Genomic DNA, 484,179 nt, shown 5'->3' on the forward strand with positions numbered 1-484,179 from the left:
AGATGCAAATCATCTTTTTCTTGAAGATTTGGCAAAACTCACCTGAAAAACCATCTGGGAAGGTGCCTGGTGTGGCGGCTAGATCTTTGACCATCACTTCCATGTTTTTGAAGGTTATTCACTTTTTAACGACTTGGTTTTCTTAGATTTTTTCCTATTTTATCATTTATACAGTTAGTGGTATAAAGTTGTATATATGTAGTACATGCTCATCCTTTAAAATATCTCCCTTGTAAGAACTGTTGGTCCCTCTGTCATCCTTAACATTTATTTGTGCTGTCTTCTTGCCAAAGGTTTACCTCTTTTATGGGTGTTTCCAAAGATCCGGCTTTTTATATTATTTTGTTATTGTTACTGTACTTTCCCGTTTCATTAATTTCAGATTTTCTTAATAATGATTTCCCTTGACTTTCCTTCGGTTTATCTGTCCTTTTGTGGGTGCTTGAGTTGCAAGCTTAACTAGTTTATTTTCAGTTATTTTCCTCATAAATTCATACAAGGCTACGTCTTTTCCGAGTACTTTCTTTGACTACATATTTCATTTATATGCAGTGATCTCCCTCCCTCCATAAATGCACTTACAACTTTGAATTTACCTCCGAGTACATTTTTGGTTACATCCCAAAGGTTTTAATTTGCAGTTGTCTTATCATTCAGTTCTAAATGCTTTGTAATTTATGTATGGCTTATCTTTGACTCATTTGTTAACACTTCCACCTATGTAAATTTGAAGAGCTACATGTCATCACTGATTTATAATTTTATTGCATTGTGGCTAGTGAGTGAAGCCTGAACTTTTTTTTTTTAATGGTCTAATTCATGGTCCTTTTTTTTTGGCGATGGGCTCTTCGTGTTTGGACAGAACATACATTCTTTATTTGCTGGGCACATAGTCCTGTACGTATCTATTTGCTCGAGTTTGCTATTGCATTATTCATCTCAAGATCCTTATTATTTTGTCAGTTTGGTCTTTCCATTTCTGAGTTAGCGTCAGCATCCAGCATCACTGTAGTTCTGTTCGTTTCTCCTCATGGGTATTTTAGTTTTAAACATTTCAAAGTGACGTTATTCGTTAGGGACAAAGTGTGTATTTAGGGTATTTGCACTTTCCAGAGCACTAGAATGCTTGGGCCCCTCATAGGTCCTTGCTGATGGGAGGTGGGGCTGTTCTAGGACCCTGTCCCTCTCAGCTTGGTGCTGATGTGACCGTGGTCTGGAGGAGCTCCTAGATGTCTTGAACTTTCTCACTATCACCGTGGGAACTGGCCAGATCTGGGCCCACGTCCAGGTTCCACTACTTACCATCTGTGTGATCTTGGGTAAGAAACCTGGCCCATTTGAGCCTCAGTTTTCCCACCTGTCCATTGGTGCATTGTCAGAAGGATTGAGATTGTACGAGCCAAGCATACAGTAAATGCCCAATAAATGGGGGGGGTGGCTGTTATGGAATCCTGTGGAGGGTCAAGGTCTTGGTGTTCCTGTTAGTGGGTTGAGGCAATTCCTCAGGGCCTTCCTCTTCCAGGAATTCGTCAGATAAATCCCCGTCTACCACCACCTACCCCCAACTATAGCCATGGGCATCCCAAGGGAGGAACCTCAGAGCTAAGGGTCACACACTCAAGGAGGGCAAGGTAGATCCTATTCAGACACCTTAGCCTCAGTGGGCTTGAGTGAAACAGAGAAGGGAAATGAGAGATGCATTCTTAGAGGAGCTTTTAGTACTGGGCTTTGAGGACTGAGTAGAAGTCCTATGGGCAGAGAAGCCTGTTGATAAAGTCTTAGATAATTTAGGTAGGACCAGGCTTGGGTTAGACTCTGACTTTTCTATCCCTTTGGTCCCCCAGTCTATTACGAAGAAGAGGACCCCTCCACTACTTCTTGAATTCAGAACTCAGAGGCTACTAAATGTAGTCCTTTACATGCTATTTCTTCACCTTCCTCTCTTTACTGCCTGCTCTTCCCACCATCCCACAGGGGGAGAGTGAGGGACTTTTTTCCCATGTCAGCTCTGCTGTCACTCCCACTATCCCTCCCTCTCTACTGTCTTTCCTGCTTGTCTCCCCTGATACTCATCTCACAATTTTAAAAAAGCCTCAATCTGTAGTTTTTCCCCCATTTTCCTGGACTTGAATGCTCTCTTTTCTTGACTGTACTTGCCCGAGACTTATCTATTATGCTGTTTTTAAAGAAAGGTTTTTATTCTGTTAATGCAAAAGAACCTCAGTCATGCCCAATTAGAGTTACTTGAACTGAAAGTTTGGTTCATATATTTTAAAAGTGGACTTGTTCTCAGAATTTGTTTTCTTATCAACATGTTCAAGGCTATGGTTTTCCTCTGGGTATCCCTTTGGCTGCATCCCACAGGTTTCATTACACAAGGTACTATCTGAATCGTTCAGTTTCTTGTAATTTCTATGTTGATTCCTTCTTTAACTCATGCCTCGTTTAGAAACATGTTTTTAAAATTTCTCATTGTAGGCCTTTTCAGGGGAGTCTAACTATTACAGAATCTAATCCTGGGGCCAAGATCAGGTTATCTTATCTAATATTTGTTCCTTGAAATTTATGAACATCTCCACTGCTGGTTTTTATTAACGATGATTTTTATAAATGTTCCATATGTGTTTGTTTGAGAATTTTAGGGGTGGGGATATAGGGTTTGGTAAATCTATTTGAGCTTATTAATGGTGGTGATCACTTTTTTGATTTACTTACTGACTACCGGATCTGACTGCTTCTAAAAGGGATGACCCCACCCTTTCCTAGGCTGGGCCCCTTCCCTAAGACCCTCTTCTCATCCCTGGAGCATCTCTGTGAGAACAGGGGGAATCTTTCATCCATCTCAGGGTCTTAAGCCAGATGGGGAAGGGCCCCAAGCATGGCTGTAGACCCAGAATGGCTCACCCTCCATCCTCCAGGGTCTGACTCTGGCTCAGAGTAGGGTCCACTCACTGGGTGGCCTAGAGCGTGGGGAAGAATAGCCCTCCATGAACTCAGCTTTATCACTGACCCTTCTGTGGGCTGTGGATGAGACTGGCTGGGGTATGAATCCCAGGTCCACTTCAAACCACTGTGTGACTTTGCATTGGTGCCTGCCCTCTCTGTTTCCTCATCTATAAATTGGGTTGACTCCCACCTCAGAGGGCTGGCCCATGGTAGATGCTCAGTGGTGGTCACAGTTATCAACAAGAGTAACTATTATCAATGAGGCAGCCCCTGCAGGGCCAGGGCTTGGGGTTTGCGTTCAAGCTCTCCAGGCCCCCGGCTGCCCCAGGGAGATGGGGTAGATGAGGTGGGGGCTTGACAAAGACTCCACCACTGGCCGGCGTCAGACGATCTTCCTTTAATACAAAGTCGATTTATCTACATACACAGAGGTGGGAAAACCACCCAGCTGCTTCCGTTTGAATAAACAGTGTTGAAAGCAACGGCAGATCTGCTCTTGTACAAAGAGAAAAACTTACTTGCTCAGGGGTGGGGGCGGGGGGGGGGGGAAATCCCATCCTTCTGCCCCAAAACTTGCCCCATGGTCCCAGGGGGCGGAAAGGGTCCCTGATCTGGGGCAGCACGTGGCCTCTCTCTCCCCAAAGAAGTGAGAACCTCCCGTTTTGTTCAGTCCTTCTCCTCGGGGTAGGAGACCGGGGGATGGGGGCTGAGGCTGCGGGGAGGGGGGGTCGCTGCCATCTCCTCTGTGGCAGCGCCCAGCCCGTGGGCTCGAGACCTGACGCTGGTGGGCCCGAGTCCCCCTGCTCTCCACCCTCACCCTTCTGGATATGTCTGAGAATTTCATTATAAAAGAAGCAAAAAAAAAAAAAAAAAATCAGGAGCAAAAGGTCCTATTCTTGAGTGAGGCACACCTTCAGATGGTAGGAAAAAAAAAAAAAAGCAAGCCACAGGGGCAAGCTTAAGCCCGCGCACGCCTGCCAACACAGCTGGTACACGAGAACGGCTGCTACAGTGAAAAAATAGACTGACTGTCTGTGAACAGAATAGGAATAAGCCAAGTTTTTCCTTTTAAATTCGTTGACTGTCAAGTCTTCTTTGTTTTCCCCCCGTTTGTTTCTTCTTTAAAAAAAAGAAAAAAAGAAAAAAAAAATACACTATTAAAAAAACAGGAAATGTCACTGGATAGTTACACTGCGTTCGAAAGAGAGCTGCATCGGGTCCCCATCCCCGGCGCCCTCCAGGCTGTGGGGCAGGAAGGCTCCCCGGGGAAGGACGAGGGCCAAGTTCACAGCCCCCGCCCTTCTCCGGTTCTGGGGAAGAGCCCCCTTTTGCTCACCGCCTCCCCCCTCCCCCCACCCCGGAATCTCTCGTTTTGGAATCTCGTTCTGGAAGGAAATGAGGAATGTGCCGAGTAGCGAAGGCGGCGGCCGGTCCAGGGAGGGGGTGGCTGGGGCCACGCGGGGATTGGGGGCTCGAGGGGCCGCGTCGCTCCCGGAGACCCTGCGGAAACACGGCCGCCGCCTCCTGTCCCGGCCGCCGGGGTCCAGGCCTCGGGGCCCGCCCGGCATGGGAGGCGTCGGGGGCCGCTGGAGTCGGGCCGGGCCGACAAGGCTCTAGGTTGCATAGTGGTCAAAGCTCCCGAGGTACTCCAGAGCCGCCTGGTAGCAGAACTGGTACTCGTCCTGCGTGGGGGAGGGGAGGGGTGGGCCTCTGTCAGCGCCTCTCCTGCTCTGAAGCCGCCCAGGGCTCCCCAGGACCCCCAGAGCAGCCTGCGCCTGCGACACCCCCCGGGGGGCTGGCAGGCTGCCACTCCAGCTCTGTCTCCCCAGAGACGGGAGAGTCTGGAGCACATTGGTGTTTCTTTTGCTTTTAATTTTTTTCTTTTTTTTGGCCGTGCCGCACGGCATGTGGGCTCTTAGTTCCCCAACCAGGGATCCAACCCATATTCCCTGCATTGGGAGTGCAGTCTTAACCATGGGACCGCCACAGAAGTCTCTGGAGGACATTGTTAAAATGTCCCTGTGAACTCGATGGCAGGAAGCCCCTCCCTGCTCTGGGCCTCACTTCAGGATTCGTGGCCCGTGCCGGGGTCCTGGCTGAGCCTGACCTTGCTGTGACTCTGGGGCCGGGATGGACGCATCCCAGGTCAGCCCAAAGCAGGAGGGGCTGAGGACCTTCCACCCACAAGCACCCAGAGAGTGGAGGGAGGCTGTGCTCATCTCACAGGGGAGAGAACAGAGGCCCGGGCCAGCGCCGGCATGGGGCCCGGCCGCCGCCCCCCGTCCCGCCCTCACCTCCATCTGCACCATGGCTGGCCTCTGGGTCCGCAGCATCTTCACGGTCTGGAAGATGTCCACCACGCCTTCGTACCGCATCCGCTCCAGCACGATGCTGAGCGTGATGAAGACACCCGTCCTGCCCACGCCGGCGCTGTTGGGGACAGTGTGGGAGTTCAGGGGCGGGTGCCTGGGGGAGCCTGACCTAACTGCCCGATTCCCGTCCCTCCTGCTCTGATGCCTCCCAGGGATGGAAAGAGCCCAAACGGGAGTGCCTGAGGCTGTCCTCACGAGGCCTCGGTTTCCCTAGCCGGGCCATGGGCCGGGGCTCAGGGAGCAGCTCACCTGCAGTGGACAGAGATGGGGCCGTCCTGGCCAAACTGTTCCTTGGTCTTGTGCACTTGGCCGATGAAGTCTATGAAGCCCTCCCCCGACTTGGGCACGCCCTGTTCCGGCCAGTCCGTGAACTGGAACTGCCGGACAGTCCGGGACTGTCCATCCTGGAACAAAGAGGGAGCAAGAGAGAGAGCCCAGTCTTGTTATCAAGGTCAGTGGCGGTCACGGTTGTTTTCCCACCCTCGCCAAAGTCCCATCCTCCACCACCAGCCAACACCACCCTCCGTCCTTCCCCATCCTCCGCCCCATTTTCTGCCATCCACCCTGACGACTCCTTGTCCTACACTGTCTAAGGGCACCATCTTTCACTGAGATGCTCCAATCTCGTCTTCACCACCCGAGGATGCCATGCTCATCCTCTAACTTCACCATCCAGTGACACCATATATGGCCATCGTTCACCCCCCACCCCCGAACTGCTCCTCTCTGCACAGCTCCAATCCCATCCACCACTGCTGTCTGCCGTCTTCCATCCTGTGCCGTCCCAGAGTGCACCCAACATCTGCCCTTCTTGGTCCCATTCTCCAGCTCCCTGGCATCCTCCACTCTGCACCATCTCAGAGTACAAGAGCACTGCCCCGCACCCTCACCTTCCAGTGGTGCCGTCTTCCACCCCCCACCACTGACTGCCCATTGTCTTCGACCACCCACCAGCGCCAGCATCTACCATCCTTCACCACCCCGGGGCGCCATCTTCCACCAGCCACCACTGGAAGCTCACCTTCTACCCGCGCTACCCAACACCGTTACCTCCTTTCACCATCCACTGCGGGTAACTCAGTCCTTGAGCATCCCACGGTGCCCCCTCCCACTGACGTACTCCATCCCTACCACTCAACCATCCTTCTCGCCAATCCCATCTTCCCACGACCCAGCAGGGCCATCCAACATCATGGCTCTCTGCCACCTTCCATTCATCACGACCCAATGGTACCATCTTCCATAATCCGCCCCTAGTAATTCAGCACTCTCCCCCCTCTAAGGACCATCTTCCACTGACGTTCACCACCGTCCTTTACTCATCATCTACCTTTTCCCAGTCACGGTCTCTACATCAAAATGGTACCATCCAGTGATGCCGTCTTACCCTGACGGTCTCCATCCTCCACCACCTAACACTTCCTTCCTCCAACCCCACCTTCCTCTACCTTATACCATCAGCAGCACTGTCTACTACCATTGATCGCTGAATGTTCGTCATTCTTTACTCTCTCCAAAGTCATTTCCCATTGATCGTCTCCATCCGCCACTGGCCAAACATCTGCCCTCTCCAACCTCATCTTCCTCCACCCGTTGCTGACAACACGTCACCCTTCACTAACCCGTAGTGACCCATGTTCTGTTGGCATTCTCCATCCTGTTATCCATACGTTCCACTCTCCAGTCCCACCTTCCTCCCGCCCAACACCATCCTTGTTTACCACCCTCCTCCACTACCACCCAACAGCAACATCTTCCACTGATTCTCCAATCCCCCCACTCCACCAATCCAACAGCGCCGTATGCGCTACCCACGCATGACGACTGACGATGCTCTTTACCCATCGGGCTTTGCCATCCACTGGCAACATCTTGACCGACATTCCCACGCCCCATCACGCCACCCGTGGATTCTCTGCTCTTTTCCATCTACGGCTCCGTCGACCACCACCCGGCACCATCAATCCATTACCTCTCCCCCAGCCCGCTTTCAGCCCTCTAACGCTACTACCCTCCCATGGGTTGTTGCTTCCAGGGAAACGCCCCACTCACTCCCTTGAACATGATCGCCTTGGGCCGTGTTCCCTAGTGAGTGGTGTGACGCATGCTCCAACGGGGAGGCCGTGGGGTCAAGGCCCTCTCTTCCCCCCACTCGGTGGTGGGAGTGACGGTCCAAATGGCCAACTCACTCTTCTTCCAACAGCCCTGGGGGCTTCTCCTTCCCCTGGGCCTTTGCTTCTACCCCCAACTAGGGAAGCCCTCTCCGGACCACTAGCGGAATGGTGAGCAGCCCACAGGGTCCGGCCCGGGTTCTGGACCTTCCCAGCACTCCGACCCCAAACTCACCCTGGCGTCTGTGACCTTGAACTCCCGCAGGATGTACTGAGGCATGTTGTATTCCGCCATCGGATCCACCACGAAGTACTGGTAGCGGGCGGAGCGCTCGGCCGGCCAGTACTGGTGACATTTCTCCTGTTGGGGAGGCGGCCGCCATGGTCAGCCCTGCCCCCACCCCTGGCCCCGCCCCCCCTGCCCCTCCCCCCGCGGCCCCCGGCTCACCCGGCCCATCTCCCGCAGCTTGGTCAGCATCACCACGATGGTTGAGTTGTTCTCCCAGAGCATGCGCCAGAAGTCCTCCGTGGTTTCCGCCAGCGGCCCCTGCGTGGCGATGTAGGCCTTTTGCTGCCTGCGGGGCGGGGTGTGTGTGAGTCCAGGGCCACGGGGAAACCCCGGCCCAGGCATCGTCTCCCTCCCTGTCCGGTTCAACCCTCCAAATAATCCCATTTTCCACAGGGAGAGACCATCAGCCCGAGGATAGATTCCCGCTTCTCCAGGAGGCTGCAGGGCTGCCTGCTGACCTGTCCTGCGTCCCTCCTCTGCCCGCACTCAGGTACCATTGAACTAATCTCCGTTGTTTGCACAGGCCAAGCTCTCCCCAGGGCTATGCACAGGCAGTACCCCCTCCTTGGAACAGCCTCCCTCGGCCAGGGTTTCTCAGCCTCGGCACTACCGACATTCGGGACTGGATGATTCTTTGTGACGGGGCCGTGTTCTGTGCACCGTGGGGCGCTAAGCAACACCCCTGGCTTCTGCCCCCGAGATGCCAGCAGTAATCCTCCTCCCTCACTCCCGTTATGACCATCCAAACGTCCCTAGATGCGGTCAAATTTCCCCTGGGTGGCAGAATTGCCCAGATTGAGACCCTCTGATAGAGAAGGACACGTAGAACCATGTTACGGACAGCAGCCGTCACTTAAACAGATGTCTAAAGATTCCCTCCACCTCAGCTGTGACCGAGACTGGCAAGGTCCGTCTAGCTCTCTCCCATGCAAGACTGGAGGCCCCCCCGAGGGCAAGGCTGGGACCTTTCTGGAGCCTCAGCATCGCCCGGCAAAGGCCAGGGCCCCTGCAGCGGCCAGGGGCAGGTACCTGTAGCCATCGATGAAGCTGGCGTTAATGTAGTCGGAGCCCTCCACACCCCGGATGGGCTGCAGACAGACCCGTGTGCTCTCGTAGGGCATGATGTTGACCAGGCGGTTCTTGAACTTGTTACAAGGCAGATTGGCACTGATGAAGCGGGACGTGTGGGCTTTGGAGTTGGCCAGCCGCTGTGGGGACGAGGGACGAGGGGACGGGGGGCCACCATCAGGACAGCCTCAGGCTGGGAACCTGCTTTCCCCAGGGATGGGGTGGGCTGTGTGTTTCCAGCCAGGGCGCTAACAGGGGCCTGGCAGGCAGGGGAACACCAACCCCCCACCCTCTGGTCCCCTGAACTCCGGTCTCCCGCTCAGCCCCCTCCCCCAGCCGGCCCACAGCAACCTCTAGCCCCCAGGCCACCTTGAACTCGAGTTCCATGCCGGTGACGTGCTCGCCGGGCTCCACCTGGGTCAGCTTCTGGATGTAGGCGTAGAGGCTGCGGGCAGGCACCTCCGTGTTGCCGCAGCCCACGGCCTCCAGCAGGGCCTCATGGATGAAGCTGTACTGGTCCTCGGTCTGCACCATGTAGTTGCGCTGGGACCGCATGAGCGTCACGTGGCCGTACACGTCCACCGTCTTCTCCGGCTTGATCCGCTCAAGCATAGCGTCGATGACAATGAAGCAGCCCGTGCGGCCCACGCCAGCGCTGCGGAGACAGGCAGGGTCATCAGGGGCCCCCCGGGCAAGGGGGTGGGGTAGGTGCGGCGGGGCGCGGCGGGGAGCAGGGGGACTGGGACAGGGGTACCTGCAGTGGACCACGATGGGGCCCGCGTCCGGCGGGTTGCAGGTCTTGACTCTCCGCAGGAAAGCCAGGAAGGGCGTCGGGTACTCGGGCACCCCGTGGTCCGGCCACGCCGTGAACTGGAACTGCCGGACTTCCCGTTTCTCGCTGGAGCCGTTCTGGGGGCCAAAGGGACACCGCCAGTCACCACAGCCCACCACCCACGTGCTGGGGGCCACGTTCACACCTCCAGACCACCACTACTCCGAGCGCCTGACTCAGGTGCCCAGCTGCCCCGGGGCTTGGGGGCGTCTCTGCCTGGGAGTTTCACTGGCATCTCACGCTCAACGCGGCCAGCACTGTGCCCCCCACTTTCTCCCCAAACCCTTTCCCCCCATCTCAGCTGATGGCGGTGCCATCCTTCCACGCACTCCGGCCGGAATTTAGGGGTCGCCCTTGACTCCCCTCCCCCACCTTCCCACATCCAAGACATCAGTCAGCACCGTCAGCCCTGCCTTCAAAGTCTACCCCAAGCCCACCCACTTCTCACTCGCCCCCTCCATGGTGACCACCCTGGTCCAGCCCCACCATCATCCATCCAGACCAGAGCAGTCACCCTGGTCCCCGGGCATCCCCACCGCAGTCTATTCCCGCCTCAGCAGACAGAGGGCACTGGTGAGCACCCAAGTCAGGTCCCGCCCCTCCTCTGCTTCCTCTGCCCACAGCCCTCCCTGGGGGTAAAAGCCCAAGTCTCCCCTGCAGCCCACAGCATCCTGCACAACCTGCCCCGTCCCCTCCCTGCCCTCCCCTCCTCCCTCCCTCACCCTCACTCACTCTGCTCCAGCCACACGGGACTCCTGGCTGTTCCTAAAACACCCCAGGCACAGTCCAGCCCCAGGGCCTTTGCACGGCTGTGCCCTCTGCCTGGAATGCTGTAACCCCAGATCTCCTCCCTTCCTCACCAACTGCAGGTCCTCCACTACCCATTCTATTCTGCCCTGTTTTATGTGTAAGATTTCCTGTCATTTTACATATTTATTGTCTGTGTCTTGTCCACTAGACTCTAAGTCCCACGAGAGCAGGACACTTTGGGTGTCCTGATGCCCAGGTAAGGGTCTAACACACAGGGCGTGCTTCAGGTGTGAATCAACTGAAAATCTGTACCCCCTCGTGTCCATTGACCGTCTTCTGGCACCTGGGCCAGATGTATGCTTAATGTTGAGAGGCCCTGGCTGGCGGCCAGGGGAACACTGGTGCGAGGAGCACCTCCACTCCCCAGCATGACACTAAAAAGCGTCCCCTGTCTCCCAAGGCACTAGAAATAAAAAAAATAAACAAACGGAACCCTAATTAAACTTACAAGCTTTTGCACAGCAAAGGAAACCATAAACAAAAAGACAACGTACAAAAAACGTCTGCAAACGATGCGACCGACAAGGGCTTAATTTCCAAAATATACAGACAGCTCATACGACTCAATGACAAGAAAAACAAACAACCCAATGGAAAAATGGGCAAAAGACCTAAAGAGACATTTCTCCAGAGGAGACATACAGATGGCCAAGAGGCACGTGAAAAGGTGCTCAACATCGCTAATTATTAGAGAAATGCAAATCAAAACTACAATGTGGTACCACCTCACACAGGTCAGAATGACCATCATTAAAAAACTCCACAAATACCAAATGCTAGAGAGGGTGTGGAGAAAAGGGAACCTTTTTAACACTGTTGATGGGAATGTAAGTTGGCGCAGCTACTGTGGAAAACAGTATGGAGGTTCCTCAGAAGACTAAAAACAGAGCTACCATATGATCCTGCAATCGCACTCCTGGGCATATATCCAGACAAAACCCCAATTCAAAAAGATACCTGCGCTTCTGTGTTCATAGCACCACTATCCACAATAGCCAAGACACGGAAACAACCTAAATGTCCATTGACAGAGGAACGGATAAAGAAGGTGTAGCACATATATAAAATGGAATACGACTCGGCCATAAGAAAGAACAAGGTAAGGCCACTTGCAGCAACATGGATGCCATCAGAGATTATCATACTAAGTGAAGTCAGAAAGAGAAAGACAAATACCATATAATATCACTTATATGCAGAATCTAATGACACAAATGAACCTATCTACGAAACAGAAACACACTCACGGACATACAGAACGGACTTGTGGTTGCCGAGGGGGAGGGGGTTGGGGGAGGGAAGGAGTGGGAGGTTGGGGTCAGCAGATGTAAGTTATTATATACAGAATGAATAAACGACAAGGTCCTACTGTATAGCACAAAGAACCGTATTCAATGTCCTGTGATAAACCATAATGGAAAAGAATACGAAAAAGAATGTATATTTATGTATAACTGAATCACTTTGCTAGACAACAGAAATTAATACAACATTGTAAATGAGCTACACTTCAATAAAAAAATCTTTTAAAAGTGCCCCCAGACATTGCCAAATGTCCCCTGCATGGCAAAATGCCCCAACTGAAAACCACTGATGTACAAGGACACACGGAACCATGTTATGCACAGCAGCCATCAGTTAAATACATATCTAAAGACTCCCTCTGCCCCAGTCTCAACAGCCCACTGTGTCTTCCATCCAAGACTGGAAGCCCCTTGACTGCATGGCCAAGACCCTGCCAGGAGCCTGCCATAAACCCAGGCTGGGTGAGGCCAGAGAGCAAGGAAGACCTGGTGCGTGGGGCAGGAGGATTGACGGCAAGGGGACAGCAGGTTCACTGCTAAGTAGGATTCTGCTGGTTTGTCCTCCTGCTGGGGCTGGAGACAAGAGCTGTTCCCCTCTGAGTCTCAGTGTCCCCATCCATGAAGTGGGCCACCTGAGAATGTGGTCAGCCTGGGACAACATGGTTTCTTCTCTGTCCCATGGGGAGCTCCCAGGGCAGAAGCTCATCTTCCTCCTCCACCCCCATCACCCCCTCCCCAGAGCCCCCAGTCCCGGCCTGGGCCCCACCTTGTGCAGGGAGAACGTCCGCACGCAGAACGTGGCCAGCTCGATGGTGTCCAGCAGGGTGACCTGGATGAAGCCGTAGGTCTCCGTGCCCCTGTTGGGCCAGTACTGATCACATTTGATCTGTACCAGGTAAGAGAACAGAGGTGAGTGTGGGCCGGAGCCGGCCGAGGGCTTGGGGGCCACAGGGTCCAGGCCTCACCCGTGATTTCTCCTCTAGCCGTGTCATCATAACGATGGTAGCGGAGCGCTGCTCCCACACCATACGCCAGAAGTCACCGAAGGTCTCGGGCAGCGGCCCCTGCGTGGCAATGTACGCATTCTGCCGCCGATAGCCATCCACGTAGTTGGCGTTGATATAATCGCTGCCCACGATGCCTACAGCCGGGGTGAGAAGCCAGAGATCAGTGGGGGCACTCTGTCCTTCTAGGCTGGTTCCACCTGGTCCACCACGTCCCACTTACTGGAAGCCCTCCTGGACTGCCCCAATCTGTCCCCAAGGAAATCGTGCGGCATGTACTTCGTGGTTTCTCCACCTTGACACTATAGCCATTTGGGGCCGCATCATTCTATGCTGGGGGCTGTCCTGTGCATTGCAAGTTATTGAGCAGCGTCCCTGGCCTCTATACCCTAGATACCACTAACACCCCCTTCCTCTAAGCCGTGACAATAAACATGTCCCCAGACATCGCCAAACGTCCCGAGTGGTGGAACTGCCCTGATGAGCGTCACTGATGTAGAGGAATAGATGGAAATATGTAATGGACAGGGGCCATCAGTTAAATACACATCTAAAACTTCCCAGTGGCTTCTGGCTAGCGTTGGACCAGGGCTCAGTTTCCCCACCCGTCCCCTAGCTAGTCCACTCTGGCCTGGCCCCGTGGCCAAGAGGAGGCATGGGGTCTATGTGCTCTCTGTGGAACGAGGCTGGGCATGACGGAGCCTGGGGCCCCGCGTGCTACCTTCGATGGGCTGGAGGATGACACGAGAGTGGTCATAGGCGATGACGTTGGCATAGCGGTTTTTGGGCTTGTTCACTTCCAGGTTGGAGTGCTCCCACGTGAACTGCTGGCCCGGATCGATGGACTGTGGGGAAGGGGATGCGGGGGGGGGGTGTCAGGGTGGGTGTCTGTGGGCCCGGGAGAGTGGGAGGTGGGGGCCAGCTCACCTCGTACTCCTGGGAGAGCTTGAGGCTGTCGTTGGCCTTGAGGCGTTCTGTGTGCTCCGCCATGTCCGCGATGGGGATGGGTGGGTGGCTGAGCATGCCTGCGGGAAGAGAAGACCCAACGGCGTGGCCGGTCACTCGGGGGCCAGCCCGGGGGCCGGGGGGGGAGGGCGGGGGGGTGCTCTACAGTGTGAGTCTGCAATGGACGAGCTGCAGTTAGAGGGAGTGGCGGGGGAGGGGAAGGTTCAGGGCAGCCCCCCGTGGGGGCAGGGACCCCAGGCCTGCGGGGTTGAAGGGGGGAGCACGAGGCGGCGGCTCTGGGCTGAGCCCCAGCTCCCAGTGCCCTCCCTCCCCAGTGCCCCCCTGCAACCAGCTGGGGATGCAGGGGCTGGGGAAGGGTCAACGCGCCCAGGACGTCAAGCTCCTGGTGCCTCGTGAAGCAGGCAAGTGACACAGAGATGAAGAAGCAGATGCAGCTGGCCGGGCTTTTGGAAATACCATCCCTGGGGCAGGGGCGGGAGGCCGGTACCCCTTCCGGCCCCTGGGGGATCAGAGGGACCCAAAAGTCCTCTGCCAGGTGGAGCTGAGGGACCGGGGAGGGGAGACACGGGGTATGTGTGTGTTGGATGGCGGGGCAGCTGCCACGAACCCCTGACCTCTGAGGGCTCATTTTCTCATCTGGTACATGGGATGGTGACGTCCCTTATCTTTGGAGCCCCCGGGGTGGGTGGGGGTGGCTGGAGGTCATGGGGTGGGCCTGGCTCTTTCCTCCCCATATCTGAGCCTGCCAGACCCCTGTCCTCTCCTGGGGCCTGGTGGCCATGTGTGTGCTCACACATTCGCTCTGCAGATATAGGGAGGCTGACGGCTATGCGCCAGCACCAAAGCACTGGTGTTAAACCGATAAAGATGTGCTGAGCCAGCTGGTGAGGAACTGTTGGTCTGAGCCCCTGCGTGTTCCCCGCCACCCCGGGTGCTGCCCCAGAGCCCACATCTAAGGGGTCTGAGGCTGGTGTCCATCTGACTGGTGGGTCCCCTATCACATGGGCGATACTTACATGTACATACATGTCTCACCTAAACTCCCGCTCCCACTCTCTCTTTCTCTCACACACACACACACACACACACACACACACACACGCAGTCACAACCCAAAACCTCAGGGCCCGGCAGACCACACCCCCGCCCCCCCCTCGAGAAGCCAGCGCAGGACAGGTGGGCAGAGAGAGAGGAGGCGGGATGGAGAAACCAAGGATGAAAACAAACAGGCGCGAAAGGAAGCTAAGAACAGAGAGACACAGGAACTAACTTTCAAAGTGAAACCCCGGCTCCCTGAGGGGGCTGCTGAGGCCTGAATCTGCAGAAACAGCAAACAATAAATAAATGAAAACACGCGGGGGAGGCCACCTCCCCCCGCCCCTCGCTGGGTGCACGCACAGCAGCCAGCGGACAGACGCAAAGGGCAGAGCAACGAGTGAGGGACACACGGCCGCCTGGGCCCCAACCAGAGAACCAACGGCAGCTGCTGTGCTTCCCTCCGGCTGGACATCGGCCAGCCCTGATTTTCAGCTGTGACCTCGGAAAGATCCCAAAGTCTTAGGTTCTTCTATCAACGTGTCCCCCCAGACCAACCTGGCCTTGGGTCCCCTGTTGGGGTCAGCAGAGGGGATTTTGGAGGAGAGGCAGGATGGTGAGGGAGAAACCTGGGGGCAGGGGAAGGACATATGGGCCCATGCCATGACCTTTAAGGAGGAGAGCACCAATCACTTAAACATACACATTTAAAATCCTCATTTGAATGGAAATAGAATTGAGATAGGCTGGTCCAGAGACAGAAAAGAGAAGGGAGTACATTAGGGGTGTCATGAGACCTTTCATGATCTCTTATGGAGGACTGCAGCCATCAGTTAAATGATCAAAATCCTCATTTGGATAAACATGGAACTAACATGAGACAGTCCAGCAGCAGAAAAGAGAGAAATAAATACATTAGGAATAGCATGCAAGGCTATACGCATGAGCCCTTCAAGAGGACTGCAGCCATCAGTTCAATATAAATGTTTTAAAATCTCCATTTGGTTGGAAAGAGTTAATATGAACGAGTTCAGAGACATGAAGTGAAGAGCTGGGTGCAAGCAGAGAGACAGACGTTACCATGCTGTGAGCTCATAAGGAGAACAGCAGCCATCAGTTAAGTTAAAAATTCCTTATTTGGTGAGAAGCTGCTGGCATGAGCCCGTTAAGAGGGAGGAGGTGGAGCTTCCCTGGTGGCGCAGCGGTTGAGAGTCCGCTTGCTGACGCAGGGGACACGGGTTCGTGCCCCGGTCCGGGAAGATCCCACATGCCGTGGAGCGGCTGGGCCCGTGAGCCGTGGCTGCTGAGCCTGCGCGTCCGGAGCCTGTGCTCCGCAACGGGAGAGGCCACGACAGTGAGAGGCCCGCGTACCGCAAAAAAAAAAAGAGGGAGGAGGTGAGGGAATAAGAGGATGACTGCACATGAAGATGATCAAGGGCAAGGTCCTGATTCAGTTCTCCCACCAAGCATGGCAGGCGACTCGGCGGAATCCTATTAACCTACAGGGAACTATGAAGAGGCAGGGAGAACATGAGCATCTGCGGCCATGGAGGAGAGAGAGACAGAGTGTGGTGGAGGCGGAATTCTTACACCTTGCTAGGGGCACATCCCTGGGGATTGGGAAAAACCCTAACACCCACCACTGAGTGGCCTTAAAACTAGAGGTGTGAACAGAAGCAGAGCTCTTTCTGCCAAAAGACATGAGGATTCGGAAAAGTTTTGCTTTTGTCTTTGTCTGAAGATGTCCTTTAAGCTCCCAGAGAAGACAGCAGCCACCAGTTAAATGCAACTCTTTGAAAGCTTCCCTTGGTCGTAAGCAGAATCAACCCACGACAGTTCCAAGCCCAGAGCCACGGAGGAATTTGGGAATTGGGAACTGAATCGTACCAAGCACAGTTCAGTGGGGGCAGTCCTCGGGATCCACCGAGGTGGCAGCTTCCTCTCTTCCTATGCTACCTCTCCCCTTCCCCCGTCGCTGTCGTCCCTGGCACCTGGGATCAGCACATACCTGGTGTCTGGAAGTTAATGCGTCTCATTTCCACGGGGTCCTTGGGGTGGTGGGGGGCGAGGTCGGCGTTGTTCAGTAGGCATTTGGTGCGGGGCTCTGAGTCCTTGCGTTTACTTTGTAGGAGCAAGCAGACACGCGAACATGTGACCCAGCTGCGTGCAACTGGGGTTCCCACGACCACGCACAGACACGTGTGCAACGGCTGGAGCAGCCAGGCGCCCGCTCACCCAACAGGCACGACGCCACCCCAGTTCCCCTCCTTGGCCTCCAAAGGGCAGGACCAGTTCTTACCTGTCAGGCTTACTGCTCCCGAAAACAGACATAGGTGAGGAGTGGGGGGGAGAAAGAAGACAGGTGAGGGTGTGCTGGCCATCAAGGGCCTGTTCTGTGACTGTGGGTGGCTTTCTTTCCCTCTCTGAGTCTCGGTCTCCTCCAGAAAATGGGTCTAATCCTTCCTGCGTGGGTCCCCCGCCACAAGGAATAACATCTCAGCCCTCTCTTTCTAAGCTGGGACATGTCCCACGTGACCTCGTTAAACTGGACAGAGGCAGCCCCCACCCCAAATCTTGCCGAGTGGAGCGCGAGACTTAACAGCAGTCAAATCACTGGCTGGGATGGAACCCTAGCCCTGCCATTTCCCAGGCTGCGTGACTTTGATCAGGTGGTTTAATTTCTCTGAGACCTGGTTTCCCTGTCTGGACCATACAGGGCTTCTGCGATGATCCTCTGAGATGACTGTTCCCCCCTGGATCTTTCCAGACCCCCCTCCTTTTTAAGGAAGCCTTCCCTCCTGTCAAGTGGGGGGCGGGGCAGGGGGCTCACTTCTTATAGAGCAAGATGGCAATAACGATGCAGATGATGAAAACCACAGCCAGCACGGGCCCAATCACCCAGATGAGCCCCTCTTCGCCGTCCACAATGGGCTGCGGGTCCGGGTTATCCAGCTGGAAGGGGTCTGAGAAGGGGCTTGCCGCAAATGTCTGCAGGAATGGGGTGGGGGGACCTCCATCAGTGCCCGTCCTCCTCACGGTGGCCACGTGGGTCTTTCTCAAACACAAATCCACGTCCATCCCCTACTCTAAACCCTCCTACAGCTCCCAAAAACCCTGACCTTGGTGGCCTACAAGGCCTGGACCTTGCCAATCTTCACTCTCCCTCTTCCTCACTCTGTTTCAGCCACTCTGAAATCCCTTTTGCTTCTCTTGCACCCCAGACCTTGGCACATGCAAACTGTGGGATGCCCTTTCTTTACTGAACTCCTACATATCCGTCAAAGCTCTAGTTCCAAAGTCCTTTCCTCTAACAAACCTTCCCTATGGGATACCCTCAACCTCAAACCGTTCCCTCTGCCCAACTCTGACCACAGTTAGGAGGATCTGTGTCTGGTTCTGAGGTCAGGGCCCTAGGGACTGGCCTGCCTCACTCAGTGGGTGTGGCTCGATATGGGCAGACACCATTTGGGACTTACGGGTTCGCTCTTCTGCAGCAGAGCAAGCACAAAGAGAACATATCGGTGGCCAGGCTCCAAGCCCCTGTTGTCAAAGCCACCGTACTGCTTCTGGTCGCCGGGATGGAAGGTGGGTGGCAGCACTGAGAAGCGAGCCGCGATGTAGGGCCGGGGCACCTCCAGCTGGCGCGAGTGCCGCAGGCTGCGCCTCTGCAGCCGTGCGATATCCTGGATCAGCTGTGGGAACAGAGATGTGGGCTGCTCACGAACCTGGCTGGGAGCAACTGGGCTTACGAAAGCTGGACATTGTCTGGGCCCCACTGGCTCTTACCTCCTCCAGGTCCATTTCCTCTGGGCTGCCCAGCGGGGTCAGGAACTGGCCACCACGAGATTTACGCAGTGGCACCATCACAATGAAGTAGTTCCTATCAGGAGATGGAGTCATGGGGGGTTGTCTACTAGCATGACCAAGGGATGCTATCTAGGGCTGAGATGGGGAGCCGCCCCTCTCTGAATCTTCCCTTCTGCTCATACATTGGGCATACGGCCCCAGTCATATAGGACTATAGTTCCTGATTCAAGCCTCCAGGCTTTTGATGATACTGTACCTTTTGCCTAGAAAGCCTACCCTGTGAAATTACAGTTGACCCTTCAACAACGTGGGGGTTGAGGGGGCCGACCCCCTGCGCAGTCAAAAATCCATATGTAAGTATAGTTTATTCTCTGTAACCATGGTTCTCTATCTACCTGTGGATTCAACTAGCCATGGATTGTGTAATACTGTAGTCTGTACTTCTTGAAAGAAATACGCATATAAGTGGACCCATGTAATTCAAACCTGTGCTGTTCAAGGGTCAACTGTATATTCCTCAAACTCCTATACACCCTTCAAAACCCCAGCTTCCATGCCCATAGTTTTGTAATCCTCGATTTTTCCCTGCTTCCCAGAGTCCTCCTCTCCTTACTGAGGACTCTCAGCCTGGTGCCTCTCACTGCCACACCATGGGACTGAGGATGTCTGTATCCAGCTCTGTCTCCCCACCAGTCTAGGAACCTAGAACCAGTAGAAGGTCAGGCATATGGGGGCGTCAGGGAATGCTCAAGGAGCAGACACGAGGCCACATTTAGCGACATCTACGAGAAGCACTGGACCCTCAGGGGAACCACACGGGGTGGGGCTGATGCAATCTCTGTTTTACAGACAGGTGAGGAAACTGAGGCACAGAGAGATCAAGCAGCTGGCCCCAGTCACAGAGCTGGCTGGTGGAGGGGTGCAAAATCCCTGAGCGGGGCGAGTTGAGCTTACTGGACAGGCACAGGGCTCTGGCCGTCGGGCAGATACACCACGATGTAGCCTTCGGAGTCAGGCTTGGGGGTCACGCTGGGCTTAGAGCTGAGCAGGTTGAAGGCGGTCCAGGCGGTGACCGTCTGCTGGAGGCCACCCAGGCTGCTGCCGCGGTTGGTCAGCACGAAGTTGTAAAAGGTGTTGGGCTTGAGGTGCGTGATGAGCTTCTTGGTGGTGCGGCCGTCCACGTCCAGCGTGAGCCCATTGTACTGGATCTGTGGGACGGGCCAGCTCAGCAGGGCTCTGGGTTGAGCCCCTGGTCCTGACCGAGCCTGGATCCCAGACTTAGCCCTGACCCTACCAACTCAGTCTGTGACTCCAGACTGAGCATCAATCCCAGCTGAGCCCCAATTCTAACAGAGCCTTGATCCCAGACTAAGTCTCGACCCCAAACTCAGCCCCAACCCCAGACCGAGCCGCAAGCCTACCCGGCGGTGAGTCCAGCTGACCCCCAACCCTGGCCCCAGCCCCGGCCGAGCCCCGCCCTCCGACTCATCGGGAGGCTGCACCTTGTAGGGCGTGGGCGAGTGGTAGTTGTCTGGGAACTCCCAGCTGAGCAAAACCGCCGTCTTCATGATCATCTTCACCTTGAAGTTCTTGGGCGAGACTGCACCAGGCAGCGGCAGGCGGGAAAGAGCAAAGGAGAGGTCCCGTGAGTGCTGGGGGGCGGGGGGAGCGGGGGGACAGGGTTGTGTGTGGGGCGGCCCAGGCGCTCCCTGTCGTCCGCTGTGCCCGTGGCCTTACTGCCTGGCCCTGGCCCTGGCCCGGCCCTGCCTGTTCCAAGTCCCTGCCGCGGGAGACGGCGCAGCTGGAGAGAGAAGGCGGAGGTGGAGGGGGGTTGGGGGGGGGACGGGGTGGGCTGGGGGCGGTGTAGGGGGGGCGGCGGTGCCACCTAGGCGTGTCCCACCTTTGCCAACGCCGGAGCCTCGGGGTCTGGACTCGCCTTGAGCGTCCACGAGGAAGCAGAAAAGTGACCACTTACCTGGGCGGGGGAGAGGGAGGGGGCTGGGGTGGGGGTGGGCGCGAGGCCCGGTCCGGCTCTGGTGCGGGGATCACCGCGCGCCTACCTTGGTCCCGCAGGAACGTCCGGTAGCGGACGGGGGGGCTGTAAGGGCCGGGGCCGCGGCGCGTGTGGGCCCGCACTTGGAGGTCATAGGCCGTGTCGGGCTTGAGGCCCTGCAGCGTGAGCACGTTCTCGGCGCCCGGCTCGGCCGCCGCGGGTAGCTCGGTCTCTCGGGCGGGGCCCAGGGCGCCGGCCTCCCGCACAGCCACTGTATACTTGACAATGGCCCCGTTGCGCTCGGCGGGCACTGGCGGCAGCCAGCGGAGCAGGACTGTGCCGGCGGAGGCGTTGCCGGCCGCCTCGAGGATCTGTGGGTGGCCGTGGGGCGTGTCCTCGGGGATGCTCAGGACCTCGGCCGCCTCCTCGCCCAGGCCGCCTCGGCTCCGGGCCGCCAGCCGGAACACGTACGTGGCGCCCTTGTGCACGCCCGACGCAGTGTAGTGGTCCTCGGTGGGCGGGAACTCCAGTGTGGCCAGGGGCGATGAGTCCTCGCGGCCGAACTGCAGGCGATAGCCCAGCACCTGGTCCTCGGCGGTGCCGGCTGGGGGCTCCCAGCGTGCCAGCAGGCTGCCCTCGGGGGTCTGCTGCACCGACAGGGTGGGGCGGCCCAGCACTGTTTGGGGGGTGAGATACAAGGCAGGGGTCAGCCTGGGAGCAAGGGTGAGGTTGCCGGGGTTTTTTTTGGCCACACCGTGCAGCTTGTGGGATCTTAGGTCCCTGACCAGGGATTGAACCTGGGCCCTCCACAGTGAAAGCGTGGAGTCCTAACCACTGGACCGCCAGGGAATTCCCAAGAGGTTGCCATTTTTAAAAGTGGTCTTGGGAAGGCTTCGCTCAGAAGCAAAGACTTGAAGGTGAGGGAGGGAGCCGCGGGGAGGTCTGGGGGGAACAGTGATTCAGGCAGAGGGAACAGCCAGTGCTAAGGCCCTGAGGTGAGACTGTCCTGAGTGCAAGGAACAGCGAGGAAGCAGGAGACTCAGAGGACCCGATAAACGAAAACATCAACAGATGTCACAGCAGGCCCGCATCTATGTTTCTCCTTCTTCTCTTAGTAAGTCACTCAGCTCTTGCCTCATTTATTCACCCCTTGCCTCCTGCCGGCACCTGATTAATATCCATGGAACGTAGGAGTGTCCAAAACCCTGTCCCTGCCCCCATGGTTCTCACAGTCTGAGTAGTGATCAATGTGTCAAGGCCTGAGAAGCCCTGCAGTGCTGAAGCTCTATACATGAAACCAGGCTTCAACACTGCAGGACTTATCAGGACCTTTAATAGACAGTGGTGTGAACAGTCACAGTGTATGCAGCAGGTTCTGCTTAGCAAGCATGGCTCTAATGTAACGTCCCTGAGAGAGGACGGCAGATCACAGGAAGCTTCCTGGAAGAGGTGACATGGGCGCTAGAGGACACAGAGACTAGGCAGACGAAGGGAACGGTGGGGGCATGGGCTGGCAGCAGTGTGGAGGGGTGCTGTGTCCAGCTGGGAGGCCTTGAACATCAGGCTCTGTGGTCAGCAGTGAGGCATGGAGAGTGCAGGAAGTGGGGTGGAGGCCATGGGGGCCTTTGTTCCTCGAACACACCAAGCTTGTTCCCTCCTCTGAGCCTTTGCCTGGGCTGTGCTCTCTGCCTAGAATACCCTCTCCCCTGACATTTTCATGGCTCGCTCTCTCTCCTCACTCAGCTATGTTTGGCTGGTGAAAAACCAGCCTCCTGGGACTGATGGGAGGGGCCTGAGGGGGAAACTGAGGCAGGGCTGCCAGGAGAGGAAGCTTCAGGGTGCAGCGGGGGAGACGGGCACACCACCCTGAAATGACAACCCGCCTGGGGTGATCAGAGCTGGGATGGGGGAGGCACGGGGTGCTGGGGGCAGGAGGGGTGTGGCCTGACCAAGACTGTGGCATGGGGGTGAGTGGGGAAGGCTTCCTGAGGAGGTGCTGACTAACCAAAGACCCAAAGGATGCAGAGGAGACGGCCAGCCCGGAGAAGGGTATCCAGGCAGGGGGAACAGGAAGCAGAGGGTGAGGAGTTAAGAGTTGGCTGTTAAAGGTTTCCATCTGGCTAGAGCTGAGCGGGGCTGGCTCACACTGGGTCTTAATATCCTCTGGAGCAGCTCCACACCTTTGTTCTCCCTGTTCCTCCTGCTTGGGGCATCCTCCCCCGCCCCCCACAGGGGCTCAAGAACTCTGCAGGGATGCTCTGAGGGCAAAGGGGCCATAGAGGGTCTCGCACCTGCTCCCTTGGTCACTACCACCTTGGGTTTACTGCGAGCGCCATCGCCTTTCATGGTGTAGGCGGCTACCGTGATGGAATAGGCGGTCTCAGGCTGCAGGTTTGTGACGGTCATCTCCTGCGGGTGGGGTCAGGGGTGGAGAATCAGTGACACAACCAGGGCTGCCCACCCTCCTCCCCGTGCTAGGGACAAGCAAGGCAGACACGGGGCCCAATCTGCGGGCAGAGACGTGCACCCGAGCTCATGCACAGACCCCGACACGTAGCACGTCCATGCTGAGATGGGCACACGTGGCCTGACATCCGTCGTGGACCGCCTGGACCAGTGCAGTCCCCGGCCCTCTGGTCCCCAGCTACCACTCTTGCCCCACCTCCGTTCTTTCCTCCCTGCAGTGGCCCCCAGAGGGTGCCTGTGAGCAGCTGAGTCAGGTCTCCAGGGCTCTGGTCTCCCTGGGGGCAAAAGCCCAAGTCCTTCGCACCACCAGAAGTCCTCTGCCGCCCACAAGGCCCTGCACAACCTGCCCCTGTCCCCTCCCTGCCCTCACCTCCTCCCTCGCTCACTCTGCTCCAGCCACACGGGGCTGCCTTTCTATCCCTCCTCCAACCAGACATGGTCCTGCCCCAGGGCCTTTGCACTGGCTGTGTCCCCCACACCCGACACCTGTCTCCACTACATCCATTGTTGTGCTGGAGATTCCTTATACCAGCTCCTGAAAGCCAGCAGTCGAATTTTCAGAAAATTTGCAAGCCACTTATTAAACAGCCGTTATTATAAATAAAATTATATAAATGTACGATCAAATAAATAGTAAAAACAAAGGTAATAAGTACTCAAAACCCACCCCTCTGTCATTATTTTACCGTGTTTACTATTATCTGTGTCCTCGAGATTATTCTATTCTGTCTCTTATATCTGTGCGATACAAATACTATACAATGACGAGCTACCACAAATCCGGTAGGTAGCTTGAAATCGACACGGTGGGAGTATTTACACCATGGAAAAGGGCAAATGCTACCAGTCAGGATTGCGCCCACCCGACAGCTGGCTGTTCAAACATTTACACCACTATCTATGCCCCGTCCCCACCAGAGCTGTAACTAGACACGTGTTTGTGCCTTGTTCCAAGTAACATCCCTCTCCCCTGAACCGTGACCCCCAGGAAGACGGGCTCAGGCGTGTCTCGGTCACTGCCGCATCCATGGCACCTAGCTCAGGATCGGCGGGTGCTCAGTAAATCACTGCTCATTCAGTGAATGACAGAGCACCCCGACCCTCACACCCTCACACACGTGTCCATGTTTCCCATACATGCATACCCACAAGCATGTCCGGCATGCCTGGGTGGCCCCAGGTCAGGAGCATAGGAGGGGGACAGGATGCACAAGCAGAGGGTCTCCTGCCCCTGAGCCTCACATTCAGTCCTTCCCGGGGTCTTAGTGGGTTGGAGGGTCTGAGCCAGAGCCATGTGGGAACCTCCCCCGAGACTGGGGTGGGGCGGGGCGGGGGAGAAGCAGAGCTACTGGAGTGGGTGGGGCCGTGTCAATTTAACATCAGGCTTGGGGCTGTCAGAAGAGCCCGTGGTCCCTATCTTAGGGGCAGAAAGACAGCCCAGAGCCACACAGTAATCCTGACTCTGGTTCAGGGCCTCCTGCAGGCCTCCTTTCCCACCTGGGGCCCACTGACCCCTCTCATCACGCCAGGGCCAGAATGAAGGGGACACTTTGGCCTAAGAGAGAAACTTCGAGGTCAGGAAGGGCTGAGTCAGGTAACAAAAGGGTCGGTCTAGGCTGGAAAGTGACTCAGTTTCGATCTGCCAGGCCTGGGTGCCACAGGGGAAGCTGTGGGCTGGAGGAGGGTGGTTAACGCTGTGAACAGCTGGAGCAAAGGTGTGGTGGAGAAGACCCAGGCCGGGAGCTGGGCTGGAGGAGGGAAGCGGGGAGGCAGGAGGCCAGCGGAGTCCAGGGGCCATTCAGCTAGGAATGGATACCTCCGTGGTCCCCAGCAGAAGCCCATGTGCCTGATGCAGAACCGAGGCTGCCAGCTAGCTCCAAGAGGTAACTAGGTGTGCATCGGGGGCCCAGGGGAGGAGACCCTTTTACAGGGGGCGTGCAGGGGATGGGGTCACAGCACTGCCCGGCCCACTCGCGGGAAGAGCACTGGCAGCGGCTCGGGGTGGCAGGGGGGCACTACTTACATATTCGGCCGTGTCGTCCGTCTCCCACTGAGCGCGGGAGGAGGCGGCAGGGGAGAGAGGAGGAGGTGAGCAGAATAGCCAGAGACAGAGAAACACAGAGAAGCAGCGAGAGGGCGGGAGCGCAGGGGGCCCGGGCCCCGCCCCACCGCCAGGCCCCGCCCCGGAGCCCCGCCCACCTGGGCATCGGCCAGCATGATGTCCTTGATGCGCGGCGGCCCTCGGGCCTCAGCGCCCTCCATGCGCACGTAGTGGACCTGGTAGCCGCGGATCTGGCCGTGCTGCCGGCCGGGCGCGGGTGAGCGCCACAGCACGCGAATAGCCGTGGCGTTGAGCGCCTCCGCCTCCACCTTCCGCGGCGGCGCGCTGGGCACTGGCGGGTGGGGGGGAGGGGAGGGGAGGGGAGGGGCGGGCGGGGCCGTTACTGGGGTGCCCAGCCCTGCCCCGGGCAGCGCCACTGACCGATGCCAAGGTGCCGAGTGACTGCCGGTTAACCCGGCGCTCTGAGCGCTCACCGCTGGCCCGGAGGGAATACCTCCTTCACGCTTCCCACAGCCCGGGGAGGGGGCTCTGATGGTGCACCCCATTTACAGACGAGCAACAGAGGTCCCCCAGAGCCTAGGTCACCTGCCCAGGGCCACAAGACATGAGCGGGCCGTGCATGCCCCACTCTAAGAGGTTTACCCACACTGCTTCCGACCTCAGAGCATCCCTTCTAGATAGGAGTCCTTATGCTCCCTTTACAGATGGGGAAACCAAGGCACAGAGAGTTGATCCCAGGACCACAGGGTTATCAAGAGGCAAAGCCGGGATGGGAACCCAGGCAGTCCAGCTGCACGCTCCTACACACCCCAGGGTGCAGCCAGCCCACTCCGCACTGGAGCACTTTTTCAACCAGCCCCCAAGCTGAGAGCCCTCGCCACCCACCCCACCCCCACCCCCAGGCCTGGTGTGAAGGACCGCTTCATTTCTTCCCCATGGTTAGGACAAAATGTTGGGGCTGCCAACCGAAACTTCCAGGCCAATGGCTCAGAAAACAGCTGGTCCAGGTTTCCTGCGATTTTATTGGGGAAGCTGCCTGCTTCATTTTGCCCCATGCCCTCAGCTTCTACTGTGTGACTAGCGTCTTAGAACTTTCTAGCTCAGCTACGGTGGGAATATTTACACCACAGAAATCGGCCAGAGCTACCAATCGGTCTCTATGCCCCAGAGAGCTGGCGGTTAACCACCATCAGCACGCAATCTACCTACTCTCTAGGTAGGATAGCTCAGACCCAAGCAGCTCCAAATCTCAGGTTATCCCTAGAGTCTAAAACACCAGCTTTCTGGGGTCAGGGACCATAATTTTTGTCGCAAGTGCTGCTTGCTGTTTCCTACACTCCGTTTCCATGGCTTCCACCACCGGACCAAAATACAGGGCTCCCCGCTTAACGTTCCAGGCCCAAGGCTCAGAGAGAAAATGTAGCCCGGAAGGTCCAGAACAGAGAATTCCAAGATCAAGGAGCCCGGTTGGTTTGGGGAGGCTGATGGCCACTTGTCTCCTTCTCCTGATTACGGCTTCTATGGTTGGCTAAAAAGTTCATCCGTTTTTTCCCATAAGATCTTACTGAAAAACCCGAAAGAACTTTTTGGCCAACCCAATACCTTCTGACCACCAGCCAGCCCAGTTTTCCAGGGACAGAAGGCTCCAAGGCAGGGGCCGGGCTGGGGCCTGGGGGTCCCAGGGGTCCCAGGCCGGGGCCGGTGCTTACCGTCCTCGTCGGTGCGGATGACCACGGGCGAGCTCTCGGGCCCTGGTCCCACCTCTGTGTGAGCGACGGCGGTGATGCGGTACTCCGTCCACTTGTCCAAGGCCTCCAGCAGGATCTGGGTGGTGGTCGGGGGGATGCCGTTCACCTCCTTGGGTTGCGGGTCCTCTGAGCCCAGCGGTCGGTAGCGGACGCTATAGCTCACCAGGGCCCCGTTGTGCGTGTCCGGCGGCGGCGGGCGCCAACTTACCAAAATGGCCGTGGAGCGCGTGCTGACACATTTAACGTCTTGAGGGGGGGCTGACGGTTCTATTGGGGGGGGGAGAACGTGGGGGTGGGGAAGGGAGGCGGGATGGGCGGGGAGGGGGTGGGGAAACAAAAGATGGGAAAGAGAAAATAAAAAAGAAGATGATAACAAACAAAACAGAACCAAACCAAAGAGAAGTCGAACCCAAAAGAAGCGGGTGTCAACCAAAGGTGAGATGGGCGGGTGGGTGGGTGGGCGGGCGGGGATGGGGGCAGAGAGGGCTGGCCAAGAACGCTGCACTCACCACATGGGGCTGCACGTGGCACACAGTAGTTCTTAGGGAGAGGGTAGCCACAGTCCCCAAGGAGCATATGCACGTAAGCTGTGCACCGTGCCAAGCGGAACAGCAGTAAAAACCCCATTCACTGGGCACCTATTATGTGCCAGGCACGGTGCCAAAACAATAAATGTACTTATTTATTGAACACCTACTGTGTGCCAGGTATAGCACCAGGAGCACAATGACAATAAATGTACTTATCTATTGAAGACCTACTGTGTGCTAGGCACTGTGCCGGAAGAATAGCAATAAAAGCCTCATTTATTGGGCACCTACTATGTGCCAGGCACCGTGCCAAGCGCTTCACACAATAACAGTAAGTGTACTTATTTAGTGAACACCTACTGTGCACCAGGCACAGCACAGGAGCAGAATGACAGTAAATGTACTTATTTACAGAACATCTGTGTGCTAGGCACTGTGCCAGAGGAATAGCAAAAGCTCCATGTACTGGGCACCTACTATGTGCCAGCCACTATGCCAAACGCAAAAGCAATAAAAGCCCCATTAATTCAGTGACTACTATGTGCCAGGCACAGTGCCAAGGGCTGCACAGAATGGCAGGTGAAAAATCTACTTATTGAACCCTACTATGTGCCAAGCACCATGCCAAGGGCTTCACAGAATAACAGTGAAGTATTTATTGCACACCTACTGTGTGCCAAGCATTGTGCCAGAAGAATAGCAAAAGCTCCATGTACTGGGCACCTACTATGTGCCAGGCACAGCACCAGGGATGGAATAACTGTAAACACTAATTTACTGAATACCTACTGTGTAACCGGGGAATAGCAGTAAAGCCCCATTTATTGGGCACCTACTATGTGCTAGGCCTGTCTCTAAAAGCTTCACAGGTTAACAGTAAGAGCATCTACTTACTGAACACCTGTACTGCCAGGGACCCCAGAGGGCAACCCTGTGGTTACTTCCTGGCCTCACTTGCAAAGAAAACAATGTCTGAGTCTTGAGCACCTACTGTGTGCCAGTTAGCATGCCAAGGGCTATACAGAGTAATAATAAAAGCCCCTGTGTATTGGACACCTACTGTGATGGCACTGGGTCAGGGCTTTACAGATAACACAGCCCACAGTTAGCACCTACGGTGTGCCAAAGTTTTAGTAGCTCATAGTTCTTCTGTTTTGAGCCCCTACTGTTCACCTGATGCCAACCTAAGCCCACTGCAGACCAATAGCACGTCTCATTTACTGAACACCTACTACGGGCTGGTCACTGCAACAGCCCTCTGAAGATGAAAGTAGCTGTTGCCCTTTACGCGGCACATACTGCATGCCAGGCACTCTGCTAAGGTCTTTATTGGAACAGAAAAAGTTCCCACATATTAGGTACCTACAACATGCTAGGTACTATACTAAGGACTATGTAGAACATTAGTAGTTCTCATTTCTTAACAGGGCCTACTGTGTGTCAGGCCCTGTTATTTCTGGATAACAGTAATAGTCCCTACGTTTTAAGCGTCTACTATGTGTCAAGCACTGTACTAATGACCTTATATAAAAATAGTAATAGTTCTTACTTATTGAGCACCTACTATTTACACACACAGTACCAAGAACCTTGCAGACAAGAGTTTCATGTTTGGAGCAAAAACGAAACCATGCTAGGCCCTTCCAGACTGACAGTGGCTCCCATCTGAGCACCTACTATGTGCTTAGCACCAGGCCAACCTCTTTAAAGTGCCACTTATTGAGCGCTTACTGGATGCCAGGCACTGTGCCAAGGGTTTTGCAGAGCAATCATCGTAGCCCCCATGTTTCGGGGACCTACTGTGTACCTGGCACCAGGTTGACCTTGTTACAAGCTACTAATCGCTTCCATTCATGGACTGCCGACTCTGTGCCCAGCACCCTGCTGATCCATATTTAGACTGAAAGTGGAAGCTGCCACTTATAGAGCACCTACTGTGTGCCAGGCAGCATGCTAAAGACTTTGTTAAATAACAGTGATACTCTCCCTATATTAAGCGTGAACTGTGTGTGTTAAGGGCTTTATGGAGTATCAGTAATAGTCTCCATGTGCCGAGCACCTACTATGGGCCAGGCCCTGTGTTAAGAGCATTACTGATGATAGTCCTCACGTTCTATACATCTTCTGCACGCCCAGCAGCATAGGCCCTCTGTAGACTCAAGATACGGCCCACTGATCGTGCCTCACTTAATTCTCATGACCCCCTTACGTGGCTGGAACTAGCACCCCTCCACCCCGCCCCCATGTTCCAGGTGGGGAAATGGGTTTCAAAGCCCACCTGGTTTGTCTGGCATTCTTTTATCACTGGTTGTATAGCTACTGGGTGCCAGGTCCCACCTGTTCTGGGCGCTCACCTCCCATTTTACAGGTGAGGAAACTGAGGCCCAGAAAAGGCAAGTGGCCTGCCCAAGGGCACATGGCGCGAGCCAGGCCTTGAAGCTAGGCTCAGCTGCTGTCCATGGGCTGTCTTGGTTGAGGCTGGGAATTCAGACCTCAGCCTGTGCCTTATTCAGCTCAGGCCAGCTGAGGATGGCTGGAGCCACACCCCCTCAAATGCCCTTGACCCTAGAGCCCGCCTCGTCTGGAGGGAGGCTCAGAGAGGTCACTGGCCTTGCTTGAGGTCAAGGCATGTAGAACCTTCACCATCATGCCAGCCGCACTTATTCACTGCATGTGTTTACAGACCACTTACTCTGTGCACACCCGATGCTAGGGTCTGGGACCCAGAGCTGAATCAGAGGCCCCCATCCTCAAAGACATCAGGCTACCAGAGACCCCAGAGGCCACTCCAATGGCTTACTGCAACCAGAATGACTCTCTGGCCTCACTTAAATTGAAACACTGGGGTTCCCTCCTCCGGAAATAGACACTTGGGGGTCCCCTCCCCCATTTCTTGACCAGCCACCCCAACCAAATGTGCCCGGGGGGAGTCAAGCAGGAGTGAAAAAAACAACCAAGGAATGTGCCAGAAGGAATGGATTCGCTAAGAAAGGGGAAGGAAAAATAAAACCAAAACCATAATAAAAGAAGAAACAACGATGATGGTGATAATGATGAGAAAAACCATAATAAAAGAAAGAAAGACGCTTTCCAGAAAACTCCCAGTCTGGTTACCTACCTTCCACTCTTCAACTGCTAACTTAAAAGACTTTCTTACGAGGGAGGGAATGGCGGAGTGCTGAGCTACAAGGCCAGACCGAGCTCTGGGTGGGTCTCTGGCTGCGAGCAGGCGCGCAGCCCTGCTCCGGCCCCAGTGTGGGCACGCTGCAATTCCGGGCTGGCGCCGATGAGGCAGGAAGGTTGGACGGTGTCTGGGAAGACCCACGGCTGAGTGGTCTGGCCTCCACCTACCCTTGAGTTCAGCCTAAGAAGCCCGCACTCCCCGGGGGTGGGGGTACGCCTGGCCCTGCGTCTCCGCTGCCAGTTCTCTCGGGCCCCACCCGTCTTGGGGTGCGAAGTGGGGAGTCCCTTCTCCCCCACTCCCTGTCCTGGGCCGCCCCGGAGGTTCGGAGGTTCGCCTGGCTGGGCCAAAGCCGCTTTCTCGACGACCTTGGAGGCCGCCTCCTTCACAATCCGGCCCAACCTGCGTGACTTGTCGGGAGGGTGCGGGGCAGCGTGGATGCGCACATGGAAGCGCGGTGTGTGTGGGGGGAGGGGCGTGGTTCCGGATTCCACGTTCCTGGGCAGGTGTGCCACTCAGCAGCGGGGTGCAGAGTTTAGGGGACTGAATTTGGACTCTGGACGGTCTGCACAGCCCAGAGCTGCTGGGGCACAGGCTAGGGGGCACGCAGGGTGGGCCGTTTTTGTGAACCCGCTGGAGACCAGCGCGTACTCACCTTCGCGGCACCTGTGCCGGTCTCTCACGTGGCCGCCCAAGCCACAGGACACCCTCACTGATCGCCTCACGCACAAACATTCCTGTGAGTCGCGGAGCGCTCGGCTCGGCCCCAGTGGGGCGGGGAGGAGGGGAAGGGGCCGGGGTTGACAGTCTCCAAGTCCCCTGATCCCAGCGGCTCAGACACCCCGGCCCAAGTTGCTGTCACTCTGGACTGACCCGTGACCCCCTGTGTGCACACGCCTGGGGGCGGGGCAGGCGGGGGCTTGAAGGTTTGAACACTGAGGCAGCTTCCGGAACAAGGCCTGGGGTGGCTACCCCGTGACTGACTGAGCAGGGGGAGGGGAGAAGAAGAAAGGGAGGGTCACGGCGGGGGCCACTTGGGCCAGACTGAGAACAGAAGAGGGAGGAGGGGGAGGCAGGGAGGCGGCGGTCGGAGGGGCCTGCCTAGGCCCTGAGCTCAGAGCAGGCAGGGAGGGCGCGGTGGGGGCCACGGTGTGGCCCAGGGCCAGCTGCAGTGTCCTGGCCAAAAGGTGACTTTCTGTGACAGGGAGGCCAGGCGGGCACAGCGAAGAACTCCAGGAATTCAAGGGCCCTATGTTTTGGGGGTCCTGCGCTTCCCCCAGAACCTGGCATCAGCTCTGACTCCCCCACGCCCCCGAGCCCCTGGCAATGGGGACCCAGCCTGGGGGGCAAGAAGGGCCATCTGGGGAGGCAGGATCGTCTCTGCATCCTCTGCTCTCTCGGAAGGATGGGGTGTGAGCTGTGACAGCATCACAGACCCCTCCAGACACCTGAGAGATGGGCGCAACGTGGCCATTCCACTAACCCCAAATCCGGGAAAGGCAGAGGCGAGAGGAGGTACCATCAGCGAAACCGACCACGGCTGTACCCCAGGGAGATGGAGAAATTGGAGCCTGCGGGGTCCACAGGTGAGCCCCTCACTGCACTGGTGGGGGAACCGAGGCGCAGCGTGGACGCAAGCACGCCCGAGGTGGAAGAGTGAAGCGGGACGGGCGGAGGCGCCCCCCCCTCCCCGCGCTTGCGCAGGCCCCGCCCGGGTCAGTGCGCAGGCGCCGGCCAGGTGCCCACCCCCGCAGTTCAGGGCGGGGTCCGCGAGACACCTACTGGACTGCAGCGTGCGCTGCCGCACCACCGAGGTGAAGGCGCCCAGGCCTTGCGGGGAGCGCGCCGCCAGGCGGAAGGCATATTCGGTGTTGGGCTTGAGGTCGTCCACCACGAAGGCCGTGGCCGGGTCAAAGGTCCTCCCGACCTGGGGGCGGGGCGGGGAGAGAGACGAGATGGAGAGAGACAGAGAGAAACCAGAGGGATACAGACACAGACCTCACAGAGTGATGGAAATGGAGGAGAAAAGAGTGAGTGTTGGAAAAATTAGCAACGGACAGGGACAAAGAGAAGGGGGGAAGAGAGACATTCCAGCACAGGCTCGGGGAGACAAGAGAGTCGCCCAGAGTGGGAGCCGGCGGCGAGCGCCAGCCCGCCTCCCCCCGCCCACGCACCTCTCTGCCGTGGTCGCCTTCCCGGAAGAGGAGCTCATACTTGATGATGCTCTCTTGCCGCGGGGGGCTCCACGAGAGCCCGATGCTCGTCTCCGACTTAGCCTCGGCCCGGAAGTTCATGGGCTGGCCAGGCACTGCGGGGCAGGGGGCGAAGAGGACTGGCATTGGGGGGAGGCCTGGGAGGGGTGGGCCCGCATAGGGTATCCAACCCGCCCGGTTCCCATTCTCCCAAAAAGGGCCCCGTGAAGCTCAGCACCACCCTAAAAGGAAGGGCTTGTTAGGCTCTAGATGCTTCTGGAGTGTTCTCCACTGTTCTTATTTCTCTTATTTTCTCAGGGACCCCCTACCGCCCCTCGTTGTCAGCTGCCCACCCCAATCCCCCCATCCTCTCCGTTGCCAGTGGGAAAACATTTAAAAAAAATCCCCTTCTCAACGCACCCTAGCATCCTCCCCATTCCCCCAGTTAAACAGAAAACTGGTGGGGACCATAATTTGGAATGTGGATCTCCACCCTGTATCTGATTTACGGCAGCAGAGCTCCAAACCTCCTGTCCCTTTGCTTGGACAGCTGCCTGACTCTTCCTGGATTTGAGGTTCCAAAGCCTGAGTCCGTAAGAAAAAGCCCAGAAACCTGCAGAGAGCTGGGGCCCCATGCACCTAAATGCTCCACACCCCTACCCCACGTCCTTCACCCCGGCAGGTGACAGACCGGCTCACAGACTTTGGGTTAACACACTTTCTATTATTTCAAAATGGGCGGCATGGATCCCTCCAGTGAGAGCAGCGAACAGGGGTTCTCAAACTCAGAGATGGATGGGAGCCGGGGCAGTTAACAGAGAAGAGGGAGGCGAACGGAAACCACACCCCTTTTCTCAGATGCAGCCGGCGGCAGCATCTATCTGGATGCCATTGGATGACCGATTGTAGCCCTATGGGCTTGCCAAATCGGATTTTCCAAGGGTAGCCAGAAATCTGGGTTTTCTAGGACAACCTCCTGCTTTGCAACGCTGGCATGAAAATACTTTAAAGCACCATGCAGGCCAAATAAACCACGTGGTGGCTTCCAGGTTAAGATCGGCCGGCTGCATCCTGGGAGACACATCACTGCGTGGCTGCCTCCTTCCCTCTGGTGGGACAGCCCCGAAACCTGCTGCCCGCCCCGCCCCCCCCCCCCCCCCCCCGCAGAAACCTGCTGCCCGCCCCGCCGCCCCCCGCCCCCCCGCCCGCAGAAGCTGTGCTTCCCACGGGCATCTCACCTCCCTGCTGTGTCTTGACCTGGATGGGGTCCGAGAGGGGCCCATCGCCTACGGAGGTGAAGGCCAGCACGCGCACGGTGTATGTCTCATCCTCCAGCAGGCTGCCCACGGTGGTCAGCAGGCTGTCATCCACGTTGTGCTTCTGCCAGTTGCCCACGGGGTGCTCGGGCTCCATGGTGTAGTAGACCCGGTAGCCCCGGATCAGGCCGTTGGGTTCCACGGGTTCCTCCCACTGGATGATCATGGTGGTGGCGCTGAGCATGCGGGCCTGCACGTTTCGGGGCGCGCTGGCAGGGGCCTGCTCGCCAGTGCGGGTGACCACCGACTCGCTGGGTGGACCCTGGCCGATGGAGTTGACGGCCGACACCCAGATCTCATACTCCGAATTGGGGCTCAGGCCGCCAATGCTGTAACGTGTCGTGGTGATGTCCTCTTTGATCTGGTATGGCCCGTCCTGGCTCTTGGATTTATATTCGATGACATAGTAGGACACGGGGTCTGGGTTGCCGGAGTCCCACGTGATGGTGATGCTGGTGGCTGTGTTCTCTGTCACCACAGGGGTCCCAGGGGCTTTGGGGAGAGCTGTGGGTGGGAGGCAAGTTCACACATCAGGCACGCTGGCTGCAGACCCCAAAGGCTGTGTGACTTTTAGTCACACAACTGCCCTCTCTGAGCCTTCATTTCCTTGGTGGCAACCATGGGCCTAACGACCCCTAGCCCACCATCTATAGCAGGTGTTGGCAAACTACAAACCAAGGGCTGGCACCTGTTTTTGTAAATAAAGTTTTATCAGCACACAGCCACGCTTATGTATCGCTGCTGGCTGCTTTTGTGCTATGAAGGTAGAATTGAGTGGTTACAGCAGAGACTAGATGGCCCATAAAGCTGAAAATTTTTACTTAAAAAAAAAAATTGGCTGTGTAAGAAAAATATTCACTTCTAAAGGAAACAGTGGCGGCCCCTGGGCTACAACTCTTCTCTGTGCTTTACTCTGCTTCACTCTGCTCAGCCACAGGGCCCTTGTGTCTGTTCACACTTCACACTTGCCGTTCCCTGCCCCTGGAATGCTCAGATGGCCAGATGGCTTAAGGCCACCCTCACCACGCTGGCTAAAGGTGCCCTTGCCCAGTTCTTATCACTGCCTGACGGTACGTCATGACCAGGTTTGTATGTTGTCCCCACCAGCAGGGACTGAGGTTGGTTTACGGTGTGTCCCCAGCACCCGGATAAAATTGTGACTTTCTCTCCCACTTGTCCCAAGATCTCATATCACACAGGCCCCAGGAAGCATGCACCAGAAGACGTTCAATCCCTCAGCAAAATGACAAACACACCAGCTGATGCTGACACTTTCTATGGCCCTAGGGCAGGGCTCGGCAACCTTTACTTGGCAGAGGGCCACACAGTAAATTTTTTCAGATTTGCAGACCACGTGGCCTTTGCTGAGAATCACTCAGCTCTGTCACTGTAGCCCCAAAGCTGCCACAAGCCAGGTGTGAACAAATGGGCAGGTATCAATAAAGCTTTATTTATACAAACAAGTGGAGGGCCAGATTCAGCCCATGGGCTGTAGTCTGCTGGCCCCTGTTACAAAGCTAGGAAAATTATTTGAGGGCACCCTCCTCTGAATCTTGCCACAAACTTGAGACATCAGGAGAATCTGTAATCACTCCCCACCCCGCCAATGCTCTATCTCTCTGAGTTCTGCACAGCCTGTTTCCCTTTTCAACTTTTAGTCTTTCCCTGACCTAGCTTTCCTGGGAGTTGGAACCTTTATTCTGCGGGTCTGAGTGGTGCTACATAGTCCCCATCACTGCTCTCATCAGTCTGCATCATAGCTGCTGGGCTACGTGTCATCTCCCACTTTGGACCGTGAGCCCAATAGAGCAAGACTGGGTCTCGTTCCACGGGGCCAGGCCCAGAATAATTTGTCACCAATAAGTGTTTGTTGACTGTCCTCTTCACAGCCAGGAATGACTGAATCCTGAAGAGTAACTCAGAGGTTTTCCACCCGTACCCCCCACCTACACATGAGGTCCCACCTGCCTCCCCCATGCCCCATGGCCCCTGCTTACATTTCACCGTGATCTGGGCCACGGCCTCGATGACGCCCAGGCTGGACATGGCCACACACGTGTAGTTGGCAGAGTCCTTGACATCTGTGAGTTCCAGCACGTTCCGGCCCACGGGCATGTCATCCTCAGGCGTCAGGTCCTCGGCCCCCTGCATCCACTTGACGTATGGCATGGGCGAGCCCACGGCCACGCAGGTGATGTTCACGTTGCCACCTGGCATGATCTCGTGGCTCATGGGCAAGATGGAGAACCGTGGAGCCACGCGGCGGACTGGGGGATGGGGTGGGTGGGGGATGCAGGGGTGGGGGAGGGGAGGGGAGGGAGATGCAGGGGGATGGGGAGACGGAATGCAGGGGAGAAAAGAAAGAAAAGCAGGAAGAAAGAAAGAAGGAAAGAAAGAAAAAAAGGAAAAAAAAAAAGTGGAAAACAATTTAAATATAAACAGGGCTGTTTCCTTCCCCCCAGTTGAAATTTTTTCTTCCAAATGAAAGAAAACAACAACAAAAAAAATTAAAAAACCAAATTCCAACACAAAGAAACCAAAACTTCAAAGGAAGGTACTTCACAAACAATATATAGAGAGATATATCGATATATAATAAAAGAGACATGAAGCATTATTCCATAGCAACAGGGTTTCAGAGACCAGAGTGGCTGGTCCACAGCACAGTTAGGAACACAAAAATTTATCAGCCGTTTCTCATCTTTGCTGTCAGACGTGGCTTCGGGGAGCAGCCCCTCCGCCCGCTCTCCCAACTGGGGAGCTTCAGAAGATTCGGGCTGCAGGGGTCGGGGGGCTCTGGGAAGGTTGGACGGGACGGGGTGTGTGTGTGTGTGGGAGGTCATGGGAAGAGTTGGGACCAAGAGGCAGAGGGGACCAGGATGTTGGCCCCCCATCCTCACTCCCTCTGGTGACCCGGGGGCCCCACCCACTTCCCCGGGGGGCCCTCAAGGAAAAGATGAGAAACTCTAATGAAATTTTTGTGGTTTTTGGGTATAGAAACCCTTCTAAAAGCTTCTGTCGGATCTGACAAGTTTCCATTGATAGATGCAGCTCTCAGAATCACAAACAGCATGCAAAATAGGTTGGTTGAGAGAGAGAGAGAGAGAGAGAGAGAGAGAGAGAGAGAGAGAGAGAGAGAGAGAGAGACTGAGAGACAGAGACGAGAGAAAGAGGCAGAAGGAGGAAAAGAGAGAAGGTTAATGTGAAGAGGCCTGGATCTCAGGGGCCTTTAGTGCATACTCACGGGGGTGGGGGACCAGAGAGAAGGGATAGATGGGTCCAGAGAAAGAGAGAAAACAGGAACACAGAGAGGGAGGGACAGAGAAAGAGAAAGGAGGGGGGAGGGGGCCCACTTCAATGCTGCATATTAATTCTAGATGTGACCCAATGTGACACGTCACATTGTCACATCACAGCCCTGGCAGAATAAATAGGATATTAATAATAATAATAAACAAGGGAATGAACTTGAACGTTGAGAAAACAGGGACATGTTCTGTGCATTTCTTAGCGGGGAAGCGAATGCAGCCTTCTGTCCCAATCTTGCAGACCATGAAGGCAGCAGGATGCATTTCGGGGGCTCCATTTTCGGAAGCTGCATGGGTTTCGGGGTTCGGGGGGAAGGGGCGGGTGCTAATGGGCACCTGAACTGCCAAGAGGCACGGCTGCCCCATCGGAGATGTTTCCCTGCAGTGGAAAGGACTTCGGTTAGCTGGTAAACCCTTCTAGCCAGAAGGAGCTTGTCCCCGGCTTCAAGGAGACACGTGGATGTGCCCCCAGCTTTGGGCAGTTCAAGGAGTCTTGTCTCAAACTGTAGAGATGACGGATTGGAGGCTCAGCAAGGCTAAACAGGGCCACCAAGTGACTTTGGGCAACCCGACCTGCCTCTAATTTTCACATGGAACTGCGGTTGCAGCCGCACCCCTAAGGGGATCGCTGTAGGGGTGTCTGCCCTGTTCTACGGAGGAGGGGTCTCACTCGCTCTCTCTCCGTGGGTTCCAAGCTGGAAATCTCAATCCCTGTTCTCTGAATCCCCGCTGGAGAGAAGGGGGAGCTCCGTGTGGGCGGAGGGTGGGCCAAGAAAGCTGGCAGCCCTTCGGAAAAGGAAGCCCCGCGAAAAGTCCAGGAGTCACGCTGGAGACAGGATGGAGGAAGTGGAAGGTGTTCGGCAGCGGGGAGGAGTTGGGGTGGGCAGGGAGGGGAGACAGAGGGGCCATGCAGACAGACTGGGGGTGAGGGGCGGGGCTGGGCTCTGAGATGGGGGAGCGGCTTTTTGGCAGGGCTAGGTGGAGGTATCGGGGGAGAATGGGGTCCGGCCAGCCAGCGGACGCGGTCCAGGCCAGCCGCCGGCATCCACAGCGAGGCACGAGTGGGATGCCCAAACGCTGCGTTGTCATGGAAACGGAACACAATGGGGGATGAGTGTGAGGGAGCTAATTAATCAAGGACAGAAAAACGGCATCGACATCCAAAACAAAACCAGGGGAACCAAATGAAAAAACAAAGTGGGGTGGTGGGGGGGAAATAATCCAAAAAAACCAACCAAACAAAAAACCCCTCCAAAACACCTGAAAGCAAGAAAACAAAAACAAACAAAAAAACATGGAATGGGTGTGGGGCTGAAAATCGGGGTCTGAAAGGAGGACGGCTGTGGCTTCCCCAGGGAGGTGCCCCCCAACCCCGGCAGAACACAGCATCTGGCCTCCCCACCCAGCACCCAAGGGTCCTGGCAGAGGCTCGAGGCGGCACAGTGGTGAGATCCTCATCGAAAAAGAACCTTCGGAGCAAACCAACCCAGCCACAGAAGCCCCACTTCTCAGTGACTCTCTCTGCTCTTCGTTTAGAGCTGAACAGAGGCCAAGTCACTTAAATCACACAGCAAGGTAAAACTCCTCAAGACCTCAGAGTCCCATGGAAAACCTGCTCCGGCAGAGGTGGGGGGCTGATGAGGCTGGATGAGCCCTGGGAAGGGCCCTCATCCTCCGGGAGCCTCAGTTTCCTCCTTTGTGAAATGGAGGCCATCGGTGATGTGTTGAGAAGGCCATTAAGCTGACCGGGGCAGTGCCCAGCACACAGAAGATGCTCAGCCTGGGCATGGACCAGTGAAGTTTCCTTCTGGCCTTCCAGGATGCTGGAAAGATCAATGAGATGCTCATCATTGAGGGAGTCTGGGGATGAATTAGTTTAAAAAAAAAAAAAGGAATGGGAAGAATTTCTATTGAATCCCTCCCACTTTGAGAGGCCAGTGACCTCATGCCCATTTTGTGGAGGAAGCAGTGGAGGCCCAGTGAGGAGCTAGGGCTAGTTGGAAGACACAAAGAAAGGAAGTGGTAGGGCCAGAGCTCAAAGCCAGGTATGCCTGATCCCTACCTCTGAGATAAAGTGAACCTTCTCTTACCATGGTATTTAGCAAGAATTATATCCACGTGTCCCTTCTTGGCTCTTTCAAACTTGTGTCCTTACCCTCTGGGGATACCGAAGAGGGCAAAAGTACCCATCACCCATATCCACCTATCAACTGAATAACCATCAGTCGAAAAATATCCAGCAGCCATCAAGATAAGTGTCCAGAAGCCATCAGTAAAAGGTTCGTACTGAAAGGGATTATTGGAACGTCAAAGGGAATAAGGGCTAGCTTTAGGATTTAAAGGTTAATATAACCCCAATTTATGTGTGTAAGGCTCAACATCATGTCCCAAAGACCCTGTTCACATGGGATCTTATCTTAAAATATCTTCCCTTAGGAGTGTCATAATTTGGAAGGTACCTCTAACACTTTCCAGAAGTAGACACAAGGCATACATCTTGAACACGTAACAGACTTGCTGTACAGGGTTGTTAATTATAAGTCAGTTCAGTGTGGGAGGGCATTTATCAACAACTATAATTCTGGTGCTCACAATCCCCAACATGGCCGGCAGCCATCAATTAAATGGATCTGCCAATATGCTATAAAGGCTGACACGTTAAGACACTTTGCCCACTTGCTTTCTCACCTACCCCATTCGTTTCTGAGGGTGTGCGGCAGGAAGAGGGCTGGTTTGCCACGAGTTAGGGGAGGACTGTGCCCATGAGCACTAGGTGGCTTAAAACCCCCCTGAGGGGGGTCTCAGAAGGCCTCTGGGCATCCTTCCAGTTGGCGAGGGCGGGCGGCTGACGCTGTGTTCTGCCCAGTTTGGTGCTGACTCCCACCCACATCATCTTTCCACCCCTGGCTGCAAGCTTGAGGTGCAGGTTAGAAAAGTAAGGTGGGCACGGAACCCATGGGACGGAGTGGCCCCGCGGGACCCCCGCCCCCAATTACCGACCTGAATGGAGGGTCCAGGCAGGTTATAAGGGGACCACACCAGCCTTGGTCCTCAGCACGCTCCAGCTGGCTCTCGTTTCCAGCTCTTCTCGTCACCGAGTAGCCGGGGGGGTCCCAGTGGGGGGGACCCGCGTGGGTGAGGGGATCAGGAGGGTGGGCGGTGGGAGGGTGGTGGGTTGGGGGGGGGTGGGTCGCTTCAAACCCCGATTCACATGGAAAAACAACTCAAAAACCTTCAAAGCAACCGGGAGACGACCCCTCCCCCAGGCAGGAAGAGGCAGAAACTCAAAAACCAAGAAAGTGGGGGGCGGGGAGGGGTGCTCCAGGGGAGGAGGGGTTGGGGAAGGGTGAGGGGGAAAACTCAAAAGTGAGGTGATCTGGTTGGAGCACTAGGTAGGGAACTCAACAGTGTCAGACATCTCAACGGTTCAGCAAGCCACAGCTCTGAAGGGTGGGGGGGCTCTGCTGGGCATTTTGGGGTGGGAGAGGCTGCTGGTGCTCCTCCGGACTCCAAAATGAGGATGTGGATGGGGAGGGGAGGGGAGAGGTGCCAGTTCTGCAGCCTCCCCAGGGTTTACTTAAGCTTAGATTACACCTGTCAGGGTACGGGAAGGGGTCCGAGGCCTAATTCCAAAGCCCCTCCATTGATCCCCAGCCTGTGGCCCAGGGAGGGTGGGTACCGCCCCGCGGTCTGCCCTGTGCATCTTCCTTCCCCTCCCCCTTCTCCGCCACCCTGCCTCCCCACTCCCACCACCAGCTCCCTCCGCCATCAGGATAGCGTGCAAGGTCTGGAGGGACCTGGCTGGACCCCTGGCCCACGGGCTGACCAGCGGCCTTGGCAAGCTCTTGTCGTTTTGAGCTGGACTTTTTTTTTTTTTTTTTGGTACCCTCTCTCTCCCGATTTTTTTGTTTTCCTGGTTCTAGCAGAAAATGGGATGATATCTTGCCAATCGACTGATTCCCCTTGTCCCCTCGCCGCGGCCGCCAGAGACACGGGGCTTTCCGAACGACAAGGTGTAATCTAATGTTCCCCTCACCCCCCAAAAACAGAGGAAACAGCAATGCAAAGGGTGTGAGGCAGGCAGCAGGCGAGGTGTCTAGAGCTCAGTGTTCCTGGAGAACGGCCCCGCCCCACCCCACCCCCCGACCCGCCATGCCCAGAGGAAAGCCTGCCTTCCCACCCCTGGAGCCCCCTCTCCCCTTGGGATGAGGGTGGGATGAGGAGAAGGGCTGGGTCTTGACCTGCCACTGCCTACCACCAGGGTCAAGTCAGGGGCTTTGGGGGTGAAGGGTGGGGTGGCATGCCAGGTGTGATCAGGAGCCGGGGAGGTCGCCAACATACCCCAGTGGTACTCTTTCTGGAGATACAGGAGGTGGCGGTGGGTGGGTTCCAGGCCCAATATCTGTATCTACTCTTGTTTGGGGGTGCCAGTAGGTAAGGGGAACACCTAGAGGTCACATCCACCAATTATATGGCTTGGGTGCCAGAGTTTTAATTTTAAAAACAATTTGCCCCGCAGAATTCCATGCTATGAACTGATATGAAGAGGCCTGGGGATGGGTTTCAGATAAAGGGTTCTGAAGAACACCTGGAAATTGGGGCAATCTGGATCCCCCTCTGACATTTTATATGAGTCCCGATCTCTTAGCTCAGCATGGAGAACTGGCGTTAAATTATCTCCATTTGGCTTCTTCCGAGATCCTGAGAATATCCTAAGTCCCTTGAAGGTGGAAAGTTCTTTCCCATGTCTCTAGCTCGCTCCAAGTTCTCTCCGCACGTTCCTACGTCATCGGGTGGGTGGCACACCATTTAACCCGGTCCTGCACCATGGTTCAATAATGCTATAATGCTAGACCAAGTGGTAAAGACACCATCGTTAGCCACTACTTCACACCTTAAAGGCTGACAATTTTAAAGATTTTAAAGAATATTAACAGCCAGGGAGAATATAACCTGATCATCTTCCCACCCTGTCAAAGTCTGAGCTGCATCTTCCTTAGGAGAGTTCTGGGAGCAGAGCTCCCAGCTGCATTAAAAAAAAAAACGGGCTTGGTTTTGACCTTGGTCCTTTGAATATCAGAGATACACTTCAGGAGAAGGGTAAAATCTGGATATTCCACCCCCTGGATCACCCAGGCTCAGCAGAAGCTGGAGATTATGAATTGAAGGAAGAGTTAGGTTGAGAGTGGGGATTCGGTGCAAAGAACTCCCAGGACTGGTTGCTCTGGTAACACTGTAAATGCTTGTAGCTTTCAGGCCAGAACATGCCAGGCAGCTCTTCTCTTCTGCTGGGCTGGTACGTATCTGCAAGCGTAGCCTAACATCCAAACTGTTCTTTTTTTTTTTGCCCCCTTCTGATAATCTGGCCACAGAACTTCCTGGGGGAGTGACAGGGAGTAAGATGAGAGATGTGGCTCTGGGGAGGCCACTGATCTCATGGGAATGGGGTTGGAGCCAGGAGAAAATGAGACCATGAGATGGGCTCAGAAATGCATTAGCAAAAAATGAGATCTGAGCAAATGAATTAACATCTGCCCTCCAATTCTTTTCAAAGCAGTTTCCCATAAGCCATCTTATTCAAACAGAGGATGTTTGAAATACATGATGGGGAAACTGAGGTCCCCAAAGGGAAGTGACTTGCCCAAGACCATTTATCTGAACTCGATTTCCCTGTTTCACAGCTTCACTTGCGATTTCTTATGTGCCACGCACTACACAGGGCACAAGATGAGCATTAATTTGCTCGATGGAATCCTCCCAACTACCCTGTGAGCTAGGGAAATCAATGCTTCCTATTATTCAGATGAAGAAATAGGGACTCCGAGCGACCAAGTGACTAGCCCAAGGTCACACAGCCAGGGAGGGGCAGAGGCAGTACTTGAATCTAGGTCTCCCCAAGCAGCAAGTCTGTGCTCCCACCACCAGTCTATACTGCCCCAAAAGTCCAAGTGGTCTTCAGAGACCCTCAGCCACCTCTCAGTTTCAACTCACTGGGACCCAGCTTTAGTGAAGGGGCCGGGAGACCTCTGTCTTCCGTCTTTTGGAGAGGTTCTGCCTGGCAGCTCTCACTCTGGATTCAAAAGAGACAGGAAAAATAAATCCCTTGTTATTGCATCTGAAGTCCTCTTGCCAACTCGCCCCTGAACTTAATAATTGGGAGTTTAGAGAAGGCAGGTGAGGGACAAGAGAGAGAAAAAGGTGACCCCAAACAGGCTGATCTCAGCCCTCCACTATCATCAGTGTTGGGTAGTAAGCTGGGGGCTAGTGGCTATAAATCTAAAGGGATATTTTATTGGGGGTTGTTTTTTATTTGGGGTTGGAATGGGGCTCTCAAGGGCTTGCTTTTCCTCAGGGAGGGAACAGAAGATGGGAGCAAACGTCTCCAAGGGTTTCAAGAGTGAGAGAAACACACAGAGAAAGAGAGCCGAAAGAGAGAGAAAGGCAGAGGGAGAGCTGGGAAGTGGGGGGGGGGGGGGGGGCTGTGCCCAAAGTTCCCCAGGGTTTTCTCCAGAATTCCACAGTTCTGATGCTCAGGTACTCAGAAAGTGACCGTGCTGTGTTGCTGGACAAAAGACGCCTGTGACTGGGCCCAGAGCCTGTGAGGTGGTGGGGGAAGCAGCCAACATCATCTGGGAGGCAGAGGCGTAGCACTAAAGGGCAGAAAAGGGCAGAATAACTGGCCAAGTAGTTCTTCCAAAGTCTGTCATGCTACATTTTCTGATGGGTGGATCCGTATTGGTACCCAGCCAGGATGCAAAAAGTCATCACACCAGCTACCATGTTGAGCACCGCCTACGCAGTGCCAAGCATGCATCATTTCGGGAGGACGGTCCACTGAAAGGTGGCCATTTCTCATATTTGGACGTGTTGCTCCAATGAACAAAAACTCAAAATGCCGCTACCCATTCAGCTGTGCTTCAAATGCCTGTTTTGGGGTTGTCTGGGAGGGTGGGAGGTGGTATCATGCTGAGGCAGAAGGATGGAAACATGCCTGCTTAAGCTCCCTTCCAACATGGCTGCCCTGTGGGGCTGAGGCATCAGCTCTGGATAAAACAGAGCTGGCAAATTGGGCTGCTCTCCTCACACACCCCACCCAGGCTCTGACCTCCCACCATCTGTCTATGCCACCTCCCTTGTGCTCTTGAGCCCAGGCGGTCACTTTCTGCCCCAGCATCCCAGCTGTGGGACCCTTTCCGCCCTCCTGGATGGTAGTTGGGACAGGAACACTGGCTTTTAAATCACAATGCGTTTGGAGAACAACCACACAACAGCTCAGCCCAAGAAACCCAAACCAAAGATCACGGAAACACAGGACAGAACCAAAGACAAAACTCTTTGGGGGAGGAGGGGGTTGGGTGAAGGGGATGGGAGGGGGGAAAAAGAAACGAACCAATCGGTTTTCCCCCCCCAAACGAAACAAAATCAAAACATTAATAATTAAATAAAAGGAAGGAAGAAAGAAAAAAACGAGGAAAACCAAAGGAGAAAAATGGAACGGAAGACGAGAAACACTCCAACAGAAGGCGTTGGGAATTCACCAAACCGAACCGACAACAGTGGCATGCAGAGAAGATTTTTACATTCTCCCAGCATGCATCAGGCCCAAGTTACCATGACGACGAGGAGTGCAAAAAACTTAGCAACAACATTACCAAAGGATGCATAGAGGCGACCACAATGCAAGCATCGCATGTGTGCGGCCGGCCCTAGGCCGGGCTGGGCGCAGCTGAGATTTTTGTGTCTTTCTGGGTTTTTGCTCTCACTTGGTGGTTTTTTGTTTTGTTTTGTTCACGTTGAGCTCATTATTCATATTCGTCATTTTTTTTTTCGTTTTTCTATTATTTTCTGTGTGCATGTCTGCGTGTGTCCGTGTGCCTGTCTGTGTGCGTTTCTTGCGTGTGTGTGTCACTTTCGGAATGTAAAAATGTGGGTAAAGAAAGTAAAAAAGAAAAAAACACACCAACCTTCTCGAAGCTCTGAGGGATGTAAAGGGGGTTTGATGCAGAACACAATGACATGGGGAGAAGAGAAAAAATAGGGGAGATACAGAGAGTAAAAAGAGGACTTCCCAAGGCTAAAAGCTGCAATAGTTTGTTGATTTTTTTTGTTTTCTTTAAACCAAAAAAAAAAAAAATTAAAATTAAAAAATAAAAAGAACAGCAACGACCTTTTAGTCTTTCCTCCGTTCTTTCCTTGACATACAAGATCTACATTTGCCTTCCACGATTTTTTTTAAAATTCAATTTTGGAGCGTCTGAGACCCAGGCAAAGAATGGGAAGCTGGACCCCCCCAAAAGAAAGGACCCCACCTCTGGGATGGGGCGGGGGGTGCTGAGGACACAGAAGGCCCCCCTCCCTTGTCACACCCTGGGCTAGAGGCCCCGCCCCCGCCCTGCCCCATGCCTGCTGCCCATACTGTCCTCCTTGAACTCTGCCAGACTTACAAACCCCCATCCCAGGTGTTTGCAGAGAAATACGCAGGTTAGACGAAGACCAGTCAGTTGGAGTCGTGGACGCGCTATAACTCACCAGAGGTGCCATGGCATCGGATCGGATGTGTGCCCCCTGCCCGCCCCCGCCCCGGCGTCCCCGTCCCCTCCCGCCAGGCAGCCTCCTTCCTCCTCAGAGATGAGATGCAGAACCCAAGGGCAGCCAAGGTGCTGCTTCAGGGCTAGCTGGGGCCGTGCTTACTGGGGACCAAGGGGATGAGGGTCTCCGGGTGAGAGAGGAGCTGCACGGCCTCCCAGGTGGAGAACGGCAGGGCCTTGGTGCATCGAACGGGGGGAAACAGAGGCCTGAAGAAGGCTGGCATGGGTTCAAGTATACAGAGCCAATTGGGGCAGCCCGGGGGGATGAACGGGACCCTGTTTCCCGGCAGGCGGGAGCTGTTTCTACCACGAATGGGATCAGAAACAGCCAAGGGGATACAGGAGATGGAGGAGGAAACAAATTAAAATTTCTGAAAGGACGGAAGAGAACCGACCCGGGGATGAGACGGGGTCCACAGAGACATCTAGGAGAAGGGGCAGCGCCCCCCCCGCAACCTGGCACCTTTGAGGGGACACCAAGGGGCCCAGAAGAAAGTCAGTGTAGCCACTTCCCAGGCCCTCCTTGGGTGGGTGGGGGCGTCAGGGCAAGGACCCCTGTGCTTCCAGGCGTGACTCAGCGGGAAACTGACATGCCTCAGCCCAAGCCCCAGGGTGTCTGCCTAAAGGAGCCCTTCTCTGAGGGTGACTAGGACAGCACCAGGCTCTGGCACAGCTGAGGGTGTGGGGCTGGCAGGGGCAGCCTTGAAGACCCCTCCCCAACTCTTAGATTAGGGGGGTGGTGAAGCAGGGAGCTACGAGGCCACGAGTCTGGAGAAGCGAAGCGAGCACACAGCAAAGGGGAGGCACTGCACGACACACCACAGAAGCCGACTCGGATGGGCGGGCGGGCGGGGTGGGGCAGAGGCCTGCAGGCTCCCCCGGCCCTGTAGGCCCACGACTGACCCCTCCGGCCCTGCCCCATTCCCTCCTGCCGCCCCCCACCCCAAGTCCTGCAGCCCACGGGGCGGCCGTCACAAGGCACGGGGGTGGGGGTGGGGGTTGAAGCTGCCCCCATTTTACGGGCGAGGAAACTGAGGTCCAGAGAGGGACACAGCCTCGCCCAAGGTCCCGCGGCCACAAGCGGGGCTGGGCCTGCCTGCTGGGGTCTGCAGGGGACAGGGGAGCCCGGAGGCTGTGAGCCCGAGGAGGGAGGGGGACGGGTGGGGCGGGTCCCTGCCTTCGACCTGGACACGGCGTTCCCTACCTCGCACGTAGAGATTGGCGGGTGAGGAGTAGCGCACGCCAGCGCTGTTGGTCGCCACGCACTCGTATTTGCCCTGGTCGGTCTCCTCGCTGCTCTCGATCTGCAGGGCTCCTGTGGGTAAAGGGGACAAGGCCTGGCCCATTAGGGGAAACCTCGAGGTTGAGGTGGTGAGAGGGCTGTCCCAGAGTACTGTCTCTTAGTCGGTCTGGGCCGGAGAGGCAGATGAAAAACCTGAGTCAGCCTAGAAGCCCCCACTGGGTCAGGGCCTCCCTGCCTGCCTTTCCCCACCCCGATCCTGGCCCATCCTGGCCTGAACATACCGCCTGCCCCACACATCCTCCACCCTCAGCCGGGACCTCGTAAACGACTGTCAAGTTGAGCGACAAAACTGGGGAGAATGTGTTTTCAGGAAAGCACCAAGTGATGTTCTCCAGGGAGGGTGGGGTGGAAAGCAGGTTGGCAGTCCCAACCCCTAGCAGCCGTTCCAAAGACCCTGACACTTAGGGGGCCACCACAAATGATGTGCCAATTCAGGGAGCTGGTGACCGCCTGCTGGTTTCAACCAGTGCCTGTGTGTAAATGACCGTGGGTCTGGGTTCCTCAAGTATGTGTGGAATCCCAGGCCTCAAGGCCCACGGTGTCCAGAAATGGAGACAGGGTTGTATATCTTCAAGGGTGTTTAAATTTCAGGACTGGGTTACCACTCCACAAAAGCAAAGGTTAAGAAGGCCGAGAGTGATACACATCAAGTATGTTTGAAAGCAAAGGCCTGGATCCACGCTTTCTATACCTGAAACTGAATTTCCCCAGAGATTTAAAGTCATCTAAGTCAGTCAGTCTGAATTCACAGATCTGTTTTAAAACCACGGGCCTGGATTCAGGATTCCGGATGCTCACAAGTAAATGAATTTTCTCAAGTGTGTTTGCAATCACAGACGGAGACCCAAGTCCACGGTGCTCACAGCTTAACGGGGAGAATTTTCCAAAGTGTTTGAAATCAAGTGTGAAGGAAAACCTCTAACCCGTGCCAATAAAGTTGAGGCTGAAATGCCCCCGGCGTGCTTGAAATTATAAACCTGGATCAAAAAATTTGTTGGTCATGAGTGAATAAGAATTTTAAAAAGAGGTCGATTTTCTCAAGCTTATTTAAAATCACAGGCCCAAATCAAAGGTCTCAGTGCCCACAAGCAAATGAAAATAGGGCAGATTTTCCTACAATATGTTTGAAATCACAGGCCCAGATGAAAGACTTCACTTCCCATGAACATGTGAAAATGAATGAACCTTCTTAAGAAAATTTAAAAGCGCAGAGCCTTGATCACATACTACGGTGCTCATGACTAAATGAAAACGTGGCCAAGATTTCCCCAAAGATATCTGAAACCACAGGCCTGGGACATATCTTCATTTTCACAAGTAAGATACATCTCTAAGTATGTTTGAAATCACGGGCCTTGATCAAATACTTGAGGGCCCATGAACAAATTAAAAATGAGGCAGAGGTTTCCACAGTTACGTTTGAAATCAAAGGCCTGGACCAAAGTCCTCCTTTTCATAAGTAAATAAAACTGCGTAAATATCTATAAGTACGTTAGACTCACAGTCCTGGACCCTGTGACTGGTTGACTGGTAAATGAAGGTGAGGGAATACCTCCAAATGTGTTTCAATCACACATTGTTTTTGTTTGCTGTTGTTGTTTTGTTTGCTGTTGTTGTTTTTCCCAATCACAGGTTTTGATCAGAGTCCCTGGCACCAGGAGTCCAAAAATCCAGTCCAAGGTCCCAAGCGGACCCCTCCTCCCAGCTTTGTTTGTGGGTGTCCCACGGAAGTGAGGGGAACCCACAGATCGGGAAGTTCTCTCTGGGGGCCGTGGATTAGGCTTCTGCCCCTTCGTAACACTTCATACCAACCTCAAGGCTCCAGGGAAGCAGGCAGGCAGGTATTACTATGGAGGCCCAGAGAGGGCAGGGAGCCTGCTCACACAGCATTTCGTGGCAAAGTCAGGACTAGACATGGACTCTTCCCTAGGGCTCCCACCCAGGCCTGTTCTAGTCTATTCTCTAAGGGCAGCACCATGGGGCTGCCCTTGAGACTGCCTCTCTGCTCCCTCAAGCTGGACTCTCCACTCCTCCTGCCCCGCCACCCAAATCAAAGCTTCAGAGCTGGAAGGCCCCCTCTGCACGGCCATTGTACAGATGGGAATACCAAGGCTAGGGACGGATGAGGGCTGCATACAGAGCAGTGGTCAGAAGCCTGACTCCCAGCGCTCTGGGTGGGCATGGGAGACGCTGCCCCTTCCTGAGGACACAACCCCCTGACTGCGGCCAGGTGACCCAAAGGACCACCACGGCCACACTCAGCCCCCAGCCACAGATAGTGACATAGACACAGAGACTGCACAGACACTGGGCGGGGTGGCGAGGAGAACACATGTGGAGGGGGGCCTGGGGCAGCCCCCCGTGGAGCCTAGGGGGCTGGGCGGGCGGTGAGAGAGAGTGTGAGTGGGTGGGTGGGTGAGGAAAGAGCCTCTTACCTCGGATCGGAGTGCTTTCTGTAAGGGAAGCAGAGAGAGTCAGGTGAATGTCAGAAGGCAGTCCTGGCGGGGCCAGGGGGCCCCAGGGAGGCGGGGCTGGGCCACGAGCCAGGCCTGAACACTCTGTCCCAGGGGGCTGGGAGGGGGCGCTGAGGCAGCCCTGGGCCTACAAACCCTGCAGGCCTTGCTGAGGAAGAATCAGGAGGGCTTCCCATAGGAGGCAAGAATCTCCTGGGGAAGGAGGGGCTGAGTCTAGAAGCCCCTCTGGACTGGCCCGAGGGGCGTGGCCATGCCCCAGGGAGGTCCATGGCCTCGCCTGGCCCTGTGGGCTGCCTTTCTTCTGGGTTGAGGGAGGGAGGTCCATGACCTCCCCTCCTATTCCTTCTCGGGAGGGTCACGGAATGATGGGGGTCTCGGGAGTCTTGTTAGAGAAGGGGGAGAGGGGTTAGCGCCCCAGGGCTGGGCATTAATAAAGCAAAGGGAAGGTGTTACAAACAGGCCAAGTAGGAGGGACAGGGGAGGGCAGTGAAAGGGGATGGAGGGCAGAGGGAGGGCCCTGCAGCCTCCTTAATGTCCAAAAGGAAAAGAGGAAGAGAACGATCTATGTGTCTATATGGGCGCTGGGGGCTGGGACACCTCAGGAGACCAGAAATGGTGGTGCCGGGCTAGAGTTTCCCACCCTCTGCTCATCTTCCCAGGGGAGATCTGGGCCCCCTCCCTCTCTGCTGAGGACCTGGGCACCCTAAGGCCAGGGCAGGGAAGCCGCCGAGGGTGAGAAAACACAGCTCTTTCTGTCTGGCCCAGGCCCGTTTTGCAGATGGACAAACTGAGGCCCACAAGGGGGAACTGTCATGCCATGAGTCAGAGGCAGGGGTGAGCCTTGAACCCAGCTCTCCAGCCTCCCAGGCTGGGGCCCCTCTAGAACTTTAGGGGGCCCTATATTATCTCTTACAAAATCCCCAACCTAATGGGGCCACTCCCCCTCTTCACACAGAGGGAGGGGAGACAGGAGGAAGGAGGGGAATTTGCCTAAGGCTGCACCATGGAGAGCGAAAATCTGGGTCAGTGGGAATCTAGGTCAGCTCTGGCTCAGGCTGTTTTGCTACACTTGGACCCATCACCATAGTCCAAGTGACAGAAGCCAAAGGCCAAAGGACAGAACTTCCCAAGATGGCCAAATAGCCCACGGCCACTATGTTGAGAGGAAAAGATACACCTCTTGGGTATGAAAGGTGGTTTTGCTTTCTACTCCGAGGAAGATGAGAAGTTACTATCACGGGCCAATATTAGTCATTCTTACCTTAGTAAGAATTAGCCCAGCAAGTTGGATTCAGGGGACTTAGGCTGGGCTGGGAAAAGAGGACGAGATACACCCAGTACTAGCCCAGCTGGAACATTCCTCCCTCTCCCTAGATCCAGCCCGCAAACTTCCGTAATTTCACATTTTCCAGCAGTGTCAAGGCCCAGGATGGGGCAGGGGGTGCCGTACGTGCGAAGCTCCACTAGCCCCTCGTGGTCTTGTCTTTTTTCCTCTTTTCCTTTTGGGCTCCTCTCTCTGCAGCCCCCGGGTGTCCGGATGGGGAGGGCTGGGTGGTCAGGGGCAGGGGGGCAGGTGGGGGGAGACGTTAGTAAACATGCCACGTGGAGTGGGTCACAGTTACTGTCACAGTGGCCGTTAGTCTGAGGGGAGGGGACGGGAAGGGGGGACACGGTGGGGGGTGGCGTTAGTTGTTGACGTGGTGAAGAAATTAAACTTACCAAAGGTTTCTGAACGTTTACAACGGAGGGACAAGAAAAGAGAACAGGAACATTAACGGGTGGTTATGCAGAAGCCTGTATCCTCGTGGGTGAGGGAGGGGAGGTCAGAATAATGAGCAGATTGATTACAATTTTTTTTTTTTTTCCTTTGGCCGTGCTGTGCGGCTCGTGGGATCTTAGTTCCCCGACCGGGGATCGAACCCGCGCCTCCTGCAGTGGAAGCTCGGAGTCTTAACCACCAGACCACCAGGGAAGTCCCTTGATCATGATTTTTAAAGCAGCTGATGTTCACTGAGCACTTGCTATATGCCAGGCAGCCGGTCAGGGGCCCCTCACAGAAACGCTAGGGAATAGGCACGGTTTAGGAGGATGCTGAGACCCAGGGGATGGGGCACCGAGGTCCACGCTCTTAGTCATTTCGTTATATTGGGGCGACAATGGTGGAAACCAGCAGAGAAGCAACTGGATCCCGAAGGTTGCCATCGCTGCTCCAGCTGAACCCCCCAAGCTGCAAACACCCTCAGACGGGTCGGGACGGGGAAGGCTACGTCTCTCCCCAGTGCGAGGTCCAGGTCTCTCCTGGGAAGAAATGCTGGGCTTAACATCTGCCCCTTTTCAGGGTTTGGGTCTTTGCTGAGGGAAGGAGAAAGCAGAGGATGGGCAGACAGGACTCCTCAGAGGACGGGACTGGGCAGTGAGTGGGGGGGGGAGGGGCGCTGAAAATGATGGGGTGGCCTTCAGGCAGGGGTGGCTCCAGGGTGGGGGCCCTCAGAGGAAGGGGAGAGAGAAAAGAGAGGGTGCACCAACACGTGTCCATGTGACTGAAACATGCGTAAGTGCCCGTGGGCACATCCCGACCACACACGTGTCCGCGCCCACAAGGACCAGCCTGAGACGTGCACACGGAAGGGACTGTCACGCGGATACACGTGTGACAGAGACACACGTGGACAAGCTCTGCTATGTGGGGTGGGGAGGCAACCCTGTGCTGATAGCACAGCCTGTGTGTGCCCACAGATGCGGAGCAGGTCAGGACACACAGGGAGCCCGGACACACACACGCGGACGTTCGTGAGGCAGTTAAGACAGCTGACACGAGGCACACACAGCCCCCCAGAGAGATGGACCCACAGACAGGGGCAGAGAGGTGCTGTGCTAAGACACGATTGTGGAAGTGCCTGGCCCCAAGGTGGCCAAGGCCTTGTGCTCTGTCCAAGGCTCCCCTATCCCGGCCGGGGCCTGGACAAACAGGCTGGACTGCCTGTCCGTGCCCCATCACATCCTTACTGCTTCAGTCTTGGAGACACTCTCTCCCTGCAGCCCTCTACGGCTCCCCAGTACCTTACCTGTCTATGCCCACTATCTCCTCTGGAGACACCCACTGCTTCAGCACTGGAAATACTCTCTTGCCTTTGCCTTATGCTCCCCTCTACTCCTACCTGTCTGGACCCCATTATATCCTCACTGGACAAGTCTACTGCTTTAGCACAGAAGATACCCTCCCTCTGCCACCTTCCATGGCTCCCCATCACCTCTGCCTGTCTGTTCCCCGACTGTGTCCCCACTGTTGGGGCACTGTAGACACCCACCCTCCTCTGTGGGTTTCCATCACCCGCAACTATCTGTGCCTCATTAGGACCCCACTGCTTGGGTACTGGAGACTCTCTGCCCCTGCGGCCTCTGCAGCTGCCCATCGTTGTACATATCTGGGTCCATTATATCTCCATGCAGGCACTGAAGAACTCTCCCCCTACCATCCGCCATAGCTCCCCATTACCCCTGCCCGTCTATATCCTATCACATCCCCACTGGTTCAGCTCTGAAGACACTTTCTCCCCCAATACCAATGCCCTCCATGTCTGCGCATCCGCTCTGCCTTTCTGTCCTCCATCTGTCCCCAGGGCTTGGGCCCTGGGATGCCGCCCTCCCCCTTCCACCCTCTGTGGCTCCCGCACCCTCCTGGCCGCCTGTGCTCACCTGACCGCAGCTGCTTGATGCGTCCATCGCTGGCACTGGGGTCCACAGGCAAGAAGTCCTTGAACCAGGTGATCTCGGGGTCAGGGTTGCCACTCGCAGCACAGAGCATGGTAGCTGTCCGTGTCCGCTCTACCACCTTCAGCTGGGGGCCCATGTCGATGTTGGGGAAACCAGGGGGCAGCTGGTCCTCTGAGGGTGGAGACGGGAAAAACAAAGCAGAGGCCCAGTTGTCACAAGTCCATGCCACCAGGGTGGGGCTCCGGGACGGGCCCTGGGTCCAGCCCCTGCCTGGCTGGGTGACCTCCCTGTAGCCTGTTTCTTTCTCTGTCTGTGAGAAAGACCAGTCTCATGTCGGGGAACTGTTGGGAGGACATCGGGCTAGACCAGTACCTCTGACCCGGGGCGATCCTGCCCCCAGGGGACACTGGGCCATGTCTGGGGACATCTGTGGTTGTCACTCCTGGCATTGAGTCGGTGGGCCCAGGGATACAGCTCCACCCCTCCCAGCGCCTAGGACGGCCCTGCAGAGGATGATCCAGCCCTGATGTCAGCAGCGCAGAGGCTACAAAACCCTTGGGTTACTTTACAGCGGCTGGAAGGAGCTTTTCGGAATGTAAATGGTACCACACTGCCCCTCCGCTGCCAGTGGCCCCCACCACCCTCTGGAGGAACCCAGCCTCCTTGCCCGACGCTGGCCCCCGCCGGCCTCGGCTGCCCCGTCGCACGCCAGCCTCACACTTCTCGCTCTCTCCATCCAGCCACACCAGTCATCTTGGTCCCCAAAGTCATCACGCCCCCTCCTGCATCACCCCTGGGCATCCACGTCACCTCAGGCTAGCTCGTGGCCCCAAGTTATAAATCCTCCTGGGGACTTCCCTGGCGGTCCAGTGGTTAGGACTCCATGCTTCCACTGCAGGGAGCATGGGTTTGATCCCTGGTTGGGGAACTAAGATCCTGCATGCCGCAAAGCATGGCCAAAATAATAACAATAATCATAAAAAGTTCTCCTGGACTCCAGAACATCCAAGTGTCAAACTCCATGGATCATGATGTATCCGCGTCTCCGCCATGTCCCTACCACCCCATGCAGGTCCCAGCACACAGCAGGTGTGCCTACTACTGAGCCCGTGCTCTAGAGCCCGCAAGCCACAACTACCAAAGCCCATGTGCCACAACTACCGAAGCCCGTGTGCCACAACTACTGAGCCCATGTGCCACAACTACTGAGCCCGCGTGCCACAACTACTGAGCCCACGTGCCACAACTACTGAAGCCCGTGTGCCTAGAGCCCGTGCTCCGCAGCAAGAGAAGCCACCGCAATGAGAAGCCCGTGCACCTCAACGAGGAGTAGCCCCCGCTCGCCTCAACTAGAGAAAGCCCGCGCGGAGCAACGAAGACCCAACAGCCAAAGATAAATAAATTTAAAACAAAAATTTAAAAAACAAAAAGAGTGGATATACATATTTGTATAACAGATACACTTTGCTGTACAGCTGATACTAATACAACACTGTAAGTCAATTATATCCCAATAAAAAATTTTTTTAAAAACAGAAGAAGAATGTGGTTCTGGCCTGAGGCGATGGGGCGGGTGGCCTTCGTTTCAATTTGCACATCGCACCATGGGCTCCATGGCCTGACTCAGCTGGAGTTGATGCCAGGGTGGGGTACGCAGCTCATCAGCCTCCCACCAGGTCCCACTCCCTCTTGCACCTTTGCCCTCCCCCTCCAGCACCTGGACTCCTGGATCCTTTTGCTCTCACCCCTAAAACCCCCAGCTCTGGTCTGGCCCGTCATCTCCAGTGGACAAAGGGTCCCCTGGGGTAGGGCAGGCTTCCTCAGCTAAAATTAAAACAGCCACTAGCCCCCTTGTTATGGGCTGAAATGTGTACCTCCTCCCTCCTCCAATACATAGGTTGAGGCCCTAACCCTCGGGACCTCAGAATTAGATTGTATTTGGAGACAGAGTCCTTAGAAAGGTCATTAAGTCAAATGCGGTATTAGGGCGACCCTCATCCAACGCGACTGGTGTCCTCATAAGAAGAGAAGATTAAGAACACATAGAGTGGAGACCATGTAAAGACCCAGGAGAAGACGGCTGTCTCTGAGGCAAGGAGAGAGGCCTCAGAAGGAACCAACCCTGCCGACACCTTGATCTAGGACCTCCAGCCTCCAGACTGAAAAAAACATGTGATGTAAGCCGCCCAGACTGTGGTACTTTGTCAGAGCAGCCCTAGCGAACTAACACAGTCCCTGCCCCACCCCTGATGGACAAGTGACAAAAAAGTGATCGCACGCAGGGCTGATGAGACCGAGGAGAGACAGGCCTGCAAGTCTACCGCTGGCAGGAATGTTCGTTGGTACAGCGGGACCAGAAGGGGTGAGTTGGTACCATCCACCTGAGACCCCCCGAGCCCTCAGCTCAGCGGCTGGCTCCCCAGGCCCGTGCACTCAAGTCGGAAGGCAGAGGTATGCCTGAGGCACCGAGAGTAACCGGAAAATGCTGGCGACAATCTAAACACCTGTCAACAGAGACCTGGGCCATCTATGGATGGGTCCCCAAAACAAGCAGAAGGAATCGCCTTACACACACATTCGTAACAAACTCCAAGATGCATTCCTAAGTGGACAGAGTTCAGTGTGAGAGATGTGTAGACCAAGGATCAAAAACTACAGCCCCTGGGACTTCCCTGGTGGCGCAGTGGTTAAGAATCCGCCTTCCAATGCAGGGGATGCGGGTTCGATCCCTGCTAGGGGAACTAAGATCCCACATGCTGCGGGGCAACTAAGCCTGCGTGCTGCAACTGAGCCTGTGTGCTCTGGAGCCCGCACGCCGCAACAAGAGAGAAGCCCGTGCACCGCAATGAAAGATCCCGCGTGCTGCAACTAAGACCCGGCGCAGCCAAATTAATTAACTCATTAATTAAAAGAAAACAGAAACAAAAAACTACAGCCCCTGGGCCAAACCTGGGGCCCCGCTTGTTTTTGTTGATAAAGTTTTATTGGTGCATGGCCACGTCCATTGGTTTCCTCATCGTCTACACGGCTTTCCTGAACTGAGAAGTTGCAAGAGACGCTGTCTAGCCTGCAGAGTCGAAAATATTTACTCTGGTGTTTTATAGAAGAAGCCTGCTGCCTCTTGGTAAAGATAAAGCTGCTATTTGCGTAAAAAGGAAATAATAAATGTGTATTTGCTTACAAATGCCCAGGAGGGGCACCGGGCATGGTGGGTGTGTTGGGGGAGGGACAGGGGGCTGGGAAGAGGTGGGCCAGAGGCCACCATGTGGGGAGGGAACAGAGACCCAGGTACATGGAAGGGGCAGGAGGCCAAGACGGGATAAGGGAGAGCCTGGCCGGGGCACCATCACCTGTGCCCCCAGTTAAACAAGAGAGCTGTGGTTCCGGCCCAGGCAGGGGTCGCTTCGTAGAGGAAGACGGCCCCAGTCCCAAGTCCTGAGCACTATGTACCAGGCCCTGTAAGGTAGCTTTCTGTGCCCACCTCTGAGATGGGATCTATTTCACAGAGGGGGAAACTGAGGCTCAAACACATGCATACCTGCCCGGGTCATACAGCCAGGACACAGCAAGGCTGGGATTTGAACCCAGGCCGGGCTAAGCCTGGAGGAAGCTGGGTGTGGCCTGCATCTGCAGAACCCCCAAGCCGGGCCTGGACCTGTGGGGTCGGATGGGGTGGCTGGATCCTGTCTGAGCTCGTTCCACACCCAGTTTGTTCTTCCCAGCCCGAGGCCTGGACCACCTCATGCATGGTTCTGATTGGCTACTGATGACGTCACCGGAGGTTCGGGCCAAGACAACTGGGCCTCAATTCTTGGTGCTCAAAGCTGGCCCAGGCGTGCTGGGGGCTGGGTCTGCTGGTGTCCCTCTGTGCACCCGTTTCCTCTGTGTGTGTGTGTGTGTGTGTGTGTGTGTGCGCGCGCGCGCGCACGGGTGCACGAGTGTGCATGCGTGCTCACCCACGTATGCACCCGCACCCCACGCGTGTCCACACATGAGCACTTCCTGGGTGCGTGCAGCCCCGCGAGGGGCCCCCGTGAGTGCCTGTGGGCGGCAGCCAGCCAGGGTGGGGGAGGCCGCGGCCGCCTGACGTTACCGAGAGCTCCTAATTAAACAAAAATGTTCATCGAGTACCACATTGTGCCTGATTCCTCGGAGTTTAATTAAAACAGCAGCGCGGGAGGTGTGAGCAGGGTCCACAATCAGATGGCAGCGGAGGAAGGGAAGCTGGGGGTGCTGGGCCCGGCAGCCCAGACCTTCCCGCTCAGCCGCGGGGGGGTGGGGGGGGAGGGTGTCCCTGGGGATCGGGGCGCGGGGGGGGGGGGGGGGTCGGCCCGAGGCGGGGGAGGCAGGGGGCACAGGCGTTCTGGGTCAAACGCTCTGGGCTGGGCGCCCAGCCCAAGCGCCACGTCTTTCTAGGCGGCCCGAGAACAGAGAGATGCCAAGGGTCTTGTTGGGGGAGGCGGAGAATGGAGATGTGTCTTTCCCAGACTCCCAGAGACTGTGCGGTTAATAGATTCACAGCGTGTCCTTTTAACTCTCTGAGCGCTTACAAAGGAGGCTGGCACAGTGGGGGGGCGGGGCGGGAGGCGGGCTGTTCCTGAGAAAGGTCAGGGCAAAAATATCTGCTGGGAAGAGGCGGGGGCGGGCTGGGGCGGGTGGACTCCTCCCCTTCCCTCCTCCTCCCTCAATCCGCCAGCAGGATGGGCTCCAGGACACACACACAATGAAACTATGAGGCCTCTTGTTAAAAAATTACTAGGAATTTCCAGGCGGTAACGGCAGGGCTTTCTGAGGGCGGTCGCACACCAGGGTCTGGGACCACGTGCCCCTGCGGCCAATGTGACAGCTCCTCCCAGAGCTCCAAGCTGACCGTGGCTCCACTGCCTGGGAGGACATGGGATGACTCCCAAGCTGGGAGCCGCGTGTGGGGGCCACCTGCCCCCAATGGCTGGCAGTGGCTTGTACTTTTTTTTTTTTTTCCTTTTGTCCATGCCGCGCAGCATATGGGATCTTAGTTCCCTGACCAGGGATCCCGCATCCCCTGCAGTGGAAGCGCAAAGTCTTTAACCAATGGACCACCAGGGAAGTTCCAAGTGGCTTCTACTTAGAGATCAGACAGGGTCAGGGTGCCCCTGTAGGCGACAGGCAGAAAATCCACCTACCCACCCACCCACCTGACAGCTGCAGTATGGCTGGTGGCAGCTGTCTTGTCACAACCAGAATAACAACGACAGTAATAATAATATCAGATCGGTAGAATCAACCAAATGCTTGTTCCCCTCGTGGCACCATGCTGGTCCCCCACTTGTATCTGGTTCTGAAACAATCCCTTGTGGTGAACATCCTTATTATCCCACTTTGGAGGTGAGGACACTGCAGCTCAGAGAGGTTCATTAACTTGCCCAAGGTCACAAAGCTACGGAGGGGCAGTGCCAGGATGCGAACTCAAGTTGCAGGCCCCTGGGTTAAAACCGCCTTGCAAGGGAGAAGGCAGCAGGGAGCAGCTGGGGTCGGGGGCAGGCGGGTTTGTGGTGAGACTGTCTGAATGATACTGGTTTACAATAAGGAAGCCATTTCCTGGTCCCTAGCCCACCTGAATGAGGCCAGCAAGAAGCCCACAGGAAGGATCTGTGTGAATCTATGAGGAGGTGATATTTAGCTGTTTCTGCCTAGCCAGCCTTCTATTCCTCCTTTGTTTCTTTAAGGGAACCACCCCTTACTGACCCCATCTACTTGACTCCAAGGAAGACTCTGCCGATCCGAGTATTTGTTCCTCCAGACACAGTGACCAGCTCAGGGATGGTCATCTGACCCAAGCTGGGCCAACGAACAGCAACGGTCCTGGGTCATTTAGTCCAGGGGGCCCCGGAGCCTGGGGCTAATGAGGGGAATCTCACTAAGGATACCGTTGATAGGGAAGAAAACAAACCCAGAGGCAGAAAGTGAACTCTGAGAACATCATGTGAGCTCCTGGATCCAGCTGAACCTGAAGCTCGTCTACTCCACAGAGATTTTAATTACATGAACCAATGAATTCTCAGTTTGAGTTGGATCTGCCTCTTGTAATCAGAAGAGCACGATTAAGATGACAAATGAAGATGACGCTAGTCCCTTAACACTCTTCTTTTCAGCAAAGACTCAGTAAATTCCTACCAGAAGGCTCTGGGCCCCAGTTGTATTACAGGCTAAAAAAAGGAGATCAAGGTCCCCCCCAAAGAGAAAATCCAAAGCAAGACTTTCATGAATCCCTTTGGTATTTGTCCCCAAAGTCCAGGCCCCAGGTCCTCCCCGACCCACCCCTGGGAGCCCAATACCTCGGAGGACAGTGAGCTTGGCATGGACGGTGATCTCCCCGACTGAGTTCTGGGCCACACACTCGTACACGTTCTCATCCCGGGGTGTCCGGAGTGGCTGGATCCTCAGCACGGCCCCTGCACTCCCATCAAACTCGATCGTCTGCCATGGGTAGGGGACAAAGGTCAGGGTGAGGCTGGGGTCCCAGGTGTGAACAGGAGAGGAGCTGGGGGCTGTACACACATGTGTGTATACATCCATGTAAAGATGGTGGAGGCAGAAAACGGTCTGTACGAGTAAAGGGTATTGTGCATAAGTGGGTGTGTGACACTCGCACGTAAGTCTGGTGACAGGCATGCGAAGGCATGCTGGACGTGGCAATGTGTGTGTCTGACCATATACTTGTGCACAGAGTTGTGAGTTCCCTTCTGTGTGCAGTGGTGAGATAAGATTCAGAGAGGGCACGGAGTTGCTTGAGGCCACACAGCACAAAGGTGGCAGAAGAAGCGAGCCTGAAGGGCCCTCATGGGGCACATGGTGGGGGGTGCACGTGGCAGAGTGGGTGGGAGAAGAGAAGGGACCTGTCTGGAGAGGGTGCCTGCCCTGACTGCCCGTGCTCCATCTGGGGAATGTTACTGGGACAGCTTCTGTGGCTGAGCTGCCATGGCCCCGTCCAGGGGTGGGGCTGGTCCTCAGCTGTCTCCCCTCCCCTCCCCCCCTCCCCGACTCACCTCAAAGCGCTGCGAATTGACCTTCTTGCCCTTCTTGTTCCAGGTCACGCGTGGCTTGGGATCTCCCGTGGCCTGACACACAAAGGAGGCCACGCCCCCTGACACGCCAATCTGGTCCTTGGGTTCTTTGATGAACCTCGGGGGCTCTGGGGAGAGAGCAGGAAGCGGAGGGGCTCTGGTGGGCCAGGGCATGTGACAAGGACCCTATGGGGCCAGGTAAACATGCCCTCCATCCTCTGTCCGGACACAGAGATACCATGTGGGCCCCACAGGAGGGCTGGAGAGAAGAAGAAATGATACCACTGCCCCCTGTGGGCACCCCGGGCCCTGCCCAGCACCTCCACCCCCCGACCCGGATACAACTGCCACACATACTCACACGAGGACACACCTCACGTGGGCACACCTGCTCAGACCCAGTGCCACAGGGGAAGGTGAGAGGGGATACCCCTGAGACTTTGGGGTCCCTAAATTCAGCCCCTGAAGGCCCTCAGTAGTGACCAGCCAAACTATGGAGGGTCCTTGATCTTAAAAAGACTTGGGAGGAGAGAACTTGGTCTCATCAATCCCTGATGGGACATGTGGGGAGACTGAGGCATCAAACAGGGAAGCAGAGGGGGTGACCAAGGGACCTGAGGTCAGAGCCAGACCAGAGATCGAACCCAGGGCTCCAGCCTCTTCATCTGGGGGAGGTGTCCAAACACAAGGAGTCAGAGCTGGAGGCCAGAGCTGAAAATGGGCGATCGGATGCTGCCAACCTCTAGAGCAAGTGCTTATTGAGCGCCTACTGTATGCGGATGGTGTACACTCAGCAACAGCACATCCTTCCGACACTGCTGGGGGACAGAGCCACCATGATCCTCATTTCACACTCGAGAAAACCAAGGCACAGACCAGGCAAGGCACTTGCTTCGACACAGCCAGCCAGTGGCTGAGCGGGGATTTGAACTGGGCTGGTCCTGTGCCCCCCATCCTTTGCCCCTCATGATGATCTGATGTGCTAAGTCTCCCCAGAAAGTCTCAAGTGGGAGCTACTATGTCTTTGATGCCTACACAGCCTCAGCTTGGCACGTGGAACAGGCTACAGTACCTGAGAGTTCATTAACATTGTCCTCTTTTTTTATTGACTTTTCACAGTAACCTCTGAATCGCCCAAAGGGATACTGGATTTCCATCCACAGTAATATGCTACAATGTATCCCATAAAATGAATTCAGTTACTTCTGAGAGTTTTACCGACAGACTCAACGGCTGCAACATACTTACAAGGTCCTGAGGGAAACAACCTACATATCCAACAAAACAACAAAAGGGGATGATTAAATGAACACTGGGCCACCCACTAAGTGGAATACTATGCAGCTGTAAAAAGGGACAAGAATGCTTTTGTAACGAACTTCTAGGACAGGAACAGCAAGATACACTATGAAATGGACAAAAAGTGAGGGGTAAAAAGTATAGTCAATGCTCCTGTTTGTGTGATGAGAAAAATGAAAATGGGGAAAGTGTGTGTGTGTGTGTGTGTGTGTGTGTGTGTGTGTGTGTGCGCGCGCGCGCGCGCGCACGCACAGAAACAACAGCTGCCTCTGGGAGGAGAAAGCAGGTGGCTGGACACAGGGGAAAGAAGGCTTCATACCCTGGTAACTTTTTTACATTTAGAACTATTTGAAGATAAACTGAAATTATTATTTTTGTAATGTTTGAATAGAAAGGTGAGCCAATTAAAGAAATATATTAAGTAAGTAAAAGTTTGGGCTCTGAGGAGAGGCAGAGAGAGGATGAACAACTCAAGCTTGAGCAAGGCCAGGCCTCCGAGCACTGAGCCACTCAGGTTCACAGCAAGTTCTGGCTGCTCAGAAGTGCCGAGAAGTTCAAGGAGGCCTCAGGTTCCAAGTCTGGGTGCCACAGAGCCCAATTTCTCCCATCTGTGACTCAGGCTGGGCTTTGAACAAAAGAGAGTCCCCGCCTCAGCGCCTTGACTGGCCTCACCTCCCTCATTCCAGGCTGTGCTCCCATGGATATGACCATGTAAGTCTACACTGGCCACCTCTCTGGAAAATCAGCAGACCCACTGCATGCAGGCATCAGTGGGCTCACTCAAAGCCTGTGTATCTTACTGGGGAAGTGATTGTTGATTCCACTGTACAGATTCAGGGAGTTTGATGAGCTTGCATGACGTCACACAGCTCAGAAATGACAGCAACAGGGCTGGATCCTGGGTCTATCAGTCCCCAAGCCCACGTCTTCTGTTCCTCTCACCTCCAGGCCCTGAGCCTGATTTCGATGTTTTTGCTCCACGCTGAGCCCTGGACTGGGCCTGCCTCTCTGGCTCTGCCTTGCCTGGGTTGCCCCTCCTACAGGAATGGTGACTGGGGCCATGTGGGTCCCCAGCCAAGGTCATGGGGGGAAGTCTCTGTGGTCAGGTCAGGAATCTCACTTCTGAGAAAAATCCTCCCTGGGGAGCCACTGGAAGGAAGAGCCGAAGCGGGCTGCAGGGAGTGAGAAGCATCCAGCTGCCTTTTTATGACTCGGAGCCGGGAAGACACCCCGAGCACCCTCCAATCCGGGAAACGAGACACGATGGGAGCCCGTGCTGTCCCTCCTCCTCTCTTCATCTGGTGGCTTCAACCTCAGCTCAGCCAGCACCTCCCCCAGGGAGCCTTCTTGGATTACCACTGGCCGGGTCAGGACCCCCTCTGTCCCCATCCTTCCATGGGCGCCCCCTTCCATCACGGCCCCGATCACACTGGATTGAAATACTTGGTTATGTGCCACCTGGCAGGGTGGGCATGAAACAGACCCCACTCTTTGGGACCCCACCACACCACTTCTCTGTGCCCGGTGACCCCTGAAAAACTGGGGCTTTGAACCTTGATGCTTGCCTAATACTGGGCCCAATGAAGCTGCCCACTCGCTCCCTGGCGCCCCCTTGCTGCAGGGCAGACGCCTCTCAGCTTACCTCCAGGCAGCTCTGGGATCCCAGCCAGCCCGGAAGAGCTTTCTCCGTCCGCTGCATCCCCCATTAGAATATTTCTTGCAGATGCTTAGATTCTCTCATTTGGACAAACCCTCCCTTCCTCTTCTTGGCAAAGGGGCCCCAGACGTAAGAAAGACACACTGGGGTATGGCCGCAGCCTGTGGCAAGCAAGCGCTCCTTTTGTGCTGGGTCTGTTCACACTCAGCTCTCTTCTGAGGCTCAGAAAGGGTGAGCGACTGGCCCCCAGTCACCCAGCTTGTGACGGGCAAGAGCTAAGATTCCAACCTGGTCCTATTGGGCTCCCAAAGCCTTGCAAATAGTACCCCCGATATACAGGGTTGTGGGTCTTCAGTGGTGGAGAGCACCCTGGGTGTTCCTGTTTCTTAGATGAAGAGACCGAGGTTCAGAGTGGCGATGCCAACAGTGCAGAGCCTGGGAAGGGCTTGGCCTGATTTCTGTTTTTCCATTTCAGATTTTGCAGAGAAAAATCTGGTGCCAGAGCTGGAGACCCAGTCCCCTCCAACCCAGCCTGGACTGGCTGCACAGCACCCTGGCAAGGCCCCACAGGACCAGAAGCTGTTTTTAGGGCAGAAATCACTCCTCTTGGTGCTGGATGGTGGACACATCAGCTGCCTGCCCAGGCTCTCTACCAACTGACAGCCCCCACCCGAATGGTTTCCTGAGGACCTGGGCTACTCCTTGAAGCTGGCAGTGCCAATCACGGTGCCCACAGCCCCTCTGCTGGCCCCCAGATGACAGGGTTCCTGCTAAACAGACCACCTCCTGGGGTCAAGATGCCCCAGCTTTGGAGACGGAGACCTGGGTTTGAGTCTAGGCCACTACCAACACCTAAAGGGATACAGTAGTAACAATTCCAGGGGAAATCCCTGGCGGTCCATTGGTTAGGACTCCGCACTTCCACTGCAGGGGGCATGGGTTCGATCCCTGGTCAGGGAACTAAGATCCCACGTGCTACGCACAGTGTGGCCAAAAAAAAAGAATTTCAGGGCTCACTGAGGGAGGATCCACGGAGCTAGCCCCGGCTACATGCCCCGTGCTGATAGCCTGGGTCACACTCCCTCATGGCTCACCTGGACCACTGCAGTCTCCTCTGCCCTGGCATCCCCCCATCCTGTCCTCCCCAGCCTCAAGTCTGTCCTCCCTCAGCAGCCAGAGGGCACCTGTGAGCACCTCAGTCAGGACCTGCCCCTCCTCTGCCCACAGCCCTCCAGGGCTCCCACCTCCCTGGGGTACAAGCCAAGTCCTCTCTGCTGCGCACAAGGCCCTGCACGACCTGCCCCGTCCCCTCCCTGCCCTCCCCTCCTCCCTCTCTCCCCCTCGCTCACTCTGCTCCAGACACACAGGCCTCCTCACTGTTCCTCCAACACACCAGGTACAGTTCTGCCCCAGGACCTTTGCACAGGTTATGCCTTCTGCCCAGGACACCTTCCCCCTAGATATGCATGGGGAGCACTCCTCAGCTCCTTTAGGTCTCTGTTCAGATGTCATCTCCTTGGTGTGACCTTCCCTGATGCCCTCCCACCCATTTGAAATGCAGCCCCTAAACCTCCACTCGTGCTCTCATCTCCCTTCCTGTTTATCTTGCTCCCGGGCACATCCACCATCCAGCACACTCGGTGTCTCTCCCTCAAGATTATCAGCTCCAAAAGGGGGTGGGGGGTTTCCCTGGTGGTGCAGTGGTTGGGAGTCCGCCTGCCGATGCAGGGGACGCGGGTTCGTGCCCCGGTCCAGGAGGATCCCACATGCCGCGGAGCGGCTGGGCCCGTGAGCCATGGCCGCTGAGCCTGCGCGTCCGGAGCCTGTGCTCCGCAACGGGGGAGGCCACAGCAGTGAGAGGCCCGTGTATCACAAAAAAAAAAAAAAAAAAAAAAAAAAAAAAGGGGGGTGGGATATCTGTTTTGTCTCGCAGGTCTAAACCAGTGCCTGGCGCACAGTAGGTGCTTATGAAAAACCCACTGAATGAATGAGAGCACAGCCCCACCCATGGTCACACGATAGGGATTCGAACTCAGGACAGGATAGCCTCCAAACTCTGGGATCTCTACCCCCTCCTCACAATGGTCACTTTGCAGCCTCAGTTTCCTCACCTGTCAATGGGAATGATCTCAGCATCCTGCCCAAGGATGGTTAATTACCACTGGAGCAAGATGTCAAAGTCGTAAATATATGATTTATTCCACTAGTGTAAGTTCAATCAGTGGTGGTCACGTGGGGGTACCATCGAGGGGATGGGGCCAGGGATGCTACTCCACACCCCACAGTGCCCAGGACGGCCCCCCACTCCCTGAGAATGCTCTGGCCCCGACCTCAGCAGTGCCGAGGGCAGGGGAAACCCTGCGTTAAGTGAATGAATGAAAAGCTAAAACTGCTCAGCCCTCGGCCCACTATTCCCACTGCAAGGAATAGAGCACAGAAGACACAGGCCCCGGGAGGTGACCAGATGGATCGCAGCCCAGGCACGCCTGGCTGTGTGGGGTGATGGGTAGCAACCCGAGCTCTGGCGCCAGGCAGACTGGCCGATTCCTGGCTGTAAAACGTAACCTCACTGTGCCTCAGTTTCCCCATCTGTACAATGGGGGTGGGGAGAATAGCTTCCATCTCATCAGGTGGTGGTGGCTGATCTGAATGTGTTAGGCAGTTACTACAAAATAATAAAAAAACGAGAAAAAGCACGGATGGACGAGGCAGGTGTGTATGTCTCTGGTGTTCTCACCCAGGGGCAATAATTACCATGCTCGTGGTAACCCAGGATTGTGGACCTACTGTGTGCAAGCAGCGTGCAGGGGCTTATCGTGTGTCCTTGTCCCAGGAATGCTGGGAGATGAATGATGCTGAGTTTCATTCTGTCAAGGTAGAAATGGCCGCTGAGCGAGGTTGAGTCACTAGCCCAAGGTCACACAGCAGGTTAGCAGTGAAGTCAGGATTCAAACCCAGCCTAACAGCAGATCCCAGTTTCTTTCCCTGCTGACCTGACCCTTTGTGTCCCCATCGGCCTAATGACACCTCCTCTAGGCCCCTCGTGGTGGGATAGACCGTGGCGTTAGGACTAGGACTGACTCTCATCCTCTCCATGTTACTGCCAGAAGCACAGCCTTGCCCATCCCCAAACTACACCAACATCTTTCTTCACCTCCAGGCCTTTCTGTGTGCTAACACCTTCGCCAGTAATGCCCTTTCTATTGGTAAACTCCTATACACCCACAAAACCCCAGCTCCAATGCTCTCTCTCCCAAGAAGCCTCCCCTGGCTCCGCCTGGGAAGGTTTGATTGATTGCCTGTGTGTCTACGAACTGGGTGCTGGTATTTCCACCTGTGGCAAGGGAAGGAAAACTCTGTGGCTACCTCAGGAGTGACTTCAAGTAAGCCCCAGTCCCCTCTGAGCTTTGGTTTCTCTCATGGAAAAACGGGGATGGTAATGAAACTAGCATGCTGGGTTCTGTGAGGTGGAGGGAGATGGAGCAGGTAAAGCCTGCATTTAGCACTGGGCTTGGCGCAGATTCAACGCTGGGCAGACAGACACTGTCATCACCGTCAGTATGACTGCTTTTTCATACCATTCTTGTTATTCACCTCTGCACCTCTCAGGACCCAGTGCACAGCAAGCATTCTACTCGGCCTCTTTCACAGAGCACAGAGGCTCTGCACGGCAAGACCAGCACCCTCCCCACCCCCCCGGGGGGGTGGGGTGGGGACACGTGTTCACACGTGCACATGCAAACTCAAAACGCCCACACTTACCTTCTGTGGCACAGCCTCCTACCAGCAGGACCACGAGGAGGCCCATGGGACCAACCACAGATGCCACACCATGGCACCAGGCAGGCGCCATGCTCGGCCGTGACCTGCAACCTCCAACCTCTGGCCCTGGAGGGGGGATGGCCCCCCCCCCCCACGGTCCCTCACAGAGAGGCCTCAAGCCAAGCGTCAGTCGGGGCAGCGTCTGCAGAGACAAAAAGAGGGGCCGTGAGAGGGGAGCAGGGGAATCCAGGGGGCCTTCATGGGGGAGGTAGCAGGAGGATCACAGAGGGGCAGAGGAGAGTCACGGGATGAGAGGGTGAGGGTTACAGGACAATGGGGGAGGGTCAGGGGGCGACGATGGGGCAGAAAGAAAGTGCTGAGCCCCCACGATGAACTGAATGTTGTGTCTCCCCCGCCCCAGGTTATTATGTTGAAACCTAACCCTCAGTGTGGTCTTTGGGAGGTGATTAGGTCATGTGGTGGAGCCCTTGTGAATGGGATTAGTGCCCTTATAAAGAGACCCAGAGAACTCCCTCCTCGCTCCCCGCCACCACGTGAGGACATAGCAAGATGGTCGTCTGTGAATCAGGAAGCAGGTTCTCACCAGACACCAATTCTGCCACCGCCTGATCTTGGACTTCTGGCCTCCAGAACCGTGAGAGATATGTGTTGTTTATAAGTCACCCAGTCTATGGCATTCTGTTATAGCAGCCAGAACAGACTGAGACAGCCCTTACCCCTGGCTGAGCCCCCGGCCCCAGGCTGAGCCCCAAACCAGGACTGAGCAACCCCTCTAGAAAGCGCTCTGAACATCTAATTTCCCCCCCCTTCGCAGGCTGGACCGCCCACCCGAAGGAAGAGGCTCCAGCTAACACTGCTGACAGTCCCTACAGATCTGCCCATTCGGCCACCAGACGGACCTTCCCTGCAAACACACCTGCCCGTCCCTGCCCTGCTCTAACACCTCCCATGGCTCCCGTCAGCCCCAGAGGAAGCTGCGCCTACTGGTCTCGTCCCCTCTCTCACGGGAGATGCAGCCACACAGTCCCAGCTCAGTCACACCCTGCTGTGTTCTCTGCTGGAAATGCTGTCCCCACACTACCGCGTGACAGGTCTCAGCTCCACCGTCACTTCCTCTGGAAGCCTTCCCTGCCCCTGGCAGGTCAGCCCCCACCCCCAATTCCACATCCCACGGCTTCAGAAATGACGGAGATCATCCTTCACAGCATTTACCCCAGTCTGCAAATCAAGTGAGAATGTTCATCACCCAGCGTCTGTTTCTCCGGCGAGAATCCAAACTCCTCTAGGGCAGAAGGGTCCTTCTCAGGGGCCAAACCCTAGGATGGCCCCCTCTCCACTTTGGCCAGGGCCAGGGTGGAAGCGGGGGCAGGAGGAGGCCCAAGGATGAGGCCCTCGTGGCCGGGTCAACCTTAGACACCCACCCCAGGCCATGCCCCAGGCGGGTCCGCACCATGGCCACGGGGACGGGTGCCACGTAATCATGGGGCAGCCCCTGTGTTTCTGGCTCCCAAAATATCCAGCTGTGGTCACCACGCCCAGCCCCAGAGTGGCCCCAGGGGAAGGCTGGGCTGGTGGTGGCCAGGTCATGGCCCAGGGTGGAGAGTGGAGAAGGTGGGATGAGGGGGGTGGGGATAGGGACACTCAACGGGCACACAGTCAGACCATGGACAGTCAGACCAGACAGAAAAGGAGGATGCTTGCACACAGGCCAGCCACAGACAGACCCAGACACACGGTCAGACCACAGACAGTCAGGGAGACCAGACATAGTCACAGATGTATTTGTACAGTCAGGCAACAGAGATGGGTCCACACGTGTAGTCAGGCCAATAAAACTGACACACAGACCACAAACATGGACAGGCACAAAATCAGACCCCAGACACACAGAACCAGACAAGATACAGACAAAGGGTCACAATGGGGCAGACAATACACATACACAGTCTGACCACAAGCAGTCAGGTCAGAGACACACAGGTACATGCCAAGACCACAGACACACAGCCAGATGAGATATACACACAGGGTCACGGGCAGGCAGGCAATACACATACACATGTGTATGCCTCTGTGTTCATGCTTGCCTGTAGCCCAAAACACACGGCTCACAGACTCGGATGCGGGCACACAGTGGGGCTACAGAGATGGGCAGTCAGCAGAGCAAACCTGCACCCAGCCAGATAGTATGCACACGGACACGTAACGTCAGATCTCCCTCACTCACATGCACGTGCACAGACAGGCAGGCGCACAGTCAGACCACAGATACACACTGGGACCCAACCACGGGCCCTTTAAGAGCACAAGTGGCTGATGAGGACGGTGAAGGTCCCAGCTGGGGAAACGGCCCATGGCCAGCTGGGGCCAGGGTGACCACAGCAGCTGGTCCCGCCCACAGATGCACATCAGCTTGGCCACATCTGGGGAGGGGGCTCAGCTCTGGCCCAGACCACTTGGATCGGCTGCCCAGGCCCGCACAGAGCATCTGGGGAAACCGAGGTAGAATTTTAACACGGAGGGGCTCCAACCCACCACCCCGGGGCGGGCGGGTGTGTGTGTGACTCCCCTGCTCTAGTCTCCTCACCTCCGATGCCAGCTGGCATGGGCAGGGGTCACGTGGCCCTGGCCACGATGCCTCCCCCACCCCCTATGCCCCACTGGAGCCAGGGGCAGCCGCCTTCTAAAAAGGAGGCCCCTAATTACCCCCTGGCTCCTGCAGCCCCGCCTTCCCAATTACTGGGCAGGACTGGGCTGATCCAGGAACAGGCGGGGCCCAGCCATCAGCTCCCAACTCCCCAAAAGAGGTCGTTCCAGCCTGCTGGGCCGGGGGAGTACATGGCACGGGGGCTTTCAAGGCCTGGAGCAGGAATGGGGGTGGGAGGTGTGGGACAAATCCAGGGTGGAAAGGATCAGACAGAACACAGAAGGTTAAAAGTTCCAGGGCTGGGACTTCCCTATCGGTCTGCGCTTCCAACGCAGGGGGTGTGGGCTCGATCCCTGGTCAGGGAACTAAGTAAGATCCCACATGCCGTGAGGTACAGCCAAAAAAAAAAAAAGTTCCTGGGTCTCTTAGGCCCCCATTCTCCCTGGAAGAACTTTGCCATGGCAAAGCCCCAGACCCTCCCACCTCTTCCGGCTTCCTGCGAGACCAGGGGTAGGCTCCCCTGCAAGGGGTTGGGGGAGAATATAAGCAAATTCTGTCAGCTCTGTCTCCAAAATCTAGGCTGAGACTGTCTACTTCTTACCCCTTCTTCTGCCTCTACCCGGTCCAGCCCCCTCATTGCTCACCTGGACCAATGGAGTCATCTCCTGCCATGCCACCCGCCACCCCGTCTGTCTTCCCCTCAGTGCCAGAGGGCACCTATTAGCACCCGAGTCAGGTCCCATCCCTCCTCCTTCCGTGGTAAAAGTCCAAGCCCTCCCTGATGCCCACAAGGCCCTGCACGACCTGCCCCGTCCCCTCCCTGCCCTCCCCTCCTCCCTCTCTCCCCCTCGCTCCCTCTGCTCCAGACACACGGGCCTCCTGGCTGTTCCTCCCACATGCCAGGCACGGTCCTACCCCAGGGCCTTTGCACGGGTTGGTACCCTCTGCCTGGACCTCTCTGCCTCCAGATTTAATGTTAATATTATGACTTGACTGAGAATTAAAGGGTGAATGGGAATGGGGGTGGGTGTCTCCACAGAAGGAACAGCACAGGAAGGACAAGAAGCAATACTGAGCGGTCCTAGCAGGGAGATGGGGAGAGATTAAGGCAGAGCGGTGGCCACACACTGAACCCACAGAACAAGGAACCCTAGGCAGCTCTGGGCAGGAGGGGATGTGGCCAGGCTGGCACGATGCCAAGCCTCCTCTCTGACAGGTCTTGCAGTAAAGCAGCCTGAGCCATCAGCCTCCCCACTGCTGAGAAAGGGAAACTGAGGTAGGTGCCTCAGAGCTGCCTGACGCGGCAACCCCCAAGTTCTTAGAGGATGAACGTGGCCATTAAGAAGGGAACAGCCACCGATGGGAGTCACAGGAAATAACTTGGGTGGGAAATGAGGCTGAGCAGGGAATGGGGAGGAGGGAAGGGAGTGGCCTCTGGACCTGGAACCCAGGGCCCCAGAAGGGTCCCTGCCCACCTCTGTGCCAGGCGCAGAGCTGCCCACCATCTGTTCCCAGCAGCCGGGCAGAGGTGGGTGCCCGTCTTGCACAGAGGAGGAAACTGAGGTTCACAAAGGAGCGGGGACTGTCAAGGACCCCCGGCTGGCTGGGGCCTTGGTTCCAGAGACCACGTTTACACAGGACTGTGTCCTTCCCTGGCCACTGTGTGACCTCAGGAAAGTGGATGACCCTCTCTGGGCCCGGTGCGGCCTGCTGGAGGGCCTCTGGGGGCTCCCAGACCTCTTTCACAGGGGGTGAGTGGGCATCCTGGAGCCAGCTCTGTGTGCCCACGCAAAGCAGGGAGCATAAAAGAGTGATTATGACACAGGACTAGGCAGCAAATAGGCTCTGTGTCACTCACATGGGGCCGGGCGTCCCAGGGCCTGAGGACTCTGGGCTGCCTCTCCCTGCCCTGCCTGAGGGTCTGGTCTGTCCTGGGGGTCTAGGGGCTCACCTGCACAACCCTGACCCTCAGGGACTTCCCGGGGCCAGGGGAAGGAGAGGTGGGTGACACTGGCAGCGGGGCTGAAGGAAAAGCTCCCTAGGGACACACAACGTCTCCGCCCTCACACCAACGCCCCACACCTCTCCAGCCCCAAAGCCCCCCTTCAGGGCCAGGGGACTTTCCTGATGCCTGGAACCCCTTTCCCAGGGCCTCAGAGCCCCTGGAGGGCAGGACCCGGGTCTCCAGCCACCCTGGGTTGCTGTGTCCCCAAAGTGTGAGACAGGGTCCAAGCTCTAGCTCGGTAGCCCCTGGTGGGCTCCAAGGGGCTCTGGTCAAGCCCCTCTCCCTGCTGGGGCCTCAGTGTTCCCCCACCAGGCAACGGGCTCAGGATGTAGCCGGGTGGGACTGGCCCTGCCACCTTCCTGGAATGGGCTAGGACCAGGGCTGAGGGATCTGCCTTTAGTTGACTATCGATTTGGATTGAGTGCTGTCCCCAAGGGTCCCCACCGCCAGGAGCGGATGGGCAGGACAGCTGGGGAGCCAGGCCCAGCCCCAGAGGGAGTAATGGGTAACGCCAGCTGGGTGCCCCCCTCCACATGCCCAGCCCTCTTAAATGTTCCCCGTGCCTCCTTCTGTTTGACAGCAGAGGAAATTGAGGCTCAGAGAGGGCTAGCTGCACACGGAGGGTCACGCAGCACGGAGGGGCTGGGCTGGGTTAAGATTAGAGGCCAGAGACCAGCTCTCAGTCAAGCCCAGAGTCCACGCTCCCTGGGTGCCCAGCCTGCCAGGATGGCCCCTGCCAGCATGTCCCCCACGCCGGCTTCGTGGAGGAGCCTGAAACACCAAGATCTGGGTGCACCCCTGCCCTGCTGCTCACACCTGCCAGGGCTCCCCAGCGCCTCTGCTCAGTGTCCTGGGCTTGCCCTGCTGCTTCTTCCCACAGGTCACCACAGTTCTCAGAATGCACCGGTCCACCTCTGGTCCTTTCTTAATACAGGTCCTACTTCCAGGGGGCCCACCTGTCAACTCATCCTTCAAGCCGTAGCCGCAGACCTACCCACCCCAGGCTGAGACTGGACTCTTCCCCCAGCCCTGGGACCCCTCCTCTGCCCAGTCTTGACCCCCCCCGCCAACCCTGGGGCTGGAAGTAGCTGTGTTTGACTCTGCCCCTCCTCTGCTCTAAAACCTTCCATGGCTTCCATCAAAATCCATTAAAATCTAGATTCTTAACTTCAGCCTCCAGAACTGCCGACTCCATCATGCTGCACCCCGACTGCCCTGTTTGCCCTATGGGTGTCCCTACCCACTGCCCTCTGGCTCACACAAGGACATTTGTGCACGCTCTTCCTTCCACCCAGCGCACCATTCCTCGTTCTCCGTCAGACCTCAGCCTTCACGCTCACCCTCAGGTCTCGGCTGAGCTGGCACCTCCTCCGGGAAGCCCTCTTGGATGCCGCAGGAGGGACCAGGGTCCCCTCTGGGCTCCCTCAGCACCGGTGTCTCCCATCCCAGCTCTGCTCCTGTCACAGACCCATCATCCTCCAGGATGGGAGTCTTCTCCCCACTCTAGGAACGTGCATTTATTAGATGCCTACTACATGCCTGGCCCCATTTGACACTTTACCCATACCACTCCTGTAGTCACGTCCATTTCAGAGAGGGAAACTGAGGCCAGAAGGAGCCGCCACAGGCAGCAGAGGCCAACACAGACATGGCCTCCAGGTGCAGCCTACATCTGCTCTTGGTTGGGGGTGGGGGGATGTCTGCTCAACCCTTAAGGGATGGAGGTGAGGCTCAAGGAGGGTCAGCCCCGGAGTCACAGGAAGCCCCTCTAACGTCGCCCAGGACTCTGAGTAGGAATCCTGGGAAGCAGGATTCTCCAGGCAATAATGGGGGCGTTCAGAGGCATGGAGCTTGGAGACAGGTATGGAAAGTGGGACGGTGGGAGCTGATATGCCTGCCCAACCCCTCAGTTTATTAAAGCCCCGACTAGGCACAGCATCGATCTGGAGCCCATAAGCCTGAGGGGCGCAGGGACAAAGTGAGAGAGGAAAACTTTCTGTGAGTTCTGGGGAGTGGCTAAGAGCAGGGATCCCAGCCACTAGCCCCCCACCCCCAGCCCAGCAGTTCTGCCACCTCCTCCGCGGAGCGGGTCCCCAGCGGAAGGAAGGATGCCAAAGCACCCACCCGCTATCAGAGCACCGCCCCCCCCTCACGGCTGGCAGCGAAGGCTGCCCCAGCCTGGCTCCGCCCCCAGGAGGTGGGGGAAGAGGTCGGGCTGGGGGCCAGGCGGGGGAGGGGACCCCACAGAGCATAACGGTCTGGAGTTTTCCAAAGTACGAGAGCGACCAGCCTGAACGGGGTGGGGCGGCGCGCCAGGCCGCGGTGGGCTCGAGCTATCCCTGGAGGGCAGCTGGGCCAGGCCGCGCGGGGAGGGGGTATGGGGGGAACCCGGGGTGAGGGGCCAGGAGACGGACAAAGGCCAGTGCAGACTGGGCCTCGAGGTGGAAGGGGGTACCGACGCACTCACCCTACGGCTCAGAAATCGGGGCCCGGGCCCCACGCTGCCTCGGCCGTGCCCGCTGCAGCCCTACCCAGGGTCCGCCCGGAGCGCAGCGAGAACTCGGAGACGCCGAGGCGCAGCGAGCTCGGCCTGGGGGCGGGGCGGGGCGGGGCCAGGGGCGGGGCGGCCAGGGGGTGGGCCCGTGGAGGGGGCCCCCAGAGCGAGCCTCGGGCGGGCCCGGCCGGAAGTAGGGCGGGGGACCAGTCGGGACCCAGATCAGCGGGCACTGAAATCCTACGTGGATGGGGGTCCTGGGTCGGGGAGGCCTCCAAGGAGGTCACTGTGTCCCCCGCAATGTGCACATACATAAGGGGGGGCCCCCAGTGGCACAGCTCAGGACCCTCCCTTCGGAAGCCTGATGCCAGAGGGATCCCCTACCCTACTCCCCCTTCCCTTGCAGGCGCTGATCATGGCCATGGCAACGGATGAAAGGGCTGGATGCTGGACAGGGCGGCAGAGAGCTCCCCAAACACACCCAAATACAGGAGGTCGAAGAAGGGGCAGAAGATCCCCTCCCAGTCTGGGTTGGATGGCAGAGGCCGCGCCCGCTACAAACACAGAAACCCACAGTGTGGGGGAGGGGCAAAGGCACAAAGAGGCTTCTCTCCTGCTGGGAGTCCAGTTGGGGTCTGACGGGGGGATGAACGGGGACACCGTGGCAGAGGCCTCAACCTTAGCCACAACCCTGAGGGGGCGGAGAGCGCAGGGCCAGATTGGAAACAGATGGGGCCACCGTGCCAGGCCCGAGACACCCGATCCCGAGCGGGGGGGGGGGGGGGTGGAGAAGGGGCGTCCCCACCTAGGCAGCCAATCCTGGCCGGCGCTGCTGCCCGGAGCGGGTTTGAAAACTCCAAGGGAGAGGCCGGGAACGCCGAGCCCCAGCAGGTCCTGGGAGCTGGCGGGGAAGCGTCAGGGAGGGGTAGGGACCCTGACGGAGACCCAAGGGCAGCCGCCGGTGCGAGGTGGGAGGCGTTCCCCCCATCTGATCCCATCCCTGGCGAATTGGGATCAGTTCCACCATTAGTGCTCTGGACGACTCCCATAGCCTACGTGTACTGAGATCTTAGTATATTCCAAGCCCTGTGACGGCTCACATCACCCCGCCATCAATCAGCCCCATTAACCAAAGGGGTTAGGGAGGAATAGAGAGAGATTACCAAGGTCAGGAAGAGCAGCGATTCGAACCAATGTTTGGGTCCAGAGGCTAAGCGTCCTTACCCACAATGCTACAGAGGCCTGGAGCCAGAAAATGACAAATCACTATAAATTTAAAGCCCAGGAGGAAACGGCAGTGCTGGAGACAGACAGGCCCCAGCATCTAGAAGTGGGACAAAGAACATGGGCTTTGATGGGCGGCACCCAGGCAGCTGCTTGAGCCCCGAGGAACCCCAGATAGGGACAGGGACGACTCACTTCCCAAGGTGGCCCATCCACACCCTGCTATGGCTGCCTTGGCATGTCCACCCCCCATCTCTCCCCAGCACCAAATGCACCCTCCCCTGGGTGATCTGCCCTTTCCAGTCCGGCGCCTCAGTCCCTTGCTTTGCAAAATAGAGCATATAATCCCACCTCCCCTGGCACTGGGGAGGCGTGCACTGGGGTCCTCAAAGCACTGAGCACAGAGTAAGTGCTCTGTGAATGTCCGCGTGCAGACTCTCTACCTGCCCCTTCTACATGGAGCACACAGTAGGTGCTGCTAAACACGAGATGCTCCAACATCTCCCCTCCCCCACACAGCCCTAACTCTGGGAGGCCCACAGTCGGTGCTTCATGGAGGTGGGACCCCTGGCGCCACAGCACCACGTGGCAAGCACACAGGAGGTGCTCTGGGTCAACGTGGAGGTGAAACTGAGTGACAGGACCTCCCCCAGCATGGCAGGACACACAGTGGGGCCCTCAGAAAACGCCCCCAGAAGCATAGTAGGTGCTTTGCGGGCTGATGCCCAGGCAAAGGGCTCGTGCAGAATCGATACGAAGATGAACAAAGCGGGGGAAGAGGGGACGCATGGGGTGGGATGCAGTGTTAAAAGGGAGGGTCAGGGCTTCCCTGGTGGCGCAGTGGTTGGGAGTCCACCTGCTGATGCAGGGGACACGGGTTCGTGCCCCGGTCCAGGAGGATCCCACATGCTGTGGAGCGCTGGGCCCGTGAGCCATGGCTGCTGGGCCTGCGCGTCCGGAGCCTGTGCTCCGCAGCGGGGGAGGCCACAGCAGTGAGAGGCGCGCGTACAGAAGAAAAAAAAAAAAAAAAACAACGGAGGGTCAGGGAGTGGGGAGGTGACATGAGTAAGACCTGAAGGAAGTATGGATGTTTCCGAGGAGTGATCCAGGCAGTGGGCACAGCACGTGCAAAGGCCTTGGGGCAGGACTGTGACAGGCATGGTGAAGGACCGCAAAGAGGCCCCTGTGGCTGGAGCAGAGTGGAGGAGGGGAGGGCAGGGAAGGGACAGGGGCAGGTCTTGCAGGGCCTTAGGCTACCCTGAGGGAGGTGGGAGCCCTGGAGGGCAGTGGGCAGAGGAGGACAGACTGGGGGTGTGGGGAGCCGGGGTACCAGGGCAGAGGTGACTGCACAGGTTCAGGCAAGCAATGAGGGGACTGATCAGGTGGAGGCAGAGAAGGGGGGCGTGCGGGAAGCATGTACATTCTGGATAGATTATGAAGGCAGAGGCAAGGAAATTTTCTAAAGGACTGGCTGTAGGGTGCAAGTTAAAGAGGGGACTCAAGATGAGCACCTTGACAACTCTGGCCTGAGCCCCTTGAAGGGTAGGGCTGCCACCTCCAGGAAGTCCTCCCTGACTGCTTTGCCCACCCAGTGCCCCCGAGGGCTGACCCCGGGAGCCCACAAACGTTCAGTTGCTACGTCCTCTGTATACACCCAGGAGGCAGCTGTCCTTGGGATGGAGCATGGGGCTAGATCACGTCAGCTCCTGCAGCTGGGACGTTTGGGGGGATAATTTTTTTCAAAATAACTTTTCTTCTAATTATAAAATAGGCGTGTGCAGCAGAAAATTGGGGAAAATCAGCATAAAGAAGAAAATAAAAATGGCCCACAATCCACCCCTCTCCTGGAGAGAATCTGTTAGCATGTGGTCATTTTCATTCATTCTTTCCAGAAACACTTATTGAGCACCTACTGTGTGCCAGCCCACTGAGGACACAGCAGCGGAATGACAAGCACCGCACACGCGCCCCCCCCCCCTTATCCCAGGGCTCAAGATAAGCAGGAGAGACAGACATCCACAGAGAAACAAACATTGTCAATAACATAAGGCTGGAAGTACTGAGAGGCATGAAAAAGAAAATAAAATGACCTGTAAGGCTCTAGACGCGTGGAGGGGTCCGGGGGGACCTCTCAGAACACCTGGATGAATTGAGCGCATCAGACAGACAACTCCTAGGGGAACAGAGTTTCAAGCAGGAGGAACAGCAAGTACAAAGGCCAAGGCTGACTGCCTCCTTCCAGTCTGTCTCCGATGTGCTTAAATGGGTACACAGAGATCACCAGTATGAAACCATTTGCCAGGGTCCAGCCCACAGAGTTTACTGGGACCTCACTTGATCTGTAGTATAAACAGCAGAGAGACATGTCCTCAGATGAAGCTGTGACCCATCGTTTACAAGCAAAGGGTCATTCCATTGGGATGGTCACAAGTCTTTGAAACCTTCCCTGATGTGGCAGCCCCAGGTAAAACGGCACCCTGGACACCCTGGGCAGGATGCCCCACTCCTAATCCCTTCCCTGACTTCACATTTGGGGCCAAAATTCCCGAAAATTTCATTTAGGAGCAACCACCAAACTCCACACCCTTGGTTTTGGGAGCAAGAGAGAAACTGGTTGGGCAGCTTCCTCCTTTCTCGGGCTCCAGGGCTCCCAGGCCCCAGGTTGCCCAACGGGGCCCCTCCCCACCCAGCTCAGCATTCATGCCCCGGAGCAGCAAGCATGTGCGGACCAGCCCAGCGCCTGCCTCGCCCATACTCACATCTCGGCCCTGGCGCCGTGTCTGCCTGCCGGCCACACCGCAGCCCGCCACAGGCACGCACCAGCTCTTCATCTGCCCTTTTCACCTTCTGGTTCCCCCAGGCCCGGCTACCATCCTCTCCTTCTGGACAAATCCAGGATGCTTTCAGGTGCAGCTGGATCCAGCACACCTGCTCTTCCCTCTATCCTCCCCTGCTCAGCTGATGGCAGCTCCATCCTTACAGAGGCTCAGCCTAGAAGCTGGGGGCTGACCCTGACTTCTCTTCTTCCTTCATGCTGCGCCAGTCTGGAAATACTCTCAAGTTTCCCTCCTAAATTTTTCCCGAGTTTCTTCATCTCTCTCCAGATGCCCTTCCCACCCTGTCCAGCCCCCATTAGTGCCCAGCTGGACCAGTACAGTCACCTCTGCCCTGGTCCCCCAGCTCCGGCCTTTACTCCCCACAATCTGTCCTCCCCACAGCAGCAACAGGGTGCCTGTAAGGACCTGAGTCAGCTCCCATCCCTCCCCTGCCCACAGCCCTCCAGGGCCCCCACCTCCTTCCAGGTAAAAGTCCAAGTCCTCTCCACTGCCCACAAGGCCCTGCATGACCTGCCCCGTCCCCCCCCCTGCCCTCCCCTCCTCCCTCTCTCCCCCTCGCTCACTCTGCTCCAGACACACAGGCCTCCTGGCTGTTCCTCCAACTCCCCAGGCATGGTCCTGCCCCAGGGCCTTTGCACATGCTGGTTCCCCTGTGCCTGGAACATCTTTCCCCCACATTTTCATGGCTGTTTCCTTCTCGTCATTCAGGTCTCCCTCAAACATTGCCTCCTCAGAGAAGCTGATCACCCTGGCTCATCATCTTTCCCCCACATTTTCATGGCTGTTTCTTTCTCGCCATTCAGGTCTCCCTCAAACATTGCCTCCTCAGAGAAGCTGATCACCCCGGCTCAGGTACCACCTCCATCAGCCTTTATCACACATCCTTTCTCTAGCTTTTTTTCCTTTTAGCACTTATTTTCATCTGAAATTACCTATTTCTTGTTTACTGTCTAGATCTGTGATGTCCAATAAGGAACCACTAGCTGCATGTGACTAAATTAAAATGAAATAAAGTTAAACAAAGTTCAAAATCCAGTTCCTCAGTCACACATGCTGTGTTTCCGGTGTGGCTCGTGGCCACAGTATTGGCACAGACATCGCATATTTCTATCAGCGTAGAAAGTTCTGTGGACAGCTCTGATGGAGGAGGTGGGAGCCCGGAGGGCAGGGCCAGGTCGGTTTCGGCCATTGCTGGTCCTACGGCCTGGTGTACAGTAGGTACTCAATAAATGCTTTCTAAATGAATGAAAGAGGGACTTTCCTGGTGGTCCAGTGATTAAGACTCCATGCTCCCAAAGCAGGGGGCCTGGGTTCGATCCCTGGTCAGGGAACTAGATCCCGCATGCCGCAACTAAAGATCCTGCGTGCTGCAACTGAAGATCCTGCGTGCTGTAACTAAGACCCAGCAGAGCCCAATAAATAAATAAATATTATAAATAAATAAATGAAAGAACAAACTAATGGCTAGGAGGCCTTGTGAAGTCTGGTGGGGCTGATCTGCAGGACAGGGCAGAGGTTGGCAGGCACCATCTGCAGCCACAAGTCCACAGAGCTGGGAATTGAACCTGGGTCGTCCGTCCCAGGCACCCTCTGGGGGCTGCTGCTCTGGCCCCAAGGGCAGAAATATGTAAACAGCTGCTCCAAGCACAGCCAGGCTCCGCTCTGCTGCCAGGCGCCAAGGTGCTGACTCAGCCAGAGGCAGGGGGCGGAGGGGTAGTGCCCTTGCCAGGCACGGTCCCTCCAGGCTGGGCCCCTCCCCAAGCCCCCCAGCTCCCACCTTGGACCAGCTGTGGCCGCTTTAATGGCTCTGGCCGCATTCTCTCTGTAAATGCCTGTGCGTTCGCCAGGTCCCCAGTGAGGACATGTGTGGCATTCCCCCCAAATCCTCCCCGCCTTGTTCCCTTAACCCTCATTAAATCTTTCATTCAACTGGCTCACAGCAGTTCCCTTAAACTAATTTACTTTAGAAACTAACTCTATAATGCCAGGCTCTAACTGCGGAGCCTTGAAAGTCACCAGAAAAATTATTACAATGAAACTACCTACCGAATCCTTCCATTTTCCCTGGATACTGTTGCTAAGGCCAGCAGCCCAATGGGATTTGGTTATAGAGAGATTGGCAGGTGTTGGTTTTAAAAAATCACCCTGCACCGGACTGAGACTTTCCCTTTGATTTGTTATGGACCAAAAGCGGAGTTGCTGCTGGTCTGTGTAGCTCTGTGCTGTCGGATGCCTCCTCCACAGGTCACCCCAAAACAACCTCATCCTGGGGGCAGGTCCCCCACTTTAGAATTCATGGCCCAGAGGAGGCAGGAGGCCTAGGTTCTCTTCCCAGCTTTGTCCCCAGGGGGCTATGTGGCCCTGAGCAAGTCCGTGCCCTTCTCAGGGCCTCTGTGTCCCCATCTGTACAGAGGATGATTGGGTTTTCAGTGCCTGGGGCTGATTTTTGTGGGTTCAAGGTCTTTGAAGATCAGGGAAACTGAGGCACTGACCAGAGAGGTCCCCAGGACAGGGCTTCACGCAGCTCCTGACTGACTTCCCTTGTGAGGGTGGGATCCAGTCTTGGTCACTGCTGAAACCTCAGCATGTGCCAGGCGCTATCCTGAGTTTTGGGGACGCAGCAGGAACCAGGACAGACAACCTCCCAGGGCTTCTCTTCTAGGGAGGGAGAGTGACAGATGGCATAGCCATGCAAAGATAGGGGTGGGGAGGGAATTCTGAGCAGAGGACACAGCACATGCAAAGGTCCTGTGGTGGGAATGAACACACTAAGTTCTAGGGAAAGAGAGGGAGATGGGATTAGAGGAGTGAGGTGGGGGGATGTCATCTGAGGAATGCACACATTGAGGCATGAACAATTATCACACTTCAGTAACAATTCTTTCACACACACCCCTGAATTTATAGAGCACCTGCTGTATACCAGGCTCCAGGCTGAGCACTAGGGACACAGGATGACCCAGGCAGCTTTGGCCTGGCGTCAGGAAGTTCATAGGCTGTAGGGGAGGCAGATGGGGTCTCTGGCAGTTAAAAACCAGATGTGAGATGGGGAATGCATCTGGCATGGGGGCAGGGCAGGCTTCTGGTAGGTGGTGATATCTAAGATGTGAAAGAAAAGGGGAACTGGGAGAGGAAATCTAAGTGGCACTGGACTGAATGGAAGAAGTGGGAATAGGAAGCTTGGGCCAAGTCCCATCCCATAGGTGAGAAGCCTGAGGGACCGGGGGCTGCTGAGGGGGATGGGACAGCAGAGCTAGGTTCCCTGCTTGGCCCAGACTTGTTGTGTGAGCTCAGTTGCAGGCACAACCTCTCTGCGCAGCTCTCCAAGCTCTCAAGTCCTGGATGACCAGGGGGAAGGTGACATCTTTGGACAAGGGTTGGGACCTGTACCCAACCCCTCCTCTCCCAAGACCTCAGAATGCTTGACCTAGTATGGGAGGGACTTCCTTGGTTGTGCAGTGGTTAAGAATCCTCCTGCCAATGCAGGGGACACGGGTTCGATCCCCGGTCCAGGAAGATCCCACATGCCGGGGAGCAACGAAGCCTGTGTGCCACAACTACTGAGCCTGCGCTCTAGAGCCCGCGAGCTACAACTACTGAGCCCACATGCCACAACTACTGAAGCCTGTGCACCTAGAACCCGTGCTGCACGATAAGAGAAGCCACGGCACTGAGAAGCCCGCGCACCACAACGAAGAGTAGCTCCCGTTTGCCACAACTAGAGAAAGTCTGCACACAGCAACGAAGACCCAATGCAGCAAAAATAAATAAAATAAAATAAATAAATTCATTTTTTTAAAAAAAGACCTAGTATGGGGCAAAGTTCTCCAAACCAAGCTGGGCACACAGTAGGTGCTCAACGAGCACACTAGCTCCTATTCCTGGCTCTTCCCACTGGCCAGGCCTCCATGAAGCTGCTCACTGAACCACCTCAAAGATTGGTGTTATTATTCTCCCCATTTTTCAGTTGGGAAAACTGAGGCCCAGAGGTTGGGTCCATATTCTCACCACTAGAACAGAACTAGGACTCGAACCCAAGCTGGGTTCTCAACTTCTCTCCCCACGCCACTCATTCAGGCCTTGGCTTCCTCTCCTCCTGCCTGACTGGAGGTCAGCCAGTCCAGGAGTCTGTGGCATCTCGAACCTAGCCCATCTGTGATTTTGCAGCCCACACGTGGGTGGGGGCTGGCTGCCTCGTGGAAGCACAAGGATGGACCACTGGTTCCCAGATGTATCAGTTATTATGATCAATTATTAATTATTCCCCAGCAGCGGTCCCCAGCAAGCCGTGCTCATTTGGGAGCCATGATGGAGGAGGTACAGGTCTGGGTGAGGACAGTGGTTTGGGCTCAGCAACTGTCCCGGGAGATGTCACCTCCAGGCCTTTGCATTCTCTGTTCCTCTGCTGGGAACACTCTTCCCCCTGAAACCCACATGGCTCCCTCCCTCACCACCTCTGTTCAAGTGTCACTTCTGCAGTGAGGTCTTCTGGAATGCCTTCTTTGAAAGTTTGCCTCCCACTCTGGGCCCTCCCCAGTCCCCTTCTCTAAATTCTTTTTCCCCCTAGAGCAACATACAGCTCTCTGACATTTGATTTTTTTTTCCCCCCTGTGCTTTGTTTATTCTCAAGCTCCCCAGCTGGAGTGCTAGCCGCAAGAGGGCAGGAGATTTGTTCTTTCAAATTCCTCCTGTTGAGGCCAGGAAGCAGCTGGCACACAGCAGATGCAAACCTTTGTGGAACGGAGAGTCCCTCTTATCTGCCCCTAGAAGCAACCTCTGTTGCTGGTTTGTGTCAATCTTTGCATATCTTTCCCAAGCAGCTACAGACCAAAGGTAACACCAGAATACAGAATGTTTTTCTTTTTCTTCCGTGAAATTGTATCATCTTGCCTGTATCATTTCCCAACTTGTGCTCTTTCACAAGACACTGTATCTACAGTGTGCATACACATCCCAAAACTCTTTCCACCTGCTGTGTATAATCTTCCATTACAAGGCTGTGCCCAGTTATTACAATCCCCTGTTGATGGACACTTAGGTTGGTTCCATCTTATTTCTCACTCTCGACGAATGCCTGTGAATCTTTGCGTCCATGCCTCCCACATCTCAATGCAGAGAGATGGGCAGCTGGGGTGTCTGCACCTTCCCTCTGGGCTTGCTAACATCACCTCTCGGAACTTATCTGAAAGACACATCCCCATGAAATGACATCTGTAGAAAGTCCTCACGGCAAAAGACTTGAAGCAACCTAAGTGCTCAACTATAGGGGATTGATTAAACAGATAACAGTGCAAGGGACCAAATAATGCCACAAAAGATTAGTATCTTTTAATATTATGAGACTAGTATTGCAGTTGTGAAAAGGAGAGAGCCAGATGTATAATTATGAAATTACTTTTAAGATACTACATTTTTAAGGGGGGGAACCCCAAGGTACAGAACAGATGCTACCATTTGGTTAAACAAAGGAATACAAATCTACCTGCCTACTTAATGTTCACCGAAGATGTCTAGATAACTGCGCTGTCCAAAATGGTGGCCACAAGCCACCACGTGGCTGTTTACATTTAAATGCAATAAAATGGAATGAAATTGAAAAGTTGAGTCCTCATTTGCACTAGCCACATTTCCAATGCTCAACAGCACATGTGGCCAGAGGCTACTTTATTAGGAAGCATCAGCAGAGAGTATTTCTAACATTGCACAAAAGTTCTGCTGGACAGCGCTGATATAGAGCAGGGGCTAGCAAGCTACAACCCATGGACCAAATCTGGCCCACTGGCTGTTTGTGTCAATAAAGCTTTATTGGCACACGGCCACAGCCATTCATTCACGTATTGTCTCTGGCTGTTTTCATGCTACAATGGTGGCATTGAATAGCATTGACAGAGACCACCCGCCTCACAGCAGGGCTGAAAAGATTTACTATCTGGCCCTTTACAGAAAAAGTCCACCAAACCCTGTCCTAGCAGGACGCTGCTGTTGCTTCTGAGGAAGGAGTGGGGAAGGGGACTGAGGATGTGAAGGGAATGGTGGTAGAGAGGCTCTCCCCTGTGTACTCTTCTGTACATCCTCAGTTGTGTCTTACATATATGCATTATCTGGCCAGAAAAAAAAATTAAAAATAAAAGATGTTGCAAGGTGGCAATGCTAATTTATTCTCCCGCTGATGACGCCCAGGGGTCCCCCTCCCATTTCCACTCTGGATATCATCAAGCTTCAGACATTTTTGCCAAGCGAACGGGCAAGAAATGGATCTTGTTTTAATTTGCATCTTCTGGGCAAGAGATGAGGAATCTTTAAATATAGGATAAATGCTTGTCTACTCATCCATCAGTCCCCAGACTCTGAAAAGCCAGGGACCCCATCCATCTCAGTCGCTGTAGCATCCCAGCACCCGTGTGGGACCAGGCAAACAGTTGGTGCCCAATAAATGTGTGTCACGTGGATGAATGAGGGTCTGAGGGAACTGGGCCCAGGGCTGGGGCTGCATTACAAGGTCTGGGATCCTTGGGGGCAGCAGCGGGCATCGAATGCCAAGCCGAGCTTCTCTGAGGCAGGCTTACCAATGGACCTGGGGCCGGCCTGGCTCCCGAGCAGCCTCTTGGGCAGGAGCCTGGGGACATCCTTCCCGGGGACCATTCTCAGCAGAGGGAGTGTGGGCAGGGTGGGGGGAACCTCGGGCTCCAGGCGGGAGAGAGATTATATATTCATCAGAATCTTAAACAAAAGCCGCACGGCTGCCTGTCAGCTAGGCTCTGGCTTTTATGGTAATCGGGGATGAATTACCCACAATGCCGAGCCAAGCGCAAGTGGTTCTTGGCCCAGATCCTAAACTAATTTTTATATGTTCGTGTGTATATAATTTCGTTCGCTCCCTCCTGTCCCACTTCCATCATTTGTGGGAGCATCGGGGAAGGGGCAGGGGCAGAGGGAACCCTGGGTATAAAGCAGAGGGTGCCCATCCAGACCCCCACCTCCTGCCCTTGGGCCCGCCTGGCACCAGGCCCTGGACCCAGAGCGCGTGGAAGTGGGAGGTGAGTGCCAAGCTGGAGCCAAGGGGAGCCTGGAAACCACCAAGAACTAAAGCCGGCAGCCCCAGGGGTGGAAAACACACAGAGGAGAAGGGAGAGGAGCAAGGTGGGGAGGACGTGTGGGCCCATGGGTGTATGGCCTGGGGCAAGTGCCTTAACCTCTCTGGGCTTCAGCCCCCTGGTCTGTGAACCAGGCCTCCTCTGTATCTTGAACTGGAAGTTCAGTGAATCTCAGAATTTCTGCCCCAAGAGCCCCAGTGGAGCTTGGAGCTGGCAAAGGCCCAGCCCCACCTAAACCCAAACATGTAGCTGGCTGTGTTCTAAGTACTCTGTACGTATTAACTCATTTTATTCCCTTCCGTTACCATCCCCATTATACAGATGGGGAAACTGAGGCTGAGAAAAGGATGTGCCTTGGTCAGGGGCCACCGGCTTGCTTGTAGCATGGGACCCTGGCCCCAGATCATACCCATGGGCTAACTTAGGAGCCACCAGATCCAGGAGGTCCCCTCCAACACCTGCAGAGAGAACCACCCCCTTTGCCTTCTGGAAACCTTGGCAGGTGTCCTGTAACACGGGGGTCCCCATGCCTGTCCCTCCCATCCTTGCAGGTGCTCAGCCCAGAGATCTAGGAGTTATCCTTGATGACTTTCAAGTCCACCCTGCACCCACTGCTTGGCCAATCCACTGACTCTTCCCAAAAAAAATCTCTCCAGCATCCACCCACTTCTCCCCCTTCTCTGTCTCCATCTGGTCCAGCCCCATCATCGCTCACCTGAACAAGTGCAGTCGCCCCCACCCTGTTCCCCAGCTCCTGCAGTGGCAAAAGGGCGCCTGTGAGCACCTGAGTCAGGCCCCGTCCCTCCTCTGCCCACAGCCCTCCAGGGCTCCCACCTCCCTGAGAGCAAAACACCAAGTCCTCCCCTCAGCCCACAAGGTCCTGCACGACCTGCCCCGTCCCCTCCCTGCCCTCACCTCCTCCCTCTCTCCCCGTCGCTCACTCTGCTCCAGACACACGGGCCTCCACACACCAGGCATGGTCCTGTCCCTGGGCCTTTGCACGGCTCTCCCCCCAGCACCCCCACCCCAGGAACACCTTTCCTCCAGATCGCCACATAATTCACTCTCTCACCTCCTGCTGGTCTTTACTGAAAAGTCACCTCCTCAGAGAAGCCTACCTTGATTCCGTAACTAAAATAGTCCCTCCTTATCACCTACCCCTTTCCCTGGCTTCATTTTTCTTAAAGGCATGCTATAGCTCCTTAAATATTTAACCTATTTATTTGTGTATTGTTCTTCTCCCTGCTATGCTTCACAAGGACAGGATTTTTCTTGTCTTCTTCACCACTTTATTCCCAGCACCTGGGTCAGGGCCCAGCATACAGTAGGTGCTCAATAAATATCCACTGATGAACCTCTAGATGCTCCCCAGCAGGATCTTGGACCCAGAGGAGGCACTGTGATTATTTTCTCAACACTTAGAAGCTTTTCTTGGGGCCTAAAATAAAATTTTAGATCTGAAACCACGGGAGGTTTCTGCTACTGGTCTGGTGGGAACCGCCAAAGAATAAAAACATTCCTATCCTACTAAACTGTTAAGCGGAAGCCTGTGCTCACTTGCTGGTGGCTGGAATGGAGATTACAGACACTCTGTAGGGTGACCAGGTGAGATCCAGCGAATTCTAGAACGTGCATTCCACATAGAATCTCTTACTCGTGCTTGAAGCCTGTGTGTGAAAAGCACTGCAGCTCATCTCACAGGAAAGTGAAAGAGAGAGATGGGTGGGCATGACAGTCAGGAAGGGGCTGGACAAGCCAGTGGCATAGTACACAGCCCAGAAAAAGGAGATGAAGGCTCTGTACATACTGAGTCTGTTTGTGAAAAAGCACGGCACAGAAGTTGGGTGTAGGATGTGTGGGAAAGGAGAGAGGAGACCAACAGACCTAGAGGTACTAATGCTGAAATAATAAGAAGAATACTTGCTAATATTTTAAGACCATGTATTATTTGCTAGACACATATCTCACCTAATTCTCTCCATTTTACAGAAGACAAAATTGAGCCTCAGAGAGGTCAGGCCACTTACCCAAAGTCACACAGCTTGGAGGTGGCAAAGAGGGGATATGAGCACAGGTCACCTGGGCCCAGAGCCTGACCTAGGATGAGGTGAACAAAGCTTGCTAGCAGTCGAGCTCAACACCTGGTAGACAGTAGGTGCCCAATGCCATGGAGATGCCCAAGGGCAAAGGGAGCAGAGGAAGGACTGCTCAGAGGGAAACGGTGAGAGTTACTGAGCAGTCGGTCGGATGTTTGCTGGGGAGAAGGGAGGAGGGCTTGAGCAATCAATGCAAACGTTGGAAACCGGGCATCGGGGAGCGAGGTGGCTGGCTCGGAAGAGAACAACTGGCTGCCAATCTCATTTCCTCCTGTGACAGAGATGGGCAGGGCTGGCCGGAACCCACAGCTGGCATGAAGCCAGGGCCAGCAGGGACCTCCTGTCACCTGTGATGTGTTCATCAAGAGCGAGGGGAAAGTCATAACCATCCAGGGTGGGTGGCAGGAGGGAGTGTGCGCGGGCCCTTTTGGCGGGGGGAGGGGAGAGCCTGGCCCAAGGTCAATGTGGTCCCTGGCAAACCTTTCCTCTGCTCTGCCTCAGTTGGACCAACTCACCATTCAACCTGTGTTTACAGAGAACCATATGGTATGAGGTCCAAGACCATGAGTTTGATGTGAGTTTGGTCCCAGGCTCTGCTCCTTGCTTACTCAATGACCCGAAGTAAGTCACTTCCCTTCCATGAACCTCAGTTTCCCCATCTGTAAAATGGAGTCATCACTCCCTGGCTTGGGACAAGTCACAGGCCTTAGATTCAGAGCAACCCGAGTCTGAACTGTGGCTTAACCTCCCAGCTGAGTGGCCTCGGGCAAGCAGTTTAAGCAATCTGGGTCTGCTTTTCTTTCTCTTTAACAAGGAGTTAAAGGATCCTTGTCTGAGCCCCTGGATCAAGCCATGCCTGAAGCTGGTCTATTCTAACATCAGTCTTCTCAGTTACAAGAGCCAATCAATCCATCTGCTTTTTTAAAAAAAAAACTAAAGTCAGTTGATTTGGGTTTCTCCTCCTTTCAAGCTGCATGCCCACTGTGCAACTGAGGATAGAGCTTCATTAGTAGCATGGCAGGAAGCTGAGGATAACCATCAAGGTTATCCCTGCACAACAGTCAACCTGCTGAGGGACTTCAAACAGACTCAGACCTCTGGGTCTCAGAGCTTTCAGAACGCAGATGCTGGCAAGCAACGTCCACACGGCATCATCCAGATCTGGGACTGAGGGCAGCGCCTGCTTACTTTGCACCTACCTCGTGCCCACTGACCGGCTGCCTATTACGGACCCATTGGTCTAACATCTACCACGATCCATTCAGTGGGCACCTACTATGAGCTGGGCCCCATGAAAGACACAAGATTTAACCACTTCACCTTGAAGGCTCACAGTGACTTTGCATAGGAATCCTTGCCCATGCTGTTCCCTCTGCCTGGAACACCATTCCCTCCTCTCTCTGCCCAAGTAACTCCTACTCAACCACCACATCTCAGATCAGCTGCCACCCCCTCCAGGAAGCCTTCTTTGACCTCCCCTCCCATTGTTCACTCTCAGAGCCTTGCATCCTCTCTCCCTCTTCCTCATCCCAGTTCCAGAGCTGACGATTTCTGTATTTCATTGAGTTTAAGCTGCGTAATTATATTACGCGTCAATAAGAAAGAAAAAATGCTGCCAGTTAAACTGGACATGACTTCCTTATCACACAGAATTATCATTTGACAGCAACTGAAAGAGCTTTTTTAGACTTCTTTGGACGGACACTTTGATCACCTTTCTCTCCTGAACATAAATGCAAAGTGTAAGTAAAATATATGGTTCAAGTTTTTCTAAACCACCTCTGTGTTCCAAGCCCACCTCTTCTGAATTGCTTTTCACCCCAGTGCTGCTGACTTGGGGTTCTGCACGTGGCACCGGTCCCTGTGCGGCCAGGCCCCAGGCACCTAGCATTTCCCATGGGTGGCTGCCCCAAGATTTCCCTCCAAGCCTCTGACACCCGCACTAAGGGATCCACGGAAGGTACTGATAATGCGTGGAAGGCTCCCACCCACCCTCATGTGGCCCAAGCACTGTGGTTTTGTCAACTAACATTTTGGGGGCTGCAGTGGTCAAGACAGGAATAACCAATCTGCCTAAAACTACCTGGCGCACAGCAGGAACTCAAAACATATTACTGGGATGACGAGCTGAGTCTGACTTCACAGTAAATGAGAGTTCAGAGAGGCTGGGCAAAAGCCATGAAATCACACAGCAAAGTAAGAGGTAAGGGCAGATTCAAATCCAGGATCGCTGGCTTTGTCCCGGTCTACCTGCCAACAGCACTTACAATGTATTTTTCTAAAATAGGGCAGGGCGGGGACCCCAGCCAACATCTTGACTAAGAGAACTCAACCTCACAGGAGCCTTTAAATACACGGCGTAAAAAAAAAAAAGATACAAATGAACTTATTTATAAAACAGAAACAGACTTACAGGTATCGAAAACAAACTTATGGAGTGGCATGGACTTATATACACTACCAAATGTAAAATAGATAGCTAGTGGGAAGCAGCCGCATAGCACAGGGAGATCAGCTCCATGCTTTGTGACCACTTAGAGGGGTGGGAGGGAGATGCAACAGGGAGGGGATATGGGGATATATGTATACATACAGCCGATTCACTTTGTTATACAGCAGAAACTAACACACCATTGTAAAGCAATTATACTCCAATAAAGATGTTAAAAAAAAACAAAAACAAACTTATGGTTACCAAGGGGGAGACGTGGGGGGAGGGATAAATCAGACCTTGGGATGAACATACACATACTACTATATATAAAATAGATAACCAAAAAGGACCAACTGTATGGTACAGGGAACTCTACTCAATATTCTGTAATACCCTATATGAGAAAAGAATCTGAAAAAGAATAAATATATGTACAACGGAATCACTTTGCTGTACACCGGAAACTAACACAACATTGTAAATCAACTCTACTCCAATAAAATTTTAAATAAACAAATAAATAAAGAGGGTCAATCTATACATAAATTAGGAGGAAGTGACACATGTGAAGTGCTTAGAGAGCAAGCTGCACCCCAGCCAGGCCACCCAGCCGCTGTGCAACATCTAGCTGTGTGACACTGGGCAAATGACTCAACCTCTCTGGGCCTGTTTCTCCACCCACCCAATGGGTATAAGAGTCCCTGCCTCACAGAGCTACCATGAAGATTAAACCTATGAAAAGTCTGCCTTCAAACTCTATCCCAAATCTTCCCACTTCTCCCCATCTTCTGTCTCCACCTGTTCCATCCCACCATCCTGCCTGGACCAGTACAGTCTCCTCTGCCCTGTGCCCCCCACTCCCACCGTCTAGCCTCCCTGCAGCAGCCAAAGGGCTCCTGTGAGTGTCTGAGTCAGGTACCCACCTCCCTCCTCTGGGTAAAAGCCCAAGGCCTCCCTGCCTGTGCTCTTACATGACCTGCCCCCACCCCTGTCCCCTCCCTGCCCTCCCCTCCTCCCTCTCTCCCCCTCACTCACTCTGCTCCAGACACACTCGCCTCCTCGATGTTCCTCCAACACGCCAGGCACGGTGCTGCCTTTGCACAGGCTATGCCCTCTGCCCAGAACATTCTCCTCTGACACAGCCACTTGGCTTCCTCCCTCACCTCCATCAGGGTTTTACTCAAATTGTCAACTCCTCAATAAAAAGCCGTCCCTACAACCCCATTTAAAATGATGGCCCTGGGACTTCCCTGGTGGTCCAGTGGTTAAGACTTCGCCTTCCAATGCAGGGGGTGCAGGTTCGATTCCTGGTCAGGGAGCTAAGATCCCACATGCCTCACAGCCAAAAAAAAAAACCCCAAAACATAAAACAGAAGCAGTACTGTAACAAATTCAATAGAGACTTTAAAAAATGGACCACATAAATAAAAATAAAAAAAATAAAAATAAAATGACGGCCCTGGGACTTCCCTGGTGATCCAGTGGTTAATAGTCCGCACTCCCACTGCAGGGGGCGTGGGTTCGATCTCTGGTCAGGCAACTAAGATCCCGCATGCTTCACGGTGCAGCAAAAAAAAAAAAGAAAAAGAAACTTAAAATAAACATCGATTAAAAAAATAAAGATCAATTTTAAAACTTAAAAAGTTAAATAACATACATGACAGCCCTCATCCCTCCACTCACGTACCCCTTTCTCTCTTTTACCGTGTTCTCTTATCACCACCTGACATGACACATAGTTTGCTTATTACCTCTTCCTGATCAGAACGTGAGCCCCACAAAGGCATACACTTCTTCTTCCCCGCTGGGCCCCGGCAGAGACCCAGCACACAGTAGGTGCCCGGATGACAAGGCACAGATGTGGGGAGGCGGCAGCCACAGCTGAACCAGCCACCGGTCCTCCAGGGCTGGCTGGCGGAGGAAGCAAATCCACGCCTCCTCCGGGGGGCCCTTCCTGTCCCCATTTCTGAGCTATCCCTAGACTCTGCCCTCTGCCCCCTTTCCTGAGCCTCCAGCCAACACCTGCTGAGGAAACGCAGGAAGCAGGGGCGGCCTCCGTGGTGCCTGTGGCCTGGGATGGGCATGTTCCTCCGGGCAGTTTAATCCCTGCCCCGTTGGAAGGGAGGCCCCAGAGGTTGAGCCAGGACCTCCAAGCCAAACAAACAGACCGACTCGAGAAGCATCCACCTCCCCGATCCCGCTGCCAGGAAGAGGTGCCGCTCTGGAAGGTGCCTGATAACTATTTAGGGAATAGACGTATTATTTAGGGGCGCCGTGTCACCCTCACTCGCAGCCCAGCAGTAAGGCTTCACCCTTGCTAACTCATCGGATCCTCCCAAGGACCCTGGGAGGGTGGGGTCATCATTTTCCCTGTTTTACAGATGGGGACACTGAGGCCGGGAGGTGAAATCACAGCAGATGAGGAATAGAGCTGGGACTTGAATCCAAGCCATCTGGTCCTCGAGTCTGCCTCTTAACCACTAGTCTACATGGTCTCAATGAATACAAGTATAAAACACGGCAGGAAAACATCCGCAACACCTACGGACCACTGGCTGTGTCCTTGGCCTCGTGGGGGAGGGGGAAACAGCGAGTGTACCTTATCCCTCAGCCATCTTCCAACAATCTGGTAACATGCTCCATTCTAAAGATGAGGAAAACTGAGTCCCCGAGGGAGGTAGTGATTTCCTGAAGGTCCCCAGAAGCGGCAGTGCCCAGACCTGGCACCAAATTCACTCCATCCTTCCCTGGGATGGGTAATGCAGGCTGTTTCAGAGGTGGCCCGAGTGCTATAACGAGGTCGGCTCACATCTCAAGAACACCCACTGTGTGCTGGCCCGAGTGAAAAACCATCAGGGGTCTTATTTCCAGGTGGGTATACTGAGGCTCAGAGAACTTCAGCCATGTGCCTGGGTCCCGAGATGTCCCCATTTCACAGACCAGTGAACCGAGGCTCAGAGAAGTTGCTCCATGTGCCTGAGGCCACACAGCCAGCAAGAGGCAGCCCTGGGACTCGGACCCAGGGCTTCCTGACCAGACTTGGAACCGTGGGCTGGCGTGAGCCTGCAGTGGAAGCTCTCAGCTCTGCAAACCAGACACCCCTTGGCCGCGATGGAGGGTCAGGATCCACGGGAACACACAGTGCGAAACCCCAAATGACAAGTGTCGGCATGGAAACAGCCTGTGGGTGGCTGGGCTTCTTCAGGCGTAAAAATGGGAGGGGGGGGAACACCTAACACCAACTGTATTTTTAAAAATCCCACAGCAATAAAGAGGCTGGACCGTCAGCACGGCATCACGTCCGTGGGCAGGCAGAAGCCCCAGAACGCAGGGACACTGCTATTTTAAAGGGGCTATTTCTGGAGGCCGAGGTGAGAACACGGGGGCGGGAGGAAGGATCAGGAGCAGCCGCTGGGCGGCCCGAACTGGCCGCCTGCAGGGGGAGGGGGGAGAGGCTAGTGAAAAGGGAGAACTCGGGAGCCACCTGCTTGGTTGGTGCCAACGCAGGCGCTGCCACGAGCCAGCTGGAGGACCTCAGGCGTCTCAGAGCCTCATCTCTTGCCCTGTGGACGGAGATCTGTGGGTGCAAAACGTGCACGGGGCCCTACTGTGCACAGGCGCTGCTGTGGACGTAGCAGAGGAGACGGCCGAAAAGGAGGTGGATGACAAGTAAAAGGCATAAGACATGGAGATGGCGACAGCGATTCCAGTAAAAGCAGAGCAGGAGAGGGGAAGATGGTGGCCAGGTAGACAGGCGGATTTGCAAATAACACTCTTACAAATCGTTTCGCAAGTAATAACTTTGCAAATCTTCACAGGGAGGTCAGGGGAAGCCTCACTTAAAAATGAGCAGAGACCCGAGGAGAGAAGGAAGAAAAGCACTGTGTCCTGAGGCTCACCTACTGCCGCTATTAGGATCAAGTTGGGCGGCGGATGCCAAAAAGCTCACAAGAGAGGCACCTTCACATAAAAGAAGCTCCCAGGTCGTCCTTTCAGGGCTATTTTGCCCACCCCATAATCATCAGGGTCCAGGCTCCTTCCACCTCTTTGATCCCCCATTCTTATCCCTGATACCTGCCTCATGGTCCAAAATGGCTGCTTGGGTGCCTACCATCACCTCCGTATTCCAGCTGGGGGTGGGGAGAAGGAAGCATGTGCTACCTCCCTTTGAAGGCATTTCCAGGAAATTCTGTTCATTTATCCCACTGGTCAGAACTGAATCATATAGCACAGACAGCTGCCAAGGTACAATGGGAAATTTTTTTTTTTTCCACCAGGTGGCTATGTGCCTAGATAAGTCAAAGGGTTCAATTGCTGTGGAGGAGAAAGACGGGATATTGGTAGACCCCACCAAAAACACGTAGCCCGACGGGGTTAGGTCTTACTTTCAAACCAGTGTATCTGAGAGACTTTGGCCTGCATAGAGAAGACAGATGTTATCAGGGCCAGCCCCCTGCCTCCATGCCAGGATGCCTTTCATTCATCCCAGGTTCCGCCTCCCCAAATACCCCAAGGTCAGAAACTGGCCACAGCCCAAGTTCAGGCTCCGTGTTTCCAGGGGCCCCTCGGAAGGCAGGACCCCACCTACGGTCTGTGCTCGCTAAGCACCTGGGCCCAAGGCACCAGGCATCTCCCATCCCACCTTGCGCCTGCCTGGTGAGGACGCCCAGCCAATTCATCTCCTTCTCCTCGGTAAACAACTGTCAGGGAAAATAAATAGTTTTTAATAGGCTCATTAATTGAATTCAGGGAGAAATAACCTTCTCCCCAGGCTGTTGAGAAGGAATACTCAAGACACACACAAGAAAGTCCTAGCACCCTGGTCGGAAGGTGGAGACCCCCGAACGGTTCTAGCCATGTTCAGCCACATGAACTCAACCAGCAAGGGCGCCATCCCCCTCCCCGGCTTTTTCCAGCCTTCTCAAGGTTGGAAGTCTCCGGTGGGTGCTAACTGGGCTTTAACGCCTCAGTAGCCCTTGGCCTCTGCTCTAAGCCTGTGGCGGTAGCAGGATGATTTAATGTCCTTTTTTTTTTCTTTTTTTCTTTTGGCTCTCATCACATTTATTTCAAAGGTTCTGCCTTCTTATGTCAAGGACATACCACGTTGCCCATTCATGAGAGTAAGACAAATTTTTCTCCTTTAAGTTTTCAAAGAGAATGGGTTTCAAGAAAACTACCAAGTCACTAGGAGGACCAGGTAGGTGGGGCAAAAGGCACACGTCAAAGTGAGTGACTGAAATTTGGGTGATGTCGGGGAGAGCACTGGATGCGGAGTCCAGAGGCCTCGACGCAGCCCACAGGGTGACTGAGGCACAGAACTAGAAGGTCAGAACTGACCCCCTGCACCTGTCGAGGGCTCTGGCCACACAGGTGTGACTCAGTTTCCCCACCGCGGCTCAGGTGGTCCTGGGGCAGGCCTCCTGCCAGCCTGCTCTCAGCACTGCAGCAGGAGACTCGACACCCCTGGGAGAAGCCAGACTTGGGCCCTGCTGCTCCCAGGACCCCCAAACCCTTTGTCCCCCAAAGCTCTGTATGCAGGTCCCCCAGTTTGCCCCCAGAAGGCATTCACCATCATGCTGTATTGTACGATGTTTAGCCAGTTCCATCTTTGCCATGCCAGCACTTTCCAAGCACACTCGGTACAGATCTTTCTAATCATTCAAGAGACAGTCTTTGCTCCCATTTTAGACAAGGAGACTGAGGCCCAGGGTCATGCTGTGCGTGAGGCCAAGATTCAAACGTGGGTTATTCAGATGTCCAATTCAATCCCTCAAAGAAAGCCTGGCCCATTCCTGGGGGCTCCTCAGTGACTTTTCTACCTATCTGGCCGGATGCACACGGTGTCAAATGAACATCAGGGCTCCTTGAGTCTTAAAAATCCCCTGGCCCAGTTACTATGTCATTTGGGGGTTCCCTGCTCCTTTGGGCTTCTCACCTCCTCCCCAGGAGACAAGAAACCTCATGGACTGTTTCAGGGTTCCCTGACCCCATGACACCTGTCCTCAGGGCCCCTGGCTCTCAGCAGCCAATCATCATGGCTTCTGCGCCAAACAGCTCAGACATGCAGAGACTCATGAGGGCAGGCAAGCGGCCGAGGTCACACAGCACCTCCACTGGGGACTTGGTCTCCTAGCCTCCCTGCCCAGGGCAGTGGGAACTGAGTCAGGGCGTTTCAGCCGCCTGATGCGGGGCTTTCCCGGCCACCATGACCCACCTAATCTGGACAATTAGACACGCTGGGTCTAGTGCAGGAGGGCAGTGGCTCTCCAAAACCAGGGTGGCTGGTCTGGGGAGGGGGGGCCAGGTGGAGCTCCCATCCTGAAAAGGGGGGCAGACAGACCGCAAAACAGCAACTGAGGAAGTAAAATAAAAAGAGTGCCGGGGAACACTGGCTGGATAGGGTTGGCCTGGCCAGAAACGGAGCTCCTGGCGGAGGAAACAGCAAGGACAAAGGCCTGGAGGTGGGAGAAGGAAGGTCAAGGTGGTTGGTACAGAATGAGTGAGGAGGGAGTGGATGGAGAAGCCGGCAGGGGACTGGCTGGCAAGCAGGGTTTGGGTGTGCCAACCAGAGAGGCAAAGCAACTTCCCTGAAGTCACACAGCTCGTAAGAGGCAAAAACATATCTCACATCCAGACCAGCCGACAACATGTCCCTCCTTCTGCGACCAGCCTTCTGGCTCCATAATTGCTATGTGCTCCAGCTGGGCAAAATGAAACCGCAGAGCCTCCTCGTGCAAAAATTATTAAGAATTTCAGGGCTTCCCTGGTGGCGCAGTGGTTGAGAATCTGCCTGCTAGTGCGGGGGACATGGGTTCGAGCCCTGGTCAGGGAGGATCCCACATGCCGCAGAGCAACTGGGCCCGTGAGCCACAACTACTGAGCCTGCGCGTCTGGAGCCTGTGCTACACAACGAGAGAGGCCGCGATGGCGAGAGGCCCGCGCACCACGATGAAGAGTGGCCCCCACTTGCCACAACTAGAGAAAGCCCTCGCACAGAAACGAAGACCCAACACAGAAAAAATAAATTAATAAAAACTCCTACCCCCAACATCTTCTTTAAAAAAAAAAAAAAAAGAATTTCAAGAAAGCAAGAGCAGATCATTGAACCAAGTAAAGACCCCCTGAACCTCCACAAGCACAGAAATGCCACCTCAGTTCGCCTGTGGGCACATAGGCAGCCCCAGGAAAAGGCTCCAGCGTGCCAGTTTCTCATCCTCACTCTGTGCCTCAGTTTCCCCATCTGCCAGGTGGGGCGACAGCTGCCACCTCTCAGGGCTGTTCTAAGGATGAAAGGAGAAAATCTGAGTGAAGCCGGAGCCCAGGGCCAGACACGCAGTGTAGGCTCCATGACGGGGACTTCATGCCTGTTTGGGTTATTTCTCCTCCGTTGCAGTTGTTTGGGAAATTGTGGGTGTGGAGCTCCATCCACATCTCCCCCAGCGGTTCATGAAGATGGGGGATGGGAGAGCACAGTCATTTAGTCCCTGCTTGTGTACCCTGGGTGCCAGGTCCCCTATCAACGTGACAGCATTTAACTCCCAGTGACACAGCAGGCAAGATGTATTCCCATTTCATGGATGAGAAAAGCGAGGCTGGGGGCAGGGAATAAGGGGTCACCTCACACAACCGGGTAGGGCCTGTACCAGGATTCGAACTTAGTGCTCCGGCCTCCAAAGGCCAGGTGGGAAAAAAGGGGAAAGACCTGCCCGCAGCAGCCCCTCCATCTCCCAGATCCGGCACTGTCACCAGAAACCCCAGCCGTTCGTGCTTCTAGAATCCATACGTCAGGCGCAACTACCCGCTTGTGATAATCAACTGGGCCGTGGGGCCGGGACAGGTGGGCAGCGGGAACCCGTTAGCAATCTCAGCGTTTGAGTCCAGCAAGGCGGTGCAAGGCACGGGAGGCGGACGTTCATGGACAAGCCAATGGCCCGGCCGCCTGATTTCTCTCACCACTGGGGTCTGGAGCACAAATCAGGTTTTCTAAGGCTCAGCATTACTGACATTTAGAACCTGATCGTTCTCTGTGGGGGGCCATCCTGGGCGCTGCGGGATGTTAAGCGGCATCCCTGACCCCACCTGCTCGATGCCAGGAGAGCCCCCAGTCGTGATGACCACAGATGTGCCCAGACATCGCCCTGTGTCCCCTGGAGGAGTGAAATCGCCCCTCGTTGAGAACCACTGTCATGAACTCTACTGATAACGCAGGTGACCCGGTGCCCCAGCCCCGGGAGCAAACAGGTATTTCCGGAAAAGACAAGAGGCGAGGAACGGGTCCCGCAGACAGAAGAGAAGTCACAGCCCTGCCCCGTGCGACGCACCGGCTTCCTTCTGTGTAGCATTTAAGTTTATCATTATGACCAATATTAATATAATCAGAGCCAACGTTTATCGAGCGCAGCTGCTGGCCCAGGCCCTGTTCTCCGCCCTCCCTGTGAATAATCGCGCCACTGCCTCCAAATAACTCCTCAATGTGGCTGTGATTCTTCGATCCATTTTAGAGCCCGGGAAACTGAGGCTTGGGGACGGCAAGTGAGCTGTCGAGTCCACACAACTGGCAAACGGAGGTGTTGTAAGGAGAAGAACGATCAAAGAATGGAAAAATAGGGCAATTTCATGTAAAAAAAAAAAATCTAGATTTCTGGTTTATCTTGGAAAACCAAGCAGATCTGGCTGTGGAGCCATTCAGGGCTGCCCGTGTGGTGCCCACCACCCCTCGGCATGAACTGCCCAGCACTGATGCGTGCGCACTGGGGTTTGAGAATGACATTTCTGCCATGTCTTTTTTTCTTTTTTTAATTTTTAGTGGAGTATAGTTGCTTTACAATGTGGTGTTCGTTTCTACTGTACAGCAAAGTGAATCAGCTATACACATACATATATCCCCTCTTTTCTGGATTTCCTTCCCATTCAGGTCACCGCAGAGTACTGAGTAGAGTTCCCTGAGCTATACAGTAGGTTCTCATTAGTTATCTATTTTATACACAGTATCAATAGTGTATATATGTCAATCCCCATCTCCCAATTCATCCCACGCCTCCCTTTCCCCCTTGGTATCCAAACGTTTGTTCTGCCATGTTACCCTCTCTAGACTGGTGTGAAGACATCCAGCCCACCCTTCTAGTGCGAGGCCCAGCCGGGCGGGCGGGCAGGCAGGCAGGCAGGCAGGCATGGCTGTGTGGCTTTAGGCAAGTTGCTCTCCCTCTCTGGGCCTCGGCATGACAGTTGTTCGAAGAGGTGTTTCCCCAACTCCCAGGTCTCCACTAGCAATGATCTTTGCACCCAAGCTCTGGGGGCTTTCAGCAAACTCTAGCTGCACGTGTGGAAACTGCAATGTGAACTCCTCAGTGTCGGGACCCCATGTGGTCACCCACCTCTTGCTTCTGCTTCCCTCACCTCCTGCCACACACAGCTGAAGATGCTCCACCTCCCAGCTTTGCACCTGCTGTTCCCAATACCCGTTCAACTCAGAAAGGTCCCCCTGATGCCCACCCCAGACAAAATAGTGGCCTGGTGACCTGTCGGGGGCCATGGGATTTCCAGTCTCTGCAGAGCCCTACTGCAGCCGATATTTTTTCTTGCTTAGCTTATTTATGTATTCAGCCTCTCCCAACAGACTGCAGGGTCCAGGGGATGGAGGACCGAGCCTGCCTTGTTTACTGCTGTATCCCCAGAATTCGACTTTCATTTGCTTTTATTTACAAAAAGAAAGAAAGGAAAAGAATGTACAAAGCGCTTTCTGTCTACCTGGCATGTATTTGTTCATGAGTAAAGCAACACCAAAGCACCCATTTTACAGATGAGGAAACTGAGGCGCACGGCCGCTACATAACTAGTCCAAGGCTCCACAGCTGGTCTACATACACAGTCTGAGGCCCCACAGCTGGTGAGCAGCAGAGCTGGGATTTGAACCCAGAGTCTGGCTCTTGAGTTCTCTGGCCGCCGGTATTCAACAAATACTGATTGACTGAATGAATGAATTGGCAAATGAAGGAATGAAGGCTCACACACCAAGCTTATACACTGACTGCTTTCCTGAGCACCTCTCAGCAGGGCCCGAGGCAAAGCTGAGCCCACACGGCCCCGAATTGTCCCGGACCTCCCCCCAGGCACTCACCCAGATCCACCCATAGCTCTGGAAGTCGGGGGGCCACTGTCTGAGGTCTCAGGAGTGTGGGAGCCACCTGCCCTCTCCGCCTGCCTTGTCTGGCTTCCCATGGCTCAGATCCTGCCAGGCCCTGGCCCGGTCCTGCTGCAGAAGTGGGGCGGCCTTGATTAGGCAGCCAGTGACGGGGAACGCCCCAGTTTGCAGTGGCTGAGTCATCCTAATGTTTCTCCCATGCTAGACCCCGTGAGGGGCTGAGGGTTGGGGGGTGCTGCTGGGGAGCCCCCACCGGGCAGGTCTGGCTATGGATCAACACATCACTTTACACGCATTAACTCATTTAATCCTCCCAACAAAGCTATGAGGTGGATAGCGTTACTCTCCATTTTACAGATGTGACCATGGAAGCACAGAGAGGTTGAGCAACTTGCCCCAGGTCACAAAGCCAGCGAGAGGCAGAGCCGGGATTTGAAACCAAGCAACCTCGGACCAGCGTCCATACTCTTACCCTCTGAGGAAGGCAGCTGGGAGCCCCGGAGTCTCCACAGTGACTTGCACTCAGCAGGTGAACCGTCATCAAAGCTACTTCTTTGACAATGGGGCAGAGCCCCAGCTCCTTCCCAGGGGTTAAGACTTCAGGTTCTGGCAGCCACTAGTCCTGGGTAAGATTTCCAGTTCTGTCACTTGTGGACTGTGTGACCTCGGGCCAGTGAAGACCTCTCTCTGTGCCTCAGTTTCCCTGTCTGCAAAATGGGGTTCCGAGCATGCTCCTAAGGTGCTTACTCAGCGTAGGACCTGGCACGGGCACCAACTCCAAATAAGTCAGAGCAGCTATTATTATCCCCCGACATCCCCTCATTTGCTGATCACAGGGTTAATTATAAGTGGCATTAAATTATACACACACAGACGCATCGACCTCCCTTCCCCAGAACCCCTGAATCTCCACCAACACTCAATTACCCACACGACAGCACGACAATAGAGCATCTTCCCGGCCCCACTCCACCTAGCCTGCCTCCATCCGAGGGTCCCAGGCCTCTGGCACTGAGGATGCGACACCATTTGGGGGCCGGGCGTCATAAGACAGATGCAGCCAGCAACCGATGACACGTCCAAGAGCTGAGGGAGGCGCTTTACCTACAGCATCTCCTGTCCAGGCTTGCCATGAAGCAGGCTGTGATTGCTCTGATCTTAGAGATGAAGGAGCACAGAGAGGTCAACCAACCAGCCCAAGTATGCACAGTAGGGTGGGTGCTGGAAATCAGCGCCCCCCTCCAAGCCAGAGGCATAACTTCATTTTGCAAGTGAGAAGCCTCCCACACAGAGAGGTTAAAGGGCAGAGGCGATGCCACACAGAGAGGGAGAGAGGAAGGAGAGAACCAGGAAACAAAAAAATTGGGATTTTCAGTTTCCCTAGGAGGAAACGCCTGGCCTTCCTACAGGGGACTAATGTAATAGCAAAGAGTTCAAAAAACAAACCGAAAAAAACTCAAAAGCCGCAGGGACCATCCAGGGAGTTCTGGAGAAAATCTGCTTCAAAAAAAAGGGTATTTATGGGAGCGGGGTCACTGTGACCCAGAAACCCAAGCTCCAAGCCCCAGATCAGGGTGGAATCCATGGGAATGAGTATGGGGATCTCCGGGGAAAGAAACCTCGGTGTGTTTTCAGGTCTGGAATCCTTTTGGCCTCCGCAGGACTGGGAGGGCGCCTCGATTCCGAGAACAGGAGAGGGATTCCACGGCCAGCCCGGGATTCCACGGCCAGCCCGGAATAGCACCAACCCCCAGGTCCAGCCTGGCCAGACCCGGGGGAGGGGCAGCGGTATCGGCAGCTCCTCAGAGGAGGGGAGAGAGAAGAGAGACAAAAATAAAGCAACACGAAAGTCGGGGCCTGTCCGTGAGTCACTCCCACCCGCTTGTTAATTTTCGCCTTTGCAGAAGTGTAAGCCAATTGATTTTTTTCATGCTCCCCACACACAACACCCCGCCCCCCGCCCCCCGACAACGCTTCTGAAATATCAGAGACAAGACAGAAATGGTACGTCGGGGTTCTTTTTTTTCCCCTTTGTGTGTGTGTGTGTGTGTGTGTGTGTGTGTGTGTGTGTGTGTGCGCCTTTTCTTTCCTTAAAGAAAAAAGAGAGAAGGGGGAAAAAACCCACAAACCACACTCGAAATCCGTGAGCTTCTAGAAGGCCAGAGGGGGTGACAAGTTGGACCGCTGGGTCAGCAGACCCAGGTATCACCACTTCCTGTGCATCCCAAGCTAAGATCTGCCCATGTCCGGGCTGTCCGTCCTCCCGGTGACAGGCTGACATGCGCTTGAATTTCACCCCCTTCCAACACCCCATCTTCTCCGGCTATAAGCCAGGAGCTTTCTGGTTCCAGGCTGAAGTCAGACAAAATGTTTGAAACCATCTGAAAAGCCCTCATTCTCCCCAGCGCAGTGGTGTGACTGTTGTCCACGGACCCACACGGGGTTTTGTCAGCTTGGCACCTGGATCTGGGGACCCACTGTCCCCACTGGAGGCTGAGCCCCCCTGCGCGGCGGGCAGCTGGGGTCTCTCCACACTCCCCCGCCAGGCATATTTTGTAGCGGGGAAGGACAGGGCAAGGGCAGAGAGGGGCACCTCCTCCTTGCAAATTCTGGGAAACAGGCCACCCACCCACGGAGGGTGTGCCAGGAGGCTGTCCTAGGTGCAGAGGAAAGCGGGGTGGCATCTCAGCGCCCCTGCCTAGGCCCCCTGCCTCTTTCCAGAAGCACAAGCCCTCCCTCTACCCCCAGAAAGGGAGCCACGGCCCGCAACGTGCTGGCCAAGCCCACTGCACTTCCCAAGGACCTTTCTCAGGCTCCAGATGACTCTACAAATGGAACCTAATGCGCTCCATCTGGGGGTGGGGGGTGGGGTGGGGCGGGGATAGCTTTCAGCTGCAAACGTTAAGCTTTGTCAATTATCCCCCAAACCCGCCCGGTTTATAAATATCCGTCTTTATTTTTAGGGTTTTCCTCCCCATCCTGAAGTCTCTCAATGCCCCCCCCCCATACACAATGGCTACACTAAAGTCACGCGCAGCAGGTGAACCCGGGGCTCCCGGGTGCCGCGCCTCAGAGCCACGTAGTCCCTGCCCGTTCCTGCCTGCCCCTTCCCAGCCACCTCGCTGACCACTGTTTGGTGGAGTAATCAGCGAAGCCACAGGTCTCCTAGCGCCTGGCTCCTGGGAGCGGCAGCTGGAGGTGCGCTGTGCTCCAACACCTGCGACAGGCTGTTCAGTGCCAACCCAGAAGGCAGGAGGGGAAATCGAGTCACCCCTGGAAAGCCGTTTGCTGAGGGGAAGTGGATCTGTCTCCCCAACCCGTCCCGGGTCTAGGGAATACCAGGCAAAGCCCCACGCTCTGAACAGCCCAAAGAAGAAAATGAGCGCACAGCGATGGCTCCAGAATTGTCCCCCCAGATGCCACAACTAAATCCCTGACATCCAGGGAGCTTCTCCCCTTCCACCTGGTCCTGACACCTCGGCCCAGAACCACAGCCCCAGTGTTGGGAAAAAAATGCCCCATGTCTCTGAATGGGGCCCACAGATATGTGAAGATGCCCAGGATCCCCTGGGAAGCAGGGGAAAAAGAAAGGTGCTTGGAATGCTGCAAGGAGCTAGAAACAGAAGCACGGTCAGTGGGCGATGATTCCTGTGCGGGCAGCAGGCAGGCGCCTGGCTGGCAGCGCTCCTTTTCTGTGCCCACCACAAGGCCAGGGTCCCTGAGGGAGGAGGGTTCCCCCAAGAAGCCCAGCCCACACCCCAGCAGCGCCTTCCAATGCCACACACCGGCCACACCAGAATGACCCATCCCCCTGTCCCCGCAGAGGGTGAGGAGTGGGCCAGGCGTGGCCTCTCCTCGCAGGATGGCCACCGACATGACAGCACCAGCCCCCGTACCCCCCTGGGGGGCCAGTGTCATCGGCTGGGTGGCAGGAATAGAAAAGCGCATGAGCTCACCAGGCAGGCCGGGTCTCCCACGACGTTTTGTTTGCCTGTGCCCAATTATACCAAACTCTCAGGGCAATCAAGTATGGCGGGTGGCTGCCCCCAGGGGGCTGGGGGGGGCCGGGGCCCCAGGCAGAAGTGCACCGTCATGGTGAAGGTGCCCCCCAGGCCTGGGCACAGGGCAAGACGAAGCTTTCTGGAGGGGGAAGAATGGAGACACAACAGCAGGCGTCAAGAGATGCCTCTCGGAGGGCATTGTTGGGGGCGGGTAAGGGGAGCCAGCCAGAGACCCAGGCCCAAGTTGGTGGGCTCTAGGATTGGGGGGTGGGAAGCAGCCGCCCCCCAGCCCCAGCTGCCTGCCTTCCGCGGCCAAAGTATCAGCTGGCAGAGGAAGAAGAGAGCTGAGGGACAGAAGGTAGGCGAGATTGGCAGGGGGAGGGGGCACAAAGGAAGGGGACCCTGGGAGGGGGAGGGGAGCTATGCAAATGGTAGAATCGACAGAGTCCCTCAGCGATTAATAAAAGCTCCAGCAGCAGCGGTTGGTATCACAGGAGTAGAGGCGCGGGCTGGCTCTCTCTTCTCACTGGCGCAAGGTGGCTCAGAGGGGGAAGCAGGGCACCCCAAACAAAAGGAACCCTTGCCCCCTGCACCCCAGGAACAGCAACAATGGGGAACATCAAGGGAAGACTAGAACCCCGGCAGCCAAAGTCCTGGGGGGGGGGGCGAGGAGACCAATGGGAACCCAGAGCAGGTGGGTCCCTGTCCTCGGGACCCTCGGGGACCCTCGGGCTTTTGTCCCCGCTTCTCAGAGTCCTAATACCCAGCCTGGACACCTCAGACGCCCACCCACCTCTTTGCGAGCTGGGGGCCAGGCTGGTTTTTCAGGGGTTTGGCCAGAGGCAGAAGGGCCCCACACTCAGAATGAAGACTCCCCCAGATGGAGATGGGGGGAAAGGGGAATCCCAGCTGAGCCCGAGAGGGGGAGGGGAGGCACCCCCCAGACGAAGGCGCTGGGGAGGTTTGTTAATTTGGGGGATGAGGACCCTAGGGGGTGGCTAAATTTGAGGAAGGGTTGCAGAGGAAAGGACGCTCAAAAGCTGCTTATTTACGGCTCCTAGAGGAGGATTTGAAATCGGGGAAGAATCACTAAAGAGGAGGCTCTAGATTTGGGGGGGTGTGGCTGAAAAAAAGATTCCACTTTGGGGTGGATTCTCTGATTTGGGAATTTTGGAGAGAAGGCAGACGAAGGAGAGTTCTCTGATCTAGGGGGAGTTTCGTGGGGGTAAGTGCCCAGGATTTGTTTGTGTGCTGAGGGGGGGAGGGTGGAATTCTAAATTTGGGAGTGATTTCCGTAAGGAGCAGTGAACTTGGCCGCAACCCGGCCAAAACCCTTGCGCTCAGAGTATGGGCGCTCGAACTCGGAGGGCTTCCCTCCGGGCACGGCGCCCCCCCACCCGCACCCCCTTCAACCTGGTTCAGACGGCTCCGCCCCCGGGATGACGTCACCGCCCCTCCCCCCCGCAGCCCCCGAGGGGGCTCCCGGGGCGTGCGGAACCCGCGAGGCTGGCAGCTCCAGGGGCGGCTTCCCCTCTCCCGGGATCCCCACGGGGCCCCCAGCTCCGAAGGGAGGTCGGGGGCCGGGCGCGCGCGCCCGCCCGTCCGCCAGAGTCCCTGGGGCTGGGGGCTGCCTTGCCCCACCTGGGGAAACTGGGAGGGGGAGCTGGGGCCACAGTAGGGTGGGGCAAGGCTAAGGTAGCGGAAGGCTCCCCACCAAAGGATAGATGAGGCCGGGAGGGCACTAGGGGGAGACAGCATTGAGTAGGGGGGTTCTCTAGGGGAGGGGGATTGGAGAGCGAAGGTGGCGGGCAGAGCAGCGGCCCTGAGCGCACCGGCCAGTCGGTGCCCCCCTCGCTCCCACCGGGAGCCGACTGTCCCGGGCTGGTCTCCACTCCGGGGCGCTCCCTGCCTCCGGGACCCGGCCGGGGAGCCTGGCCGGGCGCCGCTGGGGCCAGCACCCCCTCCCCACACACGCGCGTCCTCCCTCCGCGCCTTTGCCCCGCCCGCAGCCCGGGGTGGTGCAGCCGGCGGCGCTGGGCAGCTTCCAACGCCGCGCTCCGGGCGAGTCCAGCCCAGCCCCCTCCCCCGCCGCGGCGAAGCCCCCCACCCCGCCCGCCGAGCCCTCCCCGCTGCCCCTGTCTGCCCCGACCCAGCCCCTCAGGGGCATTGTTCGGACGCAGCTTGCCAGGCTCAGCGGCTGGGCGTGCAGCCGGCTGCAACGGAGCATCCTCCAAGCACAATGGCCGTGTAGGCTTCCCCGGCACAAAGCCGGCGCTTTGCCCACTCCGCTGCCTCCGAGAACCCCATTGGAGCGCCTGCATTTTTTTAAATCGAATTCATGATTTTTTTTCCCCCCTTACCTGGAGGCTGGCTGGGCTGGGCTCCCCCGGCTCTGCCCCGCTTCACATCCTGGCTGTTGCATGGGATTCGAGCGGAGCCCGAGCGCCAGCGGCTCGCGGCGTGCGCGCGCCGGCCGGGCTGCCGGGCGGGCGGCGCGAGGACACTCACTGCGGCTCGCGCTCTCCTCGCGCCGGCTCGCGCGCCCCCCCAGTCGGTGACGTCATCCCTTCCGCTAGCGCCGCCGCCGCCGGCTGGGGGCGGGGCCGGGGCGGGGCTGGCACGGGCGTGTCACTGCGCAGCCGCATAGTCGCCACGCCCCTCGTCCAATGAGGCGGCTCGGCGGGGTCATGTGGCCCTGGGCGTTTAAAGGGCTGTGGGAGCACGTGGGGCGTGGGGCTTCGCGCGACACGTGGGTGGCGGCGTCAGCCCGGGGTGCCCGTCTGTCCGCGGGTCCGCCCGCTAGCCCCAGGGCGCTTGGCCCAAAGGCCATGGTGTTTGCCATGTGCTGCTGTAAACTCTGCCATGGCTCCCCAGTGCCCTCCGTGTAAAATGCAGCCCCCTCTGGGGGGCCCGTTTCTCTGCGTTCGCACCCATCACTCTGCCTCCAGGTGTCTATACCTAAGCCAAGCCAGCTTCTTAACAGTTCTTTCAATCTGTTCACTGCTGACTCAGGGCCCTTGCCCCTGCTGTTTCTTCACCTGGAATAGTCTTCCCCCAAGATCTTTCCCTTCTCTTTTTTCCCCGTCTCTGCTTAACCTGCAGCTCCTGGGAGGAGCCTTCCTTGACCATGACCATCAGCCAGCCCACGTCCATTCTCTGTGCCATTGTCCTGATTTAATTCTGGTCATGCTAGGGTGTGGATCTTCATGGGGCCTGGAGATCCCTGTGTCTTGGCTGCATGAATAAGGGAATGAGTGAGGGAACACTTCCTGCAGAGTAACCACTTTACAAACATCTCTTCTAATTACCATCAGCTGTTGCCCTTGAGGCAGGACAAACCAAAGTAGGAACCCCAGCTCAAACACTAACTTGCCGTGTGGGGCCCTGCCTCAGCTTTCCCACCTGCAAAATGGGTTTGCTTCTCTGGGTCTCAGTTTCCCATCTGTGAAATGGGGCAAGGTGTCTGCTGCTCACAAGAGAGTGTAAGGATGAAGTGTGATACTGTGCCTGCTTGCCCTGTAGTTGGTGCTTGAAAATGGGATAATGAGAAGAGGAAAAAAAAAGAAAAGAAAAAGGGAAAGATTACCACGGAGGGTGGGAGGGCTCAAAGACACCAAACAAGATTGCACATAAAATTATCGTATTCTGAACCTGCTGGAAGGGTTTTATTTCTCCAAGGTATGTGTTTGGAGAGGGCCTCATCCCCACAAAACGACTCAAGTTTAGAATTTGGGGTTTTTTCCTCCAAAACCATTGATTCATTCATTCCTGGCCAAAGATGCAGATATAAACAAAAGGCATTAACTCAGGGAACAAAATGAGAAGGCGGAAGTCATAAATAGGAGAAAAGAGAGGAAGAGAATGAATAATTCAACAAGCAACCTAAATTAAGCTTGGAGTTTCCCAGAGGCCAGTGCAGGTTTGCAGAACCTATTTTGTCCTCCTTCCTAGCAGTGTGACCCTGACCTAGCCATTGACAATCTAACCTTGGTTTTCTCATCCAAGCAATTGGGAAACAGCCTCATCTTGAAGAATCAAATGGGATGGTCTGTGCACAAACGCTTTAGCTGATTTGAGGTACACAGTAGATGCTCAAGCCTTGCATACTCGACGGAGGTAGAGTGAAATGAGAGGGCATGAGCCACGCTCAGCCCTGCCACCTATTAGGAGAGGAACTTTGAACAAGTCACTCAGAGGCTCACTGTTACCATCTGCAAAAAGGGTACAACCACATCTACCTCTGAGAGTTCTTGTGAGCGGCAAAGGAAAACAGTTGTAAAATATGGTGCAGGAAACCAACCCATTCAGGCCATCAGTCTGTGTGCCAGGCTGTTTTTAGGGCTGGGGCACAGAAATAAACAAAAAGGCTAAAAAATTCCTGCCTCCAGGAGTTGAGTCCAGTGGAGGAAATAGACAATATCTCGCTTGGGGTAAAAACCCAAGTCCTCCTTGCAGCCCACAAGGTCCCCCAATGCCTGCCCCCATCACCTCCCTGCCCTCACCTCCTCCATCTGCACCCCTTGCTCACTCCATTCCACCCATGCCAGCCTTCTCACTGTTCCTTGCAAACATCAGGCACAGTCCAGCCTCAGGGCCTTTGCACTGGCTGTTCCCTCTGCCTAGGATGCTGTTCCTCCTGCTTTTCCCAAGACTGGACCTTCCTCATCCTTCAAATCTCTGAAAGACCCTTCCTGACCATCCTGCCAAAGTTTATCTTCATCTCAGTACCAGATTATTTATTACAATTTGGGACTGATTACTCTCTGGGGAAGTTTGCTTGTTTTCTGTCTGTCTCCCCACTTTATCTGTGCCTGTTTGTCCATCTGCCAATGTAGGATAGTAATAGTCTCTATCTCCTAAGGTTGTTAGGAGGGTGAAATGAGTTACACCATCTAGAGTCTAGAAGCATTGATAAATGTGACCACTGTCAATGGAAAAACCAAGATGACTAGCCAGGTGATCATAAAAATCAATACAGGCAGAACAGAACATTCTAGTCTGATATTGTTGCAGCCTCTGGCCAGCCCCAGAGGGTTGACAAGTGTCAGAAGGGCATTAAAGGTCCTGTAACACCAAACCAAGACCTCCTGCAAGCCGAAGGCTGTAGAGGAAACAGGAGAGAATGTTCTCCCTGGGAGCACGGCTTAAGCCTCAAAGTTCTACAAGGTGGAAAATACTAGAATTGGGAGGTGGGGCATAGTAGGTTCTGGGTCTCTTTTGCGTCTGCCAACCACAGGGACTGGCAAGCTGTGGATGTGACTCATTGCTTGTTGGGTGAAACGTTCAGTTAATGAACATCTCCACCTTTTGCAGGGGAGTGGTGGGCTTTCTTCACCCTTCCACCCTCCTCCTCCTTCCCTGACAGCCCAACCTCCACCCCAGTATCTCCCAGAACCTGGTAATTAGCTTCATTGTGTTTTCATTGAGACAACTCCAGAGAAACCATCAACTGCCCATCACGGTATGTACACAGGACTCCTCATGCCAAGTTCACGGAACCCAGCCTTAAATTCTTTTTTTTTTTTTTTGCGGTACGCGGGCCTCTCACTGTTGTGGCCTCTCCCGTTGCAGAGCACAGGCTCCGGATGCGCAGGCCCAGCCGCCATGGCTCACGGGCCCAGCCGCTCCGCGGCATGTGGGATCTTCCCGGACCGGGGCACGAACCCGTGTCCCCTGCATCGGCAGGCGGACTCCCAACCACTGCGCCACCAGGGAAGCCCCCAGCCTTAAATTCTTACAAGCCATTTCCAAAACATCTCCCTTACAACTCTGCCCTAAGCCAGAGAGTCCACTGTCTCTGTGCATTCCTTCAAGTTAAACATTTCCCTCTCTGTCTCTTCCAAAGTTCACTTCAAATGCCAAAGAGAAAAGGGGCAGATGGAAACACCCCATTTGCTGACTGGCTGCTCTTTACTGGGTTCAATGTGGGACCCCTTTGTGGGGCCCCTGATTTAGTTTATCAGGTAAGCATTAAGGCTCTGGAGTCAGAAAGACATGGTTTCAAATCCTGGTGGTAGCACTTAAACAGAATTCAACATCCCTTCATGATAAAATACTCAGCAAACTAGGCATAGGGGGTATTTCCTTGACCTGATAAAGAACATCTACAGCTAACATCATACTTAATGGTGAAAGACTGGATGATGTCCCCCTGAGATCAAGAGAAAGACAAGGATGTCAGCTCTCACCAATGCTATTTAACATTGTACTCGAGGTTATAGCCAGGCAATTAGGCAAGAAAATGCAATAAAAGGCATCCAGACTAGAAATGAAGAAGTAAAACTATCTCTATTTGCACGACATCATTTGGTAGATAGAAAGTCCTCAGGAATCCACTAAAACAAAACTATTAAAACTAGTAAACAAGTTCAGCAAGGCTGCGGGACACAAGATCAATTACGCAAAAATCCATTGTATTTCCTAAGCATTGGCAATAAACAAGCAAAATGAAATTAAGAAACCAATTCCCTTTGCAACTGATCAAAAAGAATAAAATACTTAGTGATACCTTTACTGAGAAATACAAAATTTTATACTATGAAAACAACAAGACATTGCTGAAAGAAATGAAAGAAGACCTAAATAAATGGAACGACATCCCATGTTCATGGATTGGAAGACTTAATATTAAGATAGCAATATATCCCCAAGTTGATCTATAGGTTCAACCCAATCCTTATAAAAATCCCAGCTGGCTTCTCTGCAGAAATTGACAAGCTGATTCTAAAATTCATATGGGAATTAAAGGGACCCAGAATAGCCAAAACAATCTTGAAAAAGAACAAAGTTGAGGGGCTCACACTTCCCAATTTCAAAATTATTGCAAAGCTACAGTCATCAAGACAGTGGGGTCCTGGCAGAAGGATAGATGGTCAATGGAATAGGACTGAAAGTCTAGAATAAACCCTCTCATCTATGGTTCATTGATTTTCACAAGGTTGTCCACTCAGTGGGGAAAAGAATGGTCTTTTCAATGGTGGCACTGGGAAAATTGTATCCACGTGCAAAAGAATGAATTTGGACCCCTACCTCACACCATATGCAAAAATTAACTCAAAATGGATCTTAGACCTAAATGTAAGAGCTAAAACTGTAAAACTCTTGGGTAAAAACATAGGCATAAATCTTCATGATTTTAGACTGGACAATGGATTCTTTGGGGATGAAAAAAATATTTTAAAATTAGATTGTAAATGATTGGTGATGATGATGGCGGTTTGTGAATATACTAAAAACTACTGAATTATATAACTCAAGTGGATGAATTGTATGGAGTGTGAATTACGTCTCAGTAAAGCTGTCATTTAAGAAACTCTTGGTTAAACTTAAAAGCTTTTGCACAGCAAAGGAAACCATAAACAAAACAAAAACAGAACATACAGAATGGGAGAAAATATTTGCAAATGAAGCAACTGACAAGAGATTAATCTCCAAAACATACAAACAGCTCATGCAGCTCAATATCAAAGAAACAAACAACCCAGTCAAAAAATGGGTGGAATATCTAAATAGACATTCCTCCAAAGAAGACATACAGATGGCCAAAAGCCACATGCAAAGATGCTCAACATCACTAATTATTAGAAAAATGTAAATCAAAAGTACAATGAGGTATCATCTCACACTGGTCAGAATGGCCATCATCAAAAAATCTACAAACAATAAATGCTGGAGAGGGTGTGGAGAAAAGGGAACCCTCTTACACTGTTGGTGCGAATGTAAATTGGTACAACCATTATGGAGAACAGCATGGAAGTTTCTTTAAAAAAACTGTAATAAAAATAGAGCTACCATATGATCTAGCAATCCCACTCCTGCGCATATATCTGGAGAAAACCGTAATTCAAAAAGATACATGCACCCCAATGTTCATTGCAGCACTATTTACAATAGCCAAGATATGGAAGCAACCTAAATATCCATTGACAGAGGAATGGATGAAGAAGATGTGGTATGCGTACACAATGGAATATTACTCAGCCACAAAAAGAATGAAATAATGTCATTTGCAGCAACATGGATGGACCTAGAGATTATCAGATTAAGTGAAGTATGTCAGACAAAAACCATACGATATCACTTATAAGTGGAAGCTAAAATAAGACACAAATGAACTTACTTACAAAACAGAAACAAACTCACAGATAGAGAGCAAACTTATGGTTACCAAAGTGGATAGTGGGGGTGGGGGGAAGAGATAAATTAGGAGTTTGGGATTAACATATACACACTACTATATATAAAATAGGTAAGCAACAGGGACCTACTGTGTAACAGTGGGAACTATACTCAATAACTTTTTTTTTTTTTTTTTTGCGGTACGCGGGCCTCTCACTGTTGTGGCCTCTCCCGTTGCGGAGCACAGGCTCCGGTCGCGCGGGCTCAGCGGCCACGGCTCACAGGCCCAGCCGCTCCGCGGCACATGGGATCCTCCAAGACCAGGGCACGAACCCGTGTCCCCTGCATCGGCAGGCGGACTCTCAACCACTGCGCCACCAGGGAAGCCCTACTCAATAACTTTTAATAGCCTATAATGGAAAATAATCTGGGAAAGAATATATACACACACGTATAACTGAATCACTTTGCTGTACACTTGAAACTAACACATTGTAAATTAACTATACTTCAATTTTTAAGAAGACATTAAAACACACAAACAAAAACACTTGGTTATGCCACCTCTGTGTTACATGACTCTGAGCAAACCATGTGTGTCTCTGTTATTCTCAGTTTCTTTGTCCTGAAATCAGGTATAATTAGACCTACCCCACTCAGGCTTTCTGTGAGCGTCAAATGAGCCATGTCACAGGAAATTATTTTGGCAAGTGTAAAGAAATACTTGAATCCAATAGAAGGGAAAAAGCTTGAATTACCAGGTACAGCCCCACTAGGGACTAGTATACAGCTATGAAAAAGGATTGGTAGCATGGACCCATGAGGAAGGATCTCCAGGATAATTTGTTCATGATAAATGCAAGTGGAGAGCTTTGTTCCACCTTCCACCTTCCACCTAAGTTTTCAGCTTATCCTTCCTTATTTTAATATGAGCAAATGCATACATTTGCTTATCTATAAAGCCAGTTCACCACCATCATGCAAAATACACAAAAGATGGGATGGATGGGTCATTCAAACATTTCTCTTAAAATGACATCTTTCTCTTTGTGGTGACAGAATAGTTCTGAATCTTCATTGTGGTTGTGGTTACACAAATCTGAACATGCGATAAAATGGTAAGGACTACACACACATCACACACACACACACACACACACACACACACACACACAAGTGCCTATAAACCTGAAAAGTCTGGAAGATGTCAGTAGAATGTCAGTTTCCTGATTTTGACAATGTTCTATGATTACGGAAGATGTGACCACTGGGGGAAGCTGGGTGAAGGGTACGTGGACCAATCTGTACTATCTTTGCAACTGCCTGTGAATCTGTAATCATTTCAAGATAAATGCTTCTCAAGGAGCATATTGGGTGGCGGAGGTGCGGTGTGCATGTTCTGTCTGCTCCCCATGACTGGGCTGGGCATGGGTGTTGCTTCCCTACTTGGAGTGCCTACAGACAACACTATGCTAAACATTTTGATTCTCACCCATCCACGCAAGCTGCTTTCCCTAACTCTCCAAACCCAGCCATTCTCCGTTTAAGCTCTTACAGACGGTTAGTGAGAGAAGAAAGTGAGGCAGCCCTAAATTTTTGGAAGCATGAAGAATAGGGAGCCTATGTGGGTTGGAGCCCAGGCCTCTATGTCTGGACCCCTCTGCTCCCCTGGCATTTTGAACCTGTATTGGCTTCCTAAAAGCACCACAAACTGGGTTGTTTAAATGATGGAATTCTATCGTCTCACAATTCTGGAAGTTGGAAGTCCCAAATCAAGGTGTTGCCAGGGCTGTGAGGGGAAGCCTCTGTTTCAGGCCTCTCTCCTTGGCTTACAGACGGCCATCTTCCCCCGTATCTCTTCAGATCACCTTCCCTCCGTGCATGTCTGTCTCTGTGTCCAACTTTCCCCTTTTTTTAAGGACACCAGTCATTTTGGATTAGGACCCATGTTGATGACCACATTTTAACTTGATTACCTCTGTAAATACCCTATTTCTAAATAAGGTCCCTTTTTGAAGTCCTGATGGTTAGGACTCCAACATAACTTGTTTGTGGGGGGACATGATTCAATCCAGAACAGCCTCGCCCAGAAGGTGACTCAGCTGAAATCCATCTAGGACTTCAGCTGCTGCTGGGTAATTAAGGGGCCTAGCATCCCCAAGACATACTACTAGAGACACCAGACCGTGGCCCATACATCAGGAGCACCCTTTGCTGATGGCAAGAAGATCCAGGCTTTCAGGGAGGCTGGAGATGCCATGCCTCAGGTCAGCTCTAAGGCCTGCCTGGAACATGGAGAGATCAAGGGACTTTATTGCACTGTCTTCCTGGGAACTCAATGACAATCTTCAAAACTGGCCTCTGTTACCTCCTACCTGGTGTAGATGTGGTCTCTGGACTCACCCATTTTAAGGGACAGTGGCCTGGATTTTCCACCAGGTGGGGGCTGAGTCTTATATCCAGGGCCCAAGGGACACACCTAGTCTCACCATCCAGACCCCCTGTTTCAACCTCACCAAGCCAGGGTCCTCCTACCACCACCACCTTGGGTCCCCAAGCATAGCACCTGAACATCTGGGTGGACCTAAGGTGATTTTAAATTCTACATACACAGAGCATGAAACACCACAGAATCACGCTGGCCAAAGCTATTCACTTCTCTATTTTCTTTTCCAGGAGAAAGTCTTGGGTGGTGCTAGCTGAGTCATGAACGCCTGCCTGCTCACATTCTCTCAACACTTCTTCCAGGAAGGAGAGGGATGGTCTTGCTGGGAGTGTGTGCCCGAGAATGGTGGTCACAGCTCAGATCGGATCATTGCCCTCGAATAATTTCAAGGCTGGACCTTCATCCTTTTTCCTTGTAAACTTTGGCCTTACTTATTCGTTGCATTGGTTACTTTTACTTGCTTTTGTGTATTCATTTCATTTGCATCCAGCTCTAGAGAAGTGTGGCCTAATGTTCCTTTTTTAAAAAGAAGTTTGGTTACCGAGAAGCAAACAAGTGGGCATAAAGAAAATATGAAGTAACCAATGGTCAAGCACCTCCTCCATGTTTGAGGAGGATTAAAGTCCAGGGCAGACTGAATTGTCTTGATGAAACTTGGTGATGCCCGAGCAGTATGGGCCTCCATGAGACCCATTTTACAGATGAGGAAACTGAGGCTCCAGGAGGTGACATCTCCAGCTCAGGGACAAGTGTGGAACAAAGATTAGCCTGACTGCAGAAGTTATACTCTTTCATTCCCCAACGGTCCTCCCTCCAGACGTTTCCCAGGCTCTTCCCACTTGCTGGCTTGCCCTCTCCGCCCCTTTCTGCCACCCCACAGTTTTGACAACTCCTGCCCGCCACCTGCAGGAGGCCCTTCTGACTCTTCCAGCCCCCAAATCACTCTGAAAGCTGGGCTGGGGGCCCAGGATGGGCTGGGGGCTCATCAATCCCTCTTACAGAGCCAAGCACACCCTGGGGCTTGCCGAATACTTGTGCAGTGTGTGGGACCGTCCCTGTGTGTGAAAAGGGTTAACTCACTTCATTTGCATACCATGCCCAGATGCATTTTGGGAACAGACTGCAGCACGATGCAGGGGCTTGGGATAGGGGTGGGAGGGTAGTCCTGGAGCACCAGGAGAAGTGGGTGAAAGGGATAGGGTTTCTTCTGGGCAGAGCTAGAAGGGTCTGAGCGGGGGATGTGGGCAGGAGTGAGGCACAGATCACCCTAACTACTAGGGGGGCCTAGTTAGAGTGACATTCCTTTTCCCTGTAATGAACCAATCAGAGAGGTGCAGGCATCCAGAGGGGGGTCCCCCCCCAGGAGCTGTCCTCAGTTTACCTATCTGCAGTTTGGGTATATGGTACGTTCTTCCAAAAATTTAAGCGGCGCAACAATTCAACCAACCCTGGGTTAACCGCTGTGTGAATTTAATCACATGCATAGTAGGCATTTAATAGATGTCAGAGTGTTCATTTTTCACACCTCTAAAGGAAACCAAGCCTCGGAGAGGGGACGTGGCTTAGCCAGAACACACAGTGGGCAGGACACACAGCAGACATGGATGTCCCAGCAGGGCTGGAGCTTAGCCCTCTCCCTGCCACCCTCCCTGGCTCCCACCCGACCACAAGTGGGATCGTCCTGGCAGCAGAGATGTGGCGCAGGATAAAACAGGAAGTGCTAAATAAATCCACTCGCCTGGCGTCCCAGTTACCCGTGGAGCGCCTCTCCTGGTGCCTGGCACTCTGGGGCCCTGGAGGGGGGTGCTTTTCCTGCGCCCATGAGACTCAAAGCAGCTGCAGCATTTCAGACACTGCACACGGGTCCCCCAGGCTATGGTCACTGCCCTTGTCCCCCAGTATTGTCGTGACTTTTCTGAACTGAAAGAAACTAAAATATTGGTATGTTTCTGAGCTGGGAGTAGGCCTCCTGCTGAGGGAAAGGGGAGGGTCGCTGACACAGGATAACAGAATCTATCTGATGAGCATCTACTATGTGCTGGGCTGTGGGCTGAGAGCTTCCCTTGTCGCCAAGCAGCTGGAATCATCCCCGTGGAGTAAGACTGATGATTTCTGCCCATTTCACAGCAGAGCAAATTGAGGCTCAGAGAGAGAAGGGATGTACTGGGTATAGGACACCAGGTTTGATTCAGCTCATTTCTTAATCCATTCATGCATCTGACAGATACCTATTGGGCACCTACTGTGTGCCAGGGAGTGGGAACACAGCAAGGAACAAAATAGGCAACAATCCCTGGCTGACTTTTTAGAGGAAGAGATGGACATAAAACCAGATAAGTAAATGCAAGGTGGGAAGTGCTAGGGAGGAAGAGGAAGGAGGAGCGGGGAAGGGTTGGGGGTGCAATTTTAAATCGGGTGGTAAGGGAAGGCTATGCTGTGATGAACAAAGGTCTGAAGGCATTGGATGAAGAACATCCCAGGTAAAGGGAACAGTCAGTGCAAAGGCCCTGGGGTAGGACCGTGCCTGGCATGTTGGAGGAACAGCAAGGAGCCTGTGTGTCTGGAGCAGAGTGAGGGGGTGGGGAGAGGGAGGAGGGGAGGGCAGGGAGGGGATGGTGCAGGTCATGCAGGGCCTTGTGGGCCACCTGGAGGACTTGAGCTTTTATCTCCAGGGAGGTGGGAGCCCTGGGGGGGCTGTGAGCAGAGAAGAGGCAGGACCTGACTCAGGTGCTCACAGGCGCCCTCTGGCCGTTGCAGGGAGAACAGACTGTGGAGGGCGAGGGCGGGAGGTGCCTATGCTGGTTCAGGTGGCTGATGACGGGTGTCAGACCAGGGTGCAGGCAGCTTAGGGGGAGAAGGGGCCAGATGGGGGACAGAATTGGGAGACAGAGTGATCCTTGACCACACTTCCCTTGCAGTCTTTCTGGGGCCTGGGCAACCTGAAGGGACTGAATGGGGACACATTTATATTCTAAACCCCGATAAGGGGTGGTGCCCGCAACCCGCCGCCTGAGTCCTCTGGCTCCTGCAGCTGTGCCACAGGTGTTGTGTAACGAGGTTGAGATGCGGGAGCCCCCGCCCCCCAGGCAGGGCAGCCTGTGCCCCCAAGCCTCAGTAACCAGGTGCCCGCTCTACCCTGAGCACTTGAGCAGAATTCCCCAGAATGCTGAGCCGGAGACACCAATGACATCAAACCTAGCGGCCCATTGCCACTCCCAGTGTGTGCCACACCCTGCCGAGGCCCCAGTGACAAGCACAGCCAACCAGTGACTGGGACTGGAGGCATCACCAGAAATGACATTTCCTGAGCACACTCTCTGTTCCAGACTCTGTTCCCAGCGCTTTCTGGTGACCCTTCACAGCCCTGGGAGGTCTGTGATGATACTGTTCCCACTTTACAGGTGAGGCATAGAGAGGCCTGAGGACAGCCCAGGCTTCAGTGAGTCAAGCTGAGCCAATGCTGCCCTGTGGTCTTGGGTTAGTGGTCCCCTCTGCCCTTGCACTGCTGGCTCTTGAGGGGCCTGGAAGGTCAGTGGATTTCCCAGAGCAGAAACCCCTCCCTGACACAGGCCAGTCTTGAATGTTTCCAGCGATGGGACCCACACTCCCTGTATGAGAGAGCTGCCTTGGTTTTGGACTATGCCAAGAGCTAGTTTTTCCTTTCATTCATCTGGTCTCTGACCTCTCCCTTTAACCTCCCTCCTTTGGCCCTGGTCCTGCTCTCTGGAGGCTGCTCAGGAAATGTGTCTCTCTTCGCCCTCCTCCTTCTCCTCTGCCCTTCCCTCCCCCACTTCCTCTCCTCTGCCTCCAGGCAGCCCTCAGCTTTCAGTCTAAGGAGCAGAATTGGAGAATCAATGAATTCCAGGGTTTGGAGTCAGACACACCTGCCACTTGGCAGTTCTGCGGCCTTGGGCAAGTCATGTGATCCCTTGGAACCTCTGTTTCCTCATTTGTAAAAAAGAAGGCAATATCCCATCTTCGTCGCCCCTGTGGCCCCCGTGCCCAGCTCAGGGTGTGGCACACAGCAGATACTCAATAAACATTTGTCAAACGAATGTTTTTCCTTTCGATGATTGGTCCACTGATTACTACTTGCATACTCCAAATCTTACCCTTCTTTTTTTTTTTTTTTTTTTTATAAATTTACTTACTTATTTATTTTTGGCTACACTGGGTCTTCGTTGCTGCACGCGGGCTTTCTCTAGTTGTGGTGAGTGGGGGCTACTCTTCGTTGTGGTGAGCAGGCTTCTCACTGCGGCGGCTTCTCTTGTTGCGGGGCACAGGCTCTAGGTGCATGGGCTTCAGTAGTTGTGGCTCGCGGGCTCAGTAGTTGTGGCTCGCAGGCTCTAGAGCGCAGACTCAGTAGTTGTAGCGCACGGGCTTAGTTGCTCTGTGGCATGTGGCATCTTCCCGGACCAGGGCTTGAACCCGTGTGCCCTGCATTGGCAGGCGGATTCTTAACCACTGCGCCACCAGGGAAGTCCCCAAATCTGACCTTTCTTAAGAGCATTCCAGAGTAACCCCCTCACCAGCACCCAGCCAAACTCTCTCTGCTCTGCCCTCACTCTTCTTCCTGACTCACGGCCTTTGCACACGCTGTTCCCTCTGCCAGGAATGCTCTTCCCTCCTGCTTTGCTTTTCATCCTTTATTGGGCAGCTGAGGAGTCCTCCATCCGGCTCCCTCCCTTCTCAGTTTCCATTTAAATCATTAACTGTGATAGTGAATTATGTAATTAACCGCTTAATATCTGTCTTCCCACACATTCTGTCACGATGGCAGGACTTTTTATCTGCTGTTTCATACTTGTAGCCGTAGCAGCTCGGACAACACCTGACACATACTAGGTGCTTGAGAAATGCTTGTGAGTGAAAACAATGAAGGACTTGTGTTATACCACCATTCTGCCTGTTTCTTCCCTATGCTCCAGTTTACCAGTTATTTGAATTGAATACATTCCTCCTAGCGAGGAGGCAAACGGAGAAAGTGGTAGCATCACCTCCCTGTTTTTGCACTCCATACTCCTCTTAATACCATCAAAATGTTTTCACTTCCCTCCCCCCCTTTTTCAGTTTTTCTCATTCAGGAGCAGAAAATGTTAAAATATGTTGATGTAGTCAGAAGTGTTTTAAGCCTTCAGACAATTCAGACTTGAGAATCAAGTGATGGCGAAGAGCTAAAAAAAATACATTCTCGCGTATTAGGAGGAGAAAGAAAATGCCATTTCAATAAAATCGAGCCTCGTTAATGCTGGAATATAAAGATAGACACTTCCTGTCCTCCACACGCAAACTTTATCCACAGCTGTGAGTGCCAGGCCCTGCAGAATGGCTGGGGCAGGGCGGCCACAAAGAGACTATAATTGCTCCGGAGTTGAAGCCCTACGTGTTCGCAGAGCCATGCCAAGATTGGATGAAGGTCACAGAGGATGTGAGATGCTGTGGGGAAGGAATTGTCCTTGGGGCCCTCCCAGGAGATAGGAAGCGGAGGGGCTCTGCCTCCAGGAGAAGGGATTCTCATGCCCTGTTGCCTATTACAGGTGGAGTCTTGTCTCGGTCAGGTCTTACACAGATGTTTATCCTCCTGGGGAGGGAGGTTTCTAGTGAACATCCAAGTACCCCTATGTAACCTTGGGCACATTGCACACCCTCTCTGTGCCTCAGTTTCCCTATCTGCCAAATACAGGCAATAATTTAATATTAAAGTTTTAACATTAGCTATGATTATTTGCTATTATTATTAGCTCTTCGTATTGTTTTTGTTGTTGCTTTTATAATACCCTATCTGCAGGGAGTATGCCCAGCCCCTGGACTTTTCCTGACAATTGCCCCTGCCCCTCATTCCCACTAGCACAGCGCCCTCTGTCGCATTCACAGTGTTACCCCACCCTCCTGTCTTAAGCGATTAGACCAGGGAAGCTGGCTGAGCCAATCAGATTCTTTCCTCTGGGAGTTTGGAGTGAGGGCCCCAAAGCACGCAGAACATACCACTGCCTTGCGGGAGGGACAAGCAAACTGAAGAATAAAGATGGTAATTGCAGATCATGACAATTGCTACAAAGAGATAAAAGCACGGTAATATGATGGAGGGGTACGTGTGGAAGAAACTTTAGTCAAGGGGGCGGGGGGTGGGGGACCTCTCTGAAAAGCTAAGAGATGGCACGCGGAGCAGAGGGTACAGCAAGGGCAAAGGCAGGGCAAAGAGTTTGAATTTCATCCTTGGGGCAATGAAAAGAAACTGAAGGGATTTTTAACAGGAAAGGGATTAAATTTGTGGCTTAAGAATGTCAATCTAGAAGATGAAGGAGCAACATTTCCTGAAAAGAGCCAGCCTGTGTTTAACCCACAGCCCCGACTGCACATCTGCTCATTGATGGGAAGTTGCTGCTTGGGGTCTGTGTTAAGAAGGATTCTGAGCCTGAGTCCCAGTTCTGCAGGGAAAGGTGTGCTGCAATCTATTAGTGATGCCTGGGTCCTGTCTCCTTGTGATAGAGTTCTGTTATTGGTTAGTGATGTCTGTCACAGGCAACTGTACAGACTATGGTTGTTTGTATGTTACATGTTTGCTGTCCAGGGTTAACAGGCTGCTTCTGCTCAGAGAAAATTCTCTCCACCCTCCTGGGAAGGACAGTAAGATGGATCCTGGACCCAGACAGACAGGGTTCAATTTTTGGCCTGAGTGCCCCCTCCTTGTGCGGCTTCGGGTAAGTTGCTTTCTTACACTGAGCTTCATTCCCTCCTCTGGGAAGAAGGAACAGAAATCTCACCCTACGGACTTAGTCTGTGGATTGTATGAAGGGGCCTGTGGGACATCCTGCCATGCAGTAGGACTTGGCTGTAGTGGATATTGGCCTCTCCAGGCCCCCCTTGCTGCGGCCCAGGTTCTGAAGCTGAATCCATTTTATTTCCAGACCCAATTCCAGGGTTGGTTCCAACTCTGTCCCCCAGACCTTGGCAGATACCCTAAGCTGCGTCTTGCACCTGGGTTCTGTCCCCAGAGCTGCCAGAGCCTTGGCATCCATCACCCACAGACATGCCCCCACCTGGTGACGGTGTGCATGAAACAAAGTAGGCACAGGGACAGATGGCCTGGGACTCTCGTGGAGGGGGAGGTTTCCCACACCTGGCCTCCACTGGCTGCCCCCCAAACTGGGCCCATCAGGGAGGGTTCTCCTTGCCAACTGAAGTGGGGACTGTCCCAATGCCTGGCTGCCTCCCAGCTCTCGGCCTGCTCTCCCACCATCAGCATTTATGTTTGCAGGTGGCTGGGGCCACTTTTCCTCCCCTGTTACTTGGCACGGACGGAGGGATTTGGGGGTACTCTGAGGAGTGGGGGACACCACAAATGCATATTGCTGGGGCCTGACCCAAGGGTGACTTTGGAAAGCAGTAAATGTGCAGGAGGAGACAGGGTGAAACCAACCTGGGGAACAGGAGGCAGAAGCGGCCTCTCCCAGCTCCCTCCCCACCCCCGCCCTGGCCCCTCGACACTCCATCCTCCGCTCAGCAACCAGAGGGACATTTTTTTCCCCACACCATGGGGTATGTGGGATCTTAGTTCCCCGACCAGGGATAGAACCTGTGCCCCCTGCATTGGAAGCCCGGAGTCTTAACCACTGGACCGCCAGGGAAGTCCCCAGAGGGACATTTAAAAACACAAACTGTATCCTCTCCTTCCTCTGCTTGGATCCTTCTGCGGCTGCTTTTGCCCCCCGGGGCTAAATCCCAGACTCTTTCCACTGCCTAGGAGGCCCCCACACCCCCTGAGCCATCCTCTTCCTGTTCATTCCCCTCCCCCATCTGGCCCCCCTTCCAGGCTAAACTCTGAGTCTCTGAACTTGCTTCATGCTTCTCACAGGCCAACCTTGGTCTCACCTCCAGACCTTTGCGCATGCTGTTCCTCTACCCAAAGTGCTTTTCCCTCCCCTTCACCTGGCCAACTCTTCAATCAAGTCTCAGCTTCAATGTCACCTCTTTAAGGAAGCCCCCCTTGATGACGTCCCCCGACCCCAGTCTGGGTTAGATGCCCTTCCCTGTGTGTCTACCATCAAAGCTCCGATCGCCCGTTGAGCCCCAGCTCCTGGTATGCATCATCTCGATGGAATTTTCACCCCTCCAGGGAGTCACCTCTGCGAGGGTCCCCATGACTCAGGTACCAGAACACAGGTCTGCCTGGCTGGCTAGGGTTTGAAACCTAGCTGTTCCGCCCATGCACCGTATGACTTCGGATCAGTGACCTCACCCATCTTGGATCCTGTTCTCTCATCTGCAGATCATGACTGCAGGTGGGGCTTGTTCAATGAGTGACTCAAAAATAAATGAAGGAATGGGACTTCCCTGGTGGTCCAATGGTTAAGACTCCACGCTCCCAGTGCAGGGGGCCTGGGGTTCGGTCCCTGGTCAGGGAACTAGATACTGCATGCCTCAACTAAAGATCCCGCATGCTGCGACTAAGGCCCGGCACAGCCAAATAAATAAATAAATATTTAGGAAAAAGAAAAAAAAAGAAGGAATGGATGAACAAACAAACAAACGAATGAATTGTGCTTGTCAGCCTGTTTCACACACGGCAGCCAGGGGCGTCTCTTTAAAACCTGAATCAGAAGATCCTGTCACTCCTGCACCAAATCCTTCCATAAGTCCAGTACCCTCTCAATAAAGTCCACATTCCTCCCCGCGGCCCACAAGGCCCTGCACCACCTGCCCCCATCCCCTCCCTGCCCTCCCCTCCTCCCTCTCTCCCCCTCGCTCACTCTGCTCCAGAACATGGGCCTCCTCCCTGTTCCTCCAACGTTCCAGGCACAGTCCTGCCCCAGGGCCTTTGCACATGCTGTACCCACTGCCTGACACACTGTTTCCCAAACTCTTGGCCAAACCTAACTTAACCGTCACCTCTGCTGAGAAACCTTCCCTGATCACCCTATCTGAGCACATGCCCAATTATTCTCTGCCCCATTCATTTTCTTCTTAGCTCCGATCCCCATTTGGTAAAAAAAATCCCTGCATTTGTCAGGGATGACTTACCTGTTCAACGTCCATGTCTCCTGCTAGAGCTGTGTCACCTTGGGCAAGCCTCTGCCTTCCTCTGAGCCTCAGTTTGTTCATCTGTCAAATAGGGGTATGAGCCACTAGGCAGTGGGCCCACAATTGGCCATCTTGTTCCCTGCTGCATCTCAGCACCTAGAACAGCGCCAATAAATGAATGGATGGATGAACAAACAATGAACAGGTTCATTACCTCTCAGAGCCCAAGTTTATCCTGCTTAGCCCCTCTCTGGTGGCCTCTCAGAGCTCTGTCTCTCTGGGGGCCTCTCAGAGCTCTGTCTCTCTGGGGCCAATGAGCTGGGCTTAAGTGAAGGGGTGCTGGGTCCAGATGTCACTGTGGCATTTGTGTCCCCCATATACATCCCTGCTTCTGCCTATGAGGGAGGCAGATGGGCTTATAACATCCAGTGGGTCTCGGCCGCTACATCTCTGTCTGGGGACATGCCCAAGCCACTCGTCAGAGAGCCCATGTGGGAGCGTGTGCGGCTGTTCTCCCATGTGGGTCAGGACGCTTGCGGCCACCTGGGCCAGCGTCACCCCTGTAAAATACCAACCCGCATCCCCTGCCACGTGTTTCCTCCTGCCAGCTGCCTCTCGGCTGTGAGTTTCAAAACCTGTCACATTGGAGGGGGGCAGGAGGGTGAGGCACATACAAACATCCCAAGAGGAATAATGTTAATTGAGCACTTACTATGTACCAGGCCCTGTTCCAAGGCCTTTATTACAGTTTCCACATCTAATTCGCTCACAGTCCTACAAGGTAGGATGTCTGTATCATCAGCCCCATAGTATAGGTGGGGAGACCGATACACCAAGAGAAAACACGACTTGCCAAAGGCAGAGAGCTGGCAAGGATGTTTGATTGCAGCACTAGCTCCAAAAGCAGAAAGAACATGGAAAGCAACCTATATGTCCATCCACGCGGACCAGTTACGACAGTCTCATATTCCAAAGAATTGCAAACAGGTGTTCCGACAAAAACTTGCACGCATGTATTCATAGCAGCATGATTCACAGTAGCCAAAAGGCAGAAACAGCCCAATTGTCCATCGACAGGTGACGGATAAACAAAATGTGGTCCATCCATATAGCGGAATATGATTCATGTTAAAAAAAAAGCAGGAAATTCTGACACATGCTACGATATGGATGAACCACAAAATACTATAAATAAAATAAGCCAGACACAAAAAGATAAATGCTGTCTGATTCCACTCATAGCAGGTCCCTAGAAGAGTCAAATCCATAGAGACAGGAAGTAGGTGGTGGAGGCCAGGGGCTGGGGGAGGGGGAGGGAGAGTCAGTGTTTCATGGGGCAGAGCTTCAGTCTGGGGAGATGGGAAAGTTTTGGAGGTGGATGGTGGGGATGGTTGCACGACAATGTGAATACACTTAATGTCACTGAATTGCACACTTAAAAATGGTTAAAATGGTAAATTTGTTTTTTCTTTTTCTTTTTTTTTTTTTTTTTTTTTTTTCCGGTACGCGGGCCTCTCACTGTTGTGGCCTCTCCCGTTGCGGAGCACGGGCTCCGGACGCGCAGGCTCAGCGGCCATGGCTCACGGGCCCAGCCGCTCCGCGGCACGCGGGATCCTCCCGGCCCGGGGCACGAACCCGCGTCCCCTGCATCGGCAGGCGGACTCCCAACCACTGCACCACCAGGGAAGCCCCACAATAATTTTTAATTTCAGAAGAATCGAAGCACTGACATATTATACAGTATGGATGAACCTTGAAAACCTTATGCTCGTTGAAAGAAGCCAGACAAAAAAGACCACACATTGTATGATTCCATTTAGACGAAACGCCCAGAACGTCCACAGAAACAGAGAGCGGATTTGTGGTTGCCGGGGGCTGGGGGAGGGGAGGGGGAGTGATTGAGAATGGGGATGGGGTCACTTTTTGGGGGGATGGGAAAGTTCTGGAAGTAAATAATGGGGATGGTTGTACAACCTTGTGAAAGTACTTACAAAAATGAAGTGTACATTTTTAAGTGTTTAAAATGGTAAATTTTATGCCACGTATATTTCACCACAACAAAAGAAAAAACAGCTTGGTTTATTCTCTCAGTGGAGTAGTTGGCAGATGTATAAAAAGTGAGAATCCATGTACCCTAAAGAAATGATCTCAAAGGTGTATTGTTAAGTGATAGCAAGGAAAGTGCAGGATAGTATTTGAGTACACACACGTGTGTAAAAAAAAATCATGAAGGGAAGGAAAATATACACACAGGTGCTTATGTGTGCATATGTCAACCCTGGAAGGAACACAGGGACCTATAAAACTGGCTGACTCTGGGATGGGCACTGGATGACCTATCCCTGGGGGGATTCCTTTTTCCCTCTGTGAACTCTTTTGTACCTTGAAAGGCAGAAAAGCACGGTGGTTAAAAGCCCAGCTCTGCCTTTGACCAGCGGTGTGACCTTGGGCCAGTCACTTAACCTCTCTGTGCCTCAGTGACCTCATCTACAAAACAGGAATGACGATGCCCACCTCAGAGGGCTGTTTGGACGAGGCTATAATGAATTAACACCAATCAGGTGCTGGAAATGTGTCGGGGGCTGTAATACAAATAATAATAATAGCTGGTATTTATTAAGCATCTACTATGTGCTAAGAGCTTTGGATGCACAACTCATTTAGTCTTGAGGTTGGGGGAAAGTGACCCCATTGTACTGATAAGGAAACTGAGGCTCAGAGAGGGAATGTGTCTTTTTTTTCAATAAATATAATCATTTATTTCAATGGTTGATCATTTAAATGTTACCTTAAAAAAATCAGCCTGTTCACACATTTGTATATTAAACACTGAAGTGATTAGAGAGGGAATGTGTCTTAAGGTCATGCAGCAAAGCAGGGCAGAGCTGGGACAAGACACTTTTGTGGTAGTCTCCGCTTCCCCAACTATCCAATTCTGTCCATCTCTCAGGGGATGGTAAGAGAAACAGAAGTAAGTCAAAATGATCTAACTAAAGAAATGTTCGATGCCGGTGCTAAGAGGTCTTCTGATCAAGGAGGGTATCAGTGAGCAGAGTTTGGAGTGCAAGGGGAGGGTGGCTTCTCTAACCTTGTTCAAGGGCCAGAAAAGCCCCCCAAAAGAATTTTCAGCTGATATAAATATTGTGGCTCCTGAAACTTGGACCCCAGAACTGGTCCTTCAGAGAAGGGCTTGGTTGGAGGGAGCTCTTTCCGATACTGAGCACAGCCCACAGCTAGACAGCAGGGAGGTACAGCCTGGCTGGCTCTGGCCCATTCAACAAACTCAGGTTGATGATGGTGGGCAAGGCCTAGGGGCTAGGGGAGGTAGCAAGACAGGCCTGGAGACTGAATGGAGCATAGAGTCCAGCATGTGTAGACACTGAAAGGATGGGTCGAAGAATGGATGGGTAAAAACTGATGGATGAATGGGTGGGTGGGTGGATGGGTGGATCGATGCATGGATGCATGGATAAGTGGATGGATGGGTGAGTGGATGGATGGATGGACAGATGTGTGATTGGATACATGGATGAGTAGAGGTTGGATGGATAGGTGAGTGGATGGATGGATGGATGGATGGATGGATGGATGGATGGATGGATGGGTGGGTGGGTGGGTGGCTGGATGGGTGGGTGGGTGGATGGATAGATGAGTGGATGGATGGTGGGTGGACAGATAGCACTCCTAACTGTAATGACAATAATCTAGTGATACCATCTCTGCCTTACCAAGCAGACTGTGTGCTGAGCACATGACCTCACCAAATCCTCAGGCTGACTTTGGTGGGGGAGGTCCCACTGATACTTTCACTCCAGAGTTGCGGTATCTGAGGCTCAGAGAGGCAAAGTCCTTCCTTAAAATCTCAGTGGTGGGGACTTCCCTGGTGGCGCAGTGGTTAAGAATCCACCTGCCAATGCAGGAGACACGGGTTCGAGCCCTGGTCCGGGAAGATCCCATATGCCGCGGAGCAACTAAGCCCGTGCGCCACAACTACTGAGCCTGTGCTCTAGAGCCCACGAGCCACAACTACTGAAGCCCACGCACCTAGAGCCTGTGCTCCGCAAGAAGAGAAGCCACCGCAATGAGAAGCCTGCGCACCGCAACGAAGAGTAGCCCCCCAACTAGAGAAAGCCCGCGCTCAGCAACAAAGATCCAACGCAGCCAAAAATAAATAAAATAAATAAATTAAATAAAATAAATCTCAGTGACGAACCCTTCCTACCACTGTCCTGATATTGCCTTTGTTGAGGTGACCTCCCAGTGTGCACACCAACCAGTCATGTCTCAGTCCCCAACCTCCTCTCACTCCCAGGAGCATCTCACTTGGTTCGTCCCTCATCCTCCTGGAGGCAATGTCCTCACTTGGCCCTGGGAACCTGCACCCACCTGGCTTCCCTCTGTCCCCTCTGTTGGACCTTCTCAGTCCCTCTGCCAACTTCTCTCCTTCTCTGATCAGGTTCCAGACACAGGACAGCCCTCATGCATCTTCTCTCTTCCTTTTCTTCCTGGACAAACCCATCCCCATGGATTCAAATTTCTTCCATCATTGACCACCAGATTTCTGTTTTCAGAAGGAATCCCTCCCCTGAACTCCTAATATCTAACTTGCCCCCGACATCTCCATGTGGGCACCCAATTACCCATCTAAGCCAAATCTTGATTCTCACCCCTACCCCACCAACCTGTTCCTCCCTCATCCTTCCATCTCAGCTGATGGCAGCTCCAACCTTCCAGGTGCTCAATGCAGACACTAGTATCATCCTCCGCTTTCCCCTTTTCCCCACACCTCACAGCCAGTCCTTTAGAAAACTCCATTGGCTCTGCTTCCACAATCTATCCAGAAAGTGCCCAGTTCTCCTCCATCTTCTATATCCTCTGGTCCAGCTCCATCACTGCCAGCTTGGACAGTTGCCTCCACCCTGGTCCCCTGGCTCCCACCCTTGCCCCCCCACAGTCTGTCCTGCCCATAGCAGCCACCAGAGGGCACGTGTGAGCACTTGAGTCAGGCCTCGCCCCCTCCTCTGCCCACAATCCTCCAGGGCTTCCACCTCCCTTGGGGTAAAAGCCCAAGTCCTCCCCTCTGCCCACAAGGTCCTGTGTGACGTGCCCAGTCCCCTCCCTGCCCTCCCCTCCTCCCTCTCTCTCCCTTGCTCACTCTGCTCCAGACACAGGGCCCTCCTCGCTGTTCCTCCAACATTCCAGGCACAGTCCTGCCCCAGGGCCTTTGAACGGGCTGTGCCCTCTGTGCCTGCTCAAATGCCACCTTCTCACTGGGGCCTCCCCTGACCACCCTGTTTAAGATTTACCTCCCGACACATCTTCATCCTCTTTTGCTCCTTGATTATTTTCCCTTAGCTCTCACCACCATCTGACCCACTGTACACATGTACTTATTTTTTACTGTACAATGTCAGCTCTTGTTAACTGAGACTTTTCATTCTGTTCTGTTCACCATTTCCTCCCAACCTAGGAAACCTAGGACAGCATCTGACACACATTTAATATTTGTTGAATAATTAAATGTTTAAGGGAAAGTCCCAAACCATTGAATAAGCTCCTACTATTGCCAGACCTCAGACGATTTGTCCAGGGAAAAAAGGAAATACAATTAGAGACAGGTGGGTAACCCATGAAAAGACCACGCCCATAACCAGTGCAGACCAGACTTTTCTGACCTCAGCTCCAAAATGTGGCAACAAACAAGGGAATACCTTCCCTCCGAGGTCTCCCTGGGGGGCTGCGACATGCCTCCCATACCATGAACTTGGACCTCCACCCTCAGCCTCTGCTCTCCCTTGAACATCTCGAGTTTCTGACTTAGAGGACGTTTCTCTTCTGAGAATGCTCATGGAAGCCTCTCACACTCTGGGCCAGCAGCACGTGAGCCTGGGAAGAAAATGTAAAGGTCAATGTCTATAATTAAATTTTCCCTGAGATAAAAATAGCATCTTTGTAATCGTTTAAATGGTTCTGAGGGAAGGAAGGAAGGAGAGAGAGAGAGAGATGCCTGCAGTTAAAAAATTACAAGCTCTGGTCTCAAGCCCACATGAGCACCAACTATCCCGAGTTGAGTGACCTTCTTCCCTTGTAATCTGGTGTGTGTGGGTGTGTGCGAGCGTGCATGCACACACGTGATCATAGGAAACTCCAACTGATGCTGACTGTATGCTAAACTGGGGTCAGGAAGTCTGCCTGGAGATGGGGGCTGAGCTGGGATCAAGGGTTTCACCCAAATGAGCGGACCCTACATGGAGGACCCTAGGGGGTGACACAGGGAGGGATGAGGTGGGTCTGTGCCCTCTGCTCTGGGCCTTGGTTTCCCCTCCCTACACACTGGTATGAGACTCTGTTCTCCTGCTGCCCTTCTAGGGAGAACATCCCATATGTTGTTGGATCTGGGCTCCCCATTCTGTCCCCCGTTCTCAAATCCCCCCCCACTCCATCCTGTGTGTGGCCTGGGGGAGGGAGAGAGGAGGGAGAGGTACAACCACATGCCACTGAAATAAATTTCCTTCCTATTAATTTTCGATGCAGAAAGATTTATCATCATCTCCTCTCGCCTTTCTGTGGAGTTGACATTGAGTCAAAGAACCTTCCTCCCTGCCTGGGTGTGTGTGGGGTGTCCCGGGCCTCTTACCTGGAGCCTCTCCCTCTGCTCCCCTCTCCAGCCCTCAGATTCTCTGCTTGGGCGTCACTTCCCTAGACCAAACCTCAGTTTCCTCACCTGAACTGATTATTTCACACCCATATTCACAGGCTCACAAAGAAGGTATCATGATGTCATCATGCTGGGTTGAAAAATAAAACAAGTCTTGATGTATTGTTCGTGAATTAATCCAATAGGTACTTACCAAGCCCCTACTGTGTGCCAGGCTGTCCTAGGCATCAGAGAAGCTGCAGAGACACACACACCCCAGACGAAACCCCTTGCCCTCACTTTAGCAATGAACAAAATTGAATTTGTAATGAGGGCAGAAGCAAAGCAGGTGTATCAAGATCATGTACCCATGTGCATAGAAAAAAGACTGAAAGGAAAACCATCAAAATAGTAACCGTGGGTATCTCGGGGGAACTGGATGTCTGAGAACTGGGTAATCTGCATCAAAAGGATACATCCCAAACCTCATGATCATGATGCGAATTTCACCTTAATAAGAATTAAAAGAAGAAAAGCAAAGAGAGAGCAGCCCTGGAGCGAATGATGATGTGACATTGACAGTACAGATAAAAATCTCAGACTAGGAGCTTCATGGGAGGAAATCCTGAATATATCTGAGAATCCAGAATCAACGAGAGAAACTATATTTCTAAGGACAAAAAAAAGAAATAGCATAATCTCATTCAGTGAGTCACTCACAGGAAGGACTTAATCATGCAATATTTTGCATCAAGAACCTCCATCACACCACTTTGCTAAAAGGATGTGTCCATTTCTTTCCATTTTTCGTTTGGATACTTGTGTGTAAAAATTTACTTGATATATAAAAGGCTTATATTGATATTTCCAATAAAGTTGTTTTAAATTAGTAAAAGAGAAGGAAGGAAGGAAGGGAGGGAGGGAGGGAGGGAGGGAGAGAGGGAAGAAAGAAGGATAAAAAGAAAGACCTTATAATATATATCTGACCTCTGATCAGTCATTCCAGGACGTTTCCCCAAGAAGGTAATTGTGGATGGGACATACAAGTAGTTACAAGGGTGTTTGTTATTTCCCCGGTCTATAACAGCAACACATCAGATACAACCTAAGTGCTTAGCAATAGAGGATGAATTTGAAAAACACTATGTTGCCATTAAATAAATTACAATGTGTATAACTGCATAGAAAAAAGACTAAAAGGAAGCGCCCTTAGAAGTCTGCACGCTGGGGCAAGGTAATAGCCAAGTTTCATTTTTTCTTTTTAGTATGTTGAGATTTTCTCAATTTTCTGCAGTGAACGGTGTTACTTCTGTGGTCAGAGCAGGGATAAACAACATCAGTACATCCTTGTTCTTAAAGAAAGAAGAAAGAGTGAGAAAGGAAACCTTGGTAAAGGTGGGGGTGGGGTGGGGGCACGATCCTGACTCCATCATTATCAGCTGTGGCGCTATTAAGACATGATCTTGGTTTTCTCACCTGTAGAATGGAAATAATGAGATCTACCTGACCACAGGGGTTTAGGATGAGGATTTGACAAACCCAGCTGTGGAGGGCATTACAGACTCTCACAAGAGGCTGTCACCTCTTGTCTAGAGACCACCCCAGTGTCCTCTGGCCTCCATCCCTGCCCCTGGCAGCCCAAGAGAGTTTCTGAAGTCACAGATTCAATCTCTTCCCTCCCCTGCTCAGACCCTCCTCTATTCTATGAAGCAGATACAGTATCATCAGTTCCACTTGGCAAATGATGAAACGGAAGCATGAGGACGCTATGCCCCTTTCTGGGGTCTTTGGTCCCAAGATCACCCAGATATTTAGGTCCAGATCCAGGACTTGAACCCAGGATGGTCTAGCTCTCAAAGCTATGTGCCTAACCATTGCACCACCCAACTTGTCCCCATCCCCTCCCTGCCTTCCCCTCCTCCCTCTCTCCCCCTCACTCACTCTGCTGCAGCCACACAGGCCTCCTGGCTGTTTCTCCAACATGCCAGGCACAGTCCTGCCGCAGAAAATCAAACCAGAACGAGATCCTGCTTTGCACTGATCAGATTGGGAGAGAACTGGAAAAAAATTGGATGAAATCAAGTATTGATGGGGGTGAGGGGAACGGGACGCATATACAGCAGCTGTGCAGCCTGACGACATCAAGTAAAACCCCAGAGCAGGGGCTTCCCTGGTGGCGGCAGTGGTTAAGAGTCCGCCTGCCAATGCAGGGGTCACGGGTTTGATCCCTAGTCTGGGAAGGTCCCACATGCTGTGGATCAACTAAGCCTGTGCGCCACAACTACTGAGCCTGCGCTCTAGAGCCCACGAGCCACAACTACCGAAGCCCGCACACCTAGAGCCCATGCTCCACAACAAGAGAAGCCACCATAATGAGAAGCCCACGCACCGCAACGAAGAGTAGCCCCCCAACTAGAGAAAGCCCGCGTGCAGCAATGAAGACCCAATGCAGCCATAAATAAATAAATAAAAAACAGAGCAGCAACTCCAGCCCTCAGCAATTAACCCAGAGAAGCATCTGCACGTGTGTGCAAAGACTCATGTTCAAGCATGTGCCCTGAGGAGTTGGTGACGTGTCCAGCAGGTGGGGACATGGTAGATAAACCATGGAACATGCATATTATGGAAACACATGCAGCCATTAAAAAAAGAGAGACTGGTCCACATGTCCTAACCTGGCGAGGTATCTGAGATGAAGGTTATTTGGTCCTACGAATGGGATACTGACTGACCTGGTAAGAGTGACTCATTTAGGGAGGGCTAAGAAGCTGTCAGGCACCATGCAAGCCACATTGTGTGAATTATTTCATTAGATGAAATAATTCCAGAAAATGGAGGCACAGAGAGGTTAAGCAACTGACCCAAGGTCACACAGCCAGTGCATAGCAGAGCTAGGAATTAAACACAAGTTCTTTGATGCCCACCTCTGTGTTCTTTCCCTGTCTGCCCCTGTTGTATCATTTATTTGTTCAACAAACATTGATCATCGCTGTGTGCCTGGCACTATTCTAGACACTGGAGGTCCAGCAGAGAGCAGAAGGGACAATATTTCCCACCTTCCTGGAGCTGCTGGAAGCTGGAGAGAGACAGAGAATATGCAAGCAAACAAACAACAAATGGTCATTTCAAATACTGATAATTGATAGGCAGAATTGAAACAGGGTGATGTGGAAAAAAAGTGATGGAGTGAGGGGATGCAACTTTAGCTGGGACGACAAAGGAGGGCCCCTCTGAGGAGGTGACATTTGAGCTGAGACCTGAATGATGAGAAGAAGAAAACCATGGGAACATGTGGAAGAATGGTGTTCCAAACAGAGGGTATAGCCTGTGCAAAGGGCCTGGGGCAGGACCATGCCTGGCGTGTTGGAGGAACAGTGAGGAGGTCCATGTGTCTGGAGCAGAGTGAACGAGGGGGAGAGAGGGAGGAGGGGAGGGCAAGGAGGAGATGGGGCTGGTTGTGCGGGGTCTTGTGGGTCTCAGGGGGACTTGGGCTCTTACCCAAGAGAGGTGGGAGCCCTGAAGGGCTGTGGGCAGAGGAGGGGTAGGACCTGACTCAGGTGCTGGCTGCTGCTGGGAGGACAAACCATAGGGGACGTGGGCAGGAGCCGGGGGACAGTACTGGTCCCGGTGGGTGATGATGGGACTCGACCCAGGCGGACGCAGAGGATGGGAAAGAAGTTATACACATTCCAGCTTCACCTACCGCCACCGTGAGTGGTTTATCCTCAGGGTGGTGGCACGTTTCTCCCCATTACCACCTGCTTTAGAGAACCCCCGTGATCAGCTGCAGCTGCCAGAGCCTCCCAGCCAGCAGTGCCCTTTGGGGCCCAGAGACACGCAGCATGGTCCCCAGGCCACACAGCAAGCCAGATGCAGGACCAGACCTCGGGACCCCAGTGCCACCTCTCTGCTGGCTCAGCTGTGCTCTGTCTCCTCTTCCAGGGGCAAAGATTAGGAGTTTGTTGACTGGTATTATTTTTATTGATCTTTTAACAAGTGCTCAGCAAAAAAGGCGCACTTGGCTCAGCTACTTCCATGATATCTAAATGATTCATTTAAATGGTCCTGGGTGTGCAGGCCGCTAGGTGCAGAAAGCCTGCAATTTGATCTTTTTCGATTGTTTCTTTTTCAAGCTGTTGTACAGGGTGACCAACTCATCCTGGTTTGACAAGGACTTCCCTGGTTTTAACACTGAAAGTCCCTCATTGCAAACCAGGATGGTTGATCATCTTACTCTGATGGGAAAACCGTGTGAAATACACACACTGTGCATAGGTGGAATGGGGGTTCCTCAAATGGGGTTGATGACAGTTCCTGTCTCATTAGAGTCTGTGAGGGGTGGTTGCGACAATAAGTGTCCTGGTTTTGTTTGGGGCTCTGTAATAAGGTACTGTCCCATAGTTAGAGTTGGACCTTATGCAGCTTGCGGGTTCTTAGTTCCCCCACCAGGGATCAAACCCAGGCCCTAGCTGTGAAAGCGCCGAGTTCTAACCACTGGACTGCTGGAGAATTCCCCAGAAACATAATTTTTTTTTTACCTGAAAAAAAAAAAAAAGCCCTGGTATATAGCAAGCACTCAATAAAATTCTGGCTCTTACAGGGTGGGTGAAGGACCCAGGGTTTCTCATAAGGGTACCTGTTCGGGGGAGAGGATGCTTCAAACTCCTTCTAAACTGTATTACAGCAAAAGTGCCCTGGATGGACGAAGAAGTTCACAGTGAGCCCCAGCGTAATAGGCAACTCCTCTGTTGCTCTACAACCTTCTATGGCTCCCACGGCTCTCTGGAGTCAATCCCACCCCCTCCCCTCCAGACCACAGTGCCCATGATGACCACAATGGGTAACTTGGTCCCCCCACCCCTGAATCACCCTTAGCATCCACTCACGTTCCCACCTCCAGACCTTTGAAAGCAGTTTTCCCTGCCTGAAATACCCTTCTCTGCTCACCTGGAGAACCACTTAGGGCCAGAGGCAGCCCTTTCCTTTCAGGAGTCCTTCCCAGTATCGAACAACTATTCCTGGAGCACCTATGGCAGGAGTCAGGCAACTGCAGCCCCAGGGCCAAATCTGGCCCCCTGCTTGTTTTTGTAAATAAAGTTTTGTTAAAACACAGTCATGTCCATTCACTTATATGTGTCTATGGCTGCTTTGCTGCTACAATGGCAGAATTGGGTAGTTGCAACAGAGTTCATCTAGCCTGCAAGGTAAAAATATTTACAATCTGACACTTCAGAGAAAAAGTTTGACTCCTGACCTAGTGGATGCCCAGCCCTGGGCTGGGTGTGTGGACACATTGGCAAAGGAGATGGACACAGTTCTGTCCTCACAGTGCTCTTGATTCAGCGAAGGAGACAGATGACAAATAAAAATCACAGCTTCTGAAGTTAGCCCCAACGCAGGTGGACACAAAATATGGCTGCTTTATTTTCCATAATTCATCTTAATTTCTGATTCAGAAACCTCCACTTCTTCTAGTACCAGTTCCTCTTGGGGGTCCATTTGCTGAAGCCATGCTCCACTGCTGGGTCTTCTCCAGGTCCAGGGAGGAGTGCACCTGACTAGGTCCTTAGCCGTTCATCAGCCTACACAAGTGGCCTCACTGCCCTTCCCAGCCTCCCTCGACTCAGAGTGATAAAGAAGATTATATTATAATTGGAAACTTCTATACATCAGAAGACACCAGAAACCCAAATAAAAAGAAGTAACAAAACAGTATGGTGGTCCCTCAAAAATTAAACATAGAATTACCATTTCATTTAGCAATTGCCCCTGTGGGTAGATACAGAAAAGATTTGAAAGCAGGGACTCCAAGAGTTACTTGCACACCTGTGTTCACAGCAGCATCATTCACAGTAGCCAAAAGGTGGAAACAAACCAAGTGTCGGTCGACAGATGATGGATAAACAAATTGTGGTCCATCCATACAGTGGAATGTTATTCAACCTTTGAAAAGGAAGAAGATTCTGACACCTGCTACAACGTGGATGAACCTTGAGGATATGATGCTTGGTGAAATAAACCAGACACAAAAGGACAAATACTGTTTGATTCCACTCATAGGAGGTCCCTAGAGGAGTCAAATCCACAGAGACAGGAAGTAGATGGTGGGGGCTGGGGGAGGGGCATGGGGAGTCAGCGTTTAACTAATGTTCCCTCTCTGCCCTCACCTCTTATTCTCTACCTTGTTCTCTCCCCTCCAGCCAGCCAGCCTCCTCACTGTTTATTATTATTATAGTTGTTGTTATTATTAAAAACTCATTTATTTTATTTATTTTATTGTGGTAAAATATAGGTAACATAAAAAGGTTTTAATCATTTTTAAGTGCACAGCTCAGTGACACTAAGCACACTCACCCCCTCCCCCAGCCCCTGGCCCCCACCATGTACTTTCTGTCTCTATGGATTTGAGTCCACTAGGGACCTCACATAAGTGGAATCAGACAGTATTTGTCCTTTTGTGTCTGGCATATTTTACGGAGCATAATGTCCTCAAGGTTCATCCATGAACCAGAATGTCCTTCCTTTTTTAAGGCTGAAAAAGATTTCATTGTATGGATGGACCACAATTTGTTTATTCATCATCTGTCAGGGGACACCCGGGTTGTTTCCACATTTTGAATACTGTGAATCATTCTGCTATGAACACAGGTGTAAAAGTATCTGTCTGAGACCCTGCTTTCAATTATTTGGGTTATATATCCTCACTGTTCTTTGAACATACCAGGAATGATCCTGCCTCAGGACCTTTGCACTGGCTGTACCCTCTGCCTGGAGTGCCTTCTCCCGGATCTTTCCACAACCGGCTTCTTCTCATCTAACCCTGGCAGCCTCAGGCTGACCCAGCCATCGCTCTTCATCAGGACACTGGCAACCTGGCCACCCAGAGAAACCTCCACCCAGAGAAGTCTTGCTCTGAGTAGAATGACTCCTATTTTATCAAGCCCCTCTGTACATGCCTTTGCATCCTACCATATCCCTGCCTTGGAGCCCAGATACAGTCATGCGGGAATCGTGAGAAACATTTCAGGGTGGATGACAGTAACAAAAAAATGATACACTGATGTTAATAATGATTATACAACAGTCACCATGTATCACATTCCTACCTCGTGCCAGGCAGGCGGCTAAGTGTTTTGTGTGTGACATCTTGTTGAAACTGGAGAGATGGGGATGATCACTGCACCCATTTTACAGATGAGGAAACTGAGGCTCAGCCAGGGAAAAGCACTTTCCTAAGGTGGCATTACCAGGACTCAAACCCAGGTCTGTCTGCTCCATTAATCCCAGCTCCATGGTCCCCAGGGAACATAATTCAAGGCAGATGCATATGGGCTGGGTTATAAGGGCTGGGACAGGGTGGCAGTATCCACCTGGCCACCTCTGTATTCTTTGCAGTGAGTAAAGCGCACCCTGTTAGAGCTCTCAGCTTCTGTGTCCATCGTTTGATTCTTCTCTTCATCACGTGCACTGCCCCATTCTCCCACTGTCTGGGCTGGGTGGTTAGTATCATGCACCATCTAGGACTTGGCAAAGAGCATCCCCTAGCGGGATGCCTTGCTGCTGTTTGTAATAACAATGCTTTTGTGTGACATCACCCACATGGCCTTGGTCAACCCTCTGGGGCGGGCACCATGGACATCCCCATTTTACAGATGAGAAGAATGAGGCTTAGCAAGGGGAAGTCTCTTGCTCAAGGTCCCACAGGAAGATTCGAGTCTGGGCAGCCAGACTCCAGTCCTCAAGGCTGCACCACCTGGCTCTGTGCCTGGCTGCATGATGGCATTTTGCTTTATTATTTCTCGGGTGCCCTGTTAATCGTCCGAACCAAGTGATTAAGCGCATCCTTTATATATGGCCCGATGTCTAATTGCCCAGACCGTGGAACCAGTGACTCAAAACCTCCCTCCCTAATTGTCTTTCCTGCACAATTAGTACATCGTTATTTATGGTTCTGTGGTTGCCTGAACTTCTGCAGTCTACCAGCCTTGCTTCTAATCATCCTGACTCTGTAATTAATGCCTTGTACTAGGCCATCTCCTTTGCTCTGTGTATTTAGAGCCATGCTCATTCCTGGGGTGAGGGCTGGCAGTGCCCAGAAGAGGAAAGTGCAGCCCTTGCCTACAGGGAGGTCATTGTCTAGTTGGGAAGACAACAAGCAAATGCAGAACTTGCTTTAGGCTCATGGGAGCCATAAATCCTGGTTGTAGAGTGAGGTACAGATTGAAGGTGCCCTCTGCTGGAGGAAAGGCAATGGAGGCTGGGTCATGCAGGATGCATAGGAGTTTGTGATGTGGAAGGGAATTCCAAGCAGAGGGAAAAACATGTGCAAAGGTTTGAATGTCGGAAAGAGCTAGGGATTTGGGTGGGGAGGTTAAGAATCAGTGAAACAGGCTAGAGTGTAGAATTATGACAGGAGAGAATTTAGGGAGAAGGAGAAAGACTTAATGGGGGTCCTATATGGAGACATTGAAGAGCAGGTCGAGGGGCTTAGATTTTATCCTCTGGGGATCCACAGGAGGATTTGAGCAGAAGAGAGATTTGATCAGGTTAAATTTTAAAAAAATAATTACTCTAGTCACCTTAGGGAGAGTAAATTGGAGGGGGAGAAAATGGAGACCATGAGACCAGGAAGGAGGTGATTTCTGTTGTCCAGAGATAAAGTTAAGGTGAAATTGAGTGGATCAGAGGCTGTGGGGAGGGAAAGGAGTGGATGGATAAGAGAGAGATTTAGAGGATAGAATGGATAGGATGTCGAAACTGATAGGTGATGGGTGAGGACGTGGGAGGAGGGGCAGTGGATGCCCAGGTCTTTGATCAAAGGGGATGTGAGATGGGTTGATGGAGCCATTCCTAAGAAGAGGACAGGAAGGTTTGTAATGTTGAACCAGAGGTGGGACAAGCTGGCTATTCTTGTCTGGAGCACAGAAAGCTGTTCAGGGCTTGGGATCAGACTTGGTAGAAATCGCCAAAGCTGCAGGAGTGGATGAGTTCACCAAGAGAGAGAGCGGAGACCTGGAAGCAAGAAACCAGTGTCTGTTGTTATAAGCCACTGAGAGCGCAGGGCAGCAGGCAGGGGCAGGGGATGTTTGTTATTCGGCATGATCACAGCATTAGCTGGTTACTACAAGTCTCCATAAACAGATTTTGAGCCCTCCGAGGTCAGGCCCCTTTTGATAGACATGGAAACGTATCCCATCTGGAGCAGCTCCATCCACACACCTCAGAAATCACCAACTAGACAAGAATCCAGCCTCCGGCAGCTGCTCCCTGAATTAAGAAACTCAGGGGGTTCCAACAGGTTCTGTGGTAAATTACCCATGAAAGTACCAGGGAAAACCTAGCTCGGGGGTGGGGGGAGAAGAAGACCTGTGATGATATATCTATAGGAAAAAAATAAAAAGATTTGGGAGCTCAGTGGTGGAATGTTCTATAAGAACCTTTTAAAAGCAAACACAGGAGACATGAGCAGTTTTTTAAATGACAGACAATACAATGGAAGATAATATATTTAAAACCCATATCAACTGTTAACAGACCATAAAAATACAGCTACATTAATCTGAGCTGTCTATCACGGGCCTTCCGAGCAGCTGTGTGATTTTATAGTTTCACTCTTGGAGGTTTCCTTGACACTTTCACAAATACATCTCAATTTATTTGGATAAGGACAATAGAAATATTGAGCTTTTCTGTTTTTCTTTCTTTCTTCCCCTCTTCTTCCTCTGCTGGCTCCCTGAACAGATATGACAGAGCTGGCCGTGCAGAGCTTCTTTAAATTTAAAAAAGAATTTTTTTTGACTTGGAGAAAATTTCCTATTGGGTTCTAGGGCCCCAGTACATCAGGGTTGTGGGGAAAGGCCAGGTAGGTGCGTTAGTTGCTGTGTCTGTAGGCAAATGCCTCACCCTCTCTGAGGTCTGTTGGGAAAGATCTGCTCCTCTTCCCCTGCTCCTCTTCCCCGGGTCTCTATATACAGAGAGCACTACCGACACCTGGCTAAATCCACGCCCCTGTAGGATTGCCCACCATCACCACCACCACCACCACACCACAGCCACTGCTCACCTCCCGGCCCTCCCCTCCTCCCCCCCCCCCCCCCCCCCCCCCCCGCTCACTCAGTACCCACCACAAGGGTCCCCTCGCTCTTCTGCCTACTTGCCGGGAACTATCCTGCCTCAGGGCCTTTGCACTTGCTGTTTCCTCTGTCTGGAAGGACCTCCCCTCATTCTTCCCATAGCTGGCTCTTCTTCCTGTGTCAACTTAATGCCACCTCTTCCCAGAGGCCCACCCTGACTAACCCCAGCTAAAGAAGTTTCCCTGTCTTTCCTTTCACATCACAACATGTGCTGTATCCTTCCCAGCACTTACATACTTTGAAAATATTTTATTTGCCCATTCGTTAGTTCACTGCCTGCCTCTCACACTAGACTGAGCTCCATGAGGTCGGGGGTTGGTTGGTTTGTTTTCTTTTTTTTTTTAATTAATTAATTAATTAATTTGTTTTTGGCTGCATTGAGTCTTAGTCGCTGCACACGGGCTTTTCTCTAGTTGCGGCAAGCGGGGCCACTCTTTGTTGTGGTGCACGGGCCTCTCATTGCGGTGGCGTCTCTCATCGCAGAGCACGGGCTCTAGGCGCACAGGCTCAGTAGTGTGGCTTGCTGGCTCCAGAGCGCAGGCTCAGTAGCTGTGGCGCACGAGCTTAGTTGCTCCACGGTATGTGGGATCCTCCCGGACCAGGGCTCGAACCCATGTCCCCTACATTGGCAGGCGGATTCTCAACCACTGCGCCACCAAGGAAGCCCGGTTTGTTTTCTTTTGTTGGTCTATTTCGGTCACTGATATCTTCCTCGTGCCTGGAACAGTGCTTGGTACACAGTAGGTGCTCAATAAGTGTTGAGGGATTGAATGATAGGGGAAGGGACTAGGCCACTCCCGGGCCAGGGAATGCTGGGACAAAGCCTTGGAAGTAAAATTTGCAATTGGAAATTGTGGGCCCCAAGTGTCTGGTGTGGGACCCCAACCTTTCCTTCTTCCAGGGAGGGGTTCCTATCTGATGGTTCAAGACCCCAAATCCAGCACCATGCCAGACACTCTGGGTTCTGCTGCCCATGTGCCCCCTCCCTGTGACAGCTGGCGACAGCTTCCTGGCCAAGAAGGGTCCTCCCCTTAGCCCCGCCCTGCCCTACTGCCTCCCCATCAGAGGCATCCAAGAAGTTGTCACTGCTGCAGACGAAACCTGCTTGGTGCTGGGGAAGGCCCGGCACAGTTGTCCCCAGGATGGAACATCTGGGCCGCATGTTACCGGCAGTTGGTGGGAGCTGGGACGCTGCGAGGCACGGTGACATCTCTGGGAGGCTGGGTGGCCCTGAGTCACCTCCTGGTCCTACCATCTGTCTGCGACCAAAACTTGCCTGATGATTTCTCTGTGCCAGGGAGGAAAGAGTCCCAAAGTTGACTGTCATCCCTAATTCTTTCAGCCTCTCCCTCACCATGTCCTTCCATCAGTGAGGCCTGGGGCTTTATCTCCAAATGATACCTTGAATTCAAGCACTTCGCTCTATCCCACTCCTGCTGCCACTGCCTGGGCCAGGCCACCGTCATCACTCGCCTTGACTAGTGCAATGGCACCTCTGGGGTTTTGTCCCAGCTACCTCCCTACCCTCGCCTCCTCTCACTCTGTTCCAGCCACGCCAGCCTCCCTGCTGGTTTTGGAACACACCAGGCATGGTCCAGCCTAAAAGTCTTTGCTCATGCTGTCCCCTCTGCCTGGAACAGTCTTCTCCCCAGATCTCCCCATGGCCGGCTCCTCCTCATCCTCCAAGTCTCTGCTCAAATATCACCTCCTCCAAGAAGCCCTCCTGATTTTCTTTGCATAGTCAATCTTAGTCCGGTCGGGCTGCTATAATAGAATGCCATAGACTGGGTGGCTAATAAACAAGACACTTCTCACAGGTCTGAAGGCTGTAAGTCCAAGATCAAGATGTTGGCATATTTGGTGCTGCCGAGTTCAGACACCAAATGATTCCTGGTTCGTAGACAACCGTCTTCTCACTGTGTTCTCGCATGGCAGAAAGGGTAAGGGAGCTCTCTGGGGTCTCTTTTATAAGGGCATTCATCTCATTCATAAGGACTCCACCCTCATGATCTAAGCACCTCTCAAAGGCCTCACCTCCTAGTACCATCACATCAGGGATTAGGTTTCAATGTATGAATTTGGAGAGGACACAAACATTCAGCCTATAGCAATCTCCTCCATGCTCCACCCACTCCATGGGTCATCTTCTCTCTGCCTAGAACTCTCCTCTCTTTGCTTGGCAAATTCCTGTTCATGCTCTTAATCCCAGTTTGTTCCAGTCTCCCAGCCCTCTGGGTCCCTTCTCCTTGACCCCAAGGGGATGGGTGGGTCTGTGTCCAGCTCTGTATCCCTGCCATCCTGCGGTCTCTTGGGGACCTCACAGCCCAGGGCTGGATACACAGGGGTTATCATAAAACATTTGCTGCCCTGTCACTTTCCCTCCTCAGACCCCTCTTGCCCTGGGTTTCCTTCCAGAATTTCCAGGGATAGGGGGCTCAGCTGCAGTGTCTGTTTGGAAGGGATGGGGTAGCTGGGGGTTTGAGGGGACCATCTTGAGCCTGGCTTTGCACAGTGCACTCACTTCTTAAACTTGGGTTTTCAGTTTCTTTGGGGGGGCTCCACAGTCCCTGATGGAAATTTTAGAAGGGTCTGAAGCCCCCCCAAACCTCTCTTCGGCAGTGCCCGTGTCCCTCTCTGGCTACCCAAGGCCCCAACCCCCTCCTGGCATCTCTCTCTTAGTCTCAGACCCCTGTCCCCATTGCCAATGGCAGATGTCACCTCGGAACATTCAATCATATTATCAGAGGCATCAAAGAGCCTAGCAGTGAAAATGGTTGACCCTGGAGCCACGTGGCCCAAGTTTAAATCCCAGGTTGCCCTTTGAGTTCAATCTGTGTGACCTTGGGAAAAGCATTTGTCCTCTCTGAGCCTCAGTTTCTCCATCTCTAAAATGGGGGTAATGGTACCTACCCCTTAAGAATTAAATGAGTTCCTATGCTGTTTATTTCCAATATAGGGCTGGGCACGCAGGTGTTGCCCTAAGAAGTGTGTTGGCTGCTGTTATTATTTTATTTTTTAAATCCCCCAGGGCCCAGTCCCAGCCGTGATCTCCCCTGCTCCTGAGTACAGAGTCCTGGCCCCTAGCCCCTGCTCTGTGCAGAGCAGCCACCAGTGCTGAAAGAAGATTCTAGAAGAAGGGGGAAGGGCTGCCTGGTGGCTCCTCTCAGAGCCACATTTGCAGAGCGAGCCCAGTGCATTGACTTAGAACAGAGGTTTTTGTTGGGGACTTTGGGCAGTTTAGCAGGGAGGGGCTAAAGGTCCCAGTCCCACCCAGGTGGCTCCTGACACTCTGAGCAGCCCCAGGGGGAATGAGCTATAAATCAAGATCTCACAGGCGACATCCCCTTCACGTGCCTGGAACCTTGAAGAAACCCAGTTCCAGCCCCTAGCAGTGACCCTGGGGGAGACCTTTGCCTGCAGGCGCAGCCAGCCAATGAGAACCCCCGCTGCGGGTGCCTGGAAACCGTTTCCATGACACCCAGGAGCCTCGGTCCCTGGAAGGGCCTGGTCCGAGGGTGAGGGGCTGGCGGGTGGGGTGGGGGGAGAGAAATGCTTGCTCGGTAACCATGGCAACGCCAGCAGCTGCGGGAGGCAAGCCCAGCTGGCACGGAGGCGCCTGTCCCCCGGAACCCAGTGCTGCCGCCGCCCCCAGGGCCCTCCTCCTGGCACAGGCAGGGAGACTGAGGCCCAGAGACACCTGTCATCCACTCTACGTTGCCCTTCGGAGATGAAAATTGCATCGTGCCTGTGCCAACGTGAGGGGCCCTCATAGGAAATGGTGGGGCCTTCGGAGGCAAAGCTAAGACCCTGCAGGCTTGGCCAGGGGCAATCCAGGAGGGCTTCCTGAAAGAGGTGAGCATTTCCCAAGCATCATTGGTAATGGTTGTTGGCACGTCAGCACCCCACCTGTTCCACAATTTATTTAATATCTGCCTTCCACTGACTCATGTCTTCACAAGTAAGTGTATTTAAAAACAGAGTCTCTGCTTCCCTCCTGCAAATGAAAAGCTGGTTGCACCTGCCCAAATAGAAGTGGGTGACAAAACACATGATGGAAACAAAACACAGTTATTCCATCTAGCAAGGAGTCACTGCCCCCTCAAGGCTGGGGGCTGCAGCCTGATCTCACCTTGCTTACAAGACGATGAGTGAGAGAGAAGGGTTAAAACCCCCTGAGTTCCCAGCACTCTCTCCTTTGCATCATCAGAAGTAATGAAAGATTGGAAAGGGACTCATTTCTCCCCATGTGAATTAACGCTATTTATGTAATCATCCAGAATCACTCTGGGCCGCAATATTGAGGGAAATCCTGACCTGCAGAATGAGGATTTGGTTAGGTGGAAAGGAAGGGTGTTCTAGGCAGGGGGGCACAGCATCGACAAAGGCTCAGAGGAAGGATTCGCGAGGAGAGGGTGCAGTTGTGAGAGATTTTTTCCCCAGGCCGGAAGGAACAGCGTCTTCTGGTCTTTCTGATGTTTTCCAATGGAGGAGGGAATAAAAGCAAATGAACAATGATGTCCAAGTGGGAGGGGACTTAGGGCTTTGGGTTCTGAAAGAGTAGTGTATGAGGTTGTCTGGGTGGAGGAAGTGTTACATGGGTGGTGATTCCAGGAAGCAGCAGAAAGGGAGGGGAGATGGAGACAGGCAAGAGAAGGAGCCAATACGGGAACATCAATGAGCAGTGTCTGTTGTGAGCATCTGGGACCCAATCCTGCTGGGGATCTCTGGAAGACTGTGTACAGAAAGCCTCAGACTTGTCCCATTTGTATTTTAAAGGCTCTGACAAGTCCTGCAAAAGAGATACCTGTTGAACAGTTTCCCAGATGAGCCTGAACATAAACTCTTTAGCCACAGCAGTTTTCTGGACACATTTTTTGAGGCATCACATCATCCAACTGCCTCCTCTTGGCCTTCTCTTATATCTAGGTTGTGAGGTGAGAGAGAAAGAGAGAGAAAGAGAGAGAGAGAGAGAGAGAGAGAGAGAGAGAGAGAGAGAGAGAGAGAAAGAGAAAGAGAGAGAGGAGGGCTAACAAAACTGACAATAAAATAAAATTAATATAATTGTTATTCTTTCCCCAAGAGGACATGTACTGGCTAATGTATCTGAAAAGCCCAAAGTTCTCTTCTTCCAAGTCTGGCTGGACCCAGGAGCTGAGATATAGCTATTGAGGCTATTTTTAAAACATATGCCTTTATCGAGGCATAACTGACATGTAAATAGGCAAAAGTGTGTACTTTGATAGGTTATGACATATGTATATGTCCATGAAACCATCACCACAATCAAGATAATAAATATATTATGCCCTAAATTTTCCTTGTGCCCTTTAACAATGTCTGCCCAACACATGAAGAAAGGGTGGCACTGTGATAGGGCATGGAGTTTGAGAGATGAAACCTGCTGCCGTGGCTCTGTTTCGGTTGTGAGAAATGGAAATTTAACAGGTCTGGGAAGAAAAACATATAAACAGATTCCAGCAACTGCAAATTCCAGGGTCCAGCTTCAGGCATAGCTGGATCCAGGAGTTGAGCTGATGTTATTGGAGGTCTGTTTCAGTGTTTCAGCTTGGGTTTCCTCTAGGTGAGCTTCATTCACAGTCAGGCCCCCCATTCATAGAGTCAAAAGAGACCCCAAGCTCCAGACTTATTTCTCTTCCCAGTCAGCCAGGCAAGCAGAAATGAAAACCCTCTTGCCTATTGGTTCCAGCAAAGACCATGGATAATTCTGACTGGCTTGGCTCAGGTCACATGGCCACCTCTGAACCAATCACTGTGGCTGAGGGACGTGACATTCCCACTAACCAGCTCAGGGTCGCTCTAGAGCAAGAAGTATGCCAGGGTGGGGTCAGGCTGGGAGTGGGGAGCAGGGGTCCCCCCAAAGCAGAGCCAGTATTTGTCACCCATGGCATCTGAACTGGCCCAAACGGCCAGGGCTTAAATCTTAGGTTCACCATGACAGGCTGTGTGACATTAGGAAAATGGCTTGCCCTCTCTGGAAGTCTGTTTCTCAATCCACAAAAAGAGACCTATAGGGAGCCCATGATTGAGTCCTTGAGACATTGGGCTTCGACGTGTCTGGAATACCCAGGAGCCTGGAGAGGACCCTGCCTTCCTCCCACCTCTGTCCTGGGACTCCAAGGCCCTGATTACTGAGTCCTTACTATATGCCAGGCCTTATCACATGGGCCTTACCACCCCAGTCTCAGCACATCCTAGAGTAAAATTCATAGGCAACATAACTGACCTACACATGTCATTTCAAAAACATATAACTTGCTAGTTATAATATAAAGGAGAAATAGAAAGAATATTCTTTATAATAAAATTCTGTGTATTTCAATATGTAAATGTCCCAGCACAACCACACTAAAAGATACAGCAAAGCCAGCAGAGGCACCCTCCGCCTCATGGGCCCCCATCAGTGCTTCTCTGGACCAGGGCAGTTACCTCTACCTTGGTCTCCTGGTTCTCTCCTTCGCTCCCCACAATCTGTCTTCCCTGAAGCCCCTAGAGGACCCCTGTGAGCACCTGAGTCAGGTGCCTCTCCCTCTCCTCTGCCCACACCCGTTCAGGGCTCCCACCTCCCTCAGGGTACAAGCCCAAGTCCTCCCCACCACAGCTCCCAAATCTGTGGACCTGCCCCCTCCTTGCCCTCCTCTCGTCCCTCTCTCCTCCTCGCTCACTCTGCTCCAGCCATGTGGGTTTCCTTCATTGTTCCTCCAATACACCAGGCACAGTCCTGCCCCGGGACATTTGCACAGGCTGTGCCCTCAACCTGGAACGCTTTTCTCCCAGACATTCCTATGTCTGATTTCTCCTCACCCGTGAAGTCTCAGCTCAAATGTCACCTTTTTTCAGAACTCCTCCCTGACCCCCAGTTACATGCTCCCCGCCCTCCCTCCTTCACTCCCTATCGCATCCCTCCCTTTGCTCTTCTCTGAACACCACTTTCTGATTTTTCTTTAATTCAGTTCATTCTTTGTTGTCTGATCCAGGAGCCCCGTGGGAGCTGCTAGAACAGTGCCTGGCACATAGCAGGCTTCAATAAGTGTTCATTCAATGAATGTTTAGATGAGTACATCTTCTCATGCCCGCTTTCTGGATGAGGAAGCTGAGGCATGGAGAGGTTAGTTTGCCTGGAGGGAGAGCCAGGCTTGAGACACTCTGAACTAACACTCTCAACTCTGATGCTGAAACCCTGGTTCCCCAAAGACCCAGACTGTGAATACAGAGGAGGGGGCAGCGGCAGTGAAGGAGTTAAACCTCCCCCCCTCCCCCCCCAACTTGAGTCACCAGGCCTGGGTCACTTTGTGCCGAATTCACACATCCACACACGGTTTCTGGCTCCCTTGGCTCACCACCACCCCACAGGGGGAAGTATATTCGTCTCCATGGCAACTGTGTTGTCTCCCGTCTGACTGGGGCTGAGTGACAGCCACTGGGCCAGATGAAGTCACTCGCCACCCACACAGGAGAGACAGGAGCCGGCCCAGAACTGCCAACAGCAGGGACAGACTCAGAGGTTCACCTCACCCACCAGCAGGCAGGAGCTGGGGGAAGAAATCTGCCCACTGCCCGCCATTCCACCATCATAGCTTTGTGCCTTGGTGTCTTAAAGACTTTGCTGGCTCTGGGGCTTCCGAGAGAGCTTAGATCTCAGGTGTGTGGGATTTGAATGCCCTGAAGGAGAGACTGCATCTGATCCTTTTTTGTAACTCCCACTCCCAGCACTGGGCCTGGCACATAGTAGGTGCTCAATAAATGCTCGAGGGCTTCCCTGGTGGCGCAGTGGTTCAGAGTCCGCCTGCCGATGCAGGGGACGCGGGGAGGATCCCGCATGCCGCGGAGCGGCTGGGCCCGTGAGCCATGGCTGCTGGGCCTGCGCATCCGGAGCCTGTGCTCCGCGACAGGAGAGGCCACAGAGGTGAGAGGCCCGCATACTGCAAAAAAATAAATAAATAAATAAATAAATAAATAAATAAATGCTCGAGAAGGAAAGGAGGGAGAAAGGGAGGTGGGGGATTGTTGGCTAAAGCACTTTAGTTCTTACCTAACCGTCTAGATTTCTTCCAGGATTTTTCTTATCCAGCACTTCCCTTATCCGTTAACCTTTTCATTACCAGCTCACACCTTAGTTATCAGCTCACACTTTAGTTATCAGCTAGCACCTCAGCTATCTTCTTTATCTGAAATGTTCAGGGAAGGCTGAAGAATGGGGCAATGAGCCTCAGAAAACAGGATTCTTGCACTCAAACCCTTCCTTCCCTCCCCACCAACTCCCAGGGTCGCAGAGGGAGTTGACTGGTTTTGCAGGAAGCTGGGGAGGGGAAGTTCAGAAACCAAAGGGAATCTCAAGGTGAAAAACGTGGGCTCAGTTCTTAGGAAGGATTTTCATGCCAGTGGAACTATCCAAAACCTGAATGGGCTGCCTTAGGTGGTAATGAGGTCCCCATCACTGGAGGTATCCAAGGCAACCTAGAGAACCACGCTTGGGATGACATGGAGGAAACTGGAACAGGAGGATTCCAAGAGTCCTTTCTTTTTGATTCTAAGATTTGGTGACAATTCTAAGATTCTGTGCCTGAAATTCATCAGCAAACTCCAAGCTTCCACAATGACAGAAGTCTGGGTAGTTGTTATAAAATCTTCTGATTAGCCATACAATTCACTGATTCCAGAAACATTGATTGATCACATGCTGTGAGCCAGGCCCTCTCCTAGGAGATGAGGACACAGCAGGGACCAAAACGGTCAATACACGACAGTCTTGGGTGGAGACCGACAAGAAACAGTTAAACCAATGGGTTATAATCTATCCAGCTGATAAATGTGCAATGGGAGAAAAACAGAGCAGGGAGGTGGGACTCTGGGAGTGAGTGGAGGAGGGAGACTCTAGCTAATACGGTGATGGTGATGCTTGAGCTGAGACCGGAAGAAGACGAAGGAAGAAGCCATGTGAACAAAGGGTGTTCCAAGCAGAAGAAATAGCCAGGGCAAAGGCCCTGGGGCAGGAACATGCTTGGTATATTTGAAAAACAGCAAGATGATAGAGGATGATTGTAGGTGAGGTAGAGGTACCTGAGGATGTACCATCTGAGCTGAGAAGAAGCTATACCTGCAAAAGCCAGGGGCTTTCCAAGCAGAGGGTATACAGCACATGTAAGGGTCCTGGGGCAGGAATGAGCTTGGAGAGAGAGGGAGAAAGAAAAGGACACGCGAACACTTAGAAGCAGAGACAGAGAGACTGTGAAACAGAGAGACAGATGGACAGACAGAGAAACAGAGACAGAGACAGAGAGAGAAGAGTCTTCCATTGACAGGTGTTATGTGTTGGATTTGATTCTCCCCAAGTTCATATGTTGAAGTCATAACCCCCAAGAACTCCCAATGTAATCTTATTTGGAAATAGAGTGGTTGCAGATGTAGTTAGTTCAGTTAAGGTGAGGTCATACTGGTGGAGTGTGGGTGCCTAATTCAATATGATTGGTGTCCTTATAAAAGAGGGAAATTTGGACACAGACATGCACATAGGGAGAAAGCTTTGTGAACATGTAGATGAACATCTACAAGCCAAGGAGAAAGGCATGGAACAGATCCTTCCCTCACAAGGGACCAACCCAGCCAACACCTTAATCTCAGACTTCCAGCCTCCAGAAATGTGACAATACCTGTTGGCTGTTTAAGCCTCGAGTTTGTGGTATTTTGTTACGCAGCCACTGGAAATGAATACTCTGGGTGAGCCATGAGTTAACAAATGACTGCATTTGGAAAGTCAGGGACTGTTCTGCAAAGCTTGAGGTCTGCCCTGGTTAACCTCACCTCAGACTAGAGGGATAGACTACAGGGAATTTCCAGTTCAGGGGTTTGAATCTCATACTTGTGTCTCCAGGAGTCGATAGGTTTAAAGTTGACCTACTATGCCCAGAACGTTTCTATGATTCATCGCACAGCATCCTCCCCATGCCCACCTCCCAAAGTAGGAACTCACTGTCCTTTTTACAGATGAGGAAACTGAGGCTCCTAGAGGGCACTGTGGTAGGCGGCTCACAAAGATGTACCCAAGGATTTTGCCTCTCGGTCCTCCTGTCCATGTGTAATCCTCTCCCCTTGTTTCTAATGAATAGAATACAACCAAAATGATAGATGTCACTTCCACGGTTGGGTTATAAAAAGACTGTGACATCCATCTTGCTGGACTCTCTCTACTGGCTCTGTTTTGATGAAGTAACCTGCCATGGCAGGGAAGCTCAAGTGGCAAGGACCTGGGAGTGGCCTCCAGCCAACAGCCAGTGAGGAACTGAGGCCCTCCTTCTAGCAACCTGTAAGGAACTGAATAATGCTGACAACCATGGGAAATTGGAAGCAGATCCTGCCCCAGTCAGACATTCAGCTGAGACTTCACCCCTGACTGATACCTTGTTACAGCCTGAAGCACAGGACCCTGTTCAGCCATGCCCAGATCCAAGAAGTTGAGATAGTGTCATTTAAGGCACAAAGTTTTGGGGTAATTTGTTACGCAGCAACAGCTAACCAACACAGACAAACCCTTACCTAGGTCACACAGTAGGAAATAGCAAAAGAATTTGAACCCAGGACTCCATAGAGACTTGTCCAATCCCTTGCTCTCAACAATGACCAAGTGACCCCTAGATTTTCTGTATGAGTATTGCTTTAGACTCTCCACCCCCAAAATTACATGGTGGCAGCACCCACTTTTTGAAAATTCCCTTGACTTCTGTTTGTTTTCTTTCTCTTTCTTGAATTTACCAAGCTTTCTCCGACCCTGGGGCCTTTGTACTGGCTGTGCCCCCTGCCTGGAGCACCCTCCCCCCAGCCTGCTCCCCCACTTGCTTGAGGTCCCAGCTCAAATGTCAACTCCTTAGAAAGAGCTTCCCTGATCCCCCTTGCCCCCAACTAAAGCCACCTCTTAGTCTCTCTCTAGCACATTAGCCCATTTTATTTTCCATAGAATCCTCATCAGAAAGTATTTCAGAAAAAAAGAAAATATTGTTGCTGCTTTATCAGCTGTCTTCTTCACGGGGCAGGAATTTTTGTCTTCCTTAGTCACTGCTGTGTCCCCATTGCAGGGTCAGGCACACAGTAAATGCTGGAGTAGAGCCCACATGGGGCTGGTCTGGGACCTTGCCTATGTGCCTTCACAGCTCTGAGACTCAGTTTGCCTGCCAACGAAAGGGGACAAGCATCCTCCCTCACAGAGATGACCGCTGACCCCGGGAACAGGTGAGTGGGAAAGCTCAGTGGGGTCAGAGACCACCCCCCCGCAGAGGTGGCCTCTCCGGGTCACAGGGGCGCCTCGCTGTCCGCGGTGCTGAACGGTGCAGGTGTCGGCATCTCCCGTGCCCTGCCTACTGCAACTCCTTGAAAGGGAGTCTACACCGTACACAGTCTGGGCTGTAGAATCTGGGGTTTCAGGAATCCACATGGTTTTTTCACAGAACTCCCACCCCGGCTACTATCTTTGTGACCTCTGGTGGAAGGAGCCTCTCGCACTGGGGACCCTGACCTCCCAAAGCCCCACCTGGCCCCCGTCTCGGTCCTACCTACCTAAGTGACAATTCGGGGGATCATGATTTGATACCAGTAACTTCTAATCCAGTCCCTCAGTCTCTCTGTCTCTCTCTGTCCCTATGTGTCTCTGTCTCCCTGTGTGTCTCTCTCTATGTCTCTTTCTGTGTCTCTATGTGTCTCTGTGTCCCTCTAGCTCTATCTCCTCTGTCCATCCCTGTCTCTTTTTGTTTCTATCTCTCCCCCCCACCCCCCAGCACTCTGAAAACTCCAAGCCCTTCATGCTGCCTGCAATGGACCCAACTTTCTCCAGCCACCTGTGGGGAGGCAGAAACAAAGTGAAGACTCGCCCCTCTCTCCCTGCCTGCATACCAGCCTTTATATGCTGCAGAGCAGTGGGGCATAAACGGTCATCCTGTCTTGCCCCAGTCCTGCCTCCGCGTCCACCTCTACAGTGATGTCATTGGTAGACAATCTTTCAGGGCCTCCCAAGGGCCACTCCCTGCTCCCCACCTAAAAAAATCTCATTAGTCCCTGAACACCTGGAAGCAGAACATGAGGTGTGTGAATAATTTATTTTGTGAGTCATTTTAATATTTTATAATAATTGTGATGAGCGTTTGGCTTTGTGGAGCTCTTTGGGTGTCATTAAGATAGAGCCAGAGATGGGCACTGCCACCGCAATGTCTCTCAATCAGCCGAGGTGACTTGTCCCCATGGGGGCACACAGCAGGGGAGCCAGGCTAGGGCTGGCCAGGGGAAGGAGACAATCTCAAGGAATACTGAGGCAGATGGGGTGTCATTAGCGGTCAGCGGGCTCAGTTGTACCAAGACTGCAGCTATAGATCAGCTTCATCTGCTTTTTTCTTTCATTGCCCCAAACATTTACTCACTTATTCAAACTCTCTGTTAGGACTCAATGTTTTTGTCCTCCCTCACATCCCCAAATCATATGTTGAAGCCCTGACCCCCAGTGGGATGGCAATTGGAGGTGGAGCCTTTGGGAGGTAACTACGGTTACATGAGGTCCCAAGGGTGGGGTCCTTATGACAGAATTAGTGCCCTCATAAGAAGGAGAAACTAGAGCTCTCTCTTCTCCACACAAGGACACAGTGAGAAGGCAGCTGTCTGCAATTCAGGAAGAGAGCCCTCACGAGGAATTGAATCTGCTGACACCTTAGTCTTGGACTTCAGAGTCTCCAGAACTGTGAGAAATACATATCTGCTGCTTAAATCTCCAAGTCTATAGTGTTTTGTCATAGTAGCCTGAGCAGACTACAACACCCTCCAAAGGTTTTTTGGTGCACTTAAGCTCAAACTCCCCACCAAGGTCTAAAACAGCCTCCCAAATGTAGCCCCTCTGTGATCTTCCTGTTCTCACCTCCTCCTCTGCTCCCCACTCTGTTCCAGCCACACCAGCCTCCCTACTGTTCCTCCAATCCACAAGCACATCCCCACCTCAGGACCTTTGCACTTTCAGTGCCCTCCTCCTTACACACTCTGTCCCAGGCTCTTCCTTTGATGAGCTCCTCCTCATTTTCAAGCCTCAGCTCACATGTCACCTCCCAGAGCTCACAGTGGTAGGATTTGGAGAGGGGGTGTGCAGTGGGAGGGTGTGCTTGGCAGGGAGCTCCGCGTGGGCAAAGACTTGGTGCCAAGAGTGTTGAGACTGAATCAGCTGAATGTAAGGATGTGCAGGTGGAGAGGTGGGCAGGGCTGGGAGAACCAGGTTGGGAGAGAAGATACTGGAGAAAAAGGCTGGGAGCTGGGCTGGAGAGGGTCTTGAAAATCAGGGTAATACTTTGGGCTCCATCCTGGAAGGAAACATTTTAGCTCAATCTTAGCCAGAGTCACCTGGCCACTCTCTCCCTCCAGAGGACGTCATTATGACCCACTCTGATTTGGTTCCTCCCAAATCTCAGCATCTTGCAGTGAGTACCAGCCTACCCCAAAGCAAGAGATGAAGAAACCCACACTTGGCATCAGTGAACAGCAGTGAACTGGCCAGACTCTATGGAGAACTCAGATGATAGACCCCAGGAAGGCTGGAGCCCTGGGTTTGCATCGGAAATTCTCAATTTGCCCATCCTCTTCTCCAGAGCCACTCAGCTCTTTCTCATCCTTGCCCATGTCCCTGGAGAGGAGGTTCATCTGCATAGACAGAATCCATGATCTCCCACTGGCCAGATCCTGTCGGGTTCAACCAATGAGAAGCAGTGGTGGGTGATCAGAGAAAGAGGTTGGGGTATTTATTCTCCCAGCTCCTGTTCTGCTGTACAACCGCTGAGCGCCTGAGCCTCTTGCAATCCTATCTCCCACTGGATTCCAGGAACCACATTCTCCCTTCGCCCACTCAGACCTAGACGTGATAAGAGCTCCCCACAGTTGCAGCCACCAGGTCCCACAGTATGCCTGGGTTTCCCATCACCCTGCCTACAGCTCTGTAAATAATCCTGTATTAAATGTTCTTTAGAGACCCTGTTTGAGTGACTCCATTTTCTCCAGGACTGTGAATGATTCAGTTATGGAATGATAAGCATCTGAGCCCTTTTCTATAGGGTTAGAGCCTTAGATGATGAGCCATAAAGTTATTATAACCAAGGAGGACCCTATGGAGCCTTCCCGGAAGAGACTGCCCCCTCCCCCCACCTCCATGTTCTCCACCTGCCTCTTGTCTGTAGAGAAACTTTAGACTCCTAGGCCTTTCCCAAGTTCCAAAGCGTAAACTTAATCAGAGAAGTAAGAAAATGCAGAAAGAAAGGAAAACAGTTAAACAAGACAAAATAATAATAGTTTAGCCATGAAACAAAGTCAAGGACCTTTAGTTCCTGCTCAAGGGCTATAGATAATATTCTGAGCCATGTCCTTTGAGCTGTTTTGCAGATGATGAAACACCTACCAGGTGGAAGAAGCTAACTGTATGCTGCCCACAAGCACGTAGACCCCAGACCTGTTGGAAACAGAAGGTTGATGATGTTGACTCCCAATTACCTCACCACCGACCAATCAGAAGAATGTCCATGAACTGATTACACACTCCACAGCCCTTAAAAACCTTTCCCTGAAAGCTTTCAGGGAGTTCAGTCCCTTTAAGTACTAGCTACCTGGACTCCTTCTTGCTGCCCTCAATAAACTCTGCACTTCCTTCACCACAACCAAACGTCAGTAGATTGGCTTTACTGTGTGCAGGTAAGTGGACCCAAGTTTGGTTCAGTAACATTATCAGACATTATCAAACAATAAACCCCTAGTACAACTGGACTCTTGGGACAGCCCCACAAAGTCACAGACAATGGAATTTCCAGTGCAGTTAATAGCCTGAACATTAAGCCACAGAAATCCAGGACAATGAGCCCCCAGCAGGCAAGGGATTTCGGAAGAGTTTTTACCATGACATCTTCAGGTAATGGACAGCATGACAGAGAGGGTCTGACATCCACCAAAAATCCATGCCCCCACCTCCCATAGTGCGAACCTCCATTCCCCCCCACCACTGGAAAAGGCAGCCTGGCAGTGGACCTCATTTTCCAAACACCCTTGCAGTGGGTGTGGTCATGTGAGCTGGCCAATGAGACATGAGTGGAAGTGATAAGCATTATTCCTGAGTGGCAGTCTGTCTTGGTTTTCTATTGCTGCTGTAGCAAATTACCACAAACTTAGTAACTTAAACCAACACAAAGTTATTATCTCAGAATTCTGGAGGTTAGAAGTGTAAAAAGCGTCTGAAAGGCTGTGTTCTTTCTGAAGGCTCTTGGGAACAATATGTTTCCTTGCCTTTCCCAGCTTCAGGGGCTGCTTCTATTTCTGAGCTCATGGTCCTACAGCAGTCTGACCTCTTCTTCTGACTTTGCTCTCTGACCCTTCAGTTTCTTTCTTAGGAGGACCCTTGGGATTACATTAGACCGACCCAGATAATCCAGGATCATCTCCTCTTCACAAGATCCTTAATTTAATCACAACTACAAAATCCCTTTGCCATGTAGGGTAATATGTTCACAGGTTCTGGAGATTAGGACGTGCCTTTGAAGGGCCATTATTCAGCCTACAACAGGGTCTTTAAGAAGCAGGCATATCTTAATGCCATTTGCAGCAACATGCATGGACCTAGAGATTATCACACGAAGCAAGGTAAGTCAGGAAGAGAAAAACAAATACCATATGACATCACTTGTAGGTGGAATCTAAAATATGCCACAAATGAACCTATCTACAAAACAGAAACAGACTCACAGACATAGAGAACAGACTTCCCAAGGCGGAAGGGGGATGGGGGAGGGAAGGAGTGGGAGTTTGGGATTAACAGGTGCCAACTATTATATATAGGATGGATAAACAACAAAGTCCTATTGTATAGCACAGGGAACTATATTTAATATTCTGTGATAAACCACAATGGAAAAGAATATGAAAAAGTATATATATATATATAATGTATAACGGAATCACTTTGCTGTACAGCAGAAATTAACACAACACTGTAAATCAACGATACGTCAATAAAATTTTTTAAAAAGCAGGAATTTCTTGACTACGCTCTCATTCCCATCTACAAACCAGAAGAGGTGGCCACTGAAGTCCCGGGAGAGGGCAGAGTCACCAGATAAAAGGTTACAATCCCCCCAGCAATGCATGAGAATTACAACCTCTCTACCTCTTCACCAACACTTGCTTTTGTCTGTCTTTTTGATTCTACCCAGAATGTGACTGTATTTAGAGACAGGGACTTTAAATAGGTAATTAAGGCCAAATGAGGTCACATAGGTGGGCTCTAGTCCAGCATGACTGGTGTCCCTCTATGAGGAAATTAGGACACAGAGACACACTGAGTAAAGACCACATCAGGACACAGGGAGAAGGTAGCCATCTGCAAGCCAAGGAGAGAGGGTTCACGCTGCTGACACTTTGATCTTGGACTTCCAGCCTCCAGGACTGTGAGAAGATACATTTCTGTTTTTTGAGTCCCCAGGTCTGTAGTATTTTGTTACAGCAGCTGAGCAAACTCATACATGTTCCTTAGCTCTTCCAGCTTCTGGTGGCTGCTAGCATTCCATGTTTTGTGGCCACATCACTCCAATCTCTGCCTTGGTGGTCACAGTTCCTTCTCTTCTTCTGTATGTAGTCAAATCTCTCTCTGCTTCTCTCTTTTTTTTTTTTTTTTTTGCGGTACGCGGGCCTCTCACTCTTGTGGCCTCTCCCGTTGCGGAGCACAGGCTCCGGACGCGCAGGCTCAGCGGCCATGGCTCACGGGCCCAGCCGCTCCGCGGCATGTGGGATCCTCCCGGACCGGGGCACGAACCCGCGTCCCCTGCATCGGCAGGCGGACTCCCAACCACTGCGCCACCAGGGAAGCCCTGCTTCTCTCTTATAAAGACATATGTGATTGCATTTAGTGCCCACCTGGGTGATCCAGGTAATCTCCTCATCACAAAACCCTTAATCACACCTGCAAAGACCTCGTGTGTGTGTGTGTGCGCACGTGCGTGTGTGTGAGTTCACACCATAGTAGGCAACTTTCATAGGCTCCAGAGATTAGGACCTGGATCTCTTTGGGGGACCATTATTTATCTACCACAGTCATAAAAATGGAATAAAACAGTATGCAGTCTTCTGTGCCTGGCTTCTCGCACTGAGCATAACGCCTTTGGGAATCCCCCAAGTCGCTGCATATATCAATAATTTGTTCCCTTTTGTTACTGAGTCGTATTCCATGGCACGGATGGACCACGGTTTATTTATCTGTTCATCCTCTGAAGGGCATTTTGGTTGTATCTACTTTTAGGTGACTTTGAGTAAAGCTGCTGTAAACATTCACACACAGGTTTTTGTAGGAACATAAGTTTTCATTTCACCTGGGTAATTTGCTTCACTTGGAATGTGATCTCTGGGTCACATGGTAAATATTTGTCCAACTTTACAAGAAACCGTCAAGTGGTTTTGCAGAGTGGCTGAACCGATCCCTCATGGCTGCTGAGGGATGACTGTATATGATTTGCAAACATTGTCTCCCATTCAGTAGGTTGCCTTTTCATTTTGTTGACGATTTCCTTTGCTGGGCAGAAGCTTTTTAGTTTGATGTCATCCCACTTGTCGATGTTTGCTTTTGCTGTCTTTGCTTTTGGCATCAAATCCAAAAAGTCTTCACCATGACCGATGTTAAGGAGCTTACCACCTGTGTTCTTCTAAGAGTTTTTATGGTTTCAGGTCTTATATTCAAGTCTTTAATCCATTTTGAGTTAATCTTTGTGTATTGTATAAAATATTGGTCTATTTTCATTCTTTTACCTGTGGTTGTCCAGTTTTCCCAACACCATTTATTAAAGAGACTTCCTTTCCCCACTGTATATTCTTGGCTCCTTTGTTGTAAATTAATTAACCATATATGTGTGGGTTTATTTCTAGGCTTTCTATTCTGTTCTATTGTGCTATGTATCTGTTTTTATGCCAATAGCATACTGTTTTGAATACTATAGCTTTGTAATATTGTTTGAAATCACAGCGTGTGATACCTTTACAGGTTTTTTATATGAACATAAATTTTCATTTCTCTGGGATAAATGTCCAAGCGTGTAATTGTTGGGTCATGTGGTAAGCGTATGTTTAGTTTTGTAAAACTAAGCAAAACTCAACAAACAAAACAAAACTCTGCAAAGACTCTTTTCCAGAGTGACTGTACCATTTTACACTCCTACCAACAATGTATGGTAGATTCAGTTTCTCTGCATCTTCATCAGCATTTGGAATTATCACTATTTTTTATTTTACCCATTTTGACAGGTGTGTAGTGATATGCCAACTGTGTTTTTAATTTGCATTTCCCTAGAGGCTAATGATGTTGAACATCTTTTCATGTTCTTATTTGCCATCGGTACATCCTCTTCAGTGAAATGTTTGTTTCTGTCTCTGTCCTTTTTTTTTTTTTTTTTTTTTTTGCGGTATGCGGGCCTCTCACTGTTGTAGCCTCTCCCATTGCAGAGCACAGGCTCCCGACGCGCAGGCTCAGCAGCCATAGCTCACGGGTCCAGCCGCTCCGCGGCATGTGGGATATTCCCGGACTGGGGCATGAACCTGTGTCCCCTGCATCGGCAGACAGACTCTCAACGACTGTGCCACCAGGGAAGTCCTGTCCATTTTTTTAACTTGGTTATTTTCTTATTGTTGAGTTGTCAGTATCTAAAATGGATAAAGAGTCCTTTATACATTTTTTTTTATTTATTTAAATTAAATGAATTTATTTATTTAGTTTTGGCTGCATTGGGTCTTTGTTGTTGCATGTGGGCTTTCTCTAGTTGCGGCGAGTGCGGGCTACTCTTCCTTGTGGCGTGAGCGGGCTTCTCATTGTGGTGGCTTCTCTTGTTGCGGAGCACGGGCTCTAGGCACGTGGGCTTCAGTAGTTGTGGCACGCAGGCTCAGGAGTTGTGGCTTGCGGGCTCTAGAGCGCAGGCTCTGTAGTTGTGGCACACGGACTTAGTTGCTCCGCGGCACATGGGATCTTCCTGGACCAAGGCTCGAACCCATGTACCCTGCATTGGCACGTGGATTCTTAACCACTGTGCCAGCAGGGAAGCCCTTTATACATTTTAGATACACATCCTTTGTCTGATATTTGCAAGCATCTTCTCCCAGTCTGTGGCTTGTCTTTTCCACAGTGTCTTTCACAGAGCAAATGTTATTAATTTTTGAAGTCCAATTTACCCATATTTTCTTTTATGGATCATCCTTTGGTTTCCTGCTTACAAACTCCTCTAAAACCAGGTCTTGAGGATTTTCTCCCATGTTTTTGTGTCAACGTTTTACAGTTTTACATTTTACATGTAGATCTATAACCCGTTTTGAATTCTGTTCTGAGTGTGATGTATAGCCTGAGAGGGTTTTGTATAGCCTGGGGACCTTAGGAAGCCAATGAGGATTCTTGAGTCAATGGAGGTTTAGATGGAAAGAGAACTTAGGCAAATAGAGTCAATTAGCTCATGACAGCCCCACTCTGAGCCTCAGTCTCCCCCATCAGTAAACAAACTGACCAAACCAGAGGATCTGTAAGGCCGTGGTAATTAACTGAGGCCATTTTCCAGGATATGTGACTCCGTGCTTCCCAGAACTCAGGAGTCAAGCTCCAGTGCCTCCAGAATGTGCCTGCAACGGACTCCCAGTGCTCAGATTTTAAGAGTGACTCAGTGGGATGGAGCAGGATTCTGGAAGACCGTGGCTCCTTTCTGCTAGGATGGCAAAATCAGGTCATTTTTCAATTCCAGTCATTCGCCTTCATACATAAAATGTGCCAAGAGCCACTTTCCCGAAAATCTAAATTGAAAGTAAATAGCACGGGGACAATTCTCAGTGATCAAACCTCCAATTCTGGAGCTTCTTGGGATAATATTTATTCTCCCTTCTCACTAATGGTCTAGCCACCTCCCCAGGTGATTAAAGTAATGGGTTTGCTTAACCTGAATGGGACTGCATCCCCCCCGGGGCTGATTAGACCCCACGTGGAGCCCCCCACTGCCCCCTCCGCTGGACAATTATATTAACTGCTGCTGGTTTGCAATTACTATAAATCAGAAAGCGCGACGGCCTGGATTTGTTTATCTTTATTGAAAATGTTTAAACTTCATGCATTGCAAATGTCACCACCCCAGATTGGGTTTAACTCTTTCTTTGAGACTTGGAGGCTTGGCTCTCAAGGGACCTTCTGGGAGTAGTACTAGGACCATCTCATTTTCCAGATGAGAAAATGGAGGTTCAGAGAAGGATGCCATTTGCCCAGGGTCACACAGCTTGTGGGTCACTGCGCTGAGGTTTTTTTGTTTTAGTGCCCAATGGAGTTACATTCTTTGAGGTGAAATTAGAACATAAGTAAGTCTCCTGGGAAATACTGAGACAATCTGTCATCTCACTGCCAATGTTGAGAGGTATGTCCTTCCAGAATGATTTTCTATGCAGAAATATTCACTCATGTACCAAATGTTTATGGAGCCCTTTCTGTGTGGTGAGCACTGTTTTTAGGTGCTGAGGATACAACAAGAAACAAAAGAGACTTCCGGGGAGATCATTCCAGGCAGAGGGGACAATCCGTGCAAAGGCCCTGAGGCTGGCCAATGCCTGGAGTGTTGGAGGAACAGCGAGGCTGGAGCTAGTAAACACGTTAGGGAACCACTGACAGAAACTGCCCGCCTTGGCCAGGCACGATGATAACCACTTGCATGAGTTGTCTCACAACAGGAGGTCCCGATAAACAACATGGCGCCGCCTCTGAAAACTAACCGGGAGAATTCGGGAGGGGCCCAAAGGAGGGAGGAGACGCCAGCCCATAATATACCCTACCAACCACCCAGAATCCTTCTCGCTGGGATCCATCTTGGCTGAGAGATGCACGCGCCACCAGGAAGGACCATGAGTCAGACCAAATATGGGCCAAACAAGATGATTGGCCAGAGACAAAACGGGAACTAACCTCATTACCATAAAAACCTGAGACTGGGAGCCACGTGGCAGAGCATTTGCCTCGGGTTCCCTTACCTGCTGCTCTCCGCCAGGCCGCCCCTTCCCAATAAAGTCTTTTGCTTTGTCAGTACAGGTGTCTCCTCGGACAATTCATTTCCAATTGTTAGACAAGAGCCCACTCTCGGGCCCTGGAAGGGGTCCCTCTTCCTGCAACAGGCATGGCGGGTGGTGAGAGGTGAGGGCAGGAAGATTAGCAGAGGGCATGGCATGCAGGGTGGAATCAGGGGAAAAGGAGAGAATTCTTAAAGGTGCAAAACCAAGGTTTGCTGGGGATGTGGGGTGAGAGGGTGACTCCAAAATCCTGGCTAAGCAGCTCCAAGGATGTAGCTGCCTTCTTCCAAGATGGGGGTCATGGGAGGAGCAAGTTTGGGTGATGGTGGGGTACAGCGTGGTCGAGGTAAGACGTCCTACGTAGAGACTTCCAGGGGCAGCTGGACCCCGAGCATGGAGCTCTGGGGAGGCCTGTGGGGACCATCAGGGCATAGTCAGGGTTCCAGGCCTGAGAGTGGACGAGGCCCCCTGGGGAGGGAGTGTGGGGGGAAGGGAGACTGAGGGGGGGCCGGGAGAAGTGGAAGGGAAGCCAGACGAGTTGGGGGGGGTCCCTGAGACGTTCCCAGGAGAAGGAGGGTCCAGCAGGGTCAGACTCTGCCTAGGGGGCGTGCGGGGGGGTGTGAAGAGGATTAAGCAGGCTGTCATTGACCTTGAGGAGAGCAATGTCGGTGGTGGAGGACAGGGAAGGTGCGAGAAGCTGATTGGAGAAGGTTGGGGAGAGAGACAGAAGTGGAGCCAGCGAGTATAGACAACTCTCTCAAGTCAAAAGAGGCAAAGACAATGAGAGGCAGCCAGAGGGGTTGGGAGTTGAATTTTTCCTGTAAGATGAGAAGATGTGATGGAAGAGAAAGGGGCTCTTTCTGGAGCCGTGTCCTTGAGTGAGGATCCCTGCCCGCCCCACAAACTGTTCATCCTGCCTCCGTCGCCTCGTCTGCAAAATGGGCACCAGAATAGAATCTACCTCTGGGGCTGCTGGTCCCAGTGCGGTCCAGGCACCCAGCAGAGGTCCGGACTGGCCGCAAGCCTCCCTCCCCTGCGCTGCGTCTGGGAGCTGGTCGCCGCCCCCAGCCCGAGACCTTGACGGACGCATCGCCCCTACCCCCACCCCAAGGGAAGCGGAGAGTGTCGAGGAAAAACTCGGCGCCAGATCCCCTCTGAGAAAGGGCCCCAGAAGTCAAATTCAAAAATAAATACCCTGATTAGCATAAGGTATGCAAATGTATGCTAATGTGACAACTATTAAAAGATTCCAAATGTCATCGAAGGAAAACACACCGGTCCGGGGCTGGGAGGGTGGGGGATGAGAGGAGAGGACGCAGCCCAGACTCTGGAGAAAGGTCGGGGCGTTCAGCCCCAGTGTTACGGGGCTCGACACACACGGGTTATCACGGAGTGGACCACGTCTTGTCCTGGGAAGACCTACAGAGTTTTCTACAAATCCTGTCAAAGTCTGTTCCCCCAGACACACCTCCAAGCGGTTGAAAAACTTTGTTCAGAGTAACAATGACTTTCATTCCACAAGTAAGCTCAAGATTACTACTCCCTGGGAGAACTGCATAGGTGACAGACCCCAGCATCTTTCCTGAGAAGAGGTTAAAAGCAGAGGCTGCCTCGCAACAAAAGACACTCCCAAATCTCCCAAGAGATGTTTGCTGCCCATAACAAATCCATGTGTAGCTTACCTCACTTCAGGAGAAAATTTCCATCCCCAGTGGCTCTTTCCATTTCCAGCTTGTTTTCTGAGTCAGGAAGAGAAAATACCAGCAAGGCAGGGGAGGGAACGATTCCCAGGGTCACACAGCTGTGCCTCCTCACCTAATCACCAAAACTATTTAAAGCATTTTCAGATGAGAAAACTGAGCATCAGAGAGCTGAAGGGACTTGTTCTGGGTCACAAAGCAACTGTGAGGCTGCCCGAGCCTCAGATTCCCAAATCTCACAGTCCGTTTTACGCCACCTTCCTAACCTCTGCTATTATATCCTGAACATTTTCCTTCAAATGGACTCACTCCTTAAAATCTGAAATCTCTTTAAAAGGAAATTGCTTATCATGACCGTAAATGAAAAGCCAGAATCACTAAGTAGAAACTAACTCAATGAGAGACAAATCACATTATTAACTTCTGACTAGAGACAGCTGTCTCTGAGGCTCTGAGCTGGGCCCCCTTACCCTGCTCTCTCCCTTTGTCCAAGAGGGAGACTTCCAGGTGTGAGAGGGGTGTTAAAGACAGATTAGCACCCAATTAAGACTTTTCTGTTTCAAAAAGAAGTGAAAAGAAGAGCTCTCTCATTATGAGATTCACTGGTATTTATCGTGGCTTTATGCGTCACCTAAAACCATCTCGTAGCCACTAGGCTTGTGTCCATCTACTGAAAGGCAGGAAGCCTGTCCCAATACTCTGGAACTTTAGAATTATGGCCAGGGATCCATTTTGGGATTCCTACTTTCAGCGTCCATGGTCGTATCAACATAGCCCAAAGACAGAGGGTGGATGGGTTCACTCATATAGAGCCAGCCATCCACCCACTACCCACCCATCCATTCACCCATCTATCCATCCACTATCCACCCACCCCATATCCACTCACCCGTCCATCCATCCATCCATCCACCCATCAATCCACCACCCATCCATCCATCCAACCACCCATTCATCCATCCATCCACCACCCACCACTCATCCACTCACCCACTCACCCACTCATCCATCCACCCATCCATCCATCATCTATCCACCCATTCACTCACCCCCTTATCCCACCCAGCCATCCATTCACCCATTAGGTAAATATATATCCAGCACCTACTGTATGCCAGGCACCGTTCCAGGATGTGGAGACACAGTCCCAACCAAGACACATCTGGTCCCCACCCTCTTGGAGCTTCTCAACTAGCTAGGATATTCTCCATCTCTTGAGCAACATCGTGAAGTAGAGTGCAGAATTTCTCTCCATTTCTTTTAGTGGTTAGGGTCTTTCTGGTGGGTGGACATTTGTGGCTTTTCCCAACCTGCATTCTTCCCCCCCACCTTCAGAAGGCAGCAGTACCCTGGCTTTGCTGCTGCCTGGAAGGGGTGGGGTGGGGGGGTGCTCTACCACATATTAGAGACTGTTAGAGCCTTTGCCAACCCATGTCCTCTTTCTTCTGGGCACACAGCAAGACTGCATTTCCCAGCACCCCTTGCAGTTGGGGTATCCATGTGATTGAATTTAGCCAATGGGTTGTGGGTGGAAGTGATGTGCCCCTCACTTCCAGTCCTAGCCATGCTCTTTCCACCTTGATGATGGAGAAGCCACAAGACAGACAAGTTTGGTTCCTGAGTCATCTGGTGGAGAAAAGCTGCCTGCTAATCAGGAACACCTGTTTGCACTTTATATGAGCAACAAACAAATTCATGTTGTGTCGAGTCACTGAGATTTGCCAGTCTCTTACAGCAAGGAGTGTTACCTTGACCAATCCACACCATTCCCACTTTCCAATCCTGTGGTTTGATTGGCCCCACCCCAGGTCTGGGTGGAGCTTAGGTGATTTCAGCCAATCACTGAATCCTTTTCCTACTAGTCTCCTGATTGGGTCAGCCATAGTCACATGGTCAAAGGATGCAGCTGGAGAGATTTGATGGGTTTCCAGGGACCACCACATTGGGAGTGCTCAGGCTGCTGAGCCCAGTGAACCAAACCAGAGAACTGAGCTTCTAACATTTGCTCCTGGGAGAGAAAAAATAACTTAAAAAAAATTTTTTAATGCTCTGGACTTTTTCCTGGATGGTCCAAATTCGGAAACTGTTCCCCCAGGTTTAACCACCTTGATGATTCCCAGACCTCCATCTCCAACTAGATCTGGCCCCAGTGCTCTAGCCAGTTCCTCTGGTGCCCCCTTCTGGATGTCTACCAGGTACAACCTACCCAACCACCAATGCATTGCTTTACCCACTTTTACCAGTTCCTCTTTCTGTACCCCATCTCAGCAGTGGCCCAAGTATTTTTCTGGTAAGCTGGAAACAAGACTCAACACCTCATTTTCCGATCCCTGCCCCCAATTCCACACTCACCAAGTCTTAACTGATTTTACTACTATTGTCTCCAGCCCACCCCCTCTCTCTATCCCCACTTACCTTTTTCAGCCTAACGCTAGCTCCTGCAACAGTCTCCTTGATGGCCTCTCAGCATCCACACAGCAGCCAGAAAGATCGATCATAAGTGTGAGTCTGATCCTTCCCCTCTCTTCCTCTATAGCTCTCAATGGCTCCCCAGTGCCCTCCAGAAAAACTCTAAATGATTTTTCAAAATACCTCTCAGTCTAGTTACTCCATTCTTCCCTGCCCCACCTCTACTCCTCCTCATGCATCTAACACCTATCATCTTTAGATGTCAACCCTCCAGAAATCTTCCCTTGACCCCCTACCCAGTGCTGAGAAAGGAGTCTCCCCTGCACTGCCACAGACGCCTGAGCTTCCCCCATCACAGGTCTGACCACCCGATGCTGTAACTACCTGATTATCTGTCCTTAAGTTCCAGGAGGACAAGGACTGAGTCTGTCTTGTCCACCACTGTCCCCAGCCCCTTACACAGCACCTGGCATCCAGCAGGGGCTTAATAAACTTTTTGGAATGACCGAATAGATGGAGGAAATAGAGATGTGAATGCCACTGTGCAAAGCGGGTGCTGTGGGTGCCCCACGCTCATGCCCCCAGCACCCACATTTTAATGGTACTAGCCAACAGCATCCTTCTGCCGTCACCTGCCTCTCCCTAGCTGAAGCTTTCTCAACCTGGGTAACAGGCAGGTGGGAAGTGCCAGGGAGTTGATGCTTCCAGAAGCAGCCCTTGGCCAGTGATGGACAGAAGCTGATGCATAAATAATCCCAGCTCCTTATCCCTTGGATAGCTCATGCTGTCTCCCCGGGAGGGGTCCCCAGTGGGTTCCCAGGGGGACTGAGTCCCGGTTGCCCTAGACAGTCCCTTGTTCCTGAGCCTTGGTCCCTTCCATTCCCTCCCCTCCCTTATGTACCTAAGCCCCTCCAGGGGCTTCCTGGGATCACCTCCCACATAAACTATTTGCCCCCAAACCCTCATTTCAGAGGTTGCTTCCAGGGAGCCCAGCCTGAAACAGTGCAATGGAAATCTCTCAATCCTCTAACCCAGTTGCCAACACTTCCAGAACTTTGACGTGCTTTGGGGGGAAAAAATCCCCCCAAAACAATAAAACCCATCGCCTCTTGCTCCTTGTCATCTGTGGAACTCGCTGTCTCCACGCACAGACTGAGACACTTGCAGTTGTGTATTAAGCGTGTGGGGTTTTTTTTTTCGAGAGCAAGATTCTCTTCTGCAATGTGTGTGCATGTGTGTGTGTTTAATGACTTTCTCATTTTGAGATCAGGCCAGACAGCTTTTTGAACAAAGTCTGCCCATGTCCTGGAACATATAGAAAATTCTCTCGGCGTAATAGCACTCCTACCGGCTTGCCCGTCTATCACAGACACATCACAGAATGAAAAGAAAGCACATTGATTGGATCTATTTCTAATCAACAGTCTAAGATACTGTTTGAAATCTTCCATTAGATGGAAGAATCTGGAAATGGCCTTGCCTTTTCTCTCAAGGGTGTGGGGTCTACAGGAGATGAGAGAGAATCATGGCAGCCATCAGCAAGCATTTACTGAGCACCTACTGTGTGCTGCAACCCCGGGCTGGGTGCTGAGGACACAGCAGTGACCAAGACAGACCCAGCTCCATCCTTCCTGTGCCGAAGACAGTCAGGTCACCCGTAGCCCGTGATCAGGGCCGTGATAGGGGATGCTCAGGCAGCTCTGGGTGCACAGACGGGGTGCCTGATCCAGCCTGAGATCAGGAAGGGCTTCCCAGAGTCAGAAAAAGCTGAGAACTGAAGGCTGAGGAGGAGTTAGTTGTCAAACCAAAACAAGAAATGGGAAAGCGCACTGCAGGGACAGGGAGTGGCCTGTGTCAAGGTCCAGGAGCAAGTGAGGGTAATTTGGTGTGTCTAGAGGGTGGGGAAGTAGTGAGAGAAGAGGAGTGAGAAGTTGGCAGCATCTGGATGACCATGGGAAGGTGTTTCAACTTTCCTGTGGACAAGAGGGAGCCATGGAAGTATTTAGAACAGGGGAGTGAGTGACATTTGTTAAAAATCATTTGGGCATAGAGTTATCATATGACTCAGTCGTCCTGCTCTTAGGTATATCCCCAGAAGACCTGAAAACAGGGACTCAGAGAGATACTTGCACACCCATGTTCACAGTGACCAAAAGATGATTTACAGCCGTCAAAAGGTGGAAGCAACCCAAGTGTCCATTGGCAGATGTATGCGTAAACAAAATGTGGTCCGTCGATACAATGGACTATTACTCAGCCTGCAAAAAGGAATGAAGTCCTGATACATGGCTCAACGTAGACGAACCCTGAAAACAGTATGCTCAGTTAAATAAGCCTTTTTCCATAAAAGGACAAATACTGTCTGATTCCACTTCTAGGAGGTACTTAGAACAGGCAAATTCATAGAGACAGAAAGTAGACTAGAGGTTACCGGGGGCTGAGGATGGAGAGTTATTGCTTAATGGGTACAGAGTTTCTGTTCGGCGTGACAAAAAAATGGGGGGAAATCATTTAAAAATGTCTGTGATGATTACACAACATGGTGAATGTATTTACTTTTTTTTGGGCTGCGCTGTGCGGCTTGCAGGATCTTAGTTCCCTGACCAGGGATCGAACCCCGGTCCCCTGCATTGGACACTCAGAGTCCTAACCACTGGACTGCCAGGGAATTCCCCTGCTGAATGTATTTAATGCCACGGAATTGGATGCTTAAAAATGGTGAAATTGGTCAATTTTATGTTATGTTTATTTTACCACAATTTTTTTTTAAAGTTAACAATATAAAAAGAATAAGAAAAAAATCGTTTGGGCTGCTGTGGGAGATGTAGGATGAAGCAATGAGTCTGGGCAAGCAATGATGGGGGTCCAGGCCAGAGTGGAGGCAGCAGAGGTGAGAAGTGGGAGGGGGGGGGCGTGTTTTGGAGGTGGGGCTAACAGGATGCTTTGGGGAGGTGACCTATCAGCTTCCTGTGGACCCCACCTCCAAGGATGGCCTTTACAAGCAACTGGGCTTACTGTACCCATTCTCCGGAGGCCCAGGCACTCCCACCTCACCTGCAAGTCCCCTTGGCCTCTTCCCCACCAAATCCCACCCTTTATGGACCAGCCCGGGGAGACACCCCCTCCCCACCCCCACACCCCCATCCCCCGCCAGCAAGGAGTCCCAGATGGGAATTAACACCACTTTTTCCGGTGCAAAGAGCGAGGCAACCCTGGGTAAAAACACTCCGTCTCCTCAGCGATTCCTTCACCCACCTTCACTTACAAGGTGCAGATGTAATACCTGCTTTTAAATTCGATTAAGTCAGATTCAGTTCTGTTACTGGAATACATTACCCAGCCAGAGACAGCGGGGGGGGGGAAAAGACAGGGAAAAAACACACACAAAACACAACACAGACCTATTTAGAGATTTCCCTCTAAATGGATTTTAATTCTCTCAATTTATCAGAGGCCAGAGGAGCTGCTGACAGCCAGCGTTTGTTCATTGTCTGCGAACCCAGTTTCAGCCACAAGGAGGGGGTGAGGAGAGGCTCAGCTTCTGTTCTGACATTTGCTTCCAGTGGAGGCCATGGGGGTGGAAGAGCATCTGCGGTCAGCCAGACTCGGGTTCGAATCCCAGCTTTGCCACTCACTGGCTGCCCCATGACCTGGAGCCAAGTACGGCACCCTCTCTGGGCCTCAGTGTACTCATCTGTAAAACGGGGACAGCAGGCGTGCTTGGCTCCAAAGATGGGTGAACACTCGATTATCCGAGAGGATTCAGGTCGAGTGAGAATCTTCGATACAGACGGGATCACACAGGACTAGATTCGTTTTCGGGAGCCCCACCCTTCCCTCTATCAAAACTTATCCTTCCTACGTCCCATTTCATCAGGGAAAGCTCTGACAAAGCCATGATGCCAGAGGACCCACGGGAGATAATGGTAGAACCCTCTCTTGCTCCTGGGAAGCCCACATTTGGTCCTGGGCTTCACAGATGCCCCACCCCCCAAACCTAGCGTGGCCCACCTGAGTGGGGCAGGTACCCCAGAATTCACAGCCCTGAGACCAGCACCACCTAGCTTAACCCTCAGCCTCCCATTTCACAGATGGGAAAACAGAGGCTCAGGAAAGAGAAGGGGCCGTCTTGAGGCCTCACACCTGAGAGCTGTCCCCAGGAGGCCTGGGTCCTAACCTGGTTGGGTCCAGACTTACCCTCGGACCTTGGAGAAGCATCCAGGCAGGGCCTCAGTTTTGCCATCTGTCCAAGAGGAGGAAGAACGGAAGGTCCCTCTGGGTCCTTCAAGTTCCGCTGTGCTCAAAGGATTGTCTGTGGGTTCAGTCAAAGTGTTCTGGGACCCCTGGGAGGGCCTTTGTGTTCTTCAGAGCCTGGGCAGCAGTCATGGGGGATTTTTTGCACCAGAATCCAAAGAGTTTTTGTCATTGCTACACCAGGACCTCCTCTCTTGAGTCCTGGCCTGTAATATCCCTTAGGGGCCTCCGTGGGCCATACTTGGCTTCTTGGAAAGGCCACTTTACCCACAGGAGGCCTCCTGGCATCCCAGACACACAGCCCCTCGCCTGGCCCTGCCTTGGAAGGGCTACTGAGGAGGGCGGGAGATGTAAAGGGTACTCCGGGGAATTCCCTGGCGGTCCAGGGGTGAAGGCTCTGTGCTCTCACTGCAGGGGACACTGGTTCGATCCCTGGTCAGGGAACTAAGATCCCGCATGCCACGCGGTGCAGCCAATACGTTAATTAATGGTCCCAGGATCAGGGGAGGAAAATTGAAAGAAAAAGATCAAATACAGTTACCCTTGAGGGGGCCTGCCTGACTGGGAGAGGGCCGAAAAAAGGGGCTTCTGAGGATTAGAATATTCTAATCTTGATCTGGTGGTGGCTACACGGGTTCATACCCATGTAATGATGCCTCAGGCCACACACTTAAGACTAGTGCACTGTAGAAGGTTTGTTGGACATGGATATAAAGGAGGGAGAAAGACTGAGAGATTGGCAAAGACAGAGACAGAGAGAGACAGACACAGAGAGATAGGTGAAGACAGAAAGAAATGGAAACAGAAATTGAGACAGAGACAGAAAGGGGGAGAGATGGAGAGAGACAGACATGAAGAGAAAAAGAGAGAAAGAGGTAGAAAGAGAGGAGGGGGGAAAAAATGAAAGAAAGCCGAAACAGAGGGGAAAAGGAGGTGGAGACAGGCAAACCGCCCAAGAGGGGGAGGGAGGCCAGGAAGCCAGGAGCCATCACACACAAACATGTCCTTAATTGTAATTACACGGGAACATCTAGTTTGTAGATGCAGCAGAAATGGAAATGCTACGCCTTGCCCATTAATCTAATGGCTGTTAGTCAATCACTCTTCAAAAGGAGCTCCGGTTGTGGCTGCATGGGGGGTGGCCTGCGGGGAGCAGATCGGAGGAGGTTTTAACCTAATGATGCCCTTAGAGAGAGACTGAGAGGCAGTTCTGGGGACAACCAAACTTCAGAGAAAGTCCTGGTTGGTGAATTTCAGAGCCCTGCCGGCAGCCACCAGCCCAGAGCTGGGGCTGGCTGGCGAGCAGGAATTCTAATCGGCAAGGCTGGGTCAGGGGAGATACAATGTATCCCAAAGGGATCCAGCGGTCCTTTAACTCACCCTAGAGGGTAGGAGAAAACTTCCTAAACGGGCTGACATCTGAACTGTGCTTAGATGTATAAAATGAGGCCAGCAAGCAAAAAAGGAAGGGAGAAGGTCCCTCCAAGTAGGGAAAACAGCTTGTGTGAAAGTCAAGAAGGAAATAAGTGGGTAACGCGGAGTGTGACTGGGAGGGGTGAGCTGGAGAGTCCGCAGAGGCCAGACCACACAGGGCCGCATAAAACATACTGAGGGGGACTTCCCTGGCGGTCCAGTGGTTAAGACTCCATGCTCCCAGCGGGAGCACGGGTTCGATCCGTGGTCAGGGAGTTAAGATCCCGCATGCCACACCGCACTGCGTGGCCAAAACAAAACAAAATTAAAAATTAAAAAAATACATATACTGAGGGAGAGGGAAGGGGGTAGGGGCAACACAGAGTTAGGGGATTAAGACGTACAAACTATTATGTATACAATAAGCTACAAGGATATATTATACAACACAGGGAATATAGCCAATATTTTATAAGAACTATGAATGGAATATAACCTTTAGAGACTGTGAATCACTATATTGGACACGTGTAACTTATAATATTGTACATCAACTATACCACAATAAAAAAAAAATACGGAGATATGTGGTTCTGCGGGTAACGGGGAGCCACTGAGGGTTTACAGCAGATGCACACAAGTTCAGATTTATACTTTAAAAAGATAGCCTTGCCTATGGAAGCAGATTTGGGGGGTCAATCATAATATCTTTTACTCACACAAAGAGAGTGAGCTTCCTGGTCCTGGTGGTATGCAAGATAAGGCGCCACTAATGACCCCGGGATGTGGGGGATTTCGGCATCAGGCAGAGGCTGGGATTGCAGAGTTGGGGTTCTCAGCTCGGAGGGTGGGAGGACCCTGCAGAGAGGGGTTCGATATGTTACTAATCTCACTTGGGGCCACACTTGGATATGCAATGGGGGGTGTGGATGAGTCAAAAACACCTGGGTGGGAGGCTTGAGTCAGCATCCGGTGCGTACCTCCCCTCCCCACCCCACCCCTTGCTACTCTCAGCCTGGAGTGACTCACTCATTCATTTGGCCTGGAGTGTGGAGGTCTGATGGGAGCGGAGGAGGAAAAGCCCACCCAGTGATCCTGCTACAACTCACCACTGCTGCTCATTTAGTGCTTACCATGGGCCAAGTGGTGTGCAGGAACCAAAACTCTGCCTCCCCCCAAACTCAGTACCTCTGGAATCTGTTGGCTCCAAAGTATATCTCAACCTCATCCACCTCTCACTCCTTCCATGGCTGCAACCCTGGTCTGGCTCCACCATTACTCATCTGGACCAGCACAGTCCCCTCCACCCTGGCCCCCCAGCTCCCGCCCTGGTCCCTCACAGGCTGTCTCCCCAAAGCAGCCAGAGGGTACCTGTGAGCACCTGAATCAGGTCCAGCCGGTCCTCTGTCCACAGACATCCAGGGCTCCCATCTTCCTTGGGGTAAAAGCCCAAGTCCTCCCCACAATTCCCAAAGCCCTGCAGGACCTGCCCCCTACCCTTGTCCCCTCCCTGCCCTCACCTCCTCCCTCTCCTCCCCTCACTCACTCTGTCCAGCCACGTGACCCTCCTCACTGTTCCTCCAACACACCAGGCATGGTGCTGCCCCAGGACATTTGCACTGGCTATTCCCTCTGCCAGGAATGCTATTCCCTCAGATCTTCTAATAGCTTCTTTTAATTCTGTCTAAACATCACCTCCTCAGGTGAGCCTTCCTTGATCGTTGGGCTAAAGTAACATCCAACTCATTCTCCTCCCACCTTTGCCCCTTGCTTTTATTTTCCTCACAGCATTGGGGTCCTCTGAAATGGCTGTTTTCCTGTTTATGTTTGTTTTCCTCACCAGACCTTAAGGTCCAGGAAGCTGGGCCAAGGCTTGCCTTGGTCCGTCTCATATCCCCAGTACCTAGCACAGGGCCTGGTACACAGTAAATGCTTAATATGTGCTTGTTGGCTGACTGAATGGACCTTTGCAGCACCTCCCCGGTTGTGGGGACTTTTATGGACCCCATTTCACACCGTGGGAAACAGGCTCAGAGAGGGGCAACCTGCAGGTGCTGCAGAGGCGTCAATGGCTGGAGGGTGTGTCCTGGGACTCAGTGGGATGAATGGTAGTGTCTCAGGCACAGACCAGCAAGCTGAGGTCCTATTTGACGGGGTTGGGGGGTGGGGTCTGTTCATGCCGTCTTGGGGACACTGTGTGTGCGCGTGTATGAGGGAGGGGGCTGCTAACCTAGGGGTGGGGGTTCTAATTTAGCGGTGGAGGAACCCTCTCAGTTACCTTCAGCTTACCCCCTAAAATCGGCCTCGGGATGGCCAGGCAAGGGGACCCGCGTGGGGAGCGACACGGAGTAAAGGGCTTCACGCTTATTATAAAAACTCACTCACAGCTTCGAACAAAGTGCAAATCCCTCTTCCACGAGCTCCCTCGCCTACCCTTCCCCTCCCTTCCCCTCCCTTCCCCTGCCCGCCTTTCTCCTTCCTCCTCCGTCAACACCCTCCCCGCTGGCCCCAGCAACAGCATCCCGGTCCCCAAGAGCTAGCGCCGGTCTCCCGCCCACGGGAGCCCACAGCCAATGGCCGCGCTGCCTGATGAGGTAATGCGTCCCCTCCGCGTTCCCATTGGCCAGCCTGGAGGCCTTTCTCTTGTCGCTCCCCCAGGAAAACTCAGACCTTGTGAGGCATGGTCGGGGGTCCCTGAAGCCTCTGGGCACCTGCACTCCCCTCCTAGCTGTGGGACCTCCATCTGCTCCTGCACGTCTGTGGGCTCAGGCCCTAGCGAGACGGGGAAGGCTGGACTTAGAGACCCCTGCCCGCCTCCCTCTGCTCCCAGGGGCGCCCAGTCCTCCCGTCTGCGCAGGAAAGATGGAAGACTCCCTCCCCCCACCCCGACCCAGCCCCCAGCAATCAAAAGACCCCAGAGCTTTGATTGACCTTTCAGGACAATTGCACATTAATTGAGCGCCCACTGTATGCCAGCCTGGGACCCACTGGGGATACTGCGGTGGTGAAATCGCACCCAGGTCCCTGCCCTCTGGGCTCACAGAATGAATAATGGCGAAGAGGGACAGAGCACCAGGCGGTCCCCTCTCCTTCCCCCTCTAGCCCAGGCGGCTGTAGACTGAGGGCAGAAAGAGTACGCAGGGTCCGGCCGTTTCCTGGCAGCCTGGCTGCGCTGTCAGCACTGCCAAGCCTGGCAGGGATGGCAGAGGCGCCGGAGGGGGAGGCAAGCGGGGGGCTCCCCTCTTAATTATCTTGTTCACTTGTTTATTTACTGGGAGCTTGGGCGCGTTGGGGGCTGTGCCTTCCTGTTCACTGTGTATTCATACAACAAACATTTATTTGATTCTGCCCCTCCCCCCACCACTGGTTCCGGTTTTATATACTTATTTCTTCCTCCTTTATCCCCCTCCCCTCCCGGAACAGTTCTAATAGGCTTTTTTTTTTTTTTTTTAATTGTGGGCGTTCTTGAGACTAGATAAGGTTGTTTTGTCTGCCTGTGTCTCTTTTTTCTTAACTTTCTTTTTGAGATGGAAAGCACAGATCTTAACTGTACAGCTGGATGCATTTTTGCCCAAGCACACATCCCCGTGGTCAGCACCCAGAGGGAGGGGTAGAACCAGGGCCAGGGGTTTGGGGGACCGCAGTGGAGGTGAGTCTTACAAGTGCAAGGTCAAATCTCATCTTTATCTGAAATTTTGATATTTTGTTCATTCTAGATTTTGTTTTGGCATTCGTTTTGGTTTTTCCAAATATTGCAGTCAAATGTTACTTACCTTGATTGCTGAGTTTTGCTGTGCTCCCTTAAATTTTGTCCCTCAGGACTGTGTCTTCCTCACCTTACCCTATTTCTGACCCTGTATAGAACATTCCACCACCAGGAACGCTTGGGGGAGGGGGAGGATACCCCTAGTGTATACGCCCCTCCCCCAAGGTAACTTTCTACTCTCCATCATCACAGTTTAGTTTGCCTATCTTTATTTTTTTTAAAAACAAGTTTCTTCTTGTTGTTTTTTTAAAAATAAATTTATTTATTTTTGGCTGCATTGGGTCTTCGTTGCTGTGTGCGGGCAGTCTCTAGTTGCGGCGAGCGGGGGGCTACTCTTCGTTGCGGTGCGCGGGCTTCTCATTGCGGTGGCTTCTCTTGTTGCGGAGCACGGGCTCTAGGCGCGCAGGCTCAGTAGTTGTGGCACTCGGGCTCAGTAACCACCTCAATAGATATTCAGCTGTTCCATCACCCCAGAAAGCTCCCTCGGGACATGTGTTTTTAATTTACAAAGAGCGGGGAGGGGAGGAGCACGAGACATCTCACTTTTTTTCTTGTTTTCTGAGCTTTCTGATTTGTTTTGAAGTCCCATCCATGTGCCTTAAAATGAACATCTTTGTCTATTATAACTTTCTTGGGGATGACTCCCCATAATCCTCGTTCTCCTGAGTCTTCTCCAGTTTATTTAATTATTTTAAAACTGAATAGCTAGTGGCTTAATAACCTACATGGGAAAAGAATCTGAAAAAGAACAGATATGTGTATATGTGTAACTGAGTCACTTAGCTGTACACCTGAAACTAATACCACATTGTAAATCAACTATACTCCAATATAAAATAAAAATTAAATTAAAAAAATAGCTAGCGACGACTTGCTGTGGCCTGGTGACATTCCAAGCACTTTATATCTATTAAATATAAACACACAAAAAATATATATATAAACAAAGTTATTTAATCCTGTCCCACAGCAGCATCACAAATTAGATACTTATCATCCCCATTTTAGAGATGGAAAAACTGAGGTACAGAAAGGTGATGTCCCCTGCTCCCATCCCAGAGTTCCAAAGTGGACAGAGCTGGGCTTTGAACCAGGCCCTGTGGCACCCCGGGCTCTGATCATGGCACACGCTGCCTCCACGCTCCTGGCAGGTAAAAGCAGTCAACAAAGATCAGCCAGAGGCCCACACTCCCTCTCCCATAATTCCAACACCTAAAAAGCTCCAAAAATAGAAAATTTTCATCGGATGACTCTAAAACTCATTGAGAATCAAGAGTTAATAGCCTTTGGGAATTCCCTGGGGGTCCAGTGGTTAGAACTCCGTGCTTCCACTGTAGGGGGCGCGGGTTTGATCCCTGGTCAGGGAACTAAGATCCCGCAAGCTGCATGGTGCGGCCAATTGAAAAAAATAAAGAATTAACAGCCTTTGATTTTTACTAAGCTTTATTTATCCCATTTATTGTATGTATGCATGTGTGTGTGTATATATATATCCTATCAACTGTTACTGTGTTTGATTGGGAAGGGAGAATGGGCTGCCCCAGGCCCTGCTGGAGGATGTTATTAATATATGCTGAGTACACCTTAATAGCGTCCTAAAATCTAGGACCATCTGAATTCCAAAACACATCTGGCCCCAAGGGTTTCAGACGAACTCTATTATTTGTTACTATTATTTATCGAGCCTACCGTGTGCCACCAATTCATTTAGGCAGTGGGGACACCGTAGTGACAAAGGCAGACCCAGCCCTCACAGAGTTCACAGTTCAGTAGGGAAAGAGGACAGATGTCGTGCTGGGTGGTTACAACACTGGGTGATTGGGCCCATTGCGGGGGAAGCACAGACCTGGTGGGGGCCCAGAGGAAGAACTTGACTCAGGCTGAGGCATTCAGGGAGGCTTCCTGGAAGAGGTGATGCCTGAGTGAAGACCTGAAGGGGGAAGAAAGGGATAGTAGGGGAGGGAGAACAGGGTATTCCTGTCCACAAGCAGAAAGTACAGCTTGTGCAAAGGCCCTGAGGTGCTCCAAGGGCCTGAAAACTGTCCTGTGAGCCTGCAAACTATCCTGGGAAGACCAAGAACACAGAGGTCCATGTTGGCTTTCCTGCCTGCCTGGTGAGGCTCGCATAACCCTCCTCTGACCCCAGGGTGCTGGGGCTTGAGCCTCTGCAGCTCATGGGCATCTGGCAGTCACATCACTGGTCTCCCCTGGGATCTCCTGGGGCTCAACTCTGCAGCCGTCAGGACCTGATTACATTGTAACGAGTATGGGCACCATTCACCCCATCCTTGATGCTAGGGAGACCCCCCCAGGGGAGACTGGAGTGCAGAGGCCTGAGCTGGGGGTTCACTCCATCCAACCATGCTCCCTAGGCCTTAGCAATTGGCCTGTATGAAGCTGCAGACTTTTTTTTTTTTTTTTTTTTGGAAAAAGACTTCACTCTGTGCAAATCTGGCATCTTTGTGGATCAATTGTCCATTTCTTCTACTTCTGGGTCAGAGATCCGGGAATCCGCTGCTCCCTTATTTCCCTTTCTCTTACCTTCCCCCCTCCATATGATACACAACAGTCCCCCCTTATCCAGGGGGAAACGTTCCAAGACCCTCAGTGGATGCCTGCAACCTCGGATAGTACCAAACCCTATATATACTATGTTTTTTCCTATACATACATACCTATAATCAAGTTTTTAATACAATTGTTAAAGGTTACACTCCATTTATACTTATTACAAAATATTGGCTATTGATAAATTAGGCACAGTTAGAATATATCCAAGTTGTCAGAATCACTACGCTTGCGCTTTGCAGCCACTATGAAGTAAGATAAGGGTTACTTGAACACAAGCCCTGAGATAACATGACAGTCAACCTGATTACCTAGACAGCTACTAAAGCCTGAGCAGGTGGGAGATGCTGAACAAAGGAATAATTCAAGCCCCGGGCGGGACAGAGGGAGACTGTGCAAGATTTCATCACGCGGCTCAGAATGGCAGCAATTTAAAACTTATGAATTGTTGATTTCTAGAACTTTCCATTTAATATTTTCAGACCTTGGTTGATGGCAGGTAGCTGAAACCACGGAAAGCAAAACCACAAATAAGGGGGAACTACTACAATCCTGTCACCTGTGCCTGCAAAATCTATCCCAGATCGGCCCACTTCTGTCCCCTCCTCTGTCTCCACCTGGTCCAGCCCCCATCATGACTGGTCCTGCCTCAGGGCCTTTGCACTGGCTGTTCCCTCTCCCTGAATGCTCTTCCCCCAGCTGTAATAACCTCATCTATTTCCTTTGCTTTTAAAAATGTATGTCAAGGGACTTCCCTGGTGGTCCAGTGGTTAAGACTCTGCGCTCCCAATGCAGGGCACAGGTTCGATCCCTGGTCGGAGAACTAAGATCCTGCATGCCAGGCAGCACGGCCAAAAAAAAAAAAAAAAAAAAAGTATGTCAAGGATGTAAGTTCCAAGAAGGCAGTGACTGTGCCTACCATGGTCACTGTTGGGTCTCTAGCTCCTAACACAGTTTCTGGTACACAATAGGTGCACAATAAAAATTTCTTCACAATGGAAAGAGATTTTTTTGGAAATACATTGAACCTCAGAAAACAGCCTGGTTGTATTCCCAAGTCCGGGGTGGGAGCATTTGGCCACAGACACTGATAGAGATTTAGAAAAGGAAAAAAAAAAAAAAAAGCCTCCAAATTTTGGTTGCCTCCCTCTGCCTTTAATTATTTTGTCGACAAGGCTCACAATTCAGCAAGTCAAGGTGGCATTTGAGAGGGACGGTTCCCTTTAGTGTAGCTGACAGCTAATTTGTGGGAAGTTTAATTACAGGCGGCGTTAATTAACTGGCAGAGTCCTGGGCAAGGAAGGCAGCCATCTGTTCCTAAAAGCATCCTCCCCTCCTGGGTCTGGCTGGGAGGCTGGGAGGGGTGGGCTAGGAAGAGGACAGGGCGTGGGGACGAGGTGGAGACAGAGGAGGAGGGTCAGGTGATGAATCACAACCTTCACAACCTCCCTTCCAGTTGCCATCAGGGCTGAGATCCTCCCTGTGGCCCGCACCATTTTGCAGCTGCCTCCAGTGGTTGCTGGGAGTTCCTTGGAATCTGCTTTTCACTGGTTGTATCATAAGGAGCAGAGGGTGTGGAGCAGAGGGGGTGACGAACACACTATCCTCAGGTCACATTGGAGTGGATTGGCACCCGCCAATGGAGGTCGGAGGAAGAGCTGGGTCAGAGCCAGGGGTGAGGGATGCCCTAAGCAGCCTGAACTGGGAGTGGGGGCATCACTCTGCCTCTCATTCCATCATTCACCCAGCTTTGTCCCTTCTCAGCTCTCTACCCTGGGGCAAGTCACTTAACTTCTCTGGGCCTCCGTTTTCTCATGTGGAAAATAGGATTGATTACAATAGGACCCAATTCCATTTGTCTTTTTGGATAGTTGGGCCCAAGTGTTTTCAGGCTGCTGAAGGGAGCTTTGTTATGAACTTGAAGTGTCATTACTTGTTATTACTGGGCCTTGTAGGACTCTGGGTCCTTGCATATGCTGTTCCCTCCTCCTGGAACACCCTTCCCAGTCCTGCCCAACTGCTTCTGTTCTATCCCTCAGGTCTTGAGGTAGATGCCCTCTGCCTGAGAAGCTTTCTCTGACCCTCCAGGCTGGGGCAAGTGCCCCTGTGGACCCTCACAGCACCTGTGCATCCCCCATCACCCCCGAGTCACACTGTCACTGCTTTGTCATGGCCCATTCCTCCCACCAGACTGGGAGTCCCATGCTGGCAGGGACTGGGTCTGTCTTGGTCACTACTATGTCTAGTGTGCCCAGCACAGGCTTGAACAAGTAGGCGGTCAGCACCAATTGTTGTACAGACAGACAGCTGGAGCCATGACACACATCAGGACGTGGTGGCCAGCAGAATGCAGAAACCAAAGTTAGAGCCATTTAAAAAGGAACAAAATAGAGCCATTTGAAGAGACGTGAATGGACCTAGACACTGTCATACAGAGTGAAGCAAGTCAGAAAGGGAAAAACAAATATCGTATAATATCGCTTATATGTGGAATCCAGAAATGGTAGAGATGAACTTATTTGCAAAGCAGAGTAGGGTCACAGATGTAGAGAACAAACTTATGGTTACCAAGGGGGGAAGGGGGTGATGAATTGGGAGATTAGGATTGACATATATACACCACTATGTATAAAATAGATAACTGGGACTTCCGTGGCGGTCCAGTGGTTAAGACTTTGCCTTCCAATGCTGGGGGTGCAGGTTTGATCCCTGGTCGGGGAGCTAAGATCCCACATGCCTTGTGGCCAAAAAGCCAAAACATAAAACAGAAGCAATATTGTAACAAATTCAATAAAGACTTTAAAAATGGTCCACATCAAAGAAAAATCTTAAATAAATAAAATAAAATAAAATAGATAACTAATAAGGACCTACTGTAGAGCACAGGGAACTCTACTCAGTGCTCTGTGGTGACCTAAATGGGAAGGAAATCTGAAAAAGAGTGGATATATGTATACACATGACTGAGTCACTTTGCTGTACAGCAAGAAACTAACACAGCATTGTAAAGCAACTATATTTCAATAAAAATTAATATATAGGGCTTCCCTGGTGGTGCAGTGGTTAGGAATCTGCCTGCCAATACAGGGGACACGGGTTTGAGCCCTGGTCCAGGAAGATCCCACATGCCGCAGAGCAACTAAGCCCATGAGCCACAACTAGTGAGCCTGTGCTTTAGAGCCCGCGAGCCACAACTACTGAAGCCCCTGTGCCTAGAGCCGATGTTCTGCAACAAGAGAAACCACTGCAATGAGAAGCCCATGCACTGCAACTAAGAGTAGCCCCTGCTCGCTGCAACTAGAGAAAGCCCATGTGCAGCAATGAAGACCCAACGCAATCAAAAATAAAATAAAATAAATTTTAAAAACATATTAAAAAAACAAAGTTAGAGCCATTTAAAAGTGGAGGGGACTGTCTCGGGTGCAGGAGTGTGGCCCTGCGAAGGCTACATCCTCTTTCACGTAGTCAATTTCTTCCTCTGGAAAATGGGTATATGCATAGGAACCTGGAGCCGGATGCAAGGAGTCAGTGCCGGAAAGAGCATGGCGCAGCACCCGCCATGCCGCGTGTGCTCCGTAGTCGTGCTGGTGGCTACTGTTATCCTTGAGGCCACCCCCATCACTGAGGTTGGTCCCCTGTCCTCTGAGCCTCAGTTTCCCCATTTGGCCATACTCCCCCTTAGACAAACACAGCCAGGGCATGCCCTGGATGGACAAGAGGCAGCCTCTGCTGGTGCTTACCTAAAGCAGCAGTCAAGGCGGGGCCGATGGGGCTGGCACAGGCTGGCCTCACTAAGCTGGCCGTCCTTAGCAGCGCCCGGCTTTCCCGGAGACGGCTGGAGAAGGGGCCAGACCTGGCTGTGGGGGGACTGAGGAGTCTGGGATGATGCTGAGGCCTCGTCTCAGAGGGTACTGTGGGCAGGGACCTCTGTGTACACTTATTAAGCACCCACTGGATGCCAGACTAGGCTGCCTGGGGTCTTTGCCCATGCCGTTCCAGCTGCCAGGTTCACTTTTCCTTTTCACAGTGCTGATTCCTGCTCTTTCTGCTCTCAGTCTAGAAGACACTGCCTGCAGCAAGGCTCCCAGATTCTCTGGGTTGGGTCAGGCACCTCCCTTTGGGTTAACACAGTGCCTATGATTCCCCCATCACAGCACTGATCACCCAATATTATAGCTGGGCTGTGGGCAGGTCACTTAGTCAATCAACAAATACTGACAGTGTCAGGCACTGTGCATGCTTGGAGAACCCTGCAGGGCAGGTGCTGTTACTGCCCCCATATTACAGATGGGAAAACCGAGGCTCAGAGAGGTTTAATAGTGGAAAGAAGCCATGTGGCCTGGGGCCTGGAGCACAGGAGGGCCTCGGTAAGAGCTGGGTTTCATCCCTGGTAACGGTGAGCTCATTCCCTCCGCTGGCATGGTCATGAGAAAGGTCATCTCTCTGGTGAGCCGGGATGTGCCTGCTCCCCTGTGGTGCCTGTGACCTTGAAGGATGCTCAGGCTTAGAGGTGTGGGGATTCATTCATTCAGTCATTCATTCATTCACTTATTCAACAAACATGTATTGGACAGCTCTTGTGGACCAGTGGCAGGCATGCTGGCCACCCCAAATATCTGTTCTCTGTTCCATGGTAGTAGAACCCCTGGTTTTCTGCTGGACCGTTGGCCATTCAGAATAAAGACTACATTTCCCAGCATTCTTTTAGGCAAGTGTGGCCACATGGCTAAGTTCTGGCCAATGGGGTGTGAGCAGAAGTGGTGTATGGGATTTCTGGGGAAGTGTCCTTAAAGGGAGAGGGCGAGCTCTTCCTCACCTCTTCCTCCTCATTGACTGGCATGCAGATGTGATGGCAAGAGCTCAAGCAGCTGCCTTGTCCCACGAGGAGAAGGTCACTTGCTAAGGATGTGGAACAATAAGATAAAAGAAACCCAGGCCCTGGACACCGTGGAGCCTCCATGCTATCCCCGGACTGACTACTCAAGTTCATGAGCAAATAACTCTCTGTGCTTAAGCTGCTCTGGGCAGGTCTCAGATCCCATGGCCAACCGCAAGCTTGATGGCTACACACGTTCCTCCCTGTCTCCACTTCTCCATCCTCATCCCAGCCCATGCCCGCTGGACAGAGAGGCCTGTCCCTGCTTGGCAGCTCTGGCCTCCCACAGCTCTTGCCAGATTTGGGCCATCCACAGGGACCAAGGCAGCGTTCTCTGAATAATGCAGCTTCCTTTTGCGGCCTTAGGGCCATCAGGCTGGGAGCAAAGTCCCTCAAGAGTTGGGTGGGAGGTCTTTACCATGTCCCAAGCATCCTGTGCAAGGACCTCTGCCCACGTCTCTGTGCCGCTGCCCACCCCATACACACCAGACCAGCAGCCCACTCTGCCATCATCCATCCAAGAAGAGACCCCCTTCCTCTGAACTACCTTGGAGGTTCCCAGCTATGTAGTGAAGTACAGACCACAAAGCACAAGTGAAAAACACTCCCGTGTGTGAAAAAGAAGACATTTGACTAAACACAGACATTCCCTCATGAATCCACCAAGACCAGACTACCGGGTCCAGATCCCACTATCACCCGTACACTGTGCCCTCTGAGAAATTCTATACAATATTCCCTCCTGGACCTTCCTGATCATGCTTGCCTCAAGCCTAGCATCTGCCCCTCATTCATTGCCTAGAAGACCCCCTTCACTGGCCCAACCCTTCTGAGAAGAGCATGCACTGGGACCTGAAGAAACACCTTATCTGTCCACCATAAAATTAAACCACATCTGAGCTGGTCTCTGAATTCAACTACAAATTAACAGAAGCTACGGGGGACGGAGGCATCTGTGAAATGACACCACAGGGACACCCAATCAGCAAAACCCAGATCCGGGTCATCTGTGCAGGGTGAATGACCTGGTGGCCTCACATAAACAAATTGCACGGAAAATTTAAGAGAGAAAGATGGCAAGAGAAGCTCTCGATTAACAGAGACTTAGGAGACCATCAGCAATAACCGTAGACTCTATCTAGATCCTGATTCAAAGAGCCTACAAAAATTGTATATTGTAAGCGTGCACATTTCCATGTGCTCCCTAGGTGGATACCTGACGCTATTTAGGAATCATTATTCTGGACATGATACTGGAGTTTGCGGAGTTTTTTAAGGGGTCTTATCTTATAAAGCAGGGTCTCTCCCCTCAGCACTGTGGACCTGCAGGCCAGATCATTCTCTGAGGTGAGGCCGTCCTGGACGCTGTGGGGTGGGGAGCAGCCTCCCTGGTCCCACGCCCTCGATGCCAGGAGCCAACCCCAGTCATGATGACCACAGATGTCCCCAGACACTGCCCAGGGTCCCCGGGAGGACAACATCCCCACCCCAGCTGAGAACTACTGCTTTAGAGACACAAATGCAAACATTTACAGATGAAAAAGCATCTTGGATTTGCATCAAAATAGCGAAAGAGGAGGAAGAATAGAGGAAACCAGAGTGGCCAGTAGATAATCATTGAATCTGAGTGATGGGTACATGTGGGGAGGGTCATTATTCCATTCTTTCTACTTGGGTGTGTTTGACACTTTCCACTATAAATAGTTGAAATGCTGAGGTCATTCAAATTGAATCCATAGTTCAGTTCATCGTAACCTACCCAAGGTGCTCTCTCGGTTGAATCAAACGTGCTATGCTGATGTAAGACACGAACACTCAGGAGAAGCTGGGCAAGGGGTCCATGGAAACTATCTCTAGTACCTTTGCAACTTTTCTGTAAAGCTAAAATTATTCCAAAGTAACAAGTTTATCTTTTGTTTAAGGTTTAAATGAATCATAAGCATATGGGAAATCAGCCGTTCCTGTGCCCAGTATTGGAACGGAGGCACAGGGGCCCCGTCGCAGGGCCACCAAGGACACGATGCACACAGCAGCCCTGAGAATACCACCCCCCCCCCGCCCCCATATACCCTCACTCGCCCACAGATGCCAGGAGCCAGCCTTAGGCTCAGCTTGCCACACGCGTGGCATGAGGGGCCGGTCCGCCCCACAGCAGCCAGGGCAAGAATCCGCCTTCAAACCCACTTTATTATCTAGTCTCCACACTAGAAACACTCCTCACTTCTACCCTCCCCGCCCCAATCTCCACCAGCCAGGGGCAGCGGGCCTCAGAGGGGTTCTGGAGGCCCCTCCAAGGATTCGCTGGTCTCCGTTGCCCCCACGGAGGTGGCACTCCCGCGGCGGGGGGCGCTGGCTCGGGTCAGCAGCTCCAGCCTCCGGAAGCGCAGCCGGGTCTGGATGGCCCAGATCGGGGGGCGGTGACCAGGCAGCGAGGGGTCCTCCTCGTACCCATGGCTGCTGACGGTGGAGTCAGAGCTGTCCTCCGTGCTGACCACCGACTGTTTGCAGACAGGGCAGGAGCGCCGGGTGGGCTGGGAGAACCAGGGCTTGATGCACTTGCAGTGGTAGGTATGGGAGCAGGGCAGGATCTTGAGCTGGTCACCTTCCTCGTATTCATCCAGGCAGATGGCACACAGGTCGTGAAGCCTCGTGAAAGTGCTCACCTGGGCCCTCTGGCTGGCCCACGCCTTGACCCCTGGCCCGCGGGCCCACCAGGCCCGCAGCCAGTTCCATAGATACCACAGGACGAAGAAGGCGGTCATGAGCAGGGCCAGGGTGCAGCCCAGCACCCAGGAGATGGCCAGCATGGGGTGGCAGTCCAGGTCCGGGCAGGCCGGCTGGTCGGGCAGCAGGAGGATGTGGGCCAATTTATCGCAGCGCACGATGACCCGCAGGTCCTGGGAGGTGGCCTCGCCCACGAACACCGAGGGGATGGTGATCTGGCGCCGCAGGTCCTCGTAGACATAGGCCATGAGCACCAGGTCGTCAGAGCGCACGTTGTACACAATGGCCGCCTGGAAGCTGGCCCACTGGGCGTGCATCACCTTGAGGTCAAACGTGCAATCATACCGGCGGATCAGCACGATGCCACCCAGGGAGCCGTTGCCCGGCCGCGGGCCCTCGATGGGATGACACGCGTTGGCCGGTCTGGCCTCCGTCAGGTAGCCCCGCACACCTTCGGGGGCTAGGGGCACCCCGAACAGGGCCGGCAGGTCCGCAAACTCCACGGCGCTTGAGTTACCATCCAGCACGGCTCGCACCACCGCCTGTGTGGGCACCAGCAGCCCCAGAAGGATCAGTGAGACCCTGACTGCCCCCAGGGCCAGGACTGGCCAGGGCTGCCCCATGGCCAGCCCCTCCTTCTCTGGCTGTGGTGTGGAGCTAGGTCCCGCTGGGGACCATGGACAGGAGGCCTCCAGGCATCTCCAGGACCTCCCAGGGGGCCCATGGCTGGGGTGTGAATGGAGTTTGAACGGGTGGCTCATAGGCAGTTAGGCAGAGCAGCTGGGACCTGCGTGGCCCTAGACAGAAACAGCTCCTGGTGGCAGCCCAGCGTGCATTGTGTCTTTGAAGGTTGGTCCCAGGAGGAGCTGACCTACCCAGGCGGCCTTCCTAGCAGATGACGCTGAGACCAGGAGCCCCCAGAGTTCTAGATGCCCCCGGCCTCTGTGACATCATCCTGTTACATCCTGCTCCCTCACCCACACCCCCACCAAGACAGAATTCCTGGGGCTCTGACCTGGGGGGCTGGGCAACCTTCGCAAAAACTTCTGGAAGGCTCAGAGCATCCCCAGCTCCTGGACCTCGTAAGGCCCAGAGGTGCCACAAAGTGGGTTGGCGGCTGCCCCACCACCACCCCATGGCTTGGATCCGGCCCTCACACTCACATTCTGCCAACATCATCTCCCCAAGCCTCCTAGGGACCCACTGAGGAAGGGGCTAATTTTCCCCCCCTTTTGAGATTTCCAGGGGACTCAGACTTGTTCAGGGCACCCTCTGCCCATGAGGTCTTAGAGCCCAAATCCCAGATATCCTCTCTCTCTTCCCCTCGCTCACTCTGCTCCAGACACATGGGTCTCCTTGCTGTGCCTCCAACACACCAGGCCCGGTCCTGCCTCAGGGCCTTTGCACAGGCTGTTCCCTCAGCCTGGAATGCCCTTTCTCCCTGTGATCGGCTCTTTCTCACCCTTCAGGTTCTCAGTTCATATGTCCTCAGAGTCTAACTGACTTGATATGGGGGGAGGGAGAAGTGCCAAGGTCAGAGCTTCCTTTCTAGCCGGGTCTCCAGCTGTCCCTCATCCTTCAGCCAGAGCCCTGGCCATCAGCCTCATGACCCCCCAACTCCTCATACTCAAATCTCCCACCGTGAGTCTGCCGCCTGGCTGGGCAGCCTACTCAAGCCCTGATTCCTTGCTCTGTCATTGACAAGCTGTGTGATGCCAGATAAGTCACTTAAGCTCTCTGGGCCCCAGCTTCCAGATCTGTAAAATGGGTGTAATGATGAGAAACCCATCTTGTAGGGCTGGTGGTATGAGAATTAAATGAGAGAATGCCTGATTGGCATTCAGCATAGGGTCTGAATTTTTTCATTCTCCCGTAACAGACCTGCCTCCAGTTCACAACTCTTTCAGTTCATCACCACATGCCAGCCAGGGATATTTCTAAAATCTCAATCCTCTGGTCTCTCCCATGCTCTAAACTCTCCCATGGCTCCCCATTGCCCTCCAGATAAAGTCCATGTTCATTTCTGTGTCCTACAAGCTCTCCCATGGTCAAGCCCCTGCCAATCTCCAAAGCCTCAATGCTTTTCTTTCTTTTTTAAAAATTATTTGTTTGTTTATTTATTTATTTTGGGGTCTTCGCTGGGTCTTCGTTGGGTCTTCGTTGCGTTGGGTCTTCGTTGCTGCACGCGGGCTTTCTCTAGTTGCAGTGAGCGGAGGCTACTCTTCGTTGCGGGGCACAGGCTTCTCATTGCAGTGGCTTCTCTTGTTGCAGAGCACGGGCTCTAGGCGCATGGGCTTCAGTAGTTGTGGCGCATGGGCTTTGTTGCTCCTCAGCATGTGGGATCTTCCCAGACCAGGGCTTGAACCCATGTCCCCTTCATTGGCAGGCAGATTCCTAACCACTGTGCCACCAGGGAAGTCCCCTCAGTGCTTTTCAATGTTCTAAATGCATCATGATTTGCTGACCTCTAGAACTTTGCAAATGCTGTTCCCTCTGCCAGGAACAGAATTCTCTCCCTCAACCATAGTTTGCCAGGCTGGCTACTTATTCTTTAGGTTTTCTCAGTTGGTCTAATACCTCCCAGAGCAGGCCTCGGCCAACGATAGAGAAGAGACACAGGAGTGAAACAGGCAGAAGGCCATGTGACAACAGAGGCAGAGATTGGAGGGATGTGTCTACTAGCCAAGGGATGCCAAGGGTGGCCAGCAACCACCAGGAGCTGGGAGTGAGGCACGAACAGATTTTCCCTCTGAACCTGCAAGAAGGAATCAACTGGGCTGATACTTTGATTTTGGACTTCCAGCTTCCAGAACTGTGAGGGAATAAATTTCTGTTGTTTTGAATCCCCTGGTTATGGCAGCTGTAGAAGTGAAGGCACAATGGAATCCTTGTCCTAGGGTTTGCATCTGGGTGAGGCCAAAAAAACATGAGGTGTCACCGCACTGAGACTGGAGGGTAAGGATGAAGTTGGTGTAAGGGGGCAGAGAACAGCATGTTGGGGATGCCAATGGCATGTGCAAAGGTCCTGAGGTGAGCGAGAGGAGAGAGAGAGAGAGAGCTGAATGGTTGGATATGACAAGCCATTCAGAGGGGCTAAAAAGAGGGTCTTACTCAAGGACAGGAGAGAGATGGCGGAAGGAGGGGCAGGACCAGACCCAAACCTTGAATGTCGATGGCCTTGGGGTTTACACAGAGAATGACGAGGAGCCACAGAAAGTTTAGAGTAGAGGCAGGACGTGACTGGATTTTGTTTCCCATTTCCGCTCTATATATTTCTGCACTGTTTGCATCTTTTACGATGGGAATAAATTCACTTATTCCTCCTGAAATAAAAGAGATTTATGTTTCTGAAAGAACCCTCTGGTTGTTGCGTGGAGGGTGGGTTGGAGAGAGAGAGAAAGAGGTGGAGAAGCCACGGAGGCAGCTGTAGCAACAGGGGAGGGACTGGGGAATGGGACAGGGAGACTAAGAGGGGACAATATCCCTGAATGAGTGAGTGGGTGTGAAGGACAATAGGGGAGGTGACCATGAATGTCTCCCCCTGGGGCTTACTTCAAGAAAGACTCGTTTGGTGGTACAGTCTTTAATGTCTTTCTGGCAATTGCTAATTTCCCTAAGAGACAGGTCCTTGGCCCCGTTGGCATTTTAAAACGTCGTTTTGTTTTCTGTGTCTTTGTTTCTTGTGAGTCCCATCCCTTCGTGGCAAGAGATATGGGTTTTTCGTTTACGACTCTCACAAAATTTTCTTTTTAAAGAAAGATAAAATGTAGATCCTTAGGGAGTATTTGGTAAATAAAGGAACAGGTGCATGATAGTAGGGGAAAAGATCAAGAAAGAGTTCTCCAAAGATGGGCAGTTGATAGATAGGGTGTATTCATTTCCTAGGGCTGCTGTAACACAGTACCATAAACTGGGTGGCTGAGAACAGATGTATTATCTTGTGCTTCTAGAAGCCAGAAGTCCAAGATCAAGATGTTGGCACTCCTTTTTTTTTTTTTTTTAATATTTATTTATTTGTCTGCACCAGGTCTTAATTGCGGCATGCAGGATTTAGTTCCCTGACCAGGGATCGAACCCGAGCCCCCTGCATTGGGAGCGTGGAGTCTTAACCACTGGACCACCAGGGAAGTCCCAGGTGGCACTCCTTCTGAAGTCTCTTCTGGTGTGCCAGGGAATTAACACCCTGCGGAGCAGCCCAGAAACAATGAAAAATGGAGGCGAGTGGACAAATGCCCCATCTCTCGCTCCTCAAATGAGATAACTCTGGGGTGCACATCTCTCACCATCTCCTAGAGGCCCCCAGTGAGACTAGGCCCCAACTGTCCCCATGATAACTTGCTCTTGACAATGCTTCCTTCATGGGTTGCCTTCCTTTTCCTGTCTCCCTCCTGCCACTCCCCTCCCAGTGTTTTCTGAGATCACTTCCAAAATAAATAACTGGCATTCAAATCCTTGTTTTGGGGTCTGCTCCTAGGCCAACCCAACCTAAGACGCTGCCTGAGAACAGAAGAATGCACAAGAAAGCAGAACAAAGAGACCAGGAGAGACCCAGGTCCTAAAAACGTCATTTGAGCACTTCAGTCCATCTGAGCCTGAGGGCCATACAAACGTGTACCCCTGTGACATGAGCCAGTTATATTCCTCTTTTTGCCTGAGAGAGGGTGTCTATCCCCACACAACAAACCTCATAGGGGAGTGGTGAGTCTTCCAGAACCTCATAGGAGAAGACACTAGGATCAACTGTAAGTTTGATTTTCTTTTTCTGCTTCATGCTGTCTCCTTCCCCAAATATTTCTAGCAAGAGCCTACTTTGATTATGCTGGAGGGGACATACCATAGATGACTGGTTCCTCTGACTGTTAGTTATAAAGCACATATCAGATGGGGTGATGAGATGGGCCAGTGTTCACTCTGATTTCTCCAGAAGTCAGAGTCACATCATAGTCCTTCCTTGGTGCATCTCCTGTAAATTAGATGCTAAACTTGCACATACATGGGCGGGCATGCAGTACACATACCCATCCAGCAGGGTTGCGATTCAGGAAACCCATGTGGCCCCAGGGGGCTGGGGCTTGAGCTGGAGGGGGGGTGGACTTGGAGGTCTGCCAGGGGTCCTTGATAAATTGCCAGTGAGTCATCCACAGGAAGGCTGCCCTGGGCCCCTCTGTCTCTCTGTTTCTCCTCTCTACGTATCTCTATTTATGTCTCTCTCTCCCTCCTTCTCTACCTTTGTGTCTCAGTCAGGGTCGCTTTTTGTCTTTGCCTCTTTTGTTTCTGCCTCTCTCTCTGCCCCTCTCTCTCTAACTTTCTCTCTGTCTCAGCCTTTCTATGTCTCTGTGTCAATATCTCTATTTGTTACTATCCGACTCTGCTGTAAGTCCTTGTCCTGAGATTTCTGTCTCTGTCTCTGTCTGTGCCTGTCTCTCTATGTAAGTTTTTTTGGTCTCTGTCACCTTGTCCCTGTGTCTCCTTGTCTAATTTACTCTCTTTTCTTGTCTCTCATGCTACTTTCTGTGTGTGTGTCTGTCTTTCTGTGTCTTTCTCTGCCTGCCTCTCTCTCATCCCCCACTTCTCAGTCCCACACCTGTTCCACAGCAGATAACCCACAGTGGGTTTTGTCAGCTTGAAAACAAAGGCACATCTCTGTGACATGGTGAGAGAGGGGAGCTGGGTTTATGGCCCAACACAGTCCTCACTTACTGGCTGAGTAAGTCCCTCCCAGTCTCAGCATCGCACCTCCCCATCTGTAAAATGAAGGGCGTCAGGGCAGAGCCAACAGTCTCTGAACACAATTGTCAATGGACCTTCCCACTGTCTTTTGAGCTTGGGGCTGTGCTTTTTCCTACTTTTCCCAGGAGGAAGCTGGCAAAGGGGGGATCATCCTCCCCAAGTGCCACAGCTAAGAGGAGGAGGGACCATCTTCCACGCCCCAGGCTCCCCAAACCTCCTGCCCTTGCTGGGCGAGGCATCCAGCTGCCCGTCACAGACTTGCTGTCTGAGGTCAGATGGCTTCATGTGTCTTCCCACCTTTCCTCTCCGAGGTCCCAGTATTTTTTGTTTTTTTTTTTTTTCTTTTTGCTGTACACGGGCCTCTCACTGCTGCGGCCTCTCCCGTTGTGGAGCACAGGCTCCGGACGCGCAGGCTCAGCGGCCATGGCTCACGGGCCCAGCCGCTCCGCGGCATGTGGGATCTTCCCGGACCGGGGCACGAACCCGTGTCCCCTGCATCGGCAGGCGGACCCTCAACCACTGCGCCACCAGGGAAGCCCGAGGTCCCAGTTTTTATGATAGAATAATTAAATTTGTGAAGACAGGAAACATTGCTGAGGAGAGGGGTCTGTCTGCACAGGACAATGTGCCAGGTGATGGGTACACAGTCGTGACCAAGACAAAACTCCTGAATTTACAGAGATTATATTCTAGCTGAGAGGAGGGCAGATAGCCAGGACACAAATTAACTGAATGAATAAACCATCAACCATCAAAGGAAATAATTTCAAGGTGGGACGTGCTATGAAGGAAATCAGGCAGCATTAGTTGGGGCACTCAGGGAAGGGCTCCCCAAGGTGGGGACATTTGAATGGAAGCCCGAAGTGAGGGAAGGCCTTCGCTTCTAGAACATCCTTGGGGCGCCACCAAATCATACTTCATGAGCACCTGGGATTTGTTGATTGGTGTCCTCTCAAATCAAATATTTGCTCATGCACCTGCTGTGTGTGTGCGCCAGGCACTGGGGACACAGGAGCGACTGGGACAGACCCAGCCCCCACCCTCTAGGAGGCTCTGTCCAGCAGAGGAAGAAAAGGTTCAAACAAATGAATGAGAAAGTTTCACAAGACAATGTGGAGATACGATAGAGGGTCTAAGTATCCAATCAATGGAAGAATGCTAGAAGGTGTGGGTGAAAGTTTAAGGAGAAACAGGCTGGTTACATATTGTCAAAGTAACCCTCCCACGATATTTTACAGATTTGAAAGGTAAGAAGGTAACTTTCCAGGGGGGAAATGTGGTATTGTCCTAACCACGTGATCAAGGTTAACATCACTGGTGATGAGATACCGCAACTTCCTGAGTCTCTTGACATCCTACACCAAGAAGGATGCAACATTACCCTCATGGGATTCTGGGCAAAAACGCATGACCCCAGTCCAACCGTGAGCAGACATTGGACAGATCAGAACTGAGGGACCTTCTGCAAAATCCCTGGCCAGTGCTCTTCATAAATGTCAAGGTCATGGAAGACACGGCAAGACTGAGGAAGTGTTCCAGAGTGAAGGACGCCAGGGTGATATGACGATAAGATTCACTGAGTGATCCTGGGTGGGATCCTGGACACTCATGGTAAAACTTCAGTAAGGTCTGTAAGTTCTTTAGTAATATGGTACCCGTATTACTTTGCTGGTTTTCATCATCTTACCGGGTTACATACGACGTTAACATTAGGGGAAGCTGGGTGGAGGGTATGCAGGAATGCCACTTATATTTCTGCTGCTTTTCTGTAAATCTAAAATTATTCCGAAAGAAAACATTTTTTAAATAAACAACCAAAGAGGCGTAAGGCACTAAAATGAAGGACGATGGGGAGGAAGAGGGAGAAGAAGCGGGGGGAGGAGCAGAGCCTGGCCTATCTGGGCTCCCTGCAAGCAGCCCTGAGACAGGTTTCGGGTGCAAGCAGTTTATGTGGGAGGTGATCCCAGGAAGCCCCAGGAGGGAGTGAGGGAGTGTGGGAGGGATGGGAAGAAGCCCATCCAGGGTGCATTCGTGAGTAGGTGACTGTGGTGGGCAGATGGGGCTCAGTCCCACTGGGGACCTCTGCAGAGCATGAACTTCAGAGTTGCCTGGCTCTGGGAATGAGGGAGCTGGGGTATTTACATTCCTGTTCCTGCCGGCCATTGGTGGGGGCTGCTGGAGGGAAGGGCACGATCTCTGAGATACTTCTCACCTGCCATGGGTGTGAGCAGAGCAGGCTCAGGCAGAGAGTCAGAGCTGGGATGCCTCCCAGCAGTGCAGGGAAATGGTGAGGGCCAGGGGATCTGGACAGGCCAACAGCGTTAGCTGAAGAGACCTTACAGCTGCACTGACCAATATGGCAGCCACCATCTACCTGGGCTTATCTCAGTTCATTAAAATGAAATAAAATTAAACATTCAGTTCCTCACTCACACGTGCCACCTGTGCTCCACAGGTGCTCCATAGCCACCTGTGGGTGACTGTGTTTGGTGGCACAGGTCTAGAACATTCCATCAGTCACAGAAAGTTCTACTGGACAGCACTGCATTGGAGGATTTTAAGCGAGAGAGTGGCATGATCCAATGGAGGTTCTAGGAAAATCCCTCTGGCTGCTGAAGGAAAACAGTCAGCTGGGGGTCAGGGTGGAAGCCAGCAGCCCAGGAAGGAGGCAGGGGCAAGCTGGAGGTGACGGAGGCTCGGACTGGTGCAGTAGCAGTAGGGGAAGTAGCTGTTTGGAAATGGCATCACCAGTGAGTCCTGACCGTTTGGACCTAAGAGGTGAAGGGAGAGGAAGAAGAGGAGCTGAGATCTGGACTCCGCTGTGAGCAGCAGGGGGGCGGTGGGAGGCCTGTCCCCTCAGATGGGGACCCAGGAGGGAAAGCCAATTCAGGTGCAAATGTCGGCTTTGTCTGGGCCCCCCAGGGCCTGAAGGGTCAGGGAGAAGTCCAGGGGGACATCCAGTTGGCAGCTGGACTCTAATGGTGGAGGCCTGGGTAAACACAGGAATCTGGGCCCTCGGGCCATTCTGGCCGCAGGCCCAGCTGGCAACTACTGGGCCGTGATCTAACTCGGCAGGCGGAAGCCAAGCCCCGTCCCCAGGCTCGAAGGCTTGCCTAAACGCTAACAAGTTTTGCCTCCACATGGCGGCAGGGTATGCGTGTGTGTATGTGTGTGTTTAATTCCGGAATGAATTTAATTCTAATTCCGCCGACTTTGGGGATGGGAAACAGCTGTCTTAATGAGTTAAACAGTGGGTTTAAAATAGCAGGCATCTGTTCGCAGTCTGAGCTAGCACCTGCTGAAGCTGCTGGGAGGCTCCGGGGCTCACAGTTCGGGGGTCCTCTGGGGATGGTGCAGGACATGGGGTTAGCAGGTCCAAGAAGCAGGTTCAAAGCTGGCCCTGCCACCTGGCAAGTTACCTCCCCCCGGAACTTCTGCTGCTTCGTCTGTAAAAACAGGGTCTGTTTACCCACCACACAGAGCCGTACTCTGTGCTAGAACCAGGTGCACAGCTGAGGATGGCTCAGGCTGGTCCTGCGGGGGTGACAGACCATGAGAACATACCCCCAGAGCTCACATGCCTCCTGGCTGTGTGGCCTGAATCTCTCCGTGTCTGTTTCCTCATCTGTAAGTGGAGGTAATAACACTACCCAACGCACAGAGTTGTTTAAAAGTTTAGATGAGGGACTTCCCTGGTGGTGCAGTGGTTAAGAATCTGCCTGCCAATGCAGGGGACACAAGTTCGAGCCCTGGTCTGGGAAGATCCCACATGCTGCGGAGCAACTAAGACTGTGCGCCACAACTACTGAGCCTGCACTCTAGAGCCCACGAGCCACAACTACTGAGGCCACGTGCTGCAACTACTGAAGCCTGCGCGCCTGGAGCCTGTGCTCTGCAACGAGAGAAGCCACCGCAATGAGAAGCCCGCACACCACAGAGAAGAGTAGCCCCCCGCTCGCCGCAGCTAGAGAAACCCTGCGCACAGCAACAAAGACCCAACACAGCCAAAAATAAATAAGTAAATTAATTAATTAATTTTTAAAAGTTTAGATTAGTTAAGACACGTGAAGTCCATGCTTAGAACCAGGTCAGGCAGACAGTGAGTGCTGTGTAAATGTGTAATGAGTTTTTTAAGTAAATAAATGTATCATAGAATTCCAGAGAGGAATAAGAGCTAGGGAGAGGAAATCACAGGGTGATGGATGCCACAGAAGGGACTAGGTGGAGCTGATTTAGACAGGGAAGTCAGGGAGGGCTTCCCTGAGGAGGTGACTTTTGAGCTGAGACCTGAAGGCTTCCCACGTGTAAGTCAGGAGTGGAGCGTTCCAGGCAGAGGGAATGGCAGGTGCAAAGGCCCTGTGGCAGGACCATGTTTGGGTATTCTGCAAATAGCAAGGAGGCTGGCATGGGTGGAAGAGGAATAGGGCCAGAATTTGAACAAACCTGTAGGTTGCATTATGGAATTTAAGCTTTACCCTAAAGGCACTAGGGAGCCACTGTGGGTTTCAGCTCAGGAAAGAGTGAGATCTGATTTGCAGCCAGATTTACGGCTCTCATCTTGGTTTCTGCTTGCATTTTTTAAGCACCTACTGGACACCTGGCCCTCATGCAGAATCAAAGTTGCTCATGGCCAAGCTGGGAAAGAGAAACACGTTGAAATGCCACACACTTCTATCCCAGCTCGGCAGAGTGTAGCCCACGGGTGACGTTCTGGGCACAGACAGCCCTGGGTTCGAGTCCCAGCTCTGCCACTTCCCAGCCACAGGGCCTGTCCTCAATCTCTCCTTCTTGTGACTGAGTTATCTTCTGGATGGAACAAGACGATCCACGCCCAGCGCTTCGCATGTGCTGTCACCATGTTTCCAAAGCTTAAACTAACTTCTTAAAAAGCGAAACGCACACCTACTATATGACCCAGCAATTCCACTCTTAGGGATCTGCTCAAGAAAAAGAGATCACACATCCATACAAAGACATGTACCTGCAAGTCCAGAGCAGCCCCAAACTGGAAACCACCAAACTGTCCGTCAACAGGTAAATGGATAAGCAAACCGTGGTCCATACGAACCATGGAACATTCCTCAGCTGTGGGGAGGAACGAAGCCCTGAGACAAATGACACGGAAGCCAGATGGAAGAATGCACACCACGTGATACCCAGAAAATGCAAACTAATGTATAGTGACTGAAAGCAGATCAGCGGTTGCCTGAAAAGGATGGGGGGGTGGGCGGTGAGGGGCAGTAGGGAGGAGTTACAAAGGGACCCAAGGGACCTGGCGGGGGTGATGTGCCCGCACGAAAACACATCCAACTCACACTTCAAATATTTGCATTTTACTGTACGCAAACTATACCTCAATAAAGCTATAAAAACAGATGAATGAAATAACCCCTTCCCCCAAAATGCCAAGCACTTAGCCCAGTGCCCAGGGTGCAGGAGGTACCAGCTGGGTTGGAAAGTTCGTGGGTGACCATAATGGGGGTGGGGGACAGGCATGGGGTTGGGGGAATTTAGGGGGAATTTGGGGGGAATCTTCCTGAGGCTGCAGTCCGGGGCCACAAGCTTGCCCCAGATACACTTCCTCCCCACCCTTGCACTCCACAAGCCTCCATCCGGGAAAAGGAGCCTCGCCAGCCCGCACTTCACCCAGGCCCAGAAAAGTAATTTCTTAACGTTCTGCTCTCCGCCAACAAGACACAAGATTAATTACAGCCATAAACACATTGGGCGCCGCCTAAATATTTCATAGGTCTGTGCGTGCGCGCGCGCACACACACAGCTCTCTCGTTTTTTATATTTTGTTTTTAAGGGAGGCTGCAGGTGGACACATGGGGAGATTGCCCCCCTCTTCCCTCCCGTCCCTTCGCTTTCCTTTCCCTCCTGTTTTCTCCTGTCTTTTCTTCATTCCTTCCCCTGCTAGAAGGGTCTCAAGGATATGGGGAGCTTTTGCCCTGGGTTCAATGGAGGAATGAGTTTCCCTGGCTGCCTCTTTGCAAGTTGGCAGATGTGCCAAGAGGATGTAGGGGATGGCAGGGGGTCTGGGCATGACCTTACTCTCAGGGGAAAAACTGGAGGCCCCTATGTCATTATGGAAAGTGGCCAAGAGCCCCCTCCCCCTTCCCAAGGATCAACACTCATTTATTCATTCGACAGATGTTTCCTGGGGCTGTGGAGTATGACAGTTTAGAACACAGACTTGGGATCAGAGGACCCGGCCCAATTCAGCCTCGACAATTTCTTGGCTGTGTGACCTTAGGTGACTGTCTTTACCTCTCTGAGCCTCGGTTTCCCTGTTTGCAAGATGGGGATAATAATTGTACCCTATATCACAGGGCTGCTTTAAAGCTTAAATTAGACCTAAAATACTTATAATGTTCTCAGTGTGGGGCCGGGTATACAGTAGGTGCTCAATAAGGTAAGCTATCATAAGGAGGGTATATTACTGTTTGTTGAGCTCTGGGCCCTGTCCTGGGAGCTGGGAATGGAGCAGCAAAGAAGACCAATGGTTACCACCCACCATGTTCAGACCTTATTTCTTCTTTTTTTAGCCCTGCACTTTACATATGAAGGCTCAAAGCCATGAAAGGGTTTGGTCAGAGACTCAATGTAGGATATGGCTGAAGGAACTCAGAGATGCCTCAATAATCTCAAGGTCTCTTCTTTTTGCTGATGCAGAAATTGAGACCCAGAGAGGGACAGGGAAGTCTCCCATTCCTCCAACTCTGTGCTCAGCCCCAGGTCTCAAGAGGGAGCCCAGAAAATTTCCTGTCACGTCCCTGCCTGTCTTTGGTGCTGCAGTGTTGGGAGCCGCCTGCCTGCAATTTACCAAATATGACAGTGTCTTGGCCCCAGTGGTCCAGCCTGAGCCAGTGGCATCTGCAGGGCTGTCACCTCCCACGCTGGGTCTGAGTAATGGAATGAGAGCGAGAAACTCAGGCTCTTACCGTGTGCCAGAGCCCAGCTGGCCAAGAACTTCTGCAGAATTGGGGGATGGCCGGAGACTCTCAACAACCCTACGGAAGGACGGATCATAACCCCATTAGATAGATATGGAAACTGAGGCTCCAGGATGGAAAGTAAGTCAACCTGTGTTATACAGAAGATACTCATCTGAGTCTCTCCTATTGCTAACCCTGGGTTTCAGGTTGCAGACAAGCAGTGGCCAAGACAGACCCAGGAGCAGCCCTCTCAGGGCTCAAGTCCAGAGGGGAGGATGGGCAATGAGCAATAAACACTATAAATAATTGTATGGTGTGTTGGATAATCAATGCTGTGCGGAAAACAACGAAGCAGGGAGAAGGTATAGTATGTCAGAGACGGAGGAGGATGAAATGATAAGAGGGGCTCACTGAGGAGATGACATCTGAGCAGACACCTGAGGGAGGTGAGGGAGGGAGCCATGGAGGGGGGGCGGAATCTGAGCAATGGTATTCCAGGCCGAGGGCACAGCCCGTGCAAAGGCCCTGGGGCAGGACTGTGCCCGGCGTGTTGGAGGAACAGCAAAGAGGCCCTTGTGGCTGCAGCACAGTGAGCAACGGCGAGAGAGGGAGGAGGGGAGGGCAGGGAGGGGACGGGGCAGGTCGTGCAGGGCCTTGTGGGCCCCAGGGAGGACTTGGGCTTTTACCCCCAGGGAGGTGGGAGCCCTGGAGGGCTGTGGGCAGGGGAGGGGCGGGGCCTGACTCAGGTGCTCACAGGTGCCCTCTGGCTGCTGTGGGGAGGACAGACCATGAGAGGTGAGGATGGGAACTGGGGGACCCAGGCAGTTATAGTTATCAATAGTAAAAGGCCATGGGAGGAGAGGGGGGAGGTGAGATTTAGCCCAGGTGGTCTGGGAACATATCTCTGCAGTGGTAAGCTTTGAGTTCTAACTGAGTGAGAAGATCTAGGTAAGAAAGGGCATTCCAGGCAGAGGCCACAGCCAGCGGAAAAGACCTGAGGCAAGAACAAACTTGGCCTGTTGTGAAGATAACGGAGACCAAGTGAGACGGGGAGAGGGACATGGGAGGAGAACACAGATTCTGGACCAGGCAGAGCCCTGTGGGCCCCAGTGAGGTGTTTCCATTTTATTCTAAGGCAATGAGGATCCGTGCCTTTGAGCAGGGAAGGGACACAATAGGGTAGATGATGTGGGAGGCAGAATAGTATGCCCCCAAAGATGTCCTCATCCTAATGCAACCTGTGACTATGGTTCCTCACACAGTGTGGTGGGATGAATAGTGTCCCCGCAAAATTCACGATCACCTGGAACCCCAGAATGTTACCTTATTTGGAAATCAGCTCCTTGCAGATGTAATTAGTTCAGGATCTAGAAATGAAAGCATCCTGCATCTAGGGTGATCCCTAAGTCGAATGACTGGTACCCATGTAAAAAGAAGAGAGACTCAGCCATTAAAAGGAATGAAGTAATGCCATTTGCAACAACACGGATGGACCCAGAGATGATTATGCTAAGTGAAGGAAGTCAGACAGAGAAAGACGAATACCATACGATGCTGCCTACATGCAGAATCTTAAAAAACAAAATACAAATGAACTTATTTACAAAACAGAAACAGACTCACAGACTTAGAGAACGAACTTATGGTTACCAGGGGGAGGGTGGGCAGGAGAGACAGATTGGGAGTTTGGGACTGATACGTGTACACGCTGCTGTATTTAAAATAGAAAACCAACGAGGACCCACTGTAGAGCACAGGGAACTCTGCTCAATATTCTGTAATCACCTAAATGGGAAAAGAATTAGAAAAAGAATAGATACGTGTATACGTATCACTGAATCACTTTGCTGTACACCTGAAACTAACACAACGTCGTTCATCAACTCTACTCCAATATAAAATAAAAATTTAAAAAAAGGAGAGCACAGAGACCCAGAGAGAACATGGTCACGTGAAGATGGAGACAGAGATTGGAGGGATGCTGCCACATGCCAAGGAACACCTGGGGCCACCAGGAGCAGGGGGCATTTATGTGTCTTTAACCACAATAAAAATTATTTTTTAAATGTAAGAAGTAACACTATATTTGGGGGTACTGGATTTTCTTTTGGGGTGATTAGAATGTCACTTAATGCCACCAGGTTGGTTAATTTTGTGTGATGTGAATTTCACCTAAATTTTAAAAAGTAATAATAAAACAAAACAAAATAAAATAAAACCCCTTGCCTTGGGTACCCCCCATTGACATTCTGATGCAAATGCTTCCAGAACTTTCTCTGCCCACATGATTGTCCTGTGGCTTCCTCTTAACCGTTGTCCACGTGTCCCTAAGCAGTCCACACCTGCTCATATAGCTGACCTCATCCTGTGTCACAGCTGTGTAGCCTTCACTTATCCGAGGTGCAGGGGTCACCCACCTCGGTGGTGGGCTTCGGGCAGTTTCCGGTGGTCTGTCCTTCAATGCCAAAGTGACAGTGACTGGACATACCTCTCTGTCACTCTAGAACGGGGGCAGAGGCTGAGTTCGGTTTATTTGGAATTTCACTGGATGCTGCCAACACCTCCCAGCGTGTGTGGGAGGGTGTTTGTTCCTCATCTTTCTGCCCTCGAGCCAGGCTGGGTGGCCAGGGCTGTCTTCCTTGGCCTCCACACCTCTACTCTGTACCCCTCCAACCCATTCCCAAGGGATATATTTACACATAAAGGAGATCACAACCCTCCCACCCCCACCCCCTCAAACATCCTCCCAGGGCTCCATAAAACCCAGGCCTCCCCCTGGCCCACAAGGCCCTGCACGACCTACCCCTTCCCCTCCCTGCCCTCCCCTCCTCCCTCTCTCCCCCTCGCTCACTCTGCTCCAGACACACGGGCCTCCTGGCTGTTCCTCCAACACACCAGGCACGGTGCTGCCCCAGGGCCTTTGCATATGCTGTTCCCTCTCTGCCTGGATCACTCCTTCCACTCACCCCCTTCTCCAGGCAAACTCCTCATTTTGCAAATCACAGCTCCAGTGTCATTTCCTTATTCCAAACTCACTGAGGAGGGAGACAGAGGTGAAGGGACTGAAAGATCGTGAGATTCTCAAGGGGAAAAGCCAGGCAAAGACCGGAGAGGAGCGGGTGGGGAGCTGGGCATGGGGAGGGTTGGGAGGGTGATCTGGAGGCTGAAGAGGATGCTGGGCTGCAGTGCCTGTGGCTGGTCCCCATTGTGTGGAGCCCCTACCCCCCCAACCAAGCCACTGGCTCTTACACATCAACACTCGCCAGAAATGAAGGAAATATTTTCTCTCTGATGACACTTTTGGCAAAATACAAATCCTCCAGTTTTTTTCCATGCAAAAAACATGTCCATCAAAACCATCCCTGCAGTGTCTGCTGGAGAGGGAGGCCACTGGGTTTGGTCCGGGGATTGCGGAAAGGGCTCCGGGGAGAGGGAGATGTAATGGCCTCGTGTCTCTCTGCAGTCAGAGGGCGACACAAAAACAGTAAGAATAGTAATAAAATAGCCCCCCGTTTGCCGAGCGCTTGGTCAGTGTTGGAAGCTCCGCTATCTGTACTTGCTCTGCGCAACTCTACAATTATCTCCATTTTTCAGATGAGGAAGCGAAGCCCAGAGAGGTGAATACACCTCCCCAAAGTCACACAGCAGAGCCAGGCTTTGAACCCACAGGCCACTCAACTTCCCAGGGATACTTAGAAGAGCCCCTTCTCAGAAGGGAAAGGGGAGGAAAGGCAATGGAGACCAAAGGATCGGCATATGCAAGGGCTTCAAAGCATGTTCCATTCAATAGTTCTAGGTGCGGCCAGCAGCCCTTAGCTAAATCAGTCTGTGACTGTGTAGAGCCTAGGTGCATAAGCTGGGTCCCCAGCCAGATCCCCAGCCACAGTGGTGATGAGGATGGGGTGTTCCTGGTGTCCTCCAGCTGGCAGGTCACATCTTCCCTGACTGCCTACATTGCCTTGTCACATCCTGGTCCCCACAAACCCCTAAGCCAGGGGTGAGTGTGAGAGCAGCAGCTGTGCGACCTTAAGCAAGTTGCTTAACCTCTATGTACCAGTTTCCCTGCTGGTTAAAGTAGACATAAAAAATAATCCCTAACTCCCAATTAAAACCGTTAATGTCCCCAAAACACTTGGCCCACAGTAGGTGTTTATAAATGTGGAATATATTTAGGTAAGTGGTTCCTGACCAAGGACTGGGTAAGCCAGGGGGCATCTTCTTTCCTCCCCCCCCACCCAACCCAGGGAAAGGTGCAACTTCTAGAAAGGCAGCAGGAAGCTGGCTCTGGTGTTCTGGAGCCCCAGCTGCCGCCTGTTCCCGTGGTGAGGGATTGACTTTTCTAGAACGTTACCCCTCCTCCCAGTTTCCATCCGGAGCCAGCACTGCTGCATAAATTCTACTCTACGGCTGTTATTGATGAGGAGCGGGGAAAGCAGCCCTAGCAGGGCCCAATTAATTTTCCTGTCTGGCATCTGTGCACCAGGTGAATTTCTGAGCTCCTGGAGGGAGGGGGGCAGAGCCAGCTGGGGACAGGCCAGGCTGAGGACAAGGTCATGGGCAGGCCAGGGCATTCTAGACCCCCATCCTAGGAGTACTGTTCAGAGAGTTCCAGATTCTGAGCCCCAGGCTCTTGTCTGGAAGGTAGGATAGGAGCTATCTGTAAATTCTGAATAAACTCTGCGATTTTTAATTAGGATGAAAATGAGGGTTTCACCCAGGAGACCCTTGAGCAAAAACCCAAAGGAGGTGAGAGGGAGCCATGTAGATTTCTGAAGGGACAGCTTGCCAGCAGAGAGAACAGCCCATGCAAAGGTCCTGGGGCAGGACCATGCCTGGTGTGTTGGAGGAACAGTGAAGAGCCTGTGTGTCTGGAGCAGAATGAGCAAGGGGGAGAGAGGGAGGAGGGGAGGGCAGGGAGGGGACGGGGCAGGTCGTGCAGGGCCTTGTGGGCTGCAGGGGAGGACTTGAGGTTTTATCCCAAGGGAGGTGGGAGCCCTGGAGGGCTGTGGGCAGAGGAGCGGCGGGGCCTGACTCAGGTGCTCACTGGGGCCCTCTGGCTCTCTGCGGAGAACAGTTGGGGATCCACAGTGAAAAACAAAGCCCACTTATTAAATTCTCCGTGTCCTGGGCCCCAAGCTGTGACCACGAGGCCTCCTTCCTCTTCAGAAGGAAAATTAGTGCATGTGAGGAGGCGTTAAAGCAAGTTCTTGATGAACTTCTTGTGAAGATAGAAATGGTCTATATCTGTCCTGTCCGATATGGGAGCCACCAGCGGCATGTGGTTTCTGTGTCCAGTGCAACTGTGGGACTGCATTTTAAAGTTATTTAATGATTTTATTTTTTAAATTGTGGTAAAATACTCATAGCATAAAATTTACCATTTTAGCCGTTATTAAGTGCACAGCTTCAGTGGCATTAAGTACATTTATATCGTCATGTGACCAGCCCCACTGTCCATCTCCAGAACTTTCTCATCTTCCCAAACTGAAACTCTGTCCCCATTAACTGACTTCCCATCCCCTCCCCCAGCCCCCGGCCCCCACCATCTACTTCCTGTCTCTATGGACGTGACTCCCCTAGGTCCTCCTGTGAGTGGAAGCAGACAGTATTTGTCCTTTTGTCACTGGCTTATTTCTCTGAGCACCATGTTCTCAAGGTTCATCCACGTCGTAGCAGGTGTCAGAATGTCCTTTCTTTTTCAGGTTGAATAATAGTCCAGTGTATGGATGGACCACATTTCGTTTATCCATCTACCTGTTGATGGACACTGGGGCTGCATCTGCCTCTCAGCTATTGTGAATAATGCTGCTATCAACATGGATGTACAAATATCTCTTTGAGACCCTGCCTTCAATCGAATTTTATTTTATTTTGATTAATTTAAATAGCCACAGGTAACTAGTGGCTACTGTATGGGACAGTGTGGTGCTAAAAAGATTCCAAAAGACTTCGAGAGAATGAATTTTCTCTTTATTCAGTGTCATTTAGTGCCCTGTCTGAGCCAACAAACGACATCGTATAAGTCACCCCCACTTATTAGCGTCCCACACTATAACCTCTTGTTCGGAGTGGGACACAGCCCAACAGCTTTGGAACTAACAGAAGAGCCCATACCCAGCATGAGATAGCCTAGGCCCATCGCCACCTCCTCCCCAAGGGCAGGTGGCCTGGACCCCATAGGCCTAGGGATGACGGGCACCATGTCCTTAGTTACCCCTCTCTGGCTTTTGCTACCCATCCAGCCTTGCCTGCAAGAGCCCCAATGCAGCCACATCCCACCCCATGACACTGGGCCTCGTTAGAGTGGTGCCATGGAGGCTGGGTGGGGACTATGGAGCTCCCTGTATGTTACCTGAGCTGTAGAAGATCCCTGAAGGAAATGTCTAAGTGGAAATGTATCAGTCAGCTATTGCTGTGTAACAAAGTACCCACAAACATAGCAGCCTAAAAGAACACATTTACTATCTCAGTTTCTGTGGGTCAGGAATCCAGGCATGACTTAGCTGGATGGCCCACTTCAGGGTCTCTCATGAGGCTGCAGTTTTGGTGTCTCTGGGACAATAGTCTCATCAGACGCTCAACTGGGGAAGGACCTGTTTCTAAGCTCCTGCAGGTCGTTGGCAGGACTCATTTCCTTGTGGCTATAAGCCTGAGGGCCCCAGCTTCTTGCTGACTGTCAGTTGGATGTTGCTTTCAGCTTCTAGAGGCCACCCACAGTTCCTTGCCACATGATCCCCCCCAGGGACTATTCTCAAAATGTCTGCCTCCCAGTAAAAGAAAAAAAGAGTGGCAAGGCTGCTAGCAAGAAAGAGTCTTAAATAAGGCAGCATAATCACAGAAGTGGCTTCCTATCACCCCTGCCATACCCTGTTGCTTAGAATCAGGTCATGAGCCCCACCCACATGCAAGGGGAGAGGGCCACACAAAGGTGTGGGCGTCAGGAAGCAGGAATCATGAGAGCCACCTTAGGGTCTGTCTGCCACAGGAAGCAAAGGGAGGGAGACGTTGCAATGGCTCTGGGCCCCAAGGGGTTTCTGAGAGAGAAAGAAGGAAAGGAGGAAGAGGGAGGAGCTGAGGGTAAGAGAGTTTGGGAATTGGGAGAAAGACATTAAATCCAAACATATTTTTGGTATCCCTTTTTTGTCCAGGCTTGTGGGCAGAAAAGACACAGCCCCGAGACCTCTTGGAGCAGCACTGATACTCCCAGCCTGTTGTCATATCTGCTATGATGGGCGAGAGGGATGCACAGGACACTGGGGGAGCCCTGATCCACTCTGTGTGTCATAAAAGGCTTCCTGGATGAGGCAGCCTCTGTGCTGACCCCCAAGGATGAGACAGAGGCAATGGGTGAGTTGGGGGAGTTTATTCTGGGAGGAGGGACCAGCAAGAGCAAAGGTCTGGAAGCCTGAAAGAGAGCAGAGCAGCATGGTCATGGAAGGGGGTGGATGGTGAGTCATCACTCTGCCTCTGAGGGAGGTAATGCCATACCCATTGTACAGATGGGGAGACTGAGGCTCAGAGAGGTGAAACCTCTCCAGGTCACATGGCTCGGAAGAGGAGCAGCCTCATTCGTCAAATGGATGTTTGAGGTCCTTCTGTGCTCTCACACCCTGACTTTGAGATCCACTTTATAACCTCCAGATTAAAAACAACAACAACAAACAATAACAATAGTAGTAGCATTTGTTGAGCACTTTCTATTCACGAAGTATTGATACTCTTGCAAATGCTCTATATACATAAGGAGTCAGCCAGGGGTCAAATATGGCCCAACACCTGTTTTGTAGATTTTCAAATGGTTGGGGAAAAAAATCAAAGAATAATATTTTGAGACACATGAAAATGATATGAAATTCAAATTTCAGTGTCCATAAATAAAGTTTTATTGGCACACGGCCACGCTCATTCATTTACGTATCATCTATGGGTGGGTTTTGCGCAACAATGGTGGAGTGGATTATATGATCCACAAAGCTGAAAACGTTGATTTTCTGGCCCTTTACAATAAAAGTTTGCTGGTTCCTTCCGTTGGTGTATTAACTCCCTGGAACAGCTCTATGAGTTAGAGGTTACTGCCTTCCTCAGTTTACACAGATGGGGAAACTGAGGCATACAAAGTTAAGGGGCTTGGCTAAGGTCACAGTGGATAAGTGGCCAAGCAGGGATTTGAACCCAAGTCTATTGGACTCCACGTACAGTGCTGTCAGCTCCGCACCAGACCTGGTCATGCCCTCTGGCCCCACCCTCAGCACTTGGGGTTGGGAGTGCCTGGATCCGGCTTTTTCTGCTCCCAGCCTGGGGAAGGGGTGGCAGTGAGCAAGTGCCCAGGGCAAGTTTCCTGATTCCACCCTGCCTTCTCCAGTTGGGACTATCCAGAAAGATGGCCACTTCGGAGCAAATCAATTAAACAAACTCCATGCTGGCTGCTGCCCTGTTTTTCTGACCTGAGCCAAGAGGCTCAGGTTCCGAGCCGGCTGACTTGGGTTCAAGCAAATGCACTTGTGGGCAGAGCTGAGAAGGGCCCGCAGCATCAGGGATCCGCACAAAGAACTCTAGCCCGGCCCCCTGGGGGCCTGTGCTATTGGATTGTGTAATCCGATCCCCCCCGGGGGAGGTGCGGAGGCAGGGACTGTATGAGCAAACACTGGGAGAGGGGGACCCTGGGAAAGGAGAGCCTGTTCTGTAAAAGATGAGCTTCTCAGTGTGACCGGGAGGGAGTACGAGGGGAGCAGTGGGAAGAGAAGGCTATAATTTGCTCATTTGATCTGTCAATCAAGTGATGAAGGTTGCTGTTTCTTTGTCACATGCTATTTGAGAGATCTGATACCTGAAAAAAGGACTGTCATAATGCAGGCTATTCCTGCTGGGCTCAAACCTGAAAGGATATGAGGTTAGACATCTTGCTGCAGACCTCTTGTTAGGCTCTCTACGCAGAGTCTGAGAGCAGAACAATGCAGAGAAAGCAGAGCAGAGAGACAGAGAGAAATGAGCGCCTGGATTCAGCCACACCTGAAGCTCATATCCACCTGGTCTTTCCACTTACGACCTGGGCATTTATGTATATGGCTAATGCATGGTAACTAATAATGCTCTCACCAAATATTTCCTGACCTCACCTTCTGGATTATGGAAGATTAGATTATTACTCAGCAAATTCCAACAGATCCCCAAACTCCACAGGAGAAACATATTTCCCTGACCCACTGATGTCAGTCCCAACCATGAGACTTGCTTAGGCCAAAGCGATATGAGCAAAAGTGATAGTGTGTCAAATCTGAGCTGAGGCCCTAAGAGGGACTGCATTCTTCCACATGCCCTATTGTGCTACTGCCTTTAGCCATGAGACAAATATATCTTGAGCTGCCACTAATCCAAGGACGATGAGAAACACATGGACCAGATCTGGACACTGAGTACTGAGCCCAGCTGACCTACAGATGTGCAATGAGAAATAAATGCTTGCTGCTGTATGCCAAAGAGATTCGGTGAATGTTTGTCACACAGCAATAGCTGACTGTTACATGAGCACATCCACGAATGGTTGGACTGGGTGGGGCTATATGACTAGTTCTGGTATACAGACCAGGAAACGACCTGTGTCACTTTCAGGCCAGAGCATTTATTGCTAGTAAGAGAACCTCCAGAGTTGTCTTTCTCTCTGACACGGAGACCAACAATATTCTAGACAGTGGCTGCTCCATCAGCCAGCATCTTTGAGTCAGGTGACATGAGGCAGGCCCCCAGCCCAAAAAACCACAGTGACTATACAATGTGAGTGAAAAATAAATCTTTTTTTTTTGGCCGTACCACACAGCATGCGGGACCTTAGTTCCCAGAACAGGGATCAAACCCACGCCCCCCTGCATTAGAAGCGTGGAGTCTTAACCACTGGACTGCCAGAGAAGTGCCGAAAAATAAATCTTTGATGTCATTAACCTCTGAGACCTAGGGGCTGTTTGTTACTGCAGCAAAACCAAGCCTGATCTAATAAATAAGACTGGAAGTTTTTTGACAGTTTGGACAGAAAGAGGTGATGCAGGTTCTGGATGAAAGTGAAGACTCCTGATTCTAATAGGTAATGCTGATCAAGCCCTTCCTATGGTCCAGGTGCTACGCTCAGTACTTTTCCTGAGTGATTTCATTTAACCCACATCCCCACGCTCCCAGGTAAGAATTGATACTGACTCTGTTTTACAGACCAAGACACTGGGCTCAGGAGGGAACATCCCTTGTTCAAGGTCGCTTACCAGGAAGTGGTGGAGCCAGAATTGGCCCCTAAACCCGTCTGACTCCAGAGCCTGCCTGCTTCCAGGAGCTGGCTTTCCTCCGGGGTATGATGCTCTGAGCCTCTGCAGCCGTGCGGTTTATCATCCCATCAAGGAGACTTGAGGCCACCATAGAAACCACATGTCCACAGGCCAGAAAGTTGCTCCAACTTCCACAAATCAACAAAACCCAGTACCTTTGCCAGGGCAACCCCTGGAGCCACTGCCCAATGCTTCCAGCTCCTTCCACCATCTCACCACGGTCCTACCCCAAATACCTGGGACTCCCTCTCTGGTGAGACGCTAAATATGGTTGGTCCTCTTCTAACTGCATTGTAACCACGTGATACGTGACCAGCTGCAGAAGACCTGGATGCTTCCATGGCCCCGACCCTTAGGTGTGACGTGAGCAATAGAGTTTCTCGGCTGGTGTCAAGGACTTTGGAAAACACCATCTTTCATTTCTTCCCTCCTCACCTTCAAACACCCCCTGCCACATACTTACTTATTACTGTATCCCATGGACTCTGAGATGCCATCAAAGAGAAAACCCACCCTTGTTTTATATCCTGCTAAGGATGAAAACATCCCTGCCAATTAAATCACGGCACAGGGGAAGAAGACACATCCCAATTTCAGAGATGTTAAAACAGGAAAATGAAGCATCTTAGAATCAGTGAAATGTGATGAGTTCCTTGTTTGGTGACTGTCTCTTCTGCTAGACCCAAGAGGCAGGATGTCATTTGTCATGGTTGTTGCTGAGTTTCCGGTGCCCTGTTTTAACAGGGCCTGGCACACAGGAGGTGCTCAGTAAATAAATGAGTGAATAAATGAATGAATGAATGATGAATGACCTGATTGATCTGATGCTAAGACGTTTTCAAGCACGCTCTCATTTCATCCTCATCATGAAGCCATCACCAACCTCTGCATTTAATGGAGAAAGGAAACCAAGGCCCCCAAAGGGATGATGACTTGCCAAAGCCATACAGTCAAGCCTGAGATTGACCTTCCCGCCCCGAGGCCTGGCTCTGGCCCACAGGCCCCTGCCCGCTGATTCTCCATCGGGCCATCCAGGGCAGCTCGGGTCCGACTTCACCCTAACATCCTTCTCATCTTCCCTGCAACCTCTTTGATGAAAACCTAATCACGCCCACCCGAAAGTCGACATCGAAATTACTGCCGAGCCCTTGACTTGAGGTAATTAAGAGCATTTTGGGACGCCTTGCTTGATTAAAAGCAGCTCATCCACTCAGAATGAAAATTCAGGAGGCAAATTGCTTTTGTTGCTGCCACGATGCTATTTTAAACCCACGCGCTCTCGAGCTAATAACGGCCCGTCACTCGTCACTCGGGCTGTCGGCCCGCTCTAGACGCATTTGCATGGCTCTCCACTGCTGTTTACAGCCGTCGCTCCACCAATCCTGGCACCCAAGCCTGGAGGGACCCCTGTCAAAGCATCAAACCCAGGGGGATCTGGACAGCTCTGGATGTTGCCCCCAAACCTGCCCCCATCTCAGGGGCACCCCTCGGTTTGCCTGTCCCCACTGCCCATCACAGGCCTTACCCTGTCTGCCTGAATCCCAGCCTCTGCTCCTCCCTGGTCTCCCTGCCTCCAATCCCAAGCCTTCCCATCCATCCTACCCCAAAAGGCTCCTAAAATCTGATCCGGCTACTCACTCTCCATCTTCACCCAACTAAACTCCCTGGACCCTTCGAGACTCAGCTTAGAAGTCACCCCGACCTCCAGGCCGGCTCAGGGGCTTCCCCGGGCTCTTTCAGCTGCCTGCATGCTTCCCATCAGAGCTCTCTTCACCCGGTGGTGACTACCCAGTCACGTGTCCATCTCTGGACTGTGAGCTCTAGGAGGACAGGGCAGGGTCTGTCTTTGTCACTGCTGTGTCCCCAGCACTCAGGTCAGGGCACTGAGGGGGGAGGTAGATACTGAATGAATGAATGCATGCATGCATTGGGGCAAGAGGTGCTAGGGACCCCATGGATCTCGAGACATCAGGCCCTCAAACAGCCCCTGTCTCTGCCCTGAAGCTCACCATCCCGCAGGCCTGGAGCCCTCACTCTGCTTGCTTTGGTCCCTCCTTCCCCAACCAGGGACCAGACAGGATCCCCCCTCAGAGCCTCAGCTGGAAGCTGATTGCATTATTCCTCCATCAAAGGAAGGGCCAGCTCCTCAGTCCAGGTCACAGCAGGTGGGAATTTTCCATCCACCCCCAGGGTAAGGGAGGGGTGGGGGCTCCCCTTCTGCAGAGGCTGGTGGCAGGGGTGGGGAGTGAAGTTCCAGCCAAGGAGGGGTCAGAGCTCCGAAGGGAAGTCCCTCCTGCAGTCTCACCTTGGGCCGGGAAGTGTCTGGTCTCATAGGTCATGATGTGTCCAGCTACCAGGAGGGTCATAGATACAACTTGACAATACTGCCATAAAATTCAGAGGACCAGCGGACTACATCTGTCAGTGTTTTCAAACCATGGGCACGTGCTTTGGCCTAACCAAATCACTTCTAAGAATTAATAATAATGGAAAGCAGGGACCTCCCTGGCGGTCCAGTAGTTAGGACTCCGTGCTTCCATCGCTGGGGGCATGGATTCGATCCCTGGTCGGGGAACTAAGATCCTGCAAGCCGCACAGCCAAAAAAAAAAAAAAAAATTAAAATCATAATAACAGTACTGATGAACCTAGTGGCGAGGCAGGAATAAAGACGCCGACGAAGAGAACAGACTAGAGGGCACAGGGGGGCGCACTGACATATACACGCTACCAAATGCAAAATGGATGATGGCTAGTGGGACGTTGCTGCACAGCACAGGGAGATCAGCTCGGTGCTTGGTGATGACCTAGAGGGATGGGATAGGGAGGGTGGGAGGGAGACGCAAGAGGAAGGGGATGTGGGGATATACGTATACATAGAGCTGATTCACTTTGTTGTACAGCAGAAACTAACACACCATTGTAAAGCACTTATACTCCAATAAAGATGTGAAAAAAAAATAATGGAAAGCAGTGGTTTTCATCTGGGGGCGATCCTGTACCCAGGGGACACTGTGAGGCAGGAGACAGATGGGCCCCCAGGGCAAATGGTTTGAGTTCGTTCCTTGTGGACTGATACTCAGACGGGAATAACAGGACAATGGAGAGAGGAGGCTGGGCCCTGCCCAGATAGAAGATAAGAGACCACATATTCCTCATTCTTGAAGTCAGGAGACATCCCGACTACACATGCACAGAAAGGCTCCTGGGAGGTCAAAAGGGGAGTGATGCTAAGTGATGGTAACTAATGCTCACTACCCATAGGCCTCTTCGGTAGAATCCATCTTGGCTAAGAGATGCGCGCTCACACGTGGGAAAATCCTGAGATATACCAAATACGGACTTTGAACCAGGCAAATCAAAATGATTGGCCAAAGGAAACCCGGAAGAAACGCCTCATAAAAGGGATTCAAACTACCAAGAGGGTGCGACTCTCTCTCTGAGCCCGCCCGTGTGTCTAGCCACATGTACTGTACTCTTCTTTTCCTTTAATAAACACTTTACTTGTTTCACTACTTTCCGTCTTTGTGGGAATTCTTCTTCTGCAAAGCCATAGCGCCAGGGCCTCGTCACCGACCACTGGTCTAGTGGCTAGGATTCGGTGCTCTCACCGCTGTGACCTGTCACCGGCCAGAAACCAAAACCCTGCTTCAAGCTGCTGTAGGCCGAGGCCGCCCGAGGTCAACCGGGCGTTATCACAGATACATCTGTGGTTGTCACAACTGCGGGTGCTCCTGGCACCAAGTGGGTGGGGGCCAGGGAGCCGCCGAGAGACCCCCCTGCTGTCCTCCTCACGTCCCTGCAGCTCCCAGGGCAGCTGAGCCCCACGGCCTAGGTCCCTTCGGGATGCAGGAGGCCGTGGCCGAAGCTTAACTTCCCTATTGTGGCGCTGAAAAGGGAGCAGGTGTTGGCAGCTTTGCCGAGGAGGCCCCGCTCGGCCGCCTTTGTGATCTGAGCTGCTAGAATCCTCGCCCGAAGCGGCCTCCATTCAACCCGCTGAATTCCACAATCCGCCTGAAAATCTCCCATTCTGCCCGGCCGGCCTGGAACGCGGTGGTTTTGTTCATCTTTCCTCGGCCTCCTCTGCCCTTCATCGCTTCTTCCCTGAGCTGAGAGGAGGGAAAAGGGAGGGTGAGAATAAAGAGAGGGAAAAATAAAAGAGATTTGCCAAGTGTTCGGCGGAGGTTTGCATTGAAGGGGATTCTCGCCTGGCGCTTTGAGATGTTGACAAAGACGGGCGGGGCCCTAGGCGGGCTGGCTTGGCCAGGGCAGCCGCATTGAGATATTCACAAATACAAATTCATTGGGACTGTCTTTGTAATGGTCTGGCTGCCAGACGTCCATTAACCCGTGCCAGGGTGACTACCTTCAGCACTCCCTCCTCAGACCCAGAGAAAGAAGGGAGGCTGGGGAAGGGGTTGGTACGATCCCAAAGTTGAAGTGGGGATTGGGAAGCAGAGACCACCTGGTAGCCAGGGGCCCCTCTCTCTTTGCCTTGCTGTGTGACCTTGAGGAATCCACTTGCTGTCTCTGTGCCTTGTCAGTAATCAGACCTTTAGGTTCCCTCCGTGGTGGAATGTAGGATCTGGGAGCTGCTCAGAGGGTGGAAGGTGCTTGCCGAAAGTCACCCAGCCGTCGGGAGGCGAGCTCCTAGTACAGGGGTCCTCTCCAGAAGCTGAGAGGAGAGGAGAGCCTCAGAGGCTAGTCAGGGTATCCAGAGGGAGGACCCTAGCCACCATTCCAACATCGTCCCAAGGCAAATCCCCAGATGGCCTCAGGAGCGTCCCCTCTCCATTCTGGGCCTTTTCTGTAATAATAATCCATCTTAGGTATGTTGTTTAATTCAGACCAAAATATTGACTGAGCTCCTACTATGCGACGGTTTGTGCGTGGGGCGCTGGGGACACAGCAGGTGCGCTCAGCCCTCCCGGGGCTCACAGATGGTCACAGGACCAGGCAGCTCCGGTCCCAGGGTGATGAGTGCTGTTGGGGGCACCCAGAGTAACCTGAGTAATCAGAGACCGTCTCTTGGAGCAGGAGGTGTCTGTCCTGCCAGGTCTTCTGAAGGCTGTAGGTGGCTGGACTCAAAGCCCATATTAGCCGCATCACAGGACACGTAGCCAAGCCTGGCTGAGGTTGTTTCTGTCTCTGAGGCTCTCCACCATCCCAGAGGGTTGGGATCAGAGCAGATCAGGTGACCAGCACCCACTGCCCTTCCACACACACACAGACACACACAGACACACACAGACACACACACACACACACACAGACACACACACACACACACACACACACACACACACACACACACACACACACACGACTTTTACACTGAGACGTGTCAAAATAAAAGCTGCGAGCCTTCAGTGATGTTCCCAAGCAAAAGGGCTTGTATCCATGGAGAGGCTGTTGGGAGCTGCCTGATGTATGCGTCTCCTGGGCTGGTGTAACCGATGACCACAAACTTAGTGAAGCACTTAGCAAAGCCGCACAAAGTTATTGCCTGACAGTTCTGGAAGTCAGATGTCCCGCGTGGGTCTCACTGGGCGAAAATCAAGGCATGGGCAGAGCTGATCCTTCCGGAGGCTCCAGGAAGCCTTTTTTTGCCCATGCTGCAGCGCCACATCTTCCAGGAAACCCACTCCAATCTCTCCTGTCTCCTCTTTGATTCTCACAGATACCAGGCACCAACCTGCCTCAGGGCTTTTGCACTTGCCATTTCCGCTTCCTGAAACACCCTCCCCTACTTCTCTATATGGTGCTTTCCCGTCTTTTCCAGCTTCTAGAGGCGCTCGCATTTTTTGGTTCGTGGCCCCGCCCTCCATCTTCAAAAAGCTTCACTCCAGCCTCTGCTTCTGTTGTCAGGTCTCCTTCTCTGGCTCTAACACTCTGCCTCCCTTTTATAAAGACCCTTGGGATGACGCTGGATCACTCGGAAAATCCAGAATCATCCCCCATCTCAGGGTCCTTAACTTAATCCCATCTGCAGACTCCCTTTTGCCACGGAAGGTATCATAGTCACAGGTTCCAGGGGAACCAGGATTCTGACTACCACACCCACCCCCTGGGGGTCATGGCCCAGAGGGGTCAGAATAGAGGATCTGGGCAAAGTCCTGGCATTGGGGGGATCTCAGTTTCCCCATCTGTCAACTGGGGATCAATCACAGGCCTTGAGGGACTTCCCCGGTGGTCCAGTGGGTAGGACTCTCCACTCCCAATGCAGGGGGCCCGGGTTCGATCCCTGGTTGGGGAACTGGATCCCAAATGCATGCCGCAACTAAGAGTCCGCATGTTGCAACTAAGAAGTCCACGTGCTGCAACTAAGAAGTCCACGTGCCACAACTAAGACCTGGCACAGACAAAATAAATTGAAAAAAAAAAATTTCCTTATTTAAAAAAAAAAAATCCCAGGCCTTGATGCTGAGGGTTGGAAAGTTTGGCTCAGCATTGAACACCGAATACTCAGCAGCGGCCAAGACTAAGCGTGGCCCCTGGACCCGTGGGCATGATGGTGGATAGTAAACATGGGGGAAAATCAGCAAAACATTGATGGAAGGGAGCATAGTGGGGGGCTAGGGAAGGCTTCTCTGAGGAGGGGACCTACGAGCAAAGCACCATATAGAGAAGTAGGGGAGGGTGTTTCAGGAAGCGGAAATGGCAAGTGCAAAAGCCCTGAGGCAGGTTGGTGCCTGGTATCTGTGAGAATCAAAGAGGAGACAGGAGAGATTGGAGTGGGTTTCCTGGAAGATGCGGGGCTGCAGCATGGGCAAAAGTCAGGAGTCTGACGAGCCTAGAGGGGGGGAATGGAGAAGGCCAAGGGCAGCTGGTGAACAGAATGGAAGGTACAGAGGTCGGCTCAGAAAGCTCCAGCATTCGGAGCCTTGACTTTGCCCTGGGAGCCCAAGGGAAACCCCAGGAGGGTTGTGAGAGGGAAGGGAACTGCCAGGGCCCGGCACCCAGCCCGGTGTTTAAGAGCCAGCCAGTACAAAACAAAAAAAAAATTAAAAAAAAGAGCCAGCCACCCTGCCTGTGTTCGAATCCCAGCTCTGCCAGGCTCATGCTGTGTGACCTTGGGCAAGTCACTTTCCCTCACTGGGCCTTGTCTCCCCATCTGTCAAATGGGGATAGTGGTAATGCCAACATCACAGACCTGTGTGAGGATGAAATGAATAAATCGATGATAAGCTCTGGGCTTGGAGCACAAGAAGGCAGAGGCCAAAGGCTCATTTACTTCGAGGAAAAACTCACCCCTAAAGACCCTGCAGCCGCTTTTGTCCCAGCCTCAGGTTTTTATTTTCTTTGATGACACATGTGCCCGTGTCCCTGGGCAGGAAACCCCCTACCCCGCCCCCGCCCAGGATCCACTCACAATGGGGGCAAGTCGGGGGTGGGATGCAGAAGCCCCAAAGGGGGGCAGAATTAATCACGGCACCGTTCGTGGGAGGCACCTCGGTCATTGCAAACGATTTAATAACAGGAAAAAAAAACGTACTGCTGCCCTGGGAATTAGAGGGAGGCAATTCACATCAGAATTTTGTTTCTTACTTTAAGGAAAAGGGCACAATATAATCCTGTTGTTTTGGGGCCCTGGTCCTGGATTCGAACCAGACAGAAGCGCTCTAAGGAAAGGATGTCTCTTTAGGTGGGGTCCTCAAATCCACCCACCCACCCTCCAAGTCACAGAGGTTTTCTCTCTTTAAGGTACTTCCCAGGTCTTGTGTTCTGCCATCACACACGGGTCGTCCCTCTAGTTTCCCCTCGGAGTCTGCCTTGTGTGCAGTAGGGACACAGAAATGCTGGTTCAGTGGAACCGAGTTGCTGCAAGGGGCCAGGGAGAGGCTTGAGGTGGGGAGTCTGACTCCGTGCTGTCACTCGGGTACTTCTTCCTTCAGTAAATATTTACTGAGCACCTACTGTGTGTCTGAGCCTGTGCTGGGCGCTGGGGACACAGAGGAGCCCAAAATATATACATATTTTTAAGTTTACCCTTGTGGAAGGATTTGGGCAGGCTCAAAAACAGGGTGATGGGAGTTATTTGGCAGGTGCTCAGGGTGAGGGGACCTGACCCAGCGGCGGGGGGGGGGGCATCCTGGAAGACTTCCTGGAGGAGGTGACTCTGAGCAAAAAACCTGAAGGATGAGATGGGACGAGCTAAAAGAAGGGATATTGGGTGCAGCAAAGGCGTGTGGGGTGGGGAAACTATGGCTCCTTCAGGCAATTGGAGGGTGCATGAGGGGTGCTGGGGGACCAAGGAGTAGGTGGGAATGGGGGGCTACTGTCAAGGCAGAGCCATGAGGCAGAAAGGAAAGGACAGATGGAAGAGAGGCTTTGGAGGGAGAGCAGGCAGAACCTAGGGACTCACAGGCTGTGGTGGGAGTGAAAGTGAGGCAGGGCAGGAGGCTGACATCTGGGTCTCCAACTTGGGGATGGGGGCATGGTGGGGCTACCTCAGAGATAAGGACCCAAGAGGAGGGGCAGGTTTACAGGGAAGACGCTGAGGCCAAATTGGCCCCTGAGGAGGGAGGCACTGGGGGACATCCAGGGAGACGCCCAGGGTGGCAGCTGGTCCTGCAGGGAGGGGGCTGGACTAGAGTCTGAATGTCTGGCATCCATGCAGAGCTGCTGTTCCCCTTGCCTAGAACATGCTTCCCTGCAGCCTCCATCCAACTACAGCCTGGAAGCTACCTCCACCTGGAAGCCCTTCTGGGTTCCCACAATGCCCGTGCCTCCCCCTTAACAGCTGGGAGCGTGCTTTGCTGTCACTGCCTGGTCACAGTGAGCCGTGTAAAGGTGGGGCTGGGTCCATCTAAGTCCTGCTGTGTCCCCAGCACCCAGTCAGAACCCTCAACCTGTCTGTTACAGGAACAAGTGGGTCTGTCATTTTCGCCATTACGTGCCTGGCACCCAACAGTGCTTCTGGCCAGTGGTCGGGCCCTTCAGGTAACTCCCCTGCCAATCATCCAATCCCATGAGGTTCTTCTTTGAGGCCCAACACTCAAGGCATCTCAGAGGCAAGTGAGACCCAGGCCACTTCTAGCTGCCAAGGCCCCAGAAGAAAGCAAAGACTAAAGAAATACCCAAAGCACTGGTTTATTTTAACAGAGAATGTTAATCATGAGTAGATGCTTCTGCTGCATGCCACACACAATCCGGTGCATGTAATTACGCTCTTCACAAGGTCATGACATGATTTATTTTGAATTAATAATTCAAGGCACACCAGAGGCGGGACTTGCCCAACCACTGACAGGTACGAACTGAGCACCCACTACGTACCAGGTAGTATTCTAGGCACGGTGACAGGATGACCAAGACAGTCCCACTCCCAGCCCTCGCACAGTTCAGTGAGAGAGACAGATAAGAAATGCATTGGCAAATAAACAAACAAGAAAATTTCAGACTCTGATAAAGTCAGAGCCAAAATAAATAGAATGGTGGGGTCGAGAAACCCAGGGCTGCTATTTAACCCAGGGAAATCAGGGAGGGCCTCTGGGAGGAGGTGATATTTGAGCCAAGAGAGTTGAAAGTTGAGATGGAGCCAGCCATGTGGATATCTGGGCAGAGGGCACAGCATATGCAAAGGCCCTGAGGCAGGACTAGGCCTGACATGTTGGAGGAATATTCCATCCCTCCTGAGCATTTGTTACTGTCACACCCACAAGCCCATATGGAAAGAATCTGAAAAGAAGATCTTTGAGGCGCTCTGGGAAGACCAAATGATCCTCACCTCCTACATGGCCCCGGCCAGACCCTGGCACCACCTTCTTGACCAAACCCCTACCCTGAGCCCAAGGATGGCACCCCCATCTTCCAAGCATCTCCTGGCTGCACCCCCAAGCTGTCCCACCCTTGTCCTGGCTTCTGCTCCACACATCGAAAGCTCCAGCCAGAGCCACCCAGTGTTCCCTCCCAACACCCACAGCTGTCTCCACCATCTCCCACCTGCCAGGACTGGGGTGGGGGGTCTGGGAGAGAAACCACATATCCGTGGTGCCCCCACTGAGTTTCTGGACACCTAGGGGGAGAAAGGTCATGACCACATCCACTAAATATGCAAGGAGAACTACGGTGATTGTCACCGTGTCTGGATTCCACCCCTGCTGGCCTTGTAGATGTCCCTGGGGATTCCTTTATTCATTCAACAAACACTGGCTTGGTGCCCCCTTTAAGATTAGTCTAGGGCTTCCCTGGTGGTGCAGTGGTTAAGAATCTGCCTGCCAATGCAGGGGACACGGGTTTGAGCCCTGGCCTGGGAAGATCCCACATGCCGCGGAGCAACTAAGCCCGTGTGCCACAACTACTGAGCCTGCGTGCTGCAACTACTGAAAGCCACGCGCCTAGAGCCCGTGCTCCTCAACAAGAGAAGCCACTTCAATGAGAAGCCTGCGCACCGCAAGGAAGAGTAGCCCCCGCTCGCCACAACTAGAGAGAGCCCCCGTGCAGCAACGCAGTCCCAACGCAGCCAAAAAAAAAAAAAAGATTAGTCTAAACCAGGCTGAGCCCCAGTCCAGGCTGGGATGCTAGATTCTACTCCACTCTGAGTCTCAATTTCCATATGCATCCTTGGAAGAGGCTGGACTCCTTGCAGTCCTGACACTAAATCCTAAACCCAACCCTAATGTCCCACTGCAGGGCCTGGCCGACCCACAGCAGTCTGGCCGGATCCATAGAGCAGGGCTCCTGACGCACCCTCACCCTTCAGAGCCCCCAAGACTGGAAGTTTCCTGGGACCCAGGGCAGCAAGTGAGCAGGTGAGGGTTAAGGCCCTGGTAGTGGATAGGTCTCAAACCTCTCTACTCTTGGAGGCCCTGCCGGGCACTCCATCTTCTGCCCAGTGGGGGCCGCATTAGCCGCTCAAAATCTATTTGGGGGAAATTAGAGCAGAGGCCTTTGCGACAATCATGGGTCATTCTCGTCTCTGGTTCCCAGGCTCTCCTGCAGTGATGATAGCCCAGCAGCAGGTCTGAGCAGGGGGACACAGGAGGATTGGGGGATCCCAGCCGGCCGGCTGCAGCCCAAGGCCTTCTCCAAGCCAGCCGGGGAAAGAAGAGTGCAACCACTGGGAGTTTTAAGGGAGTCGCTTCTCTGCTCCACCACCTTTGATGGCTCCCAGCTGCCAAAATTTCAGTCCAGATGGTCCAACTTGATAAATAACAAGTCTTGGCAGCACCAGGGGAGAAGCCCAGTCTCCCAGCTCTCCCTATTTCTTCCCACCAAGTCTGTGGGTTCCCTGAATATCCTCCAGCCTCTGTGGCTCAAGAGGCAAAGTTGGGCTTGGTTTGCATTTTATTCAGAAGTAGGGTGGACTTCAGGAATGGTTTGATCCAGCATTTGAACTTGTCATCAAGAATCAAAGTGTACTCTGTCTTCTGACATCTAGTCCCAATCTCTTCCCCAAATTCCTCAAGCTCTTCCAGCCCCAGGTTTTTGCTCACACCTGGCTGGCCAGTTTCACCCCTCCTAACCAACCCCCCACCCATTCCACAGCCCAAATGTCATGCCCAGAGGCAGCACAGCAGTGCAGTCCCTGGAAATGAAGGTCAGGAAGTCGGCTGTTACCCAAGCAAAGAATTCTCTGCCCTTCTCGAGGCCTCAGTTCCCCACCTGGGATAAGAGAGGTTGAATTCAAGGATCCTTAGAATCTCTTTCAGCTCTGAGGTTCAGTGAGTCTGGGGCCCCCATAGGAGGTGCTCAACAGGGATTAGTCCTCTCAGTGGCTATTTTAGTCATGGTAATAACAGCCAACGTTAGTACATGCTTCCTATGGGTAAGGACCATGCTAGGTCCTTCGGTCTGTGATGAGGTGAGTTTGTTTGTTTGGTTTTTTTAAGGATTTTTTGATGTGGACCATTTTTAAAGTCTTTATTGAATTTGTTACAATATTGCTTCTGTTTTATGTTTTCATTTTTTGGCCATGAGGCATGTGGGATCTTAGCTTCCCGATCAGAGATCAAACTCGCACCCCTGCATTGGAAGGTGAAGTCTTAACCACTGGACCACCAGGGAAGTCCCTGAGGTGAGGTTTTAATCCTCACCTCCTGTATGAAGTACGTGTTAGTGTTAGCTCCATTTTACAGGTAAGAAAATTGAGGCCCAGAGAGATCCAGCATCTTGCCAAAGGTCACACAGCTGGTAGGTGGCAGAACCAAAATTTGGTACCTGTGAATCTCATTCCAGACTCTACAACCTTAGCTCCCATGCTACAGCACCTTTGGATCTCCTGGCCAAGATTTCTGGGTGCACATCTCCAATTCAGGCAACAAGAAGGTGGGTAGAAGGAGACCTTTTCACCCATGAATGCATCTCCAGGTTTGTAAGAGAGTCAATGGACTCGGTTTACCTCCTAGGAAGTCCCCCTTTCCACATTGCTGACAAAAGAAACTCCCTCTTTCTGAACCTGTGGAAAACTCAGGTTCAGAAATGAGAAGCAATTCTCCTAGGGTCTCCCAGCCAGGCAGTGCTATGGTGTCTTATATCAGGCAGGATGGGCTTGTTGTGCGGTTACAGCAACCTTATGGAGCCAGCCTCCAAGATGGCCCTCTGAGCCTCGCCTCCTGGTACTCGTGCCCTTGTGGAGTTTCTCACACCCTGAGTCAGGGCTGACCCATGTGGTCAGTGGAAGTTCTGAGGGCCAAGTCATAAAAGACTCTCCAACTGCCACTTTGCTCTCTCTGGGATCACTCACTATGGGAGAAGCCAGCTACCATGTTGTGAGGAGGCTCAAGCAGTGCTGTGGAGGGGAACTGAGGCCTCCCACCAACAGCCCCAAGAGGGGACCAGCTTGGTAGTGGCTCCTCCAGCCCCAGTCGAGCTTTCAGATGATGCAGCCCCAGCCGACAGCTAGACTGAAACCTTGTGAGAGATTCCGAACCAGAATTGCCTGGCTAAGCTGTTCCCAAATTCCTGACCCACAAAACCATGAGCAGTAACAAATCATTATTTTTGATTTTCAAGGAATTTTCAAGGAATCTATACAAATTTTCAAGGAATCTATACAACCATAGCAACTGGAGCAAATCCCAAAATCGTACTGGCCTTAAGACAACTAAGGCTCGGGGCTTCCCTGGTGGTCCAGTGGCTAAGACTCCATGCTCCCAATGCAGGGGGCCCAGGCCTGATCCCTAGTCAGGGAACTAGATCGTGCATGCTGCAAGTAGGAGCCCGCATGCCGCAAGTAGGAGCCCGCATGCCGCAAGTAAGAGCATGCATGATGCAAATAAAAAGAACCCGCGTGCCTCGACTAAGACCTAGCACAGCCAAATAAATAAATATTTTTTTAATGTTAAAAAAAAAGACAGCTAAGGCTTATTTATCACTCACACTGTATTCCCAACACAGGTTAGCAGGAAGCCTGTGAGACCACTGTATGCAGGCATCACGGCAGATGGGTGGAACAAGGTGGTCTCCAAGGCGGGGAGAGGACAGGGAATTGCACACTTGCTTTTAAAAGGATTCCACCTGGAAGTGATGCACATCGATTCTGTTCATGTTTTCTTGGCCATAGCAACCCCCGGAGCCACGGCTCACTTCAAAAGTCATGTGTATTAGGTTGCTAGGGGGCTGCCATCATGAAGTACCACCAACAAAGTGACACAAACAACAGAAATTTATTATCTCACAGTTCTGGAGGCCAGAAGTTAGAGATCAAGGTGCTGGCAGGGCCATGCTCCTCTGAAGGCTCTAGGGAAAGATCTGTTCCAGGCCTCCCTCCTGGCTTTTGGTGGTTTTTTGGCTTTTGGCTGCATAGCCCCCATCTTCACGTGGCATTTTCCCTATGTGCGTGTGTCTCTGCATCTGAATGTACCCTTTTTATAAGGACATAATTTATAGGGAATTAAGGACCCACCCTACTCCGGGATGACCTCATCTTAATTAATTACATCCGCAGTGACCTTATTTCCAAATAAAATCACCTGCTGTGGTACTGGGGGTTAGGACTTCAACACATGAATTTGAGGGGACAGAATCCAATCTGTAACAGCAGGGCAGTGCAACTGTATCATGTCCCTGGCAGGAGGAGAACTGGAATCCGGCAAACAGCCCTAGTAACCACGACACATCCATTTATTGAGCACCTACTGTGTGCTAAATCCTTTACCAGGCTCCCCACATATGCTTTCTTATCCATCTCTCAACAACCCTCCCAAAGAGATAGTCTCATCTCATTTTATCGTTGAGGAAACTGGTCTCAGAGATCACAAGACACTTGCCTAATGTCACACAGCAAATCAGAGGCAGTACCAGAGAGAAGTCTGTTCCACCAGCTCACCATCTTTCTTCCCACAGAGTTTGCGGGTCTCCTGAATTTCCTCCTGCCTCAGTAGCCTACAAGGTAAAGTGGGGCCATGCTTGGATTTAATGCGGAAGTAGAGTGGACTTCAGGGAGGGTTTGATCCAACATTGCAACAGGTCAGCCAGAATACAGGTTTATTCTCTCCTTCCTCTGCCACATCCGTCCTAAATCTGGTTCCATTGGGGTTGAATGGAGGCTGTTGACAGTGACAGTTAGGGCTGGGGTGGGGGGCGGTAAGGGAGAGAGAGAGGGAGAAAGAGGGAGAGAGAGCAGATTCATGAACTAGGCTGCATTTGAAGCTACCCTGCTCTACTTGTTTTTGTCATACTTATCTATGCCCAATATTAATTTATCATGCTCACTGTTTTACGTCTCTTTCTCCCCCCCCCCCCCCCCACTGGACAGTCAGCTCATGAGGACAGAGATATTTGACTGGCTCTGTATTGTATCTGAAGTGCTCAGAACAGTACCTGGCACATAACAGGTACTCAGTAAAGATCCAGTGAACGAATTAAAAACGCAGGATCATGCTTAGACAAATCACACTTCTCTCCTGGGACTGAAGTTTGGGTCGGCCTCCCTGGAGGCATGAAGCTTATGGCCAAGCAAACTGGGGGTTCTGTTAGGTAGGATAACAGAGGGCTGGGTATATATTTCCCTGGCTTTCTCTCCGCAGTGTTGCTGTGTCCCTTTCCCAAAGGCTCAAGTCTGGGTAGGTGGCCCTTCCCATACAGCTCTCTCCAGGGTCCTCCCCTTCCTCCCTCAGATCTGGGGGTGGTAGGGGCTCCCCACTGTCGTTAGCCTAGGTGCTGCGTCTTCCCTTAGGAATATCCTTTAACCTCACCACACTTCCAAAAATAGTACCTTTATTCAACTTGCTACAAATTACCCAAATTTGGGCGGGCCAGCTATGTGCTGCTGGACCCTATATCTCTCCATCTTTCCACTTGCTGCCCCTGTGCTCATCAAACTCCACCCTCCTCCACCCTCTCCAAGTCACAAAAGAGCCTAGTGAATGCAAGCAGAGATAAAAGGGAGTGTCTACACCAGCAGAAGCGCCACGTGCTCAGAATATACACTGCCGGGTTTCATCCTATTTGCTTTTCGCATGTGGTGTCATTGAAGCCTCGTGGACGTTATCAATTTCTTTTTACAGATGAGGAAACTGAGGCTCAGAGAGGTCAAAGTATGTTGCCCAGGGGCTTCCCTGGTGGCACAGTGGTTGAGAGTCCGCCTGCCGATGCAGGGGACACGGGTTCATGCCCCGCTCCAGGAAGATCCCACATGCCACGGAGCAGCTGGGCCCATGAGCCATGGCCGCTGAGCCTGCGCGTCCGGAGCCTGTGCTCCGCAACGGGAGAGGCCACAGCAGTGAGGCCTGCATACCTCAAAAAAAAAAAAAAAAGTATGTTGCCCATGGAGGTGGTAAGTCCCAAAGCCAAGTGTTATGTGTAGAATTGTGTGTCCCACAGAAGATACCTTGGGATCCTAACACCTGGTACCTGGGAATGTGACCTATTTGGAAATAGGGTCTTTGCAAATATAATTGCATTAAGATGAAGTCATCAGATGACCCAGCAATCCCACTACTGGGCATAAACCCAGAGAAAACCATAATTCAAAACGAGACATGTGGGCTTCCCTGGTGGCGCAGTGGTTAAGAACCTGTCTGCCAACTCAGGGCACACGGGTTCGAGCCCTGGTCTGGGAAGATCCCACATGCCGCAGAGCAATGAAGCCCATGCACCACAGCTACTGAGCCTGTGCTCTAGAGCCCGTGAACCACAACTACTGAGCCCACGAGCCACAACTACTGAAGCCCATGCACCTAGAGCCTGTGTTCCACAACAAGAGAAGCCACCACAATGAGAAGCCACCACACCACAACGAAGAGTAGCCCCCACTCACTGCAGCTAGAGAAAGCCCGTGCACAGGAACGAAGACCCAATGCAGCCAAAAATAAATAAATAAAATAAATAAATGTATGAAAGAAAAGAGAGAAATGTACCCCAATGTTCATTGCAGCAGTATTTACAATAGCCAGGACATGGAAGCAACCTAAATGTCCATCAACAGAGGAATGGATAAAGAAGATATGGTACACATACACAATGGAATATTACTCAGTCATAAAAAGGAACAAAATTGGGTCATTTGTAGAGACATGGATGGTCCTAGAGACTGTCATACAGAGTGAAGTAAGTCAGAAAGAGAAAACCAAATATATATTAACATATATATGTGGAATCTGAAAAAATTGGTATAAACAATCTTATTTACAAAGCAGAAATAGAGACAGATGTAGAGAACAAATGGATGAAAACCAAGTGGAAAAGGAGTGGGTGGGTGGGATGAAGTGGGAGATTGGGATTGACATATATACACTGTTGATACTATATATAAAATAGATAACTAATGAGAACCTACTGTATAGCACAGGGAACTCTACTCAATGCTCTGTGGTGGCTAAATGAGAAAGAAATCCAGATATATGTATACATATAGCTGATTCACTTTCCTGTACAGTATAAACTAACACAATATTGTAAAGCAACTATATTCTGATAAAAAAATGTAAAAAAGAAGAGACAGGAAACAAACAAACAAACAAAAAATAAGAATGGAAAATTGTTCACTTTATTTGGGATTGATGAAAGCCTTACTAAATGAGATAAAATCTGGAAACCATAAAAAAATATTGATGTTTCACTGTATGAATTCTAAAAATATCTATATAGCAAAAACACCTTAAAGTCAAAATCCCCCCCCCCAAAAAATAACCAAAAAAAGATGAGGTCATTAGAGTGGTCAAATCCAAATATGACTAGTGTCCTTATAAGAAGAGGGAAATTTAGACCCAGATCCACACACAGAGTGGACAGCACCATGTGAGGACACAGACCCAGGGGGAAGGTGGCCATGTGAAGACAGATAGAGATGGGGAGATTTGCCAGCCCAAGCCAACGAATGCCTGGGGCCACCAGAGGCTGGAAGAAGCAAGAAAGGATCCTCCTCTAGAAGATTCAGAAGGAGCATGGCCCTGCCGACACCTAGATTCTGGACTTCTAGCCTCCAGAACTGCGAGAGAATAAATTTCTGCTTTTTTGTGATACTTTGCTACAACAGTCCCAGGAAACAAATACACCAGGCTTCTGCCTTTCACTTCTCTTCCTGACTGCCTGTTACTTAGGATTCTCCCAACTCCAACCCTCCCCATAGATGCCCAGAGCCCAGAAAATCAAATTGGTCTATTCCTTATGTAAGGAACTTCTAGATTTCACCTTTTTCTCCTCTTGGCTTTATCTTGGCATGGTGTCTAAGAGAGCAAGGTTGCAATGTCACGTTTCACCAGTAGAGGTCTCTCTCTTTCTCTCTCACACATGCACATGCACACACTTCTATCCTCCAACTACGCGTGCATCCCTGCCCTGGTTTGCAGTGGGGTGAAACTGTGAAACTTGAAACTGTGTATGTGATCCTCTAGAAGTGAGGGAGGGACTTCCCAGACGGTCCAGTGGTTAGGACTTGGTGCTTCCACTGCAGGGGGCCCGGGTTCGATCCTGGGGAACTAAGATCCCACGTGCGGTGCGGCCAAAAAAAGGAAACGAGAAAAAGAAAAAGAAAAAAACCCCACAGAAGTCAGGGAGACCTCAGCATTGAGATTTACAAGGACATGGGCTCATGGAGCTGGGCCCTTCATGGTTGTTGATTCTAAATGTGTGAGACACAGCAAAGGAAACTGTAAACAAAATGAAAAGACAACTTACAGACTGGGAGAAAATATTTGCAAATGATGTGACCGACAAGGGATTAATTTCCAAAATATACAAATAGCACATACAACTCAATAACCAAAAAAAAAAAAAAAAACAGCCTAATCAAAAAATGGGCAGAAGACCTAAATAGACATTTCTCCAAAGACGACATACAGATGGCCAAGAGGCACATGAAGAGATGCTCAACATCACTAATTACTAGAGAGATGCAAATCAAAACTACAATGAGGTACCACCTCACACCGGTCAGAATGACCATCGTTAAAAAGTCTACAAATAATAAATGCTGGAGAAGGTGTGGAGAAAAGGGAACCCACTTACACTGTTGGTGGGAATGTAAACTGGTGCAGCCACTATGGAGAACAGTATGAAAGTTCCTTAAAAAACTAAAAATAGAGTTGCCATATGATCCAGCAATCCCACTCCTGGGCATATACCCAGATAAAACTCTAATTCGAAAAGATACATGTACCCCTATGTTCACAGCAGCACTGTTTACAATAGTGAAGACACGGAAGCAATCTAAATGTCCATCAACAGACGAATGAATAAGAAGATGTATGCATATACAATGGAATACTACTCAGCCATAAAAAGAATGAAATAATGCCATTTGCAGCAAAATAGATGGACCTAGAGATTATCATACTAAGCGAAGTAAGTCAGAAAGAGAAAGACAAATACCATATCATATCGCTTATATGTGGAATCTAAAATATGACACAAATCAACTTACCTACAAAACAGAAACAGACTCACAGACACAGAGAACAGACTTGTGTTTGCCAAGGAGGAGGGGAGGTGGGGGAGGGAAGGATTAGGAGTTTAGGATTAGCAGATGCAAACTATTATATATTGAAAGGATAAACAACAAGGTCCTACTATATAGCACAGGGAACTATATTCAATATCCTGGGATAAACCGTAATGGGAAAGAATAAAACAAATTTGTGAGACAGGTTATATCAGCCTGATTTTAGAAACTGGAAGGCTGAGGGCCTGAGAGGGGCACTGCCACAGGCCTCCTGGCTTCCATATGTGGTCTCACATTATATCCTTAAGGTCTTCTTTTTTTTTTGGTCTAACATCTAGTCTTTCAGTAAATCCTGTCCCCTCTACCTTCAAAACCCATGCAGGGGCTTCCCTGGTGGCGCAGTGGTTGGGAGTCCGCCTGCCGATGCAGGGGACACGGGTTCGTGCCCCGGTCCGGGAAGATCCCACATGCCGCGGAGCGGCTGGGCCCGTGAGCCATGGCCGCTGAGCCTGCGCGTCCGGAGCCTGTGCTCCGCAACGGGAGAGGCCACAACAGTGAGAGGCCTGCGTACAGAAGAAAACAAAAATACAAAACAACAAAAAACCCATGCAGAACCTCTCTCCTCCTCTGCCTCCACCTGGCTCACCCCATCATCAGCTGCCTGGCCCAAGGTAGTTGCCTCCTCCCTGGTTCCTGGGCTCCCACCCTCACCCCCCACAGCCTGTCCTTCCTGCAGCAGCCACCAGAGGGCGCCTACTCCAACGTCACCTCCTCACTGAAGCCCCCTACGGTTAATTTTAGTGTCAGTTTGACTGGGGGGGGGGGGGGCCCAGATCTTTGGTTAAACGTTATTCCTGGGTGTGTCCGTGAGGATGTTTTCGGAAGAGAGAAGCATTTGAATCGGTAGACTGCGTACAGCAGATGGTCCTCCCCAGTGTGTGTGGGTGGACCTCATCCAATCCGTGGAGGGCCTGAATAGAACAAAAAGGTGGAAGAAGGGAGAATCCACTCCTCTGCCTGACTGCATGAGCCGGACATCCATCTTCTCCTGCCCTTGGACTGGGTCTCCAGCGTATGGACAGCCAATCATATGACTTCTAGTTTCCAGAATCACGTGAGCCAAATCCTTAGAGTAAATCTCTCTCTAGATGTATATACATCCTATTGGTTCTGTTTCTCTGGAGAAACCAACCTCTGAAACTGCCTTCTTTATTTATTAACTCACCAAGTAATTCTTCCTCTTCCCCAACTAGAATTTAAATCACCTGGGGGCAGGCGTTTTCTCCATCTTGGTGGCTGGATCCCCAATACCTACAACAGTGCTTGGTATACAGTAAGTGCTCGATATATGCTGGCTGGATCGAATCACTGGCTCCAGGATCTGTACAGCCCTGCGGGGAGGCAGGTGAGGGACCCAGAGGCCCATGTGATGGTGGCAGAAACTAAACGGAGCGACTTTTCCCTGGACTGTTACACGGTCAGCCACAGACCCAGAACTTGAACCCGGGTGTCTCTGTGCTGCCACAGCAGGCCTGGTCCCTCTGAGCTTTGGAATAACAAGGACACAGAGCTCAGAAGTGAAGATGGGGAAGAAGGTGGGCCCTGGTCATTCTCTGTAGAGGGCCATCCTGCACACTATGGGGTGTGGAGCACCCTCCCCGGCCCCCACCCACTCAATGCCAGGCGCAGCCCCCAGTGTGACCTCCACCAAGGTCCCCAGACACTGCCCAGTGTCCCCTGGCTGGGCAGAATCATCTCTGGTTGGAACCACTGCCTTGCAGAACTGGCTCCTTGCCCGCCTCCCCCACTGCTCTCTATACGTTCCCGCAGCACTTACAGGCGGGGTGGGAGACCGCACATTCCAGGCTGGGCTCTGTCTGGCAGGCGGGAGGCCTTGTCCAGCCCGCCCAGTCCCTTCCAGACCCAGGGAAATTGGATTAACTTGGAGAAGCTCGCCAAGACGATCCGTCATGCCATCTGAAGGACGGCGTATTGATCTCCAGGTGGCAAAAATATTACATGATATCCCTTTTTGTTATTTAAAACGCTGCTTAAGCAATTCCGTAATGGAACTTCCTGGCCGGCCGGCAGCCTCTCCGGATTGGGTGGAGGATGAGAGAATGTGAACGCGGGCCTGTGCTCCCCCGGGTAATCGACGACCCCCGGAGGACAGCTCCATTTTGCTGGCAACATGTGCAGCTTTGATTTATTAAAGACATAACAATGATGAATATAGCTGATTTATAATCAACTTGTCCAGGGCCCTAATTGATTTCTGGGGTGAAGTTTAGAATGGGAGATATTGACACCTTGAGTGGAGGGCCACCGGCCTTGGGGATGGGCTGTGATAGGGTGGCTGGCGGGTCCGGTAGGAGGATGGAACGGGGAGATGGTGGCCTGAGTCTGACAGCGTTCCTTGCCACCTCTTGAAGTTTGGGGTTTCTGCTCAGCTTTGCCTGAGATATTCAAGCCCCGATGGACGCCACCATTTCCGAATGACCGAGGCGGGCCCTGGCTCCAGCAGAGGGACGTGCGCCATATTGCCCACAAATCTCTCAGCGTGTTCTGTGTTCGGAGACTTCCTTAGTAGTATATACGGTGGCCATGAGAGCCTGGCACTGTGTATGTAAATGAATCTGCCCCACAATGTCCAGAACCTTCTCTTCCTCCAGAGCCCTGTGCTAAGACTGCCACATTTGGCCAGTAAAAAGACAAGAGGCCCAGTGAAATCTGAGTTTCAGACCAACAGCAAGTGAATTTTAGCATAAGTATATCCCATGCCGGAGCTGGGATATACTTATACTAGAGAATTAGTATAAGTATTAGTATAAGTATCATCTGCAATTCCAGTTTAACTGGGAGTTTTGTATTTTATCTGACAAACCTATGGTGACATTCAAGACCCCAACTCTCAAGACCCCCACAGGGTCAAAAAGATACGTGCACCCCAGTGTTCATAGCAGCACTGTTCACAACAGCCAAGACATGGAAACAACCTAAATGTCCACCGACAGATGAATGGATAAAGAAGATGGGGTGCATGTATACCATGGAATACTACTCAGCCATAAAAGGAATGAAATAATGCCATTTGCAGCAACATGGATGGACCTAGAGATTATCATACTGAGTGAAGTAAACCAGAGACAAATACCATATGATGTCACTTCCATGTGGAATCTAAAAAAATGATATAAATGAACTTATTTACCAAACAGAAATAGACTCACAGACATAGAAAACAAACTTATGTTTACCAAAGGGGAAAGGGGGGGGAGGGATAAATTAGGAGTATGGGATTAACATATACACACTACCATACATAAAGTAGATAAACAACAAGGTCCTACTGTATAGCACAGCAAGCTATATTTGATATCTTGTAATAAACAATAATGGAAAAGAATATGAAAAAGTATATATATATATAAATAAATCACTTTTTCGTACACCAGAAACTAACACAACATTGTAAATCAACTATACTTCAATTTAAAAAAAGGAAAAAAATATGGGCCCGTTCACATGATGAGGAGATTTTGAGGCAAGAGGATATTCAGTGTCTGCCCGAGATCACGTGGTGGCTGACTTAAGATTCAAACCCAACCCTGAAGTCTGAGCCTTGCAAGGCTTCCGAGATCCCACATTGCTTTCAGAGGGAAAGGACAACAGATTTTCTTTCTAGGCAGTGATAGGTTATCCTGGTAGCAGGTCCGCCTTGTTATTGCTGTGTGACCTTGAAAAGAGCTTGGTCTCTCTGGGCGTCAGTCTCCAGCACAGGAAAATGGGCGTGATCATGGGGTCTCCATCATAGGGTGCTGGGAAGGAGAAAGTGATTTGTGGTTGACCACACTGGATGAGCACCCAATACACAGGAGGGGTAACTTGGGTCTCCCCATGTACTAATAAAGACAGAAAGAGACAGAGAGAGACAGAGAGACAAAGAGAGAGATAGCAATAGAGGGAGTCAGAGACAGAAAGAGTCAAGGCAGAGAGACAAAGAAGACAGTGACAGAGAGAGGGGTGCACCCCATTTGGAGATGGGGTGGACCCAGAGGGTGGGAATTAAGTCTGCAAATCAACAGGTCCTAGCAGTTTCTGTAAGGGGAGGAGAGAGCAAAGCAGGAGCCAGAGGGATACAGGATCCGGAGCTCAGGGGCCGGCAGCTGCCTGTGCCCAGTCTCCGTGACAGCCCTGTTGAGCAGTTTTAAGTATCATTAAAGATAAAATAATTTTCCCCCCTCTGAGTCGTGTGACTGACATGGTGATGGCCCCACCGACAGGGAGAAGGTCAGGCTGGAATGTAATCATTTTTTTCCAGAGGGATGGCACAGCAGCTGGGAAAGGGGAAGGGACCTGAGACTGTCCCCAAACCCTCTAAGCTCTCAGCTGCAGGGCATGATGGGGCCACGGGGACAGTGAGGGCCAGGGGGACTTCCTGGAGGAGGTGTGCTTGCTGCTGGGATTGGAAAGAGAAGGCATCCCAGGCAGGGGAGACTGCAGAAGCAAAGGTGTGGAGGTTGGATATGTCTTTTCATACATCTTCCTACTCCCACCTGATGTCAATTCATTAATCCCAGCTTCAGACCTTCCACGGCTCCCAGCTACCCACCCCACCTCAGGGTTCAAATCCTGGCTCTCCCTCTTATTTGCCATGTGATCTTGGGTGTATCACCTCCCCCTCCTAGCCTCAATCTCCTAATCTGTAAAACAGGATCATCATAGGACTTTCCCACCCCGCGGATACGGCGAGAACTCAAAGAAATAACAGTGGTGTCAACGCTTTTGGCTGCAAGTAACAGGAAAAGCCAACTTAACTTAGTCCAACATTAGGAACCATTTTTCATCTTATACAATGAATCATTAAGATCTTTACTCAAAAGGTACCTCTTCCAAGAGCCTTCACTGATCAATCCCTGTGCTCGCTTTTAATACCCTCCTTTATTTTTCTCCCTAGTACTAATCATTTCCTGAGAATATTTTCTGCTCCCTCTTCCTCCAAATGTCAGCTCCCCAAGGACAGGAATTTTTATCTGTTGTGTTCACACGTTCCCCATGGCACACAGAGGGTGCTCATTAAATGCTTGTTAAATAAATGGATGACTTCTTCATCCAAGGATGATTCAGTTATTTAAGAACAGAGTCCTGTGTCTTCCTCAGGGTATCTACCATGTTGCTCCTCATGGTCCAAAATGCTTGCCAAAGCACCAACCATCACACCCTTGTTCCAGCAGCAGGAAGGAAGAAGCGTGGAAGGACAAAGGAGGCTTTCTCCAGTGCACTGTCTCCTATACAGAGCCTTCCAAGAAGCCCCTCCCCAAGTCTCATTGGCCAGGACTCAGTCACATGGCCACACCTAGCTAGCTAGCTGCGAGGGAGTCTGGGAAATGGAGTCTTTAACAGAGTGCCATTCCACCTCTCCCAGAATCTAGCAACCTGTGTGAGGAAGGCCAGGAGGATGGATGTTAGGAGGCAGGGAACAATGGACATACCCCTGACCCTCTACCTCTGCCAATGCCAGTGACCACCTGTATTAGTTTTCTCCGGCTGCTGTAATGTATCCAGTTACCACAAACTTAATGAAACACAGTAAAAGAACACAAATGTATTATCTTACAGTTCTGTAGGTCAGAAGTCCCAGGCGGGTCTCACTGGGCTAAAATCACGGTGTCGCCACGGCTGGTTCCTGCTAGAAGGGAGAACCCACGTCTTGCGTTTTCCAGCTTCAAGAGGCTCCCTGCATTCCTTGACTCCTGGCCCCTTACGCCACCTTCACGGCCAGCAATGGCAGGTCAAGTCCTTCTCACACTGCCTCTCTCTGTTTCTCCCCTTCCTGCCTCCCTCTTCCATATTTAAGGCTTACATTGGGCCCACCTGGACCCTCTCTCTCTTAAAGTCTCTTAAAGGAAGACCAGCAACCTTCATGCCATCGACAACCTTAATTCCTCTTTGCCATGCGACAGGGATTTGCTGAGTTGTGGGAATTACAAATTTCACCCTCCTGGGCCTCCCCAGTCCTCTTCACAGCCTCCACGAAGGAGAAAACACCACGGTACCCATTGCCCAGATCAGAACACTGAGGCCCCCGGAGATTGAACAGCTTGCCCACGGTCCCCTTAAGGCTCCTAAATTCCAAAAACTGGAATTTGAACCCAGGCGTGTGTGATTGCCAAGCCCGTGCCTCCTTCAACGAGGCTGTTTGTAACCACAGCTGTGGTCCGTCATTGCTATTATTAGGGTTATCATTCGGTGAGTGCCGGCTATGCCTGCACCAGCCTACAGGGTTCACGCTGACCCTCTAGAGAAGGGAGTTACAAAGCTGAGCACAGAGGCACAGGGAGATTGAAGGGCAGTCCAAGGTCACCCAATGGGTGGCAAAGCCAGAACGTAAGCCCCAGTCCTCCTGGCTACAGACCACTGTCGTCCCCACCTCTGGGGAGAAAGCTATTGCCTAACAGAGGCCACAGAGGACCCAGCTAGGGTTTTCTGGCAGCACCAGGGGCTCACTAAGCCCTTTCTCTTCCTGGCAGAGGCTGGGGCAGCAGCAGTCAGGGGGGAAGCAAGCCAAGTGCTGAGTCTGCAACGTGACATGCCTCCGCAAAAGCCACCAGCCATGTGGCCACGGAGGCCCACGGCTCTGGGGATGATCCATCTCCCCCCATCCCTCTCGCTGGCTGCCACCCTCCTACCTCCACGCTGGCGCCCTCTGTCTCTCCCTCTCCCGGTCTCTGCCCAGCTTCCTGCATCCTGGGGGAGGCATCGTTCCAAGACCACCCAGGGAAGGAAGGGCAGCCCCCCATCATGGAAACGCTCAGAGGCAGGATTCACCAGTCGGAGAGAGAGTAGAGGGTAGGGGCACAAGTCATGGGGTCCGCGGACCAGGTCCCCACTTCAGCTCCTCCTCTAATGCTGGGACAGCTAATTCATCTTGCTAGCCTCAGTTTCCTTGTCTGCAAAATGGGTTTGAGAAAAAGAATCTACACTGTAGGACTGACGTGAGGGTTATGTTAACTATGACAAGCACTTTGGATATTGACAGTAGATAAATCCTGTGTGAGGCCAGAGGAGATTTCAAGGTAGTCTGGGAAGGCTTCCTGGAAGGGGCAACATTTGATTTGGGCCTTAAAATATGAGGAGAATTTGGAGGGACTGGCAGAAGGGAGAGGGAAGATCTGGTGGGTGGACGAAAGAGTTGGGACTTTGCTACAGGTAATAGGGAGCCATAGAAAGTTCTCCAGCAGGATGGTGAGAGCATCAGTCCAGCTATGATTTTTAGGGCGATGAGCCCAGCAGCAGGTCAGGGTGGGTCTAAAGACCTAACCTCCAAAGCAGAGCCCATCAGGCTTCCCTCATCCCCCCACTGGGGTGCCTGGGACTGGGCAGTGATTCAGGCACCTGAGGTGGAGGAAGAAGATAAACACATGGGTGCTCATAAGGGGAAACCAAGGCACAGAGAGGGTTACTAACTTGCCCAGAGCCACAGGACAGGCAAGTTCCAGGGCTGGGATTTGAACCCAGGCAGTCTGGCTCCAGCCAAAGCAGTTCTGCAGTTGCCCCCAGGACCTCAGAATGTGACTGTATTTGGAGACAGGGTCTTTAAACAGGTAATTAAGTTAAAATGAGGTCATTAGGGCAGCCCCTAAACCAATATGACTGGTGTCCTTATAAGAAGAGATTAGGACACAGACACACACAGAGGGAGAGCATGTAAGGACACAGGGAGAAGACAGCCGTCTGCAAGCCAAGGAGAAGAAACCAATCCTGCCAACACCTTGTCTCAGACTTGTCTCCAGCCTCCAGAAGTGTGAGAAAATAAATTTCTGTTGTTGAAGTCCCCCAGTCTGTGGTACTTTGTTATGGCGGCCCCAGAAAACTCATACACTGCCCATGTCTCCAATAGTTAGGGCTCTTTGGTCTGAAAATGACAAAACAAAACAAACAAACACTTGATTTGGACTGGCTTAAGCAAAAAGCCAATATATAACAAAATATATAGCTTCAGGCACAGTTTGATCCAGGTGCTCAAATCATGACAAGATCATCTGCTTTCCTATTCGTTCCATTCACACGGAGGTGCTTCCCACATGGTGACCAGAGAGCTCCTAAGAAGACCAGGTTCCTATAAGCTCAGCAACCCCTGAGGAAAAGAGTATCATTTGTCCCCCTAAATCCAGCTAATTGTTCAGGAGTTCACTCTGATTGGGCTAACTTGGGTCATGGTGGGTGGCCCTGAGCCAATCACTGAAGCCAGAGGTTCAGAATCCTGATTGGCCAGCCCTGGGTGTTTTTTGATTGGGCTCCCCCAGAAAGAGACCCTGAGGCAAGGATGGGGGGATTACTGTGTAGGCCACTGTGACCCACTGGGGGCCTCTAGGACACTGTGTAGAGCATGCCTTGGAGTTTTCTCAACAGAAGCAAAAGGGAGCTGCCGTATTTATCCACCAACTTCCCATCTGTAAAGGCTGAGGGCTGCAATAACTCTCCTGTCTTCCGGCTTGGCCTGCCTGTGGCTAAGTGAGCTCCAACAGTCTTAAAAAAATACCTTCAGAGAAACGGTTTCAGGTGTTCACAGGAAGTAGGCTTTGCATGAAGTGAGCCCAAGAGGATATCCATGGGGCTGCTGCACTGGGTCGCAGCCTCCCTCCACGGAGCCCTGCCTGAACTTCATGAACCAAAAGCAAGACAGGGGAGGCCCCCCCACAGGAAAATCCAAGGCACTGTTCCAGAAGAAGAAAGGATGCAGAAGACGCTAAAAAGCCAAAAATGGTCTAACTGAAGCCAGTTTTCCTTCATTCTTCCCATGAATCTCTATGTTCCCACTGACTGCACCTTTACATTTCCCTCAAATTTTCCAAGACCCTCGAGCCCCTTATCAGTCCAAAGGGACTCTCTCAAACATTAGACAGAGGAGCAGGGGACGGGATGTATGGGGCCATTCCCGCTGTTACTCCTGTGACTGCCGTAAGGTGTCATTGTGGAACAACGGTCTTGCACAGCCTTGTCTGTTTTTCCCTTGCGTGTCCTAAGCCAGACAGATCCTTGCACGGTCCCCAGTGGAACCCCAACTTGGGTCCCCAAGGTTAGAGCCGAATGGCTTACACTCATGAATCCGTTCAGGCCTCAGTCACCAAGCTAGACATTTGGACAGGGGAAATGACACACCAGACACACCAGGACAGGGGAAATGAATGAAGCAGGACTTCCAGCCCCCGTCACACTCTGTATTAGAACCAACCAGTTTCTTCCCCCAACCCCCCTCCCACTTCCGTTATAACTAAGTCCCCACTGGGACACCACTGAGTATCCTTTTCTGCCTTTACATCTCCCTCGGGGCCACCTCAACCCATCAGAGTGAACCACAGAAGGGAAGGAAAAGGAACATCAATCCCATCGCTCCCAAGAATTCCACCTCAGGAATTCCCTGGTGGTCCAGTGGTTAGGACTCGGTGCTTTCACTGCTGTGCACCTGGGTTCGATCCCTGCTCGGGGAACTAAAATACCGCAAGCCAAGCTGCATGGCCAAAGTAAAAAAAAAAAAAAAAAAAAAAATAGCTCCACCTCATTGCCACTGGCCCACTCTGCACATCAAGGAGTTTGGGGAGAGATGTATCAGTCAGCTATTGCTGCATAACAAGTTGCCACAAATGCAGCAGAGTAAACCAACACTCCTTTATTATTTCACAGTTTCTGAGGGTCAAGAGTCCAGGCACAGCTTAGCTGGCCCTGTACTCCAGGGTTCCTTCCCTGCAAGATGTCAGCTGAGGCCACAGTCATCTCCAGGTTTGACCGGAACCTGGAGCAGGGTCTGTTTCCAAGTTCAAGAGGCCTTGCAGGCTTCTGCTCACTCTCCTAGAGCCCAGCTGCCATGCAAATAACCCCAGGCTGGTCTGCCAGAAGAGCATCCCTGCTCTTCATGGAAGAAATCCATGGAAGAAAGCCCAGTTGTCCCATCCAACGGCCAGCTGACCCCCAAACGAGGGAACCCAGCCAAGATTTGCAGAGCTGCCTGCAACCCCAAGTTGAGTGCAGAGGCAGGAATGAGCCTGGTTGAGATTAGAAGAATCACCTAGCTAATCTGCAGACTCGTGAACCAAAATAAATACTTAGTGCTTTCAGCCATTAGATTGGGGGCTGGTTTCACAGATCCAATCTGCTACAGCATCATCATCACCATTCCCCCATGACGATGGGCATCCACTTAAATACGAATAAAACTAGGAGGAACCATTCAACTGACTCTCCCTAAATAAAGAAGTTCTACTTCACAGAGCTTAGCTGTCTCGACTCTACAAAGGAAATGTGGCTGGCAGCTTCTCCTGATTAAAACATGTGAAGTTCCACTTCACCAGGCATCACAATACCCTCCTTTTCCGTCCACCTTCCCAGGGAGGCTCAGGAGGGAGGGGATGCTCTTCCAGGCTTGCAGGCTGGACCAGGGGCTGGCCAGGGGCTCTCAGGACCCTTTGGCTGCCCTAAATGGGACCCCTCCCTGCCATCCTAGTCCGGGGCGCTTGCTACAGAGATTCCCTAAGGATCTGTTGGTCTTTTCTTTCCAACACCCCAGACCCTCTCAAGACGAAGGAAGAGGGACTTCCTGGTGGTCCAGTAGTCGAGACTCCGTGTTTCCACTGCAGGGGACACGGGTTCGATCCCTGGTGTCTGAGGGACAGGGAACTGAGATTCTGCATGCCATGTGGTGCAGCCAAAAAAATAAAGTCTGTTATGTTAAAAAAGAAAGAGAAGGAGAAGAAGAATCCATGCGAGGTGGAGGATGACAGAACTGGCTCCGGGAAGCCTCCGACCCCAGCACTGGCAGACCGGGAACAACACAAGCAGTGTTCCAAACTTGGCTGTGACCTTGAACTTGTCACTGTCCAGAAACACTCGGTAAATAGGTGATATCTCCTGACCGCTCCCCTGACCCATCCCTGAGTCCCCTGGACCTCTTCCAAGATCTGGCCACTGACAGCACTGCTGAGACCTGGCCCCAGCAAGTCCATTCTCATCGGTCAATGCCACAGCCATACCCGTAGCTAAATATAGTTAATATCGCCCCCAAAAAGCAAGAGTTCCCAGCTGGATAGCTCGGTGATCAAGGGCAGAAACTCTAGAATTCGACCCATGTATAAACCTTAGAAAAAGTGAAAGGAGTAAATAAAGGATGGAACGGTGATCCTTCCACACCACGGAGTCCTACGCAACTGCCCAGAAGAGTGAGGACTCCCACGGAAGGGTCGCCAAGACACTTTAAGATTAAAAAGCAAGAGCAATGGATACAGAGTTTCTGTTCGGTGTTTCTGTTCTGATCAAAACAAAAACACATTTCGGTGGATGGATGGTGGTGGTGACTGCACAGCAATGTGAATTATGTAAAGCCACTCAGCTGCGCACTTAACCATGGTTCAGATGGTAAATTTTATGTCAGGGATGTCTGGCCACAATTGAAAAATCAGGGTGGGGGGCAGAGGGAAAGGTTTTGTCTCTCAAAACCTTTGGGACCCCATCCTGTGTCTGTCACCCTGCAGCCCCTCACGGTAGGCTTAGAAGTATCAGGAGCCAGTTTAGAGAAACTGAGACCCAGAGAGGGTGGGGAGTTGCCCAGAACCACACAGTAAGGAGGACGCGTGGCCAGAAGATAAGAAACTCCAACGGAACCCGAATGCATAAGACAGTCCCACGCAATCCCTCTCCAGGGAGTGGTTGAGTTTGCTTAAGCTTCTAGGGGGGCGGCGGGGAGGCCAAATGAGAAGGAAGTTTTTTTTCCTTGCGGGAGCCGTGGGAATCCCTCCCTGGGGAGAGGTGCTGGCTGGTGAGGACATCCCTGGTAAGTCTCCGATCACAAGATTAGGTGATTTCATTATTTTCTGCGAAGCTCTCGGGAGGGTTGGCGCTTACAGATAATTACCCGTGATACAGGGCGCTGGAGTCATCAAGGAAGGCTGAGCCCGCTCGGAAGATGGGGCCAAGGTGTTGGGGCCAGGAAGGTGCTTGAAAACGGCCCCATCCATCACCTTCGTGCAGAGGAAGGGGCTCAAGAAGACAGAGAAGGGGGAACCCGTCCAAGGTCACACAGCCAGACAGAGGCAACATACTCCGTCATAGCCACCCAAACCTGAGGCAGGTCCTATCCCCCCTCTGCCCACAGCCCTCCAGGGCTCCCACCTCCCTCGGGTTAAAGCCCAAGTCCTCCCCGTGGGCCACAAGGCCCTGCACGGCCTGCCCTCACCTCCTCCCTCTGTCCCCCGGCTCCCTCCAGCCCAGCCCCCGGCACCTAGCAAATGCTCAGAAAAAAATGAAAGGACCCAATAAAGAATAAATGGGCAACTGGAGCACATCTGGGCTCTGAAAGGAACTTCTAGCCCACAGCCTCTGCCTGGACTCCTCTCTGGATGAGGAGCTCACTACGTCCCAAGGCTCCCACTTCATCTCTGAGCTGTTCTGGTCATCAGCAAGGTCCTCTGCAAAATCTGGGCTGAGTTTTGTGCCCTAGAGTGTGTGTGTGTGTGTGTGTTTTGAGGGATGGGGGAGTGACATGAGGTCATGAGCAGAAATTCTGGAATCTTTGCAGGATGGTCACTGTTTTGAATCCTGGGAAAGCCTTCCCCTAAAGCCCTGGGGGTGAGGTTGGTCCAGACTGATTCTCTCTCTCACACACACAGAATTTGTCTGTCTCTATTTATCTCTCTCCTTTTCTCTTTTTTGTCTCTGTGTTTCCGTCTCTGGGTCCCCGTGCTGCTCAAAATCACCCAGATACACAGATACCGAAACAGCTTCTCAGCCCCGAAAGAAAATTGCCAGCCGCCCCAGCAGCAGAATAATTGAACCGGTGGGCGGCCAGGATTGAATCAAGTGTGAGGGGGTGAAGGGGGGAAGCTGGGGCAGGGCTGTGGCGGACGAGCTTAGCTCTGGGCAGTGGGAGTGCAGCCGTGTGGGCTAGAGAGGGGCCATGAAATCTCACGAGCAAGCCTGGTCCCCCCCAAAACCACTGGCCCCCCCAGACAATCTGAGCCCTGCAGAAAGAGCTAGAGGTCTGTGTCTAGGTACCTCCTCAACACACAGAGCCTGCTGAATCCTCAGAGCCACTTGGCAGGGCTGGGATGGGGGGTTTCACCCAGGTCCACTGCCAGGGGCAGCCCACCCCCATCAAAGCCAGGTTCATTACCGTTCATTCATTCATCCACAGATTTTCTCATCCCCATCCACGCACCTATGCTTCTATCCACCCACCCACCCAGCCAGCCATCCTCCCATCCCCCAACCTAAATGCCCCACTCACCCACCCACCCATGCAGCCATCCATTCCCCCACCCAACACCCAACCCACAGGTCAACCATTCAACAAGCACTTATTAAGCTCCTGCAGAGCTCTCCTTTCTGTGCTGGGTCCTGGAGACACCGGGATAAAAATGACAGCCAAGGCCCCTGCTCAGCTGGGGAGATTAGCGTCTAGCTGGGAAGAGAAATGTTAACAGACAGTTGAACAAACCACTCCATCACGGAAATGGTGACAGTTCCTGAAGCCATGCCCAGGCTGCCCTGGGATATAGGATAGAGGTGTGGGGCTGGGGATGAGACTACTTAGGTTGGGGGGCCACGGAAAGGCTTCCAGGGGGAAGAATGTGACAGGCAGAGGGAACAGCATAAGCAATGGAGAGGCCGATGTCCAGTGTCTGGTTCAAGGGCAGGGCACGTGAAGTTGACCCTGGACAGGAAGTAGGGACACTGGATGAAAAGTAGGTCGGAGGGAAGTTGCTGACTGCAGAGAAAGGGCTCTTGGGGCTTGTCCAGTGCAGATGGGCAGGACTCAAAAATAGGGGACAGGAGGGACTTCCCTGGTGGTGCAGTGGTTAAAAATCCGCCTGCCAATGCAGGGGACAGGGGTTTGAGCCCTGCCAGGAAGATCTCACATGCCATGGAGCAACGAAGCAGGTGTGCCACAACTACTGAGCCTGCGCTCTAGAGCCTGTGCGCCACAACTACTGAGCCCATGTGCCACAACTACTGAAGCCCGTGCGCCTAGAGCCTGTGCTCAGCAACAAGAGAAGCCATCGCAATGAGAAGCCCGCGCACCGCAATGAAGAGTAGCCACTGCTTGCCGCAACTAGAGAAAGCCCGCACGCGGCAACGAAGACCCAACGCAGCCAAAAATAAATTAATTAATTTGAAAAAAAATAGGGGTGAGGAGGGACTTCCCTGGTGGCACAGTGGTTAAGAATCCGCCTGCCAATGCAGGGGACATAGGTTTGAGCCCCGGTCCGGGAAGATCCCACATGCCATGGAGCAACTAAGCAGGTGTGCCACAACTACTGAGCCTATGCTCTAGAACCTGCGAGCCACAACTACTGAAGCCCGCGTGCCTAGAACCTGGGCTCTGCAACAAGAGAAGCCACCGCAATGAGAAGCCCGCGTACTGCAATGAAGAGTAGCCCCCCGCTTGCTGCAACTAGAGAAAGCCTGTGCGCAACCAGACCCAACACAGCCAAAAATAAATAAATAATTTTTTTTTTTTAAAGAAAGAAACTTATTAAAAAAAAATAGGGGACATAAATGGGACTTCCCTGGCGGCCCAGTGATTAAGACTCCACGCTTCCACTGCAAGGGGTGCTGCTTCCATCCCTGGTTGGGGAACTAAGATCTCACATGCTGAGCAGTGTGGCTAAAACATTTTTTTAAAAAATAAAGATAAAAATAGGGGACAAGGGGCTTCCTTGTCCCCTAGAGAAAGCCTGTGCGCAACGAAGACCCAACGCAGCCAAAAATAAATTTAAAAAAAAAATAGGGGACAGGAAGGCAAAGGAGATGAGAAGACACAGCCAGAGAGGTGAGAGAGAAGCCAAGGGTGGTGGAATCCCAAAGCCACTTTGCCCAGATTGAGAACTTAAGGTCCAGGGATCGTGGAGTCCCACCCTCCGCCCAGGCTCCACCAATAACTGCTATGTCCCTTCCTAGCGTTGGACAGTCACAGAGGCCCTGAGGACCGCTGAGGGAGACCTTCAATAGCTGCTTTCTCATCCCAGCCCCACCAGCCCTCACTGGCCAAGCCACACACCTAATCTAGTAGCCTCCACGGTCTCATCTGTGAAATGGGTACATTTCAGCCACTGCACCAGGCTATGGGAAAGTGCTGAGGTCAAGATGACCCCAGCTAGAAGTTATTGTGTCCTCTACACCATGATTAGCATGGCCTCCTTGCTCCTGCATCATTCATTCATTCATTCAACAAATATATATTGAGTACCCAAACACTGTTCTGGGTACGGAGGCTACAGCTGTGAACAAAACAGACACGGTTCCTCTGTCCTCAAGGTGCTGATATCAAAGTAAAGTAAGACTTGGACTTCCCTGGCGGTCCAGTGGTTAAGACTCGCGCTTCCACTGCAGGGGGCACAGGTTTGATCCCTGGTCGGGGAATTAAGATCCCTCATGCCATGCAGCGCAGCCAAAAAAAAAAAAAAAAAGGGAGAGTAAGACAGAGAGTAACACACCAATGACTAATCCAATTTCAGGAAGCAGTAAGAATGCTAAAGCAGGGAAAGGGGACAGAAATGGTCGCGGGGAGATGCCTTATCTCTGGAGTAGGCAGGGAAGGCTTCCCTGAGGAGGTGACATGTGAGCTGAGACTGTGTGGGGAAGTGTGAGTCTGGCCAAGAGTTTTGGCAAAAGCATTCCAGACAGCAGGAATAGCAAGTGCAAGGGCCCTGAGGCAGGACCAGGCTTGGCATTTTAAGAATCAGCTCCGTTTTTGTGGCTGGAGTGAAGGGAGGGAGAGGGAATGGGATCCGTGACCCCTGATCACCCATCCCTGGCACTGTTTGCTTCTCCTCCATTGTGATCCATACCGTGTGCCATGCTATACATTTTTTATATTTATCTTGCCTGTTTTCTCTTTCCAACTGTTAGCTTTATAAAGATGGGGACTTCTTTCCTTCTGGGCTCCCTGTTCCCTGCTCTGCTTCCAGAGCCTAGAACAGTCCCAGACACTCAATGTGAGATTGTGAATGAATGAATGAATGAACAGGCATCATTCCCATTGGAAGGGCCAGATGGGAAGGCAATTAGAGGCTCCGTCCACTTCAAGAGGCCCCTTTAGGAGGTCAGAGCTGAGAGATGTGGGGTCAGAGCCTCCCTCCATTACTGAGATTCTAATTAACTCCGGGCCCGAGAGGGTCGCCCTGCTCAGAGGAATTATAGATAAGTTTCCATCCTAGTGTTTGAGCAGCGGCTCTAACGGGGCGGACAGCGGCTCTTCCTCTCCCCGGACCAGCCAGCTGGCCACGGAGGCAGGCGCCGAACGAGGTCATTTGCATAGGCAGGTAATTGGTTTTGCAAATAAATCTGGTTCTTGAAATTTGTAGATTAGCAATAATATGTCTCCAGATGAGAGAGAAAGGTCATGGATGAATAAAACAACAATTAAACTTTCAGGAGATTATTAAACTAAACAGAAACCTGGCACGGGGCGGCCAAGGGAATAGGGAGCGAGGCGGGGAAGGTGGAAGGGGTCTGGGGTGGGCGGCCTGCAGCCTGGAGCGGCTAACTGACGCCCTCGACTTCCTGCCTCGTGGGAGCACATTCTGTATGTCAGGCTCTGGGCACAGTGGGATATAGCCAGGATAGTTATCAGGATCCCATGTCCCAGTAGAGAAAACTGAGGTCCAAGGCTGCGCAAGGCAGGATTCAATCCCAAGACCAGCTTTGCACCGTCCCAGGTGGCAGTGAGCCTCATCTCACAGTGGAAAGGAAGAGAGAGGGTGGACCCCTCCGCTGCTGCCTCTTGGCTGTGTGACGAGGACCATCCCTACCATCCCTTCCCCCGACCTGTGCCTCAGTCTTTCCACACCTCTAAAATTGGGGCTGAGAGAATTTTATGTGTGATTTTTAATTTGCAAATATTTTTGTACTTGTGTGGGCAATTAAATGTGGCACAGCTGCTAATGGACCGGGCACTGTGCCTGGAATGATGGGGGTGCCCCTCTGGTCATCCTGGGCTCCTGGCTGCAAGCAACAATCATGTGCTGCAGGAAACATAAGCAGAACTGAAATTTATAGATAACTCTCCGGGTGGAAGGGAAAGTTGGAGAAAGAGGGTCCGTCAGATAGAGAGGAAACGGAAACTCGGCAGGTGACACAACCGTATTTTGCCACCCACTAGCTTGTGACCTTGGGTGAATCACCTTTCCTCCTCGAGACCTCAGTTTCCAGAGCTCTAAAAGAGGGAATCATTGTGCCTGCTTTACTTATTCAATGTAGTCATTCAAAGTATTTCCTGAGCCCCGAATGAGCACCAGGCACTGTCCTAGGCACCAGGAATGCAGCTGCAAGCAAAACAGGCAGAAATCTCTGCCCTGGTTGAGCTCAAAGCCTAATGAGGGAGACAGGCAATGAGCAAATAAATCAGTAAAGTCTACAGGGCTTTACAGAGTGCTAAGTGCTAGAAAGGAAATTAGGGCAGGGAAGGCATTGGGAAGGAACAACAATTGAGGAGGGAGGGCGGGTTGCAATTTTAAACAAGATGTTCAAGGAAAGCCTCTGAGAAGGTGAGATTTAAGCAGAAATCTGAATGGGGGGAGGGAGGGAGAGACCTGGGGGAAGAGCATTCCAAGCAGAGGGAACAGCACGTGCAAAGGCCCTGGGGCAGGACTGTGCCTGGCTGGCGTGTTGGACGAACAGCGATATCTGTGTGTCTGGAGCACAGTAAGTGAGGGGGACAGAGGGAGGAGGTGAGGGCAGGGAGGGAAAGGGGACGGGTCCTGAAGGTCTCCTTGTCCAAAGGGCATCTCCCTGCTAGGGTTGCCTCAACAGTGACAAATGTTCACTCCTTCTTCCCAACCCATTTGGTGGAAGAGGTTATGGGCTGGTCCCCAAATTTCATGCTCTATTTTCTCCTTTAGAAATAGAACCTAGGGCTTCCCTGGTGGCACAGTGGTTGAGAATCTGCCTGCTAATGCAGGGGACACGGGTTCGAGCCCTGGTCTGGGAGGATCCCACATGCCGCGGAGCAACTAGGCCCGTGAGCCACAACTACTGATCCTGCGCATCTGGAGCCTGTGCTCCACAACAAGAGAGGCCGCAATAGTGAGAGGCCCGTGCACCGTGATGAAGAGTGGCCCCCGCTTGCCACAACTAGAGAAAGCCCTCGCACAGAAACGAAGACCCAACACAGCAAAAATTAATTAATTAATTAATAAACTACTACCCCCAAAATAAAATAAATAAATAAAAAGAAATAGAACCTGCCCAGGTAAAGACTACATTTCCCAGCTGCCCTTGAAGCTCAATGTGACCATCTGATTATGTGATGGACAATAGGATGTGAGCATAAATGATGCATGTAACTTCCAGGTTGTAACCTCAGAAGACAAGGATAGGCCCTCCTCTACCCCTTCTCCCCTTCCCCCTCTGCCCTCATCTGGAAGGTGGCTGTGATGGCAGGGGCTAGAGCAGCCATTACGTTACAAAAGATGGAAGTTTGGGTGAGGAGGTAGAACACCAATAGAAGCCTGGATCCCTAGTGATTGTGGAGCCACCACTGCAACCTGGGCTGATGCCCAGACTGTGCAGACAGGCATCATTTAAGCCATGGCTTCCTCTTTTAAGTCACAGTCATGGTTCCATAAATCTCAAATAATCACAAGTTTTGAGCACTGTCACTACCCACATTGCATTCCCCAGACTTCCTCTCTTCTCTGCTAACACTCCTCTGCTGCAAATTGCCCTTCACTCCCCCTCCTCCTCCCGATTTCCCTCTGACTCTGCTCTTGGCCTCACTGCTCTTGCTACAACCAAGCTGTGTCATAACAAATGAGCCACCTTGTGGCCAGCCTGAAAACTGTCTTTCTTGGCTCTGGAAATCCTGCCCATCTGAGGCTGCCCACTGGCTCTCCAATAGACTTAGTTTTATTCCAAGATATTTTCATGGATGTCTATCTTCCCCCACATCCTCCTCCCCTTCTATCTCCCTCTCTCTTCCAAATTATGGCAACGCCACCAGAGCTTTTGACCTCTAAGTCCCATGTGTATGGCAATTTTGTAAGGCAAAAGGAGACCAGGGGCTTCCCTGGTGGTTCAGTGGCTGGGAGTCCGCCTGCCGATGCAGGGGACATGGGTTCGTGCCCTGGTCCGGGAAGATCCCACATGCCACAGAGCGGCTGGGCCCGTGAGCCATGGCCGCTGAGCCTGTGCATCCGGAGCCTGTGCTCCGCAGCGGGAGAGGCCACAGCAGTGAGAGGCCCGCGTACCGCAAAAAAAAAAAAAAGAAAGAAAGAAAAAGGAGACCAGAGAGTGTGAGTGACCTGGCTGGGTCACACAGCCTGGATATCCTGTCCAAAGGAAACAGAAGAGTGAGAGAGGATGGACCACTGACCTTCTGGCCTGGGAAGAGAGGACAGTGGGAACCCACTGAGTTGTTCACCCAGGAAACGCCTCTATCAGAGCTGGCTAATCTCATTCCCCCATTTATTCCACAAACACTTACCGGGCAACTGCTGTGTGCCAGGTCCTATTTCAGATACCGGGACCAAAACACGCTCATCCTCTCCCTCTCTGCACTCACAGGTTAGTGTCAGAGCTGTGATGGAGGAGCTCAGAAGAGGCCCCTGAGCTGGGCTGGAGCCTCAGGCTTCCTGGAGGAGGTGATGTGTAAGCTGAGATCTGAAAGATGAACAGGGGAAGGCAGGGTGACCCACATGAAGGAAACAGCAGAAACAAAGGCTCAGAGTCGGGGTGTGCTGGGTTTGAGTCCCTGGGAGCATCCAGAGCAGGGGAAGATAAAGTCAGGGAGGCAATGGGGGTGAAAGGCTGGGGACTTCAGGCCAAGGGCAATGGGGAGCCAAGGAAGGATTTAGAGCAGGGGAGGAGTGAAATCAGATTTGCCTTTGACGAAGGTCCCAGGGAGGAGGGCCAGGAGGGGCCAAGCCTGGTGGCTGGTCCAGGCCGGAGGGGATGCAGGACCGGCCGCCCCTCCCCCACCACGTCCCCCAGCAGCCTCGCTACGCCCGGACTCGAGCAGGAAGGAGAGCCGGGAGGGGGTACCTGGCAGCCAAAAGCCCAGCGGCTAATGAACCCGGTGCTGCGCGGGCTATTTTTAGCAGCCGCTCCTCTGGACGCCTAATCGCTCTGGCCGGCTCCAGCCTGGCTGCCATGGAAACGCACAGCGCCGCAGCGGGGAGCTCGGTCCCAGATCCCGGACTGCGCTGCCCGCCCCCAGCCGCGGCCCAGGACGCTGGCGCTGCCACCGCCGGGAGGGGCCCTGCCTGCCCTCCCGCACCGCCGCTGTGTGACCCGGGGACACCTCTGCCCGTCCCTGGGCCTTCGAGGGTGAGGGGGTCAGCGCGGGCTCTGGAGGCTGAGCCAGCGGTGCGAGGCGCGACCTCAGGCTTATCTTGCAACCTTGGCTTCTCATGTTTAAAACGGGTCCCCCCTCATATGACTGCGGGGACTGGGATGCCTGGAGCTTGAAGCTCAGCGCCTGGCCCCAGTGCCTTCAGCAACGCATTGAGCACCTACTGTATGCCAAGCATTGCCCTAAGCTTTCCATGCATTCATTTTACGTATTTAATCCAGAGGCATTTTGTAGATTGCCTTTTTTTTTTTTTTTTTTTTTTTTTTGCGGTACGCGGGCCTCTCACTGTTGTGGCCTCTCCCGTTGCGGAGCACAGGCTCCGGACGCGCAGGCTCAGCGGCCATGGCCCACGGGCCCAGCCGCTTCGCGGCACGTGGGATCCTCCCGGACCGGGGCACGAACCCGCGTCCCCTGCATCGGCAGGCGACCTCTCAACCACTGCGCCACCAGGGAAGGCCCTAGATTGCCTTTTGCAGTTGGGGCCAGTTGCTATAGAGAGGTTAAGTGGTCTGCCTAAGGTTACACAGCATGCGCATGGTGGAGCCAGGATTTGAACCCAGGCCAGTTGGCTCTGGAATTCCAGTGCTAAACCACTCGTCGAAATGCACATATATTTAAACTGGAAGGTGGAGGGGGTCGTGCTTATCCCCCAAGGAAGGCTTCTCAAGCAGTGGGGGGACCTGGTTTCACCACCAACCTCGCTGGATGGGAAGCCAGGGGTGAGAGGCTTCACTCTCCCAGGAGACAAATGGGGACACTGTGGCACAGGCGGGGGCAGCAGGTGGTCGGATGCTGAGCCCTGGAGCCCAGGTGTCTCCCACCCACCGGGAAGAGATTTTTTGGAGGATTGTGGGCATGTGGCCCAGGGCAGCCTGCCAGCGACTGACACCCAAAGCTATTTCGGGCCATGTAGCTCAGACAAGTTGTTGGGGATTGGCTGGGTGTCAGGAAGGAGGTGTCCAAGCTGGGGAGGGGAGAACAAAGCCCCGACCTGGGCCAGGACAGGGGGATGAAGTGGGGGAGCGGGAAAGTGGACAAGGGCATGCCGCCTGGCCTCTCCATGCTTCAGTGTCCCCATCTGTAAACTAGGCATTGACCATCACAATCCCCACCTCCTAGGGGCTGTCAGGATGATCAGATCATACAGTGCAGGGTCCCATCCATCTGTATTTAACATTTGGATGTCTTCTTCCATGTGGATTTTTTTTTACATTGGTTTGGATTCTTTTTTTTTTTTTTAAGATTTATTATTTATTTATTTTATTTATTTTTGGCTGCATTGGGTCTTAGTTGCAGTATGTGGAACCTTCGTTGAGGCATGTGGGATCTTTTGTTGTGGCGCATGGGCTTCTCTCTAGTTGTGGCTTTTCTCTTCTCTAGTTGTGGTGCACAGGCTCCAGGGCACGTGGGCTCTGTAGTTGTGGCACATGGGCCTAGTTGCTCCACAGCATGTGGGATCTTAGTTCCCGGACCAGGGCTTGAACCCACATCCCCTGCATTGTAAGGCGGATTCTTTACCACTGGACCACAGGGAAGTCCCAGTTTGGATTCTTTAAAATATGACAACCTTAGAAATGCATTCAAATAAACAGTAGGTACAGGAAAATACTATTTGACTCCACTTGTACAAGGTACATAGAATAGTCAAATTCACAGTCAGAAAGTACATTGGTAGGGCTTCCCTGGTGGCGCAGTGGTTAAGAATCTGCCTGCCAATGCAGGGTACATGGGTTCAATCCCTGGTCCGGGAAGATCCCACATGCCGCGGAACAACTAAACCCACGCGCTACAACTACTGAGACTGCACTCTAGGGCCCGTGAGCCACAACTACTGAAGCCCAAGTGCCTAGAGCCTGTGCACCACAACGAAGAGTAGCCCCCGCTCTCCGCAACTAGAGAAAGCCCTCACGCAGCAAGGAAGACCCAACACAGCCAAAAATAAATTAATTAGTTTTTTTTTTTTTAAAGAAAATACATTGGTGGGTGTGGGGGGGAGGAGAATGGGAACAGTGTTTCACGGGGACAGAGTTTCAGTTCAGAAAAGTGAAAACCTCGGGAGATGGGTGATGGTGAGAGTTGCACAACAATGTGAATGTACTTAGTGCCACTGAACTGTACGGTTAAATATGGTTAAAATAATATGTTTTATATGATGTGATTTTTACCACAATAAAAAAACATTTTAAAAATATGACTTAAAATGGTATTTACCTCTTGCATCTGTGGGCGCCTCCTCAAGTTTTGCATCGGAGGCGAGCGAGGCATTAATCTCCGTCCGGTGACAATCGTGCAAGTTGCTCAGAACTGTTCCGGGCATACGGTAAGCACCCAAGGACACTGGCAAAGAATGTGGCTAACGTTTACGGAGGGCCGAATGCTACAAACAGTGCGGAAGGTCACGTGATCTCAGCGTGGGTTATTACCTATAGTTAGGTACCAGCTGGCTCTGTCCTGGGACCTTAGGCTTTGGTGGGTCCACCCGGAAGGTGATGTAACAGCCTGTTATCAACCCAGATAGTAGTATCAATCCTGATCCGTGGGACTGAAGGAGGAGGGAGGGAAGGAACCATCCTGATGCTTGCTCACAGCTGCCCTGAGCTGGAATCCCCATTCTTCCCCCTGCCCTGCCAGGCCCTGTGCCCACCTTTCCGCCATGAGCGCCGCCTCCGTCCTCCTCCGAGCATGCACCCTAGCAGGAGGTTCAGGAGGGCTGGCTTAGCTGCCTAGAGCTGGGGCCAACAGCGGGTCACGAGACCCCGTCCCCCCACCCTTCCCCAGTCACCCTGGCTGGCAGGAAGGGCTGGGGAGGGTAGGCCAAGGTTACCACGCCCCTCCCCCAGCCTGGCTATAATTAGCCCCAAGATGAATTAAACATGAGGCCGGCCCATCTCGGGCCGCGGCGTCCCTCTGACTCTATAATTGTTCCCAGGCAGCAGGCAGAGGGCTGGGCTGCTGTGTGAAGCTGGGGGGTGGGGGAGACACATACCACCCACAAGCACCGGCTGTGGTCCACGGGGTGTGCGGTGTCAGCCGCAGGTGTGTGTGTGTGCCCACGAGTGTGTCCTGAGTGCTCACCAGACTGAGGGCCGCAGTGGCCCTTGGGTCTCAAGAAGGCTGGAGGCTCAGGAGACCCAGCTGAAGGGGTGAAGCTGTCAGGCCTGGATCATTAAAGCTGCCGCCTGGCATTGTGCCTTCCTGGGAGTCATTACTCCAGTTTCCTGTTAACACACCTGAGTTTCCACCATTAAGACTTCTATCAACCACTCACGTCTTCATGAGCATGAAAAGCTGCCCAGGAGAGAGCTCTGGAAGGAGGGGAGGAGACTCACCTGGATGTGAGCCTTATGAGGTCGAGAGACCTCAGGCCCCGCCTTCCTCTCTGGACCCCAGTCTTCCCATCTGCGTAATGGACCTATGGTAGCCAGGGGACGCCTTGGGGTAGGGGAATGGGTGTCAGGCTCTCACTTTGGGGTTCGCCTCTCCTAGCCTCAGCCTTGCACCGGTTAAATTAATTCCTTAGACCCTGGACCCCAGGAAATGGTGAAATGTCCCCAAAGGCCAGCCAAAAAGACATGGGCTCCTTTAAGTATTTCTGCAGCAGGAGAGGGAGGTGGGTGATGGGGACAAGGCAGAAGGGGTAGGAGCCTCGGTGTCCCCAGTCTGAGGACACACCCTCCCTCTACCCCACTGTGCCCCATCTCTCTCTCTCTTTTTTTTTTTTTTCCTCACCGCATGGCATGCCGGATCTTAGTTCCCTGACCAGGGATCGAACCTATGCTCCCTGCAGTGGAAGTGCAGAATCTTAACCACTAGACCGCCAGGGAAGTCCCACTGTGCCCCATCTCTGTGCCCCTCGCCCCCCATCCACTCATTCCAGCCTGCCCACTTTTGTCTGGGCCATGGCAACAGCTGTGAGCACTGAGTACGTACTGAGTGTTTACATACTCTTCTTAGCTCATCTTCTCCTCACAATAGCTCTGGGGGGGGTGAGCTATCAGCACCCCCATTTTGCAAGAGCTTTCTGACACTAGGATCAGTGCTCTGGGGCCCCACGGAATACCCCAGAATGGGTTCCCCCACCAGCCCTGCCATGATCTGGCCCTTCCCACCTTCCATCCAGATTCATCTTCCATTTTGATGAGGGGCCCATCCCCAGCTCCACCGCCAGGACCAGCCATATGACCTCGGCAAGGCCAGTTCGCCCCTTGGTGACTCAGTTTCCCATCTGCACAGTGTGGGGCAGTGGACACAGGAAGCAGTTCATGACAGAGCATTGGAGTTTGTCCCCTCTCTGCTGTGTGACTCAGGTCACTGGCTCTCTCCCAGCCTCAGTTTCCTCCCCTGTAAAATGGGAGGATAATACTAGTGCTTGGAGGTGAGAGGAGAAACCAAAGAGCCCATGAGTGTCCTCCCGTGACTGATATCCTACCCGAGCTGGGCTATGCAGGATCCAAAGAGCCAGTACTGGAGATGCCCCCAAGCTGGGAGACACAGAGACCTTCCAGCCCGAGCAATCAGGCTGGGGAGGAGACTGTGGGGGAGCCTGTGGTGGGATGGGTGGGTGAAGCCTCAATTTAGGGGTTCACAAAGAAAACCTCCTGCAGACATGTGCCCCTGAGTTTTGAAAACTGAGGCGGATTCACACATACGAAGGAGGGGCATGAAGGAGGGGCGTTTCTGGTGGGAGGGTAAAAAAAAAAAAGCCAAGGTAAATGTTTGGAGGCAGAAAGCAAAAAGTAACAAGATCTGGGCTCAACTGGAACCCAAAGTGGCTCACAGAAGAGCCTGTCGGGGCTTTGCAGGACAAGATCTCAAGTCAGAACCCACTCTGGGTTGTTCTGTGGGGTCCCAGAGCACAGATCCTAGTGTCAGAAAGCTCTTGCAAAATGGGGGTGCTGATAGCTTGCACCCCCCCAGAGATGTTGTGAGAAGATGAGCTAAGAAGAGTGCGTAAACGCTCAGCACATACTCATTGCTCACAGCTGTTGCCATGGTTCCAAACAGAACCGCGTAGATCATTTTTTAACAGTTATATAGTTACTTCATTGTATAGCTCCCCAAATTTATATACCATCTACTCTGCGCAGAAAATATGTATCTGGGTTTTCATGGTAGGATATAAAGTTGCATTTTTTTAATAAATATATTTTCTTGGAAAAGCATGAGGAGGAGGTTTAGAGAAAAATGATGGAGAGAATGAGGGAAGCCTGGAGCTGGGAGCCACTCGGGTAATAGATTTCTCAGCCTGTTCCTGGGCCTAGTAATTAATCCTGAGGGGCTAATTAAGTTCAGTCTTCTGCTCCAGCCACTCAGTGATCTCCCTCCTGGCCTTCCCTCTCCCCGGGGGGAGGGCCAGCTTGGCCCACCCCTGCCATGGTCTCCCTCCTGCATCACTGCTAGGCCCCCAGATCCCTGGGCTTAATTATCTGGAATGAAGGTTTAATCAGAGGCCTTTACTGCAGGGAGGGGAGGCTGGGCAGGAGGAATGGCCTCCCAGGTGCAGCAGCGCCTGAAATAGGGTGAGGTGAGGGTGGAGCCAGTGCAGGGGTCACAGCCTGTCAATATTTAACACTTAGATACTTTGTTCATTGCAGATGTTTTTGCATTCATTGGGAGTTTTTTCAAATGTTGCATTAAAATAGTATTTATCCGAATGACTGAGTTTGGCAGTGCCTCCAAAGTTTTTTTTTCCCCCAGTTTTACTGAGAAATAATTGACGTACATCCATGCATAAATTTAAGGCCATGATGGTTTGATTTACACATACTGTAAAAGGATTATTGCAATAGGTTCAGCTCACATCCATCTTCTCGTATAGATACAATAAAAAGAAAAGAATAAAGGGGAAACATTTTTTCTCCTTGTGATGAGAACTCTTCTAGGATTTACTCTCTCTCTCTTTTTTTTTTCCAACCGTGTTGCACAGCTTGTGGGATCTTAGTTCCCTGACCAGGAATCGAACCCGGGCCCCCTCAGTGGAAGCACGGAGTCTTAACCACTAGACTGCTAGGGAAGTTCTAGCTTTTACTCTCTTAACAGCTTTCCTATATATTCTACAGCAGTGTTAGCTGCAGTCATCATGTACATTACATCCCTGGTACTTATTTTTCTTATAACCGGAAGTTTGTATCTTCTGACCACCTTCCTCCAAGCCCCCTAATTTTTGTGCGAAGGCCAGTGCCTTGCTCTCCTCACCCTAATCCCAATCGTGACTGTTGCATGGAGCCAGCAGCTCCTACCCATCCTGAGCTCATGTGAGGCTCACCACTGTGAGAGAGTGGTCTACTATTGCACCGATTTTACAGATGAGAAACTGAGGCCCAGAAGGGCAAGTCATTAGCCTCAGTTCACTCAGCTAAGGGTAGGCGGAGGCATGACTCAAATCCTTGACTCCTGGGTGGGGTCATCGCCTGTCTGGGATCCAGAGACCGTGCGACCAGCCTTCCGCTCAGAGCTTTCGCTCTTGCAAAAACCCACCACATTCCATCCGTCTAGGAGGAAAAGCCCATGTCCTCCCCACAAGGTCCTGCACGACCTGCCCCTATCCCCTCCCTGCCCTCCCCTCCTCCCTCTCCCCACCCCCTCACTCTGCTCCAGACACATGGGCCTCCTCACTGTTCCTCCAACACGCCAGGCACGACCCTGCCTCAGGGCCTTTGCACTGGATGTTCCCTCTGCCTGGAACTCTCTTCCGCCATCATCACTCACCTGGACCAGCGCAGTTGCCTCTACCCTTGGTCCCCTGGCTCCCAAACTCACCCCCCACAGCCTGCCCTCCAAGAAGCGGCCACCAGAGAGCGCCCGTGAGCGTCTGAGTCAGGCCCCGCCCCTCCTCTGCCCACAGCCCTTCAGGGCTCCCACCTCCCTCGCGGTAAAAGCCCAAGTCCTCCCCTCCGACCACAAGGTCCTGCGCGTCCTGCCCCCGCGGGCAATGAGATCCATGGAAGGCTGTGGCCTTCCAAAGTGGCCCAGCAGAGCCAGGCTTTGAACTCAGCTCCATCTGGCTCCAGTGCCTTCTGGGCTTCTCCCCTCAGCCAGCTGCCTCCCAACCTCTAATAAACTCCTGAGAAGTGCTGGGCAGACGTGGCAGTGAGGACACTCTTTATCTGTCCAGATCAGGCCAGCTCGGCGCAGCAGTCAATAATTAATTCTGAATTTCCCCCATTTATCAAAGCGGCAGGAGCCAGAGTGCCTGGAATCCCAATTCCGAGGCTCTGTGCCCCGTGGCCACCTGGAGCTGGACACAGTGGTGACAGAAACTGGGGCGGGGGACCCTGAGGGAGTCTGGGAAGGGAGGGAATCCCTGGCTCCCACTCCCTTACTCTGAGTTATTAAATACTGTGCGATCCATCAGTGATCAGACCAGACCTCACCCCAGCCTTCACGGTGCCCAGAGGCTAGTGGGGAAAATAATACATTGAATGAATAATAATATAAATAATTAATGCTACAAAGGAATAGAACAGGATACTGTGTGAATGCAAGACGGAGGGAACGAAAAAAAAAAAAAGACAGAGGGAACGTGGTTGTTTAGAGCCTCCCCAAGGAAGTGACATTGAACCTGCAAATCAGAGGATGAAAGATAAGGGGTGGGGAGAGGGTCCTCCAAATGTAGACACAGCACATGCAAAGGCCCTATGGCTGGAAAGAGTTTCTCCCACTTGGGGCCCGGCAAGGGGTTAAGTGGGTCTGGAGCTCAGAGCACAAGTGTGAAGTCAGTGCCAGGCCTAGAGCCATCATGGTGAGGCCAGCAGCCTTCAGTGGATAGCCAGGGGCCATCAGGGGAAGAGGCAGGAAGTTTCTCTGATGACCTGGGGGATGGCAGTGAGGCTGCTTCCACCCAAGGTAAGTCAGACAGCAGCCTGGGCAGGCGACTCCAATTTTTTTTTTTTTTTGGCTGCATTGGATCTTCGTTGCTGCACGTGGGCTTTCTCTAATTGCGGTGAGCGGGGGCTACTCTTCGTTGCGGTGTGTGGGCTTCTCATTGCGGTGTCTTCTCTTGTTGCGGAGCATGGGCTCTAGGTGCGCAGGCTTCAGTAGTTGTGGCACGCGGGCTCCAGAGTGCAGGCTCAGTAGTTGTGGCGCACGGGCTTAGTTGCTCCGCAGCATGTGGGATCTTCCCGGACCAGGGCTCGAACCCGTGTGCCCTGAATTGGCAGGCGGATTCTTAACCACTGCGCCACCAGGGAAGCCCGACTCTGATTTTTTGTTTTCTTTTTTCTTACAACTGTTTTCCCCTCGGAGGATTCTTTCAAACCCATTTGGGTGTGGGGATAAGCCAGGATTTCTCTGCCAACAAACTGCCTAGGCCTTGCAAGCAGCTTCTGGCCCAGCCACCTTAAACACCTCCCTCCTTGGGTAGGTGGGGAAACTGAGGCCCAGAGAGGGACAAGGACCACCCGAGGTCATTCAGAAGAGTGTGGGCCGAGCCCAGAGGAGGGGTTTCCAGGATCCTAGGAGCAGCCCCCCACCCTGCAGCTTCTGTCTCTTCTGCTGGACCTCAAGCCCCATGAGGGCCAACAGCTGGGTGTCCTAGTCACCACGCTGTCCTCAGTGCCCTGAAAATTGGAGGTGCTTCATCAGTGATTACAGAATGCATGGACCCAGCAACTTTTTTTTTTTTTTTTTTTTTTTGCGGTACACGGGCCTCTCACTCTTGTGGCCTCTCCCGTTGCAAAGCACAGGCTCCGGACGCGCAGGCTCAGCAGCCATGGCTCACAGGCCCAGCTGCTCCGCGGCCCGTGGGATCTTCCCGGACCGGGGCACGAACCCGCGTCCCCTGCATCGGCAGGCGGACTCTCAACCACTGCGCCACCAGGGAAGCCCTCCCAGCAACTTTTGAAAACACCCAGAGGTCATGCTCAGAGCATCAGGGGGAAAGGATGTCCCTTTTGAGAGGGGATATGAGAGACAGATACAGGGGTATGGAGAGAGAGAGACAGAAATAAACGGCCAGAGACATGGAAGGAGACAGAGACAGAGATGGAGACAGACAGAGAGGCTCAGATAGAGAGAGTGGAGAGCAGAGATCAAGAGACACAGAGAAAGAGTGACAAATGGGGGCAGATACATAGAGAAGAGATTGAATGAGACACAGAGACAGATGGAGACACGGGGGGTGGGGGAGGCATCAGGGTCAGGTCAGGACCACCACTAACCTGTATAGGAGACTCTGTGTGAATTATGCAAAGATTTCCCTTCCTGAGGCCCAGCTGGATGTTTTTGTGCAGTGAACAACCTGCCCCACTGTCTACAGCAGCCGAAGCAAAGTCTGTCTTGGTATCTCCAGCAGCCAGCCCAGGGCCGGGCACACAGAGCTCACTCGATAAATGCCCGTTGAACGAATGGGCGGAGCTAGAGAATGCCAGAATCTGGCCTGGAGTCACACAGAGAGAGAAAGAGAAAGAGAGAGAGAGAGGGGGGCACAACTGAACTAAAGCAGAAAGTCCAGGTGCCGGCAGTTTCTGGCTGAGCCACAGATGCCTCCTCTGGGAAGCACCTGGATTTACTTACCACCCAGGAAAATTCCCCTCGAACTTCTGGGAGCACAAAGTGAGTGGGCAGCCAAGGCAGGAGGTGGCCCCTCCCTGGGACGCCACGGGCCCCAGGGAGAGATGGTGGCTGCCAGGTCTCACCCGAAACTCCTTGCAGCCCGGACTTGCTCTGGGGTGGAGCCAGGAGCCTGAGAGGCCCTGGGGGGACCGGACTTCCCCCATTTTCACAGCGCAGAGATGGGAGGGGCCTGGCTTGGGGTCACCCAGAATAGGAGTCAAGGGAAAAGCATTCCTGGCAGAGGGAATGGCTTGTGCAGAGTTCTGGAGGTGAACGAGAGGGAAGGGCGAAGGATATGCTTAGGACTGAACTGTCAATGGAGAGTGAAGCCCAAGGCTAAGTGAGAGAGTTTGAACTTGGCGTTGTTTCCAAACACTTAGTCTTTTATTCCGTACCTACTCAAATTCAGTCCCTCTGTACTGAATTTGTACTGTACTACAGGATCACCCTGCAATCCCAGCCTAGGTGATCCTGGAGCCCCAGAGGCAACTCCTAAGACTGGGAGGACACACAGACCTCCCCATTCTGTGGGTCAGGGATGAAGGGATGGAGGCTGCAGGACCCAGAGGCCGACTGGGAGAGAGCTGTCGAGCCCACATGGAGGTGGGGTATTAGTGCCAGGACCTTGAAAATGTAGGACTATTCCAGGTGAAAAAGACCCAAAAGGACATTCTGCGCAGAGAATACAAAAGTCTGGAGGTGTGTGATAATCAGACAAGTGCTGGAAACAAGCCAGATTGGCCAGTAATGCTGCTGTCTCCAAAAGGGTCAGGGTTGGACCAGAGAGAGAGAGAGAGAGAGAGAGAGATCTGGGGTAACAGAAGCCCAGAGGGAAGTGGAAGCTCTTCTGGAGGATCAGAAATGTCTGCATTGAAGAAGGGGGCACTGGAGCTGGGGCTTGGAAGGATGAATAGGAGTTTGCAAACAGAAAAGGTAGGGCATGCAAACTGAGCAGAGGCTGTGGCCCAAATTCAAAGAACATGATGATGGAGTAGCAAGACAAAGAAGGACTTGAGGAGTAAGATCACTCAGTGTCAGATTTCTCCAGATCCAAGCATGGCAGCCTGCCATTCTAGGCCAAGAAACCCAAGGACTCTTCCCCTTGGCTCCTCCAAGCCCTGTTAGGCCTGGTCCAGCCACTGTCATCTCTCCTCCTTGGGTCACAGGTACTGTCCACTTTGGTCCATGATGACACTTGGTGGCGGATGCCTTCCACAATGTGTCTCTGGTATCTCAGTCCAGGCTTGTGCCTCTCAGTGCCTCAGTTTCCCCATGTGGAAAATGGGAATGCTGGAAGCCACTTTTGCTGTTTGTATTCATCTTAGAACTGGGAAGCCTCCAAAAAACAATGTGAAGGGAGCAAAGAGATAACAGGAAGAAAGGAAGGGAGGAGGGAAGAAAGGGAGGGAGGAAGGAAAGAAAACAGAAGGGAAGGGGAAGGAAGGGAGGAAGGGAAAAACTTTGCACCCCTCCTCCAAGCCAATACCAAGGGACAAGTCCAACATTATTATTTCAGAACACACCAAAGCTGTTGAGGCTTAAGAAATGGGTGATGATTTGCATGCGATTTGCATGTGATTTGCATACTGTTTGTTAAATGTCAAAAAGGCCTGAAAATGCTTTCTCCCACCCTCACCTCAGCCAAGATGTGGGAAACCCTCCCCCTTCCTCTATCAGGGACCTGCTCATGGGCTGGGGACCCCTCAGTTCAAGGGTTGCCAGGGCAGCAGACTAGAGGGGGCAGGGTGACCTTGGATGCCCCATCTGTAAAATGGGCCATAATCATCACCACCACCACTGAGCCTCACACTTCACAGACTAGAGTAAGTGGAGGCCAGACAAGGATGTGGCACAAACCCTGGCATGTAGTGGGAGCTGAGGAATGGAGCTGGGGTGGCTATTAAAAGCCCCACTTTCCTGCTGGGCCCTGGGGGCAGGTCCCCCAGTGTGTGCGTGACCCACCGAGACCAAAACCAGGCAGGAGCAGGGGCGTGGGCTGCCTGGCCCCAGGAGGAGTGATGCCAGCCCCGGAGGGGGACGTGAGAAAAGCCCCGTAGGCCTGGGGCCGTCCCCATCCCCTGATGGACAAACGCACATCTGAGCACTACTCTCCCCACGGCCACGATTTATTATCCACCTGTCCCTGCTCTGGGCCCTGCGGCCAACACGACTCTTAACTAAAACATTATGTCTTCCCAGGCTCCCGAGCCTCTGCCCTGTGATGCCAGCACCCAGAGCGTGAACGCGGCCCTCGAGGGCCCGCATGCCAGCATCCCCCCAACCCGAGGGGGTCTGCACGGTGGACCCGACGCCTCACGGCCGCAGATCAGAGATCCAACTGAGTCCCAACGTTCTACTTTTTTTTTTTTGGCTGCGCCACGCGGAATCTTAGTTCCCCAGGGATCGAACCCCAGCAGTGGAAGTGCAGGGTCCTAACCTCTGGACCGCCATGGAATTCCCTACTCAGAGGGTCTTATACCCAGAATCCCTACAACACACTGCCTGGAATAGCCCGGAGTACCCCCATGATGACCGTCAATGTCTCAGTGCTCTGCCAGGCACAGCCACCGCCCCCCACCAAATCCCTGCCCACTTAACCAGAGCCCTTCAGACACAACCAGGAGACCCCGTGCAGGGGGCAAAGCAGTGGGATTGAACAGGAAGGACACCGCCACGGGGGTGGACACGGGTGCAACGTGGGGAGGGGTTTGGGTTTGGGGGAGGGGCGCAGTGTGACACTGGAGCATTGGGAGAGGGCTGGGGCCCCCCAGTCTCCACCTTTAGTCATTTGAGATGTCATGAGTGTCTGGCCACACACCCCCTGCCCCCAGCCAAAGCTGTTCACAGTAGAGGAGGCTTGAGGGGGCCCAAAAGAGGACAAGGTGCTCACTGGCTGGGGAGGAGGGAATCTGAGAAGACTTCCTAGAGGAGGCTGGAATGCTGGGTGGACTGGAGCTGCAGAGAGGGGTGTGAAAGGTGCTTCAGGCTGGGGGCACAGCTTGGGTAGAGGCGTGGCAGAGAGAATGTACCAGGCAGGTGGGGGTGATGCCCCCCCAAGCTCCTCTCCCCTCTGTGCTTTTCTTCATGTGACCTCCTCCAGCTGCCTCCCAAGATGGCACGTGGTTCCTACTGCAGACTGGGCACTTGAAGCCCCAAGGTGGGAGCCACCTCCTCAGGATCACACAGCACAGCTGGAAGGCTGGCTGGCCCGGAGTAGCAACATCCTAGGTCAGTGTCAGGGACTGGGGCTCCATCAGGAATGTCCCAGGCAGTGGGCAGCAGCTGGGCAGGCCAGTGTTTCACCATCTATGCTGGAAGCCCAGAACCTTAGAACAGCAGGAGGGAGGGGATAAGACAACTTCAATCCAGGCCCCCTCGCAGGATGAAACACCAGCTCTCTGGCCACTTTTCCTTCTTCCCTTTTCCCTAACAGCCCCATGGACAGAAACACCTGCAGCCAGCTCCTCCTTTGAGATGGCTCTGGTGCCCTCCAGGAGGGGCAGGGATAGCCCTTAGCCTGTGGGGAGCTTGGCACTTGAAGCCACCTGGTGGCAGTCGCAGAAATTGCAGGCAAAGAGTGCAATTAAACCAAACCTGCCAACCAAAGCCCACTCTTTGATTGTTAAGGAAGGGGGGTAACAGAGCCCAGAGAGGAGAAGCAATTTGCCCAAGGGCACACAGCAATTCAGGGCAGCATTACTCAGGCCCATGTGTTAGTTCAAAGGTGAGAAGGTAAGGCCAGTGACCCTGCCCCAGGGGCCAGAAGCATATGGGTGTGGAGAAGGGTGATGGTCATCAGAGATGACTCTCTTCTCCTCTCTGAGCCTCAGTTTACCCATCTGTGGTCTCCACAATCTCTAAGGTCCCTTCTGTGTCCCAAATACTGGAGTGACTTACCCAGAGTGAGGTCAAGGCTCCCGGGAGATGTCCCCCACCACCCCCAGCCTGCTTCTTCAGCCAGCACCTCTGGTCCCCTCGGTCATGGCTCCGCATCCTCCAACACAGATTACCTGCAGGAGGGGGACAGAAAGATACAGGTTGCAGGCCTGTGCAGCCCTCACCTTGGCACTTAAAGCCTCCTGGTCTGCTCGGTGTCCAGCCAATGCATATTGCTGCATCTGCCCAGACTCGCCTCCACCCACGAGAACCTCTCTCTTGCTTCCAGGAAACACTAGAGCTCCAGGAAAATGTTCTGAGCATCCCCTTCTTCACCTCCAGAGATCATACATTCAACGAACATTTATTGAGCACCTACTATGTGCCAGGCACTGAACTGGGGAAACAGCAGTGAATAGGATGGACAACAATGCCCTCACAGAGCTTACAGTCTAGTGGGGGAGATGGGGCAAAAAAAATTAGTAAAATATTAGTAAAAATAATCAAGGAAGTATAGAGAAAGGTAAAGCAGGTTAGGGTACGGTGTTGGTGGGATGCCATTTTAAACAGGTGGTCAGGGAAGATTACACTGAGGAGGTAGGATCTGAACAAAAGCCTGAAGGAGCTGAGGAAGGGAAGTGGAAAGCATTGCAGGAGGAAGGAACAGCAGTGCAAAGGCCCTGAGGTAGGACCATGCCTAGAGAGTAGGAGGAACAGTGAGCTGACTCTATCCTAGTTCAGCCTCCACCATCACTCACCATCACTAGACCTCCACCCTGGTCCCCCGATCCCCACCCCTAGCCCTCCCCGCCCCCTCCACAGTCTGTCTTCCCTGTATCAGCCAGAGGGCACCTGTGAGCACCTGAGGCAGGTCCTGCCCCTCCTCTGCCCACAGCCCTCCAGGGCTCTCACCTCCCTGAGGGTAAAAGCCCAAGTCTTCCCCATGGCCCACAAGGCCCTGCACGACCTTCCCCGTCCCCTCCCTGCCCTCCTCTCCTCCCTCTCTCCCCCTCGCTCACTCTGCTCCAGAAACACAGGCCTCCTGGCTGTTCCTCCAACACACCAGGCATGGTTCTGCCCCAGGGCCTTTGCACATTTTGTTTCCTCTTCCTGGAATACCCTCCTGCCCACTCTTGTTCTCTTTGTTTAATCAGCTCCTTCACATTGTACTGTGAAATGTCACCTTCTCCGACAGACCTCCCCTGGCCACTGTTGATAGGGTAGCAACACCTCCATCACGCTCAACCTCCCTGCATCTTTCCATAGCACTTATTACAACCTGACATTCAAACATATGTTTATTTGGTTCCTTGTCTGTCTCTTCCACTGGACTGTGGGCTCCGTGAGGGCAGGCCTGGTCTGTCTGGGTCCCTGCTGGGTTCCAGTGCCGCCCAGCACATGACCCGGCACACAGTAGGCACCCAATAAATGCGTACTGTATATTGAATATTGACTGTGTAGACGTCTGTGGATCGTCCAGCTGCTAGACTTTGGCCACTGCCAGGAACACCCTCTCCCAGCCCCAAGTGAGACCCTCCCTCGAGAGGGCCTGGAGAGGCAGGCCCTCCCACCACATCTTGAGCCTCCAGGACTGGCATCTAAGGCTCCTACTCTCAAAATGTCACCCAGACTTGGTGGACCAAGCCTCTAGGGGCCCAGCGAGCATGACCCCCATAAACTCCAGTGTTACACAGACAGCTCCAGTCCCTCCCCGGCCCAGCGCCTCCATCCACTGCCAATCTCGCCAAGCGCCAGCCTCCACCATTTCCCAAAGCTGCCCCAGGGCTCCACATGTGCTGTTCCCGCAGCCCAGCTGCCCTTCTCTGCAGACCCCTCCTTGGGTTGGGAGACCCACGCCTCTCGGGTCATCTTGGCCAGGGGACCTCTTTGGAAACCCCAGACGGCCAGGTCAGAGTGTGGACAGCAAGGGTCAGGATGGGATTGTGGGGAAGGCAGAGGTAGTGGGGGAGATGGATGGACAGAAAAGGAAGAGAGACACACACAGAGAGAAAAACAGCAGAGACAGAAATGGGCAGAGACGCAGAGAGACAGAGAGATAGAGACAGAGACAGAAAGAAGGAAAGGAAATAAACCGGGACAGTGTCACAGAGAGAGGGAGAGACAGGAGACAAAGAGAGATCGTGAGAAAGACCGGCAGGCTGGAGAGAGGCAGACAGAGCGAGAGAAAAGAAGAAAGCCTGCAGGGGGAATCGAGCCAGGCTCCTGGCCTTTCTCAGTGCCGGGCGCTCTCCAAGGAGTCCACAAGGACGAGAAGGATCCCCAGTCCACCCTTCCGCAACCATCCCACGCACTCCACCCTGACCCCAGCTAGGCCCTCCTGGCCTCCCCCCCCCCCACCCCGTCCCTGACCCACTTCCCAATCCACCGGGGACGCCAGCCAGGCACTCCTGTGCCCCCCAGGCCCCGCCCATCCTGACCCACCTCCCACCCCACCGGGGACGCCAGCCAGGCCATCCTGTGCCCCGCCGTCTCCCCCCAGCCTTGACTCACCCCTCACCGGGGACCCCAGACAGGGCCCCCGACCCAGGTCGCCCCCCAGTCCCCTCCCCCGGCCACCTGGGGTCGCTGACGAGCAGCAGCACCGAGCCGTCCTGCAGGCGCACGTCGCGCACTGTCTGGTGGTCGTCCAGCCGCCGCGCGTTGTAGTAGAAGGTGCGCTTCCAGGAGCTCACGCCCTGGCCCACGAGCTGGGCGCGCAGGTCGCTGAGCGTGTCCCGCGGCCGCACCGTGAGCGGCAGCAGCAGCGCCTCGTCCGCTAGGTGCACCTGGATGTGGTAGCGCTTCCAGCGCGACAGGCCCCGCCGCAGCCCCTCCATGGTCCCCGCCGGACACTCGGACCCGGCCCGGGCCCGCGGACCCGGCCCGGGCCCCGCGCGCCCTCCGCACCCGCCCAACCGGCCCGGCCGCCCGCTCCCGCCGCGCCCGCGCCCGCGCCCGCGCCCAGCCTGCCCGGGCACGCCCAGCTCGCAGACTGGAGGCCCCACGAGGGCGGGGCGCGGCGGGTGGATCTGCGGGCCCCTAGCCCCCACCCGCAGACGCCCCTTAGTTTACGTCGACCTGTATTAAGTGCCTACTGCGAGCCAGGCGGATGGTGGCGCCCCGGGTGACCCGGGACAAAACGCACGAAAAGGAGCCGCATCATAAAGATAAATATGTAAATGCACAGTGCATCCGATCGTGGGAAGTGCCAGGGAGGGACCAGAAGAGGAAGAGAGCTCGAGACTGGCCGGCTATTTTAGGGATCAAGGTCAAGGGAGGCCTCTCTGTGGAGGTGGCATTTGAATGGAGATCTGAAGGAGGAATGAGCCAACCACGCAAAGAGTCATGATCAAGAGTACTTACTGCAGGCTGAGATGGGAACAGCCTGTGCAAAGGTCCTGGGGCAGGACAGAGCCTGCCTGTTGGAGGAACAGCGAGGAGGCCTGTGTGGCTGGAGCAGAGTGAGTGAGGGGGAGACAGGGGGGGGGGGTCAGGGAGGGGATGGGGCAGGTCATGTAGGACCTTGTGGGCCACAGGGAGGACCTGGCCTTTTATCCCAAGGGAGGTGGGAGCCCTGGAAGGAAGTGCCTGTGGTTTGTATTCGTCACTCACATATTTGACTCTCATTTACTCCCTTATTTCCTTCAAGACTTATTCAACCAGTACTTATTCTGTGTCCGGGCTGGGCTGGGCGATGCTGGGCACCAGAGAAATCCCAACCTAGGGCCCTGCCCTCAACGGTCACCCAGTTGAGGGTGAAGGACACAGAGCTGGACACAGACACTCCCAGTCCTATGTGGTCAGGGTTTGAGTAGTAGGAGAGACCCCAGGCTGGGAAAGGCCAGTAGTGGGGAGATGGCTTTCCAGATGAGTAGGCATTGGAGCCCTGGGGCTTTGACAGTTGAGTAGAAGTTCAACACTCCCACCAACTGCCCATGATCAACAACTATATAGTTCACTGTGTGCCTAGTGGGGAGAAGCAAGAGTCAAGGCTTGTGGTCAGTGACAGTCAGGGGAGGCTTCCATGCTGTCCTCCCCTCCCCCTTGCAACCCCTTTCTCAGGCCCCGCCAGCCTCTCCAGTCTTACTTATCTAAGGACCCTCTTCCTGAAAGCCTTCCTTGACTGCTGCCTACCCCTCTCCACAGCCATACCTACCAGGACAGGACTGACCAGTTCTGGGTATCCAGAATGTTGACTTGACCTCAGAGATTTAGTCTGTACTTAGAAGCTAGTTACGATGGAGCCCAGTGGGAACTCCTCCTCCAGGAGTGGCCAAGAGTGGGGGAGGGAGGCTGAGGCCAGAACAGGGCAGTGGGCAAATCAAGGGCTCTAATGCCAACCCTGACCCTTGGAAGTTCCTCAGGAAGGAACTTAACCTCCCTGGGCCTCGATATTACCATCTGTCCAATGGGGTTGTTATGAGAGTAAATTACTGCACATAAGCACCTAGAAATGTTCCTGAAGCATAGTCGCTGGCTAATTGGCTACGCTGAGAGTCAAGTGCAATTGAAAAGCAAATAAAAACAAAAATAGCAAGCAGAAAAAAAAAACATGGGCTAAGTGCCAGATGGCCTTCTAGGTACATGATTTAAAAAAATAATAATAAAAGCTTCCTTTAATTCTCACATGACACTATTATCTCCCATTTTACAGATGAGTAATGTGAGGCTCAGAGAGAGTGACTTCCCTGAGGATACACAGTGAAAAATGGCAGAGCCAGGATTTGAAGCCTAGCCACCTGGTTTCAGTCATCATGCTCTTGTCCACTTACTACACAGCTTTTTAGACAACCATCAGATTTCAGATGGAGATTTTAAAGGTAGCTAAGAGCAAAATTAATTTCAGATGGATCACCCACCAACCAAGCAAAAAAAAAAAAAAGAGAGAGAGACAGAGAAACTATTAAACTACTAGAAGAAAATGTGCAAGTTAAAAATAATAATAATCCCAGTGTGTTGAAGCATGACATGACACCTTTAATGATTTAAAAGATTAATAACTGACTACAGGACTTCCCTGGTGGCGCAGTAGTTAAGAATCCACCTGCCAATGCAGAGGACACAGGTTCGAGCCCTGGTCCGGGAAGATCCCACATGCCGTGGAGCAACTAAGCCCATGCGCCACAACTACTAAGCCTGAGCTCTAGAGCTTGCGAGCCACAACTACTGAAGCCCGTGCGCCTAGAGCCCGTGCTCTGCAACAAGAGAAGCCATGGCAATGAGAAGCCCGCACACCACAACAAAGAGTAGCCCCCGCTCACCACAACTAGAGAAAGCCCACGCGCAGCAACAAAGACCCAACACAGCCAAAAATAAATAAATAAAATAAATAAATTTTTTAAAAAAGATTAATAACTGACCACAGGACATCGCTGGTGGCGCAGTGGTTAAGAATCCGCCTGCCAATGCAGGGGACACGGGTTTGAGCCCTGGTCCAGGAAGATCCCACATGATGCGGAGCAACAAAGCCCATGCACCACAACTACTGAGCCCGTGTGCCACAACTACTGAAGCCCGTGCGCCTAGAGCCCGTGCTCCGGAACAAGAGAAGCCACCACAATGAGAAGCCTGTGCACCGCAATGAAGAGTAGCCCCCGCTCGCCGCAACCAGAGAAAGCCCGCGCACAGCAACGAAGACCCAACGCAGCCAAAAATAAATAAATAAATAAATAAATATTTTTAAAAAGATTAATAACTGACTACATACAAATGTAAAATTCCTATACACACACACACACAAATACTAGAAGGTCAATCAACAAAGGAAAACTTTTCCAAGACATGATAGACAAAAGACTGATTTCCTTAATATGTAAAAATCTTCCAGGTATCAATAAGGGCCAACAATTCAATAGAAAAAGAGGCAAAGGACATGAACAGTTTCTGAAAAGGAAATACAAATGTCTTCCAAGCATATGAAAGGGAGTTCATTCTCACGCATGGTAAGGTCAATATAAAATAAAACTACCATGAAATACTTTTAAAAAATCTACCAGGTTGCTAAGGATGAAAAAGTTTGATAATTCACCATGTTGCTGGGGTTTGGGGAAAAGAGCAATATTATGCATTGGGGTTTGGAGTGTGAAATGGCATAATCTCTCTGATAATAGCTATTGAAATGAGAAGTCGCTATATCCCTTCTGGGACTCTACCCAGGTGCCCAAGGATGGATTACAGTACAACACACACGCTGAGCAATTTACATGTAATCCACAAGGAAACCTGAGGCTGATCTCACTGAACAGAGGAGGGAAACTGAGGCCCAGACAAGGGACAGAATGAGGGCCCAGGCTGGTGTACACTGTGTCAGGGAGAGTGGGCCGGCTGGCTCTACCTGTGGCACTGGGTCACCACGGTCCCAGCCACCTCCCTTGTCAGGCTAAGCTCCAGGTTTCAGGCAACACACCTGCTGGTGTTTCGAACAGGTCAGAGCAAGACCCAGAGACACTCGGCTTTAACATATGGAGGCCAAGCTAGCCGCGTTGAGCTCTGTGACTGCCGGGTGCCAGTTCCAATTAATTCTGACTTTCTCATGAAGCCGTTAAAGCCAGGTGGCTCCGGGCAGTAGGCCCTCTGCCTAGGCCGCCGGATTAGAGGGATCTTGGTTTCTGCCTCGAGACACTGTATTATCTGTCACGGGCGATTATGGAGGACCCAAGCGGGCAGTGACAAGCTCGGTGAATCCCTGAGTTCTGGGACCTGGGAGGCTCAGAATCATGGGATCTCCAAAATCATGGACTCCCAGAATCTTGGAGTGCCCGGCATTCTAGATCCTCAAAACAGTCTCCCCTCCTCCGGAACATTTTAGAATCCTAGAGGGAATTCCCAGGGAATTCCCTGGTCCAGTGGTTAGGACTCAGCACCTTTACTGTCGGGGCCCAGGTTCGATCCCTGATCAGGGAACTAAGATCCCCCAAGCCATGCAGCATGGCCAAAAAAAAAAAAAAGAATCCTAGAGCAGGGGTCCTGAATGGTATTCAACACATCACTTCTGGCTGTCTTGCAGGGAAGAGAATGCATGGATCGTCAGAGGCAGAAGGCATATGTGTGGATGGGGGCCTGCATCCCACCAATACTGCAGGCAGATAGGGAGGGTCGGCGCTGTGCTAACTTGCCCCTATCTGTGACATACCCACTGAATTTGCCAAATTCTCGAATCCCAAGGAGCCTCTTGTGACACAGGCTTCTTACCTAGACTTGTCCCCTTGGATCAGAGGTCTCTCAAACTGGAAGCCCAGGAGCTGAATGTGTTTTTGGTTTTTGTTTATTTTTTTCTGGGGCTGGAGGCCCACATAATGTTTACAAGAAGAACTTGTGAATGACTTTTTCCATATAAGGAGCTCCATTGGATACAGTGCAGTACTACTCAGCCATTAAAAAAAAAAAAGAATGAAACAATGCCATTTGCAGCAACATGGATGCAACTAGAGATTATCATACTAAGTGAAGTAAGTCAGACAGAGAAAGACAAATACCATATGACATCATTTGTATGTGGAATCTAAAACATGCCACAGATGAACCTGTCTACGAAACAGAAACTGACTCACAGACATAGGGAACAGACTTGTGGTTGGCAAGGGGGTGGGGGGATGGGGGAGGGATGGATTAGGAGTTTGGGGTTAGCAGATGCAAACTATTCTATATAGAATGGATAAACAACAAGGTCCTACTGAATAGCACAGGGAACTATGTTCAATATCCTGGGATAAACCATAATGGAAAAGAATATAAAGAAGAATGTATATATGCATATAAGTGAGTCACTTTGCTGTACAGCAGAAATTAACACAACATTGTAAATCAACTATACATCAATAAAAAAAAATTTTTTTAAAAGACGCTCCATTGGGCCCCCAATCCAAGTGGCATCTGTGGACCCTCCAGGGATTATAGGGATGTGAATTCCCTATAACCCTAGGTCCAACTCACTCCTTGAGTGAGTTTGCTCTCCCTAGACAGTGATGGTACTAACTTTATATCCTCCTTTTAAGATCAAGAAAGTGAGTTCCAGGAGCATCTGTTTGCCAAGGTCCCCCACCTCCCAGGGAGAAGCTGAAAAGGCTTTGGAAAAAGCGAATGGACATCCCATCAAGCTTTACAAACAGTTATCCCATGGGGTCCCTGCCACCAATCCTATGAGGTCTGTACTTGTTATCCCATTTTTCAGATGACAACACTGAGTCTTGGAGAGGGAAATCACTTTCCCAAAGCCACACCTGAAGGTAGAGCTCCTGGAACATGGCAGGAGTGAGTTAATGGAAAGGCTCAGGGTGCCTCTCTATCTGGAGGTGGTGCAAAAAGGAAAATGTGGTGCTTGGGGGTGGCTTTGGGAAGGGTGTGGAGAGGAGATTGGATTTCCGTCTAAAGGCAATGAGGAGCCATGGGAGTGTTTGAAGCAAGGGAGTGGCATAATCTAATTTATATGTTAGAAATGTCCCTAACAGGACTTCCCTGGTGGTCCAGTGGTTAAGACTCCATGCTTCCAGTGCAGGGGACATAGGTTCGATCCCTGGTCAGGGAAGTTCCACATGCTGCTCTGTGCAGCCAAAAAAAAAAAACAAAAAACAAAGAATTGTCCCTGACAGTGCTGAATCCAGTTCAGAAGATGGATACATTTTCTCAGCTAAGGATCTGAGAAGGGCTTTGTCTCAGGTCAAAATGCTCTCTTCCTAGCTACTATTTCTTGGACCCATCTGTCCCCCTCCACTGGGTTTTCATAAGGAATTCACTGCTAGGATGTCTGACAAATGAGGATTCTTGGTGGTCCCTGTTGATAAATTGTGTTATTCCAGTTTAGCTCTATTAGAAACAAAGGCTATTTGCCACTAACATTTTTAAAGTGGCATCCTTCATATATAAAGAGTTGTGAGAAATAAATAAGAATAGAGACATGCAAAGAACATGGATGCCACTTTGAACACACAAAAGACATAGATGGGACATTGTAATAAAAAAAGTGAAACAAAAAAAAAGACGAAGACTTTTACATGAAAATGTGTTTAACCACTCTAGAATTCTCACTATAATAGTCAAAAAAGATATCTGATCATATTAGATTCTGTGAGGTTACAAGGCAATTGACGTTCACCTCTGTTACTGTGTAAGTTAGTACTATCTTTTTGGAAGGTAAGATGGCAAAATTATCGAAAGCAAATTGATGGATAGTAACTAATTATCATGACTCACCATTGTTGAGTGACAGATGAACTTCATTTATTATGTTTTTCCCACTAGAACACAAAGTCCGCTAAGGCAGGCATCCTTGCCTGTTTTGTTCACTGCTGAGTCCCTGGTGTATGGGACAGCAACTGGCTTTGATTTATATACCCAGCATGATCTAATCTTCTCATTTTTCTGTACAGTGAAGTTTGAGAACCAGTGGACTAGACCAAAAGGGAAGTTTGTGTGGAGGCAGATAATCTGAGTATCCACTTCTTTGGGTCTTTAAGACAACCCTCAGATCCCTAGTGGTGAGTGGAGAGTTCTCAGGGGCTCCCACTGACCCATGGGTTAATGGATGTGTTTGTAGTTAAAAGGATCAAAAGAGATGATTTCTGATACTTACTAAGTCCTTAGGCTGTGTGCCAGGCAGTGTTTGCATTGGTTGTGTGTGTGTGTGTGTCTTGGGGTGTGTATCTAGCTGGTCTCCGTGTGTGTCTTGTTTTGTCTCAAGGTGTGTGTGAGGGGCTGTGGGCGTCTCTGTGTGTCTGGTATCTCCTCAACTCACTTAATCACTTCACAGCAATGCTATGAGGCTGGTATTAATTTCAGGCTCATTTCACAGATGAGGAAACTGAGTCCACAGCATGAAAGTAGCACAAAGTAGGTGCTTGGGTTTAGCAGAACCTAAATTTTGCTCAGTCAGCTCCATGAACACCCATCCTTGTCGCTCCAGGGAGCACTTCCTCTGGCATCCCAGTAGAGACTCTGGACACCAGTAAGTCTCCATAAATGTTTTGGTTCTCAAATTTTTTGGGTGACTCCGTGCAGAGCTGCCAGGGAAGGTGAGAGGAGAAGAGAGTGTCAGGTTTCTGGGGGCATGGAGATACCAGACACACAGAGACGCCCACAGCCCCTCACACACACACACAAACACCACACACACCTTGAGACAAAACGAGACACACACAGAGACCGTCTAGATACACACCCCGACACACACACACACACACACACACACACACACACACACACGACCAATGCAAACACACTCCAAGACACACACAGATACGCACAGGAGACACGCACAGAGCCTTGGCGGGGGGTGTCCAGGTTATGGGGGCTGTGGACACCCTCGATCCCTGCGGAAACCCCTATTCCAACCTCCACCTCCGTCTCCACTCTGGGGTCCAGGGCCTCCCGCTAAGGCGGCAGTGGAGCAATAGAGGAACCGCAGGCAGAGAGAAAGGGACTCGGGCTGCAGGAAGCGCCAGGCAGGGATGGCTGCGGTGCAGCGTGTGGCTCTCTGGCGCCACCCGGTGGGCACAGGGGGCATAGCAGCCCCCGTGGCTCAACATCTCTGCGGGTCTGTGGGTCCCGGGGTATCCATCCGTGTCAGCTTTCTCTCTCTCTGAGTCTGTGTGTCTCTATTTCTCTGTGTTTCAGTCTCTGTCTCTCTTCTCTGTGCGTTGCTGCCTCTTTTTCCTTCTGTGTCTGTATCTCTCCATCTCTGTCTCCCTCTCCCACCCTTCCCCCCACCTCTTCGTCTATAACTGAGCTACCCCCCCATTAGCGACATCCCCTGTGCCCTGTCCCCCCATGGCATCTTGGCACTTCCTGCCATTCATGACTCAGTCCAGGTGGAGAGTGATGACCAACTTCATCAGCTTTGTAGCCTGCCTGCTCCTACTTCCTATATTCTGGTCCTTGTGGAGGGGACCCCATGCCTGCAGGCTGCACGGGGTTCCCCTGCTGTTATCTTTGTCCAGATAACCTGGCCATGAGCTCACCTTCCACAGGGCTGGCGGCTGCGGGCTCCCCAGAGGCAGAAAGTGCTGGTTGCATGGTGGGTGGGGGGCAGGGACAGTGAATATTTGGACCCCCAAGCAAGGAAGGGCCCAGGAAGAGACAGTGATGGACACCCTTGAACCCTGCTGAAACATGCCATGGCCTGTGGGCTGGTGGCCTGATCCCTGACCTGCCCAGGACTTTGGAGACCACTCTGACCCCAAGTCACCCACATTCCTGCTTGCTGAGTTCCTCCAAGGTGCTGCACCTGTTCCTTCCTGGGGGCTCCTGCACATTCTGTTCCCTCTCCTGGAATGCCCTTCCAGTCACCTCCTTCAGGAAGCCAGGCGCACTCCACCTCCTGCTTGAAACCCTCCCTTGGGCTCCAAAGAGCAGATCTGTCTCAGTCATGGTCACTGCTGTGTCCCTGGCACAGAACCTGACACACAGGAAATGCCTTTGGCTCTAAACAGATAAGCTCTCTTGAGCCCAGCTCCCCCATCTTGCCTTGCTGGGGGTGTGGGCCTTGGCCTAATGGGCTGCTTGTCACTCTGTGCCCTGTTTTCCCAAGGACAGGGGGTGAGGGGACTTTTTCTGGGCCACCTGTGAAACCTGCCCTGCTGGGTCTCATTTCAGCCGAGTCTGTAAATATTTGGTCCACCGTGGCTGGCAGCATCCAAGCAGAGGAAGCTTCAGTGCGTTTTACGAGCCTCCCCACGGGGGGCCAATGTGAGGTTTCTGTGGCTGAGTATGTGGGGCGCCCGGCAGTTTCACGGCTGGTTGGCACGAGGTGGGTCTGACTGCAGGATTGGAAGCAGCTGCGAGGCACCATCAGTGGCTGCTGGCACTTAACCCCGCAGCGTGCAGCTTTGCAGAGGCCCAAACAGCGCCTCTTGTTTGAAAAACTGTTAATGCAACATCATAGATCACATCTGTGGTGGGAATGGGGGCCGATCCGACCCCTTCCCCAAGTCTGCAAGGAGGCGGAAGGCCCCAGTTTAGACCTGGCTCTTCTAGGAGAATGAACTGCAACCACAATCATTGGCTAAGCACCCACTAGATGCTGGGTACTGTACAAAGCAATTTAAATTTTATTTATTTGCTGGCTATGTCTCGCAGCGTGTGGGGTCTTAGTTCCCTGACCAGGGATCGAACCCGTGCCCCCTGCAGTGAAGCACGGAGTCTTAACCACTGGACCACGAGGGAAGTCCCGCAAAGCACTTTAAATGCATCATCTCCTTGTGTCCTCAGAAATCCCCCTGCCCATTTTACAATGAGAAAACTCAGGTGTTCAAAGTAACTGGCTCAACGTCATCCAGGTGGCGAAGGGCTGAGCTGGGATTATTTATTCTCCAGCCTGGCTTGATCTCACATAAATCACCTGGCCCGCATGGGGGCCTCCCTGACAGGGCCGCGGTGAAGATCCCCTGGAAACCTCTTCTCAACAGTCAGCATCCCAGGAGTGACTGGAGGGAGGGCCTGAATCAGATCAGTAGATCAGAATTTGGGGCCTGGGAACCTGAATTTTAAACAAGGACCTCCTGGGGAATTCCCTCGTGGTCCAGTGGTTAGGACTCAGCACTTTCACTGCCAGGGCCCGGGTTCAATCCCTGGTCAGGGAACTAAGATCCCGCAAGCTGCGTGGCACGGCCAAAACTTTTTTAAAAAATTAAAAATAAACAAGCACCTCCCTCCACCCCCAGGTAACTCTTTTTGTTTGTCTTTGTTTTTGTTTTGCGGTACGCGGGCCTCTCACTGCTGTGGCCTCTCCCGTTGCGGAGCACAGGATCTGGACGCGCATGGCTCACAGGCCCAGCTGCTCCACGGCATGTGGGATCTTCCCAGACCGGGGCACGAACCCATGTCCCCTGCATTGGCAGGCGGACTCTCAACCACTGCGCCACCAGGGAAGCCCCTTCCCCCCAGATAACTCTTGCTAGAGGTGTTCCTTTGTCCTTCCTCAGGAACAGCAGCCTTACTACTGCACACGTCCCAGCTTTTGCAGCGCTCCCTCTCAATCTCAGCAGGGATCATCTGCCACCTGGTGTTTACTGAAGGCACTACAAGATTTGGTGTCCCGTCAGACATTCTAAACTAGGGGAATTTTCTGCCAGGTCCTGTAAGACCCAATAGGCCAGACGAGGAATAGTGTTCTGAAAACCTGAAGATACAGAATTTTTGTGTTCTTTCTCTCTTTCTCCTTCCCGTAGATTCGATAAGTATTTACTATGTGTCTCCCACATTCCAGGTGTATTAACCAACCATGTCTTGATTTTCTGGTTTTTTGATCCTGTGAACCGTGTGACCGAAGTAGGGATGGTCTCATCTCTGGAGGATGGGGGTGGGGCAGCACTGGGAGAACTCAGTAGAGACCCCGTCCCTCAACCTGCAAACCAGTTAAAAAGCACCACATCCCCACGAACTGACAACTTTGTGGCTGTACTTTAAAAAACTCGAAAGTCTTTTTAGACCCTTGCATTTGAAATTATTTAACTAAGAGTTAACGCATGCAATTTGAGACTGGCAATCACCATGCAGGCTTGGGAATTCCTGCACAGTGAGAAAATTTAACCTAGGAACTGTTTTGAAATGTAATGAAATCTTTATGAATACAAAATTTAGCAGTTGACGAAGCTGACACATTTTTTGTAAATGTGGAGACATTTGATAAGGTATTCATTCTGATGTTGCAGTTTTCTCTTTGTATTTTTGGAGCCGATCATAGCTCTTCCTCCCCAGGCCTCAAAACATCTTACAGGTCTCCCGGAAGGCACGAGCACCCTAGGTCCTCTTCCTGCAGGCCTCCCAGGGCCTGCCAACACGTACTGAGCACTTACTGTATGCCAGGAGCAATTCTGAGCTTTTTTATGTATATCAGCTAATTTAATCTTTGCAAAGACCCTCTAATGGTAAATACTATCGTATTTCCAGTTAAGGAAGCCAAAGCAGGGAGGAACTATTAACTCCCCATGGGCAGATAGGTAGGTTGGATTCCAAGCCATCACCCGAGGCTACTCCAGTGGCTCTCACTCCTATGACACCGAACAGCCTCCACCTCAACCTTTAAAACATTTTTTAAAATTGTGGCAAAATACACATAAAAATTTGCCATCTTATACATGCACCCCTACATTCGTTCACAGCAGCACAATTCACAATAGCCAAGACATGGAAACTACCTAAATGCCCACTGACAGATGAATGGATAAAGAAGATGTGGTACATATATACACAAAGGAGTATTACTCAACCATAAAAAAGAATGAAATAATGCCATCTGCAGCAACATGGATGGACCTAGCGACTATCACACTAAGTGAAGTAAGTCAGAAAAAGACAAATATATGATATCGCTTATATGTGGAATCTAAAATATGCCACACCTGAACCTATCTGCGAAACAGAAACAGACTCACAGACATAGAGAACAGACTTGTGGTTGCCAAGGGGAGGAGGGGTGGGCTGGGAGTTGGGGTTAGCAGATGGAAACTATTATATATAGGATGGATAAACATCAAGGTCCTACTGTATAGTACAGGGACTATACTCAATATCCTGTGGCAAACCATAATGGAAAAGAATATGAAAAGGAATATACATAACTGAATCACTTTGCTGTACAGCAGAAGTTAACACAGTATTGTAAGTCAACTATACTTCAATAACATTTTTTAGAAAATTTATCATCTTAACCATTTTTAAGTGCACAACTCAGTGGCATTAAGCACATTCACATTGTCCTGCAACCATCTCCACCATCCATCTCCAGAACTTTCTCATCTCCCCAAACTGAAACTCTGTCCCCATTGAACACTGACTCCCCATACCCTCCCCCAGCCCCCACCATCAACCTGCTGTCTCTATGGATGGGACTCCTCTAGGGACCTCCTATGAATGGAATCAGTATTTGTCCTTGTTTCTGGCTTCTCTCACTGAGTACCATGTCAAGGTTCATCCCTGTTGTAGCAGGTGTCAGAACCTCCTTCCTTTTGAAGGCTAATGTTCCACTGTATGGTTGGACCACAATTTGTTTATCCATACTACTACACACCCATTAGGATGGCTATTATATAAGAAAACAAACACACCCAGAAGACAAGTGTTGGTGAAGATGTAGAGACACTTGGAACCCTCGTGCAGGGCTGGTGGGAATGTAAGATGGGGCAGACGCTGTGGAAAACAGCCTGGTGGTTCCTCAAAAGTTAAACATAGAATTACCATATAAGCCAGGAATTTCACTCCCAGGTATACACCCAGGAGGATAGAAAAGAGCTGTGCAAAGACCTACAGGCAAACTTGTCTTTATAAGCAGCATGATTCATTCATAGGAGCCAAAAGGTGGAAACCACCCAAGTGTCCATTAGCAGATACTTTTTATAACAAATCTTTTCTTCCACCTCCCTTTTCTCTCCTGAAATAAAAATCTGAATATAACCTAATGACAGTTAAAAAAAACAAAACCACCAGCAACCCAACCATATGATGCTCTATCAGATACAAGCAGAAGAAATAAAAAGAAAATAATGTCTGATAAGTGCTGTCTAATTTAGCCTGTCAACGCTGGGGCACAAGCCCCGGTTATATCATGTACAAGATGAAGTGCGCAGACGCATGGGTCTATTCAGACGTTTAATCTCAGACAGAAGCAGCAGGGGAGGTGTTTAGACCCCGCAGGTCTGTTCACAGAAACGGTGAACAACTCTTGGTAAGGTTCTGGACTAAATGACAAAAGCCGTTTTCCCTCAATTTATCCAGAAGTTGCACTCCTGAAAAATCTGTATGTATGAAAACTGTAAACTGTGTCCCCCTCCAAATTCACATGTTGAGGTCCTGGCCCCCAGGACCTTGGGATGTGACTGTATTTGAAGACAAGGCCTGTACAGAGGTAATCAAGTTCACATGAGGTCAGTAGGGTGGGCCCTAAATCCAGTCTGAAATTCAGACGCAGACACACACACAGGGAGAAGGCTGGGTGAAGGAGGTAGAGACGGGGTGATGGACGTACAAGTCAAGGGATGCCAAAGACTGCCAGCTGCCACCAGAGTTTGGGAGAGGACCTAGAACAGATACCCCTCCCTACCCTCCGCCCCCACCCCCGCCCCCCAGCCTCAGAAGGAACTAGCCCTGCTGACACCTGATCAAGCACTCCTGCCTCTGGAACTGGGAGAGGATAAATTTCCCTTGTTTATATCAGCCAGTCTGTCCTGCGGAGTACGGCAGCCGTGGCCAATCAATGTTGTCCTATGTATCCATGTAAAACAGAGACTGGTGTTAGGCCCAGCTAATGAGGAAAGGACTTGTCTCTCCCCACAGGCTGTCCGGGGGGACTGGCCCACACCCTCCACGCTTCCCGGGGTCCCCTCGGGCCAGCTGGGCGGCAGTGCCCTGGTCAAGCCCTGGCTCTGCACTTCAGGACTTGCTCCTATCTTGTGACAAGATCTGACAACCGGTCTCACCCTCAACCCCAAGTCGAATCTGGCTTCTCTTGGCCAACTTGGGACACCCGGACCCCAATTTCTAGACTAGCTTGCCGGGTGGGGAGATGAAGCTCTCCATGCAGGAGAAAACATGCCACACTGGCCCCGACTGCACCATGGAGACGTCGTCCTGTCAACCTGTCATTGGAAAATGACTCTAAAAGCCCCTGCGGTGAAGGAAGCGCATGAGGTGTTTATTTGGGCAATTCAAGCAGACAGGACTCGAGGGCCGGCTTCCTCGGCAAGCTGGGCAGGGTTTTCAGATTGCTCTTTTCAAACTAAACACCCCAGCAGGAACACAGGGAACTCCAGGAGAATTGGCAATTGTTCCGGGGCCTGTGGGGTGGCTGTCCTAGTTACGGAGGGGAGGGAGGGAATCAGGTTGCCAGCAGGCGGCACATGGGTTAACTCTTCACACGCCAATCCAGACCACGCCGGTCCAGGGCTGAGATTCGCGGGAAACCAGCGTCCCTCTTGACCCCAGGCCCTGCGCAGGTCCCAGATCAGTCTTGTGGCCACCAGGCCACCTCATTCATGGCTTCTGCCCCAACAAGCCTGCAGTCACCCATTCCGTGTCCCGACATCAGCTGTGCGTGGGCAGCCACGATCCTTCCAGAGGAACAGAGATGGCCCCTCTGGCCACACAGGGGTCTTTAATGAAGAAGATTGCTGCTGCTTATAATCACAAATGAGATTTCACCTATGAATTTGCATTTCCAGAAAAACGGGCGGATGGGATATAGCTGGGCTCACACCAGGCAGGGTCTGCCCCATCCCCAGCCCTCAGCCAGGCCCCCAAAACGCACACCACCACTGCATGGACACCCCCAGGCACCCCAGCAGAAGAGGTGAAGTGCTGGTCCCAGGGCCCCCCGATGCGCACACACACCTCCCCTCAGGGAAGAATTCCTAATTCCCATCCCAGCTCTGCCACCTACAAGCTCTCGGACAAATGATCTGACCCCGCAGCTATTTCCTCACCTGTAAGATGGGGAGGTGCACAGCCCCACTTCATTGAGAGCTGTGAGAATTCAGGAACACGAGCCGGCCTCTGCTACCCAAACAAAAGCGGTGCCGCCGAGGGCTGACACTGCTCTCTGCTCTGTCATCACTGAGACACACACACAGCTGCGAACCATAAACTTTTATTAACGGAAAATGGAATGCCTCGTTAACAGAAACCCTGTCTTACAAATGGCAGAACAAGAACACATTTATTTTAAAAAAAAGAAAAAATAAGTGGATTCACATTGTATTAAGCTACAACACGGTGGCAGGATTTGCTTCTGTTTCTTAAAAGATTCCACAAGTTCAAGGTAACTCTGGCTAATAGACTTGACAGTACGTCTGCCTGCCTACCAGGACACGCGGGGTGGGTGGGCTCTAGTAGCGGCGGGTGAAGTGGGGGTATGGGTGGGGGGCGGGGTGCGGACCTCTGCTGCCCCGGTCCTGGCCGGCCACTCCTCCACCCTCGAGGCCTCCGGAGGGCACCACGTGAGCCTGGGCATGCCCGCCGTGTGCAAAGCCGCCTCGCCTAGGAACAAAGGCACACGTTTGGCCCCGGAAGCACCTGTGTTCTCACTGTGTCACGTTGCAGCATAGGGCTCTGTGGCCTTTAGAGCCCCTTGGCTTTTTCCAGGTGAGGAAAATCATAACCACGGGTCGCATTCCGGGGAAGAGCGTTAGCTGCATAAGTTGCCAAGAGCTGCTTTGGGGGTTTGTTCTCAAAGCATTCGACCCCGAAAGTGGATCAAGCATGCAGAAAGGGAGAGGAAGTGAGAAGTGGGAACAAATCAATTTTATCCGCGGACAGTACTTCTTACCCCGATATTCCACCCCGACTTGCCACATGCCCTGGCCCCGAGGGCCCAGGCAGGCCCCTCTCACCACCTGGAAGAGAAGAAAGAGTCTGCACTTGGAAGCCCTGGAAAAGCTGGCCCTCTGGAGCATGCTGGGACTGTGGCTGTCCCTCCCCTGGAGGCCCTCCCGACCCGCAGGCAGGGGTGAACCCATACCTTGCCACCGCAAGTGCTCCCGGCCCGCCGTGCCCGCATCCACTGTGCCCGGCCAGGCGCGCTCCTGATGCTCCTCCAGCCTCTGGCTGTGCTCCGCCCAGTCACGGCCACCTCTTTGCCAAAACGAAAGGCAGATACACAATGGTCCCACTGTGCCTCTAACGTGAGGCTGTGACATGGGGGCTCTGGGGGCTCGTGCCCCACTGTCAAGGGTTTCTGAGAGAAGTGGGCAAAGAATGGCAACAGACACTTCCCCAAAGATACACACTTGGCCAGTAAGCACACAAGTAGGTGTTCAGCACAGCTACCATCACAACCACCTCACCCTCATTAGGACTGCTATTATCTAAAAGACAAGGACGAGTGTTGGTGAAGGTGTGCAGAAACAGGGATTCTCACACTGGGCTGGTGGGAATGTAAAATGGTGCAGCCTCGTTGGAGAACAGTGTAGTGGTTCCTTAAAAGCTTAAACACAGAGCGACCGTATGACCCAGAGATTCCACTCCGAGGTGTCTAACCAAGAGACCGGTAAACATGCGTTAACACGAAAACTCATAGACCAGTGTTCTTAGCAGCATGATTCCGTAACAGCCCCGAAGTGGAAACCACCAAAGTGTCCATCAACTAATGAATGGATAAACAAAATGTGGTCCATCCACATACTGGAATATTAATCAGCCTTGAAAAGGGATGAAGCACTGACACTCGCTACAACAAGGATGCACCTTGAGAACACGATGCTCAGTGAGCGAAGCCAGACATAAAAGGCAACACAACACACTGTGTGATTCCAACTCATGTGAAACATCCACAACAGGCAAATCCACAGGGAAAGAAGTGGGTTAGTGGCTGCCAGGGGGATGGGGAGTGGCTGCTAACGGGGGTTTCTTTCGGGGGTGATAGAAATGCTCTGAAATGGATTGTGGTGATGGATGCACAACTCTATGAATTAACTGAAAGCCATCAAATTGCACACTTTAAATGAGTGAACTGCACAGCATGTGAATTATATCTCAAAAAAGCTATTTAAAAACGGTTTCAGACAGAAACCCCGGGAGATGAAAATCCAAACACGGTACCCACGTGCAGGTGCCAACAGCCCCTGGAGGCCTACAGGAAAGCCTCCCGGCCCCAGGCTGGGTGTGGAAGGACGAGGGCACTGCCCGCCGGTGACCACCACTCTGAGGCCCAGGACCAGGAAGCCAGCAGACCCCCCATACCTGTCTGCAAGGGTGAGTGCACCTCAGTGCGTGCAACGCCTATGGTCTCAGGTGACAGCCCCCTAGTCACACGGTGACGCTGCACAGTGCAACCTGTTGTCAGTGCAGGAGCTCGCCCATTTAAACTTAACGCAAATAGGACTAAACGACATGAAAGGACCCAGTGCTAAGTAGGTCGCTCAGGAAAGAACACTCTCATCTATCACACTGGCACTCCAGTCTTTGATCAACACTCAAAAACCCACCTAGAGGTGCAGCAGAAACTTGTGGTAGCCGTGACACCGGCCTTACAAACACCTAAAGACAACTTCAGGGGTAGGGTGGGGTAAAGCTTCTCTACTACTGATGGGGACAAGCCTTAGACGGCTTCAGGGCTGCCGCCTTCAGCAGGCAGAGCCCACACAAGGCCAGGAGGAGCTGTTCCAGGCGACCTGGCAGGTACACACGCCCAGTTCACTTTCAGAGACGCCAACCTGTCACCCGGTGAGGACAGTGATGCCCAGCCCCTCTGTGGCCTGCCCGCTAACCTGGGGGGAGGAGGCAGCCCCCGGCCCTCGCTCATTCTCTTGTCGGAGCCGTAGCCACCCCAGCCGTCTCGGGAGTCGCGGCCATGGCGCTCTGGTGGTCCTCCGTGGCCATGGCGATCGTCTGAGTAGTGCTGGAAGGCACAAGAGGGACAGGGCGACTCCAGTCACATGGCTCCCAGACAAGCTCGCGGCAGGCCTACCTTCTGGGTCTCGGAAACCTGCAGACCCTGCCTCAGCGCGCTGGGGTGTGGCTCAGCACCCCAGCCACCCACGAGGACCTGCCCAGGCCCCTTCGGGCACTTCCTGACCCCCTCCTTGAGAACCCCAAGCTCCGCTAAAGCTCCATCACTGGTGCCACACGAAGGGCCAGCAGCGGGCCCTCCCACCCATGAGCGTGGAGAGCCCCATGCTTCGGGGTCCACTGAGAAGAGTCACTCAGACCCGCCATCCCTGAACAGTCAGGGCACCTGCTTCTTGCTGGAGACAGGAGGGCCCTCCCCACACCCCTAGGGCAGGCCAGCGCCCTCAGAGCCCTCTCTGCTCATACTACTGTGGAGGCCTGGAGGCAAGTACTGAAGGCAGGAACGGCTTAGTACCCCTGGCCAACCAAGTCAGTGCTCAGGAAGCCAGCACACCTGGGGAGCAAGAGAGAATATAGCACTCTCTCAAAACCCACACCCCTGTTTTAAAAAGCCATGATTCTGATGCCGTCCCCCACCTTTCTCGTGGAGGCCTCCTCTGTTCTCTGAGCTGACACCCTAGGCACCTCTCACAGGGAACCTGCAGACTATCAGACACGGGGACCCATCCCAGTACCCGACACAGAGGAATGCCCCAAAACATGACCTAAATGACCCCCTAACAGGCCACTAAGCCCCCGCTGGGGCATCCCACAGTGCCTAGACTCAAGGCACTCCAAACATGTAGGCAACCAAGTATCTCTTCAATTAGTTTCTACTGAATAAAACGAAAAACAAGCCCTACCTGTGTTAAAAAACAGACTCCAGATTCGAGACTTCCCTAGTGGTGCAGTGGTTAAGAATCTGCCTGCTAATGCATGGGACATGGGTTCGAGCCCTGGTCCGGGATCCCACATGCTGTGGAGCAACTAAGCCTGTGTGCCACAACTACTGAGCCTGCGTTCTAGAGCCTGTGAGCCACAGCTACTGAGCCCACGCACCATAACTACTGAAGCCCGCATGCCTAGAGCCCATGCTCCACAACAAGAGAAGCCACCGCAATGAGAAGCCCGCACACCGCAATAAAGAGTAGCCCCCGCTACTTCACAGCAATGAAGACCCAATGCAGACTAAAAATAAAATAAATAAATAAATAAATAAAATACAAAACACAGACTCACTAACCAATCATTTCTGTGCACATCTACTCACCGGCCAGAACTGACATCTCCACGCCCCACCCACCCCACAGAAGCAGGCACGCCCCGGCCTGCTATCTGGCTTTTACTCACCTGCCCATCTCGCTCTCCCATCACTGACCTTGAACCTTCCCTCCTGCAAAAAAGAAATGTCTCATTCCAAAGGCACCTGATGGCTCTACACAACACTGCTGCAGACCACACAGAAGAGTTACACAATTAGAGTACTTATCCCCTTTTACCACATGAGAACTGTAATTTACTGGCCTGAAAAAAAACTGCCTCACAGCTTTCTCTGGGGGTAGGAGTGAAGTGGGATCCTAAGAAGGTGGGAACGAAGGTTTTACTGAACTAAAATCCCTTAGAGGGGTCTCAGAAGTAGAGACCCACACCATGAAGCTAATGCCTATAATTTTATCTGTGGCCTGATGACGAGTCAGGTAATAAGCTTCGGCAGGTACCTAACCTCTAGTCTGACCCAACACACATGACTCACGCCACATCTGAAACCAATTCCAGCCATAATTAATTAAACGAGCTGCTTCTCAGCCTGTGTCGTCCCCCCCCCCCCCCCCCCCCCCCCGCCAACTCTTCCTTCCCAGAGCTAATGAGCAGGGAAATGGCTCAAGGATATGCAGCTCAGGGGAGCATGATGAGAAACCTAAAGAGAGAATTCTTAAACTGGAAAAATCGAGGGCTGCTTTTCTAAAAAACGAGATATAGTCTTCATTAAAAAGGCACTGGCAAAAAAAAATAACCCACCCAGACCCTCGAAACACAAAGTAGGCCTAACAGGACCTCTGCCACATTCCGCAGTCAGCTCTCTTCACGTGGGCTGGCACAACCCCATGCCAGTCAGTGACCCCCGCAGATTGCTCAGGCAGGTCATGGCCTTTCTCTAAACTGCTTTCTCATCTGTGTGAACAAGGAGGCCGGGCCACACGCTCCTCAAAGCCCGGTGCTCCAGAGCAGCTTGTGCCAGTGGGAGGGACAGGGAGGAAGTGTGGCCGTGGAGACCCCACAGGGAGCTGTGAAACCCAGAGCCCAGGGCCACCCCCAAGAGAGCTGAGCATGGGGGAAGCCAAGGTTCAGGTCCTGCCCAGGGCCCATCTGTTCTAAGAGGACAGTGCATGAAACGTGCTCCGAAGTGCCTTCCCCCTAGACAAAGCCAGGATGCCGTACATGACCACCAATCCCAACGTCCTGCTCAAGGTCTGTTTCTAAATCCCACGTGTGACGGTCAGAGGCACCCACTAGGAACCTCACGAGTGCACCAGACATTAAGAGAACAGACGGAGACCGATCCCTGCTGCAGGAGTGGGGTGGGGCACTGACCTGTCAGCCACGTGCTCCTGGTACTGGCCCCGGTCACGGTGGTCAAAGTCGTGGAAACGGTGATCGGGCCGAGGGAAGTCTGGGCGATATCTGTCCTCCATGGCCATGCGCTTTCCCTCTGGCCAATAGGCGTCATCTCGCCTGTTTTTTTATTTTAAAAAGAATGCAAATTTCATTTATGAAAGAGAATGAGGATAAAAAGAAAGAGGGCAGAAGTGGGGAGGGGAGCTCTCTCTCCAGACCCAGTATCATTTAAAATGTCCCGCAGGGCTAAAATCTAAACATTCAATCATTATCGCTTTGATTTGATAAATTAAAATCCCCCAAACTGCCAAAAGGCATACTGGCATTCTCATCTGACAATCCTGAAAAAAGAACCGCTGTGAGCTAATTGTGTCACAAAGTTGTTAATACCTTGATCCCCACATGAGCTCAGATGCAAGTGCAATGAAATCTTTGATTCTCCTGGAATGAGGTTCCGAGTCACCACGTTCTCACCTCCTCGTCTGCTATGCTAACCTGAACCTCCCTCTGAGCTTTTGCAGAAGCAAAGGGAATTAGATCGGGTGATGGCAAACTATATACAACTCGGGATGGTATCCAATTATCTTCTTCCTGATTTTTACCAGAAAATTAGGCTCACAGGTGGTGGGGTGATGGGTGACCATCAATTAAGCCGCTCAGAGAAGCTGGAGAGCAATAAACCTACTTTCTGAGTGGGAAGGCAATCTCCTTCTCCACAGCACCCAGCCTCTCCCTCTAGGAGGACACACGAGCCTGACGGAGACGGCAGTGAATGCGGCATAACGCATGCTTGGTTGTCTCCTACCCACTAGACAGTGGTCATGCTCCACCAGGAGCCACAGTGCGAATAGCAGGACGGCCTAGGAGAAAGCATCAAACCCTTCAGCAAGTGGCAACAATCAAGATTCTCTGAAGAATAACTCGGGTGGGGAAAAAACGCTGCACTGGCCACAGAGGTGGCAGCAAGGAGCCTTGCCCAAGCGTCCAGAGGCCCAGTTTCTGTCTGAAACACCTCCGACTCCCTACACTAAGGTGGACAGGAGCGGGGTGGCTCTTTCAACGTCAGGAGCAGCGCCCCGTCGCCCCGCTCCGGGCCGGGGGCCTTACCGCCCAACGTCGTAGGGCCTCCTGAGCACCGACCGGCGCTCCTGCTCGTAGCGCAACTGCTCCTGCTGGTGCCGCAGCTCCTCGCGCTCCCGCTGGATGCGCTCCTGCTCCTTCCGGCGCTCCCGCTCCACGCGCTCGCGCTCCCGTTCCAGCCGCTCCCGTTCCAGCCGCTCCCGCTCCAACCGCTGCCGCTGGCGCTCGAGCTGCAGGCGCTCCCGCTGCAGCCGAGCCTTCTCCTTCCCCTCGTGGAGGGCGTCGAGGCGCTGCTCCCTCTCACGCTGCTCACGCTCTCTGGGGGAACACAGGAAGGCCGCCCTGACTTCCCGACGTGGTGGCGCCCGGCCATCGAGACGTCGTCCTCCGAAGGAGTCTGGAACCTTCCAGCTCCCGGATGGGAACTGGCTCGCCCCGGGCCTGGCTGCCCCCTGCCAGCTACTAGGCGGCAGGCACTAACCAGCTCCCTAAGCTGCTCGATCGGCCAGAAACCCCAATCTCCACACTTTCCCTTTCTCCAAACAGCAAAGCTGTGGTGAGCTGGGAGGGAGGGGGTGATGACGAGCAGACACAGAGCCTCAGGTCCAGACCAGGAGGACCTGGCTCAAAGAGCACCAAAACAAAGCCATAGCTAAATAAAGGTCAGGAAAGTAAGCAAAGCAAAGGATAATTGCCACTCTGAAGCTGCTGGGCACAGAGAAAACCCTGGAGATACGGATGACAGTAGCTTTCCCTGAAGAGGGACAATCAACACTTTTTGTCACCCCTCCCCTCTACAAGGCTGTATTTTTTTTTTTTTGCGGTACGCGGGCCTCTCACTGTTGTGGCCTCTCCCGTTGCGGAGCACAGGCTCCGGACGCGCAGGCTCAGCGGCCATGGCTCACGGGCCCAGCCGCTCCATGGCATGTGGGATCTTCCCGGACTGGGGCACGAACCCGCGTCCCCTGCATCAGCAGGCGAACTCTCAACCACTGCGCCACCAGGGAAGCCCAAGGCTGTATTTTTAATAAGCACGTCATTTTGAAGGGACCTAAGAGGGGGTGGGGAAAGGAGAAGGCCAGTCACCAGCGAAGGGGACGGTGGTCTCATTTATCAGCCACCGCACACCAGGAGCTGAGCGGGGACTGGGGAAACCCGTTCTGCTCTCTTCACACCCTCCCACGGTGCCTGGGAAAGGTCCAAACCAAGGGCAAGCCAGCTGGAAGCAAAACATCTCCAAATGATCAAGAAATTTTTACTTGCTAAACCCCATATGCAGAGGCTGAAATCACACTGTTTTGGAAAAGCAAACTGGAGAAGTTTCTACATGATCTGCCTTAGCTCAAGAAAGTTTCCCAAACACTGCAGTATCACAACTTCACTGGGTGACGTTTAAGGGAAAATGACGAGGGAGCTCTAGACAACCTGGTGTGAAATGGCAGAAAGCGAAAATGGAAATGACAAGCCTGCTTCAACAAACCATCTCCTCAGCAAAGGAGCACAGAATCGCTGTGGGACCGCTGCTGCCTGAAAACGCCATGAAACGCAGACGTCTCAGGAGCAAAGATGTGAATCACAGCTCTAACAGGCCAGCCTGTTCCTGGGCTGCCATGTTGATCTAATTCACGTGGAAGGATTTGGCGGCAAAAACTGAGGCCTCAACCCTGGAGACCCTTCTACCAAAGCCACAGGCAGCGTGGGTCCGCTTGCTACCTGGTCCAGGGTGCAACTTCAGCCAGAGGAGATGCTGCTGAGCAGAAACGGGCTCTGATGAAATGTCACGGGACTACCATGGGCCAGTGTGAACGCCCCCGCCTTTCGCTCTCAGAGGAAACACACTAGGAGGCCAGTGAGCCACAGCCACACAGGCGACTCGCTTAGGAGGAAGAGCAACCCTCCCAAGAGGAGACCACGGACCCGCCGGCCTCGCTCGGCCCCCACTCACCGCCGCCTCTCTGTCTCTCGGATTTCCCGTTCCCGCTGCCTCTGGCGCTCTCGTTCCCTTTGCTCTTTGATTTTGTCAAAGGACAAGATGTCTCTCTTCTCTTTGCTTTCCGATTTGCGATCCTGACTCTTTGAGCTCTGTTTACCAAAATTGGTTTATTAATGTTAGGAAAATGCTGACAACAGATGCATGACGCAAGTGGAGTATGCACATCTGGACTAGACTAAGATCCTTCAATCCCACGTAGTTTACAGGGAGGCCCCAGCACAGGCCGCCTCACACCGCCATCTGAGTTACGCTGCTAGAGTCTTGCTTTCAAAGGGCATTAATGGCAGAGAAAAGGTGGGGTGAAACCTCAGCAGTTTTTCTGCAGCAGCAGAGCCAAGCGCTCTGCATTATCTAAAGCAAAACGAGGCTCCCCAGAGGCACAGGCCATGTGCACTCGATGCCCGCAGCGACCCCTTCGTTCACTGGGGAAGCTGTCGAAGCAGCTGTCTAGACAGACAGCTGGAGGAGGGGCTGCGTTTTTCACTTCTCAGCTATTGGCTCAGGCCTCAGGCATGTGGCCTCAAAAAAGAACCAACCAAAGGCACTTGAATGTAAAACAGCACTGCCAGTAAGGCAGAAAGTACCAGTGGGCAACTTCTATGCTCTTACATTTCTGGGAGAAGACAGGAAACAATGACAGCCAATACCCATTTCTGAGGCTCTCAAAGGCTGGGACTCCCAAACTGGCCACAAGCAGACTCTCCCAGAAGTTTTTACGTAGCTCAGAACCCAGGGCCTCCTGCAGACCCGCCACCTCAGAATCTCCAGGGAAGGGGGCCCTGGGAGACACTATTCAAAAGCTCCTCAGCTTATTTTCTTAATTCGCTCACTAAGGGGCAAAAACGTCAATGAAAGACAAAGCAATCCAAAAGAAAGATAGGCAAAGGAGGGGGACACAGAGGACACCCTCATTACAGGGACAGATCTGCAACCCAAAACATCGCCATTACCCTCAAGATGGGCAGAGTTGAGAGTCTGATCACACACACTGCAGACTGGAGTGAGGAAGGGCAGATGCCCTATGTTCCGAGGTACGGATGTGATCTTCTGGGGAGGCCAGCATGGCAGTGGAGGTGCCGAATCCGACTCCAAGTTCAAGCCTGGCCTCGGCCACTTCCTAGCAGCCCAGCACACGCTACACACTCAGTGAACCTAAGTATCCTCTATAACCTTTCTGAAGGGCACTCTGATAGTATCTATCACAATGAACAACATCCTGGCGGCTTTGGACCAACACTGCCAACAGGCGTGCACGCAAATGTTGCACTACAGCCATTTTCAATAGGGGATGTGGAAACAACCAAACGTCCGTCACCAGGGGACTGGTTAAAAATGATCAAGGTGCATCCGTAAGCTGAAATGATACGAGCTTTACAAGGAAAAGGACACACACCACCACCTGGATGGATTTCAGGGACATCACGCTGAGGGAAAAGGCCAATCTCAAGGTCACGGTTGCACGATTCCATTTATACACTTGCTCACAACGACAACATGCTGGTAATGTAAGACAGGTTAGAGGTTTCCCGGCGCTGGGGATGGGCTGGTGGGGTGGGTGTGACAATAAAGGGATACCAAGGAGGAGATCTTTGTGCTGATGGACTAGTTCTGCATCTGGACTGTGGTGATGGGACACAAATCTACACGGGTGACAAAATGTCCTAGCACTGTTCACACCCTCTATGCCACCCTCCTGGCTCTGTGACTGTGCTACACGGTTACACGAGATGGAGCCACTGGATGAAACCAGGTGACGGGTTCCTGGGCCTCAATTTCCTGTGAATCTGTAATTATTTCAAATTTTAAAAACATTTTTTTAAAAGTAGAAAAAGCAGAACTGTATGTCTCAATACACAAAGCTCTCCAAGACATCACATACAAAGAGGTGTACAGCAGCCAAGTTATGGGAAGACCCTTTCCCCATGGTGTTTCAGAGTGTAGACACATGTGCCGCATGTGTAATGCCCTTTGAGGGGAGCCCATGCAGAGCACAGGCTTCTGCTTCGCTTACCTTGTATCTTTCTATACTACATGTATGTTCTAATCAGGCCTGCGTTATTAGTTACTTTTTTAACATCAGAGTTATTTGGGTGGTAACATTATAGGCCTTTTTGGGTTTTCTTCTCTAGATTTCTCTGTATTTTATGATTTTCCTATAGCCCAGAGGAAAAACAGCATTAGGAACTGCTGCTTTATAGAACCCAAATGTTCATTTCAAAATTAAGTGTCAAGAACACAAAGTGTTCTTGGATGAATACTGTTAGCTCTGCACTCACTAACACAGCATTACTCTCCTCATTAACCTTTTAGTTAGAACCTTCAGCTGGATGCAGAGGGTTTTGTTTTCCAGAGTAGAAGCAGCAAAATGGACAAGCAACTAGCTTGTCCAGCAGCATGGCCCACAGAAGCGGTGGAGCTCATTCTCTGATAACATGGAAGACGGTTTTAGGGTGGACTCTACTTTTCTTTTTGGTTAATTTAATAGGAGACTAGAAAAACTAAAGAAAATAAATAAAGTACTATTAGATTAACCAAAGAGTAGAACCTGCCTTCCAACTTGACAAGCCCTGGGTCTTGCCCATTCCATCCAACTTGTGAATCAATTCTCCTTCTAGAAAACAGTATAACCTATAACCTAACAGGACCGGCAAAGGGTCAACACATTTATGGGGAGCAAACACAGTTAAGTATTGTTTTGAAATAAGTTTCAGAACCTAGTTCGTGCCTGTACATATACTCTAAATAGTTAATACGCCTTTTGAGTTCTTTTTCTTAACACTTCAAAGGTGAAACAACGTTGTTCTTATACTGCAAATCCGAGTGGTTGTTAAACCACCATTAGAACTAGCTAGACTTGAGAGGGCAGAAGCGATACTTACTCTCTCCTTTGACCTGCTTGTGGTTTTCACACTAATGACAGGCTCCCCTTTCGATTTATCCATCACAACTGTTCGTTCCATGCCTCTGCTTCCTTCAGGAGAAAACACAGCCACTTACGAAATCATGCTGACCCCCCCCAGCTCCTGACCGCAGGCAGCAGCCCCACCAACCGGGGGCTCTGGACACGCCCTCCAATGACTGCTGATAAGCTCTGGAGCCTCGGCGCCCCATCTCTCTCCCCTCTGTGATGTGAGGTCAGTGACGCCCACATGGCAACAGCAGGTCTGAGGTGGACGGGGCACCCCAACAGGCCTTTGCTCATCTGGAATGAAGTGGTGTGATCTGTTCACACCTTACGGCGTAAACGGGAATTAAACTGCATTCTGCAACGTGGGCACAAACACGTCCCACACTCAGGCCTCCTTCACCCCCACGCTAAACCCCAGTGGCTCCAGGGATCATGCACTTCGACGTGCATTCCTCCCACAGGTTCTGGAGAGCTCTGCAAAACCCAGGCCCCTGTGCTGAGTCAGACATGGCCTGCCAGCTCGGAGGGCCCCGCGAGACAGGTGGGCTCTCCTCATTCATCTACTGCAATAAAGGCTTCCAAACTGATTTTCCCCTCAATGAAATGGTAAGCAGGCTCTAACCACCGGAACAATTACTGATTTACGGAGATTTACAATACTGAAGGAACATTTTAAAAACACGGTGCTCTTGAGACTGCTGGTAAATTACTCCAAACACTTGAGATGTAACTTGTAATGTGCCGTACCAAATTCCAACGTTCCAGAGGGTTGGGTTGTTTCTGTTTTAAAGGGGGTGGAGGGCATGTGTGTGTGGGGGGGAGCGCACTGGTTTCACTTTTCCCCACAAAACTTTCTGTGGAGTCTCATGCAAACCTGAAGGTGCATTGCACAATAAACTTTTATAATGGGTATAGATGCTCTGAAGTTTTAGTTTTCTCTACATTTTTTTCTTTTTTTTTTTTTTTTTTTTACTTTATCTGATTTTAACACAAATGCAGGAAAAACTCGATGACATACGTGCAGAACTGCATGGAATTAGTCACAGGAACCAGGACACCTCGCTCCTGCAAATCCCACATTCTATTCTACCGGAGACTCAGGAAAAGCCAACACCCAGGTCACTGAGCCACCAATAAACACAGATCCCGACCAGAAAAACTACAGATTTCTGATGTTGTGGAGAAACCCCTTTTGGCCATTTCATCACCGGAGGCTGTCCTCTAAGAGCTTCCTGCACACAGAACAGCTCAGCAAAAGGCACCAAGCCTGCTGGGCCCTCACTCCATGCAACCCGCCTGCCGCCCTTGCCGCCTTTTCCCTTCTCGTGAACACTCCACAGACTCTCATCACCTGATCTGGTGACTCGGGACCGATTGGCTGCTCCTGGTTTCAGCTCATCTTCATCTTTTTCTTCCTTTTTAATGTTTTCAGGTTTTCTTTCCTCCTTCTTCTCCATCTTCTCTTCCTTCTTAATTACAGTTCTGTTTAGAAACATGGTGATCACACTTGAGGTCCTGAGATTCTCACAGGAGTAGCTCACACTCAGACTTCTACACAAAGCAAACCCGCCCGCTGCCAGTTGGAGGGAAAAAATTATTTGAAAACTGTGGTAATGATAATACCCTCTTTAGATACAGCCCCTTCCCACTTAAGTTACCTGCCACATCTAAAAACATGCCAGATGAAACTACAGGCTCGTGGGGTGTCTCCCCAAAATGCCAGATGTACCAGTGTGTAAACAGGCCCAGAAGCAGACATGAGAAACACTCCAATTATACAGGAAAGCTTGTTAAAAACTAACTTCAAATGTTTCATCTTGTATGTGTAGAATATTACTTTTAAGTTTTATAGGGAAAAACACTTTTTCCGAAAAGCAGGGTATAAAACAGAATGGAGGTACAGTACAAGGAGGGGCGGTGCCTGCTGCAGGAAGCCCTGGGCCCCCCACCCAGACCACCCCCCCCCACCGCACCTGGTAATTTCCGCACGCTTTGGGGGAGGCAAAATGGCACGTGAGGTGCCAGCAAATATGGAAACTGCTGGTGCCATTTCAACTGAAGGCAGTCTCATGCTAAGCAGTCAAACAAATCGTCGCTGCCATTCAAACGTGTCTCCCACATTCCCTACTGCTGCTTGTCCCCGGAGTTAAACTCCACACTTACAAAATGCCCATTGCGTGCCAGGGTCCAGGATGGGAAATCCAGGCCCTATGGGGTCCGCTAACAAGCACCACCTGCCCTCTCTTCCCACCACCCAGGCAGAGCTCGGGATGGCCGAGGAAACCTCTCCCAGATGCCCCTCAGCTCACACTTCCTCCCTCCTAAACTTCCACAGCATGACGCTTTAAAACTGTATCTATTTTGAGAAATATTCAATTTCAAAATGAAACAAAATAATAACTGATGGTGTCTATCAGAACTGAAAACTGTAAATGTTTGTAACATACTGCTTTCCCTTTACGACACAAAACACTCTGGACACAGCCACCCCTGTGACAGTCTCCATCCCTGTGACAGCCACCACCAGTGCCTTTACTGTCAATTGTGTGGCTCTACCTCTCCTGGCTTCACTCGCATATTCCCGTAACCATGATGCCCTACAGTGATGCTCTAGGTTTCTTAAGACTGACACAGTGAGACAGTCCTCGTGTGCTGCTCTACAATGCCTTTCACCGCATGCCCTGCCGGTTGGGCTGTGTGGACACACGCACAGATCTGGGTCCTTTTGACTGCTGAACCACAGCCCACTGTTATTTACCCGCTTCTCTTCTGACAGATTAGAGACTGCTTCCGCTCACCACCTGACTGCAAATAAACCCCAGAAACCATCTCTGACGTGCCTTTTCCACTGTTCCGGGGCAGCACCCTCTCCCTCCCAGTAGCCTTACAAAATGTCTTGAGAGGAGACCCTTCCTACTTGTTCTGGACTCCTAGACACAAATGGACTTCTTGATAACACTAATTAAGTTAAAAACCAATTTCTTTCTTTTCTTTTTTTGCTGCGCCATGCAGCTTATAGGATCTTAATTCCCCAACCAGGGTTTGAACCTGGGCCCTCGACAGTGAAAGCACAGAGTCCTAACCACTAGACTGCCAGGGAACTCCCTAAAAAGCAATTTCTAAAAAATATATACATAGGGAAAAAAAGACCAGAAAAATAGATACCAAAAGTGTCAGCCCTGGGTAGTGGGATTATGCTTGACATCTGTGTGTGCTTTCCAAATGGCAATTACATAAAAACTCATCCAAGACAAGCAACCTCTTTAGGAAAAGCTTCTCTATGTCACTTAAGCTGACTACCAAACCTAGAAATTCTTAAAAACGAAAGGTCAGGGACATCCCCAGTGGCGCAGTGGTTAAGAATCCCCCTGCCAATGCAGGGGACACAGGTTCGAGTCCTGGTCCAAGAAGATCCCACATGCCGCGGAGCAACTAAGCCCATGAGCCACAACTACTGAGCCTGTGCTCTAGAGCCTGTGAGCCATAACTACTGAGCCCACATGCCACAACTACTGAAGCCCACGCGCCTAGAGCCTGTGCTCCGCAATAAGAGAAGCCACCGCAATGAGAAACCCACACACCACAACAAAGGGTAGCCCCCGCTCTCCGCAACTGGAGAAAGCCCACGCAGCAACAAGACCCAATGCAGCCAAAAAAAAACCCCACAAAAGGTCAAATGAGGGTGTTCAATGAAGAAGAGAGTAAGATTAAAAACGAACTTTAAAACGCTCAGCCTCCTACACAAACCACTTGAAAGCAGTCTGGTTTCATTTTAAGCTCATCACCCAGTTAAGCAGCCCTGCGCTGGGGTAGCCACCCCCTGCTCGCCTCAGGCCCGGCGCTGCTCCTTTCTGAGCTGTCTCTCCTTCCACACAGAGCACAGACCTCACAGCCATTGTTCCAGGGGCTGCGGAAACCACACACGCTAACTAGTGATTACACCCTCTTCCTTTCCCCATAAACATATCTCACTTTTGTGATCAGAAAATCAACATATGAAATGCATCTCGAGGTGCTAAGAATACCAAGAACTCCCAAGAGCTCCCCATGTTCCCCCAGTACAGGTTTTTAGCACTACCAACAGGATGTGTCTCTTTGGAGAAGCTGCCAATAAAATTACGATCTCACCCCTAAATACAAAAAAGCTAATCTGACATGCATTTCTCCTGGGTTTACAAATTCCAATTTGGCTACAACGAAGATGGCTAAGTACATCTTTAAAAACCAAGTTTAGGGCTTCCCTGATGGCGCAGTGGTTGAGAGTCCGCCTGCCGATGCAGGGGACACGGGTTCGTGCCCCGGTCCGGGAAGATCCCACATGCCGCAGAGCGGCTAGGCCCGTGAGCCATGGCCGCTGAGCCTGCGCGTCCGGAGCCTGTGCTCCGCAACGGGAGAGGCCACAACAGTGAGAGGCCCGCATACCGCAGAAAACAAAAACAAAAACAAAAACCAAGTTTAACTTATGAATGTAATGCCCACAGTCATGTTTATTTAACTATAAATTTTCTTACGTTTAAAAAAAAAACAGAAAAACTGAATTACAGTGAGACTGACATTCTCAGCAAGATTCAATTTTTAGGGTGTGAGTGGACCTAGAAATGAAAATAACCTGTGCTGACAATACAAACTCAACATAAACTATGCATTCTGAGAATAGCACCCTGTCAGGCCCGTCAACAAAGTCTACCTTCTCAAAAAAGATAAACCTACAATTTTGATAAAAGTATCAATGGGAAATGCTTGCTTTTGAAAGATCTGTCCCTGTTTTCATCTTGATTAAAGATGCAAATCACCTCCTTTATAAAGGTAGTCTCTCAGACCTGTGGTTCCCAAACTATGGTGCCAAGGTACACCAGGATGGGTGAACTCACAACTGCCCTAGGATATTTTAAATTTCTGAGGGAAGCAAAGAAATACTATCTGCCAGACAACACGTCAACTACTAGCTTGTGGTCACTCGTTTCGATATTAGATCAGGCTACATTCCTTTGGATGAAACTGTCTTTGCAAAGCTGGGCTTCTGCAGTTGCTGTGATAAAATACAAGATGCACAAGGATCAATGTGGACCAGGAAATGATTCCAGGGTTTGAGAGGCCATGCAAGAGCTCAGAATGTCAAGAATGAAGTAAAAATACAGCTGACCCTTGAAAAGCATGGGGATTGGGGAGCCGACCCTCCACAGTCGAAAATCCACATGTAACTTCATAATCGGCTCTCCCTATCCGCGGTTCCACACCTGCAGGTTCAACCAACTCTGCACCTGTAGTACTGTAGTATTTACTCCTGAAAAAACTGCCCGTGTGAGCGGACCTGAGCAGTTCAAACCCGTGTTGTTCAAACATCTTTCAGTCTGTGTTATTTTTTCAACAGATTACTAACTTGCTTGGACATAAATACTAAGCGGCAGCAAGATGCCAAAAACCACCCAAGATGTAAATAAGGAGCTGGTGACCCTGTGGCTGCCACCTGCCCTCCTCTGAAGAGAAAGGTTTTAAAAAAGCACTTTACTTTTCAACTTTGATCTCCACAGAATGATGTCTGTCAACATTAGACAATTTTTCCTTCTTCACTTCACATTCTTTTCTGTCAGACAGCTTTTTCCCAGCAGGTTCGTTTTTGGCCTAAAATACAACACAGACAGAAACAGGTTAGGGACCAGGTCTTCTGGCCTGTGAGCTCTGAGTTACAGCAGCAAGAACAGCCTCACCTTCTCAACAGAGATCATTCTTCCATGAAGCTCAGTTCTGTGGAGATGGCTGATACACTTTGTGGCCTCATCGGACGTTGACATGGTAACAAACCCGTAGCATCGGGCCCCGGGACTGCGGGCATTGGTCACCACTTTGGCTCCAACAACCTTTGTGAGAAAAGGGTACTCTTATTTTCTCATGCAAATAACCACATTACGTATCAAGAACTGCTAGCAGTTAACTGATCATCAGAATCATTTCCACTTGTTTTTACTGCTCTGGAAATTGTTGTTCTTCGTAACAAGTTATTAAAGTGATTCCAATAAATCCTGACCTATCAAAATACAACTGCTTCTAAGATTAGCCCTCACAGTGACAAAATACAAACAAGAAAAGCTAAAGACAGACTTCATTAACCACGACCTGTTAATTAATCAAAAGTCCTTCCCACTCAGACCTTTTTCTCCAATTCGACTGTTCCCATGGAAAGCTACGGGGATGCTGACTCAGAAATGCACCCCAATTCGTGCACGTCCGGGCTGAGAACAGCTCTGATGTGATGCAGAGAGGGCTTCCGCTTCCAGCCAGGACAGAGTACCAAGCAGTTACCCTCCTGCCGCCTGAAACTAAAAACCCGGAGGAAATGTGGGCAACAAGGGTTTTCAGACACTGGACAGCAGGCCGCATAGGATGGTGACCCCTGCAAGGGGGTAATGCCCAAGGGGTGTCTCCTATGACTGCCCTGGCACACCACCTAGTAGTTCCAGCCAGCAACAGGGAGGAGGGAGTGAGGGGCAGCATCCCTGAACAGACAGAGCTCAGAGTCAGAGGAGATGAAGGCAGCAAGCAATCAGAATACCACAGAGGAGAGGGCTGCCCACAACCGTGCACTTGTGTGAGGTGACCACCCAGGCTAGACAGACACCCACCAGTAACGGGCAGAGGGAACAATCCCCTGGGCTCACTCAGGACCATAAACGGTTCACTGTTACCAGAGTGACCCCACCAGCCAGAGTGGAAGAGCCTGTAATTCCCGGGGACATTAGGCCGAGTACTCAGGAGTGGACAAAGCTGGCCAGGGTTAAAGGCTGCCCTAGCCTGACTGGTGAAGCCTAACAACAAGCCTCAGAAGGAGCAAGTGACTGAACTGTGACCCAGCAAACGCGCAAAGACATTTATGGGGACACAGGAAGGACCAGCACCCAACAAGGTGAAAGTTATCACGTGGCATCAAAGACAACGAGGCTAGCTAGCCAAGGAGCAGGAAAACAGGGCTCTAGCACAGAAAAGGACAAAGTCAATAGAAATGTCACAATGACAGAACTAGTGAACAAGGAGGGCCGTATCCTGTACATTCCAGAAGGCAGAGCAACAACTGAGCACGTCAGGTAAGCACATGGAAGATGTTTAAAAATACCCAAACCGAATTTCTGAAAAAGACTACACCAGATGGGCCTGAGGACAGACAAGACAAAAGAAAAAATTAGGGAACTTGAAGAGGTAGTAAGAAAAACCATTTGAAATGAAACTAAGAAAAAACAAAAACGAACCAGAGCAACAGCAATATGTCCTCATGGGCACGGAGCACAGGAAAAAAACTTCGCCAACGAGACCAAAGCGCAGCAGCAGCAAACTTAACTGGTGGTAAAGAGAAATCGTGAAGGCAGCCAGAGGAAGACAAGACGCACGGACACTAAGGAGCAAAGGTGAGAATGACAGCCGGCTGGCTGGAGAGGACACAAGCGAGAAGGAGCAGAGTGGCTGTGCCACCTGGAGGAGAGCAGCCAACCTTGAATTCTATACCCAGCAAGACAAAGGCAAAGCAACAGCTTTCTCAGGCATGCATATGCCATGAGAATTCACCGTCCACAATGCTGCACTACAAGACATGTTTAAGGAGGAAGGAAAACAATACCCAGGGAGAACGTGGACAAACAAAAAGGAAGAAAAGAGCACCCCAAAATGGTAAATACACATGAGTAACTAAAAACCCACTTTTCTTTAAAAACAACTCACCAAAAAAAAGCCAATAATGCACCGTGTGCTTTATTAAATAGAAGTAAAACGTAAGATAACGTCACAAAGCCTGGAGGAGAAAATGGCAGTGCACTGCTGTAAGGCTCTCATACTACTTGGGAACTGGTATAATGAAGTCACTGGGAGATAGACTGTGATAAATCAAATAACACCTCGAGACAAACGAACCTGGAAATACAACACACCAAAATTTATGAGATGCAGCAAAAGCAATCTAAGGGGAAAGTTCACAGAAATAAATGCCTACATCAAGAAACAAGAAAAATCTCCAATAAACAACCCAAGTTTACACCTCAAGGAACTAAAATAGAAACTAGTTACATATACTAGATATAGCTAGTAAGGCACAAATCATAAAAAAAACTATGCAATGCAAAATCAAGCAGATAAACAGGGACTTCCCTGGCAGTCCAGTGGTTAAGACTTCGCCTTCCAGGGACTCCCCTGCTGGCTCCGTGGTTAAGAATCCACCTGCCAACGCCGGGGACACAGATTTGATTGCTGGTCTGAGAAGATCCCACAAGCTGCGGAGCAACTAAGCCCGCGTGCTGCAACTACTGAAGCCTGCGCACCTAGAGCCTGTGCTCTGCAACAAGAGAAGCCACCACAATAAGCCCACACACCACAATGAAGAGTAGCCCCCACTTGCCACAACTAGAGAAAAGCCCACGCGCAGCAACGAAGACCCAACACAGCCAAAAATAAATTTAAAAACACCTAAAAATTTTAAAATGTTTTAAAAACAGACTTCACCTTCCAAATCGGGGGTGTGGGTTCGATCCCTGGTCAGGGAGCTAAAATCCCACATGCCTCGCAGCCAAAAAACCAAAACATAAAACAGAAACAATACAGTAACAAATTCAATGAAGACTTTAAAAATGGTCCATATCAAAAAGAAAAAAGCAATCAGGTACAAGGAATCCAAGAAGAAACAGGACATATACAAAACACAGAGCAAGAGCACAGATTTAAACCCTACCATACCAGTGCTTCCGTTAAGTGCAAACGTTCCCAGAGGACATTCAAAGACGTGAGGATTGGGATATACAAAAAGCCTGAGGCACAGGAGCCATGGCTTCTGGCTGTGACCTCCTCTGAACTCAGTGGGTCAACGTGAACAAGTGCTCTCCTCTCTCTGGACCTCAGTGTACCCAACTGTGAGATGGTGAGGGGGATACATGCTCCCTAGGATCCCTGCAGACTTTGACATTTTCACTTCTGCCTGAAGAAAGCCCCGATCTGTCCAAAGCATCCCATACAGGGCCAGAGCCTCTGCTGAGATGGATATAGATGTCAGTTCGCATATCAGAGACGAAGCTTTGCCTTCTTCCCTCTCCTCAATGAGAGGGCTGAGCTAATCATGGGGTCATTTGACCTTTCCATCAAACATTATCCTTATAAGGGCATCACTTCCGATGACAGATAAACCTAAGTGAGAGCAGATACCACAAAAAGCTCCCATGTTCCTGTCTGTGCCCTTTCCCTGCTTCCCATCCCCTACTATCAAGCTCCTCACAGAAGCCTTTGTCTGCTCATCCACTTCCAGAGCCTTGCCCCGCTGCGGGGCCTTCCTAGGTCCTGTTGCTCTGGTCCAGAGCTGAGCTCCGAGGGCCAGGCAAACTAATCACGCAGCCCTTGGCCTAAATGTCACTTCCTCAGCGACGACTGCTGAACCTACTTCCCAAATCTAAATCAGGCCTTCCTACCACACACTGATGGCACACTGTAACCTTCAATATACTTATCATAACACGTTATGTATTTATTTCTTAAGCGATCTTCCACCAATGTAAGATCTATGATGTCAATACCCTTGTATCTGTTTGCTTTGGCTTTACAATCAGTGCCTGATTCTAAATAAGTGAGTAAATAGGTTAGGGCTTAATAGTGTTCTACACCCTTTGGAATGCTTCTTCTGGGTCCTGTCTGCTCATTCCCTAATCCCTTCACTAACACTTAATTGGGGAACAAGGACCTGAGCCAAGGAATGACCTGGGCAGCCAGGATGACACAGATGCCAAACCTCTGCCTGGAATCCCTGCAACCTGCTGCCGCTGAGCGGTACCTCCCCTACTTCTCTCCCGAGGGTCACTCCCCACAGGCCCCCAGCAGGCCAGGGCAGTCGTTACGGCTTCTGATAAGACTATTTCACTACCTAGTTCCAAGACAACAGGATCATTCTTAAATGTTCCTCAGAAGGCTTCTGAACTGTATTACTTTCCTCCTGCTCCCGTGACCAATATATCAGTTGATATATTTAAAAAAAAATTTTTTAATTAACTTTATTTTTTTTTAATTTTTGGTCACGTGGCTTGTGGGATCTTAGTTCCCCAACCAGGGATCAAACCCACGCCCCCGGCAGTGAAAGCGGTGGAGTCCTAACCACTGGACCGCCAGGGAAGTCCCCAGTTGATTCATTTTTAAGCCACTGTCCTGTTCCAATTCTCAAACTATATACTTTAAATGGTAGACGATACATGGAGACCAACTCTTCACTTACCGTTAAGGGAATAAACCTCATCATGCCAGCTTCAAGTTTTGTACTGGCTAAAAGATAGTTTGTTCAAGAGAAGTTGGAAGCACAGCAGGGACATGTAGACTGTAGCTTTTACATACCTTCTCTGAGCAGCGTTCTACAAGCTGTCTACTCTGCCTGCCATCCACTCTCAACCAGGAAACAAGGCTTACTACCCACCACTGGCTGGGTCCCCCACCTTGGAGTTTTGGTTCTTGTTTGTTTTCCCCCAACCAGAAACAAGAACCAATACAATTAACAGCGAGTATGAAGTTTCTAAACTCTTAGATTTATTATATTTTAATGCCGAATCAAGGCACAATGACAGAAAGTCAAAGGGAGTGTACCTTTCCGTATTTGCTGAAAAGGTTCTTCAGATCTGTCGCTCGAGTTGTGGAAGACAGTCCACTGACCCACAGATTCCTTCCAGAACTACTGCTGATTCGACCTGAAGCAGGAGGGAGATGATTATGCTTTACCTCAAGGCATAACAGTAAGCTCGACCACTCCTCCTAAGATGTAGCCCTCTCTTAAACCCTGATTAAATCCAGTCTCGACTCCTCTAAGTCAAGAATTTAATTACCGCCAACAAACTGGACAGAAGACGAAAAATCTGGATCACAGACACTGAGTTTTCTTACTCGAGGAATCATCACGTCTTGTCAGTTACAAACTGAAATGGCTTCAATGATCAGCTCTCAACCAAGATAGCATTTTCTAAAATTCTATTATTCCATAGGTGGACCTGTCCTGTAATAGGACTTTAACTATTCCATAAGCAATAATCACAACAAAGGCATAAAATACAGAAGCTCATCAACATTTAAAACTAGTCTCTCAAGATACCATTAGATGATTAATTCCAGTAATCCATAATAAAACCAACTACTGTATCCAAACTGTGGATACTTGCAGGCCCCTCCCTCCCAAAATAAGGGATCCGTAGATGGCTCCCTGCCATGTAAATTAAATCATACCTTTTTCATCTTTAATGATTGGCTTTATATCTTTTTCTTCCTTAAAAGAGCTAGAGACAAAAGTTAATGTTACTCGTACAGGAATAAAATGAAAGACAACTAAATCAAAGTATGATATGTGCTAAAACTGAATACCTACCAGAAAATTACTCTGAAATAAAATTTTAACAGCACCTTTACAAGCTTATATTGGAAATCTGACCCCCCAAATACAATGGCAGATTCTTAAAAGTCAATTCGATTTAGCTGAAGATAACACTTAACAATTTAAGAGCACAACCAGAGTAGGTTGAGAAAAACAAAAGGAATTGAAATCACCCATTAAAAATACACAAAGAGAAATAAAACTTTAGAAGTAAACTACAATTGCATCAGTCTGGCTGGCCAATTGCAGAAACAACAGCTTATGTGTGTCATTAAACGACCAATGAAAAGGAGATAGCGTCTGGTCTAAAACTGAGAAAAAACAAACCTCATTTTCTGATCAGCGCCCTCACTGGCTGAGGACTCTTTAGGAGCCGGAGGGACTTCATTACAAGCTTCAAAAGCAAACTTCTTCACGTCTTCTTTGCTATCCCTGGGGTCTGGGCTTGAGGCTTCCGGGGGCGCTTCCGAGGCCTCCTCGCTACAGGCTTCCGTGTGCTCTGAGGCTTTACTACTCTGCTCAACTGGCTTCTCTAGCCCTACAGGCTCACAGTCCGTCCTCTCGCCATCGCCTGTCTGCTCCACGGGCTCCCTTTTCACTACCGCTAACAGGGTGTCTGCCTTGCTCGACTGAGCTTGTGCTGTTGACTCGCTGGCCAAATCTAAATCACCCTCCTCCGGATGGGCGCTGTCAAAAAGGTCCTCTTCCTCCGCAAGCTTTCTGTCTGGCCCCACGCTACTTGTTTCCTGTGCAAATGGCTGCTCCAGCTCGGAACCTTCTTCTTTTACTGGCTCAGATTTACAAGTTTCCCCCAAAATGTCGAGTATTTTCTCATTTTCTACGGATTTAACAGGAATAGAATGGCACAAGGTTTAATTACCAGGGAAATAAAGCAATCACAAATGTGGAACTGGCACGGCTGCCACACTAACACGAAGAGAACTGCTAGCTACACAGAGATTGGAAAACCCGCGGGTACACAAAGTTACACTGGTTACACTACCTGCGCTCCAACCGCCTGCGAGAGCAAGCCTCTACGCTACATGGAAGAGAAAAGGCCCCACAGGTTTAAACACCTACAACCGTGTGGCTGCTTCTCGACAGTCTTCATGCTTCTGTTCAAGTCTGGGTCTTCGACTTATTTTTCCAATGTCCAAGGTGTTCAATCGAACGCAACCACCATTCAAGGACAGCTCAATTTCCAAATTTCTTTGAAATTCTTTGAACGGAACAGTCCAACAGGAAAACCAGAAACTTCTGCCGGCAGGAGATAAACGCAGTCCGGAAGGGGAACAACACGTTGGAAATTTTCATGAAGAAAACTGTTTCCTCTTCTGGAATCCAGTCACTTCTCAGGCTATAAGTGCCCTGACCACCGCTTTATCCTGCCTTAACTGCATTAATCAAAATGACTGCAGCAAATATCACAAGATCTGTTTCATGTGTAGAAACACATGGAAGAATCGTGGGGTTGGGGGGAATTACTTAAATGCCACTGTACGTGGTTAGAGAGATGAAAGTAATCACTACATCTCACCAAATGTATTTGACCTCCAGAAACCAGAACGGTACTTCCACAGATCTGGTGATATGAATGGGTTTCCAATCTCTGATCCTTGTACGATCTGGATTGTCCACCATTAAAATAATTTACAACACCATAAACAACTTAAAATATATAGACAGCTTAAAAAATACAGTGGAAAAACTTTCAAACCATAACTGTTGTGTCTCTCTTATCAGTACCTGGCTCCAATAGAGGTTCTTCAATATCCTATTGAAAAGGAAAGACAAAGAAAATCCACAAAGCACTTTAAAAATCGGACAGATTCCCCTAGCAGATACAACTTTCAATCAAGTATGAATAAATGCTTGTTCCAAACAAGTTTCTCCACTCAAAACAAAGTATTCCATTCTACAATAATTCAATGACAAGTTCACTGTGTTGGTTTCTCCCCAGCAAAAGCAGACAGGTAGCAATAATATTAGCCCATCCCATTCCCCCCTTGGAGTTGGGCTCTGCAGCTGGCAACGACTCCCATGGTCCAGGCAGAGGTCACACACATGGCGGCTGCTTTACACATCACACCGGATTTGAAAAAAATGTATTTCTCCCAACGCAGAACTGTATCAACGAAAGACTTCTCCACCCTGCTGAACACCTCTCCCTAACTCCCCCTGGACAGAAGACAAAGGCTCCTGGACACTGGCAGTCAGACCCACCTGTCTCTGCAGCCCCACCCCCGCCCTGCGTTCTCCATCCCTACAACGCACCACCCCCTCCTGCCCCAGAGTCTTCTTCCCCTTCACCTGGCTACCTCGACTGGCCTGTCAGACCTCAATTTGAACACAAAGGACTTCCTCTGGGAAGCCCTCTCATGGTTTTGTAACTCAATCACCCAAACTTCTACTTTCTAGTTACACTCACTGGTCATAAACACCACGCCCACTAGGCTGCAAACCCTGACACTGACAATTTGGCTCAACCTCTTATCTCCACCCAGCTCAGGACCGATGCTCAATGAATTGTTCACACACCCACACCCACACCCTTTTCGACTATGGAAAATTAACCACTCATGTCAGCTTTCCAGCCACAGAACCAGGTAGTAACCTACCGGAGGCACTTTGAAGTCCAATGATGAAGCATCCAAAGTGTTCTCAAAGCCCTCCCCGTCTACCTGAAAGACAAAATGCAAGACTACTTTGTAGAGACAGAATTATGAATGCCAAGGCCTACACCTCACCAGTTTCCAGGCCACCTACACATCTATTTCCTGCACAATGCCTACCGCCATCTGCAAGCCCACTGCTGAATCACAGCAGCCCCCCTTACCCACAAGGGATATGCTCCCAAAGCCCCAATAGATGTCTAAAACTTCAGCCAGCGCCAGACCCCACATACACTGTGTTTTTTCCTACACTGGCAGGCAGGTAACATATATAGCATGGATAACTGGACAAAGGGATAATTCCCGTCCCGGCAGGATGGCGCAAGGTTTCGCACGCTACTCAGAACGGTATGCGATTAAAAACTTAGGAATTGTTTATTTCATTTAATATTTTTAGACCCGGTTGACTGTGGGTAACTGAAACCTCAGAAAGCAAATCCATGGGTAAGTGTGTGGGGGGGGTTACAGTATTCAGTTTATCACCTGCCTCCCGGCCCCCAGGCCCACTCCAGGACTAGGTGGTACCAGCAACTCTGACAGAGGCTCACAGAGGGCTGGCGCTCTGTCCACACTGGCCAAATGAATGAATGAGCAAATTCATTTCCCAGGCGGTTTCCACACACTGGTGGTCAGCATACACCACCCACCCACAGAATTTCCAAAGCTGAACTCAAAAGGAAAATGAACTTTTGCACTCCTCCGATTTCACTTGGTAGTGATGCTTTTCAAATAACAATAGGGAATTCCCTGGCAGTCCAGTGGTTAGGACTCCACACTTTCAGTGCCAAGGGCACGGGTTTGATCCCTGGTCAGGGAACTAAGATCCCGCAAACCACGCAGCTTGGCCAAAAAAAAAAAAAAAAAAAAGATAAAATAACAATAACTGGGCACTTTCTTCTAGAGTACTTTGTATAAAACAAACATTTAACTTGACTGTTTTCTCTTTTTATTATCTACTCTACAAAAAAAACCTGGTATCCTAAAGGTTATTAAGTTAGAAAACCTTTTAACTTTTTAAGTGAAATATAAAAATACTCCTCCCCACGTACTTTTCTCTTTTTCTGGGTTTGGATGTTTCCATTAACCAAGAAGTTAGAAGCCAAGTCCATTCTATGGAAATAATTCACACACAACAGAATCTCACTGAGAGGACAAATCAAAGCTCACTGCCTAGCCTAGGCTGAGCTGTGGTGATAACGTGAAATTTGTGACTTTTGACCTTTAAGGTTTAAAGTTCAGTCCTACAAGGGCACTTTTCCTTCCAATTTAAAGCTAGAATGCCTTAAATAAAACCAAACTAAGATGGCTGGGCACGCCAAGGTGGTGAGATTAAACTGGCAATAAGTTCTAGGAGGGCTACGAGAGAGCTCTATGGCAACAGATGACAAGTGAGAAGCTGGGAAAGCGACACCGGCAACAGAATTAAAGCCCTCCCTTATACACAAGAAGTTAATAGTGGATTCCTTTAATTGGAGGGGTTATTCTGGGGGGACAAATACTTTTCTTCACTGTATTTCACATCTTTTAATATAACTGTCTAAATTTATATATGGAATACATCTTTAAAATATCAACAGGATTATCTGGATGGCGAGATTATGAACTGTTTTTTTCTTACCTTTCTATAGTTTTTTTTAAACCTTTTTTCTTTTTAAGGAAAATACTTTTTATCAACAGTGTCAACCTCTCATTCTATAACTTATGCTAAGAGAAGTGTCTCCTACCCAATTATAAAAATATCCTCCAACATACAGAAAAGTTATCCGTTAATTAACATCTGACCTATGTGGAGTTTAAATGGATATAATTTACCTCAAGGTTTAGACACCGAATTAAGTGTTTGTTTATGGTGACTGGTGATTTAGCTGCGTGCTCTGGCTCTGACAAAGAGCACATAAGCAGCGAGGAGCCCCAGGGCTGCAGCGCGCTGTACTGCATCTGCGTTACCTACAGAGTGTCCTGTGAACTGAGCTGGGAGCTCCCTCAGCTGCACAGCCACGTAGTCTTTGCTCTCGCATAGGGACTCGAGAATGCTGTCAGCGCCATCCTCCCCGAAGTCTGGAGCACCGCTATTCTCGACTTCGGTTTCTTCTAACACGTTAACGTCCATCATGTCAATATTCTGCAAACTCTCCAAACTTGCTTCCATGTCCTCCTGTAATGAGGAACGAAAGGTGTCAGCGACCAGGTGGACCAGAATGCGGAGCTCCTGCCGCCATCTCAGCTGTGATGCCACATACCTGCCCGTCTCTGGAATCTTCTTCCAGGCCATTGTCTTCTGTGCCTTCCTCCTCCGTCTTTTGTCCTAATTACAGAATAATTTTTCAATCAGACAACATTCAGGTTCTGGCCTCATAATTAGTTTATGCAGGATGACACAGCTCAATCTTGGTGAGAACATGTTATAGGGAAGCTAAATGTGCCTGTTCTTCTATCATGTATAGTTCTGTCTCAACTGGAACATAAAAATCTAGGATTTCTGTAACACTATCAAAGTATTTTGACTTTGCACAAAATATTCAAAAGCTTCAAAAGATTTCAAAACCACTCCAAACTAAGACTAACATCCCTAAAGAAAAATGAGCAAAGGATAAACATAGGCATTTCCCAATGAGTAAATTAAAAAATGTAATGTCCATATAGCACCCAAAGAACTGCAACCTAAGAGAGCGAGCCCAACGACGGACCTGCTGGTTCCCCTTCCCTCCACCCACTGTAAGCAGGCCCCCTGCCTTCCGTCATTCTTCAGCCCAGGAACTCTTTTTTTGCTCAAGGCAAAAAGGCAAAGGCTACCATAAAGTCAATTTTCACCCTGAGTTCTGTGAACGCAAAGGGACTACTGAGAGTTATGTTAGGTATTCTTAATGGGGCTGGAAGGGAAGGAGAGTGGAAACTTCTAGACTCAGAAAGGTAAAATCTTTGGGCTCCCTATGTAACAACAGCCTTAAAAATATACATACCTTTATCCTGGAATTCCCCTTAGGATGTGCACTAAAATGTCTGACAAGGAATTCAAAACAAAGGTTACTTATTCTATGGAGTGCATACAGACTAAATATCCCAAAGGGAAGCAAATTACGGTATGTTATGCTCAAATGTGGGATGCCAGTATGGGGAGTCAGGGCAGGCGTGGGCTGTAGTGCGGCGATGTTTGAAGACATTTTGGTGTTATGACTGGCAGTGCTACTAGCATGTAGTGGACAGGGGCCAGGGATGCTGTGCAGCACACGGTAACACACAGGACAGCACCCTACCACAAAGCACTCAATTCAAATTGCCAACAGTGCCGAGTCTGCAAAACCCTGTGGCATACCACACACTTTGCAACTTGAAAAAGAAAAAATTATGCCTTTAAAGACCATTTAATGATATGGAAAAATGTCCACGAAGTTACCACATAGATCTACTCATTAAAATGCACGTGGATATTTTATACACGCAAGTGTGAAGACGCAGTGGTAGAACATACAAATGGATATGGCTAAGGCAATCCATCAACTGCGGTTAAAACACTGAGCAGTAAGAGCTACTTTCATTTTCACTTCTATAATTTTTTAAAAAGAGAAAATTAAACGCAAGAAACCTCAATCTTTATTTTATTGAAGTTTAGTTGATTTATTGATTTTGCTGTAACAGCAAAGTGATTCAGTTATACATATACCTTCTTTTTCATATTCTTTTCCATTATGGTTTATCACAGGACATTGCATACAGCTCCCTGGGCTATACGTTAGGACCTGTTGTTCATCCATCCTGTATATAATACACTGCATCTGTTAACCCCAAACTCCCATTCCATCCCTCCCCTAACCTCCCCCGCCCCCCAACCACAAGTCTGTTCTCTCTGTGAGTCTGAAGAAACCTCAATCTTTGATTAAAGATGCCAACTGCAATGTCTACACTTGTTATCTCGTTTGCCATTATCAGTGATTACTCAAAAAATATAGTTTTATTACACGTTGGGCACCGTGCTCTTCGCATTATTTAATACTCCCCACAATGCTAGCAGGTTTATTATCTGAATTTGATGCAAGAATTTCGCTCTGCTCCAAAGCTGCGACTCAAAAACTCAGCTGTACCACCTCCCATTATATCTAAACCCTGAATATCCTTTTAAAATACGCTGTTTAAAAATGTTTGATAATTGCACCCAATTTCTAGGCCTCAAATAGTAGCCTGCAGTACCCACAAAGAATGTAAATAGAAGAGAGGCAGCCCAAAAAGCCTCACCAAAAAGCACCCTAAGTGGGAGTGACAATGAGACAAATGCTGGGCAGACAGGCTACACCCAAATCCCAAGGGCCTGCTCTTGGCTGACTAAAAGCTGAAGGGTGGAGGGGAACGGGACAGCAGACAGGCACAGACACCAGAAAATCAAATTTTAACCCCAAATGTAACCTAATTCAAAATTTTAATCTTTCAAAACGCACCCACAGTTTTCAGCAATTTTGCGCATTTAGATGAGCTGGGTAAAGGACCCCTGTTCCTACTTACAATGGAACTTAAAAAGTTCAGCTACTTTTCACTTTTGAAAGGCAGTGGTTACTCATGAATTCTCAGATTTAGTCCAACTTTGTGGCAGACTCTGGAAACCAACTGGTTGATTCCTATTAATCTCAAGGACCTAATTTCAACCAGGCCACCATGAGGACCTATCACTTCATATAATTAACCATGTGCCCACACGCCTCCAAAGGACACACCAACTCTACAATTTGCAGGAGCTATCCTCTGCCCCAGGACCTCACCCACCTGCTTCTTCCTTGAAGGGGAAGGGACCAGTGCCTTTTAAATCCGAAATCCCAGCAACAGCTACCTGTACTGGTACAAACACTCTCTTTACACCAATGGAAGTAACTATTATCGAGGCTTTTCTGACAAAATGCTAACTCCAAGTAGCTTTGATTTGACTTATGCTTTAACCCAGACATTCAGACGTCTATTTGAAGCACTCAGCTCAGGTTTAGTTTTTCTAATGATTCAAAGATCCCCATAGAAGCCAAGAACGTTTTGATTAGTAGGGCTTGAACCTCACGGTTTTAAATGAGCATCTACACAAAAAAAGTTCTAAACGATTATCAAGTTGTGTCAACTATTCAAAACCAAACTTTCAGATCACTGGTAACTTGATGGCAAAGTACAAAGAGGTATTTGTATGTTTCCTGCTACAGACCCATCCCTCACGATCTGTATTTGTTTGGACGGTCAGTGTTTATAGCTGAAATACGGACAGTTTCACAAGCAGTAAACACACACCAATGTTTTAGACTTCAATTCCTTATGTAACCTAACTCAAAAATTTAACTTTTCAAAACACGTGCACAAGATTTAAACAGTTAGATGAGTTCTGGAAAAGTTGTTCTGCTAAAACAGCTGTTAAAAACATAAACTGAAGTTGTTGAAAATGCTACAAGGTCATTTCATTTTACTTTCTAAGCAGCTGTCTCCCATTGCCTGAATTGAGCACTTCTTTAGATGAATGGGACACATACAGCTCTGAGAATTTTTGTGCAGCAACCTTCAAGAAAATAAGCCTGTCATGTGGGAGTTTCAAATTACACTGTCCTTACCACAATAAAATCCGATAATGAGAGCGACAGCTAATGAGGTTCCGAAGTTTTATGGAATTAAATCCTCCCCAAAATAAGTGCTATCAGCCATAAAAAATGGAGCACTGATGTATGTTACACCATGGATAAACCTTAAAAACATTATGCTCAGTGAAAGATACCAGACACAAGAAGCCACATGTTATATGATTCTATTTATATGAAATGTCCAGAATAGGCAAATCCTTAGAGAAAAAACCTCAATTAGATATTGCCGGGGAGGGGGGGGCGGGCGGCGGACATGGGAACTGACTGCTAATGGGCATGGGGGATTTCTCTTGGGGTGATGAAAATATTTTAGAATTAGAGAGTGGTGATGGTTGCATACCCTTGTAAATATACTGAAAAGCACAGCATTATACACTTTAAATAATATGAGAATTTTACAGTATGTGAATTATATCTTGATTAAAAAAAAAAATAAGTGTTAAAATGGGCTGGGTGCAAATACTCCGACAATCTATTCTGGACCCCAGAGAAGTTGGGTTCTGTTGGATCTCTGGTTGGTGTCATTTTCCTTGGTTTAAGGCGTAGTTTTTTGAACTAGGAAGGAAGCCAAGCAGGTGCATTTGGTTGCTCAGACCAGTTGGGGCAGCTTCCAGAGAGTGCCTTACTCTAGTTCTTTTTTAATCCCAACGACAAGAACCATGAGGTTTTCAGTACGTATTTTAATTTTACCTGGCACCTACAAATCTCTTTACTCCTCCCCAGCACCCTGACATCCTTACACATTAGGTGGTGGAAAAGCAAGCCTAACTGTTAGACGGAGAATAATAAGGGCCGCTCTCCCAACCTGGAGGGCAGGAAGAATGCTAAACCACCAGTCCTCTACGGAAGTCCTCTCAAGGCAGAGGCCTCAAGCAGCAACAAGTTCAAGCGGATACCTTTAACGCATTTCTTTGTCGTCCTCTTGCTTGTGGCTTCCAACGCGACGCCAATTTCATCAGGATCTTGACCTTCTTCCTTAACCGCCTATTGGGAAGAGACAAATTTTACAACGTGGCTAAGAGCTGCAGGACAGACACTGTTCTTCCTAGGTAACAACTTCCCAGCGAACAAGCGCAAACCTTTTCTGGCAAAGAGCAACTCTGGTTCTGGTTATGTGGGCTGCCAGCCCCAAAGCCACAGGAAGAACCCAGCGACACTCGGTTCTCTCCGCAGAGGCCCCCCCCACCCAAAAGACAAAGAGATGTGTGAGATGGGGCTCCACAGAGTCTGTGACGAGTCCCGAAATGGTCCCTAACCTCCAAACTACCTCCACTTTAAGTCAACGATGCAACACACAAGAGAGGCTGCACTTGGTCTGGCATGGGCAGAGAGGGCTGCGTGCTGTTCGACAGGCCACCTTTGACCTCGGCGGAGGAAGAACACTGAACGAACTGGGTAGAGGGCAGATGGTGGTTCCAGGCGAGAGTGCCTTTCGCGTGCTTGGGGACTCCGCGCTCAACTCACAAGGGCCCTACCCTCAAGAGCCTGTTCCCATCAAGGAGATGACACCTCCCCCCAACTCCCGGTACCCAACTCTGTGTTAACTGCTACGAGGTGGGACAAGAAACAGAATGGTGCGACACAGGGAGTCACGGAGGTGGAACAACACTTAGGAAGGGTGGGCAGGGTGGCGACGTCTCAGACAGACCCAAAATCACAACAAAGCCCCAGCCAGATGGAGACCTGGGAGACGAGCAGCCAGGTGGAAGGCACGCTGAGAGCAAAGGTCCTGAGGCAAGAACAAGCACAGTCCCCCCGCCCTTCCTGGGAAACATCAAAGGCTCTTCAATCATCCGCTCCGCAGGGGACAAAACTGAGGCGCGGGGAGGGGACGGCACTTGTCCAAGGTCACACAGCCCCGGGAAGAGTCCAGGGGCCACCCTGCGGCTAAAACGGGCTTTCAGCGCACCGGAGGCGACCGACGGGAGGGAAAGGGGGAGGCAAAGCACAGCGAGGGGCGGTGACGGGCCAAGGTCACACAGCCGGAGCCCCAGGGGCCTGACAGCTCGGGCCGGGATCGGCCACGAGAGAAGCGGACCGGGGGCGCCCCGCCCGGGGGAGTCACGGTGACAGGCCCGCGCGGGGGCGTGCCCCGGCCTCAGGCGCCACCCCGGGGCCCCGGGCCGCCTCACCTTCTTGAGCCGCTCCATCAGGACGCTCTTGTTGCCGCCCGTGTCCAGGTTCCGCTTCTTCAGCTCCGCCCGCAAATCGATCACCCGCAAGTCACTGAGCCGCCGCGTCCCGACCTCTGAGGCGCCCGAGACGACAGCGGCTGTGCCAGAACCCGAGTCACCGGACCCTGCCAGAGTCTCCGCCATCCCGGGTTTCCCGTCTCTGCCACCTATTCCACACACCGCCGGCGGCTGTAGCTTCTCTGAGCACAAAATGGCGCCGCCTGAGAGGAAAACGCACTCCCTTCCTCCCGCCCCGTTTTCCGGCCGCGCATGCGCGCCGCCCGGATCAGGGCTCTTAGCAGCAAGCGGGCTCGCGCGCCAACCAACCGCACGTGTCCAGCCACAACGCGCAGGCGCCGTAACCGCAGTACGCATGTGTCCAGGCAGTTCGCGGCGGGAGGCCGGCGAGACGACACGCGCCTGCGCGTATCCCCCCCACCACACACACCGCTCCCTCCCGCCCAAGGCTCTCACCACGCATGGGCAGACGCGACCGGGAGCGTCGAACCCCCGCCGTGTACGCCTGCGCAGAAGCGAGGCGCGCCGGGGCGGCCGGAGCGGTTTCTTCGCAAGCGGCGCCATTTTGTGCTGGGAGCCGAGATAAATCCGGCCCGGTTTTCTGTGAAGTGGGCGGCGGAGCCAGGGTCCCTGGAATGGCGGAGACTCTGTCAGGCCTAGGCGATTCGGGTGCGGCGGGCGCAGCGGCTCTGAGCTCCGCCTCGTCGGAGACCGGGACGCGGCGCCTCAGCGACTTGAGGGTGATCGATCTGCGGGCGGAGCTGAGGAAACGGAACCTGGACTCGAGCGGCAACAAGAGCGTTTTGATGGAGCGGCTTAAAAAGGTAGAGCCGGGGCTCTGGGGGTGGGCAGGAGGTGGGTCGGGGGACCCTCGCGGCCGCGACGGGGGCCTTCTGGCGTCGGGGTCCGCCCCCGGCCCCGTTTGCGGCCTGCGCCGGGCCTGGCGCCCCGGGCTTCTCCCGGCTCCTCCCAGGCCCCGGCGGGAGCTTCGAGCCCCGCCGGGCCCGGCGCCGCATCGGGGCGAGAACAAGAAAAAGAAAATCTCGACGCGAACGGGGGAGGTTGGGGGTGACGGGTACATCGGCCGAGTGCTTGTGTTATCCGCATCAGCTCCTGCTTTTCAAGGGCTTTCTTCGGCTGGTTGCATTCCGGCCTCTGAAAGTGGTCGCGGAACCCTGAAATCCTCGCTTCCTCCGCGGCGTTAGGGGACTCGGCCAAGGTCACTCGGCCGGGGTGAGGAGGTCGGGATTTGAACCGAGGCCGGCCGATTTTCTGAGCCCGTGTCGGCCGCGGGGGCGTCCTCTGGGAAGAGAGATGCTTCTTGATCCGTTAGGGCCCAGAACCCTTGAATAGGGGATTAATTTTTAAAGTAATCATATCGAGGGAATACTCAAAGGGCGGGGGGGAATGGGGAAACGGCTTAGGGATTTGCCAGTACGGGCTTGGGGATTTAGCCTGGAGGGAAAAGTGCTATTTGTAATAACCACCAGAAATGAAACAGACTTGGGGAGGTTCTAAAGGCTCCGTCAGATCTGCATGATCTTGAGCGTGGAAGACATTTAATCCCTTCCGGGCCTATTTCTCCTTGTGTCCAGTAGAAGAAAATAATAGTGTTTTCGCGTTAGGATTAAGTAAAATGGCATGAAACGGGCTTGGCGTGTTGCCCAGCGCATGTAAACACTCGAGGTGCGATCGCTGTCACGTTTCACTTTTTTCTCTGTGCCACCGCTTGGTATTTGCAAACAGGGGGTTTTAACCCCCTACCTCGAGGGTTCTGCGAAGAGCAGGGAGTTAAGTAAGTGTTTGTGCCCTTCTGCTTCCCCTGTGCTTGCCTTGTCCTGGTGGCTTCTTTCTTTTTGCCGCCTAGCGACTCTTGTATGGGGACTTCTCCTGTGTACTCGCTAAGCCTTGTTATCTATCCCCCAGCCCCGAGACAGTGCGGTTTGTCACTCATTCTACTCTCCGGCCTCCCTAACAACAGAGGATCAGAGTTTTACTTATTAATTGCTGTTTAGAGGAAGTAAGGATTATTTCCTATTACCTGGATGAGGAAACTCAGGCTTGAGAGTAGTGAGTTATTTGCTCCGAGTCAGTTGGGCCTTTCTAACTTGAGTCTGTTTTTTTTCACTATGGTTACTAACTTCCTTGACCCAGACGGGGCAGGCGGTTCATCCACTGAGATGTTTACCTGGAGAAGATGCAAGGAGGGTGAGGGTTGGCACCCGGGGACATGTGATCCATGTTGTTAGTAGCCACAAGGCCTCCTATCAACAAAGTCAAATTGCGGGGCTTTAGCCTTTATTCCCCCAGATAGTCCACAAGCCTGCAATGCTGATAGGATGGTATTGAACCTTCCCGTCAGGCGGGGGTTGAGACTGGTGTGATCTTCCATCACTAACGTCTCTGAGGGGACAAACCCATCCCTTCTTCCTTCTTTTCAGTTTCTTAGCGATGTGCTCAAAATACATAAATACCATTAGCATATATACCCATCTGCTACCCTGCCCAAGCAAGTCTGGAAGTACTGATGTTCTTCTCTTGTACTTCCGTTATCTAGTTTTTTTTTTTTTAGGAAGGGCAAAGGAGGGAAAGGTGGAAGCAAAACACAAAGTGTAATTTGGCAAGGTCTGTAAGGATGACTCGTAGCCTACGGTCCCCCCTAGGGATGACCCTGTGAACACTACACCTAGAGGAGACACACTGAGGGGCAAACTGGTACACCTTCTGTCTGGGGTAGTTTTTGGATTCTCCTGGTGATGTTCCAGAATCTTCTGTCTCCAGGAAGAGAGTGAAAGACTTTATGTTTGTGCATTCCTTGATGCCAGGGCATAACTCCAATTCTTCCTTCTGGTTCTGGCTTCAGAGAGAAGGGAGAGGTTTCTTTGTTCCTGGTACAGGTTAGATGTGGAGCCTCCACGCTGCATTCTGAATTTAGACTTTTCCAAGCTAGGAAACTCCTCATAATCTTCGAGACTTCTGAAACTGTTTACAAATAAAACAACATTTGAAATGGGTTTAAACAGTTTGAGAGTCCAGTAAAAACAGGGTTTTCAGTAAAACCTAACTGTGAAGCCCAGTGTCTATGGATATCAGCATTGACACGCTCAGTCCTGTTTGTTTTGTTGTTGTTGTTTTTTCTCCTGAGTGCCTCCTTGGTGCCTGGCACAGTGCAGAGCATAAGTGGGGGCTGCTCAAGTGAAGGACAGGCTCTTGGGATGGGGAGGCGGGACTTGCCAAGAGATCCTTATAATTCTGTATCCGATGAAGCAGGCCCCCTAGTGGTTGACGGCAAGGCCTCTGGAGTCAGTCAGAGATGATTGTGAAGGGATGAGGTAGTACGTGTCACATCCCATACCGTGCCACACACAGCAGGAACTCAGGCAGTGAGTGTTAGTATTCTGTACAGAGGGTGCCTAGTACAGGTGTGGCCTGGAGAGGGGATCAGGGAGGGTCGAACAGCCCATTGTTGAGTAAAGTCATAGGTAACTAGAGAGTGTGCCTTTTCCTTTTTTGAGTTTTTTTGGGCCCAGGAATAGGATCAGTCAGATTTTGGTGATAATGTTAAAAATAACCCTAATGTTTGGTGAGTGCTTGCTTTACAAGGATAATACGAATTCTCATGACAGCTTTCCTGGGTAAGAACATTTATTAGCCCCATGTTCCAGAGTAAAAAATAAACTCACAGGGATTAAATAAGCCTGCCTGAGACCACACAGCTAAGATCTGGTAGAATCCGTCTAAATCCAGAGCCCTTGCTTGCTCTACATTGGTAGAGCTTTTTCTACGTTGGTAGAAAAAGAAAGAACGAATGAACAGGTGGGGAGAGGCCCTTTCCAGATCAGCACCCTGAAGCTTCTGTGAAAGTCAAATCTGTGTGCTGGGTGAACTTTTTGGGTGAACTTTTTTTACCTTCTCTCTAGGCAATTGAAGATGAGGGGGGTAATCCTGATGAAATTGAAATTACCTCTGAAGGAAATAAGAAGACATCAAAGAGATCCAGCAAAGGTATGGAGGATTTTATAAGCATAGCTAATGTTAGGAACGTTTTTCAAAACTGACTTCTTTTGCTAATGTGCTTGTGGACTGCCCTGTGAATCAGAAGGACCTTGAATGAAGGTTTGCATTTTCTTTCAAGATCCCTCCACTGTATTTTTGTTTCCATGGTTCTTGGGAATTCAGAGGATGGAAGAGGTACTTACACCTCTACTTATTTTCCTCTGTAGGTTTCTCAGCAGCCGTTGCTTATCCAGACTCTTAACCTTCTTTAAGTAGAGAGTGTTTAGAATTACTTGAGTCTCCTATTGACCTGACTTGTGCAAAATAACTTCCCTTTTAAATACTGCCTGGCCAAAACAGAGTTGTCACTTTTACAGACATTGCTTTCGAAAACTGCATACTGCATAAAAGCCAGATTCCACGTGGCATTAATGACCTTCACCATCTGCCCCAAATCTTCCCTTCCCTGCTTCCTCCCACACCACCTTCCTCTGTTACATATACCTTTAATCAGGTCCCAAACATGTGATTTACTCTCTTGGCTCTCTGGGCCTTAGCTTATATGTTCTACCCACTCCTCTTCCCCATTTGTCTGCATTCAAGTCCTAGTTCATCAAGAGACAACTTCTGATCCCACCAACAGCAGGTCTTCTCTCCTTAGGTCCTCTGTGATGCCATGGCCTGAGTTTTAATGCTTACGTTTCATTCTGCCTTGTGTCACAATCAGGTTGTTGAGGACAGGGGCTGCGTCTTCCTTGTCTTTCTTCCTGCTTAGTATTTATTCATTGAGTTACTAATGGAATTCAGTGACATTCAACTACTGTTTTAAGAAAGAATTAGCTAAAACTGGGCATTTGGGCTGTCCTGAAAGTTCTCTTGGTAATTGGAGGTTTTATTGCTCAGGCCCCAAAACAAAACAAAATATTTTTACCTGGTCAGTGGTGAAGAATTGGGTGTGAAATGTCTGGCACCAATATCAACCATGCTCTGGGGTATATAAGCTCTGGGAGAACAGCAGTCAGTGACCTCACTTTGGAATGAAGTCACCTCTGTGGTCCACAGTTCATCGAGCATTTTTGGTTTTGCCCAAGTCAGTGTTTTTGCCAAGGCAAAGAGTGCTGAAAAATCAACAGAGAAAGACAGTTATAGACTGGGAAAAAGTAGAGCCTGTGGATATCCTTTTTGCTTTCTTTTTCTTTTTAACAGAAGAAGAAGTGCTTGTGTTAAGGTCTTTGGAAATACAAATGTGCATTAAGTAAAGTGTTGAAATTCCTTTCCATTCAGGAGGCAACCCGTTATTAAAAGTGTGGGCATATTTTCCCAGACTTATCTATGTGTCTGCAGTCATCTAAAAATGGAGAAAGATGCGCACACACCTGTGTGCCTTTGTCTTTCCTTTAAAAAAATTGGTTCTACTACACACCATATTCTCTAATTTGTTTTTTTTCATTTAGCATGTTGAGGACATTTTTCGATAGTGCTGAAAATAAAAAAAACTCATTCTTTTAACAGCTGAGTAGTCCTTCATATGATTGTACCACAGTTGAGCTCGTCAGTCTTATTACTAGACGGTTGGGGTTTGTTCCAGTTTTCAGCACAGCCGTGAACCAGAGCTATCTCTGCTGAAGGAATATGTTTTTGTTAACTTATTGGAAGTAGAATTCCGGGGTCAAAAGATATGTGCATTTTATTTTAAAAATAGCTACTAACAAATAGCTCTCCAACAGGCTGTACTGGTTAATATCTGGCAGCATAGGGGGTGGGAGAGGGTGCCAATTTCTTAAAATTCTCAATGCTGAATATTATCTTTTTTTTTAATGTTGTCTTATATATAGAAGAAAAGTATTTCATTGTATTTATTTGAATTTCTCCACAGGTAAAGTTTCCATTTACATTTCTTCACAGATTAGACAGTTTCTGATGATTGGCCATCTGTATTTTCTGAATTGCCTTTTCATGCCCTTTGCCCGTTTTTCTGCTGGGTTGTTGGTCTTATTGACTCTTGAGGGCTCTCTCTCTCTGTAAAATGTCACAGTTGCTTTTTCCCTGTCTCTCATTTGACTTAACTAGTTTGTGGTGTTTTGGTCTTTAAAGTTTCAATCTTTAACACAGGCAACGCAGTCATTTTATACGGGTTCTAGATTTTATGTTGTATTTTAAAAGGCTGTCCTTTGCTTTAAAATTATTATTTTTTAAATCATTCCGCATTTTGGAGTGGTATTTATGGTTTTATTTTGAGTTCATTTGGACTTTATTTTTGCATATGATGTGAGATAATGAGGGATCAAAATATGGAACATTCCTATCAGACTCCTCGTGCCCTTGCCCAGTTATAGTCCCTGCCTGTCCCTCGAAGGGGGGGAGAATATGTGATTACTTTGACCATAGATTAGTTTTGCCTGTTCTAGAGCTTCAAGTGAAATAGACCCATTTAATACAAATTTTTTTATTTTGTTGGCAGCACCGCACGGCTTGTGGGGTCTTAGTTCCCTGACCAGGGATTGAACCCGGGCCCTCAGCAGTGAGACCATGGAGTCCTAACCACTGGACTGCCAGGGAATTCCCAATACAAACTCTTTTGTGTCTGGTTTCTTATGCTTGGTGTGATTCTATTCTGGAGTTTTACAGTACATATTGATATTTAATAGGGCAAGTCTATAAGTTCTGAATTATTTACGACTATCTTATTAGATTTTATCATGATTTTAACTGAAAATAGTTTTTTCATCTCCCCTGTTTGAACAAACTCAAAATGGTTTGAAATCTGATTATTTTAATCAGAATCCTAGAAAGCACACCTCAAGTAATCTCAGCATCCCTCCAAAGTAGTTTCACACCAATACTTTGTTTAGCAGAATCTTTTAAAATAATTATCAGCAAAATAATTTAACTAGAAAAGCAAAGTCAGCATCTTTGCTTTTTAAGCTGTTGCCTGATTCTGTGTTGCTGGGTTGTCTTTGTTTCTTTTGATATAATTTCTTTCTTTTTTTTAGAATAACCATCAAATGCATTTTAATAATTGGCAAAATTTTGAACAGATACTTCACAAGAGAATATAAATAAATGGCCAGTGACCACATCAAAAAATGCTTGTCATTAGCTATCAAAGAAAATAAAATTAAAATGACTAGAAATGCTGGAAAACAACTATTAAAATAGCAAAGATATAGAAAACCAAACTCCCATACACTGCTGTAGAGTATGTAAAATGATGCTATTTGGGGAAAAAAATTGGCACATACTTACAAAATTGAAACTTCAACTAAAATACAACCCAATTATTCCATTCCTGTTTCTTTAGCCAAAATAAATGAAAGCATAGATCCACACAAAAATTTGAAAATGAATGTACAACGTATCTTTTTTTTAGGAGACATAATTTCATACTTAGAAAAGATGCAAGAATAATACAAGGAATTCTCATATATCCTCATCCAGATTCCCCAAATGTTAGCATTTTATTACATTTGTTTTATCCTTTTCTTTCTCAGGACAGGTCAGGAGCGGGGAGAGAGAGAGAAAGAAAGAAAGGGGGGTGGAGAGGGAGAGAGAGAAAGAAAGAGAGAGAGAGAAAGAGAGAGATAAAATAAATGTAATATATATATATTTTTTTCCCCCTGAACTGTTTGAGAATAAGTTGCATGTATGTGCCCCTTTGCCCCTAGAGACCGCAGTATTTTCTAAAAGCAGGGACATTACGTGATCATACGTAATTACCAAAATCAAGAAATTAATGTTAATATACTGTAATCTAAGCTTAGACCTTATTTAGATTTAGCCATTTGTTCCAATAATGTTCTTCATAACTCAAAAGAAGAAAAAATCGGGTCTTTTCATAGCCTTCAGTTGTCACGTCTTTTCAGTTTCCTTTAATCTGCAACAGTTCCTAAGACTTGCTTTGTATTTGTGACATTACCATTTTTTGAAGAGCATAGACCACTTATTTTGAAGCCTGTTTTTCAATTTAGGTTTTTTTGTTTTGTTTTGTTTTGTTTTTTTTCCCCTCGTGATTAGGTTCAAATTATACACTTTTGTCAGAAATACCACCGGAAGTGTTATTTTTCTCAGTTAACCTCCTTAGAGGCACATCCTGACCATTTGTGTAAGTGACTTGAGGTGGTATTGGTTGGGTTTCTCCACTGGAAAGTTAACTGTTTTACTCTTTGTAATTGTATCTATGGGGAACATACTTTGTGACTTATAAATATCCGTTTCACCCTCCACTAGTGTCAGCATTCACTGAGTCTCGTCCAGTGGTGATTTTCTAAATTTATCATTCCATCTTTGGTAGTTGGTTTTCTGCCATAAGAGGTAGCTTGCCCTTCTCCCCCACTTATCAGTGTGAACTTAGAGATTCCTATTTTATTCAGTAGGTGATAAGTAAGCCTTTATGATTATTATTTTGATGTTCAGATTGTCCCAATGAGAGTCCTTCAGGCTGGCTCCTGTGTCTTTTTGACATGATCACTTCATTCTTTGAACACTTACTTTCTGGCACAAGACAGTGTTCCAGTGTCTGTTGCTTTCCCTGCCCCACACTGGGAATCAGGCATTTCTTCCAGGTGCCCTCCTTCCTTTTTGTGGAGCGTGCTGTTGTACTCTTTGCTACTGGGATGTCAATTCCTTGGCCAGTGCTGGGTCTGTAAGGTCTTTTGGTCTCAGTGTGCCTCATGAAATTAAATAATGGTAAAGCAATCTGAAATAAGCCAATGACAGCTTAAGAAATGAGAAAAAAATATGGGAATTCCCTGGCGGTCCAGTGGTTAGGACTCTGCGCTCTCACTGCCAAGGGCTGGGGTTCGATCCCTGGTCGGGGGACTAAGATCCCGCAAGCTGAACAACGTGGCCACAAAAAAATAAAGCTCTGGCTAATATGAACAGTGCACCTGAAAAACTCACTAGCTAGTTATAATTGTTCATCACTTGATTCTCTTGCGTTTTTGAGGTGGCATTGATAGATCATCCACAAGTCAAAGACTTAAGCAAGTTATTGCCAGAAGCCATTAAAAATAGATATACTGTTCTTAAATAGTAAGTAAAGCTAAAAGGAAATATTCTAGTAGCGTGACATGACTAATTTTGAGAAGGTTTTCCTAGATGTGGTGACTTGATATAAAGTTCTCAATTCCCCCCAAAGTAACCTAAAAGAAACTTTGAGATTTGTCTGTTCTAAAATTAATCAAAAAGAAAATACACAAGAATAGCTAAAATTGAAAAACAGTGTTGCATACTTGCTCTCATTTTAACGATAAGATATTGAAACAGAGTGGGGAGTTTAAGGATTTGCTCATTATAAAGGAAGCACTAAGGATTTTTCAGTAAACAATGTTGGAACAGTTGGCTATCTGGTGGTAGGGAAAATCTCTATTAACCTTCTTCTATGCAAAATAGAAATTCCAACTAGAATAGTATTTTTGTAATATAGTGGTAAGGAAGGCCTGAAATGAGACTTAAAAAACAGAAACTATAAAGAATAAATTTGGCTACTTGAAAATTTTAAGCCTCTCTTAATAAAAGATACCATAAGTAAGATACAACAACTGGGAGAAAATATTACAGCATGTAAGCATCCAGAAAGCATTAAATATTCCTACAAATTAATAAAATAGACAATCCAGTTGACAAAGAACAACAGAGATTATGAATAGGCAGTTCACAGATGAAAGAAACAAACAAGGCCTATATACAAGGGAAAAAAATTCCCTTGCTGGTAACTGAAGGAAAGCAAATAAAAATAATGAGATATCATTTTTGCCTGTTACACTGGTAAAAATTAACACAATTCTCAATATCCCACATTGGCAAGGGTGTGAGGAAATGGGTAGTTATTGGAGATGGTAAATTAATAAAGCTGCTTTGGGAGGTTAACTAAACCAAGGAACTCCATAATATGGAATAAAAGATGGAAGTGAGTCAATATATAGCACAAGAAACTATTCCAAGGCCTTTATTGAGTAACAAAAGCAAGTTACAGAATGTATATACAATATGATTCCATTACATAACAAGTTTATTTCCATTTGAATGATATATGTGTGTAAATCCCCAAGAAAATGTTTTGAAGGACCACCAAGCTGGTAACAGTGGTTACCTCTTAGAAGTGCAATGGGGAGAAGGGAGACTAGTTTTTTTCATGTATTTATGAGGGTGGATCTTTTATTAATAAATGGTGTGAATTTATTTATTTTTTGCTGCGTTGGGTCTTCGTTGCTGCGCACGGGCTTTCTCTAGTTGCGTTGAGCAGGGGTTACTCTTCGTTGTGGTGCACAGCCTTCACATTGCAGTGGCTTCTCTTGTTTCAGAGCGCAGGCTCTGGGCACACAGGCTTCAGTAGTTGTAGCACGCAGGCTAAGTAGTTGTGGCGCACGGGCTTGGCTGCTCCGTGGCATGTGGGATCTTCCCAGACCAGGGCTCGAACCCATATCCCCTGCATTGGCAGGCGGGTTCTTAACCGCTGTGCCACCAAGGACATCCCAATGGTGTGAATCTTTTAATGAGTGTATTTGTGTAATTGTGTGGATGTATTTATGTAGTCAAGCAAATTTTTAAAAATATTGGCCTTTCCACATGCAGCAGGCCACACGGGATACTGGGGGCATATCCCAGCAGAAGTCCAGGGAGGTGGTCTAACAGGTGAGTTGGACGTAATTGCCAAAGCAGAAGCTTAACAGGGAGAAGAAACCAGAATCCCAGGCGAGGGGGCTGGGAGCAGGTTATAGAGACAAGCACTGAGCGAGGCCTGTAGTTTGGAGACTGCGAACATTGGAGGCGTTTTACTCTGCAGAAGAAGGCTTTGAGGGGTACCTTTTCCCTAAGTACCAAAAACAGTCGCTTTAGTTTGTGCCAGAGTAATATTTTTCATTCACATTAATTTTGGATTCATTTAGACACGCTGTTTTTCATCTTTGGAAAGTAGGGTATCTTTCCCCAAACCTACTTCCCCCCAAAGTAGGCGATTGTTGATAAGCATCCCAGTAGGGGTGTGCTTTCTATATTGAAGACTAAACGTTCTTAGAACTGCATATTCTCTTGACATTTCTGGCCAGGTCATTTAGCTGGGAGAGTTCTCCTGTGGAGGGATTTGAGCTGCAGTGGAACTGTGCTTATTGCTCAGGAGAACAGTAGGTTGTGAGATCTGAGTCTGCCAGATGAAAACCCGCTGCCTTTCTTGTGAAAGGGAGAAAGACAGTATAAAGGGTGGCAAGTTTGTGGTAGTCTACTTAGATTTTTTCCTAGTAGTAATTCAGTGGAATTGGACAAAAACCAATGTGCATGTTCTAGAATGGTAACCAGCTTTATCAAATACAGTAAGTCTGTGGAAACGTTGCTAGTGTATCTTCCTGGCATATTTACAAAGACCACTGGGTTGAGTTCCAGACATTTTTGAAGCTCAAGGCATGTTTTGCCATAGGAATATTATAAAATGGTATTGCGGTTCCCAGTCAGCCACCAAGGCTACTTGCACATAATGTATTGCATTCTAGTATTAGTGTCACAATTCCCTGTGTTCCTAAATAAGATATTCCTGAGAACATGAGTGAAATTAGAATGTGGAAGAATTAAGTAACACATGTTATAAGAAAATTCTCACCCTTGAGAGAGGTTTTTTTAACGTCTGAATGATGGTATAAATGCTTAGGGTTGAGCTCCCCGCACACACAGATTCTATATACACTTACGAGATTAATCATTAAATATAGGCAAATTAATGTCTAGTTCTTTCATATTACTTGAAAAATACTTAGTAGTCTTAAGAAATTGATCTTTGCTTTGGGGAAATAGTCGTCGCAGGAAGTGAGTCCTCCTGAGGTTGTGCAGCTAGGGACAGGTGGCTGATTAGCACCTCTTTCCATAGACCAACATTTCAGATCAGTGGGGGGGAAAGATTAGTAAATGGTGTTGGGAAATCAGTTTCCAGATGGAAGAGGCATTTGTAAAATAGTCTTACTCAGCAGGAAACTGAAAGAATCAAATGTTAAAATGAAATCGGAAAAGAACTAAATATAGGTGAATATTTGTGTGGTCTTGGTGTGGAGATGGGCTTCTAAACATGAAGGTAAAAACCATTTACACATAAAAACCGATTAATAGCTTTGGCTGCATGAAAGTAAAATTTACCCAGAACCCAAAAACAAAACTAAAAGATTGGTGAAGAGCTGGGAGAAAATGTGTTGTGTTTATGACATGCAAATTAAAAATGAGGAGAAATGGAACAGAGGTTTTTTAATTGGGGAAAGGGTATAAATGAGAAATTTTTACAAAGGTGCGAATGATTGACCAAAAAATGCAACCTAAGCAGTGATCTGATAAATTCAGGTTAAAACAAGTATTCCTTTTTTGCCTAGCACGTTGACGTGGGTAAAGAAATAGCTGATTTTAATAAAGATTCAGAAAAATTGGTACTTTGATTCACTGTTGATGGAACTATGGATTGTAATACTCTTCCTCTAGGGTATCACGATAATATGTGGGGTGTTTCTTTTTAATAAAAGACTTTAAAATGTACATACTCTTTGTCCCAACTATGCCATTTATAGAAATATGTACTAATACGACAATTACCTGGATGCAAAAAAAGAATTACCAGAATGTTCATTTTATAAGCATTTTCTTAAATCTCCATCCGTAGGTATTACTTACTTCAACGACGGTGTCTCCATATAATGCTACGAAAGTATAGAAAGATGTTCACAATACATTAAAAGATTATAAAATGACAGTACAGTGCCATTTTTAAAAGCGAAGTACACGTATATACATAGCACAGTATGGGAGGATATCTTATCAATATATGCCACTGTATGATAGCTCGAGGGCTAACTCTAGATGGTAAAATTGTGAAAGGTTTTTACTTTCTGTTTGCTTTTTTATGTTTTCCTTTTATGTCATTGTCTCTGTGGGAAAACGTGTTCCACGTTCTTTAACTAAAAAGCAGCACAGGGATTTCCCTGGTGGTGCAGTGGCTAAGACTCCTCACTTCCAATGCAGGCGGCCCGGGTTCGATCCCTGTTCAGGAAACTAGATCCCACATGCTGCCACTAAGAGTTCTCCTGCTACAGCTAAAGATCCCGCATGCCGCAACGAAGGTCCTACACGCAGCAACGAAGATCCCACGTGCTGCAACTGAGACCCAACACAGCCATGTAAATAGATAGATAGATTTTTTTTAAGCAGCACTTTTTCTCTCCCCGCCCCTTTTTTTTTCTTTTTGCCACAGCACACAGCTTGCGGGGTCTTAGTTCCCCAACCAGGGATTGAACCCAGGCCGTGGGCAGTCAAAGTGCGGAATCCTAACCACTGGACTGCTAGGGAAGTCCCCAAAGCAGCACATTTGTATAAGATACTCTTCTCCCCATAACCAAAGCCACTTAACAAGAAGGGCAGGCCTGGAAAAGGTCTAGTCTACCTCCACCTTATTAAGAATCCATTTCAGGCTCCTCATACTTCCACAGCCAGTTGATAAGAACAGAACCACTTCTACTTGGGGGTAGTAGAGGGGCTGCCTTATGCAGAATGGCCTTATCATTCCTGGATTATGGTGTTCCTAAATGGAGAAGTGCCACGGGTGTTTTAGGTTGTCTTATTTCTGTAGTGCTTAGGGCCTATAAAAGTGCAAGTTGTCACGTCTGGAAAGTGCATATCGATGATCTCATGCTGTAAATTATTCCTCCAGGGCGCAAACCAGAAGAAGAGGGTGTGGAAGATAACGGGCTAGAGGAAAATTCTGGGGATGGACAGGTATGTGCAGCCTTGTCAGTGAATCAGCTCCGTGCGTGGACCCATGACAGTCATCTGATGGTGGTATTTTGTTTGTCACAGGAGGATGTTGAGACCACTTTGGAGAACTTGCAGGACATCGACATGATGGATATCAGTGTGTTGGATGAAGCAGAAATCGATAATGGAAGTGTTGCAGATTGTGTGGACGACGACGATGCTGATAATCTCCCGGAGTCCCTGTCTGATAGTAGAGAGCTAGTCGAGGGAGAAATGAAGGAGCTTCCTGAGCCGCTTCAAGAACATGCTGTAGGTAACTCGGCAGTGTCTCTACAGTGTACCCTAAACGTAACAATTCCTCAAATAGCTTAATAGTTGATAAGTTTTATATTTGGACTTAAGTTCTTTTAATGCCAGTTGAGTAGAATGGTGGCTAATCCATTCACATGTAAAAATCAGATGAGTCTGAAAAACACACTTTGCTTCATTGAAAAATGGTGTCTCGTGAGGAACGCGAGTATATGCTCTCCATTTGTATCATGCGGTGTTAAGCCTTTTGAGGATACTATTGTAGATCTTCCTGTTTATTATAGGAGATTGGTCTGTGGTGTAACACCTGGGATGCCTTGAAAATACCAAAACAGAGGTTCAAAGTTGGTCTTTTGCTGTCAACCAATTGGTACTCGCCTAAGTCAATCTTTTTTTTTTTTTTTTTTGCCGTATGCGGGCCTCTCACTGTTGTAGCCTCTCCCGTTGCAGAGCACAGGCTCCGGATGCGCAGGCGCAGCAGCCATGGCTCCCAGGCCCAGCCGCTCCGCGGCATGTGGGATCTTCCCAGACCGGGCCACGAACCCGTGTCCCCTGCATTGGCAGGCGAACTCTCAACCTCTGCGCCACCAGGGAAGCCCTCGCCTAGTCAATCTTTAACACTGACTTTGATGTTGTTTTTAAAGCCTTACGTTTTTTTTCTTGTTAGATGCAGTTATGGTGGGCATTATTTATTGAACTTTGTCTGCCAGACATTAGGCATTATTTCATTTAATCCTTTGAACAACAGTGTGATATATAGATGCTGTTATGCCCATTTTCCAATTGGGGAAATTGGGGAGTAAAAAGGTAAAGAAATATCTCCAGACAATATATAGGTCATATGAGAATAAGAATTAAGACCAGTCTAATTCCAGAGTCCATGTACTTAACTCATACACCACATTATCTCAGTGCTGTTAAATTTACTGGATTGTGTCATTTCCGTGAGGATGAACGTTTCTCGGGTAGCCAGAAGAGGCAATGAAAAATAGAAGCCAATGAGGCGTCTTTGTAGGAAATCCTAGGGCTTGGTCCTAGGGGGCACCTTGTTTTCGTAGTCCTCCTCAGATCTTTTGTGGAGTGTCTCCCGAGTACTCCAGTACTCCCGGGGGAAGGAAGCCCTGTTCTCTGCTGGTCCACCCATGCTGTTCCTTGGAATGTGTTTGCATTTTCTTTTGGAACTGATCCTCAATACCCTTAGAGGAAGCAGATTGTCATCTTTGAAAGGGGTGGGGGGGGGGTTGAGAAACGATTGGGTCATTTTAACACAGATAGGGTATGCAATTGATTCATCTGTTGATGAGTCTCATTCACTGGCTTCCTAAAAAGGAGTACCAGAAACACGAGAGCAGTGAAACCCTGCCTTATTGGCTGCTTTTCCTTAAGGCTGTTTTATTCCCTGTGATTAGAAAATAATATATTAAGTAACAAAAGCTTGGAAACGCCTAAATGTCTATCAGTAATTGTTAAGTAACCATGGTTTAGTGGAAGCAGTTGTTTAAGAGTTAACAGCATTGACTAGAGGTCTGCCACTTAACTTGCTGTGTGACCTTGGCTAATTTACTTAATCTTTCTGGGCCTCATTTGCAAAAATAGTAGGTTTGAGGAGGACTAAATAGATGAATGCTTATTGCTAATTTAGAGCAAAAGTCATCAAGCTGGCCAAAAATTTATTGGAACACAGCCACACCTATTTGTGACAATTGTCTGTGGCTGATTTCTGGATACAACAGCAGAGTAGAATACTCATGACAGAGACCGTCTGGCCTACAAAGCCTAAAATATTCACTATCTGGCCCTTGACCCCCAGCTTAGAGCAGCACCTATTGTATAGCAAGCGGCAGTAAGGTTATTGCTACTGTTACTATAACATTTATTACTCCTTCCGGTGATACAGTTACTACTTTTATATACCATCTCAATGAACTAAGCTTATTTATATGAACTAGAATAATCTCCAAGATGGCAGCAAAAGTAAGGCAGGGAACAGAATAATGTGCTACTAATCATGGAGACAGAGAAAGGAGAGACAGTCTTTCACATGCATGTGTGCCCATGCTCTTGTGAGCATGTGTAGAATGTCTTGAGATGGCTGTGTCAGGGGAAGGAAGGAGTGGTGCAAGGTAGTTTCCTAGTCAAGTAAAGGTAATAACAATACATGCTAGTTATAAAATATTTTGAAACTATCTCCCCCCCAAAAAAATAAACCAACATTCAGGGCTTTATAACAAACAATCTAAATTATGTTAGGTCACACAACAATGATTTTATGAACCCCCTTTCTATATTTGGGGAATCCCTTGCTTTATGGACAGAGCCCACCTCATAGAGTAGAAGCTCAACATACCAGTTACTCTTGCCCTGCAGATGGGGCAGTGTTGGGTCACCTGGGCTTTGCCAGTCCTATGCTCCTGTCCCCACACTCAGTTTGGAAGTTGATGATGCTGAGTGGCAGGGTTCCCGGAGAAGCCCTTCCCATGTGGGCAGTAGCCTCCCTAGCAGCAGCAGTCCCAATGGCAGTAGCATCCAGGTTCGGGAAGCTGTGGTGGCCATGGAAATCCAAGAACCCACTCTGCAGCATGATTCTAGATGGTGTTCCTGGAAGAACAGCCCCAAACCTGGTGGTCCAGTCTACCAGGAGAGCCCATGTACTGCCCAGTTGTGCTTTTCTTTGCTTAACTTAGACTTTTGTTTTTCTTTGTTTGGCTTGCATCTTGAAACCCAAACTGATACCATTTTAGTGGGTCTCCTAGTCTGTCTGCAGGTATATGTTTATGTACATTTCTTTTATTTGAGGTGGAATCCCAATATAATGCTTTTTTGATTCCTGCACTGTGTTTAGAATTTCATCTTAAGTGACTTTTCATGGCTGTAGGTTTTCACTGTATGGATGTACCATTATGTTACCTTATTATTGATGTAATAAATTTTATTCTCCATTTATTTTACAGGTAGAGGACAAAGAAACTATAAACAATTTAGATACTTCATCATCTGACTTCACTATATTACAGGTAAATTGTTGTATGTCTCAGTAATTTTAGAATCAAACATTAGACCACAGTCTCTGGAAACGACTTCCAATATGGTATGGCAGTCCCAACTAAAAGTCATTGCAAAGTTTATTTCCTTTGTTGGCTTCTGTAGAGGGGGTTTTGCTTTCCACTTTCCCCTAATATGACATGCCTATTGAAAAGGGCTCATCGTCTTGGCTTCCCTTCCAAGCACTGTGGCGTCCCTGCAGCAGAGAGGAGGGTGTGTTTGCGGGGTTCTTGTTAATTTGATGGGTGGGAGAAGGGCAGCCTGTCGGGTCTGTTCTGGATGACATCCTCTGCAGAAAGACTATTAGATGAGACATGAGACAGCAGGGGGGACACCCCCTCCTCAGGAGAGACGAATGGGGCACGGATGAGGATGCAAGGGGGTGACCAGAGCGCTGACCTCACAGCTGGGAAGAAAGATGGATTCTCAGGGGTTCTGGTTCTGCCTTTGGGAAGTTTTTCTCAGAAAGTACACAGATTTCTTTTGATAACTACATCGTCTTGGCTGTTTGACGACCATCTGTGTAGAAGTTAAATCTTACATGAGAACAAATGAGATGTGGCCTAACTTTCAGGTATGGTTTGCATAAATGTGGATCTTGAGTTTCCTTTTCCTTTTTCTGCCAGCCTGTAGATGTAAACTGTTGGAATAAAGCTGGGTACCTAATTTTCGGTAGAAAGTTTTGTGAGGAAATGAAAATACTTAGGCCAGTCATAAGTAAGCTGACTGCCAGTCAGCTTATGCCAGTCCTTGTTTTTTGTTTGTTTTAATAATGTCACCTATGCTGCTTAATTGGAAATCACCTTTCAGACAAGATCTTCACTTGCTTCTGCCAGGCAGGGGCAAGGTTTGTTATTAACAAGCCAGAACCCCGGCCTTGAGGGTGCAAATCTCAAGGAAACTTGGTGAAACCCCATTCACCTTTAGGGCTGATGTCTCTCTCCAGCTGCAAAGTGACACAACCTGTTCCTGACTCAGAAGGGAAAGGAGGAGCGGGTCTTGTCATTTTCTTGAGTGTCTCTGTAGGTCAAAGACTCCTGTATGTATTATCCTAACCAGACGCTTATATATAGCCCCTCTCAGAGACAAATAGAAACATATGCGTTTTTCTCTAGGGAAAGTCAGGAGAGAATTGTTCTGCCTAAAATGATTGTTTCTTTCAGTATAGAATCTTTAATTCCCAGCATGAAATGAAAAAGAATTGATTACAAATAAATGAAACTATTATGAAAGTGAACAGTTTCCTAGGGCTCCCCAGAATGGCAGGTCAGTGCCCAGTGGAAGTTGCAAACCATTCACGTCCATGTAACTTATATGCTAAGCACCTGTGCTGTGTCAGATGCATGAGAAGAAAGGTTGGTCTCCATCCTTCCTGTGTAAACAGAGCGATGAGTTGAGGCCTGGACTGATAAACAGACTCTCAGTCACTTAGCCTTTGCTTAAATCTTGGCTTTGCTGTGTGTCCTTGAGGAAGTTTGTCAGCCACTCTGTGCCTGTCTCCTAATCTGTGAAAAGAAGGATGATAGTAATAGTACCAACCTGCTAGGGCTGTGTGATGATTGGTTAATATATATATATAGTAAGGTGCTTGAATTTGTGCCTGGAACCTAGACAGTGCTTATCAGCGTTGGCTGGAATTCCAGAATATTGTAGTTTGTGCAGAGGGAACGTAGGGGTCAGGGGCCACATATTGAGAGAAAGTCCCTTCCTTTAGTTGGGCAGCCTCTCTATGACGAGGTGGCCCCTAAGCTAAATGCCGAGGGATGTGTAGGACTTGATGGGGTGGGGTGAGGTGCAGATGGCCCTGCTGGAGAGGGAGGTGGGAACGGGGGTGGTAAAACCAACACTACTGTCGGCAAGGAATAACAATGGTGTGACTTGACAGGGCTTCCTGGGAAGGGTTGGAGGGATATTTAGGAATTAGGGCTGCCTGGTGGGTTGTTGTTTAGAAGAGATAAAGAAGCAGGTATCTGTAACACTGGAGAGGGCTCAGTTGACCAGGTGGGCAGGGGTGGTATGACCATTCAAAGAGCAGAGGTCAAGCCACCTGTGCCTTCTTTCCCTCGATCTTTTCAATTTTTGGAAACTAATGCTATATTAATTAAGTGAAAATTGATTATCTGATATGTGTCAGGCACTCTACTAGGCACTAAAGATAGAAAAAATGAAAACACTGCCCTCCAGGGCAGTGTTTAAGACAATTTAGAGGGACAGACAAGCATGTGATGGGTTCATCACCATTAAAAGTGATAAAATGTTGCCAGGCGCTGGGAAGTGCAGCAAAGCAAACAACACAGTAATAAACCAGGCCCTTTGAGAGCATCCTGGGCTGTGGGGCTTGGGGCCAAGGTGAATGAGGTGGGATGCCAGCTGTGTGGGTTCTTGCCCAGAACAAGCAGGTTCTCCACCTGTTGTATTTGTGAGGTCCCTTGTCTGTGTTTTTAAAATTCCCTTCTTAGTTATTACAGTTTTTGGTGTAAATAAATTCTAGGTTTCATCCATCTGGCACAATCTTATTTATATTTTTTGTTGCAGGAAATTGAAGAGCCATCCTTGGAGCCAGGTACTGTTAAATGAAAAACTTAGCAACGGGGTTTGGAATCATTCTAGTTTTCCACCTTCTCTAATTTGAATTCTTTAATTTTAAAAAGTTACCTTACTGTAGTATACATTGTTCTAAAGGTTTACGATCCAGAACATACCAGGATCATAGAGATTGGAAACCCAGCCATATCACCAGATCTGTGAAAGTGGCTAACTTCTCATTTCGCAAAATGTATTGGTGAGATGAAACTGTCTCATGCCTTTTTAAATGTACACGGCACTTAAACGTATGTAGAAAGAGTTTGCATGCCTCTCGAGAGCAAATACCTCTGTACCCCACAGAACAGATCTTGTGATATTGGGCAGTATCTTAACTTTGTGGTTTTTAATTCAGGCAGTGCAGGCAGTGGTAGGGAGATACGGTTTAAAACATTGAGACGTAACTGGATTCCAGAAGAGGAGTTTCTTCATGAGAATTCCAAACAAATAACTGTTCACTTTCTGGACTGCAAATATCTCAGAGCACCGATGGAAGAGATTCTGGTTTTCATGTTGGACTGTTCTGTTAAAAGAAATTCAAAGAAATTTGGAAATTGAGCTGTTCAGTGAATGGTGATACATTCAGTTAAGCAACTTGGACTTTGGAAGCTAAATTTGGAAGAGTCATATATAAACGACGACAGAATGAAGACTGTCAAGAATCAGCCAGAAGGTTATGGGGGTTAAATCTCTGGGATGCTTTTCTCTTCCATGTAGCGTAGAGGCTTGCTCTCGCAGGCGGTTGGAGCGCAGGTAGTGTAACCAGTGTAACTTTGTGTACCCGCGGGTTTTCCAATCTCTGTGTAGCTAGCAGTTCTCTTCGTGTTAGTGTGGCAGCCGTGCCAGTTCCACATTTGTGATTGCTTTATTTCCCTGGTAATTAAACCTTGTGCCATTCTATTCCTGTTAAATCCGTAGAAAATGAGAAAATACTCGACATTTTGGGGGAAACTTGTAAATCTGAGCCAGTAAAAGAAGAAGGTTCCGAGCTGGAGCAGCCATTTGCACAGGAAACAAGTAGCGTGGGGCCAGACAGAAAGCTTGCGGAGGAAGAGGACCTTTTTGACAGCGCCCATCCGGAGGAGGGTGATTTAGATTTGGCCAGCGAGTCAACAGCACAAGCTCAGTCGAGCAAGGCAGACACCCTGTTAGCGGTAGTGAAAAGGGAGCCCGTGGAGCAGACAGGCGATGGCGAGAGGACGGACTGTGAGCCTGTAGGGCTAGAGAAGCCAGTTGAGCAGAGTAGTAAAGCCTCAGAGCACACGGAAGCCTGTAGCGAGGAGGCCTCGGAAGCGCCCCCGGAAGCCTCAAGCCCAGACCCCAGGGATAGCAAAGAAGACGTGAAGAAGTTTGCTTTTGAAGCTTGTAATGAAGTCCCTCCGGCTCCTAAAGAGTCCTCAGCCAGTGAGGGCGCTGATCAGAAAATGAGGTTTGTTTTTTCTCAGTTTTAGACCAGACGCTATCTCCTTTTCATTGGTCGTTTAATGACACACATAAGCTGTTGTTTCTGCAATTGGCCAGCCAGACTGATGCAATTGTAGTTTACTTCTAAAGAATGTTTTATTTCTCTTTGTTTATTTTAAGCTGATTACATAATCTTTTTTCTTTTCTCAACCTATCATGGTTGTTTTCTTTAATTCTTCCTAATTATCTTTAGCCCAGCAGAATTAATTAACTCCTGTGGGTCTGAAATCTTATGGTTAGGTCAGATTTCCAATACACGTTTGTCGGGGTATCATTTTTTCAGAACTAAATTTCGGGTAGGTATGCAACCTCAGCACGTATTTTATAATTTTGAGTTTGTTTCCTGTCTGCTTCTTCCTTCTGGAGTGACATTGTCTTTTGTCTCTAGTTCTGTCGAAGATGACTTGGATACCAAAAGGCTTTCCAAAGAGGAAAAAGGTAGGTCAGCGTGACATCGTCCCCAAGAGCATGTTTGGCCCCCACGGTGGCGGGTGTTTGGTTCTGGGCTGTCCACACCCATTTCTGCCTCACATGTGCCTGTGAGCCCGTCTTGAAGCCTTTTCTCCACTCTGTCCCCTGCTCCTCACTGCAGGTTCTGGGTTGCAGGGCAGAGTTGACACATCGATTTGATGCTCATGCTTGATTTTGCCAGAGGGCTTTGAGCTCCTCCATCCTGACTGACCCTCTGATTTGCAACCTCCTTAGCCATGGTGACACTTGCAGATGGAGAAAATGCTTCGAGTTTCAGATACCTTGGGGCGGTGGGGGGCACTTTCCCTGGTATTACAGATTTATCAACACCAGAGCCCTTTATTGATTCACTGATTGAGAAGTAGTTTTGCTGGTCCAGATTCCTCCTTAATCAGTGTTCTAAGAAGAACAAAAACCAGGGGTAGGTTGTGCTCTGTGGTTCCACACTGATAGCACCTGTCTTACATTCCAAAGTCACCTCACTGGATTGGATGATGCCATGTGGTAGCTAAGGGACTCTCCCATGGGCTGAGCAGCCCCTGACTCGCCGTAGTAATGGCGTTGCCAGTGGTCCCGTCTGCCTAGTGCGCAGAGCTTGTGTAAGGACAGTGGGCGGGGCCCCACACCCCAGCTGGCTTTGGGTACTGCTGGCATCTGGGACAAGAAGGGAAAGTGTCTGGTTTGGAATGAGACTCAGGATTTTGTTGGTGTCGTGTTTTTTACCTGAACTTTTTTTGTGATAGGTCGTAGCAGTTGTGGTAGGAATTTCTGGGTTAGTGGACTTTCTTCTACCACCAGAGCTACAGATTTGAAGAATCTTTTCAGCAAGTATGGGAAGGTAAGACCGGGGATGATATTTTTAAGCCCATGCAGTATGGCTTCTACGCGCAGATCATTGTCCCCACGCAGTGAGGACTTTGAGTGACCGTGCCGCTCTTTGACTTCACATCTGCTCACATTGCTCGTGGCGGGTCCGCCCCCCCACGGGGAGAGATGCAAGCCCAGTGGGAGTTCCCAGAGCCCACGTCCACTTTGTATTTCTCACCTTTCCCCGGCCCCCAAGCCACCACACAACTTGATAGCTTCCTGAATCCATTTCTCTGGCTTTAGGCCTTAAATCCAGGGAGGGCTGTGGAGGGTGGAGCAGAGGGCAGGGTGGGAAGGTGCTGGTAGCATTTTCGTGAGATGGTGGTGATTACAGAATGAAGCTCTAGATACGGTTACAGACAAGATCTGGGGAGCCAGGCCGGTGTGGACAGCTATGGGCCCCAGCTCTGCCGCTCAGAGTTGTGTGGCCGGGGCATGTCGCCTCTCCCGTGTGAACCTCATCTCGTCACCTGGGGGCCCTCAAAGTTGCTGCCTCCTTACGATGGCGTGTGTAACTGGAGCAGAGCTGATGGTGCCCTGCCTCTGCCCACCTGCTTTCACCCCCAGCTGGGTAGCTCTGGCCCCCTCTTCTCTGCCCCCCCTGCCTGTCTCCCTCCGTCCTCAGCCCGGCAGGGGTGGCCGTGATGCCCAGGTGGGCCACCTCCCCGCCTGGGTGCCAACTGCAGTCCCTCGTGTGTTACCTTTAGTCCCTCCTCATTCTCCCCCTCCCTCTCCCCCTTCCTCCGTATGCTTCCTGGACTCACTTCCAGATAAACCGCTGCACCTGTGCCTCCTTGTCTCTCAGTCAGCCTTGGCCAAGTGAGACTTAGCACAGGCTCGTGTTCGTAGTAAGGGTTCAGCAATGATAACTGAGAAAACCAACGTCATTTACCTTGGTTGTTGACGTTCAGGAGCTAACAAGGAAGACTAAACTTGACATGTTTCTCAAAATGACTCACGACTCCCTGGGCCTCAATAATACAAGGTGGGAACCTTTTCTTGATTCTGGTGTGGCCCTCAAAGCAGATAGCTGCTCTCAGCAGGGAAGTGTCAGCCTGGAGCCTGCAGTGTCTTGGGTTCATTGCTGGCTCGAATAAGGGACCAGACCACTCTGAAACCTTCCTTTGGGGGTAAGACTCCATGTGGCACAGTGAGTCTGAATACTGGCCATGGCCACTGGTTCCAGTGGGACCTCTCCTGAGCTGTGGTGCCTTCTGCCATAAAAGGGTGTTCCTAACTTCAGCTTACTGAGGTTGTTGGGAGAGTTAAGTAGCATATAAGGATGTATCTGTAGTGCCTGAAACATCTCCTTGAATTTTTGTTAGTAGTAGGATGGGCTCTTCATTACAGAGCGCTCTTTATGAACCTGTCCTGTCGCTCCTTCTGTAGATGTGTTTTCCTACGTCACTGGCCACGTAGACGACTGCATATTCAGAAACGTTGCTTTACAAATTTTACATAGTGTTAACGGCATGCTGGCCGGACTCTGCCTTCTGCTTCACTTTCTCTGTCGTCCACACTGTCATCCTGGTGCCCTAGAGGAGCAGGCAGGATGGAGGAGGAGCAGCCAGACAGGAGCATTACCCTCCCCAGCCTCTACCTGCTACTTGTCCACCTGTCCTCAGTGTCTCTGGTGGGGGGCAGGGGGGCGCAGCATGAACCGCAGTGTCGGGATCTGTGGGCGGGCTTCGTGTCCGAGCCATATTTGTGTGCTTTCCTTCAAGGTGGTGGGCGCCAAGGTTGTGACCAACGCCCGGAGTCCTGGAGCTCGCTGCTACGGCTTTGTTACCATGTCCACCGCGGAAGAGGCCACAAAATGCATTAACCACCTGCACAAAACAGAGCTCCACGGGAAGATGATCTCAGTGGAAAAAGTAAGGGGCTGTTTTCTTCCCGGGATGTGACCATGTTAGGAAATAAGGTAATACTTCCACCTGATTCTCTTTTTCAGGCAAAAAATGAACCTGCTGGGAAGAAAACTTCTGACAAAAGAGAAGGGGAGGGGAAAAAAGAGAAGTCTAGCAATGCTGACAGGTATTACTCTTCCCGAGGGGATTGTGGCCAAGGTGACCCTTTTTTTCATTTCACGTCCTTCACGTTTTCCACGGATGGGGAAGGCTGTGAGGCCCTCGCCCCCTTTACTTTTTTGCATTCGTTGAGGACGGTTTCACCACTAGTCCTGGGAGATGACTCCAGTCCCTTGGCAGGCTCCTTGTTCCCCATCCTGTTGATGCCTTAGAGGCAGCCTCCTCATCACTTGGTGCTCATTGCAAGAGTCCTGTCATCATCGCTGGCTTTTTTCCCTCAATATCTCTTCTCACCCACTTGTGTCTGGGGTGTTATTTTTAGATCTGCAAACCTTAAGAGAGAAGAGAAGCCTGACAGAAAAGATGATGCTAAAAAGAGTGAAGATGGAAGTGGAGAAAAGAGCAAAGATCAGGATGATCAGAAACCTGGCCCTTCAGAACGATCTCGAACCACAAAATCAGGTAGCTGACCAATGGGTATGGGAGATTTCACCTTGTGTTCTCTTCCTAGCTGGTGTGGTTAGTTGGCAACACAAACTACATTTGTTTTCTATGGAGTTGAGTGTTGTTCCTCATTTGGAGGTGCTGCTTCTATCTTGCTCCTTTCTTCCTGTAGGAAGTCGAGGAACTGAGCGGACTGTGGTGATGGATAAATCTAAAGGTGTCCCTGTTATCAGTGTCAAAACATCAGGATCCAAAGACAGAGTGAGTGTCCTTCCCCACCTAGGGTAGTCATTTCCTCTGACGCTCCTATGTGTGCTTTAGGGGCTTCTTGTGCTTGAGAGAAGTTGTCAGCCTTTTCAAAATGTAGGTTTTTTTGAACTTTAAAAATGGGAAAGTTTAAAAGCTTTGCTTCATAGTTTGTATGATAAGAATTGTTGCTTTTTCATCTTTTATAACTAATTTTCAAATTTAGTTATGGGAGTGGTTGGCTTTGTTTGCCTGAATCAGGGTACAGTAGTCCATTTTCCTTGCCAGTCTGGAAGTTTCAGCAGCTCTCATCGTGCATTCCTAAACCCCTGTGTGACCCAGCCAGCCTTCCGGCCCGCCTTTACAGCCAGTCCATACTCTGACTCCTTGCAGATGCTCCACAGAACACGGAATCCACAGAGTGCCAGTCTTAGGTTCTTACCACTTCACTCTGCCTGCCACTGGGGTCATGGGTAGCTGTTGATATTCATACGTTCAACTTTTGACAGGCTTACAGCTTTGATGGATGTGGGTCCAGGTCCCCAAGGCTATCCACATTCTGAGATCCACTGGGGGCCCTCCTGGACTCAGCACATAGTTGTAGTCACAGTCAGGATTGGCTTCAGTGATGCAGAGAGGATACACAGCTGGGCAGGCGGGGAAAGACAGGTGTGGGGAGTCTGGAGGGGACCCTGCAGGCTCCTTTGTGTTCTCCCTCCCGTGATGGCTCCCGCAACAGCGACAGTGCAGCCACTTGAGGGTGATACTTCTTCCCAGGGAGGCCCGTTGTAGCCTCAGCTCCCAGGGTTTTTACTGGGGCTGGTCACGTAGGCCCCTCTCCAGGCAAGTACCGAAGGAGAGCAGGTTTTCAGCAGAAATCATCGTTTGCATGGTCTGGGCACAGTGAACCACCTTTGCCAGTTAACTGTTGACTAGGGACACTGAATGCCAAGTTCTCTAACACCAGCCTCAGGCCTGCCATGTTAACCTGTGCTGCCCAGAAGATAAACCGTTTAAGCTTCTGAATGTTGTGGACCATTTATTTGCAAGCTGACGTTTCTATTATGGCATTTCAGTCTGCCTGTGTTTGTGCAAATATTTTACTGTGTTAGAGCGGTTTCCCCTTACTTTATAATATATGATGTAGAATGGCAAATTGGAAGTGTGAATTTGAGGGCTGAGGCGGGTAGATCTCAAAAAATAATGCAGTCGGCACAAATAAGGAATCCTCAAACATACCAGAAGCAGTCTCAATTGGGCATCGCCACATGTTTAATATTAAAGAATGTGTTTGGGACGCAAAAGACAAAGTGAAAAAAAATACTTTTTTATCTTACAAAAAGTTTCTGGTAAGATACTCGTTTCCATTTGACTAGTGAAAGAACTCGAGTCATATTTTAGCATTAAATGGTAATGACAGTCTGTGACTCTGAATTACGATAAGCAAACATGAAGTTCCTTAGGAGAGAAGGCTTTGTTATCTGTTTCGTTAAACGTTCATCTTCACTTCTGATCTTGGATGCTTGGACCTGGACACACCTGATTCTTCCTGTTGTTGTTTCTACCTTAACTTTTCAATGTTTCTTGGTGAACCAGGTTTCCAAGAGCCAGGATCGCAAATCGGCCAGCAGGGAGAAGCGGTCTGTTGTGTCCTTTGATAAAGTCAAAGAGTCGAGGAAGTCACGAGACTCAGAGTCCCGCAGGTGAGTCAGAATCCAGGAATGTGGGCTGGTTTGGGTGTTGCCGTTGACTGGTGATAACTCTGTCCTGGGAGGATATTTTCCAAGTCCCCTGTGGGTGGAATATTGCTTTAAACCTCTGCTCCTTTGGCTTTTAGTTCACAGACTTCCTGTGCACTGGCTTTCTTCTGTGACTTTTTTCAAACTGTTTTCTCAGGCAGATATTTTGAAGATTCTGGGAGGTAGCAATGGCAGGGAGATGGAATGCTTTCCTGGGACAGTAGTGCTAGTTAACAGAACATAGCAAATTTGCTCCAGAAGCTGTGAATAGGGAAAAACAGTGGGACAGACCCAATGAGAGAGCTGAGAGGTCCTCATCCTTAAATAAGCCCAAGACAAGGTCCTCATAATTTTTAAAAACTAAACAGAAATGACGTCGATCACGTTGAGTGACAGTTAATGTTTCCTATCAAGAAAAAAAATTAAAAATGTAGTTTAAAAAATAAGAACCATTAGTAAAAAGGCTAGCAGAATGAGACTGAGAAAGGGGGCAGGAGCACTGTTTTCTGTAGTATGCCGTACAGAACTTTGTGCTGGAAAGGGAACGGCAGTGGGCAAAGAAAAAGTGCGGTTTTGGTGAAGTAATTAGCAAATGAGTAGAACTGACCCATGTGCGTGTGGGAGTTTAACATGATAAAAGTGACATTTCCCACTAGTGAGAAAAGGACGGGGCTCGCCCCAGAATGGCTTCAGGTCACTTGGCTGTGCCTTCGGACAGTCCTTTGGATCTCTGGCTCACATCACTACAAATTGTCAACATAAACTGCTGGCTGAAAAACATAAAAATTAGTTATCCGTGTAATGCAAAAGTAAATATATTTATGAGTTTGAGATTTTGAAAGGACTGAAAATTTATAAAGGAGAGGTAGAGTAAATTAAAATTTCTATACAATGAAAGACCAAAGAGAAAGTGCAAAGATGTGTGACAGATGGTGGTAAAGGTGTTTTGAAATAGATAAAAAATAACCCGATAGAAGATGGACAGAAGGGGCTGTGTACGTATGGTCATGAAACATGAAACGTCGTTCAGCCTCACCAGGCATCAGGGACATGCAGGTGAAAACAGCAGTGAGACTGGTTTTCCATCTATTATTTTGATCTGAATTACAGTGGGGGGAGACAGATGCTTGTAGTGGTGGGAGTGACCTGTCCGGGGGGCACAGCAGCCTGGAGAGCGGTCCCGAGGTAGCATGGGCTTCTGAATCCTGGTGTTCCAGACCGAGCAATGCCACTTCCCCCAACTTGCCTGAGAGGAACCTGTGCTAAGAAAGTGGGGCGGGGTGGCCATTTCCCTGAGGCTGGGAACAACCAGAAGGCCCACGTCTGCGAGTGGTCATGTAAACTGTGGCCTCTCACTCCATGGGCTCCTTCCCAAAAGCATGCCGTACATCTGTAGAGGTGGGGACGCACAGGGTCCAGGACATGGTGCCTGAAAGCAAGGAAGCTGCAGCCATTGTTTTCTAAGACGCAGACACAAAGTAAGGCAAGATTAGACATTTCTGCTGGTATGATTATGTGTCTAAACACAGAGCAGAGGATAGACAGGAGACAACCTGGCAGCTGTACACGGAGACTGGAGGGAAGCACGCTGGGCACCATCAGTATCACCTGCAAAAGCAGGGTTGTCAGTGCCCTCAGCCTTGGCGGGGTCCTGCACAGCCGGGCTGCGTCCACCACCCAGCGGCCGCTGGCCCTTGCTTGTTGCTAAATGTATCTGCAGCCCGGGCCCCCCATCCCACCCCGGGGCGGAGCCGTGGCTCCATCCGTAGCTCCCCCTGCTGGGAGAGGACCTCGGTACTGGGCGCTGCTGCGGCCCCTAGGCCATTGCAGCCTCTACTCTTTGCCTCCAGGGTGCGCGAGCGCAGTGAGCGAGAGCAGTGCATGCAGGCACAGCTGGAGCGGGAGGAGCGCAAGCGGCTGCTCATCGCCCGCGAGAGGCTGGCTTTCCACAGACATCGCCTGGAGCGGGAGCGACTGGAGCGCGAGCGGCTGGAGCGCGAGCGCATGCGCGTGGAGCACGAGCGCAGGCGCGAGCAGGAGCGCATCCACCACGAGCGCGAGGAGCTGCGGCGCCAACAGGAGCTGCGCTATGAGCAGGAGCGGCGGCCCGCCGTGCGGAGGCCCTACGACGACGGGCGGTAAGCCACGCCACTCGTAGCCGCCACCCCTGAGGTGGCCCCTGGTGTTTAGAATTGTGCCGTGGTCCCCAGAGTCCTGTTAACACAACGATTTTTACTTAAAAGGAAGCACAAGTACTTGTTACAGTCAAATTTGGTATTCTGTACTTCATCTGGGAACCTGAGATAGTTTGAGATCGGTGGAGAAATGGTTGGATAAAGTGGTGCTTATTAAATCATTAGGTTCAGGTCCCAGCACAGACCACCGCCCCCTCCCCCAGGAAGGAGTTCAGACACCCAGAGCAGCACATAACACATGGGGCTGGGCACGCGGCCAGCACCTCCTTCTGGGCACCTTCCAGGTTTTGTAATCATTGCAGTAATTTGTGTTGGTTCATTCTGTTAATGAGATTGGTTTTAATTCCCCAGACATGCTGATGTGCCATACGAATACTAAAACGCTAACCACCAGTGAAAGGCCTGTCTCAGGTCTTGCTGTCAGGAGTCTGGGGTGATAATCCTAGCAATGATCCTATCAGAGCTTTTCCACATGCATGGTGTCTTGGGGGAGACTGCCTGGTGGTGTGTGTTTGTTCCTTTGTTTTAATCTTCTTTCTACTGGCATGGGTTAGAGAGGTCCCTGTGTAATGTATCACTGAGACTTCTGTAAAGGGCCTTTAAGGTGTCTTAGGACTTTTTATGCATTTTACAAGATACTGAGGGGAGAGCCAGAAATGTTTTTGAACCAGTACATTTCAAGTGCTACTGGAAGTCCTCCCCACCTGGTGTCTGCTGGGTCAAGTCTGCATTGGGATAAAAGGACAGCAGTGTACTAATTGTCCTGGTAGACTGGCCGACCCTCATGGCCGTGAGAGGTTCCCAGAGGGGATCTGCTGACACCCACTTCACTGATCCCCTCCTACAGGGAGACCTGAGCTTTTCTGTGGGGGACAAGGGGCATGTGGGGTAAGAGAGAACAGAGCCCTTCAGTCACATCCCACGTCATCCCTCCAGGCGCTCTCAGCTCATGTGGGCGCTAATGATAAAGTTCCTTCTTGTTCTGTGAAGTGATAGGGGCAGTGGGAGGGTCAAGTTTACCAGCTTCCGCAAAGGTAATCTATTTGGAGGGGGAAATGCACGTCCTCTTTCTTGCTTCCTCTCCTAGGCGAGATGATGCTTACTGGCCAGAAGCTAAGCGGGCCGCCCTGGATGAGCGTTACCATTCTGACTTCAACCGCCAGGACCGCTTCCACGACTTTGACCACAGGGACCGGGGACGCTACCCTGACCACTCAGTCGACAGGTCAGCCTCTGACCCTGCTTGCTTGATGCATGTTTTCTTTGTCTTGGTTCATTCTTTCCTTTTTTATTTTTTTTAATGTGGATCATTTTTAAAATCTTTATTGAATTTGTTACAATATTGCTTCTGTTTTACGTTTTCATTTTTCGGCCCCGAGCCATGGGATCTTTCTTAGCTCCCCAACCAAGGATCAAACCCTAGGCCCCTTCATTGGAAGGCAAAGTCTTAACCACTGGACCACCGGGGAAGTCCCTGTCCTGGTTCATTCTTAATGACAAAGAGCTCGAGTGGCTCTTCTAGGCTCTAGGCTTCTAGGTAGCCAGCCCACTTGAACCAGCAGAGTGTGTGTGAATTACCTGGGTTCAAGTGGAAATGTTTTCCGTTTGGGGTCTTAACCAACCTATCTTTCTCCTTATGCTTTCATTTAAATTGCTTTTTTCAGGAGAGAAGGTTCAAGGTCAATCATGGGAGAAAGAGAAGGACAGGTAAGTCAGAAGCTGTGATTGTAGCCACAGTTTTCCCTGTACAGTTGGTTCTCTTCCCTTTGTCTGCCTTCTTCCTCCTCCACCTGAGTTAGAGGAAGAACGAGTAAGGGAGTGCGGCACCTGCAATGTTCTGTGGGATGACCGTGTGAATAGCTTGTGCTTTGTGCTGGCCCAAAATTCAAACAAGTATTCTGAAGCCTTGTTTGGCTTTGACCCTAAGGTTCTATACACCTTAGTGACTACACCGGTACTAAAGTGCTGGAGAGCCTTGCATGAGTCTGGCAGGCTCTGTTGGGAAGTGCCTTGTGACCCACAGCACTGACTAGACGCGATGCCTCGTGTCACGGAGCCCGAGTGCACCTGGAGTGTCAATGGTCGCAGGGTTAACCCGCCCCCGCTGAGCCTCGGGAAGCAACTGAGTCAGGCCCACACGTTTTCTTTTTGCAGGATGAACACATTAGAAAACAAGCTCAGTTTTCTCCTTTTTTCCTATCTTACATTTAGATTGAGAACTTCCCCAAAGAGCCTTGACTTCTTAGTGGGTTTCCTTGGAGAATCAGAGGGATGAGGGAAAGTTGTGGTCAGGGCATCGTTCTGGCAGAATCGCTGCCCCGTGGGTCGGTCTTCTCCCTGACTACAGCACCGACGTTCAGTCCTATCCTCCCTCCATGCCTGAGAACATGGCTGGGAATGGCTAAGCTCCTTGACTGCATCTGAGGAGTTCGCTGCCACCTCAGGAGCAATTCCATGACCCTCACGGGATTCCTGTTTCTCTGCTCCCAGGCATAAATCTCCCATGCAGCTAAATGTACCCCTAGTGTCATGGGTTTCCTTTGGTGGAGACATTGAGCACAGTGGTTAAATGTCCAGGCTCCAGAATCAGGACCAGGGTCACATCGCGGTGCCACCACTTCTGCTGAGCCTGTTTCTCCAGCTGTGAAAGGAGGGGAGGGAGGGTGAGGTGGAGTGGGGGCTTAAATGAGATGACATACGTGTCTGCGGCAAGTGTTTGCCCAGTCCTGCCGTGTTGCTCTTGATCATGGATAGCTATTCTCATCTGATTAGATAGTGCTCTCCTGACTGAGAGGAGTGTTTGTGTTCTCACATCCATAATCACAAGACACAACTGCTGCCCCGAACGGCAAATGGTGACATCTGACACAGAAAGGGAAAACCAGCACAGGCCTCAGGGCCTTGTTGGACTGGTCCGTGGGTGGGTGGGTTGTTAGACAGGAGAATGTTGGTTAAATTTTAAAACACCAGGGAGAGATGGGAATGGGCTTTAAATAACTAGGTCTTGCTGAGATGAACTTCTATCCTTTCAGTGTTTGTCTGATTCGTCTTCAGAAGGCTATTGATAAAAGGTCATTCTTAAATGTTTGTCCAAAATTAAATGAAGCTGTGTAAAGCATGAGCTATAATTTTTTTAAAGTCAGTGCACTTTGAAGGTTGTTCGTAGAACTACTTCCGGAATCCCGTTTGAGAGCCCTTGTTACATTTGCCAGCACTGACTTTCCTGGACACGTTGTCTTGTGATTTTGCCCCTTGAAGGAACAATGTTCTATTTTGTCCATCTTGTAAGATAGACCCCCTTTTGTTGTGTTTAGGGCGGTGTGGGCACACATTTGGGGACGAGCGGCTGTGGGGAGCAGGCAGCGGTGCTGCCCAGTGCGCTGAGGGCCACGAAGTCAGGGCTCCCATGTGGAGCCACCGTGTACCTGCCCTGGCCCAGGAGATTCCCGTGGATGCAGACGGGGACAGGGCCGCTGGAGCGGGACCCCAAGGGGCTTCGTTACCAGGACGCCTTTCTCCTTCCTTCTCAGTTAGACCATAGTCCTGGGGCAAAAGCCCCAAAGCCACAGATCAGGTTTGTGGAACAACAAGAGAACAGGGCTGTGGAGCCAGAGCCACCTCGCCAGCTCCATGAAAGTCAGCCTGGGCCTTCTTGCAGCCGGCAGGGACGGGCTTGGGTTGAAGGGAAAGGGGCTAGAGTATGAGGTGTTCTCTTTCATCCTCCTGGGGTCTGTGCCGGCCAAGCAGTTCACGTGGCCATTGCCACTGAGTAAGCCGCTGGGCTGCCAAGGAGTCGTGTCTGGACAAAGCAGGACAGGATGCCAGGCCCCGGAGTGAATCATGTCAAAGGATCCCTGGTGGCTCTTCTGCTCTGGTGGCTGGCTCCCTGATAATATTCTGAGCACAGGCACCTGGCACAGCATGATCCATTCCTGGTGTGGGGCAGTCGCTCAGCCCCAGCACGCTTCAGTCCATTGGTGCCTGAATCTCTGCCTTCTGATTAGGGAGAACCTAATTTGGTCTTGGGCTCCATGAGCACTGCTCCTCCCCAGGCCTTGAGCAGACTTCGGGGGTGCGGCTGTGTTGTGCCAGCTGAAAGGTTCTGTGTGGCCCCAGACAGTGTAAAGAAGGCCTGCCGGCACTGTCTTGGGCCTGCAGGGGCTCCTGTCTGAGTCATCGTCCTTGTCATTATTAACTTGTTGCTCCAAAGGCCCTGGGATCCAGGGTTGTACTGAGGCCTTCTTTCGTTTTGACCCTTTAACGTCCAGCATTACCCCGAACGCCACGGAGGACCAGAGCGCCACGGACGGGATTCCCGTGATGGGTGGGGCGGATACAGCTCTGACAAGAGGATGAGCGAGGGCCGGGGGCTGCCTCCTCCCCCCAGGTTTGTGTCTTACGTCCCATGGTGCCCATCGGGGCCTCTCACCCAGCTGGCAGGATTGGTGTGTCTGGCTGAGGACCCCTGGTCTTGGGCATAAGCTGAGTGCGGGCCCAGCGCACTCGCCACGGCCCAGGCTGCCTCTGAGTTCTCTGAGCAGCATCGGATCGAGTGCCACTTCCGTTCCCCCGCAGCCCCCGTTGCTCAAAAGGCTGGGGTCACAAAGTGCTAAACGCACCCTCTCAAACCCAGTGCCATTGCTCTCCTGGAGGGCAGAGGTGGGGGCAATCCAAATCAGAGATGTCTTTCTCCAAGGGGCAGACGTGAGTGGGGGGACCACAGCCGAAGAATGGAGGATGACCGTGCGTGGCAGGGCGCTGCTGACGGAGGCATGATGGACAGGGACCATAGGAGGTGGCAAGGTGAGGACTGGCCCTTGGCCAAGGCGCATCTGTCTCGGTGGAGAAGCATCCGGGAAGCTGAGGTTGCCCCTGCTGTACGTCGGGCACTGCTCGTGAGGGCGGGAGCAACTTTCTCTGCTCTCCCTAGCGTGTGGCCTTGCTCCTTACGGCCTGGGTGGGTGAGTGGGTGAGGTGTGGCACAGGAGGTGTGCCACAGGTGCCGTAGCTCCTCTTCACCGTAACTTAGCAAGGAGAGTGGGTGTGTGCAATCCGTGTGCTCACACATCCTCCACGGACGGACCTGTGGCTCAAGAAAGGGACTGGAGTTGTCTGAGCCCCGTGTCCTCTGAACTTGATGTCCTGTGCCTGGAGGCGCTGTGTGAAAAGTGTTCCTTGTTTTCCAGGCGGTGAGAGAAGTATGTCTGGTCACTCGGGGCCAGGTCACATGATGAACCGGGGAGGCATGTCAGGGTAAGGCGCATTGTCACCGGTCTTGTCTTTGCTTGTGGGCTCGCGTCAGTGAAGGTGCTGTGTGCTTGGGCGGGTGTCACTGCTGCTAAAAGGAAGGAGGCCCCAGAGAGCACAGGCACAGGGCAGAGCCCACTGAGTGAAAAATAAAAATAATTTGCCTTTGTTTCAGGCGCGGCAGCTTTGCCCCCGGGGGGGCCTCTCGGGGCCACGTGATCCCTCGTGGCGGCTTCGGGGGCCAGAACCGGGGGAGCCGACCCAACGACGCCCGCTTCACTCGCCGCTACTAAGTGCTTGGGCTCCTGTGTTATGTCACGTGGCAACAAGAATATGTTCTGTTAAGAGTTCCCTTAAACTGTGTACAATAATTTTTTTTTTATCTGCTGCCATATTGTAGCTCAATACAATGTGAATTTGTTTTTTGTTTTTTTTTGGTTTTTTTGTAATAAATGTGTTTCTGTTCACATACCCTTTATTTAAAGCGTCGTGTCTTTTTATTTTCGCGTCTTTAAGTAAAATGAAATTATACTCATAAGTGCTAAGCCACAGCTCTTCTTTCAGGGAAGGAGGATGGAAAGGGGCAGCTTTTGGGGACTGTTGGGTTTTCCAGAAGCACTTTGCCAGCAGCACACCCCTTCCAGCCTGCATGAGCCCGGGCCCGGAGTTCATAGGACCCGTCTGGGTCGTGTGTCTCAGCCTGTCTGGCCTTCCTCATGGGCCTTGTGACATACCTCAGATGTTTGTTCCAATCGCCCACATTTTGCCTCCATGTATGACACCCTTGCTGAACGGGCTGTTTTGTGGGTTTTGTGTGGTAAAATACACGTAACATGAAATTGACCATTTTAACCATTTAAGGGTAGAGTTCAGTGGCATTATGTACATTCTCAGCGTCATACAACCATCCCCACCGTCCATCTCCAGAACTTTTCTTTCTTCCCAAACTAAAACTCTGTCCCCATCAAACACTCAGTCCCCAGCCCCCTGGCCCCCACCACCTACTTTCTGTCTTTGAATCTGACTCCTGTAGGGACCTCGTGAGTGGGATTGCATCCTCGTGGGGAGGAGAGATGACCACGTGTGCCGTGAGAGGAGCAGAAGAGCTGTTGGACACCAGGTGATGAAGTCCACCAGGTGATGAAGTCCACCTCGGGGAGTGGCAGGGGCCGGAGTGGAAGGAGAGTTGCCGGGACAGAGGAGTCGGAGTCGGGGCGGGGGGTCTCGCCCCACATAAGGTGCAGGTGTGTTCAGGGTTCAAGTGCTGCCTGGACTCCAGGGGTGGCTTGCTGGGACAGTGCCACCTCCCCAGGTCAGCTGTGTTCCTTGTCTCTAGGGGCCCTGGGTCTGTATGGATGGAGCTGGGGGCAGGCCCCCCTATTAGGGGAACAGTGCTCAGAGGCCTGCCTCTTGGCTCTATCTCACACTCAAGAAGGGTCTGGCCCTGTCTGAAGGCTGAGATGTACCAACAACCAAGGCTAACCGGGCCCCTGTCCCCCCAGGGCCCAGACAAGGGAAGACAGACACAGGACCAGGCCTTTCCACCTATTGGCTGAATACACCTCCTCCACCAGGCCAGGCACATCCCCCTCCTAATCCCTGTAAATTTATACCGCACGTGGCAAGAGGGACCTGCAGACAGGATTAAATTAAGAACCTTCATATGGTATCTGGGGTTACCCAGGTGGGTCCTTGTAAGGGAAATAGGGAGAAGGGCAAGAAGGGGACACGACAGCGGAAGACCACACTGCTGGCTGTGAGGACAGAGGAAGGGACGCCAGCCAAGGATCACAGTGGCCTCTAGGAGCTGGGAAAGGCAGGAAACGGATTCTTCCCAGCGTCCAGAAGGAACCGGCCATGCCCACACCTGGATTTCAGCCCACTGAGACCCATGTTGGACGTCCAACCACGAGGTGATTCTGTGCCGCGAAGACAACTGGCAGCACCAGGAGACATTTGCGGTTGTCATACGTGGTGGGTAAGGAGGCACCGCTGGCATTTTGAGGGTTGGAGGCAGGGATGCTGCTCAACACCCGGTCCCTGGGGTGGCCCCAACATGGATTTATCCTTCCCGATATCAGCGATGCCAAGCTGTGGAAATCTGCCCCAAGGTGTTGGGCGCTGTGATGGGGCACCCACAGGGCACTGAGGAAGCCCAGAGAGGGCACTTGAGGAAGGGGACAGAGGAGGCTTCCCAAATGAGGGGGCATCTCAGCTGGGGGCAGGATGAACAGAGGAAGGATGGCCTAATGAGGGGCTGCAAAGTTGTGGGCAAAAGCTGGCGAGAAAGCCAGCTGTGTTCTGGGAACTGAGGGCCACTGGGCTGGCATATCCAAGGACTGAGGGGAGGCAGGGCCCCTGAGGAGTCTGGGCTCACAGGGAGGGCAGGGGGAGCTGCAGGTGTTTGAACAGGGGGTGACGTCATCAGACATGGTCTCGGGAACAGATGGAAGGGGGCAGGCCCGGAGGTGGGGTCAGCAGGGAGGTGATCACTGGCAACAAATACAAGTCGATGGAGAGGAATAGGGGTCTGACTGGATGAGGAGACACAGAGGCAAGAGCAGCACTGGTCTCCAGGCTGTCAGCTTGGTCTGTGTGGACAGCGGGAAAGCCATGGGGTCAAGCAGAGCCCATGGCCAACCCTGGGCCAGTGACCATAGGCTGGTTTCAGTGCTAGAAAACGCGCACGCGCACGCGCACACACACACACCCATGTCCCCAGGGCAGCTCAAAGACTGGCTTCCTTTGAGGCTTCAGGGAGCCTCGTGGAGCACATGGCACCACCCCAGCTCCCTGCGCCCTGAGCACAAACCCCCTCCTGTATTCTCCATCTGTAAAAAATGGGCCCACGAGGCTGCTGGAAGGGCTCTGTGGACGGAGAGTCAGGCTGGGACAGCTCACAGGGCTTGTCCTTGAACTCAGGATGTGCCCTCAGCCTCCGAAATGGCCAGCACCAGCTCCCTCCTCGGCAGCAGAGGATCAAGGATGGCCCCAGGCCCCACCCATCCCACCCTCATCATAGACCCGCTCCCACCTCCACAGGGGCCCAGGTGGCTTTCAGGTGACACACAGGACATGGGAGACCCCACCTGGAGACCATTCCTGGAGACCAGGGTGGCACAGGTCACTCAGGGCTCTCCCTCCCCAAGCACCACCCTGCCCTCCCCACTCCTCCCTGGCCAGATGGATGGATGGACACGTGCTGGCTTCTGCTCCCAGGCGAGCCTGGGAAATGCCCCAGCCTCTGGTCTCTGCTTCCCTCATCTGTAACAGTGCCGTCCCCTCCTGAGTCATGTCCCTGGGTGAGTTCTATTCCCTAAACCAACTGACATGAACTCCGAACTCTTGGGAACAGAGGATCCTGTGCCAGCTCGGGGCACCATTACCCAGGCCTCCTCCCTGTTCCCAGGGTAGCTTCCTGGGCCAGTCATTGGCTCCCACCCAAGCCCACCTCCTACCCTGTCTGGGGCAGAGGTTTCCTCCTGCCATCACCATGGTGGGATGCTCTGTGACTGGGTGCTGGGGATCTCACAGGGAGCATCTGAAGGGCCCACCCTCCCCAGAGCTCCAGCTGGACAGAGAGACATTTAGGTCACCAAGCAGCTGACACCACGAGTGTCAGAGAAGGCTTCCCAGGGGAGCAGGGAACATCTGGAAAACAGAGCCCTTGTGGGCCAGGGAGACTCCCTGCATGGCCATGACCGCCAGGTCTGTGCTCCCCAGGAATCCCCAGGTTGTGGGGAGAGGGTGGAATGAGAGTGGAAACCAGGTGAGGGCAAGAGGACAGGGACTAGATTAGGCGGGCAGATCAGTGAGCCGAGCAGGACAATCAGTGGCTCTGGGGGCTCGCAGCTGTGTAGACCAGCCCTTACCCCCAGATTGCCCCACCCTGTGCTCAGCCCTCCAAGAACTGAGAAGACCCCAGACCCAGATGGGCCCTGAGCCCCAGGGCAGTGGTCTGCTCCCACTCACCATACAAGGTCGAGGGCCCACCAGTGGGCAGGGCCCAGATACAAAGGGGTGAACCTTGGCCTTCGGTCAAGGTCAGGCCCTGAAGAGCCCCCAGGAGCCAGAAGCCCACGCCCCGGGGGCCAGCACACGGATCGGGGAACACTTCCAAGTCCTTTATTGGGCCGGCAAGGCCGGGAGCTGCCCTAGGAGTGGGGTCCCAGTCTGGCGTCCATGGCGCCCTGGCCCCTGTTCCCGCCTGGGGCAGGCAGCTTCCTCTTGACAGCTACTTGGTTCGCTCCTTCAGGTATTCCCAGCCCTCCCTGGAGTACTCCCAGGCTTTGGAGGGGGCCACGGACAGAGCGGACATCACCGTGATGATGCCTGTGGGGAAGGAGGGCCCAGCGCTTTCAGCAGAGAGTTTGAGAGGCACCACTTCCGGCTCTGTCAATTCCATGCAGGGAAACAGGTGGAGGCCACATATTGCTCCCACCTCCCTGGAATCTCCACTCCCTTTTCTCTTTCAGATCCGTTGGGGGCAGCGGGGCGGGGAGGCGGGGGCAGCAGGTGCACACAGAGCAGGAAGGAGAGTGGTGGAAAGGCATGGCCAGGAAGGGAGGTGGGAAGTATCTGGGGCCACTCTCCTGCAAGCAGACGGACCAAGGCCTACCTGAATTCCAGGACTCGCGGATGTGAAAGTTAAACTTTGGAGGGGCTGGGAGCTGGGAAGAGAGGGGAAGAAGGGGCTGGTGAAAGGGGAAGGCCTGGCAGCCCGCGCCTCCCTCATAGGCAGGGAGAGCAGGACATGCCCCAGTGTGGAGAAAGCCAAGCAGGGCTGGAGGGACCGGGGATCAAAGACCACCCGAGCTGACGCCCCTGCTCCCGCAGAGCCGTAGCCTCAATCCAACCTCGGAGTACCTGGGGTATCTTCAGGCCTGTCTGCTCGCACACGTACTGGCTGAACTGGTACACGGCGGTGGGGACCACCTCCTCAGCTTTCTGAAGGACCGCCTGGCTCTTGTCGCTGGGCCCCAGCAGCTCCTGGTCGTACACCAGGTAGACAGCGCCCCCAGCCACACTGCCCTTGATGAGGAACCTGCAGGCAGAGAAAGGAACCACAGCAGCTCAGCAGATTCTGCTGGCCACCTCCCGGGTCTAGGCCCGCGGGTATGGGGGTGAGGGTTAGACCCCTAGGGGGAGGGGCGTGCCCACAGTCCAAAGAGTGACACACCTGAAGCCAGGCAGCTAATGCGGGAAGCACAGGGCATTTTGGGAGCCCAGAGGCGTGCCTGACCCACAGCACTTAATCTAAGGCGTGCAGGGATACTCAGCTCCATTTAACTGGTAAACTGAAGACTGGAGAGAAACAGTGTCACTCAAGATCCCGCAGAGGGCAGGGAACAGTGAAGACTTAAGACTCCTGACCACCTTCTACCTTCCAGCCCCGAGGGATGCTCCGCGAGGAACCCGCGGGGGTTTTCTAAGTGTCCCTGGTCATTTCCTGTCATACGCAGCTCTGGGTGCGCATTAACCTCCCAACAAAGGCGTGCGGCACTCCCATATTACAGAGTGGGCAGCTGAGGCTCGGAGGGATCTCGGGTACAGAGTGGGAAAGGCACGGACTCGCTAGGAAGCGGGAGGGGGGCGAGAAGCTCCACCCTGTCTGGACAGACACGGGAGACCTGACGCTACGGGCGGCGAAAAGCCGATCGGGAGCAAACCAGATGGAGGGTGCTCGCAGAAGGGAACATTCTTGGGGGCTTGGGGCCCTCCTGGTGGCCCCACGAACCTCATCAGCGACCACACTCCGGATACCATGACCGCTCCGCTCCGCGCGCAAGGACACTCGGCTCGCCCGTCACTTCCGGTCGCGGCGTCGCAGAGGCCTCTGGGAGGCGTAGTCTCTTGTCAGCCGCAAAGGCCTCCGGGAGTCGGAGTCTCGGCACCGAAACAACAGAAAGAGGTTGCGGTCCCACTGCAAAACAACCGTGCGAAGCTTAGTCCTCAGGGCCCAGCCGCCGCAAAGCTGTCTGGGAAAAGTAGTCGGCAAGTCACGTGAGGCGCCGGACGGCTCGTTTAGCCGCCAAGCCTCCTGGGAAATGCAGTCGGGGGCGGCACGGCCCTCGTGACGTGAGGGAAAGAGGAATCGGGTGAGAAGAGTGGGGCCTGAGGGGGACCCACAAGATGTCGTCTCCCGCGCCGGCGCGGGGGACTAAGGGCCCAGGCACAGGAAGAGAGTGCCTGGAAGCCGGTTGTCACGGCAACATGAGGGCTGATTTGTACGAGAAAGGCGGGCCTTTAGTCACGTGATCAGGTCAGTGGTTGAGGCCAGAGGAGAGCTAGGCGGGAGGCTGTTGCCCGGCAACGCCTGGGCGCGGAGTCCCCACAGTATAGCCCCTCCCCCCGAGGAGGTGGTCTCGGAGTCGCGTGACTCAGACCCTACGGGAGGGGGCGCGGTCGGAGACTGGCGGACGCAGTGGTGAAGTGAGGGCAGCGGGGCGCACGCGTGACTCCCAGGCCCGGACCCCAGCCCCGCTGGACAGCGGGAGAAACTGAGCCCTGAGTGGGTGAGTTCGCGATTGGGAGAGTGCAGTGAGTCGCACGCCCCCTTTGTCCAGAGGGGAAACTGAGGCCCGGCGAGGTCAGGGGGCCGGTGGGTTCTGCGAGGATCGGGTTTCCTCCTTTCCTCCCCCTTCAGAGCCTGGCTGTTTCATCCATCCATTCATCTCTCCGCCCACTCACCCACCCAGCCTAACAGCCAACCCCTGCGAGGGAACTATGGTCAGGGCCAGTTTGAGGAGAATGTTGAGCTGTGGGGCTTCAGGGCTTTCCCTGGAAGTGGGGAGAGTTGGGAGAGTGTTCCCTGCTGAGGGGACGCTGGCGTGACTGGGTTAGGGCGAGGAGTTCACTTTTCTGAGAACTGATAGATTCATGGATAGGAAGTGGGGAAGATGAGGATGGACAGAGAGCCGAGGCCAGACCTGCTGGGTCTCGTGGGCTGAGGTGAGGAGGGTGTGGTCTCCATCTGGGGCAGTGGTGAGCCCTGGGAGGGTTTGGAACAGGAAGGGACATCTCAGATGTTTTTGGACAAAGATCCCTATGGCCTTTCCTCTTTGCCCCATGCAGTTCAGAGGATAGAAACCCTAAGATGTAATGGGCTTGTGCCCTTTTCAGGGGAGATCCATGACCCCCTTAACTTTAATCACCTGGCCTGTTTTTATCTTTCACCTTCTCCCTGGAACAAGTAAATCGGCTCCCCCAGCTGAAGTCACATCTTAACCCTGATGACACGGGCACCTCCATCTCCAAGCCAGTCCTGAGTGTCCGATTCCTTCTGGGTGTCTCCAGACAGAGTTATCTTTCTGGGCTCCCCCACCTCTCACCTCCCACATTCCTCATATCACTCTGGGTCAGTCTATCTGTTGAGTACCTACTGCATGTCTGGCAGTTCAGGGCACGGAAGATCCAAAAGGGAGCAAAACAGAAGCAGGTTTCCATTTCCTTTCTGCCCTCATGGAGCTGAGTCTAAGGGGAGAGAGGGATCCTGAACAGGTAACAAATCATCAAGATGATTTCAGGGGATGACAAGTGCTGAGAAGGAGAAAAGTTCTACAGGTAAGAGAGAGGGGGTGACCAGGAACAGAGGTGCTTTAGAGGAGGAGGCCAGGGAAGTGCTCTCTGAGGAGGTGATTTTTCCAGCCAAGACTTGAAAGAGCAAGCCGTTGGGTTGTATTTGGGAATACAAAATACAACCTCGTAGAGGGAACAGCCAATGCAAAGGCCCTGAGGCAGGATGGTGAGTGGCTGGTTCCAATGAACAGTGAAGAGGCTGGTGTGGCAAAGCAGAGTGAGCAAGAGGGGCTGGTCCAAGCAGACCCTTTTTGGTCACCAAGGCTTTTGTTCTAAGTGAAACGGGCAGGGTTTTCAGTAGGGGAAGAAGATGGCTGCAGTGGTTCAGGTGAGCTAGATGATGACCTGGACCAGGTGGTGGCTCTGCAGATGGAGAAGAGGGGGCAGGGCCAGGGGCATCACCGCTGGCTCTTCGAACAAAGACGCCGTTGGGGAGATGGGTGTGACTGGGGTGCGACTGTGGGCCAGGCCTGTGCCGGCCCCCCCTCTCTCCCGCTGCAGACCCAGGGAGGGCCATGAAGGTGCTGCTGCTCGTGGGGCTGGGAGCCCTGTTCTTTGCCTATTATTGGGATGACAACTTTGACCCAGGTGAGCGCCTGGGGGTGGGGGTGGGAGGAACGTTCTGGCTGTCCTCTCCATCCCCCAAGCTGACCACCCCTACTCGCTGCCAGCCAGCCTCCAGGGAGCCCGTGTGCTGCTGACTGGAGCCAGCGTGGGCATCGGGGAGGAGCTGGCATATCACTACGCGCGCCTGGGCTCCCACCTGGTGCTCACTGCCCACACCGAGGCTCTCCTGCAGAAGGTGAGACACTCCATCTCAAGTTTAATTGGTGGGGGGGGGGGGGCGGGGAACAGGGCCTGGGTTTGAATCCCTGCAAACATTCAGGCTTCCTGTGTGGCCTTGGGTAAGTCACTTAATCTCTCTGAGGCTTAGTTTTCTCATTTGTAAATCAGAGACAATAAAAGGACCTTCTCCTGGGTTGTGATGTGGGGTTGCATCAGTAAGACAGTTGTAAAGCAAGGACTGTTCCTCACTAAATAGGAGTACTGATAGTAACCAAAGGCTGTGTGGATAGCTAGGGTTCTCAAGTTCAAAAGCGGGTTGGGTAGACCCTTCTTAGCAACAGCCCAGTGTTATTTCAAGGAAATGTGCAGCTCCTGGGGATGAACCTTACAAAATTTCAAGAGGCCAGAAATCTCAAGATTTATTTGAAATCTGCGTTTTAAATGTTGATGGTTGAACAAGCAAAATGTCCCCTATTCTGGCCCATGGGCTGCCAGTTTGCTACCCCAGTGGTAACGCTTCAGACATGATGTTGAATGGAACCTGAGGCTCATAGCAGGGGAGGGGGCTTCAGGCTGGGGCCCCTTTAGGGCCGGCAGGTGGAGGGGGGCCAGCTGGGGTGGAGGGGCCCACGGGCAGCTCTGGCCCCCCCAGGTGGTAGGGAACTGCCGGAAGCTGGGCGCTCCCAAGGTCTTCTACATCGCTGCGGACATGGCCTCCCCTGAGGTGCCCGAGCGCGTGGTGCAGTTTGCGCTGGACAAGCTGGGTGAGGGGCGGGGCCTGGAGTCTGGGACCTTGGCCTAGGCCTTAGGGGCACGACCCAAATTGGGGCGGGGGTGTGGTAGTAACGGCCGTCTGAGGGCGGAGATTTATGGGCCCGGGGGCAAGGCTAGGGGTGGCGCCTTATGACATCCAGTGGGTGGAACTCTGGACCGGGCCTCATTAGATCAGGGATGAAGCCTGGTTAGGGAGTAGGGCGGGGTCTCTTTGATCTTAGTTGGGGCGCTACCTGGGTCAGAGCTCAATGTGTCAATGCTCTGGCCGGAGCATCGCTAGTTCAGGGGGCAGGGCTATGGGTGGTGTCTCGTAGGGCGCGGGGGGCGGAGCCTTAAGGACAGCTCCGGGCTGATGGGCCTCTCCGGGCCAGGAGGGCTGGACTACCTGGTGATGAACCACCTCGGCGCCGCCCCAGCAGGCACGCGGGGCCGCAGCGCCCAGGCGACACGATGGCTCATGCAGGTTCTCCGCCCCTCCGCGGCCCCGGTTCCGCCCTCCCGCCAGACTCCACCCTCTCGCCATTTCCCTTTCGGACCCTGCCCTTCCCAGCTCCAGACCCCAACTTTCCTGGTTCTAGGCTCCGCCCTCTTGACCTTGGCTCCGCCCCAGGCTGGTGTTCCCCCTCGTCCATTCGGAACTCTGCCCCAGTCCTCGAGCCCCGCCCCTACATACCAAGGCCCCGCCCCCAGGCTCTAGGCTCCGCCCCTGCCCCTTCTGGCCTTCGGTTCCTCCTCCGCCCGGTGACTCGCAGTCGCCACCTACAGGTGAATTTCCTGAGTTACGTGCAACTGACTTCGTTGGCGCTGCCGAGTCTGACTGACAGCAAGGGTTCCCTGGTGGTGGTGTCCTCGTTGCTAGGTGCGTGTACGCGGGGCGGGGAGTGGGGAAGCCATGGGGCCGATGGGGGCGAGCCTGGAGCGGGCAGGAAGGCTTCCCGGAGGAGGAGCAGCGGCGTGTGGCCGCTCAGCCACTGCCCTCCCGCGCCCCCAGGCCGCGTGCCCACGTCCTTCTCCAGCCCCTACTCGGCGGCCAAGTTCGCGCTGGATAGCTTCTTTGGCTCTCTCCGGCGGGAGCTGGATGTGCAGGACGTGAACGTCGCCATCACCATGTGCGTCCTGGGCCTCCAGGATCGCGCCTCGGCCGCCGAGGGAGTCAGGTGAGGCCCAGGACGCGAGCCGGGGCCAGGCTGAGCGGGGAGGGGATGTGGGGGGCCGCTCAGCCGTAGCCACAGTCCCCACCGCACCCTCCTGTCCCCAGGGGCGTCACAAGGGCCAAGGCGGCCCCAGGGCCCAAGGCAGCCCTGGCTGTGATTCGTGGCAGCGCCACGCGTGCCTCCGGCGTCTTCTACCCGTGGCGCTTCCATCTGCTCTGCCTGCTTCGCGGCTGGATGCCACAGCCAAGGGCCTGGTTCATCCGCCAGGAGCTCAACATCACGACCCCCGCTGCTGCCTGAGCCCCTGGGCTTAATGCCCCTTCGTCTTCCCAGAAGAAGACCCTCCAGCCAATCGTCCTGGAGCCCGGACAGACACCTCTGAGCAGGTGGCCAAGGGCCAAAAGAAAGTCATCAAGACAGAAAAGTAAACCTGAGAAAAACTACCAGCACCTGAAAGCAGTCAGAACTCGGGGCGTGCCCGGCATCTTGTCAGGGACTTGGAAGGCAATTAATTACCTCAGTCTTCTCAGCTGTCATTGATGATATGATTGCTGCTTCCATTTTGCAGATGAGCAAACTGAGGCTCAGAGACGCTATGTGACTTGCCTCAGGGCCCTGGCCACATCCAGCAGGTCACAACACTACTGAGCCACCCTTGGAACCCTCTCTATTTGCGACCTGAAACCACTGCGTCCCTGATTTGTTCTTTCCACTCTCAGCCTCGGAGCATCCCCCAACCATTTTCCCGAGCAGGGGAGCCCTCGAAGCTGTCGAGTTGATGGTGGGGTCTGAGGAGGGGGAAGAGGAAAAGAATGTGTTCTGGGCTGGATCCAGCCTCCCATTTGATAATAAAAAGCTTTCTTCCCTTGCACATCTGTTCAGACTCCTTGGTCCTTCCAGTTTGCTGGTGGCAGGAGGTGAAGAGGGATGTGTGTATTGGTGCCAGAACTCTCACCTTCATTTCACAGGTGGAGAAACGGAGGCTGAGAGACAGATGGACGTCATCCAGGAAGTCAGGGATGGAAGGAAGTGTAACCGATTGTGGGCCAAAGGCTATATTTGCAGCACGAAGAACGTGGTTTGTGCACCAATAATGATAGCCTGCATCAGGCGCTACGCACTTGACATTCATGACATCTTCACAACCAGAGGTTAGTGCTACCATTGTTACCATTTTATGGATGGGGAAACTTAGACGGGAAGTCAGAGACAGAAGCTGGGATTCTGACACCAGACTGTCCCTCTTTAAGGCAACGTGTGGGCTGCACCTGCACATCACTGGTATTTAGATTAATGAATTAAAAATTGACACTTTCCTTAAAATGGTAAACCAGCAGTGCTCGCATAAAGAAAAAGCAACTGTAAAGATAAAAACTAAATGAAAGCAATGTTATTAAAACAAAACAATGTTTTGAAGAATGAAACAATGTTATAAACAGCTAGCTACGGGTGGGATAGGGAGGGTGGGAGGGAGACGGAAGGGGGGGGCTATGGGGATATAAGTATAGCTGATTCACTTTGTTATACAGCAGAAACTAACACAAAAATGTAAAGCAACTATACTCCAATAAAGATGTTTTTTTTAAAAAAAAAAACTAGTTCCTGTTGGCTGTCCAAGCCTCCAAGATTAGCAGGTGATCCAAGGGCTAACCCCAAACAGACCAGCCTCAAATTCATACTGTCTCTTGGAAATAAATAGGATTGAAAGATAAAAACCAGAAAAAAAGAATATTTTTTTGTTCCCACCACGCCGCCTATCCCTGCACCTAAAATTACATCAAGTTATATCAAGTGCCACCAGGGGCACTATATCACAACGCTTTCCTTAGCTCTAGCCCAGAGCTTGGCTTCATATATAGTAAAACCAATTTCTCCGATTGTGGAAATTTTAGTTTGTGCCAGTTATCATATCTTGCTCAAACAGTTTGGAATAGGTACTATTGTTGTCATCATTCTATAAATGGAGAAATTAGAGTAGTGGGAGCTGAAGTCTCTGGCGCTGGGACAGCCAGCTGGCGGCACAGGTTGGATTTCACCTCTCAACCCACGCGCAGAGGGAGACACCGCAGCCACAGCCACGCCCACCCGGTCCGACTACTGGTTTGGGCCCGTGAGGATAAGCGCGCATGCTCAGGGGGCCCACAGGGACGCCTCCAGCCGCCAGGGGGAGCCCGCGACATTCCTGCCTCTCTGGCCCGCGCCGCCCGCGGGTCGGTAGAAATCCCAGAGTTCGGCGCGTTTGAGGCCCTTCCGCCGCGGCAGCCATTAAGGAGCAGCAGGTTAGTGAAGCCCAGCGCGAGAACCATCAGCTGCCATCCGGACCCTTGGGGCTCCAGTGCAGCTCGGGGGTATGGTTGGGTGCAGCGAGCAAGCCCGGGGGAGCCGAGGCGCGGGGTTCCGGGCGGCGGGGACCGAGCTGGGACTCACCTCCACCCCTCTCTCCCCACCCCTGTCCGCAGCCATGGCTCTGCGCTACCCCATGGCCGTGGGCCTCAACAAGGGCCACAAGGTGACCAAGAACGTGAGCAAGCCGAGGCACAGCCGCCGCCGTGGGGTGAGTGCCGGGAGCGCCGTCGGGAGTCGAGTCCCGAGGGCAGTGGGGAGCCTTGGGCAGTGGGTAGCCCTGGTGTCTTGTTTGTTTGTTTGCGGTACGCGGGCCTCTCACTGCCGTGGCCTCTCACGTTGCGGAGCACAGGCTCCGGACGCGCAGGCTCAGCGGCCATGGCTCACGGGCCCAGCCACTCTGCGGCATGTGGGATCTTCCCGGCCCGGGGCACGAACCCGTGTCCCCTGCATCGGCAGGCGGACTCTCAACCACTGCGCCACCAGGGAAGTACAGCCCTGGTGTCTTAAACGGAAGAAAGGGGGTGTCAGGCTTGCGCAGAGCAGAGTGAAGATGCCGGTTACGCGCCTGCGCGGCGAACGCCCGCCGGGGCTAAGTAATGGGACCCACCTGGCCCGTGGATTCGGAAGCTGGGGCAGGAGCGAATTGGGAGCGAATTTTGACGCATGAGCAGGAGTTTGCCGAGTAGAAGGGTTTCTGGATCGGGGTTGGAATGTGGAGGGAAAGCGGATTCCTTGTGTGTCAGGTTGAGGAGTCGTAGGCTCATGGGGGTTTATATATTTCTTCATTAAGCGGCCCCGACTCCACGGTGCCCAGCTTGTGTCCAGGGCGAGAGGGTTCTGGGCCCGGGGAACACCCTGTGCAAAGGCCGGGTGTGACGTGCCACTTTAATGTTGATAAGATTGGGGACTGGGGAGGATTTGGGCTTCCCTTGTTAGCAGACATACAACACTCCACCCGGAGACCCCCTCCGAGCCCCGCCCTGACGCCTCCCTTCTCCCCCAGCGCCTCACCAAGCACACCAAGTTCGTGCGGGACATGATCCGGGAGGTGTGCGGCTTTGCCCCTTATGAGCGGCGGGCCATGGAGCTGCTCAAGGTCTCCAAGGACAAGCGGGCCCTCAAGTTCATCAAGAAAAGGGTAGGTAGGACCCCTGTTTGTTAGGGCCGGGGTGGGACTTGGGGCTTAGGCTCACGGCCCTCCTTGCCCGGCAGGTGGGGACACACATCCGTGCCAAGAGGAAGAGAGAGGAGCTGAGCAATGTCCTGGCCGCCATGAGGAAGGCGGCAGCCAAGAAGGACTGAGCCCTTCCCCTCTGTGCACAATAAAACTTTTCCAGAAACTTGGGGTTTCTGTGCTGCCAGTGGGAAGGGGGGGTGCCATCTGCTGGGGCACACGTGTCCCTGGGCACCTTGGTGACAGGCAGGGTGGTGAGCACAGAAAGAAGCCACAGCCAACCAAGCAGTACTGGAAACGGCTTTTAATCATTATTAAATAGTCAGTGATTAAGCCATGATTGAGGGCGGGCTCCAGGCCTCTCCTGAGCTTCCTGTGGCTCAGCTGCCTGGAGCCTCTCCCCTGAGCGCAGTTCCAGCCCCGGCGGGCCCAGCGGTGCCTGCAGTGCCCAGAGCCGGCGTCACCGCTCCACAGCCAGGGCCTTGGCCTGCTCCTCGGGGAAGGCGATGTTGAAGATCTCACGGTAGTGCTCCACGAAGTGCACCTCCAGGCCCTCGGTGATGAAGGCTGCCAGGTCGTAGAAATCCTTCTTGTTCTCGGTTGGCAGGATGATGCACGTCACTCCAGCACGCTTGGCCTGGGATGGGGGGGGCAGTCAGGTCAGTGTGGGAGGTAGGAGAGGGCTGGGCATGGAGCCAGGTTTCCAGTGGCCACCCTGCTGAGGAAACTGAGGCCCAAGGTAACGTCACCAGCCTCTGTTCCAGTAGCTTGGCAGCAGGAACCCAGGCCTCTTCTGGTGTGGTGTCACCCCAGAGCCTCTCCCCACCCCCAAAGGTGTCTGGAAATACAGGAATTATGAGGTCCATGGTTTCTGGGGTTAATCACCACCCACTGCTTTACATTTAGAGGTCTGGCACCTAAGACTGCCACGCGCCCTGTCGCACCTGGGGCCTCTGAGCTGCTGTCCCTCAGCCTGACTCTGCCCCTTGGTGGACAAGGGTCCCCATGTGTCACCATGTGTTGCTCTGGGGATAGCATGCAGTGACTCACTGAACCTCTCACTTTGCAAGACAGGAAAGCAAGGTGCAGAGAGCCTCCCACACACCTTGCCTGGGTGTCCCTATCACGGGAGCCCCTCCCTGTGGGCAGCTGGGGCTGCGGTTCGTTTGAGGTAGACAGGGAGAGGCCTGGGGGCTCAGGTGAGAGAGACTGGGGTGCTGCCAGGAGCTCGGGGGGCCCCCAACACTGGGAAGCACAGCCCCCCCCCCCCAATCCACCACAGTCAAACCTACAGCACACCCAGTGAGACGCTGGGCTCTGGGCCCTCTGTCCACCTGCAGTGCCTAAGCCTTGCTCCTCCAGCCTCTCCTGCACCCACAGGTCTCAGTGCTAGGCCACGGGGTGGGGAGGGGGCGGGGGGCGAGGAAGCAGGAGACCCTACTCATCCCTGAGGAGCTGAGATGAGGGCTGAAAAGGCTGAGAACCACCGTGGAGGGAGGGGCAGCTAGGCAGTCAGTTCAGCAGGGGATCCAGGCCAGGCAGATCCAGATCCCATGCCCACTGGGCCTCACTTTCCCCTTCTGTAAAATGGGCCTGTCACTCTTCTCACCTGGGGGTGTTAGCCCTGACACGTGAACGATGGCTGTGCACTATCACACGGGACACTCACCGCAATGGTCTTCTCCTTGATGCCTCCCACAGGCAGGACCTTACCCGTGAGGGAAACCTCACCCGTCATGGCCAGGTTCTGCCGTACCGGCCGGTCCAGAGCCAGGGACAGCAGGGCCGTGACAATGGTGCAGCCAGCGCTCGGGCCATCCTTGGGGGTGGCGCCCTGGGGGGGAGACAGGCTGGTGGGCAGGCGGCTGCCAGGTGGCGGGTGTGGGGCATGGGCGCGGGTCCAGCCTCACCTCAGGCACATGCAGGTGGATGTGCGAGGTCACCAGGTACTCGTTGGTGGGGTCGTACTGCATCAGGAAGGCCCTGGCGAAGGTGTAGGCGATGCGGGCGCTCTCCTTCATCACCTCCCCCAGCTGGCCTGTAACCTCCAGGCTCCCGTCCTTGTCCCCCTTGCTGTCACGTGGCCGCCTCAGGGACGTCTCAACAAATAGCGTGGAGCCTCCTGAGGAACCGAGGGCAGAGCCCATGAGCCCAGGATGCCTCAGACTCCTGGATGGCCGCTCCCGCCACACCCTCACCCTCATCCCCAGTGATGGAACGCCCCTCACCGTCCCTTCCCTGGCTCATCCCAGCCTAGAGCCTTCTCATCCCTCACACCTCAGTGCCTGCACTGTCCCTGCAGCCACCTCGGGGCAGCAGATCCATCTGCGGGGACCAGGTTACATGAAAACCTGAAAACGATCTCTGTGCTGGGCCTCCGCGTTCTACTTGCCCGCGGCGCAGAGCCTGCTGGTGCCAAGCTCCCTCCTCCCGTGCAGTTCCTCTCAGTGCAGCCCAAATCAGTCAGCAGATAACAAGTGGCTCAGAGCCTGCCCCCTCTGTGCCCTGCCCCCCAGGACCGCACCCAACCCTGCCTGCTACACAGGCCCCGAGCCACCCCCGCCCCCGCCCTTGTAGCTCCCAGACCCAGCGTCCCCAGTGAGGGTGGGCTGAGCCACGTCGCCTGGACAGGAAGCCCCTCGGACCCTTCTCCCCAGAGCTGCCTGGCCCTCCTCCCCCACTGGGTGGTGGCCCCCCCAGGCGACAGGGTCTCGTGCTGTGAAGGGCTGTCCTTCAGGCAAACCTGAAAACCACGAGCCCAAAGAAAGCTCACGGGGGCACTGCGGCCACCTCACGGTCCCATCGTCCCTGATGAGCCCTGGTCCCCTGGCCTCACTGCACCCTGCCTACCAGTGGAGAGGGCGTTCAGAGCAGCCTGCAGTGAGGGCTCCCACCTGTACCGGGGGACAGACGACCACAGGGACGTGCAGAGCCCCCGGCACTGCCTGCTCTAGCGCAGGCCACTCACCCATGGCGGTCCAGGCCAGGCCCATGGCCACGCCGGGAGGCGTCATGTCGTACATGCGCTCCACTGTGAACACCGGCTTCCCCACGAAGTCCTGCAGGTTCTCCGGCGTCACCTCCACGAACTCAGCCTCGCCGCTGACAATCTTGTAGGCTGCCTTTCGCAACACCTGTGTGGACGCAGCAGGCTGAGGGGCAGCCAGGCCACAGAAGCAGCCCCCACCCCCTGCCCCCAACTCTCCTCCACCTGCCTTTAATTTTTTACAGTTGTGATAAAGTACACGTGACCTAAAACCATCTTAACCATTTTCAAGCGTACAGCTCAGTGGCAGGAAGTGCATTTGCACTGGTGTCCAGCCATCCCCTCTAGAACTTTCTTACCTTCCCAAACTGAAACTCTGTCCTGATTAAACACTGCCTCCCCAGCCCCACCATCTACTTCCTGTCTGTGGCTGTGACTCCCCTAGGGACCTGCTGTGAGTGCACTGAGACAGCATGTGTCCCTCCGCCGCCGGCCAGGCAGGCTCACCTTCTCCACCTGCTTCTGCAGGTTGCGGACGCCGCTCTCCCGGCAGTACTGCTTGATGAGGAGGGTCAGCACGTCCGATGACAGTGTGGCCTTGCTCTCGTCCAGGCCACACTGGGCACGGGCCTGAGGCACCAGGTACTGCTGCCAGGGAGGAGAGTCGCCATCAGGACCCCAAGGGCCTCTCCCGTGGCCCCTGCCCACCCCTCCAAAGACCCCTGGCCGGGTAAATGAGGTCACTGAGGTAGACCCTGGGCCTGCCCCGTGGAGCCCCTGTCCCCGGGGGTACCTGGGGGCCATTCAGCAGAGTGTGTGAGGGGAGGCTGCTCCCGAACCACACCTGAGCCGAGACCTGAAGGGAGGAGAGCCAGCAAGGCCAGGAGGGGGTGGCAGAGTGTCCAGGGAGAGAGCCCAGCAAGTGCCAGGATCCTTAACGGTGGGCCTAGGACCTGCAGGCGCCCGGCCTGCCACCTCCACGTGCTCCCAAGGCTCATCTTAGCTGCCTCTTCCTCCAGGAAGGCCTCCTTGAACCCCCAGACTTCCTCCTCATACAGAGACCGGTTACGTGACCACTGCACAGAGCAGGTGGGGATGCGGAGCAGGTCAGAGGCTCCAGGGTCACTCGGGGCCCAGCACCACCCCTGCCGCACAGCAGTCAGTGGAGTCTGAGCAGTCCTGAGCACTGACTGCAGGGCAGAAGTGTCCCAAAGCCCTCGTGTGCCTCCTGCTGTCCCTTCAAGGATTTGAAGGAACCCCTCCACCCACACCGCCAAGCCTGCCCCACCTCTGCCTGGTCGAGTGTCCAGGCTGCTGGGGGACAAGGGGAGTGACGGGGAGTCCCAGTACCCCTGCGACCGCCCCAGCCAAGAGCTCCTCTTCCTCGCCTCCCACCCCCCAGGGGATGCAAAAGGGGACAAGATGCACTAAAGCCCTCTCTGGAAAGAAAACACTGTATCAGGAACTCGAGCCCTCTGGAAGGGAAATCCGGCTCTCCCCTGACTGACTGCAGGCTAGTAAAGCACCGCACACACCCGGGCGCCAGGAAAAGGGAAGGATCCCACCAGCCCGGGAAGTGCTTTCCTACAAATAGAGATGCAGACAGAGGCCCGCATCCCGGGGGACCCTGGGCCCAGGAAAGCCCAGGGAGGCAGTCCCATAACCCGGGGAAGCACGGCTGGTGGGTAGACGGACAGCAGCCTCACTCTCGCGCCCACAGCCGTTACTGACCTGGCACGACACCGGCCATGGTGCGTGACCACAAGGCAGCGGGTCAACTCAAGGGGTAACTTACTGTCAGAGCTGAACTCACAACCCCAAGACAGTGCTGGGCCCTGAAGGCCAGGGTGGGGTCGTGTTACCTTCAGCACTGTGCTCACGGAGTGTCTTTCCTTGCTCTTGTTCTACGGCCTGTGATTATAACAAGAAATACATATTGGGTCTTTGGCCCCAATTCCCTGCACAAGCGATTATAAGACGCTTGGAATTTCCTGAGTGACAGGCACGAGAGGAGCATCCTTTCTTATTCACAAGAAGCCCCTTTCAAGAAGTGATCATTAGCATAGCTGGATGGGGGCTGGTGGCCAGAGGAACCAAGGGACTGGAGGGATAGAACTTTCACCCCACCCTCAGCCCCCAGGGAGGGGAGCTAATCACCAGTGACCAATGATGCAATCAGTCATCCAGTCAACCATGCCTAGTAATGGGCCCTTCCCCACACCTTGCCCCAGGAGTCTGTTTTGGCTGTTCCCTAGTTGTATCCTTTATAATAAACTGGTAACAGTAAGTAAAAACTCTTGTCTTCCTGAGTTCTGTAGACTGTTCCAGCAAATGATCAAACCGAGGAGGGGGCTGTGGGAACCCCCGGTTTATACCCAGTCAGTCTATAAGAGCAGCCAGGGACTTGGGGGCTGGCATCCAAAGTGGGGGCAGTGCTTTGGTCTGAGCCCTGAACCTGGGGTCTGATGCTGTTTCCAGGTGGTAGTGTCAGAACTGCACTGAATCGTAAGACCCTCGGCTGACAGCTGGTTGGGGTGGGGAGCTCCCCGAACCCCCGCCTTGGTGTCGTCCGTGTCTTGTAATCACACCACATGGGCAGATCCCGTCCACATCCGTCTGTCTCCTCCTGGCTCGGGAGCCCCAGAGCAGGATCTGCGGGTTGCACCCCCAGCTCCGGTTAAGGGCCTGGCACCTAGTGGGCACTCGGATATTTCCTGAGCCCAAGTGGCGGCGGGGCACCCCTCCCCAGGGCCGGGCCAGTGGGGCCGCCTTACCTCTGCGATGGCGAGCTTCTCCTGGGCCACGTAGCCCGACACGTTGATCATCTCCATCCGGTCCCGCAGCGGCTCTGGGATGGTCTCGGTGATGTTGGCCGTGCAGATGAACAGCACCTGGGGGAGGCGGCAGCGAGGTGCGGTAGGACGGGGCGTCCGGACTCTCCCCACTGGCCCAGCCCCCGGGTGGGACACGCACCTTGGACAAGTCCACAGGCACGTCCAGGTAGTGGTCCAGGAAGTTTGCATTCTGCTCAGGGTCCAGCAGCTCGAGCAGCGCTGACGAGGGGTCCCCCTGGTAGCCCCGGCCAATCTTGTCCACCTGAAGGGGCAGCAGGGGGTGGCGGGTGTTAGCCCCTTGTCCTCCCCCAGCGCCCGCTCGCCGGACACCCCAGCGGGAGACCAGACCACTGGGGGTTGGGGCTAGGGAAGCCCAGAGCAGGAGGGCTGGGCTGACCGTGTGGCCACGGGCAGAGACCAGGTCCTCCAGGGCGGGAGGGGGCCGGTGTTATGAGACAGCCGGCTGCAACAAGGCTGCCCACAGTGACTCAGGCACCATGGAAACCGCAGGGGGCCACAGTTTCACCTTGAACACAGACTCCGTCTGGTCAGGGCCGCCTGCAGCTGTGGGCCAGGAAGGCCCAGGGGCCACATCCAACCTCAGGGAAGGGTATGAGCCCAGCCAGGGCCCAGCCCTCAGGCCCCACCCACCTCATCTATCAGAACCAGGGGGTTCTCCGTCTTGGTCTTCTTCAGGCACTGGATGATCTTGCCGGGCATGGCGCCCACATACGTCCGCCTGCGGAAGAGGGCACAGCGGGGCGGTTGGTGCCCCAGCGCCTGGGGTAGCCACACTGGCGCCCAAGGCCCAGCTCCCCTGGAGCTGCGGGATCACCACATGCCTTCCAAGGCCGCCCAGAGGAGACACAGGGAGACGCACACAGCGTGGCCCCGGCAGAGGATAAATGCTTCCGCACTGTGCAGGTGGGCAGAGCACTGGGTCATCCTGACGGCGTAACGGTCCCAAGTCCTGGGGCTGTCAACGTGCTCCCCCAGCTCAGGCTCAGGGCGGGAGACAGATTAACAGCCAAGTCTCACTCAGACTCTTCCCGCTAGCCAGCACCTCCTACCCAGACGGCAAAACCCAGCCAGCACTGCCCGATCCAACAGAAGGAAAGGGGCAGGGAGCAGCCAGGGCCTGCGGCAGGAACATCCCCCACGCCTGGGTCCTTTGGCCTCAGGGTCACCAGGCCCAGGGCCCGGCCCCAGCTGGCACGTCCTTTCAGGAGTGTTTCCTGAGAGCCTACTTGTCTGCCCAGTTTGGCTGCAGGTGCCTGCGTGGCATTCTTAGGAAAACAGACATGAGTCCAGTGCTGTGAGCTAAGGCCCAGCAGGGCAGACAGACCACAAACCAGGCAGAGGAGAAAATCACAAGGTACAAAAGACTTCGTTCGTATCTGCGACAAAGAAGAAAAGCAGGCATGGGGGATCGGGAACGCCACTTTAAGGGTGAGGCAGCATTTTAAGGAAGAGATAAGGAACATCTTCAGGAAAGGCTACAAGCAGAGGAGGTGAGGGGGAGCCACATGGATGTCTGGGGGAGGGGCATTCCAGGCGGAGGGCACAACCCGTGCAAAGGCCCTGGGGCAGCACCGTGCCTGGTGTGTTGGAGGAACAGTGAGGAGGCCCATGTGTCTGGAGCAGAGTGAGCGAGGGGGAGAGAGGGAGGAGGGGAGGGCAGGGAGGGGACGGGGCAGGTCGTGCAGGGCCTTGTGGCCCACAGGGAGGACTTGGGCTTTAACCTGAGGGAGGTGGGAGCCCTCGAGGGCTGTGGGCAGAGGGTTTGGCTGTCACCAGTATAACAGCAGTCAATTCCCTGTCCCTAGACCAACAGCAGCACAGAACGCCCACCTGCTCGCACGCTGCTGGGTGCCCTTTCCCCAATGACTCACCCCCAGCGTCACAGATCTCCTGTGCTTGTTTAGAAACTCCAGCACATGGTGCTGGTCTGCAGCTCCCTGTCCTTCCTGAACCAGGGCCCGGCTCTGCATCTGCCTCCAACTCCTCTACCTCCAGCCTGCTGCACCTCCCAGCTCAGACCGCAGCTCCCGAGCACACCTGCACCATTCCAGCCTGCAGGCCTCCCAGTGACCCCACCCCCAAGGCTGTGCCGGCCTCGTCCCCTCCTGACCCCCACCCGGGCCCCACCATGCTCCGGCTCCCTTCTCCAAACCCCTGGAGCTCACACCGGGCTCCGGGCTGGGGAGGTCTCGAGACTGGCCACCGTCCAGGGGACTCGAGAGAGCCAGGAGTGGAGGGGGGCTGCAGCAGACTGGGGTGCTTGCACCCTGCCCAGCGGGCAGCCCAGCTCTGGAGCGTTGCTGCCAGGAGGGCCTGTGAACCCTGGTGCCCAGAACTGTCCGTGCTTTTAGAAAAGCCAGAAAAGTAACTTTTAAACACAGATTTAAACCTTCTTTGGACACTACAGGATGGAAATGCATGGCCGACTTGGAACAGACACTTGTGTACCCACTGCGCTTGTGTCTCACCGAGGCTTTTCAAAAACCCACCCTCTGCGGAGGCCAGCGTGGCGGGAAGCCCCAGAACACAACACCCTTAATGTCCCACAGAAGGACACCACGCACGGGCCAGGTGGCTGTCAGAGCCTGCGCACAGGGGATGCCAGCCCCGCTCTGGGCCTGACAAGGGAGGCAAGAACCAAGACAGGTGCCGAGGCCTCACTGGGGAGACCGTCTCACCTCCCACTCTAGTCCCCAGTCCCCGGGCCTGTGGCCAGTGTTGCCGGGGTGCGGGGTGCTGAGCTGGTGGGATGGAAGCTGGAACCAGGGGGCCGTCTGCTGACAGCCTGGCCGAGAGGCCTTTCCAGTGGTTGAGAGGCTGAGGTTTTGATCCAATTTGATCCGAGGTTTTTAAGCACCTGGACTGAGCCAGGCCTGACGTCAGATTGGACACGCTGACTTTTCAGTTACCTATTCCAGCGTGAGTGGAGTTTGCTGCCTGCCACCATCACGCTACAGGGTAGGAAAAGACCCAAGAGAAGGAAGGCTGATGGGAGGCGGGGTGAGCCCCGAGGGGGAGGGGCCGGGCCAACCTGTGCCCCTTGATCTCGGCCACGTCCGTCATGCCCCCGACGCTGAAACGGAAGTACTCGCGGTTCAGGGCCCGGGCGATGGAGCGGGCGATGCTGGTCTTGCCCACACCTGGGGGACCGTAGAAGCAGAGGATCTTGCCCTGGGTCGACGCCCGGAGCTGGCTGACAGCAATGAATTCCTGCAGGCAGAAGCAGGAGGACCCCGTGAGACAGCACTGCCCTTTCCACAGGGCAAGGGCCCCCGCCGGGCCTGAGCCTCCCCATCGTCCAGGCATCTGGGGCTGCGAGAAGGGACAGGGCCTGACCCAGAGGGGCCGAGCTGATTGGACTGTCATTTGACACTGGAGGGACAGCCTATGGCACCAACAGGACGAGCAGGCGGCAAGGGGACGCGGGTGATGGACTCTGGGTGACCCCGATGCCAGGCGCACCCGGCACCTCCCCACCTGGATCACAGTGTCCTCTCTCCCCGCCAGCCCACCCGCTCTCAGCCAGACACCTCTGGCCCTCATTTCCTCCTATCACGAGCACAATTTTTATCCCCCTGGGGAAACCGTGAGCTCCCTGGAGCGGGCAGGCGGGCCTGGGCGGCCCCTAACACCTCTGAGCCACTCCAACCCCGGTCCCTCCGGCTGGGCCCCTCCATCCCTCACCCTCCTCGGCCCCTGCTGACCCCACACAAACCTTGGCCCAGCCAAGCCCCCCCCAGACCCCCAGATTCTCCAGGGAGCTCCCCTGGGTTTCCCCACCACACAGGGGGAGTCCTGGCTCCCGGGCCCCAAGGCCCCCGCCACCCTCACAGATCCAGACACGATGGCCGCCGCCTCTCAGAGCTCGGCCAGGTGCCCCGCACCCGAGTGGGGGGGTGGGCGTGGCCCCGGGGAGGGCGGGTGGCCGAGCCTCACCAGGATGCGCTTCTTGACATCCTCCATCCCATAGTGGTCCTCCTCCAGCACCGCCTGGGCCCGGGACAGGTCCAGGTTCTCGTCGCTGTACTTGCCCCACGGGATGGACGTCAGCCAGTCCAGGTAGTTGCGGGTGACGCTGCCACAGGACAGACAAGAGCCGGTGAGCGGGCCCGGTGAGCCGCCCGAACCCCACTCCATACATCCACAGTGCTGGGACCCACGTGCCCGATGTGAGAACACCACCAAGTGTCAGCTGCGGCCCGAACTGCCCTGAGAAGCCGGCCCAGCCTGGCCTGCCCTACTCCCGGCGCGGTGCAGACACGCCTCGCCTACCGCGCGTTTTACACCTTGAAGGTTTGTGGTAACCGTGCCTTGTCAGGTGATGGTCGTCTTAGCAATAAAGTACTTTTTAATAAAGGCATATACGTTGTCTTTTTTTATGCATAACGCAACTGCACACTTAACAGACTACAGTAGAGCGTGAACATAACTTTTACACGAAGGGAAACCAAGAAAATTCATGTGACTCGCTTTTTTGCTATGAACCGAACCCGCGGTGTCCCCGAGGTCTGCCTGTATGGGTGCAGTTCCTGGCACAAGGGCTACCAGAGACTCTGCGAGCATGGGGCCGGCTCAGGGTCCCACAGCACAGGAGGGGCCAGCGGGTAGGATGGGGGAGGAACAACCTGATGAGGGCAAGTGGGGAAACTGAGGCCTGGAGCGTGACCCCAGGCCGAGGGCTGTGCACCCAGGGACAGAGGCGCCCCTCACAAAGGGCCTGATAAGGAGGAGGCAGGGAGGTCAGAGGAAGAGGCGAGGCAGACGGCAGAAGCAGAGGCTGGAGTGACGTGCTCAGAAGATGGAGGAAGGGCCAGGAGCCATGGAACATTTCCGAGAAACTGAAAAGTCTGGAGACAGTTTCCCCAGAGCCTCCAGAAGGAGCCTGTCCTGCCCACCACACCAGACGTGAGGGCCTCTGCCTCCAGACCGCTACATGAGTCTGTGACGTTCTAAGGGACTAAGCATGTGGTCACCCTGACGTCGGTGTGGAAAGCGCACTCACTGCCCCAGGAGAGGAGCTGGGGGCATCTCTGGTGGGGAGGCCTGCGGCATCCGGGGCAACCAGCATCTCCCAGGGTCCTCGTGCAAAGAGACCAACCTTCCCCAGACACCCTGAGCCAGAGAGAGGCCCGGCCCAGCAGCCCAGGAGGGTCCGGTGCTGCAGGCCCGCTCAGATCCTCCCTCTGAGGAGCTGTCCCACGAGCCACCCCGGAGCAACGCCCAGGCCTGGGCTACGGGCAGGGCCAGAAGCATCCCACGGGGCCCCGACCCCTAGCCAGTGTGCATAGGACAACACCCGCCGGGCAAGGCCAGGGCCCCAGGAAGACGCTTGTTTCCTGGCTGACTCTCAAAGCCGCCAGAGGGAGGCCAGGGGAGGGGGCGGCCTTGGAGCAATGGCCCTGGGGACTCCTGGTCCTGACTGGTGGCACTGGCTTCAAATCCCTGTCTCCATCTGCCAGCCCAGAGGCAAGGGAACTGATGTAACTTCTCCAAGCCTCGACTCCCTCATCTGTGAAACAGGGGCGACAGAGACACGGCCCGCACAGGGGCGATACGAGGGGATGGACACCCACCGTGACCGAAACATGCATGAGGGGCCCACCCTCCTGGCTTTCCAGGGACCCCAGTCAGATGCCCAGCTTTCCCGAGGCCGGGGAACGAGACGGGCCCCTGCGCTCACTTGAACTCGGAGGAGTGGTTGTCCAGCAGGCCCAGCTTGCTCAGCTCCTCGTCCACCACGTCCATGACATGCCTGGGGACCACGAGCTCCTTCAGCCGCTCGCGGAACTTCTCCTCGATGGCGTCCTTGTCGTCCTTCTCCAGGCCCAGCTCCTTCTTGATGATCTTCAGCTGCTCCTGCAGCAGGTATTTGCGGTGCGTCTGCTTGATCTTCTCCTCCACCTGCAGGGCCCAGAAGCCACCGTCAGAGCAGAGGGGACGCAGCCCAGGGCGGGCCTGCTGCTTCCTCAGGACATGGGAGAGAAACCCAGGGCACCCAGCCTCCGATTTCCCCCACGTTCCACCCTAAGTCCTCCTGGTCACGGGCCTCACGATAAGTAACAGCGAATTCCAGGGGAGGAAGTGATCCACCCTTCAATCCTGGTTACGACCAGGAAAAGCTGGGCCTGATGCCAGTGTGTCCCCCACGTTAATCAAAGGGGTGCCACGCTCCCTCTAGCAGCCGGAACAGCAGGACACGGGCTCAGGGCCCTAGGTCAGCATCGGCGCCCGCCCAGTGACCTGCTGTCCTGTGCCCTTGCATGTGAGAGCTGCCTAGTGGCTTTTTCAATTAAAGATATGATACAAGAGATTTTCCTGGTGGCACAGTGGTTAAAAACTCTGCGCTCCCAATGCAGAGGGCCCAGGTTTGATCCCTGGTCAGGGAACTAGATCCCTCATGCCTGCCGCAACTAAGAGTTCGCATGCCACAACTAAGGAGCCCACATGCCACAACTAAGGAGGCTAAGAGCCACAACTAAGGAGCCTGCCTGCTGCAACTAAGGCCTGGAGCAACCAAATAAATAAATATTTTAAATAAAATAAATACGATACGAATATTTTCCCTAACATAAAAATTAAGTGAGGGCTTCCCTGGTGGCACAGTGATTAAGAATCTGCCTGCCAATGCAGGAGACATGGGTTCAAGCCCTGGTCTGGGACGATCCCACATGCCATGGAGCAACTAGGCCCATGCGCCACAACTACTGAGCCTGCACTCTAGAGCCCGCGAGACACAACTACTGAAGCCCGCGTTCTGCAACAAAAGAAGCCACCACAATGAGAAGCCCATGCACCGCCACGAAGAGTAGCCCCCGCTCGCCGCAACTAGAGAAAAGCCCACGTGCAGCAACAAAGACCCAACGCAGCCGAAAATAAATAAATAAATTCATTAAAAAAAAAAAACCTAAGTGCTATAACAGCCTCTATGGCAAAAGAATCTAAAAAAGAGTGGACATATGCATACATATAACTGACTCACTTTGATGTACAGCAGAATCTAACACAACATTGTAAATCAACTATACTCCAATAAAAATTAAAAAAAAAAACAACAACAAAGTGATAAAAGTGAGTTAAACCTGGAAAACGTTAAGTAACCAACAATCCAGGCAGTCCATGGGTTTGCCCAGTTGGGAAGGTGGGCCTCCAACAGCTGAGTCTGCGGAAACAGCTTTCGACCTCTCTCAAGCTAGCTCCCAATTTCCAGCATTTCCCCCCGGGCTCCCTCAGTGGTCAGGAGGGTCCCAGGACCTCTCACTCTGCACTCAGCTGCTGGCACCAGTTTGACATTTTCGCACAGGTTCCCAGCCCCGAGGGGGAGCGCAGCCTCACAGCAGAGACTCTCTTGCGCACTGGGGCCCCGCCCCGCCGCTCACCTCCCGGCCCAGGCGCTGCTGCAGCTTGCTCAGCTCAAACTCCTTCTTGAGGAGGGACAGGGCCTTATACAGCCGCTTGGGAATCTGCCAAGAAAGGAAAGACGTAAGAAGATGGCCATCTGTGTGGAGGGGCAGTGGGGAGGGAGCGCGAACCAGAGCAGGTGGACAGGCCACGCCTCCCCAAATCCGAGAGGGGCGCACGCTCTGCCCCAGCAAGCCCAGTGCTCCAGCCACGCTCCACAGGTCTGCAGGCCATGTGGACCAGGACACTGGCAGAGGTGCTGCTCATAACGACAAGACTGGCGACAACCCAAACACGCCACCCACTGACGGGCGCCGCCCAGTGGGACACCACGCGGCCGCTACCAAGAACGAGGGGCCAGACGTGGTCAGAAGGACATGGGCTAACGTGAACCCACCCCAACGCCGGAGCCCAGGACAGCAGCCAGGCGGGAAGGCCGCACTCACGTTGGTCTCCTCCAGGACGTCCTGCAGCTCGTGGGACTCGGCCCCAGTTAGCGCGGCGCCCATGTCGCTCAGGTAGATGGGGTTGTCCACCACCCTGTGGCCGGCCTGCATCATCTGCAGCACAGACTCTCTGGAAGGGACGGAGATGCTGCCACGGGGCACCGGGACCGCCATGGTCCTCACTGGGCTGTGGCCCATCCTGGAGTGGGACTAACGCCCCAACGCCCAGACATAAGTCACCCTGGCAGCCATCCAGCAGCCCTCCTGAGATGCCTTCCCCCTACCTGGCTGATGACGAGAGAGCCAGGGCCAGGTAGGCTGTGCCCCCTCCAACCTCCCGCCCGCCCCGGGGCCTCCCTGCTGGGAGGGAAGCAGCTCCCCCCTCAGAGGCTAGGCAGTCCCCAAGCCCAGCTGGGATCTCAATGAGGACAAGCAGCCAGACAGGCCCAGCCTGGCCTCGTCAGGAGACAGGAGACCAACCTGTAGAGCGGGTTCAAGGCAATGATGTCCCGGATGGTCTTCACGATCTCCGCCGTCAGGGCCTGGCAAGCAGGGAGGCCACGTGGGTCACTGGGACCAGAGCGGCCTGTGGCCCTGGAGCCCCTCCCACCCGGCACAGCCAAGGACGGCCCCAGAGTCCCAGGAGCGGAGCCCCAGTTCACAAGTCACAGGGACTCAGGACCCAAGAGCAAAAACTAAACCAACCCTGTCTCCGTGGACCGCTCTGAACCTCGACCTTAGAACGAGCCATCTTGGGTGGGGAGAAGGGGCTCAAGGTCTGTCCCCCCCAGAACCTCGCCCCAGCCGGCTCCGCTATGGATGCCACAGGTATTGCTGTCCTTTTTGCCTTTGCTGCCGCCACAGTGAGGCCAGTGACACTCCCGGCAGGATCGCTGGACACAGTTTATGGCATAAATCCTGCACCTCATTTCCAGAGGCCACAGGTCCCGGCACTTGGCACTCTGCTCAGGGCACTGCCGGCACGAAGCAAGAGCCACCACTGCTGGGCTTTTTCAGTGTGATCCACCGGTCTCTGGTTAATGGGTTTGTCCCTGATCTGCCTGGGATGACCTTTGTAGAAGGAACCAGAACAGGCCAGCTGGTGGGCCTGCATGGCATGCGCGCCAAGAGGGACAGGCACGCTCCGAGCTCCCCACTCCCCTCCCCTCCCCCCAGACGAGAGCCTTCAAGGAAATACTAAGGCTGGGCTGCCCAGGACAGCAGCCACCAGGCGCTGCTCACATTGAAGTGAGTTGAAATGAGATACAATTACACGTTCTGTTCCTCAGTCGCAGCAGCCACAGGTCAAGTGCTCAACAGTCACAGGGGCCGAATGGTGCAGAGTCACAGAATGCATCCAGCACGTGGAAAGTTCTCCCCGGCAGAGCTGCTCTGGAGGGCCCCACGGAGGCAACTGCCAGCCCCGGGCCCCTTGGAGCGCCCGCAGCAGACATCACCAATGGATTGTGGCACTCCTTCCCACCGAGGTCAGAACCCACCCCAGGCTCAGACCAAAGCTGTCAGCTATGCCAAGGTGGTGTTCCCCTTGGGGAGGCCAAGGACACCGGGTGCGGGCGCACCCAAGGAGCCTTCCACCTGCCTTGCCTTTCTTCTTCACCTCTCCCCGTTGGAGGCAGGTCACCCTGCCCATAACCTACATGAGAAGGACGGTGGAAGGACATTTCCCGACACCCTCTCGAGAGCTGGCTCGCCATGCTATGGAGAAGAAGGCAGGCCAGCCTAGGCTTGGGGTCAAGGTGGCCAGAGGCTCTTTTCCGTCTTGGAAGCACGGGTCACAGAACCAGCTACATGTGCCCTGCCCACTCCCCCAGCCCGGGGCCCGGGAGGAGGAGCCAGGACCGGGTTCCTTCACAGCAGCCAAGGCTCCAGCACACTTCCGACCTTCCCGACGCCAGCGCCAGCTCCTCCCAGGCCTCCTGGAGGAAGAGGATGCTCTGCCCCCATGCGCACTCACCTTCACCTCCTCCGTGACCTGGAAGTCCTCGTGGGCGACGTTCTCCACCTCCACCATGAGCACCTCACCAGCGGGGCTGGGCTCCGGCTCCATCACCACCTGCAGCTGCCGCTTGGCGCTGCCGTCCTCCTCCGCGTCCTTCTTGCCCCGCTTCGGCTTCCTGCGTAGCTTCTGCCTGTTCTCGCCCTCGGGCTCCTCCGGCTCCACCTCCAGCTGCCTGTTGATGTGAACCCTGAAGACGGGGAAGAGGAGGTGAAGCCACCGAGGCTGGGGAGAAGGGGGGCGTCCTGCTGGCCACAACACTCTGCGGTGCTGATGACACAAGGGCTCGCTGGGCCCAGGCCCCTGCAGCCACCAGGGCTGGTGGGAAGAGGGGAGCTGCTGTCTCAGAACCCAAGACCAGCAGGCCCTCTGCCCCTGGACTCCAGCCAACCCATCCATTGTTTCCCACACCAACATCCGCTGTCCTCCAGGAACGAGGACGCCAGTGGCAGCCCGCGCTCTGGGGCCCATCAGGGACTCCGCCTGCCCTTCCCCTGGCCTCCAGCTCACCACACAGTGGCTCCTGCACAAGATTCAGCTCCAGGTTCAAGGGCGCCTCCACTGAGGTCCTCCCCAACCACTCCACATGAAGTCCAGCCCCACCTGCGCACACACCCACCCCACCCCCCATCCATCGTCATTTTCACCCCAAAGTACCCGCCACTGTCAGAATTTAGCTGGTGACCTGTTTTCCCCATGCAGGGGGCGGGCTCCCCAAGTTGGGCCCCTCGCCGGCTACTCCGCTCACACCCGAGGGCGTGGCAGACACCAGGCGCCCGGTGTTCAGTGACGTGTTGGCTCTTTTCTGCCACACGGGGTAACTAACAACAGTACCGCCCTTAGAGAGCAGGCCTGAGCGCTACCGGGGACACGGACTCAGTGGCGGCGACACCAGCAAGATGCACACAGAAAAGGAGGTCGGGACTCGGTGAACACCGAGGTGGCCTGGCCTCAGGACGCAGCAGGACTCGTTCTCCAAGGCACCCTGCAGGTTAGCAGAGCAGTGAGTAGCCGCCCCATCTTTATGAATTTTGGTTGTATCTTATTCTGTTCTTTCTGAGCCATGAATCCTCCCAGGAGACAAAGGAACAGCCTCTTCCCTGAAACAGACTCTAACGCGAGCAGGTGAACACAGGCGTGGGGGCTCGGCGCAGCAGGGACGCCACCAGGACTGTCCACGGAAGCGCTGCCGGCCGGGACCGTTTCCCCGGTGTGCTCTGGGGGAGCTGCCGGCTGACACGGAAAAAGTCTCCGTGAGAGGAAAGGATGAAGGGCTCTCGAGTCAACAAACACCAACGGGCATCTGCAGTAAGAAGCTTTTCCAAACACTACGACCTTAACGGTTGGTGAGTCTGAAATGTCTCCCACATGTCTGTGATCACAGGACACCTTTGACAAGCAGCTCATCTTGGGAGGCCAATGTTCCTTGGAACACGTGAAAAGAAATGAACACGTTCATTTCTTCCAGCTTCAACCCAGCTGATCATGTAGGTTTTTCTTAATTAGCCGTAACAATACAGCGGGTTAGACTGGGCTTGCAAATGCCATACGAAGCCCTTCGGCAGAGGAGGTAGAGGTAGACTGGCTGAGTAAAAAACCGCAACCTGGACTTCTATGGGCGTCCAGTGGTTAAGACTCCGTGCTTCCACTGCAGGGGGCACGGGTTCGATCCCTGGTCCAGGAACTAAGATCCCGCAAGCTGCATGGTGCAGCCAGGAAAAACAAAAAACAAAAAGCCCAACATGCCAAGCTGAATGGAGACGCAGATGCAGGCACCAGGGGGAAGGCGCGCTGACACCCAGTCGTGAACCATGAGGCAACGTGCTATCTCCTGTCTCGTGGTGCTTTCTGGACTAACGGGTGTGAGAAATGGCTTCTCACTGACCACCCAGACTGCCGCTTAAGCAGAGCGGCTCTGAGAAGCTGGCGGGGGGTGGGGGTGGGGGGCGGTTTCCACCTCCAGCTTTGGCCTGGTCACTGCGGTGACCGAGAAGGGCAGGTCGGTGCTGGAACCTGGGGCGCCCCAGGCCACTCTTCCCGCCCCACCCCGTGCACTTGGGCTCCCGCACCTTCTGTGTCCCATGACGATCATGCGCAGCTTGTCCCCAAGGTCCTGCATCTCGTGGATCTGGACAAACGTCCCCGTGTGGTAGATCTCGTCCAGGCTCTCGACCACGTCAGACTCGTTGCTGAGGGAGAAGGGACACAAAGGAACATGGGCACAGGTGCTCTGGCTCTCTTGAAAAGAGAGAGAAGAGAAACACTCCTCCTGGCCTCGACCTCCTTGCTCCTACAGGTGCTCTGGGCCGCCCCTGAGGGTCACCGCATACAGGCAGGCGGGGCCAGATGGAATCTGGATTCCACTCCACACCTCTTCTTATGGAGCCTGCGTAGAACACACCTTCCGACTTGGAAGTGGAACTCATTCCTACCTGCAGTCCAGGTAGATGTGCCCAGAGCCCCCGCATCTAAGGCTGCTCTGAAGCAGCCTCACCCTGGCCTAACACCAGGGGTCCCCAAGGTTAGCTTCCCCGCACCTGGACCACGCATGAAGCCCAGGGCCTGGGGCAGAGTCTTCAGCCCAGACTGAAAAGGGATGCTCAGCTCTCGGCCTCATCCCCCGGAGGTCTGACCTGGTTTCTTTCAGGTCAGGAGCCAGAGGTCCAGGCTACTCTACGGAGCAGGCTCTGTGGTGAGCCACAATCCAGGGCAGCTTCAACAAAGGAGTGAAGGAAAAATTACACTTACTTGTCATCTTTCTTTAGAAAGACGCCGGCATACGGCTGGGCAAGGCGGACTTTCCTTCTCAGCAGCTCAACCAACTTCTTATTTTTAACCTAGCATGACAATGACCCCAAGGTGAAACGCAGGGTAGGCTTTCTAGCTGACGCTTTGACAGCAGCTCTAGCGTTTGCTGTAATACTCTCTAGGGGTGTGCTAATCTGATCCAGGACTAACCAACACGGTCCAGGAACCTCTGAACCGAAAGAAAAAAAACGGGCAGTATTGAAGAGCTGCATTCCTTAGTTTTTCCCTCTTCCTAAAAAAAACTAAAAGGAGACAAACGGCCGGTACCAAGAAATTGATTTCACATCCAATTTCAAGAGCCGTTTCTGTGGCGAAATGCCTTGGCTTGAAAATCTCAACTCTCTGCTTTTCTTTTTGGGAGGACAAAAGTAAATGTGCGTAATCCAAATGTGACACACCCCACAGCCTGGTGATTTCCTCCAATTTTCATGGAAAGTATATCCCAATCACATCTATATCCTATTCATTGATCATCGAAACCCACCGCCCATCACAGCACATTCTCCTGTCATTCCATTGGCAGGTAGAGGACTAACGTTTCGTAGGAAACAGCTGATGGGAGGAGCACAGGTGTCCTTAGAGCTCAAATGATTTCCTTCAAGCCTGTGTTAATTCCTAGACCAGACTCTAACTAAAAACTTAATGGCCCTCAAACTTTGGCACAAGTCAGAATTCCCTGGAGGGCTTCTTAAAACAGATGGCTGGGCCCCACCCCTGGAGTTTCTGATTTGGGAGGGCTGAAGCAGGCCTGAGAGTCTGCACTTCAAGCAGACTCCCAGCTGATGGCTGCTGGTCCAGGAACCCGGCTTTGAGAAGCAGCGTTTTAACTCCATGACCACACAGTATGGGAATTCCTGACACTCTAAATGCATTCTCCCCAGAACAAAGGTCCATGACATCCATCAGGAGGGTTACATGACCCACCCAAAATTAAGAGCCACTGGTCTGTACTCAGAGACCACTAATAAGGAGAGACGCCACTGGGGCAAGTTAGCCACATGCAGTGTCAACTACCAAATCAAGAGTAATCAGAGCTTGGCTAACAGGTTCAGAAACACTTATTGGGTCCCCTGGGAGCTCCAACTTTCTCCTTGACTAACAGCTGACCGTTGCATCTTAGCACCTGTCCTTCCCTCTGGTGGGATCCCTTTTCCGTTATTTATAAAGTAACAGCAACAGGAATATCACATGCGAGTTCCACATGCCAGTCTCACACTACCCGCAGCATCTCATGTAACCCTCCTGGCTAGCCCTAGATTGGCACACAGAATCTCTTGGAAGAATCCTGTCTCTACTTGGGCACTGGGGACAGGGGGCATCTTCCACTTTGAGGGGCTGAGGGGGCCGTACCTGCTGAACATCCTGGCCCTAGGGGCCTGGGAGGGGAGGGTAGAGAGGACAGCTGGGGTTGGGGGCGTCAAGTATGGAGAAAAGACCCCCAGGGCTCGTTTCTGAGGTGTCGAAAGCGCACCACATGGGTAACAGCAGCCGCTTCTTATGAAGGCGTATCAAGCACCAGGCACGGTTCTGAGGCCTTTAGACATGACCTCATTTACCTCCCATCGCAGCTCTAAGAAATGAGGTACTGTTACTACGCCCATTTCACAGATGAGACAATGGAGGCCCAGAGGAACAGCTTGCCCAAGGTTATGGAGCTAGGGGTGGAGGGGCCAGGATATGATCCCACAGGGTCCGGCCCCGGGGCCTGCCAGTAACCACTACAGAACATCAGGGAAGGCCCTTGGAAGGGCAGCTCGGACGCACACAGTCACAGTGCTGGAGAGGAGGTGGAGGGGGCTCCTTCTGCCCCCCACACTGGCTAAATGCTGTCCCTCCGTACCGTCCTTTCCCTTTCCAGGGGATCGCTGAGATGTATTCAGCAGAGACTAGAGAGTGAGGGTAGAGGCTGGAGGGTGAATGCAGAGCTGACTCACTGTATGACCTTGCTTAGACAGTTAAGAGATAACGCTTCTCCTCCACGGACTCATTTCCACATCATTAAAAAACTCAAGTTCCTTGCACTCCTGCTGCTTTCTCTCTATTACATCACGCTGGTCCATTTGCACCACCCGACACCCCATGGCTCTTAGTCCGAAAAGATCTTTACTGTCTCTTGCACCAGAACATAAGTTCCTTAGGCAGAGGGGCTGTGTCTGACTTGTTCTGCTGAATCCTCAGCCGGCTACACGGGAACAAGAACACCCTACTGAATAAATGAATGAATAAACCCCTGGGAACATCCTTATGCCACGTTCCTCCTAAGACTCCTGGACAATCCCTCGCTCTATCATCCCCTGCAGTACTTACAGCCTTCCAGTCCATAATTTACTTACTAGCCTTGTTTATTACCTCTCGAATCCCGCTGGAACCTAAGCTCCAAAAGCAGGAAAGTGTGTCCGTTTTGTTCAGGGCTGTATCCCTAACACTTGGAACCGTACCTAGCACGTGACCTCAAGAAACATTTAAGGAAGGAATGAATCCGGATCCCAAAGGGGCTCTTAACCAGAAGGCAGACCGCCCTGGGGGAGACTGTCACAAAACATTTACCAAGACCAGCAGAAAAGTAACCGAGTGGCAAGACTGTCCTGATCTTTCCCGGCACCGAATTTCTATGACTAGGACTGTTCAGTGGACAATCCTAAGCTCGTTGGATTCAACTCTCCTGAAGGGATCTGAAAGGGGGCGGAAACTGGCTCGAGTTCACTAGTAGTGAGAAAACTAAGACTCGAACGTTTTCAAGTTGTGAGGCATGAGGGTGCTGAGCGATCCCTCGGTCCAACCCGCAGCTTGCAGACGTGGGGGAAACGGAGGCCAAGGCGGGGGCTCTCATTACCTCGACAATCTTGATAAAGCGCGGAAACACTGGGTTGCGCGTAACGGCGATGAGCGGCAGGTGCGGGAATACGTCCGGTATCATCATGGGCGTCAGCGCCGTTATGACAGGGCCTTCCCCGCCGCCCGCGCTGCCCCCCACGCCCGAGGCCCCGTCCTCCGCGCCGCCCTCGGAGGCATCCTCGCCGCCCGAGAATGCGCCGCCGCCGCTGCGGTTGTTAGCATCCCGAAGTCCCCGCCAGTGGCCCGCGGCGGCGGGGCCTTGGCCCCGCAGCGCCCAGGGAGGAGAGGCGTCGCAGGCCCGCCGGCCTCTGGGCAACCAAGCTCTGGCCGCAGTCGGGACCCGTCCCCCGGCGGCAGCCAGCAGCGGCCGCCGAAGCGCCCAACACCTCGCAGCTCCCCACAGCCGCACGCAGCCTGCACCCGCCGCCATAGCCCGGCCATCCTGGCGGCGCGCGGGACTTGCATCATTTCCGCGGGCTGGGCTGGGGCGTACGTGACGGCCGGAGCGTGCCTGCGTGCCCGAGGGAGGGGTGGCCGGAAACGGACGGCTGCAGAGGCGGGACTTGGAAGAGTGGAGGCGGGGCCTACGCGAAGTAGAGCCGGAAGCGTTCCAGCTCCCTCGTTGCATTCACCTTTTCCGATAGGCTCCTTCGGATCGCGGGGAGGGCTGTGGGCACGCGTGATGGCCCCTAGAAAGAGAGCAGCTGTGCCTGCAAGCGCAGCTTTGGGAACGTGTGGGCAGCCCGGTCCAAACACTTGGGCTTAGGAATGTGAGTGACACGCGCAAGCTCAAGCTCTGGCGCGCGCCACGGTTGGTGGATTCGGGCTTCCCGAGAGACGCTAAGCCCGTGCTCAAACTGTAGACAGCCCAAGGGCGGCAGTGTGCGCATGCCCAGGCGCTGGGGGCTTGTTGAGGTGGGCGGATTCAGGCTTCTTGGGGAACAAAGTGCGCTTGCCCAGGCTCCGCGGCAGACTGCGCATGCCCAGGCTGTGAGGCGAATCCCCGCGGCAGTTGAGGAACTGTGTGTTAGCGGCGGCGCGTAGTATGAGATGCTGCTATTAATGCTGGTGGCGGCGACTACCTTGCGGCTCTGCCCGCTGGCCAGAGCTCAGCCGCTGTGCCGGTGGGGCCGCCCTCCCGGGCCTGGGGTGCTGCCAGGGGTCGGGAGGGGGCAGGCTCATCCCTGCGCGGAATCCAGGAAAGATGCTCCGCTCCCCAACCTTATTGAGGCTTCCCAGTTTACCCTAGGAAGCGAACTTGATACCCACCCTTTCTCTCACCCCACCGCCTCCAGCTCATCACCAAGTCCTCCCATTGCCACTTCAAGACTTTGGCCCAATTCCGATGCCTTCAAGCGACCTTCACCACCATCACCCTAGGCTGTGCCCTCCTGTCCATCCTGGCAGCCAGAGGGGTTGTTTATAAACGAATCTGATCTCGTCATTCCCCTTCCCTGTGGCACCCGGAATAAAACCCAATTTCCTCGCGCCGTATCTGGCGCAGGGTTCCTCAGCGGCGCTGCTGACATTTAGGGCCTGATCATTCTCTGGGGTGGGACCGTCCTGTACATGGTAGGATACTGAGCAGCATCCTTGGCCTCCACCCACTCGATGCCAGTAGTACCTTCTTCTCCAGACTTGACCGTCAATCAAATGTCTCTAGACATTACCAAGGGTCCCCTAGGGATGTGACAACCACTGATGTGGCCCCTGCCCGCCCCTGAATCACTGCTCCCAGCCACCGGTCCCTTGAACTTGCCAAACTCGCGAACGGGGGAGACTTGGTGCCTGCTTCTCCCTCTGCCTGGAACGCTTTGCTTCCAGATTTTCTCCATGACTTCTTCCTGATTATTTAGATGCTGACAAACAGTACACTTCCTCATCTAAAGACCCTCTCCTCCCTATAGCTGCTTTTTCCTATCAATCACTAAATTCTGTTACTCGTCGCAAATTTTTTCTTGTCTGTTGCTGTCACTAGGCTCTTAGCTCCACGAAGGTATAGAGTGTTTTCTGTTATTCACTGCTTGCCCAGAACATTTTTGGATTTCAGTAAATGTTAGATTAGTAAATACTGTACACGCGGTGCCGTGGGCACGGGACAGATGCTAAAGCCCAGTTCCCACCCTCAGGGAACTCCTGCCTGGAATGAGCTGTCACATTCAGCAGGGCCCTGTTTGCTGAAGAAATAGAGAATGCATTTCTGTTGCATGGCCTCATGTGATCTTTACAACGAGTTTCATGGCGAAGTGATTCCTTAACCTTATTTTATAGACATGAAAACAGACCCAGCGAAATTAACGATACACTTGCCCTTAATAAGGGAGTGGGGAGTAGGACTTTCCAGCAAGATTTACTAGCAGGATGTGTCTCAAAGTCTGCAAAGATTGGTCACATCCAATTCTCCCGTTTCCCACACTGGTTCTCAGAGAGTGGTCCTGGGCCAACAGCAGCAGCATTACCCGGGAATTTGTTAGAACTGCAGTTCCCTGGATCTGCTGAACCAAAGACTCAGCAATGTGGCCCAGCAATCTACAGTCTATCAGGCACCCCCCCCCCCCACCAGGTGCTTCTGACTCACATCCAAGATTGAGAACCTGCTGTAAACTGGAGCAACATTCTCCCAGCCACCAACACCTCCCCACCCCACAGACAAAAAACAAAATCTGGCAGTAGGCACTCCTCATTTGCCTAATCTGGAGTCTGCAAATGAGCTTAACGAGCTCTCAGGAACCACATCTCCAATTTTGCATATACATATGTCTGTTTCTAGGAGAGGAGGGTCCACTGTTTCATCAGATTTTCCAGGGGCTCCCATAACTCTAAAAGCTTCAAGAACAGCTACTGCACCGTTAACCCAGAGGCAACCTGGTAGGAGTCATGCCGACTGTTTCATAGACACTGACAGATGTTTTCTTATCTCTTACCTCTAGTATTCGTACGGTGAGGACAGGAAAGGTGTTTCACGTCAGAGAGCAAATTCAAGGGGTACGTGGCTCCACAGTTAACATTCATTCTTCACTTTTATCTAATCGCTGGATCAGAACTAATACTTCCTAGTATTTGTTGGGTGCCAGTGTTGTGTCCGGCATAGAACATTACTTCATCTAATCCTTACCATTGCCTTTTGAAATAGGCATTAACCTTTTGCATGTCACTAAAAAGCTAATTGAGGGCTTCCCTGGTGGCGCAGTGGTTGAGAGTCTGCCTGCCCATGCAGGGAACACGGGTTTGTGCCCCAGTCCAGGAGGATCCCACATGCCGCGGAGTGGCTGGGCCCATGGGCCATGGCCGCTGAGCCTGCGCGTCCGGAGCCTGTGCTCCGCAACGGGAGAGGCCACAACAGTGAGAGGCCCACGTACTGGGGGAAAAAAAAAAAAAAAAAAAGCTAATTGAGAGAAGTCAAGTAGCCTGAACAAAGACAAGAGCTGCAGCTGCGTTTAGAACTCAGATCACCTGAGTTTTTATCCAGCGTTCTATCCGATAGGACTTTTTAAATGCAGAGTGACATAGGAAGCAAACTTACTTTGTTTACATGACACAGTGCAGCAGGAAACTTCCTTTCACCTGCATGTGCCTAAAAGGCATGAAGAAAAAAATATTTTGTCAGCTCAAATGTTTTTCCTATTGACGTTGTGTTATTTCAGAAGTGGTGTCAGCATTGCTAAATAATCAAGTGACTGGTTTCTAACTTTTTTTTTTGGCCTCTGGCCTCTCAATAAGTAATCTGTAAATAAGTAACATGTACACAGAGGGGATGTGATATGAATCATTATCCTGTGAGTCTTTTTAGACTTTTTATTTTGACATAATTATAGATTCACAGCGCGCTGCAAAACAGTGCCGAGATGTCCCAGGTCCCTCTCATCCAGCTTTCCCCATTGGTGACCTCTGACAACTACCGAAGCCGGTGCACCTGGAGCCGGTGCTCCACAACAAGAAAAGCCACGGCAATGAGAAGCTCATTCACTGCAGTGACGAGTAGCCCCCGCTCACCACAACTAGAGAAAGCCTGCACGCAGGAACAAAGACCCAAGGCAGCCAAAAATAAAATTAATTATTTTTAAAAAAGAGGAAAATGACTTAGATGCCATCCACCTGCCTAATTCAGATTTCACCTTTACATTTTCAGTGTTACACGTTAGGAAACTGTTTTCATCAGGCGTTTATGAGCATTGATAGGATTAAGATTTTGTGACTCTCTCTCTAGGACCACCTGTATTTTTCATCTGGGACAACTCGCTTGATGAAGCATCCTTGTAAGAAAAACATAGCCCTGTATCTAGGGTAAGATATTGCTACTTTTTTATTATTATTATTAAAACATTACGTTTGCCCTCATTCTTCGATTCCACAAACATTAAAAGAGACGGCTCTGTCCTGTGTTGCTAGATGCTGGCCTACAGGGAGTCCACAGTTGGGGTAGAGTTAAGGAATGACAGGTGAAGAGACACACAAGTAGCTAAAATAATTACGTGTAGCTTGTCACAGATGCTTGACCTAAGGCAGTTATGAATGGTGCCATTCACAGTAGCAAAAAAAGCTTTATTTTTAAATATCTATTTATTTATTTTTTGGCTGCGTCAGGTCTTAGTTGTGGCACACGGGCTCTTCGTTGTGGTGTGCGGGCTTCTCTCTAGTTGTGGCACATGGGCTCTCCAGTTGTGGCATGCGGGCTCTCTAGTTGTGGCACGTGGGCTTAGTTTCCCCACAGCAGGTGGGATCTTAGTTCCCCGACCAGGGATCGAACCAGTGTCCCCTGCACTGCAAGACGGATACTTAACCACTGGACCACCAAGGAAGTCCCAAAAACTTTAAAATGCATAGGAATTAACTCAGTAACTCCTGTCTGCCTCAAACCATAAAATTCTTCTGGAGGGGGCAAGAGAAGGAGATCTGGATACGGAAGTGATATACCATGTTCATGGATGGCCTTTTGCTTCTTAAAAGTTCCCTGCATAAGGGAGCATACTGTTTCTTTTATACATACACATTCCTGGTCTGAAAGCCTTTACTTTAGTGGGATCAGAGTAAAATAAAGGACAAAACTGAAGTTCGCCCTGAGCAAAACAAGCTGTCACTTAATGTACATTTTATATAATTTTATTTTTGACATGGTCACACCTTTCAAACAATGTTATTTCAAGAAGTCAAATATCCAGGCTATAGACGATTACTCACACAAAAATAAATAGATGATCGGGGCTTCCCTGATGGCGCAGTGGTTGAGAATCTGCCTGCTAATGCAGGGGACACGGGTTCGAGCCCTGGTCTGGGAGGATCCCACATGCCACAGAGCAACTGGGCCCGTGCGCCACAACTACTGAGCCTGCGCGTCTGGAGTCTGTGCTCCGCAACAAGAGAGGCCACGACAGTGAGAGGCCCACGCACCGCGATGAAGAGTGGCCCCCGCTTGCCACAACTGGAGAAAGCCCTCATACAGAAACGAAGACCCAACACAGCCAAAAATAAATTAATTAATTAATAAACTCGTACCCCCAACATCAAAAGAAATAATAAAATAAATAAGTAGATGATAGATAGATAGGGGCAAAATGGTTCCTTGTTAAGAAAAGAATTTCATTTGAATAGAACATTTTTAGAATGTCTGCCGTTGTCTTTTTTCTTTTCTTGTGTGAGATTGTCCTAATTGAACCCTTTTATTGTTTATTTCAGAAGACAAGTTTTTCTCACGAAGAACAGCTTTGAGAGTAGTGTCCTTCCATTTTCCATCCCTACGTCAATGCAGGTAGTTATTTTGCTGAACCATCCGAGGGATGCTTGAAATAAGTAATACTTAGGGTTAGATATAGTTCAGAAAACACCACGCTAGTCTGTTTTTGTTAGTTTGGGGGCTTATTTTACGACGTACCTCTTAAAGACATTGAGAGCAATTTCTAAGCCGAAAGAAGGCTTGATTCTATTCTGCCCTGACTACCAAAACAGGTGCTTTTTTTTTTCCCCCGAAAAAAGAACCAGAATTCTTGCAAGAGCTCCTTATAATTGGTTGTGTGATAGATTACATACACTGATTTCAGGGCCTCCCCAAATTGCCCTCAACCAAAACAGAAAAACCTGTACCCGCTCAGGAACTATCTTGAGAAATTTGACAGCACCTATGCTCCAGAAGCTTCCGCCATCTGCTAAAATACCAGTTTCTCTCATAAGTGACACACTTATCAGTTGTGCTTATGATTCGTCATCTGTGCTGTAGCCTTTATCCTCAGAGAAGTTTTTTTTTTAATATTTATTTATGTAGGCTGTGCTGGGTCTTAGTTGCAGCACTTGGGATCTTCATGGCGGCATGCAGATTTCTTAGTTGTGGCATGCAGGATCTAGTTCCCCGACCAGGGATCGAACCCGGGCCCCCTGGATTGGGAGCATGGAGTCTTCGTCCGTGGACCACCAGGGAAGTGCCTATCCTCAGAGAAGGTTTTGACACAGGAGAAGGAGATGGAGCACCAAACACCAATTTCGACGTCCCCGTTTTGCTTTCAGCTAATCCCCAAGATACATAGTTCCCAATATCTAGGACCCAAAGAACTCTTGCTGGAATGAATGTTCCATGGATGCGTGTCTAGAAGTACTGCTTTCTGAATCGATGTCCGAAGAGACGTACATACTGATATCGTATATGTCATTACTCTTAGGTTGGCATACCAGAAGTAACATCAGCACATTTTGCTGGTTCCGTATTGCTGTTAGTAGTGAATCGAAAAGTCTATGTTTATGATTATGAAGCCAATTCCTGGAATGCATCTACAGGTATGCATATTCTGTATTTTTTACTCTTGTTTGCATTTGACCAACATCAGAGAAAAGGCTCAGAACAGACGATGCAGCTACTTGGATGTCAGCCCCTGGACATTTTTTAAAACTATTCATTTATTTATTTGGCTGCGTCAAGTCTTAGTTGCAGCACGCGGGATCTTTGCTGACGCGTGTGGGATCTTCACTGAGGCGGGTGGGATCTTTAGTTGCTGGCATGCAGGATCTTTTAGTTGCGGCATGCGAACTCTTAGTTGCAGCATGTGGGCTCTTAGTTGTGGCATGTGGGCTCTAGTTCCCTGACCAGGGATCGAACCTGAGCCCCCTGCATTGGGAGCGTGAAGTCTTAGCCACTGGACCACCAGGGAAGTCCCAGCCCCTGGACATTACATTGTCTAGTTGTGTTTTTTTTCTGCTGCACCAAGTGGCTTGCAGGATCTTAATTCCCCAAGCAGGGATTGAACCTGGGCAGTGAAAGCGTTGAGTCCTAACCACTGGACCACCAGGGAATTCCCTACGTTGTCCTTTAAAATTCAATAAAAATTGGCCTGAACCCCCATCTCACAGGGGGGGACTGAGTGTTTCCATCGAGGATTGTGGTAAACACAGCATGAATGGGCCACAGAGAATGGATAACGCAAGTAAAGCTGGGCTGCCTGGGGGCCAGTCTTTTTGTTGTTGTTGTTAATATTCATCTATTTATTTGGCCGAGCCAGGTTTTAGTTTGACATTCGGGATCTTTTAGTTGCGGCACATGGACTCTTAGTTGCAATGCGGGATCTAGTTCTCTGACCAGGGATCAAACCCTGGCCCCCTGCACTGGGAGCGCAGAGTCTTAACTGCTGGACCACCAAAGAAGTCCCTGGGGGCCAGTCTTATAACCATCTCATCAATTGGTCATATCCACCCCAAACATGCTTCTGCCTCCAAGACATCAGTTGACCTACTCTTTACAGATCTTCCCACCCACAGCTACACGGCCTAAAATCTCTCCCTCCTCGCCACCTTCCTCTCTCTTCCTCCAAACTTCAAGCATGTTGGTGGGCTTTTCCCTCACGCCCCAATCCTCTCCCAGTGCCCCTCCTAATCTTCCAGTCCAATTCCTTTCTCTCTCACAATTCAAGGCTCTTTTCCCTTTCTGGGGGGGAGGGGCATACAAGTCACTATTTTAACCATTTTCAAGTGTACAGTTCCATGGCATTTAGTACATTCGCAATGGTGTGCAAAAGTCACCACTGTAGAGTACCAGAACATTGTCATCCCCCCGAAAGGAAACCCCGTCCTCATTCACAGTCCCTCCCCCTCCCCCTCCCCCAGCCCCTGGCAACCACTCACCCGCTCTCCATTTGTGTGGATTTGCCCGTTCTGGATGTTTCATATAAATGGAATCACACAACATGTGGCCTTTTTCCTCTGGGTTCTCTCACTGAGCATCACGTATCTGAGGTTCACCCATGTCGTAGCGTGTATTAGGAGGTCATTCCTCCTTATGGCTGAGTAACACTCCACTGTGTGGATTGACCACTTCTGTGTATCCATTCATCATCTGGTGGACATTGAGGTCGTTTCCCCCTTTGGTCCGTGGTGAACAGTGCCGCTGTGAACACCTGTGTACAAGTTTTTGTGTGGATACATGTTTTCAATTCTCTTGGGTAGATACCTAGGAGTGGAATTGCTGGGTCAGATGGAAATTCTATATTTAACTTATGAAGGAACCATCAGGGCTCCTTGTAACGTAAGTCAGTCTACTCTCTGTCCTTCCTCTTCTCTCCATCAATTTGTTTACTAGCATCCCAACAGCTAACTCCCCATCCTCCTCCCCAGCCCTGCACCCACAATTCTACTTTGTCTCTATGAATGTGTCTCCTCTAGGGACCTCAAATGAGTGGGCTCATACAGTATTGGGATCATACTTCGCTGAGCATAATGTCCTCAAGGTTCATCCATGTTGTAACGTGTGTCAGAATTTCCTTCCTTTTTGGGACTTCCCTGATGATGCAGTGGTTAAGAATCTGCCTGCCAATGCAGAGGACACGGGTTCGATCCCTGGTCCGGGAAGATCCCACATGCCGTGGAGCAACTAAGCCCATGTGCCACAACTACTGAGCCTGCGCTCTAGAGCCCACGAGCCACAACTACTGAAGCCCGCACGCCACAACTACTGAAGCCCACGTGCACAACTACTGAAGCCCACGAGCCACAACTACTGAAGCCCGTGCGCCACAACTACTGAAGCCCATGTGCCACAACTACTGAGCCTGCGCTCTAGAGCCCGTGCTCTGCAACAAGAGAAACCACTGCAATGAGAAGCCCACGCACCGCAACGAAGAGTAGCCCCTGCTTGCCACAACTAGAGAAAGCCCGCGCACAGCAACCAATGCAGCCAAAAATAAATAAAATAAATACATTTATATATAAAAAAGAATTTCCTTCCTTTTTAATGCTGAATAGTATTCTATTGTATGAATGGACCACATTTTCTTATCTATTTATCTGTCAATGGACACTCGGCTGCTTCCATGTTTTAGCTATTGTGAATAATGCCAGTTTGAACTTGTGTATACAGATGTCTCCTTGAGTCCCTGCTATTAGTTTTTGGTGGGTGTGTACCCAGAAGTGGAATTGGCTGGATCATATTTTCCATTTTGTGAGGAACCTCCACACTGTTTTCCACACTGCCGAACCATTTTACATTCCCACCACCAGTGTACAAGGTTTCCAATTTTTTTACATTGTCACTGAAGCTTGTTTTCTGTTTCTGTCATAGTAGCCATCCTAATGGGTGTGGGACAGTATCTCACTGTGGTTTTGCTTTGCATTTCCCTAATGATTAGTGATGTTGAGCATCTTTTCATGTGCTTGTTGGCCACGTGTGTATTTTCTCTGGAGCTGAAGCTTCTCCTTTTAAAACAGAATCAAAGAATGCCTTGCTAAGAGAAGGGCACCCTTCCTGCAATTTTGGCAGAGTCCTAAAAGAGTTTCTGCCAAAGCAGTGGGGTTTTTTTTAAAATATATTTTCCCCCTGCCCTGCATGGCTTGTGGGCTCTTTCTTTTTTCAAGTTTTATCTTTTCTCTCTCTCTTTTTTTAAAAATTTTATTTATTTATTTATTATTTTTGGCTGCATTGGGTCTTCGTTGCTGCACACAGGCTCTCTCTAGTCGCGGCGAGCGGGGGCTACTCTTCGTTGCGGTGCGTGGGCTTCTCATTGCGGTGGCTTCTCTTGTTGCGGAGCACGGGCTCTAGAGCGCAGGTTCAGTAGTTGTGGCGCACAGGCTTAGTTGCTCTGCAGCAGGTGGGATCTTCCTGGACCAGGGATCGAACCCGTGTCCCCTGCATTGTCAGGCAGATTCCTAACCACTGCACCACCAAGGAAGACCCCAAACCAGTGGTTCTTAACAAGGGACAATTCTGCCCCTCACCCGCCAGATGACACTTGGCAATGTCTGAAGACATTTTTGGTTGTCAAGACTAGAGGAGAGGTACTTCCCTGGAGGTCCAGTGGGTAAGACTCCAAGCTCCCAATGCAGGGGGCCCAGGTTCAATCCCTGGTCGGGGAACTAGAGCCCACATGCATGCCACAACTAAAAGAGTTCACATGCTGCAACTAAGAGTTTGCATGCCACAGCTAAGATCCCTCATGCCGCAACTAAGATCTGACACAGCCTAAATAAATAAATTCTATTTGGAAAAAAAAGACTCCGTGCTTTCACTGCAGGGGTCACATGTTCCATCCCTGGTCAGGAACTAAGATCCTACATGCCATAAATTTAAAAAAAAATTTTTAACTAAAAAAAAAAAAGGATGCTTTGTGATCTAAAGCTTAAGAAAAACCTTAAAAAAAAAAGACTGGAGTAGAGTTCCACTGGTTAAATAAATCATTATATAACTAATTTAATAAGTTAAATAAGTCAGTAGAAGCAGGGATGCTGCAAAACATCCTACAGTGCCCAGGAGCCCCTTCAACTGAGAACAATCTGGCCCCAGATGTCAGTGTGGAGGATGAGAAGCCCTGCTCTAACCTTCTCTCTGAACATTCAGGGAACTCAGAGAGCATTTCAATTCCCTTTTCCTTTCAGGTGTAGAACACCCTGTTTCACATATTTCTGGTGACAACTGTTGTTACAGTGGAAATTCCTTTTGCATGGTGAGTACCATGTGTTGTATCTCATTTTTTACTCTGCTGTGAGCTAATTATGAATGGAAATAAAGACAGTGTAGGGACTTCCCTGGCGGTCCAGCGGTTAGGACTCCATGCTTCCACTGCAGGGGTCACGGGTTTGATCCCTGGTCAGGGAACTAAGATACCGCATGCCATGCAGCGAAGCAGAAAAAAAAAAAAAAGTGTAAGCCTTGAGGGCTGGGACAGTGATGGACTCAGGACTCAGGCCATGTTATCTCCCAGGGTTCAGAAGAGGACCGAGAGCCCGTGGGAGGGCTCTGGAGCTCCTGGGATCATCTGGCTGACACACTGTGAATATATCCATCTATCTTCTTTTTTTAAAACCTGTTATTCTGAAATCATTATAGATGTACAGGAAGTTGAAAAAATAATACAGAGTCCCATGTATCCCTCACCCAGTTTCCCCCAGTGGTTACATCTTACATAACTATAGTGATACAAACAGGAAATTGACATGGATACAACTGCCTAAAGTCAGAGAACCGCTATTGCCATCAAAACACTGAACTGGGGTTTCCCTGGTGGCGCAGTGGTTGAGAGTCCGCCTGCCGATGCAGCGGACATGGGTTCGTGCCCCGGTCTGGGAGGATCCCACATGCCGCGGAGCGGCTGGGCCCGTGGGCCATGGCCGCTGAGCCTGCGCATCCGGAGCCTGTGCTCCGTAGCGGGAGAGGCCACAACAGTGAGAGGCCCGTGTACCACACACACAAAAAAAGAAACAAAGGAAAACACGGAACTGATTCATGGCCCCAAAACTCTCCATACCTCTGTGCCCTGCCCTAACCCCTGGCAACCACTAACGTGTTCTCCATCTCTCTAATTTTATCATGTCAAGAATGTCGTATAAACGGGATCATTCAATATGAAACCTTTGGGGACTAGCTTTTCTCAGCAAAATTCTCAGGAGACTCATCTGATTTGTCACGTATATGTCTAGTCTGCTCTTTTCCACAGTGGTGGGTGTACCAGCATTGGGTTGTTTCCACTTTTTGGCTGGTGCAAATAAAGCCACTATAAATGTTCATGTACAGGTGTTTGTGTGGACATAAGTTTTCATCTCTCTGGGTTAAATGCCCAGGCATGTTATCACTGGCATCTGTCCTCCCTGCTTTTTAAATTGAGATGTCACTGATATACCACACTGTGTAAAGTTAAGGTATACAATGTGTTGATTTGCCACATTTACATGTTGCGGTATGATTACCATCCTGTCGTGTCACAAAATTATCATTGCTTTTCTGTTGTGGAAACAAGATCTAGTTTCTTAGGAACTTTGAAGTTTCTAATACGGTATTGTTGTCTGTGATCACTATGCTATGCATTAGACCTCCAGAACTGATTTATCTGTTTAAAGAACATCTCCCCAGCCGCCGCCCCCCCACCTTCTATCTCCTTTTAAAGAGACTGTTTTATTTGTGTGTTCTTCCAGGATATAAGTAACTTGGTTTTTGCTTATTTGCGTGGAGATCAGATATCTCAGGCCAATATCTATTTCTCAAATACCCGGGGATACAGATTTCAGAAATATTCCCAGGAAAGACAGGTATGTTCAATTTGGTAAGAAAATGAACGAACAAACAGAAAAATGTGTCCTGTGGGATAGGAGTAATTAGCTGTCTGTGGCGAGCAAGGACTCTTCTCTCTCGAAGAGTCCAGCGGATGGGAGCGTAGGGAAGAATTTCAGGTCAGAGCAGCTGGCTAGGGAAATTAGGAAGTTAGGAAAGGAGACAGCACGGTTCATGGAAAAAGCTTGTGCCATAGTAAAGGCTGCACATGGATTACAACATCAGGTACCACCAGCATCCCCATCTTACAGATGAGAGAACTGGACTGGGTTGAACATGTGTCCCCCTAAAATTCATGTCCACCCTGAAACCTCAGAATGTCACCTTCCTTGGAAATAGGATTTTTGTAGATGTAATTAGTTAAGATGAGGTTTTCCTGGATTAGGGCTTAGTAAACTTAATTGCTACCGAAAGACCATACCTCCAAATACCATCATTTTGGGGGTGCTATGGTCTGAATGTTTGTGTCCCCCCCCCAAAATTCATATGTTGAAATCCTAATGCCTGATGTGATGTATTAGGAGATGGGGGCCTTTGGGAGGTGCTTAGGTCATGAGGGTGGAGCCCTTATGAATGAGATTAGTGCCCTTATAAAGGAGGGCACTGTTGTTATAAGCCTCCCAGTCTATGGTATTTTGTTATAGCAGCCCTAACAGACGAAGACATGGGGTTAGGGTTTCAACCTGTGAATTGGGGGAGGACACTGTATATAATAGAAATACTCCCCACCCCGACACACACACACACAACCAAATAACAGAGGCTTAAATAAGATGGTGGTCTTTCTGTCTTACCTGAAAAGTGTCTGGAGGGAGCCAGCTGGGTTGCCATGGCAATCTGTCCCACTGTCCCTAGGTTGGGGTCCTTGGCCTCATGCTCCAACTTGCCTGCATGTGGGCACTTTGCTGACCAGCCAAAGATCAGGAATGAGGAACCTAGGCAGGAGTGAGGGACCTAGGCAGGCACCTCACAGTGTGGGTCACACCACTTCCCCTATCAGCCCAGGCAAAGCCGACTTCATTCAAAGTTCTGCCCTACATGTTACATTTTTACAGAGGGAAAACAGATAACAATATTGTTAAAAAGAAAAAGACTTTCCTTCCTTTTAGCTTACTGGATAATCTAGAGTTAAATTTAGAATTAAGCACACGTTTAAGACTTACTTCTATTTTGTTTGTTTCGTAGGCAGAACTAGTCGGTTCCTTGGGCGGGATCTTCTACTTCTACTCCCTCTCACAGGTTGGGCTGCTTCTCGTTGACCAACGGAAGGTGAGTACCTTTTGGACTGGGAAGAACCACTTCAGTGACCCTTACCCCAAGCCAGGTTTTTGTCAAAACTCACACACTTAGATTTTCATATCTGAAATCCATCTAGCTTTTCATTCACCTGTCCATCCATGTATCCATCCACCCACTCATTGACCCACCTACTCATCCATCCACATATCCATCTATCAATCTATCCATTCTTCCATTTATCTATTTATCCAACCACCCACCCATCCTTCCATCTACCTACTCATCCATCCATCCATTAACCTACTTATTCATTAATCCATCCATCCATCCATCCACCAACCCACCTACCCACCCATCTACTCATCCATCCACCCATCCATCCATCTATTCATTCTTCCATTTATCTATTTATCCACCCACCTATCTACCCACCTACTCATGCGTCCATCAGCCTACTTATCCATCCATCCACCCATCCATTAACCTGCTTATCCTTCCATCCACCCATCCATCCACACATCCATCCATTCATCCATCTACTCAACCATCCATCCACCCAGCTACCTATTCATCCATGTACCCTTCCACCCACCCACACACCCACCATCTCTCTCTCCCCCCATTCATTAGCTCATTCAGGCATGCACTCAGCAATATTTAAGTAGGGTCTAGGAGGTGCTGGGCACTAAGGGATAAAATACAAGGTGTGGTGCATGTGTCACTGGTGGCACCCAAGACCATTTTAAATGCCTCACGTCAACCCTTTTGTTAACAGTTATTTTCACGTGGCTTCAGAAAATCGGGACATGAAAACTGTGACTTCACAGGTATCATTTAGGATAAGACTAAGTTAAGAAGAGGAATCAGTCCATGCAAAGTGCATCTGAAGAAAAAATATTAAGTCAGGCAAAGATTAAAGTACAGTCAGTACCCCCGTGTTGCAAAATTTGTAAGCAAGGTGTGCCACTCTGAAGTTTGGGGGAGACCCACCATCAGGAAGCTCCCAGAGGCTGGGCTGCTACCTGGTGGCTGAAAGCCCCACCCTCTAATCACACGGTGGGCCCAGACCCTCACCCAGAGTCCCCTCATGAGCACGCACTGCCAGGGCGCCTGGTGAATGAGACACTCCCAGACTCTGGAAATCCCAAGAATGTAGAGGTGGCTGAGGAGTCCGGCTCTGGTTACAACCTGTGCATGGTTTCCCAGATCTGACCACAGGCAGTCACAAGGCTTTACCTGGAGGGCATGGGGGCGGAGGTTGGGGGAGCTGCCCTCCCCACTCCACACCTGGGGCACGATGCACGGGCAGGCTCTGAAGTCGTTGTGGTCAAGGACTCCTGCCTCCGGTCAGGCAGGCTCTGCGTATCTCTGCATTCCCAGCCCAGGCTTGGTCTTCAGACCTCTGACTCCTGAGGGAGGGAGGAGGGGGAAGCCTGGAGCCACTTCCCGGCTCTCTGACTCAGTACTTTTCAGTTCCTGGCCCTTCCACCTCCCGAGGCCGAGGCCTTGGGTGGTTTTTTTTTTTTTGCTTGTTTGTTTGTTTGGTTTTTGGCCACACCATGCGGCATGCGAGATCTTAGTTCCCCAGCCAGATCAGGGATCGAACCGTGCACCCTGCAGTAGAAGCACGGATTCCTAAACCACTGGACCGTCAGGGAAGTCCCTGCAGGCGCCTTTTGACTGGGGCTCCCCACACAGGGAAATGAACCCCACCCCTGCGCTGACCCAGGGGACCCTCCGCGGTTCCGTTGCGGAGGGACGAACAGGGGCCCTTGGCGTTTTCTCCGGCCTGGGCTCTTACGCCACCGCAGTGAGCAATTGAAAGCGGAATGCACTCTAGTGTTTGGCTCTTTGTCTTAATTGGCTACTCGGACCCCTGGCAGCTCTGCTGAGATGGTGCCTCTCAGGCTCCAGGGACCGGCAGGCAGCCAATCCATCGCTGAGCAGACGTGGGCTGAGGGCTGCGGACTCACATTCACTCACGGTCCCTTAGCGTAGTGAGGATGGGTGGGTCTGGCCCCTGCGGCCGCAGTGGGGGCGGGGCGAGTCAAGGTCAGCAGCCCAGTGCACAGTCCACCGTGGCCCTGACCCGCTAAGCTTCTCTCCTCGCCCCAGGAGGCACTTAGAAAGCCACCCAGGGAACTCCCTGGTGGTCCAGTGGTTAGGACTCGGCACTTTCACTGCAGGGGCCACGTGTTCCATCCGTGGTCGGGGAACTAGGATCCTGCAAACCACGTACATCTGCTGCAAACTTGGAGGCACTCGGCAAACCATCCTGGGGAAAATCTCTCCCTCCGCCACGGGGCATCTTCTGGAAAACGGATGCCAGTATCTTGGTGGGACTCACTTATGAACCAGTGTCAGTGTTGGGTTTTTTTTAATATATAAATTTTATTTATTTATTTATTTTTGGCTACGTTGGGTCTTCGTTGCTGCACGCAGGTTTTCTCTAGTTGAGGAGAGCGGAGCTACTCTTCGTTGCGGTGCGCGGGCTTCTCATTGCAGTGGCTTCTCTTGTTGCGGAGCACAGGCTCTAGACACATGGGCTTCAGTAGTTGTGGCATGGGGGCTCAGTAGTTGTGGTACACGGGCTTAGTTGCTCTGCAGCATGTGGGATCTTCCCGGACCAGGGCTCGAACCCGCATCCCCTGCAGTGGCAGGCGGGTTCCTAACCACTGCACCACCAGGGAGGCCCCAGTGTTGGGTTTTTTAATTCCATCCTTGTGTAGTGCTGTCAGAGGTCTTCCGTAAAGAACAGATGATAGAAAAGAATCTGAAAAGGAATTTATATATAACTGAATCACTTTGCTATACACCAGAAACTATTGCAACATTGTAAATCAACTATACTTTAATTTTAAAAACAGAGCAGATGAGAGAGAACTTTGAGAACCACGGAGAGTAATTTAGACTTTACTTAAGAGCCAGACCTTAGAGGGTCACAAGACACAAAAGGCTGTTAGGAAAAGAATCGGTGGGGGCGGGGGTTGGGGCGGGTGCAGAATTCCCTGGTGGTCCAGTGGTTAGGACTCTGCGCTTTCACTGCCAGGGCCGGGTTTGATCCCTGATCGTGGAATTAAGATCCCGTAAGCCACAGGACATGGCCAAAAAAAAAAAAAAGAAAGAAAGAGAAGAATCTGGGGACCAGCCCTGGGAAATCAGCTTGAATAATAATCCAGGTACAAGGGCACCAACGTGGGCGTGGCAGAGCAAGGAGAGAGAGGGCTCTCAGCACCGCGGGGGTGTCCTTTGTCATGAGGGCCCATCCCGGGTGCTGTGGGGTGTAGAGCAGCCAACCTGCCCCCACTTATTCGATACCAGGAGCCCCGCAAGTCATGACATCCACAGATGAGCCCAGACTCTGTCCAGTGTCCCCTGGGGGCAGAATCACCCCAAGCTGAGAACCACCGGACTAGGTAATAAGGTCTGAAGAAAGTTCCAGTGACAAAGCACGTGGACTCACACAGTTCTATTGCGGTCATTTCTTTTCTTGCTCAAGATTCAATATTCTTCTCTCAGGCCATGTTCAGCTACTCAGACCACCCCCTGAACCGCAGTTTCGGGCTGCCCTTTGACTACAACGGGACCCTTGACATCCTTATTGCCCCGGGCCAGAAAGGCATCCTGATCTTCTGGTTTGAGAAGAGCCTGCTGGTTTCCCGAAACGCAGGTGAGCGAGGCCCAGGCTCAGGGTGGGCAAGCACAAGCGGTCATTTTTTTCTCTCCCTGACCTGAGTGGATGACGACAAGCCCATTGTCACTTTGCCATCCTCACTTCGACCCCCCAACCCCCATTTCCCTCCTCCTGGGATATTTAGGCCCTGAAGGCAGGTGCTGAAAGTCACTGGACGCCTAGGGCAGAGGGGCCAAGTCCAGGAACTGCAGATCTTGTTTGGAGGCCTAGACACATGAGCCCCAGCCTACCAGCCCAAGTAAGGAGAAGAGCAAAAGGCAGCCCCCCCAGGAGGAGGTGCTGTCAGGGACCTCTGGGCACAACAGTGGCTGCCAGAGCACCACAATTGCAGCACGCCCCCTAGTACCAGTCAGCCACCTGAACACAGCTGTTTCCTTCCAATGCAAGAAAAGGGCTTAGGGCTGGCCTGACCACGGGGGGTGGGTGGGGGGCATTTCAGAAAGAAAGTTCTGATTACATGTTACCTGTATAGTAAAAGGCATCCTGCAGTTCACCTGGTATCCAGTCCATTCCTCAGAGCTCTCACATCAAGAAGACGGGGCGGGGGGGCGGTGTCGCATTTTCTTAAACTAGTGAATTGCGTGGGTGTTTTACAGCATTGCATCTCGCGCCTGTGTTTTCCTTGATTATCATCTGAGTCGTAAACCGAGGGGCCACGTGGGCAGCGGGGGGTCCCGTGCCTAATACGTGCTCATGTCTCGCGATTTGCTCTGTCATCTCCTAGGTCAGCTGGTCAACCCTGTCCGTGTGCGAGAAGGACAACACATCTTGTATTCTTCCATCTCTGAAGCCAACATCACCATCCACAGCGTTGCTGCCAGTGCGTGCCCGGCCTGAGGGTAGCTTTCTAGAAGTGCTTTAGACCTGACTTATTCACCTCTGACCCCCTAGATCCAGCCTGGCCAAAACAGAAACAAAATACGGTTATCACACATTCTGGAACTCAGAGCAGAAACTTCTGTGCCCTGTCACAGTGAAATGGAATGTCAGTTGGATATCGTTTGCTGGGGCTGCTCTGACAAAGCACCCCAAACTGGGTGAATTAGAACAGACATTTATTGCCTCCCAGTTCTGGAGGCCAGAAGTCTGAGGTCAAGGTGTTGGCAGGGCCAGTTCCTTCGGAGGCCTCTCCCGTCGGCTTGCAGACGGCCGTCTTCCCCTTGTGCCCTCCCATCATCTTCCCTCTGTGTATGCCTGTGTCCAAATTTCCCCTTTTTACAAGGACGCCAGTCCTATTGGAGTAGGGCCGACCCGAATGACCCCACCTTAACCGTATCACCTGTGTAAAGACCCTGCCTCAAAATCAGGCCACATCCTGCGGAGGTCCTGGGGGTTAGGGCTTCAACATATCTTGTTTGGAGGGGACACAATTCAGCCCATGACAGATGGCACCCCCAGGAGTTCTTTGCCAGTGAATTGTTGTCCTGCCGCTGTCCTGCCGCTGGTTCAGTCAGGTAAAATGAAACCCACCAGTGTAATTTTTCTCCTTACATGCTCCTCACTATTTGAGGCAAATAGTGCAGCAAACTGTGGAGTCATGTGACCTTTTTTTTTTTTTTTGGCCACACAGCATGGCATGTGGGATCTTCCCTGTCCAGGGATCGAACCCGTACCCCCTGCAGTGGAAGCACGGAGTCTTAACCACTGGACTGCCAGCAAAGTCCCCTGTAATTTTTTAAAAGTATTTATTTATTTTTTTATTTGGTTGCACCAGGTCTCAGTTGTGGCAGGCAGGCTCCTTAGTTGTGGCTCACAGGCTCCTTAGTTGTGGCTCACAGGCTCCTTAGTTGTGGCATGTGAACTCTCAGTTGCAGCATGCATCTGGGATCTAGTTCCCTGACCAGGGATCGAACCCGGGCCCCCTGCATTGGAAGCGCAGGGTCTTATCCACTGTGACACCAGGGAAGTCCCATCCGTGTAACTTTTAAGATCCCATATTTCCCTGTTTGCCCATCACTGAGTTACCTCCTACTGTCTATGTCCGTTTATCTGTTAAACGTTAATTTATCATGATAGAAAGTAATGATATAAAAGTAATTTATAGGGGCTTCCCTGGTGGCGCAGTGGTTGAAGGTCCGCCTGCCGATGCAGGGGACGTGGGTTCGTGCCCCGGTCCGGGAAGATCCCACATGCTGCGGAGCGGCTGGGCCCGTGAGCCATGGCTGCGCTCCGCAACGGGAGAGGCCACAGCAGTGAGAGGCCCGCATACCGCAAAAAAAAAAAAAAAAAAGTAATTTATAATTATGCCAGTGATGCATGGTCCTTTAAAAGTTTGGTTCTTTTTAAACATTACAACTATAATTAAAGTCCTTTTGACCAGCTTTTTGAATCCAGGCCCCTCTTTGGCTTCCTAAAGGTCATCACTGTTAGGAATCTGGAAAGTATCTTTTTAGCCAGTTGAAAGCCTCACAACCTATATTAAATATGGACCTGCTGAAAATGTACAGCGTCATCTGTGTAGCTTGTTGTGGTTGCTTTTTTTTTCCCTTTTCCCCCCATTTTTTCTTTTCATTTATTGAAATAGAGTTGATATACACTATTATATTGGTTTCAGGTGTACTACATAGTGATTTGACATTTGCCTATGTTATGAAGTGATGAGTCGCAAGGATGTGATATACAGCATAAGGAATACGGTTAATATTATTGTAATAACTTGGTAGGGGGATAGATGTTGTGGTTGCTTTTTATGTAAATGGTATCGTATTATCGTTGAGTCATTCTCCTGTTTGCCTTTTCCTTTACCCATCATTTTCTTTTTTATTGTGGTAACAACACTTAACATGAGATCTACCCTCTGAACACATTTTTAAGTGCACAGTACAGTTTTAAGTATACGCACAATGTGGTCCAGCCGATCTCTAGAACGTATTCATCGTGTGTAAGTGAAACTGCCCCATTAAACACGAACTCCCCCTCCCCCTCCCCCAGCCCCCACCATCCTACTTCCTGTCTCTATGGATGTGACTCCTCTAGGGACCTCCTGTGAGGGGGACCACACAGTATTAGTGCTTTCCAATTGCCACACATCCTCACCCATTCCTGGCTTTCTGTCTTTTTCACTAGAGCCGTCCTGGCGGCTGTGAAGTGGTATCTCATTGTGGGCTCGATTTGCATTTCCCTACTGACTAATGACGTTGAGGGTCTCTTCACATGCTTATTGGCCATTTGTATACCTTTCTTTTCTGGAGAAATGTCCATTTAGATCTTTTACTTATTTTTTGATTGGGCTGTTGGTCTTTTTATTACTGAATTATTATATATTCTGGATACAAGTCCCTTATCAGAGATGGGATGAGAATATATATCAGAGATATATTCTCTCCCATTCTGTGGGTTGTCTTCTCCCTCCTCTTTTTTTTTTTTTGCGGTACGTGGGCCTCTCACTGTTGTGGCCTCTCCCGTCGCGGAGCACAGGCTCCGGACACGCAGGCTCAGCGGCCATGGCTCATGGACCCAGCCGCTCCGCGGCATGTGGGATCTTCCCAGACCGGGGCACGAACCTGTGTCCACTGCATCGGCAGGCGGACTCTCAACCACTGCGCCACCGGGGAAGCCCCTCTTTTTTTATTTAAAAACCATGAGTACACATCACTTCCCATGTCTAGAATCTTTAATGGTTCCTTATTTTCTTTTTTTAAATTTTTATTTTTTTATTGAAGTATAGTTGATTTACAATGTTTCAGGTGTACAGCAAAGGGATTCAGTTTCATATCTATATATATAACTGAATATATATATTCTTTTTCAGATTCTTTTCCATTACAGGTTATTATAATATATTGAGTATAGTTCCCTGTACTATACAATAGGTCCTTGTTGATTCTCTATTTTATATATAGTAGTGTGTATCTGTTAATCCCAAATTCCTAATTTATCCCTCCCCCTTTTCCCCTTTGGTAACCATAAGTTTGTTCTCTATGTCTGTGAGTCTATTTCTATTTTGTAAATAAGTTCATCAGTATCATGTTTTTAGATTCCACATGTAAATGGTATCATATGATATTTGTCTTTCTCTGACTTACTTCACTTAATATGATAACCTCTAGGTCCATCCGTGTTGCTGCGAATGGCATTATTTCATTCTTTTTTCACGGCTGAGTAATATTCCATTGTATATACATATATGACATCTTCTTTGTTCATTCACCTGTTGATGGATGTTTAGGTTGCTTCCATGTCTTGACTGCTGTAAATAGGGAACATTGGGGTGCATGTATCTTTTTGAATTAGCGTTTTCACCTTTTCTGGATATATACCCAGGAGTGGGATTGCTGGATTGGTTCCTTATTTTCTAAAGAATAGAGTCCAAACTTGCAAGGATTGCATTCAGGTTTGTGTATCTGGAATCTCATCCCATAGCTTACCGCTGCCCTGAGGGATCCCTTTTCTCCATCTAACCGCTGGCTCTCAGCCTGGGGACACTGGGCAGTGTCTGGAGGCGTGTGTAGTCATCACGACTCGGGGGGCTCCTGGTATCTTCTGGGTGGAGGCTGGGGCTGCTGCTCCACACCCCACTGTGGCCACGACGGCCCCCCCACAAAGAACCGTCCTGCCCCAGGTGTCAATAGAGCCCCAAACCTTGCTTCTTCTGAAAACTTCCTTGTCTTTTTTATTTTATTTATTTTCGATCGATTGATTGAATGATTGACCGTTTTGGCTGTGTCGGCTCCTTGTTGCGGCACGCGGGATCTTTCGTTGAGGCACATGGGATCTTGCGTTGTGGTGCGCAGGCTCCAGAGCACGTGGGCTCTGTGGTTTGTGGCACTCAGGCTCTCTAGTTGAGGCGCGCGAGCTCTGTAGTTGTGGCACGCAGGCTTCGTTGCCCCGCGGCCTGTGGGATCTTAGTTCCCTGACCAGGGATCAAACCCACATCCCATGCGTTGGCAGGCGGATTCTTAACCACTGCGCCACCAGGGAAGTCCCCATCTCGTCCTTTAAAGAAGAAATTTGCTGACCCCTGGTCTGTATGATGGAATTTGGGGTAATTTTCTAATTTTAATATTTAATATATTTTACATTTTTGTCCATGGAAACAACCCTTGTTTCAATTTTTGTTCTGTCTTCTTTGGTTTTCCCTAGATGAAAATGAACTGGCCGTTTTAACTCAGGAGAATAATTTATACTATGGAAGCCTGGGAATCCTGTCAAGTTCTCTAGTCAAAGTAGGTCAAATCCCGGCGCTACCCGGTTGGTAAGGAATAACGGTCTTCCTCTCAAATGTCTGATCCTTTTTCTTCTTTCTTTTTTTCTTTTGTCTGATCCTTTTTCTGAAGAAATTGCTCTAGTTATTAAACTAGTAATAGTATTTTTAATAGCAATAGTGATAACATAACAGTAATCTCAATTAGTTTTACACCTGAAGAGTAGGTGCCTCAACAAAGTATACTTATGACTTTGCTTGGTTTTTTGGTTTCTTAGGGTTTGGGTTTTTTTTTTTTTGGTCTACCTTCTTTAAATACGAATCATAAGAAAAAGGTTACATCCTCAAAAAAGAATGAGAATGAGCTGATCTCAGAAGTCATTTTTCTCTTAGTTTGCAGACCAAAACATCTGGTCCGAAGAGGCGGTCCTGATGTTCACTGACGTGGGCATGCTTGAGATACTGACCCCGCTCCCTGACTCAACCTCACCAGCTTTTGATTTCCAGAAGTGCCCCGTGAACATCCAGGCAATTCTCATGGATCCCCAACTCCAAGTCGATGTCTGCAAAGTATGTGGTCGTGACTCTATGGATTCATTTCCAGAAAGATGTTAGAGTGTCCATTTCCAAAGGGCCTTTGAGTCCATGGTGATCAGTGAAATGAAAACTAAAAGAAAGGCAACTGTGCCATGTACAGTTTATCGATAAAACACACTTTGTCTAAAACGTCCTTTTATGCGATGATGGTGCTCATAGGTGGGAACAGGGTTTTTTCTTATTTTCTTTTCTTGCCACAGTAACATGTCAATCCCCAGCCCTGAGCATTTTCCTGTGGGTCTTTGAAATCACATGTCTGGCATGTCTGGGAATTGCTGGTTTTATGCCAAGTGCAGGAAAATGAAAGAAAGAGAGAATGAGAGAGAGAGAGAGAGAGAGAGAGAGAGAGAGAGAGAGAGGAAGCCACAGCAAGGCTTTTATGCAAATATTTGGCCACTGAAACTGTTCTGAGAAAGATGGCGTTAGCAAGTAGTGTTTCCCCACCAAAAAAGACAAAGCGACTATGTAGCCTATCGAGATCCTATGGGTGAAAGCTGAAATAGTTGTGAGTCACAAAAATAACACAGTATTGGATAATAAGCTAAAGTACAAAATAAATATACACGAGTCCATACCGATGTAAATAAATGACTGAATAAATAAACGGATGGGAGACACCTCTCCATCACAGAGGAGTTCCAAATAACATAAGTACATACTCTCCCCTCCAGGAGGTGGTGTTGAATGCCCCCTGCCTGAGTGTGGACTGGCCTTAGCGATTTGCTTTTAAAGCATAAAGTCTGGGGCTTCCCTGGTGGTGCAGTGGTTGAGAATCCGCCTCCCAATGCAGGGAACATGGGTTCGAGCCCTGGTCTGGGAGGATCCCACATGCCGCGGAGCAACTGGGCCCGTGAGCCACAACTACTGAACCTGCGCGTCTGGAGCCTGTGCTCCGCAACAAGAGAGGCCGCGATAGTGAGAGGCCCGCGCACCGCGATGAAGAGTGGACCCCGCTCACCGCAGCTAGAGAAAGCCCTCGCACAGAAACGAAGACCCAACACAGCCAAAAATAAATAAATTAAAAAAAGAAAAGAAAAGAATAGAGTCTGGACGGGGTAAATAGCCTGGCAGACACCACCTTCACCAGGAGACCAGGATGCACACGGGCAATCATGAGTCCTGTTGCCAGGACAGGACATTTCAGTTAACCTTGTCATTCCTTGCCAACCCCAGACCTGGAATCAGAAGCAACTTATTGGTTCCCCTCCTAGCACGGCAGGCAACCAACCCACTGTCTTAAAAATGGGATCAATAGGGCTTACGAGGTGGCGGCGCAGTGGTTAAGAATCCGCCTGCCAATGCAGGGGACACGGGTTTGAGCCCTGGTCTGGGAAGATCCCACATGCCGCAGAGCAACAAAGCCCATGCGCTGCAACTACTGAGCCTGTGCTCTAGGGCCCGCGAGCCACAACTACTGAAGCCCACACGCCTAGAGCCCGTGCTCTGCAACAAGAGAAGCCACCACAATGAGAAGCCCACGCACCGCAACGAAGAGTAGCCCCCGCTCTCTACAACTAGAGAGAGCCCACGCACAGCAACAACAACAACAACAAAAAGGGGATAAATAAAAGGCAAGATGCAAGCATTTCTCCTCCTCTCCTTCACACCCTTGTAATGGGTCAGCACAGGGAAAGGGTCTCTTTATAAAATTATTCCGGTGAATACATGAAAACAAAATGATAAGGTATTGCCCTGTGGCAACCCCAGTGTCGGAAAAGAGAGACAGCGGGCCATTACGTGCCACCTACGGAATGTCATTCACCTGCTGGGTCTTGCCAACTCGATCCCACCGTAATCTGATGGATCCAGCCACCAACCTGCCAAAAAGGCAGAGCACGTAGGAACGTGTGTCCATCTGCCCCAGGGAAACCCAGACAGTGGGAAATCTACAGGTCCCACGGTCTGGGTTCTTCAAAGATGCCTAGAAATGAAAATGATAAGGGAGGGAGGGGAAGCTGTGGATTGAAAGAGACTTAAAAAGACAAAATGTTCGCCAACAGAAAAATTATATCATCTAGGGATGCACGCTTGGCAATAATTCTAGGAAGAAACGCAAGCAGGCAATTACTGCAAGAAGTCAGGCAGGGAGTGGAGGGGCCAGGGTACTTCGGGAGAGAAGAGGGGCTGTGTCCGGGGGTGGGGGGAACCTTGAGGGTCTTCTGCGGGTGCAGGGTCTAGCGGCGAAGACAGTGGCTTGAGTGACAGCCCAGGTTGCTGCGCCCAAGAGACTGGAAGGTTCCATCCCTGGGGAGCCCCCTCCTGCCACTGACCACTTGCCCTGTAGTTTGGGGAACAGAGGCTTGATCTGATGGATTGAATGACTGACTGATGGATTTTTTCTTTTTTTTTTTTTTTTGCATTTCTAACTAGGTGGAACTTCTGCAGGGAGAATTTGAAAATAAAATGTATACCATTGATATGAACAGTGAGTTGGAGTTGACGGCCCTCATGATACCCCGGCCCAGCACATCACCCGTCCCACTAGTAAGCATGCTTTATCTGTTTGACAAGTGTTTCTGACACCTGGCATCCCTAGCAGCCTTGGCCTCACGTCCTGTGCCCACAATTCCCAGGCTCTGGAAATTCCCTGGCATCCCCCTGGAAGACACGCTCACCCAGGAAGCCCCTAGAAACTCCCCTTCTTCCTCACTAGGGTCCACATGCCTGGCCGTGGCTGTGCACCTGCCGGCCCAGCCTCCTCTCCCACTCCCTCTGTGCCGGCTCTCCACCCGTCTTCGGAGCTGCCCCAGAACCTTTCCAAAAATGCCCTTTCCTCCCTCTCAGCTCAGCCAGCGCCGGCTTCCCTCCTGGAGGGGATGCCTGAAAAACAGTGGGCGTTCCTGGAGCTGAAACCCACGTGTCCAAGCCTGGACTCTTGGTGCAAACAATCGAGCTGAAAACAGGGGGGTGGACCAGTGTAAGGATGCAAGGGGATGTCTAGCCAGCTGGGACCAGGGCCCGCGAGGGGGCGCCAGGCTGGCTCTTGCCTTGTGCTCTCTCATCACCCCCCCCGCAGGACGGGCCCCTCCGCGCACCAGGGACAGTTCTGGGTCTTGCAGGGTTGCAACCCCAGGCTGTCTGCACAACGGGACTCAGAGCCACAGTTAGGGGGTGTAGATGACAAGGGGTGGGGGGGGTGCATCTGGGGATGGAGCTGGCAGCTGCGTTTGCAGAGCAAGCTGAGTCTTCAGTTTGAAGGGGGACCGGGGTCACCTGTGGGTGCGCCCCCAGCTGCTCCCCGCCGCGCCTGCTGGCCTGCTGGCGCCGTACAGAGCGTGCGTCTCCCATCCCGCCCCCAGGTGATGGTGAGCAACCCCCATTCCCTGGGGCTGCAGGCTGTCATCTACGAGGACGGCTACACCTACGATGGGAACACCAAACACAGGCTGGTGAGGTCGCCCCTCCCCCCCCCAACTCGGATCAACAGGAGAGGGGCTCGGCCTTGACCCACTGGGCCAGCCAGGTCCAGCCCCCTCAGGGTGTCCCTCGTCGGACCTCCTTCCTGCTTCCCTTCCTTACACACACCCAGATAAGGTGCTGCAGAATTTTGAGGGGACACAGACCCCGCCCCTCCCCCACCCCAGGCAGGCCGCAGTCCCCCAGAGAGTGAGGGCGTCAGGTGTCACACAGAAGGGGCAAGGAGGATGTGGCGGGGCGCCTGACCCACCCGGGGAGGGCGTGAGACCTGAGTTATCTGGGTAAACCCTGGAATCAGGAGGCAAGCCAGGGCCACCGGGAGGGTCTTGGCCAAATACGGGTCTGGGGGATCCATAGGGCAGAGCCAGGCCTCGCAGTCACAGCAGGGAGTTGGGACTTGACCCCAGACCACAACAAACTCTTTGGATCAGACCATGTCACATCACAGCTAAGTAGGAGGGGAAAGTAAGTCACGCCCCGCTGTGGGTCCCCGGGACAAAGGCAGGGAGCTTGGAGCAGGGGGGTCATTCCCATGAGCTTCCAGAAGCCTTTCACGGGCTTAGACCCAGAGGCAGGCTGGGTGGCTCCCGGGTTCCTCCTCCCAACACCCCCATCCTGCCCTCCGTCTCTCCTGAGCCCTGATTGCGGGACCACCCGGGGCTGCTCCACTGCTGCAGTTGCATTTTCTCTCTTGCTTCCGCAGAACATTTCACTGAGGCAGCAGCAACACTGGGGCAGGGCTGACCCCAACTTCACCTCCAGGTACGTCATCACCGGATGGTAGCGGTGGGTGGCCCCAGGGTGTCCCCTTAGCAGGAGCCAAGGAATCAGGGCCGAGACCCAGACTCCCCCACTCCAAGGACAGTCAGGCAAGAACGATTAAACTCTTACAGGGAGACAAATACCATATGATATCACTTATTTGTAGACTCTAAACTGTGACACAAATGGACTTATTTACGAAATAGAAACAGACTCAGATATAGAGAACAGACTTGTGGTTGCAAAGGGGAAGGGGGAGGTGGGGGAGGGATGGGTTGGGAGTTTGAGGTTAGCAGATGCAAACTATTATAATACAGGATGGGTGAACAACAAGCCCCTACTGTATAGCACAAGAAGTAGATTCAATATCCTGTGATAAACCATAATGGAAAAGAATCTGAAAAAGAATATATATACAGGGCTTCCCTGGTGGCGCAGTGGTTAAGAATATGCCTGCCAATGCAGGGGACATGGGTTCAAGCCCTGGTCTGGGAAGATCCCACATGCCGCGGAGCAACTAAGCCCATGCGCCACGACTACTGAGCCCTCGCTCTAGAGCCCGCGAGCCACAACTACTGAAGTCCACGTGCCTAGAGCCTGTGCTCTACAACAAGAGAAGCCACCACAGTGAGAAGCCGGCTCGTGGCAACTAGAGAAAGCCCGCGCGCAGCAACGAAGACCCAACGCAGCCAAAAATAAATAAATAAAATAAAATTTTTTTAAAACTATATATATATATATGTATAACTGAATCACTTTGCTGTACAGCAGAAATTAACACAACTTTGTAAATTAACTATACTTCAATAAAATAGATGTTTTTAAAACTCTTAACAAATGGTAGTTTCTCAAAAAATTATATATATATGTAAAAGAAACACCGTGTAAATAACCTCTGAATCAAAGAATTCAGCTCAAATATATTCAGAGAAAAAATGTATAGCCCAAGCACTTTTATTATGAGGAGAAAAAATGGACCTAGTGATAAATAAACTAAATATTTAACATAAGGACCTAGGGGGACAACAAAAAGAAATTATGGGAAGGGAATGAACCATGATACAATACGGAATGTATTAAATAGAGAACAAAAAGACAGCATAGAGTCAAGACGTAAGATAAAGCTGGTTCTTCAGAAGACACCACAATCCTGATGGAGAAAAGACAGAATTAAAATGAACAATAGGAATGAAAAATGAAAATAAAAGTATGGATACCGAACCTGTTCAAAGAACAATGAGAAAACATTATATGCAGCTAGGTGTTAATAAAACTGGGGCTCAGATGCTCTTTTCAATAAGTAATTATATATAAATTAACAAAACTGACTCAAGAAGAGGTAGAAACTAGAGGGAGGGTGGCGCCACCATGTGTGAGCAGATGTTCTTGGTCAATATTCTGGACCGACTGGATGAACAGATGAATGAATGAATGGAGAAATGGATGGGGGGATGGGGTGGATGGATGGGTGGATGGATGGGTGGATGGATGGGTGGAAGGATAGATAAATGAATGGGGGGGTTGTCGATGCTTTTTACTGCAATAACACACACTCCCATTGCCTTGCAGCATAAAGAGACCCACGATATCAACCATCACTCTGGACATAGCCAACAAAGAAATTTCATGCTTGGATCTTAAGCCACTGGTATGACCAAAACTTTTGCTGTCCCATACTCTTTTTTTTTTTTTTTTTTTTTGCGGTACGCGGGCCTCTCACTGCGGTGGCCTCTCCCGTTGCGGAGCACAGGCTCCGGACGCGCAGGCTCAGCGGCCATGGCTCACGGGCCCAGCCGCTCCGCGGCATGTGGGATCCTCCCGGACCGGGGCATGAACCCGTGTCCCCTGCATCGGCAGGCGGACTCTCAACCACTGCGCCACCGGGGAAGCCCCTGTCCCATACTCTTTGTCCTTAGTGTTAAGACTGATGACAGCAGGCCTTGGCTGGCTTGTCCCCTAGGGGCTGGCTAAGCTCACACTCAGGATCTGGAAATGGAGGTGATTCTGCCCTGGTTGCCAAGGTCACTGCCCCTTCCCCATCGTCTTCCCCCAGGGCTGTGAGTCAGGACTCACCAACCTCGGAGCAGGTGTACTAGCTGGGGGTTATCAGATGGCGGGACCTTAGCGGTGCCCCATAGATCAGGCAGGCTCTTAGGGTTTGACTCTGTGAGTCCCAGGCACCTGGACACCGCATTGCGACCCAGGCGCAGGGTTTCTGGTCCCGGCTGCGTCAAGTGCGCCCCCTCGTGGGCTTTCATGGTGCCCTCGCTGAGCGGGGTCAGCATCCTCATCCCCTCCTTGTCTCTCCACCCCACATCCCCCCGCCGCTGCAGACAGCCCTCATTTCAGTCGGTTGTGACCTGGAGAAGAAGATCGTCATTCAGAAGTGAGTATGTCGATATGGGGTGGGGAGGGGGTGGCGAGGTGGGGAGTGGGGACTGGATGAGATGGTCACCATTGCTTCACAACTGCTAAAGTCGGGTGACACTACTCTGTCTGCTTTTACATATGTTTAACATTTCCATAACGAACAGCTCAAGAATTAATCCTAACAGATTAAGTTAGAGTCTACAGTGGGTGGCTGCCTCCTCCACACCGACTTGGTGAAATTTACATGTTCTCCCTGCTCCCTCATCCTTTGCTCATTCCCTTTCTCCCTTTTAGTCCCTGAGTTCCTCATTTTGATTAAAATTGCTCAGAGAGGGCTTCCCTGGTGGTACAGTGGTTAGGAATCCGCCTGCCAATGCAGGGCACACGGGTTCGAGCCCTGGTCCGGGAAGATCCCACATGCCGCGAAGCAACTCAGCCCGTGCGCCACAACTACTGAGCCTGCGCTCTAGAGCCCGCGAGCCACAACTACGGAGCCCGCGTGCCACAACTACTGAATCCCGTGTGCCTAGAGCCCGTGCTCTGCAACAAGAGAAGCCACCGCAATAAGAAGCCCGCGCACCTCAACGAAGAGTAGCCCCCGCTCGCCGCAACTAGAGAAAGCCCGTGCACAGCAACAAAGATCCAATGCAGCCAAAAATAAATAAATAAATAAATAAATTTATAAAACTGCTCAGAGATTCTGGGTTTAATCGCCTGCTGAAAATTTGAGGAACTTTGCCTCCAGGATCCATAGTTACTGCGGAGAACGCAGCCATGAGAAACCAAGAAAAAGAAAGGAAGAACCCCTGAAGACTGGCCAAACTGCCACACGGTCTCTCCTTAAGGCGGTGGTGGGCCAGCAAATGGGCGACAGCCAGTTCTGGGGGAGCCCGGATTTGTAGCATTTGCCAACTCCCGTGGTGTAATTGCTCCCATGGAGCCTATAGATCACTACCAAAGTGAGTCTATACTGGCTCATGAAACTCCTGAGGATATAACAGCTGGCTCTCGGAGCTAGTAAGAGCCAGCCTCAACGCTCCACTGCATGGGGCAATAATAAAGTCAACTGATGGTTTTACCAGATTCTCCCCCCAAAAGGGAGACGCTTTATTGAGTCAATAAATGATGTTATCAGTATTTAGAACATATGTGCAGGAAAGTCTTTAAAACAATATTTTCAAAGCTGCTGCCATAAAGAGAGTGGGAAAGGTATTTGCCACACGTGTAACTAAAAAAGGACTTGTATCCAGAATTTATAAAGAATTCCTACGAATCAGAAAAAAAAAAAAAAAGATAAACGTATAGAAAAAAATGGGCAAAAGGCTTGAGCAGGCACTCCCAAGAAAGGGGGGGGGAAAGGCTGATAAACACGAAAAGGTGTTGAAAAAGTGGTCAATTTCATAGGAAAATGAAAATGAAAGCTACGTTAGAGACCGATATTCAGCACGAGCATGGCAGAATTGACAAAGCCTGGAAAGTAGTACTCTAAGGATGGGAACCCCCTGGCAGCCTCAGGAACCCCCAGACATTGCTGGTGGGCATGTACATTTTTCGGCTGCTTTGGAAAGCACTTCTTTCCACCAGCAATTCCACTCATGCACGTCTGCACTGATCTAGGTTTCAGAATGTTCTCAGCAGCATTATTCTGAATAGCTCCAAGCTGGAAGCAGGCCAACTGAAATGTCCATCGACAGAAGGATGGGTAAACCCAGTGCAGGGTTTTGATACAACAGAATGTCACAGCAGTGAAAACGAACGGGGCAGAATTGCCCGGATGGATCGTACAAACGTGGGCGTGGAATCAAAAGAATACCCAGCATGATTCTAGTCTTAAAAGTCCAAAATCAGGGGCATTCCCTGGCAGTCCGGTGGTTAGGACTCTGCACTTCCACTGCAAGGGGCACAGGTTCCATCCCTGGTTGGGGAACTAAGATCCCACAAGCTGGGTGGCACAGAAAAAAAAAATCCAAAATCAGGCAAAAATAAACTACAGTCGGCCCTTGTATCTGCAGGTTCCGCATCCGCGGATTCAACCAGCCAAGGGCGGATGGTGTTTAAGTTCGTGGTTGGTTGAATCTGTGGCCGTGGAACCCGAGGATACAGAGGCCCCCACTGTGGGACCTGAGCATCCTCGGATTGTGTTACCTACGGCAGATCCTGGACCAACCCCCTGCAGATACCAAGGCAGGACTGCATGTTGCTTAAGGATACATGCACAGATGGTAACAGTACAAAGAAACACAGGGAAAGGATTGTCTCAAACGTCAGGACACCCAGCTCCCACATCTCCATGTGTAACATCATTCTCCAATACAAGGAATTAGGGCTCCTTGGCGAAATGGCTGATTCTAGGCCAGGCAGGGAAGATTCAAGATGAGCCTGGAGGGGCTTCCCTGGTGGCGCAGTGGTTGAGAGTCCGCCTGCCGATGCAGGGGACGCGGGCTCGTGCCCCGGTCCGGGAAGGTCCCACATGCCGCGGAGCGGCTGGGCCCGTGAGCCATGGCCGCTGAGCCTGCGCGTCCGGAGCCTGTGCTCCGCAACGGGAGAGGCCACAACGGTGAGGGCCCGCGTACCGAAAAAAAAAAAAAAAAAAAAAGATGAGCCTGGAGCATCTTGGAGAACCAGAAGGTAAGAAAGGGCTCAAAATCCAACCAATGGGGAGATAACATATGTCAAAGGGAACAATTCACAATTCTTTGGTCCCGCATGGGTTCAGGCAGCTTCTCACCATCTTCTGTTGCTCGCAGTGAAATCTCAGCCTGTTACAATGGCATCCTCGACCCCGTGGCCCTTCAGGACAACTATAGCTACGTCATTGAGAGGTGAGCCCCCCCCCACCGCCAACACACACACATGAGCCAAAGGCGAATCAAGAATCATTATTTAGGGCTTCCCTGGTGGCGCAGTGGTTGAGAGTCCGCCTGCCGATGCAGGGGACACGGGTTCGTGCCCCGGTCCGGGAAGATCCCACATGCCGCGGAGCGGCTGGGCCCGTGAGCCATGGCCGCTGAGCCTGCGCGTCCGGAGCCTGTACTCCGCAACGGGAGAGGCCACAACAGGGAGAGGCCCGCGTACCACCAAAAAAAAAAAAGAAAAAAAAAAGAATCATTATTTAAATTTTTATTTATGTATTTGGCCGCACCGCGCCAGCAGGTGGAATCTTAGTTCCCCCACCAGGGATTGAAACCCCCTGCAGTGGAAGCTCAGAGTCTTAACCACTGGACCTCCAGGGAAGTCCCAAGAATCATTTTTAAACCGTAATGGAAAAGAAAACAATTTTTTTTTGAAGAAAGGAAAAAAAGAATCGTTTTAAAACGGATACCCTGCCAATTGATATCCAGCCCACAGGGAATCCGAGGGAGCAAGCAGACAGGTAGGGAAGGCGACTGGGCCTTCGGGGAATCAGTGTGATGTGGCAGAGCCCCTGGCCCAGGTCTGCACAGGCTCTGCCACCTGCTGGGCCAGCTTTCAGACCCCTCCCCAGCCTGCCACCAGCTCCTGGAGCCCGGTCCCCTGTTCATCCCAGCTAGCGGAGTTGGCCAGACACTGTCCAGCCAAGGCAGGAGGGGGTGGCCGGCCAAAGTGATGCCCTCTGCAGGGCGGCACAGAGAGCCCCTCCCACACTGGTGCACACCACCAGCCCCCTGACACGGGAAGACACTCGTGGGTCTCATACGACGTGACCCTCCCCCCTCCAACACAAGCCAAGAGTCCGTCCCCCATCCAGACCCACGGCCGAGACGGAAACTGGCCCTGCTGGACTTGCCAACCAGTGAGGCTGCAGCCAGAGAGCCTGGGGGCATGAGAGTGTGTGAGTCAGGGTCTCCAGAGAGAGAGAAGCCCCAGGATGTATGTATGAGACAGAGAGACACAGAGGCACAGAGAGACAGAGACAGAGTGACAAAGACAGAGATTTATTTTAAGGACTTGGTTCCCGGACTGTAGAGGTCTGGTGAGTCCACAGTCTGATGGGGGAGGCTGGGGGCTGGCAGCTCAGGGAAGAGCTGCAGTTCTAGTTCAAGGCCATCTGCAGGCCGACTTCTTTCTTGCTGGGGGAGGCCCATGTCTGTTCTACTCAGGCCTCCAGCTGCACCCACATTAGGAAGAGCACTGCTTTACTGATTTCAATATTAACCTCTGCCCCAAAGAAGAGCCTCACAGAAACACCCAGAATCACATCTGACCACAGTCGAGGTGCTGTGGCCCAGCTAAGTGGACCGGAATGTCAACCACCGCAGGGGTCCCAAGGTCATTTCGACCAGGACTCTGAATCCCCCGCTCAGACACGCCTCCACGATCGTGACCCCATGTGCAGGGAAGAAGTGGGGCTGTGGGTGGGTGGACGTCCGGGCGCCTGGCAGGAGCTCGCCCGTATCTGTGTCCTGCTCTCCCACAGGGAAGCCTACGACCCCAGCTTCCGGGGTCAGAAGGCCACGGAGGACCTGGAGGTGCCTTACCACTACGAGAAGCTGGGCTGCCCCATCCTCGTCTACTACGACACCCCATGGAAGCCGGTGGTGGAACTGTGAGGACCCACCCCCCAGTCCACCACCCCGCCAGCCCCCCGCCGCCCTCACCATCATCACAGGCCCCCAGAGCCCCCTCCACCCCTTTGCTCTGGCCGCATCCTCTCCCTGCCTTTTCCCTCCGTAGCTCTCAGCTCACACATCCCCTCCCCTTGCCCGTCTTAGCTCGGCGGCCTTAACAAAACACCACAGACTGGGGAGCTTAAACAGCAGACACTGACTTTCTCACAGTCCTAGAGGCCGGAAGTCCAAGTTCAAGGTGTGGGCAGGCTGCTTCCCCCAGGCCTCTCTCCTTGGCCGCAGAGGCTGCCACTTCCCGTGGCATCAGGGCCCACCCTTATGACCTCACTCAACTTCGATTGCCTCGTTAAAGGCCCCACCTCCAAATCCAGTCGCACGGGGGTTAGGGCTTCACATAGGAATTTGGGGGACACATTTCAGGCCATGCCACTCGCTCTGCCCCCTTCCATGGATTCTGTCTTCCTTCATTCCGTCCCCACCCCCACACCGCCCCCCGCAGACCACTGCACTAAATAGTTGTTGACAGACTGAACGGTGGTAGAAACCACTCACACGTGGCAACACTTAGGTTCATTAGAACGTCACGTGTTAGCTCCTCGAGGCCTCAGTCCCACACCCAGGTGAGACTGTGGGCCGGGCACGCCCCTAACTCAGAGCTGCCACGTGGTGGGGTGCCTGCCGGCCTGGGGTGAGGAAGAAGGGAAGGGTCCCATCAGAGGAGGGGTGTAAGCCCCAACCTGGCAGGAGACAAACGTGCATCCAAAAATAAGTTTTGTTTTTCTTTTTTTTGGCCCCCGCGTCTTGCGGGTACCTTAGTTCCCCGTCCAGGGATGGAAGCCAGGTACGCGGCAGTGGAATCCCGGACCCCTAACCACTGGACCACCAGGGGATTCTCCCCCAAATAAGGATTTAGAAAAACCTTAATTCACCGCCCTAAATGTATACCTCTGGAATGTTTACAGGTGTCAAAAAATTAGCAACCCCCAGTCCCCGACCCCGACCCCGTCAGCGTCCTGTCACCACCTGCCACTGCATATCCGCGTTGACTGTCCCAGAAGTGTCAGCCTGGTGGGGGGTGGGGGTGGCCCTGCCCTGCCCTGCCACCTCCCACCACCCCCAGATGGTCTCACAACACATCAGGGCCCCCAGCCTCCCCCACCCCTGACGGCCCCCCAGCAGCCTCACCTGTGCATGGTGTGTCCCAGGTGGAGGGAAGGAAAGTTCCAGGAGGTGGTCGAGGCCGAGTACGTCCTGCTGGAGGTGAACGGGCTGTTCACGTACACGTACTCCCTGACGGCCGACATGGCCCTCTGCAGTTCCCAGCCGCAGAACTGGACCACCATCGCCAAGACGGCCGGCGACAAAGGGCCCTTCGCCTGGGACCGAGAGGTAGGGCCTGCGTTCTGATTATTCCCAAAACAGGTCGCAGAAGGCGACGACTGGTCAGGCCCACTGTGTGTTGGGGGCCGACTCGGTCTGTCCGGGCTGCTGTAAAGATCACCATAGAGCCTGTGGCTTGTAACAGCAGCATTGGTTTCTCACGGTTCTGGAGGCTGAGTCCAAGATCAAGGCGCCAGCAGATTTGGTGTCTGGTTCCCGGGTGGTGCCTTCTGTGTCCTCACACGGCAGAAGGGGCGAGGGAGCGCTCCTGGGTCCCTTTATAAGGGCGCCAATCTCCTTCAGGAGGGCTCCACCCCCAGGACCTAATCACCTCCCAAAGGCCCCGCCTCCTAATACATCACCTTCTGGGGTAGGTTTCGGCATATGAATGGGGGGGGCGGTGCAGGGCAGACATTCAGTCCCTTGATGGGGCGTCAGGGGATGGAAATGTAAGACGCACAAACTCTTTGGGACTCTCTCCCAAGGGAATCGGAGACGATCGGAGGTGTAGGGACGAAGGCGCTCATGGAGCACACTGCTGATGATGCGCAAAATTCTGGAACCATCCAAATGCCCATTATTTAAGGGGCTGATTATACTTACGGTCCGTTCTGCTCAACGAGCGTTTCTATCACGAACGTTGGTTGGTACACGATTGACAAATAAGGTTATGGTGTCAGTGAAAGGAAGACATCGCATTGTTCCTCTGGGGGTGGGGGGGGCTTCTGGCGCATATTAATTAGTTTCCATCCACCCTCAGCCTCTCAACGCCGAGGGCAAGAACACGGCGCAATGCGGCCACGTCACCAGCAGGGGCGCGCGCGCTCTTCGCGCCCAAAGCCGGTTCCAGCGAGAACTCCCGGCTCCTTAATTTTGTATTTGCTTTCTTAAAAGCCCGCAGCCTCACCCGTTCCTTACACCCCATTCCATCGAGTGAGTTTGGTCATGTATTTTGGTTGGTGACGTTGGTTTTATTTATTTTTTAACCGAGGTGAAATTCACATAACCGATAATGAACGATTTTAAAGCGTGTAACTCCTACAACTCGGGTATGCGTTTTGTGCATTCGCAAGGTTACCCAAACACCACCTCCCTGACCGTTTCTTAAGAAAAAAGAACAAGCCACACACGGAGCTTTGCTTATTTATTATTTTCTGACTGTGCCGGTGTTTGTATTTGCATTCTTTTTATTAGCCCTTTCGTTCAAAGTGGCATGCATAAATTGAAGAGATTGTCCCATTACTTTTTTTTCCCCCATCAGCCCTGGTGGCCGATTTTGTAGAACCCTGAGGGTTTTTCTATCAAGACCGAGCCACAATGCCTGCATGTCCAGCACAGTCATTGGACGGGCTGTTAAAAAGCCCCTGAACCGCTAAAACTGAACCACTGAACCACTAAAAACCATGAGGTGGAGCTAGCTGTGGCAAATAAATGGTCGTTAGGCAAAGCAGCTGTCTCCTTTTTTATTTCACATAGTTTTTATGCAGCCCAGCTTTTTTTCTTTTACTCCCAAAGGATTTTTTAAAAAATTTTAATTGTGGTCAAATATGCATAACATAAAATTGACCATCTTAACCATGTTTAAGCGCACAGCTCAGTGGCATTAAACACATTCACACAGTTGGGCAACCGTCCCCACCCTCCATCTCCAGAACTTTCTCATCTTCCCAAACTGAAACTCTGTCCCCATGAAACACTCACTCCCCATCCCCTCCCCCAGCCCCCGGCCCCCACCATCTACTTCCTGTCTCTGTGACTGTCTCTAGGGACCTCCTGTGAGTGGGATCACACAGTATTTGTCCTGCGTCTGGCTTCTTTGACTGAGCATCATGTCCTCAAGGTTCATCCACATTGTAGCATAGGTCAGGATATCCTTCCTTTTTAAGGCTGGATAACATTCCATTAGTGGGTACGGACCACACTTTTTATCCATGATCTGTCAGTGGACACCTGGCTTGCTTCCACCTTTTGGCTGTTATGAATGGTGCTGCTACGAACGCGGGTGTGCAAATATCTCTTCGAGACCCTGCTTTAGTTTTCTGGTGTCTCTTCTTATAAGGGGAGTAATCCCATTATAGGGGCCCAACCCTCAGGACCTCATCAAAACCTTATCACTTCCCACTGCCCCACCTCCAAATACCATCCCACTGGGGGATGGGGCTTCAACATACGAATGGGGGTTGGGGACTCCAACATTCAGTGTGAGGCAGGGGCACAAAAAGTAGGACCTGGTGACGGACTGGATGTCGGAGGAAGAGGAGGTAAGCGTCAAGCACGGCCCCCCAGTTTCCAGCCTGAGCACCCGGGCAGATACTGGCTCAGGGATGAAGCTAGCAGTGGAGGGAAACACACACAGCTTCATTCTACACCTGCTGAATTCAAGGTGCCACCGAGGAGGAGGGAGCCCAGTGGCCAGCAAAACATAGGGAGACAGGTCAGGGCTGGCGTTGGTTTGGAAGTCTTTTGTGTGTTGCGTGGTAACTGAAGGATGTGTTTGCCAAAGAGGCCAAGAGGAGGGGCCAGGGCAGCGGGACGACTGTGCTGGGGGGGACGTGAAGAGGCAGGGGCTCCGTGGGGGACTGCAGGGCTCCAGGCACCTGGGGAACCATCAACAACCGAGAGGAAGTATTGCTGCCGTTGTTGCATCCGAGGAGGGCCAGGTGGCCTGGCACAGCTGAAGTCAGGTGTTTGCCCTCCATCCATTCCCACGGCCCCGGCAGCAGGGTCTGGGGACAAACGACGCCCATCCAGGTGGCCACCCACACCGTGGACACGTTTGCTTTTTGATTCTGACAACGTTTGAACTTTCTCAATAGTAGTACACGGGACAGCTCTTTCCATTACCCAGCACTACAAAACAAATCAGCCCCGAATTCAGTGGGATTTACTGTTTCTCACAAATCCGTGGCTCAGGTGGGCAGCTCCTGTGCCCCACATGGCTTTGGCGGAGGCCACCCGTGCAGGGGCATCAAGGTCTTCTCACCCGTGTACAAGGCTTCTGTTAGGGACATGGCTCTCCATGTGGCCGCCGGGCTTCTGGGCCCAGAACATTGTTGAAAGCAGGTTTGGGGTTCTGCCCAGATGCTACCTCTTGCTGGAGAGCTGTGTCCACACTAGAAGGGGAAACGAAGAGCTTCCTCATTTTACAGTTGCTTGTGGGAGGGGGGCGGAATTCCCTGGCGGTCCAGTGGTTAGGACTCCACGATTCCACCGCAGGGGGCACGGGCTCCACAGTCACAAATCGGCTGGCCTGCCCAGCGGGCACTTGGTCCTGGACTCACACCCATGGGTGCTGGTGGGTGGTGGCACCGGTGGGGCCGTGTGTGCGGCGGTAGCACCTGTGGGCTGGCACGGTGCTCCCCAGCCCCCGGGGCCAGCAGGCATGTCTCTGTCCTCCTCCCTAGAATTATGTGAGCTGCCACGACCCTAAGAACAACGCACCCCTGAGATGGCCCAAAGTCCCGTATCAGATCCTGGGAGGCCCGACAGAGAACAAGGTCGTTTTCGACCAAAGAAACGGCATCTACATCTTCTTCATTTCCATCGTGGACCCATACTACAGGTGAGTCGCCCTGTGCCAGGGGCCTCTGCGGGAACAGCTGGCTCTCTGGGGGCAGGCTGCACACATGAGGGGGACCCACTTTTCTCCCTCCTCTAGGATGACATTTGTTCACTTGCTAAATACATCCTCATTCAAAGGCCATGCTGGGTGCCGGGGGAACAGCAATGACCAGCAGCCCTGTCCCTGCCCTCAGGGACCAGAGTCACACTCATGCCATGTCCAACAGGTGGGGTGCAGGGGCCGGGGTAGACGGGCTCCCAAACACTGATCATTAGATATTCAGGGATTTTGCAAGCCGGTTGGCTTCCCGCTGGCAGCTGGAGTACTGACACCACGGAAACCGACACTCATTACAGGCCGGCCCGACCCTGCCCCAGGAGCTGGCTGCCCATACTCGCCACCCACTGTGCTGTTCAGATCATTAACGTCTCCCACTGGGAGGGGGAATATGGGCGGCATTCTTCCCCGCTCCCCCATCACCTATCCCTTCCAGACGGACACAAAGTCCACCTCCAAAAGCGCGGGGAGACCCTGCCTTCCCTAAAGGTCCCAGACCCTGGACCAGCTCTGGGACGCCACAGGCGGAAGGCACCGGAGTGGGGATGCCCAGGGGAGAGAGGGGTCTGCCTGCAAGGCTCATCCCCTGCCCTCCCTGCACCTTGCCTCCAGCAGAGCCCCCAACGACTTCCCCCCACTTACCTGGGTGTCCTTCCCTCCATCCTGCCATTCCCACTTGCTCACAGCCACCTGAGGGACGCTTGTGGCCCCCCTCACGCCCCCCACTCCGCGTCCACTGTGATGAGTGCTTTGTTGGTCTCTGCTGCCCGCCCCCCAGACTAAGCCTGGGCATGGAGGGGGTGGGAATCCCTTGTCTCCAGAGCAGGGGACCACAGGGGTCCTGGGGAAAAATATGGCCTCTGCTAAAATATGTAAGATGTTACAGAAAAACCCAAACGAACTTTTTGGCCAACACAATACAGAGACGACTGCAGAGTTATAGATAGAAGTTAAGTGGATATAAATGGAACTCAGTGCCCGGAGTCAATGCTCCAGGCCCAGCTCTTGTCCCCGTGAGTTTTAAAACGTTTGCTGGGGGAATTCCCTGGCGGTCCAGTGGTTAGGCTCTGTGCTTTCACTGCTGAGGACCTGGGTTCGATCCTCGATCGGGGAACTAAGACCCCGCAAGCTGAGCAGCGTGGCCGAAAAAAACAAAAAACCAGTTTGCTGGGGTGAAGGGTGAGGCCCCCAAAGGCGGTGCCCCACGGCCTCTCCCTGCCCGCCCCTCGCAGCTACTGTCACCTGGAGACCACATTCAGCGTCTACGTCTACGGGGCCTTCCCACTGCCCATCTTCCCGCCTGAGATCACCATCGTCCTGCTCACGGGGGCCACCCTGCTGTCTGTATGGCTGGCCTACCTGATCCCCGAGCTGCTGCACACTGAGCAGGGCCTCAGGGTCAAGGGCTTCTGGGTCAGGCTGCGCAGGAGATGCAGGAAGTCTTGTGCGTGTGTCTGGGCCAGGGGCTGAGCACGACCGGGGCGTGGAGGTGGGGTGGCGGGGTGGCAGGGAGGGGGCAGAGTTGTCTTGAAATAAAGTGTTTGGTAAGAGAGCCGGTAGCAGTGGGTATCGCTCATGGTTTGTGGTTTTTCTACACCCACCTGCCCCCCTCAACATTCTGGCGCCAGAGTCCCTTTGAACTACGGCACCTACGTGGGCTGTTAACAGTGAGGAGGTGGGCAGCCCAAGTCCTAGCGAACACGAGCTTTTGGTGAAACGAGCCCGCACCGGCATGCGGTGGGAGCACTAATCGGCAAGCCCCAGAGATGCATCGGACACTTGACGTGTTCTCTTAGAGAAACATGAGACCCAAGGAGAAGGGCGGGGGCTGCAGAAGACGGGGACGGGGGGTGGGTCCACCTCTGTTGATGAGCCCTGACATATACACAGACCGACACGCTTACGTGTGTTTTGTGATGTCCATGAATAAAATTTGGAAGCACAGCACATTTTACAGTACCTGCGTTATGCATGCACACGTGTGTACATGTATGTATACACGCATGTATATAACATGTAGGTGCGTGAGGCGTGCACATGTGTAGTGTGCATGTGTGAGTGCATGCATATTGCCTGTGTGCGCACATGTACACGTATATCTGCAATCTACGTGTGTATGCATGTCTATAGTACACGTTCACATACACACGTGCATGCATGTGTGGGCGGTGTGTATATGTCACATATGAGCACTGTATAATGCGCACACATATGTGTAGATACCATGCATGCCCACACGTGTACATGCGTGTATGCATGTGTACAGATACGTATGTGCACATGTGAGTACACATATAGGTGTGCATACAATGTACACATACATGTATATGTACGTTTGATCAGTCTATCCATCTGTTCAGAACTTCCCTCTCCCACAATTCATTCAAACCTCAGGTGGCATGGGACAGCTGTCTCATTCTAGTGAAAACTTTCTCAATAAATTTTCTGATCACTCTTAGGTTAAAAGAACACATCTGACGGTCATTTAAACTGCCCAATACTGGGAATTCCCTGGCGGTCCCGTGGTAGGACTCTGTGCTTTCACTCCTGGGGCCTGGGTTCAATCCCTGGTCGGGAACTACGATCCCGCAAGTGGCTCGGCCAAAAAAAAAAAAAAATTGCCCAATACGGTCTCCACCAGTCATTAAAAACCTCCACTCCCGGGCTTCCCTGGTGGCGCAGTGGTTGAGAGTCCGCCTGCCGATGCAGGGGACACGGGTTCGTGCCCCGGTCTGGGAAGATCCCACATGCCGCGGAGCGGCTGGGCCCGTGAGCCACGGCTGCTGAGCCTGCGCGTCCGGAGCCTGTGCTCCGCAACGGGAGAGGCCACAACAGTGAGAGGCCCGCGTACTACAAAAAAAAAAAAAACAGAAACAGAAACACCTCCACTCCCACACCCACTGCAGTGGGCAGTCACCTCACCCGCACCTCCGGGGGCTGCCTGGTCCACCTTCCACGCCTCTCTGGAGGGGACGGGTTAGGCTGTCAGGTGATACTCGTTTCACGACCCTCGGCCCGCATTAATCTTAAAGAAAACCAAGCCCATCCTGTCGCATCCGCCTCGTTTGCCAGGGCCTTCCCTTCTTGGGGGTACTTCATATTTGTCTCGAAAATACCCCTAACACGGCTGCAGGCACAGCAGGCTCAGAAGGAAGTGAGGGAAGGGAGCTCATAGCTCCTCCAGGCCCGCATCCTGTTCACAACACAGACAGGCGATGATCCCGGTACAGCCCAGCCTGGCTGGCCACCTCGGTCTCCGAGCCCTGGGACCCGCAGGCTCAAGGCGTGGTGCTGGCAGCCAAGACCCCCTGCCCACACGCGGCCACCTCCTGGGTCCTAGTCAAGCGCCCGGGGTGCCCCAGCAGGGAAGGTCCCCGAGACCCAGCCCAGGGCCTGGGGCAGGAGGGCCCTTCCTCTGGCAGGCAAGGGGCGGTCCATCTCTCCTTACCTCCTTAGGTGTCACTGGGAAACCGACTCACCCCCTTCAGTCGCCTGGAGTATTTCAGGGGAGGGTGCGGCTGGCAGCTGCCCTGGGCTCTCCAGAAGCGAAAGGCAGACGAGAGCCTGGCCCAGGGTACAGGGGGGAGGGAGCTCCGTGGACTGGAGAGGGAAGGAGCTGGGGCAGGAGGGAACAGGTGTGAGCACTGAAGCTCCCAAACCACCGCAAGCCCGCCCTGTGCCCGCCCCCCCACCCCCACCCCGGGAAGCAGAACCCAGGTGTGGCTGGGCCCGAGGCGGAGACTCGGCACCCGGGGCCTGGCTGGATGCCCATCCTGGGAGGGCCTGGCTGGATGCCCATCCTGGGACAGGCACGCCCACCCTGGCCTCTGGCCCCCAGCTGGGGGGACGTGAAGAGGCAGGGGCTCCGTGGGGGACTGCAGGGCTCCAGGCACCTGGGGGACCATCAACGACGAGATGTCCCAATGCCGCTGCTGCAGGTGCACTCTGCACGCCCCATCACGTGCATGCCCGTTTGGGTCACCCGTGTGCCAGGTGGACACCGTCTCCCACATGCCTGCCCTGCCCCCACGCTCAGACCTCCACCCAGCACTTGCCTCTGCACCCCAGGCCCCCCAGCTCTCCGCGTGAACACGAGCGGACGCCTTCCCATTCACCATCGGCGACACCCGCCCCTCCACCTGGGCTGAGGCCGAGCTCAGCCCGCAGGCCTCTCCCCAGGCCTCACCCCGCTTGCTGCTGTGTCTCCAGGCAAGTTCCTGCCCATCTCTGGGCAGACCTGACTTTCCCCATCAAACATGGAGGTGAAATCCTTGCAGTGCAGGAGTCCGGGCAGTGTCTCCCCACCTCCTAGCAGCCCCCCATCCCTGCCGGCTGACTTGGATTTTCTGGTGCTAGGAGACGAGGGATTGTCCCGAACCCCAAGTCTAGGGCTCCCCGTCTCTACTCTGGAAGCCCGGCACCCAGAAGGCGCCAGGGTCCTGAGGGGCCTCACCACGTGGCCTGGGGCCCGCTGGACGACAGGGCGGGCGAGGGGACAGCCCACAGCCCCCGAATGCCACCGACCGGACACTGCGCAAACAGCTCAAATCCGCTTTAATGCGGGGCGGCTCCCAGGTCCTGCCTGGGCCCCAATGGGGTGGCGCTGGTGGGGACCACAGCCTGCTTGCCCTTGCTGCCCTGCCTCCCCTTCCTGGCAGTCGGGTTGCCGGCCTTCCTCTTGCCGGGCTTGGCGGTGGGGGGCACCCCCGGGCAGGGCGGCGGCTCCTCGTCCAGCGCCTTTAAGTTGTAAAAGAAGTCCATGTCGGACACAATATCCAGGACCTCGGGCACGCTGTAGTCCGAGGACAGCAGCTCGTCGGGCAGGTGCAATGAGCGGATGTCACTGAACGAGTCGTTCCCACTGCCCCCGCTGTTGGGCAGGGCAGGCCCAGGGGACTTGCATGGGGCCCCAGCGGGCTCGGGGCCGCCCGGCAGGCAGTCAAAGAGCTTCATCGCATCCTCGAGCATCACCTTCTTGGGCGGCGTGAAGGCCCTGGCCACCTCAGGGGTCCTGGCCTCGCCTGGCCCCAGCGGGGCTGCCTTGGGCTCGGTGGGGCCCGGCGGGTACAGCAGGCCGGGCCCGGCGCCAGGGGGCGGCTCCTTGAAGGTGAAGGTCAGGGGCTCGCCGGGCCCATCCAGCTGGGTCAAGCGGCCCCTGAGAGGGCCATAGGCGCCAGGGGGCAGCGTGGCCTCGGCGGGCAGCGTGATGAGCAGCGGGGGCAGCTCGCTCTCCTTGGGGGGCAGCAGGGGCGCCAGGCCTTGCTTGACCAAGGCGGGGGGCACTCCGTCCCCTACGAAGCCCAGGGCCTCGGGCCCGGGCCCCTCGGGCGGGAAGCAGGGCATGCGGTACCGGGGCCCCGCAGGGGGCGGCTGGTAGTGGGGTAACAGTGGGGGCGGCACCGGGGCCCTGAGGCAGTGCTGTGCGTCCAGGAAGTAGGTGCCTGGCGAGGCGGGGCCCCTGGCCGCCAGCTTGTACAGGGACGACTGGCCGAAGTCGGTGGTGGTCCACTCGATTCGGTAGACGCGGGGGTCAAAGAAGCAGCCGCAGGGAGCCATCTGGAAACCTGTGGCCAGGGAGGGTGGCCCTGAGAGGGGCAGTTCTGGGACCCGCCTGGGGTGGAGGAGGTCCAAACCGTGGGGCACGTCTGGGGCATGGAGACACGGACCAACTTTGGGGTCCATTTGGGGAACAGGGGCGTAGGCTTTGCCTTTGGGGCCCTCTCTAGAGGTCAGGGGACCCAGGCCTTGCTTTGGGGGCCCATCTGGGGGGCGGGGACACCGACCTGGCTTTGGGAGACCTGTTTGGGGAACAAGAGACAGGCTTTGGCTTCAGGGCCCCAGCTAGGGGATGACGGACACAGACCTTGGTCCAGGGGTCTCTCTGGAGGACAGGGATTCGGGCCTTGCCTTCGGAGGCAGGAGCCACCTAGGGTCAGGGGTGGGAGCAAGATGCCCCTGCCCACTCCCCAGTCATCAAGGGTTGGTGGGAGGCCGGTACCTGCTGGAGGAGCTGGAAACACCTCTTTCTCCAGGTTTGGGGGGTGACAGACGTTGGAGGAACCTGTGGACAAAAACAGGCAGCTGGGTGGGGTCCTGAGGCCGGCAGGCAGAGCCCTGGTCCCTGCCCCGATGGGTGTTCCCCACCCTCGTACCCACAACGGGAAGAGGCTCTGTGCAGGCAGAAGCAGGCTGGCTGCCGGGCCCTTCGGTGGCGTCCAGGCTCTGGGGACTGAAGCCTTCTTGGGGAGCGGCGGGTGCGTAGAAGTGTTTGGGGTGCTGCATGGGGAGGCGGGGGCCTGGCTGCGCAGGCCAGGAGGGTAGCAAGTGGGAGCACAGGTAGCCCACCCAGAGCGGAGGCACAGAGTCCTGCGGAGTTCTGTTTCTCCGGTTACTCCAGGCAGCGGATTCCAGGCTGTGGCCCACCCACTGGTCAGGGTTCCGGGTAATGGGGGGAGGGGGCGGTGGGCAGGGGCAGATGGGGAAACCAAGGCAACCAGAGATGGGCGTCACAGAGAGCATGGTGGACACTGGGCCTGGTCTGCCGCCTTCCGCCTCTGCCAGCAATGCCTGCCTGACAGCTCCGAGGCCCCTTCCTCCAGGCAGCCCGCCCTGATCCACACCCACACAGGCCAAGGCCCCATCTCATGAGCTATGGTGGTTTGTTTGCGGTCAAGGCCTTTGGGTACCAGCAGTGGCCAGCATGGGGCTGGTGAATGAGTGAGGAAGGAGGGAGTTGTGGGGATGGGGATGGTGGGGGAAAGCTGGGGGGGTGGGGGGGTGGGGCGGCATGAGACAGCCTCAGGGTCACAAAAGGGGCTGGGTTTTAAAAGAATAAAATTTATTGCCTTCTCATTCCTTGGGGAGCCCGCTGGGCGCTCAGACACCCCCGCCCGCCCCTGCAGCTACTTGTAGGCGTTGGCCTTGTGCTTGGGCAGGAAGACGAAATTGGGTGGCACGGGTCCCAGCAGCATCTCACTGTGAGGAGGGCGGGAGCAGGGTCAGGCCTGGGGCGGGGCGGCCCCCAGCCCAGCTGGCCCCACCCCCGCTGGCTCCCTGGTGCACTATCTCCCAGGGCCTCGGCGGTTCCCGGGCACCTGATGCGGATCCAGTCGGCTGCCTTCTGGCTGGCCATGAGCGTCTCCAGGTAGTCGCGGCCCAGGTAGTAGGGCGGCCGCTCATTGATCCTCTGCGGGAGCCGCTCCAGCAGGCCCACGGGCACGTACCTGCAGACGGGGGCGCCAGGGATGGGGTTGGGCCGGGCCTCCCCAAGGCACCCCGCCCCGCCCCCCCGATCCCACCTGCACAGGAAGGAGAGCCACTCAAGGAGGAAGCGGCGTGTCTTCTCCACGCCCTGCGTGTCTGAGCCCCAGTGCTCCAGGCCGTAGTGTGCGAAGTCCCGCAGGATGTCCAGGCGCTCAGACGACGAGATGTCCCAATGCCGCTGCTCCTTGATCTCCGTGAACAGCCACGGCTTGAGCAGGGCGCCGCTGCGGGTGGGCGGTGGTCAGCAGGCTGGTGGCGGAACCCCAGCCCCCAAACCCATGGTCCCCAACCTCCTGGCCATGCTCACACAACCTTCAAAGCCCAAGAGTTCCAAGCCACAACCCTGAGCCCACAGCTACAGAAATGTCCAGTCCCCCTCCTCAGCCCCATAAGCAGCCACCTCTGACATCTCCCCGCCCGGGGAATAACAGAGCAGTGGGTGGGCAGGCGGGCTGGGGGCACCGGCGTTGGGGACAAACTCAGACGCGCCCTCACCTTCCCCGAGCCGAAGCCTGGGTGCTCAGGGGCAGCCCCGGCTGGTTCTTTGTATCCCCACCCCGGGCACACTTACCGGGCGATCATGATCCCAGCGACGCCAGTCTGCATGGCGCGGTTGGCGTCCTCGTACGACAAGATGTCCCCATTTCCTGAGGGACAGAGACTGGGGCCTCAGGGAGCTGCGTGCAGGTGGGGATGCCGGGGCTTCGGGAGTTCTCGTCAGCCCAGCAGCATTCCCGATCGGGGCAGGAGGGGGCCCAGGTAAGGGGTGGGCCCCGGTGCGTGGCCTCCGGTAGCAGGGGACCCACCGAAAAGGGGCATGGGGCTGGCTGCTGTCACGCACTGCTCGATGTACCGCCAGTCGGCCAACTTGGTGTAGCGCTGCTCCCGCGAGCGGCCGTGGAGCTGGAGGAGAGGCAGCCAGGTAGGGGGGAGGGGCAGAGGGCGGAGAATCAGACAGAGACAGAGAGAGAAGAAGACCCAGAGAGCCCCGGAGAGACAGACTGAGAGAGAGAGACAGACAGACAGACGGAGACAGAGATGGAGGGAGAGCCAAAGACCAGGAGGAAGGGGCAGGAAGGGAGGCAATGGTTAGAAAGGGATGCGCCTCGGGAGTCCCAACACCCGCTGTGCCCCGAGACCCACCGTGACCAGCGCAGCCCCCCAGTCCCGCAGCTCGGGCAGCAGCCGGTGGGCCAGATTCGTGCGCTCGTGGATACCCGTGCGGAGCTTCACAGTCAGTGGCACGTCCAGCACCTGTGGGGACGGGTGTGGCTGGTGGGGCCCGGGCTCAGGCCGCGGGGAATGGCGGCGGTGGAGGGTGTCTCGGGCTGTACCTGGTTCATGCCACGGACGATCTGCTGGAACTTGGTTGAGCGGTTCATGAGGGCGCAGCCCCCGCCCTGGGAGAGACGGGCGGTTCGGGCTTAGGAACGCGTGACTCTGGCTGGGCCCGACACCCCCTGCTGTCCTCTCTGTACAGATGGGGAAAGCGAGGCCCACAGGCCCCCACAGGTTCCCCAGGGACTCCGCCCACCCACATTCTGCCCTCCGTGGGGCGCCAGGGTTGAGCGGCTGGTACCTTCTTGTACACGAGGTCGATGGGGCAGCCGACGTTGATGTCCACGAAATCCACCTCGATGGTGCGGTTCAGCAGCTCGGCACACTTGGTCATGGTGTCGGGAAAGGCGCCCTCAAGCTGTGGCGGGTGGCCGGGCAGTGGGTGAGGGGCCCTCCCTGCCTGGCCCTGTGCCAAGGCCAGCAGCTACTGGAGGTGCATCAGGCTGGCACCTGGCCTGTGGCTCAGGCAGGGGGTCTGGGAGGTGAGCCAGGAGAGCCCGGACCTGAACGTGGCTCTGAAACATGGCGGCTGAGAGCCCCTCCTCCCTCCCTCCTTCCCTCCCTCCCTCGCTCGGGGCTGCACCGACCTGGACACCGAAGACATCCTCGCAGGGGTGGCGTTTGAGCAGGGCCCACTCAGACGTCTGGCCCTGCAGCAGGTTGATGCACACAGCCATCTCCCCGCACGTCACATCTGCCCCAAAGCGCTTACAGACCCGCCGGAAGGGCAGGTTCCCGCACTGACGACAGCAGGGGACAGAGTCACATGTGAGGGCACGGCAGGCAGGGACCCCAGACACCCTCCCAGGCCCCAAGCCCCCAGGGCGGGGAGGCAGTGGGTACTGCTGGGATGACCACGCTGCCAGCTCCCGGCCCACCTCACTGTGGGTCCTACCGTGGTGAGGGGAGCAAGGTACAGTTTGCCACTGATGTCCAGCTGGTGGGAAAGAAAATGCACAGTGAACCTCCATCCTCCAACGTGGCTTTCAAGGCCTCTCAAGCCTCCAGCCTCCCCAGGTCTTTGCCCCGCACGCTTTGATCTGCCCCAGTCAGCCTGGATCCCTTTCACCGCCGTGCCTCTGCACAGGCCAACCAATCCCTGCACCAGGAATGTTCTTTTCTCCATGTTCTCCTCCACTAGAGACTTCTACTCAACTGTCAAAACCCCAGTCCCAATGCCCTCTCTTCCAGGAAGCCTTTCCCACTGCCCCCCTCTGCCACAGCCCGGACCCTCCAGAGCTGGGAGTGAGTGTCCATCTCTATCTGCCCCCAACATTGCTAGTGTCCTCTGCAGGAACCCTATGACACGTACCCGCTTCTTCTCACAGGGCTGCAACCTGACTACATCCTCATCTGTCAGGGGCCCGCAGGTCCTTAAAGGGCCCCTGGGAGGGGGAACGGTGCCCGGCCCCTGGGGGGCCTGCTGGGCGTCACAGTTGTCCTGCCCTGGGGCACCCTCAGCCTCCATGACCTCGGGGACAGTGGCTTTGGGAGCGGGGCCTGGCAGCTGGCCCTTGCTCAGCTGGCGCAGGGCCTGCTCTGCACGCTTGAAGTGGATCTTGCGCTTTCGCAGTTGCTGCTGAAGGACCTTGTCCAGGCCATTGCGGATGGGCGGGGCCTGGACCAACCCCTCCTTCACCAGATTCTGGCCCTCGGGCCCCAGATGGGCCCCGGCAAAGCGGCAGGTCACACCATAGGGGCACCTGCCGAAGGTCTCAAAGAGCACACAGTGGGGGCCCAGGTCAGCTGGCTTGGTCTCCAGGTAGCGGCCCACGTCGTGCAGGAAGCGGCAGCGGTCGCCATAGAAACACTTAGCGGCGGATTCCTGCAGGGAAACAGGGAGGCAATGAGGGAGGACAGGGAGATGCTGAGGCAGCCAGGCAGCCTGGGTTTGAACCTCAGCTCTCTCCCCTCCTGACTGTGTGTCCTCAGACAAGTCAGTAACCTCACCAAACCTCAGCTTCTTCACCTGGAAGATGGAAACAATAACGATACTTACATCATAACGTCATGAAGATTGAATAGGGGGCAGAGAGGCTCACACTCAAGGCCTCTGGGACTTTCTGGAGACAATGACACTCACCTGGACCAGGGAGGGGCAGAGCTTGTTCTTGTCATAGTGGGTGGGCTTCACATGGGGCCGGCATTTGTTCTGACCCCGGGCCCTCTTCTGGGCCTGTGGCTGCTCCCCAGGCTCAACAGCCTCCTCTGTCTGCCTGTCCTCTGTCTGCCCATCCTCCAGCCGGATCCGCTTGGCCTCAGGCTCATCCAGGTCATTGCCAGCAGGGTCTCCAGCCTCGGTTTCCTGTCTGGGCTTCTCCTGACCTTTGGCTTCCAGGAATTCATGGAAGTGCTCCTTGGTGGTTAGGTATCTGCCAGCAGAAGGGCAGGGGAAAGGAGGGCTTGTGGAAGAAGTCCCTCCCCTGAGCTCAGATTCAATGAATGCTGGGGAAAGGGACTGAGAACACTTGTCCCTGATTACATGCTTCTACTGATGGGGTGCTCACTACTTAGAACTAGCCAGCCGCCAGCCTAGGAGCACCTCAAGGCCACAGGGAGGACCTATTTTATTTTATTATTATTTTTTGGCTGCGTCGGGTCTTAGTTGCTGCACGCGTGGTCTTCATTGTGGCGCGCAGGCTTCTCTCTAGTTGTGGCGTGCGGGTTTTCTCTCTCTCTAGTTGTGTCGCACAGACTCCAGGGCGCATGGGCTCTGCAGTTTGCAGCACACAAGCTCAGTGGTTGTGGCACGCGGGCTTTGTTGCCCCCCAGCAAGTGGGATCTTAGTTCCTCCACCAGGGATGGAGCCCACGTCCCCTACATCGGAAGGCGGATTCTTTACCACTGGACCACCAAGGAAATCCCAGGGAGGACGTATTTTGTTCCTGGGTCCCCAGTGCTCAGCCTGACGAAGTACAGGTGTGAGGTGTGAATGCCCCCAGCTATGTTAGGCTAAAGGAAACTACATGTTCCCGCGTGCCTTGCAACGGGTCCAGAACCGCCACATTTCCTAGCATGCCCTTCAGCCCTACAAGCCCCAGCATGCCCCCGGGCACTCACTTCAGACACAATTCCCTGCCTGTAACTTCGGCTGGCCTGAGGTGCACTTGCGCTGTTCCCGCCATATGCTGGGACTACACTCCCCAGCATGCACTGCGGCCTCCGCCTCAAACCCCGCCCACCGAGGCATGGACCGCGGTGTCTTTCGCACATGTGACAGTCCCCAACGTGCGCGACCTCGGGAGCTCGCTGACCCTGCGAGCGAAGGAAGGGCCCAAACAGAAGAAGAACCTGCGAGCTTCCCGCGCTGGGCCGCTGCCCCAGCTCCCGGCATGCGCCACTCGGGCCGCGCTACGGGTGCCGGGAAGGCTCCGTGAACTGCTCCCCCGACCCAGCGACTCACTGAAGTTTAATGGACGCTACTCCCCGTTCCGGCTCGATGGCTCCTGGCTCGCCACCGCCACCACTCTCTGCTGGGGCTTCCACCGCTCCCTCCGCCATCGGCCCCCCCTCACACCCGCTTTGGAGTGTTGCGGCGAGGCCTTCCGGGTCGCGCGTGTGTCTTTCCCCGGTCTACTGGTGAAATGCGCATGCCTGGGTCGCTCCAAGAGACGCCATTGTATGCGCGTCGACGCCGTTGGGCGGAGCCTAACAGTGGGTGGGGCCTCGGGTCCCGTCTATACCTCTGAGCCCTTTGCGGGAACCGGAACGTTCAGTAATCCGCTTGGGGCTCTGAAACTGGCTTCCCGCCGGCCACAATCGGCCCACAGAAGTGTTTTGATTTCCTGATGGGGTTTTTAATTGTTTAAATACTGCTACTTTTATTTAGGGCGTTCATTCAACAAATAACTCATCGAGTGCCTGTGTGCTAGATGTTGTCCTAGATGCTAAGGATACAGTAGTGAATAAAACAGACCAAAAACTCCTTGCCTTTAAAAGCTGAGATAGGAGTAGTGAAGACAATGGACATAATACATAAGTAAGGTATACTGTATGTCGGACAGTAATGAAGCAGGGAAGGGGAAGTGGGAAAGCCATTTTTGGTGGTTGCAGTTCTTAATAGAATGGTCAGGGAAAGCTTCACTGAGAAGGTAACATTTGAGTATTTTCGAAAGAAGTGAAGGAGAGAAATAGGGATATCAGAGGAAAAAGTGGTCCACGTTGAGGGAACAGCCAATGCAAAGGCCCTGAGGCAGGACCGTGCCTGGTGTGTTGCAGAAACAGTGAGCCCTGTGTGATTGCTGCTGAGTGAGGGAGGCGGAAAGAGGGAGGAGGTGAGGGCAGGGAGGTGAAGGGGGTAGGTCTTGCAGGGCCTTGTGGGCCTTTGGGAGAACTTGGGATTTTACCCCGAGGGAAGTGGGAGGGCAAACAGCCAAGGACAGCGGAATCTAGTCATTTTCCACAGTCCCCACCATGCCCTGTTGCACCCTCCTAAAGCTCCCTGTTGCTGAAAGAGCCTTGATGTAGTACAGGGACCTCAGGGCTCTGCACTCAGCCTGCCAGTTTCGAATCCCAGAACTTCCACTTACCATCTGGGAACATTGTCCTTTTTTTTTTTTTTTCCCTAAAATATTTATTTTTGGCCGCGCCGGGTCTTAGTTGCAGCATGAGGGATCTTCGTTGTGGCATGCAGGATCTTTTAGTTGCAGCATGCCGGATCTTTTAGTTGTGGCATGGGCTTCTTAGTTGCAGCATGTATGAGGGATCTAGTTCCCCGACCAGGGATCGAACCTGGGCCCCCTGCATTGGGAGCTCGGAGTCTGGACCACCAGGGAAGTCCCGGAACATTGTCCTTTTTAAAACTTTATTTATAAAATTTATTTATTTTTGGCTGCGTTGGGTCTTCTTTGCTGCACGCGGGCTTTCTCTAGTTGAGGCGAGCGGGAGCTACCCTTCATTGCGGTGCACAGGTTTCTCATTGCGGTGGCTTCTCTTGTTGCGGAGCACGGGCTCTAGGCGCATGGGCTTCAGTAGTTGTGGCACGTGGGCTCAGTAGTTGTGGCTCGAGGGCGCTAGAGCACAGGCTCAGTAGTTGTGGCACACGGGCTTAGTTGCTCCGCGGCATGTGGGATCTTCCCGGACCAGGCATCAAACCCATGTCCCCTGCATTGGCAGGCAGATTCCTAACCACTGCTCCACCAGGGAAGTCCAGAACCTTGTCCTTTAACTGCTCTGTGCCTCAGTCTCCTCATCAGAAAAATGGGGCTGATAGAAATATCTCTTTTAGAAAGTAAGGATTCAATAAATAACAATCAACAAATATTAACGACTACTATTGTTACTGTTACTTTATTACTATAATTTGCCTTGAATTACATGAACACAGTGCAGAAAGGGAATAACCAATCCCTTAGCTCCCCCCTGCATTTCACTGCTAAACTTGACAAAGCTTTCCCTGAGCAGGAAGTGAGGCAGGGACTGTGTTCCTTGAGTGACAGATGGAGAAACTGAGGCCTGAGCAGGGAAAGGATTTGCCTGAGCCCACAACAGGCTCAGCACCAGCTTTTCCAAGACCTGGGAGAGAATGGAATGGGGGCAGGGAGCAGCTTGTCTTCCATCTCTGGCCTCTGCCGCCCTCTATAGGACAATCTGGGAATAAAACAGTGGAGTCGGGGACTCTGGAAGCAACCACAGCGGTCCTTGGGAGACTCAGCCCCCCTTACCCACCTCCAGGGACCAGAGCTCGCTTCTTCCTGAGGTGCCCGTCCCATCGCCTCCTGAGGTTCTACCATCGTCTCCCTGACATCATCCCAGGGGCACCCAGACCACTCTGGGGAGACAATTGTTCAGGTGGGGAAACCGAGGCCCACAGAGGGCAACCTCAGGAATGAGCCTCCCCTCTCTGAGCCTCAGCCTCCAAGGAGAACCCTCCTAGGGCTCCCTGGCTGTGCCCTGTGATGACCTGCCTCCTCTGTGTAAGGCAATCCCGGAACGCTTCCTGTGGGGAGGGGGAGAAAGGGAGACTGTGGACTGGCCATTAACAACTATGGTATTAATATAAGTGACACACTATTCATTGCTTGCTTTTTTTTTTTTTTTTTTTTTTTGGCCGCACTGCGCGGCTTGCGGAATCTTAGTTTCCCAACCAGGGATTGAACCTGAGGCCCTAGCAGTGAAAGCGCAAGTCCTAACCACTGGACCGCCAGGGAATTCCTGTTAATTGTTATTATTTATTATGTTATTATAATGGTATAATATTAATCATTTACTAGTAGCTAGACAAGTTTTGAGCACTTACTGTATGCCAGGCTCCGTCCTAAGGTCTTTTCATGTATTAACTCCGTTACTCTTCTCTCTGATCTTATGTGGAGGGAACAGGTATTCATCCCAATGCTACCTGAATCCACGGGCTGAAGAGGCCCCTGGCCCAGGGGCTGCCCCACCGTCTAGCCAGAGACCTGGGCATCAGCCTCCCTGCCTGTCTCTCTCCCAACAGCCTGTCAGTCCCCATGTCCTCCCGGCTTTCTCTCCAGGGTCTCTCTATAGTCTATCCCCTCTCCCACCAACACCCCTTCCAAGGCCTCAATCTCCCATCCTGCCCCCAACAGCCCAGCCTCCCAAAACTCTTTCTAAAACACAGATCTGACCATGGCCCTCCCCTGCTCCCAATCCTTCCATGGCTCCCTACTGCCCCAGCCCTGTACCACAGCCCCAAGTTTCCTGCATAATCCAGCCCCTGCTGCCTTCCCCAGCTTCATCCCTCTTCACCTCCTCACTCCCTAAACTCAAGCACCAAGTTCATTCCAGACCTCCCATGAGCCGGTCTTACCGCCCAGCCTTTGCACATGCTGTTCCCTCTCCCAGGAACACTATTCCCTGCACCCAGTCACCTTGCTCATTCCACTCACCCTTCTGTTCTCAACTTCTCCTTCTCTGGAAAAGGGATGCGTTGAGGATCTTCCCCATTAAACTATGAGCCCAGGGCTGGTGGGAGTCAGGTCTGCTCCGGTCACTCTGTGTTGCCACCATGCAGCACCGGGCCTGGCACACAGGAGATTCTCAGTGAACATTTGCTGAGTGAATGCATCTTGTCATAGCTAGGGAAACTGAGGCACAGGGGGCAGGACCTGCTGGGTGGGGGGTCCCACCTTCACTGAGGATTTGGCAGGAAGCTGAGGACTTCCCGGGTTTCAGTCTGGAGAGCGTGGGGACATTGAGAAAGATGTCCCCCGCCAACCCTGAACCAGGCGTGAGTCGTACCAATGCCTGACCTTGGCTGATCTGAGGAAGCAGGAGGGAGGCAGGTCGCGCTGGGGCCCCGAGCAGGTGGAGAGACTGAGGCACCCAGGAGGGGGTGGGCAGAGCCTTGGGAAGGTGCCACTGGCACTCAGCCCAGTCACTGGGGCTCCCCCTGCCTCTGTCCCTTTCTTTTATTCTTCCTGTTTCTGTCTCAGTTTTTTGGGGGTCTCTTTCTGTATTTCCTTCTCTCTGTGTGTCTATCTCATATCTTTCTCTGCATTTCTCTTTTCCCCGTGTATTGTCTCTCTCCATCTTTCTCTCTCTCTGCATCTGTCTCCATTTCTCTGCTGCCCGCCCCCCCGCAGGCATCTCCCCCCTCTGTCTCTCTCTCCCTCCACGTCTCTGTCTCCCCTGCCCTCTCTCTGTCCCTCTCAACCAGGCCAGATAGGGGGGGAAGCACAGGGCAGGTGTGGCCTGGGCTCTTTGCCCGTTGCCGCCGGGGCCGCCCCGGATTTGTGGCTGCGCCTCCTTTATCTGGGGCTGCAGCTGCCCCTTATCTTCTGGCTTCAGGACACGAGACCAGGATTAGGGCAGCCCGGGCCAAGGACGAGAGAAGGCAGGGCCAGGCTGGCGGGTGACAAGAGCCGGGGTGCTGGGATGTATGTGGCACCTGTGAGCCTCGGGGGCTGGGGCTGCCGTACGCATCTGAGTGTGTGCGTGTGTACTACGTGTGTCCGTGTGAGTGTGTGTGATGGCGTATACGCATTTGCAGAGTATGACTGACTTTGGGGGACATCTGTGTGTGTAATTGTGTGTCAGCGTGTCGATGTGCATATTTAAGTCTGTGAGCGTGTGTCTGTGTGTCTACTGTATGTGCGTGCGTGGATACACACATAGTGTCCACGCATTTGTGGCTTCTCGGGGGCGGGGGGGCGGTCTGTAAGCTCCCATAAGGTCTTCAGCCCGGGCCGCACCTCTCAGGTGTCCCCCAACCCCAAGGCCTACCCCACCCACCTCCCCACCCCTCTGCCCCCAGGCCTGATGGCTTTCCCGCCTTGCCGACGTGGGCCCCCCCAGGGACAGGGCCCTCGATCTGTGACCTGCGGCTGCAAATGGCCCTGTGGGGATGGCTGCCAACCTTGCTTTTCCCATCCTCTTCTGGAACCAGCCAGCTCCTTCCTGCCACCCCCAAGGCCTCGTGGGCCCCATTCCAGCCAGTCGGGCTGGCTCCTTGCTCTGACCCCCAGCTAGGTGTGAGGGTCCAGCTGCGCTCCCTGGAGGGGCTGAGGCCTCTCTGGGCCCTCAGCATCATCCAGCTCTCAGTGAGGAGAACTTTGTCAAGTCAAGAGCCCCGAAACCTGGTTTCAGGGAGCCTCTTAGCTGGTAATCAGCAGCCCTGTGCGGAGCTGGCCCAGTGACCCCGGGCGATCCCCTCATGTCTCCATGGGAAGACAACACTCACCTCCCACAGCCGCGGGTCTGCCCTGGGCACCATTTCACAGATGGGGAAACTGAGGATCAGCAAAAGCTCAGCCACCAGCGCTGGGGGATGGAGTAACGCTTATTGTGGGGTGTTGGGGGGCAGCTGAAGGGACAGAGGACACAGAGGGTGCCGGGCCACTTCCACCCCTATGGGGCTGCTCCCTGGAGGGGTCCCCGAGGTGCAGCCCTGGGCCTGCAGGGCCTGGACCAGCTCCTGGCGCTAAGATGGAAACTTCTCCACCAGCCAAGTCTGCGTCTTGGCCAGCGGATGCTGGCCTCCCAAAACCTCCACCTAGGCCTCCACACATGAACAGAACACTCCCCACTCCCCCTGGGGAGCAGTGACCATCAGGGGAGGGCAGGGGGCCAGCCCGCAGGGGACAGGGGTGGAGGAGCAGCTGGGGGCCATGGCTGAACGTTCTGGAGTCATCCAGCCCCAGATATGAACCTCCGCCTTACTGTGCGACCTTGGGCCAGTGTCTTGACCTCTCTGGTCCTCGGTTTTCATGCCACGTGGGCTCCAAGTACGCTGGGGAAGGAGAGGCGTTGCCTGGAGCTACCTGGGGGGGGCGGGTGAGGAGGCAGTGAAGGAGTGGAACTAATTTCCCGGCAAACACCAGGGTGGGGGCGGGCAAGTGGCGGGGCCTGGGTTCTGGCTGCCCCTGCACTGTCCCACCCCTGCCTCAGCCTTGACCTTGGGGCCAGCAAGCTCAAATCAGCCCCAGGGGCCACAGGCCCTTGGGTGCCCCCTGCTCTTCGCTGAGCTTCTTCCCCACCATCCGTGCACTGGGGAGACCACAGTCCCTGGCCACGGGCTGCACTTTCAGCGTGGGAGGTTCAAGGCTGAGTTCCACCCACCCTGCCCCACAGCAGACCCAGTCTGGAACAAGGAAGGTTTAAAAATAAAGCATTGTAAATACCCGTGTTTCCTGCAAATGGAACCAGCCCCTGAATCCCCTCCGCCTCCCAGGCAGCTGGGCCCAGACGGCTCCTTGACGGGAGTGGGGGCCAAAGGTGGGCATGCCCGTGTGTGCCCTAGTTCCCGCTACCATGTGAGTCAGCCAGTGTGACAGGGTGTCCGTCTGTCACCACCTGTCCAGGGGGTGACAGAGCCTGTGGTTGGCGACAGAGAGTAGCCGGGGTGCTCGGTTGTATGAGGTGACACACTGGTGTGCGAGGGCGTCACACCTGTGTCTGGTGTGATCACGTGGGGCCGGCACCGAGCCAGGCAGGGTCTCTGGGGGCCTGAGTGTGATGGGGAGGCTTCTCCGTGTGTGACTGGGTCAATGTGTGTGTCCCTGAGTGTGGAGGGGTCTCCTCCCAGGCCGGAGTATGACCGGGTCTCCCCATGGTGGAAGGCGGGCATGGGTCCTACTCACCCCCCGGGGCCCCGCCCCTACGCCCCTGCCCCTGCCCACCCCGGAGGAAGAACCGAGTCTTTCAAGTCGCTGTTACCAGGGCAACCGTTTTACGAGCATCCACATGGTGGGCACATGTGTGTGTCCTGCACCCCACGTGTCTGCACGCCCCCTCTCCCATGGCCCCCAGCCCAGCCGGGGAAGGGTGAGCAAGCAGAGGCGGCCAAGGGGCAGCTGGTGACAGCTTAACGGTGGCTGGCCGGGATGGGGGTGGGCTCCTGGTCTGGCTACGTGTATACAGGGGGGCTGTGCTTCCCGGACCAGCCCAGCATGTGCATGTGCGCCCAAGTGTGCACAGCAGCAGGGTCTCCTCGATTCCTGTGCGTGCATGGCTGTGGGGTGGGCACCCGGCACTCGGGGTTGAGTGTGAGTGTCAGAGGGTTTTGTGTGAAAAGCGTGTGTGTGCGTGTGTGTGTGTGTGTGTAACGATCCGCCGAGTGTACACGTGTGCAGGAGCAATCCTACCCTGTCCCCTGGAGTCGCCCCTGGAGCTGCTCTGAGGGCCAGTGGGCTGCTAAGCGTGTGTCTGTGTCTCTACAAGGAAGTGTGTGTGTGTGTGTGTGTGTGTGTGTGTGTGTGTGTGTGTGTGTGTGTGTGTGTGTGTGTGTGTGTGTGTGTAGGGATGGGGATGGCGCTGTTCTCAGAAGGGTGTCCGGGTATGTGTGAGAACGAGGATGGTGCTGGGTGTGACCCTGCCTAGAACAAGGTTTGGGGGTCTGTGCGTGAACGGCCACCAGTGCCTCAGCCTTCCCTTCAGGCCAGGGTGTACGTGTCACTGACAGTGAGTCCTTAGCGGCACCAGTAGTGACAGACGCTTGGGCATTGCTCACCTCCAGCGGGCATGGTTACTCGTACTAAACTCATCCGATCCTTACTGCAGCCCTAGTAGGATCTACTGCTAATACCCCCTGTTACAGATGGGGAAAACGAGGCACGGAGAGGCGAGCACAGACCCCTGTTCTTTCCATCCTGGACCGTGACGGGCGCGCTGCCGCTTTGACACACGTTCACCCTCATGCCCCCACTCACCCACCCACAAACTCATAATCGGGCTACAACCTGCTCACGCATCCAGCGCGACCCACACCCGCATAAGCCCGCTCACAGCGGGTGATGCTGCCTGAGTGTCCCCTGTCACCACGTACACTGCGTAGTAATGCAAGTTGCACAGGCCGCTGGCGGGTGTGTGTGTGTTTTGGGGTGGGGGTGGGGGTCTTAGGAAGACCTAATGCCCTTACAAACCCCCAGGCTGCTGGGATCAGAGGAATGCAGACGGCTGAGTCAGAGTGAGGAGGCCCCAAGAAATCAGGCGGCGGGAGTGAGAGCCAGAGCTCCCGGCCCCAGGAACGCGGGCGGCGGCGGGGACACTGCGGGCAGGAGCCTAAGTGCTGCGGGCCGAGGGCCGGGCTGCGCGGCGGGTGTTTCTCAGTAACTAGGCCGGGGCGGGGCGGGGCCATGGAGGGTCCAGCCCCGCCCACCCCACCACAGTCCCGCCCCTGAGTCAGCTTGGGGGGCCGCTAGGTGGCGCATTGGGAACGCGGAGCCGTCGGGGAGGGCGCGGGGTGGGTTTGGGCTCGCTGATGGGTCGGGGGCAGCCCTGGGCCTTGGTGCTCGGGAGAGCGCCGTCGGGTGCCGGGGGTGGGAAAGGTATCCCCCCGCAGGATCTGGCTCGGACGCCAGACTAGGGAGAAGTGCCACTTGATGAGGGGCGCTGTGGACAGCGGGCGTCGTCGTCAGTCTTAGGGTATCACTTGCTGTTTTAGGGGAAAACTTTGCGTCTCAGTTCTCTGGAATGACTTTCTTAGAAAGGGGCCTTCTTTTGCTTTCTTGAAAGAGGACCTGGGGAGGGACTAGGGGCCCCAGAGTACTCAGTGGGGTGCGGGGAAATTGTGGGCCATGATTACCGCCGGCCAGGGGAGTGTTGTGGCTCTTAATTCCGCGAAGGGGGATCTGAGGAGGGGTTTTGAGAGGTCCCGGATTTACGGAAGATGCGCCGTCGGGGTTCTTGGAGCGGGGATGGGAAACTTTTAATCTGGAGGGACTCTGTCCTGGGGATTCCCCCGAGGGGATTCCTTGGTGAGGGGACTTCTTCGGCACTTGTTTCCGGAAGGGGACCGGGCAGGACGTGGGGGAGGGGTCTGGCAGTAAGACCAGGTTCTCAATGGAGTGGGGGGACGCTGAAGGTCGAGGGACTGGTGTCAGGGGCGCTGTGGCTCTTACCTCTGGGAAGGGGCCCTCGGAGGGGGGCATTCTGGGGCCCTGGCTTTTCTAAAGGATCGCCGCCGGGGTCTCTGGGGCCGGGGGACAACGCTGTCTAGGGGTGTGCTGTGGCCCCGCACCCTTGCCACCTGCGCTCTTCAGGCACCCTCGGTCGGGGGGGACGGGGCGGGGGCGGCTCCCTGTCCCGGGAAATCCGAGCCACCGCCCCTGGCCCCGCCCCTGGCCCCGCCCCCGTCCCCGCGCCGGCCGAGCTGTCCGCGGCGGGAGCGGCGGAGGCGGCGGGACAGAGCGCCGTGGAGCCGCTCCGAGCGCCCGGGCCCCTCGCGCCGCCGCCCCGGAGCCCCGCGCCGCGCGCCGAAGCCGCCCGCGCCGTCCGTGCGCCCCTGCACCCCGCGCCCTCCGAGCCGCCGGCCGTCCAGGGCACCCCCTCAGCCCCAGCCTCCACCGGGCGGGGATGGCCGCAGCCCGCGGCTGAGCGAGCCCGGGGGAACCCCATGGGCCGGCTCGCGCCGCGGCCGCCCCGCGGCCGCCCCCTCCGGCCCGGGGCCCCCCGGGCGCCGCGGGCCCAGGCGGCCCGGATGGCGGTCGCGGCGGCAGGGGCAGGGGCTGGGGCCGACGCGGGCGGCAGGCGCGGCTGCCACTGACGGCTAATCGGGCGCCCGGAGCAGGTAAGCAAGGGCAGACGGCGGGCCCGCGCGGTACCGGCGCGGGGGGAGGACCGGCCCCAGGGACAGAGATTGGGAGGGCTTCCAGGGACTCCGGGTAGATCGGTAGTTTCCCGCCTCTAGCCAAGAACCAGCGTGTGTATGAGGGTATGGTCAAGGGGCGACAGGTCCGCGCGTGGCAGGGGCGCGGGGAGCGGGAGGGCGATCTTAAGCTTCTCTCCAACCCAGGGTCTGGCCAGGAGAGGGGGGGTTCCCTGTCCGACGAGGCGGGAGCGCTTCTGCCTTCTCGGACGCCCTTGGGAGCGTCTGGAGAGGGGTGGAAGCTGGGGCAGCCGGAATCCCCTCCCCAGCCTCTAGGAGGGCGAGACCCAGACACCCCTTATGCCTTGTGGTCTACAAGGGGCCGCGGGGGGCATCCGGATCCCGCAGACCCTGGGCGGAGGGCTGCCGTCGCGGCCCAGCTGCACGCAGAAGTAAACATCTGTCAGCGGCGCGTTCCAGCCGCGTTCCCTGCGCGCCGCCGCCGCTGCCGCCGGGGACACGGTGTCCTCCGGTAAGGGCCTAGCTCTCTCAGCTCCTGGAGCCGCTTGTTTAGCCACAAGAGGGCGCGAAACCCTTTGCGGGGGGCGGGGGGGGGGCGCTTAACGGCAAAGACCGGATTTGAAGGAGAGGAGGCTGTCTTCCTTCCTCGCTTTTTACAAAAGGCATCTTGCTCAGGATGGTCTCAGAATTCTCCCAGAAGGTGCGGTTTGTCAGTTCGCAGTCTTTAGGCCGAGGGGGCTGCAGACAGTGGGCAGATGTGGGCTGGGACTGGAGAGAGAAGTGGCCTCTCCCAGGGGTGGAAGTCACCATGGTCCCCTCCCCAAGAAGTACTAGCATCCATATAGCATGGGGCCACTGGCCTGGCTCAGCGGGCCTGTGGTTACCTGCATGGCTGGGCCACCAGCCCAGATTTGGGGAGCAGGACCAGGGGCCTAGGTGGGGGGCATGGAAGGCCAGACCCCTGACTTTCCTCACTCCTTTATGCCCCGCCCCCTCACCCCCCACCCCCCCGCCCCCGGCCCTGCATCCTTTTCTGTCTGTTCCATGACACTCTTTGTCTTTAAGAGCCCCGGGCTGAGGAAGCCCCAATGGGGCGTGACTGGTCTAGGCGGATGTCAGTGGGGGGAGACTCCCAGCTTTGCCAGCTTCTCCCCACCCCCCAGCCCCTTGCCTTGGGCCCTTTGGACACCCCTCCCCACACCCTTCATTCTAGGACTGCTGAGGTTCGGGCTTCTGCAGCCACTCCCAGCGACCTGCAAAGAGCTAGTTCCAGGGGTGCAGGGAAGAAAACAAAACATGCCCCCCTGCAGCTGGGCACAGTGTCTGAAATTCCACCATCACTGCTTGTCCCTCAGGTTATAGGCCTTAGTTTTCAGGGGGGTGAGAAGAGGATATAGCTTTCAAGAGCCTGGAACAGGAGAGGGAACCAAACAGTCTGCAGCCAGGCACAAGGACACAATCAAGACATTGTTTCCACCAATGTTTGTTGGACAGCGATGATGTGCGTGACTCTGTTTGGTGTCAGGCTCCTGGGCCTTGTCCTTCCAGACTTGAATCCAGGGTGGAGCCCAGAGTGGGGAGCAAAGGCACTGCCTCAGGGTAGGAGGGTCAGGGGAGACTTCCTGGAGGAGGGGCATTGCAGCTGGGGCTATGAAGGATGAGTAGGAGTTCTCTAAATGGGAAAGGCAAGGGCATTCCAGGTGGTGGGAACTGCATATGCAAAGATCTGGAGGCAGGAAATAGCATGGATGATTTTGGAAAATCCAGGGTGCCTGGGGTGACCATGGGAGGGAGAGACTTTTCTGAAAGGTTGACAGAGGGAGAACTGTACTGGGGCCTTCAAGGACGGATTCCTAGAGATGGGGGCTGGAAACACAGAGAGAGGAACGGGTCTTTAATGCATCTGGCATCCCTGGGCCCAGCTGTCTTTGCTGAGAGGCTGTGGGATTCCTCTGCAGATGCAATTTTCCTGGTCCCCCAAGGTGGGGCAGAGGGGTCTGGGGCCCTCGAGGGGAGATAGGGTCTTCCCTCTGCCCTGTGAGCATCAACTGAGCAGGCGCCATGGGAGGCTGGTTCTATTTCGCAGCTGAGAAAACTGAGGCTGAGCGAGCTGGAGGGATCTTTCCTTATGCTCAATGTAATTAATTCCCAAGCCCTAAGCTACTGTGTGCCAAGCTGTGTAGTAGGACGAAGCAGAGAACAAGACAGGCCCGGTGCCTGCTGCACTTGGCAGGGCAGGGGTGCAGGTTAGGGGGTGGACAGGAGGCTTTCAAACCAGCCAGCCAGCCTCCTGGACTTTCAGGAGAGGTAACAGCCGCAAAGTAAGCCTGAATGGGGCCTGGGACACTTCGGCGTGGGTGTTCAGGAGCGGAAAGATCTTCTTCAAATCCAAGTGAACTCAGGCTTTGGCTGGTCCTGGAAGAAATCCAGCAGGTGGATCTCACATCCCAGTTGAGGAAACCGAGGCCCAGAGAGGGGCCGTGCTGAAAGAGCTCAATGTGTCAGGGACCCAAGGCAGAATTTGAACTTGGGGACATGGAAGAGGTGACTTAGGTCCCCTGGTTCCTAGGAAACCAGTGTGAGGGTTTGAGTTGCATTGGGGTCTGTGCCTTGGTTTCCCTTTCTGTCAGATGGTCAGCTTTGTGTGGTGTCCTCCTGGCCACTCCCGGAGGACCCACGTCCCTCACACCACCCACCGGGCCCCATGCCAGCTGCTTAGCCGTGCCAGGCCTCATTAGGCTGATCCTGTTATTGACCCCCAGGGAGGGCCCCCTGCCCGCCCCAGATGCCTGCGAGGCCGGTCCCAGACCAGCCTGGCTAAGCCAGACCCGCCTGGTATGGTTGAGGTGGGAATTTTACGGGCCAGCTGCAGAGGGCCGGGCCAGAAACGGCGGGTCTGAAAAGCTAGTGGCCCCAACACACACACACACACACACACACACACACACGCGCGCGCATGCTCCCCGGCCCAGCCTTCCCAAGAACACGCCCGAGTAGCGGCCGGTACAGGAAGAGGGCTCCAGGCACTGGTGGGGAATGGAGGGCTGACCCTGCTGGGCACAGGACACCCCCTTATCTTTCCTCATCTCCCTGTGCTGTCCCCTGGCCGTTTGCTCTGGTCACACCGGTCCCCTTGAAAAGCCATCATCCTGCCTCTGAGCCTTTGCTCGTGTGGTTCCCTCCACCTAGAACACTCTTCCTAGATCTTCATGTGGGCTCAGCACAAATGCTGCCTCCTCTGGGAAGCCCTCCTTGACCACTCAGCTTAAAAGCAGCACCAGTCACTATCACTTCACCTTGTTTTATTTGGGGGCTGTTGTTGCACTGTCAACCTCTAAATTACCTCGTTTCTTTTCTTTCTTTCTTTCTTTGGCTGCGTGGCTTGCGGGATCTTAGGTTCCCCAACCAGGGATCGAACCTGGGGCCCCAGCAGTGGAAGCGCTGAGTCCTAACCAGTGGGCCACCAGGGAATTCCCTAAATTACCTTCTTTCTTTCTTTTTTTTTATTATCCATCTCCCTGATTGGATGGTGAGCTTGGCGAAGATGGGGGCCCAGGTTGGCCTTGGTCATCCTGAGTTCCCTGACTAGTGCAGCACACAGTAGGCACTCAATAAGTGTTGGGTGAATATGTTGGGAGCAGAACCCAGCCTGGCACACTGGGCTTTCTGCCATGTGGGCCATCTGTTTACTTGCTAGTTCTGCTCTGCTGTGTGTCTTTGAGAAAACCTTTTACTTCCTTGGATCTCAGCCCCACTGGCCTCCCAAGCAGCAAGACCCTGCTTCTCCCTTTCCCCCCAGCATCACCCTCGTTACTGGGGTTGTGGAGACACTGAGAGAACAAGTTTAGAGTCAGACCCAGGTTCAACCGCAGCTCAGCCACTTAATTTCTGTGTGACCTTGAGTGAGTCACTCTACCTCTCCAAGCCTCAGTTTCCCTGTGTGGTAAATGGGGCTAATAATAATAATAACATCTTTTCCAGGGACTGCGGGGATAATCAAACATGTGGAAAGCACTTAGCAGAGTGCTTGGCACTAAATAAATGGAATAGCCAACACTGCCAGGTGTTAGTGTTATTATTCTTGGTCTTGTTGTTGTTATTAGGGAGGCCATATGGTACAGTGGTCAAGAATGTGGAAGAGGGGGCATTGAGGCTGGGGCTTTGAGGGATGAGTAGGAGTTTGCCCAACCACCTGAGTTCAAAACCCAGCTTGGCCATTTACGCTCTGTTGGACCCTGAGGAAGTCACTTCAGTCTTTTGGACCTCAGTTTTTCTGTCTACAAAATGGTGATAAAATGGTCCACACCTTTCTATGAGGCACTACATGTAAAGTGCTCAGAACAGCACCAATGGTGTTGTTTGCTAGTGTTAGTATTAGCTAATTTTTTTTACTACTATTATTAACACAAAGCAGCCAACACAGTCTTCCCCAGAAATCACCCTCTCTGTATGTCCACCCCTCAGCCTCACTTTGGCAAAGATAGACCCAGATCCCCTTAAGGCAAGCTCAGGACCCGCGACTTGATTCTCAGAGTAGCAGGGAGCCAGCAATGGTTCTAGCGATTGGGCAGCAGGCAGCTCCTGGACTGGGGGAAGAAAAGGAGATGCTGGGCTCCCACCTTTGGGCAGGCCTGGAAGGTTCTGCTGGGGGTGTCTGTGCCTGCACCCTCCCATGAGGCCGCCCCACAGGCTGGCCCCCGACCCCCGCAGATGTGACATCGGAACCAGCTGTGCTAGCCAGATGTTCCTGGTTTACCCCCAGATGTGCGTCGCCAGCTTGCGCCTGCCCCGGCCTCCCGGTTCCCACCATGGGGTAGGGCTGGGCCCTGGGCCCTACAAGGGAGGGGGCACATTTCTGTGGCCTGTGGAATTTGTTTCTTGTTTTGCAGAACCATTGAATCTTGTCTTGAGAGAGGCGCAAGTCCCGCCCCTCATGGGGCCTCAGTTTCCCCATTAATGGAACCCTAGGGAACCCCCTGGGGCCACCTGGGGGAAAGGAGATGAACAGGGCTGCCCTGGGAATGGGCCCAGCTGCCAGCCCCAGACCTGTAACACTGATGGAGGAAACGGAATTAAGGGCGTGCAAGCACGTGTCTGATGCTCGGGGCCTAGCTGCTGCAGGACATCGGCCAGGCCTGCAGGACTTCACTGAATGAAACGGCCCTGCAGATGAGCAAGGTGTCCTGTGCAGCCCCTTGTACAGATGGGGAACTGAGGCTCCAAGAGGGGGAGGAGCTTGCTCCCACGTTATCCAGCCAGGAAGAGGCAGATGGGGGTGCGGATTCAGCTGTCTGCACCCCAGGTGCCACAGCATTCGAAAGTATCCTTCCTCAGGGCTGGCCCACATGTGCAGGCCGCCCCCACAGCTGCCCATGTGGCTTCCCAGCCTGGCTCGCTCTGCCTGTGGGCAGTGATGACAGCCCCACAAGCCACCCGCTCATTCCCACAGTTCTGGGCAGCCCGCCTCAGGCCCTTTCTGAAGTTGGGGAAACAGAGGTATAGGAGGACCAGAGACATGTCTGGGAGTGAAGTGCAGAGGAAGAACGGTGCTCGTGGAAGGAGGCACCACAGCTCCACCTGGCAACGGTGGATGGAATTACCAAAGCCCGCCCTTGCCTTCAGAGGACCCAGCCCAGGGTGCCCCTCCAGAAGCACCTCCACCGTCCAGCAAAGACAGACGTGGACACAGACACTATTTTGGCAGAACTGGGCAAGAGGGAGGGAACTGAGGCTGGGAGGGGGCAAGATGGGGAGCAGGAATGGCTTCCTGGAGGAGGGGCTCTAAGAGCTGGGGCTTTGAAAGATGAGTAGGAGTTTGCCTGATGGAGCCAGGCCCTGATTCCAGGCCTCCCCAGACTAGAGAGATGAGTGGATGGAAGGAGGGTTCCCCTCCCCTCCTTCCTCTTCCTGGGAACAAGCATGAAGTAGTTTCCTTCCTGAGGTCAGGAGCTCTGCAGGACAAAGGCTGTTGACCCCATGGACAGGCATGCCTGGCAGGTGTTCCCTGGGAAGCTCGATGGAAAGGTGGAGCCCTGGAACTTAGCCAGGACATCAAGATAATAAGCAGTGTTTCCTGGTACCATCAAGGAAGCTGCCAGAAACACCCACACACCCTCACCCTACTTCTCTGCTCTCTGAATAACTGGAGGTTTCCACCTGGCTGTGTCTGTGGGCTTACTCATCTCCCCTGAGCCTCAGTTTCTCCTCCTTCCCTGCCCCAGCCCCGGGCACTCTGTGGCCTCCAGCTAGAAGTGGAAGTCTATCCCAGATCCCTCTTGCTGCACTTCAGACGGGCCTGGCCCCCAGGAAGGGAGGTGTCCCCTTCCCTGGGCAGTGAGGATTCTCCAGGGTCTGGACATTGTTGGGTTGGGAGGGGACCCTGGGCCAGGCCCTGTCTGGGCAGATGGGTGGCACCTGAAATGCCAGCAGGTGTGGGGCTGGGCTGGGTACCAGTAGCCCTTTCCCCTGGGTCACTCTGCCCCCCCCCACTTCCCTTCTTCACACTTGCAGCCTGTGTCTGTGCCTCTCACTCTCCCCCCAGAATCTTTGCAGCCGAGGGCCCGCCAGCACTGGCAATGTGTTCATGTGTGTGCCCCCCGGGTGTGTGTGCACGTGGCTGGAATGCGGGATGCAGGTGATGATGGGCACGCCCGTGCACGTACAAGTTCAAGTTCAAGTGCTCACAGGAGGGCTTGGAGGAGGCATGTGTGTGGTGTGCCCATTCTCTGTGTCAGTGTGCAAGAGACAATGTATCTCTGAGTGTGAAGGTGCTTGAGTGTGTGAGTGTGAGTATCGAGGGTGTGCAGGAGCTTCCACGGGCACGAGAGAGTGTAAGGGGTGTGATTGGGGGAGCTCCTGAGTGCTAGTCAGAGGGTGTGTGTGCACGTGTGCAAATGCTAGTGTGGGAGTGGTAGCACTCGATCGAGGGTGATCATGTTTGTGCATAAAATGCCCACGTGTGAGAGTGAAACACACTAGCATGTGAGTGTGGTGGTGTTCAGGTGTGTGAGTGTTTGAGGGTGTGTGAGAACACTGAGTGTGTAAGCGGGATGGCATCTGAGCGTGCAAGAGCCTGTCGGAATATGTGAGCGGGGTAGTGTCTGAGGGTGTGTGTGCAACAGTGTTTGGGCACATGTGAGAGGGTGTGTGTGTGAGTGGGTCAGAGCGTATGTGAGCATGGGAACGCTGGGTGTGAGGGTGAGCCCCCAAGTGTGCCGTGTGAGTGCCCGCCTCCCCTTGACACAAGCACACACATCGTGCACACCTGGTCCCCTCCCTGTGCCCTCCACCACACCTGCTCCCTGTCAGGTCTGTGCCAGAGACAAACCAGTTGGGTGACCCCCATACAGAAAGGCCCATTGTTAACAGACGCTTATCAGCTATGTCTGCCGGGCCCCCTCCAACAGCGGCCCCCTGCTTTCCTGCCCCCCATCAAAGCTCTGGGGGGTCTGCGGCTCCAAGGGCTCCCGTGGCCGGGCCATCTCAGGGCTGGAGACCCATCTACCCTCTCAGCCCCCTGTTTTAGGCCGGCGCTGTGCAGAGGTCTTGTTCCAGTCTAACAGGGAAACCGAGGCACGCCACTCCAAGACTTGGGTGTGAGGACAAGCAGGGTGCAGAGTCCAGAGAGGGCGTTGCCCACCTGAGGTCTTGAGCCTGGGTGGGTTTCCCTGCCTGTCTCCCCTTCCCAGGTTGGGTGAGGCCACTAGAGTTCTAATCTCAGCTCTGTGACCCTGGGCAAGTCACTTCACCACTCCGGGTCTCAGTTTCCCCATCTGTAAAATGGGGACAAGGACTCGTGAGGTTGAAATGACTTAATAATACGCATTAAGTTTGTAGATTGGGATCTGGCATAAAGTAGGGGCTCGTTAAGAGCAAAGGCAGTGGGTTTGGGCACCTGACAAATGCAAGGGCTGACCTCAGCTTGCTGCACAACCTTGAGAATGAAATCTCCTCCCCGCAGCCCACAGGCCGTGCATGACCTGTCCCCATCCCCTCCCTGCCCTCACCTCCTCCCGCGCTCACTCTGCTCCAGCCACACGGGGCTGCCTTGATGGTTCCTTCAACAAGCCAGGCATGGCCCTGTCCCAGGGCCTTTGCACTTGTGCTGTGTCCTCAGATCTCCAGGCTGGGCCAGGGTTTGCTTACATGCTCCCATGTCGGGGAGCTCACTGTCCATCACCACCCCCAACAGTAATAATAATGGCGTATCAAATACCACCAATAGTGTAAGGTCCTGGGAATAACTCCACAGAATTTGCTCCCCCCCATGTGGTGTGTGTTGTGTCAAAGAACCAGGGTGTGAATCCCAGATCCTTTCCTAGCTGTGCCCTTGGCCGAGCCCCTCTGTTTTGTGCCTCAGTTTCCCCAGCTGTAAAATGAAGGTTATAATGCCTCCTTCGTGGTCTCAGCAGCTGGTCTGGTACACAGCAGGCGCTTAATAGGTGTCCTTTGTTACTTACTGTCTGCCATAGCTCCAGTGCCGGTGCATCCATGGGGCGGGGGAGAGACGGTTCCAGCCTTACTGCTCTTAACCACGCTCCACCCCACCCCCGCGCGCCACCACATGCAAATCACATGCAAACGAGATGCAAATAGAACGCAAATAACTGCTCAGCTCAGCTCGGGCCAGCTGCGCGGCCCGAAACACGCGCGTGGGGGCGCCCCGCATCCCGCGGCCAAGCCCAGGCGCTGACCGCCGTCCAGCCGGGCTTTCAGCTCTCCGTGTAAATGTTTACACCGGGCTGGCCGCCAGGCCCCGCAAGGGCCGACACCAGGCAGCCGGGCAGGGAAATGTAAACGCGGGCTGGAGGCCGCTCAGTGGCGGGGAGCTTCTCGGATAGGGTGGAGGTGTGGAGGTGCGCCTGGGTTATTAAACATCTACTGCGAGAACGACGCGACTAGGCAGCCACAACACTGAGTAATCGGTGCCCTAATGGGGGACGCTTAGGACATTGTGGGGGCCCAGAGAGTGCCCCTGCGCCGGCCTGGGGCTGGGGGGTTGGAGCAGTCAGGGAAGGCTTCCTGAGGGAGCCGCCGTCCAAGCTAAGACTGAAAATTTAATGGGAGTGGGAAGCAGTGGAGAAGAGAATGTTCTGGATGGAAGAACCCGCTTGTGCAAAGGCCTGGAGGTGGGTCGAGGAGAGCTGTAGTCCTTTGCTGCCCACTTCTGGGCATTAGTTTGTCTGAAGGGGAAACCTAGGCTCAGAGAAGGTCAGGAAGTCACTCCCAGGACATCAACATGTCTCAACCCCAGGGCTCTGGCCTCCCGGACTGTATTCGAAGCACCACCTCTCCTCGCCGCCATGGTCCCACAGTGCCCCCTGCTGGGGATGTCCTCACCTCCGTCCCCAAATTCACTGGGCTCCAGCCACCCCAGCCTCCCGGCTGGATTGGCCATCTGGGGTCACCGCCCAGGACCTTTGCACTGGCTGTTTCCCCTGCCTAAGCCTAAGGTGCCGTTCTCTTCTGCCTGGCCAACTCCTACCTTTGTTCAGGTCTCAACTTTCCTCAATCCTCAGGAAAGCACTCTGGGACCCCCAGATGGGGGTGGTTCCCAGGTTACCCCTGGCACAGTGCCCACCCCGTCCTTGGCAGCGTTCTTCACAACCTTGTTCAGTGGTTCCTTGAATGAATCACTTCTATGTTACGATTGATCATTAAGCAGGAGTGGTTCAAAATCAGGGGCCCCACTGTATCTCCGGTGCCTGGTCCAGCACCCCGTGCACGTTCATTTGTTGCCTGACAGACAGACGGAGGCCGTGTGGCTGACCATCCCGTGCACGCAGGCTGAGGATGCAGCGCTGGAAGGCGGTGGCCTTGGCCTCGGTGCTCTGCAGCTCCGTGCTCTCCATCTGGATGTGTTGGGAAGGCCTGCTCCTCAGCCACCGCCTCGGACCCGCGCTTGCCCCGCTGCGCCGGCCGCCTCGCACCCTGGACGCTCGAATCGCCCGCCTGGCCCAGTGTAAGCCCTCCCCCCTGTCTTGGGTCAGATACCCCCAACGTCGCAGCGGCCACAATGGTGGAATTTCACGCAGTGGAGCAGGGCCACAGAGGCTTATTTTAGATGGGGTGGAGGGAGGGCGCAAATCCCCACAACGGCCTGGCAGCGGCGTCGGAGGGGATGGCCGCTGGGAACTGGGGTCTCTCGGCTCAGCTGTCACAAGGAATTAGGCTCTAGCCCTGAGGGGCCAGGGGACCAGATGGAGATTAGACCTGGGCATTCGGCCTGGGCGGCCACTGCAGCGCAGCGCGGGGGTGGAGGGAGAGGGAGGCCGAACCCGAGGCCCTAGTGACCTCCCAGGGTGGACAGGGACCAAGGGGAGGGGGAGACAGAGAGATCCCTAGAAATAGGAAGAGTCCTAGAAATGGGGAGAGACACAGAAACAGAGAGGCACAGAAGGAGAGAAGGATGGGAGAGAACGACGTGGGAAGAAGCTGGGAGGTATAAAAATGGAAACGCCCACCCCGGCGGGCGTGGCTGCCACGGCCCAGCTACCCACTCGCCCCTGGCGCCTGCGCTCTGCAGATTCTGTGGGGCCAGGGCGGTGCGTGGGCCTCGACTTCTTGCGCGCTCATCCACATGTGCACCCGCGCGGGCGGGGCGCGGGCGTGGCCCCCAGTGGGTAGGGGTTGCGTGCACGTCCGCACCCGCCCTGCCGGCCCACACAATCCTTCTTTCTTGTCCTCACAATGGACAAGGGTGGCCTCAGGCGCAGGCTCCACTTCCGCCCCTGCCGCTCCCCCCTACAGGCGGCAAAGTCCTTCCCAGGACACTGAGTCCCAGAGACCCGGGGGATGCCCCCCAAAGCTAGTGCCCCAGGCCCGGGGGGCAAAGCACCCGTGGTGGAATTTCAGGCACCGGGGAGGATCTCAGCCCATGGTTGGGTCCTGCCTGCCTGGCATCCTGTCCCGGGAACCAGCCCTACTGGGGGAAGGGAGTGGCTCCCGATCCCCTGAAGTCCCAATGTTCTAGGCCCTGGGACTAATGCGCTGATGGTGGAATTTCAGGCTTGGGCCAGGGGGGTGTGGACCTCATCTCTTTGTGTTCCAGACCCTGTGCACGTGGCCAGGCCTGCTGGAGGAAGGCAGGGACAGATAATATACTAGAAAATTATACATTGTTTACTTGAAATTCACATTTAGCTGGGCATCTGGCATCTGTATCTCAACCAGCAATGCCTTGAATTAACTCTCTAGATACGCACCTTTGGGGTGGGCACACTAAATGGTGGAATTTTAGGCATCAGAAGTGAGCCAGGTTCAACCTAACCCCAGAGCAGGCAGTGCCTGCAGGCCACCCTGCTCCTGCCCCTGGGCATCAAGAACTCAAAAGATGCTGCTCGGTGCCCCACCCCCCCACCCCTTTCCACCCTCCCAGTCCCAGCCAAAGTGGGGACTCTGCAAGTCTCACTGAGCAAATAAGGAAACTGGGGCACAGAACAGGGCCATCACCTGCCTGAAACTACAAGGCTGACAGTGGCAGAGCAAGGCTCCGAACCTGGGCTTGTCTGCTTTCTGAGACCCCCTGTGGGAACAGACACACGCCCAGGGTGACAGACAGCCCTTCCCCCTTGGACCTCCCAGGAAGCTATTTCTTTTGACAGGCAGGTGCGCCAGCCTTGGGGGCAGGTGCGGGCTAAACTCAGGATTTCCTCTCCCAACTGCAAGTGTGACTGCCACCTGCTCAGGGGCTGGGAGCCCCCTGCCTGCAGACCCACTGTCAACACTGCCTGCCACTGCAACGTCTGCACTTATCTCCTGGGGCTGAGGAGTACTGCGGCAGGGGCAGCCACTTGGGAAATAAATGTAGACTGTGGGGTCCTGGGGATCTATGGCTCCAGGCACGAGCAGCTGTGGGAGAAGAGGGCCGGACTTGGGCCAAACCTGGGCACACGATGGAAGCAAAACTGCTGTTTGGGCTTCTCTCTCTCTGCCACTTGCACCTGCCTCGGGCACGTCTTTTCCCCTTTGGATGCCCAGTTTCCTCACCTGTAACATGGGGGTGGCCCAGCATAGGGGTGGGGGCAGCTGGGGCTGAGTAGAAACAGGGATTTGGATCACCACACCCCCTGCTGAGCCCTCCCTTTTCTTCAATGAGGTGAGAGCAGCTCAGTGAAAAGGGGCAAAATCCCACGCTGCTCTGCATAGGGATGGGGTCCACAGAGAGTGCTGGGGGCAGGGGGTGTCCAGAGGAAGACAGACACTCGAGTCAGCTCAGCTCAAGGTGGGGCAGGCTGGAATGTGGTACAATATGTGCCAGGTTCTGAGCAGTCCATCGTAGGTGCAGGGTCCAGAGAAGGGTGTCAGTAGCCCTGGGGACCCAGCGTGCGGGTGTGGATATGCACCTCCCGACACCGCCCAGAGAGGGTGAATGAGCGGGAATCCTGGAGCAAGATAAGTGGTCGGGAGAGGGTGCACTAGCACCTCTGAGTCTCCACAAGGGTCCTTTTTCTCAGGGAACAGCGAGGGTAGGGGACTCCTTGCCACCCACCCACCCACTGACCCCCACCCCATTCTCTCCATCCCCTCGCAGACCGTGCACTGCTGCAGGGCGCCCCGGACGCGGTGGAGCTTCGCGAACTGACGCCCTGGGCCGGGAGGTCCCCGGGTCCGCGCCGTCGGGCGGGTCCCCGGCGGCGGCGCGCGCGTGCGCGGTCGGGGACCCGGCCGTGCGGGCTGCGCGAGCTCGAGGTGCGCGTGAGCGAGCTGGGCCTGGGCTACGCGTCGGACGAGACGGTGCTGTTCCGCTACTGCGCAGGCGCGTGCGAGGCGGCGACGCGCGTCTACGACCTGGGACTGCGGCGCCTGCGCCAGCGGCGGCGAGTGCGGCGAGAGCGGGTGCGAGCGCAGCCCTGCTGCCGCCCGACGGCCTACGAGGACGAGGTGTCCTTCCTGGACACGCACAGTCGCTACCACACGGTCCACGAGCTGTCGGCGCGCGAGTGCGCCTGCGTGTGACCCTACCTCACCGGGCCTGGCGAGACGGCGGCCACGCCCCCCGCCCCGACAGCACCCACCGTCCCGCCTGGCAAGCCCCGCGACAGACTGCCCATGCACAGAAAATGCCGTCGAGAGCTCAGGACTCTCGCGATAACTGTACCAAGATAAAGTGTGGAAAATCGAGCCCCGGCTGTGATTACGCGCTCGGGGGGTGCCCACATCTCGGAGGCGCATGAGGGCGTACGGGGAGGAGGCGCCATCTCCATTGGGAAAAGGGGGACGGGTGCGGGTACCACCTGCAGGATGGTGGAAGGATTCCATTTGCTTAGGGGTAAGAGGAAAGTGGATGCAAAGAGGGTCTTGTTTCCGGGGTACAAAAAGGAAAGTGGGGTGAATGGGGGGATGTCGGCAGGGACCTTCTCTCCCACCTCTCTACAGGTCCCCGTGCCCCTTCCCTCCCCGCCTCCCTGCAAGGTGTCCTTCTGGGGAGGGAAGGTGTAACTACAGTGCAGATGAGAAGACTGAGGTCCAGGTGGACCAGGTCTCCCTCACCCAACAGGCCTCCTCGGGCCTGGGCAGCTCTCACCAGGGTGAACTCGGAGCCACTATCTCCTTTCACTAGCTAAAAATATAGCTCGCTGCCCATCTCCCTGCGGGGATAGGTCTGGGGCGGGCGCCAACCCCATCCAGCCCGAAACCGGCGCCTGCTGCGGCAGAGCCGGGTCCCCAGGGACCTAGGTCCTGGGGCCATAAAAGCTCTGGCCGGAGCCCGAGGGAGAATTTACGACAAGCCCCTGTGGAGGATGGAAAAAGTACGGTGCGGTGTTTAGATTTGCCTGTGGTGTCACCTTGATGCCTGGCAAGCCCAGGACTGCGCCGGGGAATTGGGTTCCCAGCTGGCGGGGAGGGGTCGGCAGGTTGCACGGGCTGAGGAGGGGCGGGGAAGAGAGTGGGTGCTCCCAGCACGCACGAAGCTGGCACCCGGGAGACCAGACGGCGTGGACCCCTCCCCTTCTTCCCCTCAGACTAGGGGGGGTGGTCTCGAAGGCGCAACTCCCCCTTCCCATACAGCTTTCCCTAGGGCAAAGTCGTCTCTCCTCTTCCCTCCCCCCACCCCAGACCGGGGCTCTCAGAGAACAGACCCTTCCCTCCTTTACTGCTGTGTCTCCTACACTGGCCCCTCCCCCCTTTTCCCACACATCTGCGCTCTGGCCTTCCCAGACCCAACCCCCATCCTGAAGCTGGAGGACTTGATTCAGAAGCTGCCCCCAGGGAGTCTCACCCAGCCAGGCAGGAACACCCCCAGCTCCCTGCTCCCCAGCACCCGCCACGCCCCCAGGCTGCAGTTGGAGACACTGGAGTCAGCTAACAGGCAGGACTTCCAGGGAGCTCCGAGAGCAGGGCTTGGAAGCCAGGTACCAAACCGTGGGTGGCCTGCTTGGAAGGCAATTTCAGAACAGGCTGGCTGGCTGGGGCCCCCACCCATCCCTGCAATCTTCTGACTCTGAGGTTTGGGGTGGTGGATTCCTACACTGTTTGGGCTGACTCAGCCCAGCCATGCAGAAAAGCCAGAGTTCCCAGACGCTGGGGAAGCTGAGCCTCAGTTTCCCCATCCTAGAAGACCCTGAGCCTCAGAGAGGGAAGTTGCTCAGTCCAGGACACACAGCAGGAAAATTGGCCTTGGAGCCCGGGTCTCTGGTCCCTGAAGCTTGGCTGCCTTGGTGTGAGTGTGAGTGTGAGTGTGTGTGTGTGCGTGCGTGCACGCAGCCTCCTGGGACCTCGGCCTTCCCATCTCCCACCCAGATCCAACCACAGGGCACTGGCCCAGCCCACCAGAGAATTGGAACGTAAACAGAGGTGCCCCCGCAGACCCCAAGGCTGGGGTTCTCAGCAGTGCGTGCCACACACACACACACACACACACACACACACACACACACACACTCACACACACAGGGCACAGAGACTGCCACCCACACAGGGCTTAGGATCACACGCAGACCCACAGTCCGCATGCTTACATGCTCAGTGGTCAGGCACACTCAGAGAGGGGCGTCCTCAAGGTCACCTGCAAGAACACAGGGGCCCCCTGTTCAGTCACACGCGGCCACGCCCACCCTCACTCCAAGCCCCACGTGGTCGTCCCCTGTCACACCCGCTCTCACAGTCACACGCGCCGCGTCACACCCTCTCCCCTTGCCCTCCTTTGGGAGCAGTTCCTGCCCCTCCTCTATCCTTGCGCTAGGTGTAGAACGTCCCCTTGTCCCAGCCCTGCCCCACGTGGACCCCCAGACAGCCCCGCCCCCAGTCCCACCCCCTCTGCGCCCCAGTCTCCCGGGCACTGTAGGCTGTTGAGCAGCATTTCTGGCCCCCTCCCACTCGATGCTATCAGCCCACCCCCAGGTTGTGACAACCACAGATGTCCCCAGACACTCCAAGCGTCCCCTGGGAGCAGAATCGTCCTGGAGTGAGAACCGCTGATCTGGAGTAAGGGAGGACACACCAGTTTCCTCAGAGCATTCCCATCTCGAAAATGGTGTCAGTATTGCCAACCTGCATACCCCCGAGGCGGTTCATTGACAAAGCAGCAGTACTCACAGGCCCATCCACCAGAGCCATCACCAGTGGGCGGGGCACCAAGGCCAGTTCCCCAGGGGGTGTCTTGGTGCGTGCCCAGCAGCCACAGCCCCTGGTAGATGACACCCCCGCCCCCAGCAGGTGAAGCTCCTAGCAAGCGAGGTCCCACAGAAGCAACAACATTCCTGGCAGCAGAGGGGCCCAGCAGGGGAAGCCCCAGGTAAGGGAGCGCTCCACCCACCAAGGTCCCCAGATGCCCAGCAGCCCAGGCCCCAGGCTGGCTGGCTCACGTGAACCAAGACGTGATACTGGGCACCGTCCGGTAGTTGGGATTCTGTTGCAGCCGCTAGCAGGCCTGACAGAACATCAAGCCCCAGCTGAAGGATCTGGGCCGCAGCGTCTCCCGCCAGCGGAAGCAGCTCGGGTAGAGGGTGTGGTCCTTGACCAGCGCCAGCAGATAATGGGTCAAGTCCTTGGGGCTCTGAAAGTCTTCAGGTGGCAGGAACTGTTCATAGTTCCTCCTGCTGGGGCCCAGCACCACTGACACTGCCCAGGCCTGCAGGGCGTTCCTCCACAGCTTCTCTGTGATATAGTCAGGGTGCAAGGAGTTCTTGAAAGCCAGGTAAAACTTGTACTGGGACAGCCTGTTGGTCATGACCTCCCGGGGCAGTGGCATGTGGGAGCGTCCATACACATCCATTTGGAGGTGAGGCTGCAGCTTCTGATAGGACTGCACCCGACCGAGTCCACCCTCCAGTTGGCCACCACCCAGGCCACCAGCTTGGTCTTGGCCGAGACGTTCACCAGTGTGTCTACAGGCTGGCCAGGCCATGGCTCACGCTAGCTGTACGGCGTGAAGATATCTGAGTCCTGGCGGTAGGACACCGTGAGGGTGAAGTATCCGTCCAGGGCCTTCAGTTGGGGGCAGTTGCTGGGCGATTCCATGCTGAACCAGACCCAGCGCTAGCTGGGGGGCCGCAGGGAAGGCGTGAGCTGTGCCTTAGGCCTGGAGCTGACCTTTCGGTGACGCACAAAGACCGCATCCGCCCGAGGGTACTCGCTGCGGTTGACAGTCAGGTGGCAGTCGGCTGTGCCGGGCCACATCTCCGAGCAGTGGGACAGAGCCACTGGGGTGTTGAATAGCCACGTCCACAGCAGGAGACGCAGAGGCGGGCGGGTGGAGGGCCCTGCAGTGGCCTGGGAGGGGGCCCCCAATTCGGGGACCCATGTGGGCTTGTCTCGGGACACACGCAGGTAGGAGGAGAAGCACGGAGCCAGAAGCAGCTGCAGCAACAGCCCGGGGAGACAGTGGTGGCAGGAACATTTTACCTTGGCCCAGCCAGGTGGATCCATGGGTCAGAGAGGAGCTGGGAGGAGGGGACAGTGAACACAGCATCACTGCTAACAAAAATAATAACACATGCCGAGCGGGCAGATGCAGGTTACCCAAGTTCATCTTTACGAGTCCTGAGGTAGGAGGCACTGTTCTCATCCCTATTTTACAGACGAGAAAACTGAGGCCAAGGACTCAATGCAAGAAAACGGCAGAACTGTAATTCCAACAGAAAGCATCTAGCTTCAGAGCCCACTTATTCCTACCCACTAGGCTACATGATCTCTGGACCTGGGATAGATTCCGATGGCTCTCAGGTCCCACCTTGACCTTGACCCTGCCCTTTCCCAGCTTTCCCAGAGTCTTTCCCAGCCTAGGGAGAAGACAGAGCTGGTTACAAGATGCTCCCCAGTGCCCTGGAGCTGAGGCTTGGAGCCAGGGCTCTGCCTGGGAGAGGTACAATGTGATTACGTTGGAAGGTTATCTGAGGGCTCACCAGGTAGTGTAGGAGTTGGGGGAAAGGGCATTCCTGGTGGACGAAACAGCCAACGCAAAGGTCCGGAGGTGACGGAGAGCCTGACAAGTTTATGGGGAGAGCACAGGAAGTGCTCAGGGAATAAGCGTCCAAAGATGGCCCCCCTGGTCCCACACTGGGGGATCCTGGGCGGCCTCTTGGCCTGGCCGATGTCTTTCCACTCCCCGGTCCTTTCCGTTCCTGCAGGCGGTCACAAAGTCCTCCCAGACTCCAAACCCCAACCACCAGAGCGGAATCTAGGACTTCGGCCCTGCCCCTCTCCACTTCCTGCGGCCCTGGAGACACCCATTTTACAGATAAGAAAACGGAGGTTCTGAGCGATAGATATGTCTCGTGCCCAAATACACACAGCTACAGCCCTTACGATCCAGAATCCAAACTCTCTCCTCTTAATGTAATTCCAAACTCCTCTCCCTCTTTGCAGGTGGAGCTCTGATCTACAGCCTGGCACTGTCCACTAGAACTTTCTGCCATCGTGGAAATGTTCTATATCTGCACCATCGCGTGCACCCTATGGCTCTTGAGTCCTTGAAATGCAGCTGTTGTGTTGGACAGAGTTTTTAATGCTAAATTAAATTTAAAAAAGGTTCTCTCTTCTGTAAATCGAAGACAACTTCAAGATAAAAAGTAAAGGCAAAGCCAAAAACAGCCTCTGATAGCCAATTCAATGATTGGAAAAACTTGACAGTACATTTGGGACCTCCTGGAAGGGCAAATCTGCTCCAGCGAGACATTTTTATGGAGTCTAATTACAGATCAAGGATCTACGACGAAAACTGAGTGTCCGAATTAGGTGTGCTGGGGGTGTGAAATACACCCTGGTTTCTAAGACTTAGGACGAGAACGAGACAGTAAAATTATCTCAATACTTCCTCTGTTCATTACACATTTAAACAATACTACTTTGGATCTGTTGGGTTAAAGAAAGCATATTATTAAAATTAATTTCACCTGCGTCTTTTACATTTTTAAAGTCGTGGCTACTAGAAAAATATTAATTACACGTGTGGCTTGTGTTCTGTTTCTACTGGACAGCATGTGCTGCTCTAGAATTTCTAAAAAAGGGAAATGAGGGATAATGACTCATTATTTGAAACGCACTCACCCTCTGGCCAGAGGGATTGGTGCAAATGCCCACAGACATGCCAACAAAACAAGGGCGTTTTGGATAAGCTACCTGTCCATTGATGTGGGACTGGTCGAATTACTATCCCTTCTGACAACAGAATACTATGCAGTTGTGAAAAATGAATAAAAGCCTGGTTTTGGTATTAGGGTATCTTTGTCTGAAAAAACTTAAAATAGAACTACCATATGATCCAGCAATCCCACTCCTGGGCATATATCAGGAGAAAACCATAATCTGAAAAGATACACGCACCCCAGTGTTCATTGCAGTACTATTTACAATAGCCAAGACATGGAAGCAACCTAAATATCCATTCACAGAGGAATGGATGAAGAAGATGTGGTACATATATACAATGGAATATTACTCAGCCATGAAAAAGAAAGAAATAATGCCATTTGCAGCAACATGGATGGACCTAGAAACTATCATACTAAGTGAAGTAAGTCAGAAAGAGAAAGACAAATATCATGTGATATCACTCATATGTGGAATCTAATTAAAAATGATACAGATGAACATATTTACAAACTAGAAATAGACTTACAGATACTGAAAACAAACTTCTGGTTACCAAAGGGGAAACGTGGTGGGGAGGGATAAATCAGGAGCTTGGGATGAACACACACACACTACTATATATGAGATAGATAACCAACAAGCACCTACTGTATAGCACCGGGAACTCTACTCAATATTCTGTGATAACCTATATGAGAGAAGAATCTGAAAAAGAATGAATATATGTATATGTATAATGGAATCACTTTGCTATACACCTGAAACTAACACAACTTTGCAAATCAACTATACTCCAATAAAATTAACATAAAAATTTAAAAAAATGAATAAAGCCACTGTATTGGCACAGCTCTGCAGGGTGGATCCAGGTTTTCTGGAAGCTGAACTTCCATATTTTGGGAGCCTCTCTAAGAAACGGCAAAGAAAATTGAGTCCAGACTTAGATACAGAAAGTAATCTTTATTTAGGGGTCCCTGAAGCTTAAGCTTCATCCACTTCATGGTAAATCCATGTCTGCCTGATAAAAAACAGGTTCCAGAATTAAGTAGCTGGGTCTAAATCTGCACCATCCAATATGGGGGCCACTAGCCCCATGTGGCTAATGCAACAGAGGAACAGAAATTGTGAATGTCAGTAAATTTCAAATGTAAATTTAAAAACTGAACAACGTAAAACAAGTTTGTTTTTTTTTAATGAAACACTACCCCTTTCACTCCAGCCGTTGAAAATTTAGCATCCAAATAGAAACGTCCTTAAAGAGTAAAATACACGCCAGATTGCCAAGATTTCATATGAAAGAAAGAATGTAAAATATCCTATGTAAAGTAGCTCATTAGTAATTTTCTATGTCGATTACATATTGAGATAATGCTTTGGATGTACGGGGTGAAATAAGATATAGCATTAAAATTAATTTTACTGGTACCTTTCTATTCTTTTTAATGTGTCTGGTAAAAAGTTGAAAATTACATATGTGGCAGAAATCAGTCTGGCGGTTCCTCAGAAGGCTGAACACATAATTCCATATCACCCAGCAATTCCACTCCTAGATATCTACCCAAAAGGAACTGAAAAGCAGGGACTCCAAGAGATATTTGTATGTCCATGCTCATAGAAACGTGATTCACAATAGCCAAAAGTTGGAAACAACCCAGATGTCCATCAAAGGATGAGCGTATAAACAAATGTGGTCCATCCATACAATGGAACATTATTCAGCCTTAAGAAGGAGAGAGATTCTGACACACGCTATACCATGGGTGGACCTCGAGGACATGAGGCTCAGTGAAATAAGCCAGATGCAAAAGGACACATATTATATGATCCTGCTTCTATGAAATACCTAGAATAGGTAAATTCATAGAGACAGACAGTAGATTAGCGGTTACCACGGGCTGGGAGGGTTGGAAGGAGAATGAGTTTTTGCTTACTGGGGTATAAAGTTTCTATTTGGGGTGATGAAAAATTTTTGGAAATATTGGCAGTGGTTGCACACCATTGGGAATATACTTAATGCTACTGAACTGCACCCTTAAAAATGGTTAAAATGTCAAATTTTGTGTCTCATATATTCTGCTACAGTTTAAAAAATAATGTGGGACTTCCCTGGCAGTCCAGTGGTTAAGACTCCGCACCCCTGGCACAGGTTCAATCCCTGGTTGGGGAACTAAGCTCCTGCATGCTGCACGGCATGGCCAAAAAATAAAATTAAAAAATAAAAAATAGGGCTTCCCTGGTGACACAGTGGTTAAGCATCTACCTGCCAATGCAGGGGACATGGGTTCGAGCCCTGGTCTGGGAAGATCCCACATGCCGCAGAGCAACTAAGCCCGTGCACCACAACTACTGAGCCTGCGCTCTAGAGCCCACAAGCCACAACTACTGAACCCGTGCGCCACAACTACTGAAGCCCCAGCGCCTAGAGCCCATGTTCCGAAACAAAAGAAGCCACCACAACGAGAAGCCCGCGCACCTCAACGAGGAGTAGCCCCCGCTCGCCGCAACCAGAGAAAGCCTGTGTGCAGCAACGAAGACCCAACAGAGCCAAAAATAAATAAATAAAATAAATAAATTTTTAAATAAAGAAATAAAAATAAAAAGACCCTGATGGCTGGCGGGCTCCTTCTACTGGGCAGAGCTGGCGTAACCCTCCGAATGCAGAAGGGAGAAGCTGGCAGGTGGCCTTGTGTGATGAAAAGGGAGCGCGATTTGGAATTACACGTTCATGCCAAAGTTTCTGGAAAGAGACCCAAAAGACAGGCCTTTGGGGAGACAGCGCCAAGCAGGAGTGGGATGGAGGCTGAACTCTGACCACAAGCTACTTTGCGCCGCCAGGGATTTTGGCCGTGCACAGAAGGTTAATATGCGGAAATGTACTTAAGATGGATATAGTTTGTCTGTCCTGGGTTTATGGTGGCTCCTCCTAGGAGGCATGGAGGCCCTTGGCAGGGACCTTGAGAAGCGAGGATCCAGGAACGGGGCTGTGGGAGGCCGGGGGCTGAGATCCCACCCAAGTGGAACCGGAGACATTTTTTTCCTAGAAAGGAACTGAAAAATGCCATGATGCTGGGACACCGCAAAGATCAGAAAAACAAAACAAAACAAAATCCCCCCTGTTCCCCTGCATCTCAGGTCCTCCTCCCATGGGACAGGGTGGGAAGGAGGAAGGGCTCTGTGTTGCTGATGGGGGCCAGGAAGCAGTGGGGGTTCTAATCCAGAGTTTTGCCAGGGAGAGAGAGACAGACAGAAACAGACCGGGAGAGAAATGCTGCTCCTCCTGGTTTGGCAAATCAATCAGAACTTCCCACACCTGCTAGACCTCTGGCGCACCTGGTACCCATAAAGACCCCGGGGAGAGCAGGCTGCAGGCCCTTCCCAGGGGGCAACGATGCCTCCTGGGAGAGGGGACATTTTCCCCAGGAGGCCTTACCTGGATGGACACTGTGCAGGATGGCAAGCAGCTGACTAGGAAGTTTAGGGCCGAGTCACAGCTTGTCACCCAGGGAGTGGATGAGGCAACACCAGGGAGGAGAAGGAAATGGACTTATTTATAGACGCAGCACAGCACAGCCCAACACCACCACAACTGCCATCAGATGACACAGGGTGTCCTGTCCCATGAGCTGGGTCATCATCTAAAAGCAAAGGTGGGACTCTGCTAATCTCCACCATAAGACCTGATGAGGGAGGGGGTGGAGGAAGTTGGGGACTAGAGTCACCGCCCTGGCCTCCCCTGTGGCCTCGAAGCACGCATGGCTTTGGGCGTAAAGTTGACCCATCCATAAAGGGAAAAGGGCTGACCCAAACCACTGGTTCTCAACGTGGTTTCCGTGGGGGCACCAGGGGTTCCATGGAGGATGGGGAGGGGCAGGTGAGCAGAATTTCAAGCTTCTCACTTTCCCTTCCAGCAGATACCACCCCCTCTTCCGTCTCAGTCAGCAAACATTTCTTGTGTACCTGCTACATGTTGGGCCCCAGGGATATCGCACGAAGCAAGTGGGTGAGACAGATAACCCATGAGGAAACTTGTAAACAAACATCAATTATAAATTGCAAAAAAGGAGGCTGTGGCCTGGTCTGGACTTCCCGGATGTGTGAGCTGAGAGCTAAAGCCCCGTAAGAATTCTCTAAGTAAAAAGGAGGATGCAAGAGCTTTCCAGGCAGGGGCTTCCCTGGTGGCGCAGTGGTTGAGAGTCTGCCTGCCAACACAGGGGACACGGGTTCAAGCCCTGGTCCGGGAAGATCCCACATGCCACAGAGCAACTAAGCCCGTGCACCACAACTGCTGAGCCCGCGCTCTAGAGCCCGCGACCCACAACTACTGAAGCCTGCGTGCCTAGAGCCAGAGCTCTGCAACGGGAGAAGCCACCGCTATGAGAAGCCCCGCACGGCAACGAGGAGTGGCCCCCTCTCGCCGCAACTAGAAAAAGCTCGCGTGCAGCAATGGAGACCCAACGCAGCCAAAAATAAAATAAATAAAATAAATAAATTAAAAAACAAAAAAGACAAAGATGTCTGCTTTTTTTTTTTTTAAAAAAAAGCTTTCCAGGCAGAAGGGACAGCCTGTGCAAAGGCCCTGAGGCAGCAAGGAATGGCAGCATTGGAGGAAATCCAGGAAGGCTGAGTATTCAGGAGTAGGAGATGAGGTCACCACGCCACGTTGAGCTGCGTCCGGCTGTGGTCAATGATGGATATTTAACACAACGGCGACAGGGAGCCATGGGAAGCTTCCAGCAGAGCAGTCACCACCACATAGACTCCTGTTTTGAGATGCTCTTTCAGCCTGCCACGGGGGGACAGGGAAGACAGCAGGGCAGAGGCAGGGAGGCTGGGGAGGAGGAGGCTGTTTCGGGCAGGCCAAAGCCCGAGCTCCAGCTCCCAGGTACCATGATTCCCCTGTTCCCAGATGAGAAATCACTTCTGTGAGGCTGCTTCACGCTGCCTGGACATCTACCATCTGAGTGTCCAGTTAGTTCCAGGCTGGCAGAGGTTCCAGGAGGCTGGGGTCCCCCAGGGCAGGGCATTTGTTTGTTTGTTTGTTTTGCGGTACGCAGGCCTCTCACTGTTGCGGCCTCTCCCGTTGTGGAGCACAGGCTCCGGACGCGCAGGCTCAGAGGCCATGGCTCACGGGCCCAGCCGCTCCGCAGCATGTGGGATCTTCCCGGACTGGGGCACGAACCCATGTCCCCTGCATCGGCAGGCGGACTCTCAACCACTGTGCCACCAGGGAAGCCCTGTTTGTTTGTTTTTAAATGCACTGATTCTTTTTTAAACATAAATTTATTTATTTTTGGCTGCACTGGGTCTTCATTGCTGCACATGGGTTTTCTCTAGTTGCGGCGAGCGGGGGCTACTCTTCATTGCAGTGTGTGGGCTTCTCACTGCGGTGGCTTCTCTTGTTGTGGAGCACAGGCTCTAGGCACGTGGGCTTCAGCAGTTGTGGCACGTGGGCTCAGTAGTTGTGGCTCACGGGCTCTAGAGCGCAGGCTCAGTAGTTGTGGCATGCAGGCTTAGTTGCTCTGTGGCATGTGGGATCTTCCCGGACCAGGGCTCGAACCCATGTCCCCTGCATTGGCAGGAGGATTCCCAACCACTGTGCCACCAGGGAAGCCCAGGCCATTTCTAATAGGGAAGAACAAGTCTTTTTTTTTTTGGCCGCACCACCAGCATGTGGGATCTTGGTTCCCTGACCAGGGATCAAACCCATGCCCCTGCAATGGAAGCACCTAGTCCTAACCACTGGACCACCAGGAAGTCCCGGGAAGAACAAATCTGACTCTATATTAAGGCATAACCCTCCCAGACTTCAGACAATACTACAAAGCTACAGTAATCAGAACAGCGTGGTACTGGCACACAAACAGACATATGGATCAATGGAACAGAATAGAGAGCCCAGAAACAAAACCACACACCTACAGTCAATTAATCTTTGACAAAGGAGGCAAGAATATACAATGGGGAAAATTCTCTTCAGCAAGCGGTGTTGGGAAAGCTGGACAGCCACATGTAAATTAATGAAGTTGGAACACACCCTTACACCATACACAAAAATAAACTCAAAATGGCTTAAAGACTTAAACATAAGACATGACACCATAAAATTCCTAGAAGAGAGCATAGGCAAAACATTCCCTGACAAATTGTTCCACTGTTTCCTTAGGTCAGTCTACCAAGGCAAAAGAAATAAAAACAAAAATAAACAAATGGGACCTAATCACACTTACAAGCTTTTGCACAGCAAAGGAAACCATAAACAAAAAGAAAAGACAAACTACAGACTGGGAGAAAATATCTGCAAATGATGCGACCAACAAGGGCTTAATCACCAAAATACACAAACAGCTCATACAACTCAACAACAACAACAAAATAACCGAATCAGAAAATGGGCAGAAGACCTAAATAAACATTACTCCAAAGAAGAAATACAGATGGCCAATAGGCACATGAAAAGATGCTCAACATCACTGATTACTAGAGAAATGCAAATCAAAACTACAATGAGGTAACACCTCACACTGGTCAGAATGGCCACCATTAAAATGTCTACAAATGGGGCTTCCCTGGTGGCGCAGTGGTTGAGAGTCCACCTGCCGATGCAGGGGACACGGGTTTGTGCCCCGGTCTGGGAGGATCCCACATGCCGCAGAGCGGCTGGGCCCGTGAGCCATGGCCACTGAGCCTGCGTGTCCGGAGCCTGTGCTCCGCAATGGGAGAGGCCACAACAGTGAGAGGCCCACGTACCTCAGGAAAAAAAAAAAAAAGTGTCTACAAATAACAAATCCTGGAGAGGGTGTGGAGAAAAGGGAAACCTCCTACACTGTTCGTGGGAATGTAAGTTGGTGCAGCCACTGTGGAAAACCAGTGTGGAGGTTCCTTAAAAAACTAAAAATAGAATTACCATATGATCCAGCAATCCCACTCCTGGGCATATATCTGGACAACTCCATTTTGAAAAGATACATGCACCTCTATGTTCATAGCAGCACTATTCACAATAGCCAAGACATGGAAACCACCTAAATGTCCATCGGCAGATGAATGGATAAAGAAGTGGTAGCTACATAGCACAGGGAGATCAGCTCGGTGCTTTGTGACCACTTAGAGGGGTGGGATAGGGAGGGTGGAAGGGAGATGCAAGAGGGAAGGGATATGGGGATATATGTATACATATAGCTGATTCACTTTGTTGTACAGCAGAAACTAACACAACATATTAAAGCAATTATACTCCCATAAAGGTGTTAAAAAAATAATTAATTAAAAAAGGTGGTACCTATATACAATGGAATACTACTCAGCCATAAAAAAGAATGAAACAGAGCCATTTGCAGCAACATGGATGCAACTAAAGATTATCATACTAAGTGAAGTAAGTCAGAAAGAGAAATACAAATACCATACGATTTCACTTGCATGTGGAGTCTAAAATATGATACAAATGAACCTATCTATGAAACAGAAACAGGCTCATGGGCATAGAGAACAAACCTGTGGTTGCCAAGGGGAGTGGGTTGGGAGAGGGATGGACTGGGGGGTTAGGGTTAGCAGATGGAAGCTTTTATATATAGACTGGGTAAACAACAAAGTCCTACCGTCTAGCACAGGGAACTATATTCAATACCCTATGATAAGCCATAATGGAAAAGAATGTTAAAAAAAAAGAATGTACATATATATTTGTATCGTTGATTCACTTTGCTGTACAGCAGAAATTAACACAACTCTGTAAGTCAACTATACTTCAATTAAGAAAAGTATTGATTAAAAAAAAATCTGACTCGGGATTTCCCTGGCGGTCCAGTGGTTAAGACTCTGCACTTCCAACGCAGGGGGTGCGGGTTCGATCCCTGGTTGGGGAACTAAGATCCCACATGCCATAGGGCGCAGCCAAAACAACAACAACCACCACCTTTGATTTGTACAACAAGCTATGCGCCTTTTATAATATCTAAGTTATAGCAATAAAGCATTAAAAAGAAAAATCTGACTCCATTTTAGTTCTGACCTTTTTTTTTTTTCCGGTACGCGGGCCTCTCACTGTTGCGGCCTCTCCTGTTCCGGAGCACAAGCTCCGGACGTGCAGGCTCAGCGGCCATGGCTCATGGGCCCAGCCGCTCCACGGTATGTGGGATCTTCCCAGACCAGGGCACGAACCCGTGTCCCCTGCATCGGCAGGCAGACTCTCAACCACTGCGCCACCAGGGAAGCCCTTTGGTTCTGACCTTTTACTTTAACTCTGTGCTCCTGTTGTCTGTGCTTAGACATGCTGACTGCACCTTTTGTAAAAGCGTGTTGCCTATAGCTTGAAATATACAGAATAGCCTGACCATGACCTGACCTGACAGAGAATAACATTTGTTTTCTTGGAGCTTTACAGGAACACCGTGACCCGACCTTGACCTGACCTACATGGCCAGATGCAAGAACAAAGGATCTGATACCACGCCCCTCCCTCACCTGGCCTTTAGAAGTGCTTTGCTGAAACCCTTCGAGGAGTTTGGACTTTTTAAGGCACGAGCCACCCATCTCCTTGCATGGCCCTGCGATGAACATTTCTCTGCTCCAAACTCCAACGATGTTTCGGTACTGTTTGACCTCACTGTGCGTTGGGCACGTGGACTTACATTGGGTGGGTAACACATTTACAGAGGAGCCTTACCCAAAGTTGCTCATGGCTCGCTCCTGACAGGCAGAATTATCTGGTGACTTATTAAAATATAACTCATGAAGGTCACTGTGTCCTCAGCCCAAGGCCAAACCTTGATAGGCAAACCTTCAGCCTTCACACAGTCGCCCTGCCTATATGGAAACTGAGGTCCAGAGATGGTCACTCAGAATCTCAAGGGCACAGCGGCGTCTCCAGCTACACAAGCTGCTCTGCCAGGAACACTCTTTGCTCGCCCCCACCCCGCCTTGGCCACCTTGTTAATCCCTAGTCATCCTGCAGAGCTCCTCCAGGGAGCCTCCCCAGATTCCTCCCGTCCCCTGAGCTGAATCAGATCACTCCTCTGGCCCCCCACAGCTGCCTGGTGTCCCCCATCATAGCTTTGGCCACCCTGTGTCATTTCCTCTGCTGGGCTGACAGCCCCATGAGGACAGAAAAGCCGGGAGAGCACGAGAGTGGGGAAGACAGAGTAAGAACTTGGGCTGGGGCTTCCCTGGTGGCACAGTGGTTCAGAATCCGCCTGTCAATGCAGGGGATATGGGTTCGAGCCCTGGTCCGGGAAGATCCCACATGCCGCGGAGCAACTAAGCCCGCGTGCCACAACTGCTGAGCCTGCGCTCTAGAGCCTGCGCGCCACAACTACTGAGCCTGCGCTCTAGAGCCTGCGCGCCACAACTGCTGAGCCTGCGCTCTAGAGCCTGCGCGCCACAACTACTGAGCCCACGTGCCTAGAGCCTGTGCGCAACAAGAGAAGCCACCGCAGTGAAAAGCCCGCGCACCGCAACAGAGTAGCCCCCACTCGTCGCAACTAGAGAAAAAGCCCGCGCACAGCAACGAAGACCCAACGCAGCCAAAAGTAAAAAACCAACAAACAAAAAACAAAAAGAAAAAACTCTATTCACTTAAAAAAAAAAAAAAAGAAAAAAGAACTTGGGCTGTATCTCAAGGATTTAAAACCCCAAAGCAGGTCTCTTGTGGAGGGCTGGCTGTGGGCGGGGCACTGCCTATTATTCCACGTTTGGGATCAGAGTTTGGCTGGCCCTGTCTGCAACTATGTTGGGTGGGGACCCTGGTCCTGCCTTTTACTCACTGAGAGAGCTGAGGAGAGGGACTGCCCTTCTCAGAGCCTCAATTTCCCCCTATATAACACAGGGCCTGTGCTAGCACTGCCAATGCTCCCTTACTGGCTCTAGAGGGAATGAGCTCCCCGTCAAGGGGAGGATCCAAGCAGGAAGGTTCCTCTGTGGAAAGAGTTGCTGTTCAACGGCACTTTGAGATGCCCCAAAGGAGCCAAGGAGGGCCTTTATCTGCCCTGGGGCCGGGCCAGGAAGATTCCAGGAGGCCTCTGTCTGACAGCTCCTGGTGGGCCGGGTCTGCAGCCAGAGGGAGGCCCTGGTGCTGTTGTCCCACCTGCTTCCGGGCCCTGTGCTTCAGACCCACTTGTCCCTGTGTGGCAGCTGGGTGATGGGGGTGGTCTCCACACACATCTGCACCTCAGGACCCCCCGACTCCTACAGAGTTCTAGCCATCTGTCACCAGGTCATGGGTGGGGTGCAGGCTGGGGCAGGGGCAGCCGGGGGTGGGGGAGGGCACAGATGAGGATCTTTCCGGACCCCACCTGCCTGAGCCTCCCACAGGCCTGTCACAGCCTGAACTTGGCTCCACGAGGCAACAGGAGGCTGGGTCGGGGATGGTCAGTAAATGTAGCCAGGCAGAGCCCCGACCCGGCTGAGCCCCAGTCCCAGCTGAGCCCTGATCCCGACTGAAGAGAAGGGAAAGTTGGTGACTGGGGTTCATGGGGGGCATTTGGGGCTCCTGATCACCGACACTCTGCCCACCCACACCCCTGCAGCAAGTCCTGTGACTTCACAGGGACTGGTGATGAAACCCATGTGTGTAACTGAAACACAGGTTACCTGCTGCCCATCCAAACCCCCAGCTGGACCAGCCTAGTGAGTTCCGGCCCCGCCCAGATATCACCCCCGGCGGCCGAGGGGCACACCTGACCGTGTCCTCACCCGATGATTCCCCCTACCGCCCCTAACATCCTCCTTCTGAGTCCTCCTGCCACTGTCCCTCCCATCATTTAGTTTTATGGCCTCAAATCCACCTGTTCTGCCTACGATTTTTGTTTTTTTAATATTAAAAATTAATTAATTAATTATATTTTTGGCTGCGTTGAGTCTTCGCTGCTGCGTGCGGGCTCTCTCTAGTTGTGGCGAGCGGGGGCTACTCTTCTTTGCGGTGCGCGGGCTTCTCATTGCGGTGGCTTCTCTTGTTGTGGAGCAGGGGCTCCAGGTACGCGGGCTTCAGTAGTTGCGGCACGTGGGCTCAGCAGTTGTGGCTCGCGGGCTCTAGAGCACAGGCTCAGTAGTTGTGGTGCATGGGCTTAGTTGCTCCACGGCATGCGGGACCTTCCTGGACCAGGGCTCGAACCCGTGTCCCCTGCATCGGCAGGTGGACTCTCCACCACTGCGCCACCAGGGAAGTCCCCTGCCTACAATTTAACTTCAGACTTTGTTGACATTTTTGCCTGCCTCACAGAGCTGGGAAGTGGAGCACAGGGTGGGAATGGAGGGGGTTGGGATTTGAACCAAGGCCTCCTGGCCTCGGGATGTGTAGCCGGACCAAACACCAGGCCCTGGGGTCCAGCCTTTGGGGGCCAGAGGAACCTCCTGCCTAAAGCCAGAGAGAGCCGAGAGACTTCCTGACTCTCTCTGGGGGAGGCTCGCCTGGCCAATGCCAGGTGGAGCCTCCCTGGAAAGGGGCTGGTGCCAGGGCCAAGAGTGGGGGACCCTAGGGACCCCCCACCTCAGGCTTGACCTGAGGACCAGCATGGGGGTTGAGGTGGGGCCGTCTGCGCCCCCAGCCCTGGTCTCTGCCCGCGTCAGACCCCTAGCGCGTTGCTCAGCCTGGGCTGGTGGGTGAGGGAGCTGCCAGCCTGCTGGAAAATGCACTCCCTGGGGCCTCAGGTTGTGAGCCAAGGGGCAACTGGCGGCTCGAGAGGAGGCCCCCAACACCGCCCCAGCCTGGGATGGATGAGAAACGAACCACACGTGCGATGTGGGACCGGGATGGCGCTTGGGTACGAGGAGGGGCGCCCTGGTGTCTCCTGATGTCGTCCCCGGTGGCCGGGGCCCAAGGAGGGTTCCCATTCCCCTCTGAGCCTCATAAAAACTTCCAGAAAGAGGGAAACAGAGAGGTAGTCAGCTGCCAGGCATCATCTCAGTTGGAGGGGAGACCACACTGTACCCACTGGCCCTGCCCCAGCCTGCAAGGAAACCCTGGCCTGGCCCCCTGAGGGCCCCGTCTGCCTCCCAAGATCCTGGCTTGTAGCCAGCCCGTTGGGAGGGCCCCAGGTGCGAGGTGTGTATGGCAGGGGAGCCATGGGCCTGGCGAGGCTGGCTCAGGCCCAGGCTCACTGGTGGGCTTGGCACTGCAGCCGCCCACCTCACCCACCAGTGCCCCCACCCCCCATCCTGGGGCCTGGCTCCAGTCAAAGGCATCACAGGGGTCCCCGGGTGCCCGCTGAGGCTCAGAGAGTGCCTGGACTGCACCTCTGTGCCCAACTCAGCCTCCCTTGGCAGAGCAGCAATCTCCCCCAGCCCCAGAAGGTTCTGGGGTGTCCAGGAAGGCCTCATTTAACATCAGAATCCACCTGCAGCCCCTAAGTGGCGGAGCTGGGCTGCCATCTGGCCTCAGACCTCTTGACTCCAGGAGCTTTGGAGTCTCTCTGGCCGGCAGCTGTGTGACCTTGGGTGAGTGGCGTAGCCTCTCTGGGCCTCAGTCGTGTCATCTGCAAAACGGAGCCCATGCCGGTATCCTCTTCAGGTGATTATCCTCCCACACTTTCTCTGCAAGGCGGGATTGTGGGCAGGGGCTGGAAACCCACAGTCCCGGGCCTCAGTTTCCCCTCTGATGGTATTTTAAAGGATACGGCTTCTCCCTGCCCGGCGTCATGGTGCATGGGGCTGCTGTGTGCAGAGGGGAGCGTGGGAACTCAAGGTGACAGAAACCTGGCATCTCTGTGCTGCCCGCCCCCAGCCTCTCTTCACCTGGGCCCCCTGGCACGTTGGGGTCTGCCTTCCCCAGCACCCCAGCCCGGCCGGGTTCATGGGGCTTCAATTTCAGCCTGTGGTGGGTTGAGGAGGTGCGGGCCGGACACGCTTCATTTTCCAATTTCTGGAAATGCAAGCTGTAGGGCCACGTATTGTCGAGCAGAAAAAAAGCCTGTTGCAAAACCGTGTGAGAAAAAAACAATAGCGCCTAGGTGCACTGCTGCTGCCGAGACAGAGAATTCCAGGGGCTACGCGGGCCGGGGAACAAAGGGCCTTTTCTCTCTCCCTGGAAAGTCTGGTGGAGTGTGTGTGGCAGTTTCGGGGTCAGAAAAGCCAATGAAGGTATTTTGCAAGACAGAAAACAGTTCGGAGAAGATCTGTCGGGACAAGGAGCCAGAAGAGCATACATTTTGTTGGTTTGTTGTCAGAGGATGTTTTCCAGTTTTCTAAGACACCTGTCCCTCCACTGGCAAAACACTGAGCCAGGAATGCTGGCAACCTGGGCACCGGGCCCGGCCCTGCAGGAAGCATATGGAGATGCCATGTGGGGAAGGTGTACCCAGAATTCCCCCACCCCCCTGCCCCCATCACTACTGGCGGTCTCCAGAGAGCAGCAATTTCCCCCAGTGCAGGCTCTCCAAATGTCCCGGAAGTCCTCATTTACAGTTGGAATCCCACCTGCAGCCACTTGGGTCTCAAAAGACCAGCTGCAGCCCCTGGCCCAGCCCCTCGGCCTGCAGGGTGACAGTTCCGGGGATTGACCTCAGAACAAGGGGAGAGCCAGACAAGGGAATGTCAGGCCACATCGGGCTCATCCTCTGCTCCGGACCTTCTCACGGCCCCCACCGATTCCCGAGGCAGAGCCCACAGGTTCTGCTGCATCTCCCCCAACTCGTGTCCTCACTGTTCATGCCCCAGGACCTTTGCACGTGCTCTTCCCGCTGCCTGGAACTCCCTCCACCCTGACAGCCACCTGGTTCCCTCAAATAACTCCCTCTCAAATCACTTTATTGCTAACTGCCCTCTGCCAGCACTCCCCGTCCCCTTTCCCGCTTTATTTTTCTCCACAATGACTACCATGTAACTGGACCATGTATTTGACTTATTTCTGTGATTTACTGTCTCTTGCCTCTCTCCCCAACCAGGATGTCAGCTCCATGAGGGATCCTGGTCTGCTTTGTTCCCTGCTGAGCCCCAAGCACCCTGAACAGTGCCTGACATATAGGACAGCCTTAATAAACACGCCTCGAAGGAACAAATGAATGAACAGTATTAAGCACGGTGGAAAAACTCTCCTGTTTCCTGGCTTGTCATTGTCGTACCCAACACTGGGAGTCCTGTGGAGGCAAGGCCTGGGTCTCCAGCAGGACTTGGCACTCGGTAAATAGGTGCTGAACGAATGACGGCGCTGGGAGTCCCCACAGCCAGAAGCTTGGACTCTTACTCGGAGAACTGTAAACAAAGACTCCGGGGGACGCTGGGCTGTAGAGCAGGAGTGACTCTTGTCCACCCTTCTCCCTGCGCCCACCCACGACTGCCCCTGGCCACGGGCTGTCTCCAAGGGGCCTACAGGTGAGGTGGTCCTGACCCTGGGCAACACGCGGCGGGCGACATGGGGCTCGGAGGGAGCCGTAGGGCAGGCACAGGCAGGCAGCGGGCGGGAGAGGAATGCTCTGGCCGACAGGAATGAATAAACAGGCTCCTTGGATGTCAGAGGTTGGGGGGTGGGGGAGGCCTTGAACCTCATGCTTGGCCGAGGATGTTTGGACAAGGCAGGCGGCCAGGTGGTGTCATCAAGGCTAAAATTAGCCTCCGATTCCCGCTTAACCCCTCCCTCCTGGGCCGGGAGGCCGGGACAGGCCATCACTCCAGTGAGCACTAGCTTTGTGCCAGGCCAAGCTCCTCTGTTACATGAATGCATTGAATCCTCTCAATGACCCCGACAGTTGGTACTATTATTAGCAGTATTGTTATTAATCCCCATTTTACAGGTGAGGAAACTGAGGCACCGAGAGAACGCTTGGCGTTCTCACAACTCGCATGGGGCAGGGCTGGGATTCGAACCTGGGCTCCGGGGACGGGGCTCTCACCATCGGAGCCTTGCTGAAGGCTGGGGGACACAACAGAGACCCCACGCAGTGGGTACTTGGGGGTGGTGGGCACACGCCCCCCCCCTTTTCCTCTCCCCCAGGGACCTCTTCAGAGCCACAATTTCAGCATCCAAATTCAAATATGTCCACTGCAGTTGGCAGCTAGATGCGACCTCAACTTCCCCCATCCACACCTGGGCCCTGATCCCAGGCCCCCCGGAGCCCCAGGTCCAGCACCTCAGAGGGGACACACCTGACAGGGAGGCCCCCAGGGTCCCGTGGGGCCGGGGTCCCTCTGATCGGTCAGTGTGGATCAGCATCTGGGTGTTTGCCCATAACACAGGAAGGCCAGCCGAGGCCTGCTGTTCACCCAGGCAGGATCAGGAAAGGGCTGCCACAGAGAATCCAGCTGAATCTGAACTTCAGGTAGAAAATTAATCATGTTTTAGTGTAAATATATCCCACGTATTGCGTGGTTCATTGCTTATTGGGAGTTCAAACTTCACGGGCCGTCTGTATTTTTATTTGCTTAATCTGACAACTTTAGCTCGCCAACACGTGCAGGCAGGCTAAGAGGAGGTTAGATAAGCCACAGGAGGCGCTGGGTGGTAAAGGGGACTCCTGCCCAGCTCCTCAGGGCTGCAGTAGAGGGAGGACTGCTTGGGGGAGGAGGTGTGGGAGGAGCTTCGGGGCCTGTCTTCCCCACCCCCACCCCTCCAGGCCCTGCCTGCTCCGCCCATTATTCATTTTTAGTGATGGTCACTGGGGCAGAGTGTGGGCAGGGAACACCTGGGCCTGAGGCTCCTGCAGCTGGCGGCCTCACTAATGGGGACTAGACGGTGAGTGAGGGCGGGGGAGGGGAGGGGGGGGGTCCCTGCCCACCAGGGGTCCAGCCTGGGGCAGGAAGTGTCCAATTAGGGGCAGGGGCAGGAAGCAGACCCCCACTGCACCCTGCCATTTCCTTTTGCATTGAGATGGGAGACCAGGGACTGCATCTCTGGATGCTTTTACCTGATTCCACCACCACCCGGGCCAGGTCCTCCTGGGACCCCCGAGTTCCAGATGCTCAGGGGTGGGGCGGAGGGGGTGCTGCTCTGGCCCTCCTGGCTTCCTCCCACCCTCTGGTTCTCCACGTGCCTGCCTGGCCCAGTGCGGTACCCATGGGGATTACTGAATCCTCACAGCCAAGCTACGCTGGGGAGTGGCAACCGAGGCCGGGAGAAGGGGCTGATTGGCCACCAGTGGCAGAGCTGGGTCTGGAACCTAGGACCTTCTCCCACCAGAGTCGGTGCTCTTGGCCACGTCCCTTTCTCTCTTACTTCTGAGACATCTTCCATGCTGTTCCTCTGGCCCGGGTCACTCTTTTGCCCTTCTCCTGGAAAGCTCCTATACATGCTTCAGCACCCCTTTCTCCCTGGACACCCAGGCCAGGTCAGGTGCCTCCTCTGGGTGCCCCCTGCCCTGTGCCTGTGCAACCACATTACAGCCCTGGTCAGCACAAGCTATAACTGCCTGCTCACGAGTCCATATCCACCACTGGACTGTGAGCCTTGGGAGGGTAGACTGGGTCTGTCTTGGTCATCGCTACGTCCCTAGTGCCCAGCACAGGGCCTGGGACACTGCAGGTAGAAGTGCTCTGGAGTTAGTCACAGGGCCTTGGCTCTACCCCCATTTGCTGTGTGACCCTGGGCAAACAGCTATCCTTCTCTGAGCCTTGGTTTCCCCATCTGCAAAATGAGGCACTAGCACCTCCTTCCTAGCCTGAATCGTACAAGAGATGTTGGAACCATGCTTGGCTCCCAACAGGAGGCTCAACAAAGGTTTATCTAAACATTTAGGCAAATTAAAACCACAACGAGGGGGCTTCCCTCATGGTGCAGTGGTGAAGAATCCGCCTGCCCATGCAGGGGACACGGGTTCAAGCCCTGGTCCGGGAAGATTCCATGTGCTGCAGAGCAACTAAGCCTGTGCGCCACAACTACTGAGCCTGCACTCTAGAACCCGCAAGCCACAACTACTGAGCCCACACGCCACAACTACTGAAGCCCGTCTGCCTAGAGCCCGTGCTCCGCAACAAGAGAAGCCACTACAATGAAAAGCCCGTGCACCACAATGAAGAGGAGCCCCCACTCTCCCCAACTAGAGAAACCCCGCGTGCAGCAATGAAGGCCCAACGCAGCCAAAAATAAATAAATGAAATAAATAAATTTAAAAAAAACAAACCACAATGAGGTACAACTACACACCCACTGAAATGCCCCAAATCTGGAACACTGACAACATCAAATGCTGGCAAGGATGTGGAGCAACAAAACTCAGGTTCATTGCTGCTGGGGTGCGAAATGGTCCTGCCACTCTGGAAGGCAGTTTGGCGGCTTCTTGCAAAATGAAACGTACTCTGACCATAGGACCCAGCACTCACCCTCCTTGGAATTCACCCAAAGGAGTGGAAAACTGACGTCCACACAGAAACCCGCACGTGAATATGTATGGCGGGTTTATTCATAATTGCCAAAACTTGGAAGCAACTCAGATGTCCTTCAGCAGGTACACGGATAAACAAAGTGTGGCACATCCAGACAACGGGAATGTTATTCAGTGCTAAAAAGAAATGAGCTATCAGGCCATGACAAGTCGTGGAGGAAGCTTAAATGCGTGTTATTAAGTGAAAGAAGCTGATCTGAAAAGGCTACAGACTTTGATTCCAACTACAGGACATTCTGGAAAAGGCGAAACTACAGAGACAGGAAAGGGATCAGTGGCGGCCAGGGGTGGCCGAAGGAGGGCTGAGTAGCCGGAGCACAGAGGATTTTTCAGGCAGTGAAACTACCGTGCATGATGATACAATGGTGGATACCTGTCATCACACATCTGTCCAAACCCACAGAATGTACAACACCAAGTGTGAACCCATATCCCAATGTTTATAGCAGCACTGTTTACAGTAGCCAAGACACGGGAGCAACCTAAGTGTCCATTGACAGATAAACGGATAAAGAAGATACGGTATATACATATATACAGTGGAATACTGCTCAGCCATAAAAAAGAGAATGAAATGATGCCATCTGCAGCAACATGGATGCACCTAGAGATGATCATACTCAGTGAAGCATGTCAGACAAAGACAAATACTATATGATATCATTTATATGTGGAATCTAAAAAAATGATGCAAATGAACTTATTGACAAAAGAGAAATGGATTCACAGACATGGAAAACAAACTTATGGTTACCAAAGGGAAAAGGGGAAGAGAGATAAATTAGGAGTTTGGGATTAACAGATACACACTACTAAATATAAAATAGATAAACAACAAGGTCCTCCTGTATAGCACAGGGAACTATACTCAGTATCTTGTAATAACCTATAAGGAAAAAGAATATGAAAACGAATATATACGTATAACTCAATCACTTTGCTGTACACTGAGACTAACGCAACGTTGTAAATCAACTATACTTCAACAGAAAAAAATCGTATCTTTAGATAACCAAAGAAAAAGAGTGAACCCTGCTGCCAACTATGGACTTCAGCTTATAACAACGTACCAGTATTAGTTCATCAAATGTGACAAATGGAGCACGCTACTATGAGACGGTAATAATAGGGGAGACGGTGCGTGCCCGCTGGGGGAGCAAGGTGCTATATGAGAACTCTGCGCTTTCTGCTCAATTTTCCTATAAGCCTAAAACTGCTCTAAAAATATCAAGTTTATTACTGAAAAAAACTTTCAGGGACTTCCCTGGTGGTCCTGGTTAAGACCCCGTGCTTCCACTGACGAGGTCATGGGTTCGATCCCTGGTTGGGGAAGTTCTGCATGCCACAGGGTACGGCCAAAAAAAAAAAAAAAAAAAATTTTTCAGGAAGGGTGTGAGTATATTGACCCACACGCACAGCGACATTCATTACAGGTTCTGCATCACATCGCTGTTTATACCAGGGAATGTGCTTTAATGCAGATAACAAACAATTCAGCCACAGGAGGGAATATTACACAGCCGTGAAAAGGCCAGAGACACTTCTTAATGGAAAGAAATCTGGGACCTATTGTTGGGAGGAAATCGGATGGGCTGCAAAACAGCAGGGACTGACAGTGTGATGGTTTCTGTGAGGGGAAAGGAAAAATACACAGATGCACTTGTTTGGGTGAGAAACGCTGTGGGAAGGAGAAACAAGAAACTGGCCGGCAGGCTCTGGGGAGGCTGGGTGGCTGGTGTCTTTCCTGAACACCCTTTGGTATATTTTATACTGTGTGGCCTGAGTCTGTTTTACCGATTGAAAAAAAAAAATAAACTTGCAAAATACATTTTAAAAAGACTTCTATGGGGACTTCCCTGGTGGTCTAGTGGTTAAGACTCCACACTTCCATTGCAGGGGGCATGGGTTTGATCCCCGGTCAGGGAACTAAGATCCCACATGCTGAGAGGCATGGCCAAAAAGTTAAAAAAAAAAAAAAAGGCTGCTGTGAAAAAAAAAAAAAAAAGGCAAAATAAAAGCATTTGGATGGACTTTAAAAGAAGGTGGGTTCGTGGGGGGAATTTTAGGCCAGGCCATGGGTTTGCCTGCAGCCACTCCGTTTGAGCTGAAAGCCTCCCTCGGCTCCCGGAGCCTGGCCACCCCCGGCTCACACCTTTGTTGCTCTGCATCCGGAGTGTTCGGAGCCCGCGGGGCCCCCAGAGGTGAGATGTTGGCTGGTCTGGGGTCAGGCCTGACTGAGCCCCTCACACCTGGGCCGACCACCCAGCATTCCGGGAAGGCCCTGGGAGGCGTGGCTGGCTCCAAGGAGGGACCTGTGAGTGCCAATGCGGGGCTGGGGGCCCAGCCAGACCTCTCTGGATGCCAAATCCAAGGAGGGCCAGAGTGGAGGGATGGAGGGTGGGTGACTGGAGGGGAGCTACTGGAGGCCCCCGGGCAGCCCGGTGGCTGCTGTGTGCCTCAGTTTCCCCACAGGCAGTCACTCTTTGGCCCAGGATGCTGGAGATGGCCTGTATCCCGGGCACTGGGGGTTCCCCTGGGTTCTGAGCCCTGGATGTCGAGCCAGACAGGATGAGAGGGGGCAAAGCTCTGCCGCCCACTTCCAGAGCCCTGACGTGAGGACTAACCCGGCTTCAGGCTTCGAGGGTGGGGTGGTGAGGGTGGGCCGGGGCCTCACACCCCCACCAGAACCCACCCAGGAAGCCTCGGCTCTCCCTTTCCCGAGACTCCACCCTCCAGTCTCCTTCCTGCTCGTTCTACCCTCCCCTCGGTGTGGGCGCGGCAGTGGGTGCCCCGAGGCACCCAGGGCCCCTGCTCCCTCCTGGAGCAGCCCCTTCCGGGTGCTCAGATGGGCCAGGACCCGAAGCGCCTGCTATGGTGGACGCAGGATGGATTCCAAAGTGTCTGCCCTGCCTTGCTGTGTCCACCTGGGAACATGCCAGGCTTTGGCCCTTCCTCCCTCTGGCTGGGTTTCGCGTCACCTTGGTTTTCTCTCTGAAGCACGGTTTTGTCTAAATCACTCTTTTTCATTTACATGTTTGCTCATTTTACTGTTTTACTTTTGTTTTTTTTTTTTTTTTTACTGTTTTACTATTTCTTCCTTCAGACCAAAGGCTGAGTTCCAGGAAGGCGGGGGCCTCATTGGTCTTGCTGGCTGATGGGATCCCAGGCCCAAGTCTCTGCCTGACACAAGTAGGTGCTCGGTAAACACTTGTAAGTCTTGGCTTCGAGACCCTCACAACACAGACGGTTCCTACCTGTCCCCGCCTCCCCCCACCCCCCAGCAGCCATCATCTATGGGGGTAAAGTGAGTGGGACCCCGCCCAGAGCAGGGCTGGGCCATGTATTTACAGAGCTCTGCTGTGTTCCCAGGCTGGGTGCTGACCCAAGGGTATAACAACCAGGATATGTCCCATGCTCCACTAAACAGTACACAGGAGGATGATGGGGGATTTGGAAGCTGGTAAGTGTGATGGACAAAAAGAGAAGAGGGTAAACGGCGTGTGGGGCGCTGCGGGCTGGCTGGGGCACCATTTCAGTGGTGTGTCAGGGAGGTTTCAATGAGGAGGTGACATTTGAACTGAGAACTGAAGGAGGTGAGTTGGCGAGTTGTAGGGGACATCTGCAGGGAGGGATGTCCAGGCAGAGGTCACAGCCTGTGCAAAGGCCCCGGGGCAAGACCATGCCTGGCGTGTTGGAGGAACAGCCAGGAGGCCCGTGTGTCTGGAGCAGAGTGAGCGAGGGGAAGAGAGGGAGGAGGGGAGGGCAGGGAGGGGACGGGGCAGGTCGTGCAGGGCCTTGTGGGCCGCGGGGAGGACCTGGGCTTTTATCCCCAGGGAGGTGGGAGCCCTGGAGGGCTGTGGGCAGAGGGGGGACGTGACCTGACTCTGGTGTTGCCACTGGTTGTTGTGGGGAGGACAGACTGGGGGTGAGGGTGGAGCCGGAGACCAGGATGGGGGTGAGTACCCAGGTCCAGGCAGGGCCGGACCTGGGTGCGAGCTGCGGAGGGAGTGAGATATGGGCAGACCCAGGATGGATTCTGAAGGCAGAAGGGTGTGAAAAGGGGTGAGAGGGCAGAGGACCAGCCTCCAGGTCCAGCAGGGGCAAACGGCAGGCCTGTGGGGCCTCCTCGAAAGCGTCGTGTGTCCTGCAGTCCACGTCCAACATAACTTTTTACAGGAATTTGTGAGGGTGTAACTTTGCTTTTAAGATCACTTGGCCGCAAAAACACCTCCCTTGTCCCACGGCGACCACATGGGAAGTCTTTCAGAGACAGTCTACAATGCTCTTTGCCAACAATAGCTATAATAATAAAAGAACTAACACTGGGAACTTCCCTGGCGGTCCAGTGGTTAAGACTCTGCACTTCCAGTGCAGGGAGCGCAGGTTTGATCCCTAGTCAGGGAACTAAGATCCCGCATGCCATGCCGTGCGGCCAAAAGAATAAATAAAATAAAATAAAGAACTAACACCGAGTGCCTGCTGTGAGCCAGGCCCTGTGACATCACCTCTTGGGGCCTCAGTTTCCTCATCTGTAAAACAGGACTAATGTCAAGAGCTCACTCCCGAGGCTGTTGTCAGGATGCAACAAGCCCACAAAATGACAGCAACATCACCATCGACAAATGGGCCCTGCTGGCAGGTGGGAAGGGCTCGAAAGGTTTTCTCCTTTTCTCTTACTTGGATGGCTCACATTTTCTCGGCTTGCTAAGAGCTCAGAGACCCAGCCCGGCCTGGAGGGCTGGGTCAGTCCTTGCAGCTTTGTCCCCACTGGCAAGTGTCCCCAGGGCTAGGGTCCTCGGGGAGGGAGTGCCCCACCACTGACCCCAGGCCTGTATGGCTCACCTGCTGTGCCCTCTCCCAGGCCTTTGATCTTGCTCTGTCCTCTGCCTGGGACACCCTTCCCCTCTGTGCACATCTGCAAAGACCTCTTCATGCCCAGGTCCTCCCTTCTCTGCCTCATCCAGAAAGCCCTCCTGTCGCCCCCTCCCCTCGCTAGTCCAGACTGTCTGGGGCTGGGGGTGGCCTCGTCGAGGCGGGGGATGAGTGTCTCTGGAAAGGTCCTCCACTGCCCTACGTTGGGGCTGCTGTGGCAGGATGTGGGGTTCCAGGTCGAGGAGCAGGGGAACTGGATCCACTGGACAGGGGCCGTTCCCCCAGGGCCTGTGTGTGGGGATGATGCGGGCCCCTCACAGCTTAGTACTGTTAACGGCTGAGGGGTCTGGGGCTGCCTGGAGCCCGGTGAGCAGCTGCTCCCTCCTGCCCCATTCTGGGGGGGCCCGCGTCGTTGCTGGGGGCACCGTTCCAACGCTGGCTGCCAGCCCCCAAAGGGCTGGGTGGGCGGCAGCACAGCCCTGGCCTGAGCTAGAGGGGAAACCGAGGCCCAGAAGTGGGCTGGGGCTGGCTGGCCGTGAATGAGCTCTTCCTCCGCTCCGTGGGCCCTTGGACCCGGCACAGGGTTTGGGCTTCAAGAGAGCGGGGGCTGAGGAAGGGTGTAGGCGGGAGGGGGGCCCTGGGCAGATCTGGTTCTGGAAGCTACTGCTGTGCAGGGGCTGGGAAGTGACCAGCTGCGGGGCCTTGTACAGGTCCTCCTGGCTCCAGCCCTTGGCGGCCCCGATGACGATCACAGGCCCTATTTACGGTGACGACGGGGCCACGCTACCAACCCGCCACCAACTCGAACCTGTCGCCCCTGCTGCCCGGGCTGCTGCGGGGCGGGACAGGCGGGAAGCCGTGGAAGGAGGGAGAGGCAGGCAGCAGGGATGGAACCTGACTTCTCCGCGGTCGGGGCAGGGTGCCGGGGACCTGGGGGGGGACCCGAGCACGGTGGGCTCCGCCCCCTGCCAGCCACCGCAGGGACAGACCAGGCTGGTGCAGGAGCAGGGGACCCTGGCCGCCGCCTAGAGGGCAGGGAAAGGGCGCTTCCATGGGGTGTAGCTATTTTCCCTCTTCAGGGAACATCTCTGAGGGAGGGACCCGGTCATCCCCACTTCCCAGGCGGGGAAACTGAAGACAGAGCCAGGAAAGAACCAAGTGTTGGGTTTCGATCGCAGGTCTCGGAGCCCAGAGCCCTCTTGGGCCCTCCCCTCCCAGTCCATGGGCCGGTGGGGCATCTCCACCCTCTCTCAAAGCCCCCCAAGTCCAGGCTCGGGTAGCTAGGCCCGGACGTGACCCCGAGCCGGTGGCCGGTCCCAGGCCGCACGTGGACGCTGGCGCCCACTCCCTGGAGGGCGTGCTGGACGAGGGGCCGTGTCAGCGTGGAGAGGCTCAGTGTGGCAGGTGGGGAGGCTGAGGGGCCTGGGCTGGGAGGGACCTGCATGGCTGTTCGGCGGCTGGGGGC

At 52.7% G+C, this 484,179-nt stretch overlaps 14 protein-coding genes and 2 long non-coding RNA genes across 44 annotated transcripts; 7 read left to right on the forward strand and 9 right to left on the reverse strand.

Moving 5' to 3' along the window:
• Window positions 1-3,323: 3,323 nt before the first annotated feature.
• PTPRS (protein tyrosine phosphatase receptor type S) lies at window positions 3,324-106,705 on the reverse strand. Of its 5 annotated transcripts, none has more exons than XM_049707558.1 (35): window positions 106,535-106,705; window positions 67,181-67,382; window positions 60,445-60,590; window positions 59,734-59,875; window positions 53,402-53,590; window positions 47,133-47,243; window positions 36,030-36,299; window positions 33,955-34,536; window positions 32,699-32,832; window positions 32,307-32,451; window positions 26,775-27,080; window positions 25,203-25,396; window positions 25,027-25,053; window positions 22,829-22,946; window positions 20,605-21,213; window positions 20,047-20,144; window positions 19,499-19,752; window positions 18,524-18,617; window positions 18,214-18,429; window positions 17,568-17,725; window positions 17,037-17,048; window positions 16,746-16,858; window positions 14,973-15,020; window positions 13,664-13,761; window positions 13,458-13,581; window positions 12,698-12,873; window positions 12,499-12,618; window positions 9,541-9,695; window positions 9,156-9,441; window positions 8,748-8,926; window positions 7,878-8,004; window positions 7,665-7,790; window positions 5,568-5,722; window positions 5,241-5,376; window positions 3,324-4,628 (listed from the first exon to the last, which is right to left on the reverse strand). In XM_049707558.1, exons 2-35 carry the CDS (start codon window positions 67,269-67,271, stop codon window positions 4,560-4,562), a joined length of 5,808 nt encoding a protein of 1,935 aa, XP_049563515.1. In that variant the 5' UTR covers window positions 67,272-67,382; window positions 106,535-106,705; the 3' UTR covers window positions 3,324-4,559. The 5 variants fall into 5 exon arrangements, with proteins under 5 accessions (XP_049563515.1, XP_049563511.1, XP_049563514.1 ...); XM_049707554.1 differs by lacking the exon at window positions 106,535-106,705 and adding an exon at window positions 78,972-79,108; XM_049707557.1 differs by lacking the exon at window positions 106,535-106,705 and adding an exon at window positions 74,321-74,468.
• Window positions 106,706-144,130: 37,425 nt separating this feature from the next.
• LOC125963911 (uncharacterized) lies at window positions 144,131-155,475 on the forward strand. The gene is made up of 4 exons (XR_007476350.1): window positions 144,131-144,381; window positions 151,692-151,770; window positions 153,162-153,262; window positions 154,939-155,475. It is a non-coding gene; the product is annotated as an uncharacterized LOC125963911 (long non-coding RNA).
• Window positions 155,476-181,271: 25,796 nt separating this feature from the next.
• Window positions 181,272-186,850, reverse strand: ZNRF4 (zinc and ring finger 4). Its single transcript, XM_033400870.2, is given in 2 exon segments — window positions 181,272-186,058; window positions 186,060-186,850. Coding segments are annotated over 2 exon segments (1,635 nt in total). The 5' UTR covers window positions 186,494-186,850; the 3' UTR covers window positions 181,272-184,857.
• A 20,902-nt stretch (window positions 186,851-207,752) lies between these two features.
• Window positions 207,753-263,923, reverse strand: TINCR (TINCR ubiquitin domain containing). Of its 5 annotated transcripts, none has more exons than XM_049707634.1 (4): window positions 263,460-263,923; window positions 260,904-261,016; window positions 246,588-246,763; window positions 207,753-212,396 (listed from the first exon to the last, which is right to left on the reverse strand). In XM_049707634.1, the coding sequence occupies exons 1-2, from the start codon at window positions 263,717-263,719 to the stop codon at window positions 261,013-261,015; spliced, it is 264 nt and encodes an 87-aa protein (XP_049563591.1). In that variant the 5' UTR covers window positions 263,720-263,923; the 3' UTR covers window positions 207,753-212,396; window positions 246,588-246,763; window positions 260,904-261,012. The 5 variants fall into 5 exon arrangements, with proteins under 5 accessions (XP_049563591.1, XP_049563589.1, XP_049563592.1 ...); XM_049707632.1 differs by having other exon boundaries at window positions 263,394-263,923; XM_049707635.1 differs by lacking the exon at window positions 246,588-246,763.
• Window positions 263,924-263,926: 3 nt separating this feature from the next.
• On the forward strand, window positions 263,927-265,774 carry LOC117195693 (uncharacterized). Its single transcript, XR_004475461.2, has 2 exons — window positions 263,927-264,343; window positions 265,537-265,774. It is a non-coding gene; the product is annotated as an uncharacterized LOC117195693 (long non-coding RNA).
• Window positions 265,775-270,579: 4,805 nt separating this feature from the next.
• Window positions 270,580-311,826, reverse strand: SAFB2 (scaffold attachment factor B2). 7 transcript variants are annotated; one of them, XR_007476344.1, is made up of 22 exons: window positions 311,556-311,825; window positions 310,320-310,407; window positions 306,067-306,131; window positions 305,774-305,981; window positions 303,773-303,831; window positions 302,901-302,928; window positions 301,482-301,992; window positions 301,010-301,059; window positions 300,380-300,480; window positions 295,498-295,647; window positions 295,299-295,411; window positions 291,141-291,271; window positions 289,761-289,852; window positions 286,834-286,970; window positions 284,916-285,206; window positions 283,785-283,925; window positions 282,543-282,585; window positions 281,072-281,202; window positions 279,325-279,437; window positions 279,133-279,199; window positions 278,291-278,437; window positions 277,483-277,960 (listed from the first exon to the last, which is right to left on the reverse strand). XR_007476344.1 is itself a non-coding variant. In XM_049707563.1 (21 exons), the coding sequence occupies exons 1-21, from the start codon at window positions 311,739-311,741 to the stop codon at window positions 278,341-278,343; spliced, it is 2,802 nt and encodes a 933-aa protein (XP_049563520.1). In that variant the 5' UTR covers window positions 311,742-311,825; the 3' UTR covers window positions 277,483-278,340. The 7 variants fall into 7 exon arrangements, 4 of the variants coding, with proteins under 4 accessions (XP_049563521.1, XP_049563520.1, XP_049563519.1 ...); XR_007476342.1 differs by having other exon boundaries at window positions 277,483-277,984; XR_007476341.1 differs by having other exon boundaries at window positions 277,483-278,009.
• A 292-nt stretch (window positions 311,827-312,118) lies between these two features.
• SAFB (scaffold attachment factor B) lies at window positions 312,119-346,440 on the forward strand. Of its 4 annotated transcripts, none has more exons than XM_012535872.3 (21): window positions 312,119-312,439; window positions 315,536-315,620; window positions 325,285-325,349; window positions 325,431-325,637; window positions 328,589-328,651; window positions 331,215-331,242; window positions 332,181-332,691; window positions 333,115-333,164; window positions 333,941-334,035; window positions 335,789-335,938; window positions 336,016-336,098; window positions 336,414-336,553; window positions 336,708-336,796; window positions 338,378-338,484; window positions 340,371-340,658; window positions 341,803-341,940; window positions 342,380-342,422; window positions 344,984-345,102; window positions 345,412-345,518; window positions 345,902-345,968; window positions 346,138-346,440. In XM_012535872.3, exons 1-21 carry the CDS (start codon window positions 312,251-312,253, stop codon window positions 346,253-346,255), a joined length of 2,742 nt encoding a protein of 913 aa, XP_012391326.1. In that variant the 5' UTR covers window positions 312,119-312,250; the 3' UTR covers window positions 346,256-346,440. The 4 variants fall into 4 exon arrangements, 3 of the variants coding, with proteins under 3 accessions (XP_012391326.1, XP_004277291.1, XP_012391327.1); XM_004277243.4 differs by having other exon boundaries at window positions 345,418-345,518; XM_012535873.3 differs by lacking the exon at window positions 312,119-312,439 and having other exon boundaries at window positions 315,546-315,620; window positions 325,285-325,305; window positions 325,464-325,637.
• Window positions 346,441-350,071: 3,631 nt separating this feature from the next.
• MICOS13 (mitochondrial contact site and cristae organizing system subunit 13) lies at window positions 350,072-351,837 on the reverse strand. The gene is made up of 4 exons (XM_004277246.4): window positions 351,700-351,837; window positions 350,829-351,006; window positions 350,581-350,632; window positions 350,072-350,294 (listed from the first exon to the last, which is right to left on the reverse strand). Exons 1-4 carry the CDS (start codon window positions 351,726-351,728, stop codon window positions 350,197-350,199), a joined length of 357 nt encoding a protein of 118 aa, XP_004277294.1. The 5' UTR covers window positions 351,729-351,837; the 3' UTR covers window positions 350,072-350,196.
• A 291-nt stretch (window positions 351,838-352,128) lies between these two features.
• HSD11B1L (hydroxysteroid 11-beta dehydrogenase 1 like) lies at window positions 352,129-357,702 on the forward strand. 6 transcript variants are annotated; one of them, XM_049707617.1, is made up of 8 exons: window positions 352,129-353,525; window positions 354,009-354,128; window positions 354,212-354,342; window positions 354,979-355,090; window positions 355,472-355,563; window positions 355,866-355,959; window positions 356,092-356,257; window positions 357,223-357,394. In XM_049707617.1, exons 1-8 carry the CDS (start codon window positions 353,492-353,494, stop codon window positions 357,239-357,241), a joined length of 768 nt encoding a protein of 255 aa, XP_049563574.1. In that variant the 5' UTR covers window positions 352,129-353,491; the 3' UTR covers window positions 357,242-357,394. The 6 variants fall into 6 exon arrangements, with proteins under 6 accessions (XP_049563574.1, XP_033256766.1, XP_049563572.1 ...); XM_033400875.2 differs by lacking the exon at window positions 357,223-357,394 and adding an exon at window positions 356,359-357,125; XM_049707615.1 differs by lacking the exon at window positions 357,223-357,394 and adding an exon at window positions 356,359-356,712 and having other exon boundaries at window positions 352,129-352,477; window positions 354,042-354,128.
• A 690-nt stretch (window positions 357,703-358,392) lies between these two features.
• On the forward strand, window positions 358,393-359,940 carry RPL36 (ribosomal protein L36). 2 transcript variants are annotated; one of them, XM_004277250.4, is made up of 4 exons: window positions 358,393-358,533; window positions 358,714-358,808; window positions 359,604-359,738; window positions 359,813-359,940. In XM_004277250.4, exons 2-4 carry the CDS (start codon window positions 358,716-358,718, stop codon window positions 359,900-359,902), a joined length of 318 nt encoding a protein of 105 aa, XP_004277298.1. In that variant the 5' UTR covers window positions 358,393-358,533; window positions 358,714-358,715; the 3' UTR covers window positions 359,903-359,940. The 2 variants fall into 2 exon arrangements, with proteins under 2 accessions (XP_004277298.1, XP_012391266.1); XM_012535812.3 differs by having other exon boundaries at window positions 358,520-358,602.
• A 123-nt stretch (window positions 359,941-360,063) lies between these two features.
• On the reverse strand, window positions 360,064-381,575 carry LONP1 (lon peptidase 1, mitochondrial). Its single transcript, XM_012535723.3, is given in 20 exon segments — window positions 360,064-360,411; window positions 361,444-361,608; window positions 361,685-361,896; window positions 362,743-362,908; window positions 363,268-363,408; window positions 365,535-365,651; window positions 365,734-365,856; window positions 366,246-366,333; window positions 368,647-368,825; window positions 369,552-369,690; window positions 371,296-371,516; window positions 372,992-373,075; window positions 373,460-373,589; window positions 373,940-374,001; window positions 375,435-375,666; window positions 377,546-377,665; window positions 378,225-378,313; window positions 381,118-381,384; window positions 381,386-381,475; window positions 381,477-381,575. Coding segments are annotated over 20 exon segments (2,886 nt in total). The 5' UTR covers window positions 381,561-381,575; the 3' UTR covers window positions 360,064-360,234.
• Window positions 381,576-382,101: 526 nt separating this feature from the next.
• Window positions 382,102-421,879, forward strand: CATSPERD (cation channel sperm associated auxiliary subunit delta). Of its 3 annotated transcripts, XM_049707582.1 has the most exons (22): window positions 382,102-382,243; window positions 384,050-384,104; window positions 385,327-385,403; window positions 386,793-386,865; window positions 387,767-387,881; window positions 391,962-392,029; window positions 393,495-393,608; window positions 394,816-394,899; window positions 398,389-398,539; window positions 399,288-399,383; window positions 403,646-403,728; window positions 404,100-404,276; window positions 406,674-406,787; window positions 407,603-407,692; window positions 408,424-408,482; window positions 410,052-410,130; window positions 410,816-410,868; window positions 413,600-413,674; window positions 415,249-415,377; window positions 416,605-416,788; window positions 420,184-420,341; window positions 421,631-421,879. In XM_049707582.1, exons 1-22 carry the CDS (start codon window positions 382,170-382,172, stop codon window positions 421,866-421,868), a joined length of 2,346 nt encoding a protein of 781 aa, XP_049563539.1. In that variant the 5' UTR covers window positions 382,102-382,169; the 3' UTR covers window positions 421,869-421,879. The 3 variants fall into 3 exon arrangements, with proteins under 3 accessions (XP_049563539.1, XP_049563540.1, XP_049563541.1); XM_049707584.1 differs by lacking the exon at window positions 385,327-385,403 and having other exon boundaries at window positions 382,226-382,243; XM_049707583.1 differs by lacking the exons at window positions 385,327-385,403; window positions 386,793-386,865.
• A 3,056-nt stretch (window positions 421,880-424,935) lies between these two features.
• On the reverse strand, window positions 424,936-427,066 carry PRR22 (proline rich 22). Its single transcript, XM_004277252.4, has 3 exons — window positions 426,551-427,066; window positions 426,397-426,459; window positions 424,936-425,962 (listed from the first exon to the last, which is right to left on the reverse strand). Exons 1-3 carry the CDS (start codon window positions 426,915-426,917, stop codon window positions 424,953-424,955), a joined length of 1,440 nt encoding a protein of 479 aa, XP_004277300.2. The 5' UTR covers window positions 426,918-427,066; the 3' UTR covers window positions 424,936-424,952.
• A 149-nt stretch (window positions 427,067-427,215) lies between these two features.
• DUS3L (dihydrouridine synthase 3 like) lies at window positions 427,216-432,590 on the reverse strand. The gene is made up of 13 exons (XM_004277253.4): window positions 432,403-432,590; window positions 431,083-431,371; window positions 430,312-430,824; window positions 429,895-429,936; window positions 429,587-429,739; window positions 429,241-429,357; window positions 428,996-429,061; window positions 428,805-428,915; window positions 428,468-428,564; window positions 428,233-428,308; window positions 427,697-427,885; window positions 427,493-427,621; window positions 427,216-427,373 (listed from the first exon to the last, which is right to left on the reverse strand). Exons 1-13 carry the CDS (start codon window positions 432,498-432,500, stop codon window positions 427,301-427,303), a joined length of 1,953 nt encoding a protein of 650 aa, XP_004277301.1. The 5' UTR covers window positions 432,501-432,590; the 3' UTR covers window positions 427,216-427,300.
• Window positions 432,591-441,603: 9,013 nt separating this feature from the next.
• NRTN (neurturin) lies at window positions 441,604-461,964 on the forward strand. Of its 4 annotated transcripts, XM_049707629.1 has the most exons (4): window positions 441,604-441,966; window positions 442,364-442,516; window positions 443,219-451,966; window positions 454,538-461,964. In XM_049707629.1, exons 3-4 carry the CDS (start codon window positions 451,798-451,800, stop codon window positions 454,960-454,962), a joined length of 594 nt encoding a protein of 197 aa, XP_049563586.1. In that variant the 5' UTR covers window positions 441,604-441,966; window positions 442,364-442,516; window positions 443,219-451,797; the 3' UTR covers window positions 454,963-461,964. The 4 variants fall into 4 exon arrangements, with proteins under 4 accessions (XP_049563586.1, XP_033256774.1, XP_049563584.1 ...); XM_033400883.2 differs by having other exon boundaries at window positions 441,604-442,516; XM_049707627.1 differs by having other exon boundaries at window positions 441,604-442,516; window positions 451,751-451,966.
• On the reverse strand, window positions 457,470-458,874 carry LOC101276278 (3-galactosyl-N-acetylglucosaminide 4-alpha-L-fucosyltransferase FUT3). The gene is given in 2 exon segments (XM_033400885.2): window positions 457,470-458,262; window positions 458,265-458,874. Coding segments are annotated over 2 exon segments (1,065 nt in total). The 3' UTR covers window positions 457,470-457,807.
• Window positions 461,965-484,179: the final 22,215 nt, after the last annotated feature.

The sequence above is a fragment of the Orcinus orca genome, chromosome 3, assembly GCF_937001465.1.
Source record: "Orcinus orca chromosome 3, mOrcOrc1.1, whole genome shotgun sequence".
Lineage (NCBI taxonomy): Eukaryota > Metazoa > Chordata > Mammalia > Artiodactyla > Delphinidae > Orcinus > Orcinus orca.

What these genes read in the sequence shown, in the direction of transcription:
- NRTN (XM_033400883.2), top strand. Translation starts at nt 451,798, where the DNA reads ATGCAGCGCTGGAAGGCGGTGGCCTTGGCCTCGGTGCTCTGCAGCTCC. An exon ending in AATCGCCCGCCTGGCCCAGT is followed by an intron (nt 451,967 to 454,537) that starts GTAAGCCCTCCC and finishes ATCCCCTCGCAG; the next exon opens with ACCGTGCACTGCTGCAGGGC.
- TINCR (XM_049707632.1), bottom strand. Translation starts at nt 263,719, where the DNA reads ATGGAGGGGCTGCGGCGGGGCCTGTCGCGCTGGAAGCGCTACCACATC.
- SAFB2 (XM_049707562.1), bottom strand. Translation starts at nt 311,741, where the DNA reads ATGGCGGAGACTCTGGCAGGGTCCGGTGACTCGGGTTCTGGCACAGCC. An exon ending in GAATGATCTCTGTTGAGAAG is followed by an intron (nt 295,412 to 295,497) that starts GTGAGGCTGTTC and finishes GTTGTATTTTAG; the next exon opens with GCCAAAAACGAACCTGCTGG. An exon ending in CAGGAGCACGTGGCTGACAG is followed by an intron (nt 282,586 to 283,784) that starts GTCAGTGCCCCA and finishes TCTTTTTTGCAG; the next exon opens with GAGGGAAGGTTCAAGGTCAG.
- PRR22 (XM_004277252.4), bottom strand. Translation starts at nt 426,917, where the DNA reads ATGCTCTCTGTGACGCCCATCTCTGGTTGCCTTGGTTTCCCCATCTGC. An exon ending in AGAGCCTCTTCCCGTTGTGG is followed by an intron (nt 426,460 to 426,550) that starts GTACGAGGGTGG and finishes TTTTGTCCACAG; the next exon opens with GTTCCTCCAACGTCTGTCAC. An exon ending in GTTTCCAGCTCCTCCAGCAG is followed by an intron (nt 425,963 to 426,396) that starts GTACCGGCCTCC and finishes CCCTGGCCACAG; the next exon opens with GTTTCCAGATGGCTCCCTGC.
- CATSPERD (XM_049707582.1), top strand. Translation starts at nt 382,170, where the DNA reads ATGCTGCTATTAATGCTGGTGGCGGCGACTACCTTGCGGCTCTGCCCG. An exon ending in TCAGAGAGCAAATTCAAGGG is followed by an intron (nt 384,105 to 385,326) that starts GTACGTGGCTCC and finishes CTCTCTCTCTAG; the next exon opens with GACCACCTGTATTTTTCATC. An exon ending in GGAACACCAAACACAGGCTG is followed by an intron (nt 407,693 to 408,423) that starts GTGAGGTCGCCC and finishes TTGCTTCCGCAG; the next exon opens with AACATTTCACTGAGGCAGCA.
- RPL36 (XM_004277250.4), top strand. Translation starts at nt 358,716, where the DNA reads ATGGCTCTGCGCTACCCCATGGCCGTGGGCCTCAACAAGGGCCACAAG. An exon ending in GGCACAGCCGCCGCCGTGGG is followed by an intron (nt 358,809 to 359,603) that starts GTGAGTGCCGGG and finishes CTTCTCCCCCAG; the next exon opens with CGCCTCACCAAGCACACCAA. An exon ending in TCAAGTTCATCAAGAAAAGG is followed by an intron (nt 359,739 to 359,812) that starts GTAGGTAGGACC and finishes CTTGCCCGGCAG; the next exon opens with GTGGGGACACACATCCGTGC.
- DUS3L (XM_004277253.4), bottom strand. Translation starts at nt 432,500, where the DNA reads ATGGCGGAGGGAGCGGTGGAAGCCCCAGCAGAGAGTGGTGGCGGTGGC. An exon ending in GGGGGGCTGCGCTGGTCACG is followed by an intron (nt 428,565 to 428,804) that starts GTGGGTCTCGGG and finishes CCTCTCCTCCAG; the next exon opens with CTCCACGGCCGCTCGCGGGA. An exon ending in TGGCTCTCCTTCCTGTGCAG is followed by an intron (nt 427,622 to 427,696) that starts GTGGGATCGGGG and finishes CCCCGTCTGCAG; the next exon opens with GTACGTGCCCGTGGGCCTGC.
- HSD11B1L (XM_033400875.2), top strand. Translation starts at nt 353,492, where the DNA reads ATGACAAGTGCTGAGAAGGAGAAAAGTTCTACAG. An exon ending in CGACACGATGGCTCATGCAG is followed by an intron (nt 355,564 to 355,865) that starts GTTCTCCGCCCC and finishes CGCCACCTACAG; the next exon opens with GTGAATTTCCTGAGTTACGT. An exon ending in GGTGGTGTCCTCGTTGCTAG is followed by an intron (nt 355,960 to 356,091) that starts GTGCGTGTACGC and finishes CCGCGCCCCCAG; the next exon opens with GCCGCGTGCCCACGTCCTTC.
- PTPRS (XM_049707554.1), bottom strand. Translation starts at nt 79,073, where the DNA reads ATGTTCCAGGCACAGGGGAACCAGCATGTGCAAAGGCCCTGGGGCAGG. An exon ending in TCAATTCGCAGCGCTTTGAG is followed by an intron (nt 59,876 to 60,444) that starts GTGAGTCGGGGA and finishes TACCCATGGCAG; the next exon opens with ACGATCGAGTTTGATGGGAG. An exon ending in GGTCAAGACACAGCAGGGAG is followed by an intron (nt 32,833 to 33,954) that starts GTGAGATGCCCG and finishes CCTGCCCCGCAG; the next exon opens with TGCCTGGCCAGCCCATGAAC.
- MICOS13 (XM_004277246.4), bottom strand. Translation starts at nt 351,728, where the DNA reads ATGGTATCCGGAGTGTGGTCGCTGATGAG. An exon ending in GGAGTGTGGTCGCTGATGAG is followed by an intron (nt 351,007 to 351,699) that starts GTTCGTGGGGCC and finishes CTCTGCCTGCAG; the next exon opens with GTTCCTCATCAAGGGCAGTG. An exon ending in CAGGCCTGAAGATACCCCAG is followed by an intron (nt 350,633 to 350,828) that starts GTACTCCGAGGT and finishes CTCTCTTCCCAG; the next exon opens with CTCCCAGCCCCTCCAAAGTT.
- SAFB (XM_012535872.3), top strand. Translation starts at nt 312,251, where the DNA reads ATGGCGGAGACTCTGTCAGGCCTAGGCGATTCGGGTGCGGCGGGCGCA. An exon ending in ATCAAAGAGATCCAGCAAAG is followed by an intron (nt 315,621 to 325,284) that starts GTATGGAGGATT and finishes TTATTCCTCCAG; the next exon opens with GGCGCAAACCAGAAGAAGAG. An exon ending in TTTTCAGCAAGTATGGGAAG is followed by an intron (nt 334,036 to 335,788) that starts GTAAGACCGGGG and finishes CTTTCCTTCAAG; the next exon opens with GTGGTGGGCGCCAAGGTTGT.